Genomic DNA, 523,145 nt, shown 5'->3' on the forward strand with positions numbered 1-523,145 from the left:
TTGAAACAGCGAGCTGACCAGATGAGAGACATTTACTAAAAGGGTCTCACTCTTTCAGGCGGTGGCTGGCAGTGAGACTTTATTGGCAGGTCTCATCCAGCATTTGAGAGCTCCGAGCAGTGGACAAGAGATTGAAGGGAGTGGAGGTTCACTGCAACTGGAGAGCCTGAGCAGGAAGCTGAGGGTCAGATGACACAGTGAGAATAACAAGAGATGAATGGAGGAGAGAAAAACAGCCGCAGAACAGAGTGCAAGGCTGTGTTAAACCCTGAGGGAGAAGGTGAAAGAGGTAGATACTCTCAGAAGTGAAGGTGTCTTTCTCCAAAGAGGGAGTCACGTTCGGACCCTGAGCACAGTACAGAACATTTTTTAAAGAGAACAGTTAGGAGTTGTCAACATTTACCATTTAACTCTCGTGCTCTCAGGCAGGCAGGGTTTTTTTTTTTTTACTTTACTTTTACTCTAAAAAAGAAGCTTGTATAGTCCACTGGAGGTTGTTACTGCTGTATTACAAATATTTCTTGAAGCAGATACATGAGATTTCTATTGTACTGAGTGCTGTGTACAGAGTGTGCATCATTTTAATTAAAGCCCCAAATCCATTTTTGACCATATAAATTAAAAGTCTTTTAACACAAATAAAACGTTTTAGAAAAGTCTTAGACATGGACTGCCCTTATGCATCTTTCTCAATCAAACATAATTCAATTCCCTGCAGAGTTCACACACATTACAGATGTAAAAGACACCTTTAACAGCATCAGAAAACATTAATAACTTTGGTTATTGACAAGTGTTCCCCCTCTATTAAAAGACCTGTTAGTCAACATGGGAGTCTAGCTGGTTGTAAACAAAAGGGTCCCCCCACAACCAAAAATCTAAACACAGGACAGTGTTAATATAAAAATATTGATTATAGCCACTAGACTGACAAGTCCAACTGTTAAGTCTGCAGCTATGATTCTAAATGTCAAGATTAATTATTAGTATTAACATAACTGTGTGACATCACACTGTTGGACGCTAATTTAGATAGATAGATTGATTGATTGATTGATTGATTGATTGATTGATTGAATGAACCACAGTTATACTGCTCAAACTATTCATAAAATATATTTTAGTGTGAATATGATTATTTCTCCACATGGTTGATATATTTATGGCCTTTTGCATTTTGCAGGATCTTAACTGAACTCTATATGATGCCCTTGCTCTTCCATTGCTAAATATATGGCGACCCACCTGCCTCACAGTCTCATTGCCTGAGTTTGCTTTAGCTTTGCTGGCTTTATTGAAGTGTTCCAGGCCCACACATCCATCTCTCGCTGCTTTTCTTGTCTGCGAAGATCTTCATGGCTGCAATCTTGCACAAGTGTCACTGCAGCGTGATAAGCTCCTGTTGGCTGGCGATGTTGTTATTGCTTGCAGAGGCAGAGTGATACGAAGGAAATGTCAGCTGATGCTGGCCTTTGCCTGCTGAAAAGGTCATATTTATGAGAGTATGTAAATCCAAGTGCATTGTTTCTGCTACTAGTGAAATACAATGCAATATTGAACAGTGATGGAAGAAGAATAAAAACTGACCTGATGATATTTTACATCATTTTGAGAAAAGAGTAATATAGAAATATAACACGATTTTGTGCAATACAGATGTAGTGACATATCATGCACACAAATGGGGGATCAGGCCATAACTTTCTTTTCCATAACAGGTTTCTGTGCTGTTTTGCTTTTCTTTTTAGGCATGATGCATCAAAATTTAAATATTCAACCTAATTAAAACAGCTGCATATAATTCTTAAACTTATGTATGCTGCTGCATATGGAAAGTAGTTGACTCGTTGAAGGATGCTGTTTGATTAGTCATTGATTGCAGATTATAAATATTACTTACTGTCCAAAGAAGCATGTTTAATCTGCATGTTTGTGCAAAAGATCATCAATCCAGTGACCCCACAGCAGCCTCTCTGCTGATTCAGAAGTGACATGGCCATCCATTAAAATGGATGGACATGTAGCAGAATGATCTACAGTCTGCTGTGGCCTTCTAGCACAAACCCAATCAGGGAACAGTACAACTGAACATAATATGTTTGGAAGCAGGAGTGCTTATAAGTTGTTCTACTTTAAATTACAGTATGAGCCAAGGTACCTAACATCCGTCGGGAGCTCAATCACTGCACCGCTCCACCTTGGCTGGAGATTTAACTCACTGCAGACTGAAAACGGATTTCATCTGAATCAATAACGCTGTAATTATGCCATCCATAGATTCCTTGCACCTCTATTCATCAGAGAAATCTGACATGTGTTCCCGTAAACCTGTCAGGGGTCTTGATTTGCAGCAAAACATCTGCTGGCAGAGGGAGGAACCTGGTCTCAGACTGTTTTGATGCTAGTTAATCTGTGGGCCTTCATTATGATGAGTCACTTAGTGGGTTGTTTAATCAAACCGGAAATTACAGTCTGGCTCTGTTCCAAGCACAAGCCTTGTGTGCAAATTTGTGGGCTTTTGTTTTCATAAAGAAAAATTATTACTTGAAACAGCAGCACTTCACAGAAGAACCCACTAATTGGTTTTCTTTTGGGTTTGTTTGTGTGTCTTAAAATGCACTCACGCGTTGCTGCATTTTGTTAAACTAAAACAGTGTTTTTTTGACATGTAAATATGTCATCATAGAGGCAGTTCATATGTTTACACCATTTTTGGCCATCAGTTGTCCTATGGATACTGTATGAACCTTGGAACTGACGTGTGAACATGAACAGCATCTCACTAGAACGATCTTTAACTGCATGCATGACATCCCTGGATTGGCAAGGTGAAATTTTTATTTTGAGTGATTTATTTTTCATTATTCGAAACAGTTTACAGTGTAATATTCAATGTGCTCAGTACAAATTGTTGCTTATGTACATGCAAGGGAAGATGGTATGTTGGTGTTTCACAGGTGGACTAATAAACATCATTTTGTTTAGCTGAAATGTTTTTTTTTCTTATTTTCCATCTTATTTTTCACCATTAGGATGAACTGGAATGCACAGATTCATCTTGGGAGCTCCTGACCCCCACTGTTATAGAGAACTACAGTGTATATATAACCTCTCTCTCAGTAACCATGTTATGCTTAATATCCGATGTATCCTCTCCATCCCCTGGTACTTCAGGTGGGCTGTATCCTTCTTCCGTCTCCACTTGTCTTTATGGTTACGGCTGTCTGACTTTTCCTCTTTCTTGCTGTCTGTGTTTGAGGACTGCGTCTCCCCTACCTATACTCAGACAGTAACAGCAGCTGGCTCAGTCAGTGTCTCCTGTTGTGTGCCTTATTCTCCCTAGATGATGCTTGTATTTAAAAAAGCAATAATATGCTCAAAATCCACACAACTGCATTTCAGTCAAATGCAGAAATTACAGAAAATTCTGTGTTTTTGAAACAAACAGTATAAAGTTATTAAATGTTTGGAATACAGTAATTTAATGTTATACATGTATGTACATGTGTGTTTGTTATGACGTAGTGATTGTTCCAAATTTCCTCTGTCTTTGCCTGGAAAATAAAACAATACTAAAAGCTCATGTGTTTTATTAGATGTTGTGTGTCATTTCTCAACACCTCCAGGGGGAAATATGGATTGTCACAAAGCCACACATTTGTTATTTTTTCTTTTTTGGCCAAACAGGGCAGTCTCCCACATATGTCATGACTACAAAAGAGGAGACAGAATGTGTAAAACGACAGTATTGAAGAAAATGACAGGCATTAAATTTGGCCATGGGTTGCATTATGAAAAGAAGCCAACACACGTTTTATTTCTGCTTGATTGCTTGCATTTTAATTTTGCGTTTCCCCATTTAAATGCTTGTTTGGTTAAATTACGGCCAAAAAAAAAAAGTGTTTGCTAACACAATGCTAATTACATTGCCTCTTCCTCTTTTTGATGTAGAATAACTCCACATTTGTAAATCCAGTCATGGAGCGCCACAATGTCTTGTATTTTAAGGCGCAAATAATTAAGAGACCACATCCCCTGTCTTACACCTTTACTCCTTGGCGTTCAAGAAAAACTATTTGCCTTCTTGTATATCCTATTATTTCCTTTTTTCCTCTTCTTTTTCTCTTCACTGCCACTGTGAGTTTGATCTGGACATCTTGCTCCAGTCAGTGAAAAGTAACATCTATTGGTGAAGGGAAACAGCCTTGGCTGGTGGGTAGGGAGTTCTCCTGCTTCCTGGTAATAGCTTTGGACACAGCTGTGTGCATCGCTGACTCCTCAGCACTGCCGGGCCTTATCTCCAGAAAGGAGATTAGGTTTCTGGGGGTTCCCGATGTATGTCAATAGTTGAGGAGAGGCTTGTGAGCTGGTCCACTGTGCAGTAGCCACAGATAAAATGTTTGAGGCATTATTCCAATTCCCTGCGGTTTTTGTTTACTTTGGCTATGTTGACTCTGAATAATAGTCTAGGACGCCAACCCAGAATGGGTGGTAGTCGGAGTTGATAAGGCAACACAGTTTTCAGACTTTAATTTTCACTCGGTTCCACTCTTCTTATTAGCCTCATTCTGTTCCCCCACACTGCTGTTTGTTCGATTTTTTACTAGACAAACATCTGAAGCAATGAAACATCTGAAACAACCCAGATTGTGGCTGGTTTACTCATCGCAACCCATGTGCAGAGTTGTGTAAATATAGAAACAAATGGCTTTTTCCACGTTTACTCAAAACTTGCTGTTTCCCCCACTCCAAGCGTTTCCTTCCTCTCCATCACGAGCGTCGTCATGCTTTTTGAATTGGTGAGAACAAAAGCAGCACAAGTCAGCTCATGACAGAGTGGCGGAAATGATGGGGTAAATGGCTGCAATGCTACTTGGAACTTGAAAAGATGAAACTCTCTTCTTTCCAATCTTCCTCTCACTGTGTATTTTGAGGTTTTCAGTTTTTGGATCAAGAGGAATTTTTCAGTTCCTTAAGAATTCTAAATTAAGCTCAGTCTCTTAAGAGGAAGATAGGCTTCTTCCTTTCTGACCCACTTCCAATCTCCATCATCTCTCCAGGACTGGCAGCCTCTGGATCCAAAGGATGCTGCCAGTTGTCTGTTACCTCCCTCTGTGAGACATGAGCCAATTCTTTTTCTTTTTTCACAATGAATTTCATTTGATGCCTTTTCTCCAAATGTAACTCAAAATAAATAACAAACCCAGGGTTGCAAGTGCACGTTGGGGACTCATCTTTCTTGGCAGTGTGTGATTGCTTTCATGACGCTTCCATGCTGTGTCCTCATAACATTCATTCAAATCCCTTGACGAATTGGATAAACAAGCAATTTCGGTACCGGTAGTGTTTTAGAGTTGTTTTCAAAAGACAGATGTTTGAGGAAAAGTTTTGAAAGCTATGTTGAAGAAGTGGAAGGTGACTATATTTTGTTTACATCTTAAAGCCTTGATGAAGCTGAGGTCGACTCTAATCTTGGAGCAGTTTGTTGTTTAAGTGACAGTGATGCCTGAGACTAGACACTGAGGGAATATTGCTGTGTGGAAAAAAAGCAAAAGCAAATGACAATGATGGTTAAAATCCATCATTCAATGGGCCTCATGTAGGAAGCACTTATACAAACACATTCATTCTTAAATGGCAGTAAGAGAAGACAATAACAGAACTGTTATTTTATACTCTGACGTAGGAACGAATTTCACGACCTGTGGTACAAGTTCAAGTTTGTCTCCATGAAATAACGTTTTCATAAAACTAATTTGCAACAGCAAATTACAGGATTACATTTTCTGTTAACATAAAGAGGAAACAAATAAACACATCTGCCACTGAACGTATCAGTAAAATGTTCAGTGACAGCATGTTTTTGTTTTTCCTAGCGTGCGGTACATAAATCTAGTGATTCCTACGCTATAAAAAACTTTGCTAGGGAACATATGTTTCCAGTCAAAACGTTGGCAAAGCAAATTAGTAGTATATAAACGTAATATAACGGAGTCTTCCCGCCTCCACAGGGGGGAAAAAAAATTAAAATTAATTTGGATTTGTTCCTGAAATCAACAAAAATAAAAATTAAAGTTATGCTTGCCAATTTAGTGAAATGTTCAACAACTTTCTTTTTTATTGGCATGAGTATTTTGGCATGAAAATTTATACAGTTCAGTAATTGTTAGTAAAATCCTCTCACTGCAATGGCTGCTTCACACAATGTCTACAAAGCCCAAGTAGCAATAGCAGCATGTTAGCAGAGCAGCAGCTTCAGTGCTCCGTCTCTGTCCACACAGGATGTGTTGAGGCACAGTATTAAGTTCACCAGTGCTACAATACAATACAATATCTGTAGTTAAGAGCGTAAAATGAAAGAAAATAGACTTAAAAACGTAAAAACGCACACATAGTGCAAGTGAAGGGTGAGCTGTTGTGCAGCCTGTGTAGACAGGTGGTTTGATTTGTGCTCTTCTGTTCACTCTTGGGTGACATTTTTGTGAATGAAACCCTATACAGCAATTAAGAGGTGTCGACTATGATCAAATCTCATTAATGGACACCTATTCGTGATCAGATGTTGTGCAGAGATGTCCGTATGTTATATTGCCCCAGGGCAACATATATATCGGGTCTGGACCTATAACTATAACAAACTTAAGAGTTTTTTGGGCTTTTGAGTACTAGGCATTAACCAATTGCACCGCTCACTTGAAAGCTAAATTTTGTCACACAGTACTCTAGTGAGTTTCTAATGCTGTTTAAGGTTGTAAATCTCCCATTTCGATCACTGGCGGTTAGTTTAGAAATGTATAAAAGCCGACCAGGAGGGGAAAGGTGAGAGCTTTTGTCAGTGTTGTCGAGAGTACGAGGTTGTGGCTATTTCCTGGATGCAGTATGTGCCAGTACAAAAGAAGTAAGAGCGATTTAGGATATGAATACAAAAATGTTCTTTCATGAGACCCAGATTCTTATTTCTTTCTCTCAGTCTCAGTATGTCTCTCATACTCTCACCTCAGAAAAGATGTTGAAAATGAGTTAATCCAGAGGTGGCTAATTTGTCTAAAGCATTCAGCTCCATGCAGCCTCTATATGTCCTTTTGAAGACCTGAAAAGGCTCAAAGGATGCAGTAACAGCCAAGTCACTGCGAACACTCCTCTCATCAAAATCTCTCACATCTTATGGAATCCAACCTGGGAGAGAGGAAACGAGAGCAGCAGGGTGTGCCAATGAGAGAAAGCCAGAGAGGCAGTTGAGGTTAAACACAGAAAAGGGTTTTGAAAGGCAAACTGAACTCTCACTCCGTCGGGAGATTGCGGAAAGATGAAATGTTCATAGTTGTCAGCGAATGGCAGCTGTCTTAAGTCTTGAGTTACACTGCAAAGGTTCGTGCAGGGCTCAAAAGTTGCAATGTGGAAAAAAAGGAGACTCAAATGAAGAAAAACACAACCAGTCATGAGGTTTTTGGCAAACATATGATTCACAGTTGCATTTTTTTGACAGCTGTTTTCTCTCTCAGAAAGAGGGAAGAAGTTTTCTGCAGCATGATTTTTTTCATGTTGTCAAAGTGCAGTCTTGTATGGAAGCGTGATCATTAGCTAGTGCACATCAAGGGCTCGGTCCAGACGGCGGAAAGTTATGTATGTTATGATATGGATATTTTTGGCAGTTTCTCTTCCAACTGATACTGAGGACCAGATTTACATTTTGCATCTGTTTCATCTCGTTTCAGATGCGTTCCATAAAAAAAAGCATGGAAGTGTGGTTTACCTCTCTCCTTTATGCATATTAATATGGAAAGCCATTTCATTCAGAATCCCACTCAAACTGCACACCACCTAACCAGTCGACAGCGCAGAGCGACCCAATTGGACATCGCGTCCCACCCAACTGGATAGTGCCGGTGACCATTCAGCCTGCCTGAGGTTTTGTTGCCTAAAATCAAGTACTTTTACTCAAGTATTGTACTTAAGTACACATTTGAGGTACTTTACTTTAGTATTTCCATTTCATGCAACTTTATACTTCTACTCCACTGTCAGAGGCAAATATTGTAGCCTACTTTTTACTCGACTACATTAGTTTGGCAGCTTTAGTTAAAGGTTACTTTTTAGATTACAATTTTTCATACCCTTAAATGTCCAATGAAAACCATGTATCTCCAAATGTGCTGATTTTGAATTTGAATTGAACCTGCTCTATAGGAAAAGCACAATGAGATAACTTCTGTTATGAATTAGCACTATATAAATAAAATTGAAATGAATTGAATTGAATTAATGCACCTGCTCCCAATACCCTGCGCTACCCATCTGGGTGGCGTGTGCTGTCCAATTGGGCTGCTATGTGCTTTCGACTGGGTCGCGCACGATGTCCACTGGGTGGCGGCGCAGGATGACTGGGTAGGTGGTGTCTGTTAACTGGATGTGGAGTGCAGTTTGGGTGGTGGGTGTCTGTTAATTGGATAGGTGGTGTACAGTTTGGGTGAGGTTTTGAATGAAATGGCTCTCCATATATTAATTCAAGAGAGACTTGTCCAAATAACAACAGCAGATATAATGAAATATGGCTGTGCATTCGGCTGGATTTACTAGGTTCATTTCTGAGGGTCAGTTTGCCGCCTCTGAAAAGCAGGTGCAGATTTGTGTAGGTATATTTGAGGAAGGTTGTGGTGGGGAGGATAAAATTTTATTCACCTGTATTCTTGCACAGGTTACCATAAAACTATTGCTGTAATTACATCAGCAAAATATGCCCAAATCATTTTCTCTTTCAGACTTTTGGCTGGTTTTTGGAATGTCATTTCATTTATGAACATTTCTATTTTAGAATAATTCTGATTTATATTCTGCGTATACTTACCTCTGACAAATCCCACCACTAAACCCCACATTATGAGGGCAGCCTGCAGTCACTGATTGCATAATTAGCTACCACATTAATAAATCAGATGCTAATTTCACACAGATTCTGAGAGTAAATTGAATGAAAAGAGCAATGTAAATTTGCCAGGTGCTTTTCTGTATGTTAATGTGTGTCTGGTGATCTTAAGTTGCATGTGGCCTCTCAGTTCTTTCTTCATCAAATTTTATGCAAAACAGGACTAGGTGCCACAGTTTTATTTCTTTCTGTTGAGGCATGTCTTTTATATGCTGGTTTTGTTTAGGATGGCTGAGATTGATATTACATATTATTTGGATTATAAGAATAAGTATATTTATATTTTAAAAATTCTAAGTATTTATACTCTATTGCTTATAATAAACAGAGTCACACTCTTATTTTTATTAAAAATATGTTTCTGATATACAGTAAAGTATGCATCTGCCAGTTAGCTGCTAAGCTAGCCTGGCTGAAGGTAACAAAATCCGCCTACCACACCAGCTCTTCTAAAGCACTTTGGTTTATACTTATTAAAGAAACAAGATGCAACATGTTAATTAGTAAGCTTTTAGTTAGTGAGCCAACTGTTTCCAGTCTTTATGCTAAGCTAATCAGCTGGCTGTAGCCTCATATTTACTGTACAGACGTAAGAGTGGTATTGATCATCTCATCTAACTCTCGGCAAGAAAGCAAATAATCGCATCTCCCAAAAAAGTTGATATGGTGAACTTGTTAGCAAACAGTCCCTTATTTACACGTCCAGCATTTACGGAGCAACATTATCATTCATTTGGAGTTGTGTTTCTGAGTCCAATATTCACTCTCTTTTAGCTCTGTTTTTGGTCTCCACCAACTCCTGAGGGAAATATCTGGCTCTTTAGCTGCTAAATGCTCCACTATGTTCACCAGCTAGTTGCTAGCTGTGTCTGTCTGCCATTTGGTGTTGAGCAGTGGGTTTTTCAAACTTTTTATCTGAAAAAATAACGCTGAGAGCAGTGGGAGTGAACCAAAACAGTAAAGTTGTGAGCTGAACCTCGTTATAAAGCTCCGTAAAGCTGAGGGGAGCTGCGGATTCAGGTGATAATTCTCTGTAGGTTCATCACTATGAGCGACACATTGTCACATTGTTTTCACATTGTCATTTGATACATTGTTATAAAAATATTGATTACAGCGGCTTTAAGGTTTGAATCCAACTTTGAGACATTTGAAGAAGCTACAGGATTCAGTTGCAACTGCTGTTTGTCTTCTTTTGAGAAACTTTGTTAGCACAAAGTCAATAGAAATCTCTCCTGAATATCTTATTTCTTCAAGGGTAGACTTGTCTGCCACTTTTCTGTTTCTTTTTTCTTGCTGGTGAACGTGGGGTGCATACATTCAGCACTAACTGTTGACTGGAAGTGAATATCAATTTTTGGAAAGAAATGGAAAGAGCAAACTACAGCTGTCATGCTGATAGTGGGGATCTAGTTGTCATAAAAAATAATTAAACATTAATGACTTTTTGTTTGAATTTGATCTTTTGCTGAAGCTTTACTTTCATCTTCAATTATTACCCCTTTTCATCTGAAATGAGCCTGTCTCAAATATATCCTGCTTAAAGCCAACAAATCGGGGGATCTTGTCTGTGTAGTTGGCTGCTGTCAGCTGTCACCGGTTAAAGTCCACTCTCAAGCCAGTGAATGTGTTCATTTGTGTTTCATCCATAATCTACTTGTAGCCCACTGTAAGCTTGGAAGAAAGACAGCGTAAGACTGCGACGTTGGCCTTCTTCCAATCAGAACACCAGTGTCAGAGGCTTTGAATTGGTGAGGGGTTCATCATTAGGAGTATTGAGCGAGGATGATTCCCAGGCAGGAAACAGTGTCTAATGGAATAGAGTGGTGACTGCGGCCCTATGGGAGATTATGCCACAGTCTGTCCGTAATGAGCAGCGTAATGGCACAATTACAGCAGCACTTAATGACTCAGAAACGGCCACCACTGTTAGTGTGTGGACACCCTCTACTGTATGTTCCTTCTCTTACCTCATTAGCTGAAGCCCTGCACAATTACTGCAAAATTTATAAGCAGTTACATTCACATGAAGCACTGGCTATCTGTTTCCGACTATATGTATTTCTTACATACCCAATTTTTCTGTCTAAAAGCCCGGTTACACAAGGATTTAAAACAGTGACATTTTGGAGTGATTTCAGTGTAAATGCCATGATCAGCGGGCACGCTCGCAGAGGCAAAAATAAATCTGGACTTTTTTTTTTGCAACTTTGGTGTACTTTGACATACAAATTCATGCCATTGACAAATTGCAAAGTATTGAAAAAAGGGACCTTTGTGGAAAAAGAGACTCAAAACAAGGAAGCAAAAGGAAAAATCATATTAGCTCTGTCACACCATCCAATTTTATACCAGCCTGTTCCGCCGAAGTATAAACTGCTACCAAGTAGAGATGTGGCAAGGACTGCAGTCATCCATGAGAGCGCAGTCGATACATCTGTTGAATAAGCTGTGTTAACTTCTTGTCCAGTTAGCAACCGAGTTGGGTAGCCTTGCTACATCACCATGCTGGTGTTGAAACGGCAAAGGTGTCCAAAATCGTTCATTAAAAAACTATTTACTGCTCACTACACTGGGAATTTTATATAGGGTGTTAGATAGCAAAATCAAATTAAAGTTTCAGAGTTGGATCATTCCTCTCATCCGACAGCCGTCTTTTTCTTCAGTCTGTGCAATGCATGGTGGTTGTTAAATCTTGATTAGTGACCATCATTTGTTCCACTATATAAGGTACATTGATTTGTACTAGACATTCAGACAAACTTAATATTTAACTTAATTTTATATTAATTTATTTATTATTTTTTAATAAAAATTAATGAATTCATTTAAATTAATTAGTATTTAATTATTATTTTAAGTAAGCAGATGATAAATTGAAAATTACAGTATTGGTCTTTTGTTCAAACAATTAAAACAACGCATCTTTATATTTTTCTGACAGGTGACCTCTTGTGATCATGGGAATAAAGACTGCCCTCTAACAGTTGAAGTTGTTATACTGCCACAAAAAAGTCTGAGGGAGGAGGTCAGAGTGGACGGTTGGGTCAACAAAGAAGGCTGCAGTTCCCATCTTGTTTCCTACCAACACTCAACGTTGGTTTCTTTTAACCATGACTACAATCTTTCCTGAAACTTAAACAGGTAGTTGTTTATGTGAGTTATTTTTTGTTGATTAGCTAGGAGGACTTGTTGGATGTACTGTAAGTCAGTCAGGAGACCTCTGAGGTCAGTGCTACATCTGGAAGGGAAACCACTCCACACTGCAGTTTTATGTACGCTGACTGTTGAATTACTTAAATAGCTTAATTTAATGTGTACCATGACTGAAATATATGCAATTCCACCTGAAACTCTCCATGGCACTGTCAGACAAGTGTGTGTGGAGGGTTTCATACAGTATATAATATCTATTGTTGTGCTAAAATACATAATTCAATACATAGAGTAGAAGTCAGAGTAAATGGCTTCATCAAACAATAATCCTAATCAGTTTTTATGTAGCAAATAATTTCCTTTAGTTTCAGTATTACTTCTACTTTAATGTCAGTCATCATTATTAGAGATTAGATGTTACTTTTATGTAGCACAAATACAGGTTTGGGTGTTCTGAAAGGTAAGATTAAACACATATTGCCTTTTAAATGTGGCAGCAGCTCTCCGGGGAAATCCACTTGACACCGCCTAAGGATTCTGCTCGACACAGCTAACAGGATCGGATGTTATGTCAAGCAAAGGTGCAATTTTCATTAACCTCCAGCGGTGCCGTGATTTGAATGTGCCAGCCCAGCAATTAGTTGATTGTAACTGATTGACAAAGCCACTGCTTCTCAGCTCTGATGACAGATTGGAGTCAAAGAACAAGTGTACATTTGGCACCTGGGTTTGGCCCTTTCCACATGCCCTTTCAACCAGCAACGCTCTGACTTCCTCTGTTGTAGAGTCTACTGTTCTCACAAGGCCTCTCTGAAAGCTCCAGAAAGTGAAGACAGACTTAACCTGGGGTCAGATGCATACAACTCTGTAGGTTCGGGAGTTAAACTCTGAATATCTCCAATAAGAAATTGGTGTGAATCTTCTCCTATCCTGTAGAAAAGCATAACTGCAGATACACATAAATGGTGCTATATATCAAATACAGACTGGACCTTAAGCATTAGATATTAACTTGTTACTACAATATATGTCAAGTTATTACATTTTTTATTTTTAAAAGTTGCATAATGTAACAGCCTGCATAAAATATAATAACTTGTTACATTATGCTCAAAAAAGGATTATTTTTATTGCATTTTTCATTAAAATATGTGCAGTTATTATATCTACAATCCTCCAGGATAAGAACAGTGGCTCGATATTGTTCATGAAATGTAGTCATTCGAAAAGCTGACTTATCTTTTGAGAGTTAAAGGAAATATGTTATGTATGTAACAGTAATTTGGAAAAGTGGATTATTCAATTAAAACAAGAAGCTGAACAAGTATTTTAAAATATGGAATAACTGGACATTTGAATATTATATTCAAATATATATACTGTAAATGTTTGAATATGTCAACTTTTCAAGTTATGTTGTATTTGTCCTACTGTCACATGTTGTCTTTTCCAAATGTGAAAAACCCAACAGAAATAAATAATAAAAAAAAAAGAAGCTCAGATGCATGTGCCACTTTACTCCCACAGTTAGCAATAAGTTGCATAGCAGCGTCTCTATATGCTCTACCAGTTATTATTAGACATGTCAATGGCAAGAACAGTACAGAAGAAGCACAGTTTCACTAAATGTCTGTATTGTACTGGCAACATCCTTCAACTATGCAACTATGCCAGAGCAGCCGACTTTACACGCAATTGTAGGTTAAGTTGTGATTTAGTTTACGTATAGCATGCATACTGAAACAGAAAAAGTGCTTTACAATAACGGATAAAATAAAAAGAATGTACACACAAGAGGAAAAAAAGAAGCCAAATGGAAACACCAAAATAAGATGAAATGAAAAGAATTGAGAACATTGAGCACACAAAAGCAATTAATTCAGAATGCACCTTTGCTTGAGATATAGTTATAGATAGAGCCTGCAAAATAAAAGAGAGTGTATCATATTAGATCTATTTCATTATTCATCCATCTCTCACCTTAGTTTATTTCCACTCTAGAAAACTAGAAATATGAGTAAGGTGCACGTTGTCTCACTGCACATTCTTCTCTCATAATTACCAGTTAACAAATTTGGGAAATGGAGTATTCATTGTTCACACATGTGGCACCAGGTCTGGAACCAGAAATTATGGGGAAAAACACGTGTCCTTTTTAAAGGAAATGGCCCCAGTGACAGAGCTAGAAAGCTCTGGACTCCACTTTCAGATCTGTTGGTAAGAAATGGATAATAATCAGTCTGAAGGCTCTGGCAGAAGTTATTTATCATTCTGATAAGCTTCATCAATGGGCTGAAATGCGGCATGAAGAAGCTCATCAGTTGAACCTGTTTGAGCTCACGCTGGGCGGTCACTCTCCTCTCAATGAACTGCTCAGTCAGAGGCAAATGAGTGTATGCATCACATACAGCTTCAAGGGGATGCAGGGCCTAATGTGATATGATTTGCATACAAGGTTGTGCAAGACTTTTTTGCAACAAGAGACCTGGTCTAAATATAGAGCCTGCACCTTCCATAGTGAAACAAGAGAACTTGCTCTAAAAATCCAGTCCATTTATATTCTTTCTCTGTGCTCATCGAGACATTCAATGGCGCAAAAGGTTGTAGAGGAGTCCGGGCTGACATTTGAATACACAGCCTGCTTCTCAATTCTCTCCTGTAGCCTCTTTTCTGGGGCATTTCACCAGACTTTATATTGAGCTTGTGCACGTCTAACACAGCACCTGATCGATATGTTATTGCAGCATGGTCAGGGACATTTCTGCCATTTAGATTCCAGCCGGGCAGCCTGACATTCTTTCCTCCTCGCCACAGCGGGGTCTTCTCGGCTGAGTTTTTACAAAATTGGAAATCTCTGTAGGTGATGTCATAGGCGTATTAATAAAGCTAAAGCTTAATTCTCTTAAAGGTTATCACGAGTATCACCTGGATGAAGATTTGTTGTAGAGGCAGAAAAGTGAGGTGGCGGAGTTGGCGTCTGCTCTCCCTGGAAACAAGAGAATGAATACAGCATTAAAAATCCTTTAATTTGTTAATTGCAGCAAACGATTTCCCCAGCCAATTATCCAAATGCCACAGTGAAACATTGCAAGACTTGCCTGAAAGTGCTTGGTATCATGCATCATGCATTGGTAATAGCAAAATGGGGAGTGCAAATTGCCTTTTTTTCCTCTTAGAGTTTTCAAATTGTTCAAGCTGCCTTTCCCATTTAACTTTAATGCCCGCTGATCCCCTATTGTCTGAAAAAAAATCTTTCTTCAACCACCGTAGATCTGTCTGTATGAGCAAGAAAGCAAACATAATGGCATGCTGGGAGAAATTACACAGTGATGTAAAATTGTTATGCTGTTGTTGTTCTTGGAAGCCATAATAGTAAATATGATACATTTATTCTATTTCTCTCAGCCATTTTCATATACTTCACTGCACGTGTCAAATAGCTGACCAGATTACTAAAATTGTTCCTTTTTCTTCTGAGGTCTGGAAAGTTTATACTTGTACCATTATTTTTACAGTGTATCATTTTAAAATGCTGACAAATTGCTTCCAAAAATGCTGAAAATGAACAAGTTTGCATCTCTCTTTATTCTGTCATTAGAAATTCTCTCAACAACTATGCCATTTTTTTCTTCCCTCCTTTTCATTGTACCCTTGGTGTCAAGGGCTCCCTCAGTCGTATTAGCTTGTCAATGCAAGCCTTTTGATCTGTCTCCTAGTTTTAAAATAAACAATTCTGAGACAGTTTCAGGTTGGGAGAGAAAATGCTCCTAAATCAGCAATAAGACGATCTGCAGTGTTGTTGTGCGCAGGCAGCTTTGCGCAGTGAGATTGACAGTGCTTAGATTGGGGAAAACATGTCTCATTTTTGATTGGCATCATGACAAAACATTTAAAGCCTTTTTTTCTCCTGCTGCTTCCCCCTGAAAGCTCTGTATATGTGGGCTCCCTCCCCTCTGCTGCAGGTCAAACTAATTCTGCATTTGTTATATTTGAGGAAATTGCTGGCAGATTGGAGGTAAAGTGCTTGTAGCAGGAGATCAGGAATGTGATCCCAAGGCCAACGGTAGCGTCTGAATACAAAGGAGATTGCAGTGTCGTGTTGTTTCAAATTTGAGGTTTTAGTGTTTGTCCCATTAATCCCCGATGCCAATAACCTCTGATCTGAGCCAACTTCAGCCTCCCCATTGAGGGCTTTGTAGATATTAATCTTCACATTGTCTGTTGGTGTTGTTGTCACATTTAGGAGAGCAACAGGATATGTTAAAGTAACCTCTCTGCAAAGGCCGAAATGGGAAAAACCTGTGTATCAGTAATGTCACAGAACAGATGCAGTATGAGAAGATTATCCTTTTGTTTTAGGTTTCTTCATGTCTGTAGTGTATTTTTACAATAATCATATAAATGCCAGAGGTGTTTTTGCTTTAAGCATCTTCCTCAGAGGAATAGTTGAAAGCTGCTTTCCGATGTGATTTTATCAGCTAATATATGTCAAGCAAGTAGTGGGGAAAAGTGTATCAACATGGTCTCTTAAAATATTCCCATTTTAAAGAACATTTTTTGGGAAAATGGCTTGTTTGCTTGTTTTCCTGAAAGTAAGATGAGAAGGTCGATATCAGTCTCATGTCTGTGCGTTAAGTACAGAGCTGGAGTCATGACTTGTTTAGCCAAGTTTTGCATAAAGACTGGAAACGGGGAAACTGTTAGCATGGCTTTGTCCAAAGTTCAGACATACCAACACTTCTAAAGCTGACTTATTTACACAATGTATTTATTGTATATATATGAAATGTATACAGTACACACACACACACACACCGTCTTACTCCAGGTTGGAAAGTAAAATTTAACAAGAAGCAGATGGTTAGGAAGAGCATGTAGTTAATTATACTACATCAACTTTGCATTTCTGTAAGAAACTGTGGAACTCAGGCAGCATGTAGCATTTCTAATATTTCTCACCCTCAGAGCTCTCTCTCTCTCTCTCTCTCTCTTTGCTCTCTGTTTCTCTCTCCCTCTCTCTCTCTCTGCTTTACCATCTGTAATGAGCTAAGCAGTGGAGTGTAAGCAGCTTCTCAGATAATGAGGCACAATTCCCCGGGGATTCAAGCTGGGCCCACAACTTTAATATACCATTTCTTCATCCTGAAAATGAAAGTAATCAGAATAGAGAGACTGAGGAGAGAGATACATGCAGCTAGAGTGTCAAGAGGAGCCTCCTATCTCTGTTCAAATCTGTAGCTGTCATCCGCAAACACGATTTAGGAAAATGACTAGATAGCGCAAATACTTATCGGTATTGACCAGTTGAAGGATACAAATGTTTTTGAGTCTGCCAGATTCAGCCTGTTTTAAAACAAAGGAGCTCCAACAGGCCCCGAAACCACAGAGCATCAATTTTTCATTACATGCTGTACCAAGTAATGACGGTCACGTTTGTGCATCTACCACTTTACAAATAGCACTAAATGTGTTTCGAAAAGTGCCCAGCTGCAATGCGATGCAGATATATAAATGCTGTAGGTTATTTTATGGCTGGGGATAACGGCTTGGCAGTCTACCTCAGCAGTAGGGGCTGAGACCTCTCCAGCTTTTCTTGGAGGATATCTCCATAATAGCCTCATTATTCAACTGTGAGCCCAGGAACACTCAGGCTGAAGTAATGAGCCCCTCACTAGTTGCTGAGTATCACCTTTTTGCAAGAGGTTGCATTGAGAATGCATCCTGATTAGAAGTGCTGTTTTGCTATTTTGTAGCAGAAATGCAGTAAAGGTCATGATCTTCATTTTTTATTTTTTATTTTCACTAAAATCAGGACCAGGTGACTCAAGAACAATGGCTGCAAACGTCCCAGTCAGGAGCCCTAGATTGCAAACTGAAATGTGTTGTAAATAATTCAAGCAATGGTTCACCACTATGTGCAGGTGGAGGTCTTACACGCTCATTATGAAATGCCCTTATGTGTTTTTCTGTCTCACTCAAGTGACCCGACCGCTGTCAATGAGGACATGTGAAAAAGTTCTCCCCAATATGCTCCCACTGTGTATGTATTTTGACTGACAAATTGATTTTGTGTTTGTCAGTGTGTGTAGTAAAAAAGTGTTTTAGAAAAAAATATTAAGTGGTCAAAGAAACCACGATACATTTTTTGTGCATTTAATCAAGTATTGCAGTTACAATTTTATATATACTGTATATATTCACTTCCTCATATGCTACTTTATATGTCTTCCTCACTACATTTCAGAGGGAAATATACTTTTTACTTCTCTACATTGGGCAGCCACAGTTACTAATTGTTTTGCAGATCAATATTTTGAAATATTAAATTGAAAAATATTATATATTGTTTATCAAAATGTCTAGTATATAACAGTATATTACCAATATATAAAATATATTAAGTAATTCAAATCAACCCCACCTAGCTACATCGTTACCACAAGGTATCACTTTCTAGTAAGGCACACTTCATTAAGGTTTATCCTGTGGGTTGTAATTAATGGCTTTATTAATGGTTAATGTATTTCTTTATTAATTCTTTATGACTTAATCATAAAACAGCAAAATGTGCTTTAAAGGAATAGTTCGACATTTTGAGAAATACACAACCAGTTATCTTAGCTTAGCATAAAGGCTTGAGATGGGGAAACAGCTAGCCAGGCTCAGTCCAAAGTCTCCCAGTGAAACTCCATGAAGTCACTGCACCCAGCCCACATATAGTCAGGTACTGTCTGTATAACCACGACTTGTCGTTTTTACACTTTGTTTTTTGTACAGCTTAAGCAAACAATATAACATGTTCACTTGTGAGCTTTAGACTTGTTGGAAGGCAGGTTTTGTTACCTTTGGACAGAATAAGCATATTTCGTAAAATGTCGAATTCTATTCCTTGAATGTCTAGCTACATCCCTGTTTGCAGTCAAAAGTCATCCTGAGTTGACTTTTATGTTTACTGTTTATATATTGGCATCTATCACCAAGGAACAAAGGTTATTAAACTTACTGACAGATCATTAATGTTAGAGAGTTGAATTGAGCTATTATATAAATCTGAGAAAATAGATGAGAACTTTAAAGCAGACTGGTAAATTAATAATGTGAGAACATACGCTTAGCTTCTGAATTGGAAGTTGCCTGGATGCAGGAGTCAAAGAGAATACATTTATGATCAGAGACAAGGTCTATCAGTGAGAGGGAGTTTAGTCAGGCCTAAAGTAAATACAAGGTCAAGGGTGTGGCCTCTGTTATGAGTCAAATCAGAGACATGCTGCACCAGATTGAATAAATCAGTAATGCTTAGGAATTCAAGGGCATAATGGTTAGATGGGTCATCATAGTGGATATTAAAATCCCCTACAGTAATATGATTTAGGATAATGGAGGATAGAAATTGAGAAAATTCTGTTAAAAGGGACTCTTAGTTGAGGGTTGTCTCCTGGTGGGATGGTGAACTGTGGAACGTGGCCTCTATGGCCAAGGTCTATAGGAGCGATGAGGTGAACGGGAGGCAGCAGGCCGGGCTGCTGGGACCAGGTGTGGGCAACATATAAGAGGCTCCAGTGGGGGCTACCTCTCCAGAAGTTGGTACCTGTTTTGAGACAGAATGTCATCCGGAGGTTGGAGCAGGAAAGAAGAAGTCTTCTCTTGTGTTTGCCTCCCCGTACAATGCTCCACTGCTCAGATGGTAGAGGAGTAGAGCATGTTGCATACTTGGGTTTTGTACACAGCTGTTTTGCGTAGTTTGGCGGATATTGGCCATAGCAGCGAGAGTTCCTAGCCACAGGAGTGTTGTTTCGTTACCCTCTTTGCAAGGAGCAGTGGCAATGAGGGAGTCCAAAAGTTGTTCGTCCTCTCTGTAGGGTCGTAATTCTGCCCTCTACCTCGGAGATCATCTGCGATAAACTAACGCAGCGTGAGCACCTGGGAGGGGAGACTGGCGAGGACTCAGCTTGGTCACCGATGCAGCAAAATACAGCAAATAGCCAGCCCAGCAGATAGTTGGAGGGTAAGGTAGAAGATCTGAGATGTTTATAGATTAAGGACAAGTATCAGTTTACAGGTCCCTAAACAAGGTAATCCAACTATGTAACAGGCAATCAGTCAACAAATCCAGCACAAAATCAGCAGAATTGTAGGTAAAAATCAATGGAATGTTACCTTTTCGTAGAGCTCTGTAGAGCACCTGGACCAAGAGCCATTTATTAAAAACTTATTAACATTTCCAAATGCAAACTTCATGGTTTATTAGAAAATGAGAAAACCTAACATTTGACACGTTTAATACCTAATAACATTTTGCTACTTTACACTATGGTATTGCTACTTTTTCTTCTTCCATAACTGGAAATTTCAACATTATACTGTGAGTATCTGTTTGGTTTAATGGGTTCCACAGTTAGTTAACATTTAGCCTCCAAAGTTTCAATCCAAAAATGAGCATCCCCAAACTGGAGGAAATAAATGTGTGGTTGTTTACTTCAAGAAATTAAGAGGAGCCATTATCAGTGAGTTTGCAGACACTGAATCTGAATTCGTTGCATCTGGGCTATGACCAAGATGGCACCAGCCAGCCTGCTAATGTGATGCACAGCTATAACGGCATCACAGTTTAATTAATGATCATGGTTCTGTCTTTTGGCTTTGTCTAATCCTCAAGAGAATGTCACACACTGTTACACTTCCCACATGACAAGAGATGTTCAAGTCATCTCACATTACATTTTTTTCCCTTTTGTATGACTTACAGTGCAAGTAATTTACCTAATCTGCCCTTGTGTAAGCATCCATTTGCACTCTTGCCTCTCTGTGTCATTGTGTGGAGGCCTAGCTGTCTTGGAGCTGTAGTTGTGTAAAATCCAGAGTCCCTGCTTGCCACCTGTGTCCCAGTATAGCAGTAACATGACGGATAGCACCGCTGTCAGGCCCCGGGGCCCTCTCAATCCTTGATAGATACCCTAACAACACAGACTCCCACTTGCTGTGCCTAGGGTTACCAACACAAACCTGGGGGGATCCTAATTAGCCTGTGGTTGGAACACACTCCGACATGATGTGTGTATTTACAAATCAAACAGAGTACAGCTCCTATTGGTTCTCTCAAGTACACATCATATGCTGCTATCATATGCACTCATAGCGTTATGCATGCATACTGTATATATATACATACAGAATATATTTTCAGATTCTTTGCAGTTCATATCATTTTGGGGATTTTTTTTACTTTGGGGCTGAATGTTAGCATCTATTCCTGGATTTAAACCATATCTAATACCAACCAGTCGAACTGAGATGTTCATAACACCTTCAGAGTAACAAACAACAGATCCCTTAATAAACCTTTTCTGTTTGTTTCCAACATATTTTTATTAGATAATGCATTAAGTCAAAGTCTCAAAGGGCTTTACAGTACCACAACAGGAATGGTTCATGACCGACCGCAAACTCTTTAAGAAGACTCAGAAAAACTCAACAGAAAAACTTGCAGCATATAAAGAAAATAAATGGAGAGGCAACCCAAAGACAGACGGCTGGGTGTGCAGTGGAAGCCATGGTTGGATAAAACAGAAAATGTGTAAAAAATGTTATTGTCTAAGAGAAAGATCCCATTAACAGTCCACCGGGATGGGTCCAGTGAAAATGTCCATTAATGAGTCCAAAGCATTCAAGTCAAAGGGCAGTAATGGCCCAGATATTTTTTATTCAAATTTTGACTGAATCTAGAAAACAATTTGTTATTTTGTTCTTTGCCCTGTTTTGTCTCATTGTTCTTCTTGCTAAAACTGGCTCAGTAACACTTCTGTGGTCAATAGGAATCATGATGGCTGACTCAAGTGAATGATAATATTTACACCTTAGGCACCATAGGCCAAGTGGACTAACACACAACTGTAGGTGGCGCTACAAACAAAATTGTGTATTTTCTAATGGCTTTTTTGGCCATGTTTTTCATGACAAAATCTTATGCTGTAGTTAGTTGTTTTTTTTTATTTCATAGTTTTTATACATTGTTAATCCACAGTTTGGCCCAAATGGTTAATGGAATAGCATTTTTCAATAACATGAAAGAAATGGTTAAAAGTGTTCATTTAATTTTTATGAAAATTTTATTAGGAAAATTAGCTTTTTTTTAAATTAACTTGATAATGAACATTTCTTTCTTATAAAACATTTGCAAAGCTAATTTTAAATATATTTTGAATCATGCATTTTTTACATCCCCATTAACTTGCTAGCTGTGTTTCTTTACATGTTACCGCCACCTGTATATCAGTGGAATAGTGTGAAACCATCGGCAGAAACATGGCAGTATCACGCCACAAAAGAAATATGGCAGTATCACACCACAAACACAACGGGGACCCACTTGTAAAACAAAGCTCTAGTGCTACTAGTGGTTAAAAAATCTACAGGTTACCATTAACTGATATCCCATTGGATTACAGTTTAGAATCATCTTCACACAAACACATGAGTATCATGCTTGAACAGGAAATATCCACATTATGCAAGTACAGTTATCTGCAGTGTGAACAAAGCCTTAGAGACAACAGCTTGCACACACTGCCACACACACAATCTCACTAAACGTATGCTCAATCATGCATCACTGTGCTGTCACATACACTTAACAATGCAGCCCATCATTTATTGTAGATTAATCCTTGTTCCATACAGTGTCGGGACCTGCACTTTACCTTGTTTCATCGTCATTAAAGGGAAGAGATTGAAGAGCATGGGAGTGTGCGGGACGAGTAAGGACAAAAGAGCACGGAGGCGAAGAAATATCCAGTAAATGGTGATATTGCATGGGGAGACAGGGAAAACTGGGTGAGGTAAGAAAAAAAAAGAATTAACCTTTGACAGATGAAAGCAACAGTGGATAAGACTGGAATACAAAGGGTGAAGATAGACAAAGAGAACAAGATGTTCCAGGTTAGATTTTAACACCTTGGTGTGCCAGTAATACTGCAATATGTGATATTAGATAGTAGTGTAGGTCGCAGGAACAGAACGGACTGGTTGAGATGAAGAAAAAAGACAGGATTTGAAGCAGCTGTATGAATGAAAAAGAGAAACAGGTGGACAGGAAAGACGTAGAGGTGTAGAGAGATTGAAGCTTCCTCTCTTAATGAACCCTGCAGTGTTGGCGCTCCCCTCCATGCTGCAGCCCCTAGCCTCTGCCCTTGCTGTCAAGACCATGTCTGAGCTGCACAGAGCAGCGGTGACAGCTATAGCAAGCGTACTTTGAAGTCCGGAGTGCAGCAACAGGGTAGATAATGACCCCACCAATCTCCTCCTACCACCCTGTCTGCTTCCCCTGGCCTCTGTGCAGGGCAGAGAGAGAGGCCTAATGAGCATAGTTTTCTGAACAACTTTCACTGACTGCAAATGCATTAATTTTTGATCTGCTTTCACCCTTCCTTTATACTACTCAGTCTTCCGACGGAGCGAGGATGAGGCAGGGTGAGAGAGCGTCACTAATGCATGGTTCAGAATTAAAAAAAACACAGACAAAAGTGGAGGAAACAGGACACAGAAAGGGTAAAATGGTCAGAGAGGTCTGCATCTTTGTTGAGCATTGTGACAGAGAGCAAGAGCGACAAGGTTGTGAAGCACAAGTGACTGCTGGATTTAATGATATCAAGGTAAATAAGTTTCTGTCTCCTTCCCTAACAGTTACAAGGGGTGGCTGTCCATTATCTGGCGTAATTAATTAATGTTTACCTGCTTAAAATTGCAACCCAGGTGCCACCCAAGGAAAGATGTTTATTCATTTGGGCTGTCACAGTTACAAAGAGGAGAGGTAATCCAAATCAGCTCTGCCAAGGACAGCTGCTTCATCACAATTATAACAAGGTGTCTGCCGGCTGCATCCATACCTGCAGCACTTCAAACTGGTCGAGGCTAATCAATCTGTAACTCTTCCTTCCAGCAGCGGCCTCACTTTTCTCCATAAGATGTTTGATGTTAACTAAAGTTACCGTCGTTGTTCCATTAGCGAGATCAGGTTCAATATGGCAAAATGGAACCTCATAGTGAAATGATTCCTCATAGCAAAAGCTTCGGGGAGATGCGTGAATAGAGAGAAATCATGTTATTGGTGTCAGAGTTGTGTTTAAATGGTGACAGATAATAGCAATTTTTGTAGGTTTAGACTGAGCTCATTTTTACTTCCATTTCCTCTGGGTGAGGAAAAACACAATTACTGCCTCCACCACAGAGGCAACAATCATTTCATGCTTTTTTTCTGCAGTTTAAACCGTCTGGTATGTTAGCATATCTGCAAACGGGTTATCTACGTTATTTTGTAGCTTATGTCCACATATTTGAGTCTGTTTTATCTGTTGGAGTTTTTTCTGTACATCTGATGATGAATGGTCTGTTGTTGCCCTGAGAGATCTTTACCTGCAAGACACTGTATATCACATCAAAAGCAAACAAAACACAAACGTGCTATCAACCCTACCAGGAATTGTACTGTAGGGTCCATACATCATGCTATTTTAAGGCACACACATTTCAGACAGAACAAATACAACTGAGCCCTGAGGGAGGAACCAGCATGAAATGTATCAAAACAGCTGTTGCTTTTATGCTCAGAGTAACCATTGTTTATATATCTAGCATAAATTAACAATACCCCTTGCTTTACATGAATTGTAAGGTTATGGTCTTTTGTATTAGATACTCAAACATGTTATCAGGACAAAATCTTCACCATGTCACACCTGGATGCCAAAATATTACATGCCAGATTTCAGTCAGTGTATAAGCATGCTGACTGGAACAGCTTCCTGCATCTTTTCCTAAACCACAGCCTCTTTAAATGGTCAGTTCACACAAATCACACAAAAAAACAGTAAAAAAAAAATCTCACTTTATTTTTAAAATTCTCAGTTTATAGCCATGCAGATAATTTTGGTTTCATGTGTTCAGGCTTTGAGATCTGAAGGTTGTGCCTGAACACTAACATGTGGTGGCCGCACTGCAACTTAAGAAAACACATGTAAATTATCAAAATAAAAGCAAATTAAGAAAACATATTCATCAATTCAGCAAATACACACAACACAACCAAATACACAAATGCGACACACAATGACACACAACGACAACGGAAGTGTTTCCAGAGGACGCTAAAAAGGTTTGTGACTCATGAAGTCAGGTCCTTATCATCCATTCATTGTTTTTCTGTTATTTTGTTTTGTAGTGTTATCATGCACAGTCTGATCTGCAGCGTGCACTTACCTCGCGGGAGCACATAGATTCAAAGAAAAAGTTTATAAAGCATTTCTGAAACTGAAAATTAAGGTAAATTTGAAAGAATGTTGGAAAACTTCTGTTAATCAGAGATAATAACCAAGTTCATCAGTGATGACAGACAAACTGTAGCCTGTTATGAACTTTGAAGTGGCCGAGTGCATATAAATAGCGTTTCCTAGTAATATCTGTCATAAACACTAAATCTCCTCACAAATCATGAAAAATTACTGATAGAATTCCATTTTTTCGCTCTGCAAGATCTTGCAAGGTGCATGCAGCGGTCATTTTCAGCACATGTGCAGAATAGAGCAGTAGCAGAAATCAGAAACCCACAACATAAACATGAACGGATGATAGATGGACCCGACTTCAATAACTTCATGAGTCACAAATTGTGGCAACAACAAGCGTGTTCAGCACTTTTTAGTGTCCTCTGGAAACACTTTTGTTATCGTTTTGTGCATTTGCAATGCGTTATTCAAAGCTTTGGGTCAACATGAGGCTGAAGGGAATGTCAGTTTTGCAGGTATTTGATCATAAACCAAAATATTGGAAAGTTTAAGTTTTGACCTTACAATGGTGCTAGGGGAAAAGTCAGGGGATCACCAAGGTTATATCAATTAATTCTGAGGGGGACATGAATGTTTGTGCTAAATTTAATGGCAATCCATCAAATAGAGACATTTCACTCAAAACCACAAACTTCATTGTGGTGCTAGTGGAAATGTTAAGGGATCACCAAAGTCATTAGGATTCATCCACTTTTCACCATAGATATCTGCACCAAATTTGATAGCAATCCATCCATGATGAGACACATCACTAAAAATCAAAAATGAAAAGTCAGGGGATTACCAAAGTCAGCAGACTTCATCTTTTGGGGGCCATGAATTCTGTACTAGATTTCCTAATCCAGACAATAGCTGTTGAGAGATTTCAGTCGTGGACTGATCGACCGACAGATGCTAGCATGGCTAAAAATCCAATCACATGCTAGGTCATGGGCATTACAGTGTCACAGTATGTCAACCAGAGGACCGTGGTTTAAGCTTTTGTGTCGGCAGCCACTGATCCCTCTGAAGTGTCCTTGAGCAAGACACTCAATCCCCACCAGCTCTAGCTGCACTCTCACCTCCCTTTGGAATATAAAAGAGGATTTCCCAAAGGGGATCAATGAAGTATCACATTGTTACTATCATCATCACACACTCCCTGAACACACTGAAACTGCAGAACAGCCTGAGGGGATCAAGAAAGTGTGTTAGAGGACGCATGGCAGCTCCACAACCATCTCCACCATCAGGCTTACTTCCTTTTACTGTAAGTATTTAATTTGTTGATGTGCAATTGGACAGACTGCAAATGCTCCTTGTGGTGACACCCTCTGGAAAGCCTTCTGCCTCCACACTGCTCAACATACTGCATGTGGCGATAGATCAAGCACCTGTTTCTGTCTGTCACACCTGCACTCAAACCTCTGTGGCTCTTATCTGGCCGACAGTTACAGATGACCATGCATCCGGAGGTTGATGCAGATGATGAATGAACGAGTCCGCTCTGTTACTTTCTCTCTCTTTCAGTCTTCAGATGAGCAGTGTGGGGAGTTATTATTAAACCACAGCATCTCTACAGCCTGTCCAGTGGTTAAGAACACTCTGCTCTGATTAAATAAACCGTGGAGCACCACACACATTTCCCACTCTCGCTTCATTTCCTACACTTTCTTCTTCTTGCACTCATCTTTGTCATAGTTTTCATGTCCTCTTTTCATTAGCCCTGACATCCATAAATTGAAAGCCGTGCTTGGGATCTTCAGAGCTGGCACAGCACCACTTTGCTGTCTTGACAAGAACTCAGAGAAGAGAGCACAGGGAGAAACATTTACTCATTCTGTTTGCAGCAAAGGCGATGGGCTCCCTGCTTTTGCTCCCTTTGATTGTAATCCTATCTGGGCCAACACAAGACACTGGAGACTTCATTCCCTGAATCTTCGTTTGCATGGATAAACAGGAGATGTGGTCCAATGGTATAGAATGTTTTTGCCTTTCAGCAAATTTTCTAAGTGTTGCTATGCATCCTACCAAAACTTCATGCAGATAAAAGTTGTTTCATTGTTGTTTTGTTGTTGCTGTAGGGTACAATGTTGTTGTAAAGCATTCTTCTGCTTCCCAAAATGCTATTTTTAAATAAGTGGTATTCATAAGTTGTTGTTCTACTGATGCTGCTGGCACTAATGCTCATGAAGGAATGGAAATATACATCTTATAGCATCTATGTACAGATGAGCCTTTGTTGCATAAAGTATAAACGCTAAGGTAAAAATACAGCGATTCTCCCATTCTCACCCAGGGAGGCACAGTTTTGAAATCGGTTTCGGCAGGACCATTTTGCCTAATTCTGCTGTAATATATTTGTGAAGCCTTTTGATTTTATTTGTTTGCAGTTTTGTAGATTTCAATAAAATCAAAAACCAAAACAGTGTGAAATGAAAGTATGAATTATTCATAAATATACACTTATAATATACAAGGATCGCAAAAGGCTTCCGTGGCTGGGGGCCTGTGTAGTCAGTAGCCACACTATTCGCCTCACTACCTGCATTAGAGTCTGTCTGACATACTGATCTGTCATGGTTCATTTTCAAGTCAGGTTTGTCACAAAAGCCTCAGAAGTCCAAATATTTTCAACATTACTGCGCTCAGATGCAGCACAGTAGATGCCACAGCCTGTATGGGTTGCTGGTGCATTTAAGCTATCAGGAGCTCGGAGACTTTGCAGAAATATACAAGCAGCTTCTTCCTCCACAGTGAAGTCATTTAAAAAGTAATGAAGAGAAGACGCTTGCAGGTCAATCTTGTGCACAGCAAGCAAGCATGATCATTGTAGCGTGGTTCTATCATGCATATGCAACCCTCATGCATAAGATTAGCAGTTTCTCTCTTCACTCTCCTGTTGGGGAAGTGTCTTCATGAGTGCCATCGTGATTACATGGTGTGTCATGTGACATTTGCCCTACTTAACAACAGCAAAGACATAAGTTATATAACATTCTAAAGAGCTCACAATGACATCATCTAATCCAGTGTCATTAAAATCCTTTAGAAAAACAGAAGCAGTAAATATGCTTTTGATGAAGTCACTATGAAAGTTGTGATTAAAATCTTAATGTTTTTCTTAACAGCTGTTAGAGTTGATCCTTCACCATCACTCAATTTAGTTTCTTAAATAACACTTCAGAATCAGAAATAATGTGAAAGAGTGTTACCTGCTGGAATCAGGAATAATGACACTATGCTGGTTTTATGCATGGTTTTGTTGGGTTTATTGTAGCTGAGGGTTGGTAAGACGTCTGTGACTTGTGTGAATAATGTGTGAAGTGTGTAAAATACATGAACATACAGTTTTTTTATGGAAATTACCCAAAGAGGTAGTTCAGATTTCCAAATTGCAATGCCATCAATTTGTAGGATATGGATTAGGATTTAGTTTTTTCCTTGTCTTTTTTACTTCTAATTACATAATTTCACATGACATGTGTCATGTGTTTATGCTGATGTGAGGTTGTATACGTATATTTTTTCTTTTGGTCTGGTTTTGTGATTTTTGCCTCTTAATAATCAAGAGCTACAGCAACACTAGCGGTGTTATACAGTATAGCGGTTCTATGAGCAAAATGCTATTGTTAGCATGCTAACATGCTCACAGTGACAATGCTAACATGCTGATGCTTAACAGGTATTGTGTTTATCAAGTTCACTATCTTAGTTTAGCATGTTAGCATGCTAATATTTACAAACTAGCACTAATTAAGGTCCAGCTGAGACTGATGAGAATGTCATTAGTTTTGCTGGTATTTAGTCATAAACCAAAAGCAATGGACAAATGAAAATGTTGACAATCCATCAAATAGTTGTTGAGGTATTTAACCGAAAACCAAACATTTTAACCTAACCTGGGATTCATCTGGAGATCCTGAATGTCTATACAAAATGTCATGGCATTTCATCATATACTTGCTGAACTATTTCAGTCTGGACCAAACAGGTGACTGATCGACAATGGCATCCCTACAGTCATCCTGCTAGTGTGGCTAAAACAAAAAGAAGAGAGGAATCATCATGTTAAGACCAAAACATAAGTTGCCCAAAGATGCAGAGGATTTCATTTCAGTAAAACAAAACTCTTTGTGGTTGTTAATTCTTACATGAACTTTAATGATAACACACGTTACACATCTACCTATCTTATCCATTGGCCCCAATATTTACAAATACTACTGGATTCTTATTCTACTTCAGAATGTCCGAATGTGTCCTACAGTCCACCTGAAACATGCTACATCCCTCACAAACTCATTATCCCCATGTGAGTAACAACACCCTGAAATAAAGACAGAAGAAGAAGCAGAGTTAAAGCAAGAAGCAAAGTTTAAATCTGGGGAGTATTTTAGATGTATTTAAGGCAGTAGATGAAAGTCGAGTTGTGAGGGGTATCATGATCGCTGGAATAAAGAGATGAGGAAAACAGCTCAATAACATATCGACACGATCCTTTAATGTCTGACAGAGTACAAACACGTGCTGCAGCCCTGAGGGCACGTTCCCTGCTGTGGCCCATGTTAAGTGGGATGCCTTGACATTTTCAGTTTCAATCTTAATTTCAAATGCTTTTCACATTAAAGGGGAAAACGTTTATGATTTGTCTTTAATTGATGCTTAAATTACAATGTCTTGCTGTCCCCTTTGAAACCTATGGATACAATGATCTACTAATGAGCTAGTGTGTTAATATCCATTGATTTTGCTGCTTGAAGTCCTGCAAAAGAAAAGCAATAATTCCTAATTATACCTCTGAGCCAATGGCAATAACTGATACTGGCTTACGTTGCTGTGGCTTTAATCAATATTTTTATATTAACAATGAGTCACAAGGCTACTAGTAACAAACCAACAGAGAAGTATTACCTGACTCCCCTCAGTTCTGCAGAGCTTCATAGCGTCTTTCAGCTCCTTGTTTTGGTTTTACTGCCACAACTTTACTGTTCACACAGCTGTTTTTACAGAGAAAGCTGCCCAGCACAAAAAAGGCAGACAGAGAGTTAGCGACTATCTGGTGAACATAGCGGAGCATTTAGCAGCTGACGAGCCAGATGTTTCCTGCAGGAGTTGGTGGAGAGGAAAACAGATCAAGCTAAAAAGAGGGTGAATATTCGTCTTACTGTACATTCACCAGAAACATGACTCCAAACTATTCACAGAAACATGACTCCAAATGAATTATAATGTTGGTTATAATGTTTCCTAATAACGTCAATTAATAATATCAATAATATCAATTTAAAGGGTGGTAATATGTCTGTGCTGTGTTTATAGCTTGTTTCAGTACCCTCCAAAGTGGCCAAAAAATCAGTTATAACAGATTTAAAGTACTCTTAGTCTATCTTGAGTTTATCTTGAGTTTGAAATACTCCTGGTACGTTTGACAGGTGGCAGTAATAACTTTGTATTTTTTTACAAAGAAAAGAGGCTGTGCACGGTGTCAATTCATGTCAGTTTCAATGGATTCCAACTTCTTTAACCACTCCTGCAGCTATTTTAATGTTCATCTGTGCACTCATGTTCAGGCAGTCATATTTTAGCTACAAACACATATATTATTCATGTGTGTTTGTTTTCTGCCTGTTAGAGTGCTTGCTCTTCCATTGCTCAGAATTGCTCTGGGTATTTCTCACTCAAAATGAAGATTTTGAATGGAGTATCATTTTAAAGCTGCACCCCACATAAGCCCATGATCTTTGTTCACTCTTCCCTCTTCATAGATCATTAAGAACATCTCTGCTGTTGGATGAGTCTTTCCTTATCTGTTGATTGATCCAACATACTGTTTGTAATCAATGTCTCTCAATGTTTTCCTAGGCTCCAATAGAGTCATAAAAATTTTGCAGCCCATAAAAGACCAATAATCCTTCAATTTAAAACAATGAGTGACTTTGCAGTGTGCAAATCACTGTAATAACTTCTTGGTTGTTAAAAACAGTTGGAGTATGGAGTGAACTATCTGTCCATCGTAAGCCCCCCAAAGTTAACTGTAAATCTATATTACAACCATCCCACTATTAATGGAGAAGACATTTTGTGCTCTGGATTGGGTTGCACCAGCTATTCATAAATCCATCAATAAGCTGTGTGCAAGGTCCTTCCAACTGTAATCTCATGTTAATCACCAACTAGTTTCAAACTGGTGATTTACTAAATCAGGTTGGACCATTAAAACTTACCTTAGTAATGTGGAAATTGGTTGGTAGAAAACATCTGGTTCACTGTCCAGTCAAAACTAATTAACTGTAAACAGAAATTCACTGTAACATTATGAGCTTCCAAGTTTCCAAAAATAACTTTTTTAGGGGGGCAACTGATGTATTAAACTTACACTTTTAAATGTAGGTAAGGCTTATTTTATGTGCATATGCATATATGAAGAAATATGTGTGTTAGAGTTAGTGGAAAATATCTGATTATTCTAACCTAACTGACGTTAACTGGTCATTTAGTCTGATGTTATTGGCATAACATTTTGTGATTTGAGATATAGTGTTATTTTTGTGAAATGTAATTTAAATCTGCTTTATTATGAAGCAGCATTCTGTGCTGTGCCAAGTCAGTCATGTCAACTGTATTCCATTTTAACCTAACCTGTTTTACTCTTCACTCTAAATAGATCAAATATTAGCAAGCTAGTTTTGTCAGTTGGTTAGCTGCGCAACAGTTACACCTGGCAGTTACAGGGTGTAAATATTAAGTAACAACTAATCTCTACATAAGAGCTGATTTGTGTGGTGCAATCCTTTTTAAATAAAATGTAGTTTCACACATTACTTAGCACTCTAGTTATAACTAGTTTCACTGATACTTGGGGCCTGTGTGCAATTTTGCTAGCCGAAGTTTTGTGTGTCATCAATACCTTCGTGATTATTCTTGAACTGAAGGATTAATTAAGAAGAAAAGAAAGTCCCTTTCATAATGTGTTGGTTAATTTTGACCTCCGATGACTACAAGTACTTGAGCTGATGAGCAATACTTGAGCTATTTTAATTGCTGCTGTGCTTTTGCGAACTGCTTATTTAGTTGCTATTCTTACTGTGTAACACCTTTGTTGAAAGACAGTAAAAGCAGTAGGTTGCAGGGGAAGGTAAAAACATTTAAATGCAAAATTAAGTTGAAGACAATTAAATGTCTGTAATCAGTAGCAGTTCATCAGCAGCAGCAGCAGCACTGCTCTGCCTCTTGCAGTCATTTATCTCCTCTTCTGTTTCAAAACACCTTCAAGTGTTTTTCTACTGTCTCCTTTTGTTTTGTCAGTGTGTTAGTTTACCATTATGAGGCATAGAAGCAGCGCCAGTGTTACTGTAATATTGTAGTTTTACAAAGAGACCCACTCCTGTGTCTAACAAATGGGAAAAGTTCACACATTTTAATAAAATCTTTACTGTCATTGTCAGGAATATGCATTACATTACAGTAAAACCACATATTTACATATTTAGTGTCATAGAGATTCAAGTGTTAAATGTGTCCAATTTATGTTACAAAAACTCACTGATCAGTAGAATAAATCGAAAGCTCATTATGCACAGAGCTCTGAACACCACACTGAGCTGGGAAATGAGTTGTGCTGTTTGCTCACTTGCTGCATGTACAGTTTAACAATTAGTTGAAAAACCCATCTGCAGTCGGCCCACCAAATGCCTCTTTTTCAGACATAATATGTCCTTGTTTATTCCACTTTAGAGGTGACTGCTTGGGGAGAAATGTGTCCTGATAAAGGTAATAAAATGATGTGCATCAGGACTCCTCGCTGTTTCCATGCTGTACCACGGGCAAGGGTGTGTTTTAACTCACTTCCTCGTTCCACACATCTATTCTACAAGTTTTCACATTAAGGTGTAATCCTTTAAGGTGTACTTTATCATTATCACTTTTTTAGGATCTTTGATTTTCCTGATGGTTGTCATAATTTTCACGAGCAAATGCTAAAAAAAGGTGGTGGCCTCTGCAAGGCATTTCACATTATGAGAAACCTGCATGATTTATTTATGGTGGAAAGAAATATTTCTATATAGCACAAAACAGAAATCATTATTGTGGCAACATCAGTTTGAGTGCATTGGCTGTTGCCCTTGGGCAAACCGACTACATCTTACAAGGTCAATACGATGTAAGTTTGGGATCAACCAACTACAGGGATCTATTACAGTCTGGTAAGATACATACCAACCAATCAACCAAGGTTTAGATTGTAACTTGACTTAAAGAAAAGTAGGTCATTATAAAATAAAACATAATTCTGCAAATGCACAACCTTTTTCTCATTTCTATATCATTCAGAAATGGACTCTGGTTGATATTATCGGAGAAATTTGATGTTTCCACAACAGCTGTCATTTAACTTCATCCAATCAGAGGTGTTGGATGAGTTGATTTTGAGTAAAAGACAACTGTCATCTCCTTTACAGCCTACTTGATGAAACACACCTCATGTTGCGTCCCATCTTATGTTAAACTTTGTGCACAGATATAAATGAAATAATATAAATGATATATATGAATATTAATGAAACTAGCTAACCTAATCTTCTAACAACTGTGACTCTGTTTAAACTGTTTCTTTATATTGAAATTAGTTGAATGGCCACCAATAAAAGCAAACTAGTGCAAATTATGCCCGACATACTGCGAAAACTCAACAACAACCCAACAGCCAAATGTCAGTTTGGTATGTCAGGGGCTATCAGACAGAAAATGTAGTTATCATCTCAAGAGGATTTAAGAGCACCTGGCCCTTCACTCCTTCCGAGATGCAAGTAAATTACCCTTTTTTCACAAAAGATGGGGGACTCTGCTCATTGTAAGCAATTTCATTGAAAATGCTGCTTAGTATTATTTGAGACAATTGGGTCTGAGCTGAATCTGGGGAAGGTTATCAGGCAAGCCGAAACTCAGCAGTTCCATTTCGAACATTAATCATTCTGATTATTTCTCAACAAAGAGTTTAGGTTGAAGATGAGGTGATGTGGGGGTTTGTCTCTCATTAGCCAAGGAGAAATGATGTCTGCTCTGGTGGAAAAAAATCCTTTCTCTCTGGACGTCTGGACCGTGAAAATTGAGCAACAACAATGGTCCTCCTGCCAAAAGCCCACATTTGTTCAGCTGCACAACATTGAGCTGGTGATTTCTGTCCATCTGTTACCCCAACACAGCCCGATATTCAAGCTAATCAGCATGACTGCTATCATCAGCGCTGGTCATTCAGAAAGGGTATATCTGCTGAACTCTACACAAAGACAAGAACACGAACTGTGTTTCATAACCCATTATAACAACGCAGCATGTGTGGATGGGGTGGAAGGCTAGAGTAATGTGGACAAAGTACCACCAGCATCAGTATTGTTTCTATGGGATCTAATTATGTTTGTTGGACAAACAGCACAAGCAGATTGGATATTATTGCATTTGTATGAAGGCAAATGAATATGCTCGCATTTCAATATTCATGAATTGAATAAGGCATATTGGGAATTTTGTCCTGTTATCCACAGGCACATATAATGAATGCTGACAGTGTTTACCATATGGAAAGTTACACAGACTCAAACACATGAATTTAAAGGTTTGCTTTTGAGATGAGCAAACATTTCTGCTCTGTGGGTGTGCTATTACGGGACTTGTTTAATAAATGTGACTCTGCTGCATCAATTTGAACGTTAGATTTATCTTTACATGCAGCTATTCATGCCGTTTTTCATCCATAGTACTGAAACTTTGCAAAGATTCAGTACTAGAGGTTGGTGCTAAGGAATCAGGGTATATTAATGTACTGACATTTTCTTATTGACACTGAAATCTTTATGAAAAGACAATGAGGGAAAAAAGACACCGACCCTTTCAGAAATAAACTAATCAGTCGTATCTTGCTGTGAAAAAAGCAGACAGACAGTACTGCCCCTAACTCAAATTTCAAAAGGAGTCAGACCATTCAGATGTCTGGAAAAAAGGCTTTCAAAGAGAAAGGAAAAACCTTTCTTGACAGCCAGGGTCTGATTCCCTTTCAAATATCATCACACATTACGCTATTGTTCCTCCTCTTATCTGTCATTCGAATCGGTCCGCCTGTCAGATTTTAATCCCCCTATCTGTCGCAGGATGGCTAAATGGCTTCCTCCCCGTGGGTTTGATGTCATCGCTGCCCTTTAGAAACAGAACGAAACTTCCGAAAACGTAGCTGAAACAGAGAGCACCATAAACAGTGAGTGCTGCTGACATGTCGGAGGCTAGCCGAGGCCTATCGCCTTTCATCTTTTTTCATTTGAATCACAGGTTGCTGTTCCTGTGTGTTTGTCTGAACACTGGCTTTACTGCTCGTGTACTCAAAAAAAAGACAAAGAAAAAACTGCAAAACCATTATGCACAACACTGTACCACTTTTTGTTAGGATATTCATTACATAATTAGTCTCGTTGCTAGGCTAGCAAACAATGTTTTTCTCTACTTTTCTCACCTGTTTTCTCCAGGAGAAACACTGGCTACACTGCCAGTATATAACTATTATGCACAATATTGTCCCATTTTTTGTAAGCTTGTCCATAATAACCCATGTTTAACATGGTGCTGATTAAAATCTCTATTATTCTTTATAATAGAGATTATAATTATTCAAGCTGCTGCTTGGCTAGCCGAGTTCAGCTACCAGCTAGTTTATAGGCTAGCAAGCAATGTTCTTCTCTACTCGTGTCTGTTAATAACTTAAATTTGTAAAGAAACGGAGAGATTTTCTTTTTGCCCTTTAATACGTTTTTGGCCTTTCTAAACAAAAAGATATAAGTAATTGGATTTTAACATATAAGCCATAAAATTCTCATACCCTCCATAATTAAACAGTTCATGTTTTAAAGATGGAACACAAATATAAGACTACTTTACTAAAGGGTTTGCAAATGATTATATGAACTTGTATGCACTTTTGAGGTGCCCATGACCCTCAAAGCCCAAAAAGAAACACTGTTTAGACTCCATGTTGTGTGAGCTTATTTTGAAAATATTGTCTTGATTTATAATTAAGACACACTGAGGGAAAACAGAACAGATTTTCATTCACTATCAGTGGGAGTTATTTGTAGAGTTGGAACCTTCTCTGCACAACCTGCAGATTCCAGCAGCCCGGCTGTGTGGCCATTAAAGAATCTGGACCTGGAGCCGCGTGGCGACAGGTTTAAACACTTGTTATGTCTGGTCCCTGGCTGTATAATTGAATGTTGGCAGGCTGAAGACAGGTCCATGTGCTGGCCTTTCAACCACCCTGTCACTTTGACTTTAATAACCCCCAAAAGTGAGCTCATCACAGTGTCTCATGTGACTATATATTTTTCTAGGCGTTATTATATACTGTACATTTGCATATTTTGCACTACTGTATGTATTTCTGCACAAATTATCGTAGATATGAACTGCACTTAACTAGAGTACCATCATTTTTCAATATTTTAGATGTTTTATGTGCTTAGGAGTTGTGACTAATTCTAAACTACAGATAATATTTATATTACCCTGGCAGCATGGGTTTTGTATAACAAAAGTACAAGACTTATAATAACTAATAATCTTTTTAAAATAATTGTAATTTCTCTTGCGTAAAAAAGAAAAAGAAAATAAGTGATTAAACACTGTCACTTCTGCACCATAACTGTTTTGTTTCCACTGGTAGAACAGCACACTACTTTGTTGGGTGGTTTATAATGCTAATGCACACATAAAGGTACTGAGATTAGTGTGTATACCCACAAGTATTTTCATACATATTTGTGTCTGTGTGCACTTTAGAGATATTATTTTGCCCTGCAGAACAAAATTGGCTCATGGCTCCGTAATGGTTGGCATTTTAGTTTTAATTAAAAACCCATTAAATCAATGACTTATTGTGTCTTATTTAACTGTAAATGAAATAATACTACAATTTAAAGGCAGCTGGATGCAATAAAAAACTTAAATCATTAGATCTTCATTGAAATTGTTTCTGTCTCATTATTTTATACCTTAAACTGCTGCATGTATTTGTTTTTGTCAGCCCATTGTCATTTTTCATTTTCATGTTCGCTGGGATGTTATTTCCGACTTTTCTCCAACTGTGACCTGTTTGGCAGGTGCAATCAGCATATGTTATCCTTCCATCTGGTGCTGGATAATATCACAGCAATATTGCTTTCCTCTCAGTGACTGCATGTCATCAGTGTCATGTAGGAATCTTCCTTCTCTAGAAAGTTAACTTTTTCATGAAAAAAAAGGTTGATTCAGCCCATCAATCGTTTGGCCCGGCTCCAACATTATGGAACCTTTTCTGCACATGGAAGATAATGTCAGCTGTCAACTGCAATAAAAAGAAAATAAACTGCCAGAAATTTGAGATACCAGGTTTTTGCAGGACACCAGCGATGATGAGAGTGGGGCTGTTTGTAATCCTCCACTGTGAACCTTTCAGGCCATTATTCATCAGCACAGTTCTGTGGCTCGAAAGAAATTGCAAGTTATTAACTCTGCTCTTAGAAAAATGAATGTGTCTTACTTGGAAATGCTAAGCCATGAGAAAAGTATTATGTAAAATCACAGTTTAATCCTCTTCACTGATGTAATCAGTCAAATGGCACACATCTGAAATCTGATGCTGGAATTGGGCTCTCTCCAAATCCCACTCAATGCTCTGGACTTTTCCTCTGATGCCAGCCAGGCAGCTGTGTGTTCTGTGCTTTGTGCCAGATGCTCTGAGCTCAGCACATGGTGGCCCTGGATAGCACTGGATATGGGGCATTGATTAGGTCTAAGCACACTGCACCATACTATAGACACATTGCCTGATTTGGATTTAAAAAACCTTTTCCCCCTTCTGAATTAAATCCATATTAGAAATTTTCAGTTGTTCGATATGCTCCCTTTGGCCCTGTCATGAAATTTGGCTGTCCATGGCCTCTGGCAAGCCTGAATTTCTCTGCAGCTTGAAAACCAATGAAACATTGAATGTTCTCATCAAGTACTGTATGGTTAAACCGCAAGATTAAATGTAATTATTAATTTAGCCTTCTTTTACCATTTGCAGTGGTTCTTATGCCTATCTTTGTGTTGGTGACAATGCGAGGCGAAGGTGAGATTAAAGGTGAACATCACTAAAAGGGAAAGGGGAACAAGCAGATGTCTTTGAAGTATGGAAGCCCATTTCCACGAAGAAAAGGAAACATGAAAAGTTAGGCATGTCAATTCTGAATTCTGACTTACTAAGTCACAATTGCAAATGTTGTCTCAACATCTCGTGATTTTTACTTACAATGTAATTTTTTTTTTACTTACAACAGATTATAAGATAGTAAGATGTTTGACATTTTGTCTTACAACCTCATAATTGACTTACTGTCCCACTGAATTACTAAAAGTAACATTTTGACTTAGTATCTTATACTTTTGATTTACATGTAGTAAATCAAATTTCATAATTTCAATTTAGTATCTCATGATTTTCATTTAGTACGTCAAAATATTTACTTACTATGTCATGATTTTGACTTCATATAGCATGTCAAAATACTGATTTAGTATCTCATAATCGTGACGTACCATGAGTCATTATCATGCATAATTTTTCATCTATTTTTTTTCCACTCCTGGCGGAAATGGGCATCCATGTCGCCTTTTTTTTATCCCCCCTAAGAATGCAAAAGCACAGTTTGCAGGTGGTTATTTGAAATTTCATGCAAGGCCTATTCCTGAACCCAAAAATATTCTCCCAACAGCTGCAACCGCACACAAAAACCATGGCGTGTTGCGATGTGATTTGCAATGTCAGTTACAATAATTATTTCATGCTATAAACCACAGCAGCCCAGATGTCACTTGTGTTCAGTATGTGGGGGAGAGAGGCAGAGCTTAAAAAAAGGAAAAATCCTCTAATACGCTGTCATGTATCATCAGTCTGTGGTTTTCCTTTCATTCCAACAGTTTATTTGTGATGCAGAGTTGACTGGCCTTTTCTGTGTCCGGTGATCCCTCAGCCTGGCCTCTGCTTTAGTTACAATAATCATTTCCAGAACATCTTTGTACTAAAATCTGGCCCATACATGTAGGTTGTGAGATTTTGTTCAAAAATATTTAATGTTGGGACAAATACGGTGGGACTCCTGTGTGAAGTGGAAATCTTACAGTGTTCCTTTATGGCAAATGCTAATGATGCTAGACCACTGTGTGTGGTTGTGGATACAGCAACGGAAAAAAAGTCATGTTAAATAACCTTCTGTAAGGACCAAACTTTGGCATGTTCCAACTGATGGCAAAGACTGTACAAACCTTTTCCATTTGGACTCAAACATGCCAAACCATGTGAAAGATATGTGTTTACTAGTTGTCATTGTTTACCAAGCTGTTGGTACATTTATCTGAAGCACAAGCGTGCCATTTTTCTGATTTTAAATGGTGTGGAAACTCCCATCCAGCACAAGCCAGCACTATTCCAGTCAGGTTTATGAGCACGCCCAAATTTAACAGCACCCACTTATGTAGATAAGTTCACTGTATATCAGCAAGTCTGCCAACTCTTGGCAAGTTGCTATGCAATTTAATTTAGAAAAATACATTTTAGACAGCATTATATAAAATGGCACCATGCCTGGATTAGATTACATTAATATGCATTTGCCAATTAAGTAAAGAAAGTCCCACACAAAAGTAATAATTATTACTCTTGGAATATTTTTTTTAATACAATTGTTATGTAAAACTGAATTATAGCTTCCCCACCATAACCGCAAACAATAAAGTTTTTTTTCAATCATGTTTCCAAAAGCTTGGTTTAATGCTGGTAAATCTTGTTTGATTCATTTAATACATTTCTTCTTGCTATTTCACAATGAGTTGCAGAACATGTGTTAGCATCTGAAGGTATTCGTGCACCTGTGTTACATTTTCATCTGAACAACTGCCAGGTATAATCACAATTACATTCTATGAGTTACCCAAAAGGAACAGTAGGAACAAAAGAATATGAAGAACAACAGGGTTTGCTAGTAGTTTCTATAGTAACCACACAGATATACAGTACCTACTATATGTCCTCACTAGGGTTCTTTAAGGGGTTTCTGAAATCTGACAAAATGTTATTAGAACATTACTTTGCATTGACCGCCATGATCACCTCATCTGTTTCATACTCTGCCATCTATAAATAGATAAGCCCTTTTTAATGAACACCTGGAAGTCAATTAACTCTGCAGGCTCTGCTGATGCAAAGATTTATCTAATAAAATCACACCCACAACACCCGATCAGCATTGCTTTAGTAAATATGCAAATGAACTGTGGAGACTTAGCACCACCACTGCACATTTCAATTAGTTTCATTGTCACTGGTATTACATTTGTCATCGTAAATAGCACCATATGCTCACACCACTTAATTCAAGTTGGGGAGAGATTATGAGCAGATGATTTAGCAATTGCACCACTCCTCCACAGTGATATGGTACTGGCTGATGTGAAGTGAAATGAAGCCAGGCACTTGAATGAGTTGAGGGCACCATTTCCCTCCCCTCTGATTGACTAAACATTTAGCTGTGATATAATTGGCTCAGTAACAAAGTGACCATGGGGCGTGAATACATTTGTAACAAGCCCTTTGATCAGACTCAGAGGCACACTGGCATCTCGGGCCTCCCTCGACATGGCGGGCTGTCAGCAATGTTTGGTGAGTTGTGAAGGGCAGGAATTTCAACATAGGTTAAATGACGTGATGGCTCTCTTACTAGGTACTCTTGCCTCATCAAACGTGATGCTTTATCCATTTCCTCTAACACTGCCCACTGTGGATAATTCCTTGTGTAGTTTAATTCAAGATTTGTTATGTCTCTGTAAATAATATTATAAAGAGTACGGTCTAGACCTGCTCTATAGGAAAAGTGCAATGAGATAACTTATGTTATGAATTGACGCTATATAAATAAATAAATTGAATTGAATTGAATAGATGAAACTTTATCACGGATTCAGGTTTGAAACAGTAAACTTCCTGATTTGTGAAACACTACAAAAAAAACTTGACTTTACACTCTATCCTTATTTGAAAAATGAATAAACTAACCGATAAAATCAAAAATATCACATTTTCATCCCACCATGCCAGCTGTTGGTGGGCTTGTCCCAGAGGTTAAATTATCATCTGGGTCTGTTCGCAGGGCTTTCATCAAGTGAACTATGGTAGGAGGAAATCAGGCATCTCCAAGCAGCAGGGGTGAAACTGTCAACTGCTGCGGTGGGAAATGCACTGTGGTTGCCCCAACCTTCTGTCCTACTCCATCTCCCGCTCCATCAGAGGCTCTTCCTCACATACCCCGCCCCCTCTCACAGCTCCACGAATCAGCAGATCTGTAACCTGTCGGTGGTGATGAATAGAGGGCGTCTGCAGCCATGGCTGCCACCACAGGCACACAGATGGATGATAGTGGGCTGTTTAAGTGCTTCCTGCGCCACAGTGGCCGACATAGTCAAGGTGAGCGGCAATGGGCCATGTTTTATTTTTCTCTTTTTTTTAGTGATGTTTGGGCTGTGAGTGCCTTTGGCAAGAGTTGCAACACTGTCAGAGCACCTTGTGTGCCAAGTCAGACATTTACACAATTAGGTAGCAACAACAACAGTTTTTTCTTACCTTCCACATGCGCCACAACATTTTCCTTTTTTATGTCAAAAGATTTTTTAAATATTAACCCCCTGTATGTTTCAGCAGCCCAGGTACCGGCAACTGCTGACATGATGTGTCAAACTGCAACACAGGCTGACACTGTCCACATAATTCACTTTTGTGTGACGCTATATCTAGTAATTGCATAGCTAATTGGAGGGCTAATTGAGAAGTATTCATAATTAATTACAAACTGTTCTCCCAGATGATTAAAAAAATTGGTTCAATTATATACACTTCTAAATCTGCCCCTGATCACACCACTTTGTCCCAGTGAGCAGTCAATAAAGAGAAAATGGATGCAGGCAGCTTATCAGTTTTTGCCACATTAGTCATAAATTACTACACAACTTGTTTGTTTATGTTTACATACACTCAATGAAACTGTTATTCTTTTCTAAATTAACTCACACCCACTTAATGTACTAAGAACATCTTAATGGAATTATTTACTATATAAATCTGCCTCAGCTTCTTTAGAATGTTGATTCGTTGTAATGTTGAAAAACTGACCTCCTCACTGCTCTAAATCCTATTGTGCAGCTGTCACAGATATTAGACTCCACAATCACCCTGGGGAGGGATTGAAGCTTGAGCAAACATTGGAAAGAACATAAACCATTAGATGTGCTGTTAAAGTGTAACAGTGAATTGCATGGTATCCACAGAGAGCTCTGTTATAGCCATGGAGTCATCCAGCAGAGTTAAGCATGTGCTCAAGCCTGCACAGAGGCAGTTTTGTCATGATTAGATTAATACAGCAACTGAAGATACACTTAACTCTTTGCAACATGGTTATAAATCGCCTGCGTCAAGCAGAGGTCAGCTGTGACCCACACATACACACTTGTGTAAGAGCCACAGAAAATATCATAAAATTATGCATTTGTTAAGGTATGGGAGGTGAAAATTAAATGTCAGAGAACCAGAACCTTATATGCATATTTGCGCACACTCCTATACTCTTGTTTATCAAACAATGTTGACATTTTGGGATGGATTTAAACCTTATTTGCATCACAGACCTATTGCATTATTTAATTTTTCTCAGAAGAAGACTTCCAGTTCCTTGATTCCATGTTTTTCTCATCATGGATATGAACCTATACAATCAGTAAAGATCCTCAGGGAACAGTGATGGCACATGGTAGGGACTCATACTAACATCAGAACCATGTGTTGAGCATATTATTGTTGCAGGGTCCTGACCTTCCAGAGAAAGCTCCAAACATTGACCTCTTGACCATCTAACAGCTTCAGAGAAGATACAATATCTGGTGTGTGGATATTTTTTCCCTCTTTGTTTCACACATACACCCAACATAATCCTCAAAATGTTGAATCTCTAATCCCCATGAAGTACACCTGTGGCATACGAGAAGCTGGTAATAATGTTGTTATTGTCTTGAATTGGTGGTTGACTGTGGCTCCACACCTCTTCCTTATTTGTGCAAAAGTGCAGAAACAACATCAGTGCAGCTTGAGCAGCAGCCCTAGCCACCCTACCACTGTACTTAAAAAAAGTATTCGTCTGAGGCCTACAAGAATCCCAAAGTACACTCACATTCTGCTTTCATTCTAGAGGAAATTAGTGAATATGCACAAAGAGAAACCAGATACGACCTCCTACTCTTGGCTCTGCTAGCTGCCTTGAGGGCATGTCTTTACACTTCTTCGGGATTTGCAATTGAGCTTACATAGCTGCTGTGCACTACAGTAGGTAACAGCACTCATCACGGGCAATTTCACAAGGGGTCAGTTGTGTCAGATTAGTGCCACACTATACAGTCAGCTGACATGACAGTAAAACTCTGGAGGAGCAGCAGCTTGGAGAGAAAAAAAGGTAGTGAGTAGCTGAGAAAGAAATAAGTAGCTGAGCTGAAGTGGTGGAGAAATTGAGCTTTTTGTTTCAGTTCTGTAATTTACTCCTACTACAACATTCTGTCTCAATTTGACAGAGGGAGTGTTTGCTTTTCTGATAAAATGTGCCTTTGTGTGAATAAATGCAACATACTAGATTTAATGTTCTCAGTTCATGGAGCCGAAAATATCATTTGCTGTCTGGTCACATAAAAACAACAAAACTGCCCACGCTGGAGTCGAACCGCTGATCGCTGCAACTGTATGGTTTCTGCTGAGGCCACGGAGACATCAAGGAAAGACACGAGACAGTGACATTGGTAAACGCTTCACAATAAATAATAAAACCTGAATGCATCGGAAATGTGCGTGAATTGTGGTATTATATATTGTATCCATACGATATAAAGCTTTACAATATATTCTAGAAATATTGGTTGTATTTTCCACCTTGCATCATTTAGACCCTCCAAAATCAAATCCTTAACATAGGCAACACGCCAGCTCTGGTGTAAAAAAAACATTAACGGATTAACTGGAGTTTGAAATGTTTGAATGAGTTTGTGTGAGGCTGTTGTTGCGATGGCAATCTCAGGACTCGTCTTTTTTGATGCGGCAGTAAAAAAATCCCTCACAAAAACGTCTCCAGAAGTTACTGTAATATATATTTATGTACATTCTTTTGAATCTAGTTTCTACATAAATTTCCTGCACATAGAATCAGGGTTAGCAAAATAGTTTAAAGCGGGGGACTATAGGGAATGACAATGTAGGTGACTGTGTTGATGCCTGTTCAAAACACTGCAAATGTCAATAAATCTTCCAAATGTTCATGATCGTATTTAATGTGTTTTCACTTACATACAGCCTAAAAGTGAAACATACAGTCTGAGGTATATGTTTACGCCCAGCTCGAACTCAGTGTGGAGATTGCTATTAGCTGTGGAAAAGAGCATATGTAAATATCACACAAACAAAACAAAAAACTTGATTTTTCATTCTGGTTTTAAAATAGAAAAACAAAAAATGACTCCGTTTTTTTGTTTTTCCGATTCGGTTTTGAAACGGAAAAATAAAACAACGAACCATACACGGATTTATCAATCTTCTCATCTAACTCTCAGCAAGAAAGTAATTTAGTGTATTTCCCAAATGCCAGACTGTTCCTGTAAGAAGATATATCAGCTTTGCCCTTGAGGCTCATAATCCAAACTGTTTCAGTAGAGCTGCCTGTTGTCACTGGGATACGCTGAGGGACACAGTGGCTGTAACATTTCAGCTCCCACGAGTCACTGTCCAGTTGCACGAGACTTGCTTCAAAAGGCAATAAGTCATCAATCACATCTATTGAACGCTCTCGGTCACCTCACCAGTAGGAACTGCAGCAACATCAATATAAGTTAAAACCTTTTAACACTGACATTCTCTCCACCCACTGACTTTGGTCTGTAATAGACAAAAACAATTGTTATACCTTCACAATAAAAAAAGATAAAGGTACCTAATTAGAGCAGAGAATCGACCAAATAAAACATGAAGAACAAAATGAAATGAAACAAAACTCTATAATAATTACAATGTTGGAATACTGTAATGCTTTTTGGCTTGAAAATGTGATTAAGCTTCCATAGATGAAAAATGTTGTGTGACACAGTTGCCCGCTTTTAACATCTTCCTTTACTGGCCAATTGTTGAAAATGCCAATATTTGAATTTTATTTGTGCTGGCCTAGGCTTTAATACACGTGAGAACTGATTCCAAAATAGTATTATATTAACAGGCAAACTCCTGCTCAAGGAAGTATTTTTCCCAAAACAACTCCGTATTTCAGCAAACTTTTCAACACCATCTTTTAGTGTTTTCATTGCGGACTGAAAAGGAAGGAATAAATACAAAGACATCTCCTTGGGTCAAGGTCCATCTATTTGGGAGGTCCATGCATGCATTCTATATGATACTACAGAAGGTTTGTAGGTTTTCTAGGAAAAAATATGCATGAATTTGATACCCAGAAATCTCAGCTTGTGGCCAAGTAATCGTTGAGTAACCACTATTGATTTTCAATCCTGTCAACTCCCTGCAAATATGGTCATTTTGTGTTACAAAAAAGTAGATGTGTTACTTATCGCACCATTGAAAGTAGCACAAGTGTTCAGCAAACTTCTTGGAAAAAAATTAAGTTAAAAACAGTAAGTAATGGGGCTCAGCTGCCTGACCTGTATGAACTTTACCTTGGCAGGCTGACAGCGAAGACAGGCAGCCTGTCTTGACCTAACCCGTCCATTCTCTGGGGAGCTCCATCTTCAGGACATCCTGCTCCCTCACGTGACAGCCCTCAGAAATCATCGTTTCCTTCCTGCAGTACGGACAGTGCTGTATCACCCACATAAAGGAAAAGTGAACAAAGAAATCTTTCATACACACAGCAGTGACCCACCCAATGTAAGGTTTGGGTTTTTATCAAATTATCATAATTGACTAGGGATGTATCAAGGACATTTAACAATTTTAATAAAGGCCTACTTAAAGGAGTAGTTTAATATGTTGGGAAACATGCTTATTCAATTTCTTACCGAGCAATAGATGAGAAGCTCGATACCAATCTCACGTCTGTACAGTAAATATGATGCCAAACCCAGCAGCTAGTTACCTTAGCTTAGCATAAAGATGAAAATAGGGGCAAACAGCTAGCCAGGCTATGTGGAAGAAAATCTGCCTACCAGCAGCTCTAAAGCTTGTTTATTTAATCTGTACAAAAGCACAAAAACAACTGATTTTATTACCTTTGGACAGAGCCAGGCAAGCTGTTTTCCCGTTTCCAGTCTTTATGCTAAGCTAATTAGGTGCTGGTTGTAATCTTATATTTAACGTTCAGACATGAGAGTGGTATCAATTTAATTTTCTCATCCAGCTCTCGGCAAAAAAGTATGTCATTCCCAAAATGTCTAACTATTCCTTTAACTATAGGCTAAATGTGCACTGTGCAACTGTGATATGTACAAAGAAAAAAAGAAAAAATAGAATAGAAATACAATATATCAGATCTGACATATCCTAGTTGTTGGGTTTTACATTTCAGCATTAATTAGGTGTAAGCCCTCGCTTGCATTGTTTTTTATATGCAATGCCATAACACACATCCCATTTGTGAGGACACTCAAATGTCATAATGCATCACCACTAATACTACCAGTGTACTACTGCACGCTGTAGAATTAAATCAAATTAGGGGAGAGAGAGCTCTAGCCTGAATGATTGACAGCTGAGTCCAAATCAATTCTTGTAAAAATCTTGAAACCTTTTCATGCAGTAATGGTTGACGTGACAGCTCAGCTGAGTTATGGAGATCAGGCAGTTACTCTAATAAAGCCAAGGTCAGCGTCATGGTTCTTGGTTAACACCAACATTTCACCCCTCGTATCTAAAAATTCCAACTGTATTTCATGTAAATACTCTATGAAGTCAGTCTATGCATCATGACTTTAATTGCTACTGTCAGAACTAAATGAAGTGAGAATTTATCAGTTTCTAAAGAATCTACTGTATTTCTTATAGTTTTGCATCTCATCTGTCTTGTTTAAACGCATGAAGGTGTCTACATTTTCTCTGAAGTTTGACCTTGTAAAACTTCCCAGTAAAACTAAATGGGCTAGAAGGACTATATCAGGAGAAAGTGTTGAACTCCCGGTAAAACTGTTTACTCAGGTATTTAATATTTTACTAGTGCATTTAAACTGTGTTTGTGCTCAGAACGCATGGGCAATAAGGCTGCATTATTCAAGCAGGTTTCCGTGTTTGTTTTCTGATTTTCTGTCAGCAGTCATTAGTCTTCATTTATTCTCCTCTCCTGGTCCCCCAGAGCAAAAAGCCCAGGAATCTGCCCCCCATAGTGTGTGACTCATAGAGCACACAAAGGCCATCGCTGAAGTAAAAACCCACTCTTACTTACTGCCAGATCATCTTTTTTTAAACATGGGTGTGTTGACTTGGATGCTCGACACAGTAGGTGAATTTCCGGGCAAAGTACCAAGACTCTGTGGAGAATGTCACCACATTTAGAGGCAGCCAAGTCAGTCTATTGTTTGCTTTTATACTTTAAGCCACTAATGTTTGTTATTAGAATTAGCAAAAGGTCATGAAGTAGCACAATCAATGTTGGCATTTTTCATTTTTTTCTGCATTACTACTGACAAACAATCCAAATTTTCATGACAGACATTTTGACTTGTCATGGCAGGAAAAGCACAGATGTGTATTAATAACACTAATAATGACTGTATTTAATTTAGATGACTAAGTTTCAGAGCTCAAGAAAACAGACAGAAGCTTGAAGAGCTATTTTGACTGAATAGTGCTAGCATCTTCCTGGCTTGCTAGCGCATTAATAATTAGCTCACTAGCTACAGTAGTTCACTAACTAGCCCTAAGAGTACGCCATGATCAAGCTTCTATAGAACTGCTTAATTTCACGAGGACGCTTGGACGTTCAGTTCCAGATGGCAGATATTGTGCATGCTGGCTCGCTTTCATTCACTATTATGTTTCAACATTTGTCCTTATTCACTTTTGTTTCAGCAAAAACCCAGTATGCTGTTTGTTTGTCATTGCCTTTGAAACTGCATATCAATGTTACAAAAATGACTGATATGATATGATATATTTTCTGATCTGTCACCTGTATGGTTAAGGTATAGTTATGTTTAGGCACAAAAACTACCTGGTTAAAGTTGGGAAGCGATTGTGGTCATGATTAAAAGGAAACCAATGTTGGAATCTGGAAACAGACAGCGGTCTCACGTCCCAAACCATCGAACTTTGTAAGCTTTCTAAATATTATATATAGAAGCAGTTCCTGGGAAGGGCCTCCCCAGGTTTTCTACACAAGCCTCCTCTGTGAACTAGGCTGAATTAAACTGAAATAAAGAGTGTTCTGTTTAGAGGGATATACAAATAATGATAAAGCACAATATTGCAACTATTAAATACTGTTAAAAGCCGATTACAGATAACAGATGATCAATCATGAAAAGGGACAAAGATGTCATATAAAACAGTCACTTTGAGCTGTAGGTCATGGAAGTGAACAGAATTTACATTTCCCAAATTACATTTAAAAGTGTGAAAAACCCATTGTGTGCTGCTAATAAATACTCACAAAGCAGCATAACAAAGATCTACATGTTTTTAAAGTCTGTATTTAAAGACTTAATAGCTCTGAAAAAAGTACTTCAGTCATTTTGAGCTGATCTTCACTTCATATTCACTTAAGCAGGATGTCAAACTCAATCTAAATCAAATAGCAACACAGTCTTTGGCTGTTTGCCTACTTTTGCTGAAGGGCAATTTAAACCTGTCATGGCCAGTGAGATGCATCTCGCACCTGTGTGATTCCTTGTAAAAAAAAATGCTCTAAATTAGCCATGTTTACAAATCAAGGGCTGTCAAGGTGATTAATTACCACCTCCATTCCCAGATAATATCATGTGACATCTGCCCTCTCCCTTCCTCTGAAGTAGTGGCAGAGATCACTCGTCCTCTTCATTAATTAAAAGCGTCCCATGGGTTAACATTTGCAAGCAAACCTCTCTTAATTCTTAAATCTGCCCTTGAAACACACACACACACAAGTCCACTGAGAATGCAGAAGAAGACAGGAAAAAGATGCAGGTGTGAGGTGTTATGTCAGATTTGACAGCTGACTCCAGGAACTGCATTAGAGACAGACAGGACACGGCGGCTAATAATAACACTTTGATCGGTTTGCTTAGAGCGCAAAGAAAGGTAAGATAATGACATTCTCTCCCGAGACTAGAAATAAGAGATAAGAGGAAACAATCTGTAAAGCAGATACAGCTCACCCCTTTCAATTGCAATAGCATCACTTCACTTCTTGGGATCTTTGTTTTTAAAAATTTTCAGCTTCCTCTACGCTTAGTTATTGTATAGTTAAAGCAATTTTGCGTTGGTATTTCCATCTTATGCTACTTTATTCATACATTTCAAAGAAAAATATAATGTTTTACTCCCCTTAATTTATTTGACAGGTATAGTTATTAGTTACATGCAGATTAAGATTTTACAGACAAAACATCAGCTTTTATTATTCATACTTGCTACACTGCAAAAATCTTCACCATGTCCAAGTAATTTCTGTAAACAACCTGCAGTAGAAACGTTTTAACCTGTTACCAGAAATTAACTTTTAGAAATGAGTTTGTATCTTGTATGAAAGGATGAAGTGCGCTGCTGCACTGCAATTTAGAAAAAAGAAACTTTATTATTTTCAAAATACTTGCAACAACTTGGTTTACATAAGAAACAGGTTAAAATAACATACTGGATGATTTTAATTAAATACAACTCATTAAAGTAAAGTAAAATAAAACTGACTTGATAAGGATATTTGCGCAGTGTAAATAAATTACCCATCATTATGTAAAGTAGATCAAACCAGCTCTGCCATAACCAAGTTCAGCTGTAAAGCCCACACACTCACAGCAAACTCACTCAGGTGTTTTCACTTATTTTGCCTAATTAGACCTCTACTCAGGACTGTGTGGGTGTGTACAGATTGTGCTTGATTGACATATGTCTCACTTTCCCGTTCGAATAGGAAAACTTTTTTTATTCTTATTAGTGCATAGAGATTGGTGGCATCATGTAATTACAAGTATAGCTTCACCCAACTTCAACATGAGAAGAGGTCTAATTAACTACAATAACTGAAAAACACCTGTGTGGGTGTGAGCAGTGTTTTATTTTAAGGTTGTGCACACCCATGGGAAACCTACACTGGTTCATTCATCAACTATTTCCTTATATAATAGATTTCTTAGTTTACTTCATAGTGAGCAGAAAATTGAGTATTTGGACACTTGTGTATCATCATCATCATCATCATCATCATCATCATCATTTTGTGGTTCTGCATCTATCAAATGAAGAACATCGGATTGTGGTATTGTTAGCAGAAAGTAGTCCATAGTAGTCCACTACTATGCAATATATAGTGCTTAAATTTCACTCTCAGAATGTGGACACTCAAATACAGAACAATAAATATAGTGCACTTACTAGTAAATAGGGAGTGATTTTGGACACAGCCATGGACTTAATGACCCTGACTCTTACAATAGCTTTGTTGCATCTCTTAGAGCAGGACAAATTACACCTTTATCATTCTTGTAACTACAGTGTCCAGTGACCTCGTGTAATTCCCAGCATAGCTGCGTCCACCTTAAAGCTAAAGAGGTTTAATGAGCCAGAATAACTAAAAACACCTGTGCAGATGTGCAGTCTTTAATGTATAATTAATAATGACCAAATTTTATATATATATATATATATATATATATATATATATATATATATATATATATATATGTATATATATATATATATATATATATATATATATATATATATATATATATATATATATGGATATATATATATATATTGTGCAGTAAAATCTCTGTCCTTCTTTTTTATTATTTGGAATGCAGGACTTTTATTTGTAATTGAGTATTTTTATATTGAGATATTGGATCATATACAGGATCTGAATACTTCTTCCACAAGTGCTTAAAAATATCATTTATAAAGTATGCATTCAAGCATGCATACATGCATAGAGAATGCTTGGAGAAGTATGTTAAGGCATGTGTACACAGCTCCCAACTGTGGGCAGTGCAGTCAGTTGTTATCCATTAGGTGCCAGTAAACAAGCCAGCAGTTCATATGAACTTTAATGATTTATTCCTAAAGCCCCAGATTTACCCAAGAACGCTGCATCATTCACCACCCCCACTTTGGTCCTGATATTAAAAATACAATTACCATATTTCATCACTTATGACAAGCCTTTGAAAGCACTGATAAACCATGACTGCATTATTATTTCCGCTCTGACAAGCAGTCTAATATATTCTACAGCAGTGAATTTAATTTGATATGTCATGACACACTGCATTGCATTCTGGTGGCTCTAAAATCAGCCTCAAAACTCAAGCAAGCTTTCAGTGCAATTCAATCACACATATTGGAGTCACACCACTGTCACAAAACACACTATACGTTTCTAATTTATGGTGTGATCCCCTCCTAAATGTACAAGCCAAATCCCAGTGTTATTCTCTCCATAATGGCAAAGTTAGCTTGCTGTGCAGTGTACTGAGCAATTGAAAAACTAAAAAGCCCACTAATTTGTGTCATGTAAAATAGCCCATATGGGTGGTGTGGGATTTTGAAATAATATTTTTCTTTGCTCACAGGATTAAAGCGTAGTCACAGCTTTGAATATAAACCATTTGCACATCTTAAAATGTAATTAGTCATCAAGATATTTTCTCCGTGTTGCTGTCTCAGCCTTTTTGTATGAGGCGGCAGTCTGTTCTATCCTGATAGCAGCTTCATTATGAAAAAGAATACCGTTCTCATATATTAAACACTTTGATGTTTCACATCACAACTGAAGTAGTTTAGCTGCAGGAACACTTTCCTTTATTTACATGAAAACATTTGGTGCTCCAATCAAATATTTTCATTGGTTTTTTGTACATTAAAATTTCATGACAAATTGAAAAGAGGTGTTTCTAATAAAATCACAATACATTAACAGATTTTGTCATGTGTAAACTGTATCATGCTGCTATGAATATTTTGGTTTGAACTTAGTGACTCAGTGATCACGCAGGTACCTTGGTCTTCATACGTTGGTTTTACATCCACGCTTTCTGTTTGATTCTGTTGGAACAAAAACTGCCTCAATCGACACACACATACACACGCTAAAAAAAGACACACATATGCACACCTACTGGCATTTTGATTATCAGAGAGAGAGAGAGAGAAAAAGCAACACAACTGAGCTATGAAGTCTGAGAAAGGTAGGACTGGAATTCAAAAGCAGGCCCCTGCTTTTTACAGATTATTTCATAATTTTTCAGTGTTTCCATCAATGCACCTTAACTGGAAATATGAGAATTATTATTCATGGCCTCTGCCCAATTACACTACAGTCAAGTGCACCATGATAGCATTCAGACTATATTCCTAAAATAGAAATCTCACAATTTACCCTCAAGACTCACTTTTTAGTGCTTTTACTGGCATCTCATGTGATCAACATCTGTGTTGTAAAAACATCAGATTTTCACAGAATCAAAGAAATAAAAAGTGCACGTCCTAATCATGTGAAGGCTGACAGAGCATGAAGGCCACTGTGTGTCAGAAACCCACTTACAAAGACCAATATTTTAATTAAAACTCTAGCCACCACTTCCAACATAAAATTTATAAGTGAGGACCCTCCTACACAGAGCAGAACATCTGATCAGTGAGGAGGAGGACGGAGAGCAGAACGTGCAGCATTACGACTTGAATAAATACACTGGACAACACATTGGAGCCATTCCAGGCGAGGACGACAATTGGAGTGAACTGGAGGTGAGTGAACATTGTAAAACTAAGCTAACTTCAGGTAAAGCTGTTTTATTTACCGGTATGTCTCCCTCAGGGCAACACACAAGTGTTGTCATTGGTCACAGTCGTCCCAGTCCACCATCATGAAGGCCATTCCAATGCTCTTATTTCTGCTCTGAAGAGTGAGTATGGAGGAGGGACTGACACACCCCTTTTATTGGAAATCTGTTGCTGATTGGATGCTGCAGTTGATCGGGCTGATCTGATACTAGATCACAACATCACTGAAGTTTTAGAACAAAGTGGACAGATGAATAAGACTCCCAATTTATAGATCGTATTTGTTTTCAGATTGACCATGCTGTTCAAAATAGTAGTTCTGTAGATTGACAAAAGAACCATAAACAACTTTTTTCTTTCATTAGAAAGTTATTTCTCCTTTTAATCTGTTTCATGAATAATATAGTCAGGGAGGATAGGAGAATCTGTTGTCCGTCAGCAATAAACACATTTTAATTATTTGTTGTCGTTCCATTCAGTCACATGAGGCTGTTAATCACCATGAGTCGGGTAGAAACTATAGTTTGATGTGAGATATATTTACATAGTTGTGTATTTACAATTCAGAGTACTCTTCCAATAATAAAAAGTGTGAGGGGAATACAAAATAGATGTTTATTATACTGCATATCAAGAGCATAACTGAATGTTCCTGCTCGTCATCTGCTACTACTATTATTATTATGAGTCTTATTATTATTATTATTATTATTATTATTATTATTATTATTATCAGCATTATTCCTGTCATTGTTATTACTACTATTATTTTATTAATATTACCACTAAAATGACATTATTATTCATTTAAAATTCTATGTGGAATTTGCATTGTGCTTTGTATGCTCTCTTACCTTCTGCTCTTTCTCTCTCTCTCTCTTTCTCTCTCTCAACTCAAGCAGCTCGCAGCAGCAGATGGCCGCCCACCCTGATTCTGGTTCTGCTCGAGGTTTCTGCCTCTAAAAAGGAATTTTTCCTTGCCACTGTCGCCAAAGTGCTTGCTCTTGGTGGGAATTGTTGGGTCTCTGTAAATAATATTATGAAGAGCACAGTCTAGACCTGCTCTATAGGAAAAGTGCAATGAGATAACTTCTGTTATAAATTGGCGCTATAGAAATAAAATGTAATTGATAATCCATGTTCACTGCCATTTCTGATTTGCAACATAGTCTTGTCTTGCTACAATATTTTATCGTCCTATTGCTTTAAAAATTAAAACTGGAATAATGTCTCCTCCATCCTGTCTTATGCTTCACAAATCATGTGTAGGAATCATACTGAGGATCATTTTGACTTGAGGACCACTTCACCACCATGTGACACTTCTTCAGTCTGATTGTAACAAGCAGCTCTGGCTACCTGAACTCTGAGAGATGACAAGCTGCCTTGTTACATGATGATGATAAATCTGATCAAAGCCAAACACATGTGATGTTAAATATGTGATATACTTCAGTGCTATTATTGTACATGTAGCACTTTGAGGCATTTGAATTATCACATTCCATCTGGGGGAGGTGTAGTTTCTGATAATGATACTCTGGCAACAGTGTTCCTCAGAAAAGTATCACCACACAGACACACTATTAAGAAATCATGAATATGTGACTTGATTTTGAAAATGAAACATTTTGAAAATGAAACAAATGAACATTTTGTGGTAGTAAAAGTAGAGATACACTGACCAGTTTGTCTTTTGTATAAAGCAGCCACAGTGGAGCCAAATGTTTGTGTCAATAATTGTGTACACCCAGCACAGTGCTAATCAATATATTGTTCTGTCAAGGCTTGCTGTGTCAGATAACTGATGACTGACCTGCTTTCCTGAAGCAAATTACACACTCTTATTTATTATTGATCAACTGATTTCACTCATTCTCAGTCTTTGGGCTTCTGATGCATCATTTACCAGTTGACCAGATTTGAAAAATGAACCTGAAAGCATAAAATCCTATGAAGAGTACAATCTTTAAATTGATTGCATGTCTTTAAAATCTATTGCAACATGCTGTATTGGTGATTTATTAACGTTTTGGACTCTGCAGGGTTTGGCATAAATGGAGCCAAAGTAATATTTATTGTAATTCCTCCCCAAACAGAGATAGTCCAATCATAACGTAGCAACCGTAACTAAGCACAGCAGGTCTGTCGAGTTTTTGGATTTCTGCACATACTAAAGTGGTGTGCATGAGGCTCAAATCAGGGTGATTCACACTGTCTAAAGAATTTGGAGGATGGTGTCTTTTTAATCACCTTTCCAAAACAAAAAACACATGAGCAAAAGTGTAATAAATTGATTAAACTGTGTGCTTATCTGCTCTGACGTAAGCCGCAAACATTAGCATGCCTGGCTAATTGGCTTACAACCTACAGCAGCAATCCAGCGTTTCTTCCAAATACAATTAGTTAACTATATTATGAAGTGGGGTTACAGGTTACATTAGATAAATACCTGATCAGGACTGAAACGTGCACCCTGTGGGATCCAATATGCTAGTATATTAGAGTTTAAAGTAATAGTGGCTCTGTCCTGCTCTTTATTTGGTTTAGGGAAGTACACACCAGCAACTCCAGCCAAACTTGCCTTAGATGGTATTACATTACAAACTCATTAGTTATTCCTCATCCTGGAATCCTTTTCTCTTCTACAAATGAAGCATACTGTTTGAGAATACGCGTAAACATAAACAATAAAGCATAGATCTAACCACTGTGTTGCAAATATGTTTTTCTATAGTAAGCTTTCAAACCATCCAAAGGTTATGTTAGAATGAATAACATTTTAATCTTTATGTTTTTAGTTATAATACTGTACTGTTCTACAATACTAGGGCTACCTAGCTCTACACTGCAATGAATGATAATGCTGTTTCTTTAGTTGCATGTCTTCTAAATGGATCATCACCTGGTGAGGATGCTGACTGCCTGGGACATGTAGGTTTAGCCGCAGAATGATGTCATTTATGAAGCCATCAGGTGCATATTTAAGATCTTTTTACAGGCTTCTCATTAAAAAACAAAATCAGCTAGAAACATTACAATTAAACATTAAAAGTCAACTGGAGACAGAGTTTTCAACCAACTCAAGGAGTTTAAACCTGCAATAACTGATTTTTAAGCCAAGTTGACATATCATTACGTTTAAGTTATGTGGCAAACATATCAATATGATTTATTAGCAAACACTTGCTTATTTACACATCCAGCAGTTACAGCAACATTCATCTGGAGTGGAGTTTGTTGCCACCTGATCCAATTCTACCAACTCCTGAGAAAAATATCTGGCTCTTTTGCTGCTAAATCTTCCCCTATGTTCACCAGCTAGTCACTAACTGTGTCTGTCTGCTGTTTGGTGCTGAGCAGGGCAGAGCTTTTTCACTGAAAACAGCTGCCTGCTGTTGCCAAAAATGATACTATGAGAGCGGAGAGAGTGAATCAAAACAGAAAAGCTGTGGGCGGACAGCTAAACAATGATCTTAAACTCATTATAAAGCTCTGTCAAGCCGAGGGGAGCTGCAGATTCAGATGATAATTCTCTGTAGGTTCATCACTATGAGTGACCCCTTTCACATTGTCATATTGTTGTCAAAAATATCAATTATAGCTGCTTTAAGCAAAAACACCAGTACAACAATCTAAAAATACTCATCAGAAGTAAAAGGCCTTCATTCAAAATCCTTCTTAAGTAAAAGTACAGAGATACTATCAGCAAGATGTACTTAAAGTATCAAACTAAAAGTAGTCTTTCTGCAGAAAAATTGCCCCTGTGACGGATATATTTTTACACATTACCATATCATATGGGGTGCACAGAGCGGTTAAAGCTCCTGCCTCCCAATAAGGAGATCGATTCCCGGATCGGACCAACATCACGCAATCTCTCTGGGTGGAGTCTGCATGTCCTCCCGTGTTACCGTGGGTTCTCTCCGGGTTCTCCGGCTTCCTCCCACCGTCCAAAGACATGCATGTGTAGGTTAATTGATAACTCTAAATTGCCCGTATTGAATGAATGTGAGAGTGAATGGTTGTCTGTCCTTGTCTGTGTCTGTGTTAGCCCTGCGACGAGGTTGGCCACTGTCCAGGGTGTACCCTGCCTTCACTGGGATAGGCTCCAGTCACCCGCGACCCCTAACGGGACCAAGCGGTAGAAAATGGATGGATGGATGGACCATATCATATTGTTTCTTGATGCATCAGTGATTAAGCAGCATTTTACTGCTGTAGCTGGTTGAGGTGGAGCCAGTTTTAACTATTTTAAGGTTAGCATTAGCTTACGCTATGTAGCTACAGTTGATAAAATCTGCCAGTGACAGTCGTCATTTCAGCTGACAAAACCCATAGGTGTTGGCTATAAATGAGAAGCCTACTTTTGTTCATTTCTGTGTAAAACCCAAAATCCACTGTTTCAAAACTAACGGTAAATCTGCCACTGTTATCATTGTAAACCACATATGTGCCCTCAGAGAATGAGAATGGAAAGCTTGACAGGCTGAGCTTAACAGTAACTAAGAGGGGCTGGGCTTAGCAAATGGTCAATTTGATGTTGAACAATTTCCACATTAGTCATTTGACTACCAGACTGCTGATAAAAACTGATTTAATGAAACAATTTACATGTAAAGTCTTTGACTTTTGAGAAGACTTGGCCTGCTCCTCTCTCGAGATGGAGTTTAATGAGACTGACCTTTGAGGATGAAGAACCGAACTCGTCCTCAGCATATAAATAGCAATGAACTCTGACCTGAAGATTCAGGATGCCATCAAATCTTCAGGAAGTCATCAATTTGTTGTGACCCAATGACAACACATGCTATCAGTACATATAGTCGGTGAAGTCGGACTCCCAAGAAGATTGTGGTGGCTTTAAGTGTTTGCTGCAGCAACAGATAGCTGTAGCATGACTCATGTATACAGCACACTAGCTGAGATGTTGATGCTGCTGTTTTTCTGTCTTGTTTGAGGTTATACTTAACTACTCACCAAAAGGGAATATTGCATGCTTTGAAACTGAGTCAACATTAATGCATCCATTGCGTAATCAAGTCACTTTTTTTTCTTTTTTTTTTTTTAAAGGTGAGTTGTTTATACAGCATTTCTATAAAATGCATGACAGTGTAAAAATAAAAGTTTGGCTACTGAGAAATGGCAGAAAGTACTCTTACATCCAATAAGTGGCAACAAATAAATATGCAAAATTATTAGTTAAAATCCACTATTTTGCCAAAAAATATTGGTAAATTAAGAACTGCATCTACACTAAATGGCCAAATGTTTGTGGACACACCTCCTGTCTGCAATTCACATGCATTTCAATGTGCAATCCTGTATTGTATAATGACAATAAAGCTGACCTTGACCTAACCTTATGCTAACCAACGCTCCAACAACATATTACATTTTCATGACTAGTTTGTGTCAGTAACATGCAATACTGACTTCAGGGTTATTTTTACAGTATTTCTTGTAAGATGTGAATGGGCTTTCAAGACATTTAAATAATCATTAACAAATGTCTGGACTATAATAAAGATGCCGTCTATGGTGCAGAGATGTGTAGGCGTAGGCAGACTTGCTGACCTAAGAATCTTCTGTCTATATGACTCAGGGCAGAACAACAGATTTCCTTGCATTTCTTCACTGCACACAGTGTGTAATTGAACGGGACAGCTGAGTGAGGGATGGACCTCTAGAGACCTACTAGCAGTAATCAGGAGGTGTCTGGTTCAGATCCCATGTGGAGTGGAGCAGAGTAGCCCAAAGTGAGAGCTATTATCTGACCTCTCTTCCACAGATGCTCCTGAAAACGATGGCTGAAGGGTGAAACTATCACTGTGGGTAAATGCACCGTCCTGCAAGTAAAATAATGAATTTTCTCTCAGTGGTGGTGACAACTTTATGCACTGCTATTTGTGTGCAAGAGGTGACAAACAGGACGAGGGGCAGTCGTGTGGTTTTATGTTCTCCAGGACAAGGGGGACACACCGTGGCGGTACTTAAAGACCACTGGAGGCTGCTTGATGGAAGAAGGCAGGCTGGAGTGTGATGTGATGACACCTCTCAGCCACCAGTCTCTCTCTTTCTTTGTGTTTACATCTCTGGGTGTTTTCCCTCCCTGCCTCTGTCTGTGTCCAAGTCGCCTCTCTCACTCTTGTCTCATAAACATAATGCTTCAAAGCCTGTCAGGAAGACAGACTGGGTGGTGGTGGGGAAAGAGGGGCGTAGGGAGGGTTGCATTCAACATGCTGCTGATGGTGGATGTTGAGACACACTGGTAAATATCAGCTTCACACCAGCTGTCTTACATTTAGGTTATTTAACTTAACTCAGTTTAAGTTATTTCAACTGGAGTCACCCTGTAGATGAATTCAATTCAGTTCGATTAGAGTAACTTAACACTGAATTCACTTTTTTGAGTTAGTAAAGAACATGTAAAGTCACTTTATTACACTATCTGTTGATTCTGGTCCCATTTTACAGTGTTCATTGCAACAGAAGTTATTTTCCTTTTTCTAGAGAAAATCCAGTAATTCTGTCCACTTGATCCACTTGATTGAAGAGGGTGAGGTTTGTGTCAGGGTTCTGAATGTATTTTTTTTATCTCCGCCAGGCATAAGCGTGGAGGGGATCATGCGTTTGGTTATGTGTGCGAGTGTGTGTATCTGTGTGAAGCAAACGCGCATACTACTGGACCCGTCAGCCTAATATTTTTTGTGCACATGGATGCTTAGCATGCTCAAGGACCTCTCGTGGTTGCAGTGACTGACAATTTTTGAAAACCTTTTTTATTGACTGCTCTGTTTTCTACCGCCATTGACTCCTCTTAACCAGCCGGTAGGGGCCACAAGTGATCAACAACTGCTTCAGTTTGGAATCTTGTTTCCGCTAGGGTAGCTTTGGGGCTTTCTTTCTATTTGTGCCGGAAAAAGAGTCGAAGCTTCGGGGCTTCAAACTTAGCAAACACAGTGACATCTGCTGGCTTGTAAAACTTACAGCAGCCCTTCAAGACTGGGGCCAAAGCACCACCACACCTCTCTGATATTAACACTTTCAGTCTCATATGTGTGCAATAAAAGTCCAAGAAGCCTGCGTGTTATTATTACATCTGTATACTTTTGTTCAGAAGTGCTGCATTAAATATTAATGTTATTGTGAAATATGTTACAGTAAAATAATTATCCATTGTCCAAAAAGCCTAGATATAGCATATTTTTGCTGACACAAAACATTAATGTAACTTTTTGGTGTATTTTAGTCCGAGTGCCAGTGTGGGCTCATGTTTTTAAACTTGTTGGTATTTATGTGACATTTCATATGAGTCGCAATGTGATGAGATTGGAGCGTGATATTCATTAAATTAGCCTATTACTTTTATTACAATATTACTTGGTATCAGGAGGAAATGTTCTCATACTTATGATTATGTCTCTCTAATGTACATCACCATATTTCTCAATTATTCTCCTCTTCTTATCCCACTAACGTGCCACTAACGTACAGGAGTGAAACAAGCTTCGGAGCTTTGGTATCATCCTCCCATCTCTATGCTAGAGACGACCTACGTGGCGGTCATGTTAGTGTTGGCGGATGCTTTTGTTTGCATTTTCTCTTTGAAATTGAAATTGTCTTTGCACAATATGAGTCAGTAGAGACTAAATATGCCATGTGGTGATACCAGGCCTGGCGGAGATCTGCACTCTACTGAGTGCACTCTTCTAGTTAAATTTGTAAATGAGGCGTGTTCAAACTATACTGGGTGTTAAATGCTCTTTAAATTCTGTTCCGTTTAAGCAAAGTCAACTAAAATAAATTCAGTTAACTCAATGTCTTGACTCATAAACTTGTTCAATTCAGTTTGGTTCAATACAACTCAGTCTGACTCAGCTGTGTTGATTGTAGTTCAGATTTGTTCATTTCTGTTTCATTCAAGTGTTTAATATGTGTAACAGTACTTGCACTCAGAGAGGGAACAGTACGAGAATGGTGCAAGAACAGTACTCTTGTATTGTCAAAGCAGATAACACTATAATCCTACAGGAAAAGCAGATGAAAATATTGAAATCACACAAAATGATTTTTCTTTCCACAGGCTGGTTATCAGATATGGGGAAGTTCTTCCTGAACACCTTGTCTGGGATATAGAAAGTATATGGCTTGTTCTTTATGTTTACATTTTGATAATGACACCACTGGACAGAACATTAATACGCACTTAATAATGTACACCTATTATGGAAACTAAATTGTGGTAGTTCAGATTCCTTTTAAATCTGAAATCCATACATTTCAATTAAATGATACCAAAGATGACAGAATATGTAGAGTCACACTTTGATGATTTACAGTATTGGTGTTGCCACATAGATAGTACTGTATCAACATAAAATGCATCAATTTCCCTGCCTAGATTATTTTCTCTGGTAAAATTTAGTGAAGAAAGTATTGCACAGAAGAGAGGTGGTTCACATCCTGAGGATCTTGTTGAGTGCCGTAAGCGCCTAAACGTAACCATAAAAAAGTTTATTAATGGTGTAATCACTATAAAAAAACTATATTGGAAGATATCAATCAGATATTGTAGGGGGAAAAAAAGAAATTGTGAGTGATTTCAATGATAAGTACAGTAACATTTTGCAACTTGCCAGATATGGTAATTAACAATGTCTCCTTAATATGGTGATAAAAAAACAGAATCGGACGGTAAAATGTTTCCTCCAAAATGTATTTGCTGTTGCAGAATATATGTATATATTAACACAATTTCAAGCAGACCGGTTTGGCAAAGAGAATTCACTGACACAAGGCCTTTATGCAGATTATATTTTATCTCTCCATATCTTATCTCTTTATCTTATCCATCCATCTGATTGAGACCAAACCATATAGGACATGGTTAAATGATATACTGACTCAAACATAATGAGTGTACAAGAGTGCAACCTTTAAGCCTAAAAAGGATAATGCCATGTATATATTCAAATAGTTTTTTCATATAAATACTTGGAATTTAAAGAGTCAATATGGCAATTTCTTTCCAGCCATTCTAATATTGCAGAGGCAATATTTACTTTATTGTGTGAAAATGTAATTTACCACAGTCACAGTGTCACAACAGGAGCTGTGTGTCAATATTTGACCAGAGACAGCTGCATTTTCTGTCTGCTTAGCATTCTCTTTGATAGATGGAGAGGAGGGGAAAGTATTAACTGCAGAGGCCTCAAGTTGTGACTTGCATAATGACATGAGCACATCTGACAAATAGACGTACGCAGCTGGTTTATTGGGATTCATAAAGCATACATATCTTCTCAATTTAAACTTTTGTAAAGTCTGGGTGGAGGTGAGTGAAGTGTGTGTGTGTGTGTGTGTGTGTGTGTGTGTGTGTGTGTGTGTGTGTGTGTGTGTGTGTGTGTGTGTGTGTGTGTGTGTGTATCAGTGTGTGTATGTGAATAGAGTTCAGCTCTACTTGCAAGGTCCTGATGTCCTTACATCCTGATAGAAAGGCTGCTGGAACTTTTTGTCAGACCTCTGAGGGAAGCAGATCCAGATTGTGTTTAATCACATGGCAAATGTGCATCAATTAAATATGTGTAGCATGGCAAGAATGTTAAACGCACTCTGTTTGTTGAATGATGGATGTTGATGGTTGCCAATCTTGGTGATACTGATGGTGAGGAAGGTTTCATAATTTAACAAAAGAGTTATACAAGGTCATTCCCAAATAAAGATTCAAAACAATAAAAGAAAGATTGTGGTTTGGGTTAAAATTACTACTACTGATGGCCATCAGTTTATGGTTATAGTAATAAACACTTATGGTTAAGGTTCAGCAACGACCATGCTCATAGTTAAAAGAAACCATTGACTGTCAGTTGGAAATGGAAAACAAACATCGTCTCATGTCTCAAAGTCTGACATTTTGATGACCCATCCATCCACTCCGACTCTTTGCTACGCAGATTTTGTCGCATATAACAACGTTGTACTACTTTGTCCTTTGCTCAAGACAGACAAGAGTCATAATTCACTTTCAAGCCACTGTATGTTATTTTGGGGTACTTGCTGAAAAGACCGATGCTGTTGTTCTTGTGAGGACAGTCTTGGAAATATTATGAGAAACAAAAAAAAGACATACTGATGATACTGACTTTTCCATTCTCTCAAATTAAACACAAAGAACACTGTACTTCTGAGTCCCCTCAAGGAAACAACAATGGAGCTATTATGAGTTGGCTATTTAGGTTTAGGAACAAAAACGACTGTTAAGTTTAGGAAAGATCATGGTTTAGGTTTACAAAAGCTCTTAGTTTGGGAAACATTGGGGTTTAAAATGACTACTACATTAAGGTCAGATTACCTTCGTCGTCATGGTTGCAGTAATAATGGCTGTGGTTAAGGTTAGGGGACGATCATGGTCATAGTTTAAAACAAACAAACATTGGAAACAAGAAATGAACCGCAGGCTCCACTGCTAAAGTCAGATGTTCTGTTGAACCATCCATCCCCCCCGACCTCCTCCTGCAGGCTTTGTCGCTCTAAACGTCACCTGACTTTTTCTTTTGCTCCTGTCATAATTCCTACTGCCGCTAGAGGGTTTTGTCACTTGAACATAAACATATGTCGTTTTGGGGCACTTGCTGAAACAACTTGTCCTTTCGTTCCGGATCTTACATTTCCCATTACGCAACTCAATCGCGTCTTCCGTTAGACCTTCTCTGACTGATAAATCTGATGATGTCATCAGGGTTATCTGCCCAGTACCCCGCGTGAGATATAAACTGATATTCATGTGTATAACTGGTGGCGTGTTCCTTTTAACTATGAAATAAAATGTCTAAGCTAAGGTGCCTCATTTTGCCTCAATATGTGCATGAAGAATGGCATGTGCAGTAATCTGAGGTCTGTCAGTCTGAGAGGGGTGTTATTAACTACTGTCTCTCTGAAACAAGGACTGTGATTAGTGTCCCGGCTGCCAAGGAGTAATTTGGCTCCAGAGGGTTCATTTGCTCCTTAACACCCACTGTCATTAAACCCCAGTGCCCAGTAAAGCGATTATTCAGCGGTAAAGTTTTAATTGTGCCATTGTCTGTGAAGAAGGTGGAGGGTGGATAATTAGTGGTCCTGGGGAGAGCACAGAGGGACTGGGAAGCAACAGCGATGCGTCTCTAAGACACGTGTCACAAGACTGAATTCAGCAGCAGGTTTTCATTTTCACCTTAGTGGAATAATAATGGACTGTTCCTTTGAACAACACATACTCACTAGTTCTCTCTCTCTCTCTCTCACACACACACAAGCACTACCGATTTGAGTTTTAGGCCTTGAGCGTGAGGACATTTTTGAAATATCATAGTAGAAAATCATAGTTCAGCTGTTCCTCACTTCTAATTCTGAGGGTTAAGACTCAGTTTTAAAGGTTAAGGTTACAGGCAGGTTAGAGCTGGGGAAGGAATTATGTTGATGAGGGTCCACACAAATAAAAATGTATGGTGGCCCCCCCAAAGAATTAATTTGAAGCTTAAGACTTGATCCTGTTGACAAAACCAGCCTAGAGCAGCTAAAGATGGTTGACTGTCTGTTTTGTTCTTTGCTAGTCATTTTCTGGTCAGAGATGGTCTGATGCTAGTTAAAACTGGGAAATGAGATCAGTGATGCTGATAGACCAGACAAGATAAGCATGTGCCTCAACCTGTATTTATAGTAAAATCTTGGTAAAATTGGTGTAGTTCTACCAGTTGAAGACTGACACTTTACCAGCATTTGGTATGTTTTTTAGGTTAAGCTGGCTAACCAATTTGATCAGTTTTTAAACACCTTGACTGACCAAATACCAGTTTACTAGCGTCAAAACCCAGAAACCACCATAACTTGTCGTCAGCCATTTTTCTGTGATGCCTTTTCACATCTGACTCACTTGAAAAAATGATGAATGAAGACATGACGTTAATCTTCTGTGCATTTCTGTGCAAATGTTTTTATTGTTGTGTGCTAATGATATCAAATTAATGGTAAAACTAATAGGCTGTCTTTCTTCCTTTCTGTCATCTGTTCTTTCTACAGACATATTCAGATCACCTCAGATGGATAGATGGCTAACTGTCATTATTTAGGTAGTGCATTCTACTTTTTTATGTAAATGTTAATAGGACCATGGGACATGGTTCAAACTATATTCAGCAAGTGGAGAAGTTAACAAGACAGGCACACAGATGAGGAACACCACAGCAGCAACATAAACAATATGGCAAAAAGCTCATTGAGAATGAAGCATGTGGCTTGTGATGGCATGCGACTGGATCAGGTGATCTCTAGATCAGTGAAGGCAACTACAGAAAGGTGAAGCAGTACAAAACATTCCAGCACAAACAACCTGTAATGGGAAGAAAAAGAGACAGAGGCTAAAGAGGAATGATGTAGGTGTCAATAGTCGTGTTTCCATCAACTTATTTTTAGACGCATTTTAAAGTATTGCATTAGAAATGGTTGATGGAAACAGCAAAATTAGAAAAAAAAAACTTCGCAAAAAGATTTTTACGTTCGTTAAGGTGGTTTTTGCCTTTTTTGCAAAAGAGTTAATTTGCTTAATGGGAGATGGAAACACCTTTCCCAAATAAGTTCTGACGTAGCGAACATTTAACTCACATGACTGATCAGCTGTTTCCGCTGTCGGCATCTTCCCGGATATTCCCATATTTCCCTTTTTCTCTCATAAATGGCCAAGGCGACTGGTTTTGTTTCTTCTTCTGTTTCTTTGAGGTTTTGTTTCCGGTTGGCAACCTCTACTTCATCTAATTATTTTTTCTTTTTTGGCGACATAAATGTATTTGGACAGAAGCATTTCTGGGGACATTATGTGTGTGGCTGATATTTGATACTGTATGTACTTTAATGAATTTGAGTGTCTGTTGCTCTCTCCCTGTAGGCAAAGCACTGCTGTTGGACCAAACCAACTTATTTGGAAGTTACTACCATGCCCTCATGAGACAAATATGTTTACATACATTGTGCTGGTTACCAACGTGTTACAGAATCCTTCCATGCTTTGTTGTTTTTACGATCTAGAATTCCACGTCATCACTGTTTTCATGTCCCAAATCTTCGCATTGTGGGCTGATTTGTTGTGTTTGTAATCATCACATCAGTTCACAAGATCTTACTTTTGGCTGAGATGATCAGATTAATGCTGTGAAAATTAGTTGATCAATAGTAAATTGACAATTTTGATAATCAATAATTCTTCAAGCAAAAATGCCAAACAAAATTTGCTGCTTTTATCCGTTTTCTGTCATTGTAAATCAAATGCCTTTTTTGAGTTTTGGACTGAATAAGCAGTTTGAAAACGTCACCTCACGACTTTCTGACAATTGTTTTGATTTTCAAATCAGAAAAATCATTGACGGATCAATCAATAATGAAAATATTCATTAGTTGCAGTTCTAGTTACAATGCTGTACATGAAATATGTTACTGCTGTTAAACTTTGCATTTGCATTACAACTTAATACGATATATTGAAAACTTTAGAACCTTCCACGACATTGTGAGATTCTAACTCTGATGCCCAGCACAAGGATAAGCCAGCAGTACTCTTCCCTCTGAATACTAATTCTCATTATCCTTTCATGTAAAGAAAGACTGAACTGGTCTTCTTAACCCCGTGACCCAGCAGATATAAATAAAACTGATCAGCTACTCTGATCAGATTCCCTTTGAACTCAGGTCCTTTGGTGATACTGGTGATGATACTTTATATGGTTACATCCAAATCTAAGAAATATTTGGATGAACCGTTTTGCTCTTGTCAGTATTAAGAGGCTCCCATTACACCTGCACAGGAATTATAGACAGGCATTACTGTTTCTTTCAAACAAATACAAACATCTGATCACTAAATTTATCCTTAAAATTACTATATAATTGTGCCATTTATCAGATTTGTTTTTGTTTGCTTAATCCATGGTTGACACTTCTCCAGAGTTGCGGTGTGGTGAGATCTCACCTCCTGTGAGCCATCTTGACACCCTCATTATCTTGCACTGTGTGATCCCACTCTACACATACTTTACTCTCCTTTTTTCTTCTGCCTGTGCACTCTTTTTGCCTCTCTCCGTCTTATTTTCAAAGGGATGGGACCAGTTCCTGCTCTGGCATCGGGACAGACATAAGGCCTTGGCATCTCTCTCTGAAAGATTTGGCTTATGTAAAATCAACTTAGAAATAATTTATTGAGCTCTCATTTGGGGTTTAGCATTTTGGCAGTGTAAACATTGTGTTTCTCTTTTTGGATGTAAAAGAAGGTTTTACGGTACAGCAGGAAAATGGTGTGATAAACTGTTCTACTTTCATAACCCTCTCTAAAGTTAGATCTCTGGTGCTTCAGGTTTTGGCTTTTTTGCGCATCAGAAGGTGGACCATAAGAAAAGAATAATAATTTATTAAAGAATGCAAATCTTATTAGGATGCCCATAAGCAGCAACACTAGATAGACACTCTGACATGGCTTTAAGACAGCATGAAAAGGAAATGTTCCTTGCATTACTAAGATTCTGACAATGGATTTGTCTTAAGTGTGTTTTGTTTCTCCATCAGTTAGGTTTTCTGGTCTATTGAAGCCATCGTACTTTGTACAAGAGTACATCAAGTGGCCACAAGATCTTATAAAATGAACAGAGCCAGAAGTAGAAGCACAGAGAGGGTAGATCATTTTGTGTCCTGCCCTGTGAAGTGTCCTCTCCTGTGTAATTTAGTGTAATGGAAGCCCAGCCTTGGTACCATAAAGCAGCTACTTTGTCCTAACCTATGCTGTACAATTAAGGTTAATCTTTTTGTTTGTTACCAATTTTCACCTAAAAAGTACACATATTTTTTTTAAAGAAGATGGGTTTCAACTGATTTATGCCCCCAGAAGACAATCCTCACCAGGAAAAAATTACAGCATTGTTCAAACGTTAAGATTACTAATATTTATGTTGTTGTTACATGAAAATCTTGCGGTCGTGTGAATTATAACTTGTACTGTATATCAAGAGTAAAGACAAGAGGCAGTAAAGACAAGAGGCAGAGCTGGAGGTAGCAGAGCTTAAGATTTTGAGGTTCTCTTTGGGAATGACAAGGATGGACAGGATCAGGAATGAGAACATCAGAGGGACAGCTCATGTTAGATGTTTCGGAGGTAAAGTCAGAGAGGCCAGATTGATGTTAACGTTTGCTAATTAGCACTATATGCATAAGATGAGAATAACATATGTTTAAAGTTCAAGAGACAAAGTCCTCTAGCAGCTGTCGAAATTATGACTGGGGCAAAGGAGGAAGTCGTGACATTGTTACTGAGTGACAAAGTCTGCGTAGGGAGGTTGGGGTGGATCGATGGGTCAAAAGATGTGACTTTAACAGGTGAGACTGCTGTTTGTTTCTGATTGTCAATGTTGTTGATTTCTAGTGTGACCACGATTGCTCCATAACCTTAACCAAGTGTTTTGATTATTGTCACCATGACGACAAAGATCCCCTAACCATAACAAAGTAGTCGTTTTAACCACAGTGTTTCCCTAACTAATGACTTAACTAATTAAGTCATTTTTGTGCCTAAACCTAACCAAAACTTAACAAAATGATGTCCTGCTGATAGGAGCATCAGATCAGATAAAAACACTTCTACTTGTTGTTACAGAGGGCATGGACAAACAACATATATTAATTTGGAGGACTTGTTGCAGCAAGTCAGGAGAATGAACATGAATGTCATCATTTTTGCAAGTATTTGGTCATAAACAAAAATATGGCACAAAGTGATTTTATTACCTGGAAAAGTCAGATCACCCAAGTTTCACTCCCGAGATGAACATGAATGTCTGTTAATCCTATTATTGTCGAGATATTTCACTCAAAAACAAAACTGTTAACCTGATTTGAAACTTTTAACCTCATGGTGGCGCTAGATAAAAAAAAACATCACCCAAGTCAGTAGGAATCATTGAGCCATGAATGCCTGTGCAAAATTTTGTGCCAATCAATCCAGTAGATGTTTCACTGCATAAGTGAAATCTTTCACCTGCTGGTGGCGCTACATTAAAAGGCAGGTGATCACCAAAGTCATGAGGATTCATGCTCTGTGGACCATGAATATCTGTATATTCCATCTATCGACCGACCGACCAACTGAAGACTGACTGACCGACCGACATTGCTGTCCGTAGAGCTAGCACCAGCATAGCTAAAAACAGTGGTATGTGTAACCTGTCCTATACCTATAGCTTGTTTGCACTCGATACATAAACAAATGTACCATGACATACACAGCAAACCACCTTATCACATGTTTACTGTTTCCTGGGACCTTTTCTCATTATTGCCTATTATTGCTGTGAATGAGGATGTTTTATTGACCATCTTCACTTCTGCTCACAGAGGAAATGAAGTAATCAGTTGTTTAGGAGGAGAAGCTGTTCCGATATAGGCAGTGTGCACTTTTCAAATATGTAATGTTATCAACATGAATACGTTTAGACAGACTGATGTATATTGCAGATAGTGTCCTAATGGTTGCTCTGCTTAAGCCCTCTGATTGCTAATTTCAGTTCCATCAATACAGCTCCACACCATGCTATACTCTCTGGAGAAATTAACAGTGATTGATCTCTCGTATCCAATTCCTTTTTTCCTTTTTTTTTTTTGGTTCTCAATTTTCCACATACTAATAATCAAGATGCATTATCCCTCCAGTTTTCCCTCCAGATGAAAGGAAACAACCAAGTGCAGTTTCATTTGGGAAATTAATTTTCAGGCAAACAAGTCTGGCTTGCCTCTTGACATGGCAGGGGAGAGTTTGATAACTTGTAATTGACCTCGTTGTTGTAGCATATTTCCAGGTAAGGGGTAAATTCAAGTGGGCTGTAGTGTCGCCGTGCAGCACATACAGCGCTGTAGAGGCATTTTAATGAAAGAGCCTGCTGGCATTTGCAAAGGATTAGGTGCTTTTAAATGAGGCGTTTGTGATGATGCTACAGGCCCTTTTGGTAGAAAAATCCAGCTACACTCTTGTAAAACATGCATTTATCTGCATCATAACACATAACATCATGTGCAAATCCATCTCTGACCTTTCAGAAATGTTATTTTATCAGTGTCTGATAATCCGACAGTGTGGCCAAAAGGAGCAGGACTGGAGATGAGATAATACCATTTTTTGATTTATACAGCGATATGATTGATATGAAGTAGGCTAATCCTGGCTTTAAATTACCAGCAGTTCTGTGTTCTCATACATAATGCATTATGCAAATGGTTGTGATATAAATATCTTAATCATGTATGTCCTAAATAATGTGTCACTGCAGGCTTCAAAGCAGCAACCACCTGATTGCATACACCACATCCCTGCCCCTGCACCTGTTTTTATATTTCATAATTTTAGCACTCAGACTGAATGTTTATTTTAAGAGTTGAGCAGTTTTCATGACCTGGATACATGAGGTGAAGTTAATTGTGTTTCATAATTTTTTTTTTTCTTGTGTTTTTACTACCCTGCTTGTTTGATATGTAATGCTTTTATTGTGATTATTTTGAAAAGTGCTCTATAGATAAATCTTTACTTCACTTACTGCGATATGTTCATAACCAGTGGTGGAAGAAGTACTCAGATCATTTACTTAAACCTCTCTCTCTCTCTCTCTCTCTCTCTCTCTCGCTCTCTCAACCTAACACGGCAGCGGGCGGATGGCGATTCTGGTGGCTTCTGCCTCTTACCATTGATTCTGGTTCTGTCCAAGGTTTCTGCCTCTTAAAGGAAGTTTGCTTGCTCATGGTGGGATTTGTTGGGTCTCTGTAATTAATATTATAAATCTCTCTGAGTCTGCATGTCCTCCCCGTGTTACCGGGGTCTAGACCTGCTCTATAGGAAAAGTGCAATGAGATAACTTCTGTTATGAAGTGGCGCTATATAAATAAAAGTGAAGTGAACTGAATTGAATTGAACCTTCAATAACTATTAATAAATAATATTATTTGCCCACATGGGGCCAGCAGAAACAAGTTGTGAACACAACATTGACACATCATCACCTTTTTAAGTTGATATGGCGAACTTTTTAGCAGTTGCTTATTTACACATCTAGCAGTTACAGAGAAACATTATAATTCATTTGGAGTCGCGTTTGTTACCCCCTGGCAAATGTACGTCCAATATTCATTTTCTTTTAGCTCTGTTTTTGGTCTCCACCAGATCCTGAGAGAAATATTTGGCTCTTTAGCTGCTAAATGCTCCACTATGTTCACGAGCTAGTCACTAACTGTGTCTGTCTGAGAGCACTTGCTGTGAAGCTCTGTAAAGCAGAGCGGAGCTGCAGATTCTGGTTAGAATTCTCTGTAGGTTCATAGGTTCACTACAAGGGACCTCTTTCACATTGTCACAGCAGTTATTACCGCTTCAAGCAAAAGCACCAGTACAACCTAAAAATCAAAAAAATACTCCATCAGAAGTCAAAGGCCTTCATTCAAAATCCTTCTTAAGTATAAGTACAAAGGATTCTATCAGTAAAATGTACTTAAAGTAAAATGTTCTGCAGAAAAAAGGCCTCTGTGACTGATATGATTGTACACATTACATTATTAGAATGTTACTGATGATTCAGTAGCATTTTATGTAAATGCTAGTTTCAACTATTTTCTACATTGTTGGGTAGTAGTTCGGGCTTAGGTTCAGGCCTGATCAAGGGGTCACAACATACATCTCAGGGTTGGTGAGATGACTAATGGGTTAAGAAAGAAAGAAAAACAGTTCTGCTACACAAATGTGTATGGTTTTATCTTTGATCTTTGATTATTTGTGAATAGTTATTCATAGTTATAATAATAGTTTTTAAATGAGACAATTTGAGAAGTTTATAGGGAAAATGTCTCTTTGGTGGAGAGGCTAACAACCCATAGACATCTCAAACGTTTCAAGGGGACTCAACTAGACACTGCTTTTTTTAAGGAGCCTTAAAAAAAAAAAGGTCAAGAACCACTCTTTTAATCTTTAACAATGAGTTGTATTTTATAATCTTATATGTTTTTACATGTCAAATCTTTATCTGAAAAGTAACAAGTAACTATAGCTACCAAATACTGGTGGAGTAAAAATATAAAGTAACATAAAATGTAAATACTCGAGTAAAGTACAAGTACCTAAAAATTGTACTTAAAACACCACCACTGTTCCAAACATTAACTGAGGTGCTGTATCTGGAGAGTTTTACCCATCAGATGGACCACACTGTGTGGGCTTTTTGGATGAATCTGCATAACAAATGCTTTATCTTCAGCAGGAATGACCTTGATGAGTTTCGGCATTGATCAGCACATCGACTCATCCACTCCGATAACTCTGAAACCCATTTATCATAGGCAAGGTTTTAGTCTGCCATGGCTACATTTACTGGCAGAAAATCAATCTATTCTTATCAGTTAATACACCGGTGGGTCATGGCAGGAATATGTTAACATGTACAGTACAAGCCAAAACTCTGATTAGAAAAGATGGAAATGTTCAGTAATGGGGAAGGGGGGGGAATGAGAGTGGAGAGAGGTCAAATCAGAAAGACACATAATTCACCACAATCCAGCACTAATTCTCCATCATACATCATTCTTATTCTCGCTTGATGAGTTGAAGAAATGTTGAATAAATGTTGTAAAGTTCAGTATTGCCTGTGTCTCCCAGGAAACCTCCCTGCTGCCTTCCACTGCCTGAAAAACAGGACAAAATTAGAATTTTTCTTTTTGCTAATACTCATGGGAGAGGAGTGGAAGTGTAGCAGTGGTGCATAGTTGCCTGCAGTGCACACACACAGAACAAAGTAGAACTTACATACAATGGCTACATCTGTATGTGAGGGATTCGTTCTGATTTGCATACTGTAATGCCGTCTCAGCCTGTGTCTGAGCCCAGCACATACATCCAGACAACAAATATTGCCATAGGAGTTGACTTGTTGCAAATGGAGAATTTCCCACAAGGCTTGTACATTTATATAGTATAATGAAGCAATCCCTTAATGGATAAACCGGGTGTTTGCAGGTGGGATTATGTGTGTGTGGTGTGTTTAAGATAAACAGTAGAAGCAGAAGAGAGAGCGGTGCTTTTTTTGTCCATCTTGTGGATGTATCAGGTTTTGGCTGGATTAAGTAGTCTCTTAATTACATGGTCTGTTTGTTGTGGGGAATAAATAGCAAGCGGAAGAATTGTGCTTGGCATCTTAGAACAAATTCTATGTAACAATGTGTCATTTGCAATCACAGCTTACAGCACTCAGAGAGACAAAGTCAATACTTCCTAATTGACACAGGAAATCTGTAACCTGTCCTGTTGTCTGGGCCACAATGCTTATTCGGTCCAACTGTGACAGCGCTATTTACTCACTGAAGCTCATCAACTGCATTATGATTTAACATTACAGTTAAATTCAGTCTTAAATTGATATAGAGGTTTTGGTGAGCAGTGTAGTTGCAGACAGTACTTACACTAAATGATGGTGTGTGCTACATCGACTATGTTTATGAGCACTGAGAATACCCTCGTAAAATGGTCAGTTAACCCAAATCACAACAAAAATATATTTTCTCTCTTGCTACTGATGGTATCGAGACACATAGATATTGGTTTTATGTACTGAGGTTATTATCCATCTATGAAAGTGGTGCCACCACAATATATTGAGATGAATGAAGTTCTGGGAAACTGAACCAACAAGTTGGGCTACTCAATCATTAAAAAAATAATGACAAATCTAAATGAAATATGATCAGATAAAATTAAAAAAGATCCAGCGAGCTAGAGCTCAATTACTTTTTAATTTCCAGTCCTGTATATTATGTTATTAATAGGACAGATCTGGTAGAGTACGGTGCACAGGTGGGAGGAGAGGAACAACAAGGTGGGAAGGTTTATTCAGATGAAGCAGTGCAAAGCAAGTTTTGGTATTTTGGTGTAAAATGTGTCTCAGATGTTGCTATGAGAATAGTAGTCTCAGAACAACTAAATACTTGCAGCAAATTCGCAGACATAATGAAATAATGCTTTAAATGTAAATAAACTACTTTAATTAAACACTTTCCAGCCAGTAGATGCAGTTAAATTGGCATCAGAAAGCACCTTTGATGTGGTTAAATCGGTCTGCATTTATCTATAAATGAATATGAGTTCACAGTATCTGTTGCCCACATCTGCTTTATACTGAATGAAAAGCTTCTCCTGCAGTTCATTAAATCCCTGCAGCCATCTGAAAGCAGCAGGACACATACGTTGACAAATCTGCAGCCTCTGATGTGAGAAGTGCTACGTCAGAGCGCAGAGCTATTACGCACAACGGTCCTTCATTAAATCGTGTGCAAATGACACCAGGTTGCTACAGAATAATCACACACTCCTCTACACACATCAGAAGGGTCCGTTATCAGTATTCTACCCTTTTCTGTTTTTTTGTGGAGGTCATTAATCCTGTGCATCATGACCTCCTTTCCAGTTTTGTTTTGGTTTTTTTGCATTTTTTTCAGCGTTTCATGTTTTCATCCTAACGTTTCAGTCCCTCTGGACCTTCGTCAAGATGTTATGTTTTGTTCTTGAAATCCATTACGGTGCAAATACTGCTGTATTACATTTTACAATAGTATGTGACAAATTACAACATGAGATACACTAGAATTAAGACTGAAAAGTGCCGGATCGATGCGATCATATAAAAGGTTTCCCCAAACTAATTTCTCATTATTTATTTCTGTCGTCATTGTACTAATTAATTGTTTTTAAAAAACAATAAGTTTGGTGCTGTGTGTTCACACAACATTATGATTTCCTGAAGATTTCTCCATTTGTTGAACTGTTGCTGTCATGTAATTAACTTCATGTAGATATGAGGCCACTTGCCAGGAAAATGGAAACATGGGCTGTTTTGAAGCGATTGGAACAAATTAATACTGTTGTTTTCCTGGTCAGGACTCTCTGCCTTCTTTTTTTCCATCTTCACCCACACAGTATTAAAGGGGCAATATGTAACAACAGAGACTACTCTCCACCTGTCGAATTAATACTCCAAATCAATAGGGGGCAGCATATCACATATGAGGTCATAACTGCTGCAACAGAACCGGGATCAGCAGCCTCCCAGTGAACACAGCCAGACTGGGACCAAACACAGCCGACGGAGGCCAGTTTGACGACAGTGAATATAGTACTGAGGTGGTTTACAGCGGCTCCGACCAGGACTCCGTGGGCCGATGGAGACTCGGCGGGTTCAGGCGTCAAGCGGCAGAGGAGCAAGAGGGAGGTCGGGCATCAGAGGCAGCGACAGCGTGTACAGCCAGAATATTTTTCACATCTAACTTGGTGAATTGGGATTTATTTCGACCAAACCAGAGTTGGTGATTGTTAGAACAGTTTAAAGACTAACAAAGACGGTTTTGGTGAGTTTTATTTTGTTTCTGACGGAGTTTGAATTAAGTGTGTTTTACGATGTAATAGTTCAGTGAAAGAGAGACACGTGAATTCAGAAGGTATACGGTTGTATTTTTCTGTTTGATAAGGAAAATACGTGTACGACTATTTCCTTTCTTGACATTTTGTTGAGTTTATTTTGTTTATTTATTAGACTAAAAAAGCTAAGAGAGCTTGTGTAACATGGCAAACTTGCCGCTCGCACACATCTCCTAGCTGGAACTACCTGAACCATACTATCGGACTATCGCCTCTCGGGGCACAGGTGGTATTACAACACAGGACAGACCCAGGATAGCAGATTAGCATGCTAATTTCAGCAGATATCTTTGCAACACAATACACAGACAACTTTGACATGACGTCATAACTGCTATTTCTCCACATTCTGTTGATAAGGTTAGTTTATGTTTTGAATGTTTAAAACAAAAATTCTGGCCATCTTACATATTGCCCCTATTTAAAGGTAGGCCTACATTTTGATGTCAACAAAAACAGCAGGGCAATCAGTACACTCCCATACTAATACAATTTGGATCATTATTTTCGTCTCTATGTTTCTCTGACATGAAAACACAACAGTGATGATCAGCCTTCAACCTAAAGCCAACCTAAATTTCACCATTTATCTTGTGTTCTGTGACTGATGAATAACAGAGGTGGAAATTTACTGAAGCCAAGTGCGGTGGAGATGTGATCAGCCACCCTGAACACATCACGCTGCTCTCCAGTAGTGTAGTAATGGATGGTAGATGGCTGCCATTACGACCTTCCCTCTGCACAGCGGAGTACTGTGAGCCACATGAAATCAAATTACCGCTCAAGAGGGGTTCACTCTCCTCACCCGATGTGTGCCCTCTCTCTCTCTCTCGCTGTCTCTCTCTCTTCTCACCTCCTCTTCCTCTTGGCCGCTTTTGCTGGCTCTGCATCTACCTCCAGGGGCGGGTTTACAAACTTTTGAATGAATAGATTAATGCAGAATTAGCAATATTAAATAGCCTATTCTAATATGTAATTATATCAATAAATAGTTAGCTATTTGAAACTCCAAATAGCCTACATCCATGGACAACTTGGACACAGACATGTAAAAGGCCCCCCACCCCTTCTACAGAGGAGCAAGACACCCCAACTGTGGTCATTTTGTGCCCCTTTGTGATCGTTGTGTGTCCTTTCGTGATCGTTTTGCGTCTCTTTGTGGTCGTTTTGCATCTCTTTGTGGTCATTTTATGTCCCTTTGTGGCACTCGTGCCACCCCACACCACCCCTCTGGCTACACCCCTGTCTACCCCTCCTTCCATCTTTTCTGTTCTTTTACCCATGCTTTCTCTTCTATGAAAATGTAAGAGAAAAGAGAAAGCTGTCCCTTGAGATCTCATAAATTCACTATATTCATATTGCCTAGACTCCCTAAAAGTGCTTGGGAGTGCATTCAGTGAGTTCATAAGTCACAACATTGTCAGAGAGGTGATGGTGATGCATGAGGACGCCTGCACTCAGTTCATTCCCGACCAGGTACTCTCTCCGTCAGATAAGCGCAACCTTAATTCCTTCCGCTGGCCTAATGTGTTTTTAATGCAGCCCTGTGACTTATGTTGCTGTCAGTCGGTCGGCCTCATAGGGATGCCAGGATGCTAGTGGGCGGCAGACAGGGACCAGGAAAAGGTGGCAAAGATTAATCAGAGCAGCAGAGGCAGCACAAATCTGATCAAATCCGTATTGACTGAGACCAGTGAGAGGGCTGCATCTCTGGAAGTCAAAAAAAAAACAGGAGGCTAGGCTTGTCTCGGCCGCAGGATAAATGAGCTCAGTTTGTTCAAACGTGCATTTGATGAAACAATACGGATTGACCTCAGAAGCAATTAATGTCATCGATACCAGTGTGGAGGCAGGTAAGTTGCTCATTGAGATGCAGTTCGGTGCAGAGGTTATTAATTGTCTGCGTGTTTTCAAGCTTTGGAGACGTATTGTAGAATCAGCACACAGCAATACATCATAAGGCATGTGTCATATTGTGATCAACAGACACTTCATTTATAACCAGAGGGAATTTACAATGTATGGTTTTGCCCTCTAAAACATCCCTGGGGAAATGTGCAGGGCATCAGTGCTACTTCCACACTTTCACAAAGTCTACATTTACATTTGTACCATTTAAAAAGATTTATTTGTCTCACTCATATTTTTTGATGACACACCGTAAGTGTGCACAGGGGAGTGGGCATTGTCCTTCTCTTTTTGTCCTGATATTATTTTTCAATTGAAATACTGACATATTTTCTAAAAGGGTGCTGCTGACAGTGATCATTTTAGGACCTTTAAGCAAAAAGCTGTTTATAACCAGTCGGAGTAGCATTAATATCACAGTATTTCCATTGTATATAGGCTTCGTATTACTGGTGCACCACTTCTTTCTCCTCTCCAACTCACATCGGTCAGACGACCACCTGAAAACTTTGCTTTTAAAAAATTCAAAGATCCCCTCCAGACATGATTTAAAGATACTCTGCTTTGAATAAGAATTTGTTTCTGATATGGTTTTTCCACAAAAAGTTCTGTCATTCTCAAATTAAAATTTCTCAAATTCACATTTCAGTCTCCCTCATTGAAAAATTCAGAATCTATGAATAGGCAAATATTTTTCACCTGAAAAGTTTAATTGCTGAACACAAGATGTCTCCTACTCCTACTGAGAAGTCCATTCCCAGTGTATGTGCATCAGAGGTGTCAAGTTTCCATATCACACTTGTGTAAGTTGCATACTGGACCACGACTGACTCCAAACTACTTCTGATGTCACACAATCGTCTCGTATACATGCACTTCTTAAACTCAGTTTTAATGAGAAATTTTCACGCTTCAGCAAATGAATTTGAAAACTCTGCAAATGCATCATTCTACACAGTGAAGGTCAAACATCCAAGTGAAATAACAAGGCAAAACACATTTTTGGGTGGAGGGTTCTTTAAGTATTTCTCTGTAATAATAAATATTCTATATGACTAAATGAGCAACATTCAAATTTAGAAATACATCTTTAGGTATTATCTGATGGTGCATTTCTGGAACATTTGCAGATACATAATGTATTACAGTATATGATATAATCTTGTGGGGAATATGATGAAAACCCATGTTAGATATTTTTTATATTTCAACTTTGAATCGAATGACTCGTTGGGATATGAAAGGGCCACTAGTGCCATTTTTAGATTTTTGGATCTCCAGCCCAGGCATACACTGTGTGACTGAGTCTCAGGGATCTCATTATTTCTCTCACATAACACCCTATGCTGCTATTTCCAGAAAACAAACTTAGACAAGATGAGTGTATACGCTACCTGTGCAGCAAAGAGTTTTTTCTAATTTTTGCATTTTTTCCCCCTGTCAAATATTGAATATTTCCCCCTCTTCGGCCCTCTAAAAATCTGTCAAGTATAACAACCTATGAAGGAAAACTACTCACAGCTCGTATCCAAGAGGCAAGTCTTCCTGCTCATTAGTGGCCAGATATTAATTAATGACGCTTTAATAATACTATATATGCAAGATTCAAAGGTTTTATTTGTCCCATGTTCATACAGAATGTGCATTCAGGGTGGCACACTGGAAAGACTAGTGCAAAATAAAGAATAAGAATTAGAAAAGGAAATAAAAGATTAAAAAAATGTAAACAAAATGTAGTTTAGGTATTAAATGCTAAACTAAATGCTATGCAATTTTTCCAATATGTATATATATGTAAAATGTATATATCTTATAATTGTAAGACAAACTATACAATAACATTTTGTACATCTGCAAGGTGGTGCGAAGGATTCAACTGTACTGTCATCTGCTTTAATGTAATGCAATAAAATTAAATAGTTGTATCTAATGCAGGTGTAAAACTAAAAACACACCTCGGATCTAACTCTGCCGTCTCAGTGAATTCAGTGTTATGTCCTTCGTTTGTGAGTCACCACATGTTTTTTTCTCCAGTTCTGAATCTGTTGCCAAAGGTTTCGCTGCAGGGCCTCCAACATGCATGTCCCCTGCTCCACACGCTCACCAAAATGTTCAAAAGGAAACCTTCTTTTAAAACACCACCGTGCTTCTGTTATTTTTCTACTTTTATTTTCTGTAGTTTTGTCCTCCGGCCCTGATAATCCCCCACATCCTTGGCTAATCAGCAGGAAAGGAACAGGACAGCAGTGTGTTCAGGATTGAGTTTTAAAAATGCATGTTCTTCCTCTGAACACACACTGCTACCCACAGGGGACCAAGCTTTCTCCCTCCTACTGGGGAGAGAACCACAGGCAGATAAAACTCCACACAGCGTAATGACATGCATGACTACTGCCTGCATGCACATGTGGTAGATCAGCGCTGAAGGTGAGAACATTTCCTGAGTGGAGCACGGATAAACAGAGAGGAGGCCATGGCCATGCAGTTGTTAGGGTGTGTATGTCTGTGAAGAAATGAGGGTTTGTTCAGGGTGGGAGGTCTTCTGCCAGCTAATTGTGTTTCCCTGGCCTTGTACCTGCCAATAAATTGGCCCTGCAGTTTCTCTCTGGCTGGCCAGGCTGCCACAGAAAGGTCACAGGTGCTCTGGGAGAACAGAACTACACTACTGCATTTTCTAAGAGGTGTAAAAAAGTTTGATTTCAATCTTTTTTTTTTATTTCCAGCAGGTTTCCATATGATTCTTTTTTTTTCATGAAAGAGAGATGAGATCACATAAGAAAATAAAACCAAAAGAATTTAATTAGGTGTATACTACATCTAGACTGGGGACTAGAACTAAAAATAAAAGTGCATCCCCACCCATAAATTTATCTGACAGCTGTCGGTATCTCTGTGTATCTGTTGAACTTCTCTAGAAATTCTGTTCCCGAGGCGACACTGGAGGGAAACAAGCGTCCCAACTGATGAATGCCCCTTTATGTTTGACTCTGTTTGTTATTGATTTGATCACATGCCAAAGTCAGGATGGGTGACAATTGTTGGAGTGATTGAAGTTCTTCTAGTTTCATGTAAAGGTTAATTCTTCACATGCAATATCCCAGTAAATGAAAACTATTCAAAAAGCCAGCTGGAAATGAGATATTAATCTTTAATTACGCACTTAGGCAACCAAACATTACGTTTATTATCACACTGTTTTTCTTTTTCATACTTTCTCCCTTTTGTCTTTTTTTATGCTCAATATCATTGTTTCTGGGTGCAAGTATATGTGCATGTGGGTAATTTCAAGCATTTACCTGTGTGACATTCATTTGTATTTGCTCGTGTGTGGCCAGTGTTGTTTTGTTGTTACACCTAAGAATTCTCATTTCTCTGAGCTGATGTAGTACTCCAGGGCTAAGCTGTGGACAAATAGCTGCATTATTTATCTCATTAGTGATAAATATAACCCGTTGCGCTGCTACATTTGCAGGTAACACCACTGATAATGGCGCCTCGGCATTGTAAAGTCTTTTCTTTTCTGTCCTTTTCTTCACCCTGCCTCATTGCTGTGGTGAGAGCCATTTCTGTGAATAACAGGCACACAGTTTTATCTCCAGGCCATTTGGATTTTCACTCATTTTTTTTCAAACCTTATTTCATCTGTGTTGAATGGTGCTATCTTTAGCTGCAAGCTATGGGCTGTGACTGTCTTCCAGAGTGGCTCCACAGCAGCTACATGTACGCTGAATAACAATCACATGTTGCTTTGATTGGCCGGTTCATTAGCACCTGACGTCACTGCTGTCGCTGACTGTCCATCAACATGATGCAGCTGGACAAAACTATCATACTGGGATCTGTGACGCCTGTTCCATCTGCTGGGTGATATGAATTAGAAAACAATTTTGCATCTTTTTTTTCTGTTGATTTCTCTCTCTTATGTGCCTGAAGCAAACAAGCAAGCCACTCTGATTGGCTACATGGGCTCTGGCTGTGTTTATATTGGATTAAGGCGCCTGAGTTAAAGAATACATGGTTCTGTCATCCTCTCAGGAAAGTTAAGCATGTAGGACGCTGTGTTGTTAATATGCAGTTAACCCTAATGTTCTGTTCTTTAACAGCTCAAAACACACACTAAACAATGTTTTACCACCTTGATACTTCATGACTTCTCCTAATTTTATGAGAATTGCTTATAAACATGATTTTGAGCTGATGACATGTTTCAGAAGTCCAGTTACAGTAAATGACCCAATGCTTCTTTTTGAGGTCTCAGAGAACCCAGCTGAAAAACATGGTTAAATACAATAGATTTTCCTTACTATACTATATTGTTTTGTCATTCATTATCTATCTATACACCAGCCTCCACCTATGTGGACATATACATTAATAAGTTTGTTTGTTTATGGTTTAGCAGGGAGTTAGACATCGCTAGGGTCTAAATGACCCCAAATAAAAAACATTACTGTGTAGGATAACTTACTGTACATCTCTTTCTCTGTGAATTACTTTTTGGCCAACAAAATTATATATATATATATTTGCTCATGCATATCCCACGTAACATATAAAGCATGAAATATTTCTTTATTTGGTACGATAATAATGCTTTATGGTCATTTGTTTTGATACCTTGATTAAATGTGCAAGACTAGTTTCTTGCAAAGGGTTACCACTGCAATACTTCTCTACATATTGGGTTTTAATGAGATAAAAAAATATATAGAAACTATTTAAAGGAAAAAATGGTTGATATTGCGGTTGTTATTATTATTATTATTATTTTCACCACAAACAATGAGGAAGTAAAGCTAATGTCAGCTAAACACAAAGGTCAAACTACTGCAAGGCCACAGTAAAATATGATGTGTGAAACACCCATCCTCAGTTGGTGTATAATATAGTTATGGTCGCACATTCACCAGAATGGCCGAAGTATTTCACGCACGCTAATGTAGTTTAGTTTGAAATGAAATATCTGCAGCTTCACTTTACTGCTTCCCAGTCTCTCTGTCTATCACTCACTGCTGTTCTTCTTTCTCTCTTCTTCTTCCCTGCTCAATCTTTCACATTACACTCGCTACTTTATCTGTCTCCAAAGGGTAATGCACTGAAGCAGTTAATTATACACACCCCCACCCCACTTCCATACTGGCCTCTCAAACATCCCTCCCCTCCATGTGTGCACAGTGAACCTGCATTGATGCAAGAAAAGAGGAGACAAAATCACATATTCAGCGTACGGTGATAAATGGGGACACATATGCGACAAACAAGTTGTCGTGACATTGCTGGGGGCATTTCACCCCATTACTAAAATAGACCCATGTTTTTTTGTGTTTTCCCATCAAATTGCATCGTAGGATGCTGCACGAGTTAGCTTAAGACATCATTTAAACTCTCTAGACCATTGCATAGACAGAGTGTGGAATTGTAGCTTTCTGAGGAAGTTAGGGAGATGACATAATTTCCTCTGACAGCAGCAGGCCTAATGGTCATACTTTAATGTATAGCACCATGTCCGAATGTGCTCAGGAGTGAAGTGACGGTCAGGGAGGTAAAACAAAGTTGAGATGAAAGCCTTTCCATATTCACAGCCATATTTTCCATATTTTCACAGCCATATATCAGAGTTTTTTCCAAACTCTAATTATCCTGACATAGTGCCCATAAATAGGAAATATAAATGCCATACTTCATTGTGTCTCCTGCTTGTCTTTACTGAAGCATAAAAAAGATTTTATGGTCCTTTTTTCTCATTTCTTCCTGGTTTCCCCAGTTTATTATTTGCCAAATTTTGTCCTCAGTCCTGTGCAAAATGGATCTTTTGTGGGATATTTGAGTTAAATCTATTATTTGCTAAAGCAAAGGGAATTCCAAGTTCAGTTGACCTTTTTTCCAAGAACTTTCATGTGTTTGTCCCTTGTGTGCCCAAAATTTATTTGACATAGTGCTACAGGTACTAATGCATGTGCATGCATGTACATGTCACATTAATTCTGTAAGCTTCATAGTCCAGAGGAGATGAGTCACAGGTGTGTGTGGAGCCAGAGGACGTTTTTATGATAAAGTGACAAATGTACAAGAGTTTATTCGGGGAATCTAATTCTGTGTGTGTTTATGTATGGATATGTGTGTGAACAGTACATGTTTCAACATACATTATAATGACAAAAGTATGTGGACAGCTCTACCCCTGTACGTTTGTGTATTTGTGGTTTGGGGCTGTTTTTCATTGTTTGGGCTAAGCTCCTTAGTTCCAGTTAAGGGAAATGTTAATGCTACAGCATACAATGATATTTTAGTCAAAAGTGTGCCACAGTTTGGGGAAGGTCCTTTCCTGTTTCAACATGACACTGCTCCTGTGCACAAAGTGAGGTCCATAAGCAAGTGTTTTTCAGACTTTGGTGTTGAACAGTGGTTCCCAACACTATAGGTTGGAACCCCCACAAGGGGTTGTGAGAAGATTAACAGGATAGGAAAGCAGAAACAACATGTTTCTGCTATCCAAAATTATGTTCATATTCAGATGTTCCTCTAATCATTGCTTTTTTTCTTGTGAATTACTAGATACTTGAAGGTGTTTCAGGCATTTAAAAAATAATTCAAATGAAGCAAGGAAAGAAATCTATCTTTGGTTGAAAGGATCACAACCGACAGATATGCAACCATGTGGGGCGTAGACATTGCTTAGTTTTAAGGGGTCACAAGCCTAAAAGGTTAGGAACCACTAGTGTAGAAGAACTTGACTGGCCTGTTTGGCACAGAGCTCTGACCTAAACCCCATCCAACACCATTAGGATGAATTGGAACGCTGGCTGTGACCCTTAAAGGATAGGGTTGCCGATATTCCATATATTTGTTATTGTCAACAAGTCCCATGAAAAGACCATTACAAATGATGCGTGAGTCCATCTGTCAATACTTCCACAGTCTGTCTGAGCCTCTCAGCCACAAGCCCTGAAGACATACATCTTGAAAAACGGATCACAAATATGTACATTCTTTTTTTTTTTTTTTTTTTTAAAAGGCTAAATAATTTTCTAAAACAGCTGAACACTGAAGTTTTTAGGAAAAGCTACTCAAACAGGGATAAATAGTGTATTTGATTGTGGCTATTTTCAGCTGCAGATTAATACACATTTGCTGCTCCAGTGAGTACAGTATTTCTGGCTCATTTATGTATTTTTAATAGTTTTTGACAACAATGGAGCTCTTTGGCCCCGAGGATTAAGATATATTAGGCTTTGACACATTAGTTCATTGTTATTTTTGGTCTTTTCATGGGATTTGTTGACAGTAAAAACAAAAAAGTAGAATATCACCAGACTTCTCTTTTAATTTTTAACATCAGTGGCTGACCTCTCTAATTCTCTTGTGGCTGAATGGGAGCAAATCCCTGCAGCCAAGTTCAAAAATCAGTTGGAAAGCCTGAAACCAGAAGAGTGGAGGCTGTTATATTAGCATGTTAATGCCCATGGTTTTGGAATAAGCTGTTCAACAATCATATGTGGGTGTAACGCTAGAGTGTCCACATTCTTTTGGCCATTTAGTGTATAACTTTAAATTTGTGATATTTGCAGGAGTGTGTCTGTGAATGTGCACACTTTCGAATGTGTCTTCTTGTTGCCCGGATCGCCACAGGTAAAGAGTGACACAGATCAGCAGAGCATTCAGGAAAGCCAGCCTGACCATCTGTGCAAGGTGACTTTGAAGAGGTATTTGTGAGTAGTCATTGATATCATCGCTAGATACCATCTCAGACTTTACTGCTCTGCTGCTCCTGCTGAAAAGCACCTCGCATGCATGCCCACAACCGGGTAAAATAGATTACTGGACTGGTTTGGAGCTCTGTGGCTCATGGTGCTGTGATCCCTGCAGTCCAGCTGAAGGAGAGCAGATGAAGGAATGATTATAAAGGACATATGCAGAATTAGGCATGAGAAGAACGGCAGGGAGTATTGAGTTTGGATCAATAATCTATGCTAGCAATTATCATAACCGATAGTATGTGACCATCCATTATCGAAGAGTCCTCCTTTGTTTCCTACAAATACGAATAGTAATGAAAAACACCCTCTCTTGTTGTTTCTGAGAAATAGATCCAAATATTTTAATAAATAAAGATCCAATTCTTTGGCTGCTTTACATAACAAAAGAGTGATTCAACCCACAGTTTGTGAGAGCTGTTACATTTGTTGTTTCAAAGGTCCTTTGGGCAGAAGAAGTGATGCTTCAGCAGAAACTGTGAAATCTTTGGAATAAACAGAAGAATGACTCAGTAGTTAGCATGCAATCAAAGACAAAATAGTTAAGTAAGAGAGCGCCACCCACGACTGACGGTTGTGCTTTGGGAAGTGCAGTGAAAAAACAGCATTAAATGCTTTGGCAAGAGCCAAACACAAACAGCTTAAGATGCTTTCTAACAGCAAGAGGGTACTGCTGCCTGTGTTGTTTTAAAATGTAAATATTGCTGCTTTCATGACTGCTGCTCTCCTGTACATGACATGCAGGTTGATGATGGTTGACATTTTCCAACTTCTCGCCATGTGTTTGGTTTGTTTGGTAACCTGCCTTTACAACTTTATCACTATCATTTTTTTTTTTTTTTTTATTCTTTAGATTAGATTGGAGTCATCTTTATTGTCATAGCTCCCATTATGCACCAGTACAACAAAATGCAGTTTAGCATGAAACCAGATGTGGTGCATATAAATATATAAAAAGAGTACATAATATATATATATATATATACATATATTATGTATACAAAAATGTACAGTACCAGTTAATGCAGCTATGATGACATGATATCAGTAATGTAACTGATCTATACAGTTTATATGCAGATTATGTACAGTTTTATATAAATATATTTTTCAGTATATACGGTATGTATGTACTGTAAAGAAATATACAGTAGAATAACTTTGGCTATGTTACATATAGTATAAACAGCAGGAAAGTGTGTAATATGTATAGTGTAAAAACATAGTCCTTGTGTTTCAGATAAACACGGTCAGAGTATGGTCAATGACATCAATGATGTTAATTTCTTTATTACAGAATCTTACAGGAAGAGTTGAACATTTTAGGTAATTTATTCACTTTCTTGTAGAGAGTTAGATCAGAAGATTGATATCATTCTGATGTCTGTGCTGTAATTAGGGAGCTAGAGCCGGGAGGTGATCAGCTTAGCTTAGAATAAAGACTGGAAGCAGGGGGAAACAGCAAGCCAAACAAACAAGATACGACGATGTTTATTTGTGAGCTTTAGTGGTGCTAGTAGTCAAAGTTTTACTGCACAGACATGAGGGTGGCATCGATCTTCTCATGTAACTCTATATGAAGCGAATAAGAAAGCACTTCCCAAAATGTCGAGCTATTCCTTTAATTAGTTTTAAACATCACAAAACAACAAAGGCTTCATTTGAAAATACTTAACTTTTAGTTAGTGCTAAATACAAGTCATAGCCTACAATATAAAATCTACTGTAGTGTGTAGTAGTGTTTTTGTTGGTGTTCATAATGATGTGTTACTGTGTTAAAACTATACATGTGTCACCTTTAAATAATGAAACAAATACGTTTCTTCATATGTATGTGCCTGGGATGTTTACCTGCCTTCCACCCAGTGCATGCTGTGATACTTGTCTCCAAAAAAAGTAAGGAAGACACATTAATGAATAGGTTCCTTGCTTCCTTACCTACCCAGACAAACACTTGCTCCATTCTAGTGCCTTCTCAGTGTTGCCCTGTACCTTGTTATCTCTGAAACACCCTTATTTTTGTTTAAGTGCAGTATAGCCCACCATTAGCATAAAAAGCAGATATATGATATTAAGTCCCTAATTAGCTAGCTCAGCGTGTACAAAATGAAAGTATTGTTATCTTAAAAGAAGGGAGAGAAAATTCATGGATTCAAGCCATCACAGTTTGGGAGAATGTAAGCAGTGGGTGGTCAGATTGCAGCGTTACCCCCACCGAGACAGAGCGGCACCAAACACCACGTGCTTCAGTGGGTGGGAGTCTGCGAGAGTGTGTGTTCAAGGTAAGAAGGAGAGAAGTAGACAGATAATTTGTGTATTAAGTTACTAAGTGAAAACCTCAAGCAATTTACTTCATCACACAGGTCGACAGCTTTTATTTGAAATGGAAATTGCATTGCACTGCAAACACTTTATTTTTTTTTTTTTACATCCTATTGTATGTCTCTAAGAGCTGGTGCTAATTATTCCCCTTCTATTTTTTAGGATATTTTAGGAATTTGAATGTTTCTTTAGAGTGCAGTAGTCTGTTTTCAGTCATGTTATTAATGGAGCTGCTTGGTATCGTTCCCATGCTCTCGGTTATATAAGCATATAGCTTATTTATTATTTAGTTCTAGTCAAAGTGAATAGTAATTAGCCATGACCCTGTTTGATGCTGCAACTGGGGCCTGTTAAATTGATGCTGTGGAATAACTCTGGGTCCAAAACGAACTCAGTTCAAACCTGTTCATTTATTCATGTCAGGCTCATCAGCAGTGCACTTACATACAACTATATGTCTCTTTTTTGCCAGGGTTGTGCAGTTCTTAAGTTCTAAAGTGAGATTTGATGCTGCTGGTGGGAAGGAAGAGATAAAGATAGCGAGATACTATCAAAATTATCCACAGTACAAGATTACAGGTTGTAATTTTTTCATTCACACAAGATTATTAACAATGCCTTGAGGTCTATCAGATATTGTTAAACCAACCCAGAACTGAAAATGAGTCTGACATGATACTGTAAATAGCTTCAAATTATGTGTCTCATTATTTTTCTATAACACATCAGCTGTTACTGTCATTAGCAACTACAAAAGTCTAACAGGATGTTAAAAGTGTCGGTAAAGGAAAATCTAAATTAAATATAATTCCTTGCCTTTGATGTAAAATCTTCAAGAAGATTCTCAAGAGCCAGTGTTGATGGGGGAGGATCTCATATATACGGTTTTTGCATTGCTTGAGGTACATATTTGTCATAGTTTAATTATTTGCCGTAAAACATGCGCATGAGTGTAGCGAAGGTTATGAAAAAGGCAATCAACTATGCCAAATGAATATACTCCAGCAACTGTGCTTCGGGGAATAATACATATTTATTCAAAATCATTCATGTTTATGAGCCACAAAGATTCTCATGACTTCCAGAGTGGAAGAAGACACACACTATTAATGCATTTTAATGTTCCATTGTGGATACAAAGTCTTAGAGAGTTCAAGTATTTGCTGCCTGCCAATATTTAAATATTGGCAAAAGTATTCAAACCACAGGGGATTTGCTTAGCACTTTCTAAGGACTGGTATTAATAAGAAACTATTAAGAAACTTGGCACAGTCAACATGCAATGACCTGTAGATTGTTAAAAAAGCTGCAAACCAGGTCAGAGGTGGGTTTGCTATTTAAAATCAATAACTGCTGATTAATTTCCCATGTATGCACAGACATGTTCAAATGTGTGGCTATTCCAATTATGCTCAACACTTCTCTCCCAACCCCATCGCCAGAAAAGGATTTTGTAATCCAGGCTGAAAAACTCCAGATTACGTTCTGTGTCAGCATTTATTACCATCCAATGCCAACATTTGTACATTAATTTGTTTTCTACAATAAAAACTCTGCCACCTGCTCATCCACCATCCAGACAACCACCCTGTTTTCCTCTTCGTTATATAAAGGCACTGGACGTAATTGTGTGCTTCAGATTTGACCAGTGTGAATATAATTCCCAGGGATATGGGACTGTGTTTCCTGATTGGTCAGTCTGCCTCCTTCTTCTTTGACTCCCTGCTGCTAGTCACATTTAATTTTGTAATATATATTTTTAAAAGTGTATGAATCTCAGCTACACTCCCATGTGTTGTTTGAAGGCATTTTAGTCTTGACATTCTGTTGATCCTCACAACAAGAGAAAGAACAAGCACACGAATGTCCACAGGGAGGTGAAAGATCAGGCTCAACTGCACAACACAACCCTGGGGGGGGGCAGAGATTCAGTATCTTGCTAAACGGCACTTCAGTAAGGAGAATGCTTGCCCTCATAGGCGAAGACCAGTATCTTCTGTCCTTCTGTCTGTCTCTGATGCCTCCTCATTTCCATACCCTGCTGACTGACACTGATATTGCTGCTTTGCTGCAAGCTTGAGACTTCTGACATCTAAAGTGAAGGTCACACGTACAGAAACCCATCTGTTTTACTGCAACTGTATCTTATGATTTGCTTAAGCACAAATTTGCAATACCAACAATTTATACTTAATATTTTATGGACACACATTTCTCAGATTCTTCTTTCAGCATTATTTTATCCCAAAAAAAAAAAATACAGAGATTTCTTTTATGTGCAGAAAATAAATGAAATTAAGAAAAGATAGAGCAGCTGCGGGGTGCACGGTGGCAGAGCGGCTAAAGCTCCTGCCTCCCAATAAGGAGATCGTGGGTTCGTGGGATCGATTCCCGGACCAGACCAACATCACACAATCTCTCTGGGTGGAGTCTGCATGTCCTCCCCGTGTTACCGTGGGTTCTCTCCGGGTTCTCCGGCTTCCTCCCACCGTCCAAAGACATGCATGTGTAGGTTAATTGATAACTCTAAATTGCCCGTATTGAATGAATGTGAGAGTGAGTGTCTGTCCTTGTCTGTGTCTGTGTTAGCCCTGCGACGAGTTGGCCACTGTCCAGGGTGTACCCTGCCTAAGGCCCAAAGTCACTGGGATAGGCTCCAGTCACCCGCGACCCCTAACGGGACTAAGCGGTAGAAAATGGATGGATGGATGTATAGAGCAGCTGCCACATGGGTAAACAGCTCCACCATGCCTCTCTGCCCGGCTGTATAAACCGCATCATGTCATGCTTTTCATACTAATGAGAGACAATTAGTCCTGAGAAACAGTGAGCCACTCCTCCATGTGTCAAACACAACATTCTCTGTTTAATGTGGACTCATTTGTTATGCACCCAGGGCTTATTACTGGATGGATGGCTCTGGTCATGATTGTTGACTCAGCACCACAGCATGAGAACTTAATTGCAAAGCACTGCCTGCATCATGTGGCAACCCAACTGTGCAAGTCTCCCCTATGTATTATCAATAATGTCAGATTTATTGAGTGTGTTTTTAAAAGTGAAAACTTTGAAACTTGAAACCAATCAAGTGTTTGTTGTGATGTGTGCTGGAATAAGTTGTCAGGCCCCTTCCTCTCTAGAAAATAAACCAAAAACCTTTGTTCAGGTAATTTTGTCCAGTACCTTTTGGTTCTTTTCCCTAATTTGACAGTCAATGAGATAGTGACGCAGGAGACAAAGGCCCCCAACTGAACTCAAATTGGGAATCCAGCGGTAACGTGGTAAGCTTCGAAGACCACTCAACAGAAAATAAGTTGGTGCACAAACATAGAGAATACAAAAATAATAAACATTACAGAAATATAAAAGAAACTACATGAGTGGCATTTGTATCAAAATCAAAAGCTACAAAAATAATACAAAATGATCATTTGAACAATTAAATAAATATAGAAAAATCCAGTACACAAAGTGATAAAATAAAATTATATAGTCACTTCTTCAAGATTCTTTATAATTAAACCAGGATTGACAGATTTCTTGGCCACTTTAGGGCAGCAGGACACAGAGAAATAATATATAATATTAATAATTTGGAGTCGTGTTTGTGTCCAACTGATGAATGTAAATCTAATATTCACTCTTTCTCTTTATTTTCTTCTGTTTTGCTCTCCATGCACTCCTGAGAAAAAATATCTTCTAAATGCTCCACTATGTTCACTAGCTAGTCGCAAACTTTTTAAAAGAGCTTTTTGATGAAAACAGCTTTCTGCTGCCAGAACCAAAACAATGAGCTGAAAGGTGTTACTCTCTGTACAGCTGAGGGGAACTGCAGAGTCGGGTGATAATTCTCAGAGTTCGTCACTAAGAGTGACCCCTTTCCCATTACATAGTCATTTGATCCAATGTTAATATAACATATTGATTTGTGCTTTTAAAAAAAAAAAGGGAGACACAAGGGAAAAAAGGGGACTGTTTGTATTTAAAAGTATACATACAAATATATATTTTGTCATGTTCATCTCTCCAGTAGAGTTCCAGAGATTTTCAATGCCAAGGTGCATTGAAGCTGTTCTGTTGGGTTGGGGTGGCCCAACACATTACAAAGACACTGGGTTTTCCTTTAACTTGTCAACTACTGTAATTTAAAAAAAACAAAACAAAAAAAACATATATGTAAATCCAAGGTCTGTAGTAATGCTGTAATAACTTGTTGACCTGTCATTGCAGTGGAAGTTTTAAGTAAATTGAATCACCAACAGCAAGAGAAACATCTGTAAAGAACACCACCAACATCTGCCCAGACCACACACAAACTGTCCCTGTTGAGGGCCTCAATGTAATACCGGCTGACTGTATAGTGATCGCCCACCACTGTATTTTAAATTCCAGTTTTTGCTGATGCTTACAGACTGGATGTGTGAAATTTATCACATACAGTACCTACTTCCACACCCCCGTCTTGCATTTGGCGCATTTGCCTCTGTTGCTTTTCTATATGTTGAGATCATGAGAAAACAGCCAAGTCTGATCAGCGTGAGATAGGCTTCTGTGGTACAGTATGTGTCACCACGACACAGTCACAGCTCCGAACAGCAAGCTCGCTGGTGACTAACCTGATTCCATCTGACAGCTTTCACATAATCTCCACATCATCCCCAAATAGAAAAAAAGGATGCTGTGAAAGGGGAGGCTGTGAATGAATCAAAAGCAGTCTTCAGTTTCAGCTGCTGTGCAGTGTGAAAGTCATACTATGAATTTAACTGTAACATAAAACTGCCTTTGTTTTCTGAGGGTAACAGATATGATTAATGACATTATACACTTTTCTGTTGTCTTTGAATGGCATGATTAATGTTCCAATTTCAAAGAACTCAAAGTCATTCTATTGCAAATGTGACAAGCAGTATATATGTATGCTTTAAATCATATGGGTGTGTGTTTGATCTTGGAGGACGGCTGAAGTTTTAAGGTTTTCTCAGTATGATTTAATTAATTTTATGGCTTGTTTCAGGACTGGACCACATCACTTCTATATTATTGGTTTTCTGTGCCATGACATTCTTGAGAATCTGCTGTCTTCTGCCATGAAGCAAAATTACAGTTTATCACACCTGGGGTGTTATCTTTGTTGCTCCGGCCATAGGATCTACTGGCTGTGATAACATTGTGCACTCCAAAGTAATTGTTGAGAGAATGCGACAACATAGGTAAAAATACATGTAGTTCCAGTGGGGCAACAAACACGAGCCGTCAGACAATCACACAGGTTGTAAACAAGCTAACATTTTTGCCAGTTTACTTGCTACTTTATTTGGAGGTAAAACCAAAAGTGAGCACACTCGCAATCTCCCTAATAATCATTAATTGTACTACGGCAATTGTAGTATGTCAAATTTGAACCAGGAGGTTGGTTTGTTATCTTTGATGGATTTTTACATTATACAGTTCTCTTGCAGTCTGTTTTCTAGTAACTCTATATAGTCCTTGGTTCTGAGTTATTCAGGAATGAACTAGTGAATTCATCAATTATCAGGTCATTACAGCTACTCAAAGTTTTATGTACCATATTGTAAAGTGTTACAGAATACTCCACTGAAAATCTGTCCTTCATGAGCGTTATATACTACTAATTTGCAGCATAGGTTTGCAAAGCGTAATGAGAATACTTGAATCACATGAATGGGTCACTGTTGGCATGTATTGTAACTGCTATAAATCCAAGCAGACAAAAGCTGCAGTCCTCCATAAAGGAGCAAGCTAGAAGGGCTGAGGAAGCTCAACCTTTCAAGCCCACAGGAAGTATTTTTTACATTTTCTTTGAATTTCCTTCATAATGGACAGTAACTTTTTCTTGACGGACAGTTACATTAATGGTCCAAATGCTTTCTAAGGTCTGACTCAGCTTGAGTCAGCAGTGCTGTCTCTGATTCATAGACACAGACTTCAAATGAAGAGCAAACAGAAGAAAATTGAGTTTAATGACCACATTCTAGTACGTGGATGATGCAAACCTCGGCCACATCATGTCTGTCCTGTCCTTCACTCATTACTGTCACAGCCATTACTGAAATTATGAGAGCCAACATCTAGCAGGGGGAAAGGTAAGAGACCCGGAGAGTTCCTTTACAGGGAAGAAATAATACAACAAACACCCATGACAGATGTCATCTGAACAGGAAGATTACAGATCATCCCTTGTGATGAGAACGACTGTCTATGAGAATAATGAGTGCAAATCGAATAGAAGCCAGATAACACACCTTAGATTGTGTTTTTCATCATTCCTCATTAGCACCTAGACCTGGCACCATTTCAGTGCGCAGACTCATAACTTTACCAAGTCGGCACACAAACCAGTCAGAGGAAATTCTAATTGGGCAGTTTTATTAATGCTTTGCAACCACTCAGTCTATCTCTCTTGCCAGCATGACGGCATTGTGTTGCTATTTAAAAAGTCAGGGCATTGTGATCTGTTTCCTCAGAGTGCAGTTGTTTTTTCCCATTTTTTTTGGTAATTAAATTTCTTTCTGCAAGCCCTTTATCAACTGCTCTAGTATTTTCGGTTTATCTGTCACTCTAATGACGTGTTTTTTTTCCCTCCCTCGGGGTGTATGAAAGAATTTAAATCTATCAAATTATGCAATCCTACTGCACATGGAAAACTAATGAAAACTAGGCAGTGGGAAATGAATTTGAAGACACTTGAAAGCAAAGTCTGCACCAGGAAACTCAGAAGTGAAATGGGAGTAGCCTCATTCAGTGGGAAAAAACATGACAGAGCCTGAACAGAGACAACTGTTTCAAGGATTTTCTAAAGGGCTCAAAGTTTCCCCCAGTAGTGCTATAAAAGGTTCAATATGAATACTAATATCACATGTGCTCCAGTGGATCAGTGGTCAAGACTGCAGGGATGGACATGGACTTTATAGCTAACTGTTCCCCAATTTACATTCCCCCTTAGTAATATGCATAGATCAGATTCAGAATAAGCACTCTACAGGCAAGGCCGTAAGTGATCAGACAGGTATCAGGGGTGTCTTTTTCTCAATAATTCTCGACTTGTTATAAAGTCTCTCTGATCTCCTCAAGCACCACCGCTTGGAAAGGCACTGTAAAAGATAAGTTGTATTCAGTAAAGAAGATAAAAGACATTACAACTCTCTTGATAATAATTTAGACACCTAGTGCATAAGTCAAAAGGTCAGATATCTGAATTCATCACCATCATAATTACTATTCCCACTACTATGTATTCCCACTACATATATATATATATATATATATATATATATATATATATATATATATATATATATATATATATATATATATATATATATATATATATATGTGTGTGTGTGTGTGTGTGTGTGTGTGTGTATGTATATATATATATGTTTTATCCACATCTCCCTCCATATTCCTGTAAAAATCCCTATTGCATTTTAGTGTTTCACTGGAGTTTGGGTGACCTATTTCAAAGTACTTAATTTCCATAAGAAAGTACATGTTCTTAATTACTGGGCAGGGGAATAATTCTTCTTTCATAAATTGTTTTGACTGTGGTATGTCGGTAACCGGCACATCCTCTTAATAATTTTCATTCATGCCATCTGTTGAATAAATGCATATCCACATGCATGTTCACTCTCTAGCACACCAGGTGCTGTTATGTCTGAATGAAGCCATGACACTTACGTCTAAATGACAAAATGCCATCACTTAAACAGCTTGATGGAGCCAGCAATGTTGTTTTCTGTGTGTGAAAAGGGCTTAGGATCACTATTATTCTGTATTTATAGTCAAAATGTACCTGATGTGAATGTTCAATATGCTGATGATAATGTCATTTATTGCTCCCACTCATCCTCGCTCGGTTTTAACAGTTTTAACGATCTTTTGTTAACTTGAAACTTGTCATGCTGACAAACACAAAAAGGGTGGTTTCTACCACCTTATGTATATAAATAAATGCACCAAAAATGTGTGAATATCTATGCCCTTCTTGCCGGGACTTACTTTTGTTAACAGTCCCCAAGGCCGGCACTGAATAGGTAAAAGAGCTTTTATAGATACTGTTCCCTGCACCTAAAACCTTCTGCAAAAAGGCTTAAAACTGCAAACACTGGTCTCTTTCAGGGAATATAAATGATTGCTCTTCTGGATCTGGATGGGTTGGTATTATTTTTATAATATAATTTATTTTGTGATGGCTTTAGACTGCTCTTAAGTTGTTTTTAAGGTGTGACCTTAGGGTATCTAAATGTACTTTGCACCACTGTAAAGAATATATACACTTTGGTCTCTTTCTGGTGCTAAGCCTGTTTGAAAAACATTGTCTTCAAGCATTAAACAAGGCTCATTATCACAGCTAAAAACTGAATCATTAAAACAGAATTATTTTAGTTTACCTACAACAAAATTATACCTTAAGGGGTGGATATGGTTGCTGATCAATAATAATTGATTATTTGAACAGGTTTGTGCCACAGACCTGTGTAGAAGGAAATACTAAATCCAATCACTGTTGTTGCACGTACTGTTTATCCTTCAGATCATAGCCTATAGGGGAATCAAAAGTGCTGTCCTGTTTTCTTGTAAACAAATATTATAATATATTATATTCAGTGTTATTCATCAAAACACATTGTGTGTATCCTTCAGGTCTAACCAACATGTTTAGTGCATTTCCTTTCTCACAAAACATTTACAAAGCTGATTTTTTTTTTTTTTTTTTACATTTTAAATCCTGCATTGTTTACATCTAGGTTTACTGGCTTGCATTCTTCTTCCCTGCCCTTGCTGGAGCATTGCTGCATATCTTGGTGCATTACTGCCACCTTTAGATCAGTGGAATAGTGTGAAACCATTGGCAGGACTGTGTGTTGTGTCATCCAGGTGTGCCTGCATGTGCCTCATCGTGCACGAGACAAACAAAACAGAGTTTCACTCGTAAAAAAAACTGTTCCATAGCGCTACAAGAGGCCAAAAACTCCACAGGTTACCTTTAACCTACTTTCATATAATTCAATGTTTTTTTTAATGCTAATTAAGACCATGCAATTAAGCCTATACTATACTACTAAGTTCTACTTTTCTATATGGGTGTCTCGTGATAAATCCTCCACTACACATGATTTTACATATCTCATATTGGAAAACAAACAATAGTGGTTTGTTTGGACACAGATGTAAAAATTGACTCTTTGTGTCTTTGTTATTACTGTAAAACACCACTATGACTATAGCCAAAGGTCCTTATTAGAAAATTATCAATCTTCAATGTCACCATCCATAATAATTAGTGAGTGTTATGATGATTGTTTGAGTGTCATTACTTCTTTGCTGGGGTGTTTGCAACACCGAAAACACTTATTTGTGATCATGTTAAAGCTGTCAAATTAGTAAGCAAGCTCATAAACAGTTTAATATACAATAAATATTATGTCAACACCTTGTCGTATATATGCTCATGAAAGGCTTCACTAAATGGTTTATGTTAAGTCACATGAGCATTAAGGATCTACTTGCACTAAGCAATAATGTATTTAATCATTTCAGTTCAATGTAGCATTGACATGTATTTTTAATCAATTATTCAGTTTCAATACAGCAGAGAGAGTATGAGCAAGAGCAGCAAAAGTTATTTTATTAAATTGTGTCCTTACATAGAACTCTACTGCTCATAGGCTGTACATAATTTAACTTTATCTTAATTAAATCAATAATATTACCTTCATTATGTCTGGTTTAATTGCATGCTAATATATCCACTGGGATTTTTTTTTTTGTCCTGTTTGTGTTTCTTTCTCTCATTTAGTCGACCTTGAGTCTGAAATCCCTGTGTGTCCTTCATTAGTAATTAACAGCTGTGTGCTCTTCTCCAGAGATGTATAGATGTCTGTTGCCTTTGTCGGCATCCTTGTGCTCTCCTGTCTCTGCAGCAGTGTGACTGCTGATGGTCTACAATTCTCTGCAAAGCAGGGGGAAATTATCAGGACCTCTTGAACTTTAGAACCCCCCATGTGAGATGAAGGAGTTGAATTTAATTCCCAAAATTACCTGAATGGTTGAGCTCTCTCTGGAAAGCCAGCAGATGCCACTCAAAATGACCAAAGAGACTCCTGGCGTTCCCTCCACTGAGGCTTGCTGTCAAATATTTATAATTTTTCTCATAATACTGGAGGAATATTCTAAAGGCAGCTTGCATTGTCGTGAATATGAGCCTTTAGCTCTGGCTTGTGACATCAGTCTCCATTAATGATGTGTTCTGCAGTTTTAGAGCAAACAAAAGCTGTTGTTTGTCTGGCATACCCTCACAGGGTGTGTCTGTGTCTGTTCCACCAAATGTCTGCAAAAATCCAGAAAGATCGCTTTACTAATCTCAATGGGCTAGTTAAGAATTTTAGTAGCCCAGTGAATTTTAGGTTAGGTTTAGTTTTAGATAAGGTTCAACATTATTGTCCTTTTCATTCAAATGAAAGGATTTGACAGGGAGTGTGTGAAGAAATGGGAGCGAAAATACTTAATTGTAGTTTCAAGTTCAGTCACGGCCACTTTCAAAATAAATGCCACATTTAGGGAATCAAAGGTTTCTCAATCTCAATTAAATTAAATTTAAAAAAATGTACATGTAATATTATCACAAAAACAGCTCAGCCATGTATCAAGCAAAACACACTTTCAATAAAGGTTGACCGTAGTTGGCCTTGGATGTTTTTACTGGTGGTAATAGTGATTACTAATCAGAAAAATCAGAGATAACATAAACAAGAGTTGGACCAAAAGTACTGTACAAATGAATTAATACAGTATCAAGGAAACTGGATTCACAAAATTATAGATTTAAGTCTCATTCAGATGGGGTTAAAATTACAGGAGAAGGTCGGGAATTAAATATTCGCTGTGCTCCTCTGTAATTTAACTCATCGTTCTGGACGACATTTTAACCATCGCGAAATAATGTGGTCTGTGATAGCCTTGGACATTCTGCAATGCCAGTATCTACCTGTAACATCACAACAGCACATTTGATGAGCTCTTGCTGTCCTGATGGCTTTAATTTTTTCCTGTTGTGCTGTTGGTTCCCAAATGGGCCAACAGTATATGTTGGTGTTACCATATTTACGTCTATCATATTAGCAAAAACATTTTTGTCTTCCTCCATTTTTTCAAAAATCAAATATCACACTGAGTTGAAAAATAAATAAATTAGAAGGACAAGCAACTTGTCCCATGCAAACTCAGAGATCCACTTTAAAATACAAGAAAGTGGCTCAGGACGGATGAAAAATTTTAAATATACAGCTCTCCAGATGGGATTAATATCACTGAAGAGTGCAGGTAACATTAAAATCACCCTACCACCCCTACAGAGAAATACATCCAGTCTAAATGGGGCTTGACTGTCAAATTAGTTACATTGTGCCTCATGTCAGGAAGAAACAAAATAGTGACAGATCAACATTAAGTTGCCATAGGAAGTACAGTACAACACAGTAATTATTTAATTAAGAGTAAAAGAATGAGTAAAATATATTACAGTTAGCCCAACAGTAACGTATCATCATACAAAGTGTCGTATGATATCTTACGAAACATTATGCACCATTTTTTGTACATGATCCTGCAAATGTCCAGCAACAGGCGTATCAGACCTACATCGTCATGGTAACAATAACCGTTAATGTTGTGAAATGGTCGTAGTTTGGTTAGGTTTAGGCACCAAAACTACTTGGTTAGGTTTAGGAAAAGCTCACGGTTATGATAAAATAAGTAAGTAACGTGAAGTAAATCAGGTGACTTAACTTACGTAGGTTACGTAACGTATGTACGTAACTTAACTTACATAAGTAACTTAAAATAAGTAAGTGTAACTCAAAATAAGTAAACACTGACTTTTGGTTTCACACGGGACACAAATCCCAGTCTCCCAGGTGTCTCCACATAGTTGAAATGCACTTATTGTTAGTCGCTTTGGATAAAAGATAAATGTAATGTCATGTAATGTATGATGGTTCGCAGTAAACTGGTTGCAGTTAAACTGCTATAATACTGTGCCAGTAGTGGTTGGACTAGCAAAAGAGTGTTCAACTAAAACCAACTGATGGTGGCAGAATAGCCTGTGTAGCCAAACCCAGTTTATTTATTACCATCAGCATGGGCACTGTACTTTATTTTGACTCAATCCCACATACACTGTCCAGCTTCAGTAAACACTCACTAGAGCACCAAATGTGCGATTTACTCCTGTTTCAGTAATGTTTGCTATAATCTACAGTTCTTAGCTGTTTTAGGAAATTACTAAGCCTTTTTTTTAAATGAAACTATATATTTGAGACCTGTTTTAAAGGATTTACGTCTAAAGTTGGAACCAGTGGGCTTGGAGCTGAGAGCCACAGACATGGTAGGGAAGTCAGAAAGTATTGAGAGACTAACATATTGTTGGTTTTGGTCTCATTGTGGGATTTTTTGTCATTAACCAAAACATAGATTGTTGCCAGCCTTATCCTTTAAAGGTGGGGTATGCGCTTCTGGAGAAATCCAATACCATGGCAAATACCTTGATATAGAGCAAACAACGAGCCACTTTGTTTGTTTCCCATTTACAGAGCCAGGGCTGTGTACACCGGAGTTTTTTTCAGCACACACACAGAATGCACAGCTAGAGGAATGTAAGGAGATATTTGCTGAATTTGACAAAAAGGCAAAAAGACGTGTATTGGATTAGAATTGCATACCCCACCATTAGGGTTTTTTGTATTAAGTTCAATTAAACTTTATATTGCACATAATATGCCAATAATACAATTAAAGTAGAGCTCCTGGTAGCAATGACCCAGGAAAAATCATTATGGATTTTTGTTTAAAGTGTGACGGTGGGGACAGAGCTGCTCACCATTAGGATACAGCACCCACAATGCACCAGTGGAGGTTCAGCACCTTGGACAACGACCGCCACACATGGCTTCCCAGAAGAAGGTGAGAGGGATGTAAACCTGCAGACCTGGACACAGCTGGTGAACCACAAACAGAGCAGAGGAGGCAGTCCAAGGTGAGACTGCACATCCTGCTCTCACCATTGTTGCATGTCCCCACACTCACCCTGACAATGTCCAGGACTCTTAGGTCAACTGTGCTGCCTGTCCATCATCCTCTATACACTGGACTCTCCTGGCTTGCTCAACACTCTGCCAGCCGAGTGTTGCTGGACTGTTGCACAAGTTCTCTTTGTTCTCTGCGTTCTCTTTTTTGTCAAAGCATATGGATAGTAGGGTTTCTGTTTATGTCGAGTCAAAACTGTTCCAAGAAGAACATTCTGATAATTAATTAGCACTCTTTCATCTGTAAACACCACACTGGCCTGTTTGCAACAAGTCAAACATCTGTTTTTTTATTGTGCTTTTTTGTACTTTAATATCTGGTTCATTTCACACCCATAATAAGACACTAAAAACTCACTAATTGCTTTGATGAATAGTCAAACTGACTAAAACTTGGGAGGATAAAAGTTCTTTACTGAAAGTGAAGAATAAGATACATTTATAAAGTGACTTACTGTGATGTGTAAAAGTAACCTTTAACAGCAGCTCTCAAGTGATCACATGATTAATCAAGTGTATGCTCAGAGCAGAAATAGCCAATTGGATTTACCCTACATCTGTCCTCACATTAATCCTCACATTTTACCCAGTGAAATGTTACTCTGCAAAAACATGTGATTTTAAGTCAATTTTATTTGTGTGAAAACCTTAATATTATTAGTAGCAATTAACATGTGAAATTAAAAACAGTTTAATATATTTATATTAAAATGTCACAAAAACAAACTGGAGCAGGAGAGACATTTTGCCAATGGTAGACCAAGTACATCACAGAAAATATATAATAAGAGAGAATTTAGTACCACACCGACAAGTACAGACTATAAAGATGCAAATTGGTTTGCACCGCTGATAAATGGAAAACAGAAAATAAAAAGGTGTGTGAAAACCTTTCAAACGTTCAAATCAAACGCAAACAGTAGACTAAAACTGTCCAATTCCAAATTAAACATATTGCTTAAGCTAACATACATACATTATGAGCAATGACATTTTGTACAGTCATTTCAAAACATGTATCCTGAGGTGTGTGCTCACCTTTGTCTCTGCACTACAGATATACTATATACAACTTAAGAGCATTTTTAAGTCATAAGTTTTAAGTAATTTGAGTAATAGCATCTATGTATGTGTGTGTGTATCTATCTATCTATCTATCTATCTATCTATCTATCTATCTATCTAATAATCACTGATGTTGAATACGGTAAGCCCTCTAAACACTCTGCAACTGAATCCTCAGCACATACGTTCTGCACCATTCTTCTTTCGTCCCATCACACAATTTGTCCAGCCTCTTTTCTGTAGATAAATTATTCCTTTGATCTCCAACTCTCTGGTCCCTCCCTCTCTTCCCTCCTCTTCCACTTCTTACAAAACCTTTCAAATGTGTTGCCTCATGTCCAAGTCACATACTTTCACACTACCCCTTCCTGCCATAGACCCATGTTTGTCTTTTTTAGGGGGGGACAGGGGATCTTAGGGGGAGATAGCAGGTCGACAGTATATGCCACATAGAAGTTGGATACATCATCTGAAAGCTGGGAACCTGAAAATTCATTTGAGATGCTGTGTGTCAAGTTGTTCTAGTCATAAATCTGTAATAAACCTTGTGCTCTAATTAAATTTTGAAAGTTTAGAGTGTATAAAGGCTTAGAACATTATGATGGAAGTATATGATGGCCATTCCCATGCTCAATTATGTCTCGTAAGTTGTTGAAGTAATTTTTGGGTTGATACCATTTGTTACACCGATTTGGTGCAAAAATTAAATAATATTTAAAAAATGGTCAAAATATCACATCCCTCCAAAATATCACATTAAGACACCAAGATCTTGATGAACGTCACAGAAAAAAATCATGCTGTGATTGGGTATCAAAAACTTTTGACATTTGGATATTTCTGTAAGAATTGCATTTTTCAGCGATTAGATGGCGAGCACTTCTGTTCTGGAAAATGCTCAGACCCCCTTATTGTCAATATACCTACCATACGTCCTCTGAATGTCCTAGGTCTCTAGTTTGTGGCTGTAAAGTTTCATGACGCTGTAATTATCCTCGAGGTCACAATAGGTAATAGTGAGGTCAAGTTTCAAAAAATGGACTCACTACAATGAAATGGCTACAATGAGGACTAACATCATCACACATGAATACAAGTGGGCTCAATGAATCCACAAGAGTCTCGGCTTTCCAGTCATTCCCAATTTATGCAATTCCAATACTGTTTAGGGACCCCTGTATGCAGAAATACTCAAATACACCATTTTTAGAATAGGCGAAAATAATACATTTATACTGCATGCACAAAACCTGCATAGTTTTGCCCAAAACTGTATGGGATTAGTATAAAGTGGGCATTTCTGTAAAGAGGAGACTTTTGGGTACCCATAGAACCCATTTTCATTCAGATATCTTGAGGTGAGAGGTCAAAGCCCCCCTTTGAAAATGGCTGTGCCAATTTTTCCCTGACCAAAATTTAGTCTAAATTTCAAGTGTTATTTAGCCCCCTTCCCAACAAGCTAGCATGACATGGTTGGTACAAATGAATGCCTTAGGTTATATAGTTTCACATGTTAACAGTATCTGCACTCTAGCTTTGAGCCCGCAACAGCCTCTGAAAGACAGTAATCTGATCTAACCTGGAATGACCTACCCGGGCACATTTGTGCTCGCTGAAATTGGATTAAAAAGTTTTTAAAAAACAACTGACTGGTCAAGTCAATCAAATGGAGGAAATATTTGTTTTCTTGCAGTTTCTTCATCTGCACCTGCCCCTTCAACAGTTGCAACACCAGGAACATTTTAATAACTGCTAAAAGAGTGCCCCCACCTGTGGCCAGGTTGGTTGAATAAATGGTTTGCTGAATGCTGAGTGGGACACAACCATTTATCAAACGGTTATCAACTAAAAGCTGTTCTGCAGACTCTCTTAAACCTGCAGTACTGATGTTTTGGCCATTTGGTGGAATTGAAGCAGGCTGTAAACACAACATTGACATATTTACACAAGTTTTTAGTAAAAAAAAAAAAGTGTTAGCAAACTGTTGCTTATTTCCAGCAGACCCAGAGCAACATTAGCTTTCATTTGGAATAGTGTTTCTGGCAACCTGACTAATGTTAAGTCCAATATTCACTCTCCTTTAGCTCTGTTTTGAATCTGGCTCTTTCACAAGAAGTGTGTGTGCACACATTAGCTGCATGTTGTTTGGGGTGAAAATAAAAATATTGTTGGAAATTTAATTTTCTTGTTTTGTCATGAACAGTATGGTTTGGAAAGAGAGTGGCTCCAAAGCTACAGTGGACTGGAGAGGATTTGAGGTGTCATGTAATTGTGAAAGATTGTAAAGCCGCCTCGTTTTGTCTGTGAGAGGAAAACAATGGTATCAGTAACACACAAATCCACTTGTTTGCTGGTGCAACTTCAGCCTGGAGAACATCCAATAAATGTGTCGAATGTGTGAAAATCTGCCCGCTCTCTTTCTTCCACCACAGGGTCGTGTTCATAGTCGCTCATTCACATACACACAACACAAGCACAAGCACATCAGTTCAAACCTTCCCATGCCTCTCAGTTAGGAGATTGTCTGGATCTTGCCTATTTCATGGATTAGTTACAGGAGGGGCTTTCAAAATTGTATCTGAGTGAACGTTTTTGGAGGGAACCTCTGTATAACCTTGCCGCTTCCACACTGTCTGCCAGACTTAGGCTCATCTTCTCTGTAATAAAGGCAGACACAAAAGAATATCCTTGCTCCTGCCCTGTACGCTGTGAATGCTGCGTTTCTTTTCTTTGTCCATGACAGAGTCTTTTGGCTGTGCTATTCAGAAGGTATATTCCAGCAAAATATCAAATTTAGTATTGTGGAAACTTTGAAACGGACAGAATATGTCATGCATAGAACACAGAGAGGTATAAATTATTGGCCAGGTTTCTTAAATGGAATGAATGAATCAAACTAAACTGAAAAGAAACATCAGCAAATGTCATAAAATGAAAAAAATATCTACAAATGCGTGTCAGAAAATATGAGGAAGTGTATGATCACTGCAGACGTGATGTGAAGAACTCCAACCTTTATTTCAGTTCTTCAAGTTGTAGCCAAGTACTCACGTTTGAATCCCCAGAAATGTAATGCAGGTCTAATGAATACAACAAAATGGATCTCATGCAAGTACAGATTTGTCCTGAAGTGGCACATACGAGTTAAGAGTATTTGTCACATTCATCAATTTTGTCATATTAAGAATTTTCTCTTAAGTACAGCTCGTTCAATGCTCTGTCATGAAAGGCTGTCATTTTCTCATTTTTAGGTCCCTTAATAAAAGTACCAAGATTGCTAAATGTATTGTGTTTTCATCTGCTCATTTCCGACAGCAGGGTTATTTGCTCCACAGTGTGAAGTTCTTTTTCTTTTACTCCTTGGTGACATTTTTGTGAATGAAACTTGCCAACAAATGGAGGAGAACAGGTACCCTTACAAAGCAAATGTGCACTTCCTCATGAACAAGTTGCAGTCATCAAGTTGAAATGGCCAATTTACAACAAGTTTGTGGAGTTAAGAGAGTTTGCTGAATCTGACTTGGAACACTTGTGCAAGCAAACCTGACAGAAACAAGACTAAGAGTCTACAGCCATGCTAGCAGGTCTGTGAGGTTGTACACACAGTGGTGCTTGAGCTAACTTGAGCTTGAGTGGACCGACTAACCGACATTGCCATTCCGATAGCAAAGTCGCTAGCGTGGCTAAAAAGTAAGAAATGTTCAGGATAGGAATACGAAAAAACTTACTCAGTTATTACAGTTAGGACACCCTTTAGCAAGGCATTTTATTCCCACCTGTTGCAGTGAAGCTACTCTGTGACTAATAGGGGCCACATTAACATCACTCTCATTCAAAAACAGTAAAAACTGGCGGGGGTGAATTTCTGAAACTGACCACATGGCTAAGTAAAACTGCTTTTTCATGTGTAATGATGTAATGTACCAAAGGCAGCCTTTCCTCAGCCCTTTTATATTTGGGGAATCAAAACCCTGGTTCTTTAATGTGCATCAAAGGTATTCTTGTTGACAGAGTTCTGGTAACATTAAAAATAGATGTCCCTTACCTTTAATGAACAAGTCCAAGCCTCAGGACATTCTGTTAAAAGTCTCACTTCAAAGTTTGCCGGCCCTGTTATGAAAGAGAACCTCCAAAACTCCTTCTGTCCTTCAGGACTTCTCATCAATTCACTTTTCATGACCCGATCACACGTGCCAAAGTGGAATACATCAAGGGGAATTAGATTATGGTGCCCGCTGCTGTTTGTTAATGAGCTATCACTTCATGAGAAATCAACTTGAAGGTTTATTTATTGTTAACTCTTCGCCCTGGAGTGCCAATTAATCAGCTTTTGGGACCATTTGAATGCCAGTAATTAACAGTCATGATGAGGTGGGTTTTGGCCAAAGTTTAGAAGAGCAAACATGTAAGATTTCTAGTTGGCAGCCTAATAGGTCTGCAAAAGAAAGTCTGACCCATCAACAGTTGTACAGTACAACACAAATACAAAACACCACAAACTAGAGAAGCATTTCAGGAAGACAACAGGTGTGATTGCTGTGTACATAGATGCTGATTTGCATGATTTAATTGACATCAATGTTTTGGCTGATGAATACAAATGAATGAGAATGAGCAAGGGCATTGCAATATAGAATATATATACATAACTCATGAACAGTACATGTTATAATGAGCTCATTCACAGCCAATCAATGTGTAATATCAAGCCTTTTGAATCAAGACGGTGTAGTCCCTCATTCGTCCAGGAGTGTTCCATCGAAGAAAAGGTTTCAATCTTAGTCATCTGGACACAGTTTTCAGAGTGTCCAGATGACTGCGACTGAAACCTTTTCTACGAAGCCTTTTGAATCTTGAATGGAGTTTGTTATACTGTATATACAAGTGTTGTGTTTAAATACAGTTTAAATGCAGTTTAATTACACCAGTCATAGTAACACATGAACTGTACATGTCATCATAATGAGCTTATGTACAGTTGACAAGTATGCAATACATACATACATACATACATACATACATACATACATACATACATACATACATACATACATATATGTACAATATAATTTATAAATCAGAGTAACTCCCAGAGTAACGCACGTCATCTCTATTAGCTTATGTACAGTTGATCAGTGTGTGTAATATTAAGCATTTTGAAATATCACTGGAGTTTGTACAGGCACTTATAAATACAATGGGGCTGAATGCGCCTTCAGAGACATTAATGCCTTTGTGGTGTTGGATATTATCAGACAGCTACAGATTGGCCACTGCCATTAATCCTTGTGTATTTCAACTTTTTCTAACATCTAAATTTGTATTTTGGATAGTTTTTATGTGTGTAAATGAATTGTTTATTTGTATTTGTATTTGCAAACTCACTTGCCTCAAACTGATGACTTGCCGGACGAATAAAGTATTTTGAATTTAAACTTGATTGTATTGAATTCATGCAATATAATATCCATACTGTAAACTGTACATGGCATCATAATGAGCATATGGACACTGTGTAATACTGAGCATTTTGAAATGTAATTGGAGTTTACAATGGCTGAGATCCAGCAATCAGTATTGCCTTAAACTATTATATATTCATAAAGTATAATAGTTATCAATACGCAAAATCATGACCATCAACAAAGAATTAAGCACAATTTGACAAAGCAATTGTTCTGGTGGGATTAAAACTGTAGAAGGAGATACCGAATAAACATGTCTTTAAAGAAATCATGTAAAAAAAAAAATGTTTTGAAAAATGTTTTAAAAATCATGTGCAAACAAATTATAAATAAGTTAATCATTTCTGTAATTTGTGCTCTCAAACCACTTCCGTATTACTTTGTATCAGGTTACTGTAACTGCGGGATCTGAAGCTACAGGTTGTTGTGGCTGCTTCAGTCAGTTAGAGAGGAGCACCCCAAGTCATTGCGGCCTATTTATTATAGTGCCTACGAAAAATGTATTAATTCCTGTTACATTATTATTTTTATCATTTCTTATTATTCATAATTAATAATTAAGTAATTTGTGTATTCAGTAATGTGAGAGTTCAAATCTGTGTCAAACCACTGTAACAGCAACTGGAAGGGCCCTTGAGCAAGTGATTACTATCCTACTATCCTGATTACTATCCTCAGAGCATTAGTGTGTACAACATGTTTTTACTAATAAACACAGTTAATTTATTATTATTTAATTATATCACAAAATACACTTTCAAATATGGAATGTTTCATTACAATGAATTTTTAGACATTCCTTCCATGTTTACTGAACACATTTGGTTTCACTCTGTTTCTAAGCTTTGTCCACATCCTGCACCAAATGATTATGGGAGCTTGCGAAAATCTGCTTAGACTCGAGGCTCTGCAGGACTAGCAAATGGCTGAGATGCTTAAAAGACAGACAGTTTTTTTATATCAATGTGCCTCAGCTTTTAGAAATGACAGACAATAACACCTGTGAACAGCCACACATTCAAAATAAATCCCCTATTTAAAACTGTTGTAGCTCACTACAATATGGTTTTGAGTTCTGATAAATGTGGGTCCTCTGCCAGTGAAAACAGTTGACCCTCCCCGCTCTACACTTTTTTGTGCCACAGTCTCAGGATGCTATGTCCATGCCAGTGCTTTATCGCTTAGACTTTCTCCAGGGCCCTTTCTTTTTTCCCTGGCAGCCCTTTGATGGAGCACGAGCCCACTCTTCAATTCACCGTGAAAACAACAGCAGAGGATGCCGTGTCTTTTTTTAAAATGGACTCCTACTTACCTGAAATGACACCGGCTGGCAATTTAGCTGCCAGCCCGTCTTGGCTGCTTATTCTCCAGCAGCCTGAATGCCTGTTAAGCTAAACACCAGGCTAGGTGTTTAACAAGCTACCATTTTGCAGATGGACTTGGCCACATAGCAGTCTTGCAATGCATTGGTGTTTTTCAGTCAAATAGTCTCAGAAACTAAGGAGCCCTATGCAGGAACTAAACCCTTGTGCGCATTACTGTTTGTGGTTCCTTTGCATCTGAAGAACAGTAGCAATTAGGCAAATTACACAGATAAAAATACAAAAGCTTTGTTTGAGATTACTTTTTTGCACACTACGAGCCGAAAATAGTCACATTTTCTCTTTGTCATTTACTGCTGCATGACGTTGATGTTTGAATTGATGTTGGAAAAGAGTTTTAGAGTGGTAGACAGGGAGAAAAGCAAGATACCCACCTCCAAAGTACCAAAGATGCACCATGTGTTTTCTGGTTGTTTTTCTACTTTAGCGTTAACCCTTGAGTCTTTTTGGGATTGGCTTTTCTTCCTCATTGTTGGCGGTCTCACAGATCTCATCTTTACTACCCCGACAGCGGGGGGCTTTTTGGCCCCATGTACTAAATGTATTCTCTGGTTCCTATGTTTGAAATGCAGGTAAAGCTCTTGAGTTCATAAAAAGTTTCTGGATTCCTTGAAAGGTTCCTGCAGTAGGTATTTATTTGTCAGAGACCTGTTGGGTGACTTGCTGAGTGGCTTCTTTCCCTTCTGGGTGGCAGCGAAGGATACACAGCAGCCCGGCCTGATCAGGATTCATAACACACATCTCAGGGATGCGTAATCGTTCAGCTGTGGACCCAACAGGTCAGGGTCTGACTCAAGGGTCCTTTCATGGTCACTAACTTCAGCAGGGACATTGCATTTCAGCAGAATAAGGATCAGTTGAAGACACATTACAGAGGTGGCCGCAGCTTTGGGCTGGCGATGATGATCTTTGACTGTTCTGCCTCAGCAGCCACTTGTGTGATATTAATATCAATCAGGAGCAGTGACTTTTTGTTGCAGAACTTGCTGTGCATTAGAATATGTTTATTTTACTTATATTTAATGAATCCCTCAAATACTAATGTCATTATTCCCTGTGTCTGTTGCTTTAGTTGTATCACTTACAACTGAAAACAGTTCAAAGTCTGTGGAAGTATAAAGTTCTGAAATTCAGCGAGCAACTCTACCACATAGGTCACTCTGACACCAACAGATGCATACATTTCAAACTACGTCAAACTTTTTTATATAAAAAAATGTACATGTATATCGCCACTCACATGCCAAATAATGTTGGTGATTTGTTGTTGTTTGTTTTGTCTTAAAAGGGATCAACCAAGTCAGAAAATGAGATGTTGGCAGTATTGTGACAAGTGATGTTTACTGTCAAATGTACATATCACTGAAAATTATGTGATTTCTGATGTGACACGTTGCATCAGTTGCTTGTTTGGTGCAATTTCACAGTCAAACAAAATCAAAATCTGTATTTATTGAGCAAACAGTTGTGGCTGATTAGTGAAGATTATTTTTATTTTTGTCTCCCAGAATAAAATCAGAGTGGATTATTTTCTCATATATTTATTCATCATCTGTCACACACAATGTCTGTATGATTTTCAGAATAACAGATTTTGATAATCACAGGTGAAAAGGTAAGTAAATATTTGTTTTTGATTGGCTCAGATGGGACTGTAACATTGATCGGGGTACGTTGTGTCTATTGTTGCTGTGTTGTTACAGGGTTTTCAGTGTCCATGAGGGTCTACTAACCTGTGTTTGCGTGTACTTCAGCGAACACTGTGAATGAGTGTGGTCGTGTGCCTGTGCACCTTTGTAAATGTGAATGCTTTGATAAGCTTAGAGACAGACAGGGGAGCCTTTCTTCCCTCTGTCCCTCAACCTGGCAGTAATCGCTGATTAGAGGCTCTGCTAGTCTCGATGCTTTGGAAGGTTTTTCTCCTGATTCAGAAAACATGTCTCATCTGAGCTGTCAGAAAGCCACCAGTTGACACACAGACACTTTTCTGGGGGAGATACGAGTGCACAAGACCCAATGTGCCTGCTGAGTATGTGTGTGTTTTTGAATATGTTCTTGTTTCTGTCACAAGCATAGAAAAATGAAGAAAAGTCTTCAATCTGAGAGGATGCAGGTCCTCCTGTTTGCGCATGTTAAGGTGGCCCTGTTGTAGATGCCTCCATCATAAGAACTGATTTATAGTTCAATGCAGAATTTCCTCCCTTGATTGTCATAGCACCACTCCAAACACTAGATGGATGTGTCAAAAATTATAATGTAATAAATAACCATGACACTGGCATTTTCTAATGATGATTTACAAACTAATCTCTTCATAAACTGCATTTTAGCTGTGCTGAATTTTATGTCAATATTTTCATACTGCAAACCAGCTATCCAAGATGTGAAAACATGCACCTCCAGACATAAAAAATGTCTGCTTTTTAACAGTGGAAAAATGTTTTAGAGTGGATTTTCCCCTTAAGCAGAAGCTCTTAGAAAGTGAACATTGCTTCGATTGAAAAGTCTCAAGACTTTTATCTGCAAATATACATAACATGAAATTTACTTTGAGAACCGTAACCTAATGTTGTAGGTCATAACACCCAGGGGGTACTTGTCAATGCGGTCAAATCACATTCAAGTCACAATCACATCATGTCTCATGAAGTCTCCCTAGCCAAAGAGGATTGGTCTGGGCTTTATTTTCAGCACTTCTACAGGCCTCTGATATAAATATGAGATTAACTACAATGTTAAATCCTTTGAGAGCATTAGAAGATCTGCTGGGTACACCACAAAAGGGCAACTAAGACCAGGATTGTAGAGATAAACCAATGATTGCTCAGCTAACATTTAGCCCATGACCCTGTGGTCAGCAATCCCAAGAGATGCACTCTGATGCACCTTGAAAGTCCTTTATCAAAGCGTGAGGAACTACTGTGTTTGGATTCAGGAGACTCTTTGTAAGGGCAAGTGAAAGACATCGGTCTCTGATGCTTTAATAAAAGACTTTTCACTCCCATCAGAGTGCCTCAGACCTCTTGGGATTGCTATCCACAGGGTTGTGACCCTAACGTAAGCTAAGTAATCACTGTTTAATGTCTTACTTGCCACATATCTTGAACAGTAACTAATTGTGTGGAGATTATCCTACATTTTTCAAGACCCAGTGTAGCACTCTCCACTGTATTTAGCCATGCTAGCGACGTGGCTCTAGGGATGGTAATGTCAGATTGGTCCAGACTGAGATATCTCAAGAGCTATTACATGGATTGCCATGAAATTTGGTTCAGACGTTCATGTCTCCCTCAGACTGAATTGTAATAACTTTGCTGATTCTTTACAGGAATAGTTTGACATTTTGAGAAATACACATATTTGTTTCATGCAGAGATTTAGATGAAGAGATTGATACCACTCTCATTTCTGTACGGTAAATTTGAAGCCACTGCCGGCAGCTGGTTAGCTTAAGTTAACATAAAGATTCTCATGTCATAAATGGTCACATCATGTCATAAAATGTGACACAACAGCATTTGCACTGTTGCACATTTCAAGAATAAAACATGAAACACCAGTTTTGCTAAAAAGAAAGTTGGAAAAGAGGCTGTGACACACAGGATTAATGAGCTCTGGTAATCAGACGTCTCCCATAGAATACTGAGTTAAAACCGACCAGTCTGAAGTGTGTAGAGGTTTGTGTGGTTTTTCTGTAGCAGCCTGGTGCATTTTCATGTGATTTAATGAACGTAAACACAGTGGACGGCCGTGTTTCATGCATAATGGCACTCTGGTGCGGCACTTCTCAAATCAGAGGCTAGAGATTCATCAACATGCCTTTGCACCAGCACAAATGTCCTTAGTCTTGTTTTCTTTTTAAGAGCAGGATTTATGGTCCTCTTGTAGCAACCTTTGTCTAATTTGATCATGAATTACTCTTGTTTTATCCTTTATTCTATTTGTTTTAACAGGCAAATCTAAGATTAAACTGTAGATCTTTCAATATTAGACCATAGAGAGCACATTTGCAGTCCTTTTCATTGTACACACAGCACCCATTGCAGTCACCGCATTACTTAAAGTGTTTTTAATTTTCTAAGCATTTACAAACAACACCTGCTCTAAATGCCAGCAATACATTTCAACCTGGCTCTCCCCAGCCAGTGAGCTGTGCGGCCTGAATGGCTCATTGGCTTTATGATGATTACATTTTCTGAGATAACCTTTTCTTGCTTTCCACAGATGTCAGTAATTTGGGAGGCAGTTTTTTCACAGCCGGTCATTTCTGTTATTAGTCAGGGCCCTTTGGAATCCACCATCCTCAGAAATCAATGATGGATGTATGAAAATGAAATCGCCTCTCATCACCATCTCTGTTTGAAGGTTAGATGACAGCAAAATATAATGTATATTAACACATGTAAATTCTCTGTAGGTCATCTACACTATGTATGTGATTGTACAGTGCATAAAACATACACTGCATGTTGAATTTGAATTTATCTTTATGTTCAACACTATTAGTTTCCTCTAATATCTTGTTTGCTCTGTTTCTCTCTTTCACTGTCTTTTCCCAGTGAGCTAAAAATGGTGTAAGTTGCTTCCTAATGACCTATCCTCTCATGCATATTTTATGCAATGTTCTCATTCACATGTGAAAAGAGGCTAATTCACAGCATAAATATTTGATATGGACCTTTTATATTCCCACCTCCCACATTTCAATTAACTACAAAATGTATCTTTGTGCTCACAATTTACAGCTTTGCTAGCCACCATGGAAACCTCATTACCTTTCTTTGTTATGCTACCATAAAAACAGGCAACACAAGGCATTAGTAAGATTGCATTTCCCATTGATTAACCTTTGAAAACCTCTTCAAGTCATCCCTGTTGACCACATTAAGCACACTTCACAGGCCATGAGCAGACTGTTCATTTCTGATGATTCTGAGACAAGTGGTCACAGCTTTATATGTCGTGAGGTGCCTTCACATCTTACAGTACCGCCTGTGTTGGTTTCATTGTAAGACCAATGGTGCAGGAGGCCACAGCACCTCATCAATCAAACTTGGAGTAATCAGACACAGATTGCTACAAATCGCCCAGGAGGATGGGAATCAATGTAAAGCAAAATTAACCCAGGGACAAAATTGACAAAGATGAAACAACTGGTACAAAATTGGATATGAATTCCAATTATGATAAATACCATGGCTCAAGGCGCAAGGACTTGTTTGTTGGCACTGGATTCATTGAAGGACGCCAAGTGGAACTGTTCTGCATGGGTTGAAATGGAACACGGAGTGGTCTCCTGGCCAATAAGAAATAAAAAGTATCTGTGTTCACCTTGTAAACTGGATCCCAGCTTTGATTCTCAGAGCACCTCATTAGAGCCAGAAGGTAGTATGATACTGCAGGATGCATAGGAAAACGCTCTTAAAAAAACAGAACACAAATTAGTTTGTTTCATCATTTATTGGCAGACATGTTTCAGCACCTGTCATTCACAAATCAAGAGTTTTTAAGTACAAGTGATTCGGTGCCATTAGTGCATCCACAAAGAACCAATAAGAAGCAATTCAACTTCACCAGGATGGAAGGAAGAGACAAAAATATTTTTTTAAAGGGTGGCTTGACACAAACATATACTGTATACAAATATTTGTGGATGTGTTGAGAACAGCAGGTGCCGAAACATGGCAACCAATAAATGATGAAATGATCTGACTTTAACTCCAGTTTTTTCATGAGTGCAGGTACTATTACTGTAGTTGCCGGGGTATATATATAACTGGTATATATTTCCAGTTTTTGCATACTGTGTGCTTTTAGAATTGACTGTTGTGGGCTTTTGAAGCACCACACAGATTGTTTTGGACCAAAGCTACTGTGCCAGTACAAGACTGTCCAGCACTGGTCATTTGTTCAAATGCCTAAAACAAACTGTTACCTGACAAGGACCTCTTGTGCCTGTGCAAATAACAACAATTGTGTTGTTTTTTGTGCCTTCTTGTAGAGACCACTGTTTACATCCTGTTTCCAACAGCCAACACTGGTTTCTTTTACCTATGATCATGATCTTTCCCAAACCTTAAAGCAACACTAATCAATATTTTCATATTAACAATCGAAAAATCTGGCTGGATGGCCCATTTAGCAGCTAAAGAGCCAAATATTTCCCTCAAGAATTGATGGAGACCAAAAACAGAGCTAAAAGGAGAATGAATATTGGACTTACATTCATCAGGTGGACAGAAACAGGGCTCGCGAAATCAATGCTAATGTTGCTCTGTGTCTGCTGGATGTAACTGTTTGCTAATAAGTTTGCCATAGCAACTTTATAAGGTGATACTATGTCATTCTTGTGTTAGCTTGTTTAGTTGCACCCAAATGGCCAAAAAATCAATTAAAGCAGATTAAACCAAGCAATTTTTGTGCCTTAAGCTGACCCAACCTCAACCACGTGGCAGATCAGTCATATGAATCATTTTTTAAAATGGTCATATTTGAAGGTTTTGGAAGGCACTGACAATTGTCTTGTTGTCATGACAATATGTGCTCCAGTTCAGATTTTAAGATTCAGTGATTTAGTTTCCCAATACATGTTCAAAGGAATTATTTTAGAAATGCTAAAGAATTCACACAATATTTTTTCCCCCTAGAATTTTATTATTTTCTATGTAAAGTCCTTCTCCAAACACTATTTAGACCATCATGGGACACTTAATGCGGTTTTCCAGAATGTTGTATATTCCCTTCTGATAATGAAAAATTTATAAGACATGATCATCATTTCTGACATTTAAAAAAATATATATCTGTATAACCCTGATATGCATTATGTCAAAAATTCCAAAGAACGAACCGGAAGCCTTGACAGGCTTCCAAAGCCTGAGTAGAACCAAGCCATCCTCTCTATTTGTGACAAGCCACTGAACCCCGACCAGTTTAACTGATCCTTTCTAGAGCCGAGTTCTGCCGTGCTTTTATCTGAAGGAGTGTGTTAATGTGACTGTGTCATGATAATGAAGTTAGGGCCACAGAAGCCTGTCTCAGTGACTGAGTGATTGCCTGAGGGCTTCTGCCACCACCCTCATTCATCACAGCAATGATAGTTTTCTCCCCCTCTCTGTCTCTCTCTGTCTCTCCATCTGTCTTTCTCATTTCCCATTCCCAGTCCCTGCATTTGCATTTGTACCCTTTCAGCTGTTCATTAACACTTGATGAATGCTGCTGTGTAAAAAGGTTTCCTTAAAGTCATTTAGTTTGTGAGTCATGAATATTTCCTGCACCCCTGCTCAACCCCCACCACACCCATCACACACTCTTTTTATGGCTACACAACTGCAAAACGGTTTCTAATGCAGGTCATCTGTCAGACACCCACTCTTTATTATCTGTTACCTCTGTAGATGTGTCCACCAGCACCTCCTTTCACTCCTGAGCAACGTGAAATCTTTGAATATGGGCAGACCTGGGACATTGGAGTGGACTGACATAACATCACCGTAATGTCTCTCTCTTCCCATTTCTCTTTCTTTCACCCAACACGAAACAGAGCAGCCCCCCTACCAGAGTCAGAAGGTGATAGGTTGCTGGCTTGTTAGTATCATGGATGCATTACTGAACAGGCCTACTGAGTACAGGTCCAAGCTCAATCAAACTACTCCAAAGAGACACAAAAACAACTAAAAGAAGACACAAAATGACTACAAGAGACAACAAAAATGACCACAAAGAGACATAAAATGACTACAAAGAGACACAAAACATTTTGTGTCTCTTTCAGTCTTTCAGTCTGGGGGTCTTGCTCCTATGCGGGAGGGGTGGGGGCCTTTTACATGGCTATATCTAGGAGCCCATTGTCTTACAATCTGTCCATGGATGTAGGCTATTTAGAGTTACAAATGGCAGCTGTTTACTGATGAAAACTGTGCCCCAGTTTGGCCCCCCATTCAAAAGTTTCTAAACCCACCCCTGCCCACACATCATCTCTGGTCACTCTTTTTTCCTGCCATCTACCGTCCTTTTTCAATCACTATCACTGTCATTTCTTTCCATCTCCCTCACATTTTTTGCCTTTTACTACTCTTTCTCCTCATATGGCCTGATTTTGCACTTTGCAGCTGCCATTAGTTTAAAGTACCGTCTCTCATGCATTAACCATTGGCCCATATTGGCTCCCATTAGATCTGCCATCTCTCATAGAGGAAGAGCCAAGGTGTTGGAAGACAGACTGAGTGGAGGGGCATGATGCTTTTACAACAGCCACAAGAAGGCAAACCATCTTGTGCATATTGACATCCTGCACAGTCATACCTTTAACAAAAGTTGGCACTTTACAACTGGAGGTTTTATATTATCAGCGACAGAAGAACAAGATGAAACACGCACTTTCATGAGCCTAATGACTCATATGCTAATTGTGATTGGTTGATTTGCTGCGCCACTTCCAGATGGAATACCAATTGAAATACCGAAGCTTTTTGATGATGGGAACATGAATGTTAAGACATAATCACATCGAAAATTACCTTTACTGCCCTTCTGCACCTGTTGGCTCTCTAATTGGCACATGTTAACTTACTGCAGTCTTATTTGCTGTATTGGGGCTTTATCACATTGCTTTTCTGTTAGAAAGATTCAACCTCTAAAATATCTGTGAATATCTACCACAGACTATATTTTCAAAGGAAATGCCAGCTTTTTGGCCTTAAAATTTAACTTAACTTTTAACATTTTAAAATAAACAGTCTGGAATTTGGGCTGGAATTAGTCAAGGTTATAAGTCCTAAAGGGTAGGATGAGGTAAAATACCTGAAATAAGGATTCAAGTCTGTGTTGTCTGTTTGTTTTGTTTTGGGTTTTTTTGTACTCTTTGTGGCATCTGACATCTGACAATTAGAGCTCCATTCTGCTCCTGCTGATTACATTTGCAGCAGGTATCAATTACCCCCGATAACAGTTGTTATGAAAATAAGTCCAGGTAAGCGCCTATGTTTTACCTAAATGGTGCATTGTAATTACTCATTTAAATAATTTGCTGAAACACTGGCTCCGTCAAATGTTGTGTTTGTGCTTTCTCTCATTTTTTGAACACATTTAACGGAACCTCATCTGCGTGGAACTATATGCTTTCAAAACAGGTAGATTCAAACAGAATAAAATCATGAAGTCTCTATGAGGGCAGGAGAATTTCATGACTGTCAGCAGCATGTGACATAAGGGGAAGAATTTACTGTTTGCTAAACCCCACGCCCAAACAGCGACTGTCCAATCATAGCAACTGTAACAAGGTACGGCAGGTCTGTCAAGCTTTGGATTTCTTCACATGGTGAAGCAGTGTGCCTACGACTCAAATAAGAGAGACACTCAACATTTAAAGTATTGATGGTTGTTTCTTTTTTTCAGCCCATCCTCACCAGAAAAACGGCCGTATTGGTCGATTGTGAAAGCAACTTATTTCGACCCATATTTACATTTGTTGTTAGGAAGTCAGGTGACGATGTATAAAGAGCAAAAAAGTCCACCTTGGGAGGTGGTTGGTGGGGTGTCAAACAAACACAAGGCTTTCATCCAGGAGACCGGGGTTTGTGTCCCATGTGAGACCAAGTAAACATTGACTTGTTTTAAGTTAAATGACGTTACATAGTTGACCTATGTAACTTACATAACTTATTTTAACCCAAACCACGAGCTTTTCCTAAACCTAACCAAGTAGTTTCGTTGCCTAAACCTAACAAAACTGTGACCATTTCACAACATTAATCACATGTTTAACGTCATGTGACTTACATCACGTGACTTACGTAAGGTACTTAAGCAGTACGCCTGTCACTGGTACTTTCCAACTGTCATATATGTCGCTTTGGGGAATGGTCGTATATGTCGTTTTGGGAGTCATTGACAATCGACCTATTTTGTCGTTTAGGTATGAGGATTTTTTAGCTTTCAAAAACACAAGAGGAATGTGTAAGGAATGAATTAGACAGTGTGGTGGTCTGCTCTAACGTAAGCTGCAAATGCTAGCATGCCTGGCTAACTAGCTTACTATAAAGTAGTAACCTTTTTTCCAAAGGCAACGGGCACATTAGCTAACTACAATATTTTGTGAGGTTACAGGTTATATTTAAAATATATAATATAAAATTACTGCAATATCAATGTATCAATTCTCATAGTGATGAACCTACAGAGAATTATCACCTGCAATCTGCAGCTCCCCTCGGCTTTAGAGCTTTATAGTGAGTATATATATAACTTATTGTTTAGCTGTCCAGCCCGTAACTTTACTGTTTTGCGTCTCTACGCCCTTATAGCGTTGCTTTCAGCGGCAGGAGGCAGCTGTTTTCAGAGATAAAGCTCTAAAAAACCCACAGTACACTACCTGCTCAGCACCAAATGGCAGACAGACACAGTTATAGACTAGCTGGTGAACAAAGTGGAGCATTTAGCAACTAAAAATCCAGATATTTCCATCAGTAGGTCTCTACCGGAGTTGGTAGAGACCAAAGACAGAGCTAAAAGAGAGTGAATATTGGACTTATTCACCAGAAACACAACTCCAAATGAATGATAATGTTGCTCCATAACTACTGGATGTGTAAATTAGCGACTGTTTGCTAACAAGTTTGCCATATCAACTCTAAATGTGATGACATGTCAATTTTTTGTTCACAACTTGACCCCAAATGGCCAGAAAAATCAGTTAAAAATTCTGTTTAAACAAACTAGCTATAATGAACAGAAAAGCTAAAATAACATTATAATAGATTTGACACATTTAAAATGATTTAATCTAACTTACATAAAAAACATTAAAATCAGTATTAGCTTTTATTACTTTTCTATTGCTGACTCAATTTGTGTGTCCAATCCACATGTTCTATATGAGACTTGCCAGTTGTATGTGGCTGTGACAGGTGATAATACATTAGCCAAACGTGCACACATTGGAATAATACAACAACCCCATCAGAGACACCACACCCACAGCGACAGTACAATTGTGCTACTAAAATATCTCATGCAAATACTTACAAGTGTGAAAACTAGAAAAACACTGTGTTGGGTAATTAACAGCCAACTGTACCAGTTTACTCCTTTCAAACTAGAGATGTATAACTTGTAATTCTACAGTAATTTCCTCTGATTTTCTTTATAACTTCATATGTAAAATACTAATAACTATCTGTAAATGGTATAAAAGGTTAGACATTTAACTTTGTAATTCATGTTTAAGTCCATGTCCAAATGCCTTTGACACCTTGGTAATCTCACAAGAGATTTAAATGTTTTGTTGTTGTATGGTTTATATTTATGATAAACCATAAAACAAGAACAATAAATATGTCCTAAAGGATAAACCACACAAATACTTAATATAGAGTAATTTAGTAGAAAATAGAAAGGGTTTGACTGCAGCATAGACATTGTGTAATTACAGGACTTTCTGGTGTGACTGCCTCAGTTGGCATGTTGGATTAAGCACAGTGAGCTCTGTAAGACCCCAAACCCTGCAGCCACCAGACAGAAACACACTGGGATAAACTATTGTAACTGAGAAAGACAGCTTTGGCACTCTTTGGTCAGCTTTGAATTCCTGCTTCATCAAAACATTTTAAACTTAAATCAGTTTGCAGAAACATTGCAGAGCCCTAACTGCATCTTTTAGTGTGTGTGAAATAGAGGGGGGATATGGAATGATGTCTCTATTTTGAGCTCTTGGTGCAATGCCTTGCTCGCAAGGAGAATGTTTGTTTTCCTTTTGCTACTAAAACAGTCTCTTTGAATCCCCGCAGGACTCAGAGGCCTCCACTCTTCCAGCCTTGATATTGATGCAATTTGATGTTCACATCTGTGTATCTGTAAGGCATTTTTTTCTCTGGCTGGTTTCTTCGAGCACAATATATACTTAAGTTTCCCTGCTGGAAAGATGATATAATTGGCCTGCATACAGTTATGGTTGCATCTTTTTGCTATAGCCAATTGGGCATCATTAGTGCAGGCTAACAGAGAGCTTTCTGTGTGTTGGTGTTTCTCAGTACGAGCTGCTCTTGCTTTCTATCCTTCCATGCTTATTCAGAGGATCAAGTGTCTCACTGTGAAGTACAACACAGCATGCAGAAGCTTACCCACACACATACACATTGTCTTGTTCAGAATTGCTATTAACCAACTGGCAAATGGAGAAACAGAAGGAAGGGTTTGCAGAGGTTTAGATGCCAAGTTAAGTTTGGTTTTGAGCGGATGACACTTCACTGTATCATCCAAAACCAAGTTTTGATTGTACTCATATCTCATATCTCCATGAATCAATACCACAGAATGTCTGGATTTACATGATAAATATTTTCTGAAATTTCCAGAGACAGTAATATAAAGACAGTGCCAGGCAAAATGCTATCATTATTTTCAGTCCAATTCCATTTTATTTCTATAGCATTTTAACAAAGCATTTGTCACAAAGACACTTTATAGACATACATACAATTTTGAATTGTAAAGAATACCATTGTCCACAGCATATCTTTCTCTTTATCTCACTCTTACTGGCATGGTCCTTTATAGTAACTCTCACACTCAGCCATTACCACCCTCATATGTACCTGTCTGATGTGTCTACAGTTGCTCAGCATGCTCTACCTCACTCTCTGGTCTGGAGCCTTGTGGTTGCGGCTCATCTTAAATTGAATTATTAGAATCAGAATTAAGAATACAATTGTCCACAGCATTTTCCATTCATAATTGCTTGGGCATGGTAGAACTGCTATTTAAAATAGCACGTACCTTATATATACTTTGCTGGTTCAACAATTCTAATCATTTAAATTCTGACCTTCTGACTGAATCGTCAACTTTCATCTCTCACTGCAAAAAAAATGTACTAAGACAACTGAACACTTTTGTGGAGCCGGTTGAATTTCCATGGATGTGATGCTGACAGTGACTTGACTCAATGCTTCCTGGTGAAGCCTAAGAATTAGACTGGAGAAAGTTAGGCTATATCTAGTTTTGTATGTAAAAATATGTAGTAGAATACAGAACAATTGGCACTCAAAATGTCATATAGGATTTCATGAACATATTTTCTGGCCTTACCATCCCATATTTCACTGTAGTTATTAGAAGTATCTTACTTGATCACCAGGCTCTCCAATGCTCTCTGAACTGGAGCTTTTGGGGTTAACCCCCCTACAGAAAAGCACTCTCTTAAACATAATGTTAAAGATGAAACTCATACACAATACTACACACAGGTATGATTTACTGTGTATTTATCATTGATTGAAATATTTATTTTTAGTTAGTTATTAGCCTACTTCCAACTTTAAAAAAAATGCTTCTGAGAAAATAGGCCTACTTCACATTAAATGAATTATGTGGGAAATGGTTGCTTGACATTTCTATCATAATACTTCACTTGCTGGACTGTTGGTAGTCTGAAACCAGCTCTGCAAAGTTTGCTCCTTGGCTGCCTCCCTCAGCAGACTGCCTATATGTTAGCCAGCTAGCTAGCTAAGATTGGTTCATGTGATAGCATAATATAAGGCAATATTGCGCAACGTGATGCAAACGTGACAAGCTGTGCATTGTTCAAATGCATATGTGGAGATTTTTATTCACAGAGCATCCCTTTGCTTATACCATATACCATGTTCGTCTTTAATCATTACCACAACTTCAAAAGACTCACCAGTGCCGCCGGAGCCCTCACACAACGGCAACAATACCGAGTTTGGATGCTACAGTGACACATGAGAGGGGGCATAGGGCCGCCGTATCTCTGTGTCCCCAGGAGACATGCCTGTCAAAAAGTAATAAACGTTTGGATGATATGGTGGTTTAATTAAGTCTGACTTTAGCCATTATGGGCTACTTGTATTTATGCAGCCACAACAGCATAAATAAAACTTTTCCTCCAGAGGGGCAAATGGACTGTTGCTCGGGCAACTTTAGCCCTCACTTGTGCACGTCCTTGGGTGTATCCCAAAGTTACTATCTGTATTTGTATCTGTTTATTTCACAACAAGAGTCTACAAACAGCAGTGCTTTGTGTTAAATGTCAGCAATTTCAGCATGCTAACGTGTTCACCAAGTTCACCTGCAAAGTTTAATGTGTTAGCATGCTAACTTTTGCTAATTGTTTATTGATTTGCTAACTTTGCAGGTATTTGGTCATAAACTAAAGTATTGGACAAATTAAAAGAAATCTTGTGCCAATCCATCCAGTAGATGTTGAGATATTTTACTAAATAAGTGAAAAAGGAGATCACTGAAGTCATTTGCATTCATCATCTAGGGACAAAGACAAAAGAAAGGTACCAACCTGCAGCAAAAGAAGGCAAAGAAATGGGAACAAAATGGTGAGCTGGAATTAGCCTGAATTAGTCTGTTCTTATTCCCATGGCTGCAGTTTTCGTGTGTTAATGACTTTTTGAAGTCACTAAAACCCTGAAGTCATTCAAATGGTGAATTTGTGAATACTTTGGGAGTGGTATTTAGTTGGCAAAACTGACCAGAGCTCAACCACCGATGCCACCAACCACTTTTTTCCAGATATCATTTTATTTTGAATTCAAAACATAAAATCACACATAGAAATGAACATACAGACCTCTTAGTCTATACATTCCGGTGACCATTAAGATATATTACTTTGCCTTTAACAAAGTCATTGTCAAGAGGCGATGATGAGTGTTGTATACTTGTGCATAAAATGAAATTAACAATGAAATGTTTGTTATATTAGTAGTTTTTTTATACATATCTATTAAAAGTTAAACTATCAAAAAACACTTCATTTTCACAAAACATTCACCTGCTGTTGTGATTGTGTCGTGATTTAAGAACTGGGTCTGATGTGCTGCTCCATGGACTGAGGTGTTTTTGTGTTCAGCAAAGTCAATGTATTAAAATAGTTTTAAAAATGTCAGACCGCAAAACCACACCGTGGTCAATTGACGAAGTGCAGAGGTTCCTCTGTTTGGTTGCGAGAGTTCCTGTGTTTGTGTCTTTGTGTAGCGTTGAAGATGATGTATTTTTATTTACAATTAATGTCCTAAAAAATGCTAGAAGTGAACATCAGTCAAAGACAATACAATAAAGCACAGAGCTCTTTGTAGGGAACATTCAAATACCAAATACATTATCAAGAAACACATGGAAACATTATCTAGAATACGTTTGTATGTGTATATGTATACTTCATTTGATCAATTGTTAATGTAAAAATAATGATTACAGCAGATACAGACATTTGAGCCACATCTCTGTCATTACAAACCTTTATTCGAAGTCACCCTCTTGTGTATTTATTTAAAAGTTAGTCCCTTGGAACCTAGGCTTAGTCTGCTTTTTCTGGACCCTCTATTCCTTCCCCTTCAGTCCATGAGGTCAACAGATTATTTTGGAATTCACATATTTTTTAGAACATGGGAGATAACTGAAGACGGGGAAACATACAAACTCCACACAGACCAGGCTGGGGATTGATATGGTCCCTCCCTTTTAGAGGTGCCAGTGTGAGCCACTGAGTCCCTGTGATGCTCTACATATTGAATTTGTTAATGAGCATCAGGGCATCCAATGAAAAAAGCCCTGGAAAAGAATTCAATCTCATCCCAACAATTCTCTCATGTTCTGGCTCTGTGTTTTGAGAAAGAGGAGAAGAAGCAGATTAAAGAGACAAAGACAATTCTTGCTTGATGACAATGAAGCTCATCTCATCTCAAAACTAATCTCTTTTATTCTCTCCCTGAGAGACCAACCCCCCCTCACTGACCCATCACTCCCTCTTCCTCCCATCCTTCATCCCCCCTTCCCTTTCGCTCTCCCTCTTACCTCTTCAGTTTTAATACCAATTCTCAGAGGCCTGACTGTGCATATAACCCTCCACGGCTTGATAAGCCTCTGATAAGCAGTCTCTCTCCTCTCCCCGTGGACCCGGGGTTTGAGTTTTTCTTTCTGACCTCTCTTTGAGGTCCCGGTTTCTTCCCTGTGGAGGAGCCAGACCCAAAGCTCTCATCCGTTGACCCATCTGAGAGAGCTGCACAGAGCTGACAGGATGAAAAGCAGAGGCATTGAGCTCAGGGAATAGAAAGCTCTGTACATATTCAGACTGGAGAGGAGGGATGAGACACACCAGCTTTTCGTGTATGTTTCGCTCGCTCTCTCTCTCTCTCTCTCTCTCTCTCTCTCTCTCTCTTTCTTATAGTGGGTGATTTTTACTGTATACATGTCCAGTCAGACATGTTGCTGTATACAAATGTATTCAAGCTCTCTGTGGCATTGTATTTTTCCTTTGCTGACATTCCCTGGCAGAGGTGTGTTGTGCTGACCACAAGATGTTAGTAGGTAGATGTAAACAGAAGCACTGAACCAGAAAGAGAGGTGGACATGTTTTCCCACAAGGCAACATAGCTAATCATATGATATTGTTGACAGGTTCCATCGGATCCCACAGCGTGGCTGCTGTAAGAAGAATTAAATTAGTTTGACAAAGGCAATGTGCACTTGGGAAGTTGAAGCCAATACAACACATTCTGTTTCTTTATTTTTACAAACTTTACCAGTGTTCAAGGGTCAATTCACCCAAATTACACAAAGACATAGGCTACAGTATGTTTTTAATTATCTCTATATTGGTATCTAGCCATACAGATTGTTTGTCTTTATGTGCTGAGGTTTTGAGATAACCAGAGTCTAATCTGCTGCCAGATTACATGATGGAAGGAATGAAAGGAATTTTGTTCACTGTACTCTAAACCCTGAAAAATTAGAAGAGTCTTGTACTAAGAGGCTACACTTAGGCACAGCGGTGCTTTGAGCTAAATGCTAACATCAGCATGCTAACATGTTCACAGTGACAATGCTAATATGCAGATGTTTAGCACGTATACAGTAATGTTTAATGTTTACTGATGGTGCTAGATGATAAGTTGAGGGATCACCAGAGTTATTGTAATTCATCCTCTGGGCATCATGAATGTCTGTACAAAATTTAACGGCAATCCATCCAATAGTTGTACAGAATAAGCGTTTCAGTCTGGACCAATGTGGTGGACAGACCAACTGACCAATCAACTTTGCCATTCTTACAGCCAAGCTGCTACCGTTGCTAAAAGTCAACAGCAACTTGTTTTTCCAGAAACTATGTGCTGGTCATTCAGGAAAATCAGACAGACCTCTGTATGAATTTGTATTGACGAAATAGTAAACAGTTGACAGCGAGTTTGAGGACTATATTTTCGGAAAGAGATGTTGCTTTTGAATTTAATTATGTCACTTTTCAATGCTTTGAGAACCCCAAACAGCATTCCTTTTGCCGCCATTATATTATGGTGGCTAAGGGACGTTCAAAGGCTGATACCTCTAAATCTCAGCACATGATACCAAAAATGGTGTGAAGCCTGAAAGCTAGTTCAGGTAGTCAACTCAAGCCTGTCACTCCCCTCTTTGTGCTACACTAAGCTTGGTGTTTCCTAGTGGGGAGTGACAAAGTAGGGTGCCTAAAATCTAAACTAATGGCTCCACCTTCATGTAATTCCTGGCTGTGTGATTTCTTGTCATTCCTGAAATTTGACTGAATTAAATTTGGATTCAGAGATCTACTACAATTTCTACTCCCACTGGCAACCCATAATCTCCATTTTAAGAGAACTGTCACCTGATGAGACTGTGAGAAGAAAGTTATTTAAAATCATAAATTAAACAGTCTTAATGGGAACTGGAGACTTTTTTTCTTTCTTTCCTTCCTTCTTCTTCTTACCTTACATTTGTGTGTTATATAGGCCTACTATATACTTAACTTTTGCAATATTCTTGTGTTAATATTGTGCATTGTTGACCAGGATTGGCAGAAAAGTTGTTGAAGTGAAGTGGTGATGGGGAATAATGTTTCATGGCAATCTATCCAATAGTTGTCGAGAAACTTTCCCTCAAAACCACAAATGTGAACCTAGAGGGAAAGTCAGAGGATCACCAAAGTCATTAGAAATTATGGTTTGGGGACTATGAACGTCTATACAAAATTTCATTGCGATTCATCTAGTAGATGTTAAGATGTTACCCTGGGTAAGTAAAAAAAATTGACCTGCTTTAGATACTAAAAGGAAAATGGCAATCCATCCAACAGTTTTCAAGATATTTAAGTCCAGACCAAAATGGTGGACCAACTGACGGCCGACAGACCAGCACTGCCATCCCAAAAGCTATGCTACTTCTCATGTTGAAATGTAAAAATGTTGTTAATTTTTCATCGTTTTGTGCACATTTTCTGTTTTGCATTTGTATTTATTTCTAAAAAGAAGAAAGTTCCATTAAATTCCTGTTTTAGCTCTGTGCAACACCTGCAACTTTGATTCTAAACAAAAAACTACACCTTCACAGCAGGGCTGTGGTGCTGCTTAAATCTCATGGTGCATTTGAGCTGCTGTTGACACACAATCTTATGTCAAGGTCTTTCATGCCTCTGCAGACAATAAGGTCGTGGCATGCAGGAGATAGGGGCTGGCAGAGACTTGCTCAACCCAACTCTGTTGGTCACCAGCAGTGAAAAAGCAGATAAGAAGTGACAACACAGTCTCCAAGATAACACGGATTGGATTTAGGTGACAGTAACAAAGACTTGGGGCAGTTTTCTTTTTAAGTTTCAAGAGAAAGAACATTTAAAACAACATCAAAGGTCAGATGATAAAATGCCAGTGTTAGCTGTGGGGGGCTTCGCCAAACCCAGGCACCAAATGCAAACGTAACAGATAGTGTCTCTCAAGAACATCAGATCAATTATTCATAGACAGAAGAAAATACAACTGGAGACACATTTAGAGTGAAATATAACCCAGAGTTACAACAAATTATCTAAAGCTCTGAGCTAAATTCAGACACCAGAATCAAACTGAATATTCTGTAGATTAAGACAAAGAGACACAAATAATGACCAATATTTAGGAAACAATATATCAAGATCTACAATGATCTACAACGTACGTGAGATATTTTAGTTTGCAGCTCTTTTTTATTAAATCCGAACATCATAAAAAGAAGCTTGTTATTGTACTTAGAAACAAAAATAAATTACAATTACTTGTACGTAGTAGAAAAAACGTTTCTACGTGCTTGCTCTTACACTAGCTTGAGGAAAAATTCAGCTGACTTGACAGTACATCTGCTTGAGTAAAACATTTCATAAATCTTTTCACCTCTGCCTTTCTGGGGAAGATATCCCTTCTTAAACATTCTCCACAAGAAAGACAGAGTTCCTGGTCTGATTTTCAACATCAGTGGGACAATATATTCTAGCTCTGAGCTTAACTACTGGGTTCTTGGTACCGCACTCACCATAACTGCTATCCTACCAGTGAGCAACATATACTGGACACTTAACTGCTAAAATTCCACTATTCTGCATTATGACATACATGAAGAAATTATGGAGATTTATGCTTCTTTACATCAGCTTAAAGCACCACTTAGTCCTGGTTTATGTTCTAGTGAGATAGATAGCAATATATTTTGGTGATCATAGGACAGCTTTTTAATAGAAATAGTGCAGCAATGCAGTGCTGTCACAAGGAAAGAGAATACTTCTTAAAATAGCTTGTCATAATCTGAAAATTATCTTTAAAGCTGCAATTTAAAATAACAAATATATCAAATGAAGATATGTGTAATGTGAGAGATGTTGCTTGACATTATGAACCGGTGAAATTATCTACCAACTCTGCAGTTCCCCTCAGCTCTATGGAGCGTTTAATTTGTCTTTTAGCCCACTGTTTTGATTTGCAGCCCACAACTTCACTGTTTTGGTTTACCATCACCATCAACTGCTTCCATCAACCTTGTTTCCAGCCACAGCAAGTAGGCAATAATGACTGTGGTTCCTAAATCATCCACAAGCATGGCTGGCAACAACTACTGTCTGCATCTCAAAAAACCCTACACGAGGTCCTAACACCAAGGTTGAGAAACTGCCTTAATGTACATATAGCAGTTCCTGTCATTATGTTATCCATAGAAGAGATGGAGTCAGTTGATCGACAAAGGAACAAGAGTTGAGATCACATTCAACTAGACACATCAGGTCTATATGTCATTACCTCAAATGCACCTACGCTCCATAAAAGTGTTCACTTGTCCTTATTGTATCCCAGAGTGTCACACAGCAGCACTGGTGATGACTTGAGTGCATGTCTTCCTGCCTGAGCTCATTAACAACAGTGTCTGTAAGGATGCATGAACATATACATATTCGGTGACCCGGTTTTGTGTGATGCTGCGGTTGCTGCAGCTGAGCATGATCACAGGGCCTTCTATAAATAATGGTGCAGCAGTGAGTTGGCTCCATTTTGTTCTGACCCCGCAGAGTGACTGATTTTAGATCGCGTCTCCAGGGAAGCCACTGAAACTGACATCAGGGAGAGTCTACAGTATGTACTGTTCAAAAGGTTTGAGGTGGAAAATTACAGTGGGTTTCCAGTTGTCTTAAAGCCATTGCTGTCTAATACCTCCTTAGTAGTCCTCTACATGAGCAGCCAAAAGCGTAAAGGCTACAGGAGGACATAATCACATTTAGGAGAACACAAAAATACATCTGCATTCTCAGCCCCTTTGACCTGCCTTCCCTTGGAAGCCTGCCTGAGCCTTTATATACCAAGCAAAGGATGAATGCAAACATGTAAACACACAAACACACATTGTGGCAGCACTGAGATCCACACTCACACTGTTTCACTGGATACTGTATATGCACACACAGGTTCAAACGAATTCTCCTGCTTTTGGAGCAGCTGGCAGGTTAAGTGCCTTGCTTAAGGGTATTAAGAAATTACATGGTTGCTGACGGAAGAGAGAGCAATACTTCTCACGCATGCAAAGGCAAAAAGAGGCACACACAGTTTCCTGGCCAGTGTAGGGATTTCGACAACACTGTGTAGTATTGGATCGGCAACAGTAAGCCAACAGGAATCCTAGGCAGATGGTAATAATAATAATAATAAACTTTATTTGTATAGCGCCTTTCATACAGGAAAGGCAGCTCAAAGTGCTTTACAACTAAGAACTTACATGCACCAAGTGTGTCACATAAAAAAAGACATAGAATGAACATAAAAACAGGGATAGAATGCCATAATTAATGTAAAATATGATGGAGAATAAAACCCACTTGATAATAATAGTAAAAATAAGATAAATATGAGGAATGCATAACATAAGATGGAAAATAAAACCCACTATATAATAATAATAAAAATAAAGTACATAGAATGCATAAAATCAAGTAAAATACATATTTTTAAAGAAGTGCAGCAGTGTATAAGTGTGAAGCAAAGTGCAAAAAGAGTTTCTGGTCTGTATCAGGAAAACTAGTAAAGCTTAGCTAGTTGAAGGCTAAAGTGAAGTGATAAGTTTTTAGCTTTAGTTTTAAAATATTTAGCGAGCTGTAATGAGCTGGAGTCTCTCAGTGTTTTTTTTTTCCTTAGACCAGTAAAAAGTGCATTACAGTAATTGAGTCAGCTTGAAATAAAGGCATGAATTAGTTTTTCAGCTAAGGTGGAAAAATTATGTTTTCTTCACCTTGTTAATGTACTGTGACATTAGACTGCTGTGTTGCCTTATCAAAAGCAAAGTGCTACATTGTAGGATAACTGGTATTGCTGCTAATGTTGGCAAATAACATATTCACAGTCATATTCACAAACAAGCTGTTGTGCAGGAACTGCAACATCTTTGAAGAGCAACTCAACACCAGCTGAAAATCTTGTTTTTGCTGACCTCCAGTTTTGTAATTTCTTATTTTGCAACAATGATGTACTTCAGGGTGTGGTCAGTACACTGCATCACAGATGTGCACCAGACTTGAAACTTTCAATGAGAGAGGGTGTGAAACACTGCTTCTCAGCATAGTGTTCATCCTGCATTTTTTTCACCAAGCTGTAAACAAAAACACTGACGTATCTGACTGACTTCTGAATCACCGCCCAAATCTCCGATTTGTTTAAATAGGTCTGTTGTTGTGCTTATTGACAGCTATTTCCCACAGTTGAAGTAACAATCGACCAATCAGAGCTTTGTAGGTGGGGTTATGAACGGGGGTGTCATCTTCCTTCATAGCTAGCTACCTAGCTACATGTACATCCACATCTACAAAACTGTCAACAAGCATGGGCAGGAAACACGCAGCTGTACAGGCTGTTGTAAGAAATAACTACTCTTATATTGATTTTTTGATCGTTGTGAAAAATGTTAACTGCACCTAGATATTGCTAATGATTAATTAGGGCAAAACAAAATAACGCCCCTCCCAACATACATCGGCTAACATGCACATGATGTCAGGCAGAATGAATTAAGTGGGAAAAAGAGGATTATCAGGGTAGGTCGATTGTTGTCCCTGTCCATAGCATTTTTGTGTTTTCTTCTGATTCCATTTTGTGTTGCCAAACAAATCAAGAACAGGTCCGCTTGTGTTTGTGATTGTTTAAATATTAACTTGTAACTAGGTTCTTAAAGTACATCCAAGTTTTAGTTATATAATTCTTTCTTAATCAGAGAAGGAGGAAATAGTATTTGTGATCAAGTTCAAACTCATTGTGTAATTTTTAATGGCTAATGTCATATAGCTACACAACAGGCGTGGAAAAATAAAAAAAAACACAAAATACAAAGATCACACTGTGGCAAAAGCAGCATTAATTGCCTCTGAGTTTGAAGCATCTTAACTAATAAAAAATGCTTCCAAAGCTTCTCTGCCTCTGAAAAATATTTTCATTGATCAATCTGATCAGCAAATGGTCCATCAAAGTGGCAATATAATGGCTTGATTACATTTTGCTTTGCTTTTTCACCGACTAATTACAAAGCAATTGTGGGGGGAAAATAACCTACAATTCACATATTGCTCACATGTGACTCCACAGTCATTTCACACAATTTACTGTGCACATAAATCCACTGAGTGCAATTTCCCAACTCAGTGACAAAGCTGCAATCCTGAGGTAAGTGACAAGTATTTCTTACGGACATATATGAGCCATTCATCACATGAATCAGGAACAACGTTGTTAAGCTCAGTGGGAGAATCACACACAGCAATCCTTTCATTCCCTTTCAGCCCTCTCTGAACTAATGAAGAGTTATTACTGAGGTTAGTGGACCACAGGAAAACCCTGTCGCTGTCTCTCTCGCTGAGGAATTAAAGTTAATTGACTGTACTGGGGATTAGGTGTAGGCCAGAACCAAATCAGTCTGCTGTTTGAGTTGCAAAGTCATCCCACATCCTCAAATTGAAGTATTACTTTCAAACCATACAACATCACTGTCCTCTATATTTTTTGTCATTTTTAAGAACTCCTGGTGGCAATGACGAAGCTACAGTATGTAATATTTTCTTTCCTGTAGTACCACTCATCTCAAAGTGAGCTTAGACCACAAAATACCTGACTTTCTTATTCCAAACCTTTCCCTAAGGATGATAATTCTACACTTACAGTCAGACTGTAATAATCAATAACTCGTTCCAGTTTGGTGTTTTATGCCCCAGTGTCATGCTGCCAACTGCTCTGCAACTGATAAAAGACTGCTGAATTAAAACATACAGTTCAAACTTACAGTCTGCTGAAAGAGAGCGGTACAATATAAATATTTTTAATGATTATCAGGGAGACTGGATGACTTAAAAAGTATAGAATTACTGTTTTCTGTAAATTTTCTTTGTATGGCTGATAATAACCACTATAATCCACAACCAGAATTTATGATTTGCAGCTGCAGTCTAAAAAACCTAAAACAGGAGTGTAAAAATGGACCCCAATTAAAACAGTATTTTAGATTTCATTGTGTGTTATTGAAAAGTAATACTAGTTACATCTGAAATATGGTTTACTAAAAAGTAACTCTACAAGCTAGTATACAAGGCATTTTAGCCGCTATAGGTAAACAACTGGCTATGAAATGTATTCTGGTGTTTGCATAACAGCTAACAATCACAATTACCAAAAAGACAAAGAAGAAAGAAAGAAAGAAAGAAAACCTGAAAATATCTGAAAGCTGTTTCCTGCATTTATATCAATCTAGAAAATAAACAATGTTATTAAAGTGTATATTGGGCTTTTCAAACTAATAGTAGTCTAAAACATAAAAAAATATAGAAATTTTATGCCCATATTATTAATAATACATAATATATTTATGCCAGTTAGAATCACTGGTACACTTACAGAAATGTTGATTAATGTATGTTGTCCTTGATAAAGGAAATCCCAGTGGAAAGTATGACCATGATTAAAATCACTGAAAGAGCTAATAGATTCACCTGGTTTCCTTCTTACATAAAGCAGAAATACTGTATATAAACAGTACAAAATGTTATCTTTTAATTCAGCATGTCCTGGTTATTAGAGTGAGCTTGTTACTTTAAGAGACTGTTGCATTATGGGTTGTTTGTAGCCTGAAATTGCTAGGCTAATGAGTTTCAATTAGCTCACCAACAGTGTGTTTCTGTGTGCCCAGCAAACCCAGTTTGGACTTCTGTACGTATTTTGCCATAAAGTAACTGTCCAGTGGCCATAAAATGCTGTGCCATGTTGTCATGTTAAAAGATGGCAAGCTGAAAAAGAGAAATGCTAGTCTTTTCTTACTCTAATGACTGACTGAACAACAGAAAGAAGGAATGCCACACAAAGGTGAGATTTATGCTTTATTCAAAATACTTTCAAACAATATGTTTAACTTTTACAGTACAAAAAGCTTCAAGAATGAGGACTAACCAGTAAATTTAGGCAAATGTGTCTTAACATAAAACTGCTATCGCTGCTATAACTGATAATACTATAATAACTTTCTAAGGCGATAATATGTCAGAGCTGTGAGTTTATCAGCTTGTGACTTGCTTGAGGGCACATAGCATCTTCATAGGTGATAGGCTGACAGGCAGGCCTTCCAAGTCAGTTGTTTTCTCCAGGAATCAGTGGACATTAAGATGGTTTTTACTTTGCTTATTCCATCAGACCAGTGGCATCAAGCAAGCTGATGGCAAGCATCATACCTGCAAGCTTTCCATTCTGCTACTCCAACCATAGGCCTAAGGCTGCCATTATTTTATTTTATTTTCAGGTCTCCAGGGGCCAGTAGGCCATGACCAATTTGGGCTTTGAAGGTTGATACAGATAATGTTAAAGCTGAGATTTTTTACTAACAGTTTATATGAGCCCACAGAATGCATTTCTTTTCAGGCTGCAAAATGACACGGAGTTCCAGTCTGTGAAAGCATTTGCCTTAAGGAAATAAAATTCATTTGGTTACATCAGCTTCCCATATTGCATTGTCGAATTTTTTCTTTAGATTGAGAACTGTGAGAGTCTTAGTTCCTCCACTGCTGACAGAGCAGAAAGACAGAGAAAGATACAGACTCAGTTTGGAGTGATATGGGATTTTGAAGACACATTTCCAGTATTTTTAGACATTCAAGATCTTAACATTTTGACCCTTCAAAATATTCTGTTTTTCCAGCAGTTTTATTCTATTCTTGTTAGGAAACTTACTGAAACACCCTGCGGACCACACTGAAAATTCTACCATGGTAATGTAAGTCTAGTTTACAGTTTTACAGCTTTCTTCACAGTAACCCTTCACACATATTTAGTGGTTGAAGATATCTTAGGTATGGTGTAAATGAGATTATCAAATAAATAAAAATTTCATTGTAGGTTTTAAAGATTTAAACCTGCAACTTTTTTGCTAAAAACAGCTGCCTGCCGCGGCCGAAAACAACACTGAGAGTGAACCAAAATAGTAAAGTTGCGGGCCGGACAGCAAAACAATGAGCTGAAAGACACTATAAAACTACGTAAAGCAGAGGGGAGCTGCGGATGTCAGGTGACTCTAACTGTGAACTGTTAACTCTCTGCAGGTTCATTTTTTATATTGTCACATGGTTTTACATTGTCGTTTGATGATATATTGTTATTATAAAATGATCAATTATAGCCACTTTAAAGATGTAGCTGTCAAGGGGGATCTTGTATGATAACAGACATGGACAGCACTCACTGGTAAATAAATTATGTAATAAAAGAGCAATCAATGTCTTCACCTGTTTATCATCAATATAACTTGAACCTTAACACAAATATATTGGCATTGAGTCAACACTGCTTTGGCCGCCTGGCAAAATTCAGAGTGATCCCACCTATCTTCTGTCTTTGTTGATATCTGTCTCATCGTCCATCCTTAAAGTAGCTTTTTGACTAGTCGCTGTGGTGTTGAATACACTGCTTTCTCTCTCTACAGGTTTTCAATAAGTAATTTTCGCGGTGCGTTGATGGGCCACGTTTGGGCTTTTTGAAACAAGGGGCTGAACTCTGCAGCGACCTCCTGTTTCATCACTCTGAATCATTCATTATTCCTTTGTGAGCAAAGAGCTGCAGGAGGCTCAGCTGCATAGAGGAGATAGATCAGATTTGAGTCGGTCAGCCATGCGTTTTAACAGGGCCTCTCTTCTTGACAGTCAGCTGTAAGAAACATGAGGATCAAAGTAGGAGAAGCACTGGAACATAAATGAGTATTGACTCTGTAGAAATCCAACGACAGCTAAGACTAAGCTTATCGTGACAATCTGTCATTTTCACATATCAGCCTATGCAGTGTTGAAAAGTAAATCTCTCGGTTGGTTGAAAACACCCAGTTCATTAACCTGTGAAAAAAATGGTTACTGCTTACTGTATATCATTAGCATTAAGCTGAAATCCTTAGGGAGGGCTTGGCTGTTTGTTTGCTGTGGGCTTAAACATTCATGCTCATCCTGTTGAATAAACAGGCTCGGATTATCCTAGCAGCCAAAGACAACATGCTAGCTGCTCTAGCAACAATCTCAAACAGATCCACTGAGAAGCGCTGCTCATCAGGAGCATTACAATATTTGCTCTAGATGGCAGATACATAAAGACATATGCCATCTGACCTGCACTGAAAATCTGTTCATTCATTCATTTAAAAAAAAAAGTACAAATTCCCAAATTAAAAAGTAGCAGAATTATTTATGGGACATATTTTAGGTTCATTATGTCAGTCAGATAAATTATTCATATCCTTAACACTTGAACATCATATGTATTTTACATATAGTAAATTGTGAATTTAGAAGTTTGCCCAAATGAGATATATTAGAAATTCCTTTTTTGCTGATGAGAATGATGCATGGCCTACTGACATCTACTGCACATCTGTGGGAGTTTTTCCTTATCCGAATCGAGGGTCTAAGGACAGAGGGTGTCCTATGCTGATCAGATTGTAAAGCAATTTGAGGAAAATTTGTGATATTGGGCTATATAAATAAACTGACTTGATTTGACTATAATTTTAGAAAAATAGCCCATTGCTAAAAATTAAGTAATTTAAAAATAAAAAAGATAATTAGTATCATAATGTATCATGTTTTCCTTCAGTCAAATTGTATTTTAATTGTATTTTGTTAAAGTCTTCAAATTTGGAAGGGAAAATTTAACCCTTTTCAATCACGTTTTGCTGTAGTTACTGTGTAGTTGAAGTCCATAAGTGGTAAAAGATGGGCACAACCACAGTCAGAAATAGCCTAAATAGTCAGAATTCAGTTCTTTAGTACTCCATCAACCCCTTCTGTGTGGATATGTGCAACTAAATGAGTGTGAAGCACAGAGTTGCTGAAAACAGAGTGTAGAAAATGTGCTCCCTCAAATACTTAAACACTGTAAAGGTCAGATAACAAGCTTTTCCTTTATGTCCTTTTTTTAACGTGCAACCAAAACCAACAGGCTGAGCAGGAAAGTTCAGGTCAATAATAGGGTTACTGGAAGTAATAAAACCAGCTGGTGTTCGTTTCTGTTCTTGCCCAACCATGCCTTAATAATAGAAAATCTGTAATTTAAAATATTCCAATTGATTCTTGTATACTATTTATTTATTTAGTTCCACATTCCCCCTCAGTTTGCTGCTCCAGCATCCTTGTGGATCGCTTCTGTCCTCTAGTGGAGAAATATGGAATGGGTCTAAAAAAAATACTGTTTATCAGGAACCTACAGTATGCGTGAAAATAATGGCTTGGAAGACCTCCCTGTTTAAACAGTGGCATTGTGGGGGTTTTGCAATGAATCCTCGACTTCTTACTACATTCATACATTTTAGACAGATTAATATTCTAAATTTATTTATATCCAAATGTAGAACGGCTATCGTTTTTACCAATTTTGTGGTCCGTACCCATGTCCTCCATGACCCTCTAGTAATCCATATATGCTGTAGGTGGATATTTTTAGCCAATGCACCACCACTATAGGCCTAAAGTAAGTGCATCCATACATCTAGCATGGTGAGCCCCTATGGGAATGGAATATAGTGTGGGTGGCCCAGTGGGATTTAAATCTGCCTCTGTTCTCACAGTTGCCTCTCAGCTGTGCTCTGAACAAGACTGACCCACAAAACATGATAATTATCAGTTGATTTTTAGCCATTAAACCATTTAGATTAAACATTTGTTTCTGATATTTTATCTACTTCATTTACATGCTACAAACATAAAGCTTCAAGCAGGGTTGAATCAGCGCTTCTGTATAGAAATCTTAACAACAATATGACTGTTTATTATATTGCAATGTACAGGATTTTTTGTGGTTAAAAATATATTAAACATAAAGTTAGAATGCTTTTTACTGTTTTATCTAATATAACCAAACTGTAAAGTGTTACCCATGTGTCCTGTTTTCTGTTGTGCTATTTATCCATCTAGATTGTTTCAGTGTGAGTTGCCAAGTCAATTTTTGAGTGTGCTGTCAATGGACACTACTAAATGCATTGCACAAAGGAAATGGAGTTAACTGCTCACAAAAAATAAATTGTGGGTGGTGGTGAGAAAGCTTCAGAAAGATCTTAAATCATTTTTCCTCAGATTTGAGTTATGAATACCTGCATATGCCCTATTCCCAGGGCATGTGGCTGTATTGATAACTTGAAATCTTAGGAAAAACAGGCAATGACTTTCTGCAGTTGCAGTTTGATTTCCTGTTAGTTTAAAATGGTAATGCATGCTGATTTTTTGGTAAAACTGTATACTATGACAATTGATATGTACTATATACTGTATGAATTTTGTATGGTGTATGAATTTGGGATAAAGCTATGGTTTCAACCAAATGTGTTGTCCTGATGACTTTTGTGTTCTTTCTTTCTTTTTTCTTTCTTTCTTTAGTTTAGTCAATCATTTCTATACTCCATTCAAATGAACACCCAGCAGATGGACAGTGTCTAGTAGAAGAGTTTATATTTGTTGCATTCTGCTTGTCTGTAATTGCAAATAATTTGAATATTCAGTGCCATCTGTTTTAACCTCTGCTCTGTATATCCGCCTGTCTGTCTCTCCGCCCCAATGACTGACTTCATAAACCCTATTCAGGGAACATTTGTTTAATCTAAAGAGCAATTTTTTATCCATCAGTGTTGATGCTGATATGTAAGTACATATGGCATAAACAGTAAAATACAAAACTTTAACGTGAGAAAAGTTTAACTTGCTTAGTATAAAAATGGTTTATTATATTATTGAAAACAGTTGCTGTGAGTCACTATGCTTTGGCCCCTCCAGTTTATAATGTCGTCTTATTTCTGTGTTTTGTCTCTGTGGAGCAACCTCAGGAGGTCACTGTTGAGCAATTCCTGGAACAGCTGTGTCCTTCTGCAAAGGCCTCTGTATGTGGTAAGGATAAGTTAAATATTACATTTTGACCAGTCACTGTTGTTTTTGGTGACCAGATTTTTATTGATTGGTGTCTGGAGTAAGAAACAAAGACATGAACATGCATACACACACAGGTGTGCGCATACAGTATATGTCCATATATGTTCACATTTAAAACCAGTAACAAATATATAAGAAGATATAAGGTGGTGTTCCTTTCCTAAACAAATTAGCCACCATGATAAAGATTATATTAAAGCAAATCTTCCTCCTCCCATTCTTTTTACCATCCAAAAACCTATAATCCTCTACCTAATTCCTTTGCACTGTCTCCCCAAGGCTACCCAGCATCTAACAAACACAGTAAAACAAACTGTTATTTTCTAGTAATCATTTTAGTCAACATAACTTTCAGTTACACTAATTCCCACCATCTCTGCACATGGATTTACACCAGCACACTGGTTGGTCCAGCTCTTTGTAAATTCAAACTTAGTTATAAGTTAAGTGTTTACTCTGTGGAGATTTACTTATCACTAAATTAAAACAGGTTGAACTACACAAACTAGTTCTAATGTAAAGAGTAGTGGTTAATAAACATTTACACCCAGTACTTCTAGGTGTCTATTGTGCAGTTTACTGAACCATCTAACAAAGCTAACGTTAACTTTCTGATATGTTATCTGTTTAGAGTGAAGAGTAAGTAACGTTACAGGAATAGGGTTGTTTCTGACCTGAGACTTGATTGAAATATTGTTTAATTACAGTGTAAACATGTAAGATTTAAATTACATTTCACAAAAATAACATAATGTATACCTCAAAGTACAGACTGTACATTTTAAACTGCATACATCCAACTAACAGTGAAACACACTTCTTCATGTATGGATATAGAAATAAAATAAAGTCATAGCTGTACCTACATTTGAGGTACTTTTGAAGCACTTAACACACAAACTTAGTGTTAGGTGTAGCTATCTGAACCAACTAACAAAGCTGTCATTAGCCTGCTAATATGTTGCCTGTTAAGAGTGAAGAGTAAAATATGTAATATGAAATATGGTTATACACTTGAATGAAGTGAATGCTGTTAAATGCTGTAACAATGTAAACATTTTTACACTAATTGGACAGACAAAAGTGTGGCAGACAGGAAACAAGGGGAGAGATTGGGCTACTGGAGCGCTCCAACAATGTAAACTTTAGCTGTACACAAACTCAGTGATGGGTTTGTAAAAAGCTTGAGCAACCTGACCCAGACCTTTTTTGTCAACCATCAATAATTAGACTTTAGACATTAAATAGGCATCTTTGTTGCATTTCTTCCTCCATCTCTCTTTCCTCACTCACATAGTTCTATACTGTACTATCTAAAAAAGGCAAATACAGTATAACAAATATATATTTCAATAAAACTGGAACTTTTTAGTTTGTGTTCCATGATGGCATATGCTGTATTCTGTTTCAGAGGCTTTTCCACCCTCGCAGAAAAACACTTATTGAGGGAATTAATTACAATTTTGTCATGATATTACTAATACTTAATGATACTTAATGTCAGCACACAAAAACATCCACTATCTGCAAATTCTGTCTGAACTACAGGCCCTCCAAAAACCCCTATCAGTTGAACATTACTCCACATCTCTCTCACACAATCCTCAAACAGTCCAACAGAAGTAGTCCAACAATAACATTAACTTTATCTCCCAGTGCCAAGCGTTTTGTCACACAGGAAAGGAAAGGCAAATAACTGTAATTTTCTTGTGAGGCAGATATCAAATGTAACCTTAATCTCTAAATGTAAAACACAGGGGAAAAATATATATCAGTTGTAAACTCATCTCTGCCTTTGAATTTGCTTGGTATCTGACTTACAGATCCCATCTGCTGATTGAATATCATAATAGTTTCTTTTATCACAAATTGGTAACAAATGTTCTGAGGAATGAGTCTGTGCAATATATGTGTTTTCAGTGACACAGACAAACTCTTAACTTCTGTTCAGAACAAGTAGTATGAAAAACATAAAGCCATATTGAGAAATAAAGGCTAACCCTGCATTGCTTAACCATTACATTATGTGTTAATAGATTCCAAACTGAGATCAGAATCTGCATTATTTGTTTCCCAGCCTTTTGGCAGCTGTTTCCACCTTCACAAGGCCATCAACAAACAAACATTTTATAAACTGTGTCTATAAAGTGCAGCCTTAACAGAGACATTAATGCACACTATAACAAACTTTGTTTAATATTTTTTTAAATAATGGTCACACCTTTGATCTAGTTTTGAATTGACAATCTGCTTTGCTTATTTTCTCATTTCATATTCTAGCTAATCTAGATGAGAAGAGTCTGAGCAGACTTGCTGAAATGCAACGTATTTTGTTTGCTCAATTGATTTCTGCAAATGATTAGCAAGAAGGAAAAAAAAACCAACAAATAAACCTTTACAGGAATACTCTTTTTTTGTCACCGAATGATCAACATAGCAAAGCCTGACTACGCAGGGACATGAAACCATTGAAACACTAATTGCACTGCATTAAAAAAACCTTTAAAAACTACCATCTGTGTGATTAGTGTTATTTTGCTTAGTCGTTTCCATGATTCATTGAGCTTATTCTTTCATATAAATCTTAGTCATACCAATATAAGCAAGAAATCCTGGTGTGTTCAAGGTTTTGTTAAGGATCAAGTGTGTCTCATAAGGGACTGTGTGGTCACTTCCTCTTTCTTCTGTTCCCTGTGAGCCTGAGATTGTAGTTGGAGGCTGAAACAGACTTGCGTAATTGTGTCATTGAGCAATCTCTTTTTTGCCTGTGAAATCCACAGCTCTTTCTGCGTATAATAGTGTGTCAGTCTCCAGTTTCTACTTCTGTTTTGCAGTTCAGGGTAATGAAGATAAAATGCATGTAATAACCCAAAGCTGTGTCCTATTTTTGTGGATGCATACACTGACCTTTGTGAAAAGTCAAGGTAAGACCAAGTAGTTCAAGTAATTTGTACGCTTTTTATCTTACCATTTAATTTATTGTTTGATGTTTTCCTGTGGGGATAAACACGCAAAATGATTTATATTTATTTTTGTTTTTTGCTGTCCCACAGACTGTACACTTGAACAGTTTATAAATGGCCCCTTGTATGATTTAAATTTTGACACAACTGATCTGGAGGCCAGCTACGTTGGTGGAAAACAAGTGAGAGTGGGCTGCACTGTTGGCTACAGTGGCTTTTTCAAACTGATCTGTGTCGAGGGAAAATGGCAGTCTAGAGGCAATAAATGTCAACGTAAGTTGCAATCTTTCACTGTTTGGAAATAAATATTTATTCTGCCATTATGAGTAGTAAACACTAGTATACATAATATGCAACATATAATGCTGTATCAGTTTACATTCTGTTAAATGGACATAGTGCTGTGGTCTGAATGAGTGCACAATGCCAAAGCAGGCTAAACTTTATTGCATTATTATTGTTGAATTTATATTATATGTTATAGTATTAAATAAAATACTTTTTTTATTGAATGGAAGAACCACATGCCTCATCACTGCAATTTGGGCCCTAAAAATATATTTACTCATATTCTCTCTCATTCTTACATTTTAAGCAAGATCATGTGGTCATCCCGGCGATGCCCAGTTTTCAGATTTTCATCTGGAAAAGGGAGACGATTTTGTCTTTGGGTCACAAGTTGTATACACCTGCCACAAAGGGTATGAAAGTATTTATAATAACAAATTGATACTGTTGTTTCTTATGTATCTTTGTGCTTTGTAAGGATTATACTTTATCCCTGAGCGATACAACAGCAATACAAGGAGTCATTATCTATTTTCTTTATTGTACTCATTTCAGTTATCAAATGGTGAGTCGCACAAACTACAGGCGTTGCATGGCTGAAGGCTGGGATGGTGTTGTTCCTGTCTGCGAAGGTAAGAGCTGAAATAAAGTATCTTATTGATCTGGTACCTGACACACAGGGGGAAATGTCACTCATGTTTATTTCTTTGTATCATCCCTTGGAAATATTGAAAAACTATATTAGATTACCTGCTAATAGGTTGATACATTTTTTATGCGTTTTTTGGCCATCCAATTTATTTTTTTTACCATGTTTTTCCTTCCAGCCCAACAGTGCCCAGGGATTCTTGTGGATATTAATGTCCAGGTGAATGGGGACCCTGAGGAAGCAACCTATGGCAATGTAGTTCGATTTAGCTGCAAGTCCAGCAATGAAATCCTGATTGGGTCATCAGAGATCTATTGTGATGAAAATGGAGATTGGAGTGCCGAAGCGCCAAAATGTAAAGGTAAGGCAGGCTGTCCAAAATGAAAACAGGAAGCACAGGAAGGTCCTTCCTTTTAGAAAAGAAAAGGGAGACGGAAAGGGGAAGACAGAAACATGTACATACATGCATGAAATACCATAGCAACTACTGTTAATCACCCAGCAACTAATAAGTAACACCAAAAACAACCACTAACGACCTAATGGCAACCATAATAACCAACAGAATTCAGTTACCACCAAGACCCCCTGGTTAGAAGCTGCATTCACACCATAGCTTGATGAACTTGGACTCATACTGTAGTATAGACAATCAGGTAGACAATGAGGGATTTCTACCACACTCAGATGGTCCCTTTCAACGGGTACTGGAAAATGTGAGACCCAAAACTCCAAATATCCACTGTGCCCCTGATATTATGATGTTTTTCTTCATTTTCAAATTTGGGTCAAAACTAATTCCTAAATTCAAATATAGTTCTAATGTAAAAACGGGGGGAAAAGATTAGTAGCTCAAACTAAAATGTATCTCTAACTGAAACTTAAGTCATAATAGAACTGATAAGGCCCCCTGAATGATCTTCGTGGATGTGGAAATTAAACATCTTAATGGAATAGTTCGACATTTTGGGAAATATGCTTTTTGAGAGTAGATGAGAAGATCGATACCACTCACATATCTGTCCATTCAATATGGCATTACAGCGAGTAGATGGTTAGCTTAACTTAGCACAAAGACAGGAAACAAGGGGAAACAGCAAGCAGACAAACAAAATCGGAAATAAAATCAGTCAGGAAGAAGAGGAATTAAAATAAAACTGGTTCTAATCAAAAATTGGTTTTCTGTTGTGTTATGTTCACGCTTGTGTGTACTCTTCAACAGAGATAAAATGCACAGTACCCATGATTCAAAATGGTTATGTGCCTGGAGATATCCAAGAGTACAAAGAACATGAAGTCCTGCATTTTGAGTGCAATCCTCAATATAAACGTGCTGAAGACAGACCTTCAAAATGCACGAAACTAGGAATAAGAGCAGACTGGACCCCTACACCTGTATGTGAACGTAAGTATAAACTGAGTAATCCAATTTATTGGATTAAATCACACTGACTAGCGAAAAGTGGTGCTGGATGGATGGATGGATGTCATGGTACTGCCTTGTTACAAAACACTAACGAATAATATGCTTACTTTCCCAACAGAAATTAAATGTCGACTGCCACCGACACTGGAAGGAACCAGGTATGAACCTGCTTTCAGAAATGTGTTTTCACCTGGTGACACACTAAGAGTCATTTGTGGAGAGAAGTACTGGATTTCTAACCATCAGACCAAATCAGCACTAGCTAGATGCAAAGATGACGGACAATGGACTGTCAGACCGGTATGCCAAGGTATAAAACTACATGGGCTTCAGTGCCAGAGACAGATTATGAGATTGTTGTTCTTTACTGTATGTGTATGGTTCATTGACCCGTGATGATGATTATTAATCTTATCACGATTTACTTAAAATTCACAAGTCTTTCTCTTATTCTAGAGGTTAAATGCAGAATTCCAGAAGACCCACTTGTGGTTTACTGGTATAACAATTGGAGGCAACAAATAAAACTGGATGAGACTGTAAGTTATCAGTGTAGGTCAGGCTACAAGAGGACAGATGGCGTCACCCGGGCCACATGCGCCAGAGACGGGTGGAGACCAAATCCACTCTGTGAAGGTATTGTGAAGAGTATTCGATGGCCCAGGAACTATCAGGGCAGAGATTATTGATGTTTAAATATATGTGGTGGGCTACTTGTAGTAGACTAATACTACAAGAAAAATGGGAGAACACTTGAAATGAAACATAACTTTATTAGCTGTTTGTTTCAGTGTACATACCTAAGCTGGAAAATAACCACTAAATAGTCAGCAGATCATTACTATTTATTCAACAGGAGTGTCGCTATTCTAGTCTTTTCAGTCTCTGTTTCTACCTTGTAGTAATTCTACGGCTACTACCACTCTCAGTCACACGCTCTCAATCTCTTGATGTCTTTGCTTACAAGTCCACATCACCAACAGTTACCTGTATTTATATGTGTACCAACGATTCTAAAAAAGATGCATACAGTAGTGTATAACTGCTTTTTTTTTTTTTCAGAAATTATATGCGACAAACAGGATATCCCAAATGCAGATATTGTCACCGATAAGCAGAAATACAAATACAATGAACAGGCCGAGTATGTCTGCAGGGTTGGTTATCGTGGACGTCCTACTCGAACCTGTACGGAAAGTGGCTGGACTGGGCGTTCACAATGTACAGGTAAGGAAGTACAGAACAACCGATTAAGTGTTGACACGTTTCATTTTCTTGTTTTGTTTTTGTTTTTATCGGTTTATTTCAGTTTTTACATGCATGCCTTTAAAATCGATTTTAAGAAAGCCCCATTTAATCCAAATCTAGTGGAAACTAATAGCTGAGAAATCTATTTTAGACCCGATTCCTCCAGTTGAACCTCACAGCTGCTACAACTTAAAAGCATTCGGGAGCCAGCAGTATAAATATTAGTACTAGAGATACACCTGCCTTGTAATGTTTATTGGCCTTTAAACAAGTGTAAAGTTGACTACTTGTAGAAGACTAATACTCGAAAAAAAGTGAGATAAAGAGAGAAAAATGGGAAAACAAGTTAAACGAAATATAACTTCAATAGCTGTTTGTTTCAGTGTACGTACATAAGCTGGAAAGTGACCACAAAATAGTCAGCAGATCATTACAATTTATTCAACAGGTGTGTGAGTCACTATTTTAGCCTTTTTATTATCTGTTTCTACCTTGTAGTAATGTTACTGCTACTACCACTCTCAGTCAAACGCTCTCTTGTTGTCTTTGCTTACAAGTCCATAATGTCCACATTTATTTATTGCCAATAGTTATTTCTACATTTAAATGTGTCCGAAATAAATGTGTACAGTAGCGTACAACTGTATTATTTGTCCAGAAACAACATGCAAAAGGCAGAATATCCCAAATGCAGATATTGTCACTGATAAGCAGAAATACAAATACAATGAACAGGCCGAGTATGTCTGCAAGGTTGGTTATCGAGGACATCCTACTCGAACCTGTACGGAAAGTGGCTGGACTGGGCGTTCACAATGTACAGGTAAGGAAGTACAGAACAACTGATTCAGAGTTTTTTTATCTATTTATTTCTGTTTTTACATACATGCAAAAAATAGACTTTAAGAAATTACCATCTTGTCCAAACCTGACAAACTTATTAACTCCCAGTCAATGCCAAACACAGTGACCTCTAGATCATTCAGTTAGAAAACAGTGAAGCTCCTGTCTGATAAAAGTAAGCACAAAAAGGGTGAAACTCCAAACTACTGCGAGTCATGTGTCATCAACAACTGCTTTTATGCCGTATGAAAGCCTTCCCCTTCAGCTGATGACATCCAGCAGATCAGCTATGTGTTCAGTCTTCAGCCTGTAATGGTAAAAACATGCCTTGCCAAAGCGCAAAGCCATGACACATGCTGATCCTTCGTGGGTACACTGAAACAATAGGCTATTTGTGGCTATAATCCTCCCTTTGTCTCAGTTTGACACAATATCAAGGTTTATGCATAATTTCAAGACTAATACATGTATAACCAATATGCAATTAAATTATATTTCTAATTAGTGGCAGGGAAGTTATTTAAAATGCATGGTCTTGGAGCTTTGAGGTGCAATAAATGCAATTACAGTCGTAACGCTCTAAGTAATTGCAAGTAAATGTATTTTGTAGTTTTTAAGTGTAAGATGCAAGAATTTGTTCTCTGTAGAGAGGGCACAGTTTTGAAGGTGGAGATGTGTGTGTGTCTGTGTGTGTCTGTGTGTGTGTGTGTGTGTGTGTGTGTGTATACTGTATATATACATAAACCCTCAGAAAGGGACCATTCCACCCAGTGAATACTTTTGATACTTTGGGACATTTTGCTTATCTTATTTTTACGTAACATCAGTCAAATTTGAAATGGACTGTTACATGTATTTGCTTTTACATTGTGTTGCTGCCACTTTTACTTAAGGAAAAATATCAATACTTTACTTAACTAAATTATTAGAATCTCATGTACCTGATGTTAAATTAAATGCAGTTTCCACTTGCTACTCAGTGTATAGAGTAACTACATTTCATTTGTTTTTTCAGAGATAACATGCAGCAGACAAGATTACCCGAATGCAGACATTTATGGAAATGTTCAGTCCATATACATGTACAAAGAACAGGTCGAGTATACCTGCAAGAAGGGTGGACAATTTACTCTAACCTGTGGGGAAACAGGTTGGATCGGGTCTCCAGAATGTACAAGTAAGAAAATACAATACACAATACAGTTAAAAGGCGGTTTATTCAATCCCTATCTATTTTTCATGCTAACACAACAATTAAAGATATTTTAACAGGCTTGCCAAACACTTCTAAGGCTTGATAACTCCCAATCAATTCCAAACATCATAAAACAGTTCCAGTGACTTCAGATTATTGGGATTATCAGTGCTCATTCTGGAGCACTGCAAGATGTGAGATGAGACAAGGGGAGGTACCTTACTTCCTTGACACAAGCCTTCTTATATGAAATTGTTTTTATCAAAATATCTGAATTTGACCAAAACACCTGGAGGGTGTGTGAAGTACTTCACAATTTTATTGAATTTGTTTCATTGACATTGACAATGCATACCCTCAATGACAAGAAAAGTTACAGCAACAAAGAATGAGTCCATTCCATCATGCATGCATGAATGATGGTGGATAATTATAGTGTGACTGGAGTTTATGTGTTTTAATAGCAACAGAAATCGTTAATATATTCTAACATCTAAAAAATACTATCTACATTGACGTAAAGTTGAAATTGCATCATTTGTATTGTCGAACATTTTCTACTTCAAGCTCTGTCCCTCCCATCAAGACAGGCATGTCTGCTTGAAAATGATGAGTGCAGCTCATGAAGCAGCCATGAAGATATATAACAGTTTTCTCTTTTTGTCCTCTTTTTGTCTCTTTAAAATTTCAAGGCAATCTGTCCAATAATTTTTTTAGATTTCAATCTGTACCAAAGTGGTGGGCCAACAGGCAGACCAATATTACCATCTCTAGAGCACTGCCATTAGCATGGCTAATAATGTGTTGTTACTATCTTTTGATTGATGCTTTCTGAATATAACTTCTTTCTCTGTTTTTCATTGACAGAATGTTCAAAACCTAACGTTCCAAATGGATTTGTAGTTGGCCCATACAATGACACAGTGTACTACACCTGCAATGAAGGTTATAAGCTTTTCACCAAGGGCTGGTGGAGTGAAGCCAAATGTAATGACGGCGTGTGGTCTGGACTTGAACGATGCATCGGTAATTGATCTTTAATGCCTTACAGATCTAAGTGTAACCAGCATAAAGCAAACTGCATATATCATTTTTAGGTAGAAAATTAAATGAGTATTTGGAGTCAGTAAAGATTTCCTGAGGATATAAACAATCAGTATTTTCTGAAAGAGATCGCACCCACTCCCACGCTATACATTAGCAGTGAATGTATCTTGCCTCATTCCTCATAGAAAGCAAAATCTGGTATGACCACAGTGATATTTTTCTACAGGCTACATTAACAAATTATGTATTAGTCTGAAAAACGTGACATCCCTGATGCAGGCTGATTTTGAAAGGAGAAATTTTGTTTATTCATTGCTAATATGATATTTGTTAGCAACAACATACAAACTGTCTGTGCTCGTATCCACTCTAGAGATAAGAAAGTGTCGAGAACCTGTGATTCCTAACAGCAAAGTGACACCTCAGGATAATGTTTATGAACACAAAGACAGTGTCAAGATTATTTGTGAGGAAGGATATCGGGCTCAGGTTGACAGCTTAACTTGTCACGAGGGAAAATGGCATCCAAATAAACCACTCAAAACAATCTGTACACGTGAGTCATCTTCAGTCTTATTTTATCAGATGTAAGTATCTATAAAAAGATTACAGGGTGTAACTAACACTGTACACGTTTTCATCTCTTGCAGCTATTGCCAATCTCTGCAGTTCCCCACCTAAAGTTGACAATGCAGTTGCTGTGACTTCATATAAGAAGGAATTCTTGTCTCACTCTGCTGTAACTTATCAGTGTCGTGATAATTATACAATGGAGGGAGAAGACACGATTCGATGTAAAAATGGGAAATGGGAGGAGAAGAACATTACGTGCACACGTACGTACATCCAAAAGCATTTCAAGAAGTATGCACAACTTGCTAACACAGTTTTAAGAATGGTTTAAACCAGTGGTTCTCAAACTTTTTCACATCAAGGACCCCTAAACTGACACAAATTAGATCACGGACCCCCATTTGACAAGATTTAGTCCCAGGGTCCCTCATCTTTTCTTTTAGATGTTTTACAGAAAGTTTGTGAAACTCATGACCAAAATAGTCATACATTCTGTTATTATGTTACTTATGGATAGAATTATAGCGAAAATAAACTATACCCCTTTTCGCTGAGGACCCCTGGAACCCCTCTAGGACCCTGGGGTCCCTGGGCCCCACTTCAAGAACCAATGGTTTAAACTAATATCAGTATGTTGTTTCGATTGGAGGCAGTCAACCAGGATAGCTTGGAGCATATATTTTTACATAAATTAATCCATCACAGCTACAATGTCATATAACATTATCTATCAATATTACCTAGCAAAGCTTAACATCATGAACCACATGGCTCTCAGTTTCAGGAACAGCGACAGAGAGTGGAGCAGTGGCAGGTCTCCCATCATCTCCAAATAATGTTACTGAGGACGGGAGACCAGGTGAGCTCATAAAGTAGCAACTAAAGGTTATTCCAAAGATGGATCAACAGAGGAAGGGCGCCCACAGAGACTGCTTATGTATAGGGCCCAGAAATGTGTGCTACACCCCCACCTACTAGTCCTGTGCAGTACATGTAGTGCTTCATTCACACGAAAAAACATTGCCTGTGAACATAATCCAGGCCTTTGCAGTGCGACTACACTGTAAAAGATGGGGGACAAAAACCACAGTCCTCGTTATGTGTAAAAATGCATTCTAAAGTAAATAGGCTTCAGCAGTCTGAATTAGCCAAATCAAGTCGATATGTTTGTCCTGGTTGTCATGTTTAGGTTTATTTCTGGGAATGCAACTACCAGGATGTATCAGCTATGCATATGCACTCAATTTAGCTAACTCAGACTGCTGAAGCCATTTATTAGGTTTGGCTGAACTTCAGAATGCATTTTTGCACAGAACGAGAACAATTTTCTTACAGAGTAGTCAACATCTCTTCACGACTTGAAGAAAGTATAGATATATATTATTCTATACTAGAGGGTAAACACACCTAAACTCAGTTTACCTGTATTTCTGTTTGCTTGAATAGTGTCTTTTACATTTTGTATTTATATTTATTCATTCGGCAGACGCTTTTATCCAAAGTGACGTAATAAACGCATAGTGACGAAGACGTCAGACGTGGCAGAATTTAAAAATGTGACTTCAAATAATTTGGTCAATCTGCACCTGTGTGGCAAAAGACAATTACTACCAATAATAGTACTTGTGAGTACTGATCATAGTGGAATTTTCCAGAAAGCAACTCCAATCTCTTCACAAAACGAGATCTATCCTCAGAAACATTTAATTAGCAAGTGATGACAGACAGCAATCTAGGCATCTAAAATACAGAAGACACGATTCGATGTAAAAATGGGAAATGGGAGGAGAAGAACATTACGTGCACACGTACGTACATCCAAAAGCATTTCAAGAAGTATGCACAACTTGCTAACACAGTTTTAAGAATGGTTTAAACCAGTGGTTCTCAAACTTTTTCACATCAAGGACCCCTAAACTGACACAAATTAGATCACGGACCCCCATTTGACAAGATTTAGTCCCAGGGTCCCTCGTCTTTTCTTTTAGATGTTTTACAGAAAGTTTGTGAAACTCATGACCAAAATAGTCATACATTCTGTTGTTATGTTACTTATGGATAGAATTATAGCGAAAATAAACTATACCCCTTTTCGCTGAGGACCCCCTGGAACACCCTCTAGGACCCCTGGGGGTCCCTGGGCCCCACTTCAAGAACCAATGGTTTAAACTAATATCAGTATGTTGTTTCGATTGGAGGCAGTCAACCAGGATAGCTCGGAGCATATATTTTTACATAAATTAATCAGCATCACAGCTACAATGTCATATAACATTATCTATCAATATTACCTAGCAAAGCTTAACATCATGAACCACATGGCTCTCAGTTTCAGGAACAGCGACAGAGAGTGGAGCAGTGGCAGGTCTCCCATCATCTCCAAATAATGTTACTGAGGACGGGAGACCAGGTGAGCTCATAAAGTAGCAACTAAAGGTTATTCCAAGGATGGATCAACAGAGGAAGGGCGCCCACCCCCGCCTACTAGTCCTGTGCAGTACATGTAGTGCTTCATTCACACGAAAAAATACTGCCTGTGAACATAATACAGGCCTTTGCAGAGCGACTACACTGTAAAAGATGGGGGACAAAAACCACAGTCCTCGTTATGTGTAAAAATGCATTCTAAAGTAAATAGGCTTCAGCAGTCTGAATTAGCCAAATCAAGTCGGTATGTTTGTCCTGGTTGTCACGTTTAGGTTTATTTCTGGGAATGCAACTACCAGGATGTATCAGCTATGCATATGCACTCAATTTAGCTAACTCAGACTGCCGAAGCCATTTATTAGGTTTGGCTGAACTTCAGAATGCATTTTTGCACAGAACGAGAACAATTTTCTTACAGAGTAGTCAACATCTCTTCACGACTTGAAGAAAGTATAGATATATATTATTCTATACTAGAGGGTAAACACACCTAAACTCAGTTTACCTGTATTTCTGTTTGCTTGAATAGTGTCTTTTACATTTTGTATTTATATTTATTCATTCGGCAGACGCTTTTATCCAAAGTGACGTAATAAACGCATAGTGACGAAGACGTCAGACGTGGCAGAATTTAAAAATGTGATTTAAAATAATTTGGTCAATCTGCACCTGTGTGGCAAAAGACAATTACTACCAATAATAGTACTTGTGAGTACTGATCATAGTGGAATTTTCCAGACAGCAACTCCAATCTCTGCACAAAACGAGATCTATCCTCAGAAACATTTAATTAGCAAGTGATGACAGACAGCAATCTAGGCATCTAAAATACAATAGATTTAATATGCTTTATATAATATATAGATTACATTCATAAAAGTATATAATCTGGTCAGTGTATTTTATACTTAACTACTTTACATGTACTCTTAGGAGTAGCACCATTTGTATTTTGAATGGCAGTATACTTGCATGAAGAGGAGTAATTACAGAATGACCGGAAAGTTCACTGGGACCATATCATAAGAGTTTGCAGATGTGCTACTATACAGATGCACCATAGGGTTGAGAATTAAGAGCTACATTGGAAGTTGGAAGTTAAATGCTTCTGTGGCTGCAGTGCCTGTACAACTTGTACTAACAACTGTAATTAACTAACTAATAACTGCATCTTGTGCAAAATTAGCTAAGAATAAAAGTTTTGATAATCATTTTCTTGAGAAAAAAAAATAATAACCTATGTATTCATCAGACTGAAAGAGTAAAAACATCATTTGACTTCTAGAGAAAAAAAACACTTGTGGTGCTTTGCCTTAAAGTACAGCATATGGACCACAAAACACCATGAGTAATAAAACATAAAAAATAAAACATACCTGGTTAATATTTTCCTTAACAGAATCATACAAGACAAAAGCACATGTCCTACATTTTTCATCTCAGATTAAACCAAAAAAGCTTTGTTTTATTGCAAAAGCTAGACCAGTTATTTAGAGGGGGATGCATAATGTACACCTACTGCATGTTAAAATGTGATACTGAACACAGACATTTTCTCCCACAGCTCCCACTCAGGACTAGTGATGCTGATTTTGTTCAAGGTCCAAAGAAGTCTTAATAAAAATGTCGGCAAAAAAAATGTATATGGTCTTTTTGCAGCGGTTGTTTGGTCAGAACACAGAGAAAGAAAACTGCATTTGCTGTGTGCATTATTCATACTGATGTATCATCTTATACATAATACATGATCCTGATATATATAATGGTTGGAAAGAGTAACACTGAATGATTGAATCAATTTGTGTAATAATGTGATCTGAAATTATAAAGCTTTGGCATATTGAATAAAGAGGAGAAAATGATGAAATTGTTGTGCCATAAGATGTATGTTGGTGCAGAATTGTATAAATGATGGGGGGGGGGTAGAAAGCTTCAATATGACAGAAAATATTCTACTCCCTCAGTAGTGTGTCGCACTAGTTATGTTAAGACTGAATTTAAGGATAATCTCGTAAATTTCAGGGAAAGGAAAGTGCATTCATGAAAAACTTGAAAAGCTAAGAAACAGCCTTTGTCAAAATATGAATAACCCAAACCCAAGCATGTGCACAACCCACTTTGCTAATCTCTACAGATTTTCTTTTTTAAATTCTGGCCAAACTCTAGCAATAAAACTGTGTTAAAGTGCTCTGATTAACACATAAAAATGCTAGTTAATATAATGGGGAATCTTTTAAATCATGTCCAGAGTTACACAATGGTTAGATTAAACACAGCTCACTGTAGCACATCTCTAAAAACATTTAACAAAACTCAAATTACATAATATATTACACAAATTATTATATTGCATCCATACATTATTCATACAAATTACAAAATTATAAAAAAGCAAAATTTTAAATATGTGTTTTGAGCAAAGATTTAGAAGGAGACAGTGACTTAGCAAACTTCAAATTGCCAGGCAGACTTTTCTACATTTAGGGGCATCTGACAGTGACACATGTTTTGAAGTAATTCAATTCTGAAATTTCCTCTGCAGCATTGCTCATTTGATGTAAGTATGAATCATTACGGCGCAAATAAACAGTTTTGCTCTCTCAGTACCATCAATACCATTTAATCTAATTGCTTCATTGACTGATTGTTGACTGAATGATTTTTACAACTATTCGTGCCACATTGAATGTGATAATCAAACTGGACAGAAACGTTTCAATAATCAGCAGATACTCCCAAACATATCAGACATTGAGCTTTAATTTTAATGCAAAGTTGGCTCAAGATAGTTATAAACTAGTCTGTATGTGTTGCATTTAAGCTAAACAATTTTTTTCTTTGCCTTAATGCTGTTGTGTATCTGATATATTATTTGGTTTTTTTACTAAAGCTTCCCTGGGCCATCCTGTCAGGTCAAATTTGATGTGATTTATCATAAATGTTTTCTGATATCTGTCCCAAATTATGTCAAATCAGTAGAGAGTTGTGTGTGTGAGAGTTATGTTTTCTTTTTCAGCAGCCTTAGTGGAGTAGACAGACTGAATCAGACAAGAATCTATCAGTGAATGCAGGACAAAAGAGTTTTATTTAGAGTTTGTTATTTTCTGGTTGAAAAACAGCTTTTCTGGAGCTTTCAGTATTGCTTATGTGAACAGTGTGTGCTGTGTGTGTTCCCATGTGTCATGTTGTGTTCATACAGCTTTGTGCAATCCCACTGGGCAGTCCATGTTGTGACCCTTAGTGCTCCCTGAGGACTTCGGTTGGGGGACAAACACACAGGAATAGCACAGAAAACAGAGTTTGTCAAAGGAGTTAGCCTCAGTAAGACTCTCATTTGTCACTGCACAGCTGCTCGTCCAAATGCAATTGTCTTTAATCCTTTTGTTTCTCCAACTATGGGGGAATGTGGAAGTTTCCTTATCACAGAACGGTAAGACAGACTTTTTTAAATACTCACTTTCCAAAAGTGCATACGGTTGTTAGGTTATATGTTTTGATTTGTGGTATTGGCTTATTATGGTAGGGCTAGTGTACTATAGTACACTATGCGTGGGATGGTAGGCTTACCTATGTACAGTGTAGTCTCAAAATGATATTCTTACCCAGTCACATAGCTAAATATTTTCTGATTCACATGTTTTGATATGACTGTAAACTGGCATCTGTAGAACACAACTGTTGAGAAGACATGTCTAATTTCCCCTTTTTTCCCATGTTGCTGTTTGTTAGAATGCTCAAAACTCCCAGCTGTTCCTCACGCCCATGTTTCAGAAGAGACCAAAAAAGCTGAGTACCAACAAGGACATGTGATACATTTCACTTGTGAAACTGGTTATATATCAGGTCCAACCATCAGATATGTATGTACAGGCGGAGACTGGTTGGCAATACGCCAGGGAATCTGCTACTGTAAGTTAATGGCTTTCTGTTCTAGTCTTTATTTTGTTGCAACTTGGGTGACTGCAGTAATCAGGTTACTACAAATGTGAATCCTTCATAAATTGGCATTATATATAATATATATATATATATATATATATATATATATATATATATATATATATATATATATATATATATATATATATATATATATATATATACACATTATATATGTATATATGTATATATGTATATATATACATTATATATGTATATATGTATATATATATAATGTTCTATTTGTTAAAAGATCCATCACAATTTTAGGCCTTTGTTAGGGGAAAAACTGAGTGAATAAGTAAGTAAACAATTTGTTTGTTTTTTAAAGAGAAGTTGCAGTGTAGTTTAACGGATTATTGACACGATTGTATTTGTATACGATTAATTGTCCATACTTAGAGATGATAATTACAATGTGCATGCTAACATTTGAAAATATCACTTTTCAAGAAAATTTCACAAAAGTAACTAATTAATCAGATTATGGTACTGAGAGAGTTGAAAAAATGCTGCATTATATTATGTTGCTGACAACGATTTCTAATAACTAGACAACAATCTGCCTCAAAGCAATGAACCAATAACATGGCTGCTGCACAACATAGTGTTATTATCAAAAGAACAAAGTTGGATGAAAATTACGTCACTCAAGCCCAAAGTTCAAAATCAGGTTTAAAAAAAAAACACCTTATTTCTAAACTGTTTGGTTGATCATGCGTTTTCTTTTCTTTTCAGTGAAGCCATGTGAACTTCCTGATGACACTCCCAATGGCTATTATCACATTATCCACGGTGAAGACTTTGTTTTTGGAACAACTATCAAATACTTTTGTAATGAAGGGTATGTGGATCTAGAATGACTCATAGAAACTAGAAGTTTTGGTAACACAACCTTTGAAAGCAATATATAGACACTTGCACATATAAGGACATTTTAAGTGTTTATTAATTTATCAATTTCAACTATATAACTATGTTAAATTCTATATGTTATTGTAATACATTGTCAATCACCTGGTGAACCAGTGACATAGGTTTCACAGGAGGAGTTCTAGTCACAAATTAGATTAATAAACCTTAATAAACAGAATTTCCCAATATATGCTGACAACTATCATAGTTTCATAGTATGTCATAAACCATTGATTAGTTGTGTGTGTATATATATATATATATACCTCCAACGAGTAAGGCAAGTCCTAAGAAGTCAGCTCAATGGCAAGAACAAGGCCCAGGCAATAAACAGCTACGCCCTGCCAGTGATCAGATACCCTGCGGGAATAATAAAATGGCCAAAGGAAGAGATACAGACCACAGACGTTAAGACGCGAAAGCTCCTCACCATGCATGGAGGGTTCCATCCGCGGAGGGTGAAGGACATATATATATATATATATATATATATATATATATATATATATATATATATAGAGAGAGAGAGAGAGAGAGAGAGAGAGAGAGAGAGATTTTAATTGCTAAATAGGGAGGGTTAAAGGAAAGTGTTACAGACATAATTTAATTATTTGAGAGATATCAACCTAGCACATTGTTTTTCTCCCCTTGGTAATTTCTCTGATTGATGGTGTTGTAGTCAGGTGGAAAATGGAAAGCTTTACCATACTGTTCATTGCAGGTATCAAATGGTGAGTAAGGATGACACAAGGACTTGTTTGCTGGACAAATGGACCAATCACATCCCAATATGTGATCGTAAGTCTTAGTAACAACACAGCAGCAATTTTGTTCTGTCAATAACTGTCAACTTTAAAGCTGCACTGGAATTTTTTTGTTTGTTATTACACACAGAAAGCTTTTTGTGAATGTAAACATGCAACAACTGAGTTTTACTGAAGCAAAATAGGGTGACTCTCCAGCATGTCAGAGTTGCACAGTGGGAGGAGCTATTACAGGCACCCCTCGTTCGGGAAGTAAAAGCTCCATTCATTTTCCCCAAAGATAATGTTAAATGACTCACAACAACACTTCTATGGTGTGGATCGTATGAAACTCCCGGTTGAATCATCAGTACACAAAAGATAAACAACTGAATTAGAAAATATCAGGTTCTTTGATTAAAAAAAAAAAGTCAAAGGTACAAGCCTGTGTACATAAAAAGTTCAGGGTAGACTTTAACTACGACTCTCAATGTCCATTTTGGCAAGAAACATCTAATGCCATTACACTAACGGCGATTGGATTACGATGTTGTCAAAACTGATTTTACAATCAGCATATCAACCAGTTTCTTTCTACCGATAGTTCCTACATAAAACTGCTCACAGCAAGGTCTGTGGATTATCTTGAGTAACCTGGTCATGATTTCTGCAAAGGGACTTTGCTGTTGAGTTTAAAAAAAAAAAAAAAATGTCTTTGGCACTTTGAGCACCACAAGCTGAGTGCCATCTTGTACCATTATATTAAAAAAGGCAAACATCTCTACGGCTGATATCTCCAAAACTCTGCAACTCACACCAAAACAATCTAGATGGATAAATAGAACTACAGGTAAGAGGAAAAATATGTCTTTTTGATTTTGTGGTGAACTGTCCCTTTAAATCAATTCTGTATGAATTCAGTAGCTATGGTGCCATGTTTTTTCCACCACCCTAAGGTTTTTGAATTTGCTACAACTGTGGTTCATGCTTTTCACTGGCTTCTACTCCATGGCAATGGTGGCCGAGACTCATGGGTACTGTAGTATTTTAAGCCATCCACATACCGAAAAGATGGATAAAATGATTTCTCAGAAACAAAGCTGAAATAATTAAAACTGGTGGTCATAACGTAAACCTCTAGGGTCAGTACATTATCTAAGAGTCCACTGTTTTTATGTTAAGTAACAATGAGGATATCATTAAAAATTAATGTGGAAAAACACAGCCCCTCCCACTTTGCAGCTCTATGGGGAGACTCTGCTCTCTGTTGAAATCCCCCTTTGGGATTTTGGGGGATAAAATAAGTTTATTTATACATTAAATTCTTGCCTTGTTCAGCTTTTTTTCCTTCAGTGACCTGACTGACTGTTTTTGTTTACTCAGCTTTAAGCTGTGACCCCCCGCCTGCAGATGGAGGGCTTATAGTAAAAGGTTTACCAGAAAATGAAGAATCCATACTTCCTGACCGATTCCTCACATTCAGCTGTGATGGTCCTGGGAAATATCTGAATGGCAGTTCAGTGCTGATATGTGGTAAAGATGGACAGTGGGATAATCCATTCCCCTCTTGTGAAGGTAAACCCTTTAAGACAAAAAATAATTCCATATACAATATTTATGTGCTACCTTTTAATTGTGGCGATTGTTACAATACACTAAAATGACTGCAAACATTATAGGGGGGCCCCAGTGGAACATAAACCCCTGCCCACTGAACCTCAGTTTTTATTTGATAATATCTGTTTTATTCTTTCCAGACATCACTTGTAAAGTTGGTGTGATGCCCCTTCATCTCACTGTAACTGGACTACCACCAGCAAATGAAACAATGAAGATTGGACATAAATTATGGTTTCGATGCGATGATCAATATGCACTGGAAGGGTCTGATGGAACTGAATGTTTACAAACTGGGCAGTGGAATGCCCCCTTTCCAACTTGCCATGGTATGTTCACTTTCATTGGAGGTTAATCCCATTTATATTGACTTTATTCTCCTTAGTTTATCCATCTTTTTAGGCAAATTTAAATAATTAAGGCATTTTTATCATATCTGCCTTTTCCCCTCAAGAATCTGTATGTATACCACTGATCATCTTTTAAGTTGATATGGTGAACTTCTTAGCGAAGAGTTGCCTATTTACACATGCGGCAGACATAGAGAAACATTAGCATTCATTGTTGTGTTTATTGAGCTGTATTTCTGGCCACCTGGCAAATGAAAGTCCAGATTAACTCTCCTTATAGCTCTGTTTTGGTCTTCACCAACTCATAAGATTTGGCACTTAAGCCACTATGTTCACTAGCTAATCGCTAACTGTGTCTGCTGTTTGGTGCTGGGCAGGTGACAGTCAATTTTCAGAGCTCTTTTTGCTGAAAACAGATGTCTTCTGATGATTAAAATGGCACTAAGAGAGCAGTGATATAAAACAAAACAGTAAAGGTGCAGGCCGGAAAATCAGCAGGGACCTAAAGACGATAAAAAGCTCTGCAGAGCTGAGGGGAAATGCGGAGTCGGGTGATGATTCTCTGTGGATTCGTCACTACGACCCCTTTCACAGAAAATTAGTCATGTGATCCATTGTTAATATAAAACTATTAATTATAGACTATTTAATGAAAAGAAACATATATGTAGATTGAAACTTTAGTAAGTAATGACCCCATCTACTCGTAGTGTACCTTTTCATGATTCAAGTAAGCAGTAAATGTACAGTATATACATTTGCATACAAAGGTAAAGTTACAGAAATTTGGACAAATAGGATTTACATCACATTTGGGTTCATGAAAACCAAAAGTCAGATCTTAAGTCTAATATGCTACTGTTTATACTGTATAAACCTCTTGACGAAGCAGATTCTCTTCTTCAAAACAGAGAAATGCAACGTCACAGGTGTACCAGCCAATGTACGCATCACCACATATGTACCAAACAATCAACTGAGAAAAGGACAGAATTTAAGGTTTGCTTGCCGCAAGCGTGGAGACACTCTTCGAGGGAGAGCATCGGTTGAATGTTTAGCAAACGGACAGTGGAGTGATCCCTTCCCAACATGTGGAGGTAAGTCAGTTCTTTCCTTGCTCCTTGCTCCTTATCTAGGGAAATAATGAAAAAAGATGATCCATGACACAACTTGTGTGTTCCCCACATTGCACTGTGAGCTGTGAGGTCTTGATTTTCTACGTTTACCCTGCTACCTTGCCCTGACACAAATTGTCTTTGTGCTGCTATTTTGTTCTTCCTAGAATATAGTATTTATTCTTAGTGCTTCTTAGTGTTTCAAGTTTCATAAAAAATACTGTAGCTTAAGACGTTTTCACTGGTATTAACATTAATTCAACTTAACTATAAAGTTGACTTAACACCTCTCTGAAATGGGTCCGAACAAGACCTGAACATTAAAACCTGCATGCAGGTAGGATTTATTGCAGAGCTGTTGTATTAGACTGCATTAGTTGAAGCGAGGTGTACCTAATAAACTGGAAGTATATGGATATACAGACCTCTATAAGAAAAAGACTTTTCTGGAAATGGCTCGTTTATATTTATTTTTGGTGGTTTACATTTACTTTAAAGGCAACAATACATGTGACTGCCCAATATTGTGTAACTGCTGATCAGAGTCAAAGATCTGTCAGTCTAGGTGAAAATGTTATATTTGCTCCACAATAATAATGAACTTGTACTTTCTCTGTCATTGCCCACATTCCTTAGCTCCTTTGGGTTGTGGGAAACCACCGGTCCCTGCAAATGGAGACACCAAGGAAAGTGTTCGATTCCGGTACTTACATAATGAAAGAGTTGAATACATCTGTCAGAGATGGCACGTTATGGAGGGTGAGCCTTACAAAACCTGCAACAATGGTGAATGGATTGGACAGATGAAATGCCTCAGTAAGTTAAAATTCCCTTTCTATTTTTCATATTGCATTCTGTGAGGATTTTGAATTGGTAAAACTGATTTTGGTTTCTTTACCTGTAGCAGTTTGATTATGATTAGCATAATATAACCATTATACAGACCCATTACATAATTATTATTATTATTATTATTATAAAACATTACATCATGAAGGTGGACAAGCACTAATGAATAAGAAACACTGTCATAAATTATGCTGACAATAGAGCACAACTCTGCCCACAAATCCAAAACACAGTAACTACATATTGGGTTGGTTAACTAAAGTTAAAGCTGAATTTACTCACTGATTTTTCCCTAGTATTGTTATCAGTATTGAAAAAAGGACACTCCTGCTAAAGATAATAAGCTTAGCATATAGTAGCAGTAACAGTAGGTCAAGTGCCATCTCAGCTTTTGAGTGAAATTCTCAAAAGCTGATTTGGTTTGAGTAGGCTATCTTTAAATCACATATTTAAAATAAATTTAAATTGTTTTAAATTGTAATTGTAAATGTATTTATTTCCATATACTTTAAATACAATAAATATGAAACATTTTGTTTCTATGTACTGTGTCTTCTTCTAAAGATTGTTCAAAGGCAGAGTGCAGTACATGCATTTTGTAGGTTTTATGTAGGTTCTTAATCAATCTTAAAAAATGGTATAAAATTAAGGCAATATAAACTTTCTATATGTTTCAGTTTGCTGGCCAGTAATGCTCTATATGTTGTAACAGAAAATGTTACTAATTACATTTCGGAAGATGTATTTAGTTTTCAAGCACCAAATACATTGTTTTATTCAAGACTAGCAATAATTGTATATGGAGTATGATGTACAGTCATTCCTGACTTTAATAACATGCTATTTATCTGTTGTCTTTCAGAACCCTGCACTGTGAACAGAGAAACCATGAAAAAACATAATATTACCTTCAGATATACTCGTTACGATAAGCTGTATTCAGAGCATTCTGATGAAATTGAGTTTGTGTGTATCAGAGGAACAAGACATGACGGATCAGTGAACATGCGTCAGAGGTGTGTTGATGGTGTGATGCTCCTGCCCACTTGCCAGTAAAGGTTTTAGTCAACTGGAAATGATAAACATGAGATGGCTGGACAAACATGTAAATGATTAACCAAAGTAAAGAGTTGGACCAGTTATGTATTGATCCAGTGTCTATACTTCAGTGCTGTGTTTAATAAAACAAATATTTTCACGTGGTCTGTTTTCTGCCTCCAAAATCATAGCATGTACATATGTTATGAGACTAAAGTCTATCTGAATTATTTAAAGAAGAACTCTACACTAAATCTTTTATTTTTGCTATATAAACTTAGTCACATAGATTCTTGTTGGCATGTGATGTCAATACAACAAACACACTGTGTGTAAATAAAAAAACACTTTCTGCTCAAATTTCTGCTGACATTAGCTTCTCATAGCTGGTGAGCTCTGACTTCAGCTGTACGTCGCTGTCAGTAGGCGATTTGTTCATTTTTAACAGGGGGGATGGCCCAATGGTAGTACACACACCCCTCCCCTTGCCCCTGTCCTGCTGTAGAAAATATCAATAAATTGTTAATAAAATGGCACTGGTTTAGCAGCCCGCAAAATGCTAAATGTTCATACTGAACATATCTGCGAAATGTTCACCATCTACATATTTCATTCATCCACTCCTGGCAACAAAATCATGAATTAACATGTTTATGTTTAGAGATCTCAAAGCAGCTGATTGTGGTCTTGGTTAAAGGATGGTGATATTCTATTTTTGTTGCTGTCAACAAATCCCATAAAAAGACATAACCATACATTAGTCTTTCAATTCTTCTGAGTTTGCTACCTTGTTCTAAAATCCTAAATCTCTCTTTATGGGCTTAATGATCTGTGGCAGAAAGTACATTTACTAAAGAACTGTACTTAAACAATAAGGCTGGCATTATTCAGCACTATTGTCACCAAATCCCATAGAAAGACCAAAGCCAATAATGTGTTAGTGTTACAATTTCATATGTAGACTGAACCCAAACACAGGACTTGGAGAGAGGAATATGGGCTAAACACAGTTTATTAGTTCACAGGTAGGGCAAAAGGAGATGGTTCCACAGGATAGGTGTGAAGCTTGACAGGCGATGAGCGGAGCTGCAGACAATGGCGATGAACACGAGGAGTCTCACCATTGTCTGACATGGCATAGTGAGCAGAATGGCAGGCAGGGGTGCGTGGCGAAGAAGCAGGCCTGGTCACAGGAAAATCACAAGGTTACTTAAGAGTTCACACAAAAAAAACCCAGAGTTGAGCTTAGTTGGGCCGTGTGGTTACTGCAAAGGTTAACTGACGATCTAGCGAAGATTGAAGTGAAGAGCTGGGGTATATATACTGCAGAGCCTTGATTGTAGATGTGCCTCAGGTGTGTAGCAGGAGAAGCAAATGAGTGGAGAGTACAGGTTTCATTTGGGAGACATAAATTAGGGTCAATCATTTAGTGAATTGGGCAGTTTCAATCTGACAGTAGTGGGGTTAATAATGCGTTCGATGTATCTGGGGGACAGTTCTCTTCGCTCAACTTTAAGGGGTAAGTCTTTAGCTGCCAACCAAACTTTCTGACCTGGAGTATAGTCCAGGGCCAGTATCCTGTGTGTTTGTTCCAGGTTGCTGAGCGAAGCAGAGCAGCGCGGGCATCCCTCCACAATTTCCAACAACGCCAAAGGTGCATCTGGGGGCAGCTATTTCTTCCTCCCAGGAGGGAAACAAAGGTGGTTGGTATCCTAATGACACTTCGAAAGGAGACAGACCTGTGGTGGCACTGGTCAGCGCATTGTGGGCATATTCCACCCAAGCCAGATGAGTGCTCCATGAAGACGGGTTGGTTGCGGTGACACAGCGCAGGGCAGCTTCCAAGTTTGCCCTCTCTGTCTGACCGTTAGTCTGGGGATGAAAACCAGATGACAAACTTACCAAGGGCAAGTAACAAAATGCTTTCCACACGTGGGAAATGAACTGGGGGCCTCGATCAGAGACTATAGCAGAAGGGATTCCATGGATATGAAAGATCAGGAGATCGGCTGTTTCTCATGCCGTGGGGAGTTTGGGAAGTCTACAAAATGGACGGCTTTGGAAAAACAATCTTCGATGGTGAGGATGGCCGCTTGACCTTGGGATATGGGTAATCCTGTTACAAAATCAAGAGCAATGTGAGACCAAGGGTGACTGGGCACCGAGAGAGGTTGCTGTTCTGATTTACAGAGTAACAGCTGTTAACAGAGACTCAAGTCTGTAGTGTAGTTCATACACTTCATTGATAAATCTGAGAATTATACAGAGGGAAGTACATTACATAATTAAATTCATACTCTGCCAAACCTAAAAAAATTTGAGCAATTAGTTACCAGATATATTTTATAATCTAGTTCTATAATCAAATTCACACATCCTTTTGTACTAATGGCCTACAAGTGTCACTGTACAGTGGCAGTAACTGCAGTTACCTTATGTACTCTAGCTGTAGCTGGCTGGATTGAATTCTCTGGGTCTGTCTGACCATGTGCCCTGACGTCTTTGGTTACTTTGATTACTTAAATTCCAGTAAAAAAGGAGAAATTCATAAATTTAACTGTTTGGTTTTTAGTATGCCTGATTTTAGGGGGTGCTGCAGCCCCCTCAGCATCCCTACTACCTGCGTCCATGGCACAAAGGATGATGTCTGTGAGCACTTCTGGAACTTTGAGTATTGGGAGTGTTGTTGGTGTGTTGCAATGCGACATGCGTTGTACAATCCCACTGGGCAGTCCATGTTGTGAACCTCAGTGCTCCCTGAGAACTCAAGCTGGGGACAAACACATTCTGCTCAGAAAACAATAATTGTCAAAGGAGCATGCAGTTGTCTGTAATCCTTCTGTTTCTCCAACTGTGGGGGAATGTGGAAGTCTCTCTATCACAGAATGGTAAGTGGGACTCTTTTAATGATTTAGCTTTGTGCTGATGCAGACAGGGTTTAGATTTAACAGAGGATACTGTACAGAAGAATTAGTGTATATGTGTGTGGGGGGGTGCAATTATTGTCTCAATTATATTTGTATAGATACAACTTTATATTCTTATGTTTCCATATAACTCTAAAAGTTGGCACTTGTGATTTATGCAACACTGAACATCTCTCAATAAAAAATCTTTATCTTTTTTGTAGACTTGTTTTCTTTAGCTTTGTTCATGAGGAGTTTTATAGATTAATGGATGTTACAAATGCATCCCACCATTAGACATACAAACTGGTTTAGCTAACAAATAATAACTGACGAAGACCATGCAATTGAAATATTGTTCATGCACTCTTTATAGTTACTCCCTTTCAGCCCTTTTTCCATCTGTATGTGAGGCAAACAATTGATGGACAATATAAGACAGTGGGACTTTTCTCATGTTGCAGTGTTTTTGTCTCTTAGTGTGTTCGAAGCTCCCAGATGTTCCTCACGCCCTTGTGTCAGAAGAGACAAAAAAAACTGAGTACCAAGAAGCAGACGTGATACATTTCACTTGTGAACCTGGTTATATATCAGGTCAAACCTCCAAATATGTATGCGCAAGCGAGGGCTGGCTTACAGTCCATCAGGGAACGTGCTACTGTAAGTTGATTGGCTTTCATTTTTCCTCTTTCACCATTAACTGAATGACTACTGTTGTTGCACTTTGGGTGTAATGGATCATGTTGATGGTTTGCGACATGATCTCTTCTGAGTGGAGCCTATCAATATGGACCCCATTAAAAGATGGCATACTAACCACTGCATCCACAGGAGGGCTGCATTCCCGGCATACACCACATCTCATTGTGCAATCCTGTATGGTATAATCACAATAATTCACAACAAATCACAACAGTTCTGTGTTGGATGGTTTGGGAATTTAATCACAGCATGAGTACATGAAGTAGTTCTAAAGAACTGCATAGACAATTTTGATCTCAGAAGCTCATTGAAAGTGGATTCAACATGCCAGTCTGTGTTAGAGGGTGAAGCCTGTGTAAAATAGAATGTATGTTTTAATTTGTGTGAGGAGTTGGCTTATTTATAAAGTCAAAATTATATTTACACCTGATCTCAAACTGTAACCAAGCTCTTTGGCATCCGTAAATGTGGACTATAAAAAGTGAAGGATTTCTACACACTGCAGGACTCCCAGTTAAAGATCTTAGGCCTCTACTTTCATGATGATGTGGCACTATGTGCTGGCAGAAAGAGCAGCAACATTGTGGGCAAAGACAATGGCAAGAGTCAATTGATCAGCTAATTAAAAATAAACGGTTTGTATGCATTGGTTACTGTGTGACTGATATGATGAATATTATAAGATTACTTTATTTGAGGTCTGTAACATTTTAGTTCTCCACTGAGAACCATCAACTTACAGACAAACAAGTCAAATTTAACTACAGCATCTGGACAGAAATTTCAGGACCATGGTCCATCATCGTGAAAACAAAAAAAAGTGTCCCTTAAAGCAGTAAGTAAGTGTTTAGTTTAAGTGGCTTATTTAAACATTTCTATTTTCATGAGCATACAAAATAACTTAACTATAACTTCTTCTAACCTCTACACCAAAAGTGACCGTTTTTATTTATATGCCTGTTATAGGCAGCATTGTATGCCTACAGCCAGCCTAATAACCCATTTAAGAAGGTGGACTGGACAGTATCAGAAATGATGCGTTCGTGTGCACTTTATAGTTAAATGCTTTATTGGTAGCCCTTCAGTGTTGTGGTCATTGTTTACTTTTTATAGTCATATGTGTCCAGCAGCTGAAAAGAAGCAGATGAGTCAACCCCACACCTGCCCCTCTTTATACAGTACTATACATGTGCCACACAACTGATGAGACAATGTATGTAATTTCCTCTTCTTTTTCCATGTTGTCATGTCGTTGTTTGATAGCATGTTCAACGCTCCCAGATGTTCCTCACGCCCATGTGTCAGAAGAGACCAAAAAAGCTGAGTACCAAGAAGCAGACGTGATACATTTCACTTGTGAACCTCGTTATATATCAGGTCCAACCATCAAATATGTATGCACAAGCAAGGGCTGGCTGGCAGTCCGTCAGGGAACGTGCTACTGTAAGTTGACTGGCTTTCTGTTCTACACTTTCACCACCGACTTTATGACTACTGTTGTTTGTGATCATGTAGCAGGATAGCAGTAATCCACTTCCACTGTTGTAAGCTGCGGTTAATTGTGTTGTTTGAAGAACCATTACCATGTTAGACTTTTTTTCTAGAAAAGTTGTGATGGCAATCTGCCTAGGTCAGACCTAGTGACATTTCCGTAACATTTCCAACACATCTCAAGTTTGAATTGAACTTATTTGTTTGATCCTTTATTAAAGGTAGTCTCATTGAGATCAAAATATCTTTTTCAAGAGAGACCTACACAAGAAAACTTAAGTATGAACATACGCCGGATTTCACAACAAACACAATTTACATACACAAAACAGAAGTTCCACATTAAGAAAAACAATAACATGTAGCATTCAAAATGCTTGAGTATAATATTTGAAAATATTCAAAAGTAAAGAGAGCTTTTAAAACTCTTTGTAACTCATTCCATTTGTGAGGAGCATAGTATTTAAAACCAGTTCTTTCAAGTTCTGTTTGAACATGATAAAGTTAGTGACTTAACATGATTATTAATGGATTTAGATGTGATCGGAGCACAGAGATCGTTTACCAGTTTTTGCAGAAGAGATTAATAAATAAATAATGTACAGTGCAACTGTAATGGGAATGTATCACCTGTGATAAAGCACAGTGCACTGTAATGAACAGAGTCAAGAGGTTTTACGGTGGAGGGAGAGGTATGCATACATTACAATATTGAGTGGTGTCACATTAACGTAGAGGGGATTTTTATCATATCAGATCAGCCTACGAATGTGTGTTTTCATGCACTTTGTTTCCTTTGCGGTGTTGGGCAAGAGAGTAAAAAAAAACCTAAAACAGTAATCAAATATTGCACGAGCATTGTGGCTCTCTTAGTAAAGGCCAAGTCATGGTTTCTACACCCGTGGGTCTGCGTGGCCGCATGACGTCTGCCCAAGTCCACGTGGAGCCCTGTGCGAATGTTCACGTGCAGCTTAAAATTTATGACCGCAAACTGGATGCTTGTTTCGTGCACTGTATGTATGGACTGTATTCCCCATCCTCGGTCCTATTCTCATTAAGCGGTCGCATGCACCATTTTCTTTGGAGACGTCATGAACCGATTCTGAGGATCATACCGTCCTGTCAGTGCTGCAGCTGCATATGCGAGTGAAAATTAGTGTGTTAATGTGAAAAAGTATTTGGGCCCACCAGTGAATGAAGTGAGTTCATTAGGTTATCATTAGCAAAGAGCAGTGTACAAAACAGTTAGGTAGCAGCTTTTCAGTTTCAGCCAGCACAGATCGTCGCTTTTGCTAGTTAAAATGACAAACGTGCCAGCGGCGATAGGTCATGTCAGTTGTCGTAATTAATGTTAATTCTGTAAGTAAGTCGATAACAGGTCAACGTTAAACTTGTCTGCTACTTGCATTAAAGTGCTCTCTACAAGCCAGTGTCTGTAGTCAGCCAAAGATCATTTGTGGCGGAAGACCCTCCACTCCGTAAGTAAGAGTGTTTCTGAAGTTCCAACAACTGTGAGTGAGGTGTCTTCTCGCTGATTACGTCTCATCAATATCAGGAGTCACGTTTTTCCAGTTAAACGTATCAACATTTAAGTAAATATAAGCATCTGATTATCGGTATCAGCAGATACAAAATATTAAAGAACTCTGACTGGGATCGGGGCCAAAAAACTTTATTGGGATATCCCTAATTTTCTTTTTTTTACATTTTCATGATGTTCAGCCAAATATAACAAACAAAGTAGCTCTTCTTCTTGCTGTCAGGAAGTCGCCATCATGTTTTCTAGTGCACATGTGTGGAATGTGTCTGCGTATGCAGACCCCTGATTTTATTATATAGAGTAGTGTGTCCGAATCCATGTCTGTACTTAATGGTCCTGTCATGTTTGAGCTACTATGGAACATTTATGTAACAGAGACCTTTGTTTAAATGCCAAAAGCCATCACTTTAACAGATAGATGAAGCCAGCTATATTGTAGATTCCATGTCGGTAAAGGGCAATCAAGAAATCAAGAATTTGTTTCACTGAGAAGTTCAGAAGTATTTTGACTGATTATTGACACAATATTACTTAACTAAACAATTGTTAATAGTTGAAGATGATGATTACAATATGCATGCGAAATATGTGAAAAAAGTAGGCCTAACTGAAAAACTGACTATGATACTAAGAGGTTTATAAAACCCACTGCATTATTTTACTGACTTCACTTTCAGGCAAGTAAACAGCAATCTGTTTCTTCAAAGGAACATGATGTATGTGTTTTAGCGGACAATTAGGAGACACAAGTTTTGCTTTATGACCCAATGCGTGCAGAAAATCTTCCCTGTGCATGTCCACGTGCACAACAGCAGAATTAATAGCATTTTAAATGTGGTCTAAAGGATCTCAGTGGTGTTGGGCTTTCTCTGTTGCAACCCTACTTGTGATGCATTTATGTATGGGTGTATTTATACATCAATATCTTGTCTTGTTCAGTTTTTTTTTTCCTTCAGTGACCTGACTGACTGTTGTGTTTAGTTTCAGCTTCAAACTGTGACCCCCCGCCTGCAGATGGAGGGCTTATAGTAAAAGGTTTACCAGAAAATGAAGAACCCATACTTCCTGACCAATTCCTCACATTCAGCTGTGATGGTCCTGGGAAATATCTGAATGGCAATTCAGTGCTGATATGTGGTAAAGATGGACAGTGGGATAATCCATTCCCCTCTTGTGAAGGTAAACCCTTTAAAATAAAAAATAATTCCATATACAATATTTATGTGCTACCTTTTAATTGTGGTGATTGTTACAATACACTAAAATGACTGCAAACATTATAGGGGGGCCCCAGTGGAACATAAACCCCTGCCCACTGAACCTCAGAGTTTTTCATTTGATAATATCTGTTTTATTCTTTCCTTTCGCATAGAAGTAGTCATGTGATCCATTGTTAATATAAAACTATTAATTATAGACTATTTAATGAAAAGAAACATATATGTAGATTGAAACTTTAGTAAGTAATGACCCCATCTACTCGTTGTGTACCTTTTCATGATTCAAGTAAGCAGTAAATGTACAGTATATACATTTGCATACAAAGGTAAAGTTACAGAAATTTGGACAAATAGGATTTACATCACATTTGGGTTCATGAAAACCAAAAAGTCAGATCTTAAGTCTAATATGCTACTGTTTATACTGTATAAACCTCTTGACGAAGCAGATTCTCTTCTTCAAAACAGAGAAATGCAACGTCACAGGTGTACCAGCCAATGTACGCATCACCACATATGTACCAAACAATCAACTGAGAAAAGGACAGAATTTAAGGTTTGCTTGCCACAAGCGTGGAGACACTCTTCGAGGGAGAGCATCGGTTGAATGTTTAGCAAACGGACAGTGGAGTGATCCCTTCCCAACATGTGGAGGTAAGTCAGTTCTTTCCTTGCTCCTTGCTCCTTATCTAGGGAAATAATGAGAAAATATGATCCATGACACAACTTTCAGATGGTCCCAACATTTCACTGTGAGCTGTGAGGTCTTGATTTTCTACGTTTACCCTGCTACCTTGCCCTGACACAAATTGTCTTTGTGCTGCTATTTTGTTCTTCCTAGAATATAGTATTTATTCTTAGTGCTTCTTAGTGTTTCAAGTTTCATAAAAAATACTGTAGCTTAAGACGTTTTCACTGGTATTAACATTAATTCAACTTAACTATAAAGTTGACTTAACACCTCTCTGAAATGGGTCCGAACAAGACCTGAACATTAAAACTTGCCTGTAGGATTTATTGCAGAGCTGTTGTATTAGACTGCATTAGTTGAAGCGAGGTGTACCTAATAAACTGGCAGTGTACAGATATACAGACCTCTGTAAGAAAAAGACTTTTCTGGAAATGGCTCGTTTATATATATTTTTGCTGGTTTACATTTACTTTAAAGGCCACAAAACATGTGACTGCCCAATATTGTGTAACTGCTGATCAGAGTCAAAGATCTGTCAGTCTAGGTGAAAATGTTATATTTGCTCCACAATAATAATGAACTTGTACTTTCTCTGTCATTGCCCACATTCCTTAGCTCCTTTGGGTTGTGGGAAACCACCAGTCCTTGCAAACGGAGACACCAAGGAAAGTGTTCGATTCCGGTACTTACATAATGAAAGAGTTGAATACATCTGTCAGAGATGGCACGTTATGGAGGGTGAGCCTTACAAAACCTGCAACAATGGTGAATGGATTGGACAGATGAAATGCCTCAGTAAGTTAAAATTCCCTTTATATTTTTCATATTGCATTCTGTGAGGATTTTGAATTGGTAAAACTGATTTTGGTTTCTACGGTTTACATATAGCAGTTTGATTAATATTAAGATAACATAACCATTATACAGACCCATTAAACATTACAATCATTAAACATTACACAATAAAGGTGGACAAGCACTAAAGAATAAGAAACACTGTGTCATAAATTATGCTGACAATAGAGCACAACTCTGCCCACAAATCCAAAACACAGTAACTACATATTGGGTTGGTTAACTAAAGTTAAAGCGGAATTTACAAACTGATTTGAAGGTGGACAAGCACTAAAGAATAAGAACAACGTGTCATAAATTATGCTGAATAGATAAATAGAGCACAACTCTGCCCACAAAGCCAAAACACAGTAACTACATATTTGGTGAAAATTTAGTTAAGACAGGAATCTGACTTTTTGGCATATGTTTTACCTTATAAAAGTTACTGTGTCTTAGAAATGTAGAATTTTCATGAGAACATGTTAAATCATCACACAGAGATAGATGAAAGCTAGTTGGGGAGATAGTCATGGCTAGCCTTAGCTTAAGCTAAAGTTAAATTTACTCATGGATTTTTCACTAGCTGTTATCTGTAATTGAAAAAAGGACACTCATGCTAAAGATAATTTGCTTAGCATAATAGCAGTAACAGTAGGTCAACTGCCATCTCAGTTTGAAATTCATGTGATTTGGTTTGAGTAGGCTATCTTTAAATCACATATTTAAAATCAATTTTAATTGTAGATTTCAATGTACTTTAAATGAAAACAGATACATGTAAAAGAACACATTTTGTTTGTAGATACTGTGATACTTATGTAGGTTCTTAATCAATCTAAAAAAGGTATAAAATGAAGGCAATATAACCTTTCTATATGTTTCACAGTTTGCTGGCCAGTAACTTATGCTCTATATGTTGAGTAACAGGATGTTACTGATTACATCTGGGAAGATGTATTTAGTTTTAAAACCCTACATTTATTTATTTTTATTCAAGACTAGCAATAATTATTTAAGGAGTATGATGTACAGTCATTCCTGACTTTAATAACATGCTATTTCTCTGTTATATCTTTCAGAACCCTGCACTGTGAACAGAGAAACCATGAAAAAACATAATATTACCTTCAGATATACTCGTTACGATAAGCTGTATTCAGAGCATTCTGATGAAATTGAGTTCGTGTGTATCAGAGGAACAAGACATGACGGATCAGTGAACATGCGTCAGAGGTGTGTTGATGGTGTGGTTCTCCTGCCCACTTGCCAGTAAAGGTTTTAGTCAACTGGAAGTGATGGACCTGAGATGGCTGGACAAACATGTAAATGATTTATAAGAGTACATAATAAGGCCATTTATGAAGTAAAGTTATGGCAGTTATCTTCTGTGTCTACTTCAGTGCTGTCAGCTGTGTGTTTTAATAAAACATACATGTTCACTCAGTCTGTTGTCTTCATCCACATTCAGATGCATGTGTTATATGAGAATACATCTACATATGTCCCTGTTAAGCATTTGGTTAAGTAGATCAGACACACATTTTGATGTATTAGTCAGGTCTGCAAATGCTATAAAAATGAAGCACAACAGTTGCCTTTTGAAGATTTATTTTTAATGTATTGAATAAAACATACATGTTTTTGAATACATAGGGATGAGGTTTTCAGTATAGCAGGTACTAAATATATAGTATTCTTCCCAGTCATACCGGAAAAATGTCTGTAACAGTGTTGGAAAAAACGTAAAGTATATTTAATTTAAAGTTTGAAGGGACTTGTACTTTACTTGAGTATTTCCATTTTACTCTACCTTACACTTACAGTGCTCCACTACATTTCAGAGGAAAATATTGTACCTCATTCTCCACTACAGTTAGTTGCTGTAGTTACTTTGTTACTTTTCAGATTAAGATTTTACATTACAAACATATGATAAACTTATAAAATCGAAGATTACACCAGTGGTTCTCGACCTTTTTTTTTCTTGTAGCTCCTTAAAAAAAAGCAGTGTCTAGTGGAGGCCTGTCTCGTTTTAGAAAAAAATTGACTTCTGAACTTCTCAGGAGGTTACATTTAAATCACTGTTTAAGGCTTAAAGTGGTCAAATTATCTACACAAATTACTTTATTTTTCTTCCATTAATCATCTCATGACCCCTTAGATTTATCTTGTGACCCTGTAAGAGAGGTCCCGACCCCTAGGTTGGGAACCACTGGACTAAATTACCAAACTGTATATAAAGTAGTTTAAACTAGCTCCACTTCGACCAACTCCAACAGTAAAAAACATCGTTGTATTGGTATTTTTACTTAAGCAAAAGATCTGAGTACCTCTTCCACTACTGAATGTGTGCGGTATGCTTTAAAGTCATCACTGTCATTAACAAAATGTTTCCATTATCTCCTGCATGGTGAATGGTGATATCATGAGGAAACTTAATTAACTGCATTCAAATTTAGCCATGACAGAAAGCCCATATTCATCCCATTGTAATGAACTTGAGGCCAGGTGTACCAAAGGAAGACCCATTGGTTCAGTGAGATTGTTTTGGTGTTTGGAGGGTGTGATGACCCTGCCCTCTTGCCAGTAAAAGCTTTAGTTAACTGGAAGTGACATGAGTTGGCTGGACAAACATGTAAATGATTAACCAGATGAAAAGATTAGACAAATACTGTAGAACAGTTTTGCATCAATTATCTGTCCCCGATTCAATGCTGTCATCTGTAACAATTTTAATCAAACTTTCAGTAATTTTTTTCTGCTTCCTCTCATGGATCATATTGTATGTGCGAACATATATATTTGTGTGTGTGTACTTGTATTTGATACATAGTGAGGACTGAAACACGTTTTTTACCTACAGAGTGAGGATATTTTTGGAAAGTGAGGACATTTTGGCCGGTCCTCACAACTTCAAAGCGCTGTTTGAAGGTTAAGACTTGGTTTTAAGGGTTAAGTTAGAATTAGGTTATGGGTAGGGTGAGGGTAAGGGTTAGGCATTTAGTTGTGATGGTTAAGGTTAGGGTAAGGGGCTAGGGAATGCATTATGACAATGACAGTCCTTACACACACACACACACACACAAAGATAGAAGTACAAGGATGTTTGTGTGTGTGTGTGTGTGTGTGTGTGTGTGTGTGTAGGTGTGTTAGAGGGAGGATTTTGTGAGCAGTGCCCATGTCCCTGAGACTGTTTTCGTTGCAAATTTGTGTATTTTTCACTGCACTGAAAGACTTTGATTTGTATAACTCTGAGGGGAAAAACATTAACTAAGCCACAAAGGGGATAATTCCTTCACAATGAGACTCTGTCACCTTCTTTGGCTTTTAATCCTGTGGCTGAACATCGATAAATCTTTACAACAGAATGGTAAGAATGTCAGATGCCAGATCCATTTTCTCTGTTGTTTTACGGCAGTTAGAAAACAACAATCATGCATACATTTTTATCGGTAAATGCTCGGGACCTTGAGACCATCTGAAAAGAAAAGCTATGTTTTTTATTGCAAAACTAACGTGACAGACATGATTTTCAGAATGCAGTGTTGTCAGCAATAACAAGCAGAAACAGATACAATGACAGAGTCACATATGTCTGCAAGGATGGATATGTAGGACGTTTAATCTAACCTGTCGGGAAATAGACTTGCTTGTTACAAAACTGAAATAAAATCAATCAGGAAGAAGTGGAATTAAAATAAAACTGGTTCTAACCAAAAATTGGTTTTCTGTTGTGTTACGGTCACGCTTGTGTGTACTCTTCAACAGAGATAAAATGCACAGTACCCATGATTCAAAATGGTTATGTGCCTGGAGATATCCAAGAGTACAAAGAACATGAAGTCCTGCATTTTGAGTGCAATCCTCAATATAAACGTGCTGAAGACAGACCTTCAATATGCACGAAACTAGGAATAAGAGCAGATTGGACCCCTACACCTGTATGTGAACGTAAGTATAAACTGAGTAATCCAATTTATTGGATTAAATCACACTGACTAGTGAAAAGTGGTGCTGGATGGATGGATGGATGTCATGGTACTGCCTTGTTACAAAACACTAACGAATAATATGCTTACTTTCCCAACAAATGCAGAAATTAAATGTAGACTGCCACCGACACTGGAAGGAACCAGGTATGAACCTGCTTTCAGAAATGTGTTTTCACCTGGTGACACACTAAGAGTCATTTGTGGAGAGAAGTACTGGATTTCTAACCATCAGACCAAATCAGCACTAGCTACATGCAAAGATGACGGACAATGGACTGTCAGACCGGTATGCCAAGGTATAAAACTACATGGGCTTCAGTGCCAGAGACAGATTATGAGATTGTTGTTCTTTACTGTATGTGTATGGTTCATTGACCCGTGATGATGATTATTAATCTTATCACGATTTACTTAAGATTCACAAGTCTTTCTCTTATTCTAGAGGTTATATGCAGAATTCCAGAAGACCCACTTGTGGTTTACTGGTATAACAATTGGAGGCAACAAATAAAACTGGATGAGACTGTAAGTTATCAGTGTAGGTCAGGCTACAAGAGGACAGATGGCGTCACCCGGGCCACATGCACCAGAGACGGGTGGAGACCAAATCCACTCTGTGAAGGTATTGTGAAGTTAACCTTATATTTATGACATTACTGTTAATTTTGTATCCATATTTGTGAAAGTCTATCTATCAAGCATCTAATGGCCTTTTTACTGCACAAAGTTCTCCAGGGACCCAAGAAACTTTAATTGCGTGGAGGAACAAGGATCTAAATTTAATTTCTCAGCCGTTAGTTTCCACCTGCAAAAAGTCCCTGCTCCAGGAGTATTCGATGGCCCAGGAACTATCAGGGCAGAGATTATTGATGTTTAAATATATGTGGTGGGCTACTTGTAGAAGACTAATACTCAACTACAAGAAAAATGGGAGAACACTTGAAATGAAACATAACTTTATTAGCTGTTTGTTTCAGTGTACATACCTAAGCTGGAAAATAACCACAAAATAGTCAGCAGATCATTATTATTTATTCAACAGGAGTGTCGCTATTCTAGTCTTTTCAGTCTCTGTTTCTACGTATTTTCTGAAAGAGAGGTCAATCCCACCCACTCCCACAAGAGTCAAGATTATTTGTAAGGAAGGATACTGGGCTCAGGTTGACAGCTTAACTTGTCGCGGGGGAAAAACAGGGTGTAACTAACACTGTACACGTTTTCATCTCTTGCAGCTATTGCCAATCCCTTTTCAAAATAGAGTTTAAATTAGCCATTAGTTTTGTGTTTGGTGGTTCAGTGCCCTTTGAACAGATGTGTAGCTTTGGGTTCAAGCTGTTGTTCAGATCTCTGGCATGTTATACTGTGTGTCAACAAGGGTAAAGGGAACCTACTGGCATTAAGGAATTTGTTAAAATGTACCACTTAATTGATTCATAGTAAGGTTTGTGTTGCCTAAACCCTAACCACACGCCAGACTCAGGATGTGAACCCCAGTATCCAGTGTCAAAGTCCTGCAAACTTTAAGTACTACGTTTATGCCCTCCATCCCGGCCACCTCCCTAAAACTCCTGTGCAGAGTCGCAGACAGCAACTCCAATCTCTGCACAAATACCATAACTGTACTCTGGAAATGGGTTTGCAACTATCCTCAGAAATGTTTAATTAGCAAGTGATGACAGATAGCAATCTAGGCATCTGAAATACAATATATTTAATATGCTGTATATAATATATAGATTACATTCATACAAATATATAATCTGGTCAGATTTTGTGTAGTACAAAGTGAAATCGTTTTAGATATATGAGACACAAGAGATTATCATTGGCATATCATAAGACGTTACAGATGAAAAGTACTGCTACACAGATGCACCATGGGTTGAGAATTAAGAGCTTTATTGGCAGTTGACAGCTTTGGACAGAGCCAGGCTAATTGTTTCCCCGTTTCCAGTCTTTATGTTCAGCTAAGCTAACTGTCGCCTGGCAAATAAGGGCATTTCTCAAAATGCACATGGGACAATGGGCATTCAGTGCACATTGTGTATTGTGTAACTGTGCCATAATCTAATACCTAAACTATATTTACGATACCTTGTCTGTGCCCATATATTTTAGAGCTTGTGAGTTGTGGGGCACCACCATTGCTTGCAGATGGAGACCTCAAGTACACCATGAAAAGTCAATACAGCCATAATGAAAGTGTTGAATACATGTGTCAGGGGTACTACACCATAGAGGGACAACCTTACAGAATCTGCATCAATGGTAAATGGACCGGACACATAAGATGCCTCAGTAAGTTACAGTTCTCCTCATGCTTAATATTCATATTACATCCATGCAATGATTTTGTATAGTGAAAATCAAACTTAATTTTAAAATAGTTTCCAGTGATTGCATGTGACAGTTTGATGAGACACTCATTGCAACGTTGTCGCCTACAAAATCCATTTATGTACTGCTAATTTACTTTATTAAACACATTTTGGAGGAAACATAATTTCTGCCTGGATTATGTTTATTGGCAACATTTTTTTCTTATCCAGCACAGGACTTTGACTCTGGATCAGAGTTCGTGTCTGTGCATCCCACATGTTAAAAGATCTAAGGCCTGGTCACACCAGCATGCATTCGCTCACAGTGGCAAAGTAAATCGAGTTCAACTTTGATGAAGTTTGACCCGCAAATTTGCACACTTGACCAATAGAAAGCCATCTTGACAGTGGTGACCTTTGAGGAAACAGAGTCCAAAATGGAGAAAGCTATCGTAGCTTGTTAGTTGCGTTGCACCACTGACTTTTATTTAACCTCCTCTGCTGGAGTTTAAACTGCTCCACAAAAGAGGAATGGTTTGCAGACAGTCATGAGACGATGGTACAAATATGTCTTTTGAATAAACTGTGTGAACTGGTTAGCAACCAAGCTAAGGTCACCAGCTAACAGAGAGCTTTATTTCTGTAACTCTTTATTGAATGGAATGATATACAATCTTGAAAACAAAATTCCAGGGGGGAAGTAAAAGGCCCAGTACAGAGGAAATAGAAAGAAGCTCGGAGAGCTGTTGTGACTGGCTAGCGCTTGCGCTGCTAGCTGAGGTGTTAGCTGTTAGCTCGCCAGTTACACCAACTAGCCTTCTGAGTAGTCACTACGTCACCAAGCTTTTTGATCCAAATATTATATAATAATATATAAAAAATTAAAAAAAAGCACAGATTGATTTCATTGTGCCACTTACTCTCTGGTGTGACCAAGCCTTTAGGCTACTAAAACACTTCTAGGAAAAGACCGAGGGTTTTAGTTCAATGCTAAAAAAGTCACAACTTTTGCCCAACACTGGCAAAGGTTTTGTATGCAGTAGGCCTATGCTTTACAGTCATTCTTTCCATTAACAAAATGCTATTTGTCCATTGTCTCTTGCAGAACCTTGTGTTGTGAATGAAGACAACATCAGACAACATAACATAGCTTTAAAATCTAGTGACAATAAATATTTAGTTCATGATGAAATAATCGAGTTCAGGTGTGCCAGAGGAATACCTGTCGGTGCAGTGGCAATGCGTCAGAGGTGTAATGGTGGTGTGATCCTCCTGCCTACTTGCCAGTGAGAGTTTTAGTTAACTGGAAGTAATGTACGGAGCAAAGCGTTAGACATGTTATTACAGTTGTCCTCCGTCTCCACTTTAATGTTGTCACCTGTGTATCGTAGAAAAGGATTTCAGTCGTAGTCATCTGGACACTGTTTTCAGAATCAAGACGTTTCGGCTCCCATCCGGAAGACATTCTCAATTGAGGGACTACACCGTCTTTTTGTCTGTTTTCTGCCTCCACATAAGCAGCCTACCATATTACAAGTAAAACTCTACATTTCTTTTTTAAGCACAAAGCTAAATAGATCAGACTCTCTCTTATTTTTAATTATTAATTATTAGAAACCAAATAAATTGTGTTTATTTGGTTTTATTCATGTTTATAATCTAAAACATGTCTGATTATTCTCCTCTAATTTGTCAATTGGTACCTGCTAGATGATTTTGGTTTTAGTGCATGTTTCTCTACCGTGCTACACTCTACCATGCTACTCACTTTCAACAACAACACAAATACAATAAAAAAATCAATTTTAAACTCATGTTCCACCCACTATGTTGTAAATGTGTCAAAAATGCCATTGGGTCTATTCTCATAGAAATATGAAGTTGTTTTTTTAATCAGAGTACCAGAGAGGCTGAGCAAATACAGTACATTGTCCTGAAATAAACTTTGTTACAGAAATCCAGCTAATTTGGTCTCGTATCAATTAATGTATGAAGTAACTGTGAATTAACATTCCTTAACTGATGATCTATTAAGTGTGAACTAATCACATAAAGTCATAGTGACTTGATAATTTGTTAATGGTGAGCAACAGGAATTCATGATACATCCTGCATTAATTTATGCATTAAATTATCATGAGTTATGCATTAGTTAAGCATTACTTAAGTATATGATTTGTACCCTTATTATAAAGTGTTACCAAATAAATTAATGGATATGTTAAAAAGAAAGAGAAACAAAAGAAACGCAAACTAAGTAATAGTCAACTAAAGGATCTAAACTGGGAAATAACAGCCTATAACATCTATATATAACCACCAAATTTGACTTGGAAACATTGGTTGTGAAACAATCTCACCACAAGCTCCAGTAGCAATTTATTGTAAAGTTAAAATATTAAGATTGCTTGTGAAGATCATCTTTGCACATGATCACATAACTCTGTACATGCCTTTCAGGAAATCCATTTCAGGGAATACTTGGGTGTGTTTGGTGGAGGAGGGTTTTGTCAAAGTTGCCAAATCTTCTGTGGCAATTTAATTACAAATTTGTGAAATTCCACTGTGTCAAAACTCTTTTATCTGTATATATAAAGGACAAACACTGACTTATTCTCTGATTAGGGAGTAACCTCTGATTACAACACCTGGACAATCACTATGAGATTCTCTCTACTTATTTGCCTTTTTGTCCTGTGGCTGAACATGGACATTTCGTTATCGCAGAATGGTAAGAGTATTGGGTATTATACAATATTTTTTCTAGTCTCCACTGTTACACCAACACTGATGTAGCTGGAGATGGATGCAGAAAATATTGAATATTTCAATATTTAATCAAATATTGAAAACTGAACTTATTTAAAGGTGAGAAAGTTTCAGTTTTCATGTGTAAACTTATAAATCAACTCTTCTTTATCTTTACACCAGGAGAGTGTTCTGCTTTATTGCATTGTCTTAAGCTCCAGACATATAGTTGTAGATGCAATGGAAACAAGATTTATTTTTCTCACCCCGCTGACAGAGGCTCACCTGTTTAAAGCTGATTCTGAATATTATTTATATATATTCTTATATTATTATTATTATATAACATTTTAGTCATTCATTTCCCTGTCAGGTAGCTCTTCATTCATTCAGTCATCTTTGCTCCTCCTCTTCAGCTATTTTTAACACCTTTTTGATTAAAAACACCTTTCACCTAGCATAAAAAAGCTATTGTGAATTAATATATAGTAATATATACATAATATAGTATAGCTACAGCTATTATTTCATAAAGATGGCAAAAAGGTTTCAAATGCATTTAATTCATTACATATTGAAAACCCTTTGGGATACATCTTTTATTGCTTATTTAATCAATCCATTGTTGATATCTTCATTTAATTTATGGAATAAAATATATCATATGACACCTTTGCTGTCATGGCCCCTACACAGTGAAACAGCCTCTCTCTAATTAATGGTGATGCTGGTTTTAAATGTGTTTTATAAAGCACATACATATGAAGTGACTTAACTAAACTTGTACCACCATTGCCCACATTCTTTCAGAGCCTGCAGGCTGTGGGAGTCCACCACCTCTTACAGATGGAGACCTCAAGTACACCATGAAAAGTCAGTACAGCCACAATGAAAGGGTTGAATACGTGTGTCAGAAGTACTACACCATGGAGGGAGAGCCTTACAGAACCTGCATCAATGGTGAATGGATCAGACAGCTGAGATGCCTCAGTAAGTTACTATTCCCCTCATATTTACATATTTTTCATTGAAATGTGCAATGGTTTTGTATTGTCAAAATGAATCTTAATTTTCATTTCAAAATGGTTTCCAGTGGTTGGATGTGACAGTTTGATACAGTATGAGTTGATATGGTGAACTTGTTACCAAACGGTTGCTTATTTACACATCCAGCAGTTACAGAGCAACATTATCATTCATTTTAAGTCTTGTCTCTGGCCACCTGTTGAATGTAAGTCCAATATTCACTCTCTTTTAGATCTGTTTTTGGTCTCCACTAACTCCTGAGGGAAATATCTGGATCTTTAGCTGCTAAATGCTCCATTATATTCACCAGCTAGACGCTAACTGTATCTGTCTGCTGTTTGGTGCTGAGCAAGTGGCGTACAGTGAGTTTTTAAGGGCTTTTTCACTGAAAATAGCTGCCTGCTGCAGCCCAAAATGACACTACGAGAGCGGTGAGCCAAAACAGTAACCAAAACAATGAGCTGAAACTCACTGTAAAGCTCCATAAAGCTGAGGGGAGCTGCAGACTATGTAGATTCATCTCTAAGTGTGACCCCTTTCGCACATTGTTTTCACAGTCATTTGATACATTGTTATTATAAAAATATCTATTATAGCTGCTTTCAAGTAAATTATCAGAATACTTCTTCCACCACTGGAAACAACCAAATATCTCTAAATATTTATCTAAGTAGTCTGTATAACACTGGTAATAGTTGTGTATACAGTATGTTTTACCACGTCATTAACAAAATGCTTTTTGTCCATCATCTCTTGCAGAACCCTGCACTGTGAATGAAGACCACATGAGGCAACATAATATTGCATTCAAATATAAGGATTACAAAAAGCTGTATTCAAGCCATAATGATGTAATCGAGTTTAAGTGTACCAAAGGAAGATCTGTTGATACAATGCGTCAGAGGTGTAATGATGGTGTGATACTCCTGCCCTTGTGCCAATAAGACTTCAAATTGACAGCGATTTAACTTATGAGAACCATGAGTAACCCAAGATATGATGCAGTGTACTGTGGTGCTGTTATTTTACGTTCTGCTTGTCTGTTATGCACAACCAAAATGAACCTGTACTCGCTTGTTTGTAATATCAAGACTATACAAATAAAATTTTAAAAAATGTATTCATTATTTATATATAATTCTAACCTGACAGCTGTGACTAATGTTGACATTCAATAACAAAAACAATTTTTTAAACTAATAATGCAATGGAGTTGAAGTTCATGTTCCCAGCAGGTAGTGCTAATTAGCAAATGTAATTCTAACAACTCTTCAACTAAATAAAAGATGGGGAATATGGTAAATATTACCTGCTAAAAAACCAGCATGTTAGCATTGTCATTATGAGCATGTAAGCATGCTAACATTATATTTATTGGTGTTACTGAAGAGCTGCAACTTGGGAGCAAGACGAGTGAGCCTGATTAAATTTTTAACTCGCGTGTAAAATTATTAGTTAAACTGCTTTTCCCCTGCCTAAATCTAGTAATCACACACACACACACACACACACACACACACACACACACACACTTTGAGCCAAGGAAAATGACACTGGCCCATGTTTAAGAAACAAATCCATTTTAATATATATACACACACACGTAAAATGGAAATGCATTGGTTAAAAAAACCATACATAAAAAAACAATACATAAAACAATGTTTTCTGAAGGAAAAAAAATTAGATGACAAATCAATATTTAAAAACCCGTCTATTTACAACACAATGGAGAGTGTTTCTGCCACCATTTGAATAGCCCTGAGAGGGTCCACAATATCTTTTAGCTTGTCCTTTCTGAGAACCCAATCCGGTGCAAATCTGAAAAACAAAAACAGGATGTCAATTACATACACACAATTACAAACATACTATGTGTGTATCCCAGACACATACAGTACTGTAAATGTGCATACATATACATACTTTGGCACAGGGCGGGATTTACGAGGTGTTGCTTGAATGAAGAAGCTTCCATTGATTGACGCGTTCATCTTCTGTTTGATAACAGTTCTTTCTGCGTCCATCTTGTGTTTGCGAGCAGTGAGGCGGTAAATACTGCGTATCCTATCCAAGACCTTGGGTAGCTTCATAACCTCCTAATGAAAATGAAAAAAGTTTGCATTGTATTTACAAAACTACAAAAGCTGTTCCGCCTTTAAAATTAGAATTTGATATTGGCATTCAAATGTTCTTAAATGACTGGAATAATATATTTCAGTCCCTATGTTAAAAGTAGCTACAGACCACAGCACGGTGCTTGTCTTGGAGGAGCAGAGCAAGCAGGAAGCAGGCCTTGGTGAAGATGCTGCCGCCCTTTTCTGCCACTTTATCCCCTGCCTTCTCCCGGTATCTCTGCAACAGGTCCAGCAACGTTTCCACAGAGTTTTCCACTGAATACACTGCCTCGATGGTCTTGTGGTACTGAGGGAGAAAACCAAGGGTGAATGAGAGGAGAAGGAAAGAAAGAACGCAAAGTGGGAAGAAGGTACAAACATGTATAATTAAAATCAATGAACCACTTGTTCAGACAAAGCAGAGGGGACAAGATTTGAGAAGTCACAGAAGTATGCAAAGGCAATGGAAAGAGTCTGGTGTGGTAGAATGCACAAGTCATTTTTGTAAATTTTAGCCATGCTAGTTACGTGGCTCTATGGATGGCAATGTTGGTCTGTCAGTAGGTCGGGACCACCACTGTGGTCAAGCCTGAGATCTCAACAACTAGTGGATGCACTGCCATACAATTTGGTACAGATATTCATGGTCCCCAGGTGATGAATCCCAGTGACTTTTGCGATCCCCGACTTTTCCTCTAGCGCCACCATGGGATTTTGTGTGCAATGTCTCGCCAACTATTGAATGGATTGCCATTAAATCTGGTTCACACATTCATTTCCCCCTCAAGATGAATTATGATAACTTTGGTGATCCCCTCACTTTTCACCTAGTGCCAACATCAGGTCAAAATTTCGATGTGTTTTTAATGTGTGGTTTATGACAAAATAACAGCAAAACTCTTGACATTCGCATCAGCCTCAGCTGTACTTTGTTTTTAATACGAATTAGTAAATGTTAGCATGCTACTATGCTAAACTAAGATGGTGAAAATGGTAAACATTATACCCACTAAACAGCCGCATGTTAGCATTGTCATTGTGAACATGTTAGCATACTGGCATTGGGCACAGCGGTGCTTTGAGCTAAATGTCAGCCTCACAGAGCCACTAGCATGGCTGTAGACCATTATCCTGTGTAGAGCTTTCTATCTTGGAAAGATACTATCGAGGTACCTGTACATTTATCCCCTGGACAGCAGTTACTTAAGAAAAAAATGTTCTTTGATTGTTGGTGACCAAGAATGGCTGAACAGAAGCTGATGATGCCACAGTCCCCAAAGACAAGACAATGGTGCTGCTGCCAAGTCTGAGTTTAAAATGCAACATGACAGTTCAATTTGGGAAGCAGAGTTTCATGTCACGCTGCAATGTCATCATTCTTTATTGTTTCAAGTAAAGTAAAATACAATCCAGGACAGATGGAAAACAAAAAATCTAAATATAAAGATTAAAGCTACTACCAACATGTTTTTGCCACAGTCTAGCAGATTATTTTGCAAGTCAAGCAATCAAAGTCCACAAAGCAAAGTGAAAAATCAATAAAAACAAACAAACATTTTGTTACAAAAGGTTGGAATGCCCAAACCTACGCAAAACCCACTGCCAGCTCTGGAGAAAACAAAGCTGCAGTTCAGATGTTATCAGAGAACCAGACTCATTTTACAGGCTAATCTCCGTTCATCTTGGTTCACTGTTCTCCAGTTTCTCCTTGCAGAAACTTAATATCTTTGTTTTGAAAACTGTTGATAATGCTTTTATTACATCGTGCCTGATGTAAGAAAGTGTCTGACACTAAAAGAAATAGTGTACACAATTACATTTACTGTCTCCAAAGTAATGATTCTTTGTGAAATTTACTTGGTAGAGAACATGTGATAGATGCAATGTAAGTCTTCCTTTTTTGAAGTTTGTAGTCATTTTATAATAAGAATTATAGAATCATTTACAAGGTTTGCCTTAAATATGAATAGTTTGATTAATTTCTCTAATGATTTTGTTTTTTTATTTCAGTTTTTTTGTCTTCTCATGAATAAAAAAAAAGAAGCAGACTTTACAGAATGTTCCAGAATTATCCACAATGATGTACACTAAATTGTGAGATCAGAAACCACTAAATTAAAAAAAAGTGTTGGCCCTCAGTCTGAAATTGGTTTTGCAGAAGAGAAACTGAGCCTGAACAACAATTAGCTGAAATAAAGGAAGAGAAAGTCTGTGGGGAAGTGAGATCAGAGCTGTGGAGGAAATGCTCTTCCAGTCTCGGGCATTAAAAGTGATCTTTACTCATTTGTTATTCAGCACAGTGTGCCATATCACTACTGTAACATGAGCTAACAAATAGTAAACTTACAAGAACATATCGAACTGATAAATCAATGTTGTTATAGGAATAGTTAGACATTTTGGGAATACATTTTTTTATTTTCTTTGCGAGAGTTAGATGAGATCGATATCACTCACATGTCTGTATGCTAAACATGAAGCCACAAGACGATTAGCTTAGCATAAAGCGGGGGGGAAGCAGCTAGTTTGGCTCTGTCAAAAATAAATCCACCTACCAGCACCTCTAAAACTCATTATTTAACATGCTGTATTTCTCGTTTAATCCATACAAAAACTCAACTGTAAATACAACAAGAAGTGCTCCCATCCGAGAAATAGCACTGCACAAAATCCTCTGTAAAACCGCAACTTGTTTTTTGTACGAGATATAACGTGTTAATTAGTTAACTTCAGAGGTGCTGATAAGACAGATGTTTTTCCCTTTGGACAGAGCCAGGCTAAATCTTTCCCCGATTTCCAGTCTTTATGTTCAGCTGAGCCAAGTGTCGCCTGGCAAATAAGTGCAATTCTCAAACTGCACATAGAATAATGTGCATTAATTCAACTCAGGAAACACTAAATAGTTTTTGCTGTACACATAACCACGCAGATTCTTGTTGGAATATTATGTTAATAAAAGGTGATTTTTTTCCCCAACAAAGCATATATTGTGAGTAAAAAAAAAAAAACGTCTTTTCTGCTCAAAACTTTGTCTGCTTGGATTTGAAAGTTCAGTTAAACCAAATTCTTTGGCTTAAAAATATATAATGAGATATAATGAGAGGGAGGGTCCTAGCATAATTTGAGAGTATAGTTACCTTTTAAAATTACAGGGACCCAAAAAAAATGCATCAATAAAATATATGAAATTTGAAAAACAAATTATTTTGCTGCCTTCATTTGCTGCTAGCTAATTCACACTTTCAGTCTTTAGGCTGGATGCCATGTGAAGGCAGACCATAATGGCAACTTAACCTGAGGGGAAGGACATCAGGACTAACAGTAACTTTCTACCATCAGGCGAGAAGGAAAAACCTTTTACAAAGTCAACTGATCACTATATTTCTTGTCATCTTCATGTTTCACTCCCTGAACATGAGAGCCTGATTACTTTTTATGGCAACATTACATATATAAAAAAAGAAAGCGCAACTCTGGGTTTGTACCTTGGAGAGGTTGAGCAGGATCTGGATGGAGTAGGTGATGACGTCCATGCAGGGGACGCTCCTGTTGCAGCAGCGGATGAGTGTGAAGATGACGCTGGTGGCTCCGCTCTCTACCAGCCGCTCACAGCATTCTGGGGACAGCCTGGTGGCAGTCTCTGTACACACACACGCACACACACACACACACACACACACACACACACGGCCTTCTGTTAGCGCTCAGGACAAACTGCGCTACTGAAAAGACCGAAGACACCTGAGATCATGCTCAGTATATTAGCCAAGGATACTCAACAACGTTAAAAGAGCTGTATGTAGGATTTAGTGGCGTCTAGCGGTGAAATTGCAACCATTTGAATACCGCTCGCCTCACCCTCCCGTTCCAAGCATGTGGAGAAACTACGGTGACCGCGAAATTCGCGGATAATTTGAAAGCCCTTATCTAGAGCAGTAATTGGTTTGTCTGTTCTGGGCTACAGTAGAAACATGGCGATGCAACATGGCAGCCTCCGTGGAAGGGAGCCCGCTTCCACTGTAGATAAAAACGGTTTATTCTAAGGTAATAAAAACACGACGATTCTCAGGTGATTATATACTAATGAAAACATACTTATAAACATTATATTCCATTTCTGCCTACAGCTCCTCCTAAATGTTACACACTGGACCTTTCAGGCACATACACTTGATAGAATTTTAGATTACACATTTGATTTTGGGAACACACGTTAACCACCTTCTTATGTAATGAACTTATTTTGACAACACAAGCACTTTTGCTATTACAACACAACCAAAACCAACAGAAGAGGAACTTTTTTCCCCCCATACTTCCTAAAAAAAGTCTTCCCGTTTCTCATGCTCAACTCTATTGCAGATATCAGAATAACAGTGGGTACAGTTAGAGGTCAAGTGTATAACTGTAATAGCAATGGCATGACCGACTCAAGTCCCTGAACCTTGTACAGATGTCTGTTAATTGTCCATTGCAACTGTCCCAAATTAAACAAACTGTTTAATCTTGTAACTAATCTTTGATTGCCAAATCCTGGCATTAGTTAGCCTAGCGTTTCTGTAGTCTGATTAGAAATAGTAGGTTAAGAGACATTTGGACCTATCACATGTGAGAGCTGATGAGGCCTCATGGATTGATTGCAAATTGTCTTCCAGATTATACAGTTGCTTTTGGTTTAGCACGTATGATGCATGTAAAAATAATGTATTATTTTATTTTGTATATAATATTTATTTTTACGTTTACTTTCGTGTTTTATATTACAACATTAAAACATGTGGAAGTAATATAACAAAAATACAATACCCAAACTAAAGAAACGTAAAGTAAATTTGATAAAAAGAAATATTGCAAAGCAAAGTGTACTACAAATACTGTATATTTCACCTAATACATAAAAAAAAAAAAGTCAAAACATTTCAGATTAGGAAGACTGTCATGAAGACTTAATCACCAACATTGTAAACTGCAAAAATTTGGGTGGGGGAAAAGAACAAACACTTTGTCGTCCTTCATCAACTACAATAAAAGGTTGCTCTTCCACTAAAGCTACTTTTTACTACGACTAAAAAACTATGGGTGAACTGACAGAAAGGGCAAAGCCTTACCCAGGTTTTTCAGGGCCTCTAGAATGTAGGAGAAGTGTTTGTATCGAAGGAGGTAGTCCAGGGCAGACGACGTCTTGTTGCACAGTTTGTCCTCCTCTCGGACGCCATCGGAGACTTTACGTAAACGGTGTCTCAACTTCACCACCTTGGGATTGTCATTCAGTCGGCGGGAGCGGTGTCCTCTCCACAACGCCTGGAGGGAGAGCAGGAGAGATGGAGAGAAGATCAATAAAAGAAAAACTCAAATTAGTGGTGATCAAAAGAGGTTAACCATTTTATGCCAAAGGGGGGAACCTTTGTGAGGATTGAAATGGTATACCATCCATTCAAACCACTGGATTTTGTTGTTATAAATTATGGCAATAACAGTAATCAACATAAAAAGCAAAATTAAAATAATTATATGCTAATAGCATCTTACATTATGTGCTCTGGCTTCCCTAAAACAGTGATTTTGTCCTCCATCATTTACCATTTAATGTGCAATAGGAAAGAATCTCGTAATGGCCAGTATGAACAGGAGGAATGATCACAGCAATCAAAAACTGTTTAAATATTCGTATGGGCACCTGACTATTGTTTTAAGACACACATCATTTAAGAGCACAGGACTCTGTACCAAATTCACCACTGACTGTAGTACCTGAGCTTTGACAATGCCTTGTTGAACCCTCTTTTGGCGCCTGAGAAGGAGGAATTTGCGGACAGCCTGCTGGATGACGGACGCCGCCTTGTGGCGACGAGCTAACCAGCACCTGACTGCTCTCTGGGCTATAACCACCTTCCTCCTGTCCTCCAGATACCGTCTCCTCTGCTGCATTGCTCTCACCCATCGCTAGGAAAAAAACAAGGGAATAATTTTAAGCAATGTTGTGCTATTCACTGAAAAATTATTTTAAATTCATCAGAGCACTAAAGTTCTTTTCAGTGACAGATTTTTTGCTGTACCTGTATGGTGATGACAGAATGGATTTGTCTTTTGGCCGACTCTAAAGCCCAGTGGGCTCTCAGAGCTCTTTGGATCTTTATGGCACTGAGATGATGGACGACCGCCGATGTGAAACGGAGTCTCCTCTCAGCCTTGGCTCCCTCTAGTACCTGAAACAGAATGGCATGCAAAGGGACTGTAACCTTTTCTTGTTTATCCTTTTTTAGCCCATTTACTACAAATAATTTTAATACGGTCAGCTTCTTTCCAGGCAAGGTGGTTTCCTTGAATTTCAGTATATTCATTAAAATTTTGTCTATCCACCACATTAAATTACCACTTGCTAAGAGACACGCAGTCTGCTGCAATGGATCGCCTGTTTTAAGCAACTTTCAAGTTTCTACAAGGTTAATGAATGCAAACTAAACACTGTCTGGAAGGCAGGAAAAAAGCCCATTACCTGTCGTCTTGCAGTCCAGGCTCTGCAGTGTGTCTGAAGTTTGATGGCAGCTTGTCTCATTCGGTTGTAGTTGTTACTCTCCAACCTACCAAGCTGCACTGCCCGGACCCTCTGCTGAAGCTTCACAATTGCCTCCCTCTTCCTTTGGAAGATACGCCTCTGCACTGAGCATCTCCAGCATGACTGGATCACAATGGCAGCTTCATTTTGTCGGCTAATGTCCCTCCTGACACACCAGCCTCTAAATGCTGCCTGAAGGATGGTGGTGGATTGTTTCATTTTCAGGAACTTTTCTCTGTCTCGTCTTTGAAGAATACAGGAACGATAGTATCTCTGGATGATAACGGCGGACAGACGCATGGCCTGGAATTTGACTTCCTTACTGTACTTTCTGAATGCAGACTGGATCACAGTGGCAGCCTGATGCCAACGAGCAAGCTCCTTTCTGACCTGCTGCCCTCTGTAAGCTGCCTGAAGGATGACTGCTGCTCTGCGCATTTCCAGGTATTGTGTTCTTTGTGCTTTAGCTGCGATAGTGGCCCGATATTTTTGCTGAATGGTAAGGACAGACAATTTCAATTTCAGATACTGCTTGCGTCCGGAGTAGGCTCTGTAAACTTTCTGGACGACACAGGCAGCATGATGCCTTTGTTTGATGATTCTTCTGGATTTCATTCCACGGAAGGCAGCTTGTAGTTTAATTACAGCTTTCCTAACCTCTTGATAATGTTTTATCTCAACGTTTCTCTGTCTCTGGGCTCTGAACCTCTGCTGTAAGACACATACTGCCCAGCATTGTCTCCTGAAGGCTAACTGCTGCTTATGCCTCTTGAAGTTTGCTTGAATGGCAGTAGCTGCCCTGTGCATCTTGGCAATGTTGGTTCGACACACAATGACCTCTGAAAGCTGCCTGAAGGACAATAGCGGAATGTCTCATTTTCAGGAACTTTTCTCTGTCTCGTCTTTGAAGAATACAGGAACGATAGTATCTCTGGATGATAACGGCGGACAGACGCATGGCCTGGAATTTGACTTCCTTACTGTACTTTCTGAATGCAGACTGGATCACAGTGGCAGCCTGATGCCAACGAGCAAGCTCCTTTCTGACCTGCTGCCCTCTGTAAGCTGCCTGAAGGACAACAGCAGCAGAGCGCATTTCCAGGTATTTTTGCATTTGTTCTTTTGCTGCTACAGTGGCCCGATACCTCCGCTGAATTGTGAGAACGGAGGATTTTATGGTAAGATAGTGCTTGTGTTCACAGTGTGCTCTGTAAGCTCTCTGGATAACACTGGCAGCCTGATGCCTTTGTTTTATGATTTGTCTGGTCTTCATTCCACGATATGCAGCCTGTAAGACAATAGCAGCTTTTCTGCACTGTTGATAATGTTTTATCTCAACGTTTCTCTGTCTCTGAGCTCTGAACCTCTGCTGTAAGATACATACTGCCCAGCATTGTCTCCTGAAGGCTAACTGCTGCTTATGCCTCTTGAAGTTTGCTTGAATGACAGTAGCTGCCCTGTGCATCTTGGCAATGCTGCTTCGCACACAATGCCCTCTGAAAACTGCCTGAAGAATAATGGCTGAATATCTCGCTTTCAGGAACTTTTCCCTTTCTTGCCTCTGAAGAATACAGGAGCGATAGTATCTCTGGATGATAATGGCAGACAGACGTATGGCCTGGAATTTGACTTCCTCTCTGTACTTTCTGAATGCAGACTGGATCACAGTGGCAGCCTGATGCCAACGAGCAAGCTCCTTTCTGACCTGCTGGCCTCTGTAAGCTGCCTGAAGGATGACTGCTGCTCTGCACATTTGCTGATATTGTTTCATTTGTTCCTTTGTTGTTACAGTGGCCCGATACCTCTGCTGAAGTTTCACAACTGCCTCCCTCTTCCTTTGGAAGATACGCCTCTGCACTGAGCATCTCCAGCATGACTGGATCACAATGGCAGCTTGATTTTGTCGGCTAATGTCCCTCCTGACACACCAGCCTCTAAATGCTGCCTGAAGGATGGTGGTGGATTGTTTCATTTTCAGGAACTTTTCTCTGTCTCGTCTTTGAAGAATACAGGAACGATAGTATCTCTGGATGATAACGGCGGACAGACGCATGGCCTGGAATTTGACTTCCTTACTGTACTTTCTGAATGCAGACTGGATCACAGTGGCAGCCTGATGCCAACGAGCAAGCTCCTTTCTGACCTGCTGCCCTCTGTAAGCTGCCTGAAGGATGACTGCTGCTCTGCGCATTTCCAGGTATTGTGTTCTTTGTGCTTTAGCTGCGATAGTGGCCCGATATTTTTGCTGAATGGTAAGGACAGACAATTTCAATTTCAGATACTGCTTGCGTCCGGAGTAGGCTCTGTAAACTTTCTGGACGACACAGGCAGCATGATGCCTTTGTTTGATGATTCTTCTGGATTTCATTCCACGGAAGGCAGCTTGTAGTTTAATTACAGCTTTCCTAACCTCTTGATAATGTTTTATCTCAACGTTTCTCTGTCTCTGGGCTCTGAACCTCTGCTGTAAGACACATACTGCCCAGCATTGTCTCCTGAAGGCTAACTGCTGCTTATGCCTCTTGAAGTTTGCTTGAATGGCAGTAGCTGCCCTGTGCATCTTGGCAATGTTGGTTCGCACACAATGACCTCTGAAAGCTGCCTGAAGGACAATAGCGGAATGTCTCATTTTCAGGAACTTTTCTCTGTCTCGTCTTTGAAGAATACAGGAACGATAGTATCTCTGGATGATAACGGCGGACAGACGCATGGCCTGGAATTTGACTTCCTTACTGTACTTTCTGAATGCAGACTGGATCACAGTGGCAGCCTGATGCCAACGAGCAAGCTCCTTTCTGACCTGCTGCCCTCTGTAAGCTGCCTGAAGGACAACAGCAGCAGAGCGCATTTCCAGGTATTTTTGCATTTGTTCTTTTGCTGCTACAGTGGCCCGATACCTCCGCTGAATTGTGAGAACGGAGGATTTCATGATAAGATAGTGCTTGTGTTCACAGTGCGCTCTGTAAGCTCTCTGGATAACACTGGCAGCCTGATGCCTTTGTTTTATGATTTGTCTGGTCTTCATTCCACGGAAGGCAGCTTGTAAGACAACAGCAGCATTTCTCTTGGCACTCAGGGCATGCATCTCCACTCTCATTTTCTGGATGGCTCTGTAACGTGCTTGCAATACATTGGCAGCCCAGTGGAGCATCTTGAAGTAGGTTCTCTGCTGGTACCTTCGGAAGTGAGACTGAATTGTTACAGCTGCAGTATGCTGGATACGCAACTGCTTTCTGACCTCACAGCCTCTATAGGCTGCCTGCAGACAAATGACTGCCCTGCGCTTTGACAGATAGTCCAAACGGTTTTTTCTTGCCAGTGTCACTGCTCTGTACCTCTGCTGACAAACCAAAGCTGCTGCCTTGATAGCTAGGAACCGATTCCTTTCCCAAATGGTGAGAAACTTTCTCTGAATGATTGTAGCAGCTCGGTGCATCTCTGCAATCTTCCTCCTGGTCCTGTAGCCACGATATGCTGCCTGGATGACTACGGCTGCAGATTTCATTGTTCTGTAGCTCTGCATCTGTTGATCCCTGAGCATTTTGGCCCTGTAGTGTTCCTGAATAATGATGGCAGCACACTTGGTGGCAAGGTAAGCCATACGCATTCTGTGCATCCTGAATTGAGCTTGGATTGCTTTGGCAGCGCTGTGCCTCTTCTTTAGGTCTTCTCTCACTCTAAATCCCCGGTAGACAGTTTGTATCTTTATGGCAGCCTGCTTTAGCTCTCTGTACTCATTTTTCTGTTCCCTGCTGACTAGAAGAGCTCTGTATCGGCTTTGGATGATAATCACTGCACTTTGTAGGAGAAAATATTGTTTCCTACATAAAAACATCTTAAATGAAGACTGAATGACAGTCGCTGCCCGGTGCCTTTTCTTCAGCTCTGCCCTAACTCTCATGCCTCTGAATCCAGCTTGGACAGTAACACAGGCTGTTCTCATGTGTAGGTATGCTTTCCTCATCTCCTTTCCAGCCACATAAGCTCTGTAGTGACGCTGTATGACTACAGCAGCGGCCTTCTTAGACCTGTACTCTACTCGCGCTTTGTGCCGATGGTAGTAAGCCTGTATCAGTGTTGCACATTGATGCAACTTTTCTATCCTCTTCCTGTCAGCTCTGCCTCTCCAGTTAGCTTGTATAGTGAGTGCAGCATTTCGAAGAGCATCATAATCCTTCTTTGTCTTGCGAGCCAAAATTGTAGCTCTGTACTTTTGCTGTATCACAGCTGCAGCTTTTCTCAAGAGAAGGTAGCGCCTTTGGGCAACATGCTTCCTAAAAGCTGCCTGGATCACTGTTGTTGCCTTGTGTCGTTTCTTCAGGGACTCCCGAGCCATTTTTCCACGATAAGCTGCCTGTATGGTAATGGCAGCACATTTCATCCTCACAAACACTTGCTTTTCCGCGTCTCTTTCCACAGAAGCCCTGAACCAACGCTGGATTATGACTACAGCACATCTCATCTTCGCCACCTGTTTTCTGACAGCATGCCCTCTGAAGGCACTCTGAATGACAATAGCCGAGTGGTGCTGCAGCTTCAACATCTGAAAGCAGCGCCTCTGTGCATGACCTCTGTATTGGGCTTGAATGAGCACAGTGCTTGTCTTGACCTTTCTGTATTGATGGAGACACCTCTGCATTCTGTACCAAGACTGAATCCTTACAGCAGCAGCAGTTCTTGCAGCCATTTTTTTCTCATACCATTTCTTAAATACAGCTTGTATCACTTTGGCAGCACGGTTTTCCATTTCTGTTTTCTGGGTTTTCCATCTTCTGTAGCCTCTCTGTATTTTCACCACTGCAGTTCTAAGGGATAGATAATGTTCCCGATTTCTTCTTGCAAGAGCCCCTGCTCTTGAGTACTTCTGAACGACTGTTGTGGCCCAGCAGATTCTTCCATAAGCAAAGGCTGCCGTTCTCATTCGCCATTGTGCTTGGACAACAATGGCGTAGTATCTGAGGCGTTGATAAGCCCTCATGGCTGAAAACATCCTCCATTGAGCCTGTAGGGACAAGATACGAACCATCTATTCAAAGAATGATTACACAAGAAGGCTTCAATATGAACCAAGTGGCCTTGTTATAACAAAATGGACAAAAAGGCAAAATCACAAAATGTTGACCAGACAGCATGTAAATTCAGCACCAACATAAATGTGTCATTGGCCAAACTCTTTTACAACTGGAATCAGTTTGAGGTAAGAAAAACAAAATCAGATCAAGTCAATACTGAAAAATATACTTTTATTTCTACTGTAATATGTGTTATGTGATATTTTTCACTTTGAATCAATTCTAGATATTTACCCAACAAATGACCAAGTTGGACGTGCTAAACAATTTAGAGTCTTTAACAGCCCCTCTCATTCTCACATATGTAATAAACAGCTACCTGGATGACAGTTGCTGCTTCATGTTGCAGAGCCCGAAGTTGAGCCTCTTTTTTCAGCCTCAGCCTGTTGCGGGCTACGTAACCCCTCCAGACTGATTGGATGATAACGGCAGATTGAATCTGCCTCTTAGCTCTGCGCTTCTGGAGAAAACTCCTCACAACTACTTGGATTTTCACAGCAGCCATGTTTCTTTCCTGTTTCCAAACAAAAATCAAGAAACAAGATAAAATTATTGCTCATCCATCACAATATGGCTCATTTCTTTCTTTACTGACATCTAGAAAGGTGCAATGTAACTTATCTGAAATACCAGTGCAACGAAAGCTTTACTGCAGTTGCTTATTTACACATCCAGCAGTTACGGAGCAACATTATCTTTCATTTGGAGTCTTGTTTATGTCCACCTGGTGAACGTAAGTCCAATATTCACTCTCTTTTAGATTTGTTTTTGGTCTCTACCAACCCCTGAGGGAAATATCTGGCTCTTTAGCTGCTAAATGCTCCACTATGTTCACCAGGTAGTCTCTGTCTGGCTGCTGTTTGGTGCTGACCAGGTAGTGTACAGTGGGTTTTAAAAACTTTTTCACTGAAAACAGCTGCCTGCTGTGGCCTATGAGGGCAGGGAGAGTGAACCAAAACAGTAAAGTTTTGGGCAGGATGGCTAAATTTTTTTAGCTGAAACTCAATATAAAAGCTCTGTAAAGCTGAGGCGAGCTGCAGATTCAGCTGATAATTCTCTCTAGTTTCATCACTATGAGCGACCTCTTTCATATTGTCATTTGATACATTGTTGTCATAAAAATGTCAATTATAGACCCTTTAAGGAGACAGAGCCATTTTCAGGTTTGTGCACCCGATTGACCTTTTTAATAATTCAAAGATAGCACAGTGCTTAACGACTATATCACACAAATATTATAACAAATAAAGCTTACTAAAACTTATTTGTAATGTAATCATTAAAATAAGGAAATGATAAATACGGTAAATATTGGGCAGCATTTCTTTAAGCAACTACAAGGAGTTTTTAACTTGTTAAATTTAAAACTGATGCCTCTATTTGACCTACATAAGCAAACAAAACCATCAGCAAGAAGATTGGCTATTTCTATATAGGTATTGCAAATGCCTGTCACTAGGTCCGATTCCCCGCGAAATCAGACAAAACGATTTGCGGCACGCACCACGCAGACAAAATGAAAATATAATATTAAACATAAATTGCGTCTTTCACTCGCTTCCAAAACAAATGCATGGGCTAGCCATATCAAGATGTTTACGACACAAGGCGGTGGAAACACTACTGCTTTTCTCCACAGGGGCCGCCAAAATCAACACAAAATGGCATCCTTGTAGTTGCTTTCATTTATCTGCACTTAAGTGTCTTTGATCCCTTTTATTCAAATATTCTATTTAGTTAAATACAACAAACAGCAGTGACAGAAATTACTTTTAAAAGTAACATGTCCACATGGCAACAACAATAGTGCAACCATGACCAACCGAGTAATTACTGGCACTCTTTAGTTTTTACTGCAACCACAATGTGGTCACAAAAAAAATAAATAAAAAAATAAAATAAAAATCGAACAAAGCACATTAAAATAGAAAATAAAACACAAAAAGATAGAAGAACGCAAAACACTGACACACACACATACACAACTGAAACAGCAATTGCAGATTTTTGGAGTGTCTGTACTCTGTCCAGACATAAACGGCTAAAGTCTCAGCCATGATTGAAATTAATTTGCAAAAATAAATGGAATAGAATAAATTAGATAAATAAAACTCCATCATTTTGCAGTTGTACCAAACAATAAAACCAACCTTGTAGAGCTGTAGATGTTTCTTTAATCTGTAGGTCCTCCAGGCGCCCTGTATGACCCGAGCTGCTCTGGTTTCATTCCGCAGGTCCAGAAGACGAGCACACAGGAAGGACAGGTAAGACATCACAACCTGGAAATAAACAGATGTGGATGAAGGAATCCTTGTAGCAGGTCACTCTGGTCTTGACACCAATTTTCAGACATCTTGGGGTTGTTCGAGTATATATTTTCACAAGATTATTGTTGTGGATGTTGACTTCTTTACATCTACTGTATTTAAAAAGATTTGATGATGGATTTAGAGCAACGATTTTCATGGTGGTGCTGCACAAAAATTCATTAGTCTAAACCCTGATCACTTTATCCTATATTAATATAATAGTCAGTGAATTTTTCATATTTGAAAAGATGGATACAAAATATGTGACTGGACCTGGTCTCAGATTTGACTTTGCCATGAAAGGTAATGGAAAGTTGATAAGCCACAGTGAAGACATGATTTACTGTATACTGTGATGAAAAAAAGAGTTAGGTGTTCAATCCCTGACCAACTAATCTGCATTTGCCTCTTATAAAACAGCTTGGACAAGTAAACAACAAAAGATTTGCTGCAGAGGGGAGAGAAAACCTCCGGTCTGGTCTCACCTTCTCATTGGGGATGGTGTTGGACATGTCAGATGGGTTGATCATGGCAGGAACTCCGCCCAAGAAAGACACAGCAGTGTTGACCAGTCTGAAGTTGTTTTTCTCATTCTCCAGTAGCTCTTTAAATTCCACTGATGGAGAATCTGGGCCTGTTCACAAAAATAACACAGATATTGTCATTACAAGTCAATCACTTTCACTCCAATCTCTTCAAAATCTCCTTTAAAAAGTCATACAAGTTTACAAACATAAATCTAACTTTTGAGGCATGACATTCACTTCTCTCTAAACTTACTTACTATCAAAAATAATAATAGTATTTCTATCTTTTGAAACAGAGAAAAATCAAGTTAAGGTGAAAACACTTTGAAAATTCATTGAAAAGTAAAAAAAAAAAAAAAAAAAAAATCATTCAGTGCCAAAAGTTTTACTCAAATGCAAAGCTCCACAAGTGTGATTAATGATTGTCTACATTTTGCAACAGGATTGTTTACTGTGGATAAAGCCAGCAAAAAAATCCCTAACTAATGCAATGATTGTGTAAAACATGTTGGACAATACATTCTGGTTTATTCTTGTGTCAGTATTCATGGATTCCCTGAATGTCTTATTTCCCCTCCCTAAATGCCTCAGACGTTTTATCAAATTCCATGTTTTCCACACTCTAATGCACCACAAATGTCTGTGATGTGCAAGTATAAACATCCACTTGAACATTTAAAAAAAAAACAAAAAAAAAACGTAAATCCAAACAGACAATTGCACTGAAGACACAAGACAGCTGACAAGTACCGTTCAAGCCTGTCGGCAAGGAGTCAAAGGAGTTGTCGGAGTCGCTGGCTGAGCAGTTGAGCTCCAGGCGGCCCCTGGGTGAGCACTCGACAGTCTGAGTGGTGCTGTGACTGACAGCCTCCTCTGGCAGGAGACTGGGGTGGTAGTGGTGGATAAGGTAGCAGAGGACGCGGCCATCTGAGAACGTCACAGTGAAGTTCTCCACCTGCACAGACAGACAACACACTTAAGTTACTGTTCTTAAAGTACGACTTGCGAGACTGACTGATGGCTGACTGATTTTGGGCTATAAAAATAAGCTTGACAACAGTGAAACTATTGTTTGTTGGGCCAAAGGTTATGCTGTGTTGATGTCATGTCAGATTTACAGTGTATAAGGTGCTAAGAGAAAATCTCTCTCATATCAGTCCCTTAATGGTAATTGCAAATTGGACAAGTTGAGTGACTACCTGCTGTTCTCGTGTTTAAAAGTGTATTTTGAATCAACCTGTTAAAGACTTGGTAAAGGCTAATGTTTTATTTTAGGGATGTAGGAATTAAACAACTAAAGGATCTTAAGGCATAGAGACAATTAGTAATAGAAGGCAAGACAGCCTCTGCAAAATAAATAGAGAGGGCACAGACCGAAGAAGACTGACAGCAAGAAAACTTTGAAGCGAATTTCTGCAAACTGCTTGCTTGGATTGTTGCACCAGTAATTGATTCATTAAACAACATTTATCTTGATTTCTTCTTTTGTTCTATGGATGGCAATGTCAGTCGGTCGGTCCACCAGTTTGGTCCAGAGCGTAATATCTCAACAACTATTGGATGGATTACCACGATGATTGGTGCAGGCATCCATGGCCCCCTGAGGATAAATTCTAATTTTGGTGATCCTCTGACTTCCTGTAGCACCACTGGCAGGTTGTCATTTTTGGTTCAGTGTGAAATGTCTCAACTTTAGGATAGACAATGTCATGATGATTAATGAAATTTGGTCTAGACTTTTCACTCAAAGCCACAATTCATCAATCATCCATGTCCCCCTCAAGATGACATGAAATCACTTTCGTCATTGCGCCATCATCAGGTCAAACTTTTGTCCAATACTTCAGTTTATGAGCAAATACCTGCAAACTAATCACATCACTGAAAATAAAAATTTCAAACTCACCTTCAGATTGTAGAAGTCACACACAGCTCGGACCCAGTCCATCAGCAGGGTGATCTTGGTGCTTCTGTGTTCATATGCCATCCTGGTCTTTGCAGGACTCGGCTGAAGGCCCCGATCGGCCCTCAGAGACGCCAGCCTCCGTTTGGACCTCAAGGTTCTCTTTAGGAAGCCGATTTCCTCTCTCAGCTGATCCTCGTCCAAAATCACCTCCACCTTAACAGATTATTTGATAACAGCATATCAATCAACTCTTTCCACGGGTTAAAAAAGTGACTTCAATTTTGTGAACTACCAATTGGAAATAAAGTCCAATACACACATGAAACGCAAAGATGATTTTCCACAAGAGGCTCAGTGTCTTCTCTCTGTGTCCATCCACAATGTCTCTGGAATCAATGGTGGAGCCTGAAAATAAAGAAGCAATGCTTAAAAAGGTCCAGTGTGTAGGATTTAGTGGCATCTAGACTTTAAGCAAAAATGGCAAACATTTTATGGTTCCCAAACATGAAGATGTTTGGATTTTCTCTGTTTCATATCATTGTAAATTAACTATCTTTGACCCACTGCTAGTGCTGAAACAATTAGTCAATTCATCATTTAGTCAACTGACAAAAAAACTATAAGAAAAAAACATTGTGTAATATGCTGGTTCCACCGTCTCAAATCTATCATTGTAAGTTGAATATCTTTGCCTTTGGACAGCTGGTTGGACAAAGAATTTTGAAGACATTGCCTTGAACCTTGGGAATTAGTGATGGAAAGTTTTCACCATTTCGCCAACAACCACAGACAGATTGATTAATAGATAATGAAAATAATTGTTAGTTGCAGCCCTATATGATAGTAAATTTCATGTTTGTCCATTAATGACTGTTAAGCGTTAAATGCAGCTATTACTGAAGCCATTTTATTATTTAAAAAGCCAATTTAAAAAGGTATTGTCGTTTTTGTGATTAAATTGATAAAGCAGGCAAAGTTATTGTGTTTAACTTTACTAATATCTTGAAACAGTACCTTTCGTCCTCGTCGACACATGTTCACAGATGCAGAAGTGCACAGGCACAAACAATCATATTGTCACATAAAGTTCACACACATCAAACAGAGTCACAAGGGGAAAAGCAATCCAATTATGTCGCTGTTCAATAGCTGTTTGTGATCAAACACAAAAAGGTGTGCAGTGAAATGGCAGGTGTTCATGCTCAAGTGAACGATTTAGTAAATTAACAATATGCACTAAAGTGCCACAGTGGTGGAAAATACAGGCCAGTATGAATCCCCAATGAATATGTAACACTTCTGTTAAAGAAAACATCACACAGAATCATTAATCTCATTTTGTGGAGCGCAAACATGCTTTCAGGTTGAGCGTCTCCCCATTCTGCTGTTTGCTCAGAACAAAAATCATAGTTACCGTGTTCATCCTTGAGGTCGACCCCTTTGCTTTTGAGCACTTGCAAAGCCATGTCGACATTGTGGACCTTCTGCAGGCGGCTGATGGCTGGCAGACGGAGCTTGGTGGACAAACTCCAGTCCTGGATAAGGAGCTCCATCACACGCCTGGAAGCAAACCCCACATGAAAAACAAACTTTATAATGATGATGCATAAGAATCTTTGTTTGCCTCTATCTTTGACATCTTTGGTGTTACAACTATATAAGTGTTTATTTAACTGACAGATTTTTAATTTAATTTTATCTTTTACAAGATAAAAGATCTTCTAGAAAGGTTTCGTGTACTTTCCACAGCTGAGCGACGTGCAGACCAAACTCATGACCGCACCAACAAACATGCAAGCTTACAGACACCCAATGCAGTATAAAAACAACCACTTCCACAGCCGTTTTGCAGTATATTTGACCCTTCAGTCTGCCTTTTCCTGACAAGGTTATCATGTTGTTCTTTTGACCTTAAATGGCTGTGTGAGGTCCTTTCACGCTTAATCTTCCTTAAGCCAGGGAAAGACCCATGAAGAAGAAGTCTAGTCTAAAATAAGTCAAAGAATACTAGTCTAATCACTGGAGAAGAGATTTACTCCACAAGTATCTGCTGGGTCTTTACTATTACATTTTTCAACCTGTATTTCTGTGCATTACAGGGAGGAAATACGCAAAAAAAATAACTTATAGACAAAATAAACAACAGACACATACACACGAGATTGAACTATTATCAGAGAGCAATACTGTTACATCAGCAGGGTAGTTAGAGAGAGCATCCTTCAGTGAGAATCCAAGGGAGGAAATCCCGACTCTGCTGAACACTAAATCTCTCCCAGCTGAGGGGGAACTGCTGTGTAGCTGAGCCCGACCTCTGAGAAAAGCGAATATCCCAACAAGGATCAGAGCATCACATTAAAATTCACAACGTCTCACTCACACTAGACGAATGCCACATTTCAAGTCAACTGCCAAATTCTTCACCGCGAAGTTGAACTCGTCCAGGGGCATCTGAACGTGGGAGACCGGTAAGCCGAGGAGGCCGAGGTGCCGGGGGAGGATCCCCTCTCCGCTCAGGAAGTCCCTGGAGAAGGCTAGGAGCAGGTCTTTACTTGACTAGAAAAAGAAAAAAAAAGTAATAAAATAAAAAAAAGCATACAGCATGGCAGAGGTTAATGCAACCCAAAAAGATCGAATGAGAGGAAACAGTAATAAACAATGTGAAAGTTATCATCATAACGTTGAAAGAGGGATTAAAATTCAGAAAACAAGAGGATTGTATTTAAAAAAACACACACACACACACACACACACACACACACACCCCTTCTCAGATACAAGGGTAGATAGACTCTGTACACATTTATTATGTTTTCTCATTTGAAGCCCACAGCCCTGGGCCCAAAATAAATTCCTAAATAAATCTGAGCCAATACATATAAAGTCACTCAAAGTAAGATTTGGTACATCAAAATTCTAAGAATGACATAATTGATCTCTTATTAGAATTAAGAATAAGGTGTGAAAGCACCATGAGTGTTGGTCTCAGCTCCCAAATGATTTATGAGGCAGGTCAAGGTAGTCAAATAAGCACTGCACAGTCATTTAGACAAGTTAACACTGTATGACGCTCATATAATTTTGCTCTGCCAGACTCAATAATCAGATTGACTGTTCTGCTGACAGAACTGACGACTGAAGCTGACAGCATCACACAGAAACAGACGTTCATCACACACAGTTAAGCCCTGATCGAGCAATGGGTGGCTTCATTTTTCTGAACCCAATTTCTTCATTTATGTGGCTTTGAAAGCTTTTATGTCTTAATCATTATATACTAAAACTTAAGCTTAATTTTCCACTTAATTTTGGTATAAACAGAATCAGGTGTTAAAAGTGGATCTGAGACAAGGTACAAATACTAAAATGATGTGAAAGAACAATGCAAAGTTTTTATATTGTCACTTAACAAATTTATGATTTGACTTTTTTGATATGGCTGTACCTTCGGCCTTTAATGAGACAACGACTGAATGGTTTTCCATGTATTTAATGTTTGTTGGTGACATGGGAAGGCCTTGGCCTACCTTGAACTCTGCGTCCAAACAGAACAGACAGGGGTTGTGCTCGATCAGGCGGGACTCTTTGGCTTTGTCCAGGAAACACACCAGCAGGAGCAGCTTCTTCAGAGTGAAGCGAGAGAGCGCCTCCTCGTGGCCTAACCAAGAAAAGGTAAAGAGATGTTAACACATTTGTTTTGTTATACTAGAGGTAAATCTAACAGTTTTAAATTAATTCCCTAATTTTCATCATAACAGGTCTTAAATGAAGAGGTACTCAAATTTCAATTTTCTAATAAATGACCACAATAACTATCCTTTAAAGTGTGTGCTCAGTGGGATTCAAAGAATTCCAAACTAACAGAAAACCTGGAATTACTTGACCATTATAGCAAAAGGTGGATTTTTGGGAGGGCAGAAACTTTATATTAGTATATTCATATTCAAGAATTTCAGGAACAAAAATTAAGCTTGGGAATTTGGGATATTTTCTCCAATGACGTAACAGTGACCTTTAAATTCCAGTAGAACTGCAATGATTAGTTGCTTAAATCAATCAGTCGACTGAAAAACAATAAATTGGCAACTATTTTTTAGGCAAATTCTCCAAACATTCTTTGGTCCCAGCTTCTCAAATGTGAGGATTTGCTGTTTTATATAAATGTAAGTTACTGTAGATCTGACAAAACAAGATATCTGAAGATGTCACCTCAGACTCTGGGAAATTGTGATGGACATTTTTCATGTTTTTCTGATATTTTATAGACTAAATGAAAAATCGACAAACGACCAAATAATCGGCAGATTAATCGATAATGAAAATAATTGTAAACTTGCAGCTTTAAATTTCAGGGAATTCTTCAACTTGCAGCATTTAATGGGAATTATGTATACAAGTGCAACCCATTGCACACACTGTATTATGGTTATTATTTAGTTGGTGACTTTTATTACAGATGATTTTTAGCATCATGCACACTGATCCACCAACTAATAAAGTACATGCTCTAATTTAGGAGATATCTGCAGAGAATGTCAGTTGTTGTGCTGTCAGCAGGAAATTAAAAAGTTTTGTTTATGTCAGTGAAATAATGGCAAGAAGTCAAGTCATTTAATTAAAAACTCATACCCAAGTAGTTAATTTTCAATTTGCATCATAAGGGTTTGTATTTCTGTCTGCTTATGATATGGCAAAAGAGCTTTTTGTTTCCGCTTGTGTGGGAAAGGGGAAATACAACCTGAGCTGATAACCCACTCAATATCCCTTAGTTACTTTGGATTCAAATATACTACAAGTAGTTCCCAAGGAAAGTCTACACCTCAAATTATTATTGAAATGTTTGCAGCTCTGACAGTAACATGCCACAGTCTCCAGGTCAGACAACACAATAGCCAATGCTCTTAAATTACCGTCTTTGTAAAGGTGAGGCACTTTTGCGTGTCTGAACGCAGCAGCGATGTCTGGGTTCCAGAGCAGCCGCTGGAGGATGAACATAGCCAGACCCACGGCATCACTGTTGCTCTCCAGTGAGATCAACTCCCCATAGATTGTCTGAGAATGAGAAACATTGTGTTTAGCAAGCATAGCAAGGATAGGGAAGACACTAACAAAATAGAAAGACAAATGTTAAAAACGCTTATATCAGAATACCTCAAGTCCAATCCGTAACCACAGCGGATTGTATGAAAGAAGCCAGTTGAGGACTTTTCGGCGTTCACCTGAAAGACAACGAAAAACAAGAAAATAATGATGCTTTCAGGCTTACCTGGGGTCTGATAGGAACTTCAGAGCATTTGATAACCCTACATCGGCAGGTTTCATTATATAATGTTCATTTACCTATGTCCTTCCAAAGATGGCGGTCTTTTCGGATGAGCAGCCTCTTGGCCTCCACCTCCAGTTCAAGCTTCTGAATAGCTTTGACCATGGCCTCAGATGTGAACAGCTGGCAGGCAGAACGGCGGAGGCGGTTTAGCTTCCGTCGGGCCGTGTAGGTACTGAAAGACATCTCCTCTTTGGTGGGAGCTTTAGGCACACTGAACTTGTCATCGCTGCCCATGGCAATGGACACAGCGCTCACTACACAGGAAACAAATGAAAAAGGCAAAGTGTAAGACTTATAAAGTTCCTTCCACAAACACCTAGAGTTAAGATACTCAGTCAAATAAAGATTCCACGGCAATAATTACTGTGTTTAAGTTGTAAAGTGTTCAGAGTGAGCCCACAAATAATCTGGAAGCTACTCTAAGAGCGTGCTGATTTATATATTTCTTGAAACCAAACACTACACTCATTATGTTTGAGTATTGAAATACTGCTAAATGTCTGAATGGATGTTACCTTTAGTGACTTCAGTGTTGACCTTAAAGTCATCTGGGGTGAGGACGTAGTTGATCCACCACGTGAATCCCGTCTCCTGCTTCTCGATCCACCTCTCATCATAGAACATGTTCTTGGCAGCAAACGGCGTCGGGTGTCTCGGAATGGCTGGAAGAAAAGAGTAGATGCAGAAATCAAAATAATGTTGTAAGATATACAAAAGCTAAAATACCTTTTCGCACACACCACAAAAAGCTAATTTTACAATGTTCCATCAAATACCTGTTTGCGCTGGCTTAATGAAGGTCAGCTTTGACTGCGCTACAGCAATAACTTTTGCCGTCTTCACAGACGGAGCACCAGATGACTTCAGAGACTGGGCACCTGTGAACAACAGCAGAAAGAAAAAACAAATTTCGCCACAAATTAAGTTGGCAAATTGGACAAAATATGATATGCGCAGCTGCTTATACATTTTAGCCCTCACTCACCGACAGACTTACTCTACAAGAACAGCAATTAACTCTCATTCGAGAGGTATTCCCCTTCAGAAGGCAATTATACATAATTTTATACCTCGTGACGTGAGTTTGGAGCTCGATTGCTTTGCCTGGGCAGGAACCACAGACCGTGCAGTCTTTAGAGATGATGTAGTCATTGAGCGCACCGAGCCTGGAGGGGGAAAAAAAAGTCTTATAGTAAATAAAGAGAGTCCAGAAACAAGGCAGATGCTTAACACAGAAGTTCCAATACATTTTTGGACATAGATATTCAAGAATTTTCATTGACTTCCATGCGTGAATGTACAATTCCCATTAACATCCATCTGCAGAGGCTGATCTAAATATCTGACTCCAGGGTGTCACTTCCTGCAACCATCAGTGAGGATATGTAGAGTAAGAAAACTAGAGGTATTTGCAGGTATGTACCGTCAAAAGGTATTACTATTGCAACTAATCTGAACTTGACACACGCCTAGATGCCTTCCCGCTTTTTCCAATTACGACATTGCACAAAACAAAACTTGTTCACTGTCAGAGGAGTCAAGTATCTCCGTACAGAAGCGGAGGCCCCTATCGGAAAGACAGCTCGCCGTGATCGTATAGTGGTTAGTACTCTGCGTTGTGGCCGCAGCAACCCCGGTTCGAATCCGGGTCACGGCAGCCTTTTGAGGAGACACAGACATTTCTACTGAAAGGAGAAATAAGTCTTGACCAGCAGATATAATTACAGTTTAAAAATGTACTTTCGAGGTTTGATGACTTGCAAACCCCAACACATACTGCAAAATGACATTGCAAGTAAGTGAGCTGCTTTCAAAAGTTAAGTATTTCCATTTTCTGCTATTTTATACTTATGCTCTGCTACATGTCAAAGGGAAACATTAATAGTACTTTTTACTCCACTATATTTATCTGACATCTTCAGTTACTAGTTACGTTACAGATTCAGATTAAAAATACAAAATATAATAAACAAATAAATTATGTTTTATTATTATAGATGAAGATCAGACTTAATTGATCCCCAGGGGAAAATTCACAAGCTACCCAGCAGCATATAAATTAATTAAAATGATCCACCTTTACCAGCTGCAACATTAAAGTGATGCACACATTAACACATCAATAATTAGAATCCAATAATATACTTTCTTCTGAAACGGACCATTCTGCATAGTGAGCACTTTTACTTTTGGTACTTTAAGTATATTTTGATGCTAATACTTTTGTACTTTTATTTAAGCTTTTAATGCAGGACTTTTACTTGTAACTGAGTATTTCCACACTGTGGTATAGCTACTTTTACTTAAGTAAAAGACCTGAGTACTTCTTCCACCACTGAAAATGTTACTTTACTTAAATGCCAGTATTACAGTATTAATGTATTATTTTACATGATGATATTTGTAAAATCGTAGTCTATCGAGTATCTGTTACCCAATAAATGTAAAAAGTACAATATTTTTATCTGAAATGTAGTGGATTAGAAGTATGCCGTAGCATCAAATGGAAAGACTCAATAAAAATGCAAGTACCTCAAAATTGTACTTAAGTGTATAGTACTAAAGTGAAGTTTGCTCCAGAAGTGGGCTCCAGGTTAAAAAACAAACAACTGTGAATATCCCATTTTTCCATGGCCTTAACTTATAAAATGCTCCAAACTCAAGACCTTTGTGTTGTGATGCTGAAGCGAAAATCTGCAGAATAATAGAGAATACGATGATCTCTTAAGATCACCTTTTAATGAACTTAAACAAAAGCACACCGACTTAATGCCAATGCTTTTTTACGTAAAGCAAAACCAAAAAGGTATGACATTTTCTTAACTTCTGGTATTGACTGCATATCAGGTCACCTGAAACTTGAATGATGCACTGATATGTGCACCATTCATGTTTTATACACTCAGTTGCCAGTTTGTTAGGGGCACCTAGCTAAAACTAATGCAGTCTAATACAACAGTCCTGCAATTAACCCTACCTTCATGACTGTTATAATGTTCAGTTTCTTTATGATGATTTTGGAGGCTGTAGTTTGTGGCGCTGTTGAACTGTATTGCATTATACAGAGAGGTGTTTGTTATTTAGCCTTCCCTCATTGATATGAATGGGGTGGACATAATAATAGAAACACAGTCAGTCAGTATAAAGCAATACAACGCAAAAGTGCCACAAACTACATCCTCCAAAATGATCAGAAAATTGAATCTGTGCCTCTATCGCAGTTTAAAGAAGTGAACATTATAACCATCATGAAGGTAGGATTTAATGCAGGACTGTTGTATTTGACTGCATTAGTTTTAGCTAGGTGTACCTAATAAACTGGCAACTGAGTATACATCTTGAAGCTTTGATGCACCTGAGAGTGCAGATTTAATAATCGTTTAATATGCAACACAATGTATTATCACACATCCTAACATCCAACATATACATACTTCACATTTGCTCACCTGCTGTTCTCGGCGGTTGCCTCTGTGATGCACTTCTCCTCTCCTGGACTGATCTTGAGTGCTCAGTTTTTGCAGCTACCACCCTGCTCCTTTTGACACGCTCCGTTTTCCCAGCATTCTCAATCTTCCCGTCACTTTTCAAATACTCCTCACTCTTCCTCTTCTTGCTCTTCACTGCCATGTGAATGGGAAATGAGTCTTCCTGAACGGACGAAGGTGCAGTTGGAGACAAGTCATACACATTTGATGTGAGGTTGAGGTGAAGAGGAGAAGATGAACGAAAGGGCGACGGAGAGGAGACAGTGAAAGCGATGGGAGCAGCGACTGTAGGCGGTGGGGAAGTGACTGAGAAAGAGAAGCGAGCAGGAGCCATAGATGGAGGGGAGGCGACAGGGAAGGTAATGGGTACAGGCGAGCCGTCGAGCCGTGGAGTCAGGCTGGAGGAGGTCAACTCCTGGGCTTGATGTCTGTCATCAAACAGGGAGCTGGCAGTCTCAGAGCTTTGCCATCCATTGGTTCCTGTGTCTGGGTCTATAACAGGAAGGCTTGGGGTGCCTGGTCCAGACTCGCACTGACTGCTGCCGTCAGACAGCTCAAGTGTTTTCTCTAAGAGTCTTCGCCTTGACTTCTTTATTTTCCTTCCACTCGAACTGTTTGACTCCACTGGTGCTTTGCTCTTAGTCACTGTGGCAGAGGTAAAAACAGACCTTTTGACCCGATCTGTAGCCTCATCAGCCTCTGAAACAACAACAACCTCATTTACAACAACCTTTTTGCTGACGAAGAAAGTAAGTCTCGACTCACTGGACTCTGCCACCTGTGGGCTATCAGGTAGGGTATTGAGGACATTTCTGTCGGGTCCACAGCCATGATTCCCACTCTTAGATTCCAGTGAATCTGAAAAGCCACAGCTCGAACTAGTGTCTCGAGGGCTGGCGTTAATGTGGCTCAGATCAGAGTCAATGAGGGCCAGTGCATCTTTCAAAGATAGAACTGGGGTTCCGGTTAACACACTGTCAGCATCATCAGAACCAGCCACAGACTTTACAGTAGCAGAAAGTGGGCTATCTGACTGAATATGAGGCATGAGCTTCTTAAACCTCTCTGGTGTCCCGATAGGCGACAGCGTCCTGTTAAGCATTTTGGTAAGATCTTTGTTTTCCGCACTGGCCGCCAAGGCATCTGGGCTTGCAGACATGTTGTCAGAGGCCATCAGCTTTCCGGCTGGGATGAGTAGGACAAGAGGAGAGTTCCCCTGAACATGATGGATATTCTCCTGGTCCGACAAGCCGAGAGACCGTTGCCTCTGGGTGGAATTCAAGGCCTTCTGCTCCTCTGATATCGGAGGGTAATCGTCAATGGGACTGTGCTTGGAGAGGGACCTCTCTCTGACAGCTTTGCCCTCATTGAGAGAAGCAAGTGGGCTGCGTGGCTTTTCCCGTTTGTACTGTGGCTTTCGGGACACTTGGAAGGTTTTATTGGCTGCCATCTTGAGCGATTGTTCTGTTTTCTTTCTCCTGGGTGCAGCTACTTTTTCACCCTCTCTTTTGTTTTTAATTGTGTCCCATAAGCTTTTCTGAAACACAAAAGAAAAATATACAAGGGATATGCCATGTCAAAATGACAGTATTGTAGTTTCCTGATTATGTTTGAATAAGAACTGTGTAATCAAACTTTTTCTACAGCTTGTGCCAGGTTTAACTAAGTTTAGGGCTTTTTCAAAATCTAGTAATCTGCCGACTATATTTGCGATTAATCGTTTGTGTAAATAACTGTTAAGAAATACCCATCACAATTTCCTAGAACTCAAGGTAATGTCATAAAAGATCTTGTTTTGCAAACAAATAGTCAAAAATCTAAAAAGATATTCAATTTACTATGATGTTAAGACAAGAAAAAGCAGCACATTTTCACATTTGAGAAGCTTTAACAAGATCATTGATACATTTTAACTTAAAAAATGACTTCAACGATAAATCTATTATCAAACTAGTTGCAGATACATTTTCTGTCAACTGATGAATCGACTAATCATTGCATCATAGCTGTAAAGGCCTCTGTGTTGAGCTGAGGATATTTACCTTTTTCTTTTTTGGTGCTTCTGCTCTCCCCAGCAGAACAGCCTGGTGCTTGAGGACCCCATTGGCATTGAAGATGATGAGCTCTCTGATTCCACCTTCTTCTGTTGGAGTCCAGGTTACTGTCAAAGTGAATGAGCCCTCAGGCTGCAAACACAAAAACACAAGGAAAGATGTGGACCAACTGCAGTCTTATGCAAGGAGGACAAAGCAAAGATCATTAAGAGTATATTCATCGATGTGTTTATTCAACTAGGGGAAAAAATACAGCAGACAGCAGAGAGATAATATGTTAACTTGGTTAATGTCTGAATTTGGCATAACAAAGCTCCTGAGGCTCCCAGGCTCTGTGGGACATGACCTTTCCATGAAGCACGTGAATTGTGTCCCTTCATGTAGAGAAAAGCTGCTAGCTAGCTATGAACATACCTGGATCGTGAAAGTGTTCTGGTCCACAGAAAAACCTTTACTTGAGGGGATCCTCTCAACAGTAACCTCCGCTTCTGCATCCTCTGTGGGGTTCTCAATACGGAGAACAGCCGACTTGGAGGATCCCAACTTTACTGCTCCAAATGTCACAAAGGGAGCCTTTGAAAATTGAATCAAACTCAAAATCGGAACATCATTCTCCTTGTTGGCGTCGTCTCTCTTTACTGGACTGAAGTCTAAAAATCCTCTCCGTGTTGAAGTTACCGTTTCTGACATTTTAAATTAAAAAAAACAAATAGCAGTAGCTTAACAGAAAGCTACATGTTACGTAGTTAGTTAAACGTCTAGCAATGAATTTGCGCTGAAACTAATGTTGACTGCTTACTAGTTCGGCCCCGATACACGCAAACGTTAAAACACGCTTCCTTCGGCAACATACTGAAGACGTTCTAATTTGAAATTCGGTCGTGTTGTTTTATCAGCCAATGATAAGCGAGGGATAGCTACGCCTTGTCCAATGGGTAAAGAGAATAGATCGAATACATACATATACAAGGCTATCTACCAATCCGTTACCGACTGCATTTTTAAACTGCCGGAAGCCACGCCCATAGTCTGAGAGACAAAAAAAAACGAAGCTGTGTCACTCTAATCTTATTTTTCGACACCAATAAAACCAAATAACTAATTTATCCTCTCACTTATTTTGACCAAATTCCACCTAAACCGAAAGTAATGCTAAGCACCAGGACTAAGATTGAACTATTCAAAATGTCCGTAGATTAGAACGCATGAGGGGTTTACATCGCTCCTCTAAACCACATTGTGGTCCAACATTTTACTATTGAGAGATATTGTAGGTTACTGCTCAATCGGGTTGAACCGAAAGTGTCTGACACGAATAATATAACCCTGTCTTCTTTGTGTGCCTGACTTTTGTGAATATTAAATGCTTTTTCAATTACGACACTGCACAAAACAAAACTTGTTCACTGTCAGAGGAGTCAAGTATCTCCGTACAGAAGCGGAGGCCCCTATTGGAAAGACAGCTCGCCGTGATCGTATAGTGGTTAGTACTCTGCGTTGTGGCCGCAGCAACCCCGGTTCGAATCCGGGTCACGGCAGCCTTTTGAGGAGACACAGCCATTTCTACTGAAAGGAGAACTAAGTCTTGACCAGCAGATATAATTACAGTTTAAAAATGTACTTTCGAGGCTTGATGACTTGCAAACCCAAACACACTTTGCAAGTAAGTTAGCTGCTTTCAAAAGTTGATTATTTCCATTTTCTGCTATTTTATACTATACTACTATACTATACATTTTATGCTCTGCTACATGTCAAAGGGAAATATTGTGCTTTTTACTCCACTATATTTATCTGACAACTTCAGTTACTAGTTACGTTACAGATTCAGATTAAAAATACAAAATATAATAAACAAATAAATGATGTTTTATTATTATAGATGAAGATCAGACTTAATTGATCCCCAGGGGAAAATTCACAAGCTACCCAGCAGCATATAAATTAATTAAAATGATCCACCTTTACCAGCTGCAACATTAAAGTGATGCACACATTAACATGTCAATAATTACAATCCAATAACATACTTTCTTCTGAAATGGACCATTCTGCATAGTGAGCACTTTTACTTTTGGTACTTTAAGTATATTTTGATGCTAATACTTTAGTACTTTTATTTAAGCTTTTAATGCAGGACTTTTACTTGTAACGGAGTATTTCCACACTGTGGTATAGCTAGTTATACTTAAGTAAAAGACCTGAGTACTTCTTCCACCACTGAAAATGTTACTTTACTTAAATGCCAGTATTACAGTATTAATGTATTATTTTACATGATGATATTTGTAAAATCGTAGTCTGCCGAGTATCTGTTGCCCAATAAATGTAAAAAGTACAATATTTTTATCTGAAATGTAGTGGATTAGAAGTATGCCGTAGCATCAAATGGAAAGACTCAATAAAAGTGCAAGTACCTCAAAATTGTACTTAAGTGTATAGTACTAAAGTGAAGTTTTCCGCCACTGGGTCCAGTTTTTATGTGTTGTGTACTTGACAAGTGCTTGATCCTGACAGGTAGTTTTGTCACTTTGTTTGCCCCCTGTCTGTTATACTAAGGGGGGTGGAGATCACATTGCTTATAGCATGTGTAGCAAGTTTAGTTGAATGGGCTATGGAGAAATTTTAAACATTAATCAATAATAATAATAACTTTTATTTATAGAGCACTTTTCAAAAGCAAAAGGACATTACAGTAAATAAAATCCACACTATAAAAGATACAATGAGATTAAAACTTTGTACACAGGACTCAGTTTTGCACTCCCAAAATATTTTAACATGCAAGGAGTGGCTAGAGATTTCTAAACAGGAGGTACCCATGATGACCAGCTGGGGGCAGCCTTGCTCAGGCATTCAGTAAAAGCTTGTACAGCGTATTGGTCCAAAATTTACAATGTACAGCTCCAGAATTATGACATAAATCAGGGACATTATAACAAAATATGAATTAAAATACTAACTAATAAAGATATGACAAAACATCATCAACATGTGCTTCACAATGTCTTCCAGAAGAGAAGCGGTTTTAGCACTTTTTAAATGATTGAAATTGTATACATAGAAGTTTTCCACATCAATCTTATATTGTCACCAACATCCATCACCTGACTCACATGCATATGGGATTAAAATAGCACAAAAATACAGAAAAACAATTTTATCGTCACTCAAACTGCCAACATGTAGTATGATGCTGCCTCAATTCAAATGACATAATGTATTTAAGTCAAATACGTCATAACTTACTGTAAATTGCATACCTGTGCAGGTTACCTCAGAATAACACACGTTAAATAACACGTTTTCTTTCTATCAGCTGCTGACATGATACAGACCTAAAGCAATACTTAGCACTACATTTTGACATTATATATTTTGTCCCACTGTATTTCTACACATTCCCCACAGTTCAGAGAGTGGTAATGTTTGTGATAACAGCTTTATTAACCCAAACAGTATTGAATTCTGACACATTATCACTCATCATATCACTTGATCCACTTGTTTTCTCTTCTGAATCCATTTGCATTATGTCTGCCATTAGACTTTAAAAGGCCTCGCAACTTGCATGTTATTAATGTGTCTCTCCATAACTACACATATACTCCTCATCTTGTGTCTGTGTAATTCCTGTTGTGGCTACTCTGCTTTTCACTGAGTTTTGATGAGTAATAAACTACCTCAGCTACTCAAGTGAGTGTAACTCAAACTCTCAAATGGTTCAGCCACCCCCAGATTTTAAGTCCCCCTCCCCCAAAATTAGTTTTTCTTATTGTAACTTCCCTTGGACGTTTGACCGTCGCTGTGCAGAATGATGCATGTGCAGAGTTTGATACTAGAAGCCTGTTTTCACATTCATCTGCTGAAGGGGGAAACTTTCTTTGCACTCACCGTAAACCTGAGTTTAAGACGACAATGTTTTCACAACTGTGAGAATGAAAAATTTAAATGAAGGTTGCTTGCCTATTATATTAATACCATGTTGAAACTTTTGTACACACACACACACACACACACACACACACACACACAGGGCATGAGGCTTAACAATTCAAAGTGTTGTCCTGCAGACTTGCTGCAGGGAAAAGTTGATTAGCTGTTGCAAACAGGCTTCCATTTATACAAAGAAACAGTGATATCAGAAAGAACATCATGTACTGAGGACAGTATGCATTGTAATGACCATTGAGAGGAGAAGTATCAGTTTTGGGGAATGAAGCAGAGACTTTAGCAACTTACAAACAGAGAAAGTGTAGGATTCCTCCACTAGGGTGCTGTCTCCACACAAGGGTGGAATCGTGTGCCAAGAGGCTGGGACCAGCCTGTGCACCACCGAAAGGAGAGCTAAGTCTAAACCACAGCTCCTCCCCACCTCTGTAGAAACCTGTCAGATAGTTGTACATTCTCATTTAAAACTCTGTGTAATGTTAAGAATAGCATTCTTTTTTAGGATGATGGCTACAGATTAACAGCTTGCTGACTGTGGTTTTCTGAATAGATCTTGTACAAGATGCTTTTGATCCTCCAATGCTTTAATAAATGCCAAATTAAAGAATAGCTTCTCTCCAGACTTTTCTTTTGCAAATAAACGAACGCGCTGACACAACTTGTTTTGAAGCCAATCCTGGTCCAATATGTAATTTACAAAAGTGTGATGTGGAAACCTCCAGTGCACATACACTGAGAATAGGTTCTGAGTGAAGCCGAAGACATCTTGCATATTCATAGATTCTAGTTTGTTTTTAATGAGGAAGAAGGAGTAGATGTAATTTTAACAATTTTTAGGTAACTTTTTTTGTGGAAAAACCATATCAGACACAAGTTTCTTAATCCAAGCAGAGCATTTATATATGTCTTACAACATGTGAGGGGATCTTTGAAGCAGAAAGCTGTACTGAGTTTTAATGTCCTGTTTGCAGACATTAGCATGTCTATAGCAGTTGCTTGACTTAACCCCACCCTCCCAGTATCTATCCCTTTGGAAATCTCTCCAACCTCCACTGTCTTTTTGTCTGAACCCCCACCACACTGTCTTTCTACTTTTAACTGATTATTATCCCCACAAAAGGCTTTTAAGACATGCAAATGTAAAATTTCATGTAAGTGTGAGTCAGTGAATACAATGCATACTTGCATTGCTAACACTGCAGCTCCTTGGCTGTTTCTCTACGCAAATTTGAGCACAGCAAACGGCGTTTTTTCGTGTGTGCGCAGGCTGAGAACAGAACGGTGGTCTAAACAGTAAAACACTCGTATCTTCACACCGTAAATACGATTTATTTTTAGATTAATTCTGCTATCTTTCAGTGTCGCACAAATTGTTTTGATTTTTCCACCCTCTTCTGTTCGAGGCTGACGGGATGACCACGTGACCCGCGCGCCGACCAATCCCGTGGCAGAAGAACACGGCTCGTAATTTTGAACAGACGGAGAGCAGCCAGCCAGGCAGAGCTGAGAATCATCAATGTATGCTGCCATTCACAAGCTGGTAGCAAAACATCCACAAACCCTTCCCTGAGTAATGGATATATTTTACCTCTTTTCATATCGGATGAAGTGAAATCTTTTTCTGATAAATATGAGTACTCATATTATCACCCCTGGACCGTACCGAGCCACAAAACTGGTAAGTTAACTGTTTGATAAAGGTCATTAGCTTGCTAGAGTTGGCTAACAGCTAGCTTAATTCAGGCGAGAAATTATCGTCAACGGAAGCGCTATAACCGTTTTCAAATAAACGTTACACTTTCTCGCGGGGTTGACTAAAGTAGCGATATCGAATGGAATTCAGGACCTAAAATAACCGTTGGTTGGTTCAATAACACAAGTGTTTATCGTTGATTTAATGTCGTCTTTCATGAGTTCTTCCTACTAACTTAGCTACCAAAGTTGTTCATTTGTCCAAGACGTGGCTTCTCCTCGAGAGTCAAAATGTTTTAGAAACTATGGCTGCACCTAACGATTATTTTCATTATCGTGAATAGGAATAACCAAGTATTCTTTCCTCTAATCGATTAATCTTTTGGTCTATAAAATGTCAGTTTAATTACTACCATGGAAGATTAAGAAAACCAGAAAATATTCACAATTGAGAAGGTGGAAGGTGATAATTTTTTTTGTTGCTATTTTTGCATATACAAATTACTTAATTTATTAAAAACTAACCTATCAAATTCTTATCCAGCGCCATGCCAATGAATTTCAGTTGCCCTATTTTTTGTAGAAAGCTTTAAAAAAACGATACTAGAAGTATTGACACAGCTTCACCCATAACCAAGTCAGACAGAGACACTGAACAGTAAGTAAGTAAGTCAGAATTTGAACCGAGGAAGGGATGGAAATATGGGTCAGATATGTCTTTGTTCTAGGACTGCAACTAAAAATAATTTTTCATTGTCAATTCATCAGTCTTTTTCACCAGTCTTTCACAATTTCCCAGTTTGAAAACAAGTTGATGTCTAGAAATTGCTTGTTTGTTTTTTTTTTCGGACTAAAGGTTCACAATTCAAAGATATTCAACTTCACGTACTTCCAAGTTGCATGGAGGTGGGAAATAGTCTTAAATGGTCAAACTTCCAGCAGGTCAGCAATACTTTTTGTACAAAGACAAACTTTACACTTACGTCCAGCGATCTTTGACCTGTGGCTCCTGGATGACCCTGAAGAAGGCCACAAGTCAAAACTGTTGGTCTCACAATAAATGTGTTCTTTATACTACAGCTGAAGTTTTGACCCTTTAGGACCAGCAATAATGTATTAACTAATAATTTCAGCACTGCTTTGTTCTCTGTATTGTTTGTCTTGGTTGTGGAGAACTTTGTCATAAAACAGTGCAGTGCAGACAAAGACATCATTATCTTGTTTCCATGCCAAAAAGGTTTGCAAACCTCTAACCAAACTGCACCATTTCATCTCTCTTTCTCCAGTGGTCCTTCAGGTCAATGCTGTAGTTCTGCTGTACATGGACAAGTTAGTCTACTAAACTCTCTTTGTGTCCTCTTTCAGTGGAATGAGGTGACCCGTTTGTTTCGGGCTGGTATGCCCCTCAGAAAACACCGCCAAAACTTGCGGCACTACGCCTCCTGCTTCACCGCCTCTGCCGCTGTGGATTGGCTGCATCAGCTGCTCCGTAGCAACAGCAATTTTGGCCCTGATGTCACCAGACAGCAAACAGTGCAGCTCCTGAAGAAGTTTCTGAAGAACCATGTGATCGAAGATGTGAAGAGTCGCTGGGGAACGGAGGATCTGGAGGACAACAACATGCTGTACAGGTAGGCAGAGTTTTGGAGAAACTTGCTTTTTAGTTATTTAAAAAGACAGAAAAATCTGTAAAAATTGTTGTCGATTGTCCCCCACACAAAATTATGCAGTCCATGTCCTCTCTTTTTCCCCAGATTCCCTTCCACTTCTCCCCTGAAGCCCATTCCCCGTTCAGATCCAGCCTCAGCCCCTGGCTCCATTAAGAAAAGGCCTTCATTCAGGGACAAGGAAGGTTTCTTCAGGTTTAGGAGTATCAAGAAGCATGAGAAGGAGACACAGGTGAGCTAGACTGGACATAGATTATTGTATCCTTGTTATGTACAATTTTTAATCTTAAAAATTAGATGTATACTAATATCAATACCAATCAGTCGCTTTCAAGACAAAATGCCAGTTTACAGTCGCAGGTTTGAAGTACAGGCTAAATGTTAAAGAAAAAATCCATTGTGTGATGGTGGTTCATGCTCTGTCTAAATTTGCCTTCCAGGAAAATGTAGATCCTGCCCTCCAAGCAGGGGGAGAGAATCAGCCAATAGGAGAGCAGCAGGTGCAGAGGAGAGAGTTGACAGTGGCGGATGAACAGGAGATCTGGAAAGACATCACCGTGACCCAGTATAAACGCACACGTTGAACTGAAAAAACCCTTCACCTTTTTGTGTTATAGACATCTGCAGCATGGCTTATTATATTATTACTACATTGAAATTACAAGTGTCACAAAGCACCAGTTTCTTTTTATTCAAATAACCTGTAGAATAAGTAAGAGGAATCTGATACATGAGACCTAAGCCAAGTTTGAAGTCAGAAAGCAGATAGTGAGGAAGATTATTTTGTTTAACTAAAGGTTGTGTGTTGTGTTTCAGCCTGCAGAGGATTCTGGGTGTTGCATCTCTTGATGAAGTTTTAGACCAACGTTATGTAAACCCACATAACATCATTCATAACATGACCAAAGTCAACAAGCATGGAGTGGTCACACTGGACGACAAGACCAGTAGGTTTATATATCAACTAAAAACTTTTACATCGCAAACAAGCACAACATTTTGTCTTCTCTATTCAGCTCCACTCGATACTTAGATTATCTGTACCATGTACACTGCTCACTTTAACAGAACTTTAGTAAAATATAGGCATCAACCACATGACTTACAATTATTAGACCTTTTTTTTTTTAGGTAATACAATCCACAAACACTACAATATACTGTAACTGGCAACCAGTCTGACCTGTTAATCATCTCTCTAGATGACCTTCCACACTGGGTTTTGTCTGCCATGAAGAGCCTGGCCAACTGTGAGTAGCAACAAGCTACTTAGACGCCTCCGTCCTGCATGAACATTGCTAAGAGTCGAGCAATTGGGGGGGGGGGGATTAATTACTTAATTGAATTTGGTCGGTTGCATACTTTTCCAACACCTACAGCTTGACATGTAATTCTGTAATTGCATTTATATTACGTACTGCATATTCACTGGAATCTCATCAGTTTTCAATATAATTAGATCATATCCAATATTCAGTAAAATAAACACTTGGGACTGTTTAGTTAGAAAATTTAAACTCATACATCGGTTTGTGTTGAGATTATGAATGTAATTTTAGAAATCTAAGCTTTCAAATATCCTTCACTCCCATGATAGCTGCAGTAACCTGCTGTTTATTTCTAGGGCCGAAGTACGACAGCGCACAGCCGTCCTATCCCGGCTTTGAGAGAGATGTCTTCAAAACAGTGTCTGATTACTTCTACAGCCTTGCACAGCCTTTACTCACATATGAACTGTATGAACTATTTATCAACGTCCTAGGTAGGTATCGTGGACTAATTTCATTAAGCTCTTAACTGTCACTCCTGACCATGAAACAGCAGTTAAATGGAAGTGCCTTTTTTGCAGTGGATGCTGTTGTGTTACAGGGAAATGATGCTCAAACTGACAGGATTGTCTGCAGGATCTTGTTGCTCAGTCATGTTCACATGCGTGTTTTGACCTCTAACAGAGCATTTGACTGCTAACAGAGGATTTGGTTGCCACTTTTGTTTGTGGAGTCCTAACAGCAATATGAGCAGCTGTACTCTGTGTGTATGCCTGTTATGTGTTGTCTCTGACCAGCTGATGGTTCTGTATGTACAGTAAAGGTTTGAAGTAACTAAACCCTCTCCCTCCCCTTCACTCTCTGCTTGCACTGACACTCTGCCTGCCCCGCTTGGCTCTCTCTTTCTCTGCTTCCGCTCTCAGTGTTTTGTGGGTACGTTGCAGCACCCACGACACACCAACATGGGAAACGCAAGAAGCCTGACCTCCCCTCAGCCCCCCCTCCAGCCAAGACATCTTTCCGCTCCACAGAGTGTCTCCTCTTGTCGCTGCTCAGACAGGGGACATGTGATGAGACGGAGTCGCCAATGACAGAGGTGCTTGGTGGGAAGCTTCAGTCACGGCTGGCAGCGCTGAAAGGAGGCATTGCCAGTGCAGGTGATGGTCAGTTAGGAGGCAGCTGCATGAGCTTGGGTACAGTTGGTTCTATGAGGCCTCAAACCAGGAGTTGCTCACTAGAAACTGTCCTAGATACCTCTGCCCCTCTCACCCGGCAACAGCTATTCCTGTCCAGTGACAGCCTGGCATCCTGCGCCTACAGCAACAGAAGCCAGGATGACAGCCCTGCCACCACAACACCCCACAGTCAAAAAGACTTTACATCTGTATCCAAAGCCACCCCCATTACTTGTGAAAATGCCCCAGGAGGTATAACCAGAAATAGACTGCCTGTAGTTTCTGTCGCAGAACTGTCAGTCACACAGAGGTTGCGCCCCTTGCGGCCACGCAGCATAGGAAGCTGTCTGGACATTGTCATAGAAACCGGGGAGGAAGATGTCATGGAGACCAAGTGGCAGGGCCGAGCAACCAGCTGCCTTAACGTGAACACTACTGCAGACCAGCATCACTCCTCCTCAGCTTCACGTCCTCCCTTGTTGTCCTCCTATCATCCCTCCTCTTCCTCCTATCATCCTTTCTCCTCCTTCTCTTCATCTGCTACGGCCAAAGTACAAGAGTCTCATGCTACTACAGGACCTAGTGGGCCCAGACCCGCCTCAAGTACCTCTAATCTTTGGACGCTCCCTGCACCTGCTGTTGTGCGGCGCTGCCTCAGCTCTCTGGATGTGTCAAAGCCGTCTCGACCTGTTTCACTGTTCAAACCGCCTGTCTGTGTGCCCACCAGCAACTTGCAGCCCCCCCAACCCAAACCTGAGCACAGTAAGACCCTCTACCTGTCTGTCTGTCTGCTTGTCTATTGATGTCTAATCAAACTAACGCCATCTAACATCTAACCTTTACTGGTTTGCAAGGTTTTAACTTAGAAATACAATTCCTGTAAAACTCAAAGGGTGAAGTCGAGATGATGATTTCATTTTTGTGAAATGGTGGTCTGTGTTATTTAACATTTCCAAGGTTTTAGTGAACACACTGACAGAACGAATGAAAGAAAGTACTGGTTCAAGGAACACAGAGCTCGTGTGCAATTTGTTAAATTTTAGTTTTGATAGATTAAGATATGCAGCACGTTATATGTGTCTTGCTTTAGGCAGGTTTTGTTATTTCCTCTCTGCTGCTTTTGATTTTTGCAGTGTATGTTGCTGTTTTGCCAAGTTTTCTTTAAATTAAGTGAAAGAATTTCCAAACTGGACCTACAAAAATACGCTCAATATTTTTCTGTGTCAGATTTACCCACGAGTAGAGAATCTATCATGCAAATACTACAGTAATAGTATTCCCATAACACATTTTATGAGTGGATCTGGGACTGAAATGTCCAGAGGTTCCAGGATCCATGCAGGGCCGTGATGCACATTATACTGTCCTGGATCAGGGCTATGAATTGGGATGCACACTTTTTAATTACAATGCATAAAATGTTATGTTGATAAATCTTACCTTACTCATCTTGCACCGTAGCTGTAGTTGATTAATCTTGTCATCCATCCATCCATCAATCCATTCATTTGTCTTAACTAGTGAATGTGATGTAGCAGTGATGGATGAATGTGGCCGTGAAGCGTGATTCTGCTGTTTGTTTCTGCACTGATTGTACAACAGAATTCACCTGTGTGTGTGTGTGTGTGTGTGTGTGTGTAGGCCTTCTCCATCCCCAGTGTGAGCGTGTAGCCATTGAGGCCCTGCAGCTCTGCACCCTCCTCCTCCCCCCCGCATCCCGCAGGAAGTTGCAGCTCCTCATGAGGATGATGTCACGCATCAGCCAGAACGTGGACATGCCCCGCCTCCACCCTGCCATCGGCACCCGAACACTGGTGATGCACAAAACTGATATGATCTTTTCTTGAGAACTGGCAAACAACCTACATAATTTTCCCCAGTAACACTAATTTCCTTCCTGGGGATCAGTAACATATTATCTTATTGTGCTCAGTTGATTTTTTTCAATCACAGTATGTGTTTTTCTTTACATTTATTCATTTGTTTGTCATAGTGGCTGTTTTGACTGTCTATCTTTATTTACCTGTCTCTCTGTCTGTTTTTTGTGCTTCTCGTTCCAGATGGTTCACACGTTTTCAGGCTGTGTCCTGGGCAGCGCTGAGGAGTGTGATTTGGATGAGCTGTTAGCTACCAGACTGGTGTCATTTCTAATGGACCATCAACAAAGCATCCTCTCAGTCCCAGAGTACCTACTCAGTGCTATAAAAGACCATATACGTTACCTGCACACAGTACAGGTACACCCTTAAACAGTTATAGTACATGCATCCTGGGTGCATATGGACAAATAGAAACCACATACACAAGTAACTCATGCAGTAGTAGGCAATGTAAAACAATATAGAGTATATTTCTAGAAAGTCACCTCAGCTAAATAGTTTGATATACATATACAGTAGAAAAAAACAGGTAAATATACAGTATAGATGTGAACTCGTTCATATACCCAGTATAAATTATGGAAATGTGATGTTAAAGCAGGGCCCAGACCCAATGTAAACCCTAAGATGTTTATCTTCCTTTACTGTGGAATTATCTAATGATTACAAAGTAGACAATAACCAGTCCTTAAAGAGTAACTAAACCCCCAAACCACTTTTTTCAGCTGAAAACCAAAGTAGTAGTGTTGTTCATGGATTCAGGTCCAAATCTTCACATTTTAGTGCAAAGTATTTGAATTCTATATATTGTGTTATAAATATGCATAGCGACTGCCCTCTACAGGTTGAAACAGGCTATTGCAATTCAGTTTTTCTGGCAGGTGACATATATGGTGGCAGCTTTCGTCACCAACCAGCCCCCTGCCCCCTCCTATTTGAAAAGTCACATGTCACATGTTTCACTGCTCTGATTGGTTGTAGGTCTGGGCCTGTGTCCAGTCTGCAGGTCCCTCCAGCGCAACGCACCAGGCTCACGAAACTCAGATCAAACTAGGCAGTGCTGATCAAATCAAGATTCTGTTGCTACATTGCCTGTTTCTTGCCTCAGGTGTTTTCAGAAACACATTTTAGTGTACTGTTTAGCTGTAATTTGAGAGAGTTTGTTGACCAGGCCGCCATTATTTTTTTCCTGCTTGAAAACGGCCCAAGCACCGCCCGTCGCTCAGCGCTACGTAACGTCACGCCACGCGTTTCGCTGCTCTGATTGGTTGTAGGTCTATCCAATTGCGCCCCCTCCCAGCACTGCCCATGTTGATACTTTTTTCACTTCTTCACTTTTTAATTTCAAGGGTAGAGGCTCTTCAGCCAAAACTTTGGGGTTTGTTACTCTTTAAACTTCAAACCCTGTTTCAGTTTGAACATGCCCCCTTCACAAATTAAATTAACGTATTCAAACCCTGACACACCCGCGCTGCCGTAAATGAAAGCAGTGACTGTGACTTAAGAGTTTAAATTTCCCTACAACACTAATCAACACTGTAATCTACTTGCTTGCAGTTAGTTGAGGTAGTATTTCTACTACTGCTACTGCTTTGCTGCATGTTCTCAATCTTTCACACTCCTTACTGTCTACACTGCTGACCGTTGACTGCTGTATTTATATGTCTCTCTCTCCCAACCCCAGGTCCCAATCGATGGTGTTTCTAATGTTGATGGCAGCAATCCAGTTTGCGTTCCAGTACCCATCTACGCATTTTGTCATCAGATTAGCGCCACTGAGTTTGAACAGCAAAAACTGGCATCTTCCCAAAAGGCCATGGAGGAGTTGCTGGAGATCCTGCTGACAGACCAAAAATTAAGTGAGAAGGACAGACGCAAGAAACTGAAGCAGGTAACAAAACACTCCTCTAATGCTCAGTCAGACATTAGTATTTTCACCAGTTTGTCTACCTGTCAAGTCAGACTGGGATCCAGTTCAGCATACTGTATAATATGCAGTTTTACACCATTACCATATTAAGTCCTTCTGCTCCATTCTCTGCTGTCTGAGTGCAGCTCCACTTATTTCAGGTCCTATTTTAACCAGTGTAGGTAGCACATGTATTGTCTGAAAGTAACCTTTAAATGGCTGAAATATCAAATCTTTGTAATGTTTTGTTGACATTCATGTTTGTAACTTATTGTTGAATTGTCATTTGTACCATTTTGCAGCAGTATTTTCAGTGGTCTTCAAATTTCGCAATCATAAGTTTCAACTATGACATAAAGAATAAATTGACACCTTCTCAAAATTTTATTTTTTCTGACCTCAAGTAGTTTAAGGTAATTTATATTATTAGGAAATTTATATTATGTGGACCCTCATGGCTATGTGGATGCGGGAAGTCAATCACTCAATTGTGAGTTTTACTGTCTTTGCTTTAGTTTCAGAAACAGTACCCAGACATCTACAGCCGTCGGTTCCCCTCCTCAGGCTGGGAAAACAACAAGCCAAAGATTAAACCTCCCCTCCTCAACATCAAGAAAACCAAAGCTTTCAGCATCAGGAACTAAACTAACCATTACAGGTGTAACCATTATAGAAGTCACCACATTTATGCCATTTTTGCTGCACTATTACTGCACTGATCCTAAGAGATTTGGAAAATTAACCTCTCTTTGCAGCCATGAACTTTTCCTTGTTACATTGGAAATACTCTTATTCCTGTTAGGGTTCCTCATTCATGTACTAATATGAGTTAATGCAGGTTGGAAGACTTCTACAATGGTAAATGTGTGTATTCATGTCGTGTGAATGTGTGTGAAGTGTGTTGACAGCTGAGTAAGATGAAGGCAGGTAGACAGACAGTTGCTCCTTAGAGCAGTTCACATTAATTAGTGTTCAAATGTAACATGTTTTTATGAAGCAGGGTTTTTTTTTTTTTGTAAAATGTTATGTTTTGGGGGGTTTTGAGTAACATCTGTGTTCGTTTGGACCAGTCAGACTTTCTCTCTTTACCCATTTTATTTTCCCCTCACCTGTCGTCTCTATTGCTAGCTGATACTGACCTGTGTGTGTGTGTGTGTGTGTGTGTGTGTGTGTGTGTGTGTGTGTGTGTGTGTGTGTGTGTGTGCATGTGTGTACAAGTTTTAGAGTTAATTTTGGGAGGAAAAAATATGCAATTCTGAGGTCACTGGTCCATATGGGAATAATTAGATTATAGATTTCTTAATTTATATGAATGATGACATTGGGAGCAGTGCTAGATATGTCTTTGCTTGAAGTGTTTCTTGTCATGTTTTTATAGACTTTACTAAACATTTTATATCATAGAATCTCAAGGTTTTATTTGAAATGCTCTTTAGTCTTTTGACGTTGAACCTTCTTCTCAATGTCCATTCTTGTCCTTTGCCTCTGGTTTTCTTTTTCCTTCTGTTGCTTTCATTTGTGTGGTGTGTGTTTTTAAAGCATTTTTACAGTTATGTTTTAGGTTTTCTCATAGGGGATCTTTTGATTTTCAGAATCTCAGTTTTTCAGTTTCTTGTATTCCTTGTGTTTGTGTGTTTCATCTCAAACCCATCCCTGCTTAGTTTACTGGCTAGAGAAATGTTTTGCACTGGATTTAGGCATTGTGAATGGCCAGTAGGTTTATGCCAGTCAACAGAATGGTTAATTTCTACATATTTAATGCATATTAGACTCCCTATAGAAGGTTTCAGCAGACCCGTATCAAGTTTTGGGTATACTGTTGCTACTGCTTATAAATAAAGCCTCATGAAGTGTTTTTTCAACAACTAAAGCATTAATCATTTGAAAGCAGTGAAGTGGCTATTGGCTGTACCTATTGCTTCTCATGAGAGTAGCTGGTGTCAGATGGCATCCATTAATTTCAGCAATGGATGCTAACAGGTAATTAGTAAACTGCAATACACATTATATATACCCATATTATGTCAAGTGTCTGAGAAAGTGTCTCAAAATGGCAAGCTGTACGTTTATTTAATTTATCTTATATGAAGTATTAGTTCTACCCTGATATGTTTGTCTATACCTCAGTTCAAATAGCGTGTGTATGTCTAACCATGTATACACTCATCAGCAGTGTTTTGGGCAAAGACTTTTACAGAGGGGAGTGTACATTGTAAACCCACAGTTGTACTCTTCCTCCACATTGTTTACTATGCAAACCCCTGGGAAATAAACCTGTTCAACTGTTCTATTTATATGCTTTTGTCCTGTTTCTGTTTGCTATTGTGTGTGAAGTTATGTGCCATGAATACCGTACACATACTGGATATTATATATTATGTATATTGAAATTCCAAAGGGTTGGCAGGGTTTTGCATAACTCTCAAACAGCATGCAGCATTTTCTTTACTAGCTTAATGTTTATGTATAAGCTTCTTGATGCAGTTTGCAGAACAAACACAAACAACTAGGAAGGTTTTAAGTAAGTCCAGTTTAATCCAATTATATAAACTTCTAAGTTGGAAGTTATAATAATGGTTAACATATATGTCCCATAAAAGTGTCCATTACACTGTAAAAATGTCTCTATTGTAAGTCTAGAAGGTCAATATTGAACCAGAAAGTTGGTCTGCAGAAGTAAAGGTTCTATAAATGAGATTCTGAACATTAACATAGCAGCAAATAACCATTTGCTATATAAAGATATAGTGGCGTCCTTAGCAGAGGATGATGTCACACCCCCTCTGCCTGTGTTGTTATTGCAGCCTCTCTGTGCTGCTGTGCATGTATTTTAGTGCATGTGAAACCCTCCTGTGAAACTAAGATGGTGTAGTCCCTCATTCGTCCAGGAGTGTTCTATTGTAGAAAAGGTTTCAGTCGTAGTCATCTGGACACTGTTTTCAGAATCAAGACGTTTCGGCTCCCATCCGGAAGTCATTCTCATTTGGGAGCTGATGGGAGCCGAAACGTCTTGATTCAGAAAACTGTCCAGATGACTACGACTGAAACCTTTTCTCCTGTGAAACTGTTCATCTGTGAGGAGAGCTGTTTCTTTTCTCATCTAACTCGGTGAATTAAGGATTTATTTCATCCAAACCAGAGTTGGTGATTGTTGGAACAGTGGAAAGACTAACAAAGATGGTTTTGGTGAGTTTTATTTTGTTTCTGTAGAGTTTGAATGAAGTGTGTTGAACGATAGTCTGCAAAGTCAAATTATTGTTTTTTTCAATGGAGTCTGGTTGCAAGCAGAGCACTAAAACGACTGGTTCTGATTAAACAAAAAGGATCTTACTGTTTAACAAAAAGGTTTAGCTCTGTAGCGATCCTTTCCATAATGCTGTCAGACACTTTGAGGGCGTATTTGTCCACAGCAGCCATTGCTGAGGCATAGAGCCAGAATATTTTGGTGAACAAAGGGTTTATTTAGACCACACCAGAGTCTGGGATTATTGGAACAGTGGAAAGACTAACAAAGACGGTTTTGGTGAGTTTTATTTTGTTTCTGTCCAGTTTGAATGAAGTGTGTTTTACGATGAGCTGCAGGTAAAATTACTGTTTCTCAATGGAGTCTGGTGCTCCATAGAGCCATTTGTTTGGTCTGAGATGCTGGTGCTCTAGTGCTACATTCAATAATGTCCGCCTGCAGCCTGCATCACATCAAGCCACGCCCCCTTTCAGTATAGTCTGTTAATGATTGGCCCGCTTTTTCTTCTTCTCTACTTTGTCCTTTTTTCCACTGAAACAACTTTTCTGCAGATGTATTTCTGTGCAAAAGATAAATCATCAAAACTTGACAATTATTGTAACGCTAAAAATGATTCTTTTCACATGATACCCACTGATTTCGGTCACAAAAAATGGTGGCTTTCTAATAAAAATCAAAGAGAAAAACCCATGAACTGATATTTATTTACACCATACAACTATGTTTAATGTATACACGAGTCAGAAGTTCATTTAATATTTTCAGTTTAATGAGAAAACTTGATTGGTGGGGAACATACATTATATATATACACACAAGTGCTGGAGCGACTCTCCCAGCTGCTCCCAGACCAGCTGGGGATCTTCTATGAGGAACTTGAGCAAGTTGGAAAAGTTATCTGGGCTGCTCTGCTTGCCCTTTTCCCACCATGAATCTGATCTGGGCAAGCAGCTAGAAAATGGATGGATGGATCTTATGTGACTTAATCATGAAAAATATCAGCTACTTTACTTTATTAATCATAAACAATGATAATGTTTGAGGAGGAGTCATAGCATAAAGGCTAAAATTAAAATTAAAAGTCTTAGTTGCTCAATTTGTTCTTGTTTCCATGAGCAAGAAATTGCAAGGGATCCAGGAAAGTATGACGTAAGCAATTCAAATATTCATGAAAAACTATAAATATTAATACTAAATAAATGTCATGCTGTCACAGATGTCTGGAAACATTTTTGAACTTAAACTCCTATCTTCATTAGTACAAATTGGTATTCAATTTTATTTATATAGCGCCAATTTATAACAGAAGGTCTAGACCGTATTCCTTATAATATTATTTACAGAGACCCAACAATTCCCAACAACAGTGGCAAGGAAAAACTTCCTTTTCTAAAAAAAAAAAGCATGTTTCCACACCAGTAACAGGAAGCCTTATATTAAAGGCTAGCAGTATTAACAGTTAACAGTCCCAGGCTGTCAAAACATTGTATGTTGTCATAGTAAGCAGGCACTAATAAAGCACAGACACAATCTCTGTACTTGTGAAACATTGAAATGAAATGGACAAAATGCAGTCTCCACCCATGGGGACCTCAATTTTTGTCCCCACAGTGACACAAGTCTCCGTGGGTTAGTGTGCATTCAGGTTAAAGTCCCCACCGGGATATATAAACAATATATCCCACTGGGGACTTTATATATATATATATGTTTAATGTACATCAACCAATTTTAAAAAAGTTTACCAAATCTAATTTCCAAGTTGCCGTGAAATGTTCTGAGCACATTTATGATCTCCAGAGGATGAACCCTTTGTATTTTAGACATTCACTTATCTTTCCTGAAGCGCCACCGTCAGGTCACATTGTCACCGTTTTATCATAGGATATCCAGTGGCTCGGTTGCCTTGTAATTAGTTGTGGATATTCATGGTTCCCAGAGAATGAAGCCTACTGAAAGTGATGAGCTATTAACTATAACCTCTGTTGTCACATTCAGTCCAAAATGTTCACTAAAGATATCCTATATGGCCAAAATGGCAACACAGTTAACTGACAATACAGTCTACAGCCATGCTAGCATCTCTTTGAGGCTATACTCTGGCACAGCTGAATGCTAACATGACAATGCTAACATGCTGATGTTTAGCACGTTTACCATTTTCACCATCTCATTGAAACGAGAGAAAAAGATACATTTACACATTTAACCTGCTTAATGTGGATGTAATCTTATATTAGCATGTTGACATGCTAACATTTGCTAATAAGCACTAAACACAAAGTACAGCTGAGTCTGAATGTCTTTGCAGGTATTCAGTTATAAACCACAGTTTTGGACACATTTAAATTTTGACCTGATGATGGCTCTAGATGAAAAGTTAAGTGATCACCAAAGTTAGAACAGTTCACCTAGAGGGGAACATGAATGCCTGGGCCCAATTTCATGGCAATCCACCGAATAGTTGATTTGACATTTCAGTGTCTAACCATAAGTGTCAACCACATTGTAGATGAAAAGTCAGGGGATTGCCAAAGTCATTCAGGATTCATCCTCTGGGGACCATGCATTTTTGTACAAGGGTTCATGGCAATCCATCTAGGAGTTTTAGATATTTCAGGCTGGACCAAAGTGGTGGACTGCCAGACTGACATTACCATCTCTAGAGCCATGCTAAAAACAACACAATAAAGAATACAGTACAAAAAAGCAAAGACACAACACTGTATTACTTATTATAACTTCTATCCTGAGGTCAATCTTTGCATTTTAGGTGCCCAAAGTGGCAAAAATCATCAGTATGTTTTTCATTCTGTCGAACAAAAATCATATTGTGGGGTGTGATGAACACGTTCAACTTGTTTATTTATTTACAGACAGGCACCAGCATCAATTTGTTAACCTGCACTCAGCAGCAACACACAAACACTTCTCCCTTTAACCCTTATTAATGCAACTATTCATTTAATTCACCCTCTCAACCCTCTATTCCGGGTTCAACTTTCATTTATCAAAATGACAGGGCAAAAAAAAAAATAGACATGGTTAGTCATTCACTCTCTCCCTCCTTTTTCCTGTTGCTCTTCCTCCCCCTTCAGAGCTAGCCAATTAAAATAGTTTGAGTGTTTGTCGAGGCTGTCTGGAACTAATTAGATAGGATTCATTCTACATGCATACCCATGTGTAAAAAACAACACCAACACACAGCTTTTAAAAGCTTACTTTATTAGTTTGACCCACATCATCGGTAGGTGTTTTGAGTGTTTGTGTTCCCAGGTTAACAAAGACCTTGTTTTGGGGCCCGGAGAAAGTTTTTTCATGGAGCCGAGGGCCAGACGGCTGAAAGGAGAGGAGACAAAGCTGGCTTGTTCAGCTTTGGATACAACCAGAGGAGAAGGAGGAGGAGAAGGAAGAAAAAAGGGAGCAGGGGAGCAAAAGGCATGAAAGGAAAACAGGGGAAGAGAGGGAGATGCAGAGGAAAGGAGGAGGGATTGGGGGAAGCAAGGAAGGATGGAAAAGGGGAGGAGAAAATGAGAGAAGGGGGTGGATGATAGGAGGGAGGAGGGGGTTCAGTTTCCATCCCTCACCACAGGAAATCTGTGTGTGGTTTAAATGCAAGTCGAAGTCTCTTTTTGCAGGCCACTTGTGTCTGTGGAGAACATACAGGAGCATGGCCGGCCGGTGAGTAAAACCTTCCCTTTCTTTTCTCCAATGGTTTTGCACATTCAAGGATAGAAACTTAACGACGAGGCATGTTTTTAAAAAGACCTTTCGAGGTTCAAATTTATTGGTTTCTCACGAATGAAATAAGAGAAAGCCGCTTGTAGATGCTACTCAGTGACGTTTGTTGTTTTCCTAAGAAGAAGAAAATATTTGAGGGGGAGTCAACCATTTAGAGTTTAGATGATGCTATGAAGTTTACCACTGGATCTTTTTTTTACTGTAAATGGGAGAAAAAATTAACAAAACTCAGATTTTCAACATGACATTCCAGAAAAAATGATTGCTGCAGCAGTGAGACATCCAATAAAACCTTGAAAAGATTATGTCTGCACTCTGGAAAAAGACCTCCGTTAAATAAAGAAAAAAGAAACCGACAAATAGAAAGAGAGACAAAAGGAAACAGAGAGTTGGTAGTTTAAGAGGGGAAAGAGAGAATGATAAAGAAAGGAAAAAGAATCAAGTACATGGAAAGGAGGAAAAAGAGACAGGTAGAGGAAATGAAAGAGTAAAAACAATGAACAAAGAACAAAGAGAGCCAGAAAGAAAACAAAAGAAAAATGAAGCATTGATACATGAATAGATGACAAGAAAGATGATAGAAAGAGACACAAGTAAGAAGGACAGATAGATGGAAATAAAGTGGTAAAAAGAAAAAAAGGATGTGCATCAGGTAGTACAAAAACAAGCAAGGAAAAAGCAGTTGACAAAATAATCTCACGGTCCATTTAGTAGCTGTTCTGGATCTTTTGATGGTATCACACCATCTTCCTCAACAGAGTTTGCCTAGTTGTCATTGAATTGTAGATGTTCAAATTTGCATTTTTACTGAGCGCTTTAAGGAATTACTTAATCATTTTGATTTTCATAACCTTAATTCTATGATAACTCAGCAAACTCCATCTGCTGAGGAAGATGTTGAGATATAATCGAAAGCTCCAAAACAGCAACTAAATGGACCCTGTGGTAAGATTGTTCTGTCAAATACTGTTTCCAAGGTCAAGAATGAACTTTCAATGTCAGGTAAGTAATTACCTGCACCACCTGAACCCCATCGACCAGTCCCTGTACATCTGGAATATATAATTGTGTTTAGAGACTCAACAGCAAACCACGCAGTAACAGAAGTTTTTAAAGGTTTCATGCAGCACAAAAGAAACCCAGTCTTTTAAACCGGTTTTCTGATTTGATCGGGGTTATGGAATTGTTGCTTAAATTCAGTTTTTTATTTTCCTGTGCAGTGTGGAGCATCCTGCTGCAGGCTACAGGAAGATCTTTGAGACAGTGGAGGAGCTGAATGAACCTATACCTGCTAAGATCACTGGTGGGAAAGAGAGCAGGCTATTCAATGTTTTTTTTTTTTTGGCAATAGAGTCTCTACTGTACACTAATGTTGCAATTACATGGTTTGCACCTTAGACCATCAATTTTCTTAAAGGAATAGTTCGACATTTCAGGAAATACACTTCTTCTCTTTCTGGCAGAGACTTAAATGAGAAGATAGCACTCTCATGTCTGTCTGTCAAATATAAGGCTACAGCCGGTGTTACACCATATTCTGTGACCCATCAGATTCTGTGATCTGATTAGGATTTTCAGCTACACTGCTTCTGCAAATGTTTTTCTATTTTGACAGCTGTTACCAAACATGGTGGTACACTAGTATTTAGAAAGGGTCACAAATTTTGATATCTGGGATTTGTGAAATTTGTGGCCCACCAGATTCGGTGACACTACAAGATAAATTATGTGAAAAAGTGTTGACCAAATATTGTCAGGTGAGGTGTTAGTGCTCTACAGACAGACCTATACACTAAAGTGTCTGCTATCATAGCTATTAAAATTTGTAACCTTCTCTGTATCTAATATCTGAATATTATAGGGTCACAATTTTCGGCTAACAGCTATCAGAATTTGTATCTAAATACTGGGGAGCACCATTTTTGGCAACACCTATCGTAATGAAGTATGTGATAAAGTATGATAAAACATTTACGCAATAATAATACGACTGAAATTCCTATTTGGGTCATAAAATATGGTGTAACACTGGCAGCCAGTTAGCTTATCTTAGCACCAAGACTGGAAATAGATAGCCTGGCTCTGTCCAAGGATAAAATAAATATCTGCCAACCAGCACCTCTAAAGCTCACCAATTAACACGTTATATCTTTGTTTGTTTAAGCCATACAACAACCGAAGTGGAAAAATTCCAATTAAAATTAGTGTCTTTTTATGGGCAGTTATGTGCTGGAATATTTATTGGTTCTTAGCAATTGCCAGGCAACCAGCGGAGAGACTCCAGGAAGCTTAAATTGTCCTTTTTATTTTTTAGAAAATGTGTTGTTTTTTTTGCCACACTATGCACTTTCTGTTTTATGTTGCATTTCTACCACATTCAGTCTAGCGTTGTAGTTGTTGGTCGTGTAATATTAACTGACCATTTGTTATTTGTAGATTGTGTTTTCTTTAGTGATGTTTATTTAAACACTTAGACTAAACAACAGCATGTGATTATGTGTGTGTGTGTGTGTGTGTGTGTGCGTGCGTGTGTGTGTTTTCAGGTGTTATACCATCATGGCTGGGCGGCAGTCTTCTCAGGATGGGTCCAGGTCTTTTTGAAGTGGGAGATGAACCTTTCTACCACCTGTTTGATGGACAGGCTCTCATGCACAAGTTTGACCTGAAGGATGGTCAGGTGACCTACAACAGGAAGTAAGAATGTTACTCATTACCTTACAAAATCAGAGCACATTTTTTATAAAACACACTTGTTTTCATTGACATTGTTCTGAGATGATTACATTTTCCAGTTTTTATGTGTCTGTGTTTTTACATGTCTCATCTGTTCTTTATCAGAATCAGCTTTATTGCCAAGTAGGTTTACACATACAAGGAATTTGTTTTGGTATTATGGTGCATACAATAAACATAGTAAGTAGACAAATATAAAGAAATATAACAAGCAAGTACTGCAAGTCAAAAGTCATAAGTATAAAATAGACAATAAGATATTATAGATATAGAAGAAAAATATTATAAAAGTAGTAAAGTCTGTGTCAGTGGGGGGCCTGGGCCTTGTTGATGAGGCCAGCTGCACTCAGGAAGAATCTGTTTTTGTGGCGTGAGGTTTTGGTCCAGATGGGCCGCAGCCTCCTGCCAGAGGGGAGTGTCTGAAACAGTTTGTGTCCAGGGTGGGAGGGATCATCTACCTGTACACCAACAGGTGAACAGCAGAGGGGAAAGAACGCAGCCTTGAGGGCAACCGGTGCTGATGGTCCGGGAGGTAGAGACATGTCTCCCCAACCTCATGTGCAACCTCCTGTCAGACAGGAAGTCTGTGATCCACCTGCAGGTGGAGTCAGGCACACTCAGCTGGGAGAGCTTGTCCTACAGAAGAGCTGGGATGATGGAATTAAAAACAGAGCTGAAGTCCACAAACAGGATCCTGGCGTAGGTTCCTGAGGAGTCCAGATGCTGGAGGATGAAGTGAAGGGCCATGTTTACTGCAACGTCTACAGGGGAGGTGGAGCTGGTGGCCTGGAGTCACGCTGGATGGTGTCAGGACTGTCCCATTGTCTCTCAAAACGACAGTAGAACTCATTCAGTTGGTTGGCCAGGCGCAAGTCATTAATGGAGTTTTAGGTGTGTAGTTGGTGAACTGTCTGAGCCCCCTCCAGAAGAAGTTTGCTGAGAACTGGTGTTGTAGTCTCTCTGAGTACAGGCGTTCAGCTTCACCGCCTTACTTTGACTCTCTAAACCTGTCCGTGTCTCGACTCCTGAACGCTTCTTCCTTTTCCCACCTTAGCTGTTTGTGAACCAGGGTTTGTCATAGTTATAACTCACCCTGGTGCGTGATGGTACACAGCAGTCCTCACAGAAGCTGATGTAGGACGTCACAGCCACGACGTGGTCAAGAGTGTCCCAGTGCAGCGCGGCGCGATAGGCACTGCTTACTGCAGTGTAACAGTGATCCAGAATACTCTCCTGTCTGGTCTGGTATTTACCTCTCTTTAGTCTCTTTCAGTGAATCACGTTAAACTACTGTTTTGAAAAGTTCTCCACAAATTTCTTGTGAAGTAGTTTTTGGCATGGATCAGGATCTGTGTGGAAGTGTGGGTCCAGGAATTTTTAACATTTAACATTGCCGTGTAGGGCATTTTTGAACATTTTCATTATTTTCTTTTCATTACATGAAAAACAAAAATTGACACCTGTATACCATTGTTTATCACTTCTACTATTTTGATGCAGACCCAAATCCAGATGCAGATATTTTATGGCATCTGGTTTTTGTTAGTGTAGAGGGGTATGCGGTTCTGTGCAGCTGAGGAAAAGAGCTGACAGTTAATTTATCCAAACTGGAATGTCTGAGACAAAAGCAATACTCAGACACACAGCAGCTACAGACCACAATCCTTCATCCAGTTCCTTTTGAAAATAAGTCTTGTTTATTGTGCAGAATCAGTAATGTGATTTATGGAATTCAAAGTAACATTGGCAGTTTGATTACTGTTAATAGACAAAAAATATCTTATAAATGACTCTGGCACATAATGTGTGTAATCTCTCTGCTCAGGTTTATCAGGACGGATGCATATGTGCGTGCCCTGACAGAGAACAGAGTAGTCATCACTGAGTTTGGCACAGCAGCCTACCCAGACCCCTGCAAAAACATCTTCTCCAGGTAACCCCGACCTGACCTTTTCAACATTACTGAAGAATTGTCGTTTTCACATTTTGGTTTTTCTACATATTAAACAAGATACAACGTGCTTGTATGCAGACAGGGCTAAGCTAGCTGTTTCCCCCTGTTTCCAGTCTTTATGCTAAGCTAAGCTAATCATCTCCTGGCTCTAGCTTCTCATCTAACTCTCGACAAGAAAGCGAATAAGCGTATATTCCAAAATGTTGAACTATTCCTTTAAAGGCTTAACCCATGCAGGAAACTGTTTCTGCACTACGCTCTGTGGTGAACCTTTCAAGCAGTGGAAAACATGGAAAGCACCTGTTGTGACATCACTGGTTGGGGCGTGGTCAGGAGGTGCATCATGCTTAAAAGGTTCAACCCCTGGAGAGCAGTGCAGCAGCTAGTTTCCTATTCAGTGTGGATTTATCACTGAAGCTATTCAGCTTTAGTTATTTAACCACCTTATTTGACAAATTCCACACAAAGTCTTTAAATAAATGTCACAGAATGAAATTTGACAAAAGATATGTTTATAATTGTCCTCCACATTTACCCCCACAGTGCCTTCAATTTATGGTCAACTTCATTCAAGCTGAAACAATTAATCAATTAGTTGATCGACAGAAAATTAATCAGCAACTATTTTGATAATTGATTAATCGTTAAAACCATTTTTATAAGCACGAATACTGAATATTTACTCATTCCAGCTCCTCAAATATTTGCTGGTTTTCTTAGTTTTCAAAGATATTAAACTGAATATGTTTGAGGTTTGGACTATTGGTCAGACCAAACAAGCAATTTGAAAATGTCAACTTGATGCGCATTTCTTTTTACTCATTCCTGACCTTTTATGGACCAAAAAATTAATTGGCAGATTAATCAATAATGAAAATAATTGCTGCAGCCTTAAACTTCATTATACTACAAGACTAAAATTCAAAGGTTGAGTTAATCGCAATGTGTGTCTGTTTACTGATATATTCAGGCTTTCTGCAGGGTCTGTGTGAATACTATACATGATGTTTATAGTCTACCTGTATGGTGTACATATCATAATATCCAATGCCCCACAGTATTAATGTACTGTGATATATATTATTATATCTATTACTCATATGAAACCCTTTCAATGAAACACACGTTTGGTTGGATATCAGCTGACCATCAGCTTTCTTTGTTTCTGGGTAGATTCTTTACTTACTTCAGAGGCATTGAGGTGACTGACAACTGCATGGTGAACGTCTATCCAATCGGTGAAGACTTCTACGCTGTCACAGAGACCAACTACATCACTAAGGTTGATCCTGATTCGCTAGAGACTGTGAAGAAGGTGAGAGATGATTGGTTTACATCATGCTAACTCTTGGGACTTGCAGACAGGATTAGACTGATAAAGAATGCAATTTTTCCAAATAGTTTTAAGATTCTTGATACAGTTTTTCTACTTAAGTACCAGGTTTACTTATTAGTTTTACATATAACATTTTAACTTGAGTACATTTTTGTCATTTCAGTTCTGAGACAAAAAATGTTGTTTTTGTGCTACAGTGACAGGAAGTATCTGAGAACACTAAAATATACTTCTGGTGAGACTTAGAGAGTACAAATCATCTCCAGCATGGTTTGATCTTTTTTTTTTAATTAATTATGCATTTATGTTGTTTATGTAATTGTGTATACAATTAAAACCTTTACACTAATAGATGTTTCTGGCCAACCCATGACACCGACTCTTCATCAGTCTGATTCTATCTTGCATTCATTCTCTGTCTTGTGTGCATGTATTTATATTAGGTGGACCTGTGTAAGTACCTCTCAGTGAATGGGGTGACTGCCCACCCCCACACTGACACAGATGGTACAGTCTATAACATTGGTAACTGTTTTGGCAAGAACATGAGCCTGGCTTATAATGTCGTCAAGATCCCACCTGCTCAGAAAGGTGAGTTTTGTTCCAAATTTAAACCGTCAGTGGAATGAATTTCAGAGAGTGATATTTAATAGATTTTTTTACATTATAAACTGAACTAAGTTGAAATTGTATTATTTTATTTATTTATTTATTAATTGTTTTATTATCTAGGATTTATTTTTCACTGGATTTAGTTTTGAGTTTATTTGCATTTGTTTCAACACAGACTGGATTTAATCACATACACACACTCATGTTTTCTTAGAATTTAATACAGATTTGGCCAATTTGAAAGCATATCTTGAGCTAGTGTACAATAAGAGGAAAAAGAGAGACAAAGAGAAAGAGAGGGAAACAAAGAAAGAAAGTAATAGATAGATGGAGAGAGGAAAAAATAAGAGGGGTAAAAATGATAAAGAAAAAAGAAAGAAACAGACGAAAAGGTGGAAAAAGAGAAAAGGTGAGAGATAGATGGAAACAAAGTTGGAAAAAGAGAGATAGAGAGAGTTGGGGGGGAGAAAAAGAAAGATGTTTTAAGTAAAATGTGAGACAAAAAGACAGAGAGCTCAAGAACAGAAACAAAGAATGTTAGACAGAAAGACAAAAAGAAAGACAGAAGGAAAGAAAGAACTGAGAAAAGAGACGGAAAGAAACTGAAAGAAAAACAATCATTGACAGATGAATAGGCTAATATGAAGATGACAAAAAGAGACAAACATATCAAGACACAGGGAAAGATAGAAACAAACTGGTAAAAAGAGAAAGAAAAAAGAACTTGTTGTCTTAATGCAGCACAGAAAACAACTAATATCACACTTTACTATCTGATTCAGTGTTGATACTTCGACTCCCACACTGCCTCTGTGTGTTTCCAGACAATTCAGATCCCTTTGAGAAATCCCAGGTCGTGGTTCAACTACCCAGCAGTGAGAGGTTAAAACCCTCTTACATACACAGGTACAGAGTTAGTTCCATTACTCACAATGAATATAATGAATTCAACAAAATCTGCGCTTTGCATCTGTACTTATTTGACAAAGCTTGCCCAAACCAGCCAAAAACAAACTCACCGTTTGTGTCTGTGACCCCTAAAAAAGTTGCTGCTGCTGCTGCTTATGTATCTGTATCTGTCTATCTTGTCTGTCTGTAGTTTCGGTATGACAGACAACTATTTTGTGTTTGTGGAGCAGCCGGTGAAGATCAACCTGCTCAAGTTCCTGTCGGCTTGGAGCATCAGAGGAGCCACATACATGGACTGCTTTGAAGCCAATGAGAGCATGGGGGTAGGCTGGGGGCGGGGCCAGAGGGGTGGCTGATTGCCCCCCCGGTGCACACCCTAATAGAGCCAGAGGGTTATAGGTAGTTGAGTTCATGGATCATGGACCAGACCAGTTGGAAAGTCAATCAAACGCAACCACAAATGACCCCAAAGAGACACAAACCCACCAAAAAGAGATGCAGCTGTTTTGCGTCTCTGTCAGTCTGGGTGTCTTGCTCTTATGTGGGAGGGATGAGGGCCTTTTACATGTCTGTGTCCAGGAGCCCATTGTCTTTTAATCTGTCCATGGATCTAGGCTATTTGGAGTTACAGATCACAGCTATTTATTGATAATATTTCATATTAGAATTGTTGTTTTTTGGCATTAATTTATTACCCTGAATAAAAAATGTAACTATTAATAATGTGCAGTTAATTATTGTCAAGAAAGGCTTTAAATTTGAGTGTTAACACATTTCTCCTCATTTTGCAAATGTGCTCCCCTTCTGCCCCCATTTAAAAGTTTGTAAACCCGCCTCTGGGTGCAGAAAGGAAAATGTGTGTTTGACATTTCTGTTCATATACAGTGTGTGTGCATGTGTGTGCTGTAGACATGGTTCCACCTGGCCACTAAGGACCCAGCAGGTTATTTGAGCAGCCACAAGTTCAGAACATCAGCTTTCAACATCTTTCACCATATAAACGCCTATGAGGACCAGGGATTCATCGTGGTCGACCTCTGCACGTGGAAAGGGCGAGTGTGACCCTTTCTGTGTCTGTGTGAGTGTTTTATGGACAGTATAATTGTCTCATGCTGACATCTCTCCCCCTTTTTCCACAGTCATGACTTTGTGTATAACTACCTGTACCTGGCCAACCTGAAGAAGGAGTGGGAGGAAGTGAAGAAAGCAGCGATGAAAGCTCCTCAGCCCGAGATCAGACGATACGTACTGCCGCTGGATATACACAGGGTGAGTGCACACACAACTGCAAGTTAGTAATGTCATTACTCATGTGTTTAGGTTGTATAGCATTCTTTTAAGAACTTTTATTTTGAAATATATATATATATATATATATATATATATATATATATATATATATATATATATACTGGAGGAGTGGCTACAGCAGATCCCTGGAAGAACACCAGACATCTCGGTCCAGAAGAGCGCAGTACTGGGAACAGCAAAGATACTGCGCAGAACCCTCAAGCTCCCAGGCCTCTGGTAGAGGACCCGAGCTCGAAGGACGAGACCACCCGCGGGGGGTGAAGGACAAAGTTTTTTTTTTTTTTTTTTTTTATATGCTGTGTTACAGTATCACAGTATATATATTTATTAGTGCAATGCCTGTCTAAAGTCCTGTTCTTACCTGTCCATAACCTGCCTACATTACAGTTTATCCATTTTATCATTACTGTACATCCGCCTACCACAGTATTATATTTTAATTTATTGTATTATATTTTATTTTATTTTATATATTTGTAAGGGATAATGCCCGACGAGGTGTTCATTATCAGGAATTAATGGACGATGGGGAGGCCAGAACTGAGGATGGTTGCTCTGCGGTGGCCATTGATTCTTGATACATTATATTCCTATATTTTAACTTCTGCACAATTTGATGTTTTATGGCTCAGAGCACTGTTGGAGGGAGCCTGAAGAATTTCATTGCCAATGACTTCTTTGCTGTAATTGTTGTGCATATGACAATAAAGAACTTGAAACTTGTTAAAATGCACAAGAACCAGCTGATTGTAAGGGCTCTGAGTTTTAAAGCCATAAACGTGTAGTTGTCTTGACTGTTTAAACCCGGTTTAATTTAGCCTTGTTCTTTTAGCTAGCTCTTGGTTGGCTTTGTGGAGCAGCTTATCCTGGATCAGTATTTCACTCAAGTCAGACTTTTCACATAAACCACCTTTTTCTTACACTACTGTATAAAACACCCCTCGGACCAGAGTGTGCTAACAGTTTGTGTGTGTGTGTGTCCATGTACGTGCGTGCGTGTGTGTTTTCAGGAAGAGCAGGGAAAGAATCTGGTATCTCTGTCCTACACTACAGCAACTGCTGTTCTTCATAGGGATGGCACCATCTGGCTGGAACCTGAAGTCCTCTTTTCTGGACCAAGACTAGGTAATACACACATGCACTGACAGCATGCCATCTCATATAGTCTTCCCCATTAAAACAGTCTATAGGCTGTAAAATGCGCAATTTGTATTTTGTTTTTGTATTTGACATAATGACCACTTTCACACATCATACTAAAATGTTCATATCATAACAATATGATATGAACAATATTAACATCAGTATGATGCTTATGAGTTGAGCTTGAAGGTTCATTCTTGCAGTGGTGGATGAAGTACTCAGATCTATAGTAAAAGTAGCAATACCACAGTGTAGATATACTGTTACAAGTAAAAGTCCTGCATTTAAACCTTTTACTTGGGAAAAGTATTAGCATCAAAATATACTTAAAGTACCAAAAGTAAAAGTACTCATTATGCAGGTCTTCTCTTTCTTTGTATAATATCTCTCTCTTTCTCTCTCAGCCTTTGAGTTTCCACAGATTAACTACTCTCGCTGTCGTGGGAAGAAGTATTCCTTCGCCTACGGCCTGGGACTCAACCACTTCATCCCTGACAGGGTAGAAGTGCTTTTATCAGTCACAGGTGGAGAAATCCAGAAAGTGTTTGGTGACACTGATGTTGATGTTGTTGTTAACAAAGACTGTCGATGGTTTATTGTTGACTTGCTGTAGATAGTCAAGCTGAACGTACAGACCAAAGAGACCTGGGTGTGGCAGGAGGAAGACTGTTACCCATCAGAGCCGCTGTTTGTACCAATACCTGGAGCTACAGAGGAGGACGATGGTAGAACACTCACACACACACACACACACACACACACACACACACACACACACACACACACACACACACACACACACACACACACACACACACACACACACACACACACACACACACACACACACACACACACACAGCTATAAGTGAAACATCTAGCATATTGTGATCTTAAGGATTCTCTGATCTTGTCCTGGTCTTCAGTGTAGTTATAGCCATAAATATGTGGAAATGTTAAGATAATTTCAAAATACTACATCCAATAATTTGATAACTTTAAGTTTCAAATACCATCAAGTATGATTGGAAAGTTATTTTTTTTCTCAGTATATTTTACAAAACGTTTAAATTGAAACTGTAGTTATAAGTGTATTGCCATGTAATAATAATTTTACTTTAAATTAAATACAATGTAGCCAGAGCTGGATTACCAACTCAGCAAACTGGGCAACTGCATCGGGTCCCCAGACCCTCAGGGGGCCTAAAGGCTCCAGGTTCACTGTGTTGTATGTGTGGTGATTTGATTAATTTGTTTGGTAATACACTACACCACAAAATGTACAATTTAAACAGAAATTACAGGGGCTTTAAGGTGGCACCTGCATTAATAGATAATCTTGAGGCCCTGTTTTAAAGGTTCTCAAGGGCCTTGAGTTGAAATCTAGTTTTAAAAACCTGTATCATTTAAATTTACCTTGTGCTTATATGGCAGTAAATACATTTGTGCCTAGTAAAGTTATCACAAACTAATAATTACTAACTTATTCTTTTTTGTTACTTCAGCCCTGAATGTAGCCTTTATGTCATATCACGTGGGAACAGAATATAAAGACATGAGATTTTCTCCTCTTGTATCTGTATAAAAAAAGTTAGCAAACAAAAAAAAAAAAAAAGAGAAAAACATGTTAACATGAAACATCAAAAGGTTAGCCAATCTGTACGTGATCAAATTCTAAATTTAAACCATTTAAATCATGTCTATGGTGGAAACACACACACATTCACCCACTCTGTCTCGGTGTTGCAGGTGTGCTGCTGAGTATCGTGGTGAAGCCGGGGGCAGAGAGACCAGGTTTCCTGCTGGTGCTGGATGCCATGAAACTGACAGAGCTGGCCAGGGCAGAAGTCAACACCATCATTCCTGTGACCCTCCACGGCATGTACAAACCATGACCCATCCCAAGCCGGCCAAGACACATCCTAAAATACACCACGTTTACTTTCCTGCCAGCCAGCTAGGTTTTTTTTTAATTAAAAACTTCAAATAGTGGTCTGTTTTGCCAAGCAGCTGCTAAAGTTGAATAACTAAAAATGACTCTGATCCAGATCTGAACCTATCATGCATCCTAACAGTGACCTTAAAGTCACCGAAAGTCACTTTACTCAGACAAATTCACAGCAAAACATTAGTAAGTGGTATAAAAATGATTTACATCAAATGTAATGAGGGGTTTCTGATGCAGCAGAAAATATGTACAATTGACTAATATGTTTATGAATAGGTTATTTGCCTTGGAGTGTTTTTTAATGAGAAATGCAGTGGTTAATGCAATTCTTTGATATGTAAAGTTTGAATTTAAGCATTCTTTTTTTCCCACCAGGCCCTTGGGACATATTATAAAACATGGTACATTTATTATGTAGCTAAATAACATGTTATTAATGTTCCTTGGGTTCAAACTTATACCGTACATACTTATCAACCTCTAAATCCACTTTGGTACTTACACTTATTTTAGCTTTTATACTTTATATCCACTTGTACTTAATTTATCTTACCTGTATTATAGTGTATTATATTTGGATTTGCTTAGTACTTCTATTCCTTCTATTCTCAAGTGTGCATTGACGTGATAGTGAGCAGCTGTAACGAAAGAGTTTCCCCTCGGGGATCAATAAAGTATTTCTGATTCTGATTCTTGCTGCTAAGCTAGCTTGGAGCTAGCATTGTCTGTTGATTGTAATGTAAAAACAGTTTCTTTCATAAAGACAATTTAACAGTGTCTTGTAGCTGGTGGAGAAAAACAGTGCGTGTGTATAGAGAAATCACCTGTAGCATGAGTTTACTTCACAGTTTACTTTGCTTTTGTTAAAAACCTTGTAGCAAAAACCCAATAGCACCTGCACATTTGTGACATTATGCTTGTAAAGCAAGAGTTACAATTAAATACAAAATATTTTGTGGAATCTTATTACAGTGTAGTTGTTTTGACAGTAATTACTGTAAAATAAATGCCACAGGTTAACGCTCCTATGAGCTGCTTTTGGAGAGCAGCTTCTAATCTTTTATCTCTTGACTGTTTTTGACACAAGAGCTAGAAGAGAGGTAGAGAACAAGATAAATAAAAAGATACATTTCTATGAAAACACATTTCCATCCAGTATTTTCCAGATAAAAACAGTGTGAATTAAAAACATGTCAAAACATCTCTGTGCCATGTGCAAAAATTAGACAATCACAATGTTCATTATCTCCTATAAACTGTTCTTAAGGTTTTTAATGTTATAATACGGCGATGTTGTGTTTACAGATTCTTGTGCTGCATAAAAATCAATTTATGCAGGTTTAAGGAAGCAATGATAACATTTTGTGGGAGCTTTGAAGGTATCTACCACCTTTAAAAAAAAGGGGTTTGGTTCATTAGGATGGACAATGAAATCATCTTTCATTTATTTTTCTTCTATCTTAATTGATTTTCTTCTGGTTTTTATTGCTTATTGTTTTGTATGTCATTCTAATGCTTTTCTTTGCCAGTGTAAAGCACTTTGAATTGCCTCTGTGCCATCTTTGACATGTGCTATATAGCTGCCATTGTATCTGCTGTAAATATTTCCATACATTGGCCATGCTAACACCTTTTTGCATTCAGTATTTGACATGAATTTTTATTATATGACGTGTGTAATCAAAACATAATAACTTTATATATATGACCTATGATAAAATACATTAAATATGAAGTGAGTAATCAATGATGAATCAGATGATAGATTAAAAGCATAATGTAAAATTGACAAAAAAATTTAAATTAATATTTCCTTGCAGACTGTTAGTTGCTGGTCGATACGACTTTTCAAGAGCTGCTACAAGTTTTAATTTTATGACTTTGGTATAATCCTACAATTACTAATCATACTGTATGCTGAAGTGTTAGCATGGGTACAAGCCAGAGATACAGACACAGATTACCAATGGGCTTCAGCAGCAGTTAAATCTCAGTGATGGACAGATGTTTAAAGTGTCCAGAGGAAGCAAGGCGAAGAAAGACAGAGGCCTCTACATACGCAGAAGTGTTGACTGCAGTTTCTCTGTGGAAAGCTGATACTGCTGCTGTTTGATGATGTCCAGGCAGTCTCTGAGAACCTGCAGACAGAGAAACAGATTTTAAAAAACAATGTTAAAAGTGTCAATCCTTAAGATTTCAGTCCTTGTTGATTTGGCGACACCTAGTTACTGGCGGTAACAGCAAACGCCATTTAACACTACAGGTCACATAATTCTGGGGGCAGCAAAACAAAATATTGTTGTTATAATAAAGAAGCCACGCAATAATTTTTTTCATCATTCTGTGAGCAACCATGATCTTATTTTATGCTGCACACTGGTCAAAAATGACCGTTGTCTTGTTTTGTAGACGCATTTTTGATAAACGATAGCGATCAGTGCTAATCTCACTGACAAACATTGCATTTCCTGTGACTACTTTATAATAAAAGTCAACTCGTGTCTTGCCAGTTAAATACTTTTAATGTGAAGCTGCAGCAGAAGGAAATGTTCGGTTTGCATTAGCAGTAGCATTTTTTCCAGGAATGTCGCCACAGACACCCAGTTCGTAATACTGCAAATGCAAGGATTTTAATATAATTTCATCAGTGGGCCATAGGCTCAATCACCATTGTGTTAACTCATTTGGCGATAGATAGTGACTTAACAGACATTTATTTAAATGAAAATCTTCACGATTGCCACTTTAAGGAAGTTAAATGTGTTTTTACGTCTGCACTGAATGGTCCAGATGAGTGAGCGTACTTAAATGCCCCTAAGCCATTTAGTAACAGCTTAAACAAAATGTTGTTATTTTACCCTCCTGGTGTCCTGAGGCAGAATGACTCCATCGTCCCAGAGCCTGCTGGAGGAGAAGAAAGCTGAGCTCTCCACCTTCAATGTCCTATTTAAATTGTCCTCCTGCTCACTGTCAGGGGGAAGCAGCGAGCCAGCATGACCTGGAGCCATCATCGCCACTCTGGCGTTGGGCCACAGGAACAGGAAATTAGGGTCAAAGGCCCGCCCACACTAGAGACAACCAGGAAACAAGGTTCAAATTATTATGGGATTAACCCTGTATCCTAAATCCTACATGATCATAAAGTATGATTATACTGTAGAATAGTAAAGATTGCATGTATATGTAACATTTCTCTAGCGCTTAGCTGTTTACATTTGTTGTTTGCAACTAACTTAACAAACGTAGTTGAGTGTGAAACGGTAAACAGCAAACTGCACTAGCAACTTCAAATTCATTCATTCATTTTTTTGGTGAAAAAACTTTGAGAAGTTTCTATGCACATTTTGATGATTTTTTTTGCTGTGAAAATGGGCGGAGACACGTTTTCAGTGGAGTATTTATTTAAAGAATGCAATCAGGTAGAGCACAGAGTGGAACTAAAGTAAGACTATGAAAGAATCAAAAAAACACCTTAAATATCTGTAGTGTGAAGAGATGCACTTACTTAGAAAGATAGTGGTCAGTATTATTGTCTGCCATAAACAAAACAAACAAACAAAAATAATAATATGGTTGGCATTAAAAATCTTTTGCTGTTGGTTTTGCAAAAACAATGCTGTCATACAAACACAAAGGAAGAGGACACATTTTTAATACATTTCATGTTCCCAAAGACACTTCTGCATTGAGGATAATATCACCTTTAAATTCTAGCTAGATAAAAGATCACAGTTTTTGTTAAGAGATTATCACATAACTACAGCAGTGTTTACTGAGACTCTCACCATGGCGTAGCTGTCAGCACCATGGCAACCACCAATCACCACAGTGATTTTGGGGACGGAGGCACACGCTACTGCTGACATCATTGAACCCTGAGCCTTCAGACGGTTACTGTTCATCTCTGCCTAAAAGAGAGAGAGACACACACACACACACACACACAGAAAATACAGATATGAAACAAATGTTATTAAAAAGACAATGATCAAGATTATTTTCCTACATCCTGCCTTTCAGGGCTTTATTTACATCATTCATAGTTTTCTTCTATTCAGGAAGTACTACTTCAGCTATTCCCTCTTTGATGTTCCAAAACATCTGTACAAAACTGACTTTTTTTTAATTTTTATAAATGCTATTGGAAAAATAAACCCAAGAAAAGACTATTTGTTTTTTGAGTTTTACTATGTATTTATAAATACGTGCATTTAAACAATGTGTGTGTTTTACTGGGAGTGAATACCTGTGTTGTAGAGAGTGTTAGAGCTGCTGTTGGTGCTGTGTTCTGGAGGAAGAGGAGGGGGATGTCTCTCTGGTCACACAACTGGACAAAATGGCTGCCTTTCAGTGCGGCCTGGTATGACAGTTCTCCGTTGTTGGCTACTATTCCCACCAGGTGGCTAAGAGGGTACATATACACAGATGTGAAACCAAATACTCACATTACTCAAACTACTCACATGCTTAAATAATAAACCAAATAATAAAACAATGACAGCTGCTGCTGAGGCCCACTCACTGTGTATAAACACTGTCTTGCCAGACAGGAAACCTTAGAAGGGCACATGTCAACATGTCAGGGACACTCTAAGTGCTGCTATTACTGGTAAAGTTTAGTGCATTATTATTTAAAATGTCTATTAGTGGTCACAAGTAGAGGTGTGACAATATATCTTGGCATGATTAAGCACAATATATTAAGTGACAATATGCATCATGGAAATAGCAGAGGATGCAATTAAAAGTCAATCATTTAACAGTGTGAACTGTCAGAGGACCCAACTGCTGTCTGAAGCTTCTACTTGTGTGTGTTATGACTGTATCTGACTGTGGAACCTAATCTCATGAGGGCGAGAGAGGTCACTGTGAGCGTTAGGGGTAAACAATGCAAGTGTCTCTAAAGAAGCGATAACAGCATCTGCACCCCAAAAATATAGAAACTACATCCTCTGTGTTTACTGTATTTGGTCAGTGAGAGATTCTACTGATTCTATTGGCCAGATTTGACAGCACAGTGCAAATTCACACAGTGACATGTATTCAATTTGTGCTGACTATCTGTAATATATGCCTTCACAATACTCAAAAATTGTAATGATTAAATTTTCATATTTTATATAATATAATAATTATTATTCTAACATCACTAAAGACTTTAACTTGCCGTTTTTTGGCTGAAAAGCACATGTTGTTCCTGCCTTCACTATCTAAATCTGTGTGTGTGCATGTGTGTGTGTGTGTGTATCTTTTACCCATGTATCTTTGCAAAGCCAGTGATGAGTGTGGTTCCATAGCGAGCTTTGAACTCCTGGAAGCGGCTCCCGTCTGTCAGCCGACTGACTACCTGGACAGACAGACAGAAACAACCGACAGCATGTTATTAATTCTGGCTTCAGTGAGACAGTAACATGACAGCCATGACGTGAAACCAACGTTTTTTTGAACTGCATTTCCCAGAGAACACATGGCATTAAACCACTGTGTTGTCTTTTTCGTGTTTAATTTTGTAATGATTAAGGCACTCCCTTCCCTGACTGTTCAGCCAGAAGGACTGCATTTACTCCTCATGCTAACTACTCAGTCTACAGAGAAAATAGCTTTGTGTGTGTGCATACTGTACCATTTTAACATCCAGACTGTAGTTATAACTTCTAGGAGCGAGCCCCAGAAGCTCCTCCGAACTGTACAGCGGCTCCTCCTCTGCTTTTCGCTTCTTCGTCTTCTCCTCATCCTCCTCCTCTTCCTCGGGCAGTTGGAAGTTGAGGGTGGATATGATGTTTCTGGTGTAATCGTACGCCTCCTTTTCTTCCCAGGCGAAATAGTCCACACAGCCACTCACCCTGAAACCCGAAGATAAATTGACAGACTTGGTGACGTGAATTTATGTTAACTTATTCATTTGGTTATTTCTTTAACAACTGTAATTTGAGGTTGGTTTGATTTATGGACCTACTCAGCATGAAGCCTGGCTCCTCCCAGGTCCTCTGGTGTGACTTCCTCGCCCGTGGCGGCCTTGACAAGTGGCGGTCCTCCCAGGAATATGGTCCCTATCCGGTGCACCATCACTGCCTCTTCTGCCATAGTGGGGATGTAAGCTCCACCCGCTGTGCACGACCCACACACCACCGACACCTTTAGGGTTATTTATTGTTTTATATTGAAATAGCAATTTAAAAGAGTGCAATTTTAAAACTGCAAGAGCTTTGATTTGATCCAATTCTAATGCAGATTTTATTCTTTTCTGTCCAAACGCAAAATTTCAAATAGTAATTTTGCAAAAATTCTTGCAGACCATAAAGCCTTATTGAAAGGTGTGTAGGTAAAAACATTTGATTGAGAAGAAATCAAACAAACAATCTGTCACACTGTCGGTCATTTGTCTTTATCAATGACATTTGGTCCTTAGACCATCAGGTAAAGTTTTTAGTTAATTTTACTTCATGGAGGTCTAAGGTCCGAAATGTCATTAATTAAGAGAGTACAAGTGACCAACAGTGTGTGAAATTTTAAATAACACACAACCGGGCTGCTACAGTCCCAAAACATGGACTGCATGCATTTCTACTTTCTATGGCCTAAAGCTTTTGATCAATTACACATCAATTTTATTTTATGTACTCAGAAAGGTCATTTGTACATATGATGCCACTAAAACTGCAAAAATAGAGGGAACCTTAAAATAGGCTACTAAAGAACAAATGCACTGAAAAACAGTATCATACAGTTCCTTTGAACATAATTGTATATATGTTTAATCCATTGAGTATATATTATTAGTACATTTAACTTTTAAGTCTATTTTTTGTTTTACATGGACCCAGGATTAGCAGCATATCAGATGTGACATCTGTTTAATGTTAATTAATATAATATAATGAATTAATTCTCAGCCTTTTCTTTATTTTTATCCTGTTCTGTTAAAGCAACCCTGTACTACTTTATATTTCTTCACCTGTGGGATCTTCATGGAAGACATGATGGCTTCGTTATAGAACGTCCTTCCTCCCTGGTTCTTATCAGGAAAGATCTCTGACTGGATATTTATACACACACACACACACACACACACACACACACACACACACACACACACACACAGATAATTAGAGATTAAAATAGCAGACATTGCAATTCAGCTAACAGTCAGATCTCCTGACAAGACACTCTTCTGACCCTAAGCACTTATTATGGCAGAGTTATGTATGTGTGTCTCTGTGTGTGTGTGTGTGTGTGTGTGTGTGTGTGTGTGTGTTCACCTGCAGTGGTAGAAAAGCTCCTCCAGAGTCGACCAGGTAAACACAAGGCAGGCGGTTCTGAATCGCCACTTCCTGTGCCCGTAGCTGCTTCTTCACTGTGATTGGATACGCTGTGCCGCCTTTCACTGTGGCATCGTTGGCAATAAATACACACCACAGACCATTGATCCTGCCAATGCCTGGATGGATACATATACAAACACATACAGTGCAAAGGGGCATAAGTCAGTGGCATGCATGTGCATCACACTTGCATCGTCTGAAAAAAAAAAAAAAAAGTAGAGTAAACTAAGTAAATCGTTGGCACTTAGCTGTAGTGAAAGTAGTCAGATTATACAGTCTATAGTTAGTACCAAAGATACAGGATTGCAGCTAGTGGTTTCTGACCAGTTAGGCAGCCGGCTGAAGGGATGTCCCCGTACGGCAAACCTAGACCAGCTAATGGTGACAGCTCAAGGAAGTCCTCATCATCAAACAGGAGGCGCAGCCGATCCCTGACCAGCAACTTCCTGTTTCTCTGGGTGTGTCTGGTGATGGCATTTTCCCCTCCCCCTTTCCTTACCTTCTCACTCAACTCTGTGTACCTTACAGAGAGAGAGAGAGAGAGAGAGAGAGAGAGAGAGATAACGAATGGCATATATTTACAAATGTATTTCAATAAATAATGCAGTGGGGGAAATCAACTAGAACTGATCAGAGCTGAACACTACAAACTGACGAGAGCAGAGCCTACTTCTTATGGCAGGTGTTGCTGTTTCGGAGATTAGCTTCATACACATGTTGGTGGATGGGCTGCAGGGGCTGCTCCAGCACCTGGAAGGCACTGCGCAGAGCCTTCCTCTTCCTGGCTGCAGAGCTCATACAACGGACTGAGCACTGCCAACGCTGCTCAGCTAGCCTGCACCACAAGATTCATAGAGTATATTAACTGCTATCACCGATAGGAAGGTCAACTGTTAGTTAGAGATACTGTGGGGTAAATTGTACTGGTAAAAAGCATGTTTATGGCCTGTTTACAACCCGTGCCACTTATATCTGATAGCAACATAATATATAAAACTATTAATTGATGAGAACATTAATAGCAAAAATACCCAACATGTCTCCAGTATATCATTGGCTCCAGTGATCCATGCTAATACTTTAGCATGCGCTGCATTAACTGATAGTATGCCAATAACATTATCAAAAAAGTAAGTAAACAGACTTTGTAGAAATGAAGGCTAGCTGTCTGAGGCTAGCTATGTGTTGCTAATAAAACATTCTAAGTAACTTTTAAAATCACTGTTAAACTAACTGTTATATATATTTACTGTTTTTACTTTCTCTTTTGTGGACTCTGTGTATGCTTATTGCTTACTAGATAATTACAATTCAATTTAATTGGGCTTTATTGGCATGGGAAACAATTACTTTGTTATTTCCTTAATGTCTTAATGTTCTTTCACTGCTGATACTTTTTTTCTTCCTGGCTTGAGGAACAATGTAACTAATTTCACATTTAGTCTATACTTTCTTTGTTACTGTACTAATTTATTCTTACAATACCTCATTGTTGTGTTTCCAATAGCTTACTGTTTTCACTCTCACAATTGCTTCCAACTCCTGTGTTCAGTCTTTAAACAAAGTGTGTTTAGCTCACTGCATAGCTGTGCATTTACACTGATAGTGAGGGCAGAAGAAGTATTTGTCTCTCCAGTAGGTTATGACTGTGTAGCACATGTTTGGTCAGAGATTTATGGATTGTGTTGTAAGCATGGAGGTATTAAAATCTGTGAAAACTATATGATTTGGTATCTTTGGTTGTGGACTTGTTTAGTGGTATTATTTGAAAATGTATTCAGTGCATTTTGGGTAAGTATTTATTTGTGATGTCTTGTTAGCCCATGTGTGTTGGGCATACTTGTATGCATGAAACAATGATAAAAACTTTAATTCAGGCTCTGTACTTCAGTACAAATTTGAGGTACTTATGTTTCACTTGATTATTTTCAAGTAAGGCCATGTTATACTTCTAATACACTACAATTCAGAGGGAAATATTGCACTTTTTACATTAAGATTTTATATACAAAACCTATAGTCAGCTTCTAAAATATGATGCATTATTATAGATTAAACAACTCAGCTGTTTATAAACTGCAGTAAAATGCTACTTACACAGGTGTCAGTAATAATAATCTAATAATATAAAGTACAATAGTACTTTTACTTTTGATACTTAAAGTACATTTTGATGATAATATTTGTATACTTTTACTTAACATTTTAGATGCAGGACTTTACTTGTAATGGAGTATTTTTACAGTGTGTTATTCCTACTTTTACTTAAGTAAAGGATTTTAATAAGTCCTCCAGCACTATCCACTACTTCGATTATTTCAAGAGAGGGAAATAGCAGCACAATTTACATCACCTTGAAATTCAACCAAAGCTATTTATCTTGTCCCTTTGAGGTCACTTTCACCTACATACTCACCTTAACTGCACCTTTATATTAACGCTACATCACGTTTGAACCCAGCTAAACATTCATTTCACTTCCATAAAGAAACGCATGTAGGCTATAAGTAACGTTAGTATATATGGTGTCAACGATAACGATTTACGATTTACACATTTTGCTGCTATTTTCTCTATTTTAAACACATATTTATGAGTGTACAGTGAAATGTTTTTGTAGTAACGTGTGAACAACCTTTGACGCTAGATAAATCGCTAGCTTAATGTTTACAAAAAGAAATGTATGCCAAAGGTCGTAAAGACGCCTGAGTGCACTTCAACTGATGAATAAATGTGTGGATTTATGGAAAAGATGTAACGCATCTTACCTTGCCATGCAGCGGTACATGTCTGCCTGCATCTGCTGTCAGAAACAACTAATTACACAACTTTAATAGCTAAAAATTACTACTCAATCGCCGAGAATTTCTCTTCCTCTTTGTTGTGTTTATTGGCAGTTTATCAGCTGTAATATACATTACCGCCACCTACAGGAGCGGCAGGTGGAGTGTAGACAGAAGTACACTATGTCTAAGTTTACATCTACTCATTTTAAGTACCTCAGAGGGAAATGTTGTAGTTTTCACTAGATGGCATTAGTTTGACAACTGTTTTTACTTTACAAATTAAGATATTACATACAAAATATACGAGGAGCTTTTACAATACGATGCATTGTTGTAGATTAAACTGCCCAGCAGTATAGAGCTGAAATGTATAGTCCATCAATCCATCAGTCAGTCGACAGGAAATTTGGCAGCTATTTTGATAATTGATTAATCCTTTAGCCCATTTTTCAAGTAAAAATGTTAAACATGTATTTTTGAAGATGTCACTATTGGCTTTGGAGTATTGTTGTGGGCATTTCTCGCTATTTTCTAATGTTTTACATCAATGTTTTAAAGAGTTTCCCTTCGGGGATCAATAAAGTATTTCTGATTCTGATTTACAACCCAAACAAATACTCAGCAGATTAATCAATAATGACAATAATCATTAGTTTAATCATTAGCAACCCTATATAAAATAATTTTAAAAAATCTCAACCAACTGCAACAGTAAAATTCTGCTTACACATTAATGCGGGAGTGCTTTTACGTTTGATACTTCAAGTAGAATTTGCTAATAATATTTACAGTATTTATTCTTACTTAAGTAACATTTTCAATGAAAGACTTTTGCTTGTATGAATTGCTTATTTTACTGTAGTATGGAATCTGAATACTTCTTCCACCACTGCTGCTAGATCTGTTTCTTTTTGGTAATTAAACACCCGACTACATCACTATGACGCCTTCCCATGTAGATTTTCTATAGACATGATATTGAGCAATGTATGTTTTACTTTTTATATTTTGCTTCCTTACGTGAGTGTTAAAACTATCTGTATGTACATACATACGCACTGTTACGTATTCTTATGCACTATATTATTATTGTCTTTCTCAATGTCCTTTATATCAACTAGGCTATCTCTTAACTTTAGATTATGACCTCTACCTCTGCCATATAAATATATTCAATGTGCAGTTAGCCTAATTCTGTTTAAGTCAGGTTTAATGGGGCTTCAACTAACAGTTATTTTCATTTTCAATTAATGTTACAATTTTTCATTTAATTGAATCATTGTTTTGGTTACAAAATTTTAATTAAAAAAAAATTGAAATGTGCATTATAATTTTCTAGAGCCCAGCTTGAAATCTTCCAGTGCAAAACCCAGTTACAGTCAGTTCACTGTCATATACAACTAAGAAAAGCATCAAATCCTCACGTTTGAGAAGCTGGATAACGGACGAGCAAATGTTTGGTATTTTTGGACTGAAACAAATAATCTATTGTCAGAATCGTTGCCGATTAATTTTCTCTCAATCGACTAATCTTTTCAACTGTAATATTCAAATCTATCTATCTATCTATCTATCTATCTATCTATCTATCTATCTATCTATCTATCTATCTATCTATCTATCTATCTATCTATTAGTGACGACAGCTGTAGTGACGCATCTTGGCCGCTAGAGGGAATTGCTCATTCACGAATGAATGAGTTGGGTTTCTGCCCAAAGAGCGTTTATTATTGAAGTAGCCTAAGAATTGAAACGTTTTACAACATGAAAACACAAACTGGACCACAACCCAGTGAAATAATTTCTTCACTTGGTAACTGAGTTTCTTCCTCCTCTTTAGCCCCACAAAGAAAGTATCACCATCTGAAACAAAGCCTGCCATTTGTTTATATTTATTTATATATTTGTATAAGAAGGAAATTTGAATTTGTTGGCTTCATGGATCACATTTATTTATGTATCTGTTTGTGGGGTTTGCTGGACAGTCTTTCTTTTTTCCTGATTGTTCTTTAACATCATCAATTCTTTGATCCTAATGATTTTAACACAATGATATGTAAGAAGGTACACTGTAAATTGCCTTGAAAATTGAGCAAATCAGAATCAGAAATACTTTATTGATCCCCGAAGGGAAACTCTTTTAGGCTATCAAATAGGCTAAACTAATTAAAATCATAAATTGATCTTGATCTGATTGGACTTCTGACAATAAGGCAGAAATTATCACAAATTCCTGTTCCTGCAGATATTTATATTATTATGTTTTTATATCTTATTTATTTATTTATTTACTACAGTTATTTGATACTTATGCGTCTAAAATCACATAATTATTTTTAAAAGGAAAGCTAATAATTTTTATCTTTTTCTTTATTTATTGGTCATTCTAACTTTGGATGAGCACTAACAATAATATTTTTTAGGGCCACTGTGGGCCAGGGCCCCTTGTTTGGGCGGCCCTGCTCATTCAGGCGGATAGAGAGCAGGAGGAGGAAGAGGAGGAGGAGGAGGAGTGTGTGTGTTTGTCGGCAGACAGTCAGTCAGGAGGACCGGAGTCCCAGCGGCAGTTTGGGAGAGTCTGAGCGGGGAAAACTGTGTCCAATACAGGAGAAGTCAGAAGGGGGAATCCGCAATGAGTTGGGGAACGGAGCTCTGGGTATGTTTAAACTGTGTTACTGTTTGGCTCGTTCGCGTTATGTTTTATCACGGACAACAGGCCGACTTCTGTGATATCGAGTGGAAGAAAGGTGCCGTGTTACCTTTTAGCTTTGTGTTTAAAAAAAAAAAAAAAAAACGGCGAGCGGCTAACGTTAACGCTAGCTGGCCGGCTGTGCTGTTAGCCGGCGAGGCTAAAGCTAAAGCTAATCCGCGGTGCACCTTAACGGCTGTGACAGCGGCCGAACAATAGGCAAGTCTGCAGACACACGGGCACGACAGCCGGGGCGGCGGTCACGCTGCTTTCTCCGCTCGATTACATGTCAACTTAAAGACTATCTGTGCTGCTGAATTGATGTCTTTGTGTCACTGGCAAGTTATGAAGTTGTATCTTGACGGTTTTTTTGTGTGTCACACCCTGTTTCTAAGAGAGGCTGGCAGGGATTCCCGGTAGCAGGGTGGAGAAACGGTGTGATCCGGTTAGAGACCACCGTCCTGCAAGGTCTACCTAAAATTAACCTCAACTCTTCACAGCCGTTTGTTTCACTGATTGGCATAGCACGTCTCTTTGTTGCCAGTTAGTCAATCTTTTGTCTTAACTTCCATGTGATTAGAAGGGACACATGCTCATATTAACAGAATCAGCCGATTTAACACACCTCACAACGTGTGTCCTGCCTTTCTAGCTGTTATAACTCAACGAGTAGCTAAATAGAAGTCAATTATATTACATTTTATTACTTAAGTCACTCAAACATGTGCTGCTGCTGCTCTTTGTCAAGTACTGTAGATATCAGAGTGAGTGAATATCTCCTTTTACATCAGCCCCATGCCTCAAATGTGTTTTTATGTGGTTTAATTGTTTGTTTGTTGAAGCATGGGGTTAATTTAGTGAATATTTATTTGAATAACAGTCACAGCTGACAGTATGGTGAGCTCCAGCCTGATTTTTTTTTTTGGGGTGTTGGCCATCACAAGCTGTGTAACCAGAGAGGCAACCAGCAGCATCCTCTCTGTGTGTGTGTGTGTGTGTGTGTGTGTGTGTGTAAGGAGGCGGTACTTCACCTCCCTGAGATGATACTCCTCCAGCTGACCTCAGTGGTTATTAGCTGCAGTTTAATATAAGCTAATTTTTTGCTTGCTCAGCCCTCAAATGGAACATGACCATGCCGCTGCAGACAACAAGATAACTGTTTGCTTGTCTGTGGTCCAAAAGGATTGCGAAATAGTGCACACATGAACACAGATGTGATTTGTCAGGATTTCAGTGTTTTTTGGATCCCCCATTCATATTATCCATTCAGCTTTTCTTCATTTTTTCCCTTGGTGTTTTTTTTTTTCTTCTTTTCTGTGGATAGAGTACCAAGTATGGATAGGATATAATCAGCTGTGTCAGTTTGTGTTCCCAGTAAGACAGATGGAGAGACTGGCTAGTGAACACGGCTTTAGGAGTGGAAGAGAAATTTGAATTTTACTGATTGAATCTTTTTGAGCCTGTTTTCTAAAGGTGTGAATGTGTTTTTTTTAAGTATTTTTCTTTATCAGAAAAAGATAAGATAACACCTTGGGTTTCTAGATGTTGCTACCATTTGATTCAGAAGCATGAACACATGAGATGTAAGAATGGTCATACCAAGAAAACTATTTAAACCTGTCCTCAGTAGGGCTGCAGTTTATGATTATTTTCATTATCAGTTTTTTTTTGAGTAATCAATTAATCATTTACATCTATAAAATGTCAAAAAAACAGTAAAAATGGCCATCACAAGCGATTAATTTTTTGTTGATCAACAAATCCATTGATCGATTTAATTATTGAGTATGAGTCCTCAGTATTTTTAAGTGTGCAGGGTTGGGGTTTACATATGTCTTTCAGTTTGCATAAAACCAAAACGTTGGGCAATAATTATGTTTTTATCGCACAGTGAGCAGTTCTATTTAAGTAATTTATTTATAAAGCTCAATATCACATGCAATTTCTTAAAAGCTTTAGGACATAAGAGAAGAAACCTTGGGTGAGGAAATTCGAGATTACAGAACATGAATATAATGTTTTAACAGGTAGTAGAAATACAAAATACCACAGTAAAATTCAACAGCAGGATATTTAAAATGTCCAAAATGAATGTAGTAAATTCACCATCAGAAGTCCAATAAATTAAATCCAAGGAATAACTCAAATAATGGAAAATGATGAACTAAAATTTGAAGTGGCAGGATATTCCTTTATTCTCATTAAACCTGTTTCAGTGCTTCTCTGCATCGTCAGTGCTGTAGCAAAGCAAAGCACACTATGATCTGCTGAGTGGTGACGCTGACTGACGGACTGTCATAATCCCATGATGAGATTAATGTGTTGGCTGTCTGATGTCAGATTACGGATTATTGTCCGCAAAATAGGATGCAAAACAGTTGATTGGCTGTTTTGTTTTACAGATTACAGACTATCTAATGTCAGACATTATACATTATTGTCAGTCTAATTTTGCATTACAGACTACAAATGAGTCAGTAGGTGTTTGGCTCAAATGAAACATGATAGGCTGGCCAATAGCAGAGATTACACTTGCTGTCCAAAAATCATTAATATGACTACTTAGGTCATTGGTTGTCTCATAGACATTCAATAGCTAATTCCCCTAGTGCTGCAACTAACTATTATTTTCATTATCGACTAATCTGCCAATTGTTTTCTTGGTTAATCTGTTATTTGCTTGGTCTATAAAAATACAGCAAATTATTGAAAAAAGGCCAGTCACAATTTCCCAGAGCCAAAGGCAATGTTTTCAAATTGCTTGTTTTATTGGCCCAACAGTCCAAAACTCAAATATATTTAATTAACTGTAAAGAAAAGTAGCCAATCTTAACATTTGAGAAGCTTGTGGGCGCCCCAACCCACAGGTTGTAAACCAATGCACTAATTGTTTCATCTCTAAATTCCATCAATAGGTATTTTTTACAAACAGCATTAGTATGTTGAATGTAGCTTGGCGCCTTTGCTTTTGCCCTGCGTTTTGGCTCTAACCCAGGTCTTTGAGACACTACAAAGCAAGCGAGGAACATCCTATTACCGTGCTGGCTTCCTGCCCTCCGAGACACACACATAAAATAGGAAGTGCTTGTCTGAATTAAAGCTCTGTGTGCGTTTAGCGCCAGGATGCTGCCATGCTGTGCTCTGGTCTGTCTGGTTGAGGTGAGCCGGAGGCCAGCAGAGTGGAGCAGCCAAGTCTGACTGAAGGACAAGAGACTGACAGGCAGTCGTCTCTACCGATCGGCCAAACTGAAAGACAAGGATAAGGGGATAAAGGATGGAAAGGTAGAAGAAAGAGGACAGGCTTTAAACGGCTGGCTAAACTCTTGATTTTACTTTGGAGTCAGCTGTTAAATGGATAGGAGACTTCAGACCAGTTGTGGAAACTCAGATTCAGTTTTTTTTCCCCCCTCTTGCAGATCAAGGGGTCACAAGAGTTTGCTTTTCTTTTCTTCATGTGTTGTGTGGATTTGGAAAAGGCTTATTACTGTGTTCCCTCAAGTGTCCTATGGGAGGTGTTGGAATATGGGGTACCGGGGTTACGTGTGAATCATTTGATACTTGGAGCAAGAGGATTGTTTGTGTTCTTGGCATCAGGTGGCCATCGGCCTCAAACAAGGGTACTCGATATCCCCACTCCTGTTTGTGATATTTATAGACCGTAGCTTAAAGTATAGTCTGGAGTGATCCCAGTTTACTGTAGGGTAGCTTCGCTTCTGCTTAAAATTGCGTTGTCTTGCTTTGTGGGACTATCATCTCATATTTGGATGAGGATTGGGCAAAATATAGAATATTAAAGATAGATTTGCAGGGATTTTGTCGGTGATGCAAAAGTAGACAACACCTTAAATATCAAAGTGATCTTCATGCGCTTTTTCTGGGTTCAGTTGAGTTTCCAGAAGACTGTCAGTCGTAGTGGTCTCGCAACCAACCCTTGTAGTGCTTATCCCATAATTGACTGTGATAATCGATCACTAGTTTAAGTAATTTATCAAGCAAAAATGTCAAACATTCACTGGTTTCAGATTCTCAAATATAAGAATTTGGTGATTTTCTCAATTTTATATAACTGTAAATACTTTTGAGTTTTGGAAAGCAGTCTTTGTCCAGTGCCCTTGCCATTAATTAGTAAATAAACAAAAGAGATTCATCAATCATAAAAATGGTAATTTGCAGCTCTATAACTTTGACTTGAGAGTATGAGAGGGTTAGTAGAGGTAACATGGTAATGGTGACCACTATGGAGAATTAACCACCTATTGAGAGACAGATGGAGGATGGTAACTATTTAGTGTCTGGAAAAAATCCCTCTGATATAGACATGGCTTCGCTTTCAGAGACGGGATGCAGAACACAATCGAGCGATCACAAAGCTAGTCTTGATCCACCACTTGTTGTATCTTCTCATTGGCTTGTGGATCTGTGGCAGTGGACACTCTGATAAGAGGGTTCTTGTTGTTTAGTAGGGCAGTAGTCCGGTTCTAAGCAGGTCACAGCGTGTGTGAATGAAGTCATGTTGAAGCTGAGGGCACTGGCCTGGACACAACAAGCTGTTCTATCCATTCCAGCCAAGCTTTTCAGCACATTGTTTGTATGTGGAGGGGGCTGTTTTTTGTAGGTGTGAGTGAGAGAACATGTTGTTTTCAGTCCTGGATGTGTGACAATGATAGTTGCAGCCCACATTACTTTGTGTATGTCCTGCGTGTGAGGGTGGATGTCTTTCTTAATTAACAAAATTGTGCTAACACACATCTCCAGGAGACAAGGAGGAAGATGAAGATGGAGAGGGAGGAAGGAGGTGTGAGAGAAGAATAGAGGAGAAGAAAGGAGGGAGGGAGGAGGTTTAATGATATTTAATATTAAGAGATATTTTCATATGGTGGGAGGGGAAGGCAGATGGACTGAGAGACAAGTATAGTTTACAGACATAATGGATTAGATGAAACTTTAATGATCCCAGCGGGGAAATTGGCTGCTGCAACAGTAAGTAGTACAGGATACATCAAGAATGAATGGGCTGTCTGTCAGAATAGACCAAAATGAGTTCACACTGTATAAACAGATCCAAACATTTATAATAGGTGCAAAATGGCAGGAGATGCTACTGTACTTACTTACCTTTTTGTCATCTTTCAGGTGATTTTAACTTATGTTGGTTGATTAGGCTGCATTCAGACAAACGACAGCGCTGCATGACAAAAAGGCAGCCTGCTCATTTCTTTGCATGAGGCCCCATTGACCTTCTTCACAGCAGACATTTTGACATGTCATAAGCCAGGTTTCCATCCAAATTTAGCGCAAATTTCAACAGGATTTCCAGAAAATCTGCAAAAGAAAATGCAAAGTAATGTGCGTTTCCATCCACTATCGTTATGCAAATATTAGGAGCTTATTCTCCAGTTGGGTGCTATCAAACCATTTTAGAAGAAATGTGCACAACGAGATGACGTACTTAAGAGCGCCAGTCAAACCTCAAAGGGGGGGAAAACAATGTGGAAATCATGTTGGAAATATGGCATTTGTGTTTCTTTTCATGTATAAATTTGAGGAAGCTTAAGAAAACGTAGGGTTGTCCTGCAAAAAAGTTGAACCTGGCTCAGCTTTTTTTTCCCCAGACTGCATCGTGACATCATCCAGCAAGGTGCTGCTGTGGCCAATCAAATATGAAAATTACTTTGTATGGTGTATTTCAACTGTTAAAATGATTGCTGCCATGCTAACTGTCTCACTTTTATAAACTGCTGTTCAGTGTTTTGGTGTCTGATAAGCCTTCAAACTTATGGATCTGTTACTAAAACTAGACTTGCCGCCAACGCAGCCCCTTGTATTTTTTTTTACGCAGGGCTGTTTTTGGTCTGAACGCCCACTTAGATCTCTTTCCAGGACTATGTGGGCATGTACAGTACAGACTGCGCTTGATTGACATCTCCCTCACTCTCAATTTAGCTTTGTTGCAGCTGTTAGAGTGGGACAAATACACATTTGTCATTGTTATTAGTACATGGAGTTTGGTAACCTCATGTAATTCCTAGGTTAGCTCTGTCCAGATGTCTAATCAGAATAACTGAAAACACCTGTGTGGTTGTGCAAGGCCTTTGATAGTAGTAATAGTACAGTAGCAGAGCACAGAAATGGCAGTTACTCTCAATTAGTAATCAATATAGTATTTTGTGTTGGCAAGTAAATGTAGCGTACCCTATAGCCCAAGTGTAATTTTTGAAATGTTTCTACGTAATAGTGAGATGCATACACATTTAATCAGAATCTGATGAATGGTGTTGGTAATATCACGAATGACATATGGACAAACAAAGGAAGGAAGAGACAAATGAGACAATTAACTACCAAAAGGAAGAAATGACTTGTAGAACGATCAATAGAACCTAATTTCATGTATGGGATACTAGTACTAACACACAAAACACAGAGCTGCTGCCTTCTTCCTCTGTCCCCACTGCTCCTCTCCCTCCCGCTCTTCCTTCCTCTCATCCTCCCATCGCCTCGCTCCCTGTCCTCCCTCTGGATGGGGTCACAGCTGTATCCACCCAGCCAGCTGTTTGGCAGGCACGCTCTTCTTGGATTCATACACCATCATACCTACACGCCTTTCAGTCCAATGCAGTGACCCTGGATAAACCTCTTTTCTGTCAGTCTAAATGGGTCAACACGTGTTATATGAGCCTCTTCCCAATCAGGGCTTATTGTTGGTGTGATACTGCTTTTCTTTGTTATGAAAAGGGTGGACAGAGGTATCTATAAATCTAGGATTACTATATGGGTTACTTGTTACTTACTTATAGGGTTACTTGGTGGAAGCTGTGTATTTCTTTCTTCTGGAGAAAGGGAGAGAATGAAGTCTGGCCTATTGTATTGTTATTTGTTGTGGCAGATATGTGTTGTATTTTTAACTTTTGGTTCATTGTGTTTCCTCATACCAGTCATAAAGTTATATTATTACCATCATTTCTTCTAATTTTTATCTTTTGTTGCAATATCAGAGTTTATTATAATTTCTTTCCAGGAAGTAAAAACTGAATCACCAGACAGAAACCGTTGCAGATGTCTCAGAGTCATGACTTGTTTAGATGCAGGGCTTTGGTCAGATCTGCAGCTGCATTCACTTTTTTGCTGTCTTCCAGGAGTCAGTCTGTCTGTCAACTGTTTATTAGTCAGTTACTTTATTAGCCAGCGGATAAAAATGCAGGCTTTAGGACACGTGGAAAATTTGTAAGATGTTGGGAATTTTTCTGGGGAATTTTCCCTAGATCTCCAACCCAGTCATTACACTAAACCTCTGCTGGATGGCTGGCTGCTGTCAATCTAAGGCCTGCTTTTGTAACATGCTCACAGACAGTGCTATAGACTTTTTATACTGATGGCATTCCCTTTCATTTGCCCTGTTTTATTAACTGCCACACCAAGTAGTTTGAAAGATTTTTTTAAAATAATGTATGTAGGCATAGGGTTAGGCAGAGACACGATATATAGATTTTTGCCATACCATTTATGCTATGGTACTGTATCATAATGTCATGTTGCAAGTCATTGAGCAGAACTCCTTTTGGCAATATTGGATTTTTAGGATTTTTTGCAACAATGGGATGATGAACCTTGCAGTATTTAATTCACTGGGTTAGTCAAAAACAGACATTGCTGTCTGGTCATTTTTGACATGAACACATTAAGCATTCTCTTTCATGCCATTTAATGTCGTTATTACACATGGCTTTAGAGCTAAAATGATTAGTTCATTAATTGATTAGTCAACTGACAGAAATTAAATCTGCAACTATTTTGATAATCGATTAATTGATTGAGCCATTTCCAAACTTTCTCTAATGGCAGCTTTTCCAATGTGAATATTTGCTGCTTTTCTTTATGTGATAATAAATTGAATATCTTTGGGTTTTGGACTGTCGGACAAAACAAGCAATTTGATGACACCACCTTGGGCTTTAGGAAACTGTGATGGGTATTTTTCACATTCTAGATTAATCGACACTGAAAATAATCATTGGTTGCGGCCCTATATGACTTTGCATAGCTTAGCTCTACATTAACTCCCTACTGTAACATGCTCGTTTAATAATCATTTTGCTCACTGGGGTAAATTCCTGTTGACGAAACCAGCAGTGAGACAAACGTTTTCGTCTTGGCCGTCGACCCTGAGGTAAACCTGCAACAACTTTTTGAGTTGGTGACGTAGAAGCAAGATGTCCTCCAGCTGATGTCCTTTGGTTGCTGTGTAGTAAACACATCATTAGCTTGCTAATCCTGCTCACCTGTGCTCCACTGATGCTATCTGCTCTATGGACGGACACAATACCAAATTACTTAGTGACATACAGGCTCAAAGACAGGCAGAGGGACACAGGGATAACAGCTTCCATTGTGCAGCACCGTGTCCTCTGATTGTTGTTTCAGCTCCATGTTTACTGATTTGGTTCTCTGTCTCTACAGTACCATCACTTCCCTTAGCGACCAATGTTAGAGCATGGAGAATAAATCAAGCATGAATGAACCAAGCACCTTTTTGTTCCCTCTGTGTGTGTGTGTGTGTGTGTGTGTGTGTGTGTGTGTGTGTTCATGTGAGTAACGACTAGCAGGTGTGTGTTTGCCATGTGATGATAAACCATTAGCTCCTCTTATCCCATTGTGGAGTTGATAATTGCACCTCTCCCTTCATCTCCATCCTTACACCAACACTCTTCATCTCCCCCTCCCCCCCAACACTCCCTGCCTCCCCTCGGGATCAGGAGGAATTCCCCAGCACAGACCCTTTTTTATATAAGGGTTTCCCACAGGACAAGATGAAATGTGCAGTGTTTTAAAATGGTTTAATGTCACAGACCCTTAAATAGACTTTAGTGATGTGGAGCTGCTGTTTGAAAGTTTTCTCCCAGGGGTCACATATCCCATATGTGACTTTTTGTTTTTTTTTACACAGAGTTAAACTGGATATAGTGGTGAGAATTAAACACTATAACTAGGATAATTGAAGAACGTTAGTAAAACCTGATGGTTAAGCTCATCCTTCGCATCCATTCTTTAATTTGAGATATTTGGTAGTGAACTAATTAGGCTAAATGGTGAAATTGGACCAATGGTTCTTCCTGCTTTCTTACCTGTGACCCTATTATAAGGTCTCCAAATTGTTCTGACCCCAGCAGTTAAGAGAGCGATTATGCTTTCCCCTTTAATTCAGTTGATATTATATTATGTTCAGTTTACAATGATATAACTAAGAGAAAAGCAGCAAATCATCAAATTTTAGATGCCAGAACCAGCTAATGTATGGCATTTTTGCTTTACAAATGATATGAATTATTTTTGATACATTTAACGTCTATCCACTGAGCAATAAGCCGACTAATAGTTTTAGCACTAGCTCAGTTTGACCCTTAATTCACTTCATCAAAAATATATAAATGAAAACTAGATATCTTAGGATTCTCCAGTGACTCCAGCTGCATCAACTCCACATGGGGTTGTGAGTGACCTCAAGGTTACTATTCGTCTTTTGACTATGGACTTCCAGGAACCATCTAGGGTTCTTGTAGGTGTCCACCAGCTTGTGCTGATGTAGCAGCTGGCATTGTTTACAAGCGATACAAAAGCAATTTTATGATGCTGCCTTATCAGTCAGCAGAATCTATTCGTGGTGCATTTTTCTGCTGTTGTAGTCGATAAGTGTGTGTATGGGAAACACTGGCTTTTGGAAGGAATTTGCCACAATGCACATACCATAAATACAGACATCATGTGCAAAAGTATGTATATACATGGAATAAGCGTAACTAGGGCAGCCCCACCCCCTCTTCTTTCTCTGTCTCCCTCCCTGTCCGACACACAGCCTGTTTGCATATAGGAAACAATGTTAATTCTAGCAACAGAGGAGTTTTCCCAGGCTGTTTATTTGGCCGCTGAAGTTTCAGAGCCCAATAAAACTGCTCTGTGTTGCCTTCAGCTCAGTGCGGACACACACACACTCACTAGCTGCTCAGCATGGAGGGTTTCTGGTTACCTAGGTAACCTGTCCATGAAATACAGTGTACCCCCTGGTTACCGTGGGTACCCCAGACCATAATATGTCAGGTAGTCAGAGTGTAAAATAAAGGATGTTAACACACTGAGCAGCAGGCTGACTCTGAGCTGGTTTATTATCCATTAGCTTGTTAATCAGAAACTAGGGAAGATATGTGTCTTTTGTAGATAAAAGGCATGAAAGTGTAAAGGATTTGTTCTTTTCTTTGGAAAGGTGGAAACATATTTTTTTCCTGATGACCTGAGACTTGTTTAGCCTCCAATGTTTGATTCAGCCAACTATAAATTGCAGGGATTTGAAAGGGGGGGGGGGCTTTCACAACGAGATGACAAGTCTCAAACAGGATTCAGATTTCTACATTTGTGAACTCATTTAAACCCACTTTGTGACCCACTACTGTCTCCTAAAGCAGTCTTTAACAAACACTACTATGTGTTTTCCTAGACTAAATTTGCCATTGTTCATTTAAATTCTCTTAATGTTTACAAATTGTTACTCACAAGTACCAACAGAAACCCTGCGACACATTATGGGTCCACACTCGTGGCTGAAGACGTGCTGCAGAGCTGTTGAAGCAGCAGCAGCTAATATTAATGGTAGTTAAGGTAGTAGCACTAGCTAGAAATAATACTAGCAGCCATAGTAGCATTAGAGGCAAGTATACTTGCTGTAAGCAGGGTTTGCACTTTTCATTGCAACAATGATGCCGTTTGTACCAGACTAACTTTTCAGCACCATCATCCGGTCAAAATTTTAAGGTGTCCACTACTTTGGTTTATGACCAAATACCTGCAAAACGAATGACATTCCCATCAGCCTCAGTTGTACTTTGTGTTTATTGCAAATTACACATGTTAGTATGCTAACACACACAACTAAGATGGCGAACATGTTGAACATTCCACCTGCTAAACATCAGCATATTCACATTTTCATTGTAAGCATGTTAGCATGCTGTCAATTAAAGTTTGTTAAAATTCTCATTTGTTTACTGTAATCAAAAACTATGCCTAATATAATGTCTAATTTCAATTCCAATATAATTTTAATATTTTGTAGCTCTCAATGGGTGTACAGTTTCACACTATTGTTCATTGTCCCCCAAGGATGGAGCAGTGACCCCCTAGAAAAGTACTAAATACCCCATTGACTCAAACGCTGTGTAAAACTACAGTAGTTGAGCTGATAACAACAACAGCAGCAGCAGTAATAGTTGTACCACACCCAAGTTCTGGCCTCCTATCATATATTAGTCATGCAGTTAATGGTTAATCCACATGATACACACTCACAGTGAAGTACACTGTGCTGGCCAGTATGTGTTCTCTGCTTTTAAACATGCAGACAACAGGAAAAAATGGAAAACATGCACGTAGACTGTGCAGAGATTCTGTCAGCATGTCACATGACGAGGGTAGTCATGCTCAGCCGCTCCCTGCAGGAAGTAAAAGGGCATTCCTCTGAAACTACATGCTCATTTATACCATGATAAAGAATTATTTAAGGAGATGTTTCCGCTGAATGCAGGCAGTTTTTGAGTTAATGCAAGCCATTTAAAGAGAATTTCCGCTGGATATAAGGGAACATTGTAGGGAATATTCCATTGACCCTAAAGCTAACTGAATATTTGTCGATTGTAAATATTACATATATAATATTTTAAAGAATACATTAATACATGACCCTATTTCTAGTAGGTTATTTCTTATTTCTTATAGTGTGGAGGAGGCTTATTGTTAATGACGTTGCCTATCGAAGCGATCAAAACCAACGTGGAACCGAATGACATTGGCACCAACAGGTGCACTTACAAGCTTTTACAAAACAATTGCATACATCCCCCTGTTTTCAGTCTTTATGCTAAGCTAACCGGCTGCTGGCTGTAGCTTCATAATTAGTACACAGATATGAGAGTGGTATTAATCTTCTCATCTAACTCTTCTGCAAGAAAGTGAATTAACATATTTCCCAAAAATGTCTTAACTATTCCTTTTAACTAGCACATCTTGACCTGGCTACAGCCTTGTTTATCAAAGGCAGTGATAGGATTTGTCGGAAGTATACCCAGTAACTTTTCATATTTAAATAAAAATGTACTCATTTACATGTAGAGTTTTACCTAACACTTGCTGGTGCTAGTCACAAGGTCTCAGAACAGAGGCAGGCAAATAGATTATTTAAATTTTTGATTGTCATTGCTGAATGGACTAAAACTGATGTGACGTTTTCATTACCTAAAAATAGTGCCAGCTGTCAGCACCCAAACCAAGTGTCATAGCCTACAGTCAACCGCACTAACCAGCATGAACACTGAGGAGAAGGTGTCAGGGTCAACACGCACACACACACACACTCACACTCCCACACACTCACACAGCTGGGAGCCTCATGCCAAACCCTGGCATTGATTAGGGCACTTGAGTCAGCGGTAAGATAAATGAGGGATCCTGTGGCTTTTTCTGAGATGAATGGGCTGTTTGTGTTTGTGTGTGTGTGTGTGTGTGTGTGTGTGTGTGTGTGTACACAGGCATGCACATATGGTCTGGTGACACAGCTCAGTGAATTGTTGAACAGATACAGTAATCATCACATCCTGTTCATTCATAGTGGAGACACACACACACACCCACACACACACACACACACACACACAGGAAACGCTGTGGTTAATAGTGCGGACAACCACGGAAACTGATTGTGCTGAAATTAGCCATCCTTTTGTGTGTATATCTGTGTGTGTGTGTGTGTGTGTGTGTGTGTAGCCACCCAACCTAGTCATTTCTCCGTCCCAGCAGCACATGTAACTAGGGTTGGGTTCTAATAGCCACTTACATTTTGGATCCAAAATACCTGGATTTTTTATGCTTCAACGCTCATCTCGCCTTGTACTTCTTAAGCAAAGAAGCACGTCGAAAACATTTAGATAGCAGGCTTCCCTTTTTTTAGTCGGGGCTGACAGTTGCTCTTGTTGGTAAAAATGACAGACAGCAGATTATATCTTCTGTGAAAAATTATCATTAATTCCGTTAAGGTTAAAATCAAAGTTTGAGCAGTTTGGTTGATGAAAACATCACAACACTACAACTGTGAGTGGACCATGTGATTTTTGTAGTTCAAAAAGAGCAACAGAGAGGTGACTCTTCTTTAGAGAAATGGTCTCATCACATCAATTACAAGAGAATGTTCCAGTTATATTTATGGAAATCATATTTTAAACGTATCAACTTTTTAGTTCTGATTTGGGACTCCCAGTATTTGAATCAAGTAGCTTGTAAAAAATAAGGTACAAAAGTAAGTAGGCTACAGCCTTCACAGCCAACAAAAGATTATTATTTATAACTTTAGTTGCCAGCAAGCTGAACCTAATCAGGTGCCATAAAGGATTTGAAAGGATTCGTATATAATAAGCATATCAGTACTGGATTCAAATTCAATAAAATGATATCACATGCCAACTATGCATGCAACCTTCTTGCTTTCATCTTTACTAGGGATGGATATTGGCAGGATTTTATCGATACTACTCTTATCGATACTTCTTATCGGTCTGGTACTTTACTCTTATGGGTTCTTTTTTTATATAAAAAAGTCAAAACAGGATTAGAATTAATTTATATATTTTTAATATAAAAAATATTTTTTCTAGAGCAGCAACAGTAATGTATACAACAAAGTCACTATATAAACTCAGTGATATCTCCCTGTAAACAAATGTAAAATCTAAATGAAATAAATACTACTCCTGACATAAAAACTGTGACTGTAGTTTAAAAATGCAGATCATAGAAATCAGTTGTTATCACCAATTTATCCTTGGTCATCAATCCACATTAGTATCGTTCTAGATCAGATAGTGACCCAGGAAATCCGCTAGTTGACCTTCAGTGTCAAAGGTTTGATCGACCCCACAAAACGATCCCGGTCAAGATCAGGGTTGAGACAAAGAGGGTCAGACTCAGGCTGATGGATCCTGATCAAAGTCACAGTCTGACATTTACAAATAAAGCAGAGAAAAGTACTGTATGTGGGAGTATTGAGCTTTTTATTTGACAATGTTAAGATAAACGCAATCATGTGAAACATATTACTGAAATAAAGTGTTAATTGTAGGGCTGCTGCTAATGAATATTTTCATCATTGATAATCTGCTGATTAATCATTTAATCATTAAAGAAATATTATTTTCTCAATTAATCAATTAATTGTTTGATCTATAAAATGTCAAAAAATAGTGCAAAATGCCCATCATATTTTCCCAGAACACAAGATTGTGTCTTCAAATTGTTTTGTCTGACCAACAGTCCAAAACCAAAGATATTTAATTTACCATTATAGAAGACGACTCAAGAGACACAAAGGAAAACAAGCAAATATTTACATCTGAGGAGCAGAAACCAGAGATTTTGTAGCATTTTTGCTTAAAAAAATTATACATTGATTATCAGAATTGTTGATTAATTGATCAATCGACTAATTGTTTCAGCTCTAGTTAATTTCGAATTAAATTTCTAGAATCGATATTGTTTCCCAACTTGAGACTCTCACCCCTGTTTCAGTTGGACATTAATGACTTGACAGTTGTAATCCAAGTACTCTCAGTAGGTTAAGTATTTATATATTTTTTTTGTTGGTAATACATTTTTGTTGGCTCACACTTGGCACTATGTATCCCCTGTTATCCCTGTGAACTAAAAGATTTAGCTCACTTGTCTGCCATAAACAACACAGTATGATGATATTTTGCAGCTAAAAACTGGGTAAATCTTGAGAGGACTTACTCCTCTCAGATTTTACTGACTTGCAAATCACGGTTAGAGGACAAGGATGGCTGTTTGCGTTTGATCTGGGGACAGAGGAAGGCATTTGCATTTCACTTGGTGGATTTGTTGGTTGGAGAATTGTTTTCTTTACAAGAAAGAGACAGAGACATACTGTGCTGACCTGCTGAACAAAGCAATTTAAGTTGACCAACAGCATGCTTGCAACATAAAAGACTAGTCAACCAAGTGCGCTCAGGGCCAGTGTGCGGAGAGATCAACACCGTTACTTCTTGTCTCCTCTGAAAAACGAATATGATTTGATGTCAATATCTTCCCCCTAACAACATCATAATTTCAGCTACTTTTCAGCTGACATAAGAAGATGTTATGTTAAAACAGTCATGGAGCAAGCATGTGTTGGTAACATGGTTAAGTAGTGAAAATGGGTTGTATCCTGTGCTTGCTAGGGCATGATTATATCTGGATTAGATTGATATCTATCTAGATGTCAAATCATCTTTTTCTCTTTCTGTCTCTCTCGCCTAACCAGTCTGTCAGGGTGTGTATGTGAAGCAGCAGGAGAGCAAGACAATAGAGGGGATCAGGTTGCTATGAAACCTAACAAGCTAGCCCCAGACAGGAGTGCCCAGGTGTGTGTTTGTCCACAGACATGTAGTAAATATAGCAGGAATGGCCTGGAGTCAAACCCTCGATTTGAGGAATGGGTGTCAGTGGACTAGGATTGCCTCGCCAGTTATTTATGCTGACTGAACATGAATTTCATGCATAATTGCCCTGACTAAAGGATATAATGTCTTCAGTGTGTTTAAATGTTGCCTCATGGCCCTGACACACAGGCAATGTCCACTCCTCTCAACTACTCTTCATTGGAACAAATGTGAAAAGGCGATTCTTGTGAGTCATTTCGTGCAAAGCCACACGTGATGCTTGATCTTGTAGAATTTCGTGCTGGTGCACGTTTACATGAATTTCTTGGCTTTGATGCAAGATAACAGAATAAACCAATAGACAGAGGCTATATTGTTCACATGTCAAGTGCAACTTTCACTGTATTCTACCAATTCTGATAGAAAAATCCAGTGTCACAAATATACAATGAAAAATTTCCTTTGTCTCTAACATTTTGTGCAGTAGTTGTGTGTACTATTTACAAGTTTTAAGGATCTAAGAAGTTTAATAAGTTAAAATCTTCATGAAATTTCTTGCATCCAAGCCAAGATTTGTGTTTCCAGCCGTTACATGACACAATCTACTTCAGAGCTTCCTCAGTTGCCTAAGTTTTGTTGTCCTTGGCACACCGGGATGATTTGTCAGGTTTTGTGCCCATGGCCTACTGTGTGTCCTGTCCTTTAGAGTCCTAAAATATTGTCTTCACAGTGCTTGCTTGTTGATGTTTTTTACTGTTGTATATTTAAACCAGAGTTAGTCTCCATCTCAAATTTACTTTAAGAAGCTCAAAAACGTTTTCTTTCTGTCCAGTAAAAAGTGAGGATCTTATTGGAAAGGTCACATCACTCTTTGTGTGTGAATTGTGAATTGTGAAGTTGAACCCAGTTACCAGCAACATGTCCACACGTTCATGTAAGCAAAATTACCAGATTCTTCTAGCTAATTTCACACATAAAAAGATGTTAAAAGATGATCTAAGGGTAAAGGAGAAAAGGTGGATTGTAGTCAAAGCAAAATAATGGTCATTAGCAGGTATTGTTGTCTTTCAACATTATGAAGCACATTGGCCTAAATATACAGAACTGTTTATTGTTCTGTTTGTATGTAAGAAAGATAGAGAGACAGTGTGTATGCATGGCTGGCTGCAGCAACAGAGTGTTTATTGTGGTAAAGGAGGTCAGATAATGGAGTCAGTGTCATCCATGTTTATTATCAACACATGACACACATGTGCACTTTGTCTTTATGTTTGTTTCTAACTGCTCCCCCTTCTTTTCTCTTCTTGCTAACCAGGTGTCATTCCTTCCACAGTCATCAAAATGCTTGTTATGCATTTACTAACTTCTGACTGGTAAAAATGTGACTGTCACAGATTTATGGCTGTATTGTAGAGGGCAGCAACTTCTTTAAGGTGACATTTTGCTTTTTTTGTCCTTGGCTCCTCCTATACCTGCATGTATGACTTGAATTGTGAACCAACACTGCAGAATTGTGCAAAAAGTTCATTTTTTTTCCCCCACTAATTATTAATATATGAGTACAGCAATGCCACTAGTCAACATTAGCTGCATGACTCTTGCAGAGATAATAGGCCCACTATAGGGGTTATTTTGTGGAACGGAGTCCACTGTGGCAGGGTTGGGTTAATGTTTGACTGACCCATCTCTGACTCGGACACAGACACCTCCTGATGGGTATTGTCTGGGTTCATTCAAAGACGGCCCACTAGTTGGAGAAAACTGACCAACAACCAGACAGTGAGCCATCCCAGAAAATGGGAGCCATCCCTGGTAAATGCTGGGATTACAGTAAATATTTTATTAGTTATTTTGTATGAATCTTACTTTGACAATGAAAGCCACAACCTGGTGACACACTGCTGACCAAAGCAAAGCTGCAACTAACAATTGTTATTTTTATCCTTGATTTAATTGTTAAAAAAAAATCACAATGCCCGCATGTCCTTTGGCAAGATACTGAACCCCAAATTGGGGTGCCATCCGTGTGTATGAATGAGCATTAGTTATTCTTGATGAGCAGTTGGCACTTGTATGAATGTGTGTGTGTGTGTGAATGTCAACATTTGCTTTGAGTGGTCGGAAGACTAGAAAGGCGCTATATGAATGTAGTTTTCTCTGTTTCGGTCCAGTTACAAAAGCAAAAACATGGATTTGACCATCGTTGACATTTTCAGCCAACATCTGTTACAACTTTCCAGTTGCCAGCCAGTTTCAGTATTGAAACGTCTGTGTTTAAGGTATTTATTAGCAGTCGCAATGTTTTTTCCTTCTGCGTTCCTTTTGGGTTTGAGGAAAGAGTCTGTCTTTTTTGATGTTTTCTCCTGAGCTGTGTTTGCTGGCACACAATGAACACAGGTTCCTGTTAAATCACCTCCTGGGTGAATGGACAGAGTTCGACTGGTCCACCTATTTTAGAAACTGAAAGCACACATTCCAGTGGAGAGAGAGAGAGATTACAATAATACAAGATTTTAAGCTCTGAAACAGTTCCTTAGCTTTGACTTTGTGTTGATACAAACTATCTGAGTGTGATCTGAAACAGATGAATAGTTTTCCTCTGTAGCAACTGCAGAAGTGGTAGTGAGGTGTAAATCAGTGCACTCTGTTTGAGATCATCCAACTCAACAGTAAACAATACACAGATTGGGAAACAAAAGCTCCAGCTATTACATAAGAGGAAGAAACACTCTCCTCAACTGAACAGTTTGAACGGATGTAAACAAATGGTTCGCCTGATTTGACAATAGCCGAAACACCTCACAGGAACCCATTTTAGTCCATTAGTGTACTCCGGGATGCACACGTAACCAAAAGAAGTATGGCTGTGTTCGAAATCGCATATTAACGAACTATTCATACTATGTCACAGTGAGTGTGTAGTGCGTTCCTACTGCATAATATGTGGATTTTGCATCTTTTCAGGCTGTCCAATGACGGACTGCAAGGCACACGGTTTTAGCACCACACTGTAGTTTTTTTTTATACAATTTTCATATGCAGCTCACTGACTCAGCTGACTGTGATCCCTGAGACTCACTCCCTGATTCATTTTAATCCCCTAAAATGATCTATAATTTGAATAACTATGAATCACATATTTCCTCCTAAGTCTTGTGTGTGTGTGTATAGCCAGCTTGGTCTGCAGTAGTTTCTGTTTCTGCAGGGTAAAGAAAAAACATGAACATAGATCCTGCAAGACAGAACAAATAAGAGTGATAGAGGTGTGTGTGTGTTTACAGGACATAGATGAAGTAGTATAAACAGCTAGTTTAAAACTGATCTTAACACTGAGGTAATCAAATTACCAACACTGCTACAATGGTGGTTCATGTTAGGTAGAGTGCTAATTAGCAACATTTAACAGCTATTTAATAGGCTATCAGCACTTTCCAAAGCAACATGAGACATTTAACAGAGCTACAAAGAAATTAAATGATCTGTGTCTAGATTGCAGGTGCAAAACAATTGAATATGTTAAGGAAACCGGTTTGATAATTAAGCCAAAACACAGAAAACGACGTTCTGGGAAATTGTTATAAACTTGGCTTTTTAGGTGGTCCAAAAAAACAAAAAACTTAATGTAAGCTTAGCTGTCCCTGTGGGTACTTTAATTCTGAACTAGCCACATGAAATCTAGTGATGGTTACTAACAGTAGCTTAGCCCAGGTTAGGTAGGTTTTAGTTCAGGTTAGAAGTAAAGATCTAAAGCTATATTTGTGCATTTTTAAATGCTGTTTTGTTGGTTTTACACGAGAGAACTGCAGTGAAGGAAGGTGAAGAGCTGCCAGTACTTACACAGTTTGAGCATTTATCAAACCTCCAACACACAGAATTAGGCTAATGGATAGGAGGGCTCTCTACTTAAAGCTCTCTGGGGAATCAGTGATCAAAATACAGTAATGTTAAGGCTGAAACCTTCGGCATAGAGCTTGTAACCCTGTTCAAGAAGTTGGCTGTTCCTTCTGCCTGCAGAACAGTGAGGGTGGTGAAGTCAACAGCATGCCAGTGCTCCTGTCTGTTTTGCCCATAGATGGCAATTGGATACTTTTCAACACAACAACTTTTTTTAGCAACAAATCCAAGTCTATTCAAATCCAGACGCTCTGCAAGAAAAAAGCAAAGCATGTGTGAGTATGTGTGTCTGTAATATACACAGGTATAAACTATGTGTGCTTACCTCCTGGTGCATTGGTCTCTACCCAAAGTTCAAATAGCTTCAGGTCAACTCTTTCAACTGCAACTAAAATGGCTTGTTTTGTCCAACCAACAGTCCAAACCCCCCAAATAATACCTTTTTGTTGAATTGAGTACCATTATAATCTACATTAAGCAATAAACAATGAGAATGCAGTGTATATAATTGGCACTTAAGATTATAGTTTGATATCGCGGTTAAAAGAGTGTATGATTTGAAAATATATGTATACAGTGAGATGATTTTCCCCCCTTACCGTTTATACTGTGGTAACTATCATTTATATCCTTCTCCAGATCTATTAGGCCATTGTGGGCAATGTTGCAAATCATTCAGCATTACATTGATTTGTCATGTATTTAAATTGCTGGCCAAGCCAAAAACAAAACATTTCCATCTTCTTATTTTATCCATTAACAATTTCTTAATTGATTCTCCAGAAATCAGATCATTTGCTGATATATATTGATATTGTGATTTAAAATGAATGTATGTGACAAAGCATTTTATCAATATCACCCACTCCTTGCTTGATATCAGCTAACCTGAACAAAACATATCAACTGTAGTTGCTTAAAATACCTGTTATTGGATCTGTGTAACAAGGTAATGCATACTAATAACACTAATACGCTGTAATCCATTAGGACGGTGTAGTCCCTCATTCGTCCAGGAGTGTTCTATCGTAGAAAAGGTTTCAGTCGTAGTCATCTGGACACTGTTTTCAGAATCAAGACGTTTCAAGACTTCCGGATGGGAGCCGAAACGTCTTGATTCTGAAAACAGTGTCCAGATGACTACGACTGAAACCTTTTCTACGATGTAATCCATTAGCATGATCTAAAAATTACATAAAAAGCATTAGTCTATAGTTTGCGATCCATTGAAATCAGTTTACTTAAACATTGTATTACTTTAAGATTGTTATTTAATCAAGGAATTTGAATGCTGATATGAAGACTTAGACCAAGATAATGTTTATCACAGATGCAGACCTGTTCTCCTGTCCAATTTTCTTCCTACTTTCCTCTTGTTTTTCTTACCTCCCTCCTCAAAATCCCTCTTCAAATGCCACTCGTCTCCTTCCTCACACTCCCTCTTCAACCTCCAACGCACGCACGCACGCACGCACGCACGCACGCACGCACGCACGCACGCACGCACGCACGCAAATCCTGTCTCCTCTCCCCCATCATATTCTTGGAAGATACCTTCTTTTTCTTGTTGTTTTCGAGGAAGATGAACACAGATAGGCACATTAACACACACACACACACACAATCACACTCTCTCTCACACACACACACACACACACACACACAGTGCAGACAGGACCTCAGGGTCTTCAGTGATGCCAGTGTTTCAGACAAGTTGACATTTCCCACCCAGTCTCTGCCATGTGTGGGTGAGTCTGTGTGTGTGTGTGTGTGTGTGTGTGTGTGTGTGTGTGTGTGTGTGTGTGTGTGCACTCTGCTCTGGAATGCCACAGTGTGTAATTAGTCTTTTGTCCTAGCAGCATTTTCTATGCTAATTAATCTCCCTTCTCCCATGGAATGCACACAGGCTGTCTGGCTCCCTGATTGGCTCGGGAGGGGCTGTCTATCCGTCTGATTGGTTATCAGGGTGTACAGAAGACTGTTTCCACAGGACGTCTTCAGCCCTCCTCGCCTGGAAGCTAAATGACTAATTTATTCTCTCACCCTGAGATCGAAGCTCATTAAAACAGGGCAGTGGCTTTGGCAGTGAGGCACACAGCAGAAGTAGACCTGTGACCCATTTTTGAGTTTGGGTTCTGAGAAGGAAACAAATATTATTGTCCACCGGTCACAGTGACATGCCGACATAAAAATTGTATGTAATTTATAATGGCCAAAACTAGAGCCTAACTGATACTGGATGATATATCGTCTGCTGCTGTTTTACTTTATTCACATAACATAAACAATCATCAATCAGTCTAAGGAGGCCTTAGATTTATTTTATTTTTATATCAACTAGCATCAGAATTCGCATGGTGTTTTGAGTCTTCTGAGAAAACCTCAATAATGGATTATATACTCTTATTCATACTCATTTTCCTAGTTAGTCTTAAATACAACAAAATGTAGCATGTCATCCTTCCAGTAATGAAATCTGTTTTTGAATTTATTTGTATTGTAGTATTGTCATTCATATTTTTTTTATTTTGTTGGAACATTTGTTGTGCAGTCTAAAAATATTTCAATGTATACTGCAACTATTGCTTCTACTGTCAAGTACAGTAGTACAAGCATTTTTTCTCTGTTCAGTACAACCACCCAAATGCGCTGTGATGGAGGCTCTGGTGTTATTGTTTTGTTTGTGAAGGCATCCCTTCCTGTGATTATGTAATGATTATGTGACAGGATGTTGTGTTGCTGCTACTGATAACATGGCTATCGGTGCACCTCTCTGTTGCTATCATAGATCAGCTGATTTGTGGTCTGTTAGTTTTGCCTCAGTATTTGTTAATGTTGCACTATTCCTTTTTAAAATAAGATACTGGACTCTGAAAAGAATGGATCAGTTGCAGTGCAGGTGCTGCGACAGCGTGGGTTACTGAGTGCAGGCCAGATTGTAGCTTGCAGATTGTCAGCTATCCTTAAACCATCCTCATTATTTTTATCCTCCTCCCTACTTTTCCTGCGAACAGCGAGACCTGGAGCCCAAAAAATGTTGTCATTTCCCCAGTGAGCCGGTCTGTGCTCAGCTTGCCACAAACTACAGGATGAGCTCATCCTCTATTACTTATTCATAGACACCGTCACACAGGCTGACGCAACCACAGACTGACACACTGGCTAAAAGGAGGAGGACATGCCTGTTTGTATGCAAGGCTGGTAACAGACGGGCTGGTAGGCATTTTCCAGAGGCAACCAGAGCTTCAGGAATCAGGATGCAGATGATAATGACAGAACAAAAAACAGCCAACCTCATATGTTTCTGTGTAACTACCTGCAGAGCAGCTGCTTATCTTTGTTGTTGTTTTATGTCTCGGCTGCATCTTCTTGGGCTAGATCTTTGTGTTTGAACTACAAAATATGCTTAGCTAGACACTTAGCACTTGTTTGTACCACTGAGATCTTTTTCAACTTCTTTCTCGCTGATGAAAACTGGCATTATAACTTAAGCAGAGACCAGTGGATGCTGTTTACTCTGCCAGTTCATGTTTCACCCCGCCACTGGTTTGTTTTAACATGCAGGGGTCCTTTTGTTTGTCTCAGTTTCATTTAGTCAGCCTTTTGTTTGACCAATTGCTGCAGGCGTTCTCTTGTTTTCTGTTTTTGAATCTGTCAAATTTTCCCCTCCAGATCTCAGTGGAAATATGACCCCGAGTTACAGGCTTCAGTGAATCACTTATGGTGGACATATTAGGCTGATGATCAAACAGAATTACAAATTTGTTTCACTTCATTCATTCAGTCTGACATTGTGCTCATGATAGCCAATTTCTTGTTGGGAGGGAGGATATTTTGTTTTGTTTGCCCTAACCAATCAGACCAATCAGAGTGGTGTATCTGTCCTGCAGGTTGTTTTTTAAGCTGACATGGTGTGGTATCTATGGTAACTTTAGGTTTTTCACATTGATCAAAGAAATATGTTGGTTTAAGAGTTGCTACATATGTACGTTGACTTTTACACTGTTGATGTAACACGTACAGCTGCATCGATCTCATCCACCCTTGTTGCCATTTTTTTGTCACTATTTTTCATAAATGTAGCTAGATAGCAATGTAAGAAGATTAATCCTGCATATTAAACTCTGATAAGCAGGTTGTTTGTCTCTATATGCGGTGACGTGACTAAAGGCAAAAGACACAATGCTGCTTGGCATTGCTGTTTGAAAGCCTCTCTACTTTCTTTGTATTTAAAGAAAATGATAACTGAACAAACACGGAGGTCAGCTGTCTCATATTTCCCATAGCGACCCTTATTGGCTCCAGTCCAGGCCTTGGTTTGTGCTAACACACAAACAGAAAGGCAGAGAGAAGCATACAGAGTGGTAGCTAGGGCAGCACACTTAATGGATATCACGATTTCAGAGTCCACAGTTAAAAAACAATAGGCTTATCTCCACCTTTAGATTGTCCTGTGTTAACTGAGAAGTTTCTGTAGTTAAAAACAGCCAAGGTGTTGATTTAAGTTGCCATACAGCCACTAATGTACCATATGTGTGCCACAATGCTGACTTCAATTGAGATCCATCTGTTGTTTTCATATGTAAAAGCTGAGAAACCCCATAGATTATCTGGAGTGGATGCAACTTTATATCAATTCCTGATTTTATTTCTGAAAGTTTTGTTGTCTCTTGGTAGGCAGCAGTGGCCTAAAGATTAGTATGTGGGCTTGTAACTGGTAAGATGCAGATTTGATCTCCAGTGTGGCTGGAGAATTAGGGGTTAAGAAGCAAATGAGGAGCACCTTCCCGTCCTTTATTACCACCATTGTGGTGCCCTTAAACAAAGCACTTAAATTACCCACAGCCACCACTGTGGGCAACAGATAAGACAGTGTTTGTGCTGGGGAGGTTCTAGATGTGAATGTGTGGAAAAAGAGCATTTGTGTACTGTGCACTTACCCTGAATGAAAAAAGGTTTAAAAAAATCTCTTCTGTGTTAGGCCTGATAAAACTCGCGTTTCTGTGAGGACATTGCAGTGACATTCATTCTGTCCTTAGACAATAAGCTTTTGCAGGTTTACTGCATTCACCATTCATTGTGCACACTTTTATATTACAGCCAACACATTTCCAAAGCATACCGGTTTTAGTCGATATCTGGATACTATGAATATCATCCAGAAACTTGAAATTTGCTGGAGAGTTTTGTTAAAGCTGTAGTAGTAGTATCACTTTCATAACTCTCACTGGTTGTGTCCAAATACGCTTGAACATGTGACCACTGATAGTTGACTGGCAGAGAGCAATGCATTGATGAGCTATGTTGTTGGAAAATCAAATTTAGAAGACTAACAAAAATGCATATATAAATATTGTAAAATTACTGATTTCAAATTCATTTAAAAAGGTTGCTGTACAGCAACAAAATCTGAGATGTCAAGTGTCCTTAAACACACCAATATGGACTTTTAAGAACAGTTCTTGATGGCAACTGTATTACCACACAATGCTAACATAACATAGACAAATGAGCGAGAAATAAAGATAATAAATTGAAATTGTGCATTGTAATGGAATAATTAGGTCAAGCAAAGTGCAAGTTGTAAGATGAGATTCATAGCATTCAAATATCCAGGAACTTGCTTTGGAAATTGGTTTGCCTAATTTCAAGTACAGGTTAGGGACATCACGTATACATAACTGATTAACTAAATTGTGAAGAGATCATATATTACAGAATGTCATGATGTTATTACTAGAATAGAAATGTGAATTACTTGAAATAAAACTAAAAGATCCCTTCGACTGGTTTGTAATCATCCATACAGTGCAGCTGATCATGAAGACAAATGAAGGAGGGATGAGAGAGGGGAGGCAAGGAAAACAGTGTAGAGAGAGGTTTTTATTTCTAGTTTTTCCAGGGCTTTTCTTTATCTTTTGGCAGTTGTGTGTAAATAATTAATTTGGGGATGCAAATTTTCCATCTTGGCAATACTTAATCCTCATATTGATCATAATTTTGGCTCCTTGTAAAGTTAGCTATTAGAGATACTGTTGGACTACAGTATCTGCTACATATGTGGGTTTAAATTTGGTATGAGACGTGTGTGTAATGTATACACGGGAGACAAACACTCTTACGGCTGAGTCACTGGCAGGAGGACATGTGTATTTTATTTGTGTGAATAAGCACAGACTTATATTCACGCAGACAGACTGCTGATTCATGTAACCCTGAATTTTAACCCTACGTGTAGGAAAGATAGTTTTCCATCCTGCTGTCAAGGCACCTCCATTTTACTTTTTATTCATTCATTTTCATTATCTGCTGAATTCTTTCAAATGTGTTTTTCAGTGTTTTGCCAATTCTAAGGCATTAATCTGAATTAATTATTGTCTTTCCTCCCCTGCCCTCTTCCTTTTCTCTCCGTGTTTTTTCTTCCCCTCTTTCATCTTCAGGACCAGTTTGATAATCTGGACAAACATACTCAGTGGGGGATCGACTTTCTTGAGCGCTATGCAAAGTTTGTCAAGGAGAGGCTGGACATAGAGCAGAACTACGCCAAGCAGCTACAGTACACACACACACACACACACACACACACACACACACACACACACACACACACACACATATATGTGTACAAACAACAATAAATAAACGTGGGCAGGTATACTCACTCCATTTTTTTTCTCTTTGTCTTACTCTTACAAAAACAAGTAGGTTTTTTGATACAAGGATGTCTTGATCAAGCTTTTTTCCCCTAAATCTGAGTCATTTAATGCCAACTACCTCCTGATCTGATATTTACATTTTCCTGCATAAAACATCTGCACAGTAGACATTTAAGTACGTTTCAGTTAGTAAAACAAATCTAATTGCTGAACATCTCTGCATAAGTACATACTTATCAACCTCTAAATCCACTTTGGTACTTACACTTATTTTAGCTTTTATACTTATATATCCACTTTGTACTTAATTTATCTTACCTGTATTATAGCGTATTATATTTTGATTTGCTTATTACTTCTATTCCTGTGTGCACCGATGTGGTAGTAAGCAGCTTTAACGAAAGAGTTTCCCCTTGGGGATCAATAAAGTATTTCTGATTCTGAAAACAAGCTAGCCTGCATCTTGCTTTCGTTGAGTCAGAAATTCTTGTTGTCTTGGCTGAGAGACATGGCAGACGGCACACATCGGTCAGGTCTGGCCATTATCGGTCTGGTATCCTGTAGTCTGATCTCGGCATAAGTGTTGGGAAGGTTTGTGCATGGTTTGGTCAACCTGTCTTCATCTGCATGCACAGGATACTGCAGTTCAAATGCAGATTTAACAATATCAGTAGTTTAGTAGTGCAACATGTTGAAAAAAGGCAAGGTGACTAGTAATTTATTTATTTGTTTTTAATCCAATGCTGCAATGTTTGTTGAGACAACTCAAGCACAGACCCAGTAATGCTCATTAAAAACCAGTAGAGTCCCAGTGGTTGTTGGTGTGTGATTTCAGAGAGGGGAAATCCCTTCAGAATACACACACACACACACACACACACACACACACACACACACACAGAGAGCTCTATCTTTGATCACTCTTCAGACCTACAGCAACAGTGTGTGTGTGTGTGTGTGTGTGTGTGCGTGCGTTGATGTGTGCACGTTTTTACAGTACATGTAGTTCAGACAATAGATCAGGCAGAAACACACACATACTTTCCTCTGCTCTCTAGTTAAATCATTAACTTGCTGCTTTACTGGAGTCAGTGTTGTCAGAGCCTGAGGGAATTAACAGGCAGAGACTTTGATGTTTAAATCTTTGATTCATCTTTAATAAAATACTGAGATCCTCGCTCTCTTTCAGTGTGTGTGTGTGTGTGCCTGTCTGACTGCCTGGCTCTTCTCTGTTTACCTGTCTCTCTACCAGGCTTAAAATATCAGACAGTATTTTTAACCACTGTGTTTGCTTCTCCCTCTTTCCTATCAGGAACTTGGTGAAGAAATATTGTCCAAAACGCCCTAAAGATGAGGAGCCGAGGTGAGTAAACTTAGATAATTTGTTCTTTTTCTTTCTGCTTTTATTTACTTCTTGGACTTCAGCAAACTGTAAGAGCGGAAAAGGCCTGCTAGACAGTATATTTTTATCCTTCTGGTGCTGGAAACAATGTTTGACTGTTCATTTGTAGGATCCAGACACTGGGTTTGATGTGGTTCTGCACATTCTCTGTCTGCAAATTTACCAAACTGTTAAATTGGTCATATGACAACAGTGCACTGAGCAAGTGTTTTAGGCCACATTTAGGCACATTTCAAAGACAAGGATAACTCGATATGCTGTGAATAAAATTCGACATAAAATGTAAAAAATTTGGTGGATCCACTCCCCTGTCATTATCCTCACTGAAACAGGTGTGCCATCGGACTGGTGACACACTCTTTCACACTTTTTGACGTTGCTCAAAATGCACCCTCGAATGTATTGAATCCTCAAGTGGTGTCACTACAAAAACAATGTTTAGGATGTTTTGTGACTACTGTTTTTGGTAAATGTTGCACATTATAACAACATTGTAAAGATAATGGGCCGCAGAGATGGATGAAAATAATCCTTGTTTGCAATCTGGGACAAAAATTGATCCACTTGTAGTTATGGGTAGGAATTTTGGGGAATTTCTCAATTTGATTTTGATTTCTGGGGTCATGATTTGATTCAGAGATGATTCTTGATTCCATATATAGAAAAAGGTCTCTATTTTCAGTCTCTTACTCCAGTGCACTGTGTTCCACACCATTCTTTCATGTTTTTAGTCCACTGAATTGCATGTGGAACATACCTGGCAGTTAAGCCAAGTGGTCTTGTTAAAGGTCACTGTCTGACCAAACCATAAAAGTAGAGAAGTATGCAGCCTATTAAAGTCAACTGCAAACATTTGGAAGCATGTTGTAGCTTGCAATGTCTGTTCTGTCAACTTACTGTAGTAGTGAGACACTATTAAGTCATGAACGACATACAAAAATCGATTATTGGAATTTATGAATAGATTCAAAATCTTTTTTTTTTTTTTTTTTTTTCAACTCCTACTGGGAGAGAAACATTTTGTTGCGGATTTAAATTTTAGCGCAAAATTTTAGAAAGAAATACTGAAAGTGTGTTAAAGGTTCTGTATATGAGATTTTGAACATTAATTTAGCAGCAAACAACTATTTTCTATGTAAAGATATGGTGGAGTAATGACCTGAGTAGAGAATGACGTCACACTCCCTCTGTGTGTGTTGTCATCCGAGCTTCTCTGTTCTTTATTTTGGTAGCCGGTTGGCTACCAACTGTTGGCTTTGAGGAGAGCAATATAACGGCTGTTTCTTTTCTCATCTAACTCGGTGAATTAAGTGAGTTGGTGAGTTTTATTTTGTTTCTGTCCAGTTTGAATGAAGTGTGTTTTAAGATGATCAGTGAGGTAAAATTTTTGTTCTTATCAATGGAGTCTGGTGGCGAGCGATATAATGGCTGTTTCTGGTTAAACAAAAAGGATCTTACGCTTTAACAAAAAGGTCTATCTCTGTAGGAATCCTTTCCATAATGTTGTCAGACACTTAGAATAACAATCTGAACCTGTCAGTGGCAAAAACAAGCACTTGTAGTGGACGCACTTTGACGGGCGCATTTGTTCCCAAGAATTACGTTGCAGCCCATTTCGTGGCTGCCTTTTCACATCCAACTCGGTGAATTAAGGGTTTATTTTGTTTGTTAGAACAGTGGAAAGACTAACAAAGACGGTTTTGGTGAGTTTTGTTTCTGTCCAGTTTGAATGAAGGGTTTCACGATGATCTGAGAGGTAAAGTTACAGTTTTTCTCAGTGGAGTCTGGTCGGTCATAGTGCCCATTTGTTTTGGTCTGAGATGCTGGCGCTCTAGTGCAACATTGTGTGCAGCAGTGAATGTCGCATACAGCTCCTTTTTAAATTGGAAGATTTGCACTTAATGCAGTTGCTGCACAAGCTAAAATATTACAGGAGATTCATGCAATAATTTAAAATATCACATCATACACATAATTCATCCAAATATTATACTTTATATAATATATAATGATATTAGTGTATCATTTAGGCTTCTGTTTCTCTTAAACTCTTATTCGACACTGTATGACTGCAGATGCATCTGGGAACAGACCAGGGAGGAGGCATGTTTTGTGCAGTGTTAATCATATGTTGAATGTGTGTCTGTTGTGCAGGTTCACGTCATGTCTGTCCTTCTACTCCATACTGAATGAACTCAATGACTATGCTGGTCAGAGGGAGGTGGTGGCGGAGGAGATGGCTCATAAGGTGTATGGAGAGCTGATGAGGTACAGCCAAGACCTCAAAGCTGAGAGGAAGCATGTGAGTACACTAACAAGTTCATACTTGACAGTTTTCTGCATATTATTGAATAAAAGTTACACACATGGTTTATTTTCAGTAGTTTTCAGTTCATCTATTGATAATTAAGACCACATTTCTCAGAAAATCTGTTGCTTCCTGTCATAAAACGGATGTTGCTGTTTGCCTTGGTATCCTCTGCGTCGCCTCATATGCATTTGTTTTCTGTTTGGCTTTACTCAAGAGGATAAATATGTTGGATGTGATGTTAACCATCTGTCTTTTACTTCTTCCACCATCTGCTGATGCAATAAATTCATAAATTTGAGATCCATGTGCTTTGGAAGAACAGTGCTCTCTTCTTGTTTTGTGCTGTAAAGCATCAACTATCCCATTGAGTTTCACTCGGTGACACATTATAAGGCTCAGTGTACATGCTATGTTCCCAGTTATGGTCTTGCTTGTTTACGGTTGTCATATTGATGTCTTAAAACTATAATGTCAGTTATTTTTTGTTTGTATTTTGATGTTTTGTTGAAGGAAATGGTAGAACAATCCTACAGGCAACAATCTACATGCTGATGCTGAAATGAAAGGCTGTTGTTTTTTTGCCCAGCAGTTTTAAGAGTTCTCATAATGTGAGCTGATGACTGGAGAGATGCTAATGTTGGCATTATGACTGGCAGTATGCATTTTAGCAAAGCACTGAGCCTCGCTTGTTGAGGTATAAAGAAACACGAATTCCTTTTAATAGTTGTGTAATAATGTCATCTGAACTGTGTCGATGTCTCGTATCTCTTTGTAGGACCAGAGTTAGGATTTTACCCATGATAGGATACCTCCTCCATACAATGACGTATTCTTTTTTTGTTATTACCTGCCACATAGCAGTAATGTTTTTTTTCACTCCATTGGCATTATGAACTTGCTTCCTTTAGTTATGTTTTGCTTAAAATTTCTTGCTGTGGTGGAAGGCATGACATTTAAAAGACACAATTATACAAAAATAAAAGATAAAAAGTAGGTAAATCCCTGCATGTCACAAATATTAAATCACAGAGGGGAGATACCGTTTCACTGTCTTTTTGAGCAGATTTGAGCAGTTTGCTCAGTTGTGATGGAGTTTAAAGTTCATTCTTGATCTTGGAAAATGGTAGTTTGGCAAAACAGTCCCAACTCAAGGTCCACTACTTCCTTTTCTGGACTTTTAACCGCATCATGTGGTCGTCATCAGCGCATGTCAACAGATCCATCTCCATGACAACTAAGCAAACTCTATCTGCTGATGGTGATACAGCTGAAAGCTCCGGAATAAGCTAATAAGTAGACCTTGAGCTGGGATCGTTTTGTCAAATTATAGATATTCTTAAAATGAAACATATGGTATGAAATGTGTTGTCTCCTAACAATATGCTCTTCTTCAGGAATGCAAAACTTTCACGATGACTGGCTTTTGTAATAAGTAACTAGTTTTCTGTCCAGTTAAGTCTCAATTTGTTATTTTACTGCCTCAGTCACTGAACTCTAGTAAATCTGTGGCTGTGGCCTCAGCAAGTTTTTTTCCCAGGGGATTGTTATTGTGTATGTAACTGTGGCACAAATTGTCCAAGTCTAATCATTTTGTGTATGTGCATATGAATGTGTTCTTATTTACACTGTTTGTGTATTTCCTGTGTTTCTGTGTAAATGTCTCGTGTGTGTGTGTGTGTGTGTGTGTGTGTGTGTGTGTGTGAGAGCAGCATCTACAGGAGGGCAGGAAGGCCCAGCAGCATTTGGATCATTGCTGGAAACAGATGGACAATGTAAGTGAGGAGGGAGGGATGGAGAGAAATTAAGTATTTAGTGTAAACATTCTCTGTTAGGGACAGCCAGCTGCACTCTTCTCGTACTTGTTTGCGCAAGGAATGCCAGAAATGCAAACAAAGGTAACTGCAGGACGAATGGGGATCCACTTTTCCCACCTAATTCCACACTTGCCATTATTATATTAGTGAAGAAACAAATATGGCATTTTCTGGTACTTGTCTATGTTTTTAATATCACAATTAGTGTTATAGGCTCCTCTGTACTCTGCTGTCCAAATTAATAGAAAGTATAATATTAGAATGTTTGTTTCTGACCGTCAAAAGACAGCAGTGTCCTTTTCTCCTTCCTGGCAAACTTCCCGGTCTATGGGGACCAAGGACAGAGGCCAGGACCAGGAAACACACACACACACACACACACACACACACACAGACAGACAGATAGACAGGCCTCAGTGTACACCAGCCCCTCCAAAATCAATACAAAGCAAAGGCCCATGTGCCACATTTGGCCCTCAACAACCTTCTTTTTGGCTCCTAAAAGGCTCCAGAGAGAGATTCCATTTGTTCACTTCTGAGGTCATTCAATTGCATTTGCTGAGTTATTATTTGCTGGTTATAATTAACCACCACAATTCCATAATAGTTAAAACGCTAATTGCTGCTTGTTAAATTTATAAATAATACATGTCCAGTCACATGTTTTCATGTTTTGACCTGCAGCCCATTAGTTGAGTGACTTTACTCTGGCACATCTGATGGAGAGTGTTTCAGTGTGTGGTCTGCATGACTTTAATGGTGACTACCTAGTGACTGGACTGTAATGTCTCAGCTATTCTCTGTGTTTCCTTCACTACTAATGTAACCCAGATGGACTGGCAGGAAGTAAACTATCTCTCTGTCTGATTCATCTCCCTCTTTGGCCTTTTTTTTTTTTTTACCTCTCATTCACATTTTTTTGTTTTATGTACTGAGAACTCTTTGAAAATGACAGGAAATAGAGACAGTGCATTCTAAAGAAGAGGTTATACAGTACATTCTTTGTGTTTCTCGATATATTTAACACTGTGACTTCTTTCTTTTTCTTTGTTCCTTTTTTTTTTTTTAGAGTAAAAGGAAGTTTGAGAGAGAATGTAGAGAAGCAGAGAAATCCCAGATTACCTACGATCGGTTAGATAATGACATCAACGCCACCAAATCAGAGGTGGAGAAGGTAGGAAGCTTCCACCTGCAACGCAACTGCTGTAAATCATTTGTTCATCTGTAAGCCAGTGTGATAAATCATCCTCAGCTTCTGCTCTTTTTTTTATCATCAGTGAAAATACCAGCATGTTTACTTTCAGTCTATAGTGGGCAGATTACTCAAGACAGTAAATTATTGGGCCGTAGCTTTACATTGTAGACAATAAACACAGTTTCATCTTCTGACATTAAAATCCATATTTAAAGTTCCACAATTCAATAACAGAATAACTAATTTCATCTCACTACCCTCATACCTAGTATTTTGTTTTACTTAAGTTAGCAGTGTATAATTGATGCCTATGAAATTATACTGTAGCTCCCTTTTGCCCCCACACTAACTGTATAATTAGACTAGGTGGATTAACTTAAGGCTTGAAGGAAAATAAAGCTTTCCAAGGAGAGGTTGAAGCACAGCCCAGTAAGCCTTGTTTTTAGATGAGGTACTGTCTATATGACAATTTTTAACAGAATGACTATGGAAATAACAGGAGGTGTATTTTTTCTTAGCATTGGGTTTCACAGTAAGTTTCAGCTGCAATTTCATTTGTCAGGACTTCAGAGTGGGTCTAAGTACCATTATGTGTGCAATTTTCTTGTGTGGTCATGTTGGACAGACGAAAGGTTATTGAGGCTTCAGCTAATGTGGTTCTAATGTTTGTATCGATGTAATTTGTTCAGGCCAAAGCCCAGTTCTACCTGCGGACTCATATGGCTGATGAGAGTAAGAACGAGTACGCTGCTCAGCTACAGAACTTCAACGCAGAGCAATGGAAACATTTCAACAACGCCATACCACACATCTTCAAGGTAACGCAAGCATGTCATACTGTAGCTGCATGTCCATGTTTGACATGAGTTTGTCTCGTAGGGATTTGAGTAAATTTTCAACAATGTGTGATATTTTTCTGTTTCTTACACAACGGGAATAATAGACAGCAGAATTACCTTTTAATTAGAATTAAATAGGCTTAACATTTTCACTGTGATGCTAAAAAAACAAGAGTGATTGTGTGACTCGTAGTCTTTCACCAGCAGCACAAAAATGTCCACCTTCGACCTTCTGTTTCACCTATTTTTAATGTTTTGAATTAGCTTGTCACTAACAAACTGGTGGTTATGTATTTTGGCATTCCTCCCTAAAACCATGTCATGTTTAGAGAAAGTGTAGTGCCCTGCGTAAGTGCCCCATTAAATGTTTAAGCAGCTTGTCGAATGTAACTTGCTTGTTCAAGTGTCAGTATGAGCACTGCACCACTACTAGTGTTTATTCCATTTCCTCTGCTCTGTGTTACAGAATCTGCAGGACATGGACGAACGTCGGACAGTGAAGCTCGGAGAGACGTACCGGAGCTTTGCTGAGGCAGAGCGGAGAGTCATTCCCATCGTCTCCAAATGTCTAGAAGGAATGGTTTCTGCTGCCAAAGCTGTCGATATTCGAAGGGTATGCAGTAAAGTGGAGGACGGATATAGGAAAGGAAAGAGAAAACAGCTACAACTATCATCTTAAGAAAACTGCCCTGAAGAATGAGCTGTTACTTCATATAGGGGAGGGGATGGAAGAGAGAGAGAGAACTTATTTTACTTGCCTGGTATCTCCTCCCTCTCTTTTTTTTTTTTCTCCCACCAATCACCTGTCCATCTGTTTTTATCTTCCCAGGATTCAGCCATTGTCGTGGAGTCGTTCAAATCAGGCTTTGAACCTCCAGGGGACTTCCCCTTCGAGGACTTCAGTCAGAATCTGAGCAGAACGGGTTCAGATGGGACCATCAGCAACACTCCCAAAGGAGAAAGAGACAAAGATGGGGCCCCGGGGCCACGACCCGACCCAAAACACCCTATGAGCAAAACCAAGAACAAGCTGTGGCTGTTTGGGAAGAAACCAAAGGTACAAGGAGTGATTGGTGCTTGTTGTAGTTTTGAATCAGGTGCTCAGCTGTTGTTAGAAAGTAATAAAACATGAGGAAATAACATTAATCTGCAAATTTGTCTCTGCAAGAGAAAAAACTGTAGAAGGCAGCAATGGAGAAATTAAAATGACGTTCAGGATGTGACTAATAAAGCTGATGTTCAGCTGCGGGGTGGGGATTTACTGTAGCAATAACTATAATACGTCTGTGAGACAGTGAACACTAATGCTTTCTTAAAATACAAAGTCCTTGTTTATAAAAATGAAATTTCTCCATTGCTGCCTTCTACAGTTTTTTCTCTTGCAGAGACAAATTTGCAGATTAATGTTATTTCCTCATGTTTTATTACTTTCTCTGCACCTTAGTTGTATTCTCAGCTTGTCTTGAGTTGTAGGTTTTTGTCACCTTTCCAGTGTTTGTAACAAAACTCAAACCTTTTCTCCAATACACTCCTTGGACCTAGCTCTTCTCTATAAAGACCATGGTGGTTAATTATTAACTATCTGATGTTGGTTTATGTTAGCGTCATCAGCTGCTTCACAGTATCAGGAACCTGTGTGATGGATAGGGTGTGTGTTTGTGTATATGGATTAGATGAAAATTTTAACACATGCACTAAATTTTCACGGGCGTGTCCCATTCAAGTTGGAATTTCAAAGCCCCTGAAAACTTGGCTTTAAATCTTCCAATCTATGACAAGAAATATTCAGAAAGATTCTGATTCAGATATTGCTAAATCCTGATTAGTACGTGGAAGTACATGACATCACTTTTTTCCCAGTGGAGCCCCGTCCTCTTCAAACCAATGAAAAGAGCACAGAGGGGAAAAAAGCAATATACCAATATCTCATGTGAAATAACTAAAATTGTTCTAACTTTGGCAGGAAGTATTATGGTCATGTGGGATCCCGTCGCTCATACTAAGAAGCTGAGAAAATAAGTTTGCAGTTTTCTCTTTGGCTGACTTCCTGTTGGTTCCCTGCTCGCATGAATGGCACAAGATAATTTACTGATATGATGAAATTTATTAGACTGAATGGATCAAATTCTGATGATACAAAGGGCCATTTCGAGGTCTTTGTGACGCTTAAAAAAAAGTATTCAAAGTTTTACAGCCATTTCATTTTCAGTTCCAAAGAAGTAAAAAGGGGAACTTTCACTTTTTTATGTGCCCATGACAGACTCTCTTCCCCCAGAGCTAAAAACCACTATCAGACAAGAAATACTTTTCATAATACAGCACAAATCCCAAGAATGTGTCATCCTGAAATCTGGCTTTGTCTTCTCTTCCTGCTCCCCACCAGTCCCCTTCCTCCTCTCCTCCTCCTCCACCTTTCTCCTCCCATCCCCGGCCCACCTCCTACATTTTTCCTCCACCTCGGTTCAGCACTGACCTAGTGAGCCACTATCTGTCTGAGATAAAGACTACAGTACCCAGAATCCCTCAGAATTTGAGGGGCCTGAGGAGAGGGGTGAGACAGGAAGTAGTGTTGTAGTGTGTCTGATTAAGACAGGTTGACGTGATCTTGGTTTTTGAATTTGTTCTACAGGGTGTCTGCAGTTCCTGAAGAAACAGTGGAAAATATATTCGGTTCAGTTAAACTCAAGGCCTTCAACAATGGTCTTAATCTTAAACCCAGTTTTTAGATGTCATGAAGGTGTTGTGTTTTTCTTGAAAAAAGTAAGATTTCTGCTCTCAGATCTGATTTGATTATTATGTTCAAAATTTAACTTTAATGTTAACTTGATTAAACTTGCAGACACCCTGCTGTTTCTTTTACTCATTTCTTCTTTTTTATATATTTGTTTCTCGTTTTTTTTTCCCCCTTCCCCTTCTCATTCCCTCTATTTCTTTTGTGTGATTTTTTTTCTCTTCTTCTCTCCCTTCATTTATGAGACAGATTACTACTCCAATCCCAAGATGGAGGATCCTTGGTGTGTGTGTGTGTGTGTGTGTGTGTGTGTGTGTGTGTGTGTGTGTGAGGGATTTGGAGGGTTTTTGGCATTCTGGTTGCAGTGTTGTGTGGGGCAAATGTGTTATCAACATCAGGTGTGTTGCTCTGATGTTGGTCTGGCTTGAGTTTGCCTTAATCTGTGTGTGTGTGTGTGTGTGTGTGTGTGTGTGTGTGTGAAGTGGCTCTGCTAACAGTGTCAGCATGCTCTGAAGCAGAGCTTTCTGCTTTCAGACAGTTTAACACAAACTTGTAAATAACACCCGCCTCAGTGGCAAGACAACTCTTTGGCTGGCTTTTTCATGAACATCTGTGATTGGGGGCTTTTCAATCTGGTTTAATCTGTCAAGTGGCCCTCAGAAGAACAGGCTGACGAACTGGCTTGCTGACTGTCAGTTTGACTACTGACTGTTTATGGAATATTACCTAATTTAGAGAGATTTATTCCAGACAGGGAAAGTTGGGGGTTTGTTAAATTGTATAGGAAGTCAGTTAAGTGTCCTGTGGAGTTTAGTAACAAACACAAGTTATTCAGTGCTTCCCACCAAAATGCATTGTGTGTATCCTTGAGGCCTAATAATCATGTTGAATTCATTAAACATTTGCATATTTTAAACAGAGCTCCATCTATTGTTCAACAGAAAGTTAATTGCCAACTAATGGATTAATCATTTTAGTAGCTCATTAGACTCTCTGGTTCCAGCTTCTCAGATGTGAAGATTTGCTGCTTTTCTTTATCATGTATATTTAACTGAATATCTTTTTTGGGTTTTGGACAAATATATCTCTGTTACATTTTTACAGGCATTTATCGCTTTTTTCTCACTGTAAAGACAAAACAATCATCCATGAATCAAGAAAATAATCTGCAGATTAATCGATAATGAAAGTAATCGTTAGTTGCAGTCCTAATTTTAAATCCTGGATTGTTTGTATATTTGCTCACTCACAGTCCGGTTACGTTTCTTTGCACATTACCGCCACCAATTGTCAGCAAGTGGAATAGCATGAAACCGGCGTCAGTAATATGTATTATGTAGCTCACGTAGCTCGTGCCCAGTACAAACAAAAAGGGAACACACTGGTAAAAACATGGCGCTATAGTGCTGCTACTCGTCTAAAGCTCCACAGGGTACTTTCATTATCAGCAAATTTTAGGAATTGTCATTTAATAGGAATATACCAGAATGCATTTGCAACTTCTACCACTCATTGAGCCCAAATGTTTTTTTCTCCTAATTTTCCTCAAGGAATTTTTTTTTTATTTAATCAGCAAAAAAAAAAAAAATCACACTTTTACTTACATTAAAAGCCTCTTAGTTATTTATTGAAAGTTTTGTACTTTTACTCCAAAGAGAAATAAATAAATACATACACAAAAACACCTCCCTGGTTACTGATGAGATCAGGAAAAGTCAGGTGTTGGAGAATATTTACACTAGCCTCCTGCTGTGCAATGATTCACTTTTCATTTTGTCATGGAGTTTTACCTGGGAACACATATTGATCAGACTGGTTTTCATGCTGCCCAACTGGCATGTTGGTGACATACTGACAACTAACCAGCATCCCATGTTGTTTGTCTCTTTTTACTGTAATGGTTAATGCGTCAGTGGTCAATCAAGATGGTAAGTGTGTCTGAGTGTATGTGTATAGAGTAGAAGACCCAGCAGTGTAGGTGCTAGTGCACGTATCCTCACCATGTAGGACTTCCCATAGAGTCCAATATACACACCCAGTAGTGATAATAAAGTTAGCAATATCTCCTGTCGTAGTTAAAATCGATTTTCTGCCTTCTGTCATATATAATAGTCTTTTTACCAACTAAAGCTGTGTTACACCCACATGAATACAAATAGAGTTCCCCAGTTTTAGTCCATTTTACTCCATTCAATATACCTTGTCAATGACACTGTGCCAAAAAGAAAATTGGGTCACTTCAGAAGCAAAATTATTATTTTTAGAAAGCAACAAGGAGGAAAAAAAACAAAGCCTTTGAATACCCAAATGTGAATTATTATTTAGCCCCAGTTATTGATCAAGAATTGTATTTTTTTTTATTAACTCTTCCTTCATTTGAGTTAAGTTTGAGTGCAACAGCTACATGCTGATTTGTCTTGTTCTATGGAAAATGTGTTAATAAGTGGAGGTAGCTGGGCTCAGCACAAGTGCTGGCAACAAGTCAGCAGTATAATTACCGGTTTAACAGATCTCTCCACACCTCAGAGAAACATTTATTATTCTTTATTCCATCTGTTGTATTTTCCATAGTTCATTCTTCCACATCACTGATCATTCTGAGTTGGTATGTAGTTTAAGTGTTTGTTTGTTTTTTACCACCAGGCCCCATCTCTGGAGGATTTCAGCCACTTACCCCCTGAACAGAGGAGGAAAAGGCTGCAGCAGAGGATCGACGAACTCAGCAAAGAGCTCCAGAAAGAGATGGATCAGAGGTAGGGCCTCACCCGTAATTCCTTGCCCAGTCCAAATCTCCATCACATATCCAGAAAAATCAACTACTCACACTTGTTTGACGGAACAAATAAGCTTCTATTTTAATCAATCCAGCTGTCTACAAAGGCGGTGTAAAGGCTTGTGTTTCACTTGTGCTGTATGCATGTAAACATGACCCAAAGCATATTTTTACACTTTAAGTCTTCTTAGGTTTTATGCTCGTAACTACAGTGTGTATTGCGCGTTTGACCTACAATCAATACTGTGCCTGAACACATCCTGTGTAGACACAGACTGAAGCTGCTGCTGCTCTGCTGACGCCTCCTGTGTAGACACAGTCATCTTGAATTCTTGAAACAACTTGATTAGCATTAGAAAAAGTTAACGTTACAGTATGTAATTTCACCAGTGGATTTCTTTTCATTGATCTATTTTCATTGATTAAAGTCATTAAAGTTTTAGATTTAGTAGCCCTGGCTTTAACTCAACAGCCTCTAATCACTGCACTAACCACTAGCAGAGATTTACAGAAAATAAGTAGTCTGATGCTGCTGTATGATGCAGTTCCGATGACACTCACTGTAGGGCAATTAGCTGAAAGTCTACAAGAAACAAAAGAATCATGAAAAAACAGTTTTGGGTCAAAACCGTGGCTGAAAAGTTATCACGGAGATGCTGTAGCACAATGTGGATGTGCTTATGTTGTTCCTCACTTTTATGACCTATGAACTGCTTATTGTCATTAGTTCATCCATCAACTCAATGTTTTGTTTTTGTCTTTCAGAGACGCCCTGAACAAGATGAAGGATGTGTATGAGAAGAATCCACAGATGGGAGACCCCAGCAGCCTGCAGCCCAAAATATCAGAGACCATATGTAACATGGAGAAGCTGCGCTCGGAAATCCACAAAAACGAGGTATGAAAGGGAGAAGGTGTAGATTTAAAAAATACCTGACTGTGAAACCCAAGAATGAGGTGGAAGGTAAGGGATGACAAGAAGGATGAAGAGGTGAGTTCAGCTTTTTCTCCTACTGGGGAGTTTTATCTCGACTCTTGACATATACAGCTTCTGGCCAGTTATGGTGGTGATAGCCCCTTCTCTTGGTCGACTGCGTAAAGAGATACTCTATTAACAGAAGTCTCCTCTCTCCCTCTCTGTTGACAGACTTGGTTATCTGAGGTGGAGGGAAAGCAGAGCTCCAGAGGAGACAGAAGACACAGCGCTGACAACCACCATCACACTCCTCAAGGCAGAGAGAGGTAAACGCCTTCACACAGTATATACACAAACAAAGAGAGAGAGAAAGGTGTTCAGGGCAAATATTTAAACATTAGGTATTTCTGAATGACGTGTAAAGAATCGGAGTAATCTTGTCACATAATAATCCAAATGTTTCTTCTCAAAATCACAAGTTAAGTGATCTATGAGGGTTCTATTTATGAAAACAGGTCATTCGTAGAGAGTATTTTCATCAGTGCACAGCAGGTCAGCTGAACATGTAAAAATGTAAATTTGTATACAAGCAAGCATACATTAGGAATAAAGTTTCCATTAAAAAATGAATCATGAATTAATTAATTACTAAAGTTTAAATTGAGCCTTTTCCCTATAATGAGTATCAAATTACATAGTTATTTGCAGAAAACTTCTTAGGGCATTATTAGGAAAATATTCTAAAGTTACATACCCATTACAATAAAGCATTACTAAAAATTCTGCATGTCATTGGTCATTTTCAACTTTTTAAAACTTGGAATTTCTAATAATAACTGATAAGGGCTTTTGTCCATATAGTGTTTAGCGCTGGCAGGTCGCAGGGGAGCACTGGGATGAAGCGCTAGTGTGGTGAAAGAAAAAAATGTTACGTTTAACGGAGGATTGACTACACAGCTAACAACTAGGCCGATCTGCTCCCACAAATGGGCTTTTCTATCTCTGTTACGATAGTTTCTGTCTGACATATCATAAAGCACAGGATAGACAGACATGGCCACAACAAGCTTCTCCTCCATTTTCTTGGCTACGAGGGTGACGAGTCCCGCCCCATCTAATGTATGATTGGTTGCCTGAAAAGGTGCGACAGTGACGAGAACTTTCTGAAAAGTTCCGAGATATTCAACTAGAAGCACTAGCGGGCGCACAAAAGTCACTGGGTGCATCACTTTTTCTCTAGGCGGCCACATGCTACTCATTGGGAACAATTGGAAAAAAAAGACTGCTATATGGACTCAAGCCCTAATAAATCTTATTTATAATAATAATTGTAATATAGAATTATTTTGATAACTTAATGTAATACAGTAATTATTAAGAAGTTAAATCCACATTAAAATGGACTTTACAGGTACAATTATCCACAACAATATGAAGGTTACCAACTAATTTTTTTTTTTATTTAGTAATCCAGGTTTGCACATGACTCAGAAAGTGAACTTCTCAATGCTGGTTCACTGCTAATATTCCTGCTAACACACAATTTTCTTTTGGGGAATATTTTACTGTTCGTTGGGTCTATTCTATAAGCAAGAGGCAATGATGTATTTTAATCATGCAAACACAAAGCTCAGTCCCACTGCCTGTTTCCCATCAGTCCTGAGGGCAGTTATACAGATGACACCAGTCAGGAGAATCACACACCTCACCACCACCACTCCAGTCCTCCACAGCCCGGACACCCCAGCACAGACCCCCATGAGTTTGATGATGAATTCGATGACGACGACCCACTGCCTGTCATCGGACACTGCAAAGCGCTCTACTCCTTTGATGGTAAAGACAAACAGCATAAAGTGTTAAAAAATCTCCACACTATCAGTCTTGAAGGACTCGGTAGAGAATTAACTATGTGATGGAAGAAGCCACGTTTATGACCACTGATCCAGGAGAAGTGAGACAGCTATAAAAAGAGCTTAAAAGTGTTATTAGGGTGTGATATAGTAAATTGTCATCTTCTCAACAGAATACGAACATTAAACAAAGTTTTGCTTTTTGGTTTTCTAAGCTAACTAGCCAGGTGGCTAACTTGGCAGTAAAACCAATGTTAATGTTAGCATGTTGCTACTTACAATGGCTACTATCTACAAAATGTTAGCAACTGCGAAACTTTAGGTGTGTCTGACATTAAGCCAGTGATGGTTACCTGTACAGACACTGCAGGTTAGGTAGCTAACAAGTTAACAGATAGAAACAGTCAATTATCTTAGCTGTAACATGATCAGTTCCCAGATTGCCACCTTTTTACAAGTTTAAAATGCAATAAATTGTTAAGAAATGTTGACAAGAGCTGAGGATCCAAGAGGTATGTAACAACACCCGGTACCCCAGACCAGCTTTTTGGATTATCCTGTAAATACGTAGTTGAATATTCTTACATAAGATGTAATCCATGATCACTGTAAACAAGATATAATGCATATATTTACGAACATAAAATCTAAATTCACAAAAAGTAGTTCGAGGGAGTAGTTTAAAACAAAAAAATTTGGTGTGTGTTTTAATGTCAATATGGTTTGTTTGGCCCTAAGGTCAGAACGAGGGGACGCTGGTGATGGCAGAAGATGAGGTAATGCTTGTTTCTTATTTTGTTATACTTTTGATTTTATTGTGGGTTTTAAATAAGGCTGCATGCAGACACAAAAATAATAAATTGATAATACTTTAGATAAACAAGTATTGTCTGTTTATCTAAAGCCTTTATACAGCTTATTCCTCTGTGCCATAGAGCTCCATTGTTGTCCAAAAACTATTAACAATTTGACTCAATCCCACCTACACCGTCCTGCTGCTGTAAATACTCACTAGAGCAACAAATGTGTATTTATCCGACCGCTGAAAATAGTCCCCAACAAAAGCACTATTTGCTCCTGTTCATGTCATGTTTGTTAAAAACTACAGTGCCCAGCTGTTTTAGAAAATTAAGTTGACAACAATAAAATGATAGAATAGTCCCAGCCTTATGGAATACTTGGTTATGCTTGAAAATCTCTGACTTTGGCGACTGCTAGTGGGAGTATCAAAAATGAAGCTATTGTAATCTTTGCTGACAGAGTATCCCCTCAACAAGTCCAATCTGGACACTGAGACTGACAAAAGCAACACACAGTCTACATCAATTTTCGACGGGGTTGTCTCATTTGTTTTCAAACAAAAATGTGTGCCAGACAGATGGTATTGTCATTAAAATTAAAAACTACACAAAAGGGGGTTCAAATATATGTTTTGGCTTTGCTATACCCATTAAGTGATGAGAATCCACTTATATTTGGTATCCGTGTTTTCAAAATTATTCAGAAACTCGTTGTGTTCAATTAAAAAATCTTTTCCATTGCAGGTGTTGTACATCATTGAGGAGGATAAAGGCGACGGCTGGACGAGGGCGAGGAAGCAGAGTGGAGAGGAGGGCTACGTCCCCACCTCCTACGTAGAAATCACCATGGAGAAAAACAGCAAAGGTGCTGTCACCTACATCTGAAGCTACTCTGTCCTCTCATCCGTCTGTCATCCGTCTGTCATCCTCTGCATCCCTGCTTTCTGTTCCTCAATATAACATTACAAAAGGAAAAAAGACAGCATCTGAACACCTGCATGGACATTCATCGGTTTGCCTTTTCTGACTTCCATCCCATCTCTCCATCCTCCTCCTTCTTCCTCTAACCCTGTAATCATTTGTCCTCATCCTCCTCTCATATATGTGGGACTGATTCAGAGGTGAGTGTCTAAGCACAACGGCAAATAGGAAGAAACGATTTGATGGTGTTTGTATATTGTATATGAGGCGATTCTGTGTCTGTGAAAGATGTCTCCACTGCTGTTTGAGCCCCATGTCCAGGCTACACCACTTCTTTATCGATCAAAGTATTTTAGATTGTTTTATGTAATATATTAGAAACAATTTATTTTTATTTTTACCCATCCCTTTAATTATTTTGATGTTTCTTTTGGAGACGTTTAAAACTGATTTTAAGCTCTTTGAATTAATATGTCAACATAATGTTCTGATTTCATCTGTTTTTATTTCCGTCTGATTGCAGTTTGTGTGAGTGTGTGGGTGTGTGTGTACACATGCACATTTGTTTTTCTGTTATCTGTGCCATCACTCTAAACGTGGAATTACACTTCAAGAGGTTTGTCTGGTTTCAGCCTTGGTAGAGAGACCGTTTTCATACTGGACATTGTTACAGGAGTTTAGTCTTTTTGATACTGTGTGTCCTTTCAGACCAGAGCTGGAAATTTTAAAGCATAAGGCTGGTGTTGTTCTGTATTTTTCTTTATTATCAACAAATGCCATGTAAAGACCAAAAGCAACAATGTTAGTTTTTCTCAATACTTTCGAAGTTCCTTACCCTGTCTGTGGCTCTCAGCTCCAAGCCCATCGGTTCCTACTGAACACGTAAATCTTTAATAACAGCTCGAAAATATAGTTTCATTTAAAAAAAAAAAAAATCAACTGTAGGTTTTAACATTACTAAAAATGTAAATAGTGCATTTGTTGGGGACTATTTTCATCTGCAACCAATACACCTTTGGTGCTCTAGTGCAGCTTGTTGCAATGATTTATGTTTGTGACCCCCTAAAATCAAACAATGACCTGCATAAAGACCCTGAGGCAGCTGTCGGAGTGACAGAACTTTCTACCAACTATTTAACTGTATACTGTAATTTGCAATGACAAAATATGCCAATAAAATGTAAAAAACCTTTTAAACCTCTAAGCTTGCTGGCAGCCCGCTGGCTGCCAAGATAATGACAATGATACGGTGAACAGAGTATTCATTTTGCATTAAGTTCATTTTAGTTATATATTTTAGTTAAATTGATTGCAGTATCATATTTAAACTCCAAACTCATTCTGATTAAGGCATTAATTAAGTCAAATGAGTGTTTTTCCCCCGTGGCGAAAGTACATGGCTCGTATGACACATCTGGACCGCGCGTGAATATAATTTGTACCTTTCGTGATGATTATCTTACACATACAAACCACTTGAGAACAAATCTGTTTGTTGGTGTTTGCATGAGGTCTAATGTCGACTTGTCACGCCTAAATTACCGGTTATGGCCTTTGTGTGGACGTAAGTTGTGAACAGTTTATCCAAAGCAAATTTTCCTTCTCGGACTGTTTTTATTTGCAGGATATTTAGATGCCCGAAGAAAGAAGTATCAAAGTATCCAGTATTTCTTAAGAAAAAGCATAAATATTCAGAAAAAAATAGATAATTTTGTGTATCAGAAATAAACATTTTTCTTTCTTATCCCTTTAATCATCTGGAGACCCCTCAGACTTTTCTTGAGACCCCTTTGGGGTTCTGACTCAGATTGGGAACCACTTTTCTAGTGAGTATTTCCTGCAGCAGCACAGAGGAATAAGATATATCAGCCTGTCAGTACACAGATAGGACTTGTTAGTAGGATCAGTTCATTGTTGGTTTTGGTCTTTTTATGGTATTTGTTGACAGTAAGAAAATATAAAATATCACCAGCCGTATTCTTTAATTCTAAAATCTAAATCTACCCACTTTAGAAATCTCAAGTTAGGAATAAGTTAGGAAAGTACAGCGTGAAAATGGTTTCACACCAGTTAAAGGAGGCTGTAAGAGTAATTCTCACTGACAAATCATGTATTTGATGTTATCTTGTACTCATAAACGGACTGTTCTTGGTCATTGTTTGAGTCACTGATTAAAAAACAGCTCTGACCATTAGAGTTTCCATTGGTATCCATGATAGTTTAATTGTCCATCTCAGTATAGTCATGCTTTATTATTGCAGCCAACACCTTGTAGTACAAACAAGTGTGCAGAATCAAGTGACTGAATACAGGGAACGACTAACTGGAAAGTTTTGCTACCGTTATGTTATCAGTTCTTACACAATTACAGGTAAAATGTGTTTAAATGGGAGGCTGCCAAATGTAACAAAAGCTCACAAACCTGCTGCTGTATTGTTACCACATCACAATAGAGTCAACTGAACACCGGGTTTGGGGACTATTGAGTTTCAACTAATTTCATATACTGAGCAGTTTTGAGTAGTTTTATTCTTTGTTTTATATCTGAAATGCTTAAAAATCTTTTAAATTCATCTTTTGTTTCAGACTTGTAGAGATAGTGATGTTGGTCAGGCTGTCATTCAGTCCAGCATTTTTGTCCCAAGTGAGATATCTTAACAACTGTTGGATGGGTTTCCATGAAAAGTTAGTATGTTACATGGCCACACACTTCATCATGTCATCGTCATTTTCATTATTTTGTCCTGGCAGCTCTGACTGCGAATGGCATAAACAGACAGAAGCAGCATGATACCTCAAGTGTTTTGCTTTTTTTCTTCTTCCTTTTTCCACTGAACAGAGTGAATTGTCCCCACCCTGATGAAAACCTGAAGTCTACTCCTTTAAATCCCAGTAAATAGGCAGTCTCTCCCTATGAACCGTTTTTCTTCCTGTTAAAACACAAACCTCCTTTTCAACCTCAATCATGTTTTTGTGTGTGTGTGTGTGTGTGTGTGTGTGTGTGTGAGAGAGAGAGAAATGCAGCACCTTGTGTGTCTTTTATTAACTGGCTCTCTCCTCTATGTGACCGCAGGTTCCTGAGGGCTGCAGGGTGGCCGGGCGATTTGATTGGTTGGTGGAGGGCTCATGCTGATTGCTGATTATTGGTGGTGGGGGTGATGAAAAAAGAGAGTGATAAGGGGAAAGAGAGTGGTAGAGAGGGAAAGAGAGATGATGTGGGGTGGGAGGCAGGTTTGCATGTCTGCATGCTCACATATCCATAATCATTCTGGGATACCAGAGGAAGAAGAGAGGGTCATCAGTAGAAGAGGAGACTACCTTAAAGCCAAAAACAGGCACTAATATAATTTCATAAGTGGCAGCCACTGGAGAAGTCCCAACCTGACCTGCAGGAATTTCTAAACTTTTTCTCCTGGTGGTGAAACAGTCTGTAAAACGGCCTTCTCAGACTGGAAAGTGACAACTGCTGCAGCTTCAGCTAAACCTGCATATAGTAGTAGTTGTCTTCTCTGCATCCAGCTGCAAAAGTTCGACATGATAAAACACCCCACAACCCCTCTCCTCTGCTGCTGGGCTGGAAGATGAAGCTACTGCCAGATGTTTGTTGAAATAAACAGAAGCTGCAACTTGCCGCTTCCTGGTCTGTAAGGGTCTTAAAAGATAGGACTTCTGTGATGGCAACACATCTTTAACAGCCTTGTTTAGGGATAAAATTCAATCACATCGGGGGGGCATTCAAGTATGTAGCACCTTGTTTTTACCTTTGATAGCAAATACAAAGCACCTGCTATGACCTCACTAATTGGGGTGTGGCTAAGCGTAAAATATACATGAGTACTTGAAAGTTTCAGCTCATAGAGAGCAGTACAACAGCAGGTTTTCCTGTCTGATTTGGTGTTGATTATTCCTTTAATGATGGACAGAGCATCTCCCCACCTCACTGATTCACTTGTATGCTTTGTGCTTTTAACAGGACTGCTTGCCTTAAATGAATTACAGTAGGTGTTGGTCCAAGTGTTGGAGGAAAACTTTCTCTAAGCCTTTTGTAGTGGCTACCATTGAAGCTTCTTTTGTTAGCATTTGTAGCATTTTTCACACAAATGAATGGGCTCCACAAACCATAAAATAGCATTTTGACAAGAAATTCTCACCACAAAGTCCCCTTGATGACATGGTATCATCTGCCAAGGAAGACTATGTGATGTGGCTGACACCTTTGGAAACACCAAGTAAGTGAACCTGGTGGTGAGCTATTTCTTGGTCAAAACTGCTATTTCTAACATCAAGAATAGACCCTCAAGTTCCAAATAAAATAGCACGTTTTCTCTTTGAGCTGTCTCAGCTTGCTTTGTAAGGAGATTTTTTAAAAATATTTAAATATTTCCTTGCCATTTCCTACATGACTTTTCCCCCAACCTTTTGGTTCAGCTCCTCGCGAGAGAAAATCAAACTCATAAGTGTCAGGGTTTGTCACCGTCAAGGGTCAGTTTTGCTCACAGTATTTGCTGCCACTAACAATGTCAGTGTTGCACTACTCCAACTCACCCCCTTCATCATCTGTGCTCTGTTGGTGATGTCCGCCTGTCTGCCTGAGCCACTCTGCTCCTCATGCCTGCCTTCACCCTCATACAGTCGCATGTCCTTAACGTGTCCTAAATGTGTCCCAAACATGATCGAGTGTTTCATTTGTGACTTTAACTGCAACTTTTATAAAAGTGTGTGTGCGCATCTTTGGCTGAGTTGTATGTTGAATGCCACATCGTCATGATGTTTTAATGGAAGTCCAGCATGAGTATGATTTTATTTTTGTGCGTTTTAGTGTCTCCCAAACAGCAGCGGGGTAAAATCAATGCAACTCATTAGGCAGATAGCAGGACTATTAGGTGAATACAGGACCTCTCTACCACTTTTATCTTCCCACCTTTCCTCTCCTTTTCTTCCTGGGTTGTAATGCCACCAGTCGACCAGCAGATGGGAGCCTTCCCTCACCAAACCACCAGCTCAGCTCGAGCATGACTGGGCCACTTTCAGTAACACCAAACATCAAAAGGAGTTCCGGTGTCTTTGCAGTCAGACTCTGCCTTAAAACTTTGGGTCGTTTTACTGTGGAAGGATTATTCCACGCCTGTGTCTGCTCTTCTGCCTGTCTACATCTCCCATCAGCCATCTGGGCTCAGCTCTGCCTCCTTGGGGACTCTCAACTTCATCTCCATGAAAAGTTTTTTCCCTATTGAATCAGTTGTATTTGTGAATGTGACGACACGCGCGCATGTATCAACGTCATATTCACACATTTATGGAAAGCCAAACAGGCCACAAACAGTTTTGCATGTTTGGCCTTTCCATAAACATTAACGTGTAAATGTGCCTGTGTTACGTGCGTGACGTTAGTTTTTACCATTGAATGATTTGTACATATTAACATCTTTTATGTCATGCTGAATGTGTTTCCATGGTGATTGTTTTTAGGTTTGTGACACTCTTCATGAGAAACAACAAGGTTTGAATTAAACTGATGCACTTTGCCCTGAAGTACTACAGAATTTGAATCAGATTAAATGAACGAGTGAGTGACTGAATGAATGAAGGTCTGTGTTGTCTGCTGAAGGAGGAGTGAACTTTATGAATGACCACTGTGTAGCAGAAAGAAACAAAAACAGCTCTAGTATTTCTCTCTTCCTGATGGTTTTTATACTCTTTTTGTAACTCTTGACGAGCAATTAATGACTTTCTTTGCATGATTTTCTAGATTCTTTAAATTCATTTGTCTTTCTGGTGATTGTTTTTTAACCATTCACTGTATCTCTTCAATAGACTAACAAAACTACACATCTGAAGTAAAGTTTGACTTCCTTTTGATGCTATTAAAGACAAAAATGCCACTAATGATTCCACTCTTGTCGATTTAAACAGCAGGTGGCAACAACGCCTTAGTTGTAATCTGTGTTTTTTCGATGAAGCTGTGAAATGTACAGAATGATGCTGTAGGTGTTGTTACTTGAACTTTCGGTCGCGCTACTCTACAATTCCTCTCCTGTCTGCGCCATTTTGCATCGGACATTGGAGAAATTGTTCGACATTGTGAGAAATTTGCTTTCCACAATTTGACGTTTTTACACTTTCTATGGATGAAACAAACACGACACGAATTTTGTTTCCTTTTGGACAGAGCCAGGCTAGCTGTTGCCCTCTGTTTCCAGTCTTTATGCTAAGCTAAGCTAACCGGCTGCTGGCTGTAGCTTCATATTTACCGTACAAACATGAGTGGTTTCGATCTTATCTAACTCTCCGCAAGAAAGTGAATAAGCGTATTTCCCCAAAATGTCCAACTATTCTTTTAAGATTCCCTCCACGCTGATTGGGCGCAATGAAAGTAACCTTTCGGTTTCTGCAGTCTATCAGTTTTTGCTTTTTATGATGCCTTCTAAACATGTACACAGATCCAGCAGTGCTTTTTGTTTTGTGTACATATCTGATGTCATGGTTTTCCAAACAATGACGAGCTACAGCTAGCCTGCTTGTGATTCCTTAAGTTAACCTGAAACTAAACTATGATATAAGATGTGTGCAGCGAAGTGTTGCATCTTAGAGTTTTTTTGTTCCAGTTGTAATGCAGTCATGCTGTTGAATTCTATTTCTGTTTTGAAGCGGTCGAGGTTGCGACTATTTGTTTTCCATTATCGTTTTTATTTTTGATTGTTTGTAAAATGTAAAAACAAATGGTGAATAATGCCTATCGAAAGTTTGGAGAGCTGAAGGCGATGTCTTCCAATGCTAAAGAGTCCAAAACCCAAAGATGTTCAATTAAAATGAAAAGACATTTCTGCAAAAGAAGAAAAATCCCACCAGTTTCATCACTAAACCCTTCTTGTAATTGTAAATGTGCAGTCAGATGCAGACATGCAAGATTTATTTGTAGTGGAGATAATCCTCTGAAAAAGATGGATAAGATAAAGGCAATGATATATAGAAGAACACAGCAGTCATCTGTGCCCGGATAAATTAGTGTTTATGTTGCTGTCAGGATGCTTGCAGGCATTTTTACTAACTCGTAAACAGACGGTACATTCCAAATTATTATTCTCTTCTCCAATTTCCATCTTTAGGTTGGCTCATATGCATGTTTGGAGTGTACTGTCCCTTTTAATCAAAGAATACATGTCAGAAGTAACACAGCAGCTTTGAAATGAGAAACTCACTGAAAGTCCTATTAACGGTTAATTTTTTACCATTAATATACATATTAAAAACTGAGCTGAGTATGATAATAGCCACTGTGCTGTAATTCTGAATATTATGCAAAAATACATAACAAATCAGCTTTGAGATGCTAAATATTAAGTTCTTGTACAAACACTTCTTCACTGAAACCTGCCAAGCTACTGTGAGCGTGGTGCTGTTTTCCACCGAGCAAAAACCAGCCGTGTTCTTCTACATTCGTCTTTTTAAACTCTTGACCATCATGTTTGTCCTGTGGAAACTTTGTACAGATTCTCTCCAGGTGTTTGACTCATAATGAAACCTTTAAAAAAAATCGGCATCAAAATCCAATCAGTAAATAAAAACAACGACAGGTACAAGGTGATTTTGCAGGATATTAACATCCATGTAATGTATGTGTTTTTACCATGTTGTATATGTTGTAATAACCAATGGCAGTACTTCTCTCTCATATTGTTGTGCACATCTTTTTACTTTGAATGTTGTCAAACACTTTGTGAACAAAATGCTTTTTTTCTTTCTTCTTCCAAGATATTGTTCTAATAAAATAAGCAGCAACGAAAAGTGGATTTGTTTTCTGTGACATCTTATCGGTGCAGGAAGCAGAAGTGATGACGCAAACGTCTGATTCAAATCGAAACAGTGAGCTTAAATTCAGCTGTGATTTTTAACCAGATGGGACCTGTGAATGACCTTTTAGTTTATGTGAAACTAAAAGTAAAAACTTTTAAAATGCAGTTAACATCTGCTGTCTTAATCGTGACAAATACTAAACACGAAGCCTTCAAATGTGTTTAAGTTTTCAACCAAGATGTGAATTCATAATTGTGTTTAAACATTGTTACACATGCAGATATTCAGTATATTACTCTGCAGATCGTACACCATATTTATTAAATCTTACCACAGTAGTTCATAATAATATAAACATCAACATCTTTTACAGTCTTCTACAGAAAATATGTACAGTCTTATTAACGTGAATATTTCAAATATGTACAACTTTAGTCTCACATGTTAACATACTAACGTTTTTTTAATCCGTTCATTCAGGTTTATGCTGAAACAAAAATATTTTCATCTGTCAAGGGAATCCCTGGAAAAAAGACACTTGTAGCTACATTTACACATGTAGAGTTGAGTTTGAACTGCTACTACAAAATTTAATTTTCTGCTCCTATGTAAACAGCAAAAAAGATTTACTGTAGATCATCTTTGTCATCTGATATTTTGGGAAAAACACCTCAGGAACCTTGCTATTAATATTACATTTATTTCTACATGTTACTGTATATATCTTAACTGTTTGACGTTTTATTGCTTATTAAACAAGCAACAAAGGTGGTTTTGAATCAAAAGGTCACAGAGATAAATGCAGCCAGCAATCTCATTGTAACTGTTAAATACACTTATTTCTATCTAGACGACATACACAGACGTTTATTTTGTAGGAAAGTTTCCCCTTCCTTTTTTAAAAGTTTAAGAGTACATTAATGTATTTAAGGGCAATATCCTGACATTTTACTCTCAATGTACTTGTCACAAGATGCAGAGCTATTTTTCTGCTTTAGTTTTGTCAAAGAAATATGCTCTCGATTAACTGGAATGTCAGAATATAAATAAAACAAGTGCCTGTTCACAAAAAAGAGCAACATTTCCAAACTGTCTCCCTTTAAGTCTGCTCTGTTCTTACACAAATATCAGTCGCTCCCTTTAAAAAGGTAATGCTAGTTTAGATGTGACCAAGCGGCATAGTTCACCTTTTTTGGGGGATGTTTGTCACCAGAACATCAATGAATTTTGCGACCGGGGGGGGGGTACAGACTTCTCCTTTAACCGATGTTGTGAAATATTAAATGGTTAAAAAAGAGAAAAGTCTGGAACCAAACTGGCATTTGTCTGGAGAAATAATACTACTGTGAAAAGGTTCAGCCGCTTCTGAGCGATTGCAGCTGCCAGACTGCTGAGTCTGTGTGTGAAATTTGATTTTGATGCGTATCCTCTTCCTCAGATTGACAACAGCTCGTTCTCTGATCACTTATTGCAGCTTTCTGGCTCGTTAGGGTTTGTTTATCTTCTTCCCCTCATCACAGCTGGTTTCTGATCCACCTGCTATAATACTGAAGTCCAAAAAGTGTGTCTGTATGAGTTGTTGCTCAGGCGAAGTCAGATTAAGGTTTGTGTTTTGGGCAGGGGCTCCAGTTTCCGTGACAACGCAGTGAGAATGAGGTTGAATTTGTTGTAGCGATCTGATTGGTTGACTGAAGCTCCACGGCTTCCCCACAGCAGCCGCAGCTGAAAGTCTGTTTTAAACACCTCCAGCAGGTCTTCATCGCACAGAAACCCTAAAGACAGAAACAAAAACTTTATTTTACTGAAAAACAAAGACAAAAAAAAGTGACGATGAAAACACATTTTCTTGTTTTTACCTTGTAAGATCGTCTGTGCGTTGGCTGTGTGGCTCTGGGCATTGTGTGCGACGTCACGGGCAGCCTCTAGGTGGCGCAGCATGATGTCGCAGCCCTGGTCGCTGGTCTCCCAGAGCTCCACCCCCTCTGGTGTGATTGATGGACGCTCCATCAAAGTGAGGAGGGGCATCAGGAGGGGGATGCAGACCACGGGAGGAGAGGAAGCTGCAGGAGGAGGGAGGTCAGTGTACTTCAATAAATTACCTTTGAATGTCAAACTCAAATCGTTGTATGATCTCTGAAATATTATAATTATTACTTTATTATAATTCTTTATTTATGGGATATTAGACTTTCCTCTCAGGATGTTATTGGTAAGAAATCAACACTCTGGATGACGTGACTGAGCTGTTGATGTAGCTGATATAGCCGACTTATCTTAAAACAAATTACTTACTAACATCATCATCATCAACAACTAACACATCTACCAACATTTTAACTCAAACTCATTAGTAGTGAAGAAAACCCATAAACTGTGCTGTAGATGTTAAAGGCCCCTTAAACTATTAATTTAGGAATCATGTGAAATGTGAATAAGAAACTTTTAAACTGCGGAAATGTGCTGTCCCCTTCCTCCTGATGGACTTGAAATGGTCAGAGGTCTGAACAATGGAACCCTCAGTCAGTACATTTGCTTGTAAATTTACAGTTTTTACTTTATTTTGATAGTTTAGGAAACTCAAACCTGTTTATGCATCTTAACTGGATACCTTTTATATCGTGTGACAGTTGTTTTACTCTGTTCATTTTGTTTGTATATATTGTTATAAATTTGTTTTTATGCTGCCCTCTCATGCATGTCTCTCATGAAAAAGACCTCAACAAGACTTTTACTAGGATAAACAAAAGAAAAAATTAAAAAATATATATATTTAAACTACCTGCTCTGTGATCTTGCAAAGTAGAGGAAAGAGGCATAAAATAAAGATATTTAAGCAAGTTTATATTCAGGGGTGTGTAGATTAAAGCACAATTAGCCCCTTTTAAAATGTCTCACTTTAGCGAGTGTTAGTATCCAAAAAAAGACAGAAAAAGATTTTTTGTCTTCTTGTGCAGGATTTGAAATTAACAGCCAGACAGAAAGTAGATGCTTCACAACTTCCTTGTTTTTTATTTCTGAAAATACACATAAATCCCTGGTGTTTGGTGTTTGACTTCACAACTTGGAAACAGTAGATTTGACAAGATTTTTGCAGATATTTGGCTGTTTTTCCTCCTTTCCATATTCATAGGAGTTGTTATTATGTTATTATGACTTGTTTTTTTGGGTACAGGTTACAATTAGGTTAGGGTAAGGGGCTAGGGAAAGCATTATGTCAATGACTGTAACCCCCCAGGGATAGTGGCGCAAACATATGTGTCTGTGTGTGTTCAGTACCTGTGCCCTCATACAGATTCTTGTAGAAAGGTTTGAGTGTTTTCTCGTAGCTGATGGCGGTCTGTGTGTAGTTCCTTCGTAGAGTCGTCCATGTTTCCTCCAAACGACTGATCTGCAGACAGCAGAACAAACATCAACATCAAGTGTCTCAAACTACCATCAAACCATTTTTTATGAGATAAAATTATAAAATAGGCTGAAGCAGTCAAATATGGTTTCTAAATGTCAAAATTATTTTGCGTAATGTGCAGGTTTTCTTCACATCAGCTGTTATTGGTTAAGTTGTATGCTTTCATGCAAACAGAAAGACACTTGGAAATAATGTAAAGTAGCAACAAATAAAATGCAGATTATTTGTGGGAAACACGGGTGAAACGTTTCTGGCAGGATATCCCTAACCCTTTTATTTCATGAATGTGGTTCTAACGCAAAATATCTCTATATTTTATTTTAAGTATATATTTCTGTATGTTACCTGCGGCAGGTCCAGAGCTTTCATCAGGGCCGTGAAAGCAAACAGGTCGCCCACCGTGTCCTTCAGCTCCAATGCAACCAGGATGATGCGATTTAAGGTGGACGCCCGCTCTTCCACGCTGCCTGTGCATCCCAGAATATCCACGGCAACACCTATCGCCATGGTGTGGTGCCTGGGAGACGGAGGAGAGGTGGATTATCAGCACCAGCCAACGGCAGTGTAATGTCCATGTCTGTTTTTGTTTCTCTCATTCAGTTTCTAATCTGATCTTTCAGTGGCTGTCTGGCTGTTTCTTAGAACTGACTGTCAGAAGGGGGAATTTATTCTCATTACAGGACAGCCTCCATGTTTATCAGCCAGGACAGTACAATGAGTGAGCAGGTATGAATCACTACTGACGTCATCTCAAATTTCAGTTTTTATGCAGGCTGGCGTATCAGCTTCTGTTAAACTGGTGGTTGCCAACCTTTTTGGTTTGTAACCCCTTAAAGACATTAAGTGGTTAAAGACATTTTAGAGGTCTGAGGAGCTGAAAGTACCCAGTATTTCACAGAGACAGAAATTACAAAAATGTCAGAAAACATTATTAATTAATTTATATTTTTTCTTCCTTATTCCTTTAATCATTCTTGTGACCCCAGAGATTTGTCTTTGGTCCCAAGCTGGAAGGCCCCAGACCCCCAGCTTGGGACTCACTGGGAAATTCGCTCTATTACCTGCTGGTTGTAGCTTCATATTTAGCATATGGGCACAAGAGTGGTGTCGATCTTCTCATCTAACTCTCGGCAAGAAAGCAAATGTCGAACTATTCCTTTACATGTTAATTATGAGCTTGAAGTGTGTAAATTAGCTTTATTATGAGGACTTGAACTTCCTGGAAATGTGTTACTTTATTCTGTATATGTGATGCAACATTTGTGCTGTCGTGTGTGTATGATGTGTACCTTTCCATCAGGTCCAGCCTCAGCTGTCGACCGTGCGGCAGCGTCACCAGCTCCAGACCGGAGGACACGCCCATCTGACCTTCAAGCTCTGGAGTCACTCCGAGTATCCTCGCAACCTGGGAGGGGCAAAAAAAACGTTTACAAGAGACCGTCAATTATATTTATCTTCCTCTCTTACTGTGTCTATCTAGTGAGTGTGTGTAGTAGTTTGTTTGGTTCAGGGTAAGACGGTTCCCGTCCCATTTTTTCACAATTGAGAATGACTTCCGGATGGGAGCCGAAACGTCTGACGATTCTGAAAACAGTGTCCAGATGACTACGACTGAAACCTTTTCTACGATTTGGTTCAGGGTTGTTTTCTTTCTGAATGATTCTCCTGTGTCATGAGGATCATTTTATTGCAGCAGCAGCTGCAGGATAGAAATCTAATACTGTGACACACACTGAGGATCTTTGTGTGACAGCACCAGGAAATATGTTTACCTCCAAATTAAACACACGTGAATCATTTACTAATGCTTTATAGATCAGTTAGAAGCTAATAATATAGTAAGAACAGTTTGTTTATCCTCTTCAAGCACCACACTCGCTTTGTCTTTTTAGCTCTTCAGTTCATCAGGAAGACCTGTGAAGACTCTCTGATGAACCGTCTGACCACTTACTTTATGGAAAAGGGTTCTGCAGAGATTCTGGACCAAAATCCAACAGTTATTATTATCTAAAGTACAACTGAAGATTTGATGATTTATTAGGAAGTGAGAAACCCAATTAATGATTACCAATGTTTATAAACTGCATTATCACCAAATACAAAAAGATAAACATCAGCCAAAGGGATTTTTCACAACCTTGCAACACAAGTTCTTATTAATGGCTTATAAGTGATCTATAAAGCCTTAATAAATGATTTACTAACAAAAGTCTGGTAAAGCGTACCTTATTAAATAGTGAAGCATGACGTTCCTGTACCAAATTGTGTATGCTTTCTGTTTGTACTTGTGTGTTCCTCTAAATGTCCATTTACCTTTGCATATGTATATACATATTGTATATTACATATTTAAAGTTCTTTAAAGTTTAAAGTTTTTTTTTTTTTTTTTTTTTTACTGAAAAACACCCAGATATTTAAAAGGAGAAGATCAATTTACTCATTTTTAATTATTGGGTTTTATGTCCCCGAAAATCAAGGTTCCCTCAGCTAGAACACTTTTCACTGTAGTTTCCAGAAAAGCAGCCTCTCTTGTTGTGAGCAGCGTAAAAATTGCTTCCCTGTAGAGTCTGACTGATAAATCTGCCAGGCTGATATTAACTTATTGCAGATTTAAAAGGTATAATATGTAACTTTTCCACATTAAAAACGACCTCCAGAACGATGAACACTGAAAGAATCCTAACTGGGAGAAGCTGACTGCAATGAAGGCAATGGTGGTGAAAACAACTCCCATGATCCCACGCTACTTCACGACATCATCAAACTACGTCTTTTGTTATTCTTTTGATGTGAGAAACCCCTAGCAGCAGAAATTACATATTGCGCGTTTAAACGTTATTGGCTTATATGTCAGCCAATTTGCAGATCAGAAAGGTTGTGTTTGAGGTAATTTAGAAACACTGATGCCATTATATAGCCTGCCCACTATAGAGCACGACGTATCAGTACGTATATCTGTGTCACAGTTCTTGAAGAAACAAATTTCCGGGGTAAATATCCTGAGTAGAAAGTAGTGTTTGTTACTGGAAATGTGAAGTTAATTTATTTATAGCCACATTTGAAAATAGCAAATGAGGACCAATTGGCTTTTAAAGAGATGTTAAAAATACCATTAGATAATTACACTGTGTGTGTGTGTGTACCTGGCAGTCGGCCATCAGCAGGTGTCTGGCTATACTGTGGTGATTGTGGCTGAGCAGCAGCTCCTTTGCTCTCTTCAGAACCACCATCTCCAGCGGTTTGTTTTCCGGCGGCAGAAGTCGAGATCCGAACTCTGCCGGCCGGAACGTCGACTCCGTCTCTATGACCGGCCGCTGGAAACTGCTCCTCTTTCTTTCCCTCCTCTTGTCTTCCACCTCCTCCTCCTCCTCTTCCTCGCTGGTGTTTTCTAAGGCGGCGATGGCGTGATGGTAGGAGCTTCTGTCCAGTCCTCTCCTCCCTGCCGCCTCCTTCTCCTCCCCCTCCTCTCTCCCTCCCTCCCCCTCTCTCCTCAGTCTCTCCACGTAGCTGCAGAGCGGAGGCTGAGGTTGGAGCTCGGCGTCTGTGGTGGGTTTATGTTTTGATTCCTCCCACTCCAGCGGGCTGCAGGACCTCAGGTCTGCAGGGCTCGGCTGCAGGCGTTCAGTCCATCCCGTTTCTGCCTCTGAATCTGAATCCTGAACCAGTTCAGCAGGTGAAGCTACAGAGCTGGAGCAGCTGTGAGAGTCTGCAGGCAGGAGCTGATGTTGCAACTTCAGGGGTTTGACTGGAGGTACAGGAGGGCCTGTGGTGGCTGTGGAGGAACAATCACATCCATAAGTATTAATAGTTGCTTACTTTTAATTCCTTTACTTTTGTTTATTAGTTTCTTTAAGCCGCATCCTACCAGCAGCTGAATTGGGAAAAATGTTCACGTCACTCTAAATTTTTAACAGCTACAATACTATGAGCTCAAATAAGGGTCAATAGGATTTTAAGCTTGTGAAATGATGATGAAAGAAAACTGCATGAGAAACTGCATAAGAAAATTTAAGTTTGTGAAATCAAAGCAAGAACTGGGGTGGTTTCTCAAAAGTAACTGAGATGTGTATATGTTTTATATAGAGATTCTCAAAATCTTTCCCTGTTTTTTCACAAGTTTATGAATATATTTCTGAGCATTATTCCATCATTACACTTAAAATGTAAATGGACCTTTATTGAGCCCATACTATATCTCCCACTTGGCAAAAAAGAACTACAGAGTAAACAAACTGGTAGCAAAATTGCTGCAAAGCCACCATCGTAGTTAAACTGAATCCAATATATTCTATAATTCAGTTGATTCGGCTAATACAAAAATAGCTATACATACTGTATCAACTGTTTGTATCTGGTTCTAACAGAATCTAACAGATTCAAATATGTAACAATAAAAAATAGCTAATTTAGGCAAATTTACTGTATATGGTGTGACTACAAGACTAGCACTGGGGGGCAACCATCTTGGAATAATGTATTACCGATTCCAAGTAGTGCAAGGTTTTCCAGTAATTACTGTTCTGTCAATGTTGCATTAATGCAGAATAATGCAGATAAAAAAATGCAATGTAAAGGCAGCTAATCTTCAGCTAATATTTTTACAGTTGTTACATACATCTTAAACCTAATGTGGTAATGATTTATTGATGTTTAAAATGCTCCCAGTAAAGCTCTATGTGACCCGATAAGTGTCCAGTAAAGAAACACAGCAGATGAAAACAGAGTGCACCTGTTAGTGCAAAAGTATTCAAGTATATTAGAATTTCAGAGTGCACCTGTTAGTGCAAAAGTATTGATATTATATTATTTTAAATAACAGTTCATGTGGATGCATTTCATGAAAAACAAAGTTACCTCCACTCCTCCATGCAGAACCAAGAGTTTCCACACACGTGGAGTCCAGGGGAGGTGCAGTTAGCCTGGGGGAGGTGGAGTCTGTGAGGTTAGAGGAGCTGGAGGGGGGAACCAGTGGCTGAAAGCAGGGGGAGCGAGGCAGTCGAGCCAGCCGAGCCAGCGGCACCTTGCTGGGTTTGGGAGGCGGTTTAGGACACAGCTGGCTGTCAGAGCCCCGGATGGCCTGGCCTGGAAACACGTGAACAATACTGTTATCACACTGTCACACAATATGTTTTATCAGATATACACGATTCTTTATTCTAGAAATTGAATCAATCAATGTAGTAATCTTCTGATATTTAATTTTAAAACTAAATATGTATGTAAGACATTTCTTATCTCGTTTCTGTGACAGTGAACCATATAAGGCCACAGTCTGTATTTTATTTACCTCTGATGATACATTTGAATCAGAGAAAAAGTATGCGTGAAAGCACATGAGGACAGGGTTAAATTTAATTTCCTCTTCCCCTGCAAACAATGGCAGTAGCAAATAAGGAGAGTGCTTACACCTCAAGTGGGATAGCGACTGACTAATTTTTAAAGCCCCACAGGGTTTTTATTGGCTCTTGACATGTAGAACAGCTTTAATTTTCAAGTCGGACAAATAAGGCATGTGTTTGGGGATTCAGAGGTCTGGAACAAGGCTACTTTATTTTATCCTTCATTATTACCAGCAGTGATGTGTGTGTTTTCTGTGTTTTACAACAGATAAGACTTGCTGTTAGGACTTCAAAAAAATGATAAAACAGGAGCAACAAAGCTTTTCTTCTTACGTACTTTACTGTCATTTATTCATTGGTATTTATATTTGTTTTTGAATGTTTTTATCGTTTTCTCTTTTATTTCTGTTTTTTTCTGTTTATTTTGTACCTCTTGTGAAGCACACTGTATTACATTGATACTTTGTGCATGAAGTGTGTTGCATAAATAAAATTTCTGATTATTATTAAGACGAACGGAACAGCTTCTGATTTGTCAAAATTCTATGCCGTATAAAACTTTACACAATAAAACCATTTAAATACGTTCTTTGGCTACACAATATACTGAACTAGATCCCGAACAAGTGGATAATATGGTTACTAGGCAGCACGTAAATACCAGGTTGACAGGTGATCTTCAGGTTGTGCAATATTTCTGAGGTTTTTGTTACTAAACAGATTTGTGTATCAGTGGATTTTATCTTCCAGGTCTACTGACCTGCCAGAAGCTCTGCAGATCTCCGTGGGACAGAGGGGCTCAGCGCCGGCTCACTGCCCGTGCGAAAGACTGGAGACTTGGGGTTGGGGCTCGGTCGGAGAGGGTCAGGAGGCTGCTGGGGCTGCGGTTTAGATCCTGGAGAGAAGAAGATACGGCAGGAGAGGACGCAACAGAAGACAGAGAGGACAAGTAAAGGAGGAAAAGAATAGAATAAAGGAAAACAAGGTGTGTTAACCGAGAACAATACATAAAATAATACACAAAAAAGGACACGATGAGGTGGGCATGGGAGGAAATGAGAAGAGTTACAGAAAATAGTCTTAACACACTTTTTGTCAAAGGTGGGGCGGAAACCCTGCCATCTGCCTGCCAGGAGTGACACATGATGAGTCATACAAAGCAGTGCACACCTTTGAACTGTCTCTTGACAAAAGCATTCAGTGTTGCAAAAAAAAAAAAAGTTCTTACCCTGCCTTACTTTCACACCTCTGCACACCTGGCCAATCACTGCACAATATGGGCCAAGATCGTCAGATTGTCTGTTCTGAATAGTTTCTGTCATCAGAAAGGGCTTTCAGACCCTGTTCGACGATCTGACGGTCTGAAGCATACTAAGGCCTTAAGTCTCACTTTCACTTACTAAGAGGCAGGTAGCTTTCTGATTGGTGCGCTTTGAGCGGGCGTCGCCTCTCTTGGACCTGATTGAGACTTGCTGGTTGGCTGCCACAGCGATCCTTCAACCTGAGTGAAAGCAGACGTCGAAAACTAATATCAATAAACATATTTACACATAAACAACATGCATAAAAGGATAAATAAATCGAACCTATTTCAAATATTAATTGAAAGGTCAACATTGTATGAATAAAAAGTACCATCAATGAGAAAGAAACAAAGAAAGAAGCCCTCTGAAGACCAGGACTTCAACACTGCTTTCCTGAGTTTTTATTCTCCTTTATTCTCTCTCTTTTGTTTTTCTTACAAAGAATTTTCTCCTTCCCTATACCCCTCTTTTCTTCTCTGTCTCTTTGTTCTGTTCTACTCCGGACCACATATTTATCTATCTTGTCCTCCCGCTCTGTCTCTTTACTCAGACAGATATGGACTCCATACATTATGCTCCATGTGTTCTTAAACAGTGTGAAATTACACACTTCTGTTCCTTTCAGCAGTCCTGCACCATGTCTTTATTTATAGAGGACTGACGATACATATGGAACATGTCGGATATACAGCCTACTGCCTGAATGATGAATGTAAACAGCTCAAGGCTATGTTAAAAGCTATGTTAAAAGCTTAAAAGCAGGAAGGGATTTAAAGGGTTGATTTAAGTCTTTCAGAGAGTGTGAGAGAAAGAGAAACAAAGAGAGAGGATGATGAGTAAAGGTGGGTCTCCATTATTTAAATATAGCAGACAGCATGTTATTTGGTCTGTAGCCCACAACCCACAGTAATAGGCTTGTGTCGCTTGGCGCTAAAAAGTAGCACGGTATTTGTCAAATCTATATGTGATTGTCTAGAAACAACAGACACACACATGACTCCAGCCACTCAGGAATATTGGTGCTTTGGTGTTTATCTGTGAGTTTGTGTGGGTTTCTAGTTGTGTACCAACCTGAGGTGGCTGCCTCGGCCCATGCCGTTGTCCTGGCAGTGTGTGCTGTCATGCACGGTGTGCGTGTTGTCGTGTGTGTGTCCGTTGCTAATGTTGAGGCTGAGGCGCTGTTGACTCCGCCTCTCCTGCGCCATAAGCCCCGCCTCGCGATGATTGCCGGACAACCCGTACTTTTCTTCCAAGCAGCGTAGCGGCAGCCCTCTATTAATTGGCTGGAAGATAATGGCTCCTACCACCTTCAATGCAAAGAGAAAAGAAACTACAGTAAACTCAACATGTTTTCTCTATCAAACAATCTCTCTGGAATAGAGGATATAAAACTTTAAAATGGTATACTTGAGTTAATGCACAAATTAATGTCAGTTAGAAAGGCATTTAATATTGTATTTATCATTTTGTCCAATCAGAAGTAATGTTTTTGGATGGCATTTGACATCAAGTTATGTCAGTAGAGGAAGGTAGTGCACATAACGTATTTGCACAATATCGACTAATAAGCGTGAGCCTGCATCAAAGAACCTGTTGACATGTTTTCCATAAAAACACTTTGACCGAACCCACCTGGGAGACAGGTTTTCTGTTGCCGACGTAGTATCTTATAAGTGCAGGGACATTGTCAAAACCTTCCCTTTCCAGCCGGTACTCGACTCTGGAGTAGGGTTCGTTCAACATCACTACCTAACGGAGAGATGCAAAAATGTATTAGTTATTATTTGGTGGTCCCCAACCATTTTTAAAAAAATTTGTTTTAAATCAGTGAACCCTTAAAATGAAGCAGGGCCCACTTGCGACCCACTGTCACAGGTTACGTGACAATACGTCTAGTCCAGTTCAACCAGAGAGTGACCTTTACTTCTCAGATTTTTAAAAAGTCACAGTAATTCATAAGAAAATATTTACCAAATATTAAATATTTATATACCAAACCTAATTTTGTGTGCCAGAAATATGTTTCTGCTCTAATACACTCTTTTTATGTTTACAGTTACATTAGTTAAAAACTACAGTTACAAAAAAACATGCATCTGTGATTATGACATCTATACATTTTCTTCAAATTTAAGCTCCATTAAGCAATATTTTAATCAAATGACACTGTTATGTAAAGGGGTGGCCAGAACACTCAGAACATGTTTTAATTTCAATGAGGTTTTAGTTTTAGAGATATTAGTGTTAGAATGGATTCCACCACCATACCAAAGTCTTACATTATACACCTTTGAGTGTTCGTCAGTTTTCTATGAATTCATACGTAGTCTTACCTTCTTGTTGATTTTAAAGTGCTGGGCAGCATTTCGCCATTGACAGGTCAAAACATAACTTCCTGGACTGGACAGCGAATCACGGATCAGGAAATCCCCGTCACGCTGCACCAAGTTTTCTGCAACCTGGAACAATATATAGAGGATTATATATGGGTACACACACAGACACACACACAGAGACACGCGCCCACAGACACACACACACACACACACAATGTTTGTTTATAGTCCAAACATTTAATTAAATCTAATAATGGTAGGTTGTTATACTGTTACCTTCTTTATGAGCTCAGTGCCGGCTGGTTTGCAGCTGTTATGTAAGGATATTTAAAGCTTCAACCTATTACACTATTTATCCAAGAATTTACATTGATGTTTTATAATTTAATATATAGGAAATTCACCCTTTCACTCATTTTAAAACCATAGCAATATATATAATCTTAATTTAAGGTCCATTTACTAGCTTTTTCCGGAGATCTCAGTCGCATCCCCTGACTGCACTTTTATACTTAGGTCAGTGAGCTTTACCAAAAGATTTGGTTGAAAGCTCCAGCAAAGCTAGTAAATAGACCTTGAACTATGATTAGTTTTGGATTTTTTTGTCAGACTGCTGTTTCCAAGGTTAAGAATTAACTTTCACGCCTGAGATATGTGTATATTTCAATGCATGTAAATAGAGCTGAAGCAATTAGTCAATTAATAAAAATTTATAAAATTAATTAGTCGATCAACAGAAAATTAATCAGCAACAATTTTGATTAATGATTTAGTCTTTTTTTAAAAGCAAAAATACCAAACATCTGTTGAGTTTCAGCTTCTCAAATGTGAAGCTTTTATGCTTTTTTTCATTTATGATAGTAAACTCAGTATATTTGGGTTTTGGACTGTTGGTTAGGTAAAACAAGCAATTTGAGTTTGTCATAATAGGCATTTTTCACTACAATTAATCAGTTAATTGAGAAAATTATCAATCAATAATGAAAATAATCTTTAGTTGCAGCCCTGCATGAAAACAGAAAACCTCACACAAGTCTAAATGCAAAACTGTCACCATTAATTTCGAGTTTTTACTTATTATTATTATTATTATTAAATAAAACATTCACTTAATTGAATCAATATACAAAAGGCTGTGGGACGTGATGAGGCACAAAATTCACAGACATGAGATTTAATGTTTCATTCAAAAGTCTGAATATTTTGGTTTGACAGGTGACAAGCTGAAAATGTTTCTTCATCTTGTAATCTATCACACACAGTTACATTTACTGCCTCTCTTCTGTCACACACACACACCCACACACACCGTTCACACAGTTACAGACTTTAATTAAGCAAGTGTTTGTATAGTATATAATGGTAGTTTAGTTTAGTCAAAGGAAACAGCTTATTAAAAATGATTACATCTCAGAACTGGCACTCAGAGGGAACACACAATCTCTCTCACTCTGTCTCTCACACACACACACACACACACACACCATACAGAAAGAGCTTTTTATACACTGACTATGTTATAACCCCCGCTCTGCTGCTGAGGCCACTATTTAAGATATAATCTTTCTGTAAGCACTGTGTGTGCAGTATGGCAGTCTAATAATAGGCGATCTGGTTCAACAAGTTTTTAACCAGGCTTTTAAAGGGAGGGACTCACGACTCAGATTTATGTGTGTGTGCGTGTAGGTGCGTGTGTGTTACCTGTCTGGGTATCGCTCCGTGGTACCATGCGTGGCTTCTCGGCTCCTCGCAGTTCATCTTTAGTTCTTCCTCCAGCTCTTTGCGAAGTTTCTCTGAAGGGCAGTCCAGGATGAACTGATCTCTGGAGAACTGCGATAAAAAAATATACAAAAACAGAACTCAATACTGTGGCTGACTTCTGTGGAAAAACACACCCAGAAACAGACGTCAGTGTCTTCATTCATCCATCCATAGTGTTGACAGCTAAATGTCCTATACAGACCATGAATTTGAGTAGATAAAGGATTGTAGTGGACACTCCAAACCTCAAGACTGACAATAATCATAAAAGTTCAACAGTTCCTTTTTCACTAAAACAAACAGTGATGAGGTCAAAGCTCAAAGGCACAGGAACCGCAATGACAAATATTTAACCTGTGACTCCACAGTGACCATAGAAGATTAAAAGGAATAAGGTAAAGAAGCAGCTGCATGGTAGAAAAGGTAATAGGTAAAAAAAAAACGAACAAGTACAGATGAGGGTTGATGTGATTGTTTGAGGGGAAATGAAAAGTAAAGACTTTTGCATTCTTCTTCGTGGTGTAGCTGAGTGGTTTCCAACATTTTTGGCTTCCAACTCCTTTAATTGGCACAATGTCTACTTGAGACCCCTCGGCAGCAGTTTGTTAGAGGACTCTGACCAGGTGATTAGTTTTGTTTTTAGAGGTCTAAATAGGCAAAATTATCTAGTAATTTAAAACAAAAAACTTCATGATTAAAAGGACATATGTAAACAAACATTTACATTTTTATGTAGCAGACATATCCGCCTTTTCTGCTTTTCTATACTGTTTATAATTTTGTGACCCCTCGGATCTTGCAACCCCTTGGGGTGTCCCCACCCCCAGGTTAGGAATCAGGTGTAGCAGACCACAAAGCAACAACACTTCATTCATACCTCAGTCACAAAGCTAATGTTCAGCATACTTATTTTGTCACATGTATATTTTCTTATGACAGTAATGTAAATGTACATGCATTTATTAGTATTGATACTGTAACAACCACTGTTACTACTACTGCTGCTGATAATACTAATAGTTTCCTCCGAAACAAGAAGCCATGAGACTTTTTTAAAAGAAAGTAAAGTCATTTTAATATTATATACCCTTATACTAAAACCTAACTGATTGAAGGTCACCCAAAACAGAAAGTTACAAAGCTAGGGTACCACAACATGTGACAGGGAGAAACATACAGATTTAATCTTACTCAGACACCTGACAGATGATAAAAATGATTGATCGGTCAGTTTAATCCCAACAGCGAGCCCAGAAAGTTTGAAAAATTGCAGTGAGGTGAAGGACAGAAACATCTGGTAACAACCTGACAGGATGCAGAGTCAGCACAAACACACACCCACCCCAAACACCTAAACACACACACTTACATGACAGCTTCTGGGTCTCTGCATCGCTCACCTTTTCTCCCTTCCTCAATTACACACTTCATAGCAAACACATACAAACTCTGGTTTTCATCTCTGGTAATAAACAGCTCACTTTCAAACACACACACAAGTCCTTTTCTCAGACTTTCTCTCAAGCAACATGCTCACACACACTTGCTCGCTCTCTGTCTGTCCTCAGTGATTTTCCTCTCTTGGCTTTCCACCCGGTGCCTCCTAATGTGATGTCATCATCCTGACCCCACCCAACTGCCCGGACCTGCCTCCATACACACCCTCACCTGACGTACATAAAAACACACAGTCAAGTGACGCAGACACTTCCCTGAAATTTCGTTGACAGTTGACAGGTGAAACCTTTAGTTATGTGGTGAAACGTTTAGTTAATGTAGACTTTGTGTAATTTTATAATTTTCATCTGTGTTCAGTGTTATAATAACAATAATGTATTATTTTTTAAAGCTTTTTGGCAAGTTGTATAGAAGTGGTGCTGTCATAGTAGCATGGATTTCTATGTAGACTTAAGTAATATACTGTATGTTATATTAGTAAAAAGGTATGTTCCTTTTTGGGGTGCACGGTGGCAGAGCGGCTACAGCTCCTGCCTCCCAATAAGGAGATCGTGGGTTCGTGGGTTCGATTCCCGGACCGGACCAACATCACACAATCTCTCTGGGTGGAGTCTGCATGTCCTCCCGTGTTACCGTGGGTTCTCTCCGGGTTCTCCGGCTTCTCCCACCGTCCAAAGACATGCATGTGTAGGTTAATTGATAACTCTAAATTGCCCGTATTGAATGAATGTGTGAGTGAATGGTTGTCTGTCCTTGTCTGTGTCTGTGTTCGCCCTGCGACGAAGGTTGGCCACTGTCCAGGGTGTGCCCTGCCTAAGGCCCGAAGTCACTGGGATAGGCTCCAGTCACCCGCGACCCCTAACGGGGACCAAGCGGTAGAAAATGGATGGATGGATGGTATGTTCCTTTTGTTTTATTGTTTAACAGGGACAATGCACAATACATTTATTGCACCATATCTAAGCAAATTTCCTTCTATAATCCCTGGCTGTGATGCGTAGGTTGACGTAGTAAAAGATAACAGTTGTGGTAAATAAAAACATTACACTTTGATCTACACTAAAATGTGTTTCTGAAAACATTTGAGGCAGGAAATAAGCAACGCAGTAACAGAATCTTGATTCATTTTTGATCAGCACTGCCTAGTTTGACAGTTTGAGTTTTGGGAGCCTGGTGCCTTGCGCTGTATCAACCAATCAGAGCAGCGACACTTGTGACATGTGACTTCAAATGTGGACCGGTAACGCTCCTCTGTCAGTCATCTTATCAAACCCGCCCCATATTAGATAAATGCTTGTGATTGGCTCGACCGAATCTAGGACAGGTGGAAATCTGTTTGAATGGGAGAGGGGCCAGACGTAGCAGCCAGAGCAAATGAAACATGAACTCAGCAGATTAGTCTGGTTCCCAGGCTAGATATTTCCAGCATTAACACTGAATAAAATTACTTGCTGTCATGTGAAACGATTGCTAGAACTGCCAGTCCCACTGAGAATCAACGTCAGTCTGTAGCTCTACTGAGGTTTTAGCCAAAAAGACAAAGAGGATCAGACATTTTTCCCCATTAGTTGGCACACTAACCAGGAGTAAAATAGAAGTGAAAAATTCAACAGATGGCAAGACAAAGGGCCGAAAAGGAATGCCCATGTTGTTGTTTCTGTGATACTAAAAGTTAAAATAAAAGTAAAGCAATGGTTTGCTAATACGATAGATATAGAAACATGATAAACTTTCCCTCTTATGGTCAAAAAAAGCTTAATGTAGCTTCATAAAAGAATGTGTAGCAGATGCAAGTGTTAGGAATTAAGTTGATATAATGTTAACAATGGGGAAGAATCCTGCAATACGAAGTCACATTGTGATACACAAGAAATACTTTGTGGTATAATGTTTTTTGGAAAAACGGCAAGAAAAAAATATATTACTTTCTTTGAATTAACAGCCCGACATCCAAACAGCTCCAGGAAAACTGGAAGATAGAGGTTCTACTGCAGGTGGTAGGTGCAAGGTTTTATACTATTATGATAATGCTATGCTGTATAGTTGCAACTTAATTGTAATTTCTCCACTAGAAATCATTGGTAGTGGGTCCACATGCTGGTGCTGCTATAATCTGCTGCTCGGTGTAAAGAGACCTTTAAAAAACTGCCTGAGGGCTCTGAGGATCGACATGGACGAGCTCTCTGAAGAAGACTTTGATCCAAACCTGCATGGATGAAGAGGTTCAAGGCAGACTGAGCTTACAGTGAGCTACAAGAGTGCTGACATTAAACACACATACACTCTCAAAAGGAAATTATTGAGCCATGTACTTGAAATTGGAAATATGTCTGTAAGCGTCCCCATGAAACTGAAACCTTGTGCATCTTTTCATCTCTATACCGCATGTTCTCTACCTCTCTTTTTCATATTTTCTGTCTCTCTCTCTAAAGTCATTAGAATAGACCCCTCTGCCCTCAGTCTCCACGTCTCCATACAGGACAGGAAATCAGCGTATCCTATTACAGCTTCTACACAGAAAGGAATAGAGCAAAACATAACACGCCCCGCATCATAATGCACATGCACTGATTTTGTTTGTTTCTAGTTTTAAAGAGAGACACGAACCAGTGCAGCCTGACTTGTGTCATATGACTGTGTGCGTGTGTCTCTGTGTGTTGGTGCAGCAGTGTGAAGTACTACAATTTCTTCAATGGACTCTGGCTTTTTGGTAACCTTGTTGTCTCGGTAACATCTGTTTATTTATTTATTTATTTCATTCAACCTGGAGAATGGAATACAAAACAAGAAGATCAAAATTTCATATTTCCATTTTGTGCAAGTATCAAAAACTGAAAATGACTGTTCCAATTAACAAAAATACCAAAACCAAAAAAAAAAAGTCTTATTTCTCTTTTACTTATGTAAATTCTGTTATTTGAATAAAGTACTCTTTGCAGAAAGAGAAAATAACTTTTGAGTGTGGGGACAAATATAAAATCCAAGTAAAGATCAGTTTCAAGGATGAAAACTTAACATGTATGTAAACAGTTGACAGCTGGTACCCAACCTTTAATTTGGCATTTTTCTGTCATTCTGCTTTTTACTGCTTCACTTTACCCACTTGAATCATGGAGATAAGATTATAATCTACATATTGCATCATACCATCTATTACCAAATGTCACTGTGGCATCTGACCATCAGCAGCAATTTGGGGTTCAGTGTCTTGCACACTTCACCTCATTATCAATTATTTTTGTTTTGTTTCTCCTAATTTATTTTATTCTGTGTTACACATCAGTTAAAAGCAGTATGTTACACCCATTAATGCAGTGCCTGGGCAGTATGCTTTTCCTGTTGTACTGCAATTACACAACAAATTTAGACGCAAGCTGAACTGGATAAACTGAGCACATAAGAGCTGGTGGCTGTATTAACTTCAGTTTATTTGGCTTGTATTGGAGCTCTAGTAAACAACAGATGCAATGTGTCTTTTTGTTATTGATTATAGTCACATCTGTGATTACATTCACAATAAAATTTACATCTGCAGCCACACTACCAACAGGACTGATGAACAGAGGAGTGCTATAGAGAACAGGGATGCATGGCAGTAAGGAGACAAGGAGGCATGGAAGGAGGAATGACTGGAGATGTAAAGGGAGGGAGGGAATTGATAGATCATGTACATAATAACTTTATTTATATGGTACCTTTCAAAACAATGTTACAAAGTGCTTTACAATAAATGTGCATAAGGAATGTATGCACATAAAGAAAAATGAACAGAAGAGTGGAAGAGAACAGAAACTGTGGAAGAGAAACAGATGAGTGAGGAGGGAGGGAGGGAGGGAGGGAGGAAAAAAGGGTAAGAGGAAGGGAAGAGATGAAGACGGTGGATGTGAGTGTTTTTTTTATAGGCTGGCCTTTAATAAGACCCTGCAATATGATGTCATCCTCAGAAAGCAGCTGCATTTATACTGTACCACAACAGTTACAGTACAGAGGACTGTACTGACCTGCCTGCCTTTCCAGCATCCTTATTTCCTATTTCCTTTAGTTAGACAAGTTAAACAAGTCTATATCTTCCTAAATGAGTAATAACATTGGACACCTTTGTAAGTGATTAACTCTAGCTAATGTGAAATATCTCCAGTGACAATGAGCCTCAATGCACATGAATCATTGTCTGTTGAACCGGTTGTTTATCTATAAATCACTGTGACGACAAGAAGACAGTTTCACTTTGACTGTCATCAAACTGTGATACTGACTGAACTGAATCTCAGGGGTGAAGGTTAAGTGTCAGTTGGAGTACGACCAGAGGTGGTAAGTAACCTTGTACTGTATATTTACTCAAGTACTGAATTACAGTAGAATTTAAAAGGTATGGGTACTTCCATGCTGATATCTTCCATTTTATGAGAGTTTGTAATGTCTTCTACTCAAATGTGTTTTAAAGTAAAATATTGTACTTTTTACTTCACTTCATGGTAACACTTTAATGCCCCCTATCTAGCAGTTATAAGCAGTATATAAACATTGAATAAATGGTTTCTAACACACTATAAAGTAGTTGTAAGTGGATAAAAATGTTTATATATAAATATATATATTAAATAAACGCACACACCTGACAGCAACAATGTGACACGTGCTATTGTTTTTATTTATGGTGTATTTCTCCAGTGTTGTATAAAGTGCTGCTTTTACTTAAAAGGTCCAGTGTGTAGGATTTAGTGGCATCTAGCGGTGAAATTGCAGTTTGCAACCATTTGAATACCGCTTGCCTCAACCTCCCTCAAACTCGCAAAAAATGCGAAAGGCCCAATCTAGAGCCAGTTTGTTCTGGGCTACTGTAGAAACATGGCGGTCTCCGTGGAAGGGGACCCGCTCCCTCTCTAGATATAAACGGCTTATTCTAAGGTAATGAAAACACAATGATTCTTATTTTCAGGTGATTAAACATATTTCCATAACTTAGAGGTAATTAAAAGAACATACTCGCCCACTAATAGTAGTTTGCTTGCTGACCTCTTTATTTTTAGGGAATGTCATGGTTTTGGGTTTGGTTATCTCCTGCTTCTTCTTCCCTCATGTGTCTGTTAGTTTTGCTTCCTGATTATGATTGTTTTCAACCTTGTCAATTGGCTGCACCTGTGTCTCATTGCCTCCCCTACCTGAGTGTATTTAAGTCTGTGTCTTCCTCTGTTCTGTGTCAGATCGTTGTTGTATGTGTGTTAAGCCTCCTGACCCTAGTGTTATGTGTTTCTTGGATTTATGCTCTGTGTCTGGTGTACCTTTCTTTATGGAATTTTGGTTTTTGCTGGCTCCCTGTTTGGACTTGTTTGCCTCTTTTTGTCTGCTTACCTGGTTGTGACCGCTGCCTGCCTGTAACCCGAGTAAGCCTTGTTCTTTTCATTAAAACGGTTGAACTGAACCTGCTCTGTCTGCGTTTGGGTCCTCTCCCTGTTTCCTGGCTTGGCACTTAAATGTAACAGAAGTGTTTGATTAAAAATGTCCAATCACACATAACTGACCTCCAGTAGCTAACTTTTGTTAAGATCACTTTTGATTTAAAATGTTATTGTTTAAATATTTGTCCGTGGTTGTCATGTCATCCAATCTCACCTTCACTATTTCTCTCCAGTGTCTAAAAAGATGACCTGCCATCAAAATAATCTTACTCAGCATTAAAGTGCAGCAGTTTTCAGACCAACAAAAACAAAGGGCATTGTTCAAAAGGATTTTAACAGTGATTGGATTTTCTTTGGATTACCTGGATTTCACACAATAATAGAAAGTGTTTTTAATTCTTGAAAGGTTTGTGTGTGTGCGGTGGAGATGATACGCGAGTTCAAAACCAGGTCTTTCTGTTGCTGTGACAAAGTCTTAGCTGGTGGTGACCAATCACAAGCAGCGGACAACTCTGTAAGCTGCTTGTCTTTTGAGCGCAGTGATGTAAAAACAAATAACCTTTTAGTGTTATAACTCTGATTCCTCATCATGTCGCACACACGTGTACACATGCACACACTAGTGGAAATTATAATACTCGTCTTGCCCAAATCCTCTGTATATGGTATTATGTCAGAGCTGACAGAAAGCACTGAACCATTGACCTCCAATTGATGTCAATCATCCATTTAATCTGAGTATGTGCAGGATGAGAAATAACAAAGAGCCTTAAAGCTAGTAAAAAAAATTTAAAAAAATGCTATAATGCCGGTTAGAAAAGAAGCTCAATTTAAATCATCTTAACAGAAAACCACAGCAGTAGTTGTCCATTAAAATCTGTTGCTGTGTCAGTACACTAACAAGCAGATTTAAAACAACTAAAATACTACTAGAAAACAATAGAGGAATTTCTTCTAAGAGTTAAACCACAATCTTTTATAGCATTTGTCAGTGATTTATGCATTGGTGCAATTTTCTATGCATGTACTGTAGCACCTCTGACTAATCACCATGTGTGATGTGATTGCAGGGATTTTACAAACAGTTTAAAAGCAGTGCTGTGCCAGGAGTGATGTATCATTGCACTTACAGTGCAGTGTTAGATCACCTTTGGGGTGGAATCAGGTTATGCGGCTTTTCAGCTTGTGTGTTCTCCCTTTTAGTTTAATTTCGCAACCATTCAGTCTCATTTGTAGTCTTCATATCCAATTCAATATCTTAAAGTCATGTTGTGCAACCAATCCAAAGAGTGACTAATTGGTGGAATTCACAAGAGGAGAAGTCAGTGTCTTGAAACAAGGCAGAAAATGGAAGATCATCGTGCTTGTATCTCATTAACACTTAATGATTCAGTTAAGCTCCTGACTGGAGCAGATATATAAACCAGCCATCTGCAAAATGTACTTGTAAATGTTCTTTTTTTTACTCACAGTACACTACCTGCTCAGCACTGAAGAGTAGACAGACACGGTTAGAGACTAGCTGGTGAACATGGAGCATTTAGCAGCTAAAGAGCCAGATTGGTCTGCTGTTTATCTGGTATTTCCTCCTCTCGAACTCTTTTTAATTTCTGTCTCTCGCCCCTCCTTGTGGCAATCTATCTTGCTGTCTCTAGCTACTGTACTGTATGCATCTATCCAGCTGTCAAATTAACTCAAGGTGAGGTTTTGAAAAGTCCCAACATGAAGGCAAACTGTCAGTGGTGCAGCTACTTTGGAAAATACATCCAGGAGGAAGGTAAAGAGAAACTTTTGGAAACTTCATGATTATTTAGCAGAAACCTTTTCATTATCTCCACCTCCAGAGTATATGAATTTTTGTTTTTGTAAACCTGAGGGAATTCTATGACATTTTATTTCTTCTATTCAGCTTTTTTTAGTTCAGTACAGTCTGATAATCACTAAAGGGCAGGACACACAGTTTCTATTTCTTACATTTGATTGGATGGACAGTCTCCAAGGTGATGAAGGTTGATGAAAGCTAATGACTCTTTAAATCTTTTTCTTTCTGGATCTCTACATCTTGGCTCCATAAACAAAGTCCCCACCTTTCCTGTTTACACACAACCAAATAGATGCTTCTTCCTGTGTTTAGGTCAGGAGGCATCTTACTGGTCAGTCTGAGAAAGCTACAGAGGGATCATCATTAACGCCCTCTCTGAGATACTACTGTATAGTGTGTGTGTGTGTTTGTCTCTATAATAAATTTTATATTTTATATATTATTTATTTGAGGCCAGGCTCACTACCAGATGTACTTACATTGAGCACCAAGATAGTTAACCTGTCCTGGTTGTGTGTATTTAAATTTTCAGAAACATTTGAGGTGGAGAAAACCACTACCAAATGCTTAATGGGAAACACACACTTTTCCACAAATATGATTCCCAGAATATAGCAAGTTCTAGACAATCCCAGTTCTTCCACACCTCACATTTTAGAGTTTGTTGTGGAAGAACTTGACTGGCCAGCACAGAGCCCTGACCTCAATCCCATCCAACACCTTTGGGATGAACTGGAACAACGACTGCGAGCCAGACCTCATCACCCAACATTGTGGCTGACCTCACTAATGGTCTTGTGGTTGAATGGGAGCAAATCCCTGCAGCCAGGTTCCAAACTCTGGTGGAAAGCCTTCATAGAAGAGTGGAGGCTGTTGTAGCTGCATATTAACACTTATGCTTTTGGAATGACATGTTCAACAAACACATAGGTGTAATGTTCATGTGTCCACATACGTTTGGCCATATAGTCCATGTATCTAACAAGGTTCAATTGAATCTGGCTGTTTCCAGACCTAAATCTTGTAGCAACAACTGAGCCTTGGAGAGGAAGTTTTGCTTTATGGCTTTGTGTTAAAAAATGTATTTGAGATTTGGGTTCAGAGAAAAAATATACTGGAAAGGATTTGCTCACAAAAGCCATCCTACAGCACTGGACTCTTTGGATAGAGATGGAGGGTTTTTAACTTTTAGTGCTTGATATGCTAAGAGCTAAACACTCTTAAGCTCTCAGTAAATTCCTTTTCATTGTACAGAGAGCGAAAAAGAAGCTTATGTTTGTCTATCATCAATCTTTTGTTGCAAAGAGCTTTTTCCATGTTACTGTACATTTATTTTTGTGTTTTAGGTTCTGTCCCACTGGGAACACATGTAATCTGTATGTATACAATTACTGTGCTGCTAAGCTTTGGGTAAACCTGACACACTGTACAAGATAAGATAATCTTCCAAATCTCCCATGTTCCCTCTGTTGGTAACGGTCTTATACTATGGTTAGGTATTCAAAACGGGTCAGTGGGGTATCACATGACTGAGAATACAAGTACAAGTTAGTTTTGATATACACAAACAAGAACCTGGCTCTTTTTGGTTTAATGTCAACCTCCCAAAGAGACAGATGGAGGAGAAAAGGAAGAGTGAGGGAAAAGAGAATGGAATAAAACCCCGGGCTCTTTGGAAGCAAAAGTAAAGACACAGGGAAGACACGGAGAGAGAGATAAAAGACAAAGAGAAAATAAAGAATGAGTGTGTTGGGGGAAAGATGTAAAGTGAAGGATGGAGGAAAGGCAGTGCTGGAGGGAAAGAAATGTTGAGAGCAATTGTAGAGCAAGAGAGGATGATAGGACAACAGATTGGGTGATATTCTTGTGCAGTTCTTGTACAGATAACACATGCAGATGACAAGTTCAAGTCCTATCAAAAACACCCATATTAACAGATATAAACTCAGCGTTGACCTTCTCACAGGCACAACATATCAGATCTTTTTGAAGGGAAGGCTGGCTCAACACTTTTGGTTTTATTTATACATTTTCTGCCCCAGAAAGTTGTCCAATTAGTCATAATTTTAGTATTAGTCCATTAGTTTCTCAGACACATAATGTTTGGATTAACAACACAAAGGCGTGATGCAAAGCTGCTCTTTAGCACGCTGACTGTTCCAGTGAGAGTTATGTGTTTAATCATGCGAGTTAATTACATGAGGTTAGAGGAAGTGACGTGTTTAGGCATTGATCATGAGAATTTGATGCCTAATTTTTAGGAGAACGTTTGCTTTGAATTCATCATTTTGACCCCACTCAGTGTCAGAATTTCATTTGGGATAATAAAGGGAAATGGAATTTGCTCAGCTGTCATAGAATTGTAGATGTTCAAATTTCCATTTTTCTGAGCACTTTAAGGACTTCTCATCCATGTTGCCATAAGTTGAGATTTAATGTTCATTAGTTCCAGAACAGCTACTTAATGGACCTTTTAGTGAGACTGCAAACAATCCTGGGCGGTTAATCATCAGTTTTGGTTATCTTGGTGGGTCAGTCAAGAGCAGAAGCTCTGTAAATAATGTTTCTATCCACCAAGATAGCCTCTGACTCCAATTTTGTTTCCATTTATTTGGCATTTATTGCTCATTGTGTGTGTGTGTGTGTGTGTTTTTTAAATAATTCCAGTTGTGTTGACGTCTGTTTTTGTCTACCTGGTGCATTTTTATATTTTAGTTTTGATTTTGTTTCCATTTCCTTTATTAATGTCTCTGGATGGGAAAATGATTTACTATGAATGACGAATAGATACGGCTACAGTGGAATAGGCATCCAAATGAACTGAACGACTAAACAAAATTAAATGGAACAAAATTATTAAATTAATCTCTGTGCAGATTGTATTTCATCTGTCTGATTGTGGATGAGATCTGATCACCTAGGAAGTTTTTTCCTCATACTCCACCACGTGACATGAATTTACACCGTGCTTTCCTTTATCCAGGCACAGACTACATTTTAACAGCAGATGTAAATGTGGTCCAGTAGGCACAGAACTAACCATCTCCTTGCTGATCTGCAGAGGGACAAACCACGTCACCTCAGCCTGCTGCACCGCTGCTCACTCCATCCAATCAAGTTAATGGCATTGATACAGTTCACTGACGTCATAAAGAAGACAAACTATCACAAGTTAGTAATTTATCATCCTCATGAGGACTATCACCCTCATCCTGGTACCTCTCTGACTATAACTATCTCTGTCTCACCCTTGCCATCACACACTGCCTTGTCTGTCTGCCAGCAGTAGTTATGGATGAAGCCAGCTGTATATCTCAAACACACACACACACACGGTCATTTATGAGAGCGTCTGGTCCGAGTAATAAAAGCCCAGTGTTCAGCTCACAGAGAGAGTGAGGGAAAGAGGAGAACTATTCAGTCTGATTCGATTTTGCTCAGGCTGGAAGTGTTACCATGCAGTTTTTTCTACCATGCAATGTGGGGTTATGTCTTTTTAATAATGCGTTTTTCTAATGTCTCATTGTGGACTGCCCAGTTTCCTGTGGTGTCCTTTGAACAACAACAACTACAACCAAAGATTAGGGGAGCTCTGGGAAGTATACTTGCATGAAAGCAAACATCCAAAATGTTACATTAACACACACACACACACACTAAAATAGTGTAAGACTGAAAGAAAGGCATGACGACAAACAGCATAAAGGCTGCAGCATATAAGCAAGCACAAAAAACATGCACTTGCAAACACGTTTGCCATATAGGATTTCACATGTGTACAAACACTAATATGAAAACACTGACAAATAACATGGACTGTCAATACCTGCACACATCCTCTCACACACTCTCCCCTTTCTCTCACCTTTGCATTGATGACAGAGTTCTTGTGGTAGAAGCAACACAGAGCTGCTGTCAAGGTCTTGAGGTTGCATCGCTCCGACATTCTTGTTAACTTTTCTTAACTGCCAGGACTAACTGGGTAACCAACTGCTGCCTGCAGCCAGCTTACTTCAGCTGTAAATACCAGCTCTAGTCACCTTGACTACACACTCAAAGCGTAACTTCAGTGATTTACCAACTGACAAGTCCATTAACGATTCCCATTTGCCTCTTCCAAGTAAAACTTTGTCACAGAGTTACAAAAACTAAAGTCGACTAAACAATTTGCAGTGTAGTCAGGTGTGATGAACTAGAATATGTCAGAATCTGCAAGAGCAACAGCCGGTCAACCTCAGGTCCCAGCATCCCCATCAGGATGACTACTGTATCTATCACTCATCTGATGGTCTCTCCTCCACAGTCCCCTGCAGAGTGAACCCTCCACTGCTCACTCAGCTCTGGAGATCCTTTCTCACACGTTTTCCCCTTTTGCCCCACCCCAAGCTCCATATATGGGTGAGAGAAAGACCCATGTGATCTGGTGTGAGCCAATGATGTGCGGACTAACGGGGAGTGGCCCAAAGGCAAAGTCTCTCTCTTGCTCTCGCTGAAAACACATGGATGATGGATGGAAGAATATATACTTAGGCATGTAGATAATAATGCATATTTTGAATCAACCACGGGGATCTAACATGTATAAAGGTCAGACCTACACTAAATATCCCTCTTGTTTTTGTTTCCCTTGGGCTCAAGACAATTTGCATCTAGGGCTGAAACTAACGAATATTTTCATTATTCATGAATCTGTTCCATTTTGTCAATTCATCGATTAATAGTCTATAAGATGTCAGAAAATAGTTAAAACTGCCCATCACAATTTCCCTCAAGCAAAAGTTGATATATTCAAATTGCTGGTTTTGTCCAACCGTCAGTCCAAAACCCAAAGATATTCAGTTTACTATCATAGAAGACTAAGAAAACCAGCTTCTATTCATATTCAAGAAACTGGAACTGCTGCATTTTGAAATTTGTACTTTAAAAAAATGACAAACGATTAATCGATGGCCAATTCAATTTCTGTCCTAACTTTTTTTTTTTTTCATCATTTCATCCCTGTCTTTGCCTTTGAGCACTCATCACTGTGGAGTTTCTGCACTGCACTTGCCAGAGATCACCTGTCAATCAAACAGTATGTTCAGCACTAATATCACTCTCTTTGGACCTCATGTTGATGGCGTTGAAGTTTGTGTAGGAGGTGGTCTTTTTCTTTGGCTGCTCAGCCATGGTTCTTTCACCACTCTCGCAAACTACTTGGTTCTTCTTCTTTTAATTACAAACAAACTAAAAACAGAAAATACATCACTTCCTGTGTTGGCAAGATTATTTTCCGAGGAAATAGCTACCAGACACTGACAACAACCATGTAAAAAATCTTTAATGGTAAGTGGCTGTAGGTTCAGTCACTGTACTGAAAGAATCTACAATGCTGCTGCATGAGTGTCTAGACAAGAGGAAAGAGTCTAGGTGGGTGTGTGTGTGTGTGTGTGTCCTGCAGAGTGACGCTGATAAATAGCTGGCCATTTGTTACTTAATGACTGTTGAGGAATTACACCCACACACTATTTAAGTGCCACAGTTTTCCCACCAATTCACGAATTCACACAACGCCATACACACTCACATGGGTAGCCAGTACACACAGACACAACAGCACATACACAGAACGTATAGCAGTGTGCATATACAAAACACAGAAAAAGACAGCAACAGGCGTGGATATACAGTATAGGCACAATCATGTATACACATGAACAGCCACATACATCAACAAAGACACAAACACACATTGAGGGTGACACCCCAGCAGCAACCAGTTAAAGGAATATTCTGCTGCAGGAAATGGAGCCACTAATTACAGTGTGAACTCTCTGAGGATCCACGAAGGAAATACATGTAGAACATTCCCTGGGGCACCACACAGCAACACACACACTCACACACACTACTGCCAACCACAGCAGCCCCAAATCACCAGCTAGGCTAAATGTCCACCTTAAAATACACACATCCGTCACTCCAGGAATGCTCTGGAAAAACATCGAGGGGCAGAAATCGGCGTGCTGAGGTTCTATGTTTTCTATTTCTATCTGTTTGTTCTTTCTGTCAAACGGACTAAGGAGAGCAGAGCTGTTTCAGCAACATCAGCAAGTTATGTGACAAAACAGGGGGATGAAAATAACTTTTTTTTATGCAAAACGGTAAAATTGTATTACATATGTAGTTTTATTTTTGATATGTTGTTTATTGTACAGTGGGGCTGAGACGAGAGAAAAGGAGAGCAGAGTTTGAGCCCATTAAGTTGCAAGTAAATAATGTGCATGGTTTCTCTGTCTTAAACCTGCAATAACTGATTTTATTGGCCACTCGGGGGCAGTGGAAACAAGTTCTGAACACTTTTTAAGCAGATATGGCAAACTTGTTAGCAAACAGTTGTTTATTTCCACATCCAGCAGTGACAAAGCAATATTATCATTCATTTGGAGTCGTGTTTCTGGCCACCTGGCCAATATAAGTCCAATATTTACTCCCTTTTAGCTGTGTTTTTGGTCTCAACCAACTCCTGAGGGAGATATCCAGCTAGCAAGCTGTTGAATACTCTACTATGTTCACCACCTGAGAAATCATTATGTAATAATAATAATAATAATAATAATAATAATAATAATAATAATATGCGGCAAGAGTGAATCAAAACAGTGAAGTTGCAGCCAGATAGATAAACAATGAGCTGAAACTCGCTATAAAGCTCTGCAAAGCCGAGGGGAGCTGCAGATTCAGGTGGTAATTCTTTGTCGGTTCATCACTACGAGCAACCTCTTTCACATTGTCGGATTGTTTTGATATTTTCATGTGATACATTGATATAAAAATACAGATTATAGCCATTTTTAGTTTGATGTTTCTTCTCAATCCACAAAACTACAACTATGACTTTGACACATTTACACTGAAGTTGTAAGATGTTGCAGGTGGCGCTAGAGGAAAAGTCAGGGGATCACCAAAGTCATTAGGGTTCATCCTCTGGGGACCAGTGGTATCTATACCAAATGACATTCCATCCACTGCGGACCAAAGTATGATGATCAGAATTACTTATTACTCTCCATTTTTCGGTACACAGTAAAAAAAAAAAGAAAAAGAAAGAAAAAGAACTAAGCAAAGTGAGTCCTCTTTGTTTGTATCTTTGTGCTGTAAATCAATCTGACACATTTAGCATCAAATCGCATCTGATGACAAATAGAATAAATTAGAGCAAAACATACTGTAGAACTTTATACTTTGTCATGTTTTCCTACAGTCTTCATGCTATGGTATCAAAAGTAAATATCCTACATGTAGGGGCTTTAAATGTATCATGATTTCCTGACACTGGTTGGGAGTTTGGTTGAGGGGAATGGAATTTTATAGATAATCAATGGTATGATATCAGCCACAGTCTCAGCATCAGTGTCCTTCTTTACCAGTTAGGCAGCTTTCATTATGCTCTAATGCCAGAGAATAAGTGACTGTGACACTGCTGTTCACACCCTGGCTGAGCCTGGATCTGTGTGTGTGTTTGTGCTTGCGTTGGGTCATCGATCAGTAATGGACTGTGATCTAGGTGACAGTTGTATTGATTTGTGCAACGTGACACCAACACAGTGTGAGCCCTCACAAGGTCAATAAAAATGTCTGTTGTCAGTGGGTACAATACATTTCATGTAGCTCAAAAGAGAGAGCAAATCCACAAGTTTTGTTTTCAGCCTCGAGGTAAGCTACAATGGAGTACTGGAGGTGATGGTATACAGTCCATACACTGCATCCGAAAGTGGTTCCTAAACAAGTATTTTTACCTTAAGAATACTGAACATTTAATTTTTTCTTCCAAAGGGAGATAACCTTAATTTATGGAAAGTGGAATGAACATTTGGTGTGAACATGTTGTTTAACACAGTAGATAACAACTCTCGAGACACGTAAGTGACATGGTTTACACTGTGACTCCTAATCTATAGTGTTTGACCCAGATCTAAACATTGCTCTGTTCTAAAAGGGGTAACATATCCAATACATTAAAAAAAAACTGTAAGTGGCAGTTCACTTTATTTTTTATTTTTTGTCTAAATGCTACAAGTACTGTGTGCATTATATATGATACCTAAGAACTCAGACCAAATGTTCCCAGAACTTCAGCTCAATTGCCACTGGGTCTAACAAGATGACTGAAGACTTAACAGGGGATTATCATTGTTCATTTACTGTGGCGAGCTGTTGGGCTGCTGGTCAACTGCCTGCTCTGCTTACAGGCTGACAAACAGAATGATTGATTGGCTGTTTTGACTGGCAGACTAACACACCCACAGGCTGGTTGGTAGAGCTGAATAGTTAGCTAACAGGGTGACCAGCTGTTTGTCAGGTTGCTATTTGAACTCATGCTGGCTTGCTGACAGACTGGTATGAGGATCCTGATGAATGTCACACTGCTGTTTGGACTTCTAACTGATTCATCTACAGTTCTAGGGTCACACTGTCTCATATTGTAGTACTTTAATTTGACCACTAGAGTGTACCAGAGCGCATATTTACCTTCAAGTACTCCTCTAGCACTTCAAGACACACTGTATATCCTTTGAGATAATTCATTCATTATTTAATTAAGTAAGTAAACACTTAAATTGGTGTTTTTTGATCACTAAACTATAAACATGTATGTGTCTATACTGTATGCTGTTAAGTGTCATTCACTTTGAGAGTTGAAAGCTATTGCAACCCAAGACCACACACACACACACACACACACACAGACAGACATATACACACACAGAGCGTTATTGTTTCTTAAAGCTCTCTCATGAGAGTAGAGAAACTTGATGTTTTCAAGTCAAAGACAGAGTGGGAATAAAAGACAAAGCGCGTAAGAGGGAGAGTCTTTTAGAGAAGGCCGAGTCAAAGAAGAGTTGTGTTCATTCTGAACTAAAGAGGATCAACAAGGGAACAGAGTCTCTTTCTTTCTTTCACAATCAGTCAATTTGTTATCAAAGAATATGGAGAATATGGTGTATTATACTGCCACCTATTGTACCAGAAGGTGTTGTGTTCATTATAATAGATAAAATTTTGTACATTTTTCTCCACTTCAAACCAGTGATAAAAGCAAGGACAAAAACACAAACATACATTTGTGAAATAACCAAAACTCTTGCAGAAATGCTTCTATTCATGCAGGATCTCATCACTCATAGTAAGAAGCTGATTCAGAAAATAGTCTTAAAAAGTTACGAAAACCTAAGACTCACAATAAAGACTTTTTGCTCAATTTACCGCTGCAGCATGCAACAACCTCTTCTCTGAACTTCGTACCAATCTTGGGTCCTAATTCCCCTCACAGACTCGACTATCTGTTTTTTAATCTGGCCAAATTTCCCAACATTATACTAAGTTTAGCTACATGAACCCAACTGTACTGCATTTTTTCTTGCCTGTCAATGTGATAATGTGAATAGCTAACAATACATGCCTGCACCTTTAGAACACATTACTGTACATGTGTTACCCCGAGGAGTACATTTGTTCTGAACATCCTAATATGGTGACTTCAGTATTTATGCTCATTTCCTGCATTTCTTATACGGTATAAACTGCTACCTACCTACCTACCTACCTACCTACATGTGCATTTGGTATCTAAATGTAACAATGTGGAAAGCCAATAAAAAAGTTGTGATAAGTGCAAGACAGTGCAGAACAGCGAAGCTTTGAGGTGATAGAGGGTGGGTTAAATATAAAAAGGTTCTTCATTGTGAATTTTATGTGACCTTTCTACTTCCTTTCGGTGAGGGAAACCAGCTAATCAGACAATAAGCAGAATTTAGACATCAAACAGTGGAAATGAGACCATCCACAAGGACAGAAATTGGCCTACACTCAGACAAGAGAGGGGTATCTTTATTCGATTGTTCTCCACAGACACTTCCTTCCCTGCATACATCCATCCTGCAAACTTGTACTGTACATAATCGATGGCCTGATCGCACTAAACAATACAAGGCTCGCTGCATTGTTGATGTACTTTTGACCTTACCACAGGATATGACACAGAGCTCCTGAACTGTCTGTTGCAGGCTGTGCATGGACATACGTGTGTGCTTTTTATCCACAGTGGCAATGCAAACACACCTGGAGTACCAGAGCTGACAGCTACACTTTCACACATATTATATAATACCTGGGATACAGTATGTCCATTTGCGGTCAGCACACACACTCTGTTGACACTTGCACACAACCCTAATTTGACCAAAGAAATACACACAAGAACTGTTTGTGTATGTGGGCGTGCAGGGTTGAGTGTGTGTGTGTGGTCAGCTCCCATGTGTGTGACCTGCTCTCGTGGGAAGAACTGAGTTTGCTTTTCAGACTAAGGTGTCAGCATCCAAACATATGAGCTAATAGATGGAGGAAAGGAGTGATGGATGGAAAAGAGAGAGGAATGGATGGTTGGGGGGGTGGGGGGGTGGAGAGGAGATAGAGAAAAAAACACAGGGGAAAGGAATGGGGAAGCACTTATCTCAGTATGTATGTGTAGTTAGGACTGCTTTACACTGAAATCTAGTTATCTATAGTAAATACTGTTAGAACAACGGTTATATGTGATGTCTGATAAGATTATGATGAATTACACAACTCACTTCTACATTATGGTGTTGTCTCAACTGATTAACCCTGATTAACCTAAAAGGGAGGTTCCAATCACAAAATAGGATCACATGAGAAAGACAAGATCACATTGTTTAGCTTTGTCATTAAGAAGTCTATGAAGCTCTTTTTTTTTACACAGGGAGACTCAGAACTTCATCATTTAAAAAAGGGAAATGTGATTTTTTTCCATTGTTCTTTTGGCTGTTAACGTTGCCAAGACAACGCAAGGGAAGAAAGAGTAGAGCTGGGTATCATTCAAACATTTTTAGTTCCAGCACGAGAATGAAAACTACTGAGTTTCTCCATAAATACATAAACAATGCTTTTTGAATAACTGTCCATTTTTGGTCTTTGCTTCTGATTGAATTTTGGTGTCACAGAACACCCCTCTTATACAATTGCTGATGAGAACAAGTTACAGCTGTTCAGACAATAGCTGAATTTTGAGGCATGCTGTCTGTAACTAAATGATTGAGTATCTAATGTAAACTGGTTGTCTGACTAAACCCAGATTTTTTTAATAATAATTATTATTATTATTATTATTATTATTATTATTATTATTATTATTATTATTATTATTATTATTATCATCATCATCATCATCATCATCATCATATGTATTTCTGCGAGCGAAGATACACAACCAATTGGTGTGTATCTTCGTTCTAGCCATGCAGGGGTTAGGATGGGAACTAGGGATATTTTTTAGATTAAAAACCCCTTTTTTCAAGTAACTCAAATAATTCAGAATGTCTCACATTAGTCACTGTTTAATGCTGTTGTTTTAACACAAAAAGCACAAGAATTAGGCTAAATTGCAGTATGACTATGAATATCTGATTGAAGAGAAAGTAAACAAGATTAAGAATCTGACCAAGCATTTAGTGCCAACTTTCGCTACTTGATAGTGTGTGATACTCAGTGTTATGTGGAAACCCTTTAGTCAGTATTCAAAAGGTATTTAGATTTGATACCCAGCCCTAGCTTCTTGGTGTGTATGTATTTAATGCCCTTAGGTTACTTGAATTCACAATTAAGCAGAAGCTGTACAGGGTGAGCATGATAAGAAAGGCAAAGACATAGACAGTAAAGAAAATCATATGTCAGCTAGATGATATTGTGATAAGTGAATGATCACCTCTCAGTCATCACCTCTTTGACTGAAGAAAGCTGGGACTCAGGTGGTGTGTATGTAAATATAATCTACAGCCAAAGCACAGTGGCAGAGACATGATTTAGAGGTGTATTATCCTTATAGCCCAGGGGCAATTGGATTAATTTCTCCTGTAAGTGATGTTTACATTAAAGCCTGCAGAAACAAGTGAATATCATTTCATATCCAGTTGTAGTAAAATTACGGCCACTGATGGTGATTCAATCAATTTTCACAAAATGTTTTAAACTTTATTTAAAGGGAAGCTTAAGGAAAAAGTGTTTATTCTACAGGCACAGTATTTTCACAACAGAGTGGAATGTTTGAGGTTTTAAATAAATAGTAGTACTGCCTATACCACAGCTATTAGTTCTGCAGGTACCACCAAAACTCCTTCCTACTACATAAAGAGCAGACTTGCACCTTCAACTTCATTGAACCGGCTGTGTTGCACATAACAGGTGGCTTGTGTGTGTTTATGCATCTTTTCTTTGTACAGTACAACCAGTCCCAGATACTGTAAATACCCTATAAATGTGTGCAACTACTGAAAGTGAATATAATGTGTTATGTGTATGCATCAGCAGTGATAAGAAAAACTGTCAATTTCTGTGCAACATAAATCTGTCTCTGTAAACAGAGACACAAGCAAAATATCTACAACAATTCCCATGTTTCTAATGAAGAGAATAAATCCATAAAGACAGTGGTGGCAAGATTTAAAACCATCACAATCTAGGTTTTATTTGCAGTAACAACAGAGATAGTAGCAGCAGCAGCAGTTTTGTCTATATTCCGTAAATAACAAACAAGCACATTTGTTGTTCCTACCTTAACATAGTCCACCGTGGCATCCAGGCTGGCAGCAGGCTCCCTGGGGAACACAGATAAAGACAGGGTCCTGTTTAGTGAACACATCTTGCTACTGGACCTGAAATGCACAGTGATGATCTTCGGTTCCTCCCTTTAGTTCCTATTTCAAATAAACTGCTGAGCTGGTTGTGTTAAGTCCAGGTGGGTCCCTGACTGGTGCTGATGCAGCTTCTTTAGAGATTCAAACACTGTTCAGCTCTTTTAGGAGATAATATAGTTCAGTGAAGGTGCGGCACTTTTTTTGAAGGTCCAAATGGATGTCACTGGTCCAAACAAGCATACATATTAGCTATATGCTAGACCAAGAAGGTACAGCTACACTGTAAAGCTGGCGTACAGAGTTAACTGTAATGGTAATGCTATCCCAAGTTCACTTTGCAAGTGAGTTTCTCTGAAAGAAGGAAGTCTGGTGAAACCAAACCTCACACTGAACTGCTTTAAATCTGTGTCTCTCTCTTTCTCTGTCTCATTCGCTGCTTGTCTCTCACTTTCTTTCAGTCAGTGGTAAACATGTTCTCACTCACTGCCTGTCTGACTTGGCCTCCCTCCCTCACTCTCTCTCTCCTCCCCCACCATAACACACATCACAGCCACACGCCTACCCTTCTGAGTCCACTGACAAATTCACAGAGAGGTTAGAGCACACACATACAAACAGCAGGATTTGTTTTTCATTTCTCTTTTTTTGCATTTACTTTGATTCCTTCGTTACTCCAAAAACTGTTTACAACCACATCAGACAGCAGTTTGCCATATTCTATCTATGTTTCCTTAGCTACAGTTTCATCGGCTTTTCTTAGAAACTGTTGTTTTAAGGTCAGAATACACAGAAAACAACGTCCTCATATTGTGTTCCTTACAGAATATCTCACTCCACATTATTTCCATTGCTCTCAATCTTTGCCTTGAATATTGGTACTTGAGTGTATTAATGTAGCTCAGAGTCTCTCTCTACAGGAGGCTTAAAGCCAGGGGCTCAGTGAAAGAGGTAATTAGCTCAAATCCCCGACTACGTTAGCAAGGTTGGTAGTTTAAATCCCTTAAGCCTACACTGGTGTTCCCACGGGAATATTAGCACAGTCCATTATTTACCAAACCAAATATGTTTAGCTCTAAGCCCTCTCGGTTTAATATGGCCCCAAATAATGAGTCGGATTTAGTTATGTAACTAAACAGAAGCCTCCATTCACAACAATGTATAGTCATTATTCTTAGAAGGTGGAGTGCTCAGGCCTCTCCATCACCCTCAGGATCTACTGCCGATTTCAATTTGCAGAGCCTAGGAAGCTCAGTATATGGTAACCCATCCGGTTTCAGGTCTACAGATCCTTGCTCCAACATATCCTGATACCCCCCACCCACCCCCACAGTGTATCAACACAAATCCACATCGAGTTGTCCTTGCAACAGAGGGCACATCAGTTGCTGTTGGCTGAACAAAAAATGTTGATAATCATGGGATTATTTTTGCTTTACTATCAAATAGTATTAGCTTCTACGAGAATTTTTTCCTATAGAAAGTTGAAGTGCTCACCAGACCAGCCTCTATTCCACAATGTAGTTTTTCTTTCTAAAAAGCTGATACAATACATTAAGCTATTTTCTTTATTCTAAGCTTAATGAGCTTTATTCTAAGTAGGTATCTGCTACTGTACTTGCAAATGTAGTGTGATCAATTCATTATTAGAGCTGCAACTAACAAGATCCTGACACTTGTTTGTAATATAGTTTCACGCAACTCGTATCATTTCTGTTGTAAATGCACATCATGGTGTGGCGGTCATATGAGATGCTACATGTATAAGGATAAGGTATTTTGATGAAATGCCATTGATTGGGGCATCTGAAAATAGTGCTGATTTTTTGGTGGTTTGCCTTATAGTGATCAGTGACAGGTGGTCATAGTTTAGCTGCTTAATGTTCACCACTGCCGAGGAAAAAGGAGGAGGAAGAAGAACGCAGGAAGTTTCTGTTACCTCAAATGTAAACTAAAATCAGAAATGCAGTTTGACATTGGCCACTTACTGTATTCGTATGTGTTGCTTCATTGGAGTCAGTGGCTGGTTGGACCTCTGATTGGCCCCAAACCTTCACCACACCAGCCACCTGCCCCTTGTAACCCTGCCCTGGCTCTCTAGTCTGAGGTGGTTGTGATGAGAATCACCACATACCAGACAACATTCCTCATATAAACCTTTCTGGAGTTGAATGTGCTACAGCTGAGGGAAATTCCATTTTCTACTACTAGGGAGGTCAAAGGTCAGGCTCACAAACAGAGCAGCAGCTCTGGAGCTGATAGAAAATCAGTGTCTCAAACCCAGGTCGTCAGGTGAAGAATGGTCTCTCCACCCTGCATCTTAATGGATGTTTTTTTTCCCCATCTTTATTCTTCCCTGACAAAGTTTAGAAAGCCTGTTTACAGCACTAAAAGAACTGAAACAAAGTATGGTGAGAGTGAGATGGCCAGGCATTCCAGACTACACAAGCTGACCACAGCTAACATCGCCTTTTTCTGCCCATAATGCTGAAACAGCATCAGACGCTGGATTTTTCTGCTTCTACAACCACGAAACTGACCTGCAACACAGACAAAGAGACAGAGCAATGAAGACCGAAAGAGTGGAAGCGAGTGAGAGGGAAAAAAATAACAGGAGTAGGGAGGACAGAAGCAGGCAGCACTCGCCACAGTCTTTTTCTGGCTACTGTTGTTCTTTGCGCTTCACCACACAATACTCAGCACGACCACAACTGACTTCAGTGAGGGACTACACCATATGTGTGTGTGTGGGAGAGAGTAAGAGAGAGTGACAGACAGTGGGAGCAATGGAAACAGAGAGCTACATGCAGGGTCTGCAGGCAGCCTACAGAGGTCAGTGTGTTTTCATAAAAAACAGACTCAATGCAAAGTTAGTATTTGCTGTTAATAGCTGTGTTTCCAATCCACACTATTAACTACTAACTGTTTATGCTATACACTAATCTTCATTGTATACTGTTTCGGCAGTTAATATGCAACAAATGAAATGAAAAATGAATGAACAGCACTGAATGTACAGTACTAAAAAGGACATTATATGAGGCATGCACTGAAGGAAAATCAATCAGTCTGATTTTGGAAAACTACTGTAGATATAAAATATGGAAAGACAAATATATAGACAAATAGAAAGTAAAATTAGATGTTTGTTAGTTCTGTTTTCCAAGATGTTCCTAGAGCCGTCTCACCACTTTCTGTCTCAATTCCATAATAAATACTAATTCTACTACATAGGGTTCTGAGTATGTAGAACCGCTCCAGAAGCACCTTAGCAAACAAAATAGGAACTATTAAATCTTGGAAGTTTAATTGAGAGTGTCAAAGTTGCAGTTTGATTCATATGCGTCTGTGCAAGTCTTTTCCTGTTAGTGCAAAGTAAGAAAATGTGTTAGTGTTTTGTATACCAACTGGAAAAAAAACTGTATACTATGAAAATTATTATATAGTACATACTGTATACAGTTAGTATGTAGTTTGAAACTGGGACACAGTCCAGGTGTTCCTGCAGTTCCTCCGTTTTCTATTTACATTGCATTGTGGGACAATAGCGCCCATCAACAGCACTCTAAAGATGCCATTTTGCATACTAAAGTCACTAGATTTTAAAGGGAAAGTTCTGCATTTTTAATGTGGATGTTCAGTCAGTGTTGATGGTAAATGTAGTCAATTGAAGCAATAAATTCCTCAGTGAGTGCTATATTGACAGAGAAAACCAAGTTTGCCAAGTAGTTCTTCCAAGGCAAGGAAGAACTACAGGCTACTTCAGCTTGGATTTCTAGTCTCTGCCTGCGGTGGGGAAGTTTTTGGTTTAGAAGCGGTTATTGTAGTGATATTCACGGTGTGCAGCTAGACTCGGTTAGCTTTGTTATTATACAGAAGCCCGCTGGGTGAGTGTGGGCATCAGAAGCGTGCAACGCAATGCATCCTAGTACATGTAGGCACTGCCAGCATGGCTCCGCTGGCAGTCCTGCTGAGGAGAACTCAGCTTTCACGATCAGTATAACAAGCACTGAGGAATTTATTGCTTAAATTGACAACATTCACCATCAACACTGACTGGACATTCACATAAAAAAATGCAGAATTTTCCCTTTAAGTATACTTTTTTTCACTTTCCAAGCGTGAACAAGCTACAAAGTCAAAATTAGAATTAGTGTGTCGTAGGAAAACACATCTTTCCAGTGCTTCTATCTCCATGCCATTTTCAAATATTGTACTACAGCACAAATAGAAACGTGTGCTCACAGTTTGCTTTAAATGGAAAATCCATTATGTTTTTTAAATGTCTGGAGGTGAGTCTCTGTTGACCCCCTACCTCTTCCTCTCACATCCTCCCTTTTATTTGCAGCACTAAAGCTTCCCTCTATCAAAATCTGCTGTTTTTCTCCCGCAGTTTGTCAGTGTTGTTATTACAAGGGCGATAAATCATAAGGTATATATTTATATATCAATCTTTTGCTATTTAAAAAGAATATAGTGTAAAAACAGTTGAAACTACTGTTTTCAGAAATTGATTTACGCTACTGGTCTGATTTGAATAAAGGAAGAAATGAATCCATACAGATAAATGGGGAATTCAGAAGAGTTTTAACTTCATCTTATTTAAGTTCATGAAAGGAAAAGTTGCATGTGTTAACAGTCTGTCACTGTCCATCTCTTCTCCACTCCCTCTCTTTGCCCTACTTCTTTCCACTCTCTCTTTCTGCTGTCTCCCTCCCCCTTCTCCTCTCCTGGTGGTCTGCTGGGCTGCCCACAGGAGTCAACAGAAAGAAACTGACCAATCGGAAGCTAGTGCAACATAAGGTCAGGGGTCATAGGTCAGCTGACAGCACGAGCAATGGAAAGTCAAGACCGACTGGCCAGTGGTTACATTCCTTAGAGATATACACTCCTTTATCTTTTTATAGAAAACTGATCTGTGTGGAGTTTCAAAACTGGGAGGAAAGAATTTTGTTTTGCTAATGGTTGCTTTAACATTAATATTTCACATTTGGGATTTTCTTTGTTTACTAAATAACAATGTGCAGACAACCTATATAGGTATGTCTTTGAAAAAAAAAATCAAAAAACATTTTAATCACGCTTACTTAGAACCAAGGGGAAACATTTCCTGAGATTAGCTGAGATGTTACTATCCAGGTTTTAGTCCAAGTATTTCTATGTGAATGAAGGTACCTTGTAAAATTACAAAAAGGTTAATGGCCGTTTTGGATGCAAATCTTTTCACTTAGGGCCAAGAAGTTGATTGTCAGTAAGTCAAAGAGATCAAATAACTATGGACACAGTGTGTAAAATATCTCTCATACCTGCTGTCACTCACATATAAGACTCTCCTTTGTATTTGTGAGGCCATTAGTAGGTTAATTCAATTATTACCAAGTGCTGCTCTTTGATCTTCAGACATCTTGAAGTAAGGCTAACATTAGTTGATTATAAAGAACACCACCAAGCTGCCAACAATTACTCAGCTACAGAAGGATGTTTCTTTTTCTGGTGATGGATTTTGATCCCATTTTCAACTCACTACGCTCATTTACGGATTAGAAACACACTTGACTCATCTTATTTAGCTGACATTTCAAAAGTAAGAATTAGGAGGACACAATACCCATAAAATTGCAATAACTTCATGAAAAATTAGCCAATAACAGAGATTATGATTCTGTTCATTATTTAGCCACCTGCATGGGTTAAATTTGACCTGGACAAATTGTCCTGCTGTATGTCGACAGTGTATGAAATGTATCCAGCATGAAGGCAGAAAGAGAGAGAAGACAAAGAGTTCACAGTAATCTGTGATCAGTCCTGCCACACCCTGACCTACAAAGGTAACCCAACTGCTAGGGGCTACACGCACGCACCCACAGACACACTCACACAAAGCTGGCTACATCAGATACAGTCTGTTGTAACTCTACACTAGAGATAGAAAGATGGGAGGACATGATGAGGGATGAGGTGTGTGTGCTTGTGTGTGTGTTCCCTCTGAAGTCGAGCTAACTGCTACACCCCCTCAGGGCTCTTTACAGACTCACCTTTCTCCATCCAACACCAAACTCTCTTTCTGAGTCCTCGTTCTGAAGAGGAACAGTTTGAATAAATAAAGTTTTTCCTCCAGAGCATGGTGAATTTCAGGTTTCTCAGATTGTAAAGGTATACCTTTGAAGAAATACTCCACAACAAAAACCCTCTCAGAACATCTCAAAAAGTCCATAGAAACTTCTCAAACCATCTACATACTGAGTAACAGTGGAGAAGTGGATCATGCTACAGGATAGGTTTGATAATTTTCTATGGACATTTCCATGCATTTTTAAATATTTAGGGACAAGTTTGCCTTTACTGATAGAGATAGTGGAGACAGACATGGGGAAAGTCAGGGAATGAAGTGTAACAAAGGTCCCTGGCTGGAATCAAACCAGTGTTGCAATTATACTTCTAGGGTACTGGGCTACCACTACACCCAATTTTAATGTATTTTTTCACTATTTGCTGTGACTCTGTGTCACTACCCTAACCCATACTAACTGCTGTAAATCTAAACTGACCTTAGCTGCTGTTCCCTGCAAAGAGGCAAGCTACACAATATTTTAAGAGCCACCTTTCAAGCCTTTTGAGGCTAAGTGTTCCTTTAATTGTGCCATTCCCTTCACAGTTTATAATTAAAAAGGTTTAGAAACATCGATAAGGTACAGTAACTGCTTTGTGATATAAACACTATGATTTGCCATGAATGTTGATGACAAAGTCACAAACAGAAATTGTAAATATTTGTTAATCAGTAGAGAGGTGTATTGCCTATAATGAAATGAGCGCTTGTATGATCTCACATTAGCATATTTATGTGTGTTTGTACATGTGTTTACCTGTAACCATGAAAGTCATCAATGATAGTTTGGACCAGTGGAGAGGTCATGGGTTGATGAACGTGTCCAGGAGCCAGTGAAGTGTTTCCACAAAGTATCGGCTGCGTGTGATTGGCTCTGGGGTCCCAGGTGTAGTTTCCATGGGTGAGGTTGACCCCTCCTCTCTTGCGTCGAGGCAGAGTTCCGTGAATGGAGATTGGCTGGTAGGCAGCAGTGGGCAGCTCTGATAGGCTGCTGCCTGGAGGGAGACTGGGGGAGGGAAAAGGGAAGGTTTGACACTTTGACAGCATCGCATTTATACTCTGTATCGACTTGTTCCAACACTTCATTTAAGCTTTTTGATGCTGTTTACTGTACACAGACTAAAATATCCAGATGCTATGTTTATGTCGGCTCAACTTCAAATGGAAATAGTTGATGTCTTGTGTATTATCTTATAGATATTGTCCTCTAATTCAGCCTGACATATCTGGTATTTTTGGAAAGGTTGGAGTTTCCCTTGGAGTTTAAATTATGGTTTGTGGGATTGAACAAGGTTTGTCCAAACAAAATGTAGATGACCTATTGTTGAAGCAGCACCAAAGAATAGAGAAGTAGATGATTATGTTTGACTTTTCTTGGGAACCAAATAGTTGTGTGATCACCTGCTTATTAATCTAACAAAACTGACTAGTATTTGGTTAAACTGCTATCTTTAATTTCTTTAAACCTGAATTGCCTCACAGAAAAGACTGGAGAGAAATGCCAGCATACAGTATATAGGCTTGTTTAACTCATTTCAGTCACACCCAGAATTCTGCCAGAATTCTTTGAAGACCAGTTTTTATTGTCCTGTGAGCCACTGCTGGTCACCAAACTCACCCAGGTCTGGAGCTGAGGAGGTCCATGGAGGTGGTGAGGGAGGCCTGGAGCCTCCTGGAGGAGCAGGTGCTGCTGCTGCTGGGGACACCAAGGGAGGTGGAGGGGCCTCCAGGGTGTGCAGTGCCTCTTCCCAGGGTGTGGTGTGCATGGAGGGACCTCGGCAGACTGGCAAAACGCCCCTCTGCCATCATCCTAAACTCTGAAAAGAAACACACAGAAATACAAAGTCAGACACAGAGGACTAATATTTTTTCCAGCACTTTTAAGCTTTGTCTTTCCACAGACAAATCACTGAACATATATAGATTTTAATAGCTTTATTAAGGTGAGAAATACATCAACTAAGTGAATTAACCTCACAGGGGGGAGTTCCTCCAGGTGTGTTATAATCTAACATGCTTACAATAACCAAGGGGACACAGTTATGTAACCATGGTAACATAAGACAGAAGGGTGAGGTGTAATACTTGATAACACATTGCTGTAAAGACATATGATCTGAAACACACAAACACACACTGACGTACAATACTCAATGAGATGAAATATTATGATACATGATACACACATAAAGAGAGCCAGTACAACAGGTGTCCCCAGCACCACCAATACACTCACATGGCTGACACGCTAACATATCCTTTTGCATCATAATGCATACAAAATACACACTAACACATCGCCTGGAGCGAAATAAAGCTTGTTATTACTTAATATTATACCAGCAGTTTCAGCTAAGCAATGTGATTCTAACTATGCCACATTTGAATGGCTGATCTAGTGATACTTCTTTTTTTAAAATCACATGTATGCAAACACATACTCACACAGAAAATCTGCCAATACTGTGTTGTAAAATCTTTCAAAACCACAAACACATTGTGTGAGCAAATTAAGATCTCAGTTTAATTTAAAGGTGAAAGTTTACCCCACAAACCACAGTCAGTGTCTCCTTGTATGTTCTAAACTGTTGTCTGTCACTTTTTGTCCGAGATATTCTTTTTTAATTGAAACACTGAGGAGGGCATAGGGACACTGCTAATGTGGCTTACGTGAGGAGGACAATGCTGCCAAAAGTGATGTCAAATTGCATTCAGATGCAATATATGGGGTTGAAACATAATTTTGAAACCTAATCCTAAATCTATTTATACTGATTTTAATTGATTAAACAGGGTACCACCTGGTTGAATGAAGAAATAGTACTGAATACAAACACTAACGATTTTGTATTGTAACATCATACACAAAACCTTTTTTTTTTCTTTGTTTTTTTTATTTTAACTGAGACAATCTTGCTTAGCAAAAGAAAATGCTCTGGTGTTGTACTATTCAAATATGATTTGATTAAATATTGCATTGAGATGTTTTTGAAAGCTAGACTACAGATACTTCCAACAATACTCAATTAATTCTAGAAAAATATCAAGCGACATGTGTACCCAGCAACACTTACATAACTTTTAACTATAACTCCTTAGGAGAGCAGTATTGCACTGTACAAGAAGAATGACTTTTTGTACAACTTTCCATGCCATAACAATGACTGAAATAAAGACTGGAATAAACAAATTTAAGAGCATGTTATTGAATGTCAAAGACATATGACAATCAGTTAGATCTAACCAAGCTTCAAGCTCAAAATGTTACATGAAAGGCACCTGAAACCTGACTGAAATACCGGGACCGTCCAGTAGTTGTCGTCTTCAGAGAATTTTCCGCTGCTAGTTTTTACATGGTTCTGGGCTTAAAGCCAGTAAGAATTTTATCAGACACAAGGTTGACTTCAGCTTCCTATTAGTGGACGTGAGAAGAGAACAGAGATTTTATGAATATACAGAGATGAACAGGAAAGATAGGATGGCAGTGATGGAGAACACTGGACAGATTCTTGATAAATTCCCCTGCCGTGTGATGATGACTGGACAGCATGTTATTATCTGCTCTGAATCACTCACCATGTAGCAGTTAGTCATACTGTACAAACTAAAATATCATCAGCTGACGGACATGTTGGCAGGCTGGATGTTACGAGATTCCACAAACCGTGCCCATTTCTAATCTTATCAAACCTAAGAATCCGACTGGAACAACTATGGTGTTTGTTATTGTGTCTATTTGGACACCCTGATAATGATCAGAGAAAACAGGCTGCAGAGGAAACTGTGGGGCTTGGTACTGTAGTAGTATTTCCAGATGCAGTCAGCCCTGACTAAGACGCACCGTTGAAATTATGAATTTGTTTCACCATGTTTTTAGTAGTTAGAAGTGTCATTGAATGTAAATAAATTATTTCCTTAGTTGTCGAAGCTAAATTTCATTAGTGCTGTCAAACATGATCAACATTTCTTAATAGCAGAGTGTAGAGAGTGTAAACAACTAATTGAACTTAAAAAATTACCAGACTAAACTGAACAGACTTAACTGTAATTCTGTGCAGAAAATTATTTTGCAGAAAAAGGAACATGATAATAACAAAAGACTACCCACAATGAACAATACATAGAATTTAAAGGAATACTCTGACATTATGCTGATTTGCTTTCTTGTTGGGAGTTAGCTGAGATGATCAATTTCATGTAAGTAGATAGATTGTCCAGGACCGGTTTAGTCTAGTTTAGCACAAAGACTGGGACCACAGAGAAACAGCTAGCCTCCACCACTTGGTAGAAGTCACCTTTCATGGAACCAGGCTAATTGTTTCTCCTGCTTCTATTGTGCTAAACTTCACTAAATATGTCATGAAGCTAGCACTGCACTTACCGCACAGGGATGAAACTGATATTGATCTTCTCATCGGACTCCCAGTGAGAAAGAAAACAAGCACATTTCCTAATATGTTGGGAGTATTACAGTGAAATATTGTACATGTTGCTGTGTCCTGATGTGGAGTGAAAGTGTACTGTGTGAAGTGATTTTTCTTAGGTTAGTGATTTGTTGTGGAGACACTGTATGGTATGAATAACTTGTAGACACATTTGCTGCTGTACCAGAGGACTCACTACCTACTGTGTAACTGGATAAGAAAAAACCGGTAGGGTTGGGGTTTGATGGTACTTTATCAAATCAGTTAAACTAGATTGTTTCACCAAAATTCCACTGAATGGCATTGTTTCACAAGAAAAGACTCACAATTTTGGTCAGAGGGGGTCTTGTTGAACTGCAAAAACACACAGTCGATTTGTGATTTTAAGGTGGCATTTCTTTCTCTACAAACAATCTTTATCTTAGTACAAACACAGACAGCATATTAACCAATCAAGAGCAAAGTTTTAATTTGGATTTTTGGCAAGTTACTTACAGATTGTTAATTAGCTACAGCTGTAATGTTTGTCATTTCAACTGGCGAAAGCAACAGTCAACTCCAGACGTCTGCAACCTCAATGTTTTGTTAGTAAAAAGATCAAGCAGAAATAAAATATTTGATAAGAGATGCATTCCTTGGAGATTAGTCAATACAGGAAACCTGGAATTGAATATAAAATGGGAACTAAACCCAACTTTAGCAGGGGGTCACTGAGTCACCAGCTTGTGATGATGAATGTCAATAAAAATGCAAATACAGGTTTAGGGGAAGGAACAGCTGGCCAGTTCAAGACTTTTTTGCATGACAAGTAAAGTTTATATACACACACGCACACACACAAACACACTGTAAAAGTCCTGCTAAGGCATGCTGGGTCAGAGTGTGGATTCCTCTGAGGGGCAGAACGACTACAGGAGGAGGACCTATTATAAGACCCTCAGGGAGGGTCAGCTGTGCGTGCGCGTGCGTGTGTGTGTGTCTGTGGACACTGACCATCTGGCCAGACACACACCCTCCCCTGTAGAGAAAGGACCGACTCTCACTGAGTGAAAACACAGACACACAGCACTTACACACGAATACTTTGTCAATTACTCTTAGAAATAAATTATTCATGCTAGGAGCTATAGGAATTCATTTCAACATGGAGTGAAGGTGTGAAACATCTCACTCACTTGCCTATCTATCTTTTTCTCCTGTAACCTTCCTCTCTCCACCTCCCCCATCATCTCCTTCAACACTATTTATTTCACTTTTCTACATTATTTAAAAATCACTCCTCTCTCCTTTTGACTCCATCCCTACTCATCCATCTTTCCCTTTCAATCTTGTGCCCCCCCAACCACACAGACATCCCCTCCCTCCTTCTGTCTGTCCATCATGAGGTCAGCTCTTCTTTTGCTTCCTTACTTTGTCACCTTCTTTCTGTCCTTTGTCCTTCAACCTCTCGTAATAATAGACTTCGCCCCCACCCTCCAACCCTCTTTCTATCGCCCTGCCTCATCCTCTCCTCCCTACAGCTGTTCAGCCACCGGCTACATCGACCTGCATCTCTCTCACACTCACACACACACACATACATACACACACACACACACAGAAAGAGGGAGAGCTGGCATTTCCTACACCAAGTCCATTATTTTCTATATTGGGACATTATCACACATGCCATCACCCTTTACCAAGGAATAAAAGGAAGCTATTTTGACACATTCATCCACTATTTAAAGTTAGTATGGAGTCAGTTTAACCCATGTTTAGGTTAGTTTCTGCAGTTAGTTTACTGGTAATCCGGTGTGAAGCGAGAGTATTGTTGCTATGGTTACATGCAATTTAATATAACTTACCTTCCGTAATGTTTTGGAATTGCAGTTGTTGGCTGGAACTATGTTTGAAATGTACTGATATAAAGTTGCAAAGTGGAAAGAGTTATTTTGGCATGCAGGGTTACCGACGCGAAAGTCACACTTCATTTTCTGCATAGACCATGTTAGATGTCTTACAGATGGAGCACTGTCAAGATTTGGATGTTCATGAAACTCTCCCATTTGAATCATCAGTATGAAAGATTGTGCAACCGTGTTAGAAAATATCAGGTTCTTTGTTTAAAAAGGTCAGAAACAAACTTGAGCTAATTAAAACTGATGGCCATAACATAAACACATGGTTACATTCTTACATTATTCAACCGACTCCTGTGTTTCTATGATGAGGGAGACAGAGGATAACCTGATAATCTGACAGAATTGCCATTTCTGTTTTACTTTATTCGTCAGTCTGAGCTAACCCATGAGTAGTGACTGATGTGCCGATGTCATCTTCAGTCGACACAGAAGATGCGGTAGAGGCTGCAAGGAACTGTTAACTTAAATTGACCAACTAAAACCTGTATAGCTGCATCAATCAATGCCATTTTTCTGTCATAATTTTTATAGCTCTGGCACATGAAAAGGACATCTTCTATTCTCAATTCTGTTTACAAAACTCTGATTGGAAAAGTGGACTATAGCCCGACCAATACAGGATTTTCAATTTCTTGTCATTTATCGGCTGATGTATGCACACCGATACCGATATATCTGTAATGAGCTAATATTGGCACATATATCGGCCTGGCCGATTTATCAGGCTCTAATGGACAGCAATTCAGAGGTCTGGAACCAGGCTTCATTGAGGATATCATTAAAAGAAAACTCTGAAATGGATATTTACAGTGGGCAAATACTCCAAGAACCAGCGGGTTTCCCTACTAACATTTTAATGGACACCTGGCAACCAATCAGAAGTATTTTCCTTGACCATGGTATAAAAGACAAAATATTCTGAAGTGAGGTTTGCTTTGTCACCAATACTAGCAAAGGCCTTGGGTTGGGAACACCAGCACACAATCACAAACACACACAAGGGCTTGGGTGGGAAACAAGTGCAGATTAACAGGAAGAGGAAATGGGAGTATAAACATTTTGACGGCAGGCAGCTCATTATAAAGGATTACTAGCAATAAAACAAATATCTCTCTAGCTTCCCTTCCTCTTTTTCACTCTCTCTATCATTCTGTCTATAATTCTGTCTCACAGGGTTGAAGGACATAACTTTCCTAATAAATTTAGTTTCATTTAATTGAATTTAATGTGTTGATGTTAAGCTATCTCCCTGTCTCTCTAGCTAACCATACACATCAGTCAGGAGTCAGAAAGCTTTGTTGTTAATCCACTGAAGTAGTGGTTTTAAAAAGTGGGCATCTGGGGACCACCACTGGTCCTTAAGGTGGTTCAACAGGTCCCATTTAATTCACTAGTACCACGGCCTACTGTGCGTGTTGGGGAATTTAGGTTTTACTGAAGGAATCTTAAAAGTCTTCTAGTTTACATAATATAAAATGAGCATCTACATTTAAAAAAGCACTCTACACAAAATGATTTATACATGAAATGGAGTTTAAACATGAACTGTCACATGTTGCACTACTGGTCTCTTAATTCAAATACACACAATAGGGAGGACAACACCATGATCAACACGGTTGGGAATTAGGGGTTTCCTCTGGCGGGCTTAAAGTGTCTTCCTGCTAGGGCATGCACACACACACACACTAGAGGAGAAACTACCCCTGGCCAGAAGTGAACAATGGGAACAACTGTCACATGACCACTGTTTAGAGCCAGCCTTTGTTTGTCAGAGAGAGAGAGAGAGAGAGAGAGAGAGAGAGAGAGAGAGAGAGAGAGAGAGAGAGAGAGAGAGAGAGAGAGAGAGAGAGAGAGAGAGAGAGTTGCCCTACTGCGCTCTTCAGTGCGTAGGCCCACCAGTATGTGTATGTGAAGTATGTGTGCAACATATTAAGGAGGCTGTTATTAAATCCCACAGCAGTAGCTGCCATTTAATACTTCTGAATCTCTGTCTCCCTCTCACACACACACACACACACCAGCCTCAGTGTGTGTGCTCATTTTATATGTCTACAGTGTAATGTAGAGATGGACAGTGTGGGGGGAAAATGTGTTGTCCATGTACAGTCACTGATCAGCACACAGTGAGCCAATCAGCTGAGTCAGTCAGTGGTGGAAGAAGTATTTAGTTCCTCAGTTAAGTAAAAATAACATTAGTACCATGTAAAAGTCTTCCATTAGAAGTACTGCATTCAAATTGGATGGTTTAATCTGCATTCTATTCTATGTGCTTATTGTATATTTTGTAATCTTTGTATGGGCATCAGAGAAAGGTAACATAGTGAAAAATAAAATATGTTCTTGTGAAATATAGAAAAGTTTAAAGATGCACAAAGTGGTAGTGCTCAAGTTAACTAACCAGTATCCCAATATTATACTCAAGTAAAGGCCATGAAAATATATATTTATGTTTTTACTTTCAACCTCTGCAGTCAGTCAGTCAGGCTTTGTGAAGACCACCGGTCACAGTATTGACAGTTGGCTGGAATACCAACCACGTCATCCCACTGGGGCAAGTAACACAACACCACACACACACACAAAACACTGCCACTGCAAGTACATGACCATCACAAAGTTAAAGCTGAGCTCTGTGAATCCAACACAGACACAATTCAGCATTAATTTAATGGTTGAATCTCATTTGCTCAGTTCAACGCTACTACAGGGTTCAGACATGACACTGACTAATGTCTGAAATAACCTGCTGCATGTGTGTGTTTATCTGCACAACACACAAAACATCAACACCACACACACACACACACACACACAGATGTACACGTCTGCCTCTGTCATCATCTCGTGGGTGGCTTGCTGTTTAAAGATGTGTTGTCATGACTGAAAGGTCAGAGTTTCAATCTGAGCAGCAGTCACTCAACCTGTTGAAGTGTTTCTGAGCTAGAAAGTTTGCTGTTTGAGAGCCTCACAAATTTGAAATCATATTGACTTTGCAGCGGTATCAAAACCTATAATTTATCATATCTAGGTTGTTTGTCTACTCATTATGTGTTGCAATTTTTTTAATATTTCTTAGGCAATAGTGTCTCTGATAAGCAGCCAGTAACATTTGTTTAATCATCATTTGCATCTATAAAGTTAAACTTCTATGAAATATTAAAGCTATGACATTGCCCTAAACCTTAAACAAGCAATCTCAAACTTACTCAAAAACAAGTAAACAAGAAAAAAAATCTTGATGAAAGATCTTGATCTTATCGGTCATATTTCATGTGATCATTTCCTGCTGGGGTTTCCACAGTTAGCATCACCAATCTCAGCAACCACAGTTACACCCAGTGCCTTGGGATGGCAACTTATTGCTCAAAAAGTCCCTGAGCAAATCTAACTCACTGTAAGCTGTAAACAATTTAACCAATAGGGATGGAGCAAAGGACAGCTGAGAGAAGATGAGAAGGCATGGGAGTGTAGTGAAATATACAGAAGCCACAGAAAGAGAAAAAACTGAATTTTGTATTTTTAACTTTTAGTTTGGAGATGAAAATGCATCCAGAGATGACCATCAAGAAAACTGTCTCACCTCTATCTGCCCCTTTATCACCAACTACATACACACATTCCTACACACACCTACTGCATATGGATGAACACACATAAATACACAGATTTTCATTCCTACCTGTCAGTGTGACCTCTTCTCCTTTTCCTGATCTTGGCTCTTATCTTTTAGCTTTTCATATACTTCTATCAAAGTGATTCCATTTGATAGCTCGTTTGAATGACTGAGTAGCTGACTAGCTGACCGGCTGGAAGACGATACACTCACGCTCCTTCAGACAGGCAACAACAAGTAGCGCTGCACAATCACAAACCCTGCCCTCCTCTTTCTCTCGCTGGGGAGTGATTTGCGAGCACCCAGCCCCTCCTCCTGCTGCTCTACTGTGTTTGGGAGGAGTTTTCTTTCTTTCTTTTTTAGCCGAGTTGTCTCTTGCCCCCCTGACTCCTGCCCCCCAGCACCAAACAAAACTCTCTCTGCCCTGCTCTCCTCTCTTTTACGTTTACGTCCACCTCCTCCTCCTCCTCCTCCTCCTCTTCTCTCCTCTGTGTTCTGTGCACAGCCTCATATTTCATGCTCCAAGTCTTTTTGTTTGGGACCTCTTACACCAACACCACCAACTGGTCTGGTACTTAGAGAAGATTTAGATGTGACCTAATGTTGCTATTTGCAGAGAGGGGATGAAAAAAAAAACAAAGCATGATGGTGGTGACATGTTTGAGCAACTTGAGGTGCACTCAAGACTCATGAAGTTTAACTACTTGACTCAGTGTTGGCTGAAACATAAAGCAGCTCAGTGTCAGAGTTTAAAATCTACTTGGAGTTTTCTTAACAGCTTTCAAATATGGAAGGAATGTTGGCAAAAACGATTACATTTCATCTAGTGAGGCAGATGAAACAAGTAGAAGAACTCCACATGTGTCTTTACATCAGGAATGAGATCATGTTGAGTGTGTTTGTGTGTGTGTGTGTGTGTGTGTGTGCGCTAACTACCCTCAGGACAACACTCTCTCCTGTCTTTGTCCTCCTGTTCCTCTGTATTGTCTAGAGTTGATAGCACTACACGTGCATGTGTGTGCGTTTCCTTTCAGACAATACAAGGAGCCCATCCTGCCGCTATGAAAGCTGAGATGATCAGATGACCCGCATTGGACACACACAGAAACACACACACGCACGCACACACACAGATGTTGCCACATGCATGTAGGGCTTTGATCTTGAGCTTTTCACACTGCATTTGTTAAAATTTAGAAAGCCACTGAAGAGCCAACAGATTTATCATTTTTAGTTCAATTTATAATTCCTTTAAAATGTATTTCACCGACTTAATTTTCAGAAATTTGGCAAAACAGCAAGAACAGGACTCCAGTAGGGCAGGTAACACATTAACAATATCAAAAAAGAAAGACCCAAAAAATTGTGAACATCTATTAAAAGTTAAACATCTGTTAGATTTTGCATAGTGACTCTCTGGTTCAACTTTGACCTGCCATACTTGCTGCTGCTGTGAATGTCCATTCAGTTCTGCAATACAATGGATGAAAAGTCCAGTAATTTCTAATGTACCTACTTTTGGTTTCATTTCCAACTAAGGGGTTTAGGTAATATGGGTTACACATTAGACTTTCCTTACCGTCACAGATCATAGCAATTAACTTTGTGAGTAAATTGTCATCATAAGCCACAAAAATGATCAACAAAACTATGAAAATAATTTTCATAAAATTTCATTATTTTATGCCAGTGGTTCCCATCTTAGGAGTCAGGAAACCCACAAGGGGTCATGAGATGAATCTAAGGGGTTGCAAGATGGGGTAAGTAATAAAAACAAAAGTCTAACACAAATTATGTTTATTTTTCGATCCTTTATCACTGTTGTTCTTGTGAAATATGGTATAGTTCACTTCCCACAACTTGAAATTATTCGAGTGCAACATTTTGAGAAGGGAAAAATCACTCTTCAATTGAACTGCTACGTCACAATCGTGGATATGGCTTCGCATTAAGGTGTCATATACGAAAAAGCTTGGGAATCACACACATTTGAGATTTTTTCTTTTTCACTACATGTAGTACAAAAGATGTCCACAAACTTTCACCAAAACTAGTCACTAAAAGAAGGCAGAGTCACTGCTACATCTATAAGTCATACTTCTAGCAAACCACAAAATGTGGTCAATTACATCCATGCAATATAAAAAGGCCCTGAGGCATTAGGTAATGGTGATTTAATCATTAAATTAGTAAGTTTTTGGCCTATTTACAATGACCAACACTGTGAGCAGGGAACACAGCCTGAATATCAAAGCCAAGCTTACAAGTTGCTCCTGGACTCCAGTACAGGTGGAGGGACTGTTTGGAAGTAAAAGTATTCAGCTGAAGCTGTATTTCATAAATCTCTGTATTATTTCACATAGACATGTGGAAATTCTTGGTATCTTTGTGTGTGTGAGGGTGGTATTTCCAGGAAGGTGCACAGTGAGTCAGGAGTGTAATCTGTAATCATCTCCTGAATCACCTGGGTCCTCTCCAAAAAAAAAAAAAATGGGGGTAGGAGGGGGGTGTCATTTCAAGGGGGCAGAGCAGAACTATAATCCTTTTCTGATGTGTCCTTGTGATGTTTGAGGAAGAATATACTTCTCATCAAAGCAAGTACAGAGGCACATTCTCACTTTTAAATCATATTCAAGTGGCTTTACACCATAGATTGTAGTGGTGTTTAAACAGGACACATTGTTCTCACAGTGGGCTACCCATTTGTTCTGGCTATGTTCATTATCTGATGCAGCTTCAGCTGGAATGAAAATTTCTAGGATTTTTATATATATATATATATATATTTGTTCGGTCCTCTGTCCTAGTGTTCTTTTGTTGTGGGATTATGCTATAGCTATTAAGATATATAAGTGATAATACATGATGGGGTGTCCTTGTACACAAAAATAAAAGAAAAGGCAGAGAAGAATGCCCCAATGTGATGCACAGTGACATTTCCTGCACTGATTTACCATAGTATTTTTAGAAGTTGTGACGTGTACAGAATTAATTGTACTGCACAGGAAGCCCACAAGATCAACTTCAGATCAAAATATTTTCTTTACTACATTTTTTAAATGAGTTTGGAGAATGCCATACCATTATAGCCATTTCCTGAACTTCCTGTTAATGTGAGTCCTCAGGCCAAGCCCTGCTTTGGCACATTGGCACTCAGGCAGCAAAGCGTGTTGGCACGACACCTCACTGAGTCACTCATTTCCAAACACTGACCACCAATACACCTCAGGGCACCAGTGTTTCCCAAACCATTAAATACATGGGTTTGGCTTCTCCACCTACTGGAGATGACATCGGAACATAAATGGATTTACTAGTTTATTACAATTAGCAAACATTTGTTTTTTTCCCCCCTTTCATTTCTGTTCCTTTTCATGTAGAGTTTTCCTCAGGAGGGAAGATACGAATTGTGCAAAGAACATTCTCTTCCCGATTTCATCCTCTCCTTTCTCCCACTTCTCTCCCCCTCATTCCATCTACTCCTCGTCTCCCTCTTACCTCCCCTCTGTTCTCCTCCTCCACTCCCTTTTTCCCTTATGGATCTGTATACACACACAAGTTCGTGTTCCCAAGTGTGCGTTTCTGATCAGAGAAGTGTAAACAGTTCAATGTTTAGGCCACTCCTCATTCCTCCAGTTGCAGCCTCCGGGTCTTAGAATGAAAAAATTCAGGTAGAATATAATCTACTAATTTCTCTGACTCATGCGATCATGGTCTCTGTGGAACATCAACGGTTGATCCACAGGATTCTTGTCGACCATTTTAATTAACCTCACAATGCTGCAGAATTTGATGGGAGTATCGCTCATGATTAATGGCAGCTTCTACATAATATGCAGCTGCCTAGAGCGATTGTAAGGAAGTACTATACAATCTGGGGTGGTTCTCTTTCAGTAATTTAATTACTTTAATGTCTATATACCATGTACAATACTACACATAGATTATCCCATTTGTATATTTACGATGTATTGTACTAAAAGAAACAGAGCAAGTTTTCTTGCTTGTGCGAGACTGTCCTCACCAGAAAAAGGACAGCACTGGTTATTTGTTCAAATGCCTAAAACATATGTTTACATTTATCTGACAAGCCCTCTAGTGGCTGAAAGAACGATGACTGATGTCTCTCAGAAGCAAGGGCGGAGGTAACATGATGTTGTTAAAGCGACCCAAAACCTCTTAGGAAGGAAATTGGCGTGGGAGAACGTTGTTTGCATCCCGTTCCTACTGTACCAACAGTAAAGTTTTTGTGCCTAAACCTAACCAAACTTTAATATTCATATGAATCATTTTTCTTTCTCTGCTATTGGTCGCTCCAAAACAGATGGGTCACTTTGGAAGACAATGACTAGTAATCTATACAAGGGTAGGCTAAATAACAAACACCTCTCTGAAATATAGCCGCAAGCAGCAATTTGCGAGTTCAAACCCTTTTTCGCTCAACAGAAGGAAGCAGCTCAATCGGCTAAAACTACAGCAGCAATGAGTGAGTTTCTGGCTTCACAAAGCCAAGCAAAGTCACTTCAGCTATTTAAATTCTGCTTAAAAAAGCAGTGAGACCAATCATACTGATTTATAGTCTGATTTGTGTTATTCCATGCCCATTTTTTGCATTTGTAGCGCCCCATAGTGGTCGATTGGACATTTTGTAATGACTGGTCCAACGGTTTTTAGCTTTGGTCTATTTATGTGCTGAGCTACGCCCCATTTAAAGTTCTTGCGTCAATATCCTGCAAACTAAATAAGATATCAATAAGCCTTATGCACCTTTTGATAGGCTTGGTCCAATGATGATCCACTGAAAATTTGGTAGCAATCGGACCCACGGTTTAGGAGGAGATGTCAAAAATGTGTTTTTCAAAAAAATTCTAAGTGGCGGATATTTAGGCCAACTTTAGTGGTCCAAGAGGCTTTTTTTGTAAAGTACATTGAGCTGGACTTGTGTGAGAAATTTCAAGTCACTCGAACCTTCGGTGTGAGGGGTGTGGCCTGTTCAAAATTGCATTTTTGGGCCTTAATTACATCGCCACCATGTGGCCGACTGGGCTCATTTCCGTGGAAGCAGATGCACATCTTTTCCAGTAATTGGGCCAAGATTCATGTTTCTAGCTCATTCCAGCTTACAGCAATTTGAGCCGCGGCATAAGACAAATAATAATAATAACAATAATAATCTGACACAAACTAGGGTTCCCTAATAATGCAATTCAACAGCACCATAAACTACATCCTCCAAAAAAGGGTCAACACCTCTCTAAAACGGTCTCAACAAAAACTGAAAATTATAACCGTCATGAAGGTAGAATTTATTGCAGGACTGTTGTATTAGACTGTTTTAGTTTTAGTTAGGTGTGACTAACAAACTGGTAACTGAGTGTAGTTGCTGTTTACAATCACACAAGTGATTCTGGCTTGCTATTAAATCACTTCTTTTTTTTTAGACTTTATAAAAAGGGAAAACAGCCTCCAGAATGTCACAACTTTACTTTTTCCTCAAGTATTTCTGTTTTTATGATGTTCTTATCTTGGATCAGCCTAATTCTGGGAACTGGATCTTCCCTGTTTTGACATACGAGTGAAAACAGTATGTTGACTGCACGGTTGGTGTTACTGACGCACGCACACAGACAGAGGAACATGTTTATAGTACATTTAGTATTAATTCTAGGTCATGTTGATCAGTCTATCACCTTCACAAGAGAGATTATCCTGGTTCAGCCTGTACTCCTTGCTAGGATGTAACAAATTCTCTAACATGTAAAGGTCATGGACTTAAAAATCTCTGCATACTCAATTAGAGGTGAACTCTGCACAACACTGACAAAAGAATATTTCATGTTTATATGGATATTGTCAATGTGACATGAAATGTGATCCATCTGCACAGAGCTTCTGCAGGTCATTTTTCAGTTATCGATCACAGTGAAGGGGATAAAAGTTGACACACGCAAAAATCTATTTGATGTAATAAAATTTTGGCCCTCACTTTATATATCAGCAGAATACTTTGTTCACATGTCTTAAATCTCTACCTTCTGATAAAAATACAGCTTCCTCCTCAAAGTTGTAAATTGCAGTGCATTTTGTGCTATTTTCATTCCCCGGACACAGATCTCAGAATAAATTTAGTTCTCGTAACACCTATTTATCACAAAAATGCAATGCAATGCAAAGAAGAATGTGGTCTTTATTGGCCTCAGAGGTTGTTAAAAACAGACTACAGACAACAACAAAAAACAGATCTGTAACAGCTGGCCATGACTGAATAAGTCTTAGTCCTGGTGGCCAGAGAGTACTATAGTTAATCTTTATAACAGCTGACAAACCAGCTAGCAGAATAAAACAGAATAGAAAACAACAATACTAGCAGCTTCACATCTGGAATCTGCCTTAAAAGTGTGTTGGGGCAGGGAAATGAGTGAATGAATTTCCGCCCTCCTTCAGCAACTTCTGTAGTCAAACACTGAACAAAAACATTGAACCCCCAGCAGCTCACTGGCTCACAATTCAAGTAAGTCGACAGCTATAAATGTGTGTAGTTGTCAATGTGAAAGTTCTATCTTTGGACCACAAACTAACTCCCAACTGACAACTGTAAGTATTCTGTCACCATGGCAACATCACTGTCCACCGGGGAAACAAACAAGTAAACAAACATGTCTGCATGAACACCTGTTGTGTGTGTGTGTCTCTCTCTCACACACACACACACACACACACACACACACACACACACAATGTAAAAATCCATGTTTAGCATGGCATAACATAGTAGTGTGTTGTCAGTGCGTGTTCTGGTATTCACTTTACTCACTTCCTCAGCTCATATAGTTCAGGAAGGGTGTGTGGTGAAAGTTCAAGATGAGATGAGATAATTGTGTCACTAAAGTCAATGGTCATGTAGGGGATAAGATATGACTAACACATACTATAGCTACTGTCAACCCCTTTAAAAGCCGTGGTGTTACTACTGATGTTACTACTATCTACTGGACTACAATAAAATCTCTTTCTTTCACTTTGACGGCTGCCCTGTAGATGATTTTATCCAAGTGTTTAATGAGGCTGCATCAAAATAGTCAGATTTGACAAATGATATTTCCATGTGCGCAGTAATGCCCTTGGAACCAAGACTTTGATAGCATACTCCTTATAATAATCCTCTTTATAAGCGTTGACTTTAGGAAATACACTGGGAGGGAGGAGTCTGTACATACAGTACACTTGTTGTCACCACATCTATCTGGGTTTGGTTTTAGTTTTTTTTTTTAATTATTTGGTGAGCAGTGAACAGGCAGTTCTGGGGGAGTTTAGTGATTTTTATTAGAGAATGGAGCTGTGTTAACGACTGTGTGCAATCCATGCATTTTCTATACTCTGACCTGTTTGGTGTGCCAAAGAGCAGAGACATTCATAAACTAATTGTTTTTCCAGAGCCAGGTGCTTGATTTTAATTAAACCATCCATGCCAGATGTGTGTGTTATTGTGCATGGCTTTGAAAATGTACAGCACATGATCCAAATTAGAGGTTGTAAGAGGAAAGCACATGTCCTGCTGCTTTCAGATGACTACAGCGATCTAATAAACCAAGCAGCAGTAAATGACAGTGCTGGTAAGAATTACCCATTAATATACTGATATGAAACTATTATTGATTTCATCTGTGGCTATGTGTGCTTCAGTGTTTCCCCTGTAGGCATTGATAATGGAGCAAAATTACAGAATTTCCTACTTTTTATCCATTTTAAACTCAAGCAGTGAAGTGCAACTTAGCATCAGTGCTAATAAATGCGGTAATAACCTGAAACTCTTACCCCATTTTCAACATAGTTGCAAAAAAGAATACAGCTAGAGTAAATTTAATCTTTTAAACATAATGCGTATCCACAGAACAGCCTCAGCACTACAGCAACAACTGTAACTAAATATAACCTGGAACTAAAATACCTCAAATATGTGAAATATGAACATGCTCGTGTGTGTTTTACTGATGCCTCCTATTTCACCCTCTAATTGTTCTAATTGGAGCATCTCTCCTGCCACTGAGGAAAGTACCTGACACACACACACAGATTCTTATTCTAGCCACGTAATCATATACTGTAGCCAAAAAACAGTGATATGATGAAATTAATATGTGCCTGGATGCAGTGTGTCAGCATGCATGTGTTTTATCCTGAAGGTGCTCTCACTGGAATGCTCTTATCTGGGTCAAATGTTGAGTTGGCATTTTTGGAGGATGCTGCGTGTGTGTTTGTGTGGTGTGTGTGTGTGAAGGATACCATTAGTTGAACAAATCTGGCCTTTGTGGTAATGATAGGGGTGGCAGGCTGCCAGGCAGACAGATAATACCACAGTAGTTGGTGACTGAGTGATTTCAACTAGAGGCTGTTTCAGCAACGGTCCTTAACCTGTAGGTCGGGGCTCCACTAGCAGTCGCACAGTGATCTCAGGAATGTGAAAATGTATGCTTTTAAAAGGGGTAACCTGTGAAGTCCTCTTCTCTTGTTGATCAAGTTTTAGTTAGTTTTACTTTAAATGCTCAAAGTAATTAATCAGTCCTTCTTCTCTTTATTTCTTGATTTATTAGCTACATGGTCATAGCAAGCTATGTGTCTTTTTGTCCAATACTTTGCTCCAGACTTGACAACTATCAGATGGGCTGTCCTGAAATTAGGTACATTTCATACATACAATCATGGTTGTTAGAGGATGAATCCTAATGACTTGGTGATCCCCTGACTTTTCATCTAGCACATATTCATTACATTAAATCATGTACCGGCATCGCCCAGGTGTATTTGCTGTTTATCAAGTGCAAGACACGAAGAAGTCAGCAACTTCCTGGTTACACAAATCCGACACATTAAATATCAAAATCAAAGTCGGTCCGTGGCCCGTTTTTTCATTTCCTATATTAACCTTAAACCCATCTATGGGTTTAAGGTTTAAGCACCATGATCGATTCATCTAGTAAATCAAGTAAAACATGGCATATCTGTTTTATTGTGAGGGAGGAAGAGGTGACAAAGCCTATGATAGTGATATTATAGTAGCTCTCCAAAAATTGCTCACAAGGCCTTTTTTTTTTTTTAAATTCATAGTTAGTTTGAACATCTACAGGCTTTTCATCTCTCATAGATGTTGTATGTTTATACGAGCTATTTTTCAACCATTACCATCACCTCTTACCACTGTTACACTCCTACAGAGGAAATGAAAATTGAATTTGCATAAAATTTAACTTCCGTCAAGCACAGCGCTGTAAGTGATACATTTTTATACTCACTGTAGCTTGAGGTCTGTTTTTGTTTTCTAAGACACTCCACTCAAGATGGGCCAGCAAACTAAGATTACGTCTTTATAGTCCCTGCTTCCTTCAACAACTTCAAAAATTCTGGCATCTGAAAGATTTGTAGTTAGCAGAGAGAACTTGTCCACACTGGACTGAAGCAAATGTGATGCATTGCTGGATATTTCGCTTGTGCAAACGCAATACTTTTGATTTAGTTTTTAGTATATTTATGCCTTTAATATAATGCAAAAACAGTTGCAGAGGTCAACAAGTCAAATGTTACTGTGTTACATATTAGCTTCAGAAGATTCACTAAAATCATTTCTTCACTTGGTATAAACAGGACTCGTGCACGACATAGTCACCAAGACAACAGTTAGATTTCACAGTATAATGCATGGGAAACTGGGCAAACAAAGCAGTCAGTCATGGACACAAAGAGACCTACACACATCCATGCCTACAAACACACACTTCTAGAGGTGATTAAACCCAGCAGGACTGCAGGCCTCAGCACTCTTCTCCCTATTTACTGACAGCTTTGGAAGTGTTCACATTTGTGTGTGTACTCCACAGTATTGTCCTCCACCAGACAACCCCCTCCCCACCACCGGACCCCCCAGGCATAAGCATGTCTTTACATGACACTAATGCTATCTGTCTCTGTCTTTCTGTCTACTAAACAGGGGGAGAGAGACAGCGAAATAGAAACTTGGAGACTCAAACATGGAGCCGGAATCAACATCCTGATGGAACAGATAAGGAAAGATAATGTTTGGTCATCTGTGTGTGTGACTGCCTGTATGTGTATTTGAGTACCTCTCCTCCTCTCTCGCTCCTGGAGGAGGCAAAGAGAAGTGAGAAGGTGTAGGCGGTGGAGGTGATTGTGGACTCCGAGCTCCAAGAGGTCATACTCTGAGAGGTGGAGCAGGTCCTGGAAAACAAAAATACAAACAAAGTTAATCTGAAGTGATGGCGCTTCAGATAATATCCTGTGAACTTATCTGATAAATAGTTCTGCACTGTTGTTGCTTTGTTTTCACTTCCTTTATTTACTTAGCACCCTCAAACATCAACAAGAGTAGGATGAGCTGATTCTAGCAGCATGTGTATGACTTCTGTGAGTTCCAGACTGACTGATTTATGGCACTGAGAAGAAGGGCTATAATTTGACAGAAAATTTGTTGCTCAGGTGCTAGGGGTTAAACTGTTCACTAAGACTACGTGTGAGGTGTCTCAATATACCACTTAAAATGACACAAGCCTGCCAATCACAAACAAGCAGTGATGATTAACCTTTAACACACAGCTTTTCTCACAGGGAAGATACAGTTGTGTTTGGTGGAGATTAAGAAACACGCTTTGTCTAGACCGGTTGGTGGCTCCAGCAGAGCAAAAGAATAATTGCTGAGACCACTGGTGACCTCCTATCTTCTAAAAGTGTGCCGTCACCTCCCCTTATCCTGCTTCTGTCATTACAGCATTGTCTTAAACACACACACACACACACACAAAAAAAAAAAAAAAAAACACACCCTGCCTCATCCCAACCCTCACTATGGTATTAACATAAACGACCCCTGAAATAGCCCAGTGAGGGAGAGCCACAAAATCTTTGAACCAGAACTCAACCTTGTACAGTAATGGAGCTATACAAAAACACACATGTAAATGACACACACTGTGTCATCACAGGACGCTCCCAGCTCAAACCAAGGCCTTGTTGTTTTGGTTTCTCAACAATACGACCATTCTCTTCACATCACAAACACTGCTCTATTTAGACTACACACACACACACACACACATACAGTGGGCAATCCCATAAATACACATGCACACATACATACTCCAAAGGCAAAAGAAAGTCATACAGAAACGGTGCACAATCCAAAAACAAGTCACTCTTAAGTCACATAGAGCAAGTTAGAAGGTATACAAGCATCCACAACCACACACACATACCTGCATAACAAAGTAGCCAATTGCACACATGCACACAAATGCACTCAAAGTCACATAAACATGTGTGCACACAGACACACAAAAGTTGCAGAAAAGCAACAGTTTCAAAAATAAACAAATGCAGCCAAGCAAACAAGTCTGAAAACCACATAACAAGTCTGAAAACTGCAGATGTACCGGCACACATTAGCATGCACGCACACAGCCGGTCATTGTGGTCAACGTGCCTAGACAGCTCAGTAATAACATGTTAGTAGGTTAAACAAGAAGACACTACATTAGTTCTGCTGATGTTAACACGAGTGCGTGTGAGTGAGTCTGTCTGTGTGTGTGTGTGTGTGTGTGTGTGTGTGTGTGTGTGTGTGTGTGTGTGTGTGTGTGTGTGTGTGTGTGTGTGTGTGTGTGTGTGTAGGAGACATGGCTGGCCTATCACAAGCCTAATCTATCTCCCCTCCCTCTGTCGTTCTCGTCTCCCTTTGTGTCCAACAGCAAGTTGACATGTTTTTCTTTTTTCTTTCTTTTTCAGATCATGCAGAGCTGAACAACAATATAAATGCTCATACCAGTCCGCTGGAGAGTTGATATAGCAATTGTCAGTGTTGGTTTTGCCCACGTGAATGTTGTTGCAACGATGAAGGTGCTTGTGAGTGAAAAGACCAAGCAGTGTGGTACAGACAGCACTGGGCAATAAAGACATCAACATAGGGATACAAGGTGCGACAAAAAAATCTGTCAAGTGCGACTAAACATTTTTATTGGTCGCACCGGTGCACCTGAAATTTAGCAGGTCTGATTTTTAAAAAAAAAAATTATATATATATATATATATATATATATATATATATATATATATATATATATATATATATATATATATATATTTTTTTTTTTTTTTTAACAAAACACCAAATGGGTGTGCAGTAGGGATCGGTACCGAAACCCGGTATTAAAAATGGGCCCGGGGCTGAATTATTAAAGACCGTAGTATTGATAAGCTCCGACATTACCTATTCTTTTATCTGTACTATAATGTTTTGGTGTCATTTATTATCACGCTGCAGCCTCTCCCCTGCTCTCTGTGTCGGGGCTGAGCTCCTCTACATACACATGGAGTGGCGACAGTGAAGTGAAGAAAACTTGAAGATTACTTGAGTTGACGACAACTACACTCGTTACTGTAAGTACGTGCAATCCAACCTTTGCAAGTAAAAAGCCAATACACCATCAATCAATACACCTGTTTAACAAGCATAAACATGTAGAAAGCAGTATTTTAATCTGCTCTCTCCGCAGTCTCTCATCCACCATTTTACACAAGCACAGCGTGCTAGCTTGGCTAATAGCGAATTGTTACAAACAAGCTCAAACGAAAGCTGTTTCTTAGTTTGCCACATATCTTAAAACTGGCAAATTCTTGTAAACTTAGCTGCTGGCTGAGACAAACCAGCCCCTCCTCCCTCTACCAGCAGTACCTGCAGGCAGCGAATCACAGCAGCAGAAGAGGGAGGAGGACAGAGGACAGGATGAAGGACTGATGTCTATTATTTGTCTGCTATTCTTTCTAAACTTCACTCAGTATTTTGATGTCTGTAATATGATTTATTTTATTGACATTTTAGATTTGTTTCCAGTGAGATATTATTGAGTTTATATAGTGACTTTGCTGTTATAAACATTACTGTTGCTGCTCTAGAAACATTTAGTTATATTTAAAATATTCAATTCTAATCCTGTAGGAGTATCGGATAAGAGTAGCAGTATTGATAAAAACCTAACAATACCAACAATAACAATTGCATTTTTTCAAAGAGTGCAGCCCAAGCATGGCTGGGAACAATGCTATTTTTTGTCCGAGCATCGATGTTCCGAATTGAAACGTTAAAAAAGCACAATGTCTCCAAGAAACACGCCCTGTGCCGTGACAGGTGTGTGGCCGGCAGAGCAGCTCCCCTCCCCGCATCATTTCAGCACCAGGCAAACCGAAGCAGTGAGGAGTCTGAAATGATAATAAAATTTAACACTGCTTATAATATAGCCAAAGACGAGATACCTTTTACGAAATTTAAGTCAATTCAAAAACATTTATCTGCACCTTTATTCCTGTTTACAATAATTTACATAATGTGTTAAGAAATTACCAATGTGTATGGGAACCAAAAAAAAAAAAAAAAAGTACGCTTAAAATGTATTATTGGGTGCACCTAAATTATGTGCTATGTAAATCCAGACTAACTTTTTACATTGGTGGCACTGGTGCGCCTAACTTTTTCATTTAGATGCACCAGTGCCACCAATGTAAAAGGTTAGTCTGGAGCCCCGCAACATCAAAATTTCTGATATTAAAATAAATCACATGAGCAAGTTAACTTGGATCTGAAGCTATACAGAGCTTTTTTAGGCTCTTAACTCATTGTCATGGTTTTACATCCTGATTTAATATGCTTTTCTTTGTTCACACTATCATTGACAAAACAGAACAGAGTTGCATATGAAACTAATTTAAAAAAAAACACTTTTGGTCACTTTTACCTGCAGTGTGAACAAAGCCTAAATCATTAAGTGAGGCTGTAACAGAATCTTATACCCACTTAACAAGATGCTGTACATTCACTCTATTGCACATGATATTGCAGTTTTGAATATAATCACTAATGGGGAAATTTCATCATTGCATAGTTATATATTGAAACACAAAAATTAAATGCAAAATTGGCTCGTCAGTGGTGCATCGGACAATTTTGCAGCTCATAATTAATGAAGTATAAACACAAATTTTGTACACCATACTGAAGAGTTAGGAGAGTTGGACACTTGTGCATGTAGCTGTTAGTAGTGTTGATGATGTTGGCTGAGTTGGTTTTACCAATATGTTGTGTTAACGAGCAGCCTGGATGGCTAAGAGGCACTGAGCTGGATACTGTTGTTATAATATCCAGAGAAAGGTTAGTAACGCAGAGCTGAGCTCATTATGCATGGAGGATGATCAAGGAGGGGTTAGAGTATGATTCGTAGGTCTCATGCTCCCTATAACTGCAAATTACTCTGTACAGAGACGGTTGAAAGTACGAGAAGTGCCAGTAGCTCCAGTCATCAGCTTCATGCATATATTTTATTTAACTTATAGAGACTTTCCTTTGAACTGAAGGAATTCCATTCAGAGCACAATTAAATTTACTGGCTGTATGTAGGTCAGAAGCTCAGAAAGTCATTTAATGGTGGAATTTTGAGAGAATATTTCACATAGCAACTTTAATCAAACCTCTATTATGGTTAAAATCAGCACAACACTTTCTTGTCCTTATCTCACATCGTTTTCCCTGTTTCTCTCTTCCTGCTCCTTTCACCTTCGTTTTCATAAGCTTTCCCCATTATGCCGTCACTAATGACACCAATGCATTCTGGGTAAACATTAGCAAGAGGTAATGGAATAATTCATGTCTTATTGGCTAATCAATCTCATCTCCTAGCCAATGGTTGTGTAATGTTCAGACTGAAGTTAGCTAATGGTTGAATGTTAAAACAGCCCCCACATCACTGTCAATTCAGACTAATAGGCCTGTGATGAAGTTTCATTAGGCTGGTTTATTAGGCTGCGGTGGGAAACCTCTTATCAACAACAGCTGGTTTTACCAGAATAGAAACGTTTTATTATACAACATGGGCTCATCAAACATTTACTGAAATTCCCTAAACAGACATGTTAAAAGGTCGGTTCATCTAAATAACAAAAAACGTTTTTTTTTTTGTTTTTTTTAAACTTACCCCTAATGGAGTCTGGCAAAAGAAATTCCATCTCACCCCATTATATTGAAGTAGACAGAAATCTCGAAGACATATCTTAAAACTAAAACTTCTCTCATGTCTAGAAACCACTAGGGCTTTTTCCAATTTAGGTACACTGACGATTTTGATGTTCTACTTCATATGTCACATTTTAAAAAATGAGTTGCCACAAAATGAATTGTAGTACTTTGGTATAATTAGTAATTAACTGCATAATAAATTCTCATTGTAAAAAACTGAGACTCTGGTGGGGACTATGTGTTTGCCTTTTTTTTCTTCTTGTCTATCTTTGCTGCACAAAGAAAGCAGATTTCTCACTAAATCTGACTTGACGGCACTTTAAAATGCATTTTTTAGTGACTCAGAATTATTGTAGGAATGATTAATAGTATTAACAATCTACACTAAACACCTCTAAACAGTTTGCAATGGTTTAAGTACCTACATAAAATGCTTTTTTGTCAGTGGAGGACAGATGCTCATCCAGATTTTCTCAGAAAGTTTTGTTATTTGTTCCTGTAACCTTGTAGGTACATTTAGTCTACTGCTGCCTCAAGAGTCTTCTCCGGAACAGGCTTGTTTTCAGCCATTATTTACTAAATAGTAATAATAAATCAATAGTTATGTAAATGTCTCTCTAGATTTTGGTAGGTTTGTTGGTTTCTGCTGCTGTTCTGTGTGTTTGTATTACCTCAACACCATCATATTCCTGCTCCAACACTGTGCAGTATTGCGGCAGTCCCAGCTGGCTCAGCCATCGGGAGATAGACTGGTGCTTCATGGTGACACATGTACACACACAGAGATGTTTGCAGATGCACACGCACTATCTGCCACATACACTTTCTTCTTTCAGATGGAACCTGAAACACAGAAAATGAATAGAAGATCAAATTAATTTAGATGACTAGTGGAACAAACAATCCAAACAAGTAAACAAAATGTGAAATTGATGCGAAAACTACAAATTGTGAAACGTTTATTCTTTAATCTCACACAAATGGTACATTCAATATTGTGTGCAATTACTGAAGAAGACTAGGAACTGCAATCACGGACAAGATGTGGGAGGTTGCACTGAAAATATCCAAGCCAAGTCAGTGCAAGACATAATTTGATACTTTTCAAGGTTGTTCACAAACTGCACCCCTCTCCTACAGTACCAGACTGCTAGAAACATCTGTAGCAAGATGAAGGTTTGTTGATTAAATTCCAAAATGTGAGCATAAGTTGGTTGGGGTTCTATTTTTTCACATTTTCGCAATTACTTTTAACAGGAAGTAGACTGTCTACTATTACACTATTTAAAACCAGGTAATTTCAGTGTAAGACAAACATTAAGAATAGGGCGATGTTAGTCAGAAAGCTACTGCTACAATCGTAGAAAAGGTTTCAGTCGTAGTCACCTGGACACTGTTTTCAGAATCAATTGTTGTTTTGTGTCCAGATGACTACGACTGAAACCTTTTCTACGATAGAACACTCCGGGACGAATGAGGGACTACACCGTCCTACTGCTACAATCTTTGAAAACTAAAAATTTTACATTTGAAATGCAGGTAAGGGAGATGGAGCAGAGCGTCGGGGAAATGTGGGGAAATAATCAACTGTTTTATTATTTTTTTGTTTTCACAAAATTCCCAATATTTGGAAAAAAGGGTGTATATTGAGCATAACAAAACAAAACAAAACAAAAAAAAAATCACAATAAATCTTATTTGTCACACTTTCTGTGTGGGTGTGTACATGCATGTGTGTACAAGGCATGTGCTGAACAGACTGTTTTTCACAGCAAGGCAGTTCTGTAGCCAAGTCTTGCTTTTTATCAGTCTAATTAGCAGCAACACTACAGGCGCTTCAATGCTGTAAACACCCCTTGGTGACGATGTCTCAGTCTCAACAGAAGCCTGATACGGAGACTGAGAATCAAACTGTGTCTGTATCTGCTGCCAGTCAAGATAGAGCCACAAAACCTTAAACAGAATGTTCAGCAAATACTGGAACCAGATACTGGGAATGAAAGCTGATAACACCCAAACACCCCTGCTGATTGCTACCACTAATCATTTTTACCCAGAAGCACTGGGCTGTCACTACAGCAACATACTCACACATACACACACACACACGGTGATAAAATATGCAAAAATGTAAGAATGATGACAGTACTACATGTCAAGATAAATCTTGGTAAGTAAATACAGAATTGGTGGAGAAAATCTGCTGAGTTAAAAACTGTCTCCCTTTAGAAAAAGCCTGTTAGTGTCTTAAGTTGGCAGGCAAAATGTCTACAGTATATCTGCAGACAGAAGAGTAGCGGACCGAACAGAACCAAACAGAACAGAAAAAACTAGTGGACATTAGTAATTAATAGGGATGTCCTGATCAAGTATATTTGGGCCCAGTCCCGATCTGAGTCCTTTAATAATTTAAATAACAGCTGTAGCCTACTAAATCTGCCACAGCTTATTTTTCACAAGTTACTTGATCCAAATACTCAAACTGACATGACGCAATCAACAAGAGAGAAGACATATCACTCTGTTGGATTCATTGGAACTACAGAAACACCAGTGATTGTACAGTGGTGGTACAGAGTGCAGGGTCTTCCCTCACAAACAACCGTTTGTTGGGTACAGTCACTGGCTTGCAGAGAGCACACAAACCTGACAAGTTTAAATCAACCTGCAACATTAGCAGGCTGAGGTGGACAGTAGAGTACAGCGAAGCCACGATCGGATTTTGATCGACTTTATTATTTGAGCCGACACCATCCATTCAAATACGCCCCAATACCCAGGACATCTCTCGTGATTACTGTGAATCAGTGGTCTGCAGCAGTGTTTCTTAAACATGTGCAATGGAGGGCTGAGAACATTTCAAATTTGCTGGGTTTCCCCAAATGACAATGTATCTATCTGTCCTTGAAGGCAGATTATCACTGTATAGAAGAGGTGTGAAGGTCAATGTGGCCCTAAAGCAGAGCAAAGAGTATGTCTCTCTCTGAACTAAACTAGGCTTCTTTGTCATTTTATCATTATAATCAATGAAAAGAAAAAACACCTAAATCAAAGCGCATATGTAATTTGTTATCAGGATATTTATCTATATATTGCGATTAAAAAAAATACATTTTCTGGAAAATCAATTGAAAAACTGTTAATGGATAAAATAACCAGACAGGTATGTCTGTTTTTGGCTAATCCAGCAAATGAAATACCTGATAAATCAAGGTTCTTTATCACACTGATGAAAAATTATATCAAAATCCACTATTGCCATAAATCAGTTCTGCTCATTGAGTTTAAACTTTGCCCACAATGGCCTAATACAACCAGAGATATTAAAAAGGGATAGCTGCCACAACATAAACCGTATGGCGAAATCTCTGATGGTACACAAATGTATATTGTCTCATGGTATATATGGTCATATACTTCATATCCTTTTAACACACACACACACACACACACACACACACACCCCAACTGTTCTAGGCCATTTTCATGCAATAATGCAGTAAAACAAAAAACGCTTGCAATAAAGTTTGAAAGACAGAAAAGTTGTTGCTACAACACAAAGAACTGAAGGTCAGCTAATCAACTGATTTACAAAATTTGCATTATAGATTTTTAATAATTTCTGAAATAATCCGCAACTCTCAGGAATGGAAAAGATCAATAATATATGTTAATAATCTTGCTCCAGATCAATAGGAAACATATTTCTATTAATGAAAGCAGTAATGACTCTCTCTGCTGTATCTGAGTAGCTGTGTGCTGTCAGGAAGTATCATCGTTTGTGAGTTGTCAGCGTCACTGTGTCATTTGTGTATTGTGTTATGAGTGACTGAGCACACATGTATGTAGGGTACTGTCATTATGTTTTATGCATGTGTGTGTTTGTATCCGCGTTGTGTGTGGTGACATGTCATTGGTAAAGACAGAACAACCAAAACCTTGTCAGGCAAAGAGGCAGTGACTGAGCATGTGCAGTGAACCCCCCACCCCACCCAATCACATTAAGTGATGTACATGATGTCACTGACTGTCACCAAAGGTTGTTAGACCCCACACTCTCCAGGATCCATGCACACACATATCTCTTTCAATCATTTCAGTCTAATCTGAGCCTTTTCTGAAAGCTGATGCCCTACAGTAGATGAATGATAAATCTGAAACTTTACTGACACTGATAATCAGAGTCTTTCAAAAGAGGATAATCTCCAGTAGATCTGAAAAATAAACCGCAAATTTACCAATCATGACATTAGAAGTCAATGACAGATCTAATTTTGTTTTGTTTCATTAATGCATTTCTAAAATATATATATATTTTTTTAATTGCCTCGCTCTGATTTCGCTCTACATCTTAACTCAAAACAAAGCAACATGCAGCATGATGAGCTATAAACCTTAAATAGTCCAGCATATTTAAAACATGATCTTTCAGCACATCATTTTGAACCTATTTTTATTTATTGTCAATTTATCATCATCATCACATAAACATTAGGCCTAAAATTTATCAGGATATTGATTGAGTTGTACAAAGTGGGCAATATGGATAATAACCTTTGTCAGGGTATCTGTAATTTTGTATCACAATGATATATACACCTTGATATAGGTCATTTTCTAGTTATTAGTTTTTCAATACAATCAATTGAGAAACTAATAACCAGACAAATGTCTGTTTTTGGCTAATCCAGTAAAATTAAGCACTTGACAAATCATGGTACTTCATCACATTTGCGCAAAAATAATAAAAATCCAATATTGCTGCATTAATTTGATTTGAAATGCTCTAACTTCTACCTTAACTGTTTTAAATGTACTTGCAGAATGCAGATTTGTCTAACGCAATACCACATTAACTGTGTGTGTGTGTGTGTGTGTGTGTGTGTGTGTGTGTGTGTGTGTCTGCAGCTGTTCCTTGGGTGTGTCACCTCATAATAAAAGCAGTATGCATGCATGGAGAGTCATTGGCATTATTGGCTCTTTCATTATGGTATGCTAGATACACATTATGTTGATGTTGAAAATATGCACACTAACATACATCATCTTCATCTCTGACTGCCAGTTCATCCATCAACTTAAATTGTCTTCCTAAACACTGCTGGAACTACATTACTACTACTATTAGTACTACTGTAACATGCAATGTCACAAACTGCTGTTGTACCATACTAACAGTGATGATAAAAATTAGGAATCAAACAACAAAGATTATTTGTGTTTGTCCAAATTAGTCAATGCCCTTATAGTTGTACAGCTACATTAGATAAATAACAGAAATTAGCTTCAGCTAGATGCCCTATACATTACATCTGTTGCATTGTTTATCTGCTTGAAACAATGTTTATCTGTATTGTCCTTGATAAATAAACTAACAAATAAAACAATAAATAAATGCTGACTTTTTCTGGGTGGAAGTGCTCTCATTACTTTGTTTTATTGTTCCATTGAAAACCCAAGAATTGTCATTGCCATATTTTTGTTTTGCTGATCACTCACACTGAAGTGCAGTTACTGTAATGTTTCAAGGTAAGAGTGACTGAAACAGCCAATTTTGGAGGTAACTGTTGGTTGGAGCCACCACCACTGCGCCAAATTGTCTAGTTTCACTTTCACTCATTTAAAAAAGGGATATCACAGAGGGAAAAGGTCTAAGTAACAGGGCCCTCCATATGATTACCATAAAAATGTGCCATTAAGTTTTACAGTTTGAACAACTGGGGTTAATTGAGAAGCTTGTGCAGCAAGAGGATGCCAATGAAACCTGCGTTGGCCACACCCAGTCTGTCTACGGCTCTGGCCCAGTCTACTGTGCAGCGATATCAGGACCTTTTGCTGCATCTTTCAGCCAGATGATCCATGTAACAACTGAGCAGCACAGACTATTGAACAGCTGTATGTCATTTTAAAGTGTTGAGGCTTTTCCCTGATATTGTGAGCGGTTTATCTAGTAGAATTTCCAAAGGGCTCCACATGGCTGGTTGAAAAGATCACAGAACCTTTCCAGACAAACAAATGAACACTGGCATTCAATTTAAAGACTTGTGTGAAAGAAAAGCAGTTTATGGGTGTTAGAAACTATTTGCTAGGAAAAAAGGGAAAACTATGCATTTGTTGCATTTCCTTTGGGTCAGATTTCCTTATAAATTAGATTATTAACAAACACTGGCTGTCCTCATAAGGCAGGGGAAACTCAGTAGGGATGCCACCAACTGGCCAAAGAGAAAGATTTCATCATGTGTAACTCCTGGGAATCTTGCTTTTACAGCATTGGCATTTTTTCTCTTTGTTTACAATGGAAGGCCATGCTTGTACACATTGCCAATAGTCCCAGTGACAGGACAAGAGAATAGTGAAGAGGTCTGCACTGATGAGTAGAAAAGAAGTGAGCACTGAAGAAAAGTATTCCCAGTAGAACCAGTGAACAAGTTCACTATCCAGAAAACTGAACCCGTACTCTGTCCCTAGAGGGTTCTTCTTCCTCTTCAGTCAGATCCAAGCTTCCTCTCCTCTCCCTGATGGTTTGACCTCAGCTTTTTCCCATGACCGCATTTCTCTGGAGCGCCATCACAGTGTCCATTGTATTATGCAATATAAAATTGGCCTATCCCAGCATCCCACTTAATGAACACGCCTGGCTATTTGACAGACACTCTCCAAATACCAAAGCAACTATGGCAAACATCAAACTCAAAGTCCAGAGCAGCCACGACCGCATTAGAGGACAATTTTCCATTTACTCAGTCACTCTAATGCCTGTATTGGCTGCCTTCTATAGTACAAGGGCATCCATTCTGCCAATCACATTAGACTGGCACAATCCATCAATTGAATTAAGCTACAAAAATAACATCAGCATCACCACCAAGCCAATTCCTGCTCCTGTTACTGAGCCAGGCAGCACAATGTTTGATTATTTCAAATGAAGGACGCGACGCATGGAAGAGGAGACACTTCACTGAGTTACAGTCTCAGGTAACTGTACTAATAATCCAGGTAGCAGGTAAGGTTGTGGCCCATTTGTCCTGTATGACTAACAAAGACACGTGCTGCGAGAACAAACATGGACACATAATAATACAAGCTAATTCACCCCAGCTGGAATACAACCAAAGTCAGTGCACCAAACAAAGTTCAGTTCATATTACTCATTCAATACCTGCCATACACACATGATTATAGAAGTAAAGCGCAAACTGTTACTAGTTGGTGACATGTAAATGATTTCACCACAAATGGCAAGATGTAGCCACTGGGGCCGGCCAATATGTTCTGAGGTCAATATCATGATATCAGTATTAATATTTTTCTGACATTGATTTATATCATTTTATGGCAAATCTGTTCCGAAATCACATAAAAACAATCAAACTGAAAATAAATTAACTATGTCAGAGGTTATACACTACACCTTTAACAGATGTTAAAAAAACCAATAACAACAACAACCTCAATAACACATTTACTTATCTTTAAAATTACAATTTACCATGATACCACCAAAAGTTTATAAATTACTTTATATTAGGGGCAACCTGGTTGCACACCTGGTAGGCTGAGTCCTTACCGCAGCAGCCCGTGACCCTTTGCTGCATGTCTCTCCCACATTCCCTGTCTCTCTTCAGCTGTTCCTATCAAATAAAGGCAAAAAGACACCCCCCCCCTCAAAAGTACTTTATATTATTGAATCATGGCCCAGGTGTAGTCAGTGTGTAATTCTTAATGGACGTGTAGCCTCTCGACAGTTTACACTGTAAGCCTACAGGCAGACATGCAGATCTCAAGTCAGATCGTCAACCATCATTACCCAAATCCCCACCTTGAAAGAAAATGGTGAGTTTTGATTTTGCAGTGCTTTTCAGCCGCAAAAGTCTGCACCGCATGAAAAAACAAAGCGTAATATCACACCTCAAACGTGAAATCCAACAAAACCTATTTTTGCTGTTTTGTGTTCAGTGAAATAAAAACTTGGCCTGAGCCCAGAAATGAAGGCAGGGACATTACTGACTATGAGATGCTCCATGAACTCTCCTGAACTATTTCTGAGGTGTGAATATAAACATTTGACAGAGGTGGAATATAATTTTCTACCTGTGGTTGTGTGCTTGCCTTGAGAACATGTCTGAAGCTGTCTGAGTGTGTTTACCTGTAGGTTACAGTAACCATAGAAGCAGCTGTAATACGACAGAGGAACATATCTCAGTGAGGATCAGGTTAGACACTGAATAACTACTGTTTTTTTACAACAATGAGGCAGTAATCTTAGGACTGGTAAAAACACCTTTGCTCATCCTCCTTTTTTCTAATCCCCCAAACTTGTCTTCTTCCTTCGCTCTTCTTGCTTCCTCACACATTCTTGTTCTCCTTTCCAACCCTCCTATTTTTTCTAATCTTCTTTCCTCAGTTTACTTTCATGGTTTCCAATCTTCGCCTCCTCTCCTGACGTGCTCTTCTCCTTTCACGACTCACTGTCACCTCCTATCCTCATCTGTGTTTTTCTACAGTACCTCCTCATTTTTGCACTTGTATGCATCCTTTCTGTCTCTTATTGCCCCTCTTTCCACCTTCCCTTTGTATGTCTTTCCATTTACTCTACAATATCTTCTTAGTTTAGTAAAGAATTAAAGCTACCTGTATTTGTGTGCATGTACATGTGTGAGCTGAGACTAAACCACTGCCAGAGGGGTTTGTGCAATTGACAACTTCATCAAGTTATCACACACACACACACACACACACACACACACACACACACAGGTGCATATAAAGCATGGCTGGGCTTGCAGCTAAGTAGCCACACAGCAGCAAACATCTTATTTGTGTGAAATGCTAGATGACTTTCACTGTGTCTGTGCTACAGGCAGTGGGGCTATTATCACAGTGCACCACAATATCAGCAGTTTTCCTTTGGTATGGATTTTTGCCTCCAGGAGGTTGCATTTCATTTAAAGTTTTTCTCTGGTCCCAAACTGATTTAAATGCTCTCTCAGAGGCTAATTTTCCCTGCTTTATTGGGTATTTAAATACAAGTGTCTCTGTATTTATTTTACAAGCCCAGAGGGAAACAGGAAAATACTTTGGCAGTGTAATTTAACCCCATAAAATTATACATTTTCCAGTCAAAGTTCATCTCCTGTACTTTCTCCTTGAAGAAATATACTCTCATATTACTTAAATCACTAGATTGACAGTAATGACTATATTTTTTTGTGAATCAAAGATTTATTTCATTCTAAAAACTGGTTTAGTGGGTTTTATCCACATCGCTGCTTGGATCTGCTTGAAAATATTTTCAGGAGCTGTGAGCCAACATGTTTCTGCATCATCATTTGCTGCCAAATAAAACACAAAATGCTGGATAGTTATTTACATGGCAGTTTCATCTTTCTTGGCAATTTTAATTAAACCTTTAGTGGTCCTCTACTTCTGTTGTTAAAAAAAAAGTCACTTGTTTCAGGAACATTTGTGAAGACAATCTGTCATGTCACTACAGACATCAGATTTTATGAAGAAAAAAAATTATTTTAAGAATCTATACTTGAAAAGACCTCATTTTTTTATGACATGTAACTTGTGTTTGAGATTAAATGATTGTGGCCTGGTGATAACAGCTCAAAGACAGGAGATGGAAGAAAAGGGAAAGGAGGTATAATTTGCATGACTCAGCTCTGAGGTAAGGGAATTCCTCTGGGGAGCTGCCTGGCTTCAGCACAAAGTTTAGACCTACAAACAGCTTAGCAACATCTGTTTTTTCTAAAGCAGCTATGGAGAAGGTCCAACATGGCATTGGGGGTCCCCCAGCAAAGAGGAGTACTTTTGGCTCATGTCTCTATTATCTAAATCCCTGTAGGTTACAATGCAAGAATCACCATAATCATTTTCGAGTATTCACTGTACAGTATAACTCTGTTTCATGCAGCTCAATGCTGAACCATAACTGAGAAGCAGGGCTGAGTGGTCTAAAAGTGCATCTTTTTGAAAGTCCTTGAAGTAAAAAGATTTAGAAAACTACAAAAACTTCCAAACACATAATTTCAAGAAGTCATTGCAAAACGTTTTAACGTTTACTTCTGTTTTCCTTTCTCCTCACATAGCCTTTCCCCAATCTCTGATTTTAACTGGGCACCAAATGATGTTGCAAGTCAAGTACACCGTTCGCCAACTCTCAGTAATACAGACGTGCATATTGCCAGGTGAAAGCAGCTATGATTAGTGGGCTACATCGAAAATGCTGTGCAGCATTGCTGCATTTCTTTCCCAAGAAATGTTCATAAATCATAAGGTTTCAATCATTTAAGTAACAAATAAGTCTTACCTTGCGAGAGGTGCAGAGCGACACACACACAAAGACGGTGCAGCGGACTGCGGCATGCAGTCTGCACACTTGCTGAGGATATATTGCAGAGTTGATGTAGGAGCCCCCGGTTAGAGCTCGATTATAGTAGCCTCGTTTTGGCACGTTGTACTGGTTAGGGCAAAGTTTCAATCGGCGAATGACATCAACTTCAGCTGCTGTCGACACCTCAGCTGTGGTCTGGAAAAAAGCCACAGCCTTGAAGTACCTGTCAGCACCGACAGAGAGGGAGAGATGCTGCCTTCACGCACGCTGATAAAACTTACCCCCCGCATCCGATTCAAGTACAGAATAACAAAATACATGTGACGTATTTTTTCTTTATCCAAAATAGTTTCATTGCATTTGCTGTAGCTATTGATCTTGCACTGATGACATCATACTTTTCGATTTCTCTGCTGTGTCATTTTGTAATTGTAGCCTAAATGAAACAACAATGACAATGCAATAAAATATTAGTTATTTTAAAGTGTTTTAAGTTATTTTTAGATGAGATTTAAATATAGGGTCTGTATGGCCGACACAGGATGCTTAATTAACGTCCATTGCTTACAGGTGGTATTAAAACAGAAAGGTATACATCATACCACAGAGTTCAGCTTTACGACCACTTTAGGAATTGTGGAAAACGTCTACTTCATCCTCAAAGAGCTGGTAGAAGTTTTCACCTTTTGGGGCTCTCAGAGTCCTTGGTGTCCCATTATGTTACGCTGTATAAATTTATAAGAGCAAGACATTAGCATCCCAACCAAATAAGAGTTTTAAAGCTGGGTAGGTAACGTTGAATAAACTAGCAGGAGACAGCTAGATTTTTTTATCCAACCGAAAAAAGATCCCACCCCTCCTCCTCCCTCCAACGCCACTCCACCCAAAACACTTTCATGCGCAATGAGTGCGCGCAGGTAGGTGGACATGCAGGTAATCCGGATGGGTTTATTACAGGCCTGCGACAGCCACAAATAGCGGATTTTTTTTCAGAGCTTGATTTATTGATTGCTGTCTGGATGTAGAGAATTTCAGTCCTAATTCCTGACAAAACACAGTGTCTCGGCAGTTTAAATTACAGTCTTCGTTAATTACTTTTCCGTTACCGTCATTCACCATTTTCACACCAGACCACGCTCCTTTCAAACTAAAACACTTCCGCCCTTACAGGAAGCTACAAAATAAAAGCCACAAAATACACAACACTAACCTTACACGCTACGAAACAAAAAGCATACAGACGCTGGCATATTTTAATGTTACATGTTTCAGAATATTCTTCCAGTGTGCTGAAATAATGTTTTGGCCTCCCGAACAACATACCATCTGCGTGTTCAAATACATTTTGTCATGTCTCTTATCCATGACTCCCTTTTTATTATGTGTAAACTCCTGCTCCCGTGTGGTATTTTTCAGTAACTGCTTCAGTTGGATGTAAACCTGTGCCTCTCTGCTGTCAACGTCAACTGCAAAACATGCATTGCAGATTATGTAAAGGCATTTATTTTCCTTTTTCAGTGCATCCCAACACCTGCTGGACCCTGTGTAAAATGCTCCTCTCATTTCAAACTGTGAGATATACATGCATTTCAAGCAAAAAACACCAAATAACTTGAAAAACTGTGTATAACCGATACATCAGGTACAGCGTGGTTGAATAATTCACCTGACTACTCGATGTAATGCACTATAAAATGTTACCACAATTTATTAACTGGATCACACAAAGACAATTATTTTGGAGCAGTCTTATGAGTCTGTAAACCTTACTGTTTCAATCTTAATGTTTTAAGATTAAAGAATACAGCAAATCAAGAAACAGAAATTTAATTTATTATGAAATGACAAAAAGTAGACTAAAACAAAATCAAACATCAAGACACCAAAAACACCAAAACTGATCTTCATCCAGGTCCATCTCTGAGCTTACACAAATGTGTTAATGTGTAAAAGTGTGAAACAATTTGTGGCAGTTATCACACTGAACCCACAACACCAATCCTTCTGGATCCTGTGGAGGATAAGGCTGTCTGCACTGTCCACATCGCAAAATCTTCCTTTCCTGTTTTTGTCTCTTTGCAGCTATGTGACCTACTCAGAAAAAAAATAATAAAAAAAATACAGAACAGATGTGGAAATGGCTGAATTTTCATGTGTTGACATGTAAAGACTGTTAAGCATACGTACTGGTGGCTGCTGTGGGTCCAGCAGTGGAGGAGGAAGCACATGACAGGGGAGCTGGAGGCGAGGAGGAGGTCTGCCAAAGGTTGGAAGCTGTGCATACAAAAAGACATGACTAAGACCTGTCTTGATATGTTTACTCTTATTATAGATAATGTTACCAACATGTAAAAATGTCATTTAATGTGTTTTCCATCATTTTTATAGATTTCCATTGACAGGGAGAGGAAGGAGCTTGGGACCCCTTTGAGGCCACATCCTTATATATTAAACATGAAAATCAACATTGTGAATCATGTTTATGCATATAAACATGATTCACAATGTTGATTTTCAATGTTGTTGATTTGGTATGGAAATGTAAAACCGAAATGCTTTCTCTATGAAAACAATTAAGAAAGCTTTACCTTCTACTATCTGCTGATGCTGGTCCTTGGAAGGCAAGCTCAGGTGGGATGGTGTCTTGGGGGTAAGCATTGAGGGACTGTGGGAGGCAGAACTGGGAGCAAAGACGGCTGAGGGACTGGCGATGGACTGGTCAGAGCTGTTGGCTGGAGGGGCCCTGAAGGGCAGTCTTCTTTTTTTGTTTGTCTTGGTGGCAAGGCGATGGTGGTGCCGCTCTCTGAAATGAATCCAAGAACAGTCTTTGGTTTGTCCGGATTACGATAGTTATAAATGGCCATAGCGTGGGCCACAACCTGAGACTTAATTAGTGGAAAGCTGTGACTGGCAGAGTATAAACAATACTCCACCAGGGAATTCTCATCTTCAGGGGTTAGAAACTGCTTCTGGCCATGGACAGAACCAGCGGCCACCCGTCCACTGAGTCGCTCACTCAGGCTGGACTTTGGTATTCCAAATTTCTGGGCTGCCTGCCTTGCAGTGAGCCTGCCTGCCAGCACCTCCTGCATGGCCTGCTCCATGGCTTCTTTGGTCCATTTACTTGTCTTAGTCTCCCTCTTCTTCAGCTGCCGGATATTGGGCATCTGCATATTAAAAGAAATGTATTAAAATTTAAGTGTAATGGTACAATTCATGTCTTGAACAAGTTTTAAAAGAACATTCTGATGACTGATTATTTACTATATAAAAAAAATCTACATAAACCATTTATTTTAACATCTTGAGGTTCCTATGGAAAAAAAACACATACAGACACATGAAGACATAAAGCATACAAGAACCCATTTTTGTCTTTGTCTCCTTGCTGCGTCCTTTCTTCCTTTGAGTTTCTATTTCTTTTGTGCTTGTTTTCTTTTTTGTTCAACTTATCTTCTCAGTCATCATCAAACAGTGCTGAATGACAAATACATCTAAATCTGATAAAGTAACCTCTTGTTTTCACACAAATGCATGCAGGCACACTCACTCACCCAAACACATGTTAAATAGTGCATGCTCTGACCTGGCTTAAGAACAACAGAAAACATTTTAGTAGCTAATGGGGGAACAAATCTTAAATAATGTGTACTGACATGTTTAAGAGATCATAGAAAACAATTCCTTGATTGTTTTTGTCCCCAGGAGCTAGTGGGAACCAAAAAAACAGCTGCAAGGAGAGTGAATATTGGATATAAATTCATCAGGTGGCGTTAAACACAACTCCAAATGACTACTCATGTTGTTCTGTGTCTGCTGGATTAATTAAATGAATTAATAGGCAACTGTTTGCTGATATTGCCATAACAACTTTATAATGTGTCAATATAATATGTCAGGGGTTAGTTTACAGCTTTTTTCCCGCTAGGATAAAAAAAATAATGCTGCTTTAAAGCTGCTAAAATCTATATTTTTATATTAACATGGGAAACAATGACTATATGTAATGTTAAAGTTCATATTAGTGACAAACCCACCGAGAGAATTAGCACCAGACTCTGCAGTTCCCCTCAGCTCTGCAGAGTGTCCTAACATAATTCAGCTCATTGTTTTGGTTCCCAGCCACAACTTTGCTGTTTAGGTTCTTAGGCGGTTTTAGAGTACAATGACATAAATATAGAAGTCATCGAGCTATTATTTCTGTTTTAGTCTTTGAATGCGCCGCTTTCTTTGTATAAACACTAAAATAATAAAATAAAATAATATACACTGATAATTTTATAAGGAATAAGACCTAGCAATTGATCCAAAGTGTTTTGTTTATACCTGTTTTCCAAAGCAAAACTAGTAGAGAGGAGGCAACCATCTTCTTGCATGTCCTGCTTACATCTGCAGCTGTGTAATTTAATATCACCGATTATTTAATTGATCTATTAATTTTATGTTTATTTTGATCTTTTAAAAGGGACTGCACCCAAGTGCACCCACAGCCACAAAGTTAAGAAAATACAGTAAAACTAATGTCTCAAAAAGCAGATCAAAAATCATAACAGAGGCTGATCCATCCTTTAGATTTTGACGGCTCGACAGCCAATGAGAAGGTCAAACGCAATACGAGCAGGAATGTGAGCCAATGAAAATCGAAAGTGGGCGGGCGCTTTGTTGTTGTGGTTGACAGTTCACTTCCTGCTTCAAAACGTGAACTCAATCAACTGCTGCAGCCAGTAAAGTAGGAAGCGAGAAGAAACCGAAGATCTGGCAGCAAAGTAGGTACTTTACAAAGAACCTGTTACTCCTTTTCTGTAAAGACTCCAACTTTAGTCTATCTGTAACTAAAGTGCGAGTAAACCGAAGAGGAAATATGTTAATCTGTATTGAATTGGAACACCCTCTGCTGCTCACAAGACTGCGGCATGTGATATCGATTAGAGAAACACACACGGGACAGCCTGTTTCAGCCTGTTTCATACCTCGATGTCGGCAATGCGATGATATTTTAGAGGTGACTGCGGTGCTTTCAGAAGAGATTTAGCTGTCCACGAGGAAGTTTTGAGTGATGGTTTTCGGATGATATGATGACCAAACGGGTTGCTGTTGATGTCATTTTCATATGTGATAAACAACATTTGCTTATATGTGAATGACTACATGTAAAAGGTGGTTTACATGTGATGTTAGGGCTGCAACTAACTTATTATTATTTTTCATTATCGAGTAATCTGCCGATAATTTTCTCGATTAATTTAGTCTATGAAAATGTGTGTTAAGAAATAGTGAAAACTTGCCATGTACAGTCCACTATGATGTCTTCAATTGGCTTGTTTTGTCTGACCAGCAGTCCCAATATTCAATTTGCTGTCATATATGACAAAGAAAAGCAGTATTTGGCTTTTTGCTTAGAAAATAACAGAAACGATAAATCATTTATCCAAATAGTTGCCGATTAATATTCTGTCGATGTTACATGTTAAATAAATTTTAGTTTACATCAGATAAAATCACATGGGATTTACCTGGTCAAATTTAAGATAGACTATCTTGAGGCTAATGAGAAAATGTTTTTTTGTAATTTTGTGAACTGACCAATTTTCCTTTTTATGAAAACCAAAATCCCAAGTCATTTCTAGCCTCATATCATGATGGGATATCTATCAACTTCTAATAAGAGTCTCGTGTTCTGATGGGAGATTGCATTGGACTACAGTAAATTAAAATGCTTTTGAACCTTGTTTTTTTCTTTTTGTGATGGTAGGTGTCCTGCTGGATGAAGCTTCCAAGCAACACCGAGAAAGGGGTGAAGTTTATAAATTTCTCAACCACCAAAAGATTAGAAAGCAGCAGTAAACAATTGGTTAAATTTCTACCCTGGACTAAACATGGTGCATGTCTACAACTGCCATCCTTTCTCCTCACAGCAGATAGTACAGGTAAGTGGAGCCTGGCTAATGCTGATCCAAAGCATGCCTATTTAAAAAAAAAAAAAAAAAGATTATCAACAGTGATAATCCAAATTCTGTTGTTTTGTATTTGTATCAGGCCTTTAACTAATCTACCTTCCCTCTCTGTGGCTCAGGTGGAGCAGGAGCCTGGACTGGTCTGCTGTGGAGGTGGAGCGCTGTTCGTGGTGGCTACTGGAGGATGCAAGGTTAACTTAAAATATAAACATTTTTAAACCGTAGTTTCCCTGTTTTTTATTTATTTATTTGTGTGAAAACAATGTGTTTCATACAGTTATACCCTCATTGGTAGAACCTATGATGCCTCATTAAATGGATAATGGCTAATATTAACTCTTATATATCAGTGTAACCTCATAAAAACACAACTTAGTGTCTGCAGATTACTTATGAGTGACAGTGCTCATCAGTTTATCTTAATCCTTAAGAGAAGACCTTTTGGAGATGAAAGGTTTCTGCAGGATACTGACTGTGTTGTGTTGTGATATGTTGAACTGAACCAAGGTGGAGGCCTACAGTGTGGAGAAGGAGGGCTGCCCTCTCATCTGTCGCTTTGCCACCATGGGCACTGTGAAGAGCATCCATCACAGCAAGATAGGTAAAAACATTTCCTCTCTTCCTTTGTCAGCCTCTGTCTCTGCAACAGCAACTACACACATGTATCAACAGTCACCCGTTGCAGTTTGGTTGTTTTTCGTTTTATATGTGAACAAGGCAGCTGATAGCAGTAGTGGTTACAGTGTGAGCTGGAGAGAGAAAGCGATTAGTGATTTTAAAAAAAGAAACAACATTTTAACATCCTTGCTGTCCGTTTTACGTCCCCCCCCTCACATCCAGGAGATTACCTGGTGACCACTGAGGAAAAGAACAGCGCCACCTACCTGAGAGCCTACACCAACTGGCGCTACCAGGTACACACTGACCAGCTAAGCTTTCTCACAAATACTTTATATCATAGTACTATGAAACGTAAGGACACCCAGGTTCTGCCTTCTGTTTTTGATATGATTTGAGATAAAGAAATGTGATCTGAATTTAAACCACATTATCACTTTAATGTGACCTAAACCAGGGTATAGAGTAAAAACATATAGCAGCTTTTATTTAACAAAAATAAACTAGAAATCAATTTCTCTATGAGGGGAAATGCCTGGTATGAGGTCAGGTACTATTTTCGCATGAACATTAAACCTGGTTTGAATTGGTCCTGGTCCACTGATGTGTGGAAATATACCCATATGAGCTCTTAAAAAGACTTTTTCTATGCTCAGCAGTCCAGTCTGAGACAGGTTTAAACCCCTTTAAAAACAGTTTGATGTCAATTCTTCCATCACCTATCATCATCTATGAATGTCTGTCTGAAGTACGAAGCTTAGTTTTTCACCTTTTATGCATACTGCAATATAATCTTGCCTCCTGAGACTTCTTTACTCCATGTATTTTTATGTAGTTATTTCGTGCTTGCTATTCAGGCGGAGGAGAAGGCCCGTGTCGGGGTGCGTTTGTTGGGCCACCTGCTGCGTGGGGCGTCTATGCGGGGCGGAGTGCAGATGGAGATCATTGAGATCCCTCTGTCAGAGCGTCCTGTTTCTGTGGCATGTTGCTCAGTAACAGGAGACCTTCTGGTCGGCTGCGAGAACACTCTGGTTCTGTTTACTTTGAGGAGACAGAACCAGCAGAGCCTGGTAAGAACCCAACTGCTAATCTGGGAGTTTACCTCCTTTTGTGGACCTTTTTTAAAGGTCCACAAAAGGAGGTCCACTTTGTTATTTAATCATAACAAAGTGGACTTATTGATACACTAAATGATGCAGTGGCATGATGTTTCTTTCTCTGGAAAAAACCAGCAGAATAAGAATCAGCAGATCCTTCAGAGCACCTGGCCGAACACTCAGCAGAGCTCCAGTCAGAGTCAAGGTAACGCAAGGAAAGCAACACGTAACTGTGAACACATTTTCAGGCAAAGACTAAAACCAAAACTTATTACCTTACCTTACCTATTCTATCATGTGTAAACTGGAGTGGAATATTCCAGTTATCACCCACAATAGAAGAAATGAAAAGCAAATTGCCTGTGCCACAATGCACACTGTCCAAGTGCATTAGAGGCTCTGTATAAAAATAGTCCTCACATTTAAAATAGTCTCCATGAGTGGTACACCAACAAAATGAGTTCTCTGTGTATATCAGTCATTATGTATGTGATCATTGGCGTCTTTTTACTGACCTTAAAAGGGACCAATGTGTGGTGAAGGAGGTAAGGGGCTATGATGAAAGATAACAAGTCTACTTTGCTGACTCTTCCATGGTTTCCTGCTCAGACTGATCTGTCCTCTCCATGCTCTTAGGTCAGACTTCAAGTTCAAACCAAAATCTTTCCATCCTGGATTTTGAGCGTTCAGTTATCCTGCATCTTCAAAACATCAAGCCTAAACAGGTACGTTCACACACTTTTTCTACTCCTCATAGTTTAATCTATTTATCTGCTACACAATCATACCAGTAAATATCACCTCTTTTAACTGGTCTGGTGTTTGGTTTCTGTTTTTGAGTATGTGCATAATCTCTAAAGTAGGTATAATCCATAATAACTGTATACAGCAGTATAACTAATTTGTTGAGTTATAATCCATACTAACTGTGTTTTACATTTTATGAGATACTGTTATATGAATACATGCAAAAATGTCCACATTGTGTTTTCATCTAACTATGAACTATGCCTGGAACACATAAATAGAGGGAAAATCCTAAATAGTTCTTGATAATTTCACAAACCGAAGACTCACATTTGATTTTGTTTATTTATTTCCAAAGTTCAAACTACTAAAATTGACAGTCTGTGGCCTTGGTGATTCTAACACCTCCTCTGCCCCTTAGGTGGCGCTGTGTGGAGGATATGTGGCAGTGCGGGCAGACCTGGAGGTGCTAGTACTGAAACTGGATGCATCCTCTGAACCTAAAACCCTGGAAGAATCATCGGACACAAATAAAGGTTGTAACAACACACACAACTTCATAAGTGTCCGTTGCAATCTTTAATGATTGATGCCACCTCTGCGTGTTTTTGGTTATGTTTAGTTTACAGACTGTAAAAATAGCATGGATGTACCATCAGTGGCATAACCTTTAGGTTTCTGAAAGGACGTTTTGAGTCTTGGTTTTGGGTTTGCCACTGGCGGCAGTTTTTGTCTGTTGTTGATCCAGAAAATCCAATTTTGGGGCAAAGGGTTGAGGCCTCATTGGCGCTAAGGTCACCACTGCTGAATGTGAGTGGCTGAAGCACTTGTAAATCAACCAAAGGCAACCCAAAACAAAGTCATTCATCATAATGATTCTCAAATTTAACATTATTCATGTTTGCCAAAAGCTGTTGAATATATTTATTTATTTTCCTGTGCAGTTCACTTCACTTCACCACCGTCAAGCATTATTGTGCTTTAGTGTAATGAGAGAATAATTAGTGATGTGTGTGTCTGTGTATTTGTGTGTGTGCAGCAGATCAACTAGAAGACCAGGCTGACTTTCTGGTCCTTCCGAGACACCAGGAGTTGCTCGGTGATCGAGCTAAAGACTGTGACATCCCTGTCAGCATTGAAAAGACCGGGCTGGAGGATAGAGAACAATACACACTGTCATATGTTCTCTTCAGGTGTGTGCGTGTATTTCTGAGAAGCTGTTTGACTTTTAGATGTTTACAGTGAGTGTATTTATGCTACGTAAGGTGTATTTGACGTGTAATTTCTCTCTTGCAGGCGTTTTACTCCAGACTTCTCACAGGGCTGCAGTGTGGAGGAGACTCAACTCCACTCCCTACAGCTCTACCCGCTGTTCACCAGTCAGTACAGCATACAGGATGAGATACAGAGGCGCAAAATTCTGCCAGTTGACTGAGATTTTTACACGCTTTCAGAGCAGTTTCCCTTCTTTCAGGACTTTTTCAAAAAAATTATTTTCAACAACTTGACACAAGCCAGAATAAGGTTGATTGCTGCAATGGTATCAGTAAAATCACACCTGATGATGATGATGATTTATATTTGTGTCATGCACACAAAGTGCCCAACCCGCATGGGTTTACAAGACACCAAAAGTACAGTTTCAGTGGTATTTTCATTACATTTCATTTCATTACAAAATTACGGGTTCTTTTACAGCTCGGTCTGAATATTCTGCCTTCTCTTGCTAGCTTGGCAAATAAAATCTGCTACAAAAAAGTTTCCCTTTCTGAAGCACAACTCAAGTTTTTCATAATCATCCAGCCAAAAAAAAAAAAAAACAACATAAATGGCGGACATTTTACTAAAAAGTACATTGCTTACGTCCTCGTAGACAGGACTGCAAAACAAAAAATGAACCTCAATTCTCAATTTCACCTAGCTCACATAACAATTCGAGGATGTTCATGAATCATAATCCATCAGAGGCTAAACCCAGAAGAAAAAATTCAGCTTCTTCTCGTTAAGTGAAAGTTTGTTAGTTTTGGAAATGGGTGAAATTATTCATTTTTTCACTGGTTAAACAAGATTTTAAGGTTTTAGGACTCCATAAAATAACTTGTAATGCTGGAGATTTCTTTTCTGCAGTGTTTCTACAAATTCACTGCTGGAATAAAACATTTTTTAAAAGTAGTTATATGTAAGTGAATACTGGGCTTTTTAGTAATTGTGTGTGTGGTATTTTTACATGGGTGTTCGTGTGTCGGCATACGCGTGTGTACATAAACTGGTAACCCCAACATTGTTTACAGAACTCCATGTGGTTGAAAGCTCTGGAAAAAGCTGCAAGAGTTTTTTGTGAAACACTGTTTCTGCTTCAGTCTTTCTCTCTGTATTTCTCTCTCTAGGTAACCAGTCAGTGTCTCTGGAGGAACCAGCATGTGTGTTCTGCTTCTTCTCTCTTCCCACCGCCGGCTACCTGTACAGTCTGAAGGGTGGTGTTGAGCTTCTCTCAGCCTATCAGTATCCAGAGAAGGTTTTGGAGGCGGTGCTAACAGACCACCTGTTGCACGTCATCACAAAGTACATCTGAGTTGATATGGAAATCAGTTAATCTTCTCACATTAGTCTTGACAAATCATTTAAACTAGCATTGATTCTTTTCAAAGTGAAACTGAATGATTCACCTTCATTCAAAGACATCAGGTTTTTAAGTCTTAGTACTAGACTAAATGACTTAAGATGGAGTATACTTATTACTGTAGTCTGAAGATTTCTGTTTGCCAAACAAGTAAGTTTGTATCTTGGTTTCTGTGTGTGCCTGGTAGGAGTGCACTGCAGTCTTTCACAGTGCGCTGTGCAGCAGTAGCAGCCAGGATTGAGGACCCCTACATCGATACCACCATGAAGGTATGAGCTTAACCATAAAACCTCACTTTGTGGCCTCTTAATCAATTAACTGTATGGTTCAGTCTTACCACTCACCTCAACCCTGTTTCCAGCAGCAGCAGGCAGACGTTTTCAATATGCTACTTGATACACGCCAAACAGCAGACATACAAAGTTAGCAAATAGGTGGTGAAGAAAGTAGAACATCTAGCAGCTAAAGAGTCAAATATTATTCTCAGGGTTGGTGGAGACCAAAACACAGCTAATGAGAGAGTGAATATTGGACTTTGATTTTGTCAGGTGGACACAAATACGACTCCAAACGAATGATGATGTTGCTCTGAGATTGCCGGATGTGAACGTAGACTGTTGTTTGCTAACAGCCATTACAGATTTATTAGGGGATAACATGACAGTCTGTGGATTTGTCAGCTTGTTGTGGAGTTCCTCTGCCCTCTAGTGGGCAAAAAAATCTATCCATTTTTATAAGATTTCAGCTGTAATCAAAAGCACAATAGCTTGTGGTAATATTGTATGGTGTTGAGTTTAATATTTGGTATGTAGAGGATATATTTAAATATTTGTCTTTTTGTGAGTGTACTTGCATGTGGTTATGTTTTAATATATATGTGACTGTCTCTGTGTATCAGCACATTTGTATCCTTAAATAATCATGTACTTTTGTGTCTGTCCATTTCTGTGTGTGTGTGTGTGTGTTTGAAGGCCTGTCCACCCTGCAGCCTGGAGGTGTGTGCGCTCAGGATGCAGCTGTTTATTGGTCTACGGTCAATGTGCGTCTATGGCCGCCATGTTATCTTGCTTTCCACCGCCGACACCGAGACAACAGAGGAGACCGAACGCAACGCACACCGCAGAGGCCTGTAAGTCACATACATACACACACTCACGCACACATACAAGAGTTCAACACACACCCATACATAAACACACATGACTATGATGGTGTATAGATCATACACCTTTTTAGTTTCAGAAGCTTCATCTGAAGTGTCATCAGATACCTCCCTGCGGGTACCAGAAAACTCTAAAGAGGGGTTTCTCAGCACTGGTGATGTGTGTGTGCAGGCAGGCATACATGTATTTATAAACCTGTTTACTGTGTGTGTGTTGTTATTTTAGCGAGTTGAAAGAACACACCTTGCTGACTGGTATTTTCCTGGCGGTGGGAATCGATCCCGCAACCACGCCGGCTCTGGAGAGCCTTCTGTCACGCCCCTTCCTGTAAGACAACCCCCCCTCCAGTGTCTGTTGTCACTTCCAGGCCAAGCTGCAAAACCAGAAATACTCACATTAGCAGATGATTGTTAACTGAATCTTTAGATTAGCAGTTATTTGAAAGGGAAGCCATGACTGTTTTGGATTCTATTTCACCTTTTAATGGCACAAAAAAGGCAAAAAAGTTTCAACATGTCAAGGTATCAAGGTATCTCTAACCGTGTTCATAAGGGAAGTAAAGATAGTACATTATTAAAAAGGAAAGGTACTAGAACCTTTTTTATGTGACTGTTCAGCAAAAATAGAAACAGACTGTCCCCTGTGAGCTGCCCTGTTTTTAAAAATAAATAATTAAATATTCATTTAATTATATTGAATAAGAAATTCAACAATTTCAATCATTCCTGACCTAAATTCTGTAATTATGAAACCAGTTGTGGATTAACATAGATAGCACTAATCCAGTAATTAGAAAGCACATGATCGTGGATATATATATATAGTATATCCAGTATATAAGGGATGACGAACTACATCAAAATTTTATACGGATATTGAAAAACTACAGCCTACAAAAAATCTTTTATTTTGAGATTGCATTTGACAGTAGCCAAATGTTTTCCTGTCAACTAATCTACTTTTTTAAATTAAAGAAAAATTTTAAGCACTCATATTCCCCGTATTTCCTGAGACCCTTAGCGGTTAAGGCTTTACTCCTGTACAGAAGCTCATAATTAAACTGTGAGGCCCTAAAACAGCCAGTGATCATAATTTGCGTTCATTGATATATATTTCTGTGTGCCTTTACAGCTCGGTCTAAAAGTGACAACATTTCCTGTTTCAGTTCCTAAACCTATCCAACCATAACCTGCCTAACTGCCCTCAGTGTGTGTGACTTTTTGCTCACAAACTAATCACGTTTGGACTGAAATAAAAAGTTTTGGATTTTAATCAGCTAACTTAATAATCCAACTTCATTAGACAGGTTCCTGGTTTCTTGTAACACATGCATACACATGCATTTCAGTATTTTTTTTATGTGTAACATCGATGCAGCGTTGCACACACCTGACGGTTGTGCTTGCAGTTGTATCTAAGGATTCACCACCTTAAAAAAACATTAAAAGGATTTTAAGTAGCGCCCTCTCGTGACAGGCAATAATGGCAGAGGCAGAGCAGCACCTTGTAAGTATTTCAGCGTTGGACATCCTTGTCATGCACAAACCCCTCACCATGTAATCTATGGCCAAATATAAACACAAACACACAGACACACACACACACACACACACACACACACACACACACACACACACACACACACACAAATACAGTACATTATCCTTTGTCCAGGGACCATCGCATGAGCCACAGGAGCCCAAGGTTACCCTTTTTATCATGTTAACCTGTTCACTAACAGTTCACTAACTGTTTGTTTTCTCATGTAACATATTATTACATAGTACTACATTATAGTATTATGCAGTTGATGTATTACATATCACAAGAGGTTGTTTTTTACTGGGAGTACGATGGATATATACGAAGCAGATACAATAGCAGCCATGATCACATTATACAACCTCATCTCTGGTTTAGTAGTTTCTAATGCATGTGCAATGCCATGACACACATGGAATCATTTTTCAACTTGGTTCATGGAAAACCTGTCATGTAGTGATCAGTATACTGCTTGTGTATGTCTTCAATGTATTATCAGTGTCCTGTAAAGATGCATCCACAAAGACAGCCAGTTACAGATACAGAAAAACTATATTTGAAAACCTCTCCACAAAAGGAACGAAAAATTAAAAAATGAAGGTAAAGAAACTGCAGGGGAAGAACAACAACAGTTGTGATTGACATTTCTAGGAGTCAATGGCAAGGCGATTATTTTCCTATAGCTTTAAATAGGAGATATTGAGGCTGAATCCCGGTTTCTAGTCTCCAGACTGGGGTCAGATCAATGATGCATGGCACCTAATGCATGTTTACATTTTCCTTCCTCATTGTCCTTTCGTGTTGATCATCAGTGATTCTATGAATCATGGGAAATTCACTTTGAACAGTCTGCAGATTTTGAGATTAGCTAAACATCTACTCTGTGTGATAAAACATTGGGATTTAGCTCATCTCTCTGTTTGAGTATGCTTGTTTTTACCCCTCTGTGTTTACCTCTGGCCTCAGGAGCAGGAAGTGGACAATCTCTTCTCCCAGAGAAACCAGTACAGCAGGACACGGATGGAACCTCTATGTGGTCGGCACCGTCTCCCCCCTCACTCTTTACCAAGAGATGGTAACACAGACGTACTCCCTTTTATTTACTGTTGTACAAAAAAAATCAGCTGAACCTGAATGTCTGTTCTTGTGGTTGTGTACTTGTGTATTTCATACATTTATATGCACAATTATTAATGATAATAATGAATGACTAAAGAAATAAAACACGAACAAAAAACGTGATGAACATGCAGAGAAGAGAAAGAAAAGAAGAACATGAAAATGGAAAAGGCAAACATAAAAAGTACATAAAATGACACTCTGTGACGTGTATCTGCATTGCGAAGGATACTGAATCAAGACATTTTGTTTGTAATTGATTGTAATTGAAGTTTTTATTTCCTAAAAAAGGACAAATTTGCCAATGTAGTGAGATTATTTCAATTTATTTCCATTGCAAACTATTTTGGTTCAAATATTTTCTAAAACCAGGTTTAATTTTTATGTATTTTTATTTATTTTTTAGATAGACAGACAGGAATTCCTAAAATAAATATTGAAAAAATTATATATTTATCTTACTGTTTTGGCAGAATTTTTTTACTTGTAGTAAGGTTTTAGGACTAGATTACAGACAGAAAAGACTGGATAAGATACAGATTTTGCACTCTAATATGTTTGAGTCTGTATACTCACCTGTGTCTGTGCATGACTTGTGTGTCTCTGTGTGTCAGGTTGAATACAGCCAACGGTATGCAGAGACCAACCCGCAAGGCCAAAGCCTTCGTCACCTCCTCAGTGAAGCACACCTCCTCCTCCGCGCCTCCTTACTCCAAACATCAGAGCAGCAACAGAACATCGAGGGCGACCCTGCGGTGTCTCTGCAGACAGATACAGGCGGACCAGCTAAGAAACAGACAGCTGCACAGACAGACAGTCAAGAACTAGAGGCGGCACTCAGGCAGAACTGTGCACAGCTGGGAGACTGTTTCAGCAGGTAACACACACATAAACACACACACACTTGTGCTAAAGGACAAACATCTCTTAAAACAGTTTAAGAAATACCTTAATCATCTTTTAATCTATGCACACACCCCTTAATTTGAATTTAGGTTCCCTTATATTGCTGAAATTGATGCAGCAATTTCAATATTGCAAATTTAGTGACCTCTGAAACTTTTAACCAGAAAGATCTGGTTTTAACATTTACAGTTAAGAGATTTTGTTCACCCAATTGCATTGGCTGTCATTAGATTCAAAGTTGATATATAACACATATTCTCTTCTGTTTAGGACTGCAGTTAACAATAATAACAATATTTTTTGTTATTGAATAATCTGTTAATAATTATTATTATTTGATTTTATTTTTTAATTTATAAAATGTCTGAAAATAGTGAAAAATACCCATCACAATTTCCTAGAGCCCAAGGTATACTTAGAATTGCTTGTTTTGTCCAGGCAACAGTCCAAACCCCAAAATTATTCAATTTACAATTATATAAAATCAGCAAATATTCCCATTTAAGTTGCTGGAAAGAGAATGTTTGGTTTTTTTTCATAAATGATTTATTGATCAGAGTTGTTGTTGTTGATTTCAGCACTGATTCTATTGTTTTCTGTTCTGTTAGGGGCAGTCAGAAGGACTGCCACCTGGCTTTGCCGTACTACAGGATGTCTGGTCTGTCAGTCACAGAGGTCATAGCCAGGAACCGCCCACTTCCCAGCAGCCCTCACTCATACGGCCCCGGCTTCCTTTTTTACCTGACGCATTACCTGTTAGAAGAAACAGAGCAGTGCCTCAGTCAGGTACACACAAACATAAAAAAAAACATAAAGCTTCACATGCTGCTTGTTGTGATGGGAGACTTGTACAACCAGATATTTTGAGATTTGTTTTGAAGGTGCCATATTGAATAAGTCATTATTACATTAACCTGCATCATTACAACATGGAACAAGTCCATCGCCACAAAACTGTCAGTCTCTATCAGCTTCTGCACACCCTAACTTAGATAGCGTCTCAATTCTCCCTGAATACAGCCAGATTTCGATGTTAATGTCTTAGCTTACGTGACTACATGTTTTATATACAATTTATAGGTTATATCACAGCCACTGTATCGTTTTCATCCGTATCAGTACATCAGCTGTTTTGTTTGTGTTACACTTGGGAAACTTGAGGAAAAGAAAAAAAAATCTCTTTCTGCAGGAAGCAGCTGATGAGGTCGTAGACATTTTCAGCCAATCAGAGCCCTCGCAGCTCGTCAGTGTGTGTGCCAGCCCGCCCATGATAAACATCAGTCCTGCCCGGACACTGCAAATCTTACAACATCTGGAGGACACAGCTGGCGTGTCGGTTCCACTGACAATCACGATGGCAACCATGATGCTGCTTTTGAAAGACCTGCCACACTACACACAGCTAATGGAAAGACATGCTGAGGTTAGAGGGGGCAGGGGACGTGGTGTGTGTGTGTGTGTGTGTGTGTGTGTTTAAGGATGCTATCAAGCAAAGAAGAAACTGAAATCTGTATTTTAACAGTATGTATCTTAGATAGACAGTCTATCTCAGTAATCCAATAATACATACTTTCTATCAAAGCACTTTAACATTTAGTACCTTTTTTTAACTACTACAAGTACTGTACATTATTTTACCTGTCAAAAGTTTGAGATACTTGATATCTAGTTTTTTATAATATATCCTTTACACACTATAAGCTTTCCTAGAAACATATAATAGGCGTATATCAATAAATCATGTGTACGATTTATTGAAAATTATAAATATATAATTAACACATCAAAAAGTAATTTTTTACTTGCAAATGGAAGGTGTTTGAAGGTGAATATTTTTTCATGTCACACCAGTGTGGTGCTATTTGTACAGTTAATTTTTTTTTGTGTAAAAACGCAGAAACTTTTCCTTTAGTGTTTTGCAATCAATAATTATTGAATATAGTATTTCAGAGGACGAGCATGGTACAAATTAGTGAAGCAAGAAATTGTAGAGATACACGGGAAGTGATATATTTCTCGTTTCTAATAAACGGAAATGAGAAATACAATGTTACACAATACATCTTCCACATGTGTTTCTCAATCCAGTGTGATCTGCAAGCAACAGCTTTTGTCTGATATCATCAAACATTTATTCTGACCTTATTTCCTCAGTGCCACTACTGTGCCAAGTTATAAAGCTTTAAGAAATTAGCAATTTTTAAGACTTGGTGCTTCTTTGTTTGCTAGGTCTCCTTATATAAATAATAAACAAATAAATAATTAGTCATGGGCTAATTAATCAGTAATTGGGAACATGAATTCCAGAATGAGAAACCAGAGGACTGTCTGTGCATGTTCAGATGCTGCTGGTGTATGGGTTCATCGAGGAGCCGAAGCTGTTGCTGCATGGTGGAGGTGGAGGCCAACACACACACATCCGTCCCACAGCGTTGACTCGCCAGATGGCAAATTCCCAACCAGGTCTGCTGGTGGCTTCCATGGTGGCTTTACATGAAAACAACAAAGTTCAGCTGGAACAGGCTGATCACATATTCAAGGTGTGTGTGTGTGTCACTCGTACCTGGTAATTCAAAATCATCTTACTGAGTTGTTACATTACCTGTCTTGATTTTCGAAATTTGGTAGCAAAACAATAGCTTACAAGATGATTTAAAACAAGGTGCCTTAATTAAATGTTGTCCATTTTGATCAATCCTACATGGAAGATCTAAAAAAGAATAGCAATAATAACGTGTGTGTGTGTGTGTGTGTGTGTCTAGGAGCTGGGCTGTGAGAATTGCTTACTGGTGGATTTCTGGGAGGCGATGCTCATGGCCTCCTCACAGGAAGCAGTCATCCAGGAACTTCTGTTCCGACTGGCGTCTGTCTACATCGACCGACTGACAAACACAAACTCTGATACACACCCCAACCCTCCACACACACCTTCAAGACGCAGGTCACTGAAGAGCACTGACGATCTGGTACAGTAACTAAAAATGACTGCTGTTCTCTTTGTTTGGGAGGGAGCTGTTCAATCCACCTTTTATTTTCTGTTGGACTCCACCACCTCAGTCTGTTGCCAAAAAAGTACCGTTGTGTATAAACAGCGTGATGTTCAGAAATCAATTCATGTGAACATCAATCTGCACTAAGAGGCCACGTGTGTGTGTGTGTGTGTGTGTGTGTGTGTGTGTGTGTGTGTGTGTGTGTGTGTGTGTGTGTGTGTGTGTGTGTGTGTGTGTGTGTGTGTGTGTGTGTGTGTGTGTGTGTGTGTGTGTGTGTGTGTTTCAGATCAACTCGTGCTCCCATTATGGTGGTCTGTACCCATGGCTCACTGTTCTCAATCCAGCTCACACTACCAGCTCCCAACACCAGGAAGTGCTACACAAACTGCAGGTAATTTGTCTATGAATAAAATAAGTCTGCTTCTGTATGCCACAAATGAATTTGCCTCAGTAAGAATCTAGACTTGACATTAATGGTGGAGAGACCATTTGCCTTGAAGTTGTAAAATAAGACTTAAAAAGGAACTGAATGAATCATTAAAATGATAAGATTTTAATGGCAATGCAGGACTACTCCCTATGTACTACTTAAGGAAATAGTACTAATACACCTGTATTATGTGTGTGTGTGTGTGTGTGTGTGTGAGAGAGACAGAGGTTGGTATGACGATGCCATGAGACCCAATGGACAGCCTTTTATTTCAAACCCAAATGTAGTTTTCAAGCAAATCTATTAACTTTTGCAGAACAGCGACCTCTGTGAACACAAATGGCAATTACAGCATAATGTTAAATGCTAAGAGAGAAGAGTTAAAAGGTTAGCGAACTGACGTAGTTACACTTACATAGCACTATCTATGCAAAGTTGGCTAACATTAGCTAACATTAGTCACCATAAGCTACTGGTCATACCAGACCAGGTGAGGCTGTGACCGCAAAACCCCTGGGTGTATTGGATTGAGCAAGGGTCCATTTTTTTATTCATGAATTAAATTCTTTTAATTATATGTCAAAGATTGTGTTATTTCATCTTTTAAAAGTTACATTGCCTCCCTTTCATCCACCTTTTTTCCTGTGATTTTAATCTTAATTATTCGTGTATCCGTCTGTCTCCAGTCTCTCCTGTGTGGTCCGTCCCTGTCTGTGGGCTCCATCATGCCTCTGATGGAGCGTCTGTCAGAGGAAACCTTATGGGGCTTCAGCCTGCACCTCCTCTGTGACACCAGAAGGGGGCAGTACAACAGCAGCATTGAAAAGCTGCTTGACCGATGTCCTCAGGCCATCATAGCCTACGCCAATCACCAGTTACAAGACAAAAATATGGTCTGTACTGAGCAGTAGCCTGAAATGTGAAATGTGTTACCTGTCCTGTTACTCTGTAGCATGTCTGTATTTTTAGTATATTTTGAAGTTTACACCCAGTGATTCTCAAATGTGTCACCCTGTCTGTCTTGTCTAATCTCTGTAGGTGTTATGGTGGCAGAAGCTGCTCCCAGAGCTTTGTAACAGGACGAGAGCTGCATCAGACAACAGCATACTATTGGCTGCTCTCAAAGGTAGAATCTTTTCCCAGAATACCATCAGTCTGTCAAAAGTAACCCAGTACTTTTTAAGGCCAGATGACCACTTGACATAGTTTTGTCAAAGGGAATCTCATATTTACCTGGAGTCATTATTGACTTGACATTGGCCAGAGTGACAATTTGGCTTCTTTGACTGCTGGCAAAAATATCAAGCATTGACAACAATCTGGACATCGTAACATCAGGAAATGAATGCTAATCAGGAAATTCAATCAGGGCCGTTATCACCAAGGACACTGATGTCTGCTGTATTTTAACAACCTCAGGGTGTAATAAATGTACACATGGTGGGAATAAGTTGGGTGACTGAAATAATTTTAGGTTTTGTGTATTTAAATTTGACTACTTTTTAAACCAATAAATAGATAAAGGATTCACTATTTTCTCACCTCAAGTTTATTCCTGGCAGTACAGAAAAGGTTTGAAACAGCATTTAGACCTTCATGATGGTAAATTGTATTTACAGAAAATATAATTGATTAGGTGAATACATAAAATATGATACATTCAAATAATCTTTCTAATCATTATATGTAGAAATGCAAAGCAACAGAGCACCAAAGAGCAATAATATTAAAGGGCAACTCCACTAATTTTACACATCAAATTCTTTCTGGTCTGTAAAGTTGAGTCAATTGAGTCAAGTTGCATTGTGGGTTATGTAGGCACCAGGTTTTGACAAGCAAGACGAATGCATGGAATAAAAAAGATGACATCTCTGGTTCTGCTGCATCAATTTTGATACCTTTTTTTTTAACTGTCCATCATGCATCCAACAATGTTATAGGAGTGCAATGCTAAATCATTGGAGTGCTCCACATTTTGCACACGTTAGCCATGCAGAGCAGCATTAAGCAATAAGATGTAGATAAAGTACAATGTTAACAAATTATATTAGTCTTAATAAAATGTTAATTGAAATAGTTTGAAAAATAGTAAAATGGTAATATCACACACTGAACATGTAAGCTATGCAGTACAGAGTTGGAATAAAATAGTAGTGGTATTGGTATTTTAGTAATTCTTTCTTTTCTGTCTGGTTGGAATTTTGAAAGAAAGTGATATCAGCCTGGGTTTCATGTAGCTGGTTTCTGGTTTCCATGCCAACAGAGACGCTGGTTGTGGTTGCCATGGAGACGACCCCCACAGAGTTCCTGGAGCTGATACCTGACGACGGCACCGCTTCGTACTTCCTGCCTCACCTGTTGACATGTAGCCAGAGACACCTGCTGACCTGACACACACACACACACACACACACACACACACACACACACACAGTATATACTTGAATAGACAAAGACAATATGCTTTTTCCCCCCCTGGATTTTTAGTTTGTTGTTTGTACATGCATGTTGCTTGGCATTTCTGAGTTTTGTTTGCCATTCATAATGTAATTGTACAATGTAACATCTTAAAACATGTTTGTTTATATCTGGAGACACATTTCTAAATGTGGTCCATGATGTATGTGGTGATAAACACTTTAATATTTAGCTACTTTGAGAATTTATTTGTATTTATTACAGTTTGTAGTTCTAAAACCAGGAAGTCAGTTTAAAGCATTTTAGAGCTGTGGGGACTGATTCAACGTATGCAAAGATCTGTAGTTTAAAAAAATAAAAGAGAAAAGAAGAAAACCCTTCAGAGTTTCATGTTTTGTTCTCCACTTCACACACATAAATCACCTTGGAATTTGCTATAGTGTAGTCATAATTTCACAGAGCTGTTGAATAGAAGCACATTTGATTGGATCAGCAGTTACGTTATGTATCAAATACCTCGACAGATACCAATCTGCCTCCCTGTTTCATTTATACTGTCACAGCTGAGTGAAAACCTTGTATCTCTGTAATGTGAGATTTTTTTTCAGGAAGGCAGAAACATTTTTGTCACTCAAACAGCAAGTATTTTTTTATTTTATTGAAAAGCTATTTTATCCAAACTGCAGTCAATTAGTCCACCAAAACTGATTGTTTTGTAGTTTTTCTTATTCACTACTTCCTGCTTCCTTTAACTTGATTCTTATTTATTAAAGTGTTCTTCCTCAAGAAAAATCTGAAAACTCATGGTGTCATTCATGCCTTTGATGTTTCATCTGGTTTATGTGGAACTGTAAGTTAGTAAAGAATAGGTATTAAGTTTTTTGCTGGTTTGAGTGTGAATGCACGAAGCTGCTGAAGGTCAAAGGTTCCTTGTGTTGCTGCCTCAGTAGACTTACATTGATTACAGATTGATTTCAGTGTGTGGTTTGTTAAGTCACCACAGTTTCACGAGAGAGATGAGGTGCAACTTTAAACAAACACTTTTCAATTTGACCCAGAAAAACATGATTCACTGGTGTAGTATCTGCTATGTCTGCAAACTTAAGTAAATAGTAAATCTTGTATGTTGTTTTAGGCTGTTTGAATATAAAGTTCAAGAAATGTCCTCCTTTACTTGACTAGAAAAGACAGTAAAGTGTATAATTTTAGGGGTTATGGAGCATAAAAGTCCCAATTTATTAATTAAAATCTGTGATTTAATTTTCTAATCTAGTGTTTTGTAAATGTGGGATTACTTTGGGAACAAACATTGCGATAATGTTAAGTGATCAATTAAAAGTGACTCAGTCATCAGGTTAATGACCAAACAGGCCACAAATAATGTCTGAAGAGGGGTTGATTAATGAGATTAGTTGTGTATTTGTCTTTTCAATCTTGTTAATTGACCTTTAAACTCCACACCTGGCCTACATGAGCCATGTGAGATTCTTTTAAACACTTGAGTTCATTATGTAGAAATTGGAATCAACAATTGAAAAACTCCAACATCAACAAGCAAACATGTTGTAACTCTCAAGATACTACAGACGCAACCAGAGATATTTCACAAACCTCTCAACCAATGAGAGCTTCAGAACAGACCACAGAACCAATCACACCCTGAGCACAACTCTGAGCCAATCAGAGCTTTTTTTGTTGATAGATCTCAGCTTGAGGTAATGAGAGCTCAGCTGACTAGATATTTGGAAGGCCACCATCACCTAAGGAATATTTGGAGGTTCAGCTGATTGGGAGGGGAAATAGGTACCAGGCATGAAAACAATAAATAGGGACAAAAAGCCTGAGATCAAGCAGATAAAAAGAAATAAGGTAAAATAAAGGGAACAAGCAGAGGCTAAAACAAGGGTAGGAACCTAAGACAAAACACAAAAAGGACAGTGCTTAAGTAAAAGAAGAGTGAAAAGGAGATTTTTCTGACAAGGAGTGGAACAACAAAGTAGAGTAAAACAGTAAGAATTACAGGAGATACAAAGTTTTAAGTTGTATCAGAGAGGATGAAGTTGAGCGAGAGGAAGGCGGCGTTGCTGGCCATCACAGAAAACATTGAGATGGACTTGTTCTCTTCAGTGGAGATCTGCATGGCGATATCAACACAGGATAAGGAGGAAGAATGCAGCTTTGAAAAGGTATGTCTTCTGTAACACTGCAGCAGGGCATGCAGCTTGAATGGCACTTTGAAGAAATTAAAACCACAAGAAAACTGTGGTGATCCTCAGACTGCTATTTGATGCCTTTTGTGTTTAGTAACAGCCTTGTCTAATTCATAGAAAGTCCAAATGGCATGTTCTGCAGGTAAAACCCCTCAAATACGACCACTTACCTTCAGGCTGAAGCCTTATAAAAAATGTATTTCTCCCTGATTGCTGATTTTGTTTATGATTATGTTTTGCCATTTATAGTTAGGGTCATGAGATCTGTTAGGAATCTATATAGTAGGATCTATGGTAAATGAGTGTTAAAAATTGAGTGGAGTGAGATTAGATACTGCTGATTCCTTTTCAAATGGATCACTGTAAAGTACACGTGACTGGTCCACATGAGATATCACAGAGTGATAGTATTTAAAACTTAGTTAGCTGATGTTATAGTAGCAACAACATATTTTAATTAAACCTATTAATGAAAGTCCCATTAACACAAATAAACATATTTCCTCACTTAGTTTATAGCCAGACTGTCTGTCTGATAACTGTATACAATGAGGTCTGCAAATGGCAATGTTTCTGAAATATATATATATATATATATATATATATATATATATATATATATATATATATATATATATATATATATATATATATATATATATATATATATATATATATATATATATATATATATATATATATATATATATATATATCTATATATATATATCTATATATATATATATATCTATATATATATATATATATATATATATATATATATATATATATATCATAAAGTCTTAGCTGCTAATGTGTTAAAATCGCAGGAAATACGACCAAATGGCTAGATATTTCTCAGGCAGTGGATCCCAACCTGGGGGTGGCAAGACAAATATGAGAGGTCAAGTGATTGATGATAAATATAAGAGGATAAGAAAACAAAAAAAACATATTCCTGCAGGTAATGCATATTTTTAAAGATTCTAATCTTTGTTTTTTTCTTTGTGAATAGATTTTACCTCTAAAAACAAACAAGGGGACAAATGGTCACTCCTGGTGTTGAGGTGTCACAAGTAGACATTCTTTTTGTTTTAAGGGGTCACAAGTCAAAAAGGACTGGGGACCACAGCTCTGTGTGTGTGTGTGATTTGGGTGAACTGGCCCTTTTTTAAACCATAAAGATTCCTCATTATAACAGCGTATATACCATGTTTTAGTACAAAATTACAAAGTACTTGACAAAGACTGAAACAAGAAACAAAGGTAGTTGGAAACTTCATGGTTTTGCTACAATCAACTGTTGCAACCAACAATAATACCATGCCACTCTTTCAGTATGCTCCCTGCATATGGAGCATCACTTCCCTTTTGGGGATTATTTGTATGTTCATGCACAGTAAACATCTTCCTCTTCCTTTTTTTTTGAACCCAGAGACACCTGGAGCATCCTCTGGTCCCTGACTGTGAGGAGGAACCAGAGCCGCAAGTTCAGACCCAACCCAAGCAGCCGGCCAAGCCTGAACCAGAGCCTCCCGCTAAGGAAGAGGCCAAGCACTGCCCCCCTGTCCCAGGATTCATGGAGGAAATTGAGATAGAAATGGAGGTTAGTAAATATGAAGGACCTATGTAGGTAGGTTAATAAGTAAATAACTTGATAGAATTGAAGTGAAAGACAATCCCACCCCCACATATTGTAATACTGTGGAAATTTAAGCTTAGGAATGAATTACAAACTCTCTGCAAAGCAGCTGTTTGTTTAGCATGTGACATCTGCATTTTTCAAGATAACAATTTCCAAATAGCTAATTTTCTTGCTTTCCTTCCCACCATGCAGGTGTTTCCTCCCCTCAGAGTGCCTGAGCGTGAGCTAATGATGAAGTCAGATGATCTTTCCATCATGACCCCGGTACATCACCTCAGGTTTTTTGTCATTTCCTGATCAGCAAGTTTTGAATGATGACCGCTGTAACCACTGAGAAAAGTTTCAGTCTTCTCTATCAGTCAGTGTGTTGCATATTGCAGTGTGCAATACAGATAGTACAGATAGATTTTAAACTTTTAAATCAATATGGTACATGTCTGCTCACATGTGTTAGAATATGGGCTGCATTTGCATGTTTGATTTATTGTTTTCCCCCCCCATTTTTCTGGGGGTTTTTTTGTTTTGTTTTTTTGTTTGTTTGTTCCTTTTTTTTCCCTTTAAAGTTATGTTGTCTGTTGTTGTTTTTTATTGATTAATTTTTTAATCGGTTACCCGTTTAGTGATTTTTTTTTTTTTTGTTTGTTTGTTTGTTTGTTTTGTTTTTCTGTTTGAGGTTAAGATTCTTGTGCAATATGAAAAACTGTGAGAGGACATAGTTAATAGTTGTGATTTATCAGTATGTGTAATCTAGCTGTCTGTCTGTCCATTTACTTCATTTTGTGTGTTGCTCGGTGCTTCAGCAGCCCGCAAATGTTGTACTGTGTAATGTTGTACTGTGTGCTGCAGCTGTCCCCAAACAAAGTTAGTTATCTCAAATGGAAGAGACTGACTCCGCAGAAGACAGGACTGGTGGTCAAAGATGTGGTCTGTCTACCTAGAGGACACTACCTGGCACAGCTGGAGAGGTGAGAGGTGTTATTGTAGTGGTAGATCATCTGTCCTGTCCATGTGTCTTTCTAAGCGCTACTTGGCTCAGTGATTTAATGGTTTGTTTTTGCTTGTTGGGGCTAGTCTGCAAAGACTGTTCCACAGCAAAATATTTTAACTATATTGGTATGACATTTGGTTTGGATATTCATGGTTCTATTTGATGATTCTTAATATTTTGTGACCCCTTTTAACCTTTTCTCCGTCACCACCATTAGTCAGAACTCTGTAGTCCATGATAAGGCTTGAAACTAAAGGCCAGGTTTCCGTGAAATTTGCTGTGGATATTCATGGTCTTGAGAATTTGGACACTCTAAACATTTTTCTAGTGCCACCATTAAGCCAAAATGTTAATTTAGTCCACAGAGATATCAAATAAGTGAATTGCCATTCAAATTTCAATTTCAAAACATGTTCACTGAAGCAGCTTGTGTGTTCTTTCAAAAGTAAGGATTACAGCAACATATTTACACAATTAAATTTGTGACCATGGTAACATAATACATAATGCTAAATTGCTTATACGTATAGATATTATCCAATAAAAATATATCTATGAAGTAAATATTCCTTTCTGTTCTTCCAGATACATTGTTCCACGAAACAAAGAACGAGCAGCTCTAGTAGCCATGGGAATGACTGCTCGCATCACCATTGACTGTGGTTGGTCGGCCAATCAGATGGAGAGTCGGTTGGCAGCGCTCTTCCGGGAGCGGTTTGTAAAACGGTTCTCCTTCACATATCTACAGGTGCGTGCGTAGTGTATTTCTATCCCTGTGAATATTTTACTGGTTCTTTCCTTCTTTTGAGGTCTAAGAATTAAGATTTGGGCTACAAATTATTATTGAATTTAGGATTATGCTTAGTTTGCCACAAAGTAAATCAAATCTGAAAGTGAATCTGGTGAAAAATGACAAGTTTCCCCCCAATTTTCCCACATTTTGGTAAGTTTATATCTGATGGTATGTGTGGTTTCCAGTGTGTGCAGGGCTCCAGGGTGCTGTTTGTCCCAGACACGCCTGCAGAGGGCTGGACTGGAGAGCAGGTATTAAGGATCTCTGGACATGGTGCTTTGTACATCCTCAGCCACCAGGACTACCTACAGGTAAACCACAGCTGCTCTGTGTTTCTCTTTTACGCTACATTTCATTGTTGCCATGTTAGTCGTGGAGGCTTTCGTCTGTGCAATAAACCTTTCAGCAATTATGATTCTTAAAGTAACAAATTTGATGTGACCCATTTTCATATTACCTCCGTTTTTGTTCCCATTGAATTGAAATCTTCCTCTATAACTTAATCACAAATTAAAGACATTAATCAATTCAAAGAGTCTGATTCATGCTGCACATGTAATACATTTGCTTCCCTAAGAGTAGAGCCATAACTCCAGTTGTATTGCCATCTGCCTTTTGGTATGTGATGTGAGTGCACTTACAGATATGGATACAGTGCTATGGTATTGCATAAAAATAATGGATGCAAGAGTGTTTGGTTTCCCTTTTTATGTTAATACTGTTTTCAGTAATGTATTTCTTCCAGTAGTGCATAAAGTTAAAATACTCTTCCCTCAACAGGCAGAATCTGAGAGGTCAGCAAGTGAGACACCCGAGGTGAACAGGTAAGAAAGCATTAACTGTTCCTGCGAAGAAACATTTAAAAATGATAAATGGCGAACCATAAAACCGAATTACGAATGTATATGTGATGTCTCTTGTAAGGAAGGAGTTTTGTATAGAGGCCAGCACAGAGAGCTGCCTGGATGAAGACAATCAGCTGGGAAGACAAACCGAGCCTCATGTTGGCAGCACCACAGAGGAGGTGAGTTTATTTCACTCACAGCAGAAAAAGTATGAATACAGCAACTTTTTGACCAAATCCTAAAAATATTTGATTAGTCTAAGAGATTCTATGATCATTAGAGAACAGAGAGGACAGCATTTTGTCTGTTTCCCTTTGAACCTGTCTATGTGGTGTGCAGTTCACACTTGACCTGGACTCCATCCTGAGATTGTTCAGACAGGAGAACATGAATCGAGACATAGAAACCCACATCCAGGTGAGGAGGAGAGACCTGCTCCACAGCGCTCTGAAGGCGGTGAGGAGGCCGGGCTTCTGTTTCAGGATGACACCCATAATCTCCTTCATTGGAGAGGAGACTGATGGCCATGAGGGACCTCTCAGAGAGTTCTTCAGGTTATGATTTTTTTTTTACCTAACATTTTGCCTGAAGCACACGTGCTGTATTTTTATTGGTGATTTCCATCACACGTCCTAACTTAACTGTGAAATATAAACAGAGCTGTCAATATTCTCTGGTGTTCTATACTCCTGCCAAAAATTTTTTTTTAACATGATTATGGCCATGTGTTTCAAAGTTTGGTTTTTAGGCTTTGAGAATAAATGCAGTTTTGGAGTAATAAAAACAGAATAATATCTTAGCTCTTGGCTTGATTAGTTTCTAGCTTGAGATCAAATATGAATAACTGTGTTTTTCAAACTGACATTTACATAATTTGAGGGAGAAACGGCTTGTGAAATGATTATCATCACAAAAAGACTGACCTCTTTAACATTTTGTCAATAATAAATACTGTATATATTGTAGGTTGGTAACATAATTAACAACAAATTTCCTCATCAATTAATTTGCTGACATATTCAAATGCTTGTGTTGTTTGACCAACAGTCCAAAACCCAGAAAATTCATTATTATTTACAGTGATATAAAGCAAAGAACAGCAGAAAATGGTCACATTTACATTTGCCTGAACCAGCAAATGTTCAGCATTTGATTTTGATAAATGACAAAATAATGGCAAATTATTTTCTGTTGATCAACTAATTGATTAATCGACTAATTGTTTCAGCACTAGTGTGTTGTTTTGGGGAGGAATTTCATATTTAATCTTTATAATAGTACTGTACATCAGATCATTAAAGTATAATCTTAGAAAATCCCTGACAAAATATATTTTTAATTTCTTCTCACACAGATTGACTTTACTGGAGCTGCAGCAAAGTTCTGTGTTTGAGGGTCTTCCAGGGCGTCTGTTCTTGACCTATGACCTCACAGCTCTTGAAGACTGGAAGTATTACGAAGCAGGCGTTCTGATTGGCTGGTCTCTGGCTCAGGGCGGGCCTGGACCTCGTTGCTTACACCCTGCACTCTACCAGGTTGTGTGCATGTGTCTCTCATGTAGATACTTGCCTGAATTGTGGCATTGTCTGAGATTCTTGTGGTTGATATTGTAATTCCAACTTTCAAGCCAAGTGCTCATTTTTGTGGTGTTTCTGCACTGCACTTCCCACTTCCTTGTGTGTGTGTCTGTGTGTGTGATACAAAACGAAAAGCCTTGAATAAAACACATTGTAAATTCTGCCTAGCAGCTGTGTTGAATTGTAGTTGCATGCTGGAATTGTCTTCATCATTGTGTTGTATTTTTTTGGCACAGTTGATGTGTGGCCAGAATCCATCTTTGGAGGACTTCAGCTGGAGTGACATTGTTGATGCTGAAGCACAGATCCGACTGCAACAGGTAGCACACACATAGAAACTTCACACACCTGTACTTTGAACCGATGAAATAAAAAAACTAAGTGTAATCTACTTAAGATTGCTGTGATCAATGTGATGCACTCTGCTGTCTATCATTATAGACAGTTTGTTTAGTAATTTTAATATAAACAAAAGCCTATAAAACACAACTTTATGTGGTCAAATAAAAACTTCCATACAATACAATTCTGGCACCACATACAGATAACACAATTACTAAACAATATGTTTATGTTCCAAAATGTTTAAGAAGGTATGAAACATGAATAAAGATTTTATTTTTTGTGCCTTTTTTTAAAATGGTGAATTAATCCAGTGTTTATGTGTATGGATGAGCGACTGTTTTCCCGATTTTTAATTTTCACTGTTCCACCACAGTAGAGAGAAACTGACCACAAACAGATTTACCAAACTGGTTTGCTTCTAGCCGGGACCTCTAACCTCTAACCTCTGTTGCATGTCATCCCCCCCCGTTTTCTGTCACCTCTCAACTGTCCGTTATCGAATGAGCAAAAATGCCCCTAAAATTTAACCTGTGCATTGGTATGCACATGCACACAAATAATGCTCCTCATCTCTTCTTATAGCTGCATAGTTGTACTGATGTGAAGCTGCTGTCTCCCAGACTGTGTGACTGGGTGTCAAGCTGCGGGGTCCCTGGAATCTATTCAGCCCATTCTGATGGAATACCAGCCATCTATAGCCGCCTTGTCAAACATTACATCTATCACAGGTAGGACATGTACACACAGATAACACACATGCATTCACACACTTGTGATTTATATCCCATTCACTAGTTTGAGTGTTTTGGGGGATTTTTTTGTTTTTTGTTTTACATTTTTTGATTGATTTAATTTGAGTACTTGTTGCCCTCTGATCTTCTGTCTGTAGTTCTTTTATTTCCATTTGTAATATACAGTATTCATATATTTATGTACTATATGAAAGTCGTCTATTGTATCAAGTTCAGCTGCCCTGAAAGTGAAAAAATTAGTGCTGTCTAGTTCTTAAGCCTTTTTTACACACAAACACTCAAACCAAATGGCATCTGATATATTAAAAAAAAAAACTGTTAGTGAGCCAATGAAACAATCACTCAGTCCCTTTGCTATACTTCAGGGTGGCCAGTATGATCTCCCAGTTCACCGAGGGGCTGAACAGCTGTGGTGGATTGTGGAATACGGTACAGTCTCACTGGGAGGTGTTTGTGCCAGTGATGACAAGTGCACAGCAGCAGCCTCTGACCCTGGAAGAGTTCAAACAACTTTTCACTGTCAGCTACAGTCCCCCAGACAGCCAGCCAAGGGCTGCTGAGGAGGCAACAGTTGGACACTGGGAAACAGTCCTCACCTTGGTCAGTGGTAAGAACAGAGGGATGGATGGAGGATGGGAATGAAGACTATAAAGACTCTTGTGGTTCTTGTGTCAGGCACTGAAAGAGGAAAGAAGTTTTAAAGTGATATTAAGATAAGAGCGTTTCAGGGTTTACTATGAGAACATTTTAACTAAACTGTCCGTGTGCACAATCAGATGGTCAGGCAGATTTTTCCTTTGAGGACCTCCTCGCCTTCATCACAGGAGCTGATCGTCTGCCTCCTCTTGGGTTCCCCAGATTGATCTCCCTACGTTTTTACTCCCAGGTTGGTATCTATCAGATCAGCATAGGTCCAGATGATATGAAAATATCCTGAAAATGGAGCAGCTAATAGTGTGCTTGCTGAGAACATTGAGACTGAACTAAAGTTACAGTCTGTAAAAACCAAACAATCAGCTCTGTAGAGCTGAGGGGAGCTGCAGATGATGATCACTGATAGCAGATAATTGTTTGTGGGCTTGTCACTATGAGCGACAATTTTCACAAACATGTAGCAGTTTGATCCATTGTTTCCTTTTTCTTTTCAACAATTAATCATGACCTGGGTAGTACAGTATAATAGTTTATTTGCCATTTCTCTTTTAATGTTTGTTTTTTTTTTAATCTTTTTTTTAATTAAATTTTAATTCTAGGGAAAAAATGTCCATACCCAGCAGCAGTCAAGTACAAACTAGCTACAAACCCATACATTAACTAATACTTTGAATTTAATAATTAATTATTGTAAGCAAGTGAATACTTAATTGTGGTATTCAATCGTTACTCAGTATTTGATGATGACATTGAATTACCTCTGAATTTATAGCATTGAAGTATTTTACTGAAATTTCCAGGTCGTCATTTTAGGTTATGCAATTTCAAAAACAAATGGTTTTTTTTTTGTTTTTTTGGGTTCACTAATTCAGAAAATTCAAGCGTCCAGTATTCAAAAAACTGTATTCAAGTCAGAAACATTAGATGCTTAAATTGGATTGTTAAATTCAGACACCAAAATTCAAGATTAAAAATTCAAACTTGAAAATCCTGTCTACCAAGGATAAGCAATCGAATGTGACTGGAATCACTCAGACCTCTGTCCTATCAGGTTACGCTTTCAATGATCCAAGTAAGAGATGTTCAAATTAGTTACTGGAAACCCTGAACACTTGATTTTTCTATCTAGGTTAAAACATTATTTTTTTTAAATTTGAAATTGCAAAACTGACCAAATGGAATTTCATAGAGGTGAACTCAAACCATATAAATTCAGATAGATGGGTTTTAAAGTGAAATAGTCTTAATGCTATGAATTCTATCATTTAACAATAAGTACTCTTTGGTAATTTCACAATTAGGTATTCAGTTGCTTAGAAGATTCAAATTCATAAAGGCCTTTCTTTGCTTCCATGTGTTTTCTTCTGTCTTGAGATAAATCTTCATGTCAGATTTCTCTCACCTTGAATTCATTTTCCAGGATGCAAGCATGTCAGGTGTGCGTCTGCCCTACGCCTCCACCTGCGCTCTGGAGCTTTTCCTGCCGAGGGGAGAGGCAGGGGCTGCAGACCTGTTGATGCTGCTGAGCAGAGCCGTGCACGAGGCCCTCGGCTTTACACGTTTCCAGAGAGATGGAGATGGAGAGGTGATAAGCTGAAGTGGACGCCCTCCTGGATACTTGACGTCTTGCTGAAGCCAACTTTGTGGAGCTAGGATATGAACAATGTGACTGAGAAGAAAGCAACCCCACAGATTTTGGTATAGGTGCTAGTCTGTGAGTAGTTTGTTACTAATTAGTCACTAAAACTCATGTGACCTAATGAGTGAGCTTAGACCAATATTTGTATTGTTTAAGGCTTTATTCATTCAGAGTCAGATGTATAATAGCAGCTGTGCACATACTGTAATTACTTTCGTGTCATGGGAACTACAATGTCTTTTTAGAAGAGTGGGAGGAGATGGTGAGCATAACAGGGGTTAGGAGTTTTGGCTATAGTTGATCAGATATGATTAATTGTGTTGACATACTATACTGTCATAGATGCATTCTTCAATTTAAGATTGTCATCCATGTTTTGTTTTGATCTTTTAATAGTTATTCCAATATACTGTAGATACTGCTTCCAAAGTCATGCACCTCCAGCACACATACATTTTCAGACTGCCTCTTTTTGACATCTTACAGAATAGCCAGTTTGAATACTGGAAATGTTTTACACAATAGCAAAACTTTCACTCTACTATCTCTTTTTGTATTTTCACATAATGTTTTAAAGCAGAGCTCGACAACTAATGTATTCATATAATTCTATTTGCTTTAAAATCAAATGTTGAATAAACTTTTCGAATGATTTATTAAAGAAAACAAAAAGCCGAGTGCTACAACTAGATATGTCTCTTTGATATCTCTTTGTCTTTCAAAAGGGCATAATACAACATAAAATAACATAATTGCTAATCTTGTGTTATAAATCTAGTGTTAAATCTAAGCAAAACCTATAATGGTTTGGCTATGACAGTGCAGAAATGGTCATATAGCCTTAAATGAAAATGTTTGTGGTACTTGGAGCTGCAGGTGCGGTAGTTCCAGCCGGAGTTGAGGTGGCTGGAGCTGCAGGTGCGGTAGTTCCAGCCGGAGTTGCGGTGGCTGGAACCCCAGGTGCGGTAGTTCCAGCCGGAGTTGAGGTGGCTGGAGCTGCAGGTGCGGTAGTTCCAGCCGGAGTTGAGGTGGCTGGAACCCCAGGTGCGGTAGTTCCAGCCGGAGTTGAGGTGGCTGGAACCCCAGGTTCCAGCCGGAGTTGAGGTGGCTGGAGCCGCAGGTGGCTGGAACCAGCCGGAGTTGTGGTGGCTGGAACCCCAGGTGCGGTAGTAGTTGTTGTAGTAGTGGTGTTTGGTGGTGTGGTTGTTGAGCTTAGGTTTGTGGTAGTTGTGGTTGTTATGGGTGTGGTTGGTGATGTTGTAGTGCTTGGGGGTGAGGTAACTGTGGGTGTGGTTGTTTGAGGTGTAGTTATTGTGTTCAGGGATGTTGTGGTGTAGCTTGGGACTGTGGTTGCAACTCTAACCCTTTGAATGTTTGTCACGGTGACTGTGTGGGCTGTTCCATTCAGGAGCTGCTCACTCCTGAAGAACTAGATGGAGAGAAAACACAGATATTTACAGTGTTGGGCAGTAGTGGCGTTACTAGTTTGGTATGCCTATGTTCTTCTACATCTTTCATACTTTTTACACAATCACAGTTCAAAATTCATGAAATTTTCAGTACTTTTCTGAGTTTACAATGAGTGTTTATTGGGCGGACCAAACGGTCAGAGTGCAGAGGGTCTGTAAATTATTTTTTAAAACTCTTCTCTTCAATTTGCTGTCATTCCCACAATATTCACTTTTGTGCATAATTTATACATCAAAATAAAGAAAAAATTGTGACGGTCGCAAACGTGTAACTATGGAGTCAAACAAACTCACTCAGTTGCCACAGTCAGCTTCAAAGTAACACTAGTGCCAGCTGTACATGTGCATATTAACTGAGACCAGAAAGGGAGGCAGAAAAAGAGACATTTCTAATCTGCAGCTCAGCTAATTTGAAAATATAGAAATTTTGATTTGATGATATATATCCACATATTTTTGTTTAGGAGAAAAATCAACACACAAGTAAGATTACCAATTTGTGTGATGGAGATCTTTTAGTTATTGTCAGAATAACTTGCCAACCATGGTAGTCTGTACAAGACAGGCCTCAGTTTTTCCCCTAACCTGAGTCAATTGCAAGTTGATTAAGACTGCAGAAAGTCTACTTAAAAAGTTAGCAAAAAGCTAAAAGTAAAGATACTGTAAATGGTTGATACAACCAGTTTCTGTCACTCCAAATGGCAGTAGTACAATGGCAAACCTGGCCAAAACTACTGAAAAATACCATTGAATAATATCATAAAGCCATCCCATCTATCAAAGGGGTACTTAAGCCCATCTGATAGGGCTGTGGTGGTCCGTCTGACAAAAAAGGTTGGGAACAACTGTTGTAAGCGACATTCACTGCCACTAAATGTCACACTAAAGAACCAGCATCTCAGACCAAAAAAATGGTCGCTACAGCCCACCAGACTCCATTGAGAAAAACATGCATTTTACTTTGCAGAAACCTGTAAAACACACTTCATTCAAACTGGACAGAAACAAAAACTCCTATTCCACAATTCAAATCCACCTCTGTCTCACACACAGAAACACACGCTAACAGCCCAAGATGGTGAAGACCTCCACACAAGCTAACATTACATTTACCCAAGCACTTTGAGTAAACATTGAGCATTTCTGAAGCTAAAACGCAATGGAGCTTTCTGCTGCGGTCAGAAACAATACTGTTAAGGATCGGTAAGTGACGCCACCGTCTGAACGGACATGTGTAGCAGACAGAAGCACTTCCTTATGACGGTGACATCACGTACCAATCTTTGGGCTGATGCTTACGACTCTGCTGCAACGGAATACAGACACACAAGCTTGAGTTTACACATTCAGGTGATTTCCGAATAAGTTAACACAAACATTTAATAAGCTAACCATCACAATCCAGTGCAGTCTGCAAACACCTATTCATTTTCTGCCAACCTACAGTGAAAAAAAATTGGTGGTTAGCTGTTGACAAGTTGCTGGCTGGATTAAGCGAGAGCAGACAGCACAGCAGTTTTATTGATCACTGAGATAGCATTGACTTGGAAAGAAGTTGGTTCAATGTAAAAAAAAAAAAAAAGAAGAAAAAAGTAGCTTTTATGTAGTAAGCTACTTTTGCCATGTTGCTGTAGCAAGTAGCTTGCCCAACGCTTGATATTTATATTGAGTGTATGCATTATCATTTGATAATGTGAGCTGAAGAGTCTTCACAAAACAGTTATTTTACACTTTCTGTTTTACATACCTGTTTAACAAGTTCAATGATGGTTCCATTGCTGACCTCTCCGTAGGAAGTCATCTTCATCTGTAGATGTGCCAGTGATTCCAAGCCTGTAGGGATTTAAAAAAATATTACATGTGGAAATTTATAAACTATTAACATTTTGGGACTTGTATATGTCAATGTTAAAATGATTCCTGGTAATTGCTACACGTCCTTGAACATACAATTATTGCAGTTCCATTACTAATGTTCAACATAACATAATCACTGAAGAAGAAATAGCTTTTAAAGTAGTCTTTTAAGCTTTGTCAGGGTGAGCTTCACTCTTCACTTTGCTTTCAGCTTACTTGTGGTGGTTGAAGCTGCAGTTGTGGTTGTGTGTGAAGTTGTAGTAGAAGTTGCAGTGTTTGTACCTGGGTCAGTGGTTGTAGTTCCTTGGGCTTCAACTGTGGTAGTTTAAAGAATTTCAGAAAAACAATCAGATCAAATACATATATCTCTTGTCATGTTCATCTTTATATGAGGACTTTCATCAAGGACTGGAAATTCATTGTCTGTCAGTTTGTACATCTGTCACCAAACAACTATTTTCATGATTGACATGGATTTTTGTGCGTACAGCCATGCTCTCAAAAGGATGATCCTAGTGATTTAGTTGACCCTACCACTTTAACTTGCGCACCAACCAATCAAGCCAAACTACCTAGTACATAATACAATATTGACTGTAAACTAATGTCCAGCTTAGAGATGGTTAGACCTTGACAGAGGTTATGAACGCTTCACTGTTCTATATGTGAGTTGTTGTTTTATATGCACCCTCAATTTGGAATTAATGTTTTTTGGGTTTTAGTATTAATCACAATCAGATATACTGTTTAGCAATATTAAATTCTCAATGTCTAACAATGCTTAAACTACTACAAAGTGCCTTTTCAACTTTTTAGCTTTGTTTAGTTTTTTTTCTAACTAAAAGTGAGAGTGGCACCTGACGCTGTCTGCCAGCCAGGAGTTATGTTTATGCTCTTGTTTATTATTCTCCAATGTCCTTGACAGAGGGCCATTCAGGCAGTAAATGTCACCTTGGAAATTAACTAAAGCAAATAACCAGCTCTATTGAACCTCCTCTAATTACTTCATTACTTATTTTGTTAAATTAATTGTAATAATTTAATTTTAAGACGATTCTGGCAAATAAATACATCTCATTCCAATTTTTGTTGTCTGATCTTGCTTTTGGTAAGTTATACTGTTGAAATAACTCAAATTTATTTCATTAGACTACAATTAATAGTGTTTTTAAAGGAGAAATCAATAGCAGGCAATAATAGAGCATATATTATTATATATTACAATATTTTGAAGAATGTAGAATGTAAAACACAGTCTGAAATACTTAACTTTTTGAATACTTAACACTACTACTGTCTCCAGTCTTCTCTGATACAATAAGGCATATTATAAAATATCATACAAACAATCAAAGCCATGAAGGTTATATAAGAAACTTATAATGAATACTTACTTTGTCCAGAGGATGCATGTAAATATCCAAGCAAAAATATCCAACAAAGAATTTTTCTTTCCATGATGACTGGTGTTACTTCTCACTACTCCAGGTACAGACAAGTAATTTGTCTGTGATTGCAAACTGTGCTCTGTTTTAAAATGACTCCTCCCTGAGCTATAGAGGGAGTGACAAGGCATAGGTGACACAGGATACTTTCATATAACCTGAAAAACCAGCTAAGTCACAGACACACAAAATACACAATATAATAGACACTACAAACTAAATCATAAAACACATCATACAATTGAAATAATCTGCAGTGACATTCCACAATGCCGAATTAGGTTGACAATCCACTTCTTTATGAATAGTTGGCAATTAGTTTAACTGCTGTATGGATCAGCTTCTAGTTAGTGAAATTACTCTTTTCTCAAAGGATGACAATTCACATTCTAAGCTATAGACAAGATGGGAAATGCTTAGTCAGAGTACATTATTTCAGTTCATTAGTGAGTCAGGATGTGTTTGATTTCAACACAGATAAAAGCTTAAAAGCTTACACAGAATGTGCTACCAGTAACAGAAGGTATTTTTAGAACTACTTTTGCTGGTATCAAATAACTAAATTAAATAGGGGGGGCACATTCCCATCAACATTGCAAGTTTTCCACAGTTAAAATGCCATTGGACTCTCATCAAGGTTGTCAAACAGGTTTCTTTATGTAATCCCTCTCTTCATCTGCTCTCTCTGCTTTTTGGTCAGTTCAAACTCTGCTATTTTATTTTAACTTTTATTATAACTTTTTTACTGTCATCACTAGTTTAATCACATCCACATGCTGGGAACTTTAAGCTCAACTCTAATAAAAACTGTGCAGATTCTTTACAACATATTTGCACTAAATATAGCAGATGGTTTTTGCTGATGTGTGTTGTTGTGTGTTACTACATTCACTGAAAATTGGAAATTCTTGTGCCTGTGAAAGCTCAGTTGGCTAGTAAAGGCTGTCTGTAGGACTAATTTGTGGTAGGATATTTCATTTTTAATGTAATCGGTATAAGAGGAGCTACTGTGGTTTATTATAGCTGATACATTTTTGCATTTGATTTAGAATTCAGTTCAATTTTAAACTCTTATTGAATATCAACAATGGATCAAATGACTGAAGGAGTGGTAAAGCGCTGTTTAATTCAATTCCAACTTAAAGGGGAACAGTTTTCTATGTGTAATGTGAAACAAATTGCTTGTAGTGATGAACCCACATCATTAAAGATGATTATAAATTGATAATTGATGATTATAAATTATTAATATAAAGTAGACAAAAAATGATTAATGCAGGTTTAACATCTTTTTTGAATAATGTGATATTACGTAGATCACTGCTTGTTAATGCTTGTTCTATTGTGTGTGGTACAAAACAAAAATCCTTAAATAAAACATATTGTATATAATGCATAAGTTGAATCTCCTTTAGATTGCTATGATGCACACTGCTGTGTATCATTATAGTTATTTTAGTGATTTTAATATAAAACTATAAACAATAGTCTATAAAGCACAACTTTAAGCGATCAAATAAAAACATACATACCAGACAATACAATTCTCTCACCACATACAGTAAATAAAATTACAAAACAACATGATCATGTTATAAAATTTTAAGGAATGTATGCAACATCTATACAATTTTCTTTTCTGTGCCTTTAAATGATGAATTAATCCAGTGTTTATGTGTATGGAGAAACAACTGTTTTCCATATTTTTGGGTTTGTAATTTATTCAGTTTTTTATTTACATTGTTCCACCACAGTAGAGAGAAACTGACCACAAATAGATTTACCAAATGCTGTTTGCTTCCAGCCTGGGACCTTTGTTACATGTAATTTCCCATTTCTCTCACTCTTGTTTTCTTTGACCTCTCAACTGTCCGCTATCGAATGGGCAAAAATGCCCGTAAAATTTAACCTGTGCAATGCGGTGGTGTGCAGATACACACTATTGAGCATGCATAGTTGTACTGATGTGAAGCTTCTGTCTCCCAGTCTGTGTGACTAGGTGTTGAGCTGCGGGATCCCTTGAATCCATTCAGCCCATTCTGATGATTATAATATACAATATACATACAATATACAATATAATACAGTATAATGGTAGTATATTTTCCGTTTCCCCCCAAATATTACATCAGCAGTTAAACATGTTGCATCCAGAGCTAATGACTACAGAAAACTATGATAATGTAATACCCAACGTTGTAGTGGAATATATTACAAAAAATATTGTTTGATGTTTAATCCCTTTAGAGGGACATCTTGCTACATTTTGGCACATTACCACATAACTCCAAATTATCATATGCTACAAACCAATAAATGTCATGCAGTACTCCCCTCACTAGTCCAGTATTAACTAATACTTAGCTCAAGACACCGTTTTAAACTGGAATGTGCCTTAATGGAAGAAAAGATAGGCTGATAGTATTGGAATTTTTGTAAACAAGTGAATACATGACATTTAACCATTACTCAATATTTAATGATAGAATTTAATTACCTCTGAATCTATAACATTGAAGTATTTTACTGAAAACCATCTATCAGACTTTTTGTGGTTGAAATTCCCATCTTTGAAATTTCCAGAAGGTCATTTTAGGTTATGCAATTTCAAAAATATATGTTTTTGCACTCTGGTGTTCTTCCTGTTGTTGACACAGATACAGGAAAGTGAACTTAAAATGTGTAACCCTCATGGAGGAATTCTTCAAGATAATATTGTCATCAATGTTTTGTTTTAATCTTTTAATATTTATTACAATATACTGTAGATACAGATGTCAAAGTTGTGCACCTCCAAAACACAAATTGTCAGACTGCCTCTTTTTGACTGGTTTGAACACTTATTTAATTGCACATCTTGCATTGTGTCTCTGCTAATATTTATAATTTGATATATTGAGGAAATGTTTTACACAATTAGTAGCAAAATTCCGACTTGATATTATCCTTTTTTTGTATTTTCACATGTTTTAAGGCAGATCATGACAGTGAGTATATTTATATAATTCTATTTGCTTTCAAATCTAATGTTGAATAAAGTTTCTATCGAATGATTTATTAAAGAACACAAAGAGAGTGCTTTAAATATATGTCTCTTTATTCATCTTTCAAAAGGGCATAATACAACATAAAATAACATAACTGCTAATCTTGTGTTGTAAATCTAGTGTTAAATCTGAGCAAAACCAGAAGATCTATAATGGTTTGACTATGACAGTGCAGAAATGGTCATATAGTCTTAAGTGAAAGTGATTGTGGCTGCAAGAAAATGTCACACTAAATAATTGTTTTTAAAATCTAATATACATCAGAACAATAAATATACACTTTAGTACAAAAATACTGTCTTCATGTTCCGGATCCTGAATACATCACATTTTTTATCCAGTTCTATATATTCCACACCTATATGTCCAATACCAGGACAGGCAAGTTTACCAAATAGACAAGCAACTTAAAGATAAGATGGAACTTTATTTATCCACAGGGAAATTCTTGTGCAGCAGTTGCAGTAGGAAATAATGCAAATATGAAGAGTGCAAATATAAACCAAAAGGTGAAAGTATAGAAATATCAATAAACAGATATTCAAAATCCTAAATATACACATTGCCAAATATAAACAAGTTTCACGGCAATATGTTAAATTGCTCATATTTCAAGTTACTTCTTGAAATTATTGTTTGGGGATTATAGAGAGCAAAAATTGATCTTAATGTTGACTTGTAGAGACATTGTTAGATTTAATTTGACAAAATGATAATAAAGAGACATAAGAGGGGACTTAGCCTAAAATCCTGTGGTTAATCAAAAACACTTCTTGTGGTTTAGAGATATTGGTTGTAGATCACCACAGCACAGTACAATGGCATTTGATGTATTACACTCAAATTGTCAAAAACTCAAGAGAAACATCTCTTTCCAGATATAATGGTTGAGGAAACGGTTGAGATGACCTGCCCCTTCACATTGTGTTAAAACAATACCACCAGCACAACCTTGAATTAATGTCTTTGTACATTCAATAGTGAATATTTCTGTCTACATGCTCAGTGGTGTTGTAGTTGCAGGTGTAGTTGTGGTTGTTGGGGGTGTAGTATTGGTGCTTGGGGGTGTGGTTGTAGTACTTGTGGGTGTGGTAGTTTCTGTTGTTGTTATGGTGGCTGCAGATGTGGTGGCTGCAGATGTTGTAGTTGGAGCCCCAGTTGTGGTAGATTCTGCAGGTGTGGTAGTTGCAGCTGGAGTTGTGGTGGTTTGAACGCCACTTGTGGTAGTTGCCGCAAGTGTAGTAGTTGCAGCTGGAGTTGTGGTGGTTGGAACTCCAGTTGTGGTAGTTTCTGCAGGTGTGGTTGTTGCAGCTGGAGTTGTGGTGGATGGAATGTCAGTTGTAGTAGTTGCCACAGTTGTAGCTGTAGGTGTGGTAGTTGGAGATGCAGTTGTGGTAGGTGGAGTGGCAGTTGTGGTGGCTGCAGTTGTTGAAGCCGCAGTTGTGGTGGCAGCAGGTGTGACAGTTGGAGTCAGAGTTGTGGTGGATGCAACCCCACTTGTGGTAGTTGCCGCAAGTGTGGTAGTTGCAGCTGGAGTTGTGCTGGGTGGAATCACACTTGTGGTAGTTTCTGCCGGTGTGGTAGTTGGAGCTGTAGTTGTGTTGGCTGCAGGTATGGTAGTTGGAGTCACAGTTGTAGTAGATTCTGCAGGTGTGGTAGTTGCAGCTGGAGTTGTGCTGGTTGGAACCCCAGTTGTGGTAGTTGCCACAGTTGTGGCAGTAGGTATGGTAGTTGGAGGTGCAGTTGTGGTAGGTGGAGTGGCAGTTGTGGTGGCAGCAGGTGTGATAGTTGGAGCCAGAGTTGTGGTGGATAGAATGCTACTTGTTGTAGTGGTCACAAGTGTGGTAGTTGCAGCTGGAGTTGTGGTGGGTGGAACCCCACTTGTGGTAGTTGTCACAGGTGTGGTAGATGGAGCTGGAGTTGTGGTGGTTAGTATCCCAAATGTGGTAGTCGCCGCAGCTGTGGTAGTCAGAGCCGGAGTTGTCGTGGTTGGAACACCACATGTGGTAGTTGTTGCAGGTGTGGTAGTTGGAGCTGGAGTTGTGATGGTTAGTATCCCAGTTGTGGTAGTTTCTGCAGTTGTGGCAGTTGCAGCTGGAGTTGTGGTAGATGGAACACCAGTTGTGGTAGTTGCTGCAGTTGGGGTGGCTGCAGCTGTGGTAGTTAGAGCCACAGTTGTGGTGGCTGCAGGTGTGGTAGTTGGAGCCACAGTTGTGGTGAATAGAACCCCAGTTGTGGTAGATTCTGCAGGTGTGGTAGTTGCAGCTCGAGTTGTGATGGTTGGAATGCCAGTTGTGGTAGTTGCCACAGTTGTAGGTGTGGTAGGTGTTGGTGCAGTTGTGGTAGGTGGAGTGGCAGTTGTGGTGGCTGCAGTTGTTGTGGTTGAACCTGCAGTTGTGGTGGCAGCAGGTGTGACAGTTGGAGTCAGAGTTGTGGTGGATGGAACCCCACTTGTGGTAGTTGCTGCAAGTGTGGTAGTTGCAGCAGGAGTTGTGGTGGGTGGAATCACACTTGTGGTAGTTGCCACATCTGTGGTAGTCAGAACCAGAGTTGTGGTGGTTGGAACCCCACTTGTGGTAGTTGTCGCAGGTGTGATAGTTGGAGCCGGAGTTGTGGTGGTTGGAGCTGGAGTTCTAGTGGTTAGTATCCCAGTTGTGGTAGTCGCCGCAGCTGTGGTAGTCAGAGCCAGAGTTGTCGTGGTTGGAACCCCAGTGGTGGTAGTTTCTGCAGTTATGGCAGTTGCAGCTGGAGTTGTGGTAGATGGAACACCAGTTGTGGTAGTTGCTGCAGTTGGGGTGGCTGCAGCTGTGGTAGTTAGAGCCACAGTTGTGGTGGCTGCAGTTGTTGTGGTAGTTGGAGCCACAGTTGTGGTGGATAGAACCCCAGTTGTGGTAGATTCTGCAAGTGTGGTAGTTGCAGCTGAAGTTGTGATGGTTGGAATGCTAGTTGTGGTAGTTGCCACAGTTGTAGTTGTCGCAGGTGTGGTAGTTGTAGGTGTAGTTGTGGTAGGTGGAGTGGCAGTTGTGGTGGCTGCAGTTGTTGTGGTTGAAGCTGCAGTTGTGGTGGCAGCAGGTGTGATAGTTGGAGCCAGAGTTGTGGTGGATAGAACCCCACTTGTGGTAGTTTCCGCAAATGTGGTAGTTGCCAGAGTTGTGGTAGTCAGAGCCAGAGTTGTGGTGGTTGGAACCCCACTTGTGGTAGTTGTCGCAGGTGTGGTAGTTGGAGCTGGAGTTATGGTGGTTGGAGCTGGTGTTGTGGTGGTTAGTATCCCAGTTGTGGTAGTTGTCGCAGGTGTGGTAGTCAGAGCCGGAGTTGTGGTGGTTGGAACCCCAGTGGTGGTAGTTTCTGCAGTAGTGGCAGTTGCAGCTGGAGTTGTGGTACATGGAACACCAGTTGTGGTAGTCTCCACTGCAGTTGTGGTGGCTGCAGTTGTTGTGGTAGTTGGAGCCACAGTTGTGGTGGCTGCAGTTGTTGTGGTAGTTGGAGCCACAGTTGTGTTGAATAGAACCCCAGTTGTGGTAGATTCTGTAGGTGTGGTAGTTGCAGCTGGAGTTGTGATGGTTGGAATGCCAGTTGTGGTAGTTGCCACAGTTGTAGCTGTAGGTATGGTAGTTGGAGGTGCAGTTGTGGTAGGTGGAGTGGCAGTTGTGGTGGCTGCAGTTGTTGTGGTTGAAGCCGCAGTTGTGGTGGCAGCAGGTGTGATAGTTGGAGCCAGAGTTGTGGTGGATAGAACCCCACTTGTGGTAGTTGCCACAGCTGTGGTAGTCAGAGCCAGAGTTGTGGTGGTTGGAACCCCACTTGTGGTAGTTATGGTGGTTGGAGCTGGAGTTGTGGTGGTTGCAGCTGGAGTTGTGATGGTTGGAACTCCAGTTGTGGTAGTTGCCACAGTTGTAGCTGTAGGTCTGGTAGTTGGAGGTGCAGTTGTGGTAGATGGAGTGGCAGTTGTGGTGGCTGTAATTGTAGTGGTTGAAGCCGCAGTTGTGGTGGCAGCAGGTGTGACAGTTGGAGTCAGAGTTGTGGTGGATGGAACCCCACTTGTGGTAGTTTCCGCAAATGTGGTAGTTGCAGCTGGAGTTGTTGTGGGTGGAATGCCAGTTGTGGTAGTTGCCACAGTTGTAGCTGTAGGTGTGGTAGTTGGAGGTGCAGTTGTGGTAGGTGGAGTGGCAGTTGTGGTGGCTGCAGTTGTTGTGGTTGAAGCCGCAGTTGTGGTGGCAGCAGGTGTGATAGTTGGAGCCAGAGTTGTGGTGGATAGAACCCCACTTGTGGTAGTTGCCACAGCTGTGGTAGTCAGAGCCAGAGTTGTGGTGGTTGGAACCCCACTTGTGGTAGTTATGGTGGTTGGAGCTGGAGTTGTGGTGGTTGCAGCTGGAGTTGTGATGGTTGGAACTCCAGTTGTGGTAGTTGCCACAGTTGTAGCTGTAGGTCTGGTAGTTGGAGGTGCAGTTGTGGTAGATGGAGTGGCAGTTGTGGTGGCTGTAATTGTTGTGGTTGAAGCCGCAGTTGTGGTGGCAGCAGGTGTGACAGTTGGAGTCAGAGTTGTGGTGGATGGAACCCCACTTGTGGTAGTTTCCGCAAATGTGGTAGTTGCAGCTGGAGTTGTTGTGGGTGGAATGCCAGTTGTGGTAGTTGCCACAGTTGTAGCTGTAGGTGTGGTAGTTGGAGGTGCAGTTGTGGTGGCTGCAGTTGTGGCAGGTGGAGTGGCAGTTGTGGTGGCTGCAGTTATTGTGGTTGATGTCGCAGTTGTGGTGGCAGCAGGTGTGACAGTTGGAGCCAGAGTTGTGGTGGTTGGAACCCCACTTGTGGTAGTTGTCGCAGGTGTGACAGTTGGAGCCAGAGTTGTGGTGGTTGGAGCTGGAGTTGGTGTGGTTAGTATCCCAGTTGTGGTAGTCACCGCATCTGTGGTAGTCAGAGCCAGAGTTGTGATGGTTGGAACCCCAGTTGTGGTAGATTCTGCAGGTGTGGTAGTTGCAGCTGGAGTTGTGATGGTTGGAATGCCAGTTGTGGTAGTTGCCACAGTTGTAGCTGTAGGTGTGGTAGTTGGAGGTGCAGTTGTGGTAGGTGGAGTGGCAGTTGTGGTGGCTGCAGTTGTTGTGGTTGAAGCCGCAGTTGTGGTGGCAGCAGGTGTGACAGTTGGAGCCAGAGTTGTGGTGGTTGGAACCCCACTTGTGGTAGTTGTCGCAGGTGTGACAGTTGGAGCCAGAGTTGTGGTGGTTGGAGCTGGAGTTGGTGTGGTTAGTATCCCAGTTGTGGTAGTCACCGCATCTGTGGTAGTCAGAGCCAGAGTTGTGATGGTTGGAACCCCAGTTGTGGTAGATTCTGCAGGTGTGGTAGTTGCAGCTGGAGTTGTGATGGTTGGAATGCCAGTTGTGGTAGTTGCCACAGTTGTAGCTGTAGGTATGGTAGTTGGAGGTGCAGTTGTGGTAGGTGGAGTGGCAGTTGTGGTTGAAGCCGCAGTTGTGGTGGCAGCAGGTGTGATAGTTGGAGCCAGAGTTGTGGTGGATAGAACCCCACTTGTGGTAGTTGCCACATCTGTGGTAGTCAGAGCCAGAGTTGTGGTGGTTGGAACCCCACTTGTGGTAGTTATGGTGGTTGGAGCTGGAGTTGTGGTGGTTGCAGCTGGAGTTGTGATGGTTGGAACTCCAGTTGTGGTAGTTGCCACAGTTGTAGCTGTAGGTCTGGTAGTTGGAGGTGCAGTTGTGGTAGATGGAGTGGCAGTTGTGGTGGCTGTAATTGTTGTGGTTGAAGCCGCAGTTGTGGTGGCAGCAGGTGTGACAGTTGGAGTCAGAGTTGTGGTGGATGGAACCCCACTTGTGGTAGTTTCCGCAAATGTGGTAGTTGCAGCTGGAGTTGTTGTGGGTGGAATGCCAGTTGTGGTAGTTGCCACAGTTGTAGGTGTGGTAGTTGGAGGTGCAGTTGTGGTGGCTGCAGTTGTGGCAGGTGGAGTGGCAGTTGTGGTGGCTGCAGTTATTGTGGTTGATGTCGCAGTTGTGGTGGCAGCAGGTGTGACAGTTGGAGCCAGAGTTGTGGTGGTTGGAACCCCACTTGTGGTAGTTGTCGCAGGTGTGACAGTTGGAGCCAGAGTTGTGGTGGTTGGAGCTGGAGTTGGTGTGGTTAGTATCCCAGTTGTGGTAGTCACCGCATCTGTGGTAGTCAGAGCCAGAGTTGTGATGGTTGGAACCCCAGTTGTGGTAGATTCTGCAGGTGTGGTAGTTGCAGCTGGAGTTGTGATGGTTGGAATGCCAGTTGTGGTAGTTGCCACAGTTGTAGCTGTAGGTGTGGTAGTTGGAGGTGCAGTTGTGGTAGGTGGAGTGGCAGTTGTGGTGGCTGCAGTTGTTGTGGTTGAAGCCGCAGTTGTGGTGGCAGCAGGTGTGACAGTTGGAGCCAGAGTTGTGGTGGTTGGAACCCCACTTGTGGTAGTTGTCGCAGGTGTGACAGTTGGAGCCAGAGTTGTGGTGGTTGGAGCTGGAGTTGGTGTGGTTAGTATCCCAGTTGTGGTAGTCACCGCATCTGTGGTAGTCAGAGCCAGAGTTGTGATGGTTGGAACCCCAGTTGTGGTAGATTCTGCAGGTGTGGTAGTTGCAGCTGGAGTTGTGATGGTTGGAATGCCAGTTGTGGTAGTTGCCACAGTTGTAGCTGTAGGTATGGTAGTTGGAGGTGCAGTTGTGGTAGGTGGAGTGGCAGTTGTGGTTGAAGCCGCAGTTGTGGTGGCAGCAGGTGTGATAGTTGGAGCCAGAGTTGTGGTGGATAGAACCCCACTTGTGGTAGTTGCCACATCTGTGGTAGTCAGAGCCAGAGTTGTGGTGGTTGGAACCCCACTTGTGGTAGTTATGGTGGTTGGAGCTGGAGTTGTGGTGGTTGCAGCTGGAGTTGTGATGGTTGGAACTCCAGTTGTGGTAGTTGCCACAGTTGTAGCTGTAGGTCTGGTAGTTGGAGGTGCAGTTGTGGTAGATGGAGTGGCAGTTGTGGTGGCTGTAATTGTTGTGGTTGAAGCCGCAGTTGTGGTGGCAGCAGGTGTGACAGTTGGAGTCAGAGTTGTGGTGGATGGAACCCCACTTGTGGTAGTTTCCGCAAATGTGGTAGTTGCAGCTGGAGTTGTTGTGGGTGGAATGCCAGTTGTGGTAGTTGCCACAGTTGTAGGTGTGGTAGTTGGAGGTGCAGTTGTGGTGGCTGCAGTTGTGGCAGGTGGAGTGGCAGTTGTGGTGGCTGCAGTTATTGTGGTTGATGTCGCAGTTGTGGTGGCAGCAGGTGTGACAGTTGGAGCCAGAGTTGTGGTGGTTGGAGCTGGAGTTGGTGTGGTTAGTATCCCAGTTGTGGTAGTCACCGCATCTGTGGTAGTCAGAGCCAGAGTTGTGATGGTTGGAACCCCAGTTGTGGTAGATTCTGCAGGTGTGGTAGTTGCAGCTGGAGTTGTGATGGTTGGAATGCCAGTTGTGGTAGTTGCCACAGTTGTAGCTGTAGGTGTGGTAGTTGGAGGTGCAGTTGTGGTAGGTGGAGTGGCAGTTGTGGTGGCTGCAGTTGTTGTGGTTGAAGCCGCAGTTGTGGTGGCAGCAGGTGTGATAGTTGGAGCCAGAGTTGTGGTGGATAGAACCCTACTTGTGGTAGTTGCTGCAAGTGTGGTAGTTGCAGCAGGAGTTGTGGTGTGTGGAACCCCACTTGTGGTAGTTGTCACAGGTGTGGTAGTTGTAGCCAGAGTTGTGGTGGTTGGAGCTGGAGTTGTGATGGTTAGTATCCCAGTTGTAGTTGTTGCCGCATCTGTGGAATTCGGAGCCACAGTTTTGGTGGTTCGATCCCCAGTTGTGGTAGTTGCCACAGCATTGGTGTTTGGTGGTGTGGTAGTTGTGTGTCTTGTTGTGGTTGCATTTGTTGTGCTTAGGTATGTTGTAGTTGTGGATATATTTGTGGTTGTTGGGGTTGTTATGGTGCTTGTTGGTGTGGTTGTTATGGGTGTGATTGTGGTTGGTGGTGGTGTTGTTGTAGTGCTTGGGAGTGCGGTTGTTGGGGGTGAGGTAATTATGGGTGTGGTTGTCATTGTGGTTGTTTGAGGTGTAGCTGTTGTGCTCAGGGATGTGGTGTTTGTGGTTGTTGGGGGTATTGTTGTGTTGTTTGTGATAGTTGCAGTTGTGGTTGCAACTCTAACCCTAATGTTTGTAACAGTGACTGTGTGGGCTGTTCCATTCAGGAGCTGCTCTCTAATGAACTAAATTGAAAGAAAACACAGATATTTATTTTATTCATTATCATTTGATAATGTTAGCTATGAGCCTTCACAAAACAATTATTTTGCACTTTCTGTATTACATACCTGTTTAACAAGTTCAATGATGGTTCCATTGCTGACCTCTCCATAGGAAGTCATCTTCATCTGTAGATGTGCCAGTGATTCCAAGCCTGTAGGGATTTAAAAATAGATTACATGTGGAAATTTATAAAAGACTATTAAAACATTTTGGGACTTGTATATATCAATATTAAAATAATTCCTTGTAAATGCTAATGTAATACCAGGACATAATCACTGAAGAAAAACCCCCAAAAGAAATGGCTTTTAAAGTAGTATTAGTAGTAGTTACATTCTGTAAAATCATTGCTCATCTCTTTTGGTTCATTTTATTTACAACCAGACTTGGGGTCAGTTAATTGCAAATAAAATGTCAGATGAATTCAGGATGAATTTTGTTTTTAGTCCACTACAATTTATCAAGATTCACTTCAGAATTAGAATCAGAATCAGAATCAGAAATACTTTATTGATCCCTGAGGGGAAACTCTTTTGTTACAGCAGCTAACTATCACGTCAGTGCACACAGGAATAGAAGTACTAAGCAAAAAATATAATCCACTATAATACAGGTCAGAAAAGTACCAAGAGGGTATAAGATAAGTGTGAAGTACAAAGTGAGTTTACCAGTTGATAATAATATGGTATGAAGTAATAGTGCATGAACTGTCAAGTTAAGTGTAGCTATTAAGATTACAATGAGACATAGGTTATTGCACAGCAGTAAAAGAGGTATGAATAAATATCAATATCAATAAATACGGAATTTTAAATGGAAAAGAGTATATTGCACAGGAGTATTAACACAGAATATTGCACAATTATTATTAAGTATTGCAGAAATGTAATGATCAATGCCCAGTGTAATGACTTAGAGTAATACAGACTGACACTTAGAGGGAGGAGTTAAAGAGTTTGATGGCCACAGGCAGGAATGACTTCCTGTGGCGCTCTGTGGTGCATTTTGGGGGGATGCGTCTTCTGCTGAAGGTACTCCAGCACGTCATGGAGTGGGTGGGAGACTTGGAGTGTCCAAGATGGCATGTATTTTGGCCAGCATCCTCCTCTTCTGACACGACCGCCAGAGTGTCCAGCTCCACCACCACAATGTCACTGGCCTTACGGATCATTTTGTCTGTTAGCGTCCGCTACCCTCAACCTTCTGCCCCAGCATGCAACTGCATACAGGATAGCACTGGCCACCACAGACTCATAAAACATCTTCAGCATTGTCCGGCAGATGTTAAAGGACCTCAGCCTCCTCAGAAAATAGAGGCGGCTCTGGCTCTTCCTGTAAAGAGCTTGAGTGTTCTTAGCCCAGTCCAGTTTATTGTCCATGTATACACCCAGGTACTTGTAATCCTCTACAATGTCCACACTGACCCCCTGGATGGAAACCGGGGTCACTGGTGCCTTGGCCTTTCATAGATCTACAACCAGCTCCTTAGACTCTGTCGCATTGAGCTGCAGATGGTTCTGCTCACACCATGAGACAAAGTTCCCCACCACAGCCCTGTACTCAGACTCATCACCACCGCTGATACATCCCACCACAGCAGAGTCATCAGAAAACTTTTGAAGGTGGCAGGACTCTGTGTGGTGATCCTCACCGTGCTTACCGGCTTGTCCAGGTGGGTGTGGATGCGGTTCAGCAGGAAGATGATGGCATCCTCCACTCCCAGCCGGGGCTGGTAGGCGAACTGAAGGGGGTCCAGGAGGCGTCTGACCATGGGCCGCAGCTGTTCCAGCACCAGTCTCTTCAGGGTCTTCATTATGTGGGAGGTCAGTGCCACCGGTCTGTAGTCCTTGGAGCCACTGGGACACGGCGTCTTCGGCACAGGAACGAGGCAAGATGTCTTCCACAGAACAGGGACCCTTTGAAGACTCAGGCTCAGGTTGACGACATGTTGAAGGACTCCACGTAGCTGGGGGGCACAGGCTTTTAGCACCCTGGGGTTAACTCCATCGGGGCCTGCAGCCTTGTTTGAGTGGAGTTTCATCAGCTGTCTTTTCTCCTGGTCAGCAGTCAGGCACACAGCGGAGGTTACAGGCGGGGGAGGGGGCAGTCATTAGTGTAAAGATGGCTGCTAAAGAAGGTTATAGACTGCTTAGAAGCTTGAGAAGGAGGAGGTGATAGACAGGCCTCTGTACTACAGACTATACCCTGGGGAGGCCATTCCCTGCATCTATGGCCTTCCCAAAATTCACAAAGAGAATGTTCCACTCAGACCCATCGTGTGCAGCACAGATTCCATCACATACAACATAGCCAAACATTTGACTACAATCTTGGCTCCGTTGGTGGGGAACACAGTACATCATGTGGAAAACACACAGAAATTTGTGGACAAAGTGAAACATCTCCAGTTGGACCCAGATGACATTATGGTTTCTTATGATGTAGTGTCCTTGTTCACTTGCATCCCAACCTCAGAAGCAGTGACAGCGGTGATGAGAAGACTGCAGGAGGCCTCCACCTTGCAGCAAAGGACCAAGCTTACACCTGAACACATATGTAAACTATTAGACATCTGTCTCAACACAACCTACTTCCAATTCCGGGGACACTTCTACAGACAGATCCACGGCTGTGCTATGGGCTCTCCGGTCTCTCCCATTGTGGCCAACCTGTACATGGAACAGTTTGAGAAGAAGGCATTATCCTCGTTTCCGGGTACACCACCAAGTCATTGGTACCGTTACGTGGATGACACCTTTGTGAAAATCAAGAAACAAGACTTGGAAGCGTTCTCAGAGCATATTAATACGGTGGACCCCAACATCAAGTTCACGCGTGAGGATGCAAAAGAGAACCGCTTGGCCTTTCTTGATTGTTCTACTCTCAGAGGAGAGGACGGAAAGCTCCAGATAGAAGTGTACAGGAAACCAACACATACGGATCAATACCTGCTCTTTGACTCACATCATCCACTACAGCACAAGCTGGGTGTAATCCGGACATTACAACACAGAGCCAAAGAAGTGCCCACAGGCTCAGAGGGTAAGAAGAAAGAGGAAAGGCATGTCCAGAATGCACTCTCAGCCTGTGGTTATCCTACTTGGGCTATCAACAAAGTTAAAAGAGCCAAAAACAGGACAAAAGTGTAACTGAACCGAGAAGGAACGGTGTCTCCATTCCTTATGTATCTGGACTGTCTGAAAAACTACAAAGGATCTTTAGACAGCACGATGTTCCTGTCTTCTTTAAACCAGGCAACACTTTAAGACAGAAACTCGTTCACCCTAAGGACAAGTTACCCACACAAAAACAGAGCAATGTTGTCTACTCCATTCAGTGCAGTGAGGAAAACTGCAAAGAACGGTACATAGGCGAAACCAAACAGCCACTTCACAAAAGACTTTATCAGCACAGACGACACGCTAACTCAGGATTACAGAGCGCCGTGCATTTGCATTTAAAAGCTACAAACCACACATTTGAAGACAGCGAGGTGAAGATTCTTAGTAGAGAGAAGAGTTGGTTTGAACGGGGTGTCAAGGAAGCCATTTTTGTGAAGAAAGAGAACCCCTCTTTGAACAGAAATGGTGGTCTGAGATTTAATCTGCCCAAAGTCTATCAGAGTGTATTATCACCTTGGTCACGCCTATCACATGCTAATCAGGCACTTAACAGTGATGAAGTAGATGCAGCCAGAGAACAATAGGCCTGATTACTGATCACTGGGCCATCTTGAAACTATTAGGTCAGTTTCAGGTGAAACTAGCTATTAACAGATACTCAGGCAGATTCCCTCCTGAGGGCAGGGCTTATGTAACTCAGATTAGCTTAAATTTCCAGTTCCCGTCCAATTTTTTCACAATTGAGAATGACTTCCGGATGGGAGCCAAACGTCTTGATTCTGAAAACAGTGTCCAGATGACTACGACTGAAACCTTTTCTACGATAGAACACTCCTGGACGAATGAGGGACTACACCGTCTTGTAAAGATGGCTGTTAGCCTGATAGCCAGTTGAGGGGGGAGTAGGACTCTCCCGGGAAGATGGAGGAGGGGGTAGCAGAGGACTCAGAAGAGTCTGAGTGCTGACAGCAGCTGAGTTAGAGGGGGGATGAGCAGCTTTTGTATGACCACTGGCATATCACCACAATTCCAGTGTCATAGATCAAAATTTAAAGTACTTTTTTTATAGCATCTCCTATCTAGATAGATATCTGTCTATCTATAACCAGAAATCTGTGGTTTAGTCTTTGGCTATTTGATACACTTGGTGGAAGATCTTGCACTCATATGAGTATATAATACTACATTTTAAAGTGTTAAACCAAACTATACAAATACATTTAAACCCCCTGAAATTATGGCTTATGGCTATATTATCCATTGGAATGTATTAAACTCATTTCTCATATCAAGTGGCATTATTTACAATTTCGATTAGTGACCAATCAAAGGGGTAGATCTACAAAATGTATTCTATGAAGTTTCTTTGTCATGGTGAGCTTCACCCTTCACTTATTGCTTTCAGCTTAGTTGTGGTGGTTGAAGCTGTAGTTGTAGTTGTGTGTGAAGTTGTAGTAGAAGTTGCAGTGTTTGTACATGGGTCAGTGGTTGTAGTTTGTGGGGCTTTTGTGGTAGTTCTAGCTGAGGTAGCTGTTGATCATTTAGTATTATAAATATTAAAGAATTTCAGAAAAACAATCAGATCAAATACCTCAGTATTTCCCTATCTCTTGTCATGTTCATTATATATGAGGACTTTCATCAAGGACTGGAAATTCATTGTCTGTTGGATGTCAGTTTGTACAACTATCACCAAACATCTCAAGAACTATTTTCCGAATTGGCATACATTTTCGTGCAAACATCCATGCTCTCTAAAGGATAATCCTAGTGATTTAGTTGATTTAGTTGACCCTACCATTTTTACTTGCGCACCAACCATCAAGCCAAACTACCCTCGTATAAGTATTGTCATCTACATAATACAATACTGACTGTAAACCAATGTCCAGCTTAGAGATGGTTAGACCTTGACAGAGGTTATGAGCGCTTCACTGTTCTATATGTGAGTTGTTGTTTTATATGCACCCTCAATTTGGAATTAATGTTTTTTGGGTTTTAGTATTAATCACAATCAGATATACTGTTTAGCAATATTAAATTCTCAATCTCTAACAATGCTTAAACTGCTACAAAATACCTTTTCAACCTTTTAGTTTTGTCTGACAGCCAGGAGTTATGTTTATGCTCTTGTTTATTATTCTCCAATGTCCTTGACAGAGGGCCATTCAGGCAGTAAACGGAAATGGAAATTAACTAAAGCAAATAACCAGCTCTATTGAACCTCCTCTAATTACGTCATTACTTATTTTGTTAAATTAATTTTGATAATTTAATTTTAAGACGATTCTGGCAAATAAATACATCTCATTCCAATTTTTGTTGTCTGATCTTGCTTTTGGTAAGTTATACTGTTGAAATAACTCAAATTTATTTCATTAGACTACAATTAATAGTGTTTTTAAAGGAGAAATCAATAGCAGGCAATAACAGATAGCAATATTTTGTCTGTCTGAAATACTTAACTTTTTGAATACTTAACACTACTACTATCTCCAGTCTTCTGATACAATAAGGCATATTATAAAATATCATACAAACAATCAAAGCCATGAAGGTTATATAAGAAACTTATAATGAATACTTACTTTGTCCAGAGGATACATGTAAATATCCAAGCAAAAATATCCAACAAAGAATTTTTCTTTCCATGATGACTGGTGTTACTTCTCACTACTCCAGGTACAGACAAGTAATTTGTCTATGATTGCACACTGTGCTTCGTTTTAAAATGACTCCTCCCTGAGCTATAGAGGGAGTGACAAGGCAGGCGCACATCCCAATCAACATTTCCTCAGTAAAAATGCCATTGGACTTAATAAGCCTTTAACAAAACCAAACTATTACTGGAAACCCTCATCAAGGTTGTCAAACAGGTTTCTTTATATAATGCAATTCCTCTCTTCATCTGCTCTCTCTGCTTTTAGGTCAATTCAAACTCTACTATTCTACATTATTATTATTTTTTTTTTTACTATCTTCACTATTTTGATCACATCCACATGCTGGGAACTTTAAGCTCAACTCTTATAAAAACTGCAGATTCTTTACAACATATGTGCACTAAATATAGCAGATGGTTTTTGCTGATGGTGTGTGTTGTTGTGTGTTCCAACATTCACTGAAAATTGGAAATTCTTGTGCCTGTGAAAGCTCAGTTGGCAAGTAAAGGCTGTCTGTAGGACTAAATTGTGGTAGGATATTTCATTTTAAATGTAATCGGTATAAGAGGAGCTACTGTGGTATATTGTAGCTTTTTCCATTTGATTTAGAATTCAGTTCAATTTTAAACTCTTATTTTATATCAGCAATGGATCAAATGACTGAAGGAGTGGTAAAGAGCTGTTTAATTCAATTCCAACTTGAAGGGGAACAGTTTTCTATGTGTAATGTGAAACAAATTGCTTGTAGTGATGAACCCACATCATTAAAGATGATTATAATTTCCCAACAACAAACACAAAAACATGCAGTTGTTTTCAGTGAAAAACCCTGTCCACTGTGCACTACCCGCGCAGCACCAAATACCAGATGGACACAGTGACTAACTGGCAAGTGGAGCATTTAGCAACTGTAAATAGGCAACTGTTTGCCAACATGTTTGCCATATCAATTTTATATGGAGATAATATGTCAATGTAGTGTTTAATGCTTGTTGCACTGCCCCAAAGTGGACAAAAAATGATTAATGCAGGTTTAACATCTTTTTTGAAAGCATGGTTATACACTGACATAATGTGATATTACGTAGATCACTGCTTGTTAATGCTTGTTCTATTGTGTGTGGTACAAAACAAAAATCCTTAAATAAAACATATTGTATATAATGCATAAGTTGAATCTCCTTTAGATTGCTATGATTCATTTGATGCACACTGCTGTGTATCATTATAGTTATTTTAGTGATTTTAATATAAAACTATAAACAATAGTCTATAAAGCACAACTTTAAGCGATCAAATAAAAACATACATACCAGACAATACAATTCTCTCAAAAAATTTCACAAATTTCTCTCATAAAATTTTAAGGAATGTATGCAACGTCTATACAATTTTCTCTACAATTTTCTGTGCCTTTAAATGATGAATTAATCCAGTGTTTATGTGTATGGAGAAACAACTGTCTTCCATATTTTTGGGTTTGTAATTTATTCAGTTTTTTATTTACATTGTTCCACCACAGTAGAGAGAAACTGACCACAAATAGATTTACCAAATGCTGTTTGCTTCCAGCCTGGGACCTTTGTTACATGTAATTTCCCATTTCTCTCACTCTTGTTTTCTTTGACCTCTCAACTGTCCGCTATCGAATGGGCAAAAATGCCCGTAAAATTTAACCTGTGCAATGCGGTGGTGTGCAGATACACACTATTGAGCATGCATAGTTGTACTGATGTGAAGCTTCTGTCTCCCAGTCTGTGTGACTAGGTGTTGAGCTGCGGGATCCCTTGAATCCATTCAGCCCATTCTGATGATTATAATATACAATATTACATACATATACATACAATATACAATATAATACAGTATAATGGTAGTATATTTGCCGTTTTCCCCCCAATATTACATCAGCAGTTAAACATGTTGCATCCAGAGCTAATGACTACAGAAAACTATGATAATGTAATACCCAACGTTGTAGTGGAATATATTACAAAAAATATTGTTTGATGTTTAATCCCTTTAGAGGGACATCTTGCTACATTTCGGCACATTACCACATAACTCCATCATTGTTAAATTATCATATGCTACAAACCAATAAATGACATGCAGTACTCCCCTCACTAGTCCAGTATTAACTAATACTTAGCTCAAGACACCGTTTTAAACTGGAATGTGTCTTAATGGAAGAAAAGATAGGCTGATAGTATTGGAATTTTTGTAAACAAGTGAATACATGACATTTAACCATTACTCAATATTTAATGATAGAATTTAATTACCTCTGAATTTATAACATTGAAGTATTTTACTGAAAACCATCTATCAGACTTTTTGTGGTTGAAATTCCCATCTTTGAAATTTCCAGAAGGTCATTTTAGGTTATGCAATTTCAAAAATATATGTTTTTGCACTCTGGAGTTCTTCCTGTTGTTGACACAGATACAGGAAAGTGAACTTGAAATGTATAACCCTCATGGAGGAATTCTTCAAGATAATAGTTTAATAGTTATTACAATATACTGTAGATACAGATGTCAAAGTTGTGCACCTCCAAAACACAAATTGTCAGACTGCTTATTTTTGACTAGTTTGAACACTTATTTAATTGCACATCTTGCATTGTGTCTCTGCTGATATTTATAATTTGATATATTGAGGAAATGTTTTACACAATGAGTAGCAAAATATTGATTTGAGATTATCTTTTTGTGTATTTTTACACGTTTTAAGGCAGATCACGACAATGAATGTATTTATATAATTATATTAGCTTTCAAATCAAATGTTGAATAAAGTTTCTTTCGAATGATTTATTAAAGAACACAAAAAGAACAAAGAAAGGGCACTTCAAATAGATATGTGTCTTTATTATAAATCTGATATTAAATATCAGCAAAACCAGAAGGTGGTTTGGCTATGTGCAAAGTGCAGAAAGGGTCATATAGCCTTAAGTGAAAATGTTTGCGGCTGCAAACAAAATGTCACACTAAATAATCGTTTTTAAAGTCTAATATACATTTTAGTACTTTCTTTTTTTAAATCAGTGATATTGAGAAGAAATACATTCTTTCTGCAGGGGAAAACCCCCCAAAACATGTTGCTGCATATCCTTGCAGCACGGAAATAAGAAATGAATGACACATACTGGCTTCAGGATCACAAATACAGGTAGCTTATCCTGCTTAAATTTGTCACATTGTTATTAATTTCTTTTTAATAAACAGATATCCAAAATCCACAAAATCCAAAATATACACATTACCAAATATAAACATAAGATTCACAGTAATATTATAAATTGCTTATATCTCAAGTTACTTCTTGGTCAGCTGCATATAGATATGTATGTGAAGTGGAATATAGCTATGTTTGTACAATATCAAATCTCAAGTGCAGGGTATAGTATATGGTTAATTCAAAATGTTCAATGATTATGTCCATGACATTGCACGTTTGTCCCATTATTGCACTTTGTGCCCCATTACGTACCGTAAATCAGAAAGTTGTAATGATTGTAATCCACCAAGAGACAGTAATTCAGAGAGAAAGACTGAGACTAAACAAACAGAGCAGAACAGAGCTGAAATAAAGGCTCCGCAGTTTGTGCAGCATCCTCCTCATGGTACTGAAGACATTAAATGACTGGAGCTTCAGCAGAAAGTAGAGTCGGCTCTGGTCCTTCTTGTACACAGGCCCGGTGTTCTTAGCCCAGCCCAAACAAAGTACAAATAGCCAAGACCATACTAAACACATACATACACATTTAATCATTATCATGTGCCTCAAGCCCATGTAATGGAAACTTAGTTAACCTGCACACATAATGTCCTCTGTACTGAAATAATTCAAGGTGTTGTTTTATAGCAGAGCACCTCCCATGCAACAAACAAGCAGTGCTTTCGTAATCTGGTTTTCAAATGAATTGGACAGACACATTCTATGACCTTAATAAATACATTTTTGATTGGCATGAGACAAAACAAATTCATGTTCATTAGACATTACTATGCATTTTGTCAGTAATACCTGACAGACTGTTCAATTCCCTGATTCGGGGAACAGTAGTCATACAATTGGTGTGAGGCACCCACTAAGATTATCATTGCAAATGTTTTCTGTGAAATGTTTCCTCATTTACATATAATGAAAGGGAGGAGTGAGGAAGAAACACTTTACTAGTTTCCTGGTTAACAGGCTTGTCAGCATGGCAGCTACTCCTCCAGATACAAAGGAAAAGAATTATTGACATATCTTAAGAAACCTCTTAGACAAATCAAATTGCTTGGTTTGAGCTTCCCATTGTACTGTGCAAATAATTTGACACTTGAGCCAAATGCACATCTTCACTATTCACAATCCTGGGGAATATAGCCATTTTTTGGGGATTATAGAGAGCGAAAATGGGTCTTAATGTTGACTTGTAAAGAGTTCAATTTTACAAAATGATAGTAAAGAGACATAAGAGGTGACTGAGCCTAAAATCTAAGCCTCTGTGTTTAATCAAAATCACTTTTTCTTGGACCTTGAGTGCAATCCAGGTACTTCTGGTGGTTTAGATATATTGGTTGTAGATCTATGCAGGTGAGTACAATGACATTTGATGTGTTGGGCTCAAAATGTCAAAAACACAAAAGAAACATCTCTTTCCAGATATGATGAAACAACCAAGGTGAACGGTCCCTTCACATTGTGTTTGCTGTCTTTATACATTCAGTTTTGACTATTTCTGTCCACATGAAGCTTCTATGGGGCAACTCTAACCCTTTGAATGTTTGTCACGATGACTTTGTGGGCTGTTCCATTCAGGAGCTTCTCTCTAAAAATCTAAATTGAGAGAAAACAGAGAATAAACATCAGAAGATCATCATATTACCTTCACCACACCCTTTCTATCGGTGTATGCATTATCATATATAATGTTAGCTGAAGAGCCTTCACAAAACCGTTACGTTACACTTTATGTTGTACATACCTGTTTAACAAGTTCAATGATGGTTCCATTGTTGACCTCTCCATAGGAAGTTATCTTTATCTGTAGATGTGCCAGTGATACCAAGCCTGTAGGGATTAAAAGAAACATTACATGTGGAAATTAAAAAAGACAAATAAAAAAATGGGACTTGTATACCCTGTACTGCATACCATTGCCCTCAAACAACAGAAAACCTTTTTGTCCCTTACCCCTCCAGAATTTTTTTAAATTCCTACACATGATATCATGCTATGTTTAAAACTCATTTGTCGTATCAAGTAACAATATTTCCAATTTCAATTTGTGAGCCATCAAAGGGGTAGAACTAAGCTATGGGTCAAAATTTATTCTAAAAATAATCTCTTTCAGAGGGAGCTTTGGCCTTCTGCCACCTTACCAGTTGTGGCGGTTGGAGCTGTAGTTGTGGTGGATGCAGTTGTGGTGGTTGGAGTTGTGGTGGATTCAGTTGTGGTGGTTGGAGTTGAAGTTGTGATGGATGCAGTTGTGGTGGTTGGAGATGAAGTTGTGGAGGTTGGAGTTGTGGTGGTTACAGCTGGAGATGTGGAGGTTGCTGTTGTGGTGGTTGGAGCCAAAGTGGTGGTGGCTGCAGTTGTGGTGGTTGGAGCCGGTGTTGTGGTGGTTGGAGATATAGATGTGGTGACTGCTGTTGTGGTGGTTACAGCTGGAGATGTGGTGGCTGCTGTGGTGGTGGTTGGAGCCAAAGTGATGGTGGCTGCAGTTGTGGTGGTTGGAGCCGGTGTTGTGGTGGTTGGAGATGTAGATGTGGTGACTGCTGATGTGGTGGTTGGAGCTGGAGTTGTGGTGGCTGATGTTGTGGTGGTTGGAGCCGGCATTGTGGTGGCTGCAGTTGTGGTGGTTGGAGATGGAGTGGTGGTGTCTGCAGTTGTTGTGATTGGAGCCGGAGTGGTTGTGACTAATGTTGTGGTGGTTGGAGCTTGAGTTGTGGTGGCTGCAGTTGTGGGGGTTGGAGCCGGCGTTGTGGTGGCTGCTGTTGTGGTGGATGGAGCCGGAGTTGTGGTGTCTGCAGTTGTGGTGGTTGGAGCCGGAGTGGTGGTGGCTGCAGTTGTGGTGGTTGGAGCTGGAGTTGTGGTGTATGCAGTTGTGGTGGCTGCAGTTGTGGAGGTTGGAGCCGGCATGGTGGTGGCTGCAGTTGTGGTGGTTGGAGCTGGAGTTGTGGTGGCTGCAGTTGTGGTGGTTGGAGCAAGCGTTGTGCTGGCTGCACTTGTCGTGGCTGCTGTTGTGGTGGTTGGAGCTGGAGTTGTGATGGCTGCATCTGTGGTGATTACAGCCGGAGATGTGGTGGCTGCTGTTGTGGTGGTTGGAGCTGGAGTCGTGATGGCTGCATCTGTGGTGATTACAGCCGGAGATGTGGTGGCTGCAGTTGTGGTGGTTGGAGCTGCAGTTGTGGTGTCTGCAGTTGTGGTGGTTACAGCTGGAGATGTGGTGGCTGCAGTTGTGGTGGTTGGACCCAGAGTGGTTGTGACTGCTGTTGTGGTGGTTGGAGCCGGTGTTGTGGTGGCTGCAGTTGCGGTGGTTGGAGCTGGAGTTGTGGTGGCTGCTGTTGTTGTGGTTGGAGCCGGTGTTGTTGTGGCTGCAGTTGTGGTGGTTGGAGCCGGAGTGGTTGTGACTACTGTTGTGGTGGATGGAGCTGGAGTTGTGGTGGCTGTTTTTGTGGTGGTTGGAGCCGGCATTGTGGTGGCTGCAGTTGTGGTGGTTGGAGATGGAATGGTGGTGTCTGCAGATGTGGTGGTTGGAGCCGGTGTTGTGGTAGTTGGAGATGTAGATGTGGTGACTGATGTTGTGGTGGTTGGAGCTGGAGTTGCGGTGGCTGATGTTGTGGTGGTTGGAGCCAAAGTGGTGGTGTCTGCAGTTGTTGTGATTGGAGCCGGAGTGGTTGTGACTAATGTTGTGGTGGTTGGAGCTTGAGTTGTGGTGGCTGCAGTTGTGGTGGTTGGAGATGGAGTGGTGGTGTCTGCAATTGTCGTGGTTGGAGCCAAAGTGGTGGCGGCTGCAGTTGTGGTGGTTGGAGCCAGCGTGGTGGTGCCTGCAATTGTGGTTGTTGGAGCTGGAGTTGTGGTGGCTGCAGTTGTGGTGGTTGGAGCCGGCATGGTGGTGTCTGCAGTTGTGGTGGTTGGAGCCGGAGTGGTTGTGACTAATGTTGTGGTGGTTGGAGCTTGAGTTGTGGTGGCTGCAGTTGTGGTGGTTGGAGATGGAGTGGTGGTGTCTGCAATTGTCGTGGTTGGAGCCAAAGTGGTGGTGGCTGCAGTTGTGGTGGTTGGAGCAGGCGTTGTGGTGTCTGCAGTTATGGTGGTTGGAGCCGGCGCGGTGGTGCCTGCAATTGTGGTTGTTGGAGCTGGAGTTGTGGTGGCTGCAGTTGTGGTGGTTGGAGCCGGCATGGTGGTGTCTGCAGTTGTGGTGGTTGGAACTGGAGTTGTGGTGGCTGCAGTTGTGATGGTTGGAACTGGAGTTGTGGTGGCTGCAGTTGTGGTGGTTACTGCTGGAGATGTGGTGGCTGCAGTTGTGGTGGTTTCTGTTGTGGAGGTTGGAGCCGGCATGGTGGTGGCTGCAGTTGTGGTGGTTGGAACTGGAGTTGTGGTGTCTGCAGTTGTGGTGGTTGGAGCCAGCGTGGTGGTGCCTGCAATTGTGGTTGTTGGAGCTGGAGTTGTGGTGGCTGCAGTTGTGGTGGTTGGAGCCGGCATGGTGGTGTCTGCAGTTGTGGTGGTTGGAACTGGAGTTGTGGTGGCTGCAGTTGTGATGGTTGGAACTGGAGTTGTGGTGGCTGCAGTTGTGGTGGTTACTGCTGGAGATGTGGTGGCTGCAGTTGTGGTGGTTTCTGTTGTGGAGGTTGGAGCCGGCATGGTGGTGGCTGCAGTTGTGGTGGTTGGAACTGGAGTTGTGGTGTCTGCACTTGTGGTGGTTACCGCCCGCGTTGTGGTGGCTGCTGTTGTGGTGGTTGGAGCCGGCGTGGTTGTGACTACTGTTGTGGTGGATGGAGCTGGAGTTGTGGGAGCTGGAGTTGTGGTGGCTGTTTTGTGGTGGTTGGAGCCAAAGTGGTGGTGGCTGCAGTTGTGGTAGTTGGAGATGTAGATGTGGTGACTGATGTTGTGGTGGTTGGAGCTTGAGTTGTGGTGGCTGCAGTTGTGGTGGTTGGAGATGGAGTGGTGGTGTCTGCAATTGTCGTGGTTGGAGTCAAAGTGGTGGTGGCTGCAGTTGTGGTGGTTGGAGCAGGCGTTGTGGTGTCTGCAGTTATGGTGGTTGGAGCCAGCGTGGTGGTGCCTGCAATTGTGGTTGTTGGAGCTGGAGTTGTGGTGGCTGCAGTTGTGGTGGTTGGAGCCGGCATGGTGGTGTCTGCAGTTGTGGTGGTTGGAACTGGAGTTGTGGTGGCTGCAGTTGTGGTGGTTACTGCTGGAGATGTGGTGGCTGCGGTTGTGGTGGTTTCTGTTGTGGAGGTTGGAGCCGGCATGGTGGTGGCTGCAGTTGTGGTGGTTACCGCCGGCGCCAGGTGGCTGCTGTTGTGGTGGTTGGAGCCGGCGTGGTTGTGACTACTGTTGTGGTGGATGGAGCTGGAGTTGTGGTGGCTGTTTTTGTGGTGGTTGGAGCCAAAGTGGTGGTGGCTGCAGTTGTGGTGGTTGGAGCCGGTGTTGTGGTAGTTGGAGATGTAGATGTGGTGACTGATGTTGTGGTGGTTGGAGCTGGAGTTGTGGTGGCTGATGTTGTGGTGGTTGGAGCCGGCATTGTGGTGGCTGCAGTTGTGGTGGTTGGAGATGGAGTGGTGGTGTCTGCAGTTGTTGTGATTGGAGCCAGAGTGGTTGTGACTAATGTTGTGGTGGTTGGAGCTTGAGTTGTGGTGGCTGCAGTTGTGGTGGTTGGAGATGGAGTGGTGGTGTCTGCAATTGTCGTGGTTGGAGCCAAAGTGGTGGTGGCTGCAGTTGTGGTGGTTGGAGCAGGCGTTGTGGTGTCTGCAGTTATGGTGGTTGGAGCCGGCGTGGTGGTGCCTGCAATTGTGGTTGTTGGAGCTGGAGTTGTGGGGCTGCAGTTGTGGTGGTTGGAGCCGGCATGGTGGTGTCTGCAGTTGTGGTGGTTGGAACTGGAGTTGTGGTGGCTGCAGTTGTGATGGTTGGAACTGGAGTTGTGGTGGCTGCAGTTGTGGTGGTTACTGCTGGAGATGTGGTGGCTGCAGTTGAGGTGGTTTCTGTTGTGGAGGTTGGAGCCGGCATGGTGGTGGCTGCAGTTGTGGTGGTTGGAACTGGAGTTGTGGTGTCTGCAGTTGTGGTGGTTACCGCCGCGCGTTGTGGTGGCTGCTGTTGTGGTGGTTGGAGCCGGCGTGGTTGTGACTACTGTTGTGGTGGATGGAGCTGGAGTTGTGGGAGCTGGAGTTGTGGTGACTGATGTTGTGGTGGTTGGAGCTGGAGTTGTGGTGGCTGCATCTGTGGTGATAACAGCCGGAGATGTGGTGTCTGCAGTTGTGGTGGTTGGAGCTGCAGTTGTGGTGTCTGCAGTTGTGGTGGTTACAGCTGGAGATGTGGTGGCTGCAGTTGTGGTGGTTGGACCCAGAGTGGTTGTGACTGCTGTTGTGGTGGTTGGAGCCGGTGTTGTGGTGGCTGCAGTTGCGGTGGTTGGAGCTGGAGTTGTGGTGGCTGCTGTTGTGGTGGATGGAGCCGGAGTTGTGGTGTCTGCAGTTGTGGTGGTTGGAGCCGGAGTGGTGGTGGCTGCAGTTGTGGTGGTTGGAGCTGGAGTTGTGGTGTATGCAGTTGTGGTGGCTGCAGTTGTGGAGGTTGGAGCCGGCATGGTGGTGGCTGCAGTTGTGGTGGTTGGAGCTGGAGTTGTGGTGGCTGCAGTTGTGGTGGTTGGAGCAAGCGTTGTGCTGGCTGCACTTGTCGTGGCTGCTGTTGTGGTGGTTGGAGCTGGAGTTGTGATGGCTGCATCTGTGGTGATTACAGCCGGAGATGTGGTGGCTGCTGTTGTGGTGGTTGGAGCTGGAGTCGTGATGGCTGCATCTGTGGTGATTACAGCCGGAGATGTGGTGGCTGCAGTTGTGGTGGTTGGAGCTGCAGTTGTGGTGTCTGCAGTTGTGGTGGTTACAGCTGGAGATGTGGTGGCTGCAGTTGTGGTGGTTGGACCCAGAGTGGTTGTGACTGCTGTTGTGGTGGTTGGAGCCGGTGTTGTGGTGGCTGCAGTTGCGGTGGTTGGAGCTGGAGTTGTGGTGGCTGCTGTTGTTGTGGTTGGAGCCGGTGTTGTTGTGGCTGCAGTTGTGGTGGTTGGAGCCGGAGTGGTTGTGACTACTGTTGTGGTGGATGGAGCTGGAGTTGTGGTGGCTGTTTTGTGGTGGTTGGAGCCGGCATTGTGGTGGCTGCAGTTGTGGTGGTTGGAGATGGAATGGTGGTGTCTGCAGATGTGGTGGTTGGAGCCGGTGTTGTGGTAGTTGGAGATGTAGATGTGGTGACTGATGTTGTGGTGGTTGGAGCTGGAGTTGCGGTGGCTGATGTTGTGGTGGTTGGAGCCAAAGTGGTGGTGTCTGCAGTTGTTGTGATTGGAGCCGGAGTGGTTGTGACTAATGTTGTGGTGGTTGGAGCTTGAGTTGTGGTGGCTGCAGTTGTGGTGGTTGGAGATGGAGTGGTGGTGTCTGCAATTGTCGTGGTTGGAGCCAAAGTGGTGGCGGCTGCAGTTGTGGTGGTTGGAGCCAGCGTGGTGGTGCCTGCAATTGTGGTTGTTGGAGCTGGAGTTGTGGTGGCTGCAGTTGTGGTGGTTGGAGCCGGCATGGTGGTGTCTGCAGTTGTGGTGGTTGGAGCCGGAGTGGTTGTGACTAATGTTGTGGTGGTTGGAGCTTGAGTTGTGGTGGCTGCAGTTGTGGTGGTTGGAGATGGAGTGGTGGTGTCTGCAATTGTCGTGGTTGGAGCCAAAGTGGTGGTGGCTGCAGTTGTGGTGGTTGGAGCAGGCGTTGTGGTGTCTGCAGTTATGGTGGTTGGAGCCGGCGTGGTGGTGCCTGCAATTGTGGTTGTTGGAGCTGGAGTTGTGGTGGCTGCAGTTGTGGTGGTTGGAGCCGGCATGGTGGTGTCTGCAGTTGTGGTGGTTGGAACTGGAGTTGTGGTGGCTGCAGTTGTGATGGTTGGAACTGGAGTTGTGGTGGCTGCAGTTGTGGTGGTTACTGCTGGAGATGTGGTGGCTGCAGTTGTGGTGGTTTCTGTTGTGGAGGTTGGAGCCGGCATGGTGGTGGCTGCAGTTGTGGTGGTTGGAACTGGAGTTGTGGTGTCTGCAGTTGTGGTGGTTGGAGCCAGCGTGGTGGTGCCTGCAATTGTGGTTGTTGGAGCTGGAGTTGTGGTGGCTGCAGTTGTGGTGGTTGGAGCCGGCATGGTGGTGTCTGCAGTTGTGGTGGTTGGAACTGGAGTTGTGGTGGCTGCAGTTGTGATGGTTGGAACTGGAGTTGTGGTGGCTGCAGTTGTGGTGGTTACTGCTGGAGATGTGGTGGCTGCAGTTGTGGTGGTTTCTGTTGTGGAGGTTGGAGCCGGCATGGTGGTGGCTGCAGTTGTGGTGGTTGGAACTGGAGTTGTGGTGTCTGCACTTGTGGTGGTTACCGCCCGCGTTGTGGTGGCTGCTGTTGTGGTGGTTGGAGCCGGCGTGGTTGTGACTACTGTTGTGGTGGATGGAGCTGGAGTTGTGGGAGCTGGAGTTGTGGTGGCTGTTTTTGTGGTGGTTGGAGCCAAAGTGGTGGTGGCTGCAGTTGTGGTAGTTGGAGATGTAGATGTGGTGACTGATGTTGTGGTGGTTGGAGCTTGAGTTGTGGTGGCTGCAGTTGTGGTGGTTGGAGATGGAGTGGTGGTGTCTGCAATTGTCGTGGTTGGAGTCAAAGTGGTGGTGGCTGCAGTTGTGGTGGTTGGAGCAGGCGTTGTGGTGTCTGCAGTTATGGTGGTTGGAGCCAGCGTGGTGGTGCCTGCAATTGTGGTTGTTGGAGCTGGAGTTGTGGTGGCTGCAGTTGTGGTGGTTGGAGCCGGCATGGTGGTGTCTGCAGTTGTGGTGGTTGGAACTGGAGTTGTGGTGGCTGCAGTTGTGGTGGTTACTGCTGGAGATGTGGTGGCTGCGGTTGTGGTGGTTTCTGTTGTGGAGGTTGGAGCCGGCATGGTGGTGGCTGCAGTTGTGGTGGTTACCGCCGGCGTTGTGGTGGCTGCTGTTGTGGTGGTTGGAGCCGGCGTGGTTGTGACTACTGTTGTGGTGGATGGAGCTGGAGTTGTGGTGGCTGTTTTTGTGGTGGTTGGAGCCAAAGTGGTGGTGGCTGCAGTTGTGGTGGTTGGAGCCGGTGTTGTGGTAGTTGGAGATGTAGATGTGGTGACTGATGTTGTGGTGGTTGGAGCTGGAGTTGTGGTGGCTGATGTTGTGGTGGTTGGAGCCGGCATTGTGGTGGCTGCAGTTGTGGTGGTTGGAGATGGAGTGGTGGTGTCTGCAGTTGTTGTGATTGGAGCCAGAGTGGTTGTGACTAATGTTGTGGTGGTTGGAGCTTGAGTTGTGGTGGCTGCAGTTGTGGTGGTTGGAGATGGAGTGGTGGTGTCTGCAATTGTCGTGGTTGGAGCCAAAGTGGTGGTGGCTGCAGTTGTGGTGGTTGGAGCAGGCGTTGTGGTGTCTGCAGTTATGGTGGTTGGAGCCGGCGTGGTGGTGCCTGCAATTGTGGTTGTTGGAGCTGGAGTTGTGGGGGCTGCAGTTGTGGTGGTTGGAGCCGGCATGGTGGTGTCTGCAGTTGTGGTGGTTGGAACTGGAGTTGTGGTGGCTGCAGTTGTGATGGTTGGAACTGGAGTTGTGGTGGCTGCAGTTGTGGTGGTTACTGCTGGAGATGTGGTGGCTGCAGTTGAGGTGGTTTCTGTTGTGGAGGTTGGAGCCGGCATGGTGGTGGCTGCAGTTGTGGTGGTTGGAACTGGAGTTGTGGTGTCTGCAGTTGTGGTGGTTACCGCCGGCGTTGTGGTGGCTGCTGTTGTGGTGGTTGGAGCCGGCGTGGTTGTGACTACTGTTGTGGTGGATGGAGCTGGAGTTGTGGGAGCTGGAGTTGTGGTGACTGATGTTGTGGTGGTTGGAGCTGGAGTTGTGGTGGCTGCATCTGTGGTGATTACAGCCGGAGATGTGGTGTCTGCAGTTGTGGTGGTTGGAGCTGCAGTTGTGGTGTCTGCAGTTGTGGTGGTTACAGCTGGAGATGTGGTGGCTGCAGTTGTGGTGGTTGGACCCAGAGTGGTTGTGACTGCTGTTGTGGTGGTTGGAGCCGGTGTTGTGGTGGCAGCAGTTGCGGTGGTTGGAGATGGACTTGTGGTGGCTGCTGTTGTTGTCGTTGGAGCCGGTGTTGTTGTGCCTGCAGTTGTGGTGGTTGGAGCCGGAGTTGTTGTGACTACTGTTGTGGTGGATGGAGCTGGAGTTGTGGGAGCTGGAGTTGTGGTGGCTGTTTTTGTGGTGGTTGGAGCCAAAGTGGTGGTGGCTGCAGTTGTGGTGGTTGGAGCCGGTGTTGTCGTAGTTGGAGATGTAGATGTGGTGACTGCTGTTGTGGTGGTTGGAGCTGGAGTTGTGGTGGCTGATGTTGTGGTGGTTGGAGCCGGCATTGTGGTGGCTGCAGTTGTGGTGGTTGGAACTGGAGTTGTGGTGGCTGCAGTTGTGGTGGTTACTGCTGGAGATGTGGTGGCTGCAGTTGTGGTGGTTTCTGTTGTGGAGGTTGGAGCCGGCATGGTGGTGGCTGCAGTTGTGGTGGTTAGAGCTGGAGTTGTGGTGTCTGCAGTTGTGGTGGTTACCGCCGGCGTTGTGGTGGCTGCTATTGTGGTGGTTGGAGCCGGCGTGGTTGTGACTACTGTTGTGGTGGATGGAGCTGGAGTTGTGGGAGCTGGAGTTGTGGTGGCTGTTTTTGTGGTGGTTGGATCCAAAGTGGTGGTGGCTGCAGTTGTGGTGGTTGGAGCCGGTGTTGTGGTAGTTGGAGATGTAGATGTGCTGACTGATGTTGTGGTGGTTGGAGCTGGAGTTGTGGTGGCTGATGTTGTGGTGGTTGGAGATGGAGTGGTGATGGCTGCATCTGTGGTGATTACAGCCGGAGATGTGGTGTCTGCAGTTGTGGTGGTTGGAGCTGCAGTTGTGGTGTCTGCAGTTGTGGTGGTTACAGCTGGAGATGTGGTGGCTACAGTTGTGGTGGTTGGACCCAGAGTGGTTGTGACTGCTGTTGTGGTGGTTGGAGCCGGTGTTGTGGTGGCAGCAGTTGCGGTGGTTGGAGCTGGAGTTGTGGTGGCTGCTGTTGTTGTGGTTGGAGCTGGTGTTGTTGTGGCTGCAGTTGTGGTGGTTGGAGCCGGAGTGGTTGTGACTACTGTTGTGGTGGATGGAGCTGGAGTTGTGGGAGCTGGAGTTGTGGTGGCTGTTTTTGTGGTGGTTGGAGCCAAAGTGGTGGTGGCTGCAGTTGTGGTGGTTGGAGATGGAGTGGTGGTGTCTGCAATTGTCGTGGTTGGAGCCAAAGTGGTGGTGGCTGCAGTTGTGGTGGTTGGAGCAGGCGTTGTGGTGTCTGCAGTTATGGTGGTTGGAGCCAGCGTGGTGGTGCCTGCAATTGTGGTTGTTGGAGCTGGAGTTGTTGTGGCTGCAGTTGTGGTGGTTGGAGCCGGCATGGTGGTGTCTGCAGTTGTGGTGGTTGGAACTGGAGTTTTGGTGGCTGCAGTTGTGGTGGTTACTGCTGGAGATGTGGTGGCTGCAGTTGTGGTGGTTTCTGTTATGGAGGTTTGAGCCGGCATGGTGGTGGCTGCAGTTGTGGTGGTTGGAGCTGGAGTTGTGGTGTCTGCAGTTGTGGTGGTTACCGCCGGCGTTGTGGTGGCTGCTGTTGTGGTGGTTGGAGCCGGCGTGGTTGTGACTACTGTTGTGGTGGATGGAGCTGGAGTTGTGGTGGCTGTTTTTGTGGTGGTTGGAGCCAAAGTGGTGGTGGCTGCAGTTGTGGTGGTTGGAGCCGGTGTTGTGGTAGTTGGAGATGTAGATGTGGTGACTGATGTTGTGGTGGTTGGAGCTGGAGTTGTGGTGGCTGATGTTGTGGTGGTTGGAGCCGGCATTGTGGTGGCTGCAGTTGTGGTGGTTGGAGATGGAGTGGTGGTGTCTGCAGTTGTTGTGATTGGAGCCGGAGTGGTTGTGACTAATGTTGTGGTGGTTGGAGCTTGAGTTGTGGTGGCTGCAGTTGTGGTGGTTGGAGATGGAGTGGTGGTGTCTGCAATTGTCGTGGTTGGAGCCAAAGTGGTGGTGGCTGCAGTTGTGGTGGTTGGAGCAGGCGTTATGGTGTCTGCAGTTATGGTGGTTGGAGCCAGCGTGGTGGTGCCTGCAATTGTGGTTGTTGGAGCTGGAGTTGTGGTGGCTGCAGTTGTGGTGGTTGGAGCCGGCATGGTGGTGTCTGCAGTTGTGGTGGTTGGAACTGGAGTTGTGGTGGCTGCAGTTGTGGTGGTTCCTGCTGGAGATGTGGTGGCTGCAGTTGTGGTGGTTTCTGTTGTGGAGGTTGGAGCCGGCATGGTGGTGGCTGCAGTTGTGGTGGTTGGAGCTGGAGTTGTGGTGTCTGCAGTTGTGGTGGTTACCGCCGGCGTTGTGGTGGCTGCTGTTGTGGTGGTTGGAGCCGGCGTGGTTGTGACTACTGTTGTGGTGGATGGAGCTGGAGTTGTGGGAGCTGGAGTTGTGGTGTCTGCAGTTGTGGTGGTTGGAGCCAAAGTGGTGGTGGCTGCAGTTGTGGTGGTTGGAGCCTGTGTTGTGGTAGTTGGAGATGTAGATGTGGTGACTGATGTTGTGGTGGTTGGAGCTGGAGTTGTGGTGGCTGATGTTGTGGTGGTTGGAGCCGGCATTGTGGTGGCTGCAGTTGTGGTGGTTGGAGATGGAGTGGTGGTGTGTGCAATTGTCGTGGTTGGAGTCAAAGTGGTGGTGGCTGCAGTTGTGGTGGTTGGAGCAGGCGTTGTGGTGTCTGCAGTTATGGTGGTGCCTGCAATTGTGGTTGTTGGAGCTGGAGTTGTGGTGGCTGCAGTTGTGGTGGTTGGAGCAGGCATGGTGGTGGCTGCAGTTGTGGTGGTTGGAGCTGGAGTTGTGGTGGCTGCAGTTGTGGTGGTTACCGCCGGCGTTGTGGTGGCTGCTGTTGTGGTGGTTGGAGCCGGCGTGGTTGTGACTACTGTTGTGGTGGATGGAGCTGGAGTTGTGGGAGCTGGAGTTGTGGTGGCTGTTTTTGTGGTGGTTGGAGCCAAAGTGGTGGCGGCTGCAGTTGTGGTGGTTGGAGCCGGTGTTGTGGTAGTTGGAGATGTAGATGTGGTGACTGATGTTGTGGTGGTTGGAGCTGGAGTTGTGGTGGCTGATGTTGTGGTGGTTGGAGCCAGCATTGTGGTGGCTGCAGTTGTGGTGGTTGGAGATGGAGTGGTGGTGTCTGCAATTGTCGTGGTTGGAGTCAAAGTGGTGGTGGCTGCAGTTGTGGTGGTTTGAGCAGGCGTTGTGGTGTCTGCAGTTATGGTGGTTGGAGCCAGCGTGGTGGTGCCTGCAATTGTGGTTGTTGGAGCTGGAGTTGTGGTGGCTGCAGTTGTGGTGGTTGGAGCCGGCATGGTGGTGTCTGCAGTTGTGGTGGTTGGAACTGGAGTTGTGGTGGCTGCAGTTGTGGTGGTTACTGCTGGAGATGTGGTGGCTGCAGTTGTGGTGGTTTCTGTTTTGGAGGTTGGAGCCAGCATGGTGGTGGCTGCAGTTGTGGTGGTTGGAGCTGGAGTTGTGGTGTCTGCAGTTGTGGTGGTTACCGCCGGCGTTGTGGTGGCTGCTGTTGTGGTGGTTGGAGCCGGCGTGGTTGTGACTACTGTTGTGGTGGATGGAGCTGGAGTTGTGGGAGCTGGAGTTGTGGTGGCTGTTTTTGTGGTGGTTGGAGCCAAAGTGGTGGTGGCTGCAGTTGTGGTGGTTGGAGCCGGTGTTGTGGTAGTTGGAGATGTAGATGTGGTGACTGATGTTGTGGTGGTTGGAGCTGGAGTTGTGGTGGCTGATTTTGTGGTGGTTGGAGCCGGCATTGTGGTGGCTGCAGTTGTGGTGGTTGGAGATGGAGTGGTGGTGTCTGCAATTGTCGTGGTTGGAGTCAACGTGGTGGTGGCTGCAGTTGTGGTGGTTGGAGCAGGCGTGGTGGTGCCTGCAATTGTGGTTGTTGGAGCTGGAGTTGTGGTGGCTGCAGTTGTGGTGGTTGGAGCCGGAGTTGTGGTGTCTGCAGTTGTGGTGGTTGGAACTGGAGTTGTGGTGGCTGCAGTTGTGGTGGTTGGAACTGGAGTTGTGGTTGCTGCAGTTGTGGTGGTTACTGCTGGAGATGTGGTGGCTGCAGTTGTGGTGGTTTCAGTTGTGGAGGTTGGAGCCAGCATGGTGGTGGCTGCAGTTGTGGTGGTTGGAGCTGGAGTTGTGGTGTCTGCAGTTGTGGTGGTTACCGCCGGCGTTGTGGTGGCTGCTGTTGTGGTGGTTGGAGCCGGCGTGGTGGTGGCTGCCGTTGTGGTGGTTGTTGCTGGAGTTGTGGTGGCTGCAGTTGTGGTGGTTGGAGCCGGCATGGTGGTGGCTGCAGTTGTGGTGGTTGGAGCTGGAGTTGTGGTGACTGCAGTTGTGGTGGTTGGAGCCGGCGTGGTGGTGGCTGCAGTTGTGGTGGTTGGAGCTGGAGTGGTGGTGGCTGCAATTGTGGTGGCTGGAGCTGGAGATGTGGTGGCTGCAGTTGTCGTGGTTGGAGCCGAATTATTGGTGGTTGGAGCTGGAGTTGGGGTGGCTGCAGTTGTGGTGGTTCGACCCGGAGTGGTTGTTGATAATTTAGTATTATTAATATTAAAGAATTTCATAACAACAATCAAATCAAATAACAATTTAATCAGCTCTATTTGACACTCTTTTAATCATTTATTTCATTAATTTTGATAATCTCAATATTAGATGATTCACAGTCATAACTAACAGTCATACCTGTGTCCATGTTTATAATTGATCCTTACATTTCAATTTCTAACAAGAAATAAATATAAGTTCTCATTCCAAGCTGGATTGTTTGTTGTATTATCTTACTTGCAGTAATTTACACTGTTGAAATGACTTGTTAATTTTATTAAGCTACAATTAAATGTTTTTTTAAAAGGCAAGGTCAATAGCAAGCAATATTTTGTAGAATATCAAATGTAAAATACATACTGAAATACTTTTGAAAACTTAACACTACTACTGTCTGAAGTCTGCTCTGATACAATAAGGCATTTTAGAAAGTAAAATACAAACAATCAAAGCACTAAAAATATAACTTGTAAAGAAACTTGTAATCCTTACCTTGTCCAGAAGATTCATGTAAATATCCAAGCAAAAATATCCAACAAAGAATTTTTCTTTCCATGATGACTGGTGTTACTTCTCACTACTCCAGGTACAGACAAGTAATTTGTCTATGATTGCACACTGTGCTTAGTTTTTTAATTTCTCCTCCCTAACCTTTAGAGGGAGTGACAAGGCATAGGTGACAGATATTACTTTCATTTAACTTGAAAACCAGTTAAGTCACAGACACACATTTATTGATTATAGGACACTACAAACTAAATCATAAAACACATCATACAAAAATCTGCAGTGACCTTCCACAATGCAGCATTAAGTTATCAATCCAGTTAACAGAAAAGTTGATTAAATGCTTTTCAGCAAAAATGGTTTGTACGAAAATAATGTTCATGTGGACATGACTCAACATTTAAAATGTAATTTACTTGCCCATTTGGGCCAATATTATTCCACTCGTCCCTATCATGTTTTCATAGTCCCAGCAAGTAAAATAAGTAATTATTTGAAAAAAAATTCAAACAACTGAGTGGAAACATACAACTCTTCCTCAGGACTGTCATAGGTGTTGATGTGATGTATGCTGTGTAGAAAGACCTTGGTATGTCCTTGACTTTAGAGCTTAATTTAATAAGTTAATGTAGACATGAATTTACCCTTCGTTTATCTGATTGATCAGAAAATATCCGAGGAAGAGTGGGCCAGTGGCCAGAGCAAATGTGTAAAGACCAAAGACTCATGGCTGGAAGTCAAATACTAAAACCAAAACATTTTTGGAAGCACAACTGGGCCAATGACCCACCAGTTTAATGTATCTGAGCAGTCCAACTTGCCTGTGAGCCATTTAAAAAAAGTTTAATCTTTGTATAATAATGGTTCCTGAAACAATAAATTAAATGGGTGGAAAGTACATCACCATCAACATTGTGAGTTTTCCACAGTTGCCATTGGACTTAATGGGCCATTGACAAAGCCAAACCATTACTGGAAATCCCCATCAAGATTGTCAAACAGGTTTCTTATTTACATAATGAAATTCCTCTCTTCATCTGCTATCACTATGTTCATTACATTCACATGCCGATGAAGGTCAACTCTAATAAAAACTGTGCAGACTGCACTGCACTATCCAAGATTAAATATTTATAAAGCACTAGCTGAAACGCCATCTTGAATTCATCTTGAATACTTTGTACTCATTAATTTAGTATCCTGTCCTGAAGCCTTTATTTGCCCTAGCTATTTATATAAAGACAATACTGATGGTTTTGCTGATGCTGTGTGTTACTGTGTGTTTCAAAGTTCACAAAAAATTGGAAATCAAATTTGTGTGCCCGTAAGATTCTTGTTGCTGTAAGAGGAGGTACTATGGTATATTTTAGCTGTTACAGTTTTCCATTTGATTTTGAATTGAGTTGAATTTTAAACTACTTTTTGATTAAATTACTGTTTTGATTATTATACAAACAAACAAATGGACAAACCAATCTACACGTGTATAAGCCCCAAATAAAACTATAAGCTTTCTGATTAAGGCACCTCAAAAAGCAGGATCTACTTGCTCTTTCCATTTGATAACATTGCACTTTTAAATGTTGAACTGTGCATATTTACATGAGGACTCATCACTTGGTACAATGCTCTCTTGTCTTAGAAATGTTCAACTGTTTTGAAATATGCACTGTTTGTCATATGTTTGTAGGGTTGCATCATAGCAATATTTATGAACTAATCCAATGTTTTGTGTCAATTGTAAGTATTTTAATTCAACTGCTGCAACTCCATGCCCAACAACACCAAAACCACCAATCAAAATTACTTTTATTCTTTGAACAGTGATGACACAGCACATTTAAAACATTGTAGACTTTTTTTCTTTAAAATACTGTAAAATTGTAACTCTTCAGCCCTAAAAAAATATTCAAATTAATCCATCTGAGAAGGTAAAAAATAAATAAATCATTCCTTGCTTGCTCAGCTCATAGAAATATGTAGCTAACCTTTGTTAAGGGGTCGTGCGTTGACTTTCTATCGTTATAAAGGATCACAAGCCAAAAAGGTTGGGAATCAATGAACTAGATAATGATATTATAGAAAAGACAGAATAGCTTAATTAATTATTCTGAATCTATTTTATAGACGCAAATGATCACGTTTTAGTGCAGAGAAAAACAAGTACACGATCGCTTCATCAAATCAGCGTTCACCATCTTTTCTAGATGGAAATTGTTTCTCCCGACAGTTTCAGTGTAACACACCCCGCGCATGCTCAGTCGTACATGTCTTCTATTGGCCATGCACGGAGAGTAATGCTAACTAGTTGAGTTTGCGGCTGTGGCTAAACTTTGTGCAAGTAAAACGATTGTTGTGTTTTGTGTTGTAGGAATACGGAGGAACTTTGCATATGTAAAACTATCGGACTATTGTGAGTTTTTACGAAGATAACAAACTCCAAATTTCAGCGTGCCGGAGTATTAGCATGACTAACAAGCGTTTGTTTTGCTAGCTAGCTGAACGACGCAGAGCAACGTTGTTGTCAAACTTCCATTAAACTGTATTTCTCAGTCTGTTCCCGTAATAATTAAACATTTCGCGAGTTGGTGCATAATCTTATAAATTGACGTGTTTAATGATTAAAAAAACTGTCTCTGCCGCAAGACAAATATCGCTTTTGCTAACAGCTAAATCGATTTAATCATAGCCGACGGCAGTCAACGGCTGCTGTGTTTCTGACTTGTACAATAATGTGACAGCAGACACAAAAACAGAGAATGGACAGAGAATTGTTGAGGCAGTGTCTGACGTATCACGGAGAATCATTGTTCAACAAACTGAAATGTGAACAAACAGAAAACCCAGACTTCCAAGCTGTGGTGTCTGACCTGTGCAAGGCCACGTATGAAAGGTAATGTCAGCAAGTTGTAGCTTCTAGCTTCCACGAGTGTCTACAAAACACTCATATGCATTTACTCTTTACTTTGAGGTTATGAATATATTTCCAGTTTGGATATGAGGTTTGACTTATTATTGTCGGATCTCCTATTTGAACTTCTGATGTAGATAAAAAAATAAAGTCACTTATCATGCATTGCACATGTAATCATTTGTTAAATGTTTTTCTATTTCTGTTTTTCTTTTGTATTCTGTGGAAATTGTTGGTCTCATTGAGGGCTACAACTAAATTATTTTCATTATGATCAATCTGCTAATTATTTTCTTGATTATTGTGTGGTCTATAAATTGTGTTAAAGTAGTGAAAGTCACAATTTCGAAGTTGACCACTTCATATTGCCTGTTTTGACTGGCCAGCAGTCCAAAGACCAACTATATCTAGTTTACAATAATATAAATCAGAGAAAAGCAGAAAATCTACATATTTGTCCTTTGTCAAGGAATAATTGGCATTTTTGCTTGAAAAATTACTGACACTTATATAAATAGTTGATGACTAGTTTTCTGTTGATTAGTCAACTAACCAATTGGTTGTTTCAGCTCTAGTCTCTTTTTAAGGATGTTTTTATCTGTTATTGATAGTGTTTCAAGTTTGCTTGTGGCGCTAGAATAAAGATTTTGTTCTTTCATATTGTTAATTTTGTGCCTGATGAAGGTCCATGACCGAAAAGTTGTCTCTGATAAACTCAGCACTGATAGTGTGCGAGAATTCAGCTGTTTCTTTTGCATGATTTTATCTTCCTATGCACCTGTCTACCAGGTGTGCAATACACAATACTTAATGTGACAGAAGATTACTCACTAAAGAGCCTCTGCTGATCATGTGTTTTTTTTTTTTTTGTGCAGCACGGGTGAAGGGCAGGACAGCCCCCTTGTGGAGCAGTTCATTGCCAGGAAGGCAGACATCCTGTTTTGTCCAGCATGGAAGACTGCCACTCATCAAGAAGAGGAGCATGAGGAGGAGGAGGAGGAGGCTACAGGTGTGTGTTGGTTTGACCACATATCTCAGTTGGCAAACAACAAAACTTTGCATTATAGCGAACATTCTGTGAGTTGTTGGCTATGATGCTGAGCTCTCAGCTTGTTAAACGTCTGTTCAGTCCCCTCCTGGTCTCTGTGATCACCTATACCATGTTTTAATACATCTGAATTCCAATTTTATTGTGCTCATGTACATATTTTTCTGTTTTTGTGTCAGACAACAGAATCAGTTTATAACACTGTCTGTTAACAGAGCAGCAGCAGCTTCAGTGCTGTGAATGTGTCTACACAGGGTGCGTTCAGGCACAGTATTGAGTGTAGGTCACCCACTTTTTGGCAGCACTTAGAGCCCAATACACAGTCACTGTAGTTATGCGAGTAAAACGGAAGAAAATATACTTGAAACGTAAAAATGTGCTTCAGCAGAACTGCTATGCTTCTATGTGAAAGAAGTTGTCCTCTTAACTGCCACACAGCCCCCAGTTGTGACTGGGCAGGCTTATGTCATCGATTAGCAAAAGTTCGGTTTTCCTCACATACACTAAAACGCTGAATTGGCATCTCCACTGTGGAAACAGATTTAGAAAAGCTCAGTGGAGGGCCAAAATGGAGAGGAAAAGATGTTTTTAAATTTTAGTGGCTTAATGAGTAAATACTCTGTATATTAGACGGGCCATCTAATACAGCGTAATGCATCTTTGTAAACGACATGTTTGATTTATCTGTCTGCCTGTGCTTTCCCAGAGCCCTATGCCATCATGCCACCAGTGGAGTTATTCATGGAGGTGTCTTATGAGGAAAGAAGAGCCATGCTGTACAGAGACTTGGAAAGAGGAGACATTGTGGTGGGGAGGATTAACAACATTAGAGAATACGGCTTCTTTCTCACTCTGCTTTGCACGGCAGGAGGACTGAAGAGAGACATAGAAGACCTAGAGTTGTCGGTAGGTCAACAAGCTAAATCATTTGAATGTACTTTAGCCATGTCATAAACATGTTAACAGATTGAAACCAATTAGTCCACCATTGTAGATGCAGACGACTTGGATTGTCAGTTGGCCAACTATACAGGAAGTACCAACTCTGTGGTTCTGTGATTCCCGGAATGACTGGCATTGGGAGTAAACAATGTGTCACTTAGTGACCACACAGGTTGAGAACTTATGTAGGCAAAGTCACATGTAATGATACCTTACAGTAACCTGCGTTTGGCTTCTGTGAATCTTCTGCCCTAAAGGTTCAGAAGGACCAGCATGACTGGTAGTCCTCCAAGAATTCACAGAACTATAGTTACTTTAGTAACTTCCTCTCTGTTTCATTCCTGTCCACACACCTGGTGGAATGACAGAACATCCATCCATCGTACCTTCATGAGACATAAGAAATACATCTATGAGTTTGTCTCATTCTGGATAAACAGAATATTTGTCTTGGTTAATTATTTGGCTAGGGAAAATGCCTTGTAATCAGTTTGTTTGTTGTTTGCTCTTCCAAACTAGTTCAATGCCTGACATCCTCCTTCCTCTTTCCTAATCTTTCCTGACTCTGTACTGCTACTGTTTAATAAAGGCTAAAATATCCCCCCCAAAGAGTTGTTAAATCTATGTTTTCCTTTGCTTTTCTACCTTCAGGCTCTATGTCACATCAGAGAAATTCCCTCCACTGGCAGCCATGATGATCCTCTGTCCTACTACCAGATCGGGGACTTCATCAGAGGTTAGTGTCTTAGTTGGCTTTGTATTAAACAGCTGGCTGTGTGTAGACTTTCTTTGACAGCCAGACTTTAGACTTGTTTTCCCTAAAGTTGTTACAAGGCTTTGATCCTCAGCAAGTTGACTTTTGCCTCATACAGGTTTGTCGGGGGGCTTGATATGACAGTAACCGTATTTGCAATAAGTGAAGGCCAAATTTTTTGACACCATGCAATTTTCAGTAGGATTTCAATCACAAAAACAACCAATTTCTTGTCACCAGTCAACTCCACAAGTGTTTGAGAATCATGTACCACAATTCTTTTCAGAAGTCCTTAAATTGTTAGGAATAATAGTATGTCATAATCTTACCATTGTCTGAAATGACACGCCCCCAGCAACGCACAACCTTGTGGTGTTGTTTTTTTATGCAGGGCTGTTTTCGATGCCTATATGTTTTGATGAAACCAAAGTTTCAATGGATTGTGGAGATTCTGTTACAGATTGTACTCAGCTAGAAATGTGGGTGACAGTGATATCTTTTTCATCTGGCCTTGTTTTTTATATGCCTGCATGTTGGAGAAAAAGCAGTGATAGAGTTCATTAGGGCTGCAACAAAGAATTTTCATTCAATTGTTTGGTTTATAAAATATTAGTGAAAAATGTCCCATGACATTTTTCTAGAGTCCGAGGTGACGTCTCCAAATGTTTTGTTTTTGTCTGACCAACAGTCCAAAAGATATTCAGTTTACTGTGATGTAAAACAGAGAACACATTTGAGAAGCTGGCTTTTTTGCTTAAAAAATTACTTAAATGATTAATTGATTATCAAAATTGTTGTTGAGTAGTCATTGAAACGCTACAATATATGTGCATGACTTTCAGACAGCTACCAATCAGATTGCCTGCTAGAAAGTTTTTGATGTTTGTGTCACTCCACATGTCTGACAAAAAAGAAAAGTCAAATCTTCTCCTTAGTTCTGCACTTTCTTGTTCTGTAGCTGCAGTGAAAGATATTGACCGCTACCAGGAGAAAATCACAGTTTCCCTCCACCAGGCCTCTCTTTCTCCCAGCTTGGAGCACATCAAACTGGGTGTCATTCCCAGGGAGGAGTTGCCCATACACTACAGGTAACTAGACAAACATGATATGACAAAACACGACAAAATATACACTGAACTCTGAAAAACATTGAAAAAGTAACATTTAAACAAACTATGTTTAAAATGAATTAAAATATGCCTGAAATAGTGGCTTACTTATTTATTTTTTAGTTTTTATGTGGGATAACCATGTTAATATTAATCATAGCAGAGTATTTTTACATACTTTAAAACGTGTCTGGATGGGAACTTTAATATTGAACTTATATCAGGATGGGGTAATGTTGGACAATAAAACATTTAAAACAAATAAAAAATTTGTCACATCAAACAAAAAAAATTACCTATTTTGTCTGATGGTAGCAACAATTTCACGCTGTCATGTCATACTTCAGATGATGCTCTTTATTATTTAATACAGATCAGCTGCATTCACGATAAATGCTTATGTAAACATTTTCTTTGTTAGCTTAAATAAGATAAATAAACTCTAAGCACAGCTAATTGTGGCATGAATACATTCCTATAACTGGAATAATAGTATAATAGTAATGTGTTTTTCTTGTAGATCAAGTTAGTCTTCACTTCTAGCATGGGACTCTGACTCTTCTCATCTCCTCTCTTCTCCTTAGTCGTAGCGTTCGTGCAGCTGCTGACTCCAGTGAGACGTATGAGTGTATACTGATGAGTTGCCATGGGTACCACAACCCCTCTGTAGTGGACTACCTGCTGGAGAAGGTGGGAGTTAGTGACACCCACCCGCCATCAATGATGAGAGGACTACAAAGGTAAACATGTCGACTGGCTGACCTGTCGTTTTCCAAGACATTCATTAAAACACCACCCTATTTTGTTGGAGTTTGATGATTGTTGGAGGATTGAAGAATTACACCCCCACCCCCTTTTTTTCATTGCAATCTTTTCAGTGAGTGGTGTGGGCTTGCTTTGTGCTGCAGATCTTCTCAAATTGGGGATGCAGCCGTGAGACTGCCACTCTTAGCTCATTTCAATGTCCAGCTTTGATCTGTATTGTGTTTTGATTGAGGCAACTGCAGAAAAGGATGTGGCAAAAGGAAGGAGTGTGGCCATGGCTCTCCTGCCTAGCAGTGGGTAGTCCTTTTCCACTCCAATCCAAAATGCAGCCAAAGTCTTTGACTTAACTGCAGCCTCATTGTTGAATCAGAGGTGACATCAATGAACTTTTGCTCTTCTGCAGTGCTGAAGTCAGCAGCTGGTGTTGCACTGAAGGGGTCTCAGATCCAGTCATATTTTGCAGGATCCTGCACTGGGAAATACCTATGGAAATGTTTTTTTTAGAGCAGAGACATTTGTTTTTATACATGGGATCACTGTGTTCTGCAGCTTGTTGATCTTGATGAATGATTTCAGGTTCTCAAATGAGTCTGTATTCCCCTCTTTCACTTGCTGCTCCCACATCTCCAGTTTTCTTGTGAAAGATGTGTGTTGGTGCCCTGCATCTGCAGATTTAGTTCATTGAGTTTCTGAAACATGTCACTGAGGTATGCAAGTTTCATGAGGAAGTTGTTATTGTTAAACTAAATTCCCAGAAAAGCAAATCTTACATCAAATCATCAGCATCAATGAATCTGACGTATGTTTTCAGTAAACAGTCTTTGTTAATGCCAATCGCTTCATCCATCTGCAGAGCAAAACGGTTGCCTTGTATCTTGTCATTAAGCTGCTCCGCTATATTTTTTTGACATGTCATAAATGCGCATGATGATAGTATTGTTTGACAGAGGAATAGCCTTTAGTTTGCTGGCTGTTGCTTCATCAATCGTAGTTAAAACCATATCAGTAGAGGAAGGAAGTATTAATTCCTCAGCTATAGTGTGCAGTGAGCAACTCGTAGGCTACTTTGAAGGAGGCGAGTTGAGCATTTGAAGGCCCATATGCTGCTTTACTAAAACGACATTGTGCATGATAGTTTTTTTTTTTCTGAAGAAATCAGAATCTCTGTCTTACTGGTTTGAAATTGAGAACCCTAAGCAAAGTAGCAGTTACCGAAATTAGTGTTACTTCTCTCTAATTACCAAATGTCAAGGCAAGTTGCATGCTGTGCAGAGAATTTTAAAGAAATTAAAGTATGCACCACGCCTGGAAAACTATGAAAAAGAAGGACCACCTTTATCCTTCTTTGAATTAAATTTAATCTAAATGTTTTCAGTTTTCTGTGTAATGACCTGGCTCTAAAGCCATGACACAAGAGTGTGTGTGTATATTGTATTATTATGGAAAAGCTGAGGCAGCGATTTACTGAGGGACACACAGAAAATGTTGATGTCTTTGGTTCATGTGGCAACTATCGGAAGTCTGTATCATCAGAAACTTCTCTGTCTCTCTGAGTGTTTACATGTCAGAGACTTTTCTTTCCAAGTCAAAAGGGTTCTAGGTAGGCTCGTAAATAGTGGTACCCTGTAGGAAAAGGAAGCCTACAATGTCAAGAGTGGACTCCTTTGAAGGTCACAAGTGTTCCCTGTGCCTCTTTTCTCCACAGTAAACTTTTCCAAGAGGAGGATTTTGCCTCTGCAATCCGGAAGAAACAGTCTGCATCATGGGCCTTGAAGTGGTAATGCTAAACTTTTAACTTTGACCACTGGAAATAACTAGATGGACTAGTGCCTTCGTTGTGTTTCATTGGTCTCTTGTAGTTATCACAGTACAAAATGAACAACTTACCCTTTTATATAGTCTTTCTTCCTCTGGTTTCTTCTCACTTGATATTAATCTAAACCCATTTTCCATGTTCCTTCTTGGTCTTTGTTCTTTCAGTGTCCGTGCAGGTGTGGACCACTTCAAACATGGTCGTCATGTGGAAGCCATGAATGAATACAACAAAGCCTTGGATATCGACACTAATAATGTAGAAGCACTGGTGGCACGTGGAGCTCTGTGAGTCTTACATGGGTCTACACCCTCTGGAAATGTTTCAATCATTGGACATTCATGCATTGCATACCCATACTTTGTGTATTTTCATTTTGGTGAATTTTTTTAATAAGAAATGGTTGATGTAACATTTTTCTAAAGCTTAGCACTGACAAAGATTGCCTCAGATTAACAGTCGGCATCAATTCATTTGGAAGAAAATATGAGGAACCACACCTGTTCCTGTCATAATTACATTGTTTATGTTAAAAAAGCTGTCTTTGGCTTGGTGCCTGCACAGTATAATAACACAAACACATACCATTTATGCCTTTGAACTCTGATGAAGCACTGGGAACTCAATTATGATTATGATTGTATATTATAATTACATAACAGATAAATGATGCAGAAAATTGCAGTAATGTTGCCCATTTGTTACATTTTTTCTTGCATATATTTACATTATTGTCTGTTTTATGCATTTAAACTGCAACTTAGACTTTATTATCCCTCTAGTAATCTTAGTAATCTTAGTTAGTAATACCACAAGAACAGGTTTAAGCAGTTTGACAAAAGTCTTTAAAAAGAAAATGAAGATAAATCCTTCTCAGAATATAATTGTTTCTCAGTTGTGATACTGCAGATTTTCCTTCATTGGTTATTCACAGGTATGCTAACAAAGGGAGCATCATGAAGGCTATAACAGACTTTGAATTGGCCCTGGAGAGCTGTCCAGATCACCGCAACGCCAAGAAGTACCTCTGCCAGACACTGGTGGAGAGAGGAAAACAGTAAGTAGTGCTACCTTTGCTTTTCTAATAATTCAGAGGTGTAAGATCTTTGAGTTCAATACTGCTACAAAAAAATAAAATGAAAATAATAAAGATCAAGCAGTATTAATGCATCGATGTAGCAATTTCTTTATAAGGTCCTGTCCTGGTTGTTTTGGTAAATAAAAAAGATCCATATTTTATTCCCAGCTGCAGTTTGCATACTAGTTCAGAAAGAATGGGATCAGTGAGAGATATGCTTAATTGTTAGCTAAGGTGGTATATCCTGCCACATCTCATCTCATAATGAATTTAGTTCGTAGATGAAGGCCAATATATCCAGTTTCTGGTATATTTTGATGGTTAACAGCAGAATTTTCATACATTCTAACATTACCAATGTAGTATCCAAAATGAGGGGTACTTCTGTGCTCTTGCCTTGTGCTGCAGGCAAACAGCAGGAGTTTCATACAAACGTTACTTTTAATTTTTTCATGCTAACATTACTTGGGGTGGGGGAGGGGCTTCTGTGCTTTTAACCCATGCTTCCTGTCGATGGTTTGGGACACTAACAGGTCATTTCTCACCACCCGCAAGAGCTAACTTTGTGTAGTATCTGTTAGCATTATTACTGCTCCTAGTTGCTGTTTCTCACTGGAATTCCTTGTGTGCTAGCTTGAGCCGACAGATGTCTATCAAAGTGAAGTGTATAGTAAAAACAGTTCTAAACAGTTCCCAGCAAGTTGCTTTATTTCTAAATAATGAAAATGTCCATATATAAGCTATCATGACATTGTGGCAATACGTTTTCTACCACCCTGCAACAGGAAATGTTTGTCAGTCTGGCAAACTTTTCTATGGTCACACTTAGATATATGGCATGTGCTGTGTGAAATAGTGCCACGGCTCTTTTCCCCCTAAAGTTAATTTTTTGATTAATGAAAGTATATTTATTATTCATGATGTTCACAGAAGTGGTCTTTATTTCAGGCATGATGTTCCCCCTCTGCTATAAAACACTGTAGAAAACCCTGTTATGGGTGAGGAATGCATGGGTTTACAAGTTGTTGTTTTTTTAAGTCAGTATAGAAATATTGTATCTGGGTATATTAGATTGATTTGGCTACCATTTTTTATGGCACTGCTGGGAGCATTAAACTGCAATTTCAGGACAAGTAGTCAAGCAGGAGGCAGACAGTCATCTGAGGTAACTTTAGGTTAAATTACTTTATTGACTAGCTGAGCTTGTCAGGCATTGGTTATACTCAGGCTGTGCAACAAGCTCCAAATTAAATGATTTTTTTATGCTGATTTCATAGAAGGCCAAGTTCAGTGTCAGGGTTGTGGTTCAGGTCAATGTTGGCGAATGAAGAAAGCTTTATTTGCAGCCTGAAACAAGGAACCATCTGAGAGTCCTCCCTGTGCCTTTGGATACCCTGTTTGTTTTTCTCCGATTAATTGTGTCACAGAAAAGAGAGACCGGGTGAGTAGGTAAGGATGGGCTGTGATGCAAACCCCCCTCTCCATCCCGACGTTTCACTGTGGACATGGTCAATTTGGTAGACATTGCCCAACCCTACTGCTCAGCCTAAATGTGTGGTAGAAGAGGTATCACCAGCAGTTGCACAGCTCATGTTAACGTCTCCTCTGCTGCCTCTAAATTTTTGAAAACTTAGTGTAATTTTTCTTGTACTAGTGTGCAATTAAAATTATATTTAAGAGACATCAAAATCGGAAAAAAAAGGGTTTACATTCCCGGACTCAGTCAACATTACAAAAGAATGACAGACGAGTATCAACTGGTCTGGTTTGTTCGCGTAATAAAAAAAGGGGTCAATATAGAGATGGGAGTGCTAACAGAAATATTTTAATTAATATTTGTGACATTCACTTTATTGTGTGTGTGTGTGTGTGTCTAGGCTTGAAGAACAGGAAAAACTAGTAACGGCGGAGGGATTGTACAGGAGAGCTCTGTCTCTCGATGACTTAAACCCTGAAGCGCAGGAGGCCCTGCACAAGATCACAGACACTATACAGGTGAGCTGGCCACAATACACACACACACACACACACACACGCAAACAAACAAACAAACAAGGGGTTCGGGAAAATTGGCAGGTAAGCACTGTGTGCATTTTAGGCTTAACGGTTAACACCAATGGCAACAATAGTGGGCATATCAAGGCTTTGTTAAGCCTAAATTTTAATGTGCTGTTAGGTATGACAAAACAAGTGAAGAAAATAAATAAAGATCACTCAATGTTGTTATCGCCTGATCCATCAAGGCATTTTTGGACATATCAGTTTTGTACGTCCATGGTGCATATCAGCAGCATATAGAAATAGATATTGAGCAGCTGCTTGTTGCTGCAGAGCATGTCATCCAGTAGAAACTGTAGTGTGTGTGTGTGTGTGTGACTGTTGTAAGGCCATATTCATCTGCCATAAAGACAGTTGAGATGTCCTTGACACCTGACAGAAATGTCGGATGTAAAAATATCTGTTTGCATCTTTTTTGACAAAGATGTTTGATCCAGTCTTTCTTTCATAAAGAGACTACAAACTATATTTTTATATTAACAATAGATCACATGATTACTTGTGTGTGTGAAAGGGGTCACGCATTAGTGATGAACCACAGAGTTATCACCAACTCTGCAGTTCCCCACAGCTCTACGTAGCATTTTAGCATCTTTCATCTCACTGTTTGGGGTTTCTGGCCCTCAACGTTTCTGTTTTGGTTCAGTCTCATCAGTGTCGTTTCAGCCGCAGCAGGCAGCAATTTTCTGCCAGTGTGTACGCTGCTTGCCCATCACCAAATGACAAAATTCATGACTAGCTGGTGAACATAATGAAGAAATTAGCAGATATTTCCCTTAGGAGTTGATGGAGACCAAGAACAAAATGGAGAGTGAATATTAGACTTGCATTCGTCAGGTGTCCGTTGAGTTCACCACATCAACAAAAGGTGGTGTCAGTGTTCACAGCTTGTTTCTGCTGCTGCCTAATGGCCAAAAAAATTCAAATACTGCAGACCTGTATAAATCTTTCAATCAAATGTATGCAGACCAACATTCAGCAGACTCACAAGCTCAGTGTTTTATTTATAAGATGTCAATACAATAAAGTAGTGCCTCTTACAGCAGCCTAGCATCACACCAAGGCCTGTTAAAGCTGACCAAACCTGAAAGTTTACACTGTGAATTAATACTTACATGTTCCTGACACTGTGGTTTGTAATACTGATGAAGTGTTTTGGTGTGTGTGTGTGTGTGTGTCTGTGACCCTGGGACTCTGCCCTTTTGATCCTCCAACTGCCACGGCCTTGTCACCTGCCTTGCGGGGGCGAAAAAAAATAAACTGCACAATGACAACAACTCCTCCACTGGACACTGGTGTGCGCTGTGCCCCTTGTCCAAATATGGTAACGTTGAAACCTTCTCTCTCTCAATGGGGAACAAATGCTGTTTGTTTTCTCTGCACATCTCTGCCTGTATCTCTGTCCATCCGTCTGCTTCTATGCCAATTACCGTGCTCTTGGATCACACCACTTAATTCGGTGGTAAATAAATGACTCTGTATATATTTCTTCATTCTGTCATCTGTGGTTTGTGATCGTGGTGTTTTTCTGTCCTTAAACTTTTGGCTTCCCTATTCCTCCCCATACTTTACTCCAACATGAATGAATGAATGAATGAATGAATGTCTGAATGTCGTTTTCGGGGTCTCTGTTGCATGTCCTGGGTCATGTTGTGTGTGTGTTTGAATATGGCTCTGTGGACTTTTGCCTGCCATTGTCTTGCCTTGCCTTGCCCGGCAACTGTAAAGAAATCAATTCGCCTGCGAGAAGAAGCACTGGCTAAGGAGGAGGCGAAAGCTAAGAGCCAGACCAGCGCTGAGAAATTGCGTAAGATTTTAAAAGAGGAGAAGAGGTGAGTTGGCTCTGATCTTTTAAAGGTATGGCAGGTAAATATACTGCAGATAAAGGCATATAGGTCATTTCATAACTTCAGAGCATCAGCTGTTTTATAAAAATAAAATTTTCAGTGAATGTCTTTTCTATAGGATGAAGAAAAAACGGAAGAGATCAGCCTCTTCCTCTTCATCATCCTCCACTTATTCCAGGAACTCCTCTTCTCCTTCATCATCTTCCTCCCCTCGCAGGAGGTCCAAAAAGAAGAAGAAGAAGAGGAGGAGGTCTGAGCGGGAAAGTAAGCGCCATCGCAGGATCTCCTCAAGGGATAGCAGCAGGAGGAGTGAGGAGGGTAAGAGCGAGAAAAACGGGAAGGAGGAAGAAGAGGATGACGTGGAGTGGTATCCCGCTCCTCCCAACACCTCTGCCACCTTTCTCAACCAGAAGGGAGGTCCAGGGTTTGGAGAGAGGGATGAGGAGGAGGTGAAGGAGAAGGATGCTGAGGATAGAAGGATCTGTCAACTGTATTCTTTGTCGGCCGCTTCAGAGGACGAAGAGTCTGACTCCTCACGCAGAGAAAGAAAAAGAAGGGACAGAGAGGAGAGCAGGGCAAGGAGAGGGAAAAACAGTCTGAGTAGAAGCCCACAAAGAGAGGAGAGGATGAGCAGGAGTAGAGATAGGAGGGATAAGAGCAGGGAGAGAGGGAAGGAGGATAACAGGAGAGACAGTGATTCCAAGAGGAGAAGTAGCTTAGATGAGAACAGAAAGCGAAAAGTATCCTGCTCGTCGGCTGAGTCAGAATATTCATGGAAATCCAATTTCAAATCTGAATATTTAGGGAACTCTGGCTCTGCGTCCAAACACTTGGAAAGTAGGATGAGACGTGACTCTTCCAAGAGGAACTCCTTCGATGGTGGTAGGTATGAGAACAGAGGGCGGGAGGAGATTCGGGAGGTAGAAGAGGCAAAAAAAGAGGAGGACAGTAGAAAGGGGAAAGTAGAGGAAGTGAGCAGCAGGTCAGATGGAGGAAACCGTAAAAGATCAGAAGGTGCTGGAAAACATAACAAACAGAGTGGTTTGACCTCAGTGCCAGGTGGAGGCCCTAAAAAAGACCTCCCTTCTAACCTATTAGATATTTTCAATCAAATTGCCCAGTTTGAGAAGGAGAAAGGAGTCAGGCCAAAATAATAACTCAAAACCAAAAGTCCAGAATGTGCCCAATACTAGTGAAAGGAGACTTTGAAATGGATGTTTGTACCATGAAATCATTCATTCTGTACATCACGATAACACTGCTGAATGGCTAAATGCATTGTTGATTGAATGTCCACAGTTGTTGGAAATAATTTTCAGTATTAAACTCCTGATTTAACTTTGAAATGTCTTATTCTTTATGGTAGATATAAGGCCTACTACAGAGCACCTGTAGTTATTGCTGGATAACAGCTGGTCAAAATGTATTAAAATGTTCATCTTAATGGGTTGAAACTAGAATTTAAACTATGTAAATACTTTTTTCGAATATTGTGATAACGTAATTATTGTAACTGGTGATTATTAGTGTATTTCTAGAGAACATTTTCCACTTATATCTAAATAACGTAATATGACAGTATCCATGACTACAGATATTACATCTTAAGTCATCTGTGGTAATTTCCCCATTTAGAGGGTCATTTTTGTGTACATTTTGACAAGTTATTACATTATTCAGCACCTTCAGACATTGCTACAGGCTTTAATTTCTCTTGTTTTTTTGGTAATCTTAAATTGAGACTTTGTTTCTGTTAAATAAGATGCTATAGAGCCCCCCAAAACACAGGGTGAGATTTGTTTTTTTTTTGTTTTTTTTTTAGGACTACGTTTGCACTCCCTCGCAATATGTTTTGCATTACCTTGCAATATTTTGCATTTTCTCAAAATACTTTTGCGTTACCTTGCAATACTTTTCTTCTACCATTCCTTCTGAGCCATATGTCTATTTCCACTCAGCTGCTCCCAGCGCAACGCCCCAGTATGGATCAGCTCATTGAATTTTACTTTGAACTGGGCATTAAATATGCTGATATAGTACTACTGCTCAATAGGCATGCATGGTTATGTAATTAGTGAAAGTAAACTTAATTCTTAGCTCAAGAAGTCTCTCCAGAAGAAAGCAGTACGGTAATCTGCAGGATGCTGTCGGTTTCATTTGTGAACAGTTACTGTACTCTGTCCTGTACTGTAGCCCAGAGGGGTTTCACTGAGGAAAAGGGGACGTCTCCAGAGGTGGAAATACACGTGCAGTTGAATCTACCTCATAAAGCTAATGTGCTGTATTTGTATGAGTCAAAAAAAAAAGCAACAAACAAGAAGGTGACTGAAATGCTGTAAAGAGAGTCTGTGGTTCTGTCACAGAAAGAGCAGACAACCACTTGCAGAGATACATCAGGAATGCAGACCAACACAAGTTGGAAAGCTTTTTGCGTTTTGCACAGGGTCCTCTGTTCGTTGCACAAAACATATTAAAGCAACCTTCAGTGCTGAAACAGGTTTTGGTAGAAGGCCTGTTGCTGTAAGTGTGGAGCAATAATTGATGTTCCTTATACAGTATTGTTCAAAATAATAGCAGTACAATGTGACTAACCAGAATAATCAAGGTTTTTAGTATATTTTTTATTGCTACGTGGCAAACAAGTTACCAGTAGGTTCAGTAGATTCTCAGAAAACAAACGAGACCCAGCATTCATGATATGCACGCTCTTAAGGCTGTGCAATTGGGGTATTAGTTGAAAGGGGTGTGTTCAAAAAAATAGCAGTGTCTACCTTTGACTGTACAAACTCAAAACTATTTTGTACAAAAAAAAATTTTTTCTGGGATTTAGCAATCCTGTGAATCACTAAACTAATATTTAGTTGTATGACCACAGTTTTTAAAACTGCTTGACATCTGTGTGGCATGGAGTCAACCAACTTGTGGCACCTCTCAGCTGTTATTCCACTCCATGATTCTTTAACAACATTCCACAATTCATTCACATTTCTTGGTTTTGCTTCAGAAACAGCATTTTTGATATCACCCCACAAGTTCTCAATTGGATTAAGGTCTGGAGATTGGGCTGGCCACTCCATAACATTAATTTTGTTGGTTTGGAACCAAGACTTTGCCCGTTTACTAGTGTGTTTTGGGTCATTGTCTTGTTGAAACAACCATTTCAAGGGCATGTCCTCTTCAGCATAGGGCAACATGACCTCTTCAAGTATTTTAACATATGCAAACTGATCCATGATCCCTGGTATGCGATAAATAGGCCCAACACCATAGTAGGAGAAACATGCCCATATCATGATGCTTGCACCTCCATGCTTCACTGTCTTCACTGTGTACTGTGGCTTGAATTCAGAGTTTGGGGTCGTCTCACAAACTGCCTGTGGCCCTTGGACCCAAAAAGAACTATTTTGCTCTCATCAGTCCACAAAATGTTCCTCCATTTCTCTTTAGGCCAGTTGATGTGTTCTTTGGCAAATTGTAACCTCTTCTGCACATGCCTTTTTTTTAACAGAGGGACTTTGCGGGGGATTCTTGAAAATAGATTAGCTTCACACAGACGTCTTCTAACTGTCACAGTACTTACAGGTAACTCCAGACTGTCTTTGATCATCCTGGAGGTGATCATTGGCTGAGCCTTTGCCATTCTGGTTATTCTTCTATCCATTTTGATGGTTGTCTTCCGTTTTCTTCCACGTCTCTCTGGTTTTGCTCTCCATTTTAAGGCATTGGAGATCATTTTAGCTGAACAGCCTATCATTTTTTGCACCTCTTTATAGGTTTTCCCCTCTCCAATCAACTTTTTAATCAAAGTACGCTGTTCTTCTGAACAATGTCTTGAACGACCCATTTTCCTCAGCTTTCAAATGCATGTTCAACAAGTGTTGGCTTCATCCTTAAATAGGGGCCACCTGATTCACACCTGTTTCTTCACAAAATTGATGACCTCAGTGATTGAATGCCACACTGCTATTTTTTTGAACACACCCCTTTCAACTAATTCAACTAATACCCCAATTGCACAGCCTTAAGAGCGTGCATATCATGAATGCTGGGTCTCATTTGTTTTCTGAGAATCTACTGAACCTACTGGTAACTTGTTTGCCACGTAGCAATAAAAAATATACTAAAAACCTTGATTATTCTGGTTAGTCACATTGTACTGCTATTATTTTGAACAATACTGTATATACAGCTCCTACCCAAACGTTTGATAATGTTCCATGCATAACGAATTTGCAATGGACATCATATAAGGTGAGGTGTCCATAAACAATGCTAAATGCATTAATTTGAGGATCTCAACAGTACCTTTCATTACAAATAGTCATATGGCTCAAAGAAAAGGAAGAAGAAAAGTATTGCGAGGGAACGCAAAAGTAGTCCTCAAAAAACTCTCGCCATGACCGTTAGGAGGCTCCGTAAGAAACTGCCTTATGTTTACTGCCATGTGCAATTTTGTGCATTTTTTTTCTGTGGCTTGTTAAACCTTTTCCCAAACAACCTGACTGTTAGTACTACAGTGCTTTTTAAAGCTTTACACAATACAGATGTTCTAGTTGTATTCCAACACATTTTCTCCTGTAGTAAAACAAACTCAGTTGAATCAATAAAGCATTTAATGTCAAAACTACACACCATGTCATTTAAGTCCTTGTGATTTGATTTAGTTTTTCAACTCTGTTGTTTTCCCACACATTGGTTCCTTGCTGTGTTATTTATTTTTGATCGTCGAGTTTGAGAGATGTTGCTCTACTGTCGATTAGATACTAAAAGTAAATGTGCTAAGTTTGTTACCCGTCTACCTAATGCTAATAGACCATAAATATTTCTCTAATTGAATTAACAGGAATTAAGTTTTAGTAATATATTGGCTACAGAAAACAATTAATTCCGAAGCGTCAAAGCAACAACATGAAAATTTCATTGCCTCTTTCAGGCAGGACAATGGGGCTCATAAAGTCTGGACCTATGACAAAAAACATTTTATCAAAAATTAATGCAATTTTTGACTTGGATTATACTTATTATTCAACACTACATTATCTAGAGCTGATAGAAATTTAAAAAAGGATTCACAAGTTAGAAATGATCCTATAATTATACCATCTGAATATCTTGTTTACATGCAAGATTTTCTCAGTTTGTCACCATGCATTTGATTCAAATATTTACACTTTTATGCTTCTGATACTGTGTCTACTATATTGTTTTTAAACTGATATCAGATATTGACTAAATTAATATAACCTGTTACTGTTAATAGTGCTGACTACAGGAAGCTGCAGTGAAATTGTTCTTAGTGATAAACGACTCCAAGCAGGTCAGTGCCAACTTGTAGCGACTCACTCTGGAGAGATTTTAACAAACTTAAGTCATTTTTATCCAAATCAAGACCAAAACAGGCATAAAGAGAACACACCTACAGAGAACAGTAAGTTCAATTTACATCTCTGATAGAGGACATTATCAGCTTCCAAGGTCAAATGGTCATTGCACCATTAAAAGAGTTACAGTTTTATCTTAACAGTTGCAAAGAGCTCCAATATTCAAGGCCACAGTTCATGATGATATAAATGCAACAGTGCAGAAAACCTCCAGTCAAACTTAGAGGTGGAAATATTAAACTGTGGGGCTGTTTCAAGTGACTTGCACAGGATCAGCAACACCTGCCAGAGAGAAATACCACTGTATTTTGCAGAGGCATGCTACCCCTTCTGGCTCAGTAATATGTGTGGAAGAGGATTAATTTTCCAGCAGGATATTGATCCTGAACATGCATGGAAGCTACTGTATACCAGGCCTGTTTGAAGTCCGAGGAAGTGCAAGCACTGCCGGCTTGTGTGGCTTTCCCTCCACAGTCACCAGACTTAAACTTTACTGACAAAAAATGGGGAAAAGTCCGAAAGTGAAAAGGGAAACATACAGCAACATCATAAGACTGATCTTGGATAGGTTGGATAGTCCAAATGACAAAATCAATATATTGTCACATGTTTCTCTTGTGTTTATCCAATACCTGCAAAACAATTGACATTCTTTAATTTGTGTTTAACGCTAATTAGCATATGTAAGTATGCCAACATGCTAAATTAGATGGTGCACAGTATACCTGCTGTGCATCAACATGCTAGCATTGTCTTTGCAAACATGTTAGCATACTGATGCCTCAGAGCTGCTAGCGTGGCTGTAGACTCTTGTGTCTTGTTAGAATATGATTTAATAATGTTGTGGGTACCACAAATGAAAATCCATTCATTTCCATTGTATTAGGGTGTCAGCAAAAACTCAGAACCTAGACAATCTGAGTTCATTCTTGACCTTGGTAATAGCAGTTGACAAAACAATCTCCACTCAAGGTCATATCACATAGTCTTTGTCAGCAGATAAAGTTTGCTCAGTTGTCATAAAACTGAAGATGTTCAACCTTTCCATTACTTTGAGCAGTTTTAGGAAAGCTCCAGCACAAGTGAGTACAAGGACTTTCAGAAGAGATTGGGGTTCTGCAATTTGGGTGAAGTGAGCCTTTTAGTAGAGCTGGAATAATGTTGAAACTATGATGAAGGCAATGATGAAGGCAATGAAACAATAAACTTTCACCTTTTGAAAATAATAACATACATTTCTGACTGTGGAGTTTCAGAGTCGGCTGTATATTTCCATTCTGTTTAACTCATGTTATTCTGTAGATTTAACTTAGCAAATTAAACCCAATGTGGCATTATGGCTTATTGGTGCTTTAAGCTATTTGGTGTCACATATTTGATTGAATAACTGGACACACACACACACACACACACCAGTGGCTGCACAACCAGCTGTGCATCACCCCGTGCCAAAGTAGCTTACTTCATGTCCCGGTCTATCTTGTTAGGGCAGATTAACTACTAATATACAGGCAGTAAAAAAGCCTCTTCATCTAATACTGTACACACAGACCCCTGATCCTGTCCTTTCTGTCTCAGATGCCTGACATCTTAATCTTTATAAATACTGACTAAAGGAGACCCAGCAGTCATTCCTTTGGTCTCACTGAGTGCTCACTCTGAGGGTCATCATTACTCCTATAAAGAGGCACTGCAGTAGTTTTTGGTACCGAGCAAGACGCATCACTGAGCACATGGATTATTCTGTGCCATTATGTGCACTAAAAATGACACCACACTCCACACTTTCAATTACAGTTGTCAAACACTTGATGCAACAAAAATAGAAAACTCAAAAAACACATCTGCAATACAATGAAATCGGATGGAATCTCATAATGGCAATAATTTTGTGTTAATCTATATTTTTATAAATTAATTCCAATTACTTATCTCCAGTATGCAAACCTTGTCCAATAAAATGTATCATATATGTTGATATAAGAATGGAGAACTTTGTATATGAGCCTTAAAAAACAACAACAAATTATAGTGGAAGAGAAAGTCTGTTATGTTATGTATGTTAGTTTGTTAACCCTTTGAAACGACGTCTATGAAACCATACCTGTACCATCAAGAGCAAAAATATACTCTATGTACCTTTAGTCACCACAAATTCAGCTTTTGTAACTAAAAAGTAAAACTTAGTCATCGCTCTGGCCTTTGCAGTAGTGAGGACAATATCACAAGTGGGAGTAAGACCACTAAGATAATTCAGCGGTCCACAAATCTCTCCACATATTGTTATATGTTACATTTATTTTAACGTAGACAAATATGAACAGGTGTTTCAGCTAGGCTTTCTGCAGTTTGACATACTCCTTTTAGTTCTGATCAACTATATTCACAATACCAACAAAAAATAGGAACTCACTGATATCACTGACATTGTTACCACACTGAGTGGCTGATTTACAAAAAACCCCTTTTTTTTCTGTATTTAGGTCCAATTAGTGATTTATGGTAACGTAAAATAAATACAGTGTAAGCTCTATATATTCAGAGGCCTCTTAAACTAGTTTTAGCTAGCTGTATGCATCTGCTCCTGGAAAAAGCAGCCTCCTCTGGCCCACGAGTGAGCACACTGTTTCTCAAATTTCAAGTGACATAAAAGAAGAAACAAATTCCTCATCACTCCACAGATGCATTCGATCTGTAGTCCTGCAGATCTCCACTGGAGGGCAGTGGAACACTGTCTGTGGACACCAGCGGTGGTTTTAGGAAAGGGAACAGAACACAGTAGTCTTCTCCCCATCCATACTGATGGAGCTGTCTGCCTTTGTTTAAGTAAGACATTGCATTTTACATGAATATGCGTTTAGATCCATCTGTGAGTGAATCTGAAACAGACAATCTGGTACATTTTAGTGGCTTTAATAAAGATGCAGCCTTAGTGGTTAGCAGGGGTGCTGCTAGAAATTCTGGGTCCCTGAAACATATTTCACTTGGGACCCTGAATCAGTAATATAATATAATATTTTATAATAATAAAATATCTGTAATCCTTGATATATTCCTGGGCCCTCTTATTCATTTAAAGTTTTTACCTCCACTCAGCATATCACACCTGCTCATAAGTTTTGTTTTGGTAACTTTTGGGTGCAACAAAACTGCAAAATTGTAGTCCTGATATGCATTTCATAAGGCACTATACAAACATCACAGCAAATATCTGAAAATCCATCTAGTTATTCATTTAGTTTAAAAATTAGAATAGATTATAATAATGAGAATAAAACATATAAAGTAAGAAATAAAAGATGAAAAAACAAATAATGTACCAAGGAATATTAGGTAAGAACATGATAGAAAGAAAGAAAATCAACTAAGGCTGCAACTAATAATAATTTTCTTGTTTAATCAATAAATCGTTTTGTCAGTAAAATGTCACAGTATTATGAAAAAATGCCCACCACAATTTCCCAAAGCCAAAGGTGTCATATTCAATTTATTTTAGTTGGACCAACAGTCCAAAACACAAAGATACTCAGTTTACTATCATATAAGACAAAAAATAAGCAGAAAATCATCACATAGAGGCTAGAGCCAGAAAATGTTTGACATATTTGCTTGAACAATTGAAACATTTATATATATTATCAGAATCAAATGGTGAAAATACACAAAACAGAACAGTGCTAATTTTGCATGCCATATAAATGTAGCATGTATTCAATTTATTCACATTTTAGGAATGAGTAAATGACAAATGTGTTTCTTATATATCATAGTACTTAGTTAACAATGTAAATTATGAGGAAATGACCCTTTAAGGAAAAGCTGTTTTCACCTCATGAAGGAGGACACAGTTATCTTTGTGTTTATCACTCCATCACTCATCCTTTAGATAATGCATTAACTCATTTGGGGCCGTGCATAAACACATGTTCATGTATACTGTAATTCAGGCACAGATGCACCTCGTCACCGTCCTTTTCTGAAGGACTTTATTTCTCTGGGAGGTTAAGTCCTGACCCTGCACTGTTGCAATAAGCTGAGAGTGAAAAAGTGGTAGAAAAAGAAAAGAAAGAAAGACGAGGGAGAGTGGTGTGACTGCTGGAGGGAAAAGAATAAGAAGACCTTTAGTCCTTGAAGGTGTGGGGCTCTGCACTAGTTCGGGAGGTCAGCAGCAGCAGCTGTCCTGCTTGACCGACTCTGATGAAGCTGCAGATTCTCACCTTCATGAATCATCCCACTCCATTCTCCTCCTCCTTCTCCGCTGCTCCCACCTGGACTCCTTTTCACAAAGAGAGGGGATTCCTCCTCTTAGGCCTCTTTCTTCTGCACTGAGGCAATCAGACTGTTGAACACGCAGAAGGAGATGAGACATTTTAAATTAGTGCTAGGAGAGGGGGAGAGAGAGAGAAGGGGGAAATGACATTTTTCATTTTCTACAATAAAAGGCACTACATTGAATTCTCGGAGCATGACAATACCGAGGAGTAAGTAATGGAACAGGAGCAGACGTGGCGTCTCTGTGTTAGTGGATAATGAGGAATTTAAAGATGTACGGTCCTCTGCTGCCATTCAATCAGACTCTCACCCTGTCCCTGTCACTGGCCCTCGTCTCAGCGCTGTCACAATACTGCACGGAGACTTAAACTTCTTCTACAGGGAGACACATTTTTCAAATAATTTCTGTAGTCATCCAGAACTGGTCTTAAGGGGGTTTTGGGCATCATCTAATCCAGTGGTGGAAGTATTCAGTTTCTTCACACTAAAAGTACTGATACCACAGTGTAAAAATACTGTACAATAGTACAAACCTCAAATTTATTAAAATTACATTTAAATAATTAAAAGGAAAAGCAGAAAATCCTCACATCTGAGAAGCTGGATACATGAAATGTTTTTGCTTGAAAAATGACAAACGATTATCAAAACAGTTGCCAATTTTCTGTCTTTCTACTAATCCGTTAATCAACTAATCGTTTCAGCGGTACTTGTATATACTGTTGGGTAATTTATAACAAAACATCATATTTTATAAGCTCTTAATATTTTTTGTATGCAAAAATCCTATTTTGTAAAGTAACTAGTAACCAAAGCTGTCAAATAATTGTAGTGAAGTAAAAAGTACAATCTTTCCCTCTGAATTGTAGTGGAGTAGAAGTAGAAAGTGGCAGGAAAAGAAAAGACTCAGGTAAAGTACAAGTACCTTAAATGTGTACTTAAGTACAGTACTTGAGAAAAATTACTTGGTTACATTCCACCAAGTAAAAACAAGCAAAATGCGCCCTTTTACTCTCCTGCTAACCTACTCGACCACCGTATTTCACCGGGCAGCTTTGACTTCTACAGTATGGTAACCAGGGCCAGATTACCAACCAGGCAGAGTGGGGGGCCCCTGACTATCAAGCGCCCCCAAACACCACATATTAATTAGCATAATGACCTGCTAGGCTAGCAAGTTTTAGTTGAAGTGTGTTTATAGACCTGTGATCATAATCACTTGATCTTAACACAAACAACCTCTGCATTTTTCCAGGTAATAATCCGTCTTGGGATCTTTACATAAGACTTTTAGTCACTTTTAGTCACCAGTGACTTACTTACTGTTGGTATGTTCATTTGAATCTGCCTCCATTTATAATTCTTATAGCTCTTCTGTAGTGTACATAATGGATCCCCACACCTCCACATAGTAGCTATAATATGGTAAAATAAGTGAAAAGTTCATTTTAAGTGCCTTATAATCCAACATGTACTCGGCTTTGTTCTGTATTGCCATGCTGTTGGACGCTTGTCTTTATATCAGCTATGTGAGGTTTCCAGGAGACTTTACATGGTCTATAATAACATATGGACATAGCTACCATTGACAACATTGAGGTCCTCAATTAGAACTGATTCATATACTTTTTAAAGTTCACATTCTTAAACATCTTACACAACACGTAAAAAACATGAATTAAACTAAAGGGATTTCATATTTCTTCACTAAAATTATGTTCCTGAAGAAAATGTCAGCCTTTTTCTTCTGGCCAGTCAAAAGTTTCATAGGGGCTGGGGTTACACTGGGGGACTTTGGACTCTTGGCCTCAGTATTGCTAAATCCTGGCTGTGGCCCTGTAATTACACCCAACAATTTAATTTCAACTCTCTATTTAATCTATAGATATTTTGACTCCATCGTCCATTTCTGGATCCAAGATAGCCACAAATATGTTTTTTAGATAGATCACTAATGTAAAGTAAAAATAATTTATGCCAGCTGTTGCATTAAATTAACTGCAGGTTGCTACAGAGTAAAATACTGATCATAACATACAAGTGTACCGTATGTTTATGCATACATTTTTCTTTCTTAAACTATATGCTGCAGGCATCAAATAGTGTGTCTTCAGGGTTTTTGTTCAGTCTGCACACTCTATAATAATAATAACCATAGTATTTGTAAACTATAGTATATCATTTAGAAACATTGTGTAGTGACATCATCACAAAGCGGCATTGTAATTTCAACTTCAGCCCTTGAGCATGAAGAAAAACCTGTCAAGCACAGGAGGGCCCATTTTCACAGGACAGAATTATTCTTCACTTTTACAACTATAAACACTGTTTTGACATAATTGCTGCCCTGAGAGTGCATGAAGTGGAGAGTGAACCCCTGTTTATTAGTCTTAACATCCCCCAGGGGCCGCTTTCCTCCCAGCGAGTAGTCATTAGAAAGCACATGCACAGTGGGATGCCCCAAGACAAAATGCAAACATCATTGTTCTGTGAATCCTCTGAGTTATTCCTCACAGCCTAATGGCATATGTGTCTTTTATTTCTTTCATTTCATTTCCCAAGAGGCATTCATTGTTCAACATTCTTTACTATGTATGTACTGTACTGACTGTTTTTTACATATAAAATGCGCAAAGCTTAAAACATTGTTTTTGCCATACGGTTTTCACAGCACTATTGTCAGTAGGTGAACACCCTCTTCTGTCTTTCCTAGCTGCCAGGCAGTTTTTAATTTCACACAATGTCAGGATGTCACCTTCGAGTGTTCAATTCAGTTCCAATTTAGATTTTTTTTTCATCTAATGAGTTCCAGTTTGGATGTTGTTGTTTTTTCTCCACTCATTATTGAATCAGAGCGATGAAGAGGCAGGAGTTCAGGTTGGAGAGAGGCTGTACAGCCAGTCATCAGAACATCCTTCAGCTTGCGTGGATAAAAAGGATGAATGTTCTGAAAGTGTTCAAGGCCAAAGTGAGAGATGAGAGGAATCTGTTGATTTGCTAATGGAGCAGAGGTGGCAGAGAATATACAGCACCCTGTGTACAAAAACACTCCTGCTCTGACCTCTTTTTTTTTATTTATTTTTTTACCCTTTTTACACCTGGCCTACGTTCTCTCCCCTCCTTGCCCAATTTGGCTTTTTTCCCTTTCTTTTTGTCCATACATAGATAAATATTCTAGTCACCACTTATGACTGATATTTTTCAAGCATTCAGCATTCAATTGTTACATCCTCAGCTACTCTGAAGATGCAGGGACAAGCACATTGTACACCCAAAGTAAATGTCCTTCCAACAACAAAATTACACTTGGATACAAAATGAGCGTGCACGCCCAAGTGTACAAATGTATGCTGGAACACACACATGCATACTCCCACTGGTACACAAGTGCATATTAGCATACACATACACGCAGATAGACACACATACAAATCGATGTTCTCACAAAGCTTGAAAATTCCATTACACTTCAAAACTCCCCCCAAAAAAGGATTCGGGTTAATTTAGTAAACACAGGGTCAGAGCTGCCACAAGAGCTGAGAGGAAGTGAGGTGTGTGCGCACAAGCATCAGTCTGCGGGTGTTTGTGTGTGTGTTTGCATATGTGCACGTGCATGTGTGTGAGGAAGAAACGCTGACTGTGTGAAGCAGAGTCCTGGCAGCAGCAGCAGCAGCAGCAGCAGCGGTCTAAACCCAGCCACTCTCTCCAGAGATAGCGCTTCTTTCTCATTTGCTCTGGCCCTATTTTAATAATAGCTGTGCATAAGTAATTTCTAAAAGGCCAGGCAGGCACATGGGCGTGGGTGGGGGGAAATTAAACTCATTTTATCAGTGAGCAGGTGGATTCCTATTTATCATTAACATGCATAGAATTTGCACAATGTTATTTCTTGCTGCTGCTACTGATGGAACGTCATCCAAATAATGTCGGAGGAGGGTCTGCCTTTTTTTCCCCTTTTTTTCCCCTCGCTTATGCTGGAGTGAAATTCATAGATAAAAGTACTAGGGTTTTTTTTCTCTTGCAATTTTCTGCAAACGGAAACTAATTCTGGGAAGCTTCTTATTACTGTGCAGGCTCATTTGGTTTGCATTAAAAGGGGGACAGGAGCGACATTAGGATTTCTGCCAGATTTCCAGGAGATGCTTCAACATTTGCTCTTATATCATTAGTAACGCCCCTCTCCCCTCTCTACTTACAGAAGCCCTTTTGCTCTTTTAACTTGCATTAAACAATCTCTACTCATTATTGGCCCAATATAAAAACTGGAATATATTTGACTTCCTGATTTAGATCCTATCAAAATATTGGAATGTAAATGTGTAATTTTGAACGCATGATATGGAGGTTAATAATTGCTGGATAAACTCTGTTATTTTAGCATAATTCAACAGCAGGATTATTTGTCATTTTTTTAAATTAGGACTGTGCCTCTTAATTTGTTTTGGATTGTTCATCTTTTTATGTTACAGCATGATTGAAGCTGTTTCTAGTTTATCAAATTCTCAAACCTCAAAACCCACTAAAAGTTTCTATTAGTCTTACTGTTGCTGTCATTCTTATAAATATATACATATATTACTCTTATGTTATATATTTCATCTGGCTGCAACTAATGATTATTTTCGTTAGTGTTGTTGAGTATAGAGTTATTGGTCTATAAAATGTCAGAAAACAATGAAAAATGTCCATCACGTGTTTCCAGAGTCCAAAGTGACATCGTTAAATCTCTTGTTTTGCCTGACCAACAGTCCCAAAACCTAAAGATATTCAGTTTACGGTGATATAAAGCAAAGAATAGCATCAAATCTTCACTTTTGAGAAGCTGGAACCAGAATTTTTTTTGCATTTTTGCTTGTTTAAAATGACTTAAACAATTAATCGCTTATCAAAATAGTTGCAGATAGATTAACTGACTAATTGCTGTAGCTCTAATACTTATCATCTATTTTTCTTGTGAGGATCATCTAATTGTATCTGTTTTTATATCTGTAAATCACTTTTTAAACTTAAAATACAAAGACCAAACCACATCTAACTGACACTTTTATATCCCTTCCTGTCATCTCTGCATCCACATCTATGTTGTTGTCATGTAGTGGAACAACATCACACGCCACACTTTGCAGAGGGGGATCATGGGAGATCCGTCTGCAGGCGGGATTAGACTCGCTGTTACGGGCGATGAGGAGCGAGATGATGATGTGTGTCTCTTTTCTCTCCCTTGACAAATAACAGCATGGCAGCTCATGGCAGCCCCACAGCTCCTGACAGCCATCCAAGCAGCCAAGCAGGCAGGCAGTCAGCCATTGTTTTGTAATGTGTTTCACTCTGCCAGCGCTGATCCTTGCTAAGGTACTTACCACGCCATTGTTGTCTAAGTATGCTATTTTCTGGCTGGGCACCTCCACTATAGAATAGGGTGCTTTTCCCCCCTTTCTTTCTGTCTTTTTTTTTCTTTTTCAAAAGAGAGGTTTGTTACAGTCACCGTCATGCTAATCCTGGTGTGTGATATGTATATGTGTCAACACAGAAAGAGAGAGGGAGAGAGGAGAGTCTTAACCCAGCAGACAAATGTATGAATGGCAGAGAGGCAGATAGATAGACAAGTCCCATTCACTCCCTACTGTCCTCCATGACACCAAATTACTGTTTATCAAAATAAGACGAGCAGTATAATAAGGATACTTTAGGAGTGTATCGTCTAATGCATCTTGAATGTGTACAGGCCTTAGGGTATTTCCACAGAAACATTTACGCAGCAGTCAGATTAACAGAGCAGGTCAGAGGAGGACTTTGAGCTGCTGCAATGATTGATTATTAATTTATATACAGAACAGTGAGCTTGATGTAAAGTAAGACTCTTTTGCAATGTAATATGAATTGCATACTTAAAATTAGGCAAAAGAGCAGTGCCATTGTGTGGTTCTTAAACCTATAGTTTTTGGAAATAGAGTTATTCCCTTTCTTGTTGAGTCAGTCTGTATGGTAAATATGGAGCTACAACTAGAAGCTGGTTAGCTTAGCTTAGCTTGTGCAGAACTACTATAACTACTATTTTTTTAACCTAAAAATTGCCAAAAGTACAAATATTGACTCTAAATACAAGCTTTAAAACACTCATCATGTGTAATTTATGTAAAATAGCAGAACGTAAACTTCTCAGGTAGTTAAAGCCCCCAAATTCTCACACACAATACCGAGGACATGTCCTCAGTGTCATCACTAGTTGTGTTTGATGCAGCATTGACCACATTTTAACTGCAGCACTTCTCTCTGTTGTGTGATGTATCACTGCACAATCTCCACTTCAATTAATCACCACTCTGAGACCTTTTATTTTCCCATTTCTGGTTAAGTGTGCATATTTCACTCGCCCATTCAGACAGTGGAACAGAAAATCTGTGGGAGCATTAATAAGCCTAATATAGAAACATATTTGAACCCTGGTCCTCCACTAAGTAGATTATAAACATTTATTATAGCATGTTATCATAATATCCTGCACAGCATATTGCAAAACTTCTGTGGGCCAGTTTTTCTCCCGGTGCAGTGGAAGATCATAGTTAATTCAGCAGCGTTATGGTAATGTAGAGGTCCCTATCGGTCCCAGCATCACACATACTAACAAGCTTAGGATAAGCCCAGCCTGGAATGGTATGAGGTTTGAATTTCTGGAACCACCGCGGTCTCTGCAGCCAAATCTCACTTCAGCAGAAACCAGTGGGGTGATTCCTCTGCTTAAAAAATTAGTGCTAGTGCATATATATTTTTTGCAAGGAAAGGAGGTTTGGTACCTTGTGAGGAGAAAAATGCACTGTATGTAAAAAAAAATATTTTAAGGATGGCAAAAATCGTCTTGAGAGGGCTAATCAGCTGGCAACTCTGAAAAGCCTGTAATGTGCATTAAGAGATTTATACACAGCGCAGAGGTAAAGCCTTGCAACATTGTTGACTCATTTAAAGATGCCAACATCTCAACTTTGTGCACTGTTAACAAATGCACACATGTTAAGTTGGTGTACTCTGCACTTTTCCTGTCTCTGTAAATCGCAGTGTATCTGCCATAAGCATGTTATGCCCCAGGGCTCATCAGTACCATGTGATCCCAGGCAGGGCTGCCACTGTGAGACAACATGCTAAATCCTGTTTGTGAGACTTGGCTGCTCTCAGCTCTTAGACTAATCTAACCACCCTCAACCTCGAGCACAGGAGAAGAGCGTCTGTCGATCCGAGCAGAGAGGAGAGAAGAGGAAGAAAGGAGCTGGTGCGTTGGGCCATACACAGTATATTACTGTACATTCAAAGTTTTCCCATCAGGTTAAGAAAACAGGGTAGTTTGCAAATGAAAAGTGCAGAGGTGGTTTTCTTCTTAGCAAGCATCTGATGGGTAAACAGCAACATACTTGAAGTGGTAAAATTCGAAATGAAGCTGCTTTTTTTAAACACAATGCAAACTTCAACTATGACCAGGAACTTTCACATTTTCATGGAGCTGCAGTACATTTATAAGAGTTTTCAATACTGGTGTAGATGGTAACTCAGGTGTGTCTTGCAGAAAATGGATTAAATACACAAAAGTCCTTTACACTGACAAAAAAGCAACGAGTGAACTTACTATAGCTACATGAAAAGGTAACTTTGAAGTGACCATGAAGCAGATTGTGTAGCTGAACAAATCATTAATGGTGGCTTCGGTGCTAATTGCATAAAGACAGCAAGAATGCTTCCAGTTCCCAAAATTCAGATTATCTAAGTGTCAGAATCTGCTCCTGACAATCCTTTCAGTGCCTTTTTTAATGTTAGTGCACCAACACAGCAGTTGCTCCAGGTTGAGAACATCCTGCAGCCAAAGTGCTGTGAAGTCATACCCTAATCTAACCTAACCTAATTTAACTTAACATGAATGACTGTAGCTGTTAGATGCTTATTAAAAATGGTTATAAAACCGCTAAAATGAGCAATTCTTCACATTTGAGAAGCTGAAAGTAGAGGAGAATGTTTGCCATTTTTGCATGAAAAATAACTTAAATGATTAATCAGTTATCAAAATTATTGCTGAATTAGTTTTCTGTCTATTGACAAATCATTTAATCAACCAATTGTTTTCTCGAAGCAGAGTCTCAATGTGCAAAACTCTGAACACAAAATGTTATACTCCTAATATAGGTTTCACAGCCTCAACAGCTTGCAAAAGAAACAGCTCTATTAAATAAAGTAATCAATCATCAAGTTTTTTTTGGAGTATTTCAACATTAAACATGTTCATCACTGAATTTTAATCAATGGATGGTCACTGTCAAATGATGCTGTAATAAAAAACAATAATTAACTCTGCAAAACATGCTAATTTCCTCAAAGATGATACAAATAGCAATGAGAACAATGTGCAACTTATACAGAAGTAAGTATCTGAAATGGTGTAGAGTAAGAATTCCTTACATTTTATTTATGAAGTATACTATAGTCTAGAGTTTGACTTTACACTACAGTAAATTACGGCATAATGATGATTATGACTTAACTGCATCCATTAACTATTTGTTTTCTGTCTGTCACAAGATTTGTGTTTTTTACTCATGTGTAGGTAAAGGGATTCACAGTAACATGACAGGACAAACAGTAACTTGACATGAAATCTCATAAACAACAGACAAAGAAGAAGAACTGAGTTAAAGTTAGTATTTGCAGTTTGTCTTACTCAATTTTATTCTCCTACTTGACTGTTTCAGCAGCTGTCTGTCTTTCTCTTTGCCCCTGTCTGTCTACCTGTCTGTCTCTGCCTGTCTGTCTGTCTTTTCTTTCTCTCTAAATGATAATTCAGAACATCACAGATTTGGCACTTGTAGCAGGTCTCGCAGAAAAATTAATTAATGCAAACTCCAAGTGCCATCAAAATTATACATTTGGAGCGCGCGCAGATACAGATATAGAGAGAGAGAGATGTGAGGACGTTCTGGTCTCATTAAGAGAGCAGGCAGAGTGGAATTAGTCTGAATATAATGACAGGCCACACTATCTCATGTAAAAACAGCCCTGTTTTCCTCTCTCATTCATTGGCACTAGTAATTAGTTTTGGCCCTAAAACTGTCACCCTTTACTCTAGAAAAGGCAGATGTTATTTGAGGTGCAATTTAATCTTGCTTTAATGAAGAACTAATGGACGCATTGCAAATTACTTTTTTCTCCCCCCAACCCTCTGTGTGATTGAACAGGGGCTTGGGAAAAAAATCTATTTCCTGCTTTTGAAAAGATCAAGAGTATCTTTGATAATGGTGAGAGCGTCACCGGCAGCTTCATTGCATCGAGCCAACAAGCTCTTTTACCCGAATCACAATTCAGTGGAGAGGAGGCCACAATTAGTGACAAAGCAGAGAAAGCGCTGCGGGGCCTGGGCAAGCAGAAAGCCTCTCGGTGCTCCAGGCTCCTTGTTAGAAACAGGCCCTGGAGGTGTCACACAGGAACAATGAAGCCTGATAAATTACCCCCCGAAAAAAAAAAAGATGTACTACTAATTTTCAATTACACCTATAATGCATTCCCGATTGGAGAGAGAAATTGGACATGTGTGGAGGAGAACAAACAGTCATAGGCTCTCTCTGTTTGTGACACTGGAGCTTTCTAAGAGCCTATGATATCCAGAGTGTATTAGCAATAAACTACATGGTGTTTAATATAGCAGCTCGCTGGTGATTTTACTCCACACAGATAGAAAGAGAAAGAGAGAGAAGGGGAATGAATATTGGTGGCAAATAATGTCTCGTCATTACATTTGCCAAATGACAAAATTGCATTCTTATCTAATTTAACCTAATTTCAAAAATCGTGTATTTGTTTGGAAAAAGCATTTGTGCAGGCCTTTTTAAGAAGAGAGAGAAGAGGAGGAGTGAGTTCGAAGAGTGTGTGTGTGTGTGTTTGTGTGTGGGCGAACTGCCTGTCTGCAGCTCTCTAAACCACTTAAGGGACACTGTGTTTCAAACTGGCATCGCTAACGGATGATGTTGTAGAGAATATATCAAGGCCAAATAATAGTCCTTGAAACGGGTAAAAGGGGATGTGAGAACTGAGGACGGTCAGACATGTGGAACATGTGTATCTGTCTTCCTGTGTGTGTGTGTGTGTGTGTGTGTGTGTGTGTGTGTGTGTGTGTGTGTGTGTGCATGAATTTGACTACAGCAGGAGCAAGGCAGAAAGCCTAATGGGAGTGGGCTTAACTCTTGCACACAGCCTCGCTACATATCTGATTACTGGGACCAGTAATTTTCTTTCCTTAAATAAGGAAGAAATTGGATAGGATGAATGAAATTTGGCTGTCATATTGCAATGATGGTGAAGCAGGGAGATTATGTGTTTCACATAATCGTTCATCATTTCCCAACCAGTGTTCGGGCTTAGCATAATGGAATTGGTAAACTGGTTTAAATCAGAACGTGAGAACAGACTATCAGGCAGACTGTGAGGGTCTGTGGTAATGTCTTCAGACCAAGCAGAATATTTTCACCACAGAGCTGCACATACACACTGAATTACACACAGTACAAACACTATACAGGGACAGACTGTCTTCATCTCTGCCTCACATCACATTGTCAGAATACATCAAAAGATATCATAAAACATCCCAATAGATATATATTTTCATTTTTTGCTGCGTAATAATTCATCTTTATTTCATTGTGCAGCAGTTTTCTCTGCCTGTTTTTAAGCTTTTTACATGCATTGACTTAATACTGAACAGTATACTTGTTTAACTTGTTTCATTGCATTTGATAGCAGGGTGTTATCACTATGTGTTCTTAAATGATAAAGACAGGGATCTGCAGTCACTGGATAAATCAGACAAGACGAAAAACAGCAAAACCTGAAAATGTTTTATTTGTCATTACAAATCAACAATTTCCTTTCAGACATTAATCACAATATATCTAATCCAAATCTACATGATTAAATGCTATATAGTATCACAAAGTGATTTTGTCATGTGCTTTTGGCATGAAATATTTATATTGCATTATGTGTTAATAATAATGGCTACTTTTGAATATTTACCAGAGTGTGCATGTTTGCTCAATTGCATGTTTTTATTTAACTATTTATCTAATCATCATTTTCTTCTTTACTGAATTGTATTTGCCCAGAGTTTGATTTCAGGTACTAGGCAATAAAGCCACATAGTCCATAGTATTATAACTGATACTTTTTCGATGCAATCATGTTGAAAACAACAACATGACAATGATGAAAATCTTATTTGTTGGTGCCTCCTTTGTAGCAAATTATTATTTTCATCCTCATATTAACAAATAGAACAAAACGTGTAAGACAAAACAACACTTATCTGCTATCATACCTGTTGAATGTAACACCTTCAGGGAATTACGTAAACTTCCTGAAACGCCTACTCAGTAGTTTTTGATTAAATTACTGGTATTTTCACTTACATTACTGGAGAGAGTTTAATTATAGATGAAAAAATAAGTACATTTTTCAATTGATCATAACTGAAAATAAAGACATTTACTGCTAAAACTTTTTATAGCAACATCAAGCATAAAAGTCTCAAAGATAATGGATTTAGTCGTTCTCCTGCATTAATATGTGTATTTAAAGATCTGTCTAATATGGGTGTCATTTGTTTTGAATTTTGCCGTTTGGGGCTCCTTTTTTTACCTTTGAAAAGGTTCATTAATTTTATGTCATCCCCAGAATTTCGTTGTTTAGTGATAATTTTGATCTATTTATGACCATGCAGAAGTCGGAGTGACTTTTCCAAACTGATGACAACTTCAAATTGATACATTTTTGTATCTCAGCCCAACACAACTTGACAGGTTAGTTTTGTAAGCCCTTTTGTGTGACCAAATTCAAAGTTGCTCAAATTATTTGCTGTAAAAGTAGCTAATAAAAGTATATTGTCTGTGTTTTCAAACCTGGGTTTGGCATGATTTGACAGTGAAAGGCCCCACTGAAGTTTGTTTTACCACAGAGCTTTATAATGTATCTCTGGTTTAGTCTCATGGTGGTGCCAAATCCGAATAAATATCTGATGTACAAGAGTAACAGTCCCCAGGAGGTTAACTGTGGCCACTAGGTGTCACAGTAGTTGTTTCTAAAAGATGTGCCAGCGCCTGCTCTACTGACTACTACACTCAATGTAGATTCTAATGTGTGTTTGTCTTAAAGCAGCTCTATCCAATAACTTGTGAATGAACAATATACCTGTTTCTGACAAACACCTATCTCCAACTATTCATGCGCTGTATCATTGAATGAATGAAGAATCGAATGATGTTGGAATCACAAGCCATCAGCTGGAGGTATTTTTTGTGAAGTACTGTGTGACATTTTGGCACTTTAGCCTTGAAGATGATTGCTTTGTGTTTCACAGCTTTCACACTGTACTGTACTGTAATGTACTGTACCGTATTTCCTCTGTGAAGGATGAGTGAAGATCTGCTAGCATGATGTGAGATGTACCAAATATGATAAATCTGACATCTGACCTTATAACTTATGTTTTCCATCTGAAATGTTTGTGCTTGTTACTCTTCTGCATAACAAAACAGTACAGATAGCAAATGTGAACTTCAGAAGACATTTGCTTTGCTCTGAGTGTGAAACAGTTTAGCTTCTGTTAGAGTTCCAGATTTGACTGGTTTTAATACACCAGATGAACAAGCGTGATTGCAGTGATTCTTCATTATATTGCCTTAGTACATCCAGATCTACAGTACATGTCAGTAACATAATAACAGGAACATCAAAATGAAGTGTCTCAATAAAGCTTTGTTTCCACAAGGTGCTAAAACAGCTCAAGGGAGTCCCAGTCTAGATGCTACAAGTGTCAGAAACTGGACTGAAGAGATGAAAAAACGATGAAGGTTGTTCTCTTGGGAACTGCATCTCTCATATTATTGATCATTTTTGCCCAGCTAGGTTCACGTCTGCATGGTTTTCAGTCCATTTGGTGACCACTGTTGCCATGTGGATACAGCTGTTATCATTCTGAAACACTGAACTCTCATCAGGACAGAGCTGCTGATCCACACCTGTAAAACAGAGCAGAGCAACCACAACTCTTCACGTTAGTGGGGGAAGGTCTCCAGGTGCGGTCTCTATCTTCTTTTTCTTTTTTCCTTCTTGAATCACGTGTTAAGCACAGCATTACGTTTGCTTTATCAGAACAGGATGAAGGATGATTCCTCTAACTACATGATTTTCCCCCACCACTCACTGTGTCACATCACCTGTAAAGCAGCATTTTAAGATGTAATCGGAACTGTACTTTAAAAAAAAAATGTAAGTATGCTTACTATGACATTTTCTTATGGACAAGAAACTTGTGGACATTAGGAATGTGTGGTATTATCTTGTGAGGCAGCTACGTGTGATTTAAAGGAGTTCAAAACAAGTGGCACTCCAGCTGTGCAAACCACTATCCTGCTATAATTCCTCTGATATATATATATAAATATTCATTCAAAATATTACTTAACTAAACCATGGAAGTATTATCAGCAAAATGTACTTAAAGCATCAAAAATAAAAGCACTCATTATGCAGAGAAATTACCCGTGTTATATTAGCCTACTATATATTATATTATTTGATTATTATCAATGATGCATGCACATGTATACAGCATTTTAATGTTGCAGCTGGTCGAGAGATTTTAACTATTCTATATACTGTTGGGTAGTTATAGAGCATCATGGACAATACTGTACATCTCAGCCCCGTTAATGCCTTTCTGAATGACCAGCAGAGGCAATGTCAGAGTGATACCACCAAGCTGCACCACATTTTCACAGGATATTCTTCTTCCCAGTTTACACCAGTCTGTACAACTTCTTTCTAACTGCTGGACACTGACACGTATTATTATCATATACCTGAAACTAAATCCACTGCTCTTGACTCCTATTCTATCTGCTACTTGCTGTGTGATGCCTTTTCCACCCCCCATTCATGCTATATTTCTGTGCTCGTAATATGTAACATTTGTAACACAGTAACACTAGTGCACCTTTCTGTACAGTTTTTTCATATCATATTGTCATATTGTAATATAGATGCACCTTTCTGTACATTTTCATTGCTTATAAGTTTACAACATAGTTTTTCACTTGTACTTTGCACCTTCCTTTGTTCTAAATATTTTTTCAAATTTAATTTTATTTGACTATGTATGTATAGACAGTATACATACATATCATGTATAGGCTATAGGTAAATAAATTGTATGAATAAATAAACAATAAATAGTTAATATTTATACTGTATATACTATTTATTTTGCTATGTATACTGAGCATCTTTGGTATAATCATTTCCGTTAGGGTCAAATAAAGTTAGATCTATATCTTATCTTAATATCTTTGATCTAAACCGTGCAGTGCATTCTATAAGATGATATTTTGTACCTACATGTAGTGGGGTAAAAAAGTACATTTGCTTCTGAAATAAGTCTCCTATAAGTAGGATAAAATGGAAGTATAAGTAGTATAAGTTATTTCAAAATTGTAGTTAAGTAAAGTAATTGAGTAAATGTACTTAATTACAGATTCTGATACTATCAGATTGTGAATTGATGGATATGATTGTTGATTGGAGTTAACCTTTATTACCCTCTCTTAAAAGGCTATATGACAACCAAAATACAGCTGGAAGATAGATGTCTCTACGCTTCAGTTTGGTAAATAATCAGCATAAGGAAACACAATCAAGCTTTTTAGCGAGCTACATTTGTATCGAGACAAAACAGTAAGCAGTGTACATCTCCAGTCTTCAAACTTCACTCCTGATGCTGTAAGGAGCACCTGTCGTCCCAACATCCTTTGCGTGTCCAATATGGAAGAACTGGCGGTGGAGGTCCGTGGCTCCAACGGGGCTTATTACAAGGTAAATACTGGCTTATCAATTAAGCAATAAACACGATAGCCTGTTACACGATACAATATTTTAGTTGAAGTCTCATGGACCACGGCAACAGTTTCCGACTTGCTCTGAACGCACTAACTGCTTGCCATTAGCTTGTACTAGCAATGCTAGCCAAAATTAGCTGGCTAAGCTAGCATTGCTCGCAAGTCTTCGCCAACTGTCACTTTTTAGCGACCTTTGTTTATACTCAGAGTGAAAGAAACATGATCTTGTCAGCGATTATTGGAATATATAACCGATAAAGGCTATTATTGAGCTTTCTTGACGGTCAATTGCAGCTTCCTCGAGCTAAAAGTTAGCTAACTTGCTAGTTGCCTAACTGTTGACGTCAAAAGATGTGGCTAAAGTAAATATTGTATGAGCAGCCGACTGTAACTCTATATAATATATTCGGTTATTGGAGTTGTTTAACTGTTAAACTGTTAATAGAGATGTTAAAAATCCCACAGAATTTGATCACATAGCCTATTAAAGTATGTGAAATGTCGGAGACACCATGGCTAGTTATGACAGTAATTTTGAGCTCTCGTTAAACTGCACCTACTCAGTGTCTGTCTATTATTTGATACTTCATCATGCCGAAGCTATTTTTTGTATGTGTGAGCCAGCTGTTCCTTGTCAATCCTGACCAGTTGGCATGTCAGGAGAGGGTCACTGATACCGTAGACTTAAAAGCTATTTCTAGACGTGCCATCTAATTTCCTCCCATCTCTTCAGTGTGTTTTCTCTGTCCTTCACTCATCTCCTCTGCTACACGGACTCCTTTCCTTCTTTCCTCGGATTCCTGTACTACTATTTGACACTGTCACCACTGCTTTTCTCTGTCTGCCTAACCCCAGTTGTGGAAGAAGTACTCAGATCCTTTTCTTAAGTAAAAGTATCAATGCCACACTGAAAATACTCGACTACAAGTAAAAGTCCTGCAGTCACAACCTTACTTTAAGTAAAAGTATGTAAAGTATTATCAGCAACATTTACTCAAAAGTATCAAAAGTACTCATTATACAGAACAATGTTCCCTGTCAGTGTTTTACTATTATATATGATGTTTTTGGATTAATATTACTGCTGCATTAATGTGTATGATGCATTTTACTGTAGTAGTTTAAGGTTGAACTAATTTGAGCGACTTTATATACTTTTGGGTAGTTTAATTGACAGCAATGCATCATATTCTATAAAATCATCATATGTTTGTTGTATCAGCATTTAATTTTCCAGCTAATCCAAGGGGGGTTTTAACCCATAAAGGAACACTTAATCCTTCAGTTTATAAAAAAAAAAAATCTCATTCAAAATCACCTCATTTGGAGATACATGGTTTTCACTGGACAGGAAGGATATGAAAAAATGTAATCGTAAGTAACTTAAGCTGTCAGACAAATGTAGTGGAGTAAAAAGTACAATATTTGCCTCCTGAGATGTAGTGGAGTAGAAGTATAAAGTTGCATAAATAGTAAATACTCAAGTAAAGTACAAGTAACTAAACTAAACTTGAGTAAATGTACTTAGTTACATTCCACCACTGCTCAACCCTGGTTTCATGAGTCACTTTGTCCACTTCCCTGCTTGTCAGCTGCCCGGCTGGACTCTTGAGAGTGGCTGTGTAACTCTATGGTTCTATTAAAATGCAGTTTAAGTGGGGCACCCTGGTAGCTCACCTGGTAGAGCGTGCGCAACTACTTACTGCCCAAAGGTTGTCGCCCAGAAACATCCCGAACACAGCAAACTAATAAGAAAATACAGGCAGAGGGCAGGGTCTCTGCAGATACAGACACTGCCACACACTTCTAGTGGGTCATAAATCATGATTGATTTTATTTTTGAATGCGTCTATACATTGTTTTTTTTTAGGAAAATCCTACTTATTCTGCCTTTAAGCTTTTATTTGCCCAGATTTTAAGATGTCTGCTGCTGATACTCATGCTGCCAACCAAAAACAGTTGGGCTGAATGGAGTTTTTTGTTTGATTCGCAAAAGCATTGAAAAGTGACGTGAAAACTCAGCAGCAAATGTCTGTTACTATCAGTAATCAACATAACCTGCTGTGAATAGTCTAAGACCAATATTAGTTATTAACGCACATTGATTAAAACATTGAAAGAAGTTGGATTATAGGCCAAATCTAGGTATTAATGTGCACTGTACATTGTAGTACTCAAACTTGTAGTTAAGCTCCTGCAAATGAAAACCATGTGCCTGTAATGCATGCCTCTTAATATTTGTACAACGATCACAAAGGAGAGAACTTGCTTGAAGAAATCAAAGTCAACTCTTGCTGTATCCTTTCTGTCGTGTCCTGTGAGTGTAACTTAACAGGGCTCAACACTAACTTTTAAAAGTGGTTGCCAGGCATCAGCTTTTGGTTGGATAACCATTGTTAGTCACCTTATATTTTGAGTAATTAAGATACTATGCAGTTATACGTCAGCTTAATAATGAAAATGTGACATAAAAGAATGTTTAAAAGCTTTATTACAGTAACCGAAAACAATCTTTGTAGTTTGTGTTTTATCTGATACTTAACAGAATTTGAATCTTTAGTGTTATCAGTTAATGTGTCCACCCTCTGTTCCTGGTATACAAAATGCCAGCATTCGTTTATGATGTTGAACGGTTAGTCAGACTTTTCACCCCACAGTCAAACAACTTAATTTGCTTTTGGTTGAATTTCAGCGTTACAAAACGTAACCAGTTTCCGTCAACTTGAGTAATGTTTACTTCACCTGTCTCCCTTCTGCTCTGCTCCATCTGCGTGCTTGGCCCCGCCCTTGTTGAAACACAGGGAGCAGACAGAGGAGAGGAGAGAAACTAGTGTGAGCGGCACGCCGGCATCGATAAAAGGAATTGATAAGCTCCGAGGCATATGATTGCGATGGATTGGATAATTTGGAACTGGTTCTGTACTGGAACCGGTTCTCGATTGATGGCTACCAAAGGCCAATAACTGGTTGCCAATTTCTCATAATGGTTGCCTGTGGCAACCTGGCAACAGTGACTGTTGAGCCTTGCTTAAATAGGTGGCGCTTTATTTCAGTCAGCTGTCATGTTCTTACGTGCTTACCCCTGTCTGTGTCTCTGTCATCCTGCAGGGCTTTGTCAAAGACATCCACGATGACTCTCTCACCATTGCCTTTGAGAACAAGTGAGTCTCTCTTTCTCCTGTATTCCAGCTGCTTTCATAAAACATGTCAAGTTAAAAATTTTAAGACAAATGTAGGATTACCATGTTTTAGCAAGGTAAGAAATGACCATCTTATTTTCAGTTGGCAGCCAGAGCGCCAGGTGCCCTTCAGTGATGTCAGGATGCCTCCGCCCGCTGACGGCAAGAAGGAGATTGGAGAGGGCGAGGAGGTGGAGGTGAGGAGGACACACAAATAGTCTTATTTTTGTCTTTCCTTGTTTCCTTCCTTATCCCTTTCTGTCTGTGTCTCACTCTGTTTTGGTCTTAATCTCCTGTCAGATCTTGTCCAGAGCCAATGATCAGGAGCCTTGTGGTTGGTGGCTGGCTAAAGTCTGCATGATGAAGGGAGATGTAAGTATTGTTCTTTATGAAGACAAATGTCTATACTACACACTCAATATTTACATGAAAATGAATGTTAACAGTATTACATTCTTATTGATATTCTATTTTAGCAATATTATCATTCATTTAAATTGACCAATATCGCAGATATCGATCTATGATACCTGGTATCTAGCAGAGCGTTGAATGAAGAATGCTAATGTGGCTAAAATATGGTCTTTGTTGTTTTATTAAAGTGCTAGTTGAAAATCTGCTTTTCACTATTAAGATTGTTTAATGTTGGTCTCTGTAGGTTTACACACTGAGCCTGTCTGTCTTTTCAGTTCTATGTGATAGAGTATGCAGCCTGTGACGCCACTTACAATGAGATAGTGACCTTTGAGCGTTTGCGTCCAGTCAACCCTAACAAGGCCATCACCAAGAACTCCTTTCACAAGTGCACTGTCCCTGTTCCTCAGGATCTTCAAGAAGCGTATGTGCAGCAGCATGCATATATACAGTAGATTGTTTATTGTTGGTGTTATATATGGCCTGTACTTTGAGAACTTTGCATTTAAGATTTCTCCAGTCCCAATCCCTTGTCAGCTGTATGTCAGATGTAAGGCTAAACCATTTGTTTACATTAGGGATTGGGAAGTTTAAAGTAAGACATGTTTCTCATATTACAGATGCCAGAGTGAGAACGCCCATAAGGACTTTAAGAAAGCTGTGGGAGCCTGTCGCATCTCATACTGCCCTGAGACCAGCCAACTAGTGATTGTGGTAACTGGCTTGCTGTAATCCTGTGGTGACATTTGGCCATTTATAATAGCATCTACACTACTACATGATATATTCCATCTGTGTCTGCTCAGTATGTTTGTACAGTGGATGACTCAGCTATTCCTTTCTTTCTAGTCATCATCAACAAGGGAGCAACTCAACATATGTTTTCTTTTGTTTTCTGTGTGTGTGTGTGTGTGTGTGTGTGTGTGTGTAGTCTATCAATGAGACGACAGTGAAGCGTGTGTCTTTGCTGAGTGACATGCACCTGCGCAGCCTCAAGACCAAGCTGCTGCTAATGTCACGCAATCATGAGGCCACAAAACACCTGGAGGTAAGTTGGTAACAAGAACACCATGGTTTAGTCACTTTGTATCCTTGGAGGGAGGGCAATTGGTAAGCTCAACCTGGTAATTTAAAAGTCAGTCTGTCACCACGGTAATATGAAGGGCAGTTAAATAAAGACATGACCATACCATATGAAGAGACCTAAAACAGCACTGAAGACAAAGAAAAGTTATGGAGCACTTATGGTGTTGCTCCTAACTAGCCTGTAGCAGTCCAAATGTTTTGGTGTATCAATAATATTTAAATAACATTTTAATAATTTAAATTAATTCATTTCATTATCCTAAAAATACTCCCTGAGAGGTACAGCATTTAGTGCTTGGACCTCAGATGAAAGAGGAAAAAGTAACAGTGAAGGTAGTAAAGAATATTCTGATGAGCTAAATTGGCTTTGTTGTGGATTTTCTGTTTTACAGAACAATGGGAGTAAATGGAAAGGATATATAGATATATAGGATATAAGAATATGGTATATGGGCAATTTCCCTCTCACCACAAAATTATTATTTTTTTTTTTAAATGAATAACATTTTCAATACTTTAAATTGTTTAGAGCACATTTTGATTACTTTAAATATTTGTGAGTTTTGGCTATAAAAATGAGGTTCAAGGATTGTGAATTAATTCAAAGCTAAAGATTAACTTTTTAAAAGATTAACAAATAACAAATCAAACTTTGCTCTTGTGTTTGTGTAGAGCTCCAGGCAGCTGGTATCATCCTTCCAGGAGGAGTTTATGGTGAGAACGGATCTGATGGGCTTGGCCATTGGCAGCCATGGCAACAACATCCAGCAAGCACGGAAAGTTCCAGGTGTCACTGCCATTGAGCTGGATGAGGAGACTGGCACTTTCAGGATATATGGAGAGGTAGGGTAGAGTAATGGTAGAGGCACGAGTGTTTCAGTGATGGGGGGGAAAAGGAATGAATGAACAGTCTTTACAACAAATGTTGGGAGAAACAGTGTAGACATATTTGAACTTGTGTTTATACTGAAACATGTAGGGGTGTATGTGGGAGAGTGTGCACATGTATTCTTAACATTTTTACCATGGTTGTGTTTATTATTTTAGGTGGATATGACCATTATCTTGTGACTGTATTCAGAAGCTGACTGTGTTATTTGTATGTAGAACATACAGATGCTTACTGTTGACTGTGCATGTGTGTTAGTTGAACGTATAACAGATTAAGTGAAGTAACCCTGTGTTGTCTTTCAGTCAGCAGAGGCAGTGAAGAAGGCCAGGGGCTACCTGGAGTTTTTGGAGGACTCTGTCCAGGTGCCCAGGAACCTTGTTGGTATGTAAACACACACACACACACACCCATTTACTGCCCAATTGTGGAAATCCCCCAAACTTCTGTTTATTAGGGGCAGTCACAGGGCAGCTGAAAATGAGATGTTCTTTACGTTAGCCGTGATACTGGTACCACATTACAGATAATTATGTGTGACACATTGAAAGACATCTAATATTCATTACAATATCTGTGTAACTTAAGAGGAAAACAAAACCCCTAAAATAATTATAGTTATTAGTTATAGTTATTTACTCTAATATGAAGTGCTTTCAGCTTCATTAGTTTATCATTACTATTCACCTTCACATCTTTTCCCTGCTCTGTGTCCCTAGGCAAAGTGATTGGTAAGAACGGTAAGGTCATCCAGGAAATTGTGGACAAGTCTGGTGTGGTGAGGGTCAGGATAGAAGGAGACAAGGACAACAAGCAGCCCCGACAGGAAGTAAGCCTGCTACTGCCACATCTTTACTGATACTGATAAAGCTGCTTGTAGAGTACTGTTAAGTGTCACCATTTTTGTTTGCTCAATACGAATGATGTACACACTTTCTTTCCACTTGGTTCAGTCAGTCCCATACTAACGTGTGTGTGTGTGTGTGTGTGTTTTTGTGTTTTGTTGACACAGGGAATGGTCCCATTCATCTTTGTCGGTACCAAGGAGAGTATTGGCAATGTTCAGGTTTTGCTGGAGTACCACATCTCTTACCTCAATGTAAGGATACCTGTGTGTCTGTGTGTTTCATGTTCTTATATCCCGGTGGGGACTTTAACCTGAATGCACACTAACCCATTGAGACTTGTGTCACTGTGGGGTCAAAAATTGAGGTCCCCACGGGTAGAGCCTGCTTTTTGAGGGTTAAGACTTCGTTTTAGGGTACATGTTATAATTAGGTTAGGGTTAGGGTAAGGGTTAAGGTTAGGCACTTAGTTGTGATGGTTAAGATTAGGGTAAGGGCTAAGGAAAACATTATGTCAATGACTGTCCCCCACGGGGATAGTGAAACAAATGTGTGTGTGTGTGTGTGTGTGATGAAGTGGGGGAAAAGGGGTTTTGATGCATGTTTTTGCCAATTCTTTGCTTTCTCTCAGTGCCATAGCTTCAATTTACAGCCATTTCAGGCTACCTCTTAATGCACGTCCTGGCCAACCAGTGTTGAAATAATTTCCATACATACGGGCTAATTGGCATTTACTTGCCACCAGCAGCATGTCTACAACGCTTGATAAGATTTGCTAAAGTCTAAATAGTAACACTGCTTTGATTTTGTGCTGTGCAGGTACTCAAATTAAGTGATACCTGATCGGGAAGTATATCAAACCAATCAATAATAATATTTAATATGAATAATAAATACCTAAGGATGCCTCATACAAAGTGCAAAAATACTTACTATATGTTTGTATGTAGTAAATACAAGGATTATCAAGGTTCCCTATACAGTAGTATTTTAGAGTGGAGGCAGCTGCCTTGCCTGAAGTAAAGACTGCCTCTGCTAACATAAAAATTTTATACACTTTTATGACATAAAATACTGAACTTTGTGGAGGAAGAGCAGAGGCCATCTTATCGCTAAATTAAACACGAGATGAAAAGCACCAGGATCTTTCAGACCTAGCTCACGAGATGGCAGTGATTGATTGGTCACATTGTAGGTTTTGTGGTAAATAAGTCAAAGCAGCATGTTGCAGCGTCAGAAAAACAACAAATCTTTATGAGTTTATCCCATTTTGAGGCTAACAGCTCAATCAGTCACAGTTAGATGGGAGTTGTGTGAAGAAAAAAACCCACCTCCCAAGCAGAGGAGTGCAAGGAGCTGAAGTTGGTTTGAAGTTTGATAATCACCAGCTAGACATTGACTTGAAGTTTTCAATATTGACCAGCTGGACATATAGTTTATTACCAACTCTAGTAAATATTTTCCTGGTGGGAATCCTAGATGATTATTATTTTACATGTTCAGTCTACAGTGTTAATTGTGAATACCATACAAATGTATCAAACTTATGATAATTTTCATAGATAATCACTTTGCAGTTCTGCGGTGTGTTTCACTGTGGATACATTTTGCACTTTGCATGTATTTGTGTTTGTTTTGTGCTGTGTTGCTGCTTTGTGCGTGTTTGCTTTGCTGTGTGTGTGTGTGTGTGTGTGTGTGTAGGACATGGTGGAGCTTCTTGCTGAGGGCCAGCAGCTAGACGAAGAGCTGAGGCAGATTGTGGATTATACACAGGGAAGCAGCCTAGCAAGATTCAGAATAAGCAACACAAGGCACACTGGATGTGATATAGATGTGTGTATAATGATTATGCATGTGTATCCAGTGATGACTCTTCTTAAGAAAAAATGCATTTCTCAGAGAACATTGCTTGAAACACAAAAGAATTACAATCACTTCTTGCTTCTTGTGTTTCTTGCTTTTCCTTTCTCTTTATTCTTATCATTTCCTGGATTTCTTTTTCCCCTCTAGGAGGTTGAGCAGCTTCGTCTGGAGAGGATGCAGATTGATGAACAGTTACGTCAGATCACCCAGGGTCACCGGCCAGCTGACAGGGAGAGAGGAGAGAGAGGGGAAAGAGGAGGAGGGTATACTACAGATGGCAGTGCGAATGCCTCCTCGTCCTCTTTACATGTCAGTCGCTCCTACAACGGTCGAGGGCGTGGGCGCAGAGGCTACAGCACTGGATATGGTAAGCACATTTAAAATCAAATATTATAAAATCAACTTAGTTGCTGCCAGATACTGTGTAAGAATGTACCTTTTGTGCAAGAAATCAGAAATAAAACAGTGCAGGAATTAAAACGTCCGGACAAAAAAACGGATGCAACTGTGCCCAAGTATTTTAGAATCTGTGTTAACCTTTCTGTGTGGCTGTCTCTCTGTCCTCTTGTGTGTTTGTTTGATTATTCTAGGCACCAACTCAGAGCAGTCCAACGCCTCTGAGACAGATTCAGAGCGCAAGGATGAGCTCAGTGACTGGTCCCTTGCTGGAGAAGACCAGGACAGGTGAGTTGTTTTTTATCAAACCTAAAGATTTACAAAATGTGCAGCTGTTTTCAGTTTTTAGTGGAAGCTGTGTTATAGCTGCAAATCTATAAAACATAGCATCTGACTTGGTGCCGGCTGTTCTGCACCATCTATTTCATTTAATTTTATTGTAAAGCATTGAGCATGCTTATGTTTAAGATTAAGAGTTTTGACTGATTTATTGACTGAGTGACTGACTTGCAGGGAGAGGGAGAGAGGCTCACGCCCACAAAGAGATGGCCGCAGGAGGCCTGGACCCGGCAGAGGCAGAGGAGGGCCTGGAGGACGGGGAAGAGGAGGAAGAGGAGGATACAACAACAGCTCAGGTAAAACTCACTCTTAGACGATATAAAGAGGGACACAAAAATACCTTTCTTTTGTAAAAGTCTTGTCATAAGGTAGTTTGACTCTAGGTATAACCTATTTTCTGTGAATCTGACATAACTCTGCAGCAGGACCTCGGGACCATGAGGACAGCCATGCCTATGGAGCCTTGGAGACAAACACAGAGACAGACCAGACAGCTGATACAGATGCTAGCGAGTCCAACTTGCCTCTGAACCGCCGCAGAAGATCTCGACGACGCAGAACAGACGAGGACGCCACACTAATGGATGGCATGAGCGAGTCGGACAACGCCTCAATGAGTGAAAATGGAATAGGTAGGGAAGTCAACACTATTTGGAAAGATTATAATAAGACTTCCTCATGCACCCACAAAGTTAAACATAGTCACAAAACAGTGCTTTAAGAAGAATATCTTAGTAAAAAAGTCTGTCATAGAGCTAACAGTGCTGTTTTTAGCTATCGGAGCTCTCCAGAATGTGCAGCAGTGCATCATTACCCATTTTAAGTGTAAAAGGAGCCAGTGCAGTTCAAAGACGGGTCTCTGGTTTAAAGATAATATAAGCCCCAAATCCCTCTCTTTGTGATGACCTAAAAACCCTAGATGACCCTGAAGCTAAACCTCAGCGTCGTAACCGTAGTCGACGTCGCCGCATCCGCCTACCTGAGGAGAGGCAGCCAGGTAACCATGGCAACTGCCAGCATCCCCTCCCCTGAACAGTGCTCCTAATGGCTTGTCTAAAAGGTTCTGCACCAGGTCTGGTGTTTGTTTGTGTGCCACCAACAACATACTAAACCAATAAGGTGTTGACTGACTGGCCTACACTGTTCACGCTGGTTTGCTGTGCAAATAGAAAGTATGCATCTTCCTTTTTTCTTGTATTATTTCACAAACGCAATACTTGCTCATTAACAACTAGGCTGTTTGTTTTCACGTTGTCAGACTGTCAGTTACACCAATGGCAGTCCTGGTTTGTGTAGTGTGTCATAGTAAGCCTGACCTCTAACTTACTTTTCTGTAATGTTGTGTGCGATGTATCAAGTTTACATGGCTTCTATTTGGTTAGTGTATAGTACAAAAAGAAGTGCTATTTTGAGTCTAAAAGTGCTGAAAAGCTCCTTTCAGACTGCCAGACAGGGTCTACTGTGTCTTTTCAGTTTGTGTAACATTTTCAAAACTGTCAACCATGCTTGGTTTCCACAGAAAATGACCAACAATGGAGAAAGAAATTATTTTCTCCACATTCCTCATTTGCCACTACTGTCCATGTTCACTACTACTTTGTGCTTAGTTTCACAGCACTGAGAGACAGACTCAGACTGTTATTTAAAGAAAACAGACAATGTCATGATCAGTGGTTTTCTTTTCTCTGTTGTCCTTACAGTGACAGTGGCTGACTACATATCCAGGGCTGAATCTCAGAGCAGACAGATGGCCACCAAGGACACCAAGAAAAACAAGGATGTGGTTAGTACTTAAATGTCATCTGTTAAAAAATTGTTGGCAGACCAAAGTTAACCTTTTATAAAGTCTCTTTCCATAAAAGTTCTTTATTTCTGTCTGCTCTTGATGCTTGACTTTTATTTATAAAACCACATTATTTAACCTGGATTTGTTGTACTTCTGAATGTAGATGCTGCTTTATAAAATGTTCGTTTTTTTTCTGGCTACTTAATGGTGAATTTGTTTGAATGCATTAGAAATGCATTATTTGTTCACCCCACATTTTTGCTCAGGGTAAGGTGGATGCCATCGCTGAGCACAGCCCGCCGTCTGTCCCGACATCCACCAATGGTTCTAACAACAATGCTGCCGACAGTGAGGGCAGCAATGCCACCAGAGCTCCCAGGTCTTCCACTGAGAGGCCCGCCAAAGTCTCCTACAAGGGGGACTCTGACCCGCAACCTGTTGTTAACGGACTCTCCTAGTCAGACCTGAGTAAAGGAAATGGTTTCAAATATTTGAAATTCTTTGGCTGCATTTGATTGAATTTCACTGTCTCTGGAGCAGCCTTAAAAGTGAAACATTTACATACAACAAGCACTGTTTCTCACTGTACTTTTTACTTGACAAATATTTGAAACCTGTTCCCCTGCGCAAGTTTTAGAGGTCTGAATCTTAACCTCCCCTTTACACGTGTTCTGTCCAACTATTCATTTTACTACAGTTTTTGTATAATAGTTCTTCCTGTATGAGCTTGCCAAAGATAGTCAAACACACACGTACTACTTAACTGTACTTTTCAGTCCACTCTTCATTGAGAGCTCAGGAAGAGGTCAGACTGAATGCAGTATTTATAAAATGCAGACAGGGATTCCACTCAAACCCATACTGTGGTATGAATGCAGCAGTTCTTTTTTTTATTGGTAAAAATAATGTCATAGCAGGGTTTTAGGAAAAAAAGTCTACCTTTTACCAGGTGGACTGAGAAAGATGCTTCCACAACTTTTTCAGGATGTTTTGTGCATCTGAAGTAGTTTGTAAATTAAATATTCTGCATGAGCAGTACCACAGTGCAGATAAGTTTGTTGGAAACTGAAGTATGTTTGACATACATGTGATCAGCTGTTGTGCCTTTGAGAGTAGATTCAACATGTTGTTGCCTGGCTCTGCACACCATCTGAAATCTTTTCACTTGTTTCTGTTACCCTCCCTGCCACAGTTGAACCAGATGAGCTGTGTCCTTGGTTTATATGTACCCTTATGGCACTGTAGGCAGGTCGAGGCACCGAAAGACCCTGAAAGGATTTCAGAGGAATATCTTTTAAAATCAGGTGTGTTTATTCTTACTGTTTGTGGGGAAATAAGTATATATATATATATATATATATATATATATATATATATATATATATATATATATATATATATATATATATATATATATATATATATATATATATATAATTAGCTGCTTTCTGTTTTTCAATATGCAACCACTTGGTCATAGAAGAAATGTTAATACAGCGTATCTGGAAAAGAAACAAACAATAGAAGAGTTGTTTTCTTTGCACTGAAACATAAACTTTTTCTGTTAAATAGTCGATTGTAGTTAAGTCTGGAAACTGGCCTGTTACTGTTTATTGCAGGACAGAGATGTAGCCATCTGTACTGGGTTTCCTGGAAACATCTCATTGCTAAACATCAGGCACTTCAAATATGACAAGAGGGATACGGAGTGCTCTTTCTTCCCAGAAATCCAGTAAAATCAAAAGAGACTCAAAGCATGTTTGCTGTATCTTGGAGGTTAATATCCCCTTATACATGCCCACTATTGCAAAAATCCTGTTTGAGCGGTAAGAACCAGACTACCCTGGTGTTGAGACGTTTCTGGAAAACCAAGTCCAGGTGAACGATGATGTCACTTTCATGGTTCTTCCACAGACTGGCTGGCTGGAAACTGGTCATGACTGTTCCACTAAGGAAGGAGATTCATTTGGTTTATTTATTTAAAAAATGTACAGTATTTAAAAAAACAAAAACAAGAGAAGCTCTTCTTTTTCTTGACACTAAAACATGTTACCTAGGGTTTTCTTTTAAGACAAATGACAATTTGGACTACTGAAAGTTGTGACATCCCAAGTGTTTTTGTTGGGTCAACTACAGTATGTTTTTTTTTTTTTTTTTTTAAAGATTGTTCTGGTTGGTTGATGTGCAATATGTTTTGTATGCAGATAGTTCTTAAATAAACTTGATCTTACATGTAGATCTAAAACCCAGCTGTGTCTGGCTCTTACAAAAATAATATGACACAAGTTGTACAAAGTGTGAAGGTTCTGCAAATCTGATTCTTAAGAGTATGTCACCTTAGTATACAGGAGCATTTTAAGTTTCTGTTAATACATTTAATTCATTTTACAGTCTACACATCAAATCATTACATTCATCAAGCCAACGATGAAATGTATGAATTGGCAGTACATTTACATCATGTCTATTTCTGAAATTGAGAAGTGAGTCATTGTTACTGTTAACTCACATCAGTAACTGGTAGTTTGGAGTTCACAAACTTTTCCAAGTCACAATCCTCCACATAGCTTACATGTTAGGTTATGGAGCTCCAAGGATAATTTATTGGTAAATATTAAAGTTATAATCCTTAAGATTTTCATGACATAACATTTATATTACTATTTATGGTTGGCATTTTTTCTGTAATGGCTCTGTAGAGTTATTGTTAGTGGTGGTCCTACCTAAGCACAAGGGACTGAAGAATATGATGCAGCATGTAATCCAGCACAATTTTATCTCATTAATATCCTCTGTTCGCTTTTACAGTGTCAGAGCTTTATTAAGTTACTGCTAATGCAAATGGAACATACTACTAGTATAGGTGGTGTGTGTGTGTAACACACCCTAACTCAAACCCCTCTGGCACTGATACACAGTGCGCTGTCATACCAAAAGGCCACTATTTAAAGGATAGGTTCACATTTTCCAAATCTGTTTAAAACAATGCTCAAATGCACACTTTAAAGATTTTTGGAATTGTCCCTCCTGTCCATACTGGCCACAAAGAAATCCCCTGTTGAAGCAGTTTCAATCTAAGTAATGTGGGACATAATTTACAGTCCTCATTTTGTGTAAAAATGCACTACAAAGTTCACCAAAAGCCAATATGAAGCTTCAGAAGTCCAAGTTAATCAAATGAAGCGTATATTGTCCAAAGCTGCAGTGTTTTTAGTACAAAATCCAAATCAAACAAAAACTCTTTCAGTGTACTTATGGGAATATGAGTATTGTTTTAAGACAAACTTGACTTGACAAAAAAATGTGAAAGTCGTAAAAAGTTCCTGTCTTGTGGAAAACCACCTTTAGAGAAACAATCCCTGAAAAGTACAGAACATAAATCTAAAACCCAAAATAATAATGTGGGAGAATTCCATTAACAATGTGTACAGAGTGATTTTATTTGAGAAGAATCAGTTTGAAAAGTCAGATAATCGCTCAAGTCAGTCAGAGCAACAGCAAATGTGAAATCCCATTTATGTCATCACCAGTGTCTTCACTTCTATTTCTTTATCTGGCCGTCCATGAGATCCTTCGCTTCATTTATCTTTGCTGCTAGGTAGGGTGATCCACCTGTGACACACACACACACACACACACACACTTAAACTTAAGGAAATTCTGCTGAACTTCGTTAAAACTATGAATCTCAATTTTTGCGACATGCATCACTTCTTCTTAAGAAACTGACTGTAAAACCTGTTCAAGAGTGTAACCATTACATTTACTGCTGGACACTTCCCTTTCATCCTTTACAGCTGAAAGATGGTACAACCTTAAGTTTACATTTTTGTACTGGTTAATAAAGTAATTTGAGCAACAAGTCCTCTCTAACCAGCAAAGTAACAATTGGAACAAAGAAGATGAATGCAGTGTTCTGTAGATATAACGTTTATTTACTCCATCAGTCTTTTAAGCACTTTATTGTAACCCACAGTGTCTACCAGAAATCTATAGGAACCGATGGGGAACCTTTAAAGCCCCTTTTACCTCTATCTGGATGGTTCAGGATCATCAGTTTTCTGTGGGCTTCTCTGATCTTATTCTTGTTAGCTGTGGGACTAAAAGACAGGACAGTGGTACAGGAGTAAATTATTATCGTAATAATCAGCGTGAATAGTAATGTTTATCAAATTCTCTGCTGTAGTGGCGAGTACAAAGACAGACAACAGCAAGACAGGTTAACATGCCGCACAGACCTAATCCCTTTACCTACGTGTGACCCTGGATGTACAGTAACAGGTAACTGAAGCCCAGTGTTGGGTGGTGGAAAGAGTTATTGGTGTGGGAATGCGTGTCCACATACCTGACACCTAAAACCAGACAAGCTTCTCTCTTGTTCATCTTTGGATCAAATCCACCTCTATAGTACCCTCCTCCAAAAGCCTGCAACAACATATACAGTTAACAGCTCACTATGATGGGTCTAATAACTGGTCCATATTAGCAAAAACACTTATTAAAAGTAAAGTGAGAGATCAAGAGATATCTAGCACATATCCTACTTCCATTTGGCGATATACTTATTGTGTGCATGTTTTCCTTCTTACTGTCTTGGGGAAGCTCTGAAGGGCTTGTTTCATCTGAGGCTCCATCTGCTTCATGGCCTGCATGGCATAGCGACCTGGGAGGCAAAGAAGAGAGGAAACATGCAGCATATTTATATAATCTGATATAAAAACTCTTTTTTTTATTTAAACAGTGACTGTAGTTTTATTAGTGAGGCTGGGAGATATGTTTAAAATACACACACACACATATATATACACACATATATATGGCAAATGTATGCAGAATCACATATAAAGTAGTCCAACTGATGTTCAATGTAATGAACCTTAACACTGTTGCATGCATGACATCAGGAAAACGCTTAAAACATATAAAAAAATATGTTAGTTTTTAATTACAATTTGCTTTGAATAATGAATAATCAATTTCAACAAAAGAAATTTGTAAATCATGGCCGATGTGATAATGATATCACAATATTATTCTACAGAAAATAGTATTTGATAATACTGAATTATTGCCCACCCTTTCTGCATGTATTGTAAAGAAAACCACTGCTCTGAAAGGTGAGTTATCTAATAAGACTGCTGGTGGTTGCCCAAAACTGCTTTTCTGGTACTTCTTTTTCTTTATGCGTTTCATGTTTTTATTGTTAATTTTTATTTTGTAATAGTTTTTAAATAATTAGCTTTGGCTGTTTTAGAACATAGGTGATCGGTCACACCACTGAAGAGCTTAAACTCAGTTTAACTTGTCCACTTTCTCTGTCAGGTTGAGTAACACATGCATCCGCGTGCCAGCAACATTTCTTCCTTAAGTTAGTTACTCACCTGCAAATCCAGCTGCTGCCAGAGCCAGTCCCGCTGCCACCATGGAACTGGCCTACAGAAAGAGACAGACAGAGAGAGGTGAGGATCAGAAAAACATTGTGGGGATACACAAAATCACCAGCACCTACTAACACGCTGTCTTACGGTTGCAATGTAAACAAATGGCACGTGGCCAAGCTGTTGTATATTGCGAAGCCTAAGCAATCAACGTTAGCTACGTTTATTTCTAATTAAAGCAGTAAAACAAAAGTTACCTACGTTTGGTCACGTCGTGTTGGGTCATGCACGAGTAACGCTAACGTTAGCTTAGCCATTTAGAAATAACGTTATCGGACTTTTCGGCAGACTCCTGATCATGTAACCATTTTCAGATTGTCATTCCAGTTGGTAAATAACAAGTCCGACCTACCATGTCTGTGTGTTATGTTCCGTTTCTGTTATATATTAGGACCATAACTTTTGACCTCTCATGTTTTTGTCACTCAGGCGTTCATGTGTTTGTGCCGGAAATGGTGTAGCACTGTCGTAAAACCGTGACAAACGCTGGTCCCTCCTCCCCCGGTCAAACTGTCAAATTGGCGACTGGTTGGTTGCACCCTGAAGCCCGCAGGAAGGCGGACTTGAACATCCAGCCCCGCCTACAAGACTATTTAAGTCACCTTACCTACTCCCAGAAGTACCTGTGTTTGTTGGTCCTCATGAGTTGAGAGTAACTTTCTGGCGGTAAGTTCAATTCAGCCTTGCTGTGATAGTGTTAAAAACTTTTATTCCAATGGTGTTTGGTGTTGTGGGTTTCTGTGTGGTCAAGCTAAATGCTACTGTTAGAAAACTAGCTAATGTTAGCCAGTTAAAGTTAAACCAACATACAAACATTAACATATTTTCTCCGAATGCTTGTGTGCAGTGCAAACACTTTAAATGTTACCTTACATTTGCTAGAATGCTAATGTTTACAGTGGCTAGTTGACATTAGCATACCGCAATGCTACAACTATTTGCACATTAGCTAGAAATGCACTTCTGCTATTTTGTTATCTAGATAGCTAATGTGAGCACTGCAGGTAGCTAAGGGCACTGGAATGAATAGGGACAGTAATGTCAGAGGACTCAAGTCAGTGAAAGGACTTGGCCATGTCAGCTACACAGCACTATCTATCTGAAGTTTGCTTATTGTAAGATACTGGGCATACCAGACCAACTACAGCTGGAGCAGCAAAACCCCTAATTGTACTGAATTGAGCGGAGCAAGTGGGCAACTTGTTGATTATGAATTACTCCTCATTTGAAAGAGGAAGAGTGTTAATTATTCTTTGCAAACTTAATCTCGCTTTAACACAACTTATAAAAAAAAAAAACAAACACTAAAAAAACAAACACAACACAACTAGTAAATTAATGTTGAGTCAACTGTTGTGTAATACTTTTTTTGTTTTGATAGCCCACAGGAAGAAGAGGGGAGCTGCAGGGAATACGCTGACCATTCACGTCCAGACTTCTGCAGTCAGTTTCTTGGTTGAAAGGGTTGCGTAGGTGAGTGGTTAGCTGATTTAAGGGACTTTACCTGTTTGTCTGTGTGTTAACTGTGTAGTTTCTTTTTCAATAAAACATCAAGTATCAATGGTCTTTATTTTCTCACCTTTTTTATGCTAACTGAAAATGTGTCAAAATAGTGTTTTAATTGTCTGTTACAAAACTATATACATTTCTGAGTTATAACTTGGCATGCTACTGCGTGTGTATTTGTTAGAGAAAGCAGTTGTGGGTGGAGAAGAGCTTTTGACTGTCAGACTATCTCACTGGCTCAAAGTTTGTGTGTAATAATGTAACTTATAACTAGACTATAATTTTACCTAGTGACCCAAGTCCACTGAATTTTTCTGGAGAAAATGGGCACAATGATTTTAACAGCACAGTTGTCAATGGGCCATTCATGAGCCCTTTTCATATTTCTCCGTGTGTACCTCCTCGATTCCTCTCCTCGCATCATAATCCCTCCCACCAGAGATGCGAGCAGAGGAGGTACTAGAGGAGAGAGGAGTCGAAGCAACATGCATTTAACGAAACGAGATATCCTTGCTTCGGAGCCGTCATTTTAAAGCTATGTCAATTAAATGACGTGTGGCACAGCTGCATCATCTGTCCTTTTGTTTTTGTTATAGCCTACCGCTGTATTTTATTATCTTTGTCAGATGATCATAACAGTTCATGACAACTTTTTATATTTACTTTTAATTCAATTCACAACATGGCATAATGTGAAAAGGAATGTCCTGATGTCATACTTTCTTTTATTTAACACACATACAGTGTATATAGTCTTTATGTATTTTATTGTGTGAAGCACAAATGTTTGTCTGGGAAGTACTACAGTATACAAATAAAGTGACATACGGTATAGTGTGTGTGTGTGTATATATGACTGAGGGATATACAGTTTGTGTGATTGAGTTATATAGGTTACAGTATATTATATAGGCCTACACACAAAGTAAAATTGATCTCAAATTTAGCCTACAGCCCCAGTTGCTTTTGGGATTATCTTTACAGACAACATAATGGTCAGTCGACTATGACAACATGAAATACAGCAAATTAGTGCTGAGAAGAGAATTGTTCTTGTTGATATGTGACGTAAGCAACTGTTTGCACTTGTAAACATCATGTCACGATTGTAGCAGTTAAATTGGGTGTAGCTGATTAAAAACAATATCAAGGTGAAATGTCATTAAAGAATGCGGTTAGAACAACACACTTTGAGGCGCTACACAAACTGTGAAGGGCAGATAGTTTGTGCGTTTGATCAGCTTAAATCATTAATACAACTTATGAATACAAAAGCTTCACTTGTAGAGTACTGCCCCTGCCATGGTTTATATATTCCAGCTGTGTGTCAGGCCTCTTGTGCACGACACGTGCTGTAAAGACTTCTGCAAAGGATACACTGGTGTATCCTCACTCATAGCTCCTCCGACAAGTCTCCTCACACCTCGAGATGCATTTTAGGAATTGAGATGTCCTTCAAGATGGTCCAGTGAGATAGATTACACTGGGACGCGGAGGCACAAAATAGAGAAATGAGAAGAGCCTAAAGTATGGCACTTCCCATATGGTAAATGCACTGGTTATATTAAATGTTGTGGCTGAGTAGAGCTCTCCTCAGGACTGTGCTCGATTGACATCTCCCTCACTCCCTTGTTTGCTTTGTTGCAACTGTTAGGGTGGGACAATTTACACCTTTATCATCACTACTAGTACATGGAGTCCAGTGACCTCATGTAAATCCTAGCACAACTCTGCCCACCTTTGACTTAAGCAGAGGTCTAATTGGCCAGAATAAGTTAAAACACCAGTGTGGGTGTGCAGGGCTTAAGTAATTATTTCCTCATATGGATAAAAATGACCAATAATGTAAATCTTTTTTGTTACCTTCCATACACTGCACTGTTTAAATTGTGCAAAAGTGTCCCAGACAAGTTCTGGTTTCATACATTAGGTTAATACTGTCACTTTGACTTTTGGCACTTTGTGAGCAATGACGACTTTAATATCCTCTTTTGATTGTCACATGATACAGGATCCATCGCTGATTGCAGAAGGGAAACTGGAAACACTGCTTGTTAATAAGAAATATAAGTGTCGAAGATGATTAGATGGATGTGTTTTAAGTGTAACAATAGACAGTTTAATGTCTAACCTCTCTTGGGCATTAAATCACAGACATTTGGACATCAAATCTTATTTGTTTGTTGCATAAACTATAAATGCTTTATCTCAGCCGGGTACTCAAAGGTTTAAGAATTAATGCAATATAATATTAATGAATGCCATTCACTGAGTGAGTTGGCACTTTGTACAAGACCCTGTGTCTGACAATAGAAGGTGGTTAGCCAAAATGTTTTACCAGACTAGTCAGAGTTAATTCATATAGTTCTCTGAGACTGAGCTAAATATTTGACCAGGTGCCACATCTCAAAGAGTTTACAAGTGTTTTAACAATTGAACTTAACCTTGTGTGGATTAAAGTGATTTGCAGCTCGAAAGGTGTCCAGGTTAAAACTGGAGTAAATTTGGTTGAAAAGTTTTTATGTCAAAGTTACGTAGAGTATTAACTGTTGTTTCAACAGCAAATATATTCATTGACATTTATATATAACCAAATTGTTCAGTCTTCAGCCAAATTAAGTTCAGTCTTAATCTAAACATCTTTTGACTTGCAAATCACCAAATCACTGCTCAATGGAAATGGTTTTTTGCACATTCAAAGGTTATATTCAGTGGAGTGGTCATCATTTGTCTACAGTTAAGACTTGAATGAATGATGACCCAGGTCTACAGTAATGAGGCATACAGCAGGCCTCTGGAAAAAACAACAGCTGTATTTTGCAGTGACATGAGGTGACAGTCTCAGGCAGCTCTCCCACAGCTAAACCAGAGTCTGCTGCTACAGTGTTGTATATGGAGGCACTCTAGTGATGGCTGGTTATAGGACCGAAGATGCTGTGAACATCTGCAGGCTGTCTGTAAGGAGCAATTTAAACCCGAACGTGCCCTGCTGTGTCTCTCCTACTATTGGACTGAAACACGACAGAAGCTAACACAATGGGACAGTGAAGGGCCTAATTATTGCCCCTATCATTTGCATAATTACAATGTTTTTCGGAGGCAGGAGCAGTATAGAAATTTTAAATTGTAGTGGACCCGCTGTCTCTGCTAGTGGAAGTCATATTTGAATGGAGAGAGTCTGTTCTGCTAGCCAGGCAGCCAGGCTCAGGCAAGAGGTCCCAATCAGCCATCCTCACAGACTGCTCATTCAATAGGATTTAAAAAGCCAACTGTGTGGAGAAATGAGAGTTTTGCCCCCCAAATCATATGGAATTACAGTGCTGGTTGCATATGGGGGGAGCCAGTGGCAGGCACAAAAGCCCACAGGAAGCTGCTATTTCTGTGTGTTTTATTAACCCAACCAAGCAATTTAATTCTTTTGTTCGGGGGAGTTCTACTTCATTGATTAACAAAAGCGGGGATATAATTTTTTCAGCCCCTTTTGAAAAGCCTGAAATGTCAAGCCTTTTAAAGGAGATTATTCTGCCTGTGTGCGATGAATAGAGCCCAGAGTAACCTTTTGTCTACAATTAAATATTCCAGCATAAATATAAAAGAAAATCAGAGATGGGGAAGATTGAGTCAGGAGAGATTGGAGAGGTAGATCCTCTGCCCGATAGTGGCAACAGCCTGGCTCTAATTAGATATGCCAGGCGGGCTGTGAGCAGTCACTCTCCACAGCACGCCGAGAGAGGAGGCAGCCTGAGAGAGGAGGACAGAGGAAACCTATCTGCTCATCTGTCTGTCCAGCGCCTTCCTCTGGGCATCCACAAGGTATTTCAGGAGACTTTGTTTTGTTTTGTTTTTCGCCGTTATTTGTTTTCCTGACATCTTTGCCGCCGGAGAGGAAGAGTCTAAAAGGCAATGCCTTCTGGGAACTGCATAAACAGAGAGGGCTGAATAAAAAAAAAAAGTTGTGAGATTGTTTATGATTCTGAGGAGTGATTAGGAATGACAATAAGCTACTTTAGGGACAGAGGGTTTTTTTCCCACTCAGGAGGTAGACTGAGGCTGCCCGGAGGAGATGAAGAGGAATGATATTAAGTTTTGATACATGCAGGGCTGCATTTGACTGTGTTTTGTGAGTTAAATTTAGACTTTGCATTTGCATTGTGCACTGAGGAGGCTGAAATGTATGTGGACCGAGGTGACCTGCATGCTTTAATGCGAAAGTGAGCTTTGCACTGTTGTCTTAATCCTTATGGAAACATTTATCTGATGATAAAAGTTTTGTCATTAGTTGATCAGAAGTTTTTTGAGACTCCGTTGCTGAAGAGGTGGTCGTTGTGTGCAGTTTGGTGAAGCTGTCATCCTCCTGTCATCCTTTTTGCACAAATTATGAAACGCTTTCTCTTTAATTTCCCTTAATTTAAAGAAAACAAGTAAAGTAATGAAACCCTTTAACTTACTGGATTAGTTTGAGCTGGGTACTAGTTTACTCAAGTCAGATCTTGATGGATGGTGCTGTGACCTATTGTCAGTGGATTATTTTCCTGACCAATCATTTTCTGGTGTGACTTCATGAGAACGAGTCATTTTTGTCAATAGGCGTGGCTCTCATGTTGACTTGACATGGTATGTTTGTACATATACGTTTGCTCATACTTTATTTACCACCTTTAACATGTTTACTAGAGAATTGTTTTCATTCTGGAGCCTGTTTATGCTGCTTTTTTGATATTATGATTTAGTAAGTCATTTTTATCAGGTAAAATCTTTTCTTACTTAAAATGATCTGGTTCCTTAAGATGCTCGTTGATCTGGTTACATAAGTTTAGCAGTTAGGTCTCTTGTTATGCAAACAATTTACTTTCAAGTGATTTATTAAAAAAGAAGTTTCATCAAGTACTGTTTTAAAAAAAAAAATTCATTTTAACACCAGTGAGTAAAAGTGTTCAGAGAATTTTTTGTTTTTATATTAACATTTATTCGAGGAATCTGAATAAAAACACTTTTACATGACTGGTGGGTTATTGGACCCAAATTGTTTTACTGGTTTTGTAACAAGATGGGAGACTGAAGGTGAAAGATGAAAAGCAGTGTTTAGATGTATTGTTGTTGGTGAGAAAGGACTGAAATTGCCTTGTAGTCTTCCTCTCTACATATTACAGGCAATAAGAAAGGACAGGACAAACTCTATTATAAAATTCTTTCTGGAACCACTCAAGGGCTCCTGAGTATTTTTTGTCAGAGCCTTCAGCAGCCTCAGAATTGCTGACAACAGTGTTAGTTACATTAGTAAAATCTTTCCCCCCTAAATTACGTGCAAGTTACTCAACTAAGAATAGATTTTGTATTTGACCATGAAGGCAAGAATAACATATGGAGACATGTTACATATAACATTTTAGAGAACTTCCCTGTTACTAAAATCATTAAACATTTAATAATGTAATAAATAATAATAACATAAAATAATAAAACAAAAGTGGTTTTATTGTGTGTTTACTCCATACACAAAATTCTACATATAACATACAAATGGTCATGTTTCCTTTTATATTAATTAGTTTCTAATGTCATAAATCACCATGTCTAAATTTCTTAACTCTGATTGTCACTTGTCACTGATGTTTCAAGTTAATCTCTGACAGTAGTAGTTTTTGTTGAAAAGCATACAGTACATGTTACAAGTATTTCTGTGTGACAAGACCATACATGAATGCAGTTTTTAGCTAACAGTATGAGTAAAGCAAAATGACGTAGGAGGGGTGGTAACAAGCAGACCCTGTATCGACAGTGGATGCAACAGGCCCTTCAAACAAGCTCAATTACTTCACTTGCCATTATTCAATTTGCTATTTCCCCCTAACTGTCTTGAATTCTGGATCAGTGGTGATCTCCAAATTATTCTTAAACTCCTTCTGAAGCTACATTAAGTCCTAAATAACCTGCAATGCAATGTTACTATGTGGCGAAAAAGAGGTAAATGTAGTAGCGATAGCATGACATGAACGAAAGAATTTGTTAATTTTTTTCATTTTCAGGGAAGGAGGAAAATATACATTTTATTTGTACCCTTCAGCTTTTTTCCTTTTAAACTTATTGAGTTTTATGGAGAAGTACTCTGACCATAGAAGGACCCAAGACATATTGACCCTCAAAGTGTTTTCTGTGCAAGACTTTTAAACAAGTACAAATTCAGTAGAGTGCCACTGCACATTCGTATTTGCCAGACTAAATATTATTTTAAAACACATTGTAAAATTACACATACAAAATCAGAATGGATTCAAGTCAGACTGGGATTTAAACTGCAATAAAGTTTTTAGTGTTTCTGTCTTAAGTAGAAGATTGAGCCAGGGGTGGACGTATTCAGATCCTTTACTTAAGTAAAAGTAGCAATACCACACTGTGAAAATACTTCTGCTGCATTGAAGATATTTAAGTTAAAGTGTGTAAACATTATTAGCAAAAAGTATCAAAAGTAAAAGTACTCGATGCAGACAAATGCCCCCTAGGAGTGTCACGCTATTATATATCATTGGATTATTATTAGAAATGCATTAATGTGTAAGTAGCATTTACTCGTAGTTGGTCAAGGTGGAGATAATTCTAGCTATTTTATATACTGTTGGGGAGTTTAATCCACAACAGTGCACCAAATTTTATAAGCTTGTCATATGTTTTGTATGTAAAATAATTTAGTTAGTAAAATAACTAGTGGAGTAAAAAGTACAATATTACCCTCTTGAATGTAGTAGAGTAGAAGTATAAAGTAGCATGAAATGGAAATACTCAAGTCAAGTACAAGTACTTCAAAGTTGTACTCATGTAAATGTACTTTCCACCACTGGATTGGGCGCATTGTAAACCATAAAACCAATATGACGTTAATGTCTCCTTTTAAAAATACATCTTGGGGGTATTTCATTATTTTAATAAAACACCACATTCAGGAATAATGTTGCACAACTATTGTCTTATTTGAGGCTTGTTATTTAATCAAGCCCTCTGTCTCTAGTAGTTCTTTTACTTCCTTCTTTTTATTGGATTCAGCATAAACTTAGAGCCCTGTCTTTAAAATATTACTCACTTACTCAATACACAGTGAAAGAAAATCGAGCCTACCGCAGTTTCTAGTTCAAGTGGTGTTTGATCTTACACTACTGTGCGCTGATAGAGTTGAGGCAGTCTGGTCTCAGCTAGATGTGCCGATGTGTTAGGCCCTGCACGCTGAGTCATGTTAAGCTTTGAGTTCTGTCTGAATGTGACCCATTGGGAATCTCTGAGGAAATAAAGATGCACACTGAAGAAGCTGGACAAAACATGAGTGCTGTAATGCCTGGAGAAAGGCTGAAGGAATGTCTCCTTCATGTATACAAAACAAATATACTACATGTGATAAATAGCAGCCCTTGAATTGTGATATTTTTGTTTTATAAAACAACAAAAATCACTCAAAAATGGAAAACCTCATGTCATGCTTAAGCATTCAGTTTCATGTGTTATAATAACTTGCAAATCCTGATACAAAAGTCCATAACATTTTATCATATGATATATTCTTTGGGATTTTAAGTATCTTTGGTTTGCATAAGATTTTGGAAGTTATTGCATCAGATCCCATTTTGGACCGACCTGTCAGACCTCCTCTTGTAGGACAGTATAAAATAAAAATACGCATACCATATAATCAAGGTCCCTGGTTTTAATCCAGACTAGGATGTTTGTTTCATGTCTTCCACCCGCTCCCTCCCCTCTTTTTTTGTCAACTCTCTACCAGATATTTTCAATTAAAGGCAAAAAATGCCTCAAAACTAGCTTATTTAAATCCCTAACAGATGCATGTTTGGGCTTGAGATTCATGTTCATTCAAACTGATTTCAGTGATATTTTGAGCCTGCCATTCCTAGATTAACAATGCTAACATGGTTAAACAATACAAACAGTCTATAGCTGCTCTGTGAGGCTGTACATAGACACAGCAGTACTTTGAGTTGCATGCTAACACTAGCATACTAACCACATCCATGATGCTAACATGCTCACAATGACAATGCTAACATGCTGATGCTAAGCAGGTGTAATTTTAACCATGATCACCATCTTAGTTTAACATCTTGGCATGCCAACATTTGCAAATTAGCAGTAACACAAAGTAGAGCTGAGTCTTTGGAAAAAAAATTATATATTTTGATTCAACATTAAATCTATTGGAACATAATGATTTCCATTGCTTTAACCTGAAATTGTCCTAAGTTCTAAAACCAAACTATCCTCATTTTAACCTCATTCCTCACCTGTACTTCATCTTAATTCTAATCTTAACCCTAAATCACAGTGCTAATCCTAAACTAAGCCCTTCAATAGGTGAGCAGCACCAAAATATCCTCACTTTGGTGGGTTTTCCTCATCTTTCTATCACTGTGACAATGTCTTGGTCCTCATAAGTATAGGAACATGATAGAACACACACACACAGAGGCGTGCATGCACACTAACATTACTAACACACACACACATACATAAATCTAATGTCACCTCTATTCCAGCAGCCTGTTTTTTCCCAGAGGGCTTTATCAGAGCTTTGGAGGGCTGATTGGAGGAGGCAGCAGTAAGAACTGCCGGTCATGAGGTCACAACCCTGTTATGATAACTAAACTCTGAGGTCAAACGCCTAAACGGCGGCAAGCTCTGCCTGCTGATAATGGCTGATAACAGCAGATGAACATTGCTTTGTTATTTTAACAGTTTAGATCATTCATCCATTAATGGAATTTGCTTTTTGCTCAGTTTTCCATGGCAAACACGAACCGACCTATCCCACCTCGGTAATAATGACTGACCAAAAATAATTTAATAAAGGTTGTTGTGGTAGAATTTTGAATACACACACACACACACACACACAGACACCAAAACTACTATTTTACAAGAGTAAATTTGTTTATGTGCAGGTATTTTATAGTACAAACTATAAATCA

At 39.2% G+C, this 523,145-nt stretch overlaps 17 protein-coding genes, 1 long non-coding RNA gene and 2 other non-coding genes across 49 annotated transcripts; 12 read left to right on the forward strand and 8 right to left on the reverse strand.

Moving 5' to 3' along the window:
• The first annotated feature begins 141,430 nt into the window (after positions 1–141,430).
• On the forward strand, positions 141,431–162,089 carry LOC122877991 (complement factor H-like). 5 transcript variants are annotated; one of them, XM_044200250.1, is made up of 23 exons: positions 141,431–141,628; positions 141,758–141,940; positions 142,263–142,368; positions 142,511–142,587; positions 142,783–142,965; positions 143,827–144,009; positions 144,149–144,340; positions 144,487–144,666; positions 145,093–145,257; positions 145,937–146,101; positions 147,137–147,298; positions 148,184–148,342; positions 148,737–148,919; positions 149,014–149,199; positions 149,715–149,795; positions 151,266–151,346; positions 156,041–156,146; positions 156,939–157,015; positions 158,344–158,535; positions 158,718–158,906; positions 159,839–160,024; positions 160,679–160,858; positions 161,754–162,089. In XM_044200250.1, the coding sequence occupies exons 1-23, from the start codon at positions 141,559–141,561 to the stop codon at positions 161,945–161,947; spliced, it is 3,480 nt and encodes a 1,159-aa protein (XP_044056185.1). In that variant the 5' UTR covers positions 141,431–141,558; the 3' UTR covers positions 161,948–162,089. The 5 variants fall into 5 exon arrangements, with proteins under 5 accessions (XP_044056185.1, XP_044056188.1, XP_044056187.1 ...); XM_044200253.1 differs by lacking the exon at positions 158,718–158,906; XM_044200252.1 differs by lacking the exon at positions 148,737–148,919.
• Positions 162,090–162,225: 136 nt separating this feature from the next.
• On the reverse strand, positions 162,226–164,637 carry LOC122877902. The gene is made up of 3 exons (XM_044200092.1): positions 164,550–164,637; positions 163,482–163,944; positions 162,226–163,112 (listed from the first exon to the last, which is right to left on the reverse strand). Exons 1-3 carry the CDS (start codon positions 164,635–164,637, stop codon positions 162,944–162,946), a joined length of 720 nt encoding a protein of 239 aa, XP_044056027.1. The 3' UTR covers positions 162,226–162,943.
• Positions 164,630–179,587, forward strand: LOC122877903 (complement factor H-like). The gene is made up of 13 exons (XM_044200094.1): positions 164,630–164,817; positions 165,316–165,495; positions 166,801–166,980; positions 169,550–169,747; positions 170,257–170,442; positions 171,095–171,274; positions 172,396–172,585; positions 172,970–172,992; positions 175,085–175,267; positions 175,413–175,604; positions 175,751–175,930; positions 177,427–177,606; positions 178,732–179,587. The coding sequence occupies exons 1-13, from the start codon at positions 164,748–164,750 to the stop codon at positions 178,914–178,916; spliced, it is 2,127 nt and encodes a 708-aa protein (XP_044056029.1). The 5' UTR covers positions 164,630–164,747; the 3' UTR covers positions 178,917–179,587.
• A 611-nt stretch (positions 179,588–180,198) lies between these two features.
• LOC122877992 (complement factor H-related protein 3-like) lies at positions 180,199–182,520 on the forward strand. Its single transcript, XM_044200255.1, has 3 exons — positions 180,199–180,357; positions 181,185–181,364; positions 182,160–182,520. Exons 1-3 carry the CDS (start codon positions 180,288–180,290, stop codon positions 182,342–182,344), a joined length of 435 nt encoding a protein of 144 aa, XP_044056190.1. The 5' UTR covers positions 180,199–180,287; the 3' UTR covers positions 182,345–182,520.
• Positions 182,521–182,959: 439 nt separating this feature from the next.
• aspm (assembly factor for spindle microtubules) lies at positions 182,960–211,666 on the reverse strand. The gene is given in 27 exon segments (XM_044200249.1): positions 182,960–183,221; positions 183,327–183,499; positions 183,648–183,824; positions 187,003–187,157; positions 188,626–188,818; positions 189,269–189,460; positions 189,574–189,723; positions 190,014–190,904; positions 190,906–195,075; positions 195,465–195,659; positions 197,296–197,424; positions 197,940–198,088; positions 198,732–198,936; positions 199,888–200,100; positions 200,207–200,292; positions 201,302–201,447; positions 202,268–202,443; positions 203,415–203,545; positions 204,798–204,939; positions 205,039–205,106; positions 205,228–205,467; positions 205,729–205,875; positions 205,990–206,091; positions 206,284–206,379; positions 208,663–210,238; positions 210,744–210,887; positions 211,170–211,666. Coding segments are annotated over 27 exon segments (10,425 nt in total). The 5' UTR covers positions 211,446–211,666; the 3' UTR covers positions 182,960–183,118.
• trnah-gug lies at positions 206,799–206,870 on the forward strand. The gene has a single exon. It is a non-coding gene; the product is annotated as a tRNA-His (tRNA).
• A 555-nt stretch (positions 211,667–212,221) lies between the features above and the next one.
• trnah-gug lies at positions 212,222–212,293 on the forward strand. Its single transcript has one exon. It is a non-coding gene; the product is annotated as a tRNA-His (tRNA).
• A 3,649-nt stretch (positions 212,294–215,942) lies between these two features.
• depdc1a (DEP domain containing 1a) lies at positions 215,943–226,591 on the forward strand. The gene is made up of 12 exons (XM_044200137.1): positions 215,943–216,384; positions 217,764–218,029; positions 218,153–218,297; positions 218,506–218,630; positions 218,882–219,012; positions 219,268–219,315; positions 219,690–219,827; positions 220,257–221,270; positions 222,150–222,322; positions 222,569–222,745; positions 224,073–224,279; positions 224,813–226,591. Exons 1-12 carry the CDS (start codon positions 216,337–216,339, stop codon positions 224,939–224,941), a joined length of 2,601 nt encoding a protein of 866 aa, XP_044056072.1. The 5' UTR covers positions 215,943–216,336; the 3' UTR covers positions 224,942–226,591.
• A 4,467-nt stretch (positions 226,592–231,058) lies between these two features.
• On the forward strand, positions 231,059–244,189 carry LOC122877807 (retinal Mueller cells isomerohydrolase-like). Its single transcript, XM_044199892.1, has 14 exons — positions 231,059–231,222; positions 232,503–232,585; positions 233,826–233,976; positions 235,841–235,948; positions 237,143–237,284; positions 237,749–237,896; positions 238,742–238,823; positions 239,017–239,149; positions 239,736–239,878; positions 239,966–240,095; positions 241,148–241,262; positions 241,685–241,779; positions 241,894–242,005; positions 243,030–244,189. Exons 1-14 carry the CDS (start codon positions 231,089–231,091, stop codon positions 243,173–243,175), a joined length of 1,722 nt encoding a protein of 573 aa, XP_044055827.1. The 5' UTR covers positions 231,059–231,088; the 3' UTR covers positions 243,176–244,189.
• On the reverse strand, positions 244,061–253,453 carry si:ch211-198n5.11 (methylcrotonoyl-coenzyme A carboxylase 2). Of its 3 annotated transcripts, none has more exons than XM_044199894.1 (13): positions 253,319–253,453; positions 251,221–251,385; positions 250,875–251,071; positions 250,488–250,666; positions 250,184–250,264; positions 249,185–249,363; positions 248,852–249,071; positions 248,484–248,575; positions 247,751–247,783; positions 247,475–247,631; positions 247,014–247,136; positions 246,087–246,296; positions 244,061–245,366 (listed from the first exon to the last, which is right to left on the reverse strand). In XM_044199894.1, the coding sequence occupies exons 1-13, from the start codon at positions 253,348–253,350 to the stop codon at positions 245,280–245,282; spliced, it is 1,755 nt and encodes a 584-aa protein (XP_044055829.1). In that variant the 5' UTR covers positions 253,351–253,453; the 3' UTR covers positions 244,061–245,279. The 3 variants fall into 3 exon arrangements, with proteins under 3 accessions (XP_044055829.1, XP_044055830.1, XP_044055831.1); XM_044199896.1 differs by lacking the exon at positions 244,061–245,366 and adding an exon at positions 246,734–246,761 and having other exon boundaries at positions 246,128–246,296; XM_044199895.1 differs by lacking the exon at positions 247,751–247,783.
• A 2,325-nt stretch (positions 253,454–255,778) lies between these two features.
• fnbp1l (formin binding protein 1-like) lies at positions 255,779–307,385 on the forward strand. Of its 4 annotated transcripts, XM_044198434.1 has the most exons (17): positions 255,782–255,992; positions 281,830–281,945; positions 283,358–283,408; positions 285,602–285,749; positions 287,468–287,530; positions 288,642–288,746; positions 289,457–289,585; positions 290,073–290,219; positions 290,436–290,663; positions 294,981–295,090; positions 295,876–296,008; positions 296,258–296,352; positions 297,684–297,862; positions 298,618–298,655; positions 299,424–299,544; positions 302,674–302,711; positions 304,561–304,688. In XM_044198434.1, the coding sequence occupies exons 1-16, from the start codon at positions 255,969–255,971 to the stop codon at positions 302,679–302,681; spliced, it is 1,695 nt and encodes a 564-aa protein (XP_044054369.1). In that variant the 5' UTR covers positions 255,782–255,968; the 3' UTR covers positions 302,682–302,711; positions 304,561–304,688. The 4 variants fall into 4 exon arrangements, with proteins under 4 accessions (XP_044054370.1, XP_044054367.1, XP_044054369.1 ...); XM_044198435.1 differs by lacking the exons at positions 302,674–302,711; positions 304,561–304,688 and adding an exon at positions 291,990–292,157 and having other exon boundaries at positions 255,779–255,992; positions 290,436–290,672; positions 299,424–302,391; XM_044198432.1 differs by lacking the exon at positions 302,674–302,711 and having other exon boundaries at positions 255,781–255,992; positions 304,561–307,385.
• Positions 307,386–307,686: 301 nt separating this feature from the next.
• Positions 307,687–385,205, reverse strand: bcar3 (BCAR3 adaptor protein, NSP family member). 5 transcript variants are annotated; one of them, XM_044198427.1, is made up of 20 exons: positions 384,967–385,205; positions 384,341–384,587; positions 374,697–374,868; positions 369,077–369,191; positions 350,636–350,834; positions 349,775–350,023; positions 342,830–342,872; positions 321,481–321,609; positions 319,777–319,902; positions 319,076–319,192; positions 318,515–318,750; positions 317,540–317,640; positions 316,900–317,034; positions 315,655–315,882; positions 313,944–314,572; positions 312,090–312,205; positions 311,146–311,317; positions 310,671–310,782; positions 309,251–309,454; positions 307,687–309,166 (listed from the first exon to the last, which is right to left on the reverse strand). In XM_044198427.1, the coding sequence occupies exons 3-20, from the start codon at positions 374,784–374,786 to the stop codon at positions 308,988–308,990; spliced, it is 3,180 nt and encodes a 1,059-aa protein (XP_044054362.1). In that variant the 5' UTR covers positions 374,787–374,868; positions 384,341–384,587; positions 384,967–385,205; the 3' UTR covers positions 307,687–308,987. The 5 variants fall into 5 exon arrangements, with proteins under 5 accessions (XP_044054362.1, XP_044054363.1, XP_044054365.1 ...); XM_044198428.1 differs by having other exon boundaries at positions 385,048–385,183; XM_044198430.1 differs by lacking the exons at positions 369,077–369,191; positions 384,341–384,587; positions 384,967–385,205 and having other exon boundaries at positions 374,697–374,829.
• Positions 385,206–386,168: 963 nt separating this feature from the next.
• LOC122877845 lies at positions 386,169–388,905 on the reverse strand. The gene is made up of 4 exons (XR_006378358.1): positions 388,691–388,905; positions 386,953–387,531; positions 386,552–386,638; positions 386,169–386,455 (listed from the first exon to the last, which is right to left on the reverse strand). It is a non-coding gene; the product is annotated as an uncharacterized LOC122877845 (long non-coding RNA).
• Positions 388,906–389,005: 100 nt separating this feature from the next.
• hps3 (HPS3 biogenesis of lysosomal organelles complex 2 subunit 1) lies at positions 389,006–406,348 on the forward strand. Of its 6 annotated transcripts, none has more exons than XM_044199990.1 (25): positions 389,006–389,134; positions 390,117–390,291; positions 390,438–390,509; positions 390,826–390,919; positions 391,159–391,232; positions 391,794–392,006; positions 392,169–392,238; positions 392,670–392,758; positions 393,202–393,316; positions 393,820–393,973; positions 394,077–394,159; positions 395,168–395,342; positions 395,588–395,669; positions 396,372–396,529; positions 396,789–396,890; positions 399,072–399,180; positions 399,839–400,101; positions 400,739–400,916; positions 401,320–401,553; positions 402,473–402,670; positions 402,893–403,096; positions 403,407–403,511; positions 404,237–404,443; positions 404,589–404,676; positions 405,814–406,348. In XM_044199990.1, the coding sequence occupies exons 2-25, from the start codon at positions 390,241–390,243 to the stop codon at positions 405,939–405,941; spliced, it is 3,246 nt and encodes a 1,081-aa protein (XP_044055925.1). In that variant the 5' UTR covers positions 389,006–389,134; positions 390,117–390,240; the 3' UTR covers positions 405,942–406,348. The 6 variants fall into 6 exon arrangements, with proteins under 6 accessions (XP_044055925.1, XP_044055923.1, XP_044055928.1 ...); XM_044199988.1 differs by having other exon boundaries at positions 389,019–389,130; XM_044199993.1 differs by having other exon boundaries at positions 389,019–389,130; positions 393,823–393,973.
• A 1,340-nt stretch (positions 406,349–407,688) lies between these two features.
• On the forward strand, positions 407,689–418,107 carry LOC122877680. Of its 2 annotated transcripts, none has more exons than XM_044199555.1 (15): positions 407,689–408,154; positions 409,614–409,784; positions 410,016–410,087; positions 410,670–410,788; positions 411,397–411,559; positions 411,790–411,915; positions 412,385–412,428; positions 412,529–412,628; positions 412,789–413,003; positions 413,804–413,984; positions 414,263–414,346; positions 414,954–415,099; positions 415,489–415,723; positions 415,900–416,009; positions 417,198–417,333. In XM_044199555.1, the coding sequence occupies exons 1-14, from the start codon at positions 408,023–408,025 to the stop codon at positions 415,984–415,986; spliced, it is 1,875 nt and encodes a 624-aa protein (XP_044055490.1). In that variant the 5' UTR covers positions 407,689–408,022; the 3' UTR covers positions 415,987–416,009; positions 417,198–417,333. The 2 variants fall into 2 exon arrangements, with proteins under 2 accessions (XP_044055490.1, XP_044055489.1); XM_044199554.1 differs by having other exon boundaries at positions 407,690–408,154; positions 415,489–415,730; positions 417,198–418,107.
• Positions 417,558–423,451, reverse strand: LOC122877681 (integumentary mucin C.1-like). Of its 3 annotated transcripts, XM_044199558.1 has the most exons (5): positions 422,137–423,448; positions 420,959–421,057; positions 420,633–420,718; positions 418,573–418,845; positions 417,558–418,455 (listed from the first exon to the last, which is right to left on the reverse strand). In XM_044199558.1, exons 1-5 carry the CDS (start codon positions 422,198–422,200, stop codon positions 418,258–418,260), a joined length of 720 nt encoding a protein of 239 aa, XP_044055493.1. In that variant the 5' UTR covers positions 422,201–423,448; the 3' UTR covers positions 417,558–418,257. The 3 variants fall into 3 exon arrangements, with proteins under 3 accessions (XP_044055493.1, XP_044055492.1, XP_044055491.1); XM_044199557.1 differs by having other exon boundaries at positions 417,558–418,845; positions 421,025–421,057; positions 422,137–423,451; XM_044199556.1 differs by having other exon boundaries at positions 417,558–418,845.
• Positions 423,452–444,234: 20,783 nt separating this feature from the next.
• On the reverse strand, positions 444,235–447,742 carry LOC122877904 (GATA zinc finger domain-containing protein 14-like). Its single transcript, XM_044200095.1, has 4 exons — positions 447,320–447,742; positions 446,751–446,890; positions 444,632–446,587; positions 444,235–444,320 (listed from the first exon to the last, which is right to left on the reverse strand). Exons 1-3 carry the CDS (start codon positions 447,716–447,718, stop codon positions 444,697–444,699), a joined length of 2,430 nt encoding a protein of 809 aa, XP_044056030.1. The 5' UTR covers positions 447,719–447,742; the 3' UTR covers positions 444,235–444,320; positions 444,632–444,696.
• A 12,035-nt stretch (positions 447,743–459,777) lies between these two features.
• ttc14 (tetratricopeptide repeat domain 14) lies at positions 459,778–473,210 on the forward strand. Its single transcript, XM_044199675.1, has 12 exons — positions 459,778–460,432; positions 461,326–461,459; positions 462,205–462,404; positions 463,092–463,176; positions 464,153–464,282; positions 464,888–465,043; positions 466,774–466,845; positions 467,049–467,168; positions 467,816–467,938; positions 469,837–469,954; positions 471,746–471,849; positions 471,983–473,210. Exons 1-12 carry the CDS (start codon positions 460,299–460,301, stop codon positions 473,016–473,018), a joined length of 2,412 nt encoding a protein of 803 aa, XP_044055610.1. The 5' UTR covers positions 459,778–460,298; the 3' UTR covers positions 473,019–473,210.
• A 23,061-nt stretch (positions 473,211–496,271) lies between these two features.
• On the forward strand, positions 496,272–508,285 carry fxr1 (fragile X mental retardation, autosomal homolog 1). Of its 8 annotated transcripts, none has more exons than XM_044198211.1 (19): positions 496,272–496,415; positions 499,547–499,599; positions 499,721–499,814; positions 499,918–499,989; positions 500,307–500,455; positions 500,652–500,745; positions 500,963–501,079; positions 501,790–501,960; positions 502,312–502,390; positions 502,726–502,835; positions 503,010–503,105; positions 504,553–504,684; positions 504,862–505,081; positions 505,305–505,398; positions 505,624–505,745; positions 505,872–506,081; positions 506,369–506,446; positions 507,150–507,232; positions 507,502–508,285. In XM_044198211.1, exons 1-19 carry the CDS (start codon positions 496,365–496,367, stop codon positions 507,691–507,693), a joined length of 2,217 nt encoding a protein of 738 aa, XP_044054146.1. In that variant the 5' UTR covers positions 496,272–496,364; the 3' UTR covers positions 507,694–508,285. The 8 variants fall into 8 exon arrangements, with proteins under 8 accessions (XP_044054146.1, XP_044054147.1, XP_044054148.1 ...); XM_044198212.1 differs by having other exon boundaries at positions 503,013–503,105; XM_044198213.1 differs by having other exon boundaries at positions 496,273–496,415; positions 503,019–503,105.
• A 2,365-nt stretch (positions 508,286–510,650) lies between these two features.
• dnajc19 (DnaJ (Hsp40) homolog, subfamily C, member 19) lies at positions 510,651–513,182 on the reverse strand. Of its 2 annotated transcripts, none has more exons than XM_044198220.1 (6): positions 513,026–513,182; positions 512,617–512,668; positions 511,825–511,898; positions 511,581–511,660; positions 511,265–511,335; positions 510,651–510,847 (listed from the first exon to the last, which is right to left on the reverse strand). In XM_044198220.1, exons 1-6 carry the CDS (start codon positions 513,026–513,028, stop codon positions 510,777–510,779), a joined length of 351 nt encoding a protein of 116 aa, XP_044054155.1. In that variant the 5' UTR covers positions 513,029–513,182; the 3' UTR covers positions 510,651–510,776. The 2 variants fall into 2 exon arrangements, with proteins under 2 accessions (XP_044054155.1, XP_044054156.1); XM_044198221.1 differs by lacking the exon at positions 513,026–513,182 and adding an exon at positions 512,875–512,988.
• Positions 513,183–523,145: the final 9,963 nt, after the last annotated feature.

Source organism: Siniperca chuatsi, linkage group LG6 (genome assembly GCF_020085105.1).
Source record: "Siniperca chuatsi isolate FFG_IHB_CAS linkage group LG6, ASM2008510v1, whole genome shotgun sequence".
NCBI classification, from domain to species: domain Eukaryota; kingdom Metazoa; phylum Chordata; class Actinopteri; order Centrarchiformes; family Sinipercidae; genus Siniperca; species Siniperca chuatsi.

Bases quoted from the DNA above. Each gene is read 5' to 3' on its own strand.
- LOC122877991 (XM_044200250.1), top strand. From the start codon at position 141,559: ATGCATGTAATAACCCAAAGCTGTGTCCTATTTTTGTGGATGCATACA. The intron at 144,341-144,486 runs GTATAAAACTAC...CTCTTATTCTAG, and splicing joins TGTCAGACCGGTATGCCAAG to AGGTTAAATGCAGAATTCCA. The intron at 156,147-156,938 runs GTATGTGGATCT...TGTTCATTGCAG, and splicing joins AAATACTTTTGTAATGAAGG to GTATCAAATGGTGAGTAAGG.
- LOC122877902 (XM_044200092.1), bottom strand. From the start codon at position 164,637: ATGTCGCATTGCAACACACCAACAACACTCCCAATACTCAAAGTTCCA. The intron at 163,945-164,549 runs GTAGTAGGGATG...CCACGGCATGAG, and splicing joins CCTTTGTGCCATGGACGCAG to AAACAGCCGATCTCCTGATC. The intron at 163,113-163,481 runs GTCAGAAAGTTT...TCCTGTGACCAG, and splicing joins GGCCCTGGACTATACTCCAG to GCCTGCTTCTTCGCCACGCA.
- LOC122877903 (XM_044200094.1), top strand. From the start codon at position 164,748: ATGCAGTTGTCTGTAATCCTTCTGTTTCTCCAACTGTGGGGGAATGTG. The intron at 170,443-171,094 runs GTAAGTCAGTTC...CACATTCCTTAG, and splicing joins TCCCTTCCCAACATGTGGAG to CTCCTTTGGGTTGTGGGAAA. The intron at 175,605-175,750 runs GTATAAAACTAC...CTCTTATTCTAG, and splicing joins TGTCAGACCGGTATGCCAAG to AGGTTATATGCAGAATTCCA.
- LOC122877992 (XM_044200255.1), top strand. From the start codon at position 180,288: ATGAGATTCTCTCTACTTATTTGCCTTTTTGTCCTGTGGCTGAACATG. The intron at 180,358-181,184 runs GTAAGAGTATTG...ACATTCTTTCAG, and splicing joins CATTTCGTTATCGCAGAATG to AGCCTGCAGGCTGTGGGAGT. The intron at 181,365-182,159 runs GTAAGTTACTAT...CATCTCTTGCAG, and splicing joins CAGACAGCTGAGATGCCTCA to AACCCTGCACTGTGAATGAA.
- depdc1a (XM_044200137.1), top strand. From the start codon at position 216,337: ATGAGTACTCATATTATCACCCCTGGACCGTACCGAGCCACAAAACTG. The intron at 218,631-218,881 runs GTATAAACGCAC...GTTGTGTTTCAG, and splicing joins AAAGACATCACCGTGACCCA to CCTGCAGAGGATTCTGGGTG. The intron at 224,280-224,812 runs GTAACAAAACAC...TCTTTGCTTTAG, and splicing joins GACGCAAGAAACTGAAGCAG to TTTCAGAAACAGTACCCAGA.
- LOC122877807 (XM_044199892.1), top strand. From the start codon at position 231,089: ATGATAGGAGGGAGGAGGGGGTTCAGTTTCCATCCCTCACCACAGGAA. The intron at 239,150-239,735 runs GTAGGCTGGGGG...TGTGTGCTGTAG, and splicing joins AAGCCAATGAGAGCATGGGG to ACATGGTTCCACCTGGCCAC. The intron at 239,879-239,965 runs GCGAGTGTGACC...CTTTTTCCACAG, and splicing joins GACCTCTGCACGTGGAAAGG to TCATGACTTTGTGTATAACT.
- si:ch211-198n5.11 (XM_044199894.1), bottom strand. From the start codon at position 253,350: ATGCAGGCAGACATGTACCGCTGCATGGCAAG. The intron at 246,297-247,013 runs GTGAGAGTCTCA...GGTTGTCTCTAG, and splicing joins GTGCTGACAGCTACGCCATG to TGTGGGCGGGCCTTTGACCC. The intron at 245,367-246,086 runs GTAAAATAACAA...CTCTGTCTGCAG, and splicing joins TGCCTCAGGACACCAGGAGG to GTTCTCAGAGACTGCCTGGA.
- fnbp1l (XM_044198435.1), top strand. From the start codon at position 255,969: ATGAGTTGGGGAACGGAGCTCTGG. The intron at 290,220-290,435 runs GTATGCAGTAAA...TTATCTTCCCAG, and splicing joins AAGCTGTCGATATTCGAAGG to GATTCAGCCATTGTCGTGGA. The intron at 295,091-295,875 runs GTAGGGCCTCAC...TTTGTCTTTCAG, and splicing joins CAGAAAGAGATGGATCAGAG to AGACGCCCTGAACAAGATGA.
- bcar3 (XM_044198427.1), bottom strand. From the start codon at position 374,786: ATGAAGCACCAGTCTATCTCCCGATGGCTGAGCCAGCTGGGACTGCCG. The intron at 317,641-318,514 runs GTTGGTACACAA...GCTTTCACTCAG, and splicing joins GGCCGAGGCAGCCACCTCAG to GTTGAAGGATCGCTGTGGCA. The intron at 315,883-316,899 runs GTCAGTAGACCT...ACGTGTTTCCAG, and splicing joins ATCTGCAGAGCTTCTGGCAG to GCCAGGCCATCCGGGGCTCT.
- hps3 (XM_044199990.1), top strand. From the start codon at position 390,241: ATGGTGCATGTCTACAACTGCCATCCTTTCTCCTCACAGCAGATAGTA. The intron at 392,239-392,669 runs GTAACGCAAGGA...CCATGCTCTTAG, and splicing joins GAGCTCCAGTCAGAGTCAAG to GTCAGACTTCAAGTTCAAAC. The intron at 403,097-403,406 runs GTACAGTAACTA...TGTGTGTTTCAG, and splicing joins TGAAGAGCACTGACGATCTG to ATCAACTCGTGCTCCCATTA.
- LOC122877680 (XM_044199554.1), top strand. From the start codon at position 408,023: ATGAAGTTGAGCGAGAGGAAGGCGGCGTTGCTGGCCATCACAGAAAAC. The intron at 411,560-411,789 runs GTGCGTGCGTAG...TGTGGTTTCCAG, and splicing joins TCTCCTTCACATATCTACAG to TGTGTGCAGGGCTCCAGGGT. The intron at 412,429-412,528 runs GTAAGAAAGCAT...GTCTCTTGTAAG, and splicing joins GAGACACCCGAGGTGAACAG to GAAGGAGTTTTGTATAGAGG.
- LOC122877681 (XM_044199556.1), bottom strand. From the start codon at position 422,200: ATGGAAAGAAAAATTCTTTGTTGGATATTTTTGCTTGGATATTTACAT. The intron at 420,719-420,958 runs GTAAGCTGAAAG...AAATCCCTACAG, and splicing joins TGCAGCTTCAACCACCACAA to GCTTGGAATCACTGGCACAT. The intron at 418,846-420,632 runs GTATGTAAAACA...CTCTCCATCTAG, and splicing joins TCATTGAACTTGTTAAACAG to TTCTTCAGGAGTGAGCAGCT.
- LOC122877904 (XM_044200095.1), bottom strand. From the start codon at position 447,718: ATGCCGGCTCCAACCTCCACAACAGAAACCACCACAACCGCAGCCACC. The intron at 446,891-447,319 runs GCAGCCACCACC...CCACAATTGCAG, and splicing joins CATCTCCAACTACCACAACT to GCACCACCACGCTGGCTCCA. The intron at 446,588-446,750 runs GTAACCACCACA...CCACAATTGCAG, and splicing joins CAGCCACCACATCTCCAGCA to GCACCACCGCGCCGGCTCCA.
- ttc14 (XM_044199675.1), top strand. From the start codon at position 460,299: ATGGACAGAGAATTGTTGAGGCAGTGTCTGACGTATCACGGAGAATCA. The intron at 461,460-462,204 runs GTGTGTGTTGGT...GTGCTTTCCCAG, and splicing joins GGAGGAGGAGGAGGCTACAG to AGCCCTATGCCATCATGCCA. The intron at 463,177-464,152 runs GTTAGTGTCTTA...CTTGTTCTGTAG, and splicing joins GATCGGGGACTTCATCAGAG to CTGCAGTGAAAGATATTGAC.
- fxr1 (XM_044198211.1), top strand. From the start codon at position 496,365: ATGGAAGAACTGGCGGTGGAGGTCCGTGGCTCCAACGGGGCTTATTAC. The intron at 499,815-499,917 runs GTGAGGAGGACA...ATCTCCTGTCAG, and splicing joins GAGAGGGCGAGGAGGTGGAG to ATCTTGTCCAGAGCCAATGA. The intron at 502,836-503,009 runs GTAAGCCTGCTA...TTTTGTGTTTTG, and splicing joins ACAAGCAGCCCCGACAGGAA to TTGACACAGGGAATGGTCCC.
- dnajc19 (XM_044198220.1), bottom strand. The intron at 511,661-511,824 runs GTAAGAAGGAAA...ATGTTGTTGCAG, and splicing joins TTCAGAGCTTCCCCAAGACA to GCTTTTGGAGGAGGGTACTA. The intron at 510,848-511,264 runs GTAAAAGGGGCT...TGTGTGTCACAG, and splicing joins CCTGAACCATCCAGATAGAG to GTGGATCACCCTACCTAGCA.